The following is a 576,716-nucleotide window of genomic DNA, read 5'->3' as shown; positions in this document are numbered from 1 at the left end:
AGACATAAACACACGTGCCTGCAAACAAACAGACAGCCAGACGTGTTTCCTTATACTTCGACTTGGCCGGAAAACAATTTTGAAAGGGAAAAAGAAAGTGAATATATTCAATTTACTGGCTCTGTTATAGGCTGCTGAGCCTATGATGAAGTTGTAAATTTGATTTTATGTGTGACTGTAAAAAAAACACCATATATATATATAAACCAAGCTTTTATAAATACAACTTGATTGGATTTGATCAATCAGATTTGGACACACCACATCAAAACACAAACAGATCCCACCCTCAGCTGTGTAAAATTACATTGGCTTTTTCCATTGCACTTTATTGCATACACAGAACATACCCACCCGCATTGCAGGGCTGTTGAAATTGAATGGACTCTCCCAGCGCCATTCAAATAGATGCTGAAGGTTATTAAAACAATATAAAGTGAAGAGGAAAAGGCTCAAATGTGTACAAAAACCCAGCAGGCAGTCTATATATCTTTATTCAGCTGCCACCATAAATATGTTTCAGCAACACCACCCTCAGCAGCCATCTGCATGAAACCAGTTCTTCCAAGATCAAGGCAGTAATGTGTTTCCAGTAGCCCCAGTAACCATGGTATATTGATATATCTTTGCTATCTGGCCTCAGCCCCCGAGGCATCACTAAACCCAATCAGGCTTGCAATGAGTAGCGTCATCACTGGATGAGCTATTTCCCCCTGGAGACCCCCGGTGTCTGATCTCTGCGGGCTCAGGGTGCAGAGGAGGGGAAGCGGAATCCACATGAAGGGTTTTCAGGAAGGTCTGTGTTGCAGGAGGGTCATGAAGAAAACCCCATTACAACATCAGCACCAATATTTATGCTCAGGGAGTTCAAAAGGAGGATATTGTCATCCCTGCCTCCCAGTCACCACCTCCTGTCTACTAAAAGTTCAACAACAAAGCTCTGGAAAAACAATTCCTCCTTCTGCTGTAATATGCAGTCTCTTTCTTTATTTTCTTCACCTCTTTTACCTGTTTTTTAGATTGCAGAAAGCTGTTATGGTAGACAAAAACTCATAGTTACACAAAAGCAGCAACAGAGATAGCATAACTTGTATAGTTATAGTGTAATTTTATTAATATAACACAGCATTTTATTAAGTAATGTTGTGTGTTATCACAATGCATTTGTCTTTTTGTATCATTTCACATTGTAGCAATAATAGACACTTAGTATAAGAGTGATAAAGTCCGCATAAGCAGCAGGATTGGGTGGATTTATGTTAACTACATAAATTCCGATGTTTCTCAATTTCAGTAACAAAAATATATTTTTAACCCTAAACATTCTCTTTTCTTAAACCTAACCAAGTTTTGTTTGAATTCACAATAGTTAATCTCATGTTTAAAGCCACAATTGTGCATTCGTATGTGACAGGCTGGGAATAAAAACAGGACATTAAATGTAAAGCTGAAAATGTGAAGAAATGAAATGTGAAATGTCCTCAAAAGTGGCATCCAATTTCAATGTCTTCCCATGAGATAATGTTGACACCACTGACAAAATACAAGTAACAACCCAATACAAGATAAAGGTAGATTCTCAGCTCAAATCAAAACTTTCAGGAACAAAGCCAACTTTTTTTGTAAGCAATGAAACCAGGCAATTAAAAGATAAGTTTAGAGCACAATTAAATGGGTTTTTAAAAAGCCTCACTAACTTGTTCTTTATCAGGGTTGCATTAATTGTGAGGCGCTTGCTGGATTAAAAGGTCAGGAGATATGCGGCGGGGTCAAACCTAGACTGGACTTAGTGCTGCATCAGATGGTGGATTGAAGCAGTGAAATGTTGCTTGTATCCATTAGTACCTCCAGGAATCTGATTGGTACTGACAAGCTTGGCCTCCTCTGTATCGCCGAAGAAACATATCGAAGCGTTGGAGGGAAACAGACGGGCGAAACACAGATAAGCATCTCAACCTGATCCAGACAATTAGCCTGTGTTTACTTCAGGAAGCTCACAGTGATAGATCAAAGAGACCCGGGGGCTGTATCAATGGCTCCGGAGGTTGTCTCCCTGTCTCTCTCGTTCATTCTCATTCTCCCAGACTCCCAGACCTGTCTCGCTCTCTGCTAGTCAATTTTGTTGTGAATGACCTCAGGAGAACTCTGACCCGCAGCCTCAGGCCGTGCTCCCTCTTTAGCTACTGTTTCACACCACCCGGCTACTCTCTCCCTCTATCAGTGCTGTCCGTCTTTCAGGATTTATGCACCAAGCCTGTGTGTTTTGCAGGTGGAGGTGCCTGAATAAGGCTGCATTGGATGAATTTCCTACCTTTATAAATGCAATAGCATGAATGCGTGCATGGTATATTAAACAGCTCAGACAGGCTACATAAAAGGGTCTTTTCCCTGCTAGAGGTTATCAGTACAGGGGACCCCAGCGGTTTGACATGAGCGGGCAGAAACAGAATGAGGGATGCTGATGCTAGGTGGCTTATCTCCAGCCTCCCTGGTCCCAGAGGTCTGCAGAAAACCAAGCACCCCCCCTTCTTGTTCTTTGCTCACACAAGCTTACACAGACTATCTCCACTATTCTCTGGTCCCATGTCTGCAAGAGCAATTTGACATTTAAGCATTTGCACTCACAGACACCAACCCCACCCCTTCCCTTGTCCTCACACACAAACAAACACGAATAAAAGCGTGATTATCTTTGGTGTTTAAATAATGTTGAGTCTTAAAATCTGACAGTTTGATGTGTAATTATCCTAACATACTGTGTAGAATTGCAGCTAACAATTATTTTGTTAATAATTTCTACATGCTGTCTTTAGTTTGTTTTATTCAACCAATACAGTTGAAATTACCTAGTTTTCCTATTTGCATCTAAGTCCCAAGTATAGACAAACACACCATCGCTTTGTTTACTGGATGCGTTCATTAAAAACATGAAATACCATAATTGTTTCTGTGGTATTAGGTTAAGCACATTGTGTTTGTCTATACTTGGGACTTAGATGTAGATCAGATCACATTTATGACAAATTTATGCAGAAAACCAGGTAATTTCAGAGGGTTCACATACTTTTTATTGCAACTGTAGTCCAAGAACCCAAGGCTTTTCAGTATATAATGATATAAAAAAGAGAAAAGCAGCACATTTTTGCTTTGTAGATTACTTTAATGATTAATTCATTGTCAGAATCCAAACTGATCGACTGTTTTGGCACCATAAAGGGATCTGACCTATTTAAATCATGTATCCGGCTTCAAATAACAAGTGAGGCTGAATGGAAACAATCTCAATTATCTCTATAATCAAGTACTTCCTATTTTATCTGCTTCATGCATGGTTGCTATTTCGCACACTCTGCCCAAAGCACCTCCTGCCCAGTGCAGCCACTCCCACCCAGACAGCTACACCATGTGCCCTCCTGCCTGCAGGCTACAGCAGTCAATAGTGAGCCAGAGCGACAGAGACAGCAAAGCCATAAAAGTGAGCCCACAGAACCAATAGCCGGACATTAAAAGGTTCCTCCTACTATTCCTTTCTGCTCTCTGTGATAAGGGGGCAGTCACAGTGGTGAGCAGGAGAGGAAGCATTGATTGTATAAACCTAACTTGTGTTATCTACTTCTACCTTTTAAATGTGCTGGTGTTAGCTGATAGTGGCATGTGTGCTATTTAGCATTAAAAACACACACTAAAGGTTGATTCTAGGGGGTTCACAGTTTTAGTTCGAAATCAAAAATATATTTTTATAGTTTGTTGAGTTGACTGGTGAATAGAGTTTTTCCTATTTCATCTATTTTAAATATGTTTTGGACTATAATGGCCGTAATGTAGGACGTAAAAAAAAAAAATAAAAAAAAAAATATTGCTGTTATATCACACTTTCTTTTCAAGTTTTCCAGGCATAAAACCAATGACTTGTTGATCCTTACGAATCAAGACAGTCCAACAATGACTTGGTCTTCACTGCTGACAAAAGAGGAATTGATGAAGTGTAATCAGATCGCGGATTTGGAGAATTGTGCCACTCCTAGTTGATTCAGCTTAACTTTGCATCATTTTTAGTAATTCTGACAAATCATAAGTGTCAGAATCAAACAGAGCAGTGGAAACCAAAGTAATAACAATGGAGGATAACTGGCTTGCTTGCTAGAGCCTCAACTCAAACAGTATGATTACCATGCAAACCCAACTGCCTGTTTTTAGAGATTTGTATGCATGAGTTTAATCGATTTTACAGGGTGTACATGTAAAATATGTAATGGTATGAATAAGTTATTAGACTAAAGGAGGATGTATGGATTGCCACGTTGTTAATATGGCACTGTGATGTCACCATACAGGAAGTTCTGTACACAATCTAGATGAATTGGAGCCATTGACATATATGCTCCCACCAAACCATTCCGGTTTGATTGTGAAACCTTCCAAAACTGCCAATCCCAAAAATCATGCCAAGTCCTGCAGTTAATGGCCAGGTGGGTTACTTCTCTCTCAAGCTGTTAATACGAGTGCCCCGGTATTAATGCCCTTTAGTAAAGTTTATCCAAAAGTTTACATTGTCATCATAATTTGGAAGGATTACTGCCTCTCTCTTTGACATCAGACGTAGTTGGGCAAAATCTTGTACAAACCAGTTTATCTTACCTTATCTTAAATTGCCTTGTGTTGCTCCTGTCTTAACCCTCAGACTGACAACCTATCCACTCTGCTTTCCTGGAAACCAAACCAACATGACCATGAAACCAAATCAGGTATTACTGAAAATAACTGATGAATTAATTCTTACCAGTTTTGACCACTGGTAAATATCCCAGAATTTTCCTTGAGATATGATCAAAGGCGAGCTTTAGGCCAACATACAAACCAAATTTCCCACAATCTCCCATCCACTCTTGTCCAGACAATTGTTTCCTGCTGGCAACTCTTCACTTCTCACCTCACGCCCTGTTCTCTGGCTGTGCTAACATCACATTCCACCTTGTTCACATTCCCCATTCTACTTCCTGAAGAAACAAGAGGAAAAAATGAAGGAAGAAAGGGTCAACATAAATCTAGGTCAGCTCTCAGCCCAATTTCTGCTGCTAAGTGAGTTATTTGTGGGTGAAGCTGAATCATTTATTATAATGGGAAGGTGGTGCGCCAAAAGGTAATGCTCGGTTATTGTCTGACGGAGCTGTGAACGTGAAGAGATGGAGCAGGGAACAAATGCAATGAAAGCCCTGAACGTCTTTCTGTTTCTTTGATTTTTTTTTTTCTCATTTCCTGGATAAAATTGAATACATTTTACAGGCCAAATTGTGTTCTCACCATATCCAAAAATAGGACATTAAATAAATGTTCTGATGTTGTTTGGAGTGAAAGAGTGAGAGAAATGTATTATGTGAAATATGAAGAGGCTTATGTCACCAATCATGATATTGAAAGAAAATACAAGTTACCCAACTAGAGGGTTGAGCCAAGATGCACAAAACAGAAGCTGAAAGGACCTAACATGGTTTGTAGATTGGTTATTTTAGACTTGAGGCTGCATACACACAAAATCAGCTGGTGTGGCAAAAATGCCAATTCTCCCAGTAACTTGAATATAGAGGGCGTGTTTGGGCTGTGCGGTCGGCGCCACAGGAGGTGGCAGAAAAATAACCACAGTGGTCTGGAGAAATGTAGCCCGCTTTAATTCTACCACGGCCAATTACGTAACCAGAGAGTCGTTCGGAGAGTACAGTAAACATTCCCACTTCTCGCTGCCATGGGACGTGGCCGAAAATAACTTTGGTACAAAGAGTTAAAATACTATAAAGGTAGAAATGTAACCACTACTTCCTAAGAGTCTTTGTTCCAGTTGACTACATGGATGCCTTCCGGAGCAATTCTTTGGGAAATGGATAGCTTACTTTCTGCAAAAAGGTCCAGCACAGGGGGACAGTCTACTTGTAAAAGTCTACTTGTGCAGGGTAAAGTTCACAACATGACTTAACCCAAATTAACCGGATTTGGTGTGAATGCAGCCCAACAAAGGCCAGCCTACCTCTTTCTCTACACTGTATCTCTTAATGTTACAAGATAAGAAATATGCTGCATGGTGAGTCTGTTTCTGTTTAGACCAGGGCCAACCGTCACATCAGTGTGCTATCTGATCAGACACATGAGGTTGTCAAGTCTTATTTCCCATCTCTGACTTCCAAATCCAAACCCTGATTGGCTGACTCATTGCCTGGTACCCCGGGGTCTTCAGGTCTCTGCCCTTTGGTGAAACAAGTGGCTCAGTCTTGATGACCCCTTAAGCAAACGCCAGCGGGGTCAACACAGGGTTAAGGCCCGGGCTAAAGAAAGGGCAAAGAACAGTGAGGGGCTTGCTTGGTCCAACCTGAACACCTCTGTGTCTCTGTGAGCCCTCAGTCAAAGGCAACCAGATGTATCAGGCTTCAAAGTATCTTTAGAGGACAGGGTCAGCCCTGGGGTCTGCAGAGTAACCCGAGCTTTTAATTTATCTTCATCTGTTGACGCCCATAGATTTACTATTCAAAGGGAGAGGCAGAGGTAGAAACATTGCACAGCTTATTAACCTGCACGGTCGCCGTCTCTCTGACAAGTGCAAACAAACATCCCTCCAACTATTTTGATGGCGCGGCTGTCAGAAGTCTGCCATTGTGGCTGCTTGGTCGAGGGGGCCGACACACTCCGAATGCGAGGGCCCCCTTCAAGTCTCTGACAGTGATGAGAAGTGCGTTGCTGCTCGCTGGCTGACCCCAGAACAGCCCCTTGCCAGCAGGCAGCCCCCCCCCCCTAAACGGCTGTACGCTCAATCATGTGCTGCACGTCACACGGAGCCGGTCCCCCCGACGGTTGAGCCGCCATTACCTGATGAGGAGTGGCAGTAATCAGCCAGATAACTGGTCATTCCTGTCCAATTAGTCTGAACATTACCTGGCTTAGCTGACCCAGGCCACACGCTCGCATTAAAAATAAAGCCATTGAGAAATGTGCACCACGTGGATCATATGATAGCGTCAACTCTTGTGTTAATCCAGAGTTGCGGGGCAAAGAGGGGGCAAAGTCTCTGCACAGGCTCTCCCTGTATAATCGATGTTTGTCCCAGCTTGAACTCTTTCGAGGAGCTGCATTTCGAGGGAAAATATTGCTCAGGTTTAGGTCTTTTGAAGTCTATATTTTTCCTTAGGTATAAACAATGTAAATTCTCTTCATTGCGCCTATGTTCGCACTCCCTTTGTGCACCTACGTCTCTGTTGTCATTAATAATTTCAGGCTGTCTTTATTTCCCCACGTTCGCCTGTCAGTGACTTTAAAGGTTTTTGGCTAATAAGTCTCATTTCACTTCATTAACTTCTCGCTTGGGGGTCTATTCAAGCCGAGATGATATATTACCCGGCAACACACACACACACACACACGCACACACAAATGAGCATGTGTATGCAGGAGTTTGCACATTTTCTCCCCTTACACTCACACACACACACACACACACACTCCTGGGTAGCCTGAGGTGCAGTGCTGTGCCCAGCTCGTATGAGTGCAAGGAGACACACACAGGAAGAGAATGAGGGCCTGGGTAATGTGCAGTAATGGTGGTAATTGATGCTGGTACTCCAGGAGTTCTTTTCAGGCTCTGTCTGTGGTTTGCCGCTTTCCTTCTTACAAGCTGTGGGCCCCGCCTTCAGCTACAACACAGTGTGGCTCTACGCTCCCGGCCAGCCCTCCTATCACTCACATTAAAATTAAGTTCAACAATTTCACCTGATCTGCCTCAAAATTAAGCTGAAAGTCATTACCGGCAGCATAATCTGTTTGGGAAAGTTGCCTAAATTGAGTGAAGCAGTTTATTGCATTAGCACAGCTCCCTGCAGGGTACAATAAGCTTCACTTGTTTGTGTTTTTAGGCACCGGTTGTTATTGTTTGCCTTTTATCACCTTTTATGACTCGCAGCATTTTTTCCTTTGGAGGCAAGGGATGTTGTTTACCGCAGTAATCTGTAATCAGCAAACTAGATCTCCATTAAACCCACTTGTTTCCTCGATGAATGTGGCAGGGGAAATGGAGCTGTGGTTAATGCATGGCTTGTTTTGCCTCGGAGAGAAAGAGGCCGTGTTTGTGATTTTTGGTCCCGTTTGCAATGAGGGAGGTTTCTAGAAACAGACAAGATGGACGTTTCAGTGCAGTTCATTAGATCCGAATATCAGGGCGAGCGCCAGAATGGCACGACTCATTAGTTTACTTAATGACGACTTATAGTGTGCTCGTGTGCGTCTGCTCGCATCAACCGCAGTGTTTGTTTTAAACAATGGGTATTAAGTGAGTGCACAGCTAATTACGAGGTGCGGGGAGATTTCTGTCAAACCTTATTTCCACATTAGCAGCGTTAATGTGCATTTTTTTTTTATTTTATGGAACGAGTTCATATCAAAGAAACAACAGCAACATATCCTGCAAAATAACCTCCACCAGCAGTGTGATTCAGCAGGATGATTCTGCGTTTTTTTTACGACAAGTTGGTCGACTTTTATGGATTCGCTCTCTGTCCAAGAGTTTCTCCGATTCTGCTTCCATTTTCCCTCTGTCATTACAGCTATTTTAGATGTTTTATAGTTTTTCTGTGTGATGCACTCATCTAAAACGGAGTCAAAGATCTTTGGGATGTATTATATAATCTATATCCTCCTATAAAGACTGTCGTATCCTAAAAACAGACTCGGCCCCTTCTGGCTCAGTGGAAACCTCAGGAGCCTGAGTGGCAGCTGAGCTCAGTCAGGACATTGTTTCCTGAAGGAATTACGGCCTTGCCAAAATTCTTGAGATGCTCCAGTTGCATTTATATCATCTGCTACAGAATATGAAATATGAGACTGTCATTGAAGGCAGCTTTATAATGCCAGTTGTAAACATAATCTGGGGCTCGGTGGAGGCTAAATGAGCACTACCACTTCCCATAGCAGAATAAACTGGCAGTGAAGTTTGTGGCCACTTGGAACTGCAACTACTGTTTTTTTCCTCAACTCGAGCCCTGCTGTATATGCAATAAACATGGCAGCGGGAATCAATCCGTCAGTATTCAGTTCTTTAAATTATGCCATCTTGTAAAAGATAAATAAAATAAAAATGACTCATCTGACAGCAGCAGTAAACGACAAACCTTCCAGGCTCTCACAGAGCAGTCAACCTAAACCACTTTAAGACAAAGCAATAAAGCATCCAATGCCGTTTCAAAGGTTATAATTCTGTTAAGTTCACACTTGAAGATAAAGAAAGGAAACTTTTCTGTTCTTTAACAAGCCTCTAAAATGACACAGTAAAAGCTGTTTTTATTTATTCCATTCTTGCCTGTAAATTAGCTTGACTCACTCAGACTTTATGTTTGTAGAAGTGAATTGGCTGTGGCCTTGTGCTGCATGCAGTTTTACTGCAATTTGTAAATATTAAAGTGTTTTTTTATATGCTAAGTGGGTTCAAATGTGCCAAAAGCTCCCTCAATAGGCTCCTCAATGGCCTCATTCTCCTCCACTCTTCAGTTGCTTTGAAGATCAGAGTGTGGAGTGTTAGTCTGTTATTAGTATGTCTAAAAAAAGTACCTAACCTTCATAGTGTGTGTGTGTGTGTGTGTGTGTGTGTGTGTTTGTGTGTTAGTGACTGTGTAATTCTCGTGTGTGTGCGTGCATGTGTGCCATTGCTTCCAGAAATCTGAGAAATCCTTTCAAGTAGGAGGGGAAAATGTGATTTTACAAGGGGAGGAAAGAGAACTCCCCGCCTCCTTCACCTACATTCTCATCTTCCCAAGGGGAACGGAGAGAGAAAAGAAGCCTCTTCTTCAGGGAGTCTGGGTCTGAAATCATTTACACACAGAATATTTAATATCAGTGCTTGCTATATTGTGCTTGAAAGTGATATAAGTAGTATTTTCAGTGCAAATAACTGCTATGCAAAAGGCCAGTCACTTATACACCTTAGTAGCTGTGAAAGAATCCAACCAGTCAGTCAGTTTTTTGCTCTTTCTACATTTTACTCTCTGTGACATTGTTCTTCACTGCAATATATAAATCCGGCAGCTTTGTAGAATCAGCACAATCATGGCTAGAAAAGGCAACAGCCCAAAAATGTCTATTTTGCTGAATTACACAGTTATAATGACAAACATCATTGAAAAAGAAAAGTTTAATTTTAAGTTTAATTTCTGTGATTATGTATATGTATAATTGTGTCTCCACGTGTTATACATATTGAACTATTTGCATTTTTACAACCTTAACTTGCAACCTCTCCTGTCCTCTCCTCTCAGCTCTGTGAAAATTGATTTTCAGTGATTATTTGCCACGTGATCATTCGTCTCAGCAAAACCAACCACAGCTTCACAGTGTTGCTGAGGAGCAGAATTTAGTGTTTTTATCAGGATCTGGTTATTCCAACGATTTTTTTCTGACAGGTTTTAAATGAGACATGTAGAATAAAGTGATTTTGACAGAAATATCACAATTTAAAGTTTTGTTTCGGGTATTATTCTAACAATTTTGTATCCTACGATCAGTTCAAGGACCATTGGAAAGTTCAAATTCTGACAATAATAGGCACATTTCCATTAGGTACTTTTCCCTCTAGTGAGCTATATGGATGTGACTTGGGAGTGAGGATCCGCCCAACTTCACCGGTTAGCGGCTCAGAAAGTGCCTGTCTCGGGTAGGTACTTTTCTGAGGTGCTACTGAGCGGCGATTTCGCTCATGCGTGATACATTTACAGACTGGTGCAAAGTTGAGGTGTTAACAGCTCCTGCTCTGCTGACTGCAGCTGGGAGAGACTGCTGCGGGAGGACTGGGCCGCTTGTGAGTGCTTTGGGACGGCGCTAATCATTAAGAAGAGTAGGAACGAGTCTCCAATAACACCAGAAAAAGTCTCTAGATTTGTCGCTTTTTTGAAAAAGAGTCGCTAGAGGGGTCTGATAGTCGCTAAATGTAATGACAAAGTTGCTAAGTTGGCAACACGGCATGCCGCGTCATTCTGTTGTCACATTGGAACTCTGCTACAAAAGTACCTGTATGAGAACAGAGGCCGTGGGGAACTAGCTAGTGGGCGGAGCCAAAACACTCAGCCACTTTCCAAAAAGTACTCAGAAAGTACTCAGTCGAAACATGCCTAATGCTTGCTTGAGGAAAACATATTTTTCTTGGGGTTAAAACACATAAGGACAGAGTGATGGCCCTGTGCCTGCATGAGATTAATTTACCAAAGATTTATAGGCCGACACTGGGACCAAAACGAAAGAATTTAGCCTCCACCTACTCCCACTGTCCTGTCTATAGCTGGCTCACATGTAAAGACTCAAGGCTTCTGCAGGGAAAACTAATGGTTCATAACTAATTTGAGCCCAGTCCTGGTGCTCCTGGTTAGTGTGAAATGTTGCTGACACGCAATAGAACAAGGTTCTGTAAGAATATCTCGAGCGTCTTGGGGATTCTTGGAGAGAGGTGTGGTGCGCTCGAGACAAATGTGGAAAATGATTGTAAATGCAGAAATTCCACTCGGGGGCTGCATGAAACTCTGCTGGGCAGACCACTGTTGAAGGGGACTTGATGATATATGTGCCGCAGCGAGGGCCATTGTGTGAGGCCTGCTGCATCAACGTGCGCTGGCCCCATAGAGGGGGAAAATGACTGTCACTTCTCATTCACATGATGAAGATATTTCATTGCGTTGTGAGCTCAGCAGGCCCTGGTGCTGAATTAGCTGAACGATTCCTTCTTCCCACTAGGGTTTCTCTTTCTCCTGAAAAACAGACCCACTTAACCACACAAAGAAGGGCATACTGAAAACCAGTGGTAAATACTATGGATGCATTATACATACAGTCATGGAAAAAATTGTTGGACCATTGTGTTATTCAATTTCTTGTTCATTTTAATGCCTGGTACAACTAAAGTTACATTTGTTTGGATAAATATAATGATACCAACAAAAATAGCTCATTAATTAATTCAAGAGCTCATTTTTCAAGAAAACCATGGAAAATGGTTAGATATCAGCTCTTAAATTAAACTCTTATCAGCTATTTTTTTTGTTATCATTATATTTGTCAAAAAAATGAAGCTGTTTTGCAATTAACTAATAAACACATATTGAGTATACAATGACATATCTATAATAGTATGTAGTTTAATTCTCATACTCAGGCTTCTGTAGAGCATTTTGTCTGTTTGTGAAGTTTTTTGATGTACTTTACTAGAAAAAAAACATTTGAGGAGTCAGAAGAGGAGGTTTTCTTGCTGTTCTAACTATTTATGTCAGTTAGATTTGGTTAGGTCAGAGCTAAGGAATATTAAATTATACATCTTTTCTCACATTATCACCCTTATCTACAATACATGGCAGTATGAACCCTTAAAGCTGTTTTGGAATTAACTAATAAACATATTGAGTATACAATGACACGTCTTATGACAGATTACATCATAGCATGTAATTTAATTCTCATACTTTTGCTTTTATAGAACATTTCATCCGTTTTTGAAGTTTTTTTTATATGTACTTTACAAGAAAAACTTAACATTTGAGGAGTCAGAAGAGGAGTATTTGTGTTATTCTAACTATTTACTGGTTAGATTTGGTTAGGTCAGAGCTATGGCATATTAAATTATACATATTTTCCTCACAATAGTACCCTTAAACTACATGTTTAAATGTTTAAATACAGACATTAAATTGTTGGTTATACTATCGGTATTGGCCATAGGAAGCAAGTGATTATCAGCTATGGGTACTTGCTGAAAAAAGAATATATCATGCATCACTAGTAAATACTCTGTTGCCATATGAGAGGTTCAGCCAGTGTGACATGTGCTTGCATTTTAGGAAGAAATCTGGGTTTTCCCTTAAGTTTAATTTCACAGGGTTAAAACAACCGTGTCTTTTTAACCCTGACCTTATGCCGTGCAGTCATGCACAGCCGCGCTCTCAGTCAGAACTGACCGACCCCCCTTCGACTTCACACACTTGCAATCCAGTACCAACTGTGGCACATGCATGCCTGCACTCTTACCAACCTGTTCTAGTTTAACCCTTTGACTCTCCACCTGCCTTCTATCCCGCCGCACCCACCGAGACTTCACGCAACAACCTGCTCCACATATTCTGCACTCCGGGCATAGTTGACCCTTGTGTACCTATTACCCTGCAGGTCGGGTCAGGGCGCCGCTCACACACAGGCATCGCCGTGCATATGGACAAACAATAAACACTCACTCGTAGGTCAGGGCAAAGCACACACAGTTGTGCACCTGAACCCTGATATGGTCCAATCTTTCGCTCTGTTTGTTGTAAAGGCTAACCTCAAAGTCACCAGCTAAATCACAATAACCTTTAAGGTTAAACCCTCTGGAGTCTGGGGCTATTTTGGCCGTTTTTTAAATCCTTTTCATTCTGCCTGTGTATACCACTTAAAACAATGTTTACCATGTCATGTTGGTATCTTTTTTTATCAGCACAACCTCACTTTTATGACCTGATAATTATTTTTTTCACTTTGACTTACTGGATCAACATTTTGAACCTAAAAACCACAACAAAATGTTGCAAATGTGGGCACAGGTTTCATATAAGAGGTTAACATCGAGTTCTATATTTTATACTAAATATATTTGACGTTATCTCTGGTTTTACTTGGCCTATCATCATCAAACAAAAACTGGCATGGAGTTTTTAGCCAGAACTGAACGTGAAAAAGTTGTGTGATACGATCATGTTGGCTTGATTGGTGACTCCAGAGGGTTAAATGTTGTTGAAATTGGGATAAAGTTGGAAAAACAGCTTCTTTTGACTTGATCTTTTATCAGTTTTTAAAAAGGAGTGGAGCAACCTAACTATTTCATGATATCTTATTTTCCTTATTGCTTTGTTCTTCAGTTTGTTTGAGGCCAAATATCTTTCTTTTCCCTCCACCAACATTTTCCTCTCAGAGAATGGTAGTACTACAAAGTCAACCCCATTCTTTATGGATTTGTGAAAACAAACTCATGAAAAATTTGGCAGGGATATGTATTTATTTACTCCTTGAAGAATTTAACAAGTCATTCTGGGGCATGTTCTCCTGTTTACAAGTGCCCATGTGGCACGATGGCAGCTCGTTCTCATGGTGGTGTACTGTTTAGAGTAGCGTGTTCTGCGGTTTGTCTGACGTGACCACATGTTATGTCTCAACAACCTTTCTGAGACCAACGGAGAAAGGGAAAAAAACAGCAAACGTTCAAAGGAAACATGAGGGACTCTGTTTCACTCCAAACAGATCTAATCCCACCTGTTTACTTTCCTATACGGGAAACGCTAATTGTCCCGTGTGGTGAAACTTCTCATTGACTAGAAATGAAAGTTAGCCTGACAAGGTATTGTGATGCTTACGGTCAACCTCAGTGCCAACAATAATAGAATAAAGTCACACCCCTTTCAAATTTCATCTTTTGCATAAACATTTGCATACAGTATTTGTATCGGAGGTTTCAGATGTTAAATCCACTGTATGTCAGGATCAGGACAATAGCCAGGGCATGATGTGGTCGACATTTAAAGACTCAATGAATTTAGCATGTTAGTTTTACCCAATTTAAACTCATAGGGCACTAACTGAACAATAGCCACTTTAGGTTATTGTTAAGAAATGTAGCACTTAAAGCTGAGGAAGCCAGTTGTCTGTAAAAAGCAAAAAAAAACCCTCTGCAGAACAGCGCTCTTACTGTAGCTCCTGTGTGATTTTGATTCTGATGCTGATGATATGGTGACAATTCTATGAGAATTTCTGTCCTACCTTCTTTGCAAACTTGTCGGCCCTTTTGAGATGTTCATTCTGTGATTCAAGGCTCTAGCTTGATACATTATAAGAAGTATCTCTTTCTTTTTGGGGGGTTGCTTTGCTGTTGTTGTCAATGCTGAAATAGCAACTTGTTCTGCAGGATTTTTTACGCCATTGAATCAGTTTTCACATTCTGAATGGATGTGCACATGCATCTGGATTTGTAGAAAATCCCAAATCTGCTGTCAGGAGAAAACGCAGCCAAGAGGTAATGCAGAAGTCGAGTTTTCTCTCAGACCACTTGAATTACAATACGCTGAAATGTTAGTACTGGATTGACACCAAAAAAAGAGAAGAAAAGAAAACTGTCTACCGCAGCCATAAGGATATTACTAAATCTGATATTGGCAATGAATCACCAATAATACATTTTATACAATAATGTATTCTTTTAAGATTTGTTCAGTGTTCTTTATGTTTGGAAGCATATGTGGAAACCATAGCTGTAGGGCCAATAAAAATCACTATGAATCCTTTTTTTACTGTAAATGAATGATGATTATGAGCCAAATCGGAAGCCAGTGTTAGATTTTGTATTATTATGTTTTGATTAAAATATTTGGGCACCATCTTGGGGTCTCAAAACAACCATAGACCAGAATCCATTAGTGCAATGAGGGATTGTTTCTGATATTTTGGGAATGCTCGCTTTTGGTTTCCTGTCAATCCATGGAAATGATAGAAAAAGTGGCCCGAGTTTTTCTTTAACACCAAATATACAGAGATGACTCTCCTAAAATGTCTGTTTGGGTTGGCAGGTTTGAAATGTGGGGGTTCTCTCTCCACGCTGCATTCTCAAATATAGTGATTTTCAGTTTCTCAAGGCTGAAAAAATGCCAATAAATAGGAGCCTATAGAGAAAAGAATGCTAAAGCTGAAGAACAGAGACGTCGATCACTCACTCATACCACTCGGCCTATTTTCTCCGCATTTAACGGGGTCTTACGGAGTGTATAGGATGCATTGGAATGCAAAAAAAAAAGAATGAAAGGAAGCCTCTTCCTTGCAGCGGGGGTCCCCCAAAAGGATACACGCATAAACTAAAGTGGAGGGTAAACCCCTTTGCTCCATCTCCATCACACGCACAAAGACATGCATGCAGAGAGAGAGAGAGAGAGAGAGACACACACACACACACACACATGCGACTCTCGCTCACGCTGTCTCTCACAAATATACACACATATATTAACCTCTCTTTCTTCCTCTCTCTTTCTTGCCCCTCCCCTATTTCACACACATACACACTCACATGAACAAACACAGACCCAGTCACACACATACAATCTCTCTCTCTCCCCCTCACACACACACACACACACACACCCTCCCCAATTGAAATGGTGCCTCTACACTGAGGCAGGAGGAGAAAATAGCGGGTGGAATTAAAAGTGCTGAGTGAAAGAGAGAGGAGGAATGGGGGGAAGAAACAACAACAATACAAACTGGGAAAGGAAGTGAGGCTGAAAAGAGGGAGATGTGTTTGAAAGGAGGGAACAAGGTTAGGGGATGGGAAGAGCAGGGAGGATGAGAAAAGGCAGCAAAGATGAGGCTGGAAATAGAAAATGTTTTTATTCCTCCTTTGATGGGAGCAGTTCGATCCTCTTGTGTGTGTGAATGTGTGCGTCGGTGGGGTGAATGTGTGTGTTGGTGCATTGTTTGTTTCCATTGACTGCAAGAATTCACTGTTCTATAGCCCTGAACAGAATCTGGAAAATGTTGCATTCTGTTATAAATTCTTAATTCCAATTGATTTTATACGAATGGGATGCAAACTTGCTTACATCCACACCACTCTTTATCTTTTATGTGTATAAGTGATGCATTGCTGAGGAGGCTTGCCCATGGGCCAGGACGCTTTGTGAGGCCTTGTGAAAGGCTCCCTGAAAGGAGCCGCCAGTCCATGCCTGGCGGATTTAGGGGAGTGAGTTTAGGGGGTCAGCACGGTCACCCAGGGGATAAATGCCTCCCATTGTCTCTTCTAAGGAGATGCTCTCAGTAGGGAGTCTATAAAGCCCCAGTGGCAACACTAACACCCAGAGCTCTGGGGCTCCTCAGGGGAACACCCCGGGACCCCCAACCAGGGACAGGATCACAGTCTGTGGGGGAGAGAAACAGCTGAGGGGATCCCCGTGTGGTTTGTCTGCTAGGTTCGTCATCAACCTGGGATTTGTGACGAGGTAGGGTTTTTCTCTTAGCGCCACAGATTCGCGCTCCTCCTGAAGACACGAGCAGGCCAACAAATTAGTACATTAGATTGTAACTACTCCGAGCCGCACGGAAAATCCCCCAAAAACAGAAAGCGAAACAGAATGAAGCCTTTGTTTCTTGTAAATTGGCACAAGCTTTTCTTTCTTTGAGTGGGAGTGGAAACAAGAGGTTTAGGTAAGAGTGTGTGTGCATGTCAATACACACATTTACCTATACATATATACAGACTGTGTGTGTGTGAGTGAGTGAGTGTGTGTGTTATTATGTATATGCGGTGCGAGTGTGCAGGAAGCGGAGGGGGCAGAGTCTCATGGGGTCTTTTGTGGAATGTCTCTGCTCGGCCCCGTCTCAGAGCCATGAGATGGGCAAACATGAAATCAAAGTGGAAAAGACCCACAAAGGGGTGGAAGGAGGATGACTAGGGTCTGGGTGGGGGTAGGAGGGGGGAGGGAGGGGAGCGGGGGCTTGTCCCTGCACCCCAGGCCCCAGAAAGCACCAGGCCCCACAGTTCCAATGAAAAGAGCCCTTATGAGGACCTGGCTGCTCTGCCTGCGTTGGATTAAGACCCCAAACCCACAGGCTGCCAGCACGGTACATCTATGTCCTATTTTATCACTCTCTCACAGCACAACCGTCAACTGCAGCAATGTCTTCTCACAAGTTACTTTTCTTGGAGTGATGAACCCACACAGAATCGTCCCTCAGCTCTATGGTGCTTCATGGCATCTTTCAGCTCATTGTTTTGGCTCTCAGCTCTCTATTGGGCGTCCTATAAACACAGTTGCTCTTCTGGTGCTGTCCCCAGTGGTCTACACATGAGATCTCTGAGACCTGTGTTATAAAACCTAGTAACCACTAGGGATGGGCATATCAAGCACTGGTAACTATTCAACAATTATTTGAAGATTGGGCAAGTGAAAAACAAACGTGATGGGCACTCCCTGGTCAGACATTAGAGAATCAGGCTTGCAACCGGAGGGTACACTACGTTTTAATGTTATCTCAAAATAAACGTCGTAATGTGTCGGCTACTGTAGCGTTGATCCTGAGCTACATAGTGTGCTGAAGTTTTAGGCAGGTGTGGAAAAAATGCTGTAAAATAAGAATGCTTTCAAAAATAGAAATTTTAATAGTTCAAATCAATATTTGCTCTGACCACCCTTTGCCTTCAAACCAGCACCAATTCTATAGGCACCTTTTCAAACCGGCCTAAGACTTTTGCATATTACTGTATGTGTGTGAGTCTGTCTCGTCATCAAGTGTTGAAATGGGCTGATGAAGAAATTTTGACGTACTGGACACTATAGAAGTTACCAATGCTGTTTATAACCTAGTACTAACATTAAATATGTCTGGGTTGCCGTATATGAGAGACGTGCTTGTTTTTCCGTGAGACTAACCACTGTCCAGTTCCAATGAGTGATCCAGTGTGCTCATAGCTAATGATTATTCCTACAGAGAATGTCTCCTTTGATAATATTTCATGCTGAAAACAGTCCTGTTGTTGTTTTTTAGTCTCCTGAGTGAAAGTACAGTTTGTTTGACCCATTCACCGCTCCTTCTGTCCTCCCTAATACTACCTATTATAAGAAATTTTGTCGCTTTCCCCCTTGGCTTTCACTTCCGCCTTGGTGTCCTAAATTCTTACTCTGTCCACTAGAGGGCACCATAACAATAAATATAAATATGGTGCGTCATCAGCTACTCCTACACCCAGAAAAGTGACTAAAGCTTGTTAAAACATCTGCTCCATCAGAATATTTCTTTGGTAAAAAAAAATCTGTAAGATTTGCCACAAATTGGGAAAAATGTGCCACTCATAAGATGCCCACATTTATGGCCACACATGAATATTCTCACACCAAAAGCAATCTCTGTGTAATTGACATGTCTGTTCTGCTAACTAAATGATTACAGATCTGACATGCAGAGAAAGAGAGAGCGACTAAAAGGGAAAGTGTACCGGGTATCTTAGCAATTATACTGTAAAATGTGTATCACCTCGGTGAAAGGGCTTTTGTGGTTTTGGCCCGCGGGGCATTGTTCTTAAGTCTGGTGCGCTGTTGGAGAATTACAAATGTCTAAATGTCATCTTCATTTAGCATGCCCCTGAATAATACACACTACAGTATGCATATATTTAACTCAGCTCCTTAAGACCGCCTCCTCACTCAACCGCCTGTCTGTTTCTCACACGCACATACAGTACACACAGTCCCGATCCCTGAATGTCTTAGAATAAAGGGATGTCATGCTCCAAATAGGATCTCCCATTCTTCCAGAGGTAATGATGTATGGCTCATGATGAGAGGAGCTAGCTGCGTGGCTGTATTTGGGGAGATTGATGCCATAGGTAATTGGACAGTTATGAGTAAGAAAGAGTGTAGTGTGAGTGAGAGTACAAAATAATAATTTATGGCTGGCAAAGAAAGAAAAAAGTAATTCCACCTGGAAATATCCCACTTTTTTGCTGAGAAACTGGTGTTTGGATGATGTGTGCATACAGAATATGAGCCCAGGTGCTTCTTTGCTCGTGCATCTGGCTCCCTGCGTGCTCACTCTGTATATGTGTTAAGGACTGGGGGGGCGGATGCAGCGAAACCTTTGTAGCTTTGTAGCTCTCTGTGTCACCAGAGCCGGGACCCTCATCTCAAAGGGGCATCTGCTGGGGATTGGGAGGTGAGAGGCGAGGTGCATGTCTGCTCCCTAAATCTTCCGTCCCCGTAACTGCTATGAAATAATCCCCCGGCAGGTCGTTTGTGGCGGGGAGGAGGGGGGGTGCAACCGAATCTTCCTTTGTTCAACACAGCCTTTACCACATCAACCCTCTGACACCCTCTGTGTTAACATCTGTGTGTGTGTGTGTGTGTGTGAGTGTGTCTGGCTCACTGTGTTTGTGTCTCTGTGTGAGTGGAGACGTGTGTGAAAAAAGAGTGTGTGTATTTTACGGAGAGAAATTAAGAAATGTTAGCCTACGTATTAAGTTATGTTTACCAGCCGTGGCTACATGTGGCTGGTATTGCTATCACTTTGTAAGTGAATATGATGTGTGTCTGTGCGTGTGTGTGTCTGTGTGTATGTGTCTGTGTGTCTGTGTCATCGTGGCAAAATGTGGTCCTGCAGTCCTGCTGTGGCAGCAACTACCTCTGAAGTGTTTTGACTACTTTGCCAGGTCTGTCTGGAGAGCGATTTTGTCAATGTGATGGCGTTACAACCATGTACAATGCAGTCATAAAGCTACAGGTATAAAGTTTAAATAAAAATAAAAATGCCAAGTTCAAAAGATGGGTGTTTGTACTACGAAAGGGGCCATTGTGTCCCCACATTAGGCCCATTGACCACATTCGTTTGAAGCTGCAGATCACCTTCCTACTTTCAATCATTCTCGTCCATTCTAACATTAGGCATAATTTCTTCTTGTGAGTGTGTGTGTGTAGTTGTGTGTGTGCAAAATCAAAACATGCGTGCTGTCTGTCTCTGAAGAACCAAATCAACCTAGTAAATTTACATGCTCTCATTTTTTTGGTTGGTCAGAAAGCTCCTGACATACAAGACACATAAACCAGAGAATATTTCTGCACAACACATAAACACAGTATGTCAATACTAACATAGGTTAAAGTTACCTATACAAGAAATATTGAATAAATCTGATACCTGTTCACCTGTTTTTCCAAGCTCACTTCTGTCATATCAGGTGTTTCACTGCACCATATACACTGTACATACAAACTGTACACTTTGGCATTGAGGCTGGTGTGATCCCCCATAAGGTTGTCTCTAGTTATCAGTGTAGGAACTCTAGAAGCAAAGCTTATCATTGCTTGTTCATCCATTGTATTGGATTGAACTGTCTGGGAGGTAGTAATCAGCTTTTCCTCAGAGAAGTTTAACAGTGTCTGTGTGTTTAATGAGAATAAATCATTGCAGCCACTTTATTCTGAGGTCTTAGAATACAAACTAAATCTAGGATTGATGCAGTCTCCTTAAAGGAAAAGTTTGACAGTTTAGACTATACATTTGCCTGCACTTCAATTAAAAGATTGACTCCAGTCTGATCCGCCATTAAATATGCAGTTTAGCTTAGCTTAAGCTTAGTTTTATCTTAGCTTAAGCTAAACTAAGCTTAGAGTGTAAATATAACAACTTTTTTTTCACAGGAGGGACATCTGCTGGACTATTTCTTAGCCAAGTGCAGTGACTTGCAAGTCATTGACCTCCAAACCATACTATATTTGTCTATGCTCAATTACACTGGCTTTTTGTGGTAAATAGAGATCAAAACCACAAATTTGCAAAAAAATATAGTTTTCAGTTCGAATACACCTTTACACTAATTGTATAAAAAGATAAAAAGAAACTTTAACCATGCAGGTATGTGATGTCGACAAGGACCCAGCCTACAATTATCAGTGCCAACATGTCCCTCACCCCCTCTCCTGCCCAGGGACACATTTTCCTTTTGGACACCCCATTATGTCACCAACATGAGGTCACCTCTGTTTACTGTCCCCCTCCAACCAGCCAAATCAGCCCGACCAAGGTGTGCGTGTCTGCATCTCTGTACATGTGTGCGCATGTCTGCATTTACAGTTCGTGTGCCAATTAGTGTCCCACTGCAGACTGATTACCTGTTTATCCTGCTGTGGAGAGTAAAGGGCCAGGCTGAAAAAAATACCTGTGTGTGTGTGTGTGTGTGTGTGTGTGTGTGTGTGCGTGTGTGTGTGTGTGTGTGCATGCTCGCACCGTATGTCTGCCTGCGTGTGTTTATCCTGCTCGGCCTGTGATGTCAGCGCTGTCTGGCGACAGGCTGATTAATGTCTGAATGTTTTCCAGCTATTTACCCCAGAGCCTGCACACTGGGCACACACACTCACAGCGAACAGAGAGAGAGGGGAGGATAGAGAGAAGAAGGGATGAGAAATTGAGTAAAAGTGAGGAATAAAGATGATGAGATCAAGAAAATAACATATGGGAGGACAGATTGAGACGTACAACAAGTAAAAAAGAAAGAAAAGGAGGAGAGTAGGAGGGTGTGGGAAAGCTTCTGCTTTTATTAAGATGGACATTGCAATCATCCTGACTTCCTCTGACTTGATGACTAATCTAATGTCCAAAGTATCATTGATAGTGGGCCTGTCCGGAGTCGTTAGCTGGAGAACAGAGCGACGCCAGCGCTGCGGCGGCCTGTAATAGGACCATCTGACTCATGTGTAATAAGGGGAGCCTTGTGATGACAGGATTTCTGAGCAATTATTAATGGACTCTCCAGGCTGTACTCGGTGTCTCTGGCACTAAAAACTCTCTTGAACGCTCCTTTCTCGAATGTCATGTTCTCTCATTCACACCCTCACGATCATTTCCCTCCCTCTTCGCTGTCCGTCTTCCTGTCTTCCATCCTTCTCCGCTGCCCGCCGATTTAATTCCTGGCCCGGCTCCGGAGAGAGAGAAAGAGAGGTTCATTATCGAGATCGTTGAAGGATCTCAGGGTTCTCGACAGCCGAGCAGATGAGATCTTTGCGCTAAAGGTCTCGTTACCATTCCTTGGGAGGCGGCGGGGGCTGAGGGAGTTTTGCTCGGCAAAAGACATCATTATGGCTAAGTGAGCATGCTGTCAAGGTGGCAGAGAGAGTAGGAGGGTAGAAGTGGTGGTTGATGTAGAGACGGGGGGACATTTGTTCTGCGATTAGCGCGGAGCCAGCTCTCGACTCCTCCACTGTAGTCTGGAGTTAATTAGCAGAGCTATTATCAAGCCTTGTTCATCCGCACAGATGAACAGACAGCAGCTCTAATCTTCCTGCACTCTGACGTAGTCTGGAGATCTAATGCATCAGATTTGTTAGAAATGGTTGCACCCGGCCTACATCAAATATCATAGATTAAAGCCTTTAGGGAGAATGGTGCCAGAGTTGTTGACTGCTTTTATCTCATAGAAACATTTGATCTCCTTCCATATACATGTATGTATGTATGGAACGTGGGGGAAACAGAGACATCATTAATGAAGGGCATCTCTTCCTCTTTCTCTCACTTCTCTCTCCATTTTTCTCTCTCTCTCCCGGCTGCCATATTAGCAAACTGTCCCGATTGTGTCTCCTCGGACTTAGACATCACAGCCACACCAAATCTCCTGGAAGCACGAGGCGAGGGGGGAAGAATTCGGCTTAGCTCAGAGACGGCATGGATATCGGGCCCCTGCAGAATCCCCCTCCTCCCCGTCTCCGTTTCTCTCTCTCTCTCTTGCTAACTTTTCATTCTGTGCCGTGGAAGATTTACTGTAATCTGGCAGATCAAAGGCAAGCATCGCAATCCTATTCCCCTAATCCAGTTTGATGGTGACTTTTGCACATGTAATAACACTGGCAAAAAGAGAGATCGCTTTTAAGCCATGCTTTTTATTCTCTCCCCCCTCTCTGTTGTCACAGTAATAATCATATTTATGAAAACAGAGTCAAAGCCGGAGCTATTTTAGTCTCTGATTACATATTACATTAATAATCATGTCAAAATTGCTATTTTTCACAGGAACACAGTCCACGCACAGATGCTGCTGATGATATCTGCTCCGAATTTTCTTTCGATTTAAAGTCTTAAACAGGATCTTTGTTACAATCACATTTGAGTCACTTCTGACCACTAATGATTTCTTCCCCCCAAGATGTTTATCTAGAAATATGAAAAATAATTTCTGTTGCCAGTCGGTGAATGGATTTATTGCGTATTAGCATCAAGACATCTGGTTATTCTTAGACAGAACAGAGCAGGGAGAGAGGAAGCATTCAGAACTTTTATTGAAGTAAAAATAGCAAATACATGAGAGTAAAAGTTAAATATATTTTTTTAAATTATTGAATTACTAAAAGTCAAAGTACTCCTGGAGAATGGCACATTTTCTAATTATATATATTATAATAATAAGTATTGATGTGTTCATCACATGGAGATTCATTTAAGTACTTTATACACTGCTGCTCAGCTTGTGAATATCCTCCCAGAGATAAATCAATAAAGTCTTATCATTATTCATTAGTTTATTATATTTACTATTATTAATCAGTCTGTAAAATAACTAAAGTTGGCAAATAAATGTAGAGGAGTTAAAAGTACAATATTTACCTCTGAATTATTATAAAAATACTTAAATAAATACCGAAAAATTGTAGTTTATTAAAGTACTTAAGTAAATGTACCACAGTGTAGAAATACATTGTTACATTGTAAGTCATGTAAGTAAAAGTACAAAAGGATTGCCTTCAAAATAAACTAAGTTAAAATTTTAAAAAGTAAGTAAAAGTACTTATTACGCAGATAGTCACATTTTAGAAGAAGAAGTTTATATTATTACAATTATTAATAAATCAATTAATGTGTACATCACATGGAGCTTATTTCAACTACTTTATATAATGCTGCTCGGCTTGTGAATATCCTCCCAGGGATGAATTAAGTTTTTATTTTTTATTTTTATATTACACCATAATTTATTAGTTGATTATATTTGTATTATAATTATCAGATTCTGTAACTAGAGTCAGCAAATAAACACAGTGGAGTAAAAAGTAAAATAGTCACCCTTAAAATAAAATAAAAATTATATATATATATATATATATATATATATATATATATATATATATATATATATATATATATATATATATATATAATATAGTATAATATAATATATAAATCAATCAATAAAAAAACAAAAGAAAGAAATAAAGTAGCAGATAATGGAAATACTCAAGTTATGTACAATACCTGAAAATTGGGACTTGGTCAGGACTTGAGTAAATATACTTAATTACTTTCCTCCACTGAGACTAAATAAGACATCTCCAGACTGAGGTCCGGTTGCCCCTGAGGGTACAATCAGGTCATTTTCATATTGTATGTGACAGCCAGTCATATTGTAACAGCCCAACAAGATGAAACTCATTTGATTTGTCTAAACGAGGAACAATTAGCTCTGACATCCCTCGGAGGCATTTCCTATCTGCCCTCCCCGTGTGATTACTCCTCCACTCTCCGAATCCCTCTGAAGGGGCAGATGGCAGCAGGAATCAGGAAAGACTTACCTCATTAATCCATACCTATAATTTGTGCCACACAAAGGTGAAAAGCAGAGAGGAAAATATTACCTGGAGGATGCTCTCCATCCCTCTCAGTTCCTCTAAATTGGCGACGGTCTTCCTCTTAAACATGTCATCTTTCCAGCTCTCTTGGCTGGATCATTATCCCGTATTTCCCTCCTTTTTTTTGGCATCATATCATCTCTAGCCTTCAGCATGTTTATTTTTGTATCTAGGCACACTTTTAATACAGCTCTCCTTCTGAGCCCCTATGTGGTTTTTACTGTCTGCTCTAATCTACTCAGTTTTATTATCTGCATCCAACTTTCTCTTACCTTGAGCTTCTCTCTGCTCCTGCATTTGCATATCCATTCTTCCTCCTCCAGCTGTCTGCAGCTCTCTGTTTTCTCTAGAATATCACCAGAAATTGTTCCTTTGTTTATCATGGAAAGAAACTGTATTAACAGGCATTATGGTTGGAATTTAAACTTTCAGACGGCCCCTGAACTTAACCCTAGGTCACTTAACTTTCAGTTAAAAAAGTCACCAAAACAAAGCTTAAAATCTTGATTTTTCTGTCAAGATCAAAAAACATTGCCAAAAATCCTGTTGAAAACATTGACTTCTGCTCTCCTCGGCAACTCTGTGAAGCCATGATTGATTCTGCTGAGACAAACGGTCACGTGACAAATATTCAGTGGAAATCTGTTTACACAGAGCAGAGAGGAGAGGACAGGACAGGAGAGGTTGCAAGTAGAGATTGGAATGCAAATAATTTGATATATCTAATTTGCTTGTGGGCACTTGAAAAAGTGTTGTGGATATATATCAGAGTCATTCATCTTGCATTTTTGCCTTTTTTATGATTTATGTCATTATAACTGCGTTATTCTGCACAAAAGACATTTTTGAGTTGTTCCCACTCCTAGCCATGATTGTGCTGATTCCATAGTGTTGCAGGACATACAATCATGGAAAAATTGTTGGACTACCCTTTTTCTTCAATTTCTTGTTCATAATAATATCATTATCAAGAAAACCACTGAAAATGCTAGAAATAAGCTCTTAAATTAAACTCTTATGAGCTATGTTGTTATCATTATACTGCCCAAACAAATGTACATTTAGTTGTACCAGGCATTAAAATGAACAAGAAATTAGAGAAAACAATGGTGGTCTCATCATTTTTTCAATGACTATATATATTGCAGTGAAAAACAAGGCCAGAGTGAGTAAAATGTAAAAAGACAAGAAAAAAAAAGAACAACCTGAAAAACTTTTTGGGCTTCAGAGGGTTAATCAGCCTGCAGCAGCTCTGCAGCCATCCTTGATGCTCTCAGTGTCCCCTCACTGACATTGTGACAAACAAAACTACACATCTCCAAATTTGTCTCCTTCTCATCTGTTTCTCATGCACTCAAACCGCCGTTGTTTACATTCACCGCTACAACTGAGGCAGATCTCGCACCATGTTGATGTTCCACCAGGCAAACGGGTTAAAGCACATACAGAACATATTTGTTCTTCTCAAAATTTGCATGGCGTTGCAGAAAACTTCAAGGGTATAATTTGTCCATTGTGCCTTCTCATCTCAGTGGATAATTTTTGCAGAGTAATCATTGTCTCTTTGAACATATAGAAAACAACAACAACACACACACACACACACACACACACACACACACACACACACACACACATTCCTTATTTTCACACAGAAATGAGAAGCAGCCCAGTTGCACATGCTGGATTCTGCGGTGGCTCTGGTTCAGATTCTTCCTTTTTCTTTCATTCAGTGAAAACTTTGATGGATCCATTAGTGAAATGCATACTGCTGAAATAATACACGTTCTGTAATATACTCAGCCTTTAATCCTTTGTCATGAGAAGTGGTTGCTGACTGAAGCTTGGGGGCAGTTTCTGCTTTCAAGTGGAGAAACCTGTGGAGTAGATAGCCCCTAGTGGTCGCTGCGGGTATTACACCTTCATAAAGTTGACTCAGACCCTTTGTTTCACTGTTAGGAGAGCCTTTTTTTTTCTTTAAATGATATATAGGCTTCATAAAGGGAGATATTTCCAGTGCAGGATGTAAAAAATGAAGAAATATGAGAATGACATAAGGAATATAACCACTTCACTGTCTTAAATCAAGACATCTCACAGAACCGCAGACGAACAGATATTAAATTCCAGACCTGTTTAGTTCCAGTCACGTTAGAGGAAAGTGGAAAGGTTTTAAATAGAGGTTGGTGTGTTTTAGAGTTCTTAAAATTCACAAAAATCCCTCCAAAGCACAGTTTGTGTTCAGATCTTCATCTGCCAAGAGCTTCATTTATAAAGAATTATGTTTGTACAAATGTCATTCATCCTTAAATATGCATGTGCACTTGGAACTTTTTAATAATACACAGTATCGTTGCATGCAAAGTTAGAAATGGGGTCTAAACCAGTTTAAACCAGAGCAGCATGTGATGCATTACCAATAAAATGGTTTTCCGTCCTCTGTCAGAAACTCTTCGGTTTTATAATCAGGTTTATTTTAAGCCACTCAGAGCTCCAGTGCTGTGAAACAGTGTGTTTACTCAGAAATCTGCTTTATTGTTTCTCATTTCTGTTTTTGTTTTGACGTCATTTCACAGTTTATGTAGCATTTCACCCTCAGTTTATTTTCTTTTTGGTGTGATGTTGAGATTGCGTCCTCTTTCAATGGCTGCCAAGTGGAAAAAGAAATGAAAGCAGATTTGATGGCTCATGAGCGGTCGCCAGTGCTTATCAAAGCGAGAAGATGGAGAGATGGATGGAGAGATAGACGCGGAAGATGGATGACTTGATGGGTTGATGGGATGGACGTGCGCGTGGGCGGAGGGGATCGTCGGGCATGTTTGGGTAAAATTAGGGCGTGCTCCTCTGTGTATGTGGCAGCAGGGGCGTGTGTGTGCTCATGCATGTTTGCCTGCGTGCGTGTGTGTGTGGGTGTAAGTGTGTGTGTTGCAGAGGTCTTGTCAGTGAACAGGAATGATTAATGGGCTTCTGCCACATGAAGGAGCCACAGACTAAACCTCACAGCCTTAACTGGAGCATAGCATACCTCACCTCTTCCTCCTTCTTTCCTCCTCCTCCTCCTCTTCCTTCTTTTCTTGTCCCTCCTCCTCGCCATGGCCTTGTTTTCACACCTGCTTGCAGCTCTCAAAGCTAAGGAAGTGTTTTTTTTTTCTTCCTGCAAGCTGTGCATCTGCAGCGTGGTGAAACTGGGCGGCACCACGGAGAATCGACCGTTAATGGGAGCGGAAGAAAAGGAAGCTTGGAAGTGCAACGGAGCAAAATGTTGATGTTTGACACGACAAATGAAAATGTGAGCTAATCGATGATTGATGAGCTCTTGTATTCCCAAAACACTCACTGTCACAGTGTCACCACTGCATGTTTTGGGTGGAGTGGGGTTAGAGGTGTTTTTAAAGGTCTTCATGTGGACTTCCTCTCCTGACTGGATGAGCTCAGAGCTCCAGGTGTCCCACAGTTGGAAGGCCTTTGGGGTCAGTGTTTTGGATGACTGCAGATGTAGCGCTGCTGCTGCTGCAGGGCCGTTTGGTTTCTATCTGGTCAGCGGCGGTGTGTGGCAGGTGCCACATATGCCAGAGGAGGTGGCGCTGACGGCGGGTGGTCACTTTTGAGCAGACGCACTGGCACTGTAAGGTGAAAACGTGTGTCTGCATGTGTGTGTGTGTGTGTGATTGATGAACATTTAGTTGAACGTAGACAGGCATGGCAGAGTGTGACAGATTAACACTGTAGACCCCTTTCTGTCAGTATTTTGTGCACACACACACACACACACACACACACACACACACACACAGTCACAGTGTGGAAAGTCGTGCCAGAGGGACACCTGTCTTTTTTTGTTTCACCGAGGCAGCTCTGATGATGTGTTAGCCGCTGGAATTAATTTATGTACGGTTTAATCAGGAAGCAGTGAGACAGCAGTTCATGCTCACCCCAGGCCCGGGCCGGATGAGGGCCAACAGACTGAATCATCATATGGACCCTGTGAACCAGGATCCATTAGCCAGATGTTAACCAACATGGAGAGAAATCACAATGGATTTCAGTCTGACTGTACTGAAGGGATGTGGTCTCCCTTCATTCAAATGACTTATTCTGAGCCACATTCTAATTTGAGTTATGAAGTTATTATTGAGTGTTTTTTTTACCTCAAAAGCACTCTTCTTGAGCTCTTCTTACTCAGTTTTGGATTTGAGTTTTCAACTAAGTTGTTATTTATTTGACCTCTTTTGACTTTTTATTCATTTTACACTTTAGTTTTGTCATTGAAGTTCAACAATTGCCATGATTGTCTTTGAGATAGACTATTTTTGGACACCAATCTTAAAGGGATTGATTAGATTTTCTTGATATGAGGTTGTTTGAGGTACTTATCCATAGTTAGAATATTGCCTACAGTAGATGATGGTCAGCAAGCAGGCAGGAGGACAGGAAATAACACTGAGCAATGTTTTGTTGGTGACAAGGGCAGCAGCAAAGTGCATATTTTCCACATAACAAAAAAGCCCACATAAAAAAATCTATATAAGTTGAAGCAAATGCTTTTTGTAAAATATTTTCACCACTTTACCTTGTCATCAGACAACCTTGTTTAAATTTATGCATGGGAAACTGAAGTGGTTATCTAAGTTCTCTAAAAGCTACCAGACTCTATTCAGGAAAATTTTAATTTTGTCCTTGTAGAACACAGAATATGTCGAACCAACATTGTTGTTAGTTTGTATTGTATTATGGTGTGACTTTGTCGTGTTAAAGAGTATCTCACACACTAACACAAACTAACTAACCGATCAGGGCAGCGGTACCAGCAACTCCCATCTTCTGTGAGGTAAAATAAGTCTTGTAGCTTACTGATACTTTAACTTTAACTGATAATGTGTTTTTTAGGTGGCTAACACAGTTTACTGCTGCCCCCTTTCCTCAGCAGTACATTACTTAGCTTTCGTGGTGGTACTCCTGCCTGCTTCTTCGAATTTGGGGCATGCAAACTACCAGCTATACACCGACTATGAATAAAACTTCATACAACCCCGCTTCAAAAAAATATTTCAAGTAGTAAGTATTGTTTGTATTTGATGTTTATGCAGAATTTTTTTTTTTCACTCCATCCTTAATTTTATTACTTTATATGTTACTGTATTAATTTAAATTCCCTTTAATGTCCACTGTAACCAGGCTGCTGTAATGCTATAAACAGTATCCGCCTATGCTTCTCTTTAAAGGATGAGCTAAAAGCATTGGGAACCTCATTCCCAGAAAGCTCAACAAAAGAGAAACCTGGCAGCCCCACAGATGTGGACTGACAGCTAATTTTAATAATCTGAATGTGCTGCTCAGAAACACCCAAACAGCTATGGGCTGAATGCAAATTACTTTCCCTGCCGATCTTTTGCCATAACTTTTGAACTTAAGTGGCCCTGCCGCTCTCTGCATATGTTTCTATAACTGTATGCGTCCTCCCTCCAGTTCACAGTGTTGAGGCCCGGCTTTGTGAGCAGAGCTGATAAGGACACACAGAATGGAAAGGACTTCAGCTCCCCGAACGCAAACAGCTTCCCTCCTTCATATCCACTTAGTAAAGTTTCTCTATTAAATCGGCTTCTGCATAACCGCTCTTATTGGCTGGCAGTGTGGAAGTCGGTCTATGCAAATGGTGTCCGACAGGGTAAATGAAAGTCGGCAGAGGCAGATCCTCTCCCCTCTCAGACGATAATGAATGGAGAGGGATTTAAATTTCAGAGAAGATGCCGAAAAGAAAACTTAAAGGCAAACTTAGATAGATGATCTAGGGAAAGAGGAGTATTAGCTTCATTCATTTCATTTATGACTTGTCGGGGTTTTAATAAAATTACTCTGTTTCAAATTCACTTTTATTATATTATTTTTGAAAATTATAAGAAGACAGATAGCCAATGTGTTGTTCTTCACTGCAGCTGTGTCTTTTGTTCACAGACAGGCATGAGACAGAGCAGTGTGTTCTCACAATATGTTATCTTGTTTAGGCTAGATACACGGCTGTTACAACAACACACACACACACACACACACATTGTATATCACAACCTTCGAAGAGACTTGAACAGCTGTTGGCTTGTCTATGTCATAGGTAACTGGCCAATAGGATTTGGTTTGTGTATAAGTCCAACTTCTGTAGATGAATGAAAATGTGAATTATGACTAAGATCGAGACTCATTCTGACTGAGATCCTGTGAGAGCAATGTCAGTCCAGCACTGCGTAACTTTACCTGTGACCAAAAGGCCTGCATTGAGACCAAGGTTATAATAGTTTGGGAATTTTCATTAGTTTCAGTTTTAATTTCGTTGTGATTTTTTCTTTTCAAATTCAGTTAGTTTTAATTAGTTTTTAGAGTGAGTTTGCTAGTTTTAGTTTAGTTTTTATTTTTTGAAAATGTTTAGTTTTAGTTTAGTTTTTATTAGTTTTCGTTTTTTTGTAATGGGCTATGTGTTGGATTCGAGATTCAAAGAGGTCATAATAAATAAATCCATCCTAGCCCCAATAAGGTTATTAGCTCTTACAGTTCCGGGTGTTTTGAATTTTGGTTCGAGTGTAGACATCCCAGTCTCAGTAAACATATTTACCATGTGTTCCTGCAGGTTCACTAACCAGCAGCTATTTGGTTGGAACTAAATTTAATACATTTCATATCAACAAAAAAGGATTATGCAGTGTTTCCCTTCATGTATTCTGCGCTGCCGCTGCTGGATTTTCAGGGCCGCTGCAAAAAACATGTGATATGTAATATCATGGTTGAAGTGAAGACTTTCACTTGCACAGTGAAAGCACAACATCCAAAGTTTTCAGTGTGTTGCGCCGACAACACTTTTACCATAATAACTAAACTGGAAAATTCCAATGTTTTCTGAAAGCTGAGAAGTTGCACTTTACAGCCAATATGGAGCCATTGCGATAATTTCACTCGTGCTTCTCCCGGAAGCCCACAAAACAGGAATACACACACTCAGCGGCGGAGAAATAGAAACACTGGATTATGTATGAAAAAAGTTGACAAAGGTGAAAACAAAGGACGTTTTCACTATAATTTTAGTTAGTTTTGCAAGCACACAAAACGGTTACAGTTAGTAATGTTTTTTTAAAAACTCTCGTTTTTATTTTTATTTCAGTTAACGAAAATGTTTTTCAATTCTAGTTTTTGTTATTTCGTTACTTTGTTAACTATAATAACCTTGATTGAGACCAGACTTTTTCTCCAGTGTGTGTTTTCTCTGGGCTTCCAATTTACGAACCAGAGAGAGACCTTTAAAGAGTTACCTAGAATTTTTTGTTCTGACCATTTGCATTTTATATTCCATTGCAACCTTGCGCTAATGATTATGTACATGATGTCACAGTAAAATTTCACACATAATGTAACCTGAGCAGGCCCAAAGGTCACAAACACAACACATGCGCCCTTCCACGGATACGGTGTCCATCTCTACTCCACACTCACACTTATAGAAAATGAGCTCATGGGTTGGAGCTCTGCTGGCACACTGTACATGCCATTCCTATCCCCTGATGGAGCGAGCTTCTTTTTTTTTTTCTTTTAGAGGGCGGGTGGGCTCATAATCACCGTGCTGCTCTGCTCACTTGTTATCCACTCCCACCGCCGCCTCTGACAAGCACAATCCCACCTGGGCCCTGCCAATCCTGAGGCGTTTTGGGGAGAAAAGGAGCAGTTTGGGCAACCGGAAAAGAGATAAACAGGAAGGAGAGAAGTAAAGACTGGCCAGGAACATTGAGGTAATGGGTAGTGAGAGAGAGGAAAGGGGATGAGAATTTAATTTGGAGGTACAAGCGTCATACGGCTATTCCTGGGTAGTGACAGTGAGCAGTGTGGGTTGCCTGCAGGCTGGGCTCCTCTTATCTCCACTGCAGTGTACTCTCCAGTGATAATGGCCTCTCATTACAGAGCTGCAGCCCTGGGGAGACTTTGGAGAAGTTACGGGCTCCAGTCGCCACATCACAGACGGCTACATCCCTCATCAAACAGTGGGAAAGTGCCCATTTAGATGGCCGTTCCCAAATCGAATGCACATATTTGCTCGCTTACGCGCGCCATGTTCGTAATTGGACGTGAGCGCACACAGGAACAGACACTCCAACAAGACAAATATTAACACAGACACAAAAACAGTTTTATTGGACGCCTGAGTGTCTGGTGCAGAGCGGCCAGGAACAGCTGTGTGTCCAGTCCAGCTCGAGTCCTCTCCAAGTACCGGCAGAGAGACAGACAGTGCCCCCTGCTTAGCCCCATAATCTGGCGTAATGCCTTCACTGTAACTCTAGCTCGCATGTACAGTGATGGACACACAGCCAATTCCCATCCAGTCCCATCCTCTGCTCCTCCCCAGCTGGCAACAACTTCCACCTTACTGATAGTTAACACGTTTCATTCATGCCAAATACCATAATACCTCGAATGTATCTGCAGTGGGACTGAACTCTTGCACCGCGCGCTGACGACGACTAAAGGCACCTGTTGTCATGTCCTTAAGACTGGCACAAGCAATGACAGACACACAGAGAAAGTTCACTTATAATCCTTTTCAGTTTTCAGCTCAGAAATTCTGTTGCAAGAGTCCTCAAATGGAAAAGGTTATCTTCTGGTCAGCAGTTATCCATTTCAGAAATGTAAGCCCTATGCCCGGTGTTTCCCACCTGTCCCCTGCAAGCAACATCAGCCCGAGCAAAGGACATATTCAGACATAAACACCACAAATCTATAACCACACATCCTGCAGTCCTGCTCCACTAATGCACATTCATGCAAATGCAAATACCGACATACACAACCACGCCGAAGCATGCTTTTTATCCGATTTACCTCCGCCGACACTATATGCACACATCCACAAACCCACACGGCCATAACTAGCTAGCAGAAATAAGAGCTGCACCCTCCTTATTTCCAAACAGGTTCTTGTTGTCTTTCTGACAGGCCTCCCTCCCCACCGCCAAGCTGTCCCACTGAGATAAGCTGGCTGGCATTTTCATCATTCCGGCCATACTGATTGGACCATTATCATAAGAAAGAAGCTGAGAATCCAGGAGGCCTTCCCCCTGGACGCTGATTCATGTTCAAAGTTGGGATTAGCAATCTCGCCCCTCAAATCCCCTCAAACAAGGCAGGGCTGAGCAGGCAAATGAAGCAAGCATTCAACAGATAACGAAGAAGACTCATTGCTCAGTGGATGGACAGTTGGACGGATGGATGGATGATGGTTGGATGGAGTGTGAATCCTTAGTGACAAAACCTCAGAGTGAAACTTACTCTATAAAATGCACTGCAGCCACGATTTGAGAGGCTAATATCTGTGCCAAATATGATTCAGGGTTAGTGCTGGAGTATTTCCTTTGAAACGCAAAAATAACCCGGGTCACAAACTGGAAAACAAACATTTCCACCCTATTTTAGTTTTTCCTAGAAGTCACAAATTCGAACATTTGTGGTTTTAGGGAAACATTTTAGAACCTTTTTGTGAAATCTGTTGGGACCTGCTGCGGTTACTGGCTTCATTTGGCTCACTTACTCCAGATGAATCACGGCTCACTGTGGTTTTAGAACTACGGCTGCTGGCAGCGAGGTACTTCAAATCACCTGCATTTTAATTCTCATTACCATTATTTCTTGTTTTTAAGTGGGAAATAAGAAAATATAAGGCTACTGTAGCAAGGCTGTGGACTTTTTACGGCTGTCATTTTTGCAGTAGTAGTATTCACACAATAAATTTGTATCTGTAATTGCATTTTTATATAGAAGACTTCATTGTTAATGGCCCCATTCTGCCAGGAAATGATGTAGCCTAATGGAAGGTGCATTTCCATCCATTTCCTATATACACAATGGGAAAATATGCATAAAAATGCAACAACATAAAAATCTTAAAACATTGCAAAAACGTTTTTAGGCGTTAAATTGGTGAAATAAATGATGACGTACATGGAGCACTTGACTTCAGTGGCCAATTAAGCTCCCACTGCACTGAAGAGAGGGAAAATAGCAATAAAACTCCTCATGACTACACAAGTCTGATGTAGCTTTCCTTGCATTAACACATGAAACAGAAATATCATAGTATCAACAAGTTTTCAATGTTGTTTTTCACCATTTTAGGTTCAACTACTGCTCTTTTAATTACATTATAATCTTGCGTCCTCTTCTCCTGCAAAGGAATAATGGTTTTCCGACTGGAGCCAGTTTGGTGCCACTTTCGCTTATCTTGAGGAACCAACTCCTAATATTTTCATAATGTTAGTGGATGGAAACAAGCATTAATTACAACATTTTTTGTGCAGGTTTTCTAAAAACAATCTGTTAAAATTTGCAATACATTTGGATATAAACCTTGTGACGCTGCTTCCCTAGTGGTCAATGCAAGTGTCATTTTAAGCAAACTCCTGGACCTGAACTATTAAAGCAAACTTTGTTATAATCAGTAAGAACAGGAAGGGCTAAAATAAGCAGGACTGTAATCTTAAGGATTTATTATTACAATTTCCAAACTAATTAGAGAAGTATAGCAAATTATAGAACATTCATTTTGCAACTTCTCCAGTAGTGTCAATAGTGTAACCATCAGCTATAAAGTACCTTTGCTGGATGAATGAACATGAACAACAGAGGAAAAGTAGTCCATGAAGAAGTGGAGATATGTGGACGAGTCATGACTTTTTCTGTGAATTCTTCACACTTTCTTCAGCCCCAACTCTCTTTTTCCCCCAGCTCATCATAAAGCTTTAGAGACATTTAGTGCTGCCTTCGCGCCATGTCCCACTCCAGTAAAACTGCAGCATTAACAGTTTTAAAGTGAGACAAACTTTATCATTCCCCACCAGTGTTTATTATGCCCTCCCTGTCTGTGCTGATTGCAGAAGTGAACAACTGCTGAGCTGCAAATCGTGGACCAAGGGCATCTTTGTACTGTAACTTCTTCTTTTTGTATTTTCAGAATTATCAAAAAATACACACAGTATAGCAGAGGTACCTGGTAAACATAACACAGCTATGCATCAATGCACGCTTTCTTTGCAAAGCGTTGTTTGAAGTGTGTTTTGGATTGGGTACAATTGAGGTGCAGAGAGAAGACTATATCACAGCTCTTTGAAAAAGCAGGAGTCACGACAACTTTCAGCTTTCAAGTTGTCTCTGTGTTTAGTCTTTGCTTGGTGTCATCTGACATGTGATCGCAGAGGGCTCTAAAAAGTCTGGAAAGGCTTCTTAGCTTCAGAGGAAAGAATAGCTCGCACGAGCAGCATGTCTTCTTTTGATCTGCTCTGAATATATCTCCTCATGTGCGATGTGAACTCTATATCTGCACATTTCCATTATTCAGGAATAAGTAGTTTGGTCTGAAATGCAAATAAGATAAATCCTAGCAAATGCCAGTAACATTCTCCTCTAAGGAAATTAAGCAATGGGCTTGAGGATAACTAGGCCTCTTACAATAAGTACTCGCCTCCACTTCCATACGGACATGAAAAAAACCCTCCGTGATATCAGATGAGCACAAAGCACGGGCCTCTCCAGGTAGCTAAATGATAGATTATTCAAATTCCAGCCCATAACTCACACACAAGAGGTTAGAAATTGGAGAACATTGTAATTACACTCTCACCGGGGGGGCTTTGGCTCATCAGCACCCACAGTTCTGAGGTTCAAAGTGAAGCGATCCTTCGACCAGGTTAATAAAAGGACAAAAGCTGTGAGTTTCATGGAGCTCAATGACTTTCTGTTGCCCGCAGGGTATGCAAAGTCATTCTAAGAAAGTTTATTCCAGTATATTATTCCAATGCTGCACTATAATTTCTGTATTAATTACTCGACCTCACATGTAATACTGGATGAAAACATATTACAACTTGTTAGCCCTCAGGGAGAGCAGAGACAGTATTGGCCAGTGTAAAAGTGACTGGAGACTCATTTTAACTGCAAAGTTCAATATCTACTCATCAAAGTAATTAAAGCCATATGTGGTTTTCACATAAATTCTTCCACTACTTTCTTTTTTTCTTTTTACTCAAATTCAACATTTTGAATCATGTACTATACAAGAAGTGGACATAGTCAATGTGATGTAATTGGACGACCGTTTTGAAGCCTCAAGTTTGGCATTTTGGATTTGCCGTCAAAATACATGATATATTATGGAGGAGAGGGTGGAGCATGGGGCGGAGATTCACTGAGAAACTGAAGCAAATGCCATGGTAGCGACGGATTAAATCATACCCTGTTTTATCGTCTATTTTACTCTAAATGGGACCATTATTTCCAAAATCAACATCATGCTGTATTAATACGATTTTAAACTATCAATTGAGACCATAAACTCATTAGAATTATATTTTCTGATCTAATAAATAAAGTGAAAAATAATTTTCTCATAGACTTCTATACAATCTGACTTCTTTTTTGCAACCAGTGGAGTCACCCCCTGCTGGCCACTAGAGAGAATGCAGGTTTAAGGCACTTCTGCATTAGCTTCACTTTTCAGACCTACATGCTTTCAAAATAAAAGTGTGAATACTTGATCTGCAACAGTATCAGATTTTCACTACATGATTATCACCCAAAATAATTCACAATAACAATGTTATCACTACATCTATTGAAATTAAAACCAGTCAACTTCATCTTTAACTTTGTTTACTGTGTGTTTTGTCTCTTTTTGGACCAAGAATCACTCAAAATACGAGTGTAAGTAGGTGGAGAGAAAGTCTGTATCCATAACTACACAACAAATAGAGAATGGGAACAAAAATTTAATTAAGAGGCGCTTAATCCTTTACATTATAATATTTGTGTATTATTAACACAATATCAATATTTGATGTATTAAATATAATTACTATCAATACATGTAATCACAGGTATATTGTCACGCCCCTGGTGCATTGTTAAGTTATGTAATGCGTTAATGTTTCCTGGTTTCTCTTCCTGAATGAATAAAACCAATAACAGGATTTATTTTTACAAATGCAGGAGTTGCATTGTTGACATGTTTACCTGCACATATCACAGATATTCACAGCAGCTTATTTTAATGTATTCGTGTATATTCTAGCTACGTTGCTAGAATGTACCCTCACTTTTAGGTAAAAGCTGAGTCTTTACTTGAGCCTTTGGGTCGTGTCTCAAATAAGACCACAGAATACTGCAAATCCAAGTAAAGACAATGTAGACAAAACAAAACTTTTTGCAGACATTTAGTTTTCTCATAAAAGTGAGCAAAAGAGAAGAAAAAAAAGACCTAAAGCCAATGTAAACATCAAAGCATTAAAGCTTGTTTGTTGTTTTGTGTTTTTGAATATATCAAGAGGTAGGAAATGCATTCAACATGTAAGTTAGACCTTGAGGGAAACATAGAGCTTTGATGAGAAATGCTGGATGTAAACAAAACTTACAGTGAAAACTCTACAGGGTGCCTTTTTTAATTTTCACTTTAAAATATCACATGGTGCATCATACCAAAGCTGTGCAGATAAATCATATTTACTGTATTGATTCCTTAGTTTTTATAGCACATAATTATTCTTTTTTTCCCACCGCTGAGAAAATCCTGCTATTATTCAGAATAATATGCTAATTAAGTACATTAACGAATACAGCGACTTACAGCATGGCAGTAATTAAAGCCAGAGCAGCAATATATGATTAACATTCAGTGGATGAAAATGACGATGATTATTCCCACCGATGTTGAGTTCATTAAGAACCATGTAATCCAAAGGGATATCAATATGGGGTGATATTGCAAATGCAAATGAAATAGGGGAATGTGCTCAATTATAACTGAACACATGAAAAATGATTGTTAGTAAAGCTTATACCGGGTGTACAAGCAGTCATTTAGACAATTAACATTTACAGATTGCTTCATTATATTATAATATATAAAGATTAATTAAGGCACACAGATTTTTAATGTAAATAAATGGTCACATATACAGTAAATGCAGATCATGTCTGTGGCTTTCTCTCTCATTCTGTGACTGTGTTTCTGTCTTACAGTCTGCCCCCACTAGCGCTTTCTTTAAATCAATCCAGATGAGTGTAGTTGTGGCCATAGCATACAGCAGCTGTTCTGTATTGGTGATTTATCATTTGATTAACTAGAACAAGGCACCCTAACATATGGCAGAGCTGCTTTTAAGTACACTGGCACACTTAAAAACACATTAAACCAAAACGGTAAATAAGAAACACTTGGGTTTATTGTGTCATATTGTTCCTCAGTCGGCACGGAAGTTAAATCCTCTCGCGCTCGTCTTTTCACGGGATGCGGCTCCCTTGAGTGAGAAGAAAAGGGATTTCACCTGATCCATATTAATGTGTAACGGTTTACGGGCAGCAAAGCTTATCTTTTAATGTTTGCCCCCCCCCCCCCCTCCTTTTGCAATCACATTAAGCAGCTCTGCAAGCCTCTGCATGATGTTTGCATTACAGTCGCATATAAGAAAGTATCAAGTGTGCAGGGATTAGAGTTAAGTGAAGGCTAAACCCGTACCTGGATCACATTAGACATGGCAGAGCAGCTGGGATCACATGGTGCACAGAGCAGAGTCATTAATATATTAGCCCGTTCAAAGAACAGGTGGAATATTTTCCACTGTAGTTGGAACAATGCAAACATATTGCACACAGGTGGATCAGGACTGTGGTGGGCTTAGAAATATTAACATGTTGGAATATAAGAATTGGCATAGAAATACAATTTAAGCAAATAGGAAGTAGTTTTCAGTCTTTTTGATTGGATTGTGTCCATTGTTGGATTCTATATCGACAATTGATCATTCATTAGTCAGCATGGAAAAAGGAAAAGATCATTTTAAATCTTTAATTACGCACCAGTTTTCTGTTCTTTTTTCCATGGATCTAACACCTTACATCTCTGTTCTGCAGATGTCAGATCAGTCCCCAAAACTTTACTTTGCAGTCTGTAAGAGTAACATGATGCATATAATTTTAATTGTGATATCAAAAATAGATAACTAAATGGAACATCAGGCTGTGATATTGTAGCACAGACACACAAAAGAGTAGCAAGAGAGTTTTTAAATGCTTGAGCATGTTAAATAATGTGAAATCAATTGTGAATGTTTACTTGTAGCTTTAACTGTATTGCGTTTTTTGTTTTTTTACTAAGTCGTCCATGCTGGCGTTTCACTGGTGAGCTGTGATGTAGCTCCCCTCAGCTCCTTTAACTCCCAGAGAGGAGATCAGATCACCTATTGACAAATCTTGAGTAATTGTGATTGGACAATATGTAAATAGAAACAATCGCCCAGCCCTTGATTATAAAAAAAATTACCATCAGCTGTAGCAAACTTGCATATATTCCATGAGTAACTTAACCAATGGCCCTATTGAAACTTGGCTGTGATTGTCTACTTAATACAATAACGATTCCAGAAAAGTTTAGACAAAAAGTAACTAAATATATATATACCCAAAAACAAAAGTTTTCCAACTTGAGCATTAAATATCTTTCAATTTAATGTAGGTTGCAAAGTATAAACCATATCCTAACACAATCATTGCATTCTGCTTTTCACAGTTTCATAACTTTTTTTCTGAATCATAGTTGCATTCCTTGGTAAAAGAAGAACCCATGCAATCATTTCCACGAGTGTTTCTGTAGTCCAAGAAAACCTTCCCTAGCTTAAGAAACATGGAGCTCCATTGCAAAAAAAATTGACCTAAATAGAATTATTAAGGATTCAGAAGGATTTGGAGTTTGGTGAGGGGATTCAATAGTTGAATAAAAAGCTTTCAAACTCATAACAGTATATGTTAGTATTAAATATTAATGAAAAAGGTTCCATTAGGCGCCATGATCCAGAGCAGCACCCATAACATTAGTGGGTGTTGGTTTTGTCTCCCCTGTACTTATGTCCACCCTCAGGGCTTTGAGATCCGACACACATCTATTGATCCTCGTCCATCTCGTCTTGTACTTAATCAAAGCTTTGCCGCTGATGTGTGCAAGAGCATCCAATCACTTTTATGATCTCCCAGCCTTAACCTCCATTGTGTATTCACTCCTGCCCCACTTGGTAAAATCCCGGTCCTCCTCCTTTCTTTCTGAATGGCGCCATCACCACCTGGTCTCCATTCACTTATTGATTGCCGCAGGCTATGGTGATCATCTGGGTCCGGCTTGGTATTTAGCATTTATAATGTCCCCGTGCTTCAAAAGAGGCCTCCGTAAAACACTGTCAGCCTTTTTTTCTACGCCCCCCAAAATATCTGCATGATCCTCCATCAGCATTCACAGGAGATCAAGTTAACCCACTAGAGAAAAGGCCAAGCTGCACAGGGACTTCTTTCTTTATCATTATGATTATGTGTCAACACTATGCCCCTTGCCCTCTCTCCTTTTGGGTCCAGCCCATTTAGGTGTACCATAGTTACTCCTGCCTTCTTTCTTGACAGTTTGCATATCTAAAGTTGCCAATCAAGCCTACGAAACTCTCTGCGGCCCTCATTTTCTTCCCATCCGCCAGAATCCATCACTCATGGCACAATGGGACAAAGGGGGGCTGTACCGCTGGAGGGTAGTTGGTGTGTTGGGGAGGGTGGTGTAAGAGGTGTATGGGGCAGGGTGTTACGGTGGAACTACCCCATTCTCTGGTTTCCAGAGCCAGCCAGAAGGGTTAATGATGGGTTGAATGGTTTTCTACCCCTTCTTCTGAGCTTGCGTTATAGCTGGAGATAGGGCTTCCATTGTTGCCTTGTGTCAAAGTGCACCGGGACAATGTGGACCTCAAACTTCAGGGCTTACCTCTCAAAGCTCGAAAAGGAACCTATCAGTTTTTCATGTGCAATGGGGTGTGCTGGCACTCCAGGTCTGTTCAATGCTCTCTTTGATTCTGCTTTGGGTCTCAGGGACAAAGGAAGAGAAAGTGAGTGTGCGTGTGGGAGGAGATGGGGATTAGGGCAGACATCAATCTTTAACCTGAGCACTGTGGACACCAAACACAGCTGAACTCTGACAGTGGATCTCAGCACTCTGTCCGCCTCCAGCTCTGCAATGGGTTAACACATTTACTCATTAGTGTTGCCCCGTTGCAGTCTCCTTGTCAAAAATGGTTTCCTTCAGAGTTTTATTTTTGTGATTATTTACATGTGTACTGCTGATGACACTATACATACATTTTTCATCACAAATATGTCAAATTCTGACCTTTTATTAACCTCTGACGCTCTCATCCCCAAATGCAGTCACAGAAAAATATTCTACCCCACATCATAAATATTTGTCCTCATATATGACGTCATGCTTTGTTTGTTATATCTTATATTATTTCTTTGTTATATCTATTCATCAGCAGGATTATGGAAAATCTACTGTCCCACAATGGGTTAACACATATACTCATTAGTCTTGTCCTGTTGCAGTCTCCTTGTCAAAGATGGTTTCCTTCAGAGTCTGGCCCAAAAATATGCTTAAAATAAAGCTGTTTTGAAGTGATGATGAATGAGATTTATCCTGAAATGTTTTGCCAAAATTTAAAACACTGCTCTGTGAGAATATCTTACTGCTTCATTCTTTTTTAAGATCAGTCATAATTGGCAATTTTCCATTTTCTTTATGAAGCCAGTTCTTTAACATCTCTGTAATGCTTGGTATTGAGGCTTACTCTCAGAAATAACAACCGGTCTGCAGCCTTTGCTGTGCTTAATCAAACCTGTGTGGCAATAAATTTTAAACTGCAAGGCCCATTACTTCTAATTGAGCCCTAATTTGGCAAATATACATCATGAGTGACACTGGGGCTGTTAGATGTGTTAGGTAAAGGTGCGACTGAATAATTGAGGGTCTTTTGGCTGATGCATCAGAGTCTAATCAGCACATTTTAAGCTGTTATCTCCTCATCTGGAGCTAAAACATGCCACAACAAATGGGGCCCAAAGAAGAAGTGCCCCTTTGTATGGCATGCACCTACACGCAGGAGTTTTACTTCCAGTTAATGATCCTCATTTAGTTTCTCCTGCCCTCATCAACCCCAGTGTGCCGACATGCCATGACGTCTACAGCTATGCCCTTTAATTTCTGATAAGTGCAAATTGTTCGCGCTTTTCTCCGGCCTTGCCAAGTTCTCAATGTTTTGACAGACTCGTTTTTACAAGCCGTAGCGAGGATTGATGGGGCTCTAAACCCGTAGCATAAGAATCTAAGCAAGGTCTCTTAATGTTAGTCTGTCTCTGAGTTGAGTCGCAGGTGACAAGCGCACATAATCCATCATCTGTCAACCGTACCTTTTTTGTTCGTTTTAAATTTATGTAGCTCCTGCTTTAATGGTAATCAACAAGAAACACTTTCAAGAGTAATTGCTGGTGAAGTGGCAATATAATTTTTAGAAACAAAGGTATATTGTGAGCTGCAGAACAAAGTAAAGGTTTCAGTAGCTCATGTGGCCCACAATGTCTGATTTACTGCACATGAGAGCACTTTCCTTTTCTGCTCAGGGATCGCAGGAGATGGAGAAAAAGACAGAAAAATTGTTCGCAAATGGCGTTTATTGAAGAATTTAGTCCATTAGGCTTAATCAATCTGCCATTATCTGCTTTTTACTGGTAATTTAGTGGGCAAAGGGCTGTGTAGGGCCTGGTGAGAGAGGATACCTAATGCTATTGTCTCTCTACTATTCCATCTTTCCTGGAAAAAAAAACAGAAGCTTCTTTGGAGCCACCAGCAGGTCCAGTGTCTCATCCTTTAATAGGCAAACAGCCCAATTATTTCCCTTCTTAGGGAGTTGGATGGCCTAATTGGAGCCCAGGCTTTAGGAGCAAGAAGACCTGAGGAGGAGGAGGAGTAGAAAGAGGAGGAGGGGAGGTCTCTGTTGTGAAGAGAGTTCTTTACAGTGAAAGTTTCCTATGAATGGGAATTCCTCTTCCCGTCACCCCTGCTACTCCTCATTCCCACTGGCAAAGACAATGTGTTTTTACAACAGCTCGTTAATGACAGAATGACTGATTTGATGGCACTTTGAATGGAAGCTGAGTCTCATTGTTGGGTCCACTGTCTCCAGTGGAAAGTTGGTTCATTTCGTGGTGATTGTTGTGGATTAGGGCACTTGTGGTCTTTCAGAGGCGGGGGATAACCTCTTTCATTCGGCTTACTTGCATTAGCATCCAAATGTCCCCAAATGTCCCTGAGTGATTTACTGGATATCTCTAAAGAAATAAACTGTAATTTGCATTTGACTCATGGTAACTCCAGTACAGATGTGAGCTCTTTTAAAAGCAGATGATATTACCACATTATCTTAAATGCTGAGCAAGTATAATGCTCACAAGCTTGAACAGTTTCACTCAAAGTGGGTTGAAAAATGATCCCATACAAACATTTTAAAACATGTGATTCAAATGACAGAAACTAGATGTATCTTGCTTCCCGATCAAAAATTCTCAGTCACAAGCAATTTTTCCCTTTATTTTTCATGTTTTCAGCTGATGACACTGTCAAACCTCTCAATGTTATCATGTTGCCCTTGATGTGACAGTTTTATACACATTTGTGTCGTATAAATACACTTTTCATCACAAATATGTCAAATTATGACCTTTTATTAACCTCTGAAGCTCCTATCCCCAAATGCAGTCCCAGAAAAATACCCCACATCATAAAAAAATAGTTTTTTCCATCTGTCAGTGACGTCTTGTTTTACGCTTTGTTTGTTATATTGGTTCGTCAGCAGAATTATGGAAAATCTACTGGCCTGATTTTTCATGAAACTTGGTGGAAGGGTGTAGCAGAGGCCAAGAAAGAACCTAATAAATGGAGAGAAAACTCAAGTAATTTTTCACTTTTTGTGAAATAGGGACTTCTTGCTGCATTCATTGGATGTCGATCTATTTGGTAAAATGAGTTCCCAACTGGGGAAATTCACTTGAATGTCCTTTCAAGTCAGAGCATTAACACTTAGATGGGGGAAGTCTTGGCAGAGGTCTGCACTCTCCGATTGCTGATAGTGTATTTATGTATAAATAAAGTTTAATGAGTATGTATCTAATACTGTGAACCACTTTGAATGCAGTTTTTGATTAAGTTTAATCTCAGTCAGCTGCAGAGTAAGTTTCAGGCTTGCTGTGCTGTCCTTTAGAAAATTTACTTCTAAATTGTACTGCAAATTTGTCCTTATTTGACATCAGACAGTGGTGATTCTACACTAAAGGGGAAACACTAGAGATCTAAACGAGGTGGAGCGACCTCTCCATGGTGGTTATCTCGGGGTCACGACATGTGGAAGTGGGACACAGCTGGCGCCCACGGACAGATGACGGACACGAGGTGACAGGACAGGAACCAAACAGCCCTGCTGTCCACCTGCCGCCTGGTGCCAGGGCGCTTCCTGCTGAGCGGCACCATGGCAACCAAAGAGCTCCCCACTGATTGGCCAAGCTGTTACAAATTAGCACATCAGACAGCTTCATAGAGTCATTAGCATTTAAAGAGGTGAGCCGAGGGCTCGGAGGTGAGATCATTTGGGGCTTCCCCTGCGGTGCCCCTGGTCTTCTATAATGACCACAGAGCACCTATGCTGGGTCCCTGAACACGGACAACAAGGTGCTCGCTCTGTCCGTCATTTGTCACCACTGCCTGCAGGCTATGGCGGGTCACCAGGGAGGGTGAAGCAGCATCTAGGAGCATATAGACAGAGCGCGTGGGATCAGCTGGGAGACACTGCCCCGGGGTGGAGAGAGGGCAAAGAGTGCAACATCAGCAACACTTTCACCATCATCATCACCCATTAGCCTTATCTCTGACCTTCTCATTATCACCCTTATGCCCATTTCTTTCCACCTTCACCATCTTCTCCTCCTCCGGCTGCATGTGTGGGCCTGCAGTGACAGATGCAGAGCGCCTGACCTCACATAAAGCCGCTCTGGCAGGCTTACAGTTTAACCACTGTAGCTCGGGTCCAAAGGTCAAACAGTAGGCAGTCAATGGGCGGCAGAAGGATCAATTCTTATCATCAGTCTAAATGAGATGGGACATCATTAAAAGCTAGTTTCTGTTAATGAGAAGCACTTCCCAGGGTCCCATTGCATTTACCATTAGCTCAATAGTGAATGAACCAGAAGCTCCCATTGATTCCACATCAACAATTCTTAATCCTGTCTGTAATGATTCTCTCTGATTGTGTGGAGGACTCATCAGTAAAAGTTGCTTGATTAAAAAAAAGTCTTACTCACTTGCGGAGGTAATATAGTTCTGTATTATTAGCTTTTTCTTTTTAAATTTAATTTTATTATTTTCAATTCAGTTAGTTTTCCGAGTGGATTTGCTTGTTTAAGTTTATTTTTATTTTTATTTTTTTTTTAATTTTCGATTCGTTTTCAGTATTAGTTTTATATTTGTTCATCATGATATTGGGGGTAATATTTAAAAAGTTCAGAATAAGTATTTCAATAAAAACACAATACTTTTATTAGTTTCATATACATTCCAGTCTCCATAAGCATAGGTTTTCTTAACAAATTTGACAAAACTGATTACATTTTTTAAAAGTATTTTTTATTTATTTTCATTCTATTTTATTTAAATAAGTGTTTTCACATTTATTTGAATTTAAAATTTAAAGTCTATTTTTTATTATGTTATTATTTACTTTTAATCAATTTTATTTTACTAAAATAATTTTTCACATTTATTTAAACATAAAAGTAAGTTTATTTTAAGTTTCCTAAAAAATCCTTGCTCCCTTGCTCTGCAATCATTTTATTTTGAAGAGAGCACATTATTTGTATCTATATTTATATGGAAAGCTGAAGAGAAATACAAAGTAAGATATCTATAAGAAGAAAAAATGTTCTCATCTAAGCAGGACACATGTGTTGAACTATTACACAAGCAATACCTCACGTATGGTACCGCTTGAGTTTCCCACCTCTTTCTGCTCTCCTGAGAAGGAGTGACCCCTGCATATTGATCCTATTTCCTTTCCTGTAAGTAGTGATGTGCTAAACAGCCTGTAATACAGCACCATGGTCACTTTCTGTCTGTGCACATGCTCATTAAGAGTCCCTGTTTTACTGTCCTGACATTATATCCAAGGTTAAAATGCATTCAAGTGCTCATTTTATCAGCTATATGTAATTTCCCTCACTGACTTTGAGCAATGACATAATATTTGCTGTCTGATGCCATCTTTTTGTCCGTCTGGATCCTAATGATTTCTTTAATTACAAAGCTTGGAGACGCAGCAGCCGTGGAACAATAGCCCTCAGTAACTACGCCTCCCGTGGAGCAATTAGCTCTGGATAGCACATCTCGGTGTGTCCTGCAGCTTCCACATGATACTAACGACTGTGTAATCTATCAATTACCACTCAGTCTACTCTCACACAGCTTCCTGCCCTTCACTATCCAAACCTCCCTCACATTACACCGCCAAACTTCCTCATCACTTGATTAACACCACCACCCTCTCCCTTTTTTTAGCCTTGGTAGCATCGCCTTTTATCCATCAATCCATCCTCTGGGTCTTGAACATTTCGCTGTGTTTTCACAGGGCCTTGTTTACTTCCTGTAGCAGGATCCTTCATCCTGAGTGCTGAGTCCACCCCAGGGCTCCACAGAGAAATCTTTCAAGTGTTTCAAGTAGTCTGAGGCTCTGAACTCCCTCTTCACTGCTCTCCTTCTTTTGTCTGGGCGATGTTTATCCCTCCCCCCCTTTCTTTTTTCTTCTTCTCCTTTTACGCTGAGCACTACACTCGCTACAGCACAGAAAGTATCATGTTCTCTCAAGGACACTTGTTTTCTATTTGGTGTGGAATGTTTCTCTTGACTCCTCACCGTTCACCAGAAGCTGTTTGCATATGTGAATACAGAAAGAGCTTTCAACTGGTGCATGTTAGCTGAGAGACAGACAAAATACGAGGAGAAGAGGAAGATGTTTTTTGAACGGTTACCACGGGGGAATAGTAACTATTAACATCTAATTGTTTCCATTTTGCAAAAGTACTTAATAGACCACAACAATGGAGGATTTCTCAGTAGGTTTTCTCTCATTTTAAAGTGCTTAGTAATGAGCAGTTAGTATTTAATCTCCCATACTGCTGAATATGCTGTATAATATTAATTAACAGTTCATATAAGTTCTCCAAAACATACGTCTTCTCGGCTAATTAATTTCTGCCCTATTCTTGAGTTCTTCCTTTTCAAACCACCCCATCTTTCATTCCTCCATTGTAGCAGCCCCCCCCCTTCATCACCCCCTCCTCACAGTGACCCCTCAAAGTGAAGGAGGAAGTTTCCAGATGGTTTAGCACTTGTCAGGGTGACTTCGATGACCCCAGATGCTGTCCAGATGCAGGTCAGCAGCGGGGTGCGGGACGCTGTCCGAGTGACTTACAGCCTGCTGTAAAAAGCCAGCTCCGGACAGAAAGGAGAGAGGGTAAAGTCCACCTTGCAGAATGAGCCAAATAGGCATGAAACGCCTTGAAGATTGAGTTTCTTATTACTGTGTTTAGTTTTCCTCTAATGTTGTGGCAGCTCATTTTGAGAAAGTTGACACATTAGTGCGAGGGTTGTCACCAGAGGTTCTGTTCTGGATCAGTGGGAAGGATTAAGCGGCAAGTTAAGGTTTCCAAATGTTGCTGAGTTATTGCTGCCTGCCACTAAATGAAAACACTGCTGCAAATATCCTCATGTTAACACCCCCAGTGTGTTCGAGCTCTGGTGGCACTTTGCTGCGTTGGGCACTCTTGCCAAATATTGTGGACCATTAACTTTTGATGCAGAGTAAATTACCTTTTTGCAAGCACTACAGAGGAGCCCAAAGTCACTTTCATGTATGATTAAGACACTTTAAGCAGAATGTAATCAGTTTTTTGTTTGGCCATCTATTTAATATGAGTGCTGAATCTCCCAGTGAAGCACAATTAGCTCCAGTGAAGTGATCAAATGACGCATAAAAGGACTGATGCCCAGGGAGCGAGTGCAGAGGTGCAGAAGGAATCGGCAGCGGTGTTCAATCTACTTTGGTTTAAAACACGTTACGTGCTTATGTTTTTCTTTCCTAATTAACCAGGGTTGTTTCAATGGTCCCAGAGTGCCCAGTGACTGCACTAATAGAAATAAAGGCTCTCTAATGGACTGAGGGCAGACTATATTATTTTGCCCTTCAAACTGGCCCCCGGAACACCCCTCAACCAAGCCAGGGCCCATTCTTTAAACAACAGCCATAAAAGCCAATGAACCGGAGGAATATGTTTGCCATATGGCCTTTGATTGTTAGGGGGAGAAATAGAAGGAGAAAGCAAGAAAGCATAAAGGGGCTGAGTGGTGTGTGTGTGTGTGCGTGTGTGTGTGTGTGTGTGTGTGTGTGTTAAGAGGGGGTGTCCTCAAAATTCCCAGTGCTGCATGGGGCTACGGTAGAGCCTTTGTGAGTGGTGGCAGTGTGAACATTATCCAGACTTTCGTGTGTGTGTGTGTGTGTGTGTGTGTGTGTGTGTGTGTTAGTGTGTGTGTATAATTTACAGCACTGAACTGAAAGTGCAACAGTGTTTTTAGGGATGAAGGGTGAGGGGTTTTATGCGGGCTCTGAGGGTCAGGCCAACAGGGGGCTACACAAACCAACAGTCCTGTGCAGAGCCATTCAGAATTTACACACACACACACACACACACACACACACACACACACACATATACATGCAGACATACATCTGACTGTGGCCCATCAACATGTCTTTTTGATGAATGATTCACTATAAGACATTTTAAAAGAAATATTAAACATGTGCAACTGATATCTTTCAACTTCAACAGGGAGCTGTGTGTGTGTGCGTGTGCGTGTGCGCGTGCGTGTGTGACCACTCATTTTAACCTAGTGATATGACATTATATCAAATATAACACTTTTTGGGAAAAGGAGATTTTCCTTATCCAAAGCCAGCGTTGAAAGGACAGATGGAGCCATAGGCTGTACAGATTGTTCAGTAAGTCATATTAGGGGTTTAACAATACATTGATCTGGATTAATATATGGACCAATATCATTGATGCAAAGTGAAAATATTGATACATATCATCATCTTTAAGCTTCCCCTTTATTTTGAAATTCCCATTTTCTATGTATTCATTTAAATGTCTGGAAGAGCTCCAGACAATAAAATTGTATAAAAAAATATCAAAGAAAATATTTTGTTGCTTTTTGTAATTTTGATATAAATATTATTGATTGTGTTAAATGGGCATATGATATCGTCTAATACAGGCTACTGAGATTAATCCTAAGAAAATCGCACTGTGGCAGACTTATGACATCAGCAAATATCATATAATTGTCCAAAATTGCACATTTTGTTGCCATCTAGCACCTAATGTTATTTTTAATGAACAGACTCAATGAGGCAATTCTGTTGGAATAATTATTTGTTCACATTCCAAAATTACATTGGCTTAACAGTGAATCCATTAAGCAGAAACATAATCATCAGATTAAATGATAATGAAAAAAGTAGTTTGTTGCAGTCCTAGCTTTTATTACATTTAAATTAATATCCCCAACATGTGCTGAAAATCACACTTAAATACCACTTGAATGTGAACTGGTTATATATTAATTTACCTCCTCAGATGGTGCATATATTAGGAAGAAATAACGTGTATTTTTTTCCCACTGTTTTCTGAGTTGTTCTTGAGAATATTTAATCTAAACTGTGGTGAATGGTGGATTTGCTGCAGCACTTTCTTCATATGAGTATTATAAAATCATAAAAAATAGTGGGGGTGGGTGAGTGGAATTTATACCGGATTGTCCTTTACAGAATGTAATTTTAATTTGATTCTGGTTGCAGCTTGTGTACTGTATGCATATACAATCCACTATATGTTTTCTCTTTGTTCTGTTCCCCTGCATGCATAATGCAGCATGGCCTTCTCCGTGGATATTCATGCCACTGTGTCCTGTCTTATCTCCCTTCAGCCCTGCTCCTTTGTCCTGGGATTCCTCAGCTTTCCCAGCTACACGAGCACTTACAGCCCGACATTCTCCCTTCTGCTATCAGCCCGAGCCCGCTATCTCCTGATGGGCCGCGGCTGACACTCCATTGAGAGGAGATTACAGCATTCGTCTTTGTTCTACTAATCACCCTGTCTCTATTCCTCGTACATGAATGGTGATTTCAGGACATGCAAAAGCTGGGAAAGTAGCTGACTAATTAGGTTTACTAATCACAGTTTCATTAGCCTTTAGGTCTGAATGTTTCTAAGGACAGAAAGATTTTCTTTTTCTTTTAGAGCTTTTTTTTTTAGCTCCATTATTCAAAAAGAGAGTGATATCATAATTAGGAGTTGCATATGCGCCTTTCAGAGCTGTAAATAAATCATTGGGGCATTCAGAGTGTCCTTTAAGAGTTCGAGGACATGCTTTGTCTGTCACTGCAGAAGAAAAGACAGATTTAGTGCTCTCACACAAGCTGTCCAGATAGTGGCAGCAAATCTCAAACTTGGCACAGAAACAAATGTACCAATAGCAGGATACATAATGTTATTATATACACTTAATTAGATTGAATATAGAAGTGTACAGTAGAGAAAAAACAGTCTAGAGAAGCAGTTCTTATAAGTGCATGATGAGGCATTACGCTGTCTGTAGTGTGTCCAAGCTTATGGGTTTGAAGACGCCAAGCATTTTGCTGAACTTTGCAGAGTTGGAGGCGTGCTGGCTTTGTGCTGGTCCGTGCACAAGAGATGCACACGGAGAGGAATTTGATCTTCTAATTCTTTGTCATCGCAGAACTGTCCCAGCAGTTTTATCTCTGGCTCGTATAGCTGTCTGCTCCTGCTCCATCTGGCTGATTTAAAGTTGTTGCCCTCAGTGATAGGCAGAGAACTTGCTGCTCAGATGTGAGATCCAACAGTGTGGTTGCTTAATGTTCTAACCCGTATCTCTCAATATTTGCTGCATGCACATGTGTACAAACTCTTGTTAGCGTCTTTTATTTATATATGTGCTATAGTAGAGTGGATGGATTGTAAAATAATGTATCTACATAGCCCCCAATGAATCGGGCTCTAAAGTTTAAAATGTGGCACAGCTCCAAATACCTCGGCCGCTGAGTACTACTCTCCCATAGGAGGTCCTGTTATTGCCTGGGGGAATTTATGAGGCTTCATCGACACCATTCAGAGAGCTTTTACTGCCATCCAGCCAACCAGTATGAAGCTTTACTGGACCTCATGAGAGCCGTCTGTGTTTCTGTCTGTCTGTCTGTCTGTCTGTCTGTAGAGATTAAAAGCAGCTCTAGCTGCAACGGTTAGCCGCCAGAATAAATGTTGGCATTGTACATTTTTCTGCAAACCACAGATAAAGTTGAAGCTCTACTTTTTTTTAACCACAACTATGTTGAATATGAAAGATTCTGAACTGATTTGGCACCAAAACTACTTGGTTAAGGTTTGGCAAAAATAATTAATGGCATTTGGCTTTAAGAAATTAATTCCGGACATATTTTCCAACAACTAGGTGCAAAAACAACAAAAAACCTGGTTTCCGAACACCAGTTTCATGGTTTAAAGTCTTGGGTTGGTTGGTCATATCCAGCCAGGTTTATTGCAAATGCACGTATCTGTGTTTTCCAGAAATGTACAATGGCAACATTCTTTTCTGGCAACTGGGCTGCAACTAATCAATTAGCCAATTGACACCAAAAAAAAGTAATTTTGCGTGCAAAAGATGGCAGAAAATGCTGCTTTCAGCCTCTCAAAATATGGAGATTTCATGCTTTTGTCTGTTTTCTATCATTAAATTAAATGCTTCCAGGTTTTTGGACTGACCAAAAAACGATATTTAAAGTCTGGAATGATAATTTCTTCAATATTTTCTGACATTTTATAGACCACACGATCAAGAAAGTGAGCTTCAGATTAATCGATAATGACAAAAATTGATAGCTGCCGTCTTAAAACTAGTCTTGTCCATGCAGCTGAATGCCAGACCTGACGCGTTCTTGTCAACCATTTCTGCATTTCTGCGTGCATGGTGTGGAGCATTAAATGCTATAATTACGATGGCACGCTGCCAGTGTTATTTGCTCCATATAGAGCCGAGAGATTCCTGTTGCGCCTCTTTGAAGGCAGGTTTCATTGAAATGAAAGGCACATGCTTGGACTATCTTGTGTGGCATGTGGCCATCATGCCGGTCACGCGTGATCATTTATGCAACAACACATATGACCCACAACCGGTGGATCCATGCTGCAGATGTTCTGCTGTCAAAGGCAGCTTAAAAATCCTCAATCTCTAAAGAGCACGTCCTGATTCAAATATGTGTGGCTCGTCAATATAAGTGTTACAAGTGCCCCTTCAGTTTCACGAGGCAGAAAGGGAGCCATTTTTGTTAGCTATCATATGTTCATTGATGATCCCCAGCTGCTAAAGGTGCACTCACTGATGTTTAAGTCATCGTCCAGCCATATTGAAAGACACACTTCCACACCACTGCCTGCTCTAAATCTACCACAAAGCTCCTGTCTGTCTGACTGTGCCTCGTCCAGCACACTGATTCATCTTCTCTGCTCTTTCATTGCCGATAAAATGATTAGGCCCTCAGTGTGAGTGCATGTTGGTGGAAGTGATTTTGATGTATGGCAGGAGCTGAAGTTGATTTAGTCCTGGACTACATCTGCTGCCAATCATTGCTTTATTTCCTCCGCGTGATGGACGCACACGGGGTCAGGGGTCGGGTATGTGTGGTGCTGGCCTTGACCCAGTCTTGACCTTGGAAATGGGTTGGTACGGCGGGTTTTAGCAAGCGTTGTGTCACTTGGTTCAATAAGTCCCTTCTTTTTCCACATGACAAATGAATGTGTGTCATTGGGGAAAAAGGGAGAAAAAACACACTGTGTCCACTTTGACCCCTTCGAACAGCGCTCCGGGGAAAGTTGGGCACCATAGTGGCTCTTGAGGTTCAACTCGGCCCCTAGCGGACAGGGATCATGTTCCTAAATAACCCCAGACATCCTCAGGGATTTATGGACCCACTCGGCGAGAAGTATACCTCGGATCATGGTCGACTTTGATGGTATAGGCAAGTATTGTGCAGTGGTGGAAGCAAGAGTGCGACTGAATGTGTGTGCCTGCACATGTGATGCATGCATGCATGCTCGCGTGTGAACATGCAAGTGCGTTTATGCCTGTGCTAAAGTGTAAGAGGTCAGATCTCCATGTGATCTGACCAGCTAATCTAAATCTAATCTTAGCCAGCTGCACGTCCTGGGCTCCCTCATCCCCATCTCTCTCTTTTCTCCTCCAGCTGAGGGAGAAAATTATTAAAGCTACAAATTACCAAGACCCAGAGGTTCTTCCACTGGTGGTGATGGCAAGCAGATGGCAGCAAAGCTAGGAGAGACTGAGCCCTCCTCCCCGGCCCCAGCCCCTCACATAAAGCACCATTTGCATTTCATGAGCCTTAATTGCGTCTGTTGCCCTCCTCCCCACCGGCTCGCCGATTTTGTGCCTGTCATCGTGCACCCCTGCACCCTCGGAGGAGCTGTGATAGATTAAGGTGGACCTTCTGTTTGCACCCCCTTCAATGTGTTCCAGAAATTAGAAAATATTATCTCCCTGTAGGCTCAAAGAGAAAAAAGGGGGTGCAGGAGGTGATGATGACATTGGGTGGGATGGGACAAGACAGGGGGAGTTTTTAAAGGCATTGATGGGAAAAGTGATTGTTTTAAAAGCTTGTCCTTGACCCCATGATGGCCAAACAATGATGTGTGGAACCCCCAGACACCTATTAAGCACTAAGGTAATGATCCATATCAGTCAATACTTGATACATACAGAATTTGTGCTTTTTCCGGAGCAGACACTTAAACTTTGTGCAAAAATACTGCTTGAGAAAATATTTTCTGAAGTTTATGATGTTCATTGAACTGCCAAAAAGCAGGCGTTGGATAAATCAAATGGAAAGCTACGACAGAACATTTATCTGTCATCATCACTTTAATGTGACAGTGACTAGACAAGTCTTTCCAGACCCGTGTTGGTTCAGGATGACGTGATGAATCTGTCTGGAGTCTGTCGGCTTTGTCCCATCACACGTTTGTAGTCAATGTGTTTGTGTGTGTGTGGATGCATATATGAGTTAAAGTGTGGATTTAGGCAGAAGGGGCATACAGATTAGTGAAGCAGGAGAAAATTTCTCAGCCCGAGTCAGTTGATCCCTGATCTAATATATTGCACTTGTTTTCCTCAGTTTTCTATAGTTATTTCTCTGATTACTTCGGCCAAGGAGGTTAATGTTTTCGGCTCAGTTAGTCAGCAGTATGTCGGAAATAACTACTGGTCAGATTTTCTTTAAGCTTGTCAAAAGGGTGTAGCATGAGCCAAGAAAGACGTTTTAGAGCAGATTCATTTACATTGTGAGTTACAGCACTTGTGCTGCATTAATGACTTCTGACGAGCCTGAATGCAGCCTGAGATCCTCTGGCAGGTCATCTCTGGCCATTACTCGATCAAACCTTAATGCTAAAGTTGACCAAAAGAATGTCCTGCTGGAGGAGATCAGGGAAGTTAACACATCATTTTAAAAACTCATTATTTTAGACTTACTTTTGGTTGATTTTACTGCAGTTTTCTTACCTTTTTTGTACTTTAGCCTAATAGCTGTTTGCTTGTTTTCTTTTTGTTTTGAAAAGTGCTTTATATTTAAAAAAAATGCTATAATATATTATTAACTGACGCCATAATGATCAGAAAAAACAAGTTCATATTTTATGGCTCACCTGATATTTTTTCTTTGTTCTTCATTCTCATGCAAATTCTGGAACCAGATATTAGCATGTTGTTTTAACACCCTGAGCGATAGAAAACAACACTTTTACTTCTTTGTGCCGTCCATGTTGTTTCCACATCACAACTTAAAGCTCATGAACACAATGATATCGGAAGAACAACTTCCAAGCTATATGTTTTAATGCTGTGCACACATTTGAAAGATAGACATTTAGGAAATTTAGGCAAATAGGCTTGACACAGAGTTATGACAAATTTAAGGACATTTCTGACTAAATACTGAATGCAGATACTTCCATTCAGGGCATGACAGGGGTCAGTGAATTGTTTAATAAGGATAAAAATGATGCAGAATCATCTCAGACTTTAACCCAAGTGAACACGTAAGGGAGGTTTTGTGTTGGACAGTGTTCTCCACATCCATCATGAAAACCTCTAATGATGGAATAATGATTTGAAATGATGGTTGTTCTCCATCCTGTTTCAGAAACATGTACTGAACCTCATGGTGCGTCTAAATCACTGTGATGTCCATCTACAGTTCATTCATTGTCATCTAACCTGGCCTGAACTGACCCCTGGGGCTCCAGTTGATCTGCTCAGTGGCCAGCAGGTGAAAAAAAGTCTGTAAGCTACATCTCCTCTTCCAAATCTGAAAGTTTTTAATTGTTTTGAAGTATAGAAAAGCATTTCTGATAACCACTAGATCAAGGTTAAAACCACCCAAATGTTTGACCTTCCTCCCTGCCCCCTTTCTTGCCATATTTAATTTCACAACATGGCGATATTATCTTGTTTTGTCTGAATTTATCAAATAATTTATCAAACGCAGAAGAGTGATTTGTCTCCGCCTTTACCTCTAATGATGTGTTGTGCCATAAAAGCCTTCATAATGGCTGCGGAGGAGGAGCATTCATTAGACTGACTGAAGGGTAATAGAGAGCAGACAAGCAGGAGAAATCACCTCTCTCTATCACATGTGTGCATAATAATGGGAGAGATGAGTTCTAGACAATGCTTAATGATCATATATAGAATTAATGAGGTTTAGCACATTTTAATAAGAAAAAATTATCTGCTGAGCCCAAGGGAGAAATTGAGTCTTGTCTCTCTCTCTCCATAGTATAATAGATTTGACTGTAGTGCTCAAATTGTACCACATGGAGGCAATGTTTGCTCAACTAGAGTGATGTATGATTTTAGTTGCTGTTACTGCATGTGTCCACCTGGTGTCAGTGTTGCACAGGACATGATAAAACACCTCAGTATAGAAAGATTTATGGATAGATTATACTTGTTTACAGCCAAGATATTGATTTATATATGGAAAATGCATATGCACACACATATACAGACTCGCCCAGACACTTAAAGCTACAGTTACACACACACACACAGACCAGAATGCAGTGTCCCCATTTCACCCGGTGCTAGTATGTCAGAGAGGGCGGCTGTGGGAGGCTGTGACCTCTCAGGCCTGCAGCAAGAATCCTCCTTCTGAGAGTTCTCTTTCATTGCTGGAGATTTAGATCCTATCATCAGCCCAGTGAAGAAGTGCTGCTTATCGACCCCAGTGTTGTCTTTAAAAGGAATAGATATCATCACAAACCTAATCTGTATGCACAGGTTGGGTGATGACCAGACGTGTTGCATGTAGTGTTATTAAAAGACACACACAAAAAAAGCTCCGTCGTGGTGGTAAGAAACATCCTTTAATGATTAAACTCAAAGTAGCTTTGGTAATATCAAGAGCATTTGGAAGTTTAGGTGTAAACATGGCATAGACAATCGTCGCTTTACACAAAAGTAGTCGGGCAGTTGTCATTAGAGGCAATCTCTTCTAACTGTACCCATTAAATTCATCATGCTAAAAAAAAAAAACCCACAGCAGACTAGCTAGTGTAAGCTCTGAATTAAATACTTTAATCCAACACAACATAGCTCTGTTTTGGAGAAGCTACAGGAGATGTCAAGTGGAGGACAGACCTTTGCTTACAGTGTTCAAAACACGTCCAAGTCCTCATATTTCTGATGCTATGTTGACACTGAAACACAAGCTGCGTGTTTTGAATCGCTGGCATCTGGTGCCAACCGCCGTGTGCCTTCGCCTTGGTGTGTGTAACACAAGTCACATACAGCATTTGCAACCACATGCACAAGGCAGCGTATTTGATCTCCCGGAGTATGATGGCATACTGTAAGGTAGACCTGCTCGGCTAGACTGTACACAGGAATTTACATGCTGCACGCTGCATTTCACTTTCTGACATCTCTGATCCATCTCGTAGCACATGAACATGCAGATTCGTCACCACAGATGTTTCATAAATTGCTTTTTTATTCCCATTTACTGGCAGTTTTGATGCTTTTGTAGCCAAGAGATGTGTGTCTCAGAGTTCAGAGTACAGGCAGCTAGAAAATGACTTCTCTGCATGCATCAAGTGTTAGAATCCAGTCCCTTGTAACAGTGGAATACACAGTATTAGATAGTAGTTTTTATTGAGTAAGTGAGTGTTTTAGGCTAGATTGTCATCACCATCTGTTATGCGCAACACAAACAGCGTTTTATACAGTAGAAGAAGAAAACTTGTAGACGTCAGTGGGCAGAAACTGCAGCGTGTCAAACTTCAAGTATGTGAAACAGACATTTGTATCATCACTGCAAACCTCTCTGTCCTTTTCCTCACATATACAGTTAATACTAAATATGTTTTTCCTATCATCTGGTATTTCTTTATATGGCTTCAACTCAGTGGCATTTCTTTCTAGTAATGTTAAATGTATACTTCTTTTCTTAGGCTATAATGCCCCACAGTGTTATTCTTTATGGTTTTCTACTAAATAGGCAATTTGGCTTTTTGAGATTTTAACAGCCAGATGAACACGGACATCAGAATGAGGCACAATTAAGGCAAATGGAGCTAAAATAAAGCTTATATAACGTATTTGTCACTGTAATCCAACTCTTTACAAACTTGCAGAATAATACTGACATTCCACTTTTGATTTAATCAGTGCACCACCTCAAACTCAGTTATTCATATTTTTTTTACAGTAGCTGATGAAGAAAATAAACAAAATCAGACACTGCAATGTGAAATCGACTGTGTTCCCTACAGAAGCAGTCAGGCTCTGTATGTACAGGTGTACCTCTGTCTGATTCTCACTGTAATCAATTAATGGCTGTTTGACTCTAAACAATAACAAAGTAACTCGGTTGTAAATGATTGCTATCAGTAATAGGAATGATAAATACATAGCACCATCTTTTGTTGAAAATAAGAAATAGAAAAATACTGAAAATAAAAACACTGAAAATTCACAAAATAAAAAAGGACCAAATCTATATTTTCATGGCTATGCTACATCCACGGATGTTACCACTCTTTTTGTAAAGCAAGCCTGTCAAAAACCTCTCCTAACCCTTCTATTTCTATACATGCACTTTGGTTAATATACTTGAAGAAACTTTTTTACTATTTCTTTGGCAATTACCAAAACAAAAAAAGGCAAAAAAAGAGGAGAAAACACAACAAAATAGCATCTAATTATTTCATCATTACAAACAAACACGAAGGCACTTAATCAGCTAAAACAAAGCTCATACACGTATCCATTGACAAAGCAACACAACAACTATGTACATATATGTAAAAAGTGTTATAAATAGGTTTTAAACCATAGATACTATATACATCTTTTAACTGAGACAGTATTGGTTGTTTTGTGTTGGTTTGCTTGTTGATTTTTGGTATTACCCCCCCTCGCTGTGATCTGGGTGTATTGGCCTGGTGGCTCCAGGGGCCATTGGTACTCAGGCATCAAAACTTAAACTTCAGAGGGGGGTTGATGACACTTGGGCAGGGGGTTACTGGGAACACTGGGATGGAGTGATGGCTCATTCTCGCTTCCTCAAGATGACATAGATGAGTCCGCTGATCAGCACCAAAGGGAAGGCCACCCACGCCAGGATGTAGGAGTAACCGAAGGTAGCCGTGTCCTCCAGCCACCCCGGACTCATCACCGTGTAGATGATGGCGCCGCTCATCACGAACAAACCTGCAGGGATGGAAAAAGTGAGCACTGAATAAAGCTGGCCATCATCTTCAATTATCAGCTCATATTTCTCTGCAGTGCTGTGCTCTCTGTCTCGTGTCCTGGGCTGAACCGTGTCTGGCGGAGGAGGAGGAGGCGAGCAGGTCAGTGTTTCCCTGAAGGCATCCTTCCACACTACATCACAGTGTTTCATGCTTATTGATCTCCGAGCCAGCCCTTGCGAGCCTCTCCTGCTCTGCCCACCTCCCTGGTCTGACATGGCATGATGTGTTTGTCAGACCCCCGCGCCGCCAGCCTTCCTGACATTTCAACTTGCAAGGCTGGCGGTGTGCCCAGTGTCATTCCTGTTTGGCTGAGTGGGCACCTGGGTGCCAGGCAATGCGCTGGCACGGTATAGAGAGCAAACCTGGGATGTTGGAAAGGGCTGCCAAGAGAGGACACAATGGGCTGGCAGTGCGGCCACTCTCTGGCCAAAGGGCATGAAGTACAATGGACATTAAACCATTAGTAACTGGCTCAGACTCTCTTAATTTCATTCTCCACCACAGTAGATGCAGTGTGGTCATCTGCTGTCTGTGTAGGAGGATGTGTGTGAGTGGTGTATTATCAGACTACTTAATGTTACTGGACTAAACAAAGTAGTGCTGAAGGGATTACTTTAGATCGGTTGTTTGTCAAGCAAACATGCTAAAAATGATCTTTCTCCAATGGGATGTTTAAGTGCCTCTCTCTTTTTGTGTCATTGCCAATTTAATGCCTTTGGGTTTTCAACAAAACAAGAACAAAAACAAATCATTTGAAGATGTTACTTTGGATTCTCGGATGGCCATTTTTCACCACTTGATTTAATGGACTCGGTGGACTCATCAAAGATTATTTAATAGTGAAAATGCACCCCTTAACTATAGCCGTATGGTCCAATATAAATCCTCTGTTAAAGAGGTTTTTGGTTGGGTTTGTTTGTCAGCAGGATTCTGGAAAATATACAGGCCCAATTTTCATGAAATGTGTTTGAAGGGTGTAGTATTGGCCATGGAAGACCCCATACAATTTTGGAGCAGATCTTGGTCATAGAGCCAATACACTAACTATTTTTCTCTTTTGTCACCATTATAAGATAGGGCATGGTTCCTTTAGTTACATTTTGTGTTGATACTCGCCAAAAACCTACCAGTATGATGTATATGTCATCACTCTAATGTCTATCTGATCTCAATGGATTTGAAAGGAAGTGTCAAAAGGGGATTGCACTTACTGCCAATGATCTGGAAGGTTCCAGTGAGGAAGAAGCGTCCGCCCTTCTGCAAAGTGAAGAGCTGGCAGAAGAAGAGGAAGAGAGACAGGACGCTGAAGATGATGGATAGGATCATGAGAGCCTGGACCGACTGAATCCACTCTGCAAGCGAAGAGAGGAGGGAGAAGAAAGAGTGTTGTCAATAACTCATCCAAAGTCATCATTATCCAAAGCATCATTTATATACAACATTGACTTAATGAACACAGGAGAGAGGCAGGGGAAGGGGAAACAATAGGAAAAAACAAATGCAAAAGCTTGGTGGTTCTGTCTCTGCTGAATTGAAGCATCCTCTCACAGAGAATGTAATGTTTACTTCTGGGAATGTGTAATGGATCCATAATAATAAAACCGAGGTATCTTGTTCCTAAAAGCTCTGTGCGCTCCTCACAGCAGGACCTATGACTGAGTGTACCACATCGATCAGTACTGCGAGTCCTCCAGCTGGAAGCCCATTAACCCATTAGACACCTGTATTGATGGGGAAGACCATCTATCTGCTCCATCTATCTGAGTGTGTTCGACTGTTTGTGTCTATGCTTCCTCCGTGCCACCATGCCAGGAATCTCAGGATTTCCAAGCAGGGTCTATTTCTTGTCTGAGGGTCATCCATGCTACCTCGCCGGCCTCTCAAGTTTCGTAAGCGATTGCTCTTTGCTTCTCTGCAACTATCTAACCTTTACTTTAGCTGGATCTGTTGTTACTATCGTATTTTGGGCCATAAAATGCTGCCGTGTCACAAGATGCTTCACCAACCACCAACCTCCCAGTCTGAAAAGTGAAGCCAATGTAGAAATGCCCTTAAACCTGAATTCTTTCTAATGGCCAGCAGGGGGCGACTCCACTGGTTGCTAAAAGAGGTCAGACTATAGGAAATTCAATGGCAAAAATGTCCCAACTTGATTTATTTCCTAATTAGTTTATGGTCTCAGTTGTTAGTTTCAGGTCATCTACATTTTGTTCTTAATTTAGAGCAAAATATGTGATAAAACATAATATGGTTGGGGGCATGGCTAACTTGTGATTGACAAGTCGCCACCAAAATGCGCTGTGTGTTTTCGTCTTAGAATTTAGACACTTTCACAGTGTTTTTTCACCTCATCAGAGAAACTTGAAAATGTCCTGTCCACGTTTGGTTGTATTAAAAGACACTCTTTTGAATTGCAGATGCTAGTACTGGTGTTGACTTATAACTTAGCTTCCTCCACCAAAATTATGGTATAAATACACTTCTCGTTCCAAGAAACAAAGATGTCGATGGCTAAATGCTAAACTTGAGGCATCAAAATGCAGTCTACAAACCAATGGGTGACCAAGTAAGACTCACTCAGTCTGCTTGTGTGTTGGTGGTCACTGCATAAGTTCTGTTCTCGCATTGGCAAATATACCAGACGAACCTATAAAAAGTGGTATTTATTTCGTCTCAATCTGTATGCACACCACTGCTGAACTTTGACATTCAAATCTCTAATGCGATGCCTTCAACATACTCAAGCATCTGTGGTCTATTGATCTTCTTGCATTGTGCAAATCAAAGGCATGCTGTAGTTTAATGGGGGGGCACTTGCAACTTTGAAAAAAACCCATAAAAGTCATGATGCATAATTTATTGCCGCTCATGCAACAAAAGGCATGATTAAATAATAAGACAGCTTACTTTGTGGGATGTTACAACTTTGACTAACCGCATTTTAACACCCGAGGCTAGAATGAAAACACTGTCGCTTGGTGTTTAATTCTTCTCTATCTATGGACATTTACAAAGAATAATGCAGTGTTTCCTGGAGAAGCGCTGAAATATCTCTGTTATAGATTTAAAATGGAAACAGTATCTTGAATGATGGCACATCTATTGCCAGGACGGAGTCACGTTACCGACGACAACAGCGCCGCAGTTTGTCCTGATGATCATTGACTCGGCGGGATGAGATATGGGAGGAAACATGACACGCTGCAAATCTCCATCCACAGAATGCAGCCAGCACAATACCACACCAGAGCAACAATTAGATTCCCGCTATAATGATCCTGTTTTCAGATGTTACATAATACTGTGAGACAACACTGTGAGAAATGGGTAAAATGTTCCATCCCTTCCCTTTGCATAGTGCTCACCTATAAATACCAACAATACATCACTTCTCTCTGATAAACAGACATCTTGTCGTCCTTCCTTCCCTCTCTAGTAGGAAACGGTGACATGGGGCATTTCCTAGCAAGAGGCGCGGTTCAAGGCTCAGAATATCACTGATAAGCAAGTATGACTCATATTCAAAAACATATTTGAACGCCTTGGTTTATTATGGTCATTTTACAATGCATAAACTTTACAGCTTCCAATGAAGCCAAACAGGAAACTAGCTGTTGATGTTTTCTGCCTTCTATTTTGAGCCCCTGAAAAAGAAAACAGCTGTAGTGTTTGTGTTTATGTGTCGTAGGTCTGCCTGGGAGCTGAAGACATTCTTCTTCAATGGCTAATTTTAGGGCGAGTAAATACTGTGAAGTAATTTTCCTGGCTAAAAGGAAGTGATATTAACTCAAGCTCAGCATGTGATAACGGTTACAAGAGTATCTCTCACCGGGGCGTCATGAAACCAAATAAAGACAGTATTTTTGCAACCGAGGCAATGACGAGGGGAAATTTTCAGAAATTGGCCAGAAAATAACCATGATGACCATGATTATGATTCACTTCAGAAGGAACTTGATTGCTCAGCAAAGCTTCAAAAAGCTCTATTGAACGCAGGCTGGCTTGGCCTCGACATGTGAATGCTCCACTATCTTCCATCTCCCAAAGCCAAAGCACAGACCCCGGGCACGCGCGCCTTCTTAAATAAACAGCGTGCGTCAGTGGGCTAATGAAAGCAAGTCAAACAAACTGGCTGCACCATGAAGCTACCTGGCAGAGTATGCAGGCGCTGTTGGCCCTGACAAAACACACACTGGCTGAGCACGGCTCATTCTAGACAAATGACATCACCCAGCCCGCAGCTCCTGCACCACTGTGATGGCACATTTAGCAGCAAAACATAGAGCTGCCCAACAGTGATCTCACTAAATTATTCACTTTAAAACAATGGAAATATTATTAGGTGTGAAAAATAGTAGAATCTGTACATCCATATTCTTATTTATCATGTCGAATTGCAACATGAGGTGGCTGACTGTCTAAATAAATCAGTAACGCTGCAGCTGCTGCCTTAAATTGTCCCAATGATCCCTGCAAACCAACACTGGACACTATGATCTGACACTGGGCGTGACCCACCGTCAGCCTGCTATGTTCTCCATGAGGTAGTCCAAGGTCTCCTTGCTTGCAAACACTGTTACAGGCATGCACACACACACACATACACACATAGATCTAAAACTTTAAATACTCTCTGCAGCCCCACCCTGATCCTCCACAACTCCCAAACTCCTGTCACTATGGACTCCCAACACGGGACCTGAATATGGACATCACACCACGACTATTTATACAGCCGCAGCCTATCAGCTAGCACTTCAAAACAGCACTGCCACATTCTCTGCCCTAGATGGCACCAGAGTCCCAAAGGAGCTGTGACACACCCACATCATCAACATGCTAAATGTTGGATTCCAGCAAGTCATTTTCCAAAGTTCAAGTCCCCCATTAATGCCATTGTGGATTATTTAAACTGGTTTCAGTGCTGACAAGTGACTACTTTGCTGAAAGTAAACCTAAAAAGTGAAGTGAAATCCTGAGATTTATCACAGCCTCACAGCAGAAAATTGGGTACATTTTTTCATATTAGCCAGTAAATAAGTAGTTATCTTTTAAAGGAGAAAGGTAGAAGAGTCTGACCTCCAGTTGTTGCTGGGTCACAGTGGTATCCTCCATTGGTAGTAGAGCAGTTTTGCCACAGGTCTGTGGAGCTAGTTTGACCTGTTGCCCATACCTGGTGTCAACAATGTACAAAATGGTCAGTAATGTGTGAAACGCAGAGACAAATGGAACAGAAAAACAGTTAAGGATGAACATTATACACTAAAAAATGCCTGTAAGCTTTAATAATGAGTTTAAAAAATATTATTTATATTTACATTTAATTTAAAGCTGTATCTGATCAATAATATCAGGCAAAGTTTTACTTACGCTGACAATTGTAGACACAAACAGGAGAACCAGAGCAGCAATGTGCAGGAGGATGATTCCCAACAGCAGGAGCAGCATCTTTACAGGCGATCTGAGCAGTAATGAGAAGAGAAGACAGTCTCTGTCAGTGTATCAGCGTATGTTTGTGTGTGTGTTTGCGTGTGTGTGGATGTCAGATTGGAGGGACATGGGTGTGTCGCTGCAGCACGTTCAACACGGAGAAACTTCATCGGATGCTGCACGTTTACAGCATTGGCAGTTAATAATAATACCATAAAGAAGGCTTTGTTAATCATGATATACCAGTATGGCGACGGAATTAAACTTTGAAGCTGATTTCTTGTTTTTATTTACTCTAAGACGATAAAATATGACTGAAAAGGCTTTCATATTGCATCCCTTTTTCTTGTCAAACATTCTGTTCCTTAAAGATGCCTTTAAGTTGCCGGTTTGTGTCATCCTTAAAATGGAAACAATCTGAGTAATGAGCTGTGATGCCTACCTGAGATTTAAAAGGATCACTAATAAGAAGGAAGAAAGTGAAATAAGTCTAATTAAAGTGTATTTATCGAATTAAATAAATGATAAGCCACCAAATAAGCCCTTTGGCGATGACAGCTCAGTCCTCCTGCCTGTCTGTGCGCGCAGCGGAGCAGCGGGTATCCCAACAAAAAGCGCGTTTCCTTCTTCAACCCGCCAGGACAGACTGAGCGCAGCTGAATATAAGGAAGTTTAGAAGAGATCAAAGTCCGCTTACTTACAGTGTTGAGCTTGTATTCCCACAAAAAACAAATAGGTTCAGGCTCGCAATAAGCAAAAGCAAGTTTTCCCAAAAGAGTCCAACAGCGGTAGTCCTTCAGTGCTAAAAGTCGCTCTCAGACTAGATTGATGCCAGCGCTGACGTTCTGTTATAAAGTGTCTCATTATGGGAGAACAACGCCCTGCGTGCGTCGCTGCGTCATGGAGTGACCCTCTGGTCCGCAGCCAGGGTTCCCAATATAGATGCGCAACCCATGCGTAATAGCGCATGGGTTGCCTTAGTAACTAACTTGCTGTATGTGTAGTGACCTATTGTTTGGCTGTCGTGGTAACTAACAGCAGATATCTGCTTTCGAGGATTTCTTGCTCTCTGACACTGTTTTATTGCTGTAATTACAAATTACTGCACTTTGGAATTCACATGTGCTTCTGTTGCTTGCTCAGATAATATAGAATATTCATATTTACTTTCATATATTTAGCAGAAGAACCAAACATACATTTTTGATGACTTACTACAGAGTTTATATTGTTCAACAACAACAATGTGAGTAGGATATATGACACAAATTGGCAGTGGATTAAAAGTAGTTTGATTTATTTGGGAATTACAGTCACAGAAAAAAAAATGAGACCAGCCTTGTTTTCTTCATTTTTTTTGTTCATTTTATTGCCTTGTACAACTAAAGGTACAAATTGGACAAATATAATGATAACAACACAAATAGCTCATAAGAGGTCAATTTAAGAGCTGATATCTAATTTTTTCATGGTTTTCTTGATAACACCCAAAATCATTATCAAGAAAACCATGGAAAATGGCTAGATATCAGCTCTTAAATTGAACTCTTATGAGCTACTTTTGTTATCATTATATTTGTCCAAATAAATATACCTTTAGTTGTACCAGGCATTAAAATGAACAAAAAAATGAAGAAAACAATGGTCTAATGTGTTTTTCCATGACTGTATATGTAATCTGCCTTTTGGTAATTTACAATGTTTCACTTTTTTAGCAAAAAAAAACCCAACATCTTTATCAAGTCTTTCATCAATTTGAATGCATTTATATTAATACTACAATCATGCAAAAGTAAGATATTTAAAACTTTTCTAAATTTGGAGCGATATTCCCTGTAAACGTTCTGTTGCCTTGGCAATTACAAACACAAACATTGCCGTAGCATGGTGTAGTGTGGGTCTTTTCCCTCTGGTAGTCATGTAGTCAGCCCCCGTGACTCACAGTACGTGTGAAAGTGTGGATGCCCAGCGCACCGCCAGTGAGAGATAGCATCTGGGGCTCTCCTCTGTTTGACATGACTCATTTCCAGTGGGAGCGAGATAGCGTTCCACCCTGAGCAGGGACCGCAGCCCCTGCTGTTAATGTGTATGTTAAAGTATGTGCTGAGGTTAGTCCTATAAAACGGGTGTTGCAATGAGTGGAATTCTGGGAAATATATTCAGGGAGTGTAGAGAAAGGTCAAAAGTGTAAATATTTGAATCTTCTCCTCCCTCTGGATCTTCTTCTGCACGTTCAGATCAACCAAAATCTGCTGTTGGTGATAATTTAACCAATTGTTTGACTGGTTCTGTCTGTAGTTGTGTATGTTGTAGGCATCATATCCACATATAGTATGGTTTTTATAATAACACTGGATAAATTCTGTTCATAAGTCACCAAATGCACGCTCCTTCATCTGCAGAACGTCAAGAACTGATTTCACACCCTGCACAGTGAAGTACTCAGCTCCTCGACAGGCAGCAGTTTATGAAACATACACTTTCTCTGCATTAGCCGGCTGCTAGAGGAGCTTAGAGGAGCTGTCCGACCTCAGATAACCCCTGTCAGCATCCACTCTCTATTCTTCACCACTTAGCTCACACTTCCTGGATGGCTCTGCTTGTGTATCTCACACTCATGTGAAAACAGAGGCCTTTCTGCTGGGCTCATGTCCACACACACATGAAAGAAGCATTTAACAAGACATAGAGTGCTGCAAAGTAATCAAAGCATGTCACATTTTTAGCCTGAGCTGCATAGAAGTACCTCTTTGTCTGATATGATTGATCTGCAGCTGGTATTTGTATGTGTGTGATGATGTTACCGAGTCATTTCCAAAAATATAAGCTGGTTTAAAGGTTTATAGTGACTTGTACAGAGGCGAACACTTGTTAAAAGTGTGAGTAGTAGCTGTGCAGGCGCTCCCCATCCCTTATATGTCAATGTTTGTAAAAGACTGACAATCAGTAGGCTGAGTGGACACGGGAGTGTTAAGTTTACTGTGTTTGTGAAGCCAGGGTTGGAGCCAAACTATCCGGGGAGAGCCACATAACAAACATTCACGCCGAGATACTGAATAATGTTACATTTGGAATGGCGTCTAACATTTCACCCCGTCGTTAAAATGCTACGACTTATCTTCACGTTAGCGTGGCGGACAGTGAGAGTGCATACCTGAACCATAGATAGGACCTGGGCCAGGGGAGCAGGGATACAGTGAGCAGATGTGATTGAGTTACAGTAACTCCATCCACATACCAGCACAGAGTGTTAAAGCAGATGTGGTGATCATAAGTGATGTTTTTGTTTCTACTGAATTAAGTCCTACAAGATTGGGAAATAAAGAAGCTTTCAGAAAAAAGGCCAAATATGGGCCTTTGTCCATGCCGCAATTGGATTCCCTTGTTGATTTTAAAACAATGTGACAGGCTGCCTTCTTTCACTTAATTGCATTATATGCAATTTCACTTATCTTGGCTCAAACCACAATCCATTAGCTGTGATGAATAAAGGTCTCATACTCACAGCGGATATTATTCAGTCTGAGTCTGTGGATCCAGCTGATGCTCCTTTTGCAGATTAGAGGGAGGTCTTCCTTTCTGTTTACTGGGCCTTTGTGTGCCTTGTGTGTCGGGTTCTGACTGCTGATGTTGGGTCAGTCCTTGTGTCCTGTCATCAGCATGTGAAGTGCTGCTGTCTGTTGGTCCACTGAGTCACAGTAGTTTAACAGATCCCCTCCTACTGCAGCGTGTCTGAGTCGGACTGCCCTCTCTGGACTCACGTCACACTCTTTGGCCCTGATACCTACCTAAGTGTTCACACACACTCACACACGCAACACTCTCATGCACTGACTTTATCGTTCTTAATCACAAGACGGACATAGTCTGATGCTGGAAACTACAATTATAGTGCAAGCAATGCTAAATTTGCTAATTAGATAAGAGAACCAGTGGTGGAAAATAAATAAGCACAATTTTGAGGTACTTTTATTTTCAGTTCAGTTCAGTTTTTTTATTTGGAACATGTGCGAGTAACACAACAAAGTCAACTCAAAAACAAACAAATCCAATGAGAATAATCAAAACAAAAATTGCAATAGTCAAAACAAAAGCTATAATGTGAATGCAACATGTCCGAAAAGGAGTAGGATTTTTACTTTGTACCACTTTGTACTCATACTTAAAAACATTTTAGAGGGAAACATTTTTACTCCATTAAATGTATTCCACATCTAGACATTTAGTTACTATTTAGATCAATATTTTATATTTAAACATGTCATCATCTTGAAAAAAAAAACACTATAAATTATAATAATCATTCATTAGATACCCCAAAAGCAAAGCTAGATGGTAAGCTTCATGTTGATGGGAAATATTGTACTTTTTCTTCCATTACATTTATTTTGTACCTGTAGCTACTTTTCAGATGCATATTTTATTTTAAAAATAACTCTAAAATGTAATTAGTATACATTAGATACTCAAAAGTAAAGCCTAATTGTTAAGATAAACTTCATGTTGAAACCTTTAAAATGCTGGTTACATGCACATGTTAATAAATAACTTATGGAAAATATATTTTATTCTGTACATTTTTTTGCCAATACTTGTGCACTTTTACTTCGGTAAGATTTTGAATGCAGGACTTTTACTCATAATGTAGTATCTTTACATGGTTATATTGTTACTTTTAAAGCAGTAAAATATTTCAGTTATTCTTCCACCACTACTTAAAACATGAAAACACAGAGGAGGACACAGGCTATAGCGAACAAGAGGTGAATACAGTCTGTTTATGTGTGTTGATAAGTTTTAAGCTACTCACAACCCTTGTCTTGTCATCACAGTTTAATCAGAGAGACACAGAGCGATGACAACAAAGGGGCAAATGAGTCCTTAAAATACACTAAATACACAACAGATTGCCGGTGATGTGAGAGCAGACGGTCTGTGGGTCGAGTGAACGAGATAATAATGACATGTAGCCTGGGGAAAAGTGAAATCAAACCAACTTTAAAATCATGCAGAATGTCTCATGACATTGCTATATTATTAAATCCATAAATCAAAAATATTAAAGATGTATAAAGAGAAGGAAGAGTTGGTCAGAGCTGACTGGTTGAATATTTATGGTTTAAATGATAAAACTGGAGAAATTGTTTGTAAATTGTACATTTTATACACACACACACACACACACACACACACACACACACACACACACACATACATACATACATACACACACACACACACACACACACACACACACACACATATATATATATTTATAAGTATTATTATTATGAAGAAGAAGAATGGTAAGGATATATAGTGTAATTCTCTCTACTCTTCAGATTTGTAATATATTTATACATTTTATTTTTCATGTGTGTTGTATTTTGAGAGTTTAAGGTCCATTTTATTGTACCTTTTGTTTTATTTATTTTTTACTAATTAACTACACATTTGAAATAAATTGATAAATCCAATTTAATGCTAATAAATGTTACCTAATTATAGTTCTCGAGTCTCAAATCTGACTATTTGTGTAAATTTTCACGATTGCTTCATTTCATTACTCATTTCGAAATTAAGCTTTTTAGCAAACAGGAAATCAGATGGTCATGATTCACTCATTATCCTATAAATGAATAAAACTGTCCTAATAAATGATCTATTAATTCTAGTTCTGAGACTCAAATATCACTATTAGATTATGTAATTAATCATGAAAAGTACATTTTCACGAGTGCATCATTTAACTCCTCATTTTGACATGAGGTTTGTAAGGAAACTGTGTCATTATAACGTAGTCTGGAAGGATGTAAGAGCTGCGTGTCATTCTGACACAAACTGTAATCAGATGGTTATGATTCACTTATTATCCCATGACATTCAGTTTGTAAATGATGAAAGCTTGAATGTCAGCGTGACAGTAAGGTCACCAGCCATGGAAATGTGACAAATGGAAAAGAGGAAAACTGCAATTTGGTCAGTTCTGTTTTTTGTCTTGCCATGCATTTTCTTTCAGTTCCTAAAAAAAAAAAGACACATTTATTAGATTCTTTTAATTTCTTTAAGTCGGACCACAGTGCACAACTCCCTGTCATCCTCACCCCACTATGATTCAGCAGGAAAGACTGCAGTACTGTAGCCTGACTTCTGTGTCGCTCTGTTATCCGCCCACTCCTCCGTCTGTGGAGAATGTGAAGAATTGCACTCACAGATCAATGTTATGGATTGTTCCAGAATTCCACCCAATCGCACAAATGACCCACAAAGACCTCGGTCTTCTCTGCATTGAGCTGTATGTGCCAGTCTTTGTGGCTGATCTCTGACCTGCAGTTAGGCTTCTCTGGCTTATCTCCCCTCCTTGACACAGTCATGTGCAGAATGCTGTGAGATATAATGTTCATTGAATAAAAGTTTAGGCAGAAAAAGATTTGTCATGTGAGCAAGTTATCAGCAGACAGCCACCCACGACCACAGAGCGACCATACGTGAGGTTGGCAGTTGGGATGGAAAACCACATAGAATATGTTTTATCAGTCCGTCTCCAGCTTCCTCTCTCTTGCTCGTAACAGCTACTAGGCCGATTACTCAACGGATTCCCGCTTGTTTCATCCAAGCTCACAGTAACAGACCAACTTCACAGTCTGGCGATGTAGCGGCCGAGCAGCCTCTTGAGAAAACTCAGAGTTTTGGCACAGATCCAGAAGCGGCAGGAAGAGCTGGTTCCCATGAATGTTTAGTGTGTTCAGGCTCTCTGGCAGTTTGAGACAACTGGAGATCAAGTGATAAATGTTTCAGAAAATTGAGCAAGAGGGCTTTAAACTACATTTTTCAGCAAATGCTATTTTTAGTTAATGCTGACGTTTTTTTTCCATCAGCCAAAATTATTTCATGATTGGTTACTTGCATGCAGTGTCATTCCCATTCCAGTGTAATTGGATTTAATTTGTACATTAATGTAATGTTAACCATGCAGTTTTACATGCACATACTTACTGTTTTTGATGTATTTTTATGTTTTAAGTTGTATTTTCTTTTTCAACAGTGAAGTTGAAGATGAATTTGGGGTTTCATAAAGTAAGAGATGGATCGCTCTGCAGGAGATTCAATTCAATTAGAATGGTTACCATGGTTACTGCATCAGGGTATTGGACAAAGACTTAAATTGAATTTGGATGGACAAAGGATGGACGGTATAAATCCACTGTGCAGAGGATCCTTGATTCATACAGATAAAAAAAACACAGACAGCATCAATATGCTGGACAGCTAAACCTGAATGAGGCACAATTTTATATAAACTTTGTATCCGATAACTACAAGTGATGTGATAGGGAGATTAATCCACAAAAATTTTACTGGATTTATAAAGCTTTTAAGCCTTTTTTATTGTTTTGAATGTTGACTGACGTTTAATGTGACCATATGGGTGAAATTCACTACTTTCAAAAACTCAGTATCCTCTGAAACCTAGAAGTTAACACCAAACAGAACTAGTCGACATTTAAACAGTAAGTTAACATAGTGAACCAGATCTTTCTCAGGTGTTGGTGGAGACAAAAACGGAGCTCAAAGGCCAGAAATAGGACTCCTGTGGGATGATAATGTTGATCTGGTGGCAATGTTAGTCAGAAAAACCTAAAAGTGTGATAATATGAAAGACAATTTGAAAATCTGCCCCCTAGTGTCCAACATTATAATAAATTAGCAATAATATAGTAAAGTTACCATTACCAACAGATTCCCATTTGTTTGTCAATAAAGAAGCAATTCAAGTAAGAATGAAACACCCTTAATGGAGTAATCAGTGGTTATATATTGTTAAAATTTTGAGTAAAGCAAATAATCTCCATAAAGTCCACCACTTTTCTTCTTCAGTGATGCACACTCAGTCCAAGTCTGTAATTACAGTGCACAGTAAGAAACCCTCAGTGATTGACGGCAGTCTCAAGTGATCTGCGCTCAGCTCTTTAGTATGGTATGGTGGTATGTAAGGAACATAAAATAACACGGGGCACAGGGCATCTATAACAAGAACCAGTGTTAAGAATAAACCGCCAATATGTTTGGACCGCCGGGAGAATTCCAGAGTACATTCCCCATATGCGGGGGTGGCAGCGGAGGTCAAATAGGAGGGTCTATTTGTGTCCCATCCAAACAGCGAGCCGTAACCTCAGAGAGGCGTAGAAACGGGGGTTCATTCCACTTAAGTGAACTGACTTTTCATGGGTGCCTCCGTTATGTTATTCTGAGCGGGAGTTGGAAGGGAAAAGCAAAGAGGACATTTTAAGGGGGGATAGAAAACCCTCAACTCTCTCTCTGTCAGTGTGTTTAATCACAAGGCGATGAGAGCAGGGAGTCTTTTGATGTGAGTGAGACAACAGGGGGCCTTTCTTTGCAATACTAGGGCTCAGGAATGTGCCCGGCTACAGGAGCGGGACTACACATTAAACACACACTGCAAGTCGGAAACCATGGCAGAGACCTCCTGCCATTGACTTGCTCCTTACTGTTCTAGTCAAACACAATGCTGTTTGCACGTTACACCTTAATCAAAGTGCAAGTTACACACACACACACACACACACACACACACACACTGAGTGGTTTATCTTTATGGTCACTCCCTCCCTCCTGTTAGTAATCTGTAAAATGAAACTATTCTGTTTACACAAGAGATGTTGTCATGCTTTTACTTGAAGCCACTGAAAGGATATCAGAGAGATTTGAAAAACACTCTGACGCCAGGTTGCATCTCTTATCTCTGATTACTATGCCAGTCCAGCTCGCGACTGTCTCCGACCTCCATTCACTCTGTTTGCAGACACTTACTCAGACAGAGATATATTTTGGTGTATACCCTCTCCCTACTGCTGCTTTGTGCAAAAATATCTTATTCAATCTGATAGCGAAGATCAATTTATGGATTGAAGACGTGATGACAATAAGCTCTATTGATGATTCGTGCAAAGTCCACATTCCTCAGAGAAGCCAAAGGTTACGCAGGAAGAGCAGTAGTAGTGGAAGGGCTGGGTCAAGAAGTGTGATAGTGTTTATGTGTGTTTAGATAGGATTCGGGCTCCGAAAGGTGTCGACTGAATAAACAAATTGAAATGAAACAAGCTGTGGTTAACTCTTGAGATGCCAGAGGGGTGTGTGGCTTTATTTACAACTTCGAAGTTGTTTGCACAGCTCCGCCTATGGGTGAGGCAGTGAGTAATGTCACTAAATGAGGATGATAAAAACACAAAAGTCCTTCACAATCCATATTTCTGTGTCTCTCACATGTCACCGCTCCCTTAAGGTGACATTCAGGTCAGTTTCAGCTGACAGATCGGATTGAGCCTTCAGAGACGTGTGTGTGTGTTTGTCTTCTCAGGAATGATGTGTTGCACAAGCTTACCTAGACTATCTTTTGTTTGGAGATTGCTGTCACATGTGCTACCAGGGACACTGTTTGTGCTCCACTGGGCCGTAGCCTGTCGTCAACTTAGTGTAAAGACAGACACGTGGTTTGGATGGATAGTCACACGGCACCACATTACTGCTGTTCATGGGGCTATAAGCAAGGGTTAAGTCATAAATCATGAGTCTCAAATGCAGAAATGGAGTGACAATGTGTGCTATATGCTATTACTGTGAATGCTGTCACAGAACATATTCAGTTTATTTGTAGTTATAGCAATGCTATGCTTTGACTGTTGTGCTACCACTTCTTGACAACATTAAGGCATTGGAAGTTGTAACTTTATGCAGTCATTAGTTTTCATGCTGAGTTACCAGCATTTTTCAAGGATAATGGTTAATAGTATGCAGTAAATTTGCCATGTAAAATATCTGTGATTCACAAATCCTAAGTTACTGTTGTTGAGTTAAACAAGCTTGAAATAAAGTAAACAGAGTTTCACCAGTTCCGTTTAGCCATGTGCCAAAGCATATTATTTCCTGGGTGTTTAGTAATGTAGCTTAAATAAGCCAACAGCAAAGGATAGCTGTATTTTTCCAGTTGGGAAATTAGACATCATGTATATCCAAATAAACAGCAAAAGTTCCTTTGGGGCATGACGTAGCCTCACAGGGATAATAAAGACAAAGGGACAGTAGTTTTCCTGGCTAACGGTATTTCATGTCATCTTAAAAATATATCAGAAACCAGCCTTTCTGTCCTTTTTCTAATGCTACCACAGATATAAGAAAGAAACAAACCTGGCTGTCCCTGGTTTGTCATTTGGCTAACTCCTCTGGTGTAGCTGTATGTTAGCTTGCTATATAGCTAGCATTTTGATAACATGAGTTACCATAGGATGTGCCTATTCAATTCAATGTGTTTGTGAAGATTGTCACTTTTACAGGTCACACAGCCAAATCTTTTAAGCATCTTACAAATGGTTTTCTTTTTAACCTAGCCTAGCATATAGCATATCTAAGCATAACAGGTAAGGTAAAGTTGACAGAGGTTTTGTTGGTACTAAGGTTGCTTAAATTTTATTGGAGCAAAGACCAAAATAGGAGTGGGACTTTGGATCGACTGATTTTTGATGAGAGTTGCCTGATAAATCACCAGCAGTTGATTCTTCAATGACATCACAGCATTTTAAGTTATATGTTGTTTTTTTCTTTTTATGCATCTTGGAAATACATGAATGGTACAATACTACACTGTAAATAAGATTTTGACATCAGTGATTGTAAAGTTATTTTGTTTACATTCAAACCAGCCACACCACCCTCACTCCAAAACCATTAAAACAATCAATTAATCATTATTTATTATTTTCCCCTAAAGGCTCTCTTCTTCTGAGACTTGAATTAGGTGTAGCCCACCAGACGCGGCATGCTGGGAAAGCTCTTGCGCATGCTCATGCACTTTTCCTGGTCCAGGAATAGGGAGTTGGCCTTGACGGACAGGTCGTGCTCCAGGGTCACTTTGGTCTTCACCAGAATCTGCAGAGTGTTCTCAGCCTCCATCAGCCGTTCCTGGAGCTTGTGAATGGTGTCCTCGATCTCTCTCACCTCGCTCACGAGTCTAAACAAGGAAGGATGAAGACAAATAGCTCACTGGTAAATCTGAAGAAAGGACTTCTCAGCCCCAGGAAGCATGCAATCGAGTGACTCTTGGAACAGAGTATAAAATTATTTCTTAATGCAATATTGTCACTTCGTTGCCGATCAATGACAAAACAGAATACAAAATATATTGCACTTTTTCAAGTTTTGCTGAATTCTGAAGTAGCACAGTTCAAATGACCGCACATACAAAAGTATTTGAATTTGTATCCTAAATAATTAATCTAGAACTATGAATTCTCACCAATCTTGGTGGAAAAATATCTACAGAAACACTATATTTATATGCATCCCTTGAATCATATTTCTTAATTGTGTGATTTAAAGAGCCACAGTACCTGTGGTGTGGGTTGTCCCTGCAAAGCTCTACGTTGGGCCTGCGGGTCCTCTCCTCCAGCCTGGTCTGGGCCACTTTCAGCGGGCACTCTTTGTCTCTGAGGGCCTTCTTCAGAGTCTCAATCAACATCTCTGTCTGGAAGATCTCCTGCAGAGTCTGTGTGATGATGACAGAAAAACATCGTATTGTTAAATCATAGTAACAGCTGAGTGTTTCTTTCATATAAATGGTTTGAAGGGTGTTTAATGGGGTAAAATAGGAACAATTGACAAGGATGGGAAAAACGATGAGGATCTCAGTGATGGAAGCAGAAAACAAGTAAACTCTGTACATTGCAAGCTTTGAATCAGCTGAGCACAGTGCTGCACAGTGGCCTGCTCTGTCCAAACCCATTTGATGTAATTTAATACCATTGAATCACTACTCCTCACAACTGACAGTGACTAAGGTTTATTAAGGACTGTGTGCCTCACAGCAGAGCTGCTGTCAGTGTTCAAACCCGTCCAACAGCTGATGTAAAGACAGCAGATTCAAAGTGTAACCCCCAACAATTAACCCAAGAACAATGGGACCCAGTGTAGAATATGACCCAAGCAATGAAAGGGACATTTATTAAAAGTCCTCTCTCTTTTGACAGAAGTTTTTGACAGTAAACATGCACATAATCAACTACAGACAAGACACATGCTGCCTACAGGCCATATGGCCAACAAAGATGTGTCTGATCTTTCATTCTGTGCACACTTTTTGCAGCTATATAGCACAGGCTCTGTTGGTACTGTGTGTAGAAAAGCAGAGACTAGTGCAAACACATGATCTCTTTCTTCTAAGTGGCAAATTTAGTTAACCCCCTGACAGCAGAGAGTGAATGGATTTTGTCTTTTTTTACTTAATGTAGAGCCATGTGACAGCTTCTTTGAAATAGTCTGTTTTACTTCATTTTTTGCATGATGAAACATAATTGGATCAAATCAGAAGTCTGGTAAATAAATAACAGAAACTAAAGCAGAAACAGATTCTGATTTGTCACATCACCAAAATGGAAGTTCCTGGTATACAAACATAAATATGCTGTATTGTCTTTTATGAAATGAGACAATGTGTAATAAAGGTGCTAACCTTAGCCAGGTGTGTCTGCAGGCTGTTCTTAGCATCGGCGGTTTCTGAGATACGGTTTGTGAAGGCTACGTTGACATTGTTGAACTGGTTCCACATCTCGTTAGACGTGGTGTTCAGCAGGATCTCTATCTCGTCCCTCAGCTTGTGGGAGGCAGCTCGTTGGCTCTGGGAGTGCAGGATGTTGTCGTCTGTGAACTTGGACCACGAGTCCGGCAGGGAGAGTCTGATGGGGAAAAGAATGACTCATGTTTTTTGGAAGTTGATGCTCTCACTGTGTTTGAATATGCTGTACATGGAGAAGACTTGGGAAACACAAAACATTGTGGTTTACTTTGTTGCAATGCTAGAAGCAAGTTGGTTGATCTGTTAGTTCACCAGTTTGGTTTTGACAAAAATGTCTAACTAATGTCAAATTATTGGATGGTTGCCATGATATTTTGGACAAACGTTCATGGTTTCCAGAGGATAAAGACTAATGACTTTGTTGATCCCCAGACCTTTCCTCTACTGTACATGTTTGTAGTTTATTGAGTGACACGTCTCAGTATTGAAGTATTGAATGGATTTAAATGCATCTATGTCCCTCAGGATGAAGTGTCATATCCTGTGCCTCATCAGGTTAAAATTGGACACTATCGGACAAATTATATATTTGTCCAATATTATGGGTTATGACCCAATAACTGCAAAGCTAAAGACATTATCATCAGCCTCTGTTGTTAAAAATGGCGGAACAGCAAATTGGCTTCAGTAGATTGTAGTTGAGCAATAAGGAACCAAGTGCTAAAATAAGTACAATTACATTATCATTATTATCATTAATGGTCCATTAGTAAGTATAGGGACACAAAATTACAGAGCAAAGCCAATACATAAGTGCCAAAAGTTGAAGTCCCTCAAATGACCAATTGAGGTTGGCTCCAAAAGCAAGCAAATCTGTTCATTGTGTGAAGTGCTTTTTTAAAAATGTTAATTAAGTTGGTGAACATGGTAAAAAAAAAAAAGTGCCTGCCTGAAGTCAGTATGATAGCATCATCATTGTGAGCATTTTAATAAAAACCACTGTGCCTAAGTGCAGCCTCACTGAGCTGCAGAGCCAGTATGGTCTGTTTAATCCTAGTATGGGAACAAAAAAGGCATCAGCCAGTTTGACTTTCAAAGACTGTCAAAGTGACTGACAATTTAACTGAACAGCCCAGTCAGGTATTCCAAGCTCATTTAAACAAACATGAGAAATTGTTAGCAGCTGTTTGACATAATGAAGCAGAACAGTTGATATCTAATCACATCAAACTGCACTCACGAGGGGTCGAGTCTTTCAATCCCTCTGTAGTAGCCGATGCCGTCTGAAGTGTTCCTCAGATGATGACATCTGTCATCTATCCTCTGAGCTGACACTTTGTCGCTCATGTCTCTTTCCAGTTCATGCTGGGCCGCTCGGTTTGACCTGTGGAACCCCACAAAGCAACACAGAGGCAAATACATGTCAAATGTCACATTTTTGGAAGTGATCATTTTAGTATTTTTAACTCATTTTTCAGACTCACGCCAGCTGAGCGATGGCTCTGTCCAGATGTCGCCTCATACGTTCCTGACACGACTTGATGACTTCCACTTCCTTGTTTCAATGCAGGTAAATACAGCATGCTTATTTCTCTTCTAAGGCTGAAGTCAGAAGTTATGCATACACATACCCACACTACTGCTTTAATATTACCTTTATGAGGTCTTTCTCTACGTCGTCATGTACCAGATCGATGGACATCCGCTTCTCTCTGTGGTACAAACACTCTTGAGACACCTATTGACAAAGTGATCATGACTAAAGCAAGTTAAGATGGTTGTATCACCAGTATAATTAAAATTAAGTCAATATGAAGCATTTTCTTTATTTGAATATCTAATCAGCCAATCATGAAATCAACTCAATGAATTTAGGCATGTAGACATGGTCAAGTCCAAACCAAGCATCAGAATGGGGAATGATTCTCCAAAATTGTACAATAGAAAATTGGAAAAATTTTGTCTGGTCTGACCAGTCTGATTTCTGCTACGACATTCCCATGGTGGGGTCAGAATTTGTCGTAAACAAGATGAAAGCATGGATCCATCGTGCCTTGAGTCAACAGCTGAGGTTAATGGTGGTATATTAAGTAGCCAATGAGGGTAAATACATCATATTGTATGTATATAGTGCATTGTATCAGCTGCATTCTCCTGTTTCAGTTACCTGGAGAAGTCTCTAAGAAAGCCTCTGGCCATATGATCTAACCTAGCAAGGTGTCCATGTCATCAGATCTCCAGTCAGATCTAGGTGACTCACTCTGGGTGAGATAAATGACCTGTAGTCCTTTACCAGGGCACTGAGGTGACCTAATTAAGAGTTTGACCCCGAGAAGACACCACTGCGTTTTAAATTGTTATGAAGGACAGATACTGTTGCCACAACTAAACCGGGAACCCTAGTCAAAACTGTTTCACCACAGATACTGTGACACACCCTGAGACACGATATGCATGAATGTTAATATGAGTGCAAAGAACAAAGACCTGACACCAGTGTGAGGATTAGATTGTCCTTGTAGAAATGTAAATATTTGCTGCAAAATGTTATAATAACACAACTCAGAATTTCATACGAGAGAGGAAAAAATTCAGTGTAACACTCATTTATTCCTTCCACACTCACCTGAAAGGGCCCCTGAGTCTCCGCCAAGGCTCTCTCCAGCCTCCTCTTGACCTCATTGAGTGCTGCTATCTCTGTCACCATGTTGTCAATCTCGTGGCTCAGCTCAGACCTCCAGAAGACAATGTCATTGAGCCGCTCGCCAATGTTCTTGCTGGTGGTATCCTGGGTTCGTCTGGTCAGCTGCTCCTTATCCTGCATCAGCCTGATAGTGTCTCTCCTCAGTCTCTCAGCGCTTTTGCGGGACGACTCGGACTCCCTGTAGTTGCTTATGTTGGACTTGTACCAGTCGTCAGGAGTGTAGCGGGTGTTCAGTGCTGTCCTGTTGGATGGGTAGAACATGGTCTTGGCTCGAACCAGATCTAAATTATCTCGCTGTAAAGAAGAGGATGTTGGGACAGAGCCATTGCTCTTGAAATAGCTGTTGGTCCTCCACAGGTTGGCACTGGGATTCATGGCCAAGGCAGGCTGGGTGTTGCGATAACTGGATGCCATGGTGGAGATGGCGGGGAGGAAGTGGCTGGTTTTTGGCCGAGCGTACGTGGCCGTTAGAGTGGATCCAATCAGCTCCATTTTCCAACCCCCTCAGGGCGCTCCTGGCTGTCTGTGTCCAGTGCATAAAATAACTTTTGCAAATCAGCTTCAATTTGTCAGCTTATATATTGTCTTTACTTTTAAATACAGATATATTATTCATCTTTTATAGATCCAAGGCAAATCGATAAGCCCTTAAATACAGTTTAACTTCATAATCAAAGGTTAATTAAAGGTTTTGTGGTACTATTAGAATCAAAAGGCTAAAAAAACTAAAAAAATATATAAAAGAGCTTCAAAACAGAAAAAGAAATGCCTTACCAAGATGAACAAAGGGATTGTCTCGATGCAGGCAGGCTTCCTCTCAGCTGTGCTTACCTGGAAATGAGCTCAAGAACGCACTAAAGGTAAACTGGCATGCATAATAGATAGACAAGTTTGCAAGTCATTCATTCAGCCAGCCAATGGTGGTGCGCTGTCCTGGGCTGCAGGAGCAGGCCTGTCCAAGATTTCTGTTGTCACAGAAGCAGTTGCCATGGGTTACTGAAACACTCTGCCTGGGAATTCAGATTAATGGTGCGCAGGTGCTTTTACTTTGTCACAAAATGTCATTACAGTGTAGATAGGCTTTTTATGTTTGTAATTTTTCTTGTCTTAATCTCTGTGTGGCTCCTTATTGGCTCACTGCAACTCCAAATAAGCACATTTACTTTTCCCCTTAAATGGACAGCTAAGCACGTAACAAATCATTGGCACTATAATCCTCCATAGCTGCTGTGAATTTGTATTTATGACCACTGCAGACTCCTCTGTTTACCTTGGTTATTACATTGGCAAGTCCACATTTTAGACAGGTCATCTACCGTCAAATTTCTCTTTCAAAGGTGAGCAATCTGAGCTTCGTCTTCAAAGCAGAGGAGCTCAGTTGGTCGCCAGGCAGCATCAGATAGCTCGGCGTCACCCTGAGAAGCTCGCTGTCTGTATGGATTACAGTTGCCTGTTTAATGATTCATGCCACAGGAAGAGTCCACACAAACCCCTGTAGCACAGAATAATAATCTGTGTTGTGTTACCTACCATTGGACATGAGGATCATTTACACTAATCTGTTCTAAAGGGGTAGGGCTGGACAGATGATAGCCTGGTTTCCACTACAGAGACAAGCACAAGCTGTAGCCAGGAGTTACTCAGCTGGTCTATCTTTACCAGAGAAGTTTGATCAAACAAAATATACACATGCTACTGCTTTTATATTACCAACACAGGCTACATTTAATTTAATCACAAGTCTAAATTATTGGTCCTTTGGATATTTACATTATATTGTGTTGTCATCAAAGCGGGGCCACATATCTTGGGGTATTTTAGTCATAGAAACAGAAAAGACATAGCTGAAACATTTCTATACCGATAACTATTTCTGTGCTTCCAAAGCAGTTAGAATTGAAAATATAGTTTGCAACAGTATATAATGCTGTTATTTGGTTTGTCCTTAACATGGACTGTATATGAAGATGAAGGACTTGAAAGGTCTCCAAAAGTGAGAGCTAAGATTGACTCACAGTTAGAGGCGGGTGTATGGGTGGGACCTCGTTAAAGCTCCACCACCTGGTCACTACGGTGCAGACTTTGGCTGCAAATGACAGCATCAGTGTAGTTCCCGTATCCAGGATGATTTGGCCACTTTTTTTGTACATATGGAGGAAGTGAAGCCTGTCGTCTATCTTTTTATACAATCTGTGGTGCTTATGATATGTATTTATTCCTAATGTTCATTTCTATTCTAAATGGAGCCCCCAGTTGCGGTCTGGATCAATACACTCTTAATTCAGCCTGCCGAAATATTGTTTGGGCTTCAGTTCTCAAAACAACTATACATTATCTGTTCTATCCACCTGCAACTGCAGATCATAATCTGAAGCTCAGTAAAGATGGCTGTGTGACTGGCTTGCAGGTCTATCTATCTTATATGAGTCCTCCTCCGTGTCCAGTGTTTAAAAGAGCAGCACTTCAAAGAGGCCGCTCTGCACCTCGTGGGCAGGCTGCTATTGTCATAAACATGGAGGTTTAGATTTAGAATGGAATGACATGTCATTGCTCCGCCCCTGCAGCCTCAGCATCACTTAACATGGCTAGGTTGAAGAAGGCCACCCCACATGCCTCTGCCGCCCTGACCTCAGACACTATAAATACGCCCCAGAAAAGCGTGAAAAGCCAGCCCTCGTATGAAATTCCTCCCCCTGGATCGAGCTTTGAGTGCCCGTTGGAAAAGCGATTCCCAGTCAATCTCCCCACTGGCCTCAGAACGTGAGGGAAATGTTAGAGGGGCCTATATATACTCCTGTCCTGTGGCCCATGAGAGCATGTTGTGAATTACTGCATAGTGGAAATGTCTGAGGGAGCAAGCATGCTGTCCACTCAACTTAGGGCACAGTGACACTGAACTGAAGGCTATAATACATATAGGAATGGAAATGTAATAAAAAAGAGCAATTTAATTAAATGTAAGCCTGACATGTCCAGCGTCTAAGAAATTATTCCATTTCCATATGTGGTATTGTAGCCACTTAGCAGTTAAACTGTATAGTTTGGGGATGAAAAGTGACCAAAGCAGGAAAGGAAAAGTATCATGATTTCTATAATTCATGTCATGTGGTTTGGCGGAAATGTTTGGCCCTTGGATGTTTCTCATTTTGGTTTGGAGGAGACATGCAGTGAATGCTCAGGTTTGGACAGAGTGGACAAAATAAAGGATGCACTGGACCTCCTGTTGGTGCTCTCAGGTGACAGCACAGGGGCTTAGATTTCCTTGATCAGTAAGATTGAAAGGACTTTCTCTGATATGTATACATCTATGCTCATGTCTTTACTTTGCAACATAAATACTGTACTAAGACACAAACTACTCCTGACATTATTAACATATACAGTATGTCTCCAAAACCACAGATCAATATTTATCAGGTATCAGCACTCTCTGAATATGGCGATTGCTATTAACTGCAGACATAAAGCAATTAGTTCAGCCCTGTGACACCACACCCGATATCAATCAATACAGACATTACAGTGAGTGCTCAATATAAACACAAGCACCTGGTGTGTTAGCTGTAACATCAACCGTCTATATTTAAGTCATGCAGCTCTGTGGAATCTGCACAGTCATGACCCCAAGTAGAAACAATTCAAAATTTTTCAATTCAAAAACTTTTGTGCAGAATTACACACTTATAATGCCATACATCATTAAAAATAAAGAAAAAAATGCAAGTTAAATTTCCATATATATTTTTATTTTTATTTAAATGAAATAATTTAATAATGAATATATACAACACCTTTTCAAGTGCCCACAAGTTTCAGGAATATTGTGGAGAAACTGGGTCTCCACATGCTGTATACAATGAACTATTTGAATTAGAACCTCTCCTGTCCTCTCCTCTCGGCTCTGTGTAAACAGCCTGCAATTCTGTCTGATTTTCAGTGAATATTTGTCACATGACCGTTCGTCTCAGCCAAATCAATCATGACTTCCTAGTTGCGTTGAGGAGTGCAGAGTTTAAGCTTGTAACAGGATCTAGTCATTTCAAATGAAAAATTTTTAGGAACGTTTTTTAAATGACACATGTTGAATAAAGTGACTCGTAAATCTAATCCCTTCAAGGACTGTTGGAAAGTTAAAATTTAAATGACAATGCCTGTTTTTGCAGTTTATTTCTACAATAAACTGTGCATTTTTGGCAATCTTTTAAAGAAAACATGTTTCTATGGGGTTTAGTGGGTTAAATACTGTAACCTCATAACCCAGGAGTTGGTTCAAATTCACCGATGAAGAAGCTCTTGGCTTTAACTAACACATCAACACACACACACACACACACACACACACACACACACACACACACTCCCTAAGGCCTTGAAACATCCTTCACTTTTCACCATTGACCTTCAGCTTATCAGGTAAGAATAGACAAGAAGAGGAGGTCACAAGTGTTCTGTAAACATTCACACCCAGTGAAAACAAGTCCTTGTCTGTTCCATCTCCGGCCCGAAGTGTTTTCACTTCTTCAGCCCCCCCCCCCCCCCCCCCCCCCCCCCCCCCCGGCCATCCACCACCCACTACTTTCTGTGTCAAGCTGGCACGCTACCTGCTCTATCCAGCGCCCCGGTCTCACCACAGCTTCCTCTTTTTAAAATCAGTAGTCCCACTGTGCTTTGCTTGCTCTTCTAACTGCACAGTTCAATGGGTTAAGAAGACATGCAGCGTTCTTTGTCTATCTGTGCGAGTGTACAGGTCATTGTAATGGTATCAGTTTCCTCTCATGAATTGTGTATGGAGCAGCCTGTGAGGAGGGTGGCCACACCTGGAGAGGAACACAGGAGAGGAAATCAACCATTAAATCTGATGAGAGTATTAGAAATCTCCCGCTGAGGTAATGGCGCATCCAGATGGGAAAATCGCAGGAGCCTCCTGGGCTCATCTCAGGTCATTACACGGCTGTTTGAGACCGAGCTGGTGTGTGGTCTGAGTGTTTACCATGATCCACCTCCTCATTATGCATTGATCCTTTACCTGCTGTGAAGGAGCTTGTCACTGAGGCCTTCTTATTCCAGTAGTTCCACAAAATTTAGAGTTTTCTAAGCAATCCCTCGCAGAGCTGGAGCGAAAATGCACTGTGGAGGCAAAAGTGTGAACTCTCTATTGGAACATAATGCAACTGAATTATCTACAAAAACAATTAGATTCTATCAGCCAGTTCAAAAGGGCTCTAAATTAATTAGCTGTGTCAGTGTTAATGATCATGATGTAATTTTCAGAGCTGCACAAATTGCATTAGTGTGGGTTGGTTTCCACTTGAGTTTATGATTCTGTAATTTGATGGTAATTGGTGGTTACATTCATAATGCATTACATTTGTTTGTATTTTATTTTACTGAATCATTCATTTTTCTCACATCTGACAGTTTATCGTTTGTGGTATCGTCAGCTGAAGGATAAGGATGGAACTATTCTATATTTTAAGTATTGCCCCATGCAAAATGTATTTCAATAATGTCCACTTTTAAAGAAAGGATTTTCATTGAATGCTAGCCTCAGAACTTTTTTTTTTAAGTTCCTGAAACAGGACTACATAGTGAATTTTATTGGGGAATGTTTTCAACCATAGATCTGATGTGCTACAAATACTATAGGGCAGCAAGAAAGTAACTACATTTACATGCACATCACATTACATAGCCCGCATTCTGAAAAAAGTTGATTGACATTGAAAATGTTCTTCCTACTAAGCTGTTTACATGGATAATAAAAATTAATATTCCACAAATATCCGTGTTACCTGCAGAAAATTTGTTCGACTGTGCAAACACAGCCTCTCCTCTTCATTCTTCGAGCCATTTTCTCATCCAAAAATATCCCAAAACATGTTAATTTTCAAGTATTTCGTAATATTTAAAATTAGGTAGTTTTAGGAATGCATCTCTACACCAGCCTTAAACTGCTGGCTTGTTGGTTTGTGCCATAGATGTTACATATTTATATGCAGTTTGTGTACAAATTACAAAGGCCATGTGTCTCCTATTGAGACGCATATTGCTATTGTGCTTATACATGTCCAAAGAATGTTCCTAAAACCCAAGTAATATCAGCATATCCCATATATCTTAATCAGAAAATGCTTTATTTGGAATCAGGCCTTATTCATAATATCCTAATTGAATATGCTCTTCATAGTGGAATATTAGTGTGTATGGGAGTGTATATTTATGATAAGGAAGATGCCAGTCAGTAATGGTGTGGTCCATTTATTTCTAATAGCTTTTGGACAATTCCATGGTTAAGGAGGTGTATAAAGCTTTGGATGCAGAGGTCATACTGCACTATCTCCGAGCGTACCCTTTAAGTAAAGCCAGATACATATCTGTGGTTATATATATATCAATGTGCAGTTGTTAGTAATGTCTATCAAGAATATACATGTTGCATAGCAATAAGGAGCCATTAACATGCTTGCATGCTTTGTGCATGTTTGTGTTGGGTTGCATGGTAACTACAGTGTTTTCAGTTTGATGTGTACAAGTTTAGTGGAGAAGCCTCTGAGGCACTCTACAGACTCTATTATATTACCTACACAAAGGAGGCAAATGGATACTGTATTAGATTGACAGAGGAAGCAGAGACAGACAGGCAGGCAGACAGGCAGCAGATGATGGATGTAAAGCTTTGTTTACATTATCTGGTCTCATGTTATTGTCAATGCACCAGCATGGAAGTGCATATTTCATGCACACAGATTCCTTAATTTTGTTCCTCACATTACAAGCAATCAACCTCTCGTTTGAAATCTCTCATGCTATCATTAAGCGTAATGGATGATGGGCTTTTAGTAGAAAACCCCCTAAGCTGCTTCTGATTAGGACTCTTTGAAAGTTAACTGGAAACTCCTCATCATCTACAACATGAGTTAAATTAGTGAAGAAGATGAAATGCAGCAGTTGGAGGTGTGTGGCTGATGTGGCGGCTGGCAGTCATGTGGTGGTGCAGGGGTGGCCAGCGCACGTCTGACAAGACAGGGTGAAGGGTGTATGGACTCGGGCCATCCCCCACTCTGTGATCAAGGCTCCCAGTCGCAAACTTCCAGAGTGGGACGAGGGGTCATGAATGCAGGGCTTTGTCCAGTCCGTGGTCATCACATTCCACTGGAGCCACTCTGTGGCGCGCAGCAGAGCGGAGGAGAGGGCAGGCCAGGGCAGGAGAGGACAGGAAAGGAGAGGCCTGGAGAGGAAACACTGAACAGAATCTGTGCCTGTCATTCTGCAGTGCAACATGAAGATCATATCAAAGATACATGTGGTCCTGAGACATTTATGTAGAGGAAGTAATCAGATTCTGAGTTTGTGATGAACTGTATTCAAGTAGAAAGCCAAGCTTGGAGATCTCCTTGCTTTAAACCCCCTAGTGTTTTATGTTCTTCATGACAGCACTTCTACTGGCCAGCGCTAGTGGGAACTTCTCTTTGCGCATGAAGTCCTTCACGTTTTATTCTCTGACTGGGTCTCCGCCAGTATAGGAAGGTATGAGTCATCAAGATTGGCCGAGGGTTTGCTACTGACAGAGAATTCCCCCTGGCTGTAGTGTATCTGTACTGGACAGCCGAATTATTACTTTCCATGAACTCCTCAATTGGTGTACCAGTGTCTTCTCTATATTCGATTTGTTTTTTGCTTTGTCCCCGTACAACCTTGGATAATCCTCATTTTGATGCTGAAGTTGTTTTTCACATGTATGGGGTTTTTAAAGTATCTATAATTTGAGTTAAGATACATGTGGTTCGGAGACATTTATGTAGAGGAAGTAATCCGTTTCTGAGGCTTGTGATGAATTGTATTCAAGTAGAAAACCAAGCTTGGAGATCTCCTTGCTTGAAATCCCCCGTGTTCTACATGACAGCACGTATGCTGGCCAGCCACAGGTTGTAGGAACTTCTCTTTGCACATGAAGTTCTTCACGTTTTAATCTCTGACTACAGTCTCTGCCAGTATAGGAAGGTATGAGTCATCGAGATTGGCCGAGGGATTGCTACTGACAGAGAAATCCCCCTGGTTGTAGTGTATCTGTGCTGGACAGCCAAATTATTACTTTCCATGAACTTGTCCATTGGAGTACCGGGTGTCTTCTCCATATTCGATTTGTTCATTGCTTTGTCTCCGTAAAACCTTGGAAAATCCTCATTCTGATGCTGAAGTTGTTTTACACATGTATAAGGTTTTTAGAGTATCTATAAATTGAGTTAACAATGTGCTCTGAGGTTACAACCGGCTTGGTGCTTGTAATTCTGGCTATTTTTGGGCCAAGCGTTTATAAAGGGGAGAGAGGTCTAATGTTTCCGTGCTGACTCAGGAGTTGAATTATTCACCCTGGGCGTGTGTATTTCTCTCACACACAGACCTCCACCCCAAATTAGGGAAAATGCAGCTTGTGCTTGTCATCTCAGCGAGACAGGAAGGGGAACATGAATGATAGAAACCTCAGATGGTTGCATGGTGACTCATCATCACGCAAGTAATGGTCAGAGGAATATTAGGAACCTTAATCATGAGGAAAAGACCCCACATTCCTCAAGTTGGTGCAACTTAGTAGTGAGGGTGTGAAATGAGGCATGTTCAACATGTGGTCGGCTGATGTGCAAATTGCATTGAGCATCAGAACCAAAGAGACAAATAAAGCAAAGGAGGAAATGAAGAAGTTAGCATCTGTGTCTTAATTCCTCTCCCTCTCTTTATTTTTTCCTCCCCTCCTTTCCATAGTCCTCCCTCATCATTCCCCTTAATCACTTGTTAAATGTTCCATTTGCCACAGTTCTCTCTGTATCCTTTTTATAGCCGGTCGTAGTCTATGTCCTCTAGCACAAAGAGGTGTCTGTCAGTGTTGATGGGAGACTGTGCACAGCTGGACCCTGGCAGCATGGGAACAAGGCTTGGAACTGGGACTGGGGCTGCCGGGTCCAGATGGACTCTGTGACTGTGGACATTTATGCCACACGATTAACAGCCTTCCAAACATGCCGTTGTCTCCAAGAGGAGAAGCTTGCCTCGATTTAAACAGAAGCCATGAATGCCCTACTAAAGTTTTTGCTGATGTCTTATTTAAAAGCCTGAGTTTGGACTTTTAATGTGACAGTTCTTTTTATTTCAAGCTGATTAAACATTGACTCTTGGAGTCACTGCCAGCAAAGTGTGGGAGCTGAGGCAGGTGCTACAGGAGAGCTTCTGGCAAATTTTGGTTGGAAATTAGAAGCATGGGAGAATTACCCCCTGTGTTTATGGTTTTTAATGACCAACCTTTCGTGTTTTGCTGACTAAGTTGCTTTTACTACTATGACAGACTGTCCTCATGAATGGTTTGTAGTTCCCTCCTGAATTGTGTAACTTCCCTACAAAATCATAACCTGAAGCTGCCAGATGGTTTGTCACACAGAGCCATTTCAGAAGTCGTCATTGGAAACTAGTAAGACAATTTAAAGAAAAAAAACCTTGCAGGTGATTGGATGAACCATCTGTCTGTCATTGTCACTTGCTGAAGCCAGTCAGGAGAAGAGCAAAAGCCTTCAGTACTGTTCTTTCTTCTTCTTTCATTGCAGAAATACTCTCCAGTTCTAATGTAACTGATGCTATTGCAGCATCTACTGCTAACTCTTAAGGAGCCAGCATTCCAACAAGTTCTCCAACAGAAGCAGCAGAAGAGGTCGTGTGTCAGTACCACAAATTACAGCAGCTAGCGTTTCAGGGCACATATGTAGCGGGCCAGCTCGCGCTACAATGGCGCATTCTAAAAATAGCACACATGTACGGTCCGCAGTTGTAAAAAAAGTTTCTTCTGACTGCAGTTTCTGTGGATTTATGTTGTAAAACCACTGTCCTAGGTTTAGGGCAAAAAACGTCTGGTAAGGTGTTATAATAGACAGTTTAAACAGTAAATAAATGTACGTAAATGCCTGAAATTAGATAGTTACAAGGGTCACGGGACTGCTGTAAAAAATGTAAGTTACGTTCAAAAACATGATTCAAGTAACTTAAACAACGTAACTTAAGTTAAAAGTGGTTTACCTTAATTTTCCCACGAGACACAAACCCCACCCTCCTGGGTGAAAGTCTGCCATTTGGTTGGCTCATCCACCACCCCAACCTCCAACAGAGTGTGGGAATCCGCCCTTTTAAACTTCACTTGGCTGTCAGTCACTACTATGTCAGCAAGATGGCGGTGGACACATTACGGTAGACGATGAAATACGGCGACATAGCTCGTTTTTCGCTGCCTGTACACCTGACCTACATCAACAGGCTGACCATTCAGCATCGTCGCACACTTTTGTAGCTGCCAGTAGTTCTCAAAGGACGCTGATTGGCCAAACCACTGGTTCTGCAGTACAACAGTACAAAACCTGAAGCCTTACAAGATGGATTTACACTATATGTCATACCGTGCAGGATAAACAAAATTTCTTAAAAGGCGAGTGGGAGGGGAGGTAGATCTTAGTCGACTGAGACCAAGACAAACAATTCATCAACTAATCGACTAACAGAGGGACAGCTCTTCTTTAGTTTGACTCCATCTTGCAAGCATGCAGGCTGTATAGTGACACAAGTTATGCAGCACATACACATTCAACATATACACAGCTGCGGCGGCAGCATTCCCTGGTCGTACATTCTCTTTGCGTACTGCCAAAGGTCAGAGTGCATCAAGTGAGATATCAGATTAATTCAAAGGCATGTTCTCATGTTAGGCCTTCAGAGAGACACACCCTGCTGCAATGTAACCCTGCTGCCATTTAGCAGCTTCTAATCAGACTGAGAGAACACATAACATTTACAGTTTTTTTGTGTGTGTGTTTTTCTATGCCAGCATGTGTGAGAAAGTGAGAGTTGCTCCCAAAGTGACCTCTGTAACAAGTGTAAGAATGGCTGGTTTGTGGTTTCTTCAGTTTGAGTGGATTCTATTGTCATTGTCCATTGTAGTTGTCTTTTTCTTGTGTAAACTTACAATGTGCACTTGACCGCAAAACAAATTTCGGCATAAAACTTAACTGAATGCTGTCTCATTTGCACACACAGCCTGTCTGAATTCTTCGCTAATGGCTCGCTCCGGCCAAACAAAAGGCCAAGGAAGATTCAGATTTACTGCCACAAGGCGGAGAAAGGCATTTAAAACCATGGCTTTTTTGTTCAGAGGCATTTTCCAACCCCAGCACCCTCCCTCTCTTTCTGAAATGCCAAAGGCATCTGGTTGACAGCTCCTCACAAGCTTTCAAATTGTTCCCCTTTTCCCAAATTTGGACTGGAGTAGAATGGGGCTATTGTCAACTTGTTTAGCGGGCATGAGAGAAATTCATCTTTCCTGGCAGCTCACCCCTCTCATAGATGGATGCAGTGGGAATCCTTAATTTTGCTCATGCAATTGTGCCAGTCCTACCTTTTTCTGGGTCCCAGGATGTAGGTTGTGTTGATCAGAATCAAACTGTGGGGCACTGGTATGACATTCATTCAGTACCGATGCCAAGATATCATAAATAGAGTCGGCATGTGACAATTATGGCCACATGGTTCCCAATTTGGGCACTACACAGAGAGCCGAGCTGTAAAAATGTCTTAGCGGTATTTCAAGTGGCAACTTCCACAGCCTCTGTTAAATCCCCAATCCGAGTATCAAATGAGCCCCCATTAAAGTCCATTGTAACTATTATGATGATGTTTTAGTGTATGTACATGTAATGCACCGCCATGTCAGGTGTATGCGCCACGTGAGGGCTGCAATGAGCTGTGAGTTAGACCCTGCATGGCTCTGGTGGATCTGCAGCAGCTATACGCCCTCATCTTGTGTGTGGACAGGACAGGCTGCAGCAGCTGGGAATGCACATTGACCTCAATGGGAGGAGCCAAGGTCAGCAAAAGTGAGGTCAAAAGAAAGATCAGAGCTGCTGCGATGTGTCCAGAAGTCGGTGTCCAGAGGTAAAAGAGGCCTGACCCTAAAATCAAACATGGGAGAAAAGCAGTGATGCCTTTTTTTCTTACTTATATACATATAATTTTGTTTTTTTACTGATTCATTTTGTTACTGCTCTGTCCTTTCAGTTCTCCATCTTTTGGAGTAGCACTTTTGAGGGGATCTTTGTCCTACACCAATAAAAAGATATCTCACTAGCCTTGCTCCAGAGCTCAACAGTCAAGAATTTGCAATATCCAAACATATTTAGCTCTAGTAAACACTCGTCACTATTTCAGTTCCTTCTGTCTCTAATCCTCTCTGCGAGAGCTGCCAACTCTCCCGCTCTGGATCTGTGTGTAACACAAGCCGCTGTGGTGAACTCTCAGTTGTTTAACACAGTTTTTTTCCATGCAGCGTTTGGAGCGACCACCCAAGGCCTCTGACCACACTGCACGTTGCTCCCAGCTAGAGTGGGAAGCAGAGGAAAACCTTCAATGTGTTACCGCCTCATTCCTCTCTCTCCTCATTTACCCAGCGCAGGCATCACATGCCCGCATAGTTGATCGTGGCTGCTGAGGACAGCAGGGCACAGCTGCACTCGGGGCTGGATTTCACCCTCCTCACGTTGGAAAACCTCTTCACACTCTCCCCTGGACAGCTGCAGTCGATAGGCACATCAGCGGAGACGTCTGCGTTGGTTCGATGGCTGTGCGGACTCACTGTGACGGAGTTATGATCTCTGACAGTTCCATGCATTCACCTGTCTATTTAAATGGATGCATGGCCACTGATGCAGCAACAGAAACAAACAACAGATGTGTTTACCATATGCACAAGTATTCAGCAACAAACAAATGTCACACAGCTCTTCAAATATTAAGTGCTGTAATATTTGGGCTCTCTCCTCTATCTCTTATTCAAACAAAGGTAGAAAAAAGAGTTTGCACTGATCCAGATTCATGATCGGACCGGATATTTTGCTTTTATACAGTATTTCTTGGTTGTTGGTATATATCTGCTTACCAATATTTTTGGGGATAGAAAACAAAAGTTATGATGTAGGTAGTTTTTCATCTCCTGACATAAAGATAGCTAATAAAAAGATAAGAGACAGCAAGTCAAGTCAATGCATTTATAGACCATATTCAAAAACAACACATTGGCAGAGCCAATGAGAACAGAAGAGTTAAATAATTAGACTGAAATATTAATGTTTAAACTGGAGCTGCAAGTAGACCCAAGCACCCAATGCAACTCAAAACCGAAGGCGCAACCATTTGAGCAGAAGTCGTAAAAGATTAATTTAGCAGGTAGATGTGCACAGAAAGACATTATTTTGATTTTAATGATAGCAGTGTACACTCAAAAGAAATTTCAATTGAAAATGCTTGATCACCCTTGGAATTTCATTGACGCATGGAATGGAGAGCAGTGATTGGTCAGTAGATCTGAGTTCTCTGTAATGCTAAATTCACACAACATGACTGTAGCCCTGATTTTCCGATTGCTTGCATTTAACATATTTAACAAGCTCAATATCTTGACCTGTACAGGAGATACAAGCTACAGCCAATGATAGCTCAAGACACAGGAGGGGTCATCTGTAACAATAGAAACTTCACTGTATATGTTGCATTTCCAACACGGACCAAAGTTGCTGCTTCGTGAGGTAACAGGCTGTAAATAGTGAAGATGTGTGGATATTTTTGTGCCAGTGACAACATCAATAAGCATGACTGCAATGAAAAGTCCAAAAATTAATGTCTTGTGCATGATATTATGTTATTTCCTGTCACTTCTCATGTGCTTTTTTTTATTAACTGATTAGGGATTCCTTCTGGGGAAAGATCTTGTAGTGTGTGGCCTCCTTTTGTCATTGGTGTGGAGATCATAATTTCTTCAAGACTCCCTAACTGCAAGAAAGCTGGTTGTGTAGTGTGAAGAGTACATGGATTTGAAGACTTTGAAAGTCATAGCCATAAAAGCTGAGGATCTTAATACCTGCATGAATGCACATTGCTCTGTAACATTTTATTGGCTGGTGCATGCAGTGTGCATATAGACTTCTTTGGTATGACTTGTGCATACAGCATCCATTAGGTGATTGCTATTCCCATACCACGGATACACAGACACACACCAGACAGTGCATCTATCTGAGTAGTCTGAGAGTTCAGCGGTCCTTGTGTTAACCGGATCCGTGCACAAAATGTAATCGTAATCACAGCGTCGGCACAGGAAATAAATCACATTGTCTTCTCTTGTCCTTAGAAGGTCTGCAGACGAGGAACTGTTGCACAAGTGTTTGCATGTGTGAGGGAGGTGTTGCTGCTGTTGCTTATTATTAGGTGTAGTTTATTAACCACGACTCACTGCTATCCTGGCTCCTGTCCACCACAGCAGCCCAGTGCCCCCTGTCTGCTGAGGCAAACAAAGAGCTGCTATGTGTTGCATTCACAGTTTAACTGTCTCACCAATCCAAACCCCCACTATGCTTCTATCTGCCAGTGCTGAGCAGAGAAAATGATGAGCCCACCCGACACTCTCCCACCTTGCAAATTGATATCATACCACCATCCTACTGTGGTTGTTATTGTGTTTGCAGCGTGCATGATTGCAAAACAGCGTGAATGCATGTGATGCAATAATTTGAATGTATACACATGGTTATCTTGGTTCAATAAAGCAGCTACAGTATGATGTAATATCCTAACATCACTCCTCCTCCCCGCCATCCCCCCTGTCTGCAGAGCAGAATCCTGTGGGAGTGACTGCTATGACCATTAGGGGTGGGACGAGGCTGTAAGAGCTTTTTGGAAAATGCTCTCTGGAGGAACTGTAGGACGAGGGAGGAAAGTAGAGGGCATTCGTCTGGCTGGAGAGGGCTAATAAACTTGTGGATTTACAAAGGGAGCGAGTGAAAATACTCAGAGGATAAGACTGGGGAAGGAATACAAGGTCTGATAAATAGGAACTGTGCCATAAAGAGTAGAAATAGGAAGATGTAAGTAAGAAGAGGATGAAAGCAGCCAATTTTTGCCCGAATGCCAAATTTTAGATGAGAAGGCTGAAGTCACTGTCAGTGCTCTGCATCCTGTGAAAGGCGCTCCCTGTTGCCCCCTGTGTTTCATATGTGGGAACGAGTGGAACACTGCTCCCTTTGTCTGCTGCCCACTGTAGGTGATGTAGGCAGGCCATCTCTGGGGCGAAGGCACACAGCTAGGGTGAAGTTGTGGCTGTGAAGAGCGACAGGCTGCTTTTGTTGTCTGAAAATCTTGGCACCAGACATTATGTGAGGAGTTAAAGAAGGACAACCAGAGAAAGCAGAGGATGTCAATAACTCCAGTAATGTACTTTAAGGTACAAATTTGAGATGGTTTACTTAAATATTCCCATGTTATACTCCTATACATCTCAGAAGGAAATACACTAGTTATAGTCACTCCGCTACATTTGTCTGACAGCTGTAGCTATTTCTAAGATTGCAATTTCGTCCCTTTTCTGTCCAGTGAAAACAACTCCAGATGTGTGTTGATTTTGAATGTTTGTGATAAACTGAAGGATGAAGTGTTTCTTTAGTGGTTGTTAAAATTCTTCTCAGGCTAAAACAACTATTTAAAAACCCTCAGCTGGAAAATGAATCATCAAAAAGCTAAAATAAGGCCTTTTTTTCTTAGCTCATGGAAAGTTTTTGGGACTTTTTTTTTGAGATACCTATCTCTCACAGTACAGCAATGCTATGAATATATGATTATTTATAGAATATGATGCATTGCTGAAGATAAAACTGCCCAACACTAAACAAAGGAGTTAAAATTACCACAATAATAAACATTTACAGCAGTAAAATTCAACATACATGATAATGCAGCAGTAATATTAATCCAAAAACAGCATATTTAACAGTAAAACACTGACAAGGAACATTTTACTGCACAAAGAATACATTTACTTTTCATACTTTAAGTATATTTAGCTGATAATACTTACTAACTTTTTCTTCTGTAAGGTTTTATATGCGGGACTTGTATCGGAGTATTAAAGTTTAAGTAAAGGCTCTGAATACTTCTTCCACCTCTGGCCAATAAAGAGCCCATATACATTGGGGGAAAGAGAGCACAAAGAAAGAAAAGGGATAAAATATTAAAAATGGAATAGGTATGAGACATGAGGGGAGATTTAAAGACAAACACAGAGGTTGGAATGGCTTAAGAGCTTGAGTTACCTGCTCTATCATTAGAGTGGTGATGAGGAGCAGACAGAGAATGCTACTTTCCTACAAAGGCAAACATTGTTTTAGAGTCCTAAGTACACATGATGACAAGAAACTTTTAATGCATGCAATTAAACGTCTGTGCTCCTTCGTTAGAGCGAGGTGATTTATAATCCACATGAACATTCGCTGCCATCCTGCTCCTGACTGTAATTAAGATAAAAGGCAGCGCTTTGTGTTGCGCAGAGTATTGTTGCTTCTATGCTGTTTAAAGGAGTAGATCCTAATCTCATTATCTCTTTGAAGAGAGTTATAGCAAATGCACGTATGAAATGCATTTCAGTATAGGTTCATGGCATGCATGGCCTCTTTTTTTCTGGCCTTGCTGTTGAAAAAAGGATATTTAGAAGGACAAAGAGAAAGATCTTCAAATCTCATTTCCTGACTTTAAAGCTTGCAAATTCCTCCCCTGTGCACATAAAACAAAAGAAAGGAAGTCACGAGACATCCTGAGCTTCACTGTATATACTGTACAACATTTGGCTCTCACAGTTTTTCCTTACACATACACAATTATACATAAAAATTGTATTTCCTGAACTGCAGTTCAGCTTTAGGCATTTAGCCAAAGGTATAACTGGATCACTGTATCAGTACTGTATTACTTCTTGCCTTAAGGTTGTTGAAAGTCTAAATTTAAACTAGTTTCTTATATTTGTACGTTGAAGGATAACTATTAAGTGTATGCATCACATTTTTGCTTCATAGAGGGCTATTTGTGGACATTTTATCGTTATGATGTAGATGATTTATAAAGACAGACATCTGGAAGCCTGATGGGATTAATATTAAATTGAGATTAGGGACTTCCTTACAGACAGACTGCTGCTCAGACAATGACAAATCCATAACTCTCCACTTTGTGTTCTCCCTGTTTTTCTTAAGTGGTTTAAAATTATTAAGCCATAAACTGTTGTCATGCATTACAGTTTTTTTGTCTTTTTGATGAGGTGTTAGGAGACCAAAAATAAGTGCAGTGGATGTTTTTATTTGAAACCACGGATGGAGGAATGGAAACTTTGCATAGCGGGAGAACTGCAGCCAAATCTGCCCTAATGTGAGTGTTTGTGTTTGAAACGAGAGAGGGAGAGAGAGTTCTTTTCTGGACATGCTAAAGAGGAAGGTACTGCCTCTCTGACCTGACATATACTAATGGCAGTCAACACTGTGGACACACCCAGTCCCTTTAAATGTCAAGTGATCTTTCCTGTAAAAAACGAACAAAAAGACAAACAATAAACGTGACATACAGTACTTTTAAAGTTGAAAAAAAGTTGTCTCTTTTGCATCCAATGTTGCTAGCTTTAGGAATGCTGCTGGCCTTTATTGATGCCAGTTCTGGCAACACCCAAAGCATCTGAAGCATGCCAGGCTGGGTGGGCTTGCCATTTATAAATACACCCCTCTAAACGTGTCCGAAATTCACTGTGAGGTTTTTACAGCCATAAGGTTCACCGCTCAAATAAGATGAAGAGGAGGCTTATTTGCATTCATCATGTGCTTGTATGTGCATGTGTCAGGGCAACCAGTCAACACGATATCAGACAGGTCGCCGTGACAGTAAGAGTCTCTGTAATTTACACTGCCCGGTTGTGCATTTAGAGCCAGTGAAAAGCTATCCTGGATTTATGCAAATATGCTTCACATGCAAACGCATCATTCAGCTGGAGTACAGGATGTGTTTACAGTCTTAGGTCACATCTGCACCTTAGCTCCGACAACTCAATCAATTTAAAGGAAGGTTCAGAGTTTTTCAAGGCTATTAAATGCAAATCTTAGAAGCCATATGTTCAGAGAGTTATTGCTCTCTGTAGTTATTCTTGCTGTTGATACTGACTGTAAAGTCAATCCTTCGTAGTGCAAACACACTGTGAAAGATGGAGACAAAATCCACAGTCAGCAGTCTGAGTAATGAGGTATCTTCTACTGTGTGTTTAACAGTGAATGTGTGCAGAAGTGAATGTAGCCAGCGTAACATCTCCCACTGGTTTGTGGACTACCACTTTGAAGCCTGAAGTGACACTTTGGTTTTCACCATCTTGGGTTTTTAGGGTCAGAAGTGACCATATTTGTGACTTGTCAATCACAATGTGGCCCTAAAGCATATCCTGCTTTCTCTTCAATTTTACTCTAAATGAGACCATAATTTACTAAATTAATATCATGCTGAATTGAAAAAGACATGAAACTAGATTATCATAGAATCAGTCAATCTTCTTTTGCAGCCAGCTGAGTCGCCCACTGATGGCTATTAGAAAAAATGCAGGTTTAAGGCACTTTAGCACTGGTTTCACAGAAGTTGGTGCTTACTTTTTTAGTAAGAAAATTCCCTCTTTGTGTGTCAACTAAAGTTTGTAGTGTAGGTATGAACAGATTTATTCCCCCTGTATGGACAGAAGCAATAAATACGACAACCAGTAACTCGTTTAAAGCACTGCAGTTTTTACCTTTTCAAACCAGTTCAAAGGTTTACACAACTGAATACAAGTAAACAACAAGTACATTTGTTCAAATTAATTTAAATACAACCCATATAACATAATCCTGAACACCAAATAAGCTACCCTAACAAGCATTTGGTGAGGGTGACTTTTGAGTGGGGCAGCTAAAGTCCACAAAAAGTCTTATCTCTGTTAGTAATTTCGCCATCTATGGTGTAAAGCCCAGTCTGATTCAACACACTGCTTCTCACATGTTTCTAATCAGCACAGTTAGTGTCCTCCTAACCAGGGCACATAATAGGTTAAACTGATGAAAAAAAGCTGTACCTGTGTGAACAGGTCATTACAGTTCAAATATTTACATTTCTTTGCACATTCAAGCCAAAGTGACAGCCTTATAGAGTACATATGTGGGGAATTGCAGTTTTGGGAGTTAATAGAGACTTCTTTGTCAAGGCAGAGACAAACGAATGTAATTACAGGATAAGTCATTACTTGTATAGATCCAGTTAACACAACACATTTAAATGAAGTTTAATAAACGCCAGAATGCTGCCCCCAGGGTTTCATATTATCTGTTAATTGCTTATTGTTTTACTTACATTTTCTTCAGACTGCGTCTGACTCTGACAATGGGTATTAATCATGCTGCATGTTAATGAATAGAAAGGCAAATGGGTTTTTTTATGTGAAAATGCAGTGTAAGATAATATTCAGCATGTGAATCGATACAGTCAACAGCATACCATAAATACTGCCGGGTTATAAGTTCCAACTTTCACTGCACTTCTCCAAAATAGCCTCTCTGTTTCTGAGCCGAGGCATCAGTGGCCCTCTGACCTTCATCAACACCACAGGAATGTGCAGAGGTGAAGATTTAGGGCTTCTGAGTTTGAGCAACACCTCTGTCATATTTGTTGAGTAATGCATACCTGTTAGGCCTGTGAGTGGAGGCTTGAAAGTAGGTTGCAGTTTGTGTTGAAGTTGTGAACTGCAGAGTGAAAAATGTGGAGTGTCGGGCTGTTTTCTGTAACTCTCTCACACCGTTTACATCTGACAGCAGTGTGATGAGATGAGAAGGTGACTTTTTCTGGCTTTAGTTTTACTGTAGTTAAGGATTGCAGCTCAACAGTCATGCAAACCAAGGAGCTGCTTAGTTGGCAGCTTTTATTCCCTGACATGATTCCTATAGTGTTTATAGGAGAAAAAACTGATTTTTTTTTTTTTTTAGCTCATAAGAAAAATTGTTTTCAGATGTATTTGGTTTTGGGATTTTTCTTTTGGAGCATGCATGCAGTGCCCATGTAAATAAACCCTTTACCTAAAGTGGAGGTGTGGGGTTCCACTGTGTGTGGTCCTCATGCCACTTGCACGCTTGACAAAAAGGTTCCTGGAATTAAGATGGATTGAGGTTGATCGTCTGAATTCCTCTGTGGTTTAACGAGCTTCTGTATCACTCCTTATTCATACCACCCAATTATGCTGGTTAATCATTCAAACACTGTTACCATAAGTAGAATTCTGACCCCGGTGACTGTGCTCCTTCCAGCCATTCAAGGACTTTGCTGTCAGTCCTTTACTGAAATAGTTTCTCAGCAAAGACCTCCACTCATGCTTGTTAGACTTCCTGTTCCCCAACAACTTTCCAAAAGTTTTTAACTGCGACTTTGCACTTAGAGACTGCCTTTTTTTTTTTCCATTGCGAGGGAAACCCATCAAAAGAGCCAGCCGTCTTCTGGTGATGTATGACCGACGAGGCCAGGCGGAGGTTTGTGAATGTCTGGCTTAATGGCTCATTAATCTGCCAGTGGCTGTGACCGCTGTCAGTCAGCACGGAACCTGCTCGGTTTGCTAAGTAAATGTTAGGGAATATGAATCAAGGCTATAAATGGGCACAGATGCTTCTTTTTTAAGTTTCTATTGAATAAAAAAAAGGAGGCGTCAGGCAGAATTAATTACCTTACACACAATGCTTCCTTCAGGCCTGTGTTGTGTTTTAGTCAACACATTGTCATACCTTAATGACAGAACAGGTTGTTCAAGAGCATCACTTAGTATCCAGAAGATGAAAAAACGAGTCTTCAACATATACAAAGTAATGGGAGGATTGGTATGAGGACAGAGTTAATAATAATTGCAGATGGTTGGGAAGAAAATTGCAGGAGGGTGCATCAAAAGGGCAAAAAACTAGGCTACTACAGAGTCAACATTATTTAAAAAAAACCTCAGCATAAAATGCATAACATCATCAGCACAATTAACATGTATCTATATGCATCATATCCACAGCTGCAGTTGATCGGTGCATGCACTTCTGGGACATTTAAGAATCAGGAGGCAATGGTTTTCTTTTCTTCTTTTCTCTTTTTTTAAGCTTACATTACTTTTTGTTCTTCTATATTTACTTTTTTAATGTATGTTTTCCTATAGTGCAAATTAATAATTCATTTCTTAAAGCTCATTTGTTAACATTTCTTGGTGCATTTTTCATTTTTATTTTTCAGAAATTCATAAATTTGGCTTTTAAAAGTGACAGGGACAAAATCAACCATTTCAAAACGTTGTCCACAGTGTCGCCAGTGTTAAAGACATGTATGACATCATTTGTCAGTGACTCCGTAAACTAAATTATGAGTTTTATTTCATGTTGTAAAGCAGTTGCACAGTCACAGTTTTAAACATGTGGTTGTGAAACGGAACTACTTGGTTAGGTTTACAAAAAAGTCACAGTTTGATTTACAAGTGTGTTTGTTATGTAGTAATGATGTAGTTACATAGTTGACATTGTTATATACTTCATGTAGTGCATGTTGTGGTAACTAATGCAATATGAGATTTATTTTGTTTCACAATTATTTTTATTAAGGCCTATTTTTTTTAAATATACTTAAATAATATTATTGATTTGAGAAATGTATTGAACTTTAATAATTTAGCCAAACTATTGTTTATTTAATTTGGAACTAGTTCATTTTGTTGTGAAATTAGTTTTGGTCTTCCGGATGAAAGGTGATGATCTTTTCTTGGGCATTCGTGTTGGGTCTGTTTTTCTGCAAGCCTGAGTAAACGGTGGCAACATGAACTGGTCCCTGTACTATTCTTTTCACCCACAACTCGAAAGTAATTGTAAGTCAATTACCAAGTGAGACTATAAATAAGTTATGTACTGAAATACCTGTGTTGCACAGTTAGTTATTAAGTAGACAAGTTGAAATAACTTTGTTACTCTTTATACTACATCACCTAATTCCTCCCTTGCTCCTATCATCACTACAACGGTAATAACGTGCTTATATTTGGATGGTTTGCCTTTAAGAAGTAGTACACCACCAGCATTTCAAATCTAAAGCCGTGATGAAGTGAAAGCAGCACTTTGCTGAAGAGGAGGAGGAGGAGGAGGAGGATAAAACATTCCACATCCAGTCTAAAGTTGCACCAACCCTTCAGATGGAATGACTTTTGGACCAAACCCAGTGATTCAGCATCCTACAGGAAATCTCTATGAGGAGCAAATTCTCCGGCAGAGCTTCAGGATGCAGAGGCAGGTCACAGATGTGTAAGATTAACCAGTGAGACTCAGGAATTTCAATGTGTTTCTTCATTACTGTCTCCTGTCTACAGTGCAACCACGGTGAAATGGAGATAGTGGCCTTTTAGGCTATTATCTTAACAATTTGATTTAGTGTATAGAGCACTTGACCTTTCACCTGAATCTTTATTCTGGCGACAGTCTGTCTCGCGTCTCGCTTTCAGTCTTTGTGAAACAGACTACAGAGCGTTTTACATTCACATCTCGTTTGTGGTTTCGCAGGAAATGATTCACATTTTAACAATTGTTCTTTTTATTTGTTAATGTTGTAGTGGTTTTAAGCTATGCTGTATTTCCGCAGTCATGAGCCCGCATTAATGAATAGATGAGGAACAGTGGATGCAGGATTGTGGGAGGGTGGAGTGATGCCATCATGGAGGATACCAGGCTCTTCTGAGTTGGAAGAAGTCCACACCGGGTTATAAGACTGGAGCCCTTCAAATCCTGGAGCTTTGGCTAAAAGCATAGGAACACCTCCTGTGGGTATGCTAACCACGCACACATACACATGCACATCTGGTAAAAAATAAACACGGGAGGGAAAAGGGAGGTGCAGATGATGGAGTAGTGAAGTATCCGTCCAGTCCATTTCCTCCTCTGTGCTTCGTTGTGAAATCCCTCCCGACCCCGCCCCAGCTTTCTCATTCAGAGGGAGAGAATGTGCGGGGAACGCCTGTGTTTTCTGTAAATATCTTGGGTCTCCTCCCCGCCACCTCCTCCCAGGGCAAAGATGGAGCCAGCCATGTGCCCCCCACCAATCCTCCCTCCTCCTCTCGGGGAAGGAAGCTGACCCTCTCCACCCTGTAAGAGGTTAAATCCCAGAGGAGGGAAGAGAAGGGTGTCGGCCTGGACCCTGCGACTGACAGCAGGAAACACGAGGAGGAAACTGAAAGGAATTGTGCGTCTGTTTTTCACAAGTAACGGACAGGATGTGTAATGTCAGCGTGGGGTTGTGAAGCTGTGGCATGTCAGGGCTCTCCAACCTCACACTCTGAGAAAACACCAGCGGTGGAAGTACATTTACTCAAGTATTTGTACTTTACTTGGGCATATTATACTTCTACTCCACTACATTTTTAGGCAGATATTGTACTTTTTGCTCCACTACATTTAGCTGACAGCTTTAGTTACTTTTCAGGATTTAACATATCATAGACAACATCAATTTAAAGTGATTTAGACTTTTTTTTTCTTTTAATTAAACTTCATAACAGTATATTAAGTAGTTAAAATGAGCTCTACCTTGAGAAAATGTAAATGCTGCTTACATAAATGCATAAATACTAATAATCCAATGATATATTTAGAATATATAAACACCTGAGTGGGTCCATTCTTCATAACGAGAACTTGTTTGCTTTAACTATTATCTCATGTTATACTCAGTGGTGGAACGTAACTAAGTACATTTACTCAAGTACTGGGCTGCTCACTAAAGTGTGTCCATTTTATTTAACTTTATACTTCTACTCCACTACATTTAGTTGACAGCGTTAGTTACTTTTCAGGTCAAGATTTAACATAAAAAACATGATAAATATAAAATAATTAGACTTTTACTTAAACCTGAAAACAGTATATTAAGTAGTTTAAATTTGCCCTGTCTTTACAAAATTAAAAATATTATAAATTAAAATAAATATTAATTTAACATAAAAAAAACATGATACAAGTGTACATGATATGCATCAATACTAATAATCTAATTGTATATTTAGAATATATTTATATTATGATATAACACTAACAGGTTAAATAACAATCTGAGTGCGTACATTCTGCATAATGAGGTCTTTTACTTTTGATAATTTAAGTGCATTTCCTGATACTTTCCCGCTTTTACTCAAGTTAGTTTTGAATGCAGGACTTTTGCTTGTAATGGAGTAATTTCACAGTGTGGTATAAATACTTTTACTGAAGTAGGGGATCTGAATACAGTACAGGCCAAAAGTTTGGACACACCTTCTCATTCAATGCGTTTTTCTTTATTTTCATGACTATTTACATTGTAGATTCTCACTGAAGGCATCAAAACTATGAATGAACACATATGGAATTATGTACTTAACAAAAAAAGTGTGAAATAACTGAAAACATGTCTTGTTTTTTAGATTCCTCAAAGTAGCCACCCTTTGCTTACTAGAATATAAGACATGTTTTCAGTTATTTCACACTTTTTTGTTAAGTACATAATTCCACATGTGTTCATTAATAGTTTTGATGAATTTACAATGTAAATAGTCATGAAAATAAAGGAAACGCATTGAATGAGAAGGTGTGTCCAAACTTTTGGCCTGTACTGTATATCTCCCACCACTGTAAAACAGCCACAGTCTAATCACTTCATATCTCTGGCACTCTGAGTGCTTTGGCATTTATTTAATAGACTTGTTGGTTCCAAAATGTAACCCTCCCAAAACAATGATTAAAGGTCAAGAAGCAATATTCCCTGTCAGACATGCCAACGCTGCCTGGCCAATACAATAGGCGTCTCACTGTAATGTTTACTGAAACAAGGGCCTTTATATCCAACATACCAACACTCACCACATTACCAAATGCCATTATTATAATCACATCCAGCACCACTCCATGAATTCCAGAGAAAGCCAGTATCCAAGGCCACACTGTTATACACTACACTTCCTGTGAGCCCTGCTATTGTTTGGATTCAGTCCAAGCAGAGACACAGTCAACAGTTTCCCTGCGACATGTCCATCACCTCTTCATCAATTACACTAAAAGGCTGACACAGGACATTTTGTCCAATAGTTTCCCCAGGCTTCACGGCAAAACATAATTCCACATGAGACGTTTTACGATGTTTGAGTGGAAGTCAATGTTGATTATAATCAAATGAGCTGCATCATTCAAACTTGCATTTGCTGTTTTCTCATGATTGTGACATACACAGGATCAGATAGAGGACACAGATGGATTACCCCTGGCTTATTGTTTGTGACTGTCACTCTGTTTGAAGTTTTTTTTTAAATCTCATTGTTTTGTCAGCAGCAGTTGGTTTCAGTTGGATGTTTTGTCGTCAGTGGCAACCCCTGCTGGCAGAGCTCCACAGCCTTGGCAGTTTAACTGACAATGTTTCACCTGCTGGCCTTTTGTCACATCTGCAGGCAAACAGATATCTTTTATCTACTCCCCAATTACTGTAAATTCTCTTTTTATTACAGCTGTTTTATGATAGCTGGTTTTCATTCAGTTTGTTCTTATTCTGGAATCAGTTTGCTGCTAACAAAGACCCTGTTTAGCCTATTTTTTTGTTTCACATGTGGACAAATGAGACACATAGGCGTTTACACGAGTGTGTCTCAGCATCTCCAAGGGTCTCCAGCTGTCCACTTGTGTTCAGATTTCGTCACAACCTACGCCACTATCACTAGAAAGTGAAATTGTTTCTATCTAGCTTGCAATATCCTCCCTGTACGGCCCTGTAACGATATGAGTCGTCACAATTTATTTGGACTGAATCTTCTGCTCAAATCGAGATTTTGTTTCACTTGCACCCCAACCCGACCACGTACATCAGTGTTTCTTGCAAGTTTTACAACCGCTGGCACTTATCAGTGTTGTATCTGCCTGCATTGATGATCTATTTTCCTGTTGCACCCTTGTTGGGGATGCATCAGGACAGCGTTTCCACTACAAAATAAATGTGTGTCAAATGCATCCTAGACCACCTCAGCAAGTGGTTTGAGTGATTCGCTCACACGATGCATTTTAAAAGCAAGTATTTACAGGGTCTAAGTTAATTCAGTTAAATTAAATTCCATTCAGTTTTAGTTATGTTGGCCAAAACCACAAATTTGCCTCAGAGGGCTGTACGTCTGTTCAGTCAGCACCCTTTGACCCTCACATCAGATGAAGAAACTCCTTGTAGTAACTAATAATACAGCTAATATATACTTAGATTAATCCACATTTTCATTTTTACAGCTCCTTTAGTGTGCTTTTCATGATTATCTCTTTTCTTTTTTTTGTAATCTCTGTCTATCAGTGGTGTGTCCAGACCTTTTGACTGCGGTGGACAAAGTGGAGAACTGACTTATTTAGGGTTAGCATGAAGTATATGTGCACATTAGAATAACTAATAAACTAACTAACTAATTTACCATTTTGTCTTCAAAACTTAGATCTACTTTAATTACAACATAGCGGTATCTTAAAGTTTCTTACTTTTAAGATAAATTATCAATCACAGAGCAACAGTGACTCCATATAAATGTAATATATAGCTTCCATACTTTATTCTTAAAGTCCCTAATAAGAAAATTCAAATTAATTAGCCCATCCCAGCTCTGACCAGGCAGACAGCCAATCATAGTTCAGGATGATGGGGTGTAATGAGATCCCTGGACACAGCCCTGCTGTCTATGAATTTCTTCTATCAAATGCAGTTTTCAGCTCATAAAGTGGTTTTTACTCTTTCTAATGCACCTGCACTTGTGACAGCACAAAACCTATTGAATTATAGATACTCTGTACTGTGCATGAGTCAATGTCTGATTCAGATTTCTTTCTGTAGCTTTCTGACCTGCACCCTGAATCCCATTAATCAGTGATGAGTTACACTACAAAGAGCATCAGAGGTGAGCACCCAGAAGGTTTTTAATACTTTTTCACCACCACCTTTTTAACTATTGAGCAGTTCAGCTTTATAACATGAAGCTATGTTGGATGTTTTAAGGTAAAAAACTGGAGGTCAACAATTTATTGTGCCACCTGGACAAACTTCCATCACGGTTGAAAATATTCTCACCCTGTTTCCCGTCGGTTTGAGGGTTCCCAGAGCTCAAAAATAAACCAGAGCTTGAAAAAAAAAGTTTGTCCAAGCAGTGGAACCGACACGAGGGGGCCATTTCCCAACTTCTATTATTGTTCCAGTGAAAGCCCTTAATGTGCGGCTGTTATCCCTTCACTTAAATGTGCTTTGCTCAGCTGAAAAATGACTGAGAAAAAAAACACCTGCCAGAGTCATTAATTATAATTTATGAGCACCAGACTTTGGGCCTGGACTTGATGGATAATTTCAAACAGCTTTCAAAATGATCCAATATGTCGATGGAGGTTATAAAAAGCAGTTTCGGGATCAAATGTTTGGAGCCTTAAGACATTTTGATGAGCAGAGGGAACATCTGAAGCTGTAACATCTCTCCCTCATGTTGTCACTCACTGTTTGGACGTCCTTTGCACTAAGCTCAATCACAACAACACGTACACTCACACACATTAAGTGGCTGGCTTCATTATGCTCCCATCTCCGTTTGTTTGACCACTCTCTCATGTGAAAGGATTAATTGGCCGGCTCAGACCGGCTCGGCTCGACTAAACTAAATATTTAAGTATTTGAGGTGCATGTGGTTGGCTTCAGACCTCTCGCTGACGCTCCATACTTGAACCTGGTTTGTTTTTTTCAGCCCACGCTGCAATCAAACCCTCTGCATAGCAACTCCCCATGTATAGAAATGTTCTTGTTTTTCAATCACATGTATGTGCCGTCTCAGGGAAGCACAATATGAGCCAAAAATAACAGATCAACATGTATGTTTTTCTTTCTTTTTACTGTTTTATGTGCACATAAATTACACAATGTAGACAATTCTTCTTTACTGCTTGATTGTGGACACAATTGGGTCTCATTACAGCGTATAATGGTGGATTATAAGCCTGCTCAGACTCAACAAAGAATGAAATTATTGTTGATAAATCTGGGAAAGATTTTCACTGTTTGTTCAAAGGTGCATTTAAATGATGCTACATTAAAGGACTGAATCTCAGAGGTTCTCCTCAAGAATCTCTTCAGAAACACATGAACTGTAATCCTAACCCGGCCAAATTATAACTCACAAAGCGCCAAATTCTGGTTAAAGTCAGGCTTTGCTGGGTAAGTTTTGAAAGGAGCAACAATATACACCCATAATATGGAATAAAACATTTTTTACAATGTGATTTCCTGAGAGATTAAGTGTATAAACTCCTGAACAAAATCTTAAAACCAGGGGGAAAATTACACATATTCACATTTTGCGCTGGTGGAACGTAACCAGGTTGTAAGTAGAGCTTTGAAAAAGAATAAACAGGAGCAACAGACAAAAAATAGAGTAGGCAAATTATTGAAAACTGCATTTAAACTGAAACAGGCTGCTCAAACTCTATTAATCAATCTCTTCCAAACATATCACAATAAAAATGAAACCACAATTAACAGAATTGTGTCTGAAAACAAAATGATTCTAACTTTCTTGGCTACCGTGTAGTTGTAAGTTTTGAAAAAAGGGACATTTAAAGTATGTTGTAGTGTTATTTTATGAATGAATGAATGATCTTTATTTTTGGCTATATAATGTACATCTTGAAAATCAAATTTCACACATAATTTCTCCATAATTACATGTTATAACTGTTATACTCATTGCATTTTTTATTATACATGCAAAACATACATTACGTGTAAATTTTTCACAAAAGGTCACACATCCTGTGATGTGAATAGTGAATCAGTGATGTTTCTAAATAAGAATCTCATAGTTTGTATTCCATAAAGTCCTTCACAGCTTGTGATTTATTGCTTGTGACATTATTGCTTATGTAAAATGAATACCAATCTATATTCAGGCTCGTAGGCCGATAGATGAGGTGATGATGTGAACATGATCAGCCAACTTGACCTTCACAATAGAAGAATCTCTCAGCACCTGGAAACAGTTATTTAAAACGTAAATATCTTATCAAGACGTAGAAGAAAAATCACCTTGAACTTACTTGTTCTCGTGTTTTTGCTCCAAGAAAAGTAAATGAAAAAATAACTCGAGGAACGCCAACACAATTAAAAACTGACACATAGAACATCATTTGTTCTACAGTGTGACAACATGAGTGTTTTCACGTCCAGTTGATCTGTTCTGAGAGTTATGATGAGGGTGTAACAGCTGAAACAATAATGTTCCAGACGATCAGCTCTCATGCTTTGATAGGTTAATCACAGTAATCACAGCAGCGATGGTGAGAGTGTGGACGCAGCTTCATCTCGGCTTGTGATCAAAGGAGACCGGGCCTCTGCTGTCACATTGTGGAACACTGAATATTAAAATCAGACACATCACATCATTAAACTCTATTAAATTACTTCTAAAAACTTTCTCTCATATGAAACTCTTAGGTAACACTTTACAATAACCATCATTTATTTATTAATGTTTAATCATCATTTATAAACCATATATAGACCATTTAGAATAGTAAATACATCATTTTATTAATGTTTAACTAACTAAATCATTTAAAATGGCTAATAGAAGGTATTTATTTACTTTACCATTAACAAACAATTAATTAAATTATAATAAATACTTTATATATAGTTTTAGTTGCACTCATTTTAACATTTTTAACACCATATTAAGTATGTTAATGATTTTGAAATGATTCATATACCTTTAAGAAATTGGTTAAAAACATTTAACGATTAAATATGTAAAGCACTGTGTAAATGGTTAATAATTGGTTTATAAACCATCTATAAACATCATTTAGTTGGTTATTGTAAAGTGTTACCAACTCTTAATTTATATTGGATATGTTGGCTTTATTGTCCCTACCTGGCCATTATTTATATATTTTTTTAATTTAAATGTAAAACAAACATGCATGAGCTCACAAAAAAGTGGGTGTATTTACCAAATTCCAATACTTTATCTCAGCCTTTGGACACACGAAGCACCCTTTAGCATCTGTATGAGACCCATCAGGCTTTCCTTTATCTGTAAACCAGTCCATATCATCTTTTTAGGGTGAGTGGAGGTGGAGGTGGATGGGTGGGTCAAACAAACCCTTGACTTTGCCCCAAAAGAGCAATGTTCGTGTCTTATGTAACAGAGAAAGTTGTTTTCTGGAGTCAAACAGCATCACTGTTAAGTATGAAAGTAGATGTTTTAAACCCTGTTCTTCTTACTTATCTTAAGGCCGTTTCAGACCAAACGCGAATAGTTTGTGTAAATATATAGCACTTCCTCTTTCACTGTGCTTTTTTTCCTCTGCAGCTGTTTTGATTTCTGCAGATTTTGAATGGCGATAAAACAAGGCAACCAATAAGAATAATACATTTTGCTCACATGATCAATACATTTTATTGGACATAAAAGTCATAACTCTGTTCACACATGATCTGGGGAAGTATAACAGTCTAACTGACTTGTGGAGAGGGTTAACTTCTCCCTTCAAGCTGCAGAATTTGTAACGAGCAGAAACTACTTTTTTCTCTCAGTGAAAAAGACACTGACATCTTTTTGTTTATAAGGCGTTACTGTGCAGGTTACCCTTGATCCTCACTTCTCTTTTAAAACTCAAAAAAAAAAAAAGTCACAAATTAAAAGAAATTAGGTATTTTGGTTGATATGGTTGTTTTACAGAAGCTGCTTTGATTAATTTGCAGACGTGGTGGTTTTTGTTTGACATTTCTACCTTTTATTGTTTTTATTCCAGTTGTTGTTGCATATCCTTCCTCCTTTGCAAACTTATTTTGTTTTTATCTAACTTTTCCTCATCTTACTGTTTTTTGTGTCATTCTTGCAAGACATGTCTGCCAGTTATTTGTCATATTGGACTTTTTCACCACACTATTGTTATTACTGTAGTTGTTGCAGAAAGTAATCTAAAAAAAAAATACACACATGTAAAGGTGAAGTGTCAGGCTTTAGATGCCAGGAGAGCCTCTAGTCATAGCAGTAGTGCTGCTTAAATGCTGTATTGTCAGTCAGGGAATGGAAATATGTTGCTGTGCAGAAACCTCTGGCTCCATCTACTGGTCATGAACAGACATTGTCAATACAGGGTAGAGTGCATTATAGCACCATCTACTTCTTGTCTGTGCATTCAACTGGAATAAAAACATCTAAGATAAGTTAAGATAGAATTTTGTTAATCCCGAACTATCCCAAACCAAATTATTGTGCAGAATGCAAAAGAGAGAAACTAAAAATATAGACAAAGATTTGTAAAACTAGTGCTGTGTTAACTTTGGTATTCAAAACTGAAAAAGAAGTGCAACTCAAATGGCCCAGGGAAATAATATTTTGTCCCAAATATAAATTAAATACATACATTTAATGAAAATGAGACACTAGTATTATGCTTTCGTTGAGACAACAGTAAGTGAAGTTTCAGATCTGAGAAACTTCAAACAGTCATGCAAAACAGGACAAACTGAAACCTCTAAAATGATACCGACCTTTATATACACTACCGGTCAAAAGTTTTAGAACACCCCAATTTTTCCAGTTTTTTATTGAAATTCAAGCAGTTCAAGTCAAATGAACAGCTTGAAAGGGTACAAAGATAAGTGGTGAACTGCCAGAGGTAAATAAAAAAAAGGTAAGCTTAACCAAAACTGAAAAATAATGTATATTTCAGAATTATAAAAGTACGGTAGGCCTTTTTCAGGGAACAAGAAATGGGTAAACAACTTAACTCTATGGAGTCTTGGGCTATTTTGTCAATTTTTGAATTATTTTCATGTCTTTGTAAGTCATTTTGTGTCTTTTTTTTTGTCATTTTGTGTCTTTTTTTAGTCATTTTGTGTCTTTTGGTGTCTTTTTTTGTCATTTTGTGTCTTTTTTTGGTCATTTTGTGTCTTTTTTTAGTCCTTTAGTCCAACATAATATGTGATTTTAAATCTTTTTTTTACTTTCAAAACACTATCATGCTCAATAAAGAATTTTAAATGTTGCAAATGTGCATTCATTTCAGAGTACACTGAGACATTAAACTGCATAATTTTCAATTAAATTCTGGAAAAGTTGGTGTGTTCTAAAACTTTTGACTAGTAGTGTATATTATATATATTATTGTTGATTATATATTATTACATTCTCAACAAAGGCTGCACAGCTCAGGTTCACTAATGAGGTAGTTATAATCAGGCTGACATTGCTGGAAGGTCACTTCACAAAAAGTCATGCTAAACCTTCTTTTCTGTGCTTTACAAAAGAACAAATCCTTCATTGAAACCACAATATATGTAGTTAATCTCCATAATAACTACTATTGTATGCTTAATGATTGCTCTGCATCGTTGTATAGTCAACCAAATTGACAGGACCTATTAAACTCTGCTGTACAGACACAGTTGTAAAAAGAAGATCAGTCTGAAGTCAGGGGCCTTTCCAATAACCTAGTATCAGGATTTCTGAGCTTTTATTATTAGCCAACAAAACTCAGTATAAAACTAGTAAAATAGCATTTCAAGGAGGATATAAGACTCATAAGACTTTCTTTTATGTCCCTATAGCTGATAAATTCAGGACATCATGCTGTACAGTAGATGGGAAACATCAAACAAGAGGCAAAGCAGGGTAAATATTTACAGCATCGCACGCAGACATTATTTTTTTCAGTCGGATATTTTATCTCGCTGGCAATAACACAGACTGTTGCATCTCCGCTCCAGTGAGTCAGCGCTCTGATCCAGCTATTTGTCCTCCTCCAGACTGAAACAAAGACGATACATTACTGAAAGCACAATTTAGAAATCCTCTTAGCCGTCCATGCAAATACATTTTGTATGCCTTTTGCTGTATTGTGTAAATGACAAGCCATAAGGGTAGGATATTAGTGTAATTGGCGATTAGGAAGCATTTGGTGGCTTTAGTTTTGGATAATGTATACAGGAGAAAATGAATGTAATTCTTTAGTCTGACAATTCATGAAGCTAAATACTGGGACGACTATTTCTGGAGCCATAATGAGAAAGAACAAAAAATAATTGATGTGCATTAGAGTAACAAACGTTTTCATGCTTGATTGTAAAACAGAATTGGAAAGCAAATATGAGTAAATGTGAGTAAAAACTGGGCTTTGAGTTGAGCTTTCTGACCATTTTCTCAACTCTCCGGATATTTCTGCACAGAACATTCACAGAATCGTGTATTATCATGCAGGTCGTTTTTAAATTTCCCAAAACACTTTGTGCATTGTGGAAGCTGCGTTCTGTTTTTAGATTACGTGAGAATGAGGATTGAAAAGCCATGAATAGTTTGTCCTGCAGACGTGTCTCAGGGATCAGCTCCAGATTCTTTGTGTATTTGCAGAATATCCAAACACCAAACAGACAAGCCTGGTGTAAACAGTGCCATTAAAAGTGAACAGAGGGCATATTTGGTATTAAAGTAAGCTGAAATTCTTCTGAAATATGGCGATGGATGTTATATGGACACCAAGGAACTGGACTTAAGACCAAAGCCTGTTGCCGTAATGTAATATTGCAGGATCAGACGCTGGATTCAATGCCTTGGTTGTTTATAGACAAGTCATGAATAAAAAAAATTTAACTTCTTCCATTGTATATATCCTAACTTCTCATAAGATATATATACAGTGCTTAACAAATGTATAAACCTGTCATCAAAACAACAAAATATAAATATTTCAGAAATCTTTCAAAAGCTTGTTTAAAACTAAAATGTTGTTGTTATTTATTTGGCAAATACAAACAAAATTCACCTTTTTATATCCAGATTTGAGCAATTAATCAAGCAGAACATTCAACCTCTTAAACTCATTTTCTGTTCAGGAATGCAAATTAATAACTATAATTTGACTCTTAATCAAGACATGATAATGTGCTTTTCTATTTTTACATTTTTTTGGGTAAAACAGTACATTTGAAAATTCATGGATAACAATAATAATTATATTTTAGCATTAAAAATATCATTTTGGTTAAAGAGCTTCTACATACTGGTGTATTAACCATTACAGAAACATAAAAAATGATTTGGGTAATTAGTAATGCTGTTAATGTAGAACAGCTGTGGCACAGATTGCTGGTCTAATACATTTGATAAGCACTGTATATATAAATATAATTATACATAAAGATGACATCTGCCTGAGCCTTTTAACTCTTAGAATATATTTTTATACTTAGCAGGAATTTGGGTCTGAAGAAAAATAGTCCTGAAATGTAACCTGCATTAACCTAAAAGTGACACTAGAGGGCGATAGTGGCACACTTATAAACAAGTATATCCACAAATTATTTAGTTTCCCTTAAGGGCTGGAATTTAAACCAACAAGTTTTGCAATTATTTTCTTTTTATGAGTTGTAAAGAACAGCTTTGGAGTGATTCGTCAAGCAGGAAGAGAAAACTTTCAGTGAAACTGAAGTATACTGCAGTGCCAAACCTTCTGTTGGGTTTCATTTGCAGCTTAAAGAGAAACTGAACCATCAGTGCTGTAGGGAGTGGTGGAAGAGGATTCAAATCCTTTATCAAGGTAACACGGTGCACTTTTAGGGTAATATTTAAGCACTTTTCAACCACTTTCAAGGTACTAAATAAAAAAAGATAAGACTCTTAAATCCGTTTTCATCTAATTCATTTATACCCACAGCAATCAATGTGTATTTACACTTTGCTTATTTTACCAGCTGTGCATATTAAGCTTGTTTATTACTGTTTTAATCGTGATAATTTAATGAAAAGTTAGTGTATTGTGTCGATGAAAACACCAGATTACGTTGAAAATCGAGCATTTTTGAAGGCGTATATCCAAATTAAAGCATATTCTTAACCTTCAAAACACAATTATAATATATTAACTATAAATACAATGATAATTTAGCATTTTCCAAACTTTCAAGACTGTGCACAAACCCTGAGGTTGTATCTAGTATAAATCCCACCAAAGTAGAAGCACAGAAGTATTACCAGCAACATTTACTCAGTATTAACAGTAATTGCATTGATTATGCAGGATAATTAGTGTTATATATTGGATAGTTCAGCAGTTGCATACAGGCAGTGTTGTATAACCAGAGGTCTGTCTGTCTACAAAAGTATCATTATCAAAAGTAAAAGTACTCAATATGCAGAATGGACCCACTCAGATTGTTATTTTACCTTTTAGCGTTATATTATCATATATATATATACATGTGTATATATACAGTATATATACATTCTAAATATATTATCAGTTTATTTGCTTTGATGAATTTATGTAAGCATTTTAATTTTGTAAAGACAGGGCTCACTTTTACTACTTAATATACTGTTATGAGGTTTAATTCGATTTAAACGTATCATGTTTTTATGTTAAATCTCGACCAGAAAAGTAACTAGGAGTTAAGAGTACAATATTTGCCTCAAAATGTAGTGAAGTAGAAGTATAAAGTTACATAATGGAAATTATTGGAAATATATGGAAATAATCAAGTAATACTCAAAATTGAACTTAAGCCCAGTACTTGAGTTACATTCCACCACTGAGTATAAGATGAGGTCTCTTTGGCCAGAGATCACAATGTTTTTTACTCTGGTGTATAATTTGGGACAGTCCCGACACCCGAGATGCCACGAGACGACACGTGTGTGCTACGATGCTGGCTCAAACCCGGTGACATCACATGCCAATTAAGTGCGGGGGTAATGGTGATAGCACTGTATGTCATCACATATCCAGATGGCCATCAACTGGAAAAACTGAATTTATTCTCAGGGTAAAAAAAGCTGTGCTGTATTCCATCTGTACAGATAATTTACTGTTGGTTTTATTCGTCATTGATGCAGCATTTCAGCTACATTTCCTCCCCTACAAAACGACTTGGATCATACAACAGAAGTAAATATGTTAACATTAATTCCTGCATGTCAAGTTACACAAAGTATGTTTGAGTGTTTTAAGCGTCTTTATGTGTTATCAAACAAGTTCTAAAGCCTGTTAAAATCAATGTCAGGCTGCAGGGCTCTAATTAGCCAACAAGACGCATCTTGCCCGTAATGTGAAATCTTTTAAACAGGGTTTTATCTTTCATTTCAGGGTTATTTATGTAGATTAATCCACTCCAAGTGGGTGTTTGTTAAACTGTGGATGTGGCTGGAACTCTTCAAGCAGCTCCCTCAGTAAAAAATTCTCGGGTTTACTTGAAGGTCAGATTTCAATGAGCATTTGGAAGCAGGATGTGAATAAACTTGCAGCAGAGTTTGCAGCCTCCTGCGGTGATAGACTTCTGGAAAATGACACAAAAAAAGCCGAGGCGTAGTTAAAGATTACCAGCTTTCTCTTTTATTGAAAAATATAGCTGTTATTTCAAAGAAAGGAAAGTGAGGAAGGTAAATATATTAATATACTGTAAAACCAGAATAAAGGAGTAGGAAAGGAAAACAGTGCATACTTGGCATTACACTACAGCCACTGAATAGAAAAAAGAAGAAAACATTCAACAGCAGAACTTGGAGTCAGTTGTTTTTCGCAGTCCTTATCTTTTTTTTTTTTTTTGCCACTCAACAAACCACAGCTGTCAGGGCATGGAAAACTTTTAGGCAGACCTGGGGCAGAAAGTATTTGCAGAATGGTTTATTCTGGCCTACTTAGGAGTCTCCTACAGAGAAACACAGCAGATTTTAGACAATTACAAGAAAGTATTTCAGCGTAATTTCGTCTACTTTCCCATAATTCTCCACTGCAAATACAATTGGCCACAAATGTGCCGTTTAGTGTTTAGCGCTGCTGACATTCTTCAGGTTCTCACGCCGGTACCACAGAGTCTCACTGCTGATAACAAAAGATTGTTTACTGTAATCATCCATGGCACAAATTATATTTACATGACTTGATTAAAACAAGGACAAATAAGGAGTGTTTTTGTTCTTGGTGATGAACATGAAGGATTGCAGCTGCCCAAACAATCCACAAAGTAAAAGAAAATTTGGCCCATTTACATCAAAATATTAAAGAGCTCTGACTCAAATCATACTGCATCTCTATACATGAGTAAAAAGAAAAAGAATCAAACTAATGTTACCCAATAATATAGTTAGAACATACTTGGCAATTTCCTCCAGATCACTTTTATTTTCTTGCAGCCTGTTCATTCAAACGTGTTTCCAAAACATTACAACGCCCCGAGGCAGAACGGCACAGCATCCTGAGTCTATGTACACGCCCCTGCATCAATGGCACAACAGGAAATCCAATGCTCCCATGTGTCAAACCTGGCAATTAGTTTTCTAACACCAAATAATAAAAAAAAAGGTCAGACGTTAATCACAGACACCAGAAAGCAGCGTTTTTCTGCTTTATTTAGAACTGAGAGTAAACTGGGGGAGTCTACGGAGTGAGCTCGCATTGTGAAACCGACCAAACACAAGAAACAGCCCACCTGTCTGTTCCTGACCCCGCTGTTTCTGGAGCAGTTCCAGCTGGTTGGGGGCCAATAATCCAGCACATTTAATGAGTAGACAGGGAAAGGCCAGATGATGGGTTGATTTAATCATCTGTTCCTACTGTGTGATTTGGGTTGTGTAAAGGAGGTGAATAGTATCACTTGTGGGGCCGGTTCAGGAAATATCTGCCACCCTCACCGCCCCGAGACATACCTGATGCCCGTCTATTAAGTAGCTGCGCTCTAATAACACTTTGTACATGTTTTTACATCCTCAGAGACACGCCTGAACACGCGTCTGGAGAGTAGATGTGTTTTGGATGGAGCCAGAACTATTAATTTTGATATAATAATTTATCTACTGCAGCAACTCCCTTTCAAACTTTTTTTTTTACGCCTTTCTGCTGACTTGCTAATCCTATCAACCTCAGTAATGATGTGGAATGAGATGTGACGACACAGAAATACACATAATTAGCCACAATCACCACCTTCTGCCCTGGTGTTTAAAAAAAAAAGAAAAATCCAGGACCCAAACACATACAAAAGGCCTTCTTTTTTTTGACAATTCACTTTTTTTTCTAATTAAAAGCCTTCACTAGCAGCGGGCGAAGTCATTGTCACCTAATACAGCCTCACCATGACAGCAATAGCAGGATTGATGTGACTTAGGCAATTTTATGTCAACTTGAGTCCAATACTTAAGTGCCTTGCAGTCAACTTCAAAAGAGAAAAGCTGGCTCACTCTGTAGTACCCTTAAGACGTTTTTGTAAGAAATTCAACATATCAGAAAACCCCCGAAATCTAAACTTTTTAAGACTTAGCAGTGCACATTAAGTATGATCCATCCCTTATAAAATTAATGAATAAATACCACAGCTCTCTGTGAATTTAACAAAATGAAGACTATGTCAAAGAGAGACAGCGGCAAAAATGATAAACTACCAAACTCAAATACAACAGGCTACTATAGATCGACTTCCAGATACTCTATGTACACGGAATAAAGTAAAAAATAGCAGAAATCACTTCTTAAATTCATGATATAGACAAAAGTAATAGCTACTTTATCCATTTAGTGTCTAAGCCAAGATATTGTCGTTGGCAGATGAGGCTCCAGGATCACTCCCACACTCAGGGATTACAAAGCTATCTTACTTTCACTTCTTGTCCTTTCCCTCTTCCTTGTTCAGAATCTGTAGTACACTTCCACATCTGGTTTGTGACCTTGCATATCCTTCTCCTCACACCAAATGTGATATTTGTATGATTGACAGCTGGGGGTACAGTTCCTGAACCCTACGGTCACCCTTAACTCCTTGTAGGCTTGTAAATGCACCTTTTAGAAGGACGTGGGTTTAACACAGGAGCCAGTCTTATGTGAAAATGGAGAAATCCCCCAAATAATAATGACAACAAATCCAAAAGCTTTCAAGAGTTCCACTTTGTGAGCCAGTCTGTATGCACTCTAACACGGCCTCAGCTCATATCCTCACTACAGCACAGTGAATAAGGCTTAATTGGTTTTATTTATGATGTTGAACAAAGTGTGCAGAGATTAGATTGATCTGCAACAAGCTTAAAGCAGATGTGGTCCTGCCTCTAAATCCCTCCTCTGACTTTTCCAGCCTCTCCATTAGTGTCTTTCCCACGGCAGTCACGCCAGTTCAGTCTACACTCTAATCTCATCGTCGTCGTCGTCATCCATGAAGGTGAAATCTCTGTCTTCCTCCCCACGAGGTGAACTGTACTTTGCACTGTCCGTGTCGCCGTCGTGGATGTGGTACTGCGGTTTCTCCTCGGTGACCGAGCCGGAGCTGGACACGGAGCAGCTGTCCAGGTTGTGGTGGTTGTTTCTTGTTTGCAGCTCGGGGGTGTAGGGATCCACCGCGGGCTTCTGCTGGTACATGGTGCGAGGTGGCCTCGCCGGGGCCCGCTCCTCCATTTCATCGTCATCTATGTGGGGGATGAGGGACGGCGACGCACGGCCCTCGCTGCCCTTGCCCTCTTCGTAGCCCAGGTCGTCGTCCTCATAGCCTTTCTTTTCCATCACGCTCAAGATGTCCCCGAGCATGGAGGGCCCCAAGTCGATGTGGAAGGACATCATAGACTCTGCGTGCTTCATCCCGCCTCCCTTGGGCATGGATGGGGGCAAATCTGTAAGTTCCCCGAAGTTCCGCTCATCGAACTCTGCATCCAATGTCGCCATTGCCGCTGCTCCGTTTACCGGCTTGCTTTCGTGCTCCGACAGCCTCTTCATGGGGCTCGAGGAAACGCTCTTGGGCAGTTGGTTGCCTCTGTTAATATCCTCATTGTTTAGGTAAGGCAGGGATATGGCGTTTTTCACATAGTTGGACGAGCCACCGGAAGGCGCCATCATATTGTAGTCATACTTGTCCCCCCGGTTGACCGACTGAGATCGCTTGCTGCTTCTGAATGTGCGGGACAGCAGCCCCGGTTTAGGCCCCGGGGAGCCCTGCTTTGGTTCTGGCTCCCTGGGAGGTTCCCCCGATCGGGTGCTAAGAAACGAAGTGTCCCCAAAGGCATCCCCTCCCCTGCCAACGTGCATGGTGTGGCGGAAGTCCCCCAATGGAGCGCTGATCATCTCCGCAGTCAGATCAGCCCGAGACCGCCGCTTCGACTGGTTCGAGTTGTTCACCAGCTGCTTGAGAATAGGCATGATGGCAGCCTGTTACTTATAATCCACAGAGAGAAATTAAAACTAAGATCTGTAGGAGTTCAAGAGAGTTTGTTCCAGAGTTTTTTGGCAATTCTTCGTCAAAGAAAGTATAATTCCAGGTGTTTAATGTGTGCAGCCATTCTGGTCCTTCAGCCCCCGTTTCATGTTACCCTTGGATCAGCCTGTGAAGAACAATAGAGAGCATTAAAGCCACATCACTACTTTTGTTCTTGGCAGACTTTGTGGAAACATGCAATTAATAACCAGCACCATTTCACTATTTTGAATAAAATAACATACCAGTGCAAGTGCTTCTCTAAAAAGCTGTATCTATTAGTTCCTGATGCATAACTCGCTCTGTCCTGATCCACTTCATGTATACAAAGTTTTGTTGCCAGAGTAAAATGAATCCTCACTTGAGTGGTTCTAAACCAACAAAAGCTTTTATATGCAGAAGTCTGAGAGGGCGTTATGTAACGGTGAAGAAAAGCTCTCTGGTACAAAGTTCACAGCACCTTAAACTTACTCAAAACCAATAATAATACCACCAGTGGAGCTTACCCAGGCAAAATAAGCTCCCATTCAAATGTGTGTATAGAGTTATTTCACTACATTTTTTTAGCTCTTCCTAAAACACTAGCAGGCTGCTGTCGCCTTTAAAGTGGCTGCAGTGTCCTCTGTCTCTGCTGTGCTTTAGTTCCCATTTAGGCCCCTGACTGTTACATAACCAGCAAGACACAGGATACTGGGAGCCGCAGCAGTTCAAGCTGGCAGGAATAAAAGAATTCTTAAAAAAAAAAGAATGAAGTGGAACAGCATTTCTTCAGCATGGATCGACTTACAGCACAGCTCAGAAAGTCCAGATCTGTTACATTATGTTCTAACCTTCCTATCATCAAGAGATAAAGTGTTTCGATCGCGGGCTCTTTGTGTTTTCTCACAGTGTCGGCCTTAGTCTCTTTAGCCTTGAAGGCGACATTTGAGCAGCTCTGACGGAATATTTTGTTCCCTCTATCACTGCTTCATTTGATCTGTTTTTTACTGAACAAACATCAGTGGCCATGTCTGACACATTTGTTTATCAGCTCTGGTGAAAGCCAAGTCATAGATGGGAGTTTTGGAGTTTGGGTGCTCTTGATTAAAGCTCTTTCAGCTCACCTTGACCCTGTTCTCACCCCGATTATCTCTGACTCAATAAGCAGATAATGTGGCTCATTTCATAGACCAGACTGTCCTCAAGTCACCAGTGACTCCAGCCTTGAAACGTGATCTTTAAAGAGAATCGGGTGAAGACGTTTAGACACCCACTTGTGTGCTAGCTCCAGTCCACTATCTCCATGTGTTACTGACATTAACAAGGGTTTCAATTGTTTTAGCCAGACAGCAGTTCCGTCATCCTCACTGTTTTCAAACCGGAGCTGAAGCCCACGCTCTAGGCCTGTATACGTATCCCCGCAGTGAATGAATGGGGCTTCACTCAACAATATTCCAAAGAAACGTCACCCATGAAAACATTTGCATCTCTGACAAGAACCCATTCAATTGGAAAGGCAACTGTAGCACCAGAGGGTAAAGAGGGGGGTTTGATAGATGATAAAAGCTGGCGCTGTTGTTTTGTTCGATGCTCTTTCAAAAGAGAGATCATCCCCGAAGAGAACTGAACTCTATCCACTGCCAAAGGTTTTTATCCTCCATATTCAACAACTTCATTCAAGATTTCTTCTGTTGTTCTGCCGCTGCTAATGGCGAAGATGCACTGTCCCCGACTACAAAAAAGATGGTACAAAAGAAGGCCTGAACAAAGAGCAAATGCATTAACAATAGTGCTTGAAAAGCTTATTTTCAAGATGTATTGTGAAGTTCAAGTTCACACCCTTATACGTGGAATGGGCTTACTGTTACGAAAGCTATTTAAACAGCAACTGGATGCCAAATTATAAGATTATAGTGTAGAACAAACAAATGCCCACAAAGTCCCTCTGAGCTGACTCATATTGGTTAGATTAATGCAGTATGATCTATTATTAGCTAAACCCTTTATTACTTCATGGCTTGACAAGGCAGCCTTGTGCAGTAGCCAATTAGTCTCTGCTCCACAGACGGCTGCTGAATGTGTGACTGACCACTCAAGACAACTCGTCAACTCATATGTTCCTCCCCGCTGCCCATAGTTTTGTGTTTCTCTATGGCAACGTCGGCGCAGAGCACCGGCTACCAGGCCAGCTTCCTGTCTCTAAGCCCGCCGGAGACAGCGAGGGAGATTTTATCCCCCTACATGGAGAGATCCGCTCATTCAGATGGATTCAGATGGATGGATTAACCCTTCCTGGTGGCCACATGCAGGGAAGTAAGACAATCGCAGCGGTGCTGTAGCTGAAGGGGAATGCCTTTGATGTGCCTCGTCACTCCAAGACATTCAACCTCAACATAAAATCAGTCAGTGGGTGCTCAAATATCAAAAGGTGCAAACCCCACACCTTAAGTCTTCCTAGGAAATGGCCCATTTAATGTCTATTGGGGCCCCTCGGTGTTTGATGAGGAATAGTTCAAACCCCCTCAGGATCATCAAGACCCCATTATTGTGTGCATGACAAAAGATGAAGTAGGGCCTGCAGGCAGTCCTGTCATATTTAGTTCTTGCCTTTCAGTACTCTGTAAAAGATAAATCATGAAGGATGGCAGTGTTATGTGCCTTCTACTGTTTCAAAATAACATTCATAGACCATTTCTAGTCTGTCTAGAAAACAGTGCTTAATGTTCTGAATATAAAAGTGTAGCTGCATTTAAAGTTATTTCACATACAGAGAGAACATGTATGCATCTGATTTAAGTTGTTTTTGGGAAGTCTATGAATACTTTATGCATCAGGGTTGAATTAAGCTCCTTTTAAATACCATACCTGATCTTTAGCGGATCGTTAGCTTGGAAGGAAAACCGGCCCCAATCTTTAAGCTATTTATTAAAAAGTTATCACAAATCACAAACCAGTACAAAAGATAACCATTTTTTTGGTCTTTTTCATTCATATTTTGAAAATAAAGAGTGGATTGGTAAGACCAAAATGGACGTTCCCATTCCAAAGAACACAACAGGATGGTTAGGCCATTGGCGACTACTGTAATACCTCCATATAAATCTGCTTGCTGCAGGTCGCATACTGACTCACTGAGGTTTTGTAGAAACAACCAAAGAGAAATGGAGTAGAACGAAGCATGCAGGACCAGCCGCTAAATGAGTAACATTTAACAACTTTATGCTTTATCCTCGGCCTATAAAAGCATGAATTACCAACATAATTCTGCCATGCTTCCATACTATACTGGGCTGAACAGCGGGCTGGTGGCCTGTGACATGTGTTGTTGTCACCATGACATCTAACAACCGTCTTCATTTTATTATGTACCAGCTAAACGTCCATTCTGCTTTTATTCTATTTCTGTTAACTGCTGGTTGTTTCTCCTTCTAAGCGTTTGTATAAAAAAGACTTACTGAATGGACTATTCAACTGTTTTCACCTTACTGGATGTTCTTTTTATTTGCTTTTGGGGAGAGGAAGGTAGATTACAGACTGGAGTTAATGTCCTAGATTACTTCCCAGTGCTTTATCTATGATTTTGTGAGCATAGGGTGACTAATATAAGACCGACTCTGATATAAATGAAAGTAAAAGGATTCTTTCTTTTCAATGTCTAGACAGATATAAAAACATACACTCATAGCCCGTAGTGTTTGCTCATACATCGTGACCAGGGATTCCAGTCTGGCCCGTATGGCCTGTACCACATTTATTCTCAGTTCAGCTGGGGGGAAAATTCCATCTCAGCTCTCTTTTTACAGGCTCATGGAGCAAAACAGACAATGGGGTCACACTAGCAAAGCACAGCTATGAATATAAACTGCTGACCATATTTGTATTAGAGCACGAAATATGTCTACATAGGTAATATGTAGTTTGTTGTAGTTGAGAATTATTGCCTCAGTCATGGTGCCAGCCAGTGACGAAGCCCCTTATGTAACCGAGCACTCAGGGTGCCACATGACTCCAGCTCAAACTGAGACAAGTGGTGACAGGGCCATTAATGATTTAGAGCATCTTATGTCGCTGGCAGACTCTGATGCGTCCAGCATGACATCATAACAACCATCATGCTCATCAGCACTCAGTCCCCCTGTTGTAATCCCGTGGATCACAGGCGCCATACAGTCCTCCGTTATCCTAACGCCACTTTCTCTCCTTCCACCCGGTGAACGGGGGGAAAGAGGCTTTATCTGCTTATCCAATCAGAGCTCAGCAACTGTCGAGTTAAAGCAACAGACACACGCTGACTGAGAGGGCTTCTTGTGTCTATTTTTGACTGCGTTTGAATTTTTAAAATGACAAAAGTTGATGATTTATTTACAAGGTGGAAGCCTCCATGCAAGAGCTACAAGGAGACATGTAGAGGGTGATTACACAACAGTTATAGGAGCCCAACTACTGTCTGCCAGGGTATTTTGTTGAGTACAGAAAGGGGAATATAATTTAGATACAACAAAAACAAAAAATTATAATTTATTTACAAGGTGAAAGCACTCATGCAAAAGTGAATTGGATAGCCAAAAATACTCAAATAATACAAATATATTGTTCACAACATGCAGGGATGTTTGCATAAATAATTCCAGAATTTAATTTTGTGCAAAAACTTTCTCTTTGATTTGAAATACAATAAGTGCAGTTTTACATAAACCTCTTGCCTTGTTTTAAGTTTTTTTTAAAGCTTAAAGTCCTCAGTTGTCATTTTTTTTCTCAATGTGATATCCAACACAGAGTCTCTGCTGTCTGAGCAGCCAGAACTCTGCTTTATTTAACCTTGAATCCGCTCCATTGTTAAGTCCTATTGTTACCAACATTGATATGCAAATGATTATGCGAATCAGCCAACACACCGTCTATGACATTGCTAATCAATGAATCAATGGAGCTGCATAAGAATGGAAACTCTGACAAAGAAGGTCAGCAAACTTCATTTGCAGCAACTTTGCAAGGCTCATAACCTCCAGCTCAAACATGCGTTTCCCACGGGGGGAGAGGAGGCTGACAGCGCCATCATCAGAAATATTATCAATAAATTCTTTATCATCTTATTTTAAAGCTATTCCCATTGTCGGTGTCCATGCACAAAAACTGTTGAATAAATAAACATAATGAACAAAAAACTTTTATTATCGGAAATGGTAGAAATGTGCTAAAAATGAAGGAATTAGGAGACTTCATCAACTATGTATGAGTCAGTTTCTGCCTCACATCATGTTGCTGTAGCCTTGGCGTGAGCTCATTAGCAAAGCCTCTCTCTCACCTCGCTGTGTTTTTCCAGGCGCCCAGAATTTCCTCCAGTCCAACATCTACTTATTGCTCTCAACTGAAGCACTCTGGTTATGTAGCACAAAAACTCAGCCTCGTTTCACATAACATACCTGAAAAGTGACACACGAAGTCTTAAAATGTTTGAATGATACAGTAACATCTGATTTTAGCTACAATAGTGGGCCGACCTGTTACCGACGCATGACACTACGCAGCCTTTGTTCCCACGTACTACCTTATTACCGCCTGCTACACACGGAACCCGTTCTTCCTGTTCAACTTCATATCTACTCACATGGCTCCCAGGCTAACCCTGTATGACAAATGGCAGAAATATCTTGCACAGACAAGGTGGAAATCATGTGAATTTCAAGAAAGAGAGGCTCCAAACAGGTGTAACGCGGCCTAGAAGAAACTATGATCTCACCGGAAACTGATCTGATGCATGTAAATCACCCCTGGAGGGCTCCGAACTCTCTCAGTCAACACACCCACGTGGAGTTTCTGAGAGGAAACAGTTTGGATTAACAGTAAAGGTTGGTGCTCCTTCTGTACTGACCTGACCCTGCTGACCAAAAAAAAAAAAGTTTGCACTGTCTGCACTACCTAAAAGCACTTACGTCCTAATGGACTCAAACTTAACCCATAGCACTTACTCATGTGTTGTTTTTGGGCTTTATCTTTGCTTGTGTTGTATTAACTCTTAAATGTACATTATTTTGTATAAAAGCATCTGCTAAATGACATTGTAGAAATTGTAGACTGGAGATTAATTCAGATGAAAATACCCAAAGATTTAAAGGTATGCTATTTAAAAAAATATGCCAGGAATCAGTTGATTTCAAAGATTAAAAAGTATGTTATTTAAAGTGTGCCACCAATCAATACATTTCCTGAAGATACTTAAGTTAACTTGAATCATTCCTGACAAGTATACACTTCTTTGTTTCCGACAGTATCCAATCAAATCTCAGGAGAAAACCATTAAGAACAAATACGACAAACTTCAAAAGACATTTATGATCATTGTAAATGTCTGCTGTTAAAATTAATGGCATTACATGTGTTGAAGAGTGCATTGTGACATGTAAAAGTTAACGACTTGGTACTTACAGTGCAAAAGCTTGAGACTTACTCGTGACAAAACAATAACTTGGTTCCACTTCTGCTTTTAAACGGCCATGTGGCTCTAGAGCTGCCTAATGTCCCATAATAGTCATTGTGAATACTTTGTGTGGTTAATTAATTCATCATTTAAGCTAATTAAATGATGTTTTTTGACCGGTAGTGACCCTGTAGAGCAGGTTTAGCGTTTGTATTATTTTCCACCGGTGTAGCAGAGGAGAAGGCTGCTTCTCTTTGTTTTTCTAATCAGCATTAAAATAATTGTTGACCTCAGAAATCTTACATTCAGTACCTAGCCTAATCTGGCAGCTCCTACCACAACTCTCAGCCCTCCTCAGCTGAGTATATCCTCCTAAATCAATTATTAATACACTGTTTTATGATATTCCACTGAGGAAGATGTGAGTTGTAATTGTTGTAATTGCTTTATGAGGCAGTAACACGTTCGACGTGTTTATTAGACATTATGGGTGAACAGAAAGGTTGAATGTAAACAAAACCTTATTTGATTAAAATGAACATTTCCTGGGGGCCCAGTTAATACCTTAATTAGCAAAATCTTCAGCGTCAACAGACTTGTCCTCACATAACACGCTGCTATTAAATTAAACACTGCACCCCAAAGCGTTAAGAAGTTACAGAATCCTCAATAAGAGTCCTCAATAATTGCTTAATATAATGCTTAAAATAAACTAATTATTGCCAACGACGAGTCACAAAATGACCTGCAGAATGTGCTAGTCACAATGGAAAAGTGCATCAAGATTTTCAAGCAGATATGCAAATATGTGAGCAACTGTGCAATTATTCAAATACAGCAATGGTTTACATATTAGGTGATATAGTAGATAATAGAAACCTGACAGTTTGGACTTCACAGATGAGGCATTCTGATCACCCTGAGTGCTTTATCTGCAGAGGACTGACAAGATAGTGAACAATCATCGTGTTCATTTAAAAAAAAATAAAAAACCCTCTGGGAGACAAGTTCAAACAGCAGCGCGCGGGGAAAATCTACCTACATCAGCAGGACTGCAGCCTAACACGCCCTCTGTATGTGTGTTAGTAAACTGTAGCACATCAGCCTGCAGGGCCCCAATGCTGCACCGACAGAAACAAAACCACAGGAGGATTAAGGCCAGCGTGTTTGACGCGAGCAAATAAAACCAGCATGCCTGAGCCAGCCCTCAGCCCTGTGACAGGAGCTCAGGACAGCAAACTGCACACCTCCATCCAGCCCAAAAAATATATATCGATATAAAAAATATATTGATATATTTTTAAATGTGATATGGAATTAGACTATATTGCATATATATCGATATAGTTTACATTTTTTTCTTTCTTTATGTATAACTGCTGCCCTTACTAGGGTTTGTCATATTTAGTTATTTCGTAATGTTTGTTATTCTTTCCTCATATAAATATATTTATTTCAAAAAGAGATTGGCTTATTTATTTCATAGGCTATTTTTATTTAAGATTTTTTTTTTATTTAAATGTACACTTCATGGAGCTTTGATTTTAATAAAAAGGTTCTCCTATTATACAGTATTTATGTTCGCTTAAATAAACGGTTTCAATAAAATTACTTGTGACATGTTATATTTGGCTTTGACTGAACATTTGCTCTCACTTTGCGATAAAAATATCGGGATATATATCGTATATTGATATTCAGCCTTAATATATCTGGATATGACTTTTGGTCCATATTTCCCAACCCTACCCACCAGCCTGCTCTACTCTTTCTGACTCCAGAATGCATTTTCTAGCACATTTCCTGTCTTGCACAAGCTACAGTTATGACCCAGCGCTATCACCACCACATGACTAGTGATTTTTTTGTAATCCAAATCCTGATATCCAGAAGCAGAGGACAGGATTCCAAAAGATTTCTCTCTCTGGTTCCATTCAAGCTGGCCTTTTTATAAAGCTGTTACTCCTGAACAAAGCGTCGGGTCAGATGCTGGGTGTGCTGCCATGCTGCGCTCCAGCCAGCGAGGGAGAAGAAGAACCTTGGCTTGAAACCAAACAGATAGATATGAACATATTTCTTGATTATATAATAAGCCAATGGCCACAACACATCTCCTGAGAGATGTTTTGGGAACAAAATGCCCCTCATCTCCATGTATGAATAATATGCTGAGTAAAAAATGTGAAGGGCCACAACCTTACCCATGTGAAGCGACAATACCGCGGGGACTTTTGGAAAAAGGGAAAGGCACAGATGGAACCACTGAAGAGAAACAAACCCTCAAAGGGGCGGTGAAGGGTGTCACCACATTGGATTCACTCAGTCATGCCAGCACAGTGACAGACGTTCTTTCTCCGTGTCCTGCATGAAATGTACCCAAACCCTCATTACGCCTACAGTGGAGAGATTGTACTGCGCTGTGTGTGTGAGCGCGCGCACACAAGAGTACATGTCTAATTAATCGCTGAAATCCGCCCCATCAGTCTCTGACAAATAGACCGCATTCACGCCTGGTACCGGATAGCAGGATCTGAGCCAAGTGGTTGAATGAACCATCCGATAGCTGCTGGACGACAAAACAAAGCAGAATTTCTGCTGAGGATTGTGCTGAAAAAGACAGAGAGGGAATACAAAATGCTACAGCAGGGATGCCAAAGTCATAGTTGGCTTGGGCTATAGTTAATAAGTTCAAACAGTTTACTGGCAGGGTTTTCTGCCGTGTTTTCCAAAGAAAAGGGGGTCAGAAGCTCTGACACGTTGCAGAATTAGACCTTTGGGGAAAGAAAAATGCCAAATCACCAAAAAGATAAAGCGACAAACTCTACAAAAACAGGACATACACATGTAGAAACTTTGGTGGACTCAGCAGGAGGCTTGTGAGTGGGATGGAGAGATAAGTGTCCGTTTTCTGCACTGTGTCAACTTGTCAACGACTCCTGGCCTTTTTTTTTTTATAAGCAGCCTCCCCACTGAAGTCAAACACACAAACCGGCTATAAAGGCCTTAGGCACAGAGCCCTGACTGACAAGATGAGTTAATAAATCCCCATGGTGTTCGCTTTGATGACACCGACTGCAAACAACAAAACACTTGCCGACAAAAGGGAACACACAGACCCACAAACATGCCCACTTCAACCTGATAATAGCAACTGACAACAGAAGTTGACAAGCTTAAAAATCCCAGAACGGGATGCAGATAAAGACTCCTGTCCTCATAAAGCACATTGTTAACTTAATTGTGCCCTTGCTTGATTTACCAACATTCACAATGATTTGGTTAGTGCTGTGACTGTGTGTGTGTGTGTGTGTGTGCGTGTGTGTAACTCTTCGGGAATGTCACGCTAAGCACACAGGGACTGATTACATTTCAGCAGCTCAGCTCACTGAGACAGAGTTGATCTGTGTGCATGCTTTAATCTAATATAAATTCAATGTGTGCATGGCAGCTAAATTCATGTCAAGGCCAAATAAGTTGTCGGACTACAATTAAAACCTTTAATGTCTTTTATAAAGCAAAATATTCTTTGTTTCCAGCTTGTCAAATGGGACAAATTGCTATTTTTTTTTGTAAATTGAATTTATATGGATTTAAGAGCGTGGGTCGGACAAAACAAGAAATTTAAAGATGTCACCTTGAGCTCTGGGGACTTTTTTGAGTGTAAAATTAATTGGAAAAATACCAACAAAGACAACAAATCATTTCTTGTAGCCCTTCAAAATAAAAAGCCACAGGCATGGAAAGCGGATTACATCAGACAACATAAAAGCCACAACCTAACATCGCATAATATGGCTTCTTTGAAACACGGAGATCCGTTCTGTCCAGATGATAAAAGCTCAAAATCCTTTCGGGAATCACCACCTAAAGTCTTTGAGGTATCAACAGTGTCATCTCACCGCAATCCATCTTTCTTTTATTTGGTTTTCTTAAAGATAGCTTTCACATCTGGCATGCTACTTTGATTTTGGCAATCAAGCAACAACTTGGATTTCCTGGAAACATCTGTCTACGAGCATAAAGTTTTCATTAGTGGAGCGCATACAGATGGCTTGTTGTGGCTGTGTGTGTGTGTGTGTGTGTGTGTGTGTGTGTGTGTGTGTGTGTGTGTAAGTAAATGTGAGCATTAAGTTTAAAGTCCATCAACAGACCCCTACTGAAACTGCAACGTAAATAGGTTCAAGGGTCACCTGGGAGAGTTGGCCTCTGACTCACACACTTTTGATTTAAAAACAAGCACACACACACAAACACTGTTGGCTCCCACATGACAGACAAAATCTATCTGTAACTGAGGAACCAGCAATGGCACAAAGTACAATGGAGGAGAAAGAACAAAAAACAAAGCAGAGGAAGACGCGAACCAAACCCTTTTGGCACACCCAAACCACACGCATGTACCTATAAAGGAAAACAAACACATGCACGTACACACACATACACACACTTCGGGGCTCAAAGGTGACCCACATGAATAACCCCTATTATTTACAGCCATTCCCATTAATTTAACACAAAGAGACAAAGATACCTATCTACCAGGCATTGTAACCTTCCACCACAGCACTGGATCACTGACCTAAAAATGTCCTCTGGAGGCTCGGACAGGAAAATGAGTCTTGCTTTATTCAGCGATTCTCACAGGATCATCAGACAACCTCGATAACAGCCCACAGTAGTTCATGTGACCGTTCCCATCTCCTGAACTAGTTTCCTGGCATGAATTTGTCATCCCGTGGGCACAGAGGTGACCACAGTTACGCCAACAGTCCTCCTTTGTCTTTTCAGTGCACGCTTGAGAGACAAACCACCTGTTTCTGTGTCTATACAGAGTCGCAACACAATGAGGGCTCACTGGACTGTAAACAGGCCAAAGCCTGGCCCGCTGCACCGTCATGTGTGTTTTCAATATATGACCCTGAGTCAACATATGCTGCACTAAGCATGGCTGCTGCTAAAACCAATAGTGTGTCAGTGACAAACAGCAGAGGAGGGAAACTTAATGCAATGTTGTTAATGTTTAACTGTGTATGCTATAGAAGCCAGCACGCTATAGTAGTTACTGCACTTGAATTTAATAGAAATGTGGAACAAAGAAAGGCAAGTCTGCAGAGTTTCTTATCAGACTGTTTCATTTACACAATTCTGCTGATACACTGTTATAAATATGTATCAACTGCTGGGTTATCGGCTTCTAACTGTATGTGTAACAAGAGATTTTCTAATGAATTCAATTACATAGAGAGATGACAATTTATGCAGCTCAAGGGGAGATTTTCCAGGTTTTCCATGACATTACAGAGCTCAACAGTGACTTAGAAGTGGTTACCAAGATGGAATAACATAAGCATCTGCTTTAAGTTTCTGCAACGTATTTGCCTCATATTAATAGTACTTGTTTTGTCTTGTAATTTATAGGATTTATAGAATGACATGATGTACAGTGATATGATTCATGTTATGACTATAACAGCAATAAAAAATGAGATTGTAGAATTGTAAAAAAGTGGTTACCACTGATTACAACCAAAGAATTGGTTGCCAATTTATTCAAAATGGTTGTAAATGGCAACCCTCGTCAACCCAGGTCCTACTCTCAGTTTCCGACAACTTTCAAAAAGCAAACAAACACACAACTCCATTTAAGGGAATTCATCTCAAACAATTTTCTCAGAATGACTAAAGTAAACACAGAAAGTAGTCCACTGGAAATCCCTGCAGCTGCTGCATTCCTTTTTTTCTTTTCTTTTCTATTTTTTTTTTAAAGGGTTGTCATCCTTATGAGTCATTTGAAGTCGTCTTTCCCAAAGTCTTGGTTTGCCAAAGAGGTAGTGAGTACATCATCATGACTAATAGACGTAACGGACAAAAAATGTAAGAATGAGACCCAGGTTGACTGAAATGTCCCTTTAAATGTGCCACTGCATCATCATGTCATAACTGAAACAAAGATATGGCTCATGTTGCAAAATGTGTTTGTCATAAGATAGGATTTCTGAGGACAGGTGTGTCCGCTGATGATGGATGATGTTGATCTAAAACAGAAACCACAGAAGATGTTCCGAGACTTTCGCAATGTGGGAACAACCCACCGCACTGGCCACAGTTCGCTTCACCTCAGACATGATAATTACCCAAACTGGTTCAACAGTTTAAACTATGCGTATCATGTGCTGCTCGAGTGACGATACAACACTACAAACATAAACTCAATCGTCAACTACATTATGTAATATGTAATTTTTAAGCACACGATCAATAGCTGTGGCGTCAAACTGTCAGTGGGTTGAAGTGTTTTCAGTGTGAAGTGTTTGGGAAAATACTTCCTGACGAACGGGTTATTTTCCTCCACGGTGGTCACGTTACACTGACGGTAACCAAAACAGACACCAATCTGAGCGGTCGGGTGACAGGTGCATACGGGTTGTTGCACAAAAGAAAAAGCGAAAGTGGCCCCTTTTTCTTGGGAACAGCCGTGATATATTGTTGTTAAATGGGGTGGCAAAGGGCATGTGGTGTCACTGTGCCAGAACCGGCTAAGGTTTCTCTCTGAGTAACAGGATTACAGCCTTGTGCCCAATATTGAATGCTGATGGATTTTCAGGAGGGTTTGGCCCCCGACACACTATTGACCTCTTTAACTATTAAACACTTACTGTAATTCCAAAATAAGATCATTTACTCTTGAAAACAAATACACGGGGTTTTGTCGAGAAAAAGAATGATCATAATGGCCTTGGTAGACTAAATCAGAGGTACTCGATCAAGAGGCCAGAGGCAAATCTGTGAGGTCGTTAGAGGATTAACAGGATAGGATAGAAAAACAATTTAAAAAAATTCTGCTGGACCAAATTATATTCTAGTTTTTTAAAGTTTTCCTGGGGTTACTACATGATTTGTGCTGTAAAAATGTTTTTAGATGAAACAGAAAGACTCTTTGGTTGACCTGGTCATGACTCACAGACATACGTACGCAGCTAGAAACGAGTCACTGCCTTTAAGCACCACAAGCCACAAGGTTGGACACCACAGAGCTAAATTACGGCCTTTTTAACAGGGAACCTCTGTCTCAGATACTGATCTTGTTAATTTGCTTCTCTTGATCGAAGTTCAAAGGCAAATATATTTGTCAAAAAGCATGACATCCAGTGTTAACTGGATTCTAAAGTCTGCTGAAAGATTAACTCGAACACCCTCAGCATGATTTCTCTTCAGAGTTCAAAGACCTCGCTGCTTTCTTTGCAGGCGGGGTGAATCCTGTAATTGTCTTAGACAAAACAGCTCTCCTCGGGGAGTTCAGCATAAGCCTCGATGCTTTCCAGTATCAACAGCTGAAAAAATTACACATCCGTTACCTTTGAAATGATTAACACTTCACAGAAACTCAGAGGCATCTACAGCCACAGTGCATTACTGAAACACTTCCAATAAAGTTATAATATATCAATAAGTGATGTTTTATACACATTACAGCTGACAATTGGAATTTGGCTAAAATTTAATCCATGAACCCCCCCCCCTGCTAACAATGATTCACAAAGACATATTTCTAGTTTTCTTTCCCCCAACTAGACGACCTCTTGCACGGACCGTGTAATTGCAACGATGCCATCCAGCCGACCAAATGTCAAGATATTCTCCCATCATTCCCTGCAGGCCTCCTATGGAGCATGGGATAAAGGTGGGTGGATTACAGCGGCCGCAAACAATTCACATAGGCATTTCCTGAGGCATGGGAACCTGCAATGTACTGTAGGTTATCACATCTGATTCTAATTTGTATTTATTCTCTCATAAACTAAAGCAAAAAACTCCATACGTTTAACCTCCACAAAATACTGACGAGGAAATTAGTTGCCTCCAGTTTAACGAACTGCCTGAGAAACCGCCTGAAGTCAGTGTTTTCACAAGAGTGCAAATGAGTCTAACTGCCTCTCCCCAACCCCCACTCCTGTACGCCCTCTTTGCAGTATAAAACTGTAATGACCTCAGCGCAGTCGGAGTCGGGCAGGTAGCCAGCTTCCTCACTACGCAGCACCAGCAGGATCCTCCAGAGCCAACTGAAATAGCCTCCATTGCAAAAAAAAAGCAGTCAGAGATAACACAGACACACACACACGCACAATCTCCCCTCCCCTCTGACTCTGCAGCACACACAATAGATCTTGATGGAGAGATATCTGCCTGGCAGCTCTAGAGAAGTCATACAATAAGGAGCTGAAAGGCCTGGAGTGTGTGTGATAATGCATCACTTTAGTCACTGGAAAAGACACAGAAAGGCGAGAAGAGACTTGCAAAAGTCTGACCTTGGCCTAAATCTCTCAAATTGCCTGATTTCTCCTTAATCTAGCTACCAATACACTTCTGGGTAAATGATTCATCAAGCATAGTGACAAATACTGACTGACCTAAGGGCTGTTGTCAGGGTGTGGTTGTGTGTTTGTGCATGTGTGTGTAGGAGGAGGTCAGAGGGCAACAGTCGTACAAAGACAACACCAAAGCCAAGCCCATTAGTCAATATGTCCTCATGCTTTTGTCCAGACTGGCGGTTTAACAGAAATGAAGGCCTGATTACTAACGAGGAGTGAGGAATAATTAAAGTGGACGTTATAAAACGGGCCTGCACACTTTATGGCCGGCGTAGTTAAAGTCAAGCACACACTATACGGGCCTTCGATCAGAGCGTGATGAATGAGGCTGGGCAGGTATAGAGCCATGGTGGCGATTCTAGAGTAAATTACCCAGTTCATCAAGCATGATGACCGTGAGAGGCAAGTGCCAGGTCTGTAAACACAAACAGGAAGAACTCGCTAATGATGCGGGAAAGTGGACAAATTTAGGAGTGACGGATGAGGTGAAAGTAGCCGTGTAGCTTGTTGAGCTCTTGGTAGATTCCCAGATAGTTTAGAGTGTTTTGTGTTCCCAAAGCTGAGTGGTAATGTTATGTAACTCTCAGTGAGGGGAACTGATGCTTTTAAGTCCATCTGGCCGCTCTGATTGAACCATATCCTGTCCTGGAGCTGGGAGTACTTATTTGGGATGCTTATTTCAGACTCTGCGACCTAGTTTCTACTGTTGCATATCTACAAAATTAATAAAGAAGTTATTAATGATTTGTAATTTGGCAGTCCAGAGGTCTGTGGGCCCTTTGGGAATCCTGATGGAGATCCCACATGAGAAATAATTTACTCTAATTGTCTTTTTACTCAGTTAGTGACTCCTTTCATCAGCTTATTGTGGTTTTGGCCTTGCCTCTAAAACAGATTATATATTTCTTTTATGAAGCAAGAATTCTAGCAAAACAAATGCATTTGTGCCAAACTGTAACCTAAAACCTCTATATTCTGAGATCCCATGATAAACATAGTTTGAGGAGCTTTGCACAACTTCATGATTGTGAAACAAATTCTCTAAAAGTAGCAAAGTTTCTGCAGTGGTAAAAACATGCAGCTCCATATAAAACAAGCAGAGTATCTGGACACAAAGAAAACATTGTGGAGCACTTTTTGACCCATTAAGGCAAACTGAGTTAGTGACTTTAATCATGTTATGCTTTGCCCTTTCCTTTCTAGTATTCACCAGGCTGATGGAGGACACCGAGGACGCCAGAGGGCTCATTGTTGTCGCTCCATATGGGACAGCCAGGAGCCCGAGGAGACTGCCAGGCGCTGATTGACCACAGGCAGGTCTGACATTCAAATGAGATGCAGATTTTTTTACCCTTCGCCTGTTCTCTGACCCCACAGAGTAGCCTGAAAACTATATTAGACATGCTATCTAAAGCCGAATGCTAACTAAAAGTCGTCACTAGCACTGGCCTTAAATAAGTGTAATAGAACTGGACATTATAGCTCCCTCAACTCTAAAACAATAACATGAAGAAATGTTACCTCTCTTTGGTCCGAGCGGTGGCAAAAGTTTCAGGTTATATTCCACTTTACTTCCCGTAAACACAGAAGGACAGCAGAGCGGGAGGAGAAGCCGCTGTGTCACTGCAAAGTCAGTCACTTTCCTCGGCAGGAGAAGCAGAAGAGTTGCGGCAGGACGGTTCCCTTGTTGGTGCTCCAATGTCCGTTTAGTTTGCATGTGTGTGGCTCACAAAGCGGCCCTCCCCCCTCTCCTCCCCTCTGCTCCCTCCCTCCTCTCATGTGCCTGAGAGCACCACCTCCTGCTGCGGTTTAAAGGGACAGAGGCCCATTTATCCACAACACATAACAATAGGCAGAACTTCAACTTGGTGGGCTCCCAGGCAATCAGACTGATGGCAGTGAAACAAGATATTCAACACGAAGCAGTGGGTAAGTTAAAGGAACTTTGATATTTTTAAATATGAAAATGTTAAAAAAAAAATCCAATTTTACAGATACAGTGCTAAACACATTTATTAGACCACCACTGGTATATGCCACAGCTGTCCTAAATTAAGAGCATTAGTAACTAGAAAATTTCCTCTGGGGAAATTTTGAAAGGGCCACGGGGGCTACTGCCGGTATGTGTACACTATGATGATATTCTTCAGAGATTTCAAACTATGCCCTTTAACCTCAAAATGTGTGTGTGTGTGTGTGTGTGTGTGTGTGTAATTAAAATCACATAAAGTTACTGTGTGTGTGTGTATGTGTGTGTAATTAAAATCACATTAAGTTACTGTGTGTGTGCGTGCATGCGTGCGTTTGAAGCATGTGTATGCATGTGTGAGGAGTGTGCGTGCTTGCGTGCATGTGTGTGTGTGTGTAGTGCATGTGTGTGTGTGTGTGTGTGTGTGTGTATCTGTAACTGTAATCACATCAAAGATCAAAGGCAATCAGATCAAAGCAATCAACAGAATTAACTGGCACCTGCTAATGTCCCAAAACATTGACAGGTGGAATTTCTGGCCTCGAACAGAAAGCATTTTTGGCAAAACCATAATACCTATAATTGATCCGACTTCACTTTGAGCGTCCCGAGTTCTTCCTGAACGTCTACATATGATTTTTTTTTAAGAAAAATGAAAAAATAGCTTTGTTAGAGCGATCTAAAAAAACTGTTCCCCGAGCACTGGTCCCTACAGCTATTGCTGTTGGGACCAGTGCTCAGTGCGATTGCTCCGAGGCCCTAATTACCAAAATCATTAGGGCCCGAGCAGGCAACGACCTGCGAGGTGCCTATTGTATTTCGAATTATTTTCTTCTTCCCAAATGATCGCATTTTTCACTGCCTGAACATACCCCAAAACTCATGAAACTTTAAATATATGTCACACCTGGAGAAATATTTTATAATCTATTGTCATCCTGAATTTCCACCACTAGGTGGCGCTATAATAAAGGAAAGTGCTAATAACTCCCACATACTTTATCGCACATTCAAAAATCTTATATCCACGCGTCCACCTGCATGCGCGGTCCTTCCGCGTATGCGCATGCGCGGCCCCTTTGTGCATGCGCATTAGGCAGAAAGGCAGCGCATGCGCATTGCGCAGAGGGGCCGCGAATTGCGCAGAAAAGAATAAAAAATAAAATAAAAATAAATAAATAATAAAAAAAAATAAAAAGAAGAAGTCGTTTTCATGACAGGTGGTCTAATTTTGTTAAGCACTTGAGAGATATAATATATCTATAAATATTGGCCTTTTGGTATCTGTGTTTATGCTGTCCTATATGTGCCTTTATAAAAACTTTTTTTTACGCAATATATAATGGTTGGGTACCTTTCAGAGTGGTGAAAATTCGCTGCACAATCCACATTAAAAACAGTGTATTTTCAACTATTTTCCATTTTCTATATCAGCCACAATATCTGTTATCAATTAATTTCCATCAGTCTCAAAATCCCATATCGGTCAGGCTGTAATTTTTTTTCTCCATATATTAGCTGGCCAATATGAAACTGCAGCCAAGATGACTTAGGTTAATTTAAAGACTTGAAACGGGGAAACAGGTCACCTGGCTCTGTCTAAAGGAACCAAAACCCACTTTCAGCACTTTCAAAGCTCACTTACTAACACATTATCCTGTTTGTCTCTTATTGCTGTTGCCAAACTGAGACTGTGGGAAGTGCCAGCCAAGAAATAGTACATAAGCTTCAGCACTTTTAGGAAACCAGGTTTTCTCAAAGTTTTGATGTATGAGTGCCAATTTAGGGAGTCAGCTTCTGGTTGGGGGCTGCACAGGAAAAGTGTTCTTGTACAACTAAATTTTATGGACAAATTACACTATGACCATTTTTTGACATACTATAGTATGACATTTTTATTTTCTGACCAACTATAATACAGTGTTTGTTTAATATTTTGGACATACTATTCTCTGAAAATTATCACTGTTCTATTCTACAGCATTTTAGACACACTACATTTGGACCAATTTTGACATTTTTCGACATACTGTTTTTTTATTTTTGGATATCCTATAATATGGTGTTTTCTGCCCTTTTGGACAGATTACAATAAAATATGTATCAACAGAGTATAATTTTAAGCATTTCGGAGCATTTTTCAATTTTATGACCAATTTCCCAAAAAAATTCGACATACTATACTACTGCGGTTTTCCCCATTTTTGGACATCCTATGAAATGGTGTTTTCTGTAATTTAATAATTTAATATACAACAGAGTATAATGAGACCATTTAAAGCATTTTCAGGGCTTTTAAAAAAATATTTTTTAGAATGCTATACTATGAAATTTTATGGGACTTGTTTTTTTCATTTTTGTGGTATATTATAGCATTATATGAAAAGAGAAATTATTAACTGTGCTATTCCTATAAATTTTCACTTACACCTACCTTTTTTCAGGCCTGCCAGAGCCTGGAAACGAGGCTTTTCATACTTTTAACACTTTTGGTGTCTCTTTATTTCTTAGATGGAGCGGCCCAGCTCAGCCCTGCGAATCATCTGAAGGTGGAAGGAAAGCCAGACACAGTTGGCACAGACGGAGGTGTTTCCATCAGTAGGATTGACTAAGGGAGCGGATCACCTGAGCAAGAGGGCTCAATCCAGATAACTGTCTTAATCTTTTGCACTAATGAGAGGACTGGGACTAATTCACCAATCATCAGTAAAGACGACTTTATTGATGGTTTTAAGAAGGTTTTTTCCAACTGCATATCAGGAGAAGAAATTAAGATTTTATGAATAACACTAGGTTGGGTTGAAATGTTCAATTATGTTCAAAGTATTTTAATGAGTGCCCTTTAAGATGACATTAAGGTTTTTAACATGAGCATAAAATGACAAAATGATGTAAATGCCCATGTTTATTTGGTAATTGTCCTTTATTTATTCATGTTTTTTTTTTATTCAAATGATTTGGATCCAACCCCTAAAATCTAAACTCTTGTTTTCTACAAAACATAATTTAGGACACAGTAATTGTTCAGGTTGATAAAGATGGATGATGGTTGATGAAGATTTTTTAAATTTTATTTATTAATGGTTTTTGATCAATTTAATTTGAGGTTTCCATTAATCATTGTATATACTGAGCCACCAATTATGTCTGTCTTCACTACAAACTATTTGTATCCAAGTATATAGGTGGGATCCTAAACTGCTTCAGATATATTTTGGTTTCACATGTATCTTGCTATTTGATGTATTAAAGTTTAATCAGTACAAATTGTTTTGAAATGATGATGAATTGTCTTATGTTTGTAGGAGTTAGTATTAACTAACTCCTACAAACATAAGACAATTCATCAAAAAAAAAAAATTTGTATAAAATAAGTTTGTAGGAAAAAAAACAACAGAATCCACGCCGGGGTTGAGTGCCTTTTCTATGTGCCTTTAATTGCTATTTAGAGGTTTATACCTTCTTCCACTGTCTAAGGAGTTAAGTCATTGTGAGTCTGGACCAAGTGTTACATGATGATGTTGTTTTGCCTCCTCCCTGATAGCATGATTAAATGTGATGTGGGAAATACTGCTGAGTCAAAGTGAGTGAAAGTGACATTACTGTAAGTGAGTACTTTATCTGTCTTTGTATATGTGATGTATTAAGCTCTTCTCTGATGATATGTCTGTGTAATGAACCGAAATGTTCAAAGAAAGTAAAAATTATGCTCATTGTGTTGTTATTTTATCCGGTTAAGTGAGAATTATCCAAAAGTACGTACAACAAGTACCATCAGAGTATAATAAGACTATTTTAAGCATTTTGGGGCATTTTAAAATTTGATAAATTTTGACAAATTTCGACATGCTACAGTATGACTTTTTTGTTTTTTCTCAAATTTTGGACATCTCATAATAAGGTGATTTCCTGTAATTTTGGGACAATGTATACTACTACACATACCAACAGAGTGTTATAGGGCTATTTTAAGCATTTTTAGGCATTTTAAAATTTGACCTTTTTTGAGAAAAATCGACATGCTATAGTATGACTTTTTAGTTTTTTCTCAAATTTTGGACATCTCATAATAAGGTGATTTCCTGTAATTTTGGGACAATCGATACTACTACACATACCAACAGAGTGTTATAGGGCTATTTTAAGCATTTTTAGGCATTTTACAATTTTATAATTTCTGACAAAGAACACATCCCATGATATGGTGTTTTTCTGATATCTGGCCATGTTATGTTGTAATATGTATCAACAGACCATAATTGACCCATTTTAAGCATTTTTAGGCATTTAAAATTGGACAATTTTTGACAAAAAACGCTATATGATACTATGCCTTTTTTTTTTTTTACCATTTTATGTACAGTTTTATTTTCTTACTTTTTGTTGAGATGGTCATTTTTTTTCTGTAATATCCGGCCATGTTATGTTCTAATATGTATCAACAGACTATAATTGACCCATTTTAAGCGTTTTAGGCATTTTAAAATTTGACAAAAATCGACATGTTATAGTATGACTTTTTTGTTTTTTCTCAAATTTTGGACATCTCATAATAATGTGATTTTCTGGCATTTTGGGACAATCTGTACTACTACAAGTATCAACAGTTTAATAAGTCCATTTTAAGCATTTTTAGGCATTTTAAAATTTGACAAAAATCGACATGCTATAATATGACTTTTTTGTTTTTTCTCAAAGTATAGACATCTCATAATATGGTGATTTTCTATCATTTTTTGTTATATTATGTTGTAATATGTATCAGCATACTGTAATTGGGCCATTTTACAGGTACACTCTACTGCAATTACATTAAAAATGGTCTTTAATTTTACACACACACACGCATGCACGCATGCACGCACACACACACAGCAAATGTACAACCTTTGAAGCATTAAACAGTCAGGTCATGTCTAAATGAGCTTGTTCCTGTGTGGTTACAACAGTCATCTGGTCCTCAGGTGTGAACTTTTAACTTTTTATACACTGCAGACGCTCATTCACCCACCTGAAAATATCATCAGGTCTTAAGTTATTACATGATGGACCAATTAGTGGTGCAGCGTTTGATGGGAAGCCCTGTTTGGGACCTCAGAACTTCAGTGAGGGTACGCAGAGCAAAAAACTTTGATGGCGCATTACCCTGATGCGGCCCCCTCCTTCAATTATTGCTTCCTTGTGTGGCTCTGTGTTAGACGTTATATAATGAATACAGCCTGGAAAGGCTACAGTCAGAAATTGGAACACGAGGGACTCTCTTTTCAAGTGGAAACCTGTCAACTGGTCAAACTACCAGCCATGAAAATAATTGTGACCGAATATGACTTCATCCAACAAATTCAGCAATTTATGTCACAACTTTCAGTTGCGTCAGATCTCTAAGTAGATCTTGTTTGAACCACACACAGTGGAAACTAGTGTCCATCCAAACTGCATGAAGAGTGAGAGTGAAAGAGAGGCTGGCTTGGGCAAAGGGACTAACCAAAATGGCTATGGTCATTTTTGTGCTTTTTCCCATAATGCACATTAAGTCAGAAACCAATTTAAGCATCCACCAAACAGTACATTAGAAAGGCATTCATGAACGGCACTCAGGGAACATCCCCTTTCTCAAATTAGTATCCTTTCTCCAACTGCCAGTATATCCTCTTCAAATCCCTGAACCACCCTCAGTGAAGCTCACAAATGAGGCAATTAAATTCAGGGTTTCAAACTCCTTTGAACTACACCTTCTGTCTGAATCCTTTATTATTTCAACTGTGGGTTCTCAAAGCTCATCAGGGCTATTTAGTACCTTGGGCTCCCTTTTTAACAGGGACCACCAGCTCTCTCTTTTCTGTCATTCATTTCCTGCGGGAGAGAGAAAGAGGGACAGGGGGAAATGAATTTTTCAGCAAGTGAAATGCCTCCTGTCTGTGATTCTTCTGTCGAAGGGAAATTTCCCATGTGTTTTCAAAAAAGGGATTAGCGCTCTGGACGCGCTCGTTCCAATTCCCTGTTCTGTCCCATCCCATCTAATCTCCTCTCTTCTCATGCCTATGTGTTTAGTAGGTTAGCCCTGGATCAAGTTGACTGTGATCCAATTAGCATCTAACACCAACTGACATTGTACATGTGCTGCTGTCATGCAAGTATGTGTCTGTTACTTCAGGTACTTTTTCAAAAGCCAATGCAATGCTGATGCCTTAAATACATTTAAGTTATGACTTTATGTGCAGTCTGATAGGTTTAAAGGGCCAACTGAGCCAGTTTTGTCGACCAAGGAAAAAATAATGTGCTAATGAATTGTGGTTATTGGGGAGTAGAGAGGAAGATGAAAAAGTCCTGAGGGGACATTTGTAACCAGATAACAGGATTCCACAGCATCTACATTGATCCAATTTATTGCTGCCCTGTGTAACACTCAGGTTATGTTAAATTTCATCAACTAATTAGCCAGAGACAGATCCTACCTATGTGCAAACAGAAATAATTTATAGACAGAGCACTGCTGGTGTCACATCTTTGCATGTTTTCCTTAGATGTTTTCATCACATGACATTAAAGGTAAGGTGCCTTTTGTACCATGATATACCCTGGGTATTAAAGGGATAGTTGGGATCTTTGTGAAGTCGTGTTGTTTGAGGACCAGGATGGAAGCTCAGCAAGGTACTGCTGTGAAGGCAGCTGGGGGTAGCAACAAAATATATCTTGGCTACTGAAAAATGCCCACCTAAATGAGAACCAACATCATTTTATGTATGCTATATTTATATTTCCCCTGCTTTTCCTTGCCCTCATGAGGCCCTTTCTGACTGGGAACTGAAGCCATTAAAGCATCTATTCTCTCTTCAAAGCCACCAGACTCCCTTGACAAAAACAGTCATTTTACCAAAGAGAACATGGGATTTACTGGTCTATCTTGTTTTTTTTCTGTGTTATTGTGTGACTTTGGGGTTTTAAAAGGTTAGTTTGGCTTCACCAAAGTCACACAATGACAACAGACAGACTAACTAATTTAAGCAGTGGCAGACCAGCTACTCCTGTGTTCTGCAAGGCAAAATGACTGTTTTTGTCAGTGGAGTCTGGTGGCTTTGGAGGGAACATTGATGGATAAAACAGCTTCAGTTTCCTGCTGTCTGATGGCAAGGTAAAGCGGTGAAAAAATTCTAGATAGTGTCTTTTATGTGGCTTAAATATGTGTAGCTGCTGCCCCTTTCATCAGCAATACATTGCATAGATCCTGTGCCAGCTTCTCCAAACTGGGGGCATGCCAAACACCATCTACTGAAGGTAATAAACTGACAATGGATAAGTACCTCACACTCCCACTTCAAAATATTCAAACTCCCTTTAGCACGCTCAGTTTACCTGGAAATACTAACTAAAGATGCACGCAGACTGAAAATAGCCCTCAGTTTATATTCTTAGTGATAGAGTGATGGTGGGCTGCACATAGAATGTACTCATAGAACTAGAGTTGCATCCAGGTAATTTTTATTCCTCCTCGTCCATTACTGAATAGCATAATGCTTTGCATTAGGCATAATTACGATGTTTCTTTCACTGTGATCGAGCAGTGAACACTGTGAGATGTTTTGCAGTGGAAATGGCTTTGCTACATGTATGCTGACTACTATGGTGCAGCTACAGAGGCTCTGTGCGCTGTGGAAAAAGTTGAGCCTGGATATACTTTATTCCTGGATGACTGCCATTTTTTGCTGAGATGAATGAGGACACTGCATTTTCAGAGCTTTTGTTGGTTGTGAATGTAGCTTCAGACTGGGTTACAATAGGCATATGATTTGAATTTCCCCATCAGCATTTTCAACAGTTTTCAATTGAGAAGCAGAACTGCTAACATTCAAAAATAATTTATTTCAGAAATGTACTGTGATCATATATTCATTCAGATTCTGCATGATAAGCTTTTGTTGCGTACAATGAAATCACCCCACAGAGAAAAAAAAAGAAGTAGATGACATTTTTTTTTGTTTTTTTGAACTATGAAAACTAGGAACACACCACTGAGTCTTCACTATAGCGTTATGAGTGTACCTGGCAGGCGGCTGGACGGCGCCAGCCCTCTGTGGCGTTACTCCAGGCAGGTTTACAGATGCTGCAGGACAATCTCTTTATAACCAGACACACAGTGAATGATCTGTAAAGCTTACACACAAGAAGTGTAATCACACGCACACATACACATGCACACGCATTAGCATTTGGGACAATACAGTCACACCTGAATAGTACAGAGTGGTTGATTACACAAAAGGGAAAGAGGTGAGGCAATCCAATGACATCATCTCTTGGCGCAGGCCCGGCGCTGCCCCGTGATTGTGAGCAGTGACAGAGAAGAGTTATACCAGCAGGGAAGGAAACAGGAAAAAAACCTCTTATCAAAATCTCGCTTTTATCATTTTAGCGGAACCAGCAGCTGTGCCCGTATGACAGTCTTTTCGACCCTCTTAGGTTGAATTTCAAAGCATTTCAGTAGACATATGCAGAATGACACTGATGTGTGTATATGTGAGCCAGCAAAGGGTGAAAAAAGATGGGTCGTGAATGCAAATTAATTCACAGCCCACATCTGTCAGGATTAAAAGAAGGGTCTCGTAGTGCGAGGCCAGCCATTACGATGCCGCAGTCAAGGGCACCGTCAGCAGTTCGGTAACAATTGGTGCCAGATATCATAAATAAGTGTTTCTCTATCAAGGCATCTTTGATCCACTGGAACACACTCACAAAAAGACTTAAACACTTTGACTTTAACAGATATACACTCATTTCATATATCTGCAGGTTCCTTCAGGCACGGCACAGTCATCGACATTTGACTCGCCATGGTCACTTGTCCCATTTATCAATGTATGTGTGTGCTGTAGGCCAAAGAGCTGTTTCCAGGGAAACCCATGATTGTTTGCCAATATCCGCTTAAAACGCTCCCGGCTCACACATTAAAATTTGTTCGATTTGGCATGAATTCCACATCCACGTCTGTCTTTTCCACACTTTTTTTGTTGTCGTTTTTACATCCAGTTCATCCAGTCCAAACAAACACTTGTCCTTTTACTTCCACAATATGGCTCCATCATATTGTTATTTTAGTCCCCGTCAATGCAGTCTCTGCATCGACTTGATTTTGTCTTTTTAGGTACATCTACTATATATATTTATATATACTGTATATATTTATATGTGTGTGTGTGTGTGTGTGTGTGTATGTGTGTGTGTGTGAGTGTTTTCAAAGATTCTTGTGACTTTGTACAGAATCAAAGAGATTACTTAGATTTGAATGTGTTGAAAGAAAAATACCAAAAAGGGAGGAAAAACAAACAAAAAAGTTATGCAAATAATTCAACTGGCAAAATAAACGTGACAAGATGATGCAGAGAGTATTTTATCAACTGGTGAGAGAAATCTACGCTGCCACACTTTCACACATTAAACAATAAAAAAAAAAGTGCTTCAAAAAGTCTCATAGTGTTGTTCCGCATGTATCCAGGCTGACTAAAAAAATAACACATAAAAAAAAGAGAGAAGTGATGAAAAGATAAAAAGAAAGGCGTAAATGACTTGATTGGGTTGACTGCGCGTTTCTGTGTTCTCCTTCAACACCAGGTGGGTAGATATTTCCAGAATTTTTGATGTCCTATTCAGCATTTTTCACACAAAGGAGGAAAAGCCAGCGATAGGGGCCCGTGAGCCAGGGGCTAGGCTGCTGGGGGGCCTGTAGAGGGTGCTGTGCTGGCTGGGGGGGTTGGAGCTCTGCTGTGAAGGGGTGGGAGTCCGGCTACCTTTGGGCCTGAACAGGCTGCCTTGGCCCTGAGGCGGGCCCTGGGGCTGGCCTTGGGCTTGCTGAGGCTGGGGGCTTGGTGAACTGAGCTGGGGTGGCAGTGGAGGTAGAGGAGGCAGCGGCGGCGGGGCGCAGTGATCCGGGTCGCCTGACTCGGACTCGGTGTAGCTGTAGGCCTGCGCCCGGGATATGCCTTTCTGTTGGCGGCGCCAGGAGTTGTAGTAGGTGGGGTCGCTTATGTAGTGATTGACGAAGGAGTGGGTCTTCTGTCGGTTGGGGTCCACCTCGTACTCGCTGTCGCTGCCCTGTGGAAGAGAGAATATAAATAGAAATATTGATACATGAAGTCAGCACGGGATGACTCTGTAGTGTTTCCATGTGGAGCAGTTAGAGATGTTGAGGCTATAAATGTAAATGAGAATGAAGTTATTGAATTGTTTTGAGCAAAGTCATCAATTCACAGTCATCCCTGTCTAAACAACGGACACATGCACACACACTTACATTTACGACACAGCACAAGAACACATGGACACCAAAAATGGTCAAAAATGGTCAAAGCGTGATTACGGAAGGATGACTTTGTTACTGAAGCGTGCATTGGAAACGGACCATCAACACAAGATGGTAATCTATCTTCAGGACTTTATCAGTATGTTCAGGAGCTAAGATCTTTGTATCCACACCACGCCACCAACACTGGGTTTGGTGTTGTGTAGCACAGTGTACCACATAAAACCCAAATGGGAATCTGAGGGAGAGGATTGGATGGGGACTAGCAGTAGGAACCAGTCACCTATCAGGCTACAAAACATTCAAAGCAGGCAGCCACAGGAACCTCACCAAATGCAGTGGAAGTGTATGTAGGCCACCTGTCCCATATGAAAACACCAGCGCCTCCTATGGGTGAACAAAACAATGGGGTTTACAGTACATCACCATAACAGAATGATTAAAATGGCCCAGTCATGATGATGATAATATCATAGATATGTCATACATATAAAGGTCCTTTGTGCCATTCTGGGTGAATGGTATGAAAGCTAAAAAATAAAAAGCAACAGAGGTGATGCAGTGTATTCTCAAACATAGAAATGTGATTTTAGGAGTTATTGGGACGGAAGTAAAAATTTCTCTTCCTCATTCTTCAAGTCAGTTTGAATTCCCTTCAAGCCATCTGTAAAGAAATGACAATAATCCGCAGCACATTCCCGTCACTGACCCTCCACCTTGCTGCAGGCTGGGCTAGAAAACACTATTGTATTCATGTCAAGTAACATTCCAGGTGCCAAACAAAAAGAAATGTGATCATTGAACACTCGGTGGGGATCGCTCATGGTCAACTAATTGTCCTGAAAGCGAACTGCCAATTGGCTAGCTACCCTGTGATTAATCACCGTGCCACAATGAACTAATGCACAGTGGACTTTGCCAGAATTATCACTGGATACTGTCCATGCTGCTTTAAGTATAGAACAAAAAACAGCAACAAAGGCTTCTTCTATTCAGTACAGTGCTCTGCAGGGCTCGTGCTGATAATTGTGACTGTCTCAAGGTTCTTTGCTCTCTTTCTCTCCCCTCATATTATCATGTTCAATCTTCGCATACAGAAACATGGCTGTTGGCACGCACTCCGAGGACTCCGAGCACGGCTCCCATGCTGGATAATGCACAGCACATATGTGATACATATGGCAGTAGGCTCAGATTTCCCTCAACCTTAACATGTCTCCTATGCAGAACGCTTATATAAAGACATTTAGTAGAGTTTAGAAATGTCCAAACACAAGACAATGCTTGTGTTGAATATCCTGTTTTTTTTCTTTTCTGGTTCTAAATAAAGGAAAGTGATCCCCTCCCCCCACTCTTATTTCTCCATGAACTAATCAAAGGCAGACACTGTGCACAGTGAGGTTTGACTCAAGATTGTTGATCACAATGATCATTCTTTCCTTTCTATTTATGTTTTATATTGTTTTTCCTTCCAATAAGCAGGGATGCATCAGTGTTTGTTGTCCATATGCAATATTGTTACCCAGTTGTAAACACTTGAGGCCAACCAAGTGTTGAAAAGCATTCCGGTCATGCCAGTGTGTTTAGCAACGCAACAACACAATAACAAGATCCCTTCACAGTGGACCAACAAGACATGCTGAGCCACTTCAAGTGGTATTACCTCACTCTAAAAGAATTAACGCTGCATTGAGGGGGTGAAACACCACTCCAGTTGTGCATGTGTGGTAGTGGGAGAGAGCGAGTGCAGACCAAGTGTTGACACGGTGCATTGCGTCCTACTGCTGCTTGGCTGTGGAGCGTATTCAACAGATGTTCTGACGCTGGAAATGTTCTCCATACAAGTATAAACCACTGCAATCTGTCCCCCTTTTTTTGCTTTTGGTCCATCACCAGTCTTTAACAGAAATAACTCAAGGATCCATTAGAGGAACCTACAGTGGAGATGCTTGACGATGTGCCTCTGGGGCCGCACGGCTCCTTACTTCAACTCATTATGAGCTAATTACTAGAGCTGAATGCTGTGAAAGAAACAGACTTAAGGCATGAAATGCAGCATTGCACCTCAGCCTCAAGGGAACCACCCTCTTATTTATGCAAGTATGTGTAAGACAGACACATACCAGCCTGCCAGTGACAATTATTAAACATTTTTTCATCATTATGATGTTAAATTAGGCAGAGAAAGAGATTAAGACATCTATCCAATTAACTGGGGAAACCTCTTGACAGTAGTTTATTTTATCACCAGCATAATAAAGTTGCCCTGTGTTCCTGTTTACAATTGCTAACATTGTGGGAGAGAGAACAATGTGGGAGAGAGAGAAAAAAAGGTAAAAATACAACAATGGATGTGCATTAAATAGGCTGAAATTACATTTTGGTGTAGACATAATGGTCATTATCGGCAAAAAGGGCAGATGTTCACACAATCTATCCCTTGAACTTTGACCTCATTCTAGACAGAGTTCAACTGAAAATGACATATGGTTATTGGTGGCTGTTCTTGTTTTTATCTACATTTATGTTGTATTACAAAGCACCTTATGACAATCCAAGTGTTTAACATGTTTTATTAAAGCCTTTATTCTACTTTCCTATGGTTTATATGCAAAAAAGGGGTGTCTAAAAACAAGATAAAAACACTAAATCTAAGCGAAATTATCTTGCTGCATGGACAGATAATTTCACTTGACAAGATTTCTTAAATTAAGATTGTTAAATCGAGAAATAAAGCATGTTGAACACTTAAAATAAGAAATGAACTCTTAAAACAAGATCAATTATCTAACACTTCTAAATCTAAGGTTATTTTTATCTTGGTAAGAACCAAATAATTTGCAGTGTATAACGGCATGAGACCAAAACAACAATTTCCTGGCATGCACGGACCCCCTCCCCCCTCGAAATTGATGCATACCCCAATACCACAGAGTGGGTCAGTCCTTTGTCCTCTAGTTATGGATTATTGCAATGAGGAGGGGGAAGAAAAGGCGGGGCTGTCTATGTCACTCTCATTGATGAAGTGAACGCAGCAGGGGTCCCCAGAGACAAAGGCGGTATATGTGGGGCTCAAGGGGGATTAAAACGTCCAGAGACATTCAAAGTACATACATTTTTGTGTGCTTTCAGCAATTTCTGTATTGGAAAAAAAAAAAGATTAGAGTGAAGGAAAAAAAGGAAATGGGAAGATATGTTTTTGGCACAGTGAAAAAGCCTTCTGCATCAAAAGAAAGTTTTATTTTGTCAGGGATATAGGCCTCCTTAGCAACTGCAATCTTCTGCTGTAATGTATGTTGCTTCAATCAGAACAAGTATAATCGAGGGATTTGAGATTTTGTTGGGCATTAGTGCTGTCCCAGACTGCTGGACTTTAATGAGTCTAATGAAAGCATGTGCTTTTGTTGCATTTTCCTACTTATTTTTTTCTTTAATTTGTCACTCGTCTATACTTTAAGACACTATGAAGCTTGTTTCCATCTCACGATTCCTCCTTTCATCCAGCATTTCTGTCTCTCCACTGTCCTCTGTCACAAACATGTAGATGCCTTAAAATTATTTAAAATAAAATATTATTTATTTGCGGTCATTTTTTTTGCTTTATTCTGGGCAATGACATCATACTCCAGACTGGGCCAGTCAAAACAAAGTGGTGCGTTGTCACCAGAGACAATCCAAACATTACAGAAAGTATTCTCAGTTGAGCCCGGGCCAAAAAATCTACAGTAGCCAGTGAGAGACAAGGAGTGGGAGGGAGGAGGAAGAGTGAGACGGAAAGGGAGAGAAAGCATGTAACAGAAAGCAGACATTTTCATTTATCTCCCATGGAATGCCACTCTGCAGAGAGATCTACAATCCATCTCTGACTCAGGGATGAGATCATCTATCTTCGCCTGGTTTCGGCCTTAAATGACACACAAAGACAGTGCCACCGAGACAACCTTGCAAAATGAGAAAGCCTATACTCTAAAGGAAAAAGTCAATAGGGAACTATCTGCAGGGGAGCAGAGCAGTAATGGTGGCCTTGTTGCATTGCCAAGTCAATGTTAGCTTCCTCCAAATCCCCTCTTGAGGAGGAGTACAATAGTCAACTTATACCTGCTGGTGGAGCCCCTGGGGATTAAAGAGGGCAGACAGCACAATGTCATACTGATAGCTCAGAGTTATCCGCTCAATAAAACTTCAAAGAGCATTCCAGGATTTTTCCGAAGCACCATTGGGTGCTGATATGGTGGCCTGTCAGGGGTACGGCAGGGGAGTGCTAGGCTAACAGGCAGGGCTCTGTGTGTTTCAGCCCATCAAAGCCAACTCTGAATGTTCAGTGTGGCAGCGGGCAGGCGGCGTCATGCCGAGGGGGGCGGTAACTGCATTAGGGCCATGTTTGACAATACACAAGTGCGAACGGTAGATATGTCAGGCAGGTGATGAAATGACGAAATGATTCATTTGAGGGGATGTTATCGTGCTGCGAAAGGTCCTGTCCGTAACAATTCATTGTAGGGACATTTTCATTTGATCTGGAAATGGGACTTAGGTCCCGATAAGACCAGGTGGGGAGAGACTTCTGGCTGCGGAATTCACACGCGGGACATATCTAGCTGAGAGATGTCCTAAGATAATTTGAGAAATGCCTAGAGTGAAGAATTTGTAGATAAAAGAGAACACTGAAAGAAGCCTGAAAGCAAGGGAATTCAGGACCACTACCCCCTCTGAAGCTTTCATCTGACTAGGATCAAAACCAGACTGCAGACTGCAAGATGGTTCACCAAAACCACACAGAGAGGCAGGGAGGGAGGCGACGCAAACAGGAACAGAAAGAACATATATGCATGTAAGACATATGGGGATAAAAGAACATGTGACAATAAAGAAAAAAAGCCTTAATGAAAAAAGTCAGGAAATCAGAGACATGAGGGTGGGCGGCACACAGACTGATCAATGGAAAGATAGAGAGACGGAGAGAAAGTCACAAAGTATCGATTCCACTCCCTCACTGAGATTTGGCTCAGCACACAGTAGCAATTCTCGACATGTTACTCATACTTTCATCTATCAGTGTCTACTTAGGGCACTTAAAAAATTCAAAAGAGATTCAAAGATATGATATTTGACTACTTACAAAGCTAATGAGGCCAGGCTCTGGCACAGAAGAGGAGTGAAAAGCTAATACAGTATTCTAGTTTTCCTCAGAGACTATTTTTTTATTGAATCTGACATGACTTACAAAAAAATCAGTAGGAAACTTGGATCGGCCGCCTGGCTGGAGCGGCAGCTTCCAATACGAAACTAGCTCTAAAATAAACTTTACAGAGTGCATGTGCTCTCGCCGCCTTACATAACGAGTGCTGTGGCTGAGTGCAGTGGCCTGGATCACAGGTAGATGTTTGCAGAGTGACATTCTCCACAGGTCACTGGTCTAAAAACTGCCTTGCAGCCAGCGAGCTGAGTCATTAATCTCTCATCTCTCCTTGTGCATTACTGTAGCTATATCTTATGACCTCTGCAGGCCGAAATGCATTCAGGTGAATGACAGAGAGAGGACACAATGTGGACAGTATGAACTGACACAAAACACTGTACAGCCAACAATGCAAAGCTGAATTCCAGAGGAATCCGAGGAAATGACAGTGTGCGCACACAGACGGGTACAAACATAGAACAAATACAGACTTAATGCAGACGGACAGTGGACATTTTGAATTCAGAGGTCGTAGAAGATAAAGTAGAAAAAAGTTACTACTGCACCTGCGAGTCTGAGATTTCAGAGGGTTTTTCAGTCAGGCTGCTGCTCTCTGCAGGGATCAGATCGTTGTACTTTGTGCTGACATCCTCATCTGAATAGTGAAGACTGCCTGGACTGGGCCGAGGAGGAGACCTGGGTTCAGATAGAAACATCTTTCAGAATAATTCAGTTGGTTGTTGTCTTAACCAAGGAAATCCATTGACATTTCACGAACATTTCAAATCAGTTTTGACGTTTCAAAGTATTTGCTGAGACCTGGGAACACAGTGATGTTACAACAAAGGGGAAATAAATAATTAAGGTTAGCCAAACTTACTTGGAGGAGAAAACAAAGGTTTCAATTTATTTTTCTTACCAAACTGACTTTCATGTTCAGCTTTTTCCTACCGTGTTTATTGCGTGCCCACACTTTTCCCTGTGCAGTTACAGTCATTTCTGAATTGCTCTCCTTCAGGTTTACCTCCAAATAAATTGATTTAGATCATACTTTGTAGAAACACAATGAGTGTAGAACATCGTCCAGGACATAACCTTCTCAGTATCAGTCGATTCAACCTTGGACCTTTTGTTGCACATCAGCCTTTACCAGTCTCTTCCATGTTTCTGTCTCTGCAGTCAACTATCAAATAAAGGCAAAAAAGTGATCTATAAAGTAATTTTGGGTGGTTTACAGTTCCAAAGCTTCTTACCTTCCAAGGACACTTTCAGACTGACTTTGGCTCTGCATGAAAATACCTCATTGATTTAAAAAGTTGAACCAAGCTCAACTTTTGCTACAGTGTAACTGGTATACAGTCATGGAAAAAAAATATTAGACCACCCTTGTTTTCTCTTATTTCTTGTTCATTTTAATACCTGGTACAACTAAAAGTGCATTTGTTTGGACAAATATAATGAAAACAACAAAGAGTTTAATTTAAGAGCTGATATCTCACCATTTTCCATATTTTTTCTTGATAATGATTTTGGTTATGATCAAGAAAACCATGGAAAATGTGCCAAAAGATACACACCCTGGCAAGTTCAGGCCCTGAAACATGGTTGATTTCAGTCCGAACACCGCTCGTGATATTGCCATGTTCCTAGATCTCAGCAGTTACTTTGGCCGGCCAATCTATATTGGTTATGGATAATAACCAATAAAGATCTGAGGCCTTCTTTATTGTGCTCAGAAATTATGTAAAAGCAGCTTTTGATAGGCCATGCAATGACTCCAGGCTTCCCTTGTTCTCACTAATATATAAACACCAGTGCTTCCTCTCAAGTTCACATGTATCACTGTCTGACTGTGTGTGTGTGTGTGTGTGTGTGTGTGTGTGTGTGTGTGTGTGTAGGAGTGCAGCTTGATGAGAATCATGGGACACTCATGAGATGGCTCCCTACAGCCAGTCTCTCCCGGAATGAATAATTCCCCCTGATTCAGTCCTCTCTGTGGGTTGTGGAATGTCAAACCACTAGGCCCTTGTGACTAAAGTGTAAACTGAACTCTTGCGGTGCTCGAGGGGTCATCAAAGAAATGGCAGCCTCAGGCTTTTTTCTGGCAAACGTTATCAGAGCCTACATGAATGATTGCAGGGATTACACTGTCAGTGGCATGCTGCGGCGATCAAATATGTCATTCAGATGTATGTTTAAAGAGGGTAAGTGATAGCAGTGAGCAAAGGGAGGATCCTTGAAAGCAGTCTGAAGTGAGAATCGGGTCGGAGAGGTGTTGAGTGAATAGCTGAAAGAAAGAAGGAATGAGAAAAAATGGGGGCAGAGAAAGATGAAATGCTTGAAAAACATTTCCTAAAATGGTGCGCTCTAGTCAGGGGTTCTTTAAGTAAATATGAGAGAGAAAAAAAAGGCTCCTCCGTACTTTCCACTGTCGCCGGTCCCGCTAAACAAACACCCATCTGTTTCTGCTGATTGGTGCTGGTTTGGCTGAGACTACTGGGACATACTGACTCCTGTTGCCTTTTCAGACCGTAGTGTCGGCCGCCAGCCGCTACCAGTGGAGCTGCTGCAGCACACAGACAGCCGCCTTACACGTCGAAAACTACATTAGCATTTTTCCAAATGAATATATTTTGAAAGCATTTCAGAAATGCTGTGGGTAAATTCCAGCAGTTTTCACAAGGGCTGGTTTTTTTGAGTGTGGTGTGGACGGAATGGAAAAAGTCTTCAGGGAAATCTCAAAGCAAGCTGTAATTCAATTATATTATGAGTTATATTAAATTAGAGATAAATCACTTAACTTGAGTGGAGGATTGAAATGTGTACAATAGAGAGCAACTTATATACAATGTAATACAGGTCTGCTAATATTTTTGATCTCTTTATAAAGCTCCAGGCGTCATGTGACTCATTTTGTTTACACCGCCATGTTGGCAGGAAAAGTGTGAAGAGGGTCTGCATCTATTCCAAGCTGCATCTATGACACTGTTATTCCAAGGACACTGAACACTATATTTAAAAATTTAATAGATTAAACATAACACTCTTATAATGATACCCCTTTTTTTCCACAAGTAATGAAACAGCCGGAAAAAAGAATGTTCCAGATCGGCAGTATCCAAACAGCTACAACTACTGATCAACTTTTCTGACCCTGTAGAGTCTTTGAAAGCAAAAGCCTGAATGTTTATATGGATTTGTGATTAATATTAAGCTTTGGAATTGGAAAAATTGCTTTGGCGTCACTGGAAGGTAAGTGAGGGTAGTGATAGCTAACATGATTTTGTGACATTATCTTTGAGTTAACAAGAGTTAACTGCATTATCACAGTATGAATAAATCTCAAAAAGCACCACACCATAGATTAAATTATACATTTGTGATAAACAGCAGTTATCAAGCAAGTGCCCTGAAGATTTGAAATCTTTTCCCAACAGCTACCCCCCATGTTCACTCTGTATAAATACAACGGGCAAAGAAACATCTGATGGCACACAGTGCTGATTTCCTGCCAGTATGGCGGTGTTTTTATTTGTGGAATTGCATGACATTAACTACTGGAGATCTGTAAGTTTAAGGATGCTTAACAGAGCTCAAGTGTCTCAGTCCATGCAGACATATTTGAATTTGCTTAACCTACAACATTTCTAAAGGTCCATCTAGAGGTTTATACTGAAAATAGATTATTTAAAGCAGGTAAAAACAAAGCTCATGTAGAAAAAATGAAAAGAAGCAAACTAATAGCATGAAGAAAATCACTTGGTAATGTTAAACAAGATGTGCTAGCTGTGTAAGCCTAAATCATTTAATAAAAGTACATTTATGAGCTGTATCTCTCACGTCAGGGTTATTAGAGGGTTATGAATCCAGTAATGACACAATTAATCAAGTAAATTCATGACAATTAAGCATATAAAAGTTTGACGTTTTTTTATTAGTTGTTGAGTAATATTCCGTCAATTGATTAATAGACTAGGACTAAAACACATTTTCGTCAGATCGTCTTTGCAGCAAGATAAAAAATTATAATTAGCACCATTTACGGCATAAAATAATGGCCAAGGAAAATTTCCCAAGGGATACAATTTCTCTAAGATGCAGTCCGACTCAGAAAATATTACAAAGAGGTTCTCATCACAGCTCTGAATTCCGATCTGCACTTATTCCCAAAAGGACCCTCCAGCGTAACCTTTACCAACTTCCATTCCTCAGCAGTCCTTGCAGCGAGCCCCTTTATAACACAGCCAAACAAAGAGTTGGAACCACTGTGAAGAAATGCTATTGGGAGCCCACTGGGACATTATGATAAACTGCCTGTTTAAAAACATTGAGGAAGCTCGGCCCACTTTCACCTCTTCTCCTTGACTCTCATACACTGTTGAGTGAGGCGTGAATTATTTATCAGCTCTCTCATTTGGATAAAGAAGGGTCCACTTAATCCTCTCGCGGCAAAATTCAGTCAGCAGTATGTCGGGTAAGAAATGAGAACCAGGGGGTGAAATCAAATCTCCCCCCGGTCTATACTCATTATCAGGCTCTCCTCTTGCTACAATCGCCTGTAGGGACTCATTAAGATGTCTGAAGTGTTCAAGAGCTTTGTCACTCAAGAGTGTTTAAAACCATGTTAATCTACACTGAATTACTTCACCAAGACCTCCTTACACCCCAAACCAGTGTGTCAAAGGAAGTTTCAAACTATTAGAGGAGAATGATACAAAGCCATGCAGGAATGATGCTTTTAATCCGTTCCTATTTATCTTAACAGCAGTAAAACATAGACCTGCTGGATGTTGAACCTCAACCCTCAAACACATTTAGACTCCCGTGTGTGATTCCAAGCAGGAGTTTATGTGCTTGTCAGAGTGGATTTGGAGAAGTTATGTCTTACAAAAACCATATACCACATAATACCTAAATTGTTTATTTTTGACCGGAATCCAGGATGTTCATGTGGAACAGATAATTATTAAAATGTCTGTAAGTATTGCTGTTCTACTATTCTGAGCACCCAAGGCCAGCAAAACTTAAAGTGATGTTTTTAAATATAGTTAGTGTATTACCTTGAGTAGATGGCGGTCGGCATGCCCTAATTTTAGAGAAGCAGGCATGAGTACTTGCACGGAAGCTAAGCATGCGATGGGGGCAGCAGGAAAACCTATTTTAGCCACCTTGAAAAAAATCAATACCAGTTCAAATTTCCACTTTATTTAAAATGTTTTCACCACTTTACCTTGCTGCCAGACAGCCCTTTCCGACAGGGAGTTGAAGTCAGCAGCAGCATCGATGCTCTCTTGAAAGCCACCATACTCCATTGACAAAAACACTAATTATACCTTGCAGAACAAAGAATTTTCTGGTCTACTGCTGCCTCGATTGATTTGTTTGTATATGTTAATGTGTGACATTGGTGAATCAGAACTTACCCTTTCAAACACTAAAGTCACACAATAACACATGCAAACTAATCGATGGAGGCAATAGTGGAACATGTACCAAGGTACAATTCATGTTTTTGTCAATGGAGTATGGTAGCTTTAAAGAGAGCATATATACTGCCTTAGTGTCTCCACGCTCAGCTTTAATAGCAAGGTAAAGCAGTGAAATATTTTCAATATATACCGTACACTCAAAACTGATATTGATTTTTTAAAGGTGGTATTTTTTTACCACCTGTGGGTGGCTGCCCCCACCCACAGCAGCACATTGCTTAGTTTCTGCAGGTACAAACACCATTTACTGTAATAAACTGACTATAGATATGAACTCATACAACCCCACTTAAAAAAAAAAAAAAAAAACCTTTAAATTGTCAGTCACCAAAAGTGAACTGCATCGACTCCCCTGTCATGCTGATTGAATTTAAGGTCATATCGGGCCTTCTGGTTAAACTCTGAACAAATGATCTTCATGCAGAGAAACTCCCTGTATCTAAAATCAAACACAAATGGCATTTGCTGTCTGACAGAGCTCTGAATTAAAATGAGCACAGTGGGATTAAGGATGTTTGATTTCTGATCCCGGTATCAGGCACAGGACTTCATCCTGTCTTTGGTATTCTGAGACCGGAGATCAAGATGTGGCATTAATCTATAATCGGGGGCTCAGGTGTTGGGATTTGGGTTCCTCTGCTATGGGCTGAGTTCAAAGAGTGCTGAGTCTGAAAGTACATCTGTGCATTCTTTCACTCCCAGCCTCCTGCTTCAAGCCCACAGACATAATAGGAAGCTGCCTGGAAGCTCCTCAAAGACCTGCAGCTGCTTTGATCTGTCCACAAGGCCAAACTCACAAGCACACATACAGATGCACACACCCAAAACAAATTACTCACACTTTCTCATATAAAAAACAATGTACGTTTCACAAATTCAGACGTGCAGACTCACATAGCATGGACATACGCACACACAGAGGAGGCTTATTCCTTATAGTGCACCTGTTCAAATCACATCTCCCAGTCTAGTATCATTATAGCATGCTATGATATCCATAGGAACTGCTGACAAACCTGTCCACAGCTGTCTATAAGTCCGCCTTTTACTTAAGCAGGTATTAATGATCCAATGCAAAGTATACAGTCGGTTGGACTCCCTGCAGTGTTTTTATCAAAGGTGTCAGTCAGAGCGATTGGCTTTAAAGAAAGTCATGTTCTCAGCATGCTGCAACTCCTACAGCTGTGATTCTCTGAAATACAGAAGCTCATTAAAAGAAAATCTGTAGTGAATCTTTTTATATTTTTGCAGTTAAGAGTGGAGAGTCCAAGTTGTCAGGAGGAATGCTTTTTTTTCCACAGAGCTGAAAATGTTTTTAGGCATGAGGTGAAGTTTCCACGGATAACCCAATTATCTTACCATATGGTTATTTAATTTTAGCCTGGAATGAAGATTCTAGTTTAAGTATCATCTGCACTTTGAATCATCTGGTTTATAAGCGGCTATGATCACTGACCTGGTGTAGACGCCGTTCTTCCGGCAGAAAGAGTTTTTCACAGACAGCCTTCGGTTGTTGAGTTCCAGAGCGGGGAAGCGGCCTTCGTCCAGGCTCACCATGTCTCCGTGGGTCAGAGCGTTGCAGTTAGAGTTGTTACCTGCACACACGTAGAGAGACACTGTGTGACCACAGGCCAGACGGACAGCTCGGTTAGTGAATGGGGGAGTGGATGGGCAGATGAGTGAATGAAATTAGGAATTAGGAAGGATGACAGATAGAAAGATGGTTAAATATTGCTGTTCGTAATGGAAGCATCTGACACAAAAAATTAATGAGTGAATCATCGAGACGTCTCAAATCCTTGAGGGCAAGTCCAAGTAAGAAAAGTTATAATTGCATGTCTTTCAGGTCTTAATATGCTGACCATTAAAATAATATGGGATTTGGACATTTCCTTCCTGAGGATTGGGGCCAGGTAGGAAAAAAAATAATGAGAGGTGGATTTTTTCATTATGCAAAAATTATGAGTTGTTTTATTTCATCATATATGGACCCCATTTCTCAATTATGTTGGACCTAGAATATCTAACATCTGTTTTGCTATTTTAATTTCTTATTTTATTTTCTATATCATTTTTAAATTATTGTAGTATAAACTCCATTTTCCATTCTCCATTTTATATTATTTCTAATTATTGTTGTTACTAATGCCATATGATTGAGAAAATGTTGTATATGTGAATAAGATGTGAAGCATAATTAGATATACTTAAAAAATTATGAGAATAAAGTTGAAATACGATTTTGAGAAAAAAGTCGAAATGACAAGAATATAGTCAACTTTTTGTGTTTGGTAAAGTTGGAAAGATATTCACAGATTGGGTGTTCCTGTGTCAATAAGTCATCAGAGGAACATTGTTTTCTATCCGAGCAGTTACTGGAAGCTACAACCTGATTTTCATCAATGTCATAAAATGAGCGGAAAGGGTGTAGTAGTAATAAAATCCTCCTACACATAAATGAGCTATTCTTGGTAGATCTTCTTTTATGTAATTTATTTGAATGTTTTAGACATAAATTAGATATATTCAAAAAGTTGACTTTATTGTATTTCAGCTTTATTCTCATCATTTCATCTTTGTTCTCGAAGTGCATGATGAATTTTTTATGAATCAGCTTTATTTATTTTATGTCTTCATAAAAAACAAACTGAGAAATAAGGGAACTTCACTAATGAAATATCACAAGAATGTCAAAGAATAATATGAGTCTGAAGCAATAAAGTTTTTAAAGTTTCTCATAAACTACAGATATGTTCTGCAATGGAAAACTTTACAGTCTATACAGTGTATTAAATCCAGAACAGAGAATTGTTAAAGGAGATTTCCTATGGAATATAAAATCCCAAAGTCATGAGAACAAATGGCATGTGTATGGAAACCTATAGAAGTGCATGTACCAAATAATCCCTAACATGATGAATGAGTGTGCCTCTGTGTGTAAACACCGTCTGTTGATCACACATGAATGGGCAATAACACAACTATTTTGCATCGACTCCCGAGTGTCCCTCATGATTAATCAAACCGCCAGCTCTATAAACTGAGAGTGACAGACTTGCCATGCTGCTCTACAGTAGATTAATGGTTGGAGGCGCTTTGGCTTGCCCTGCTACAGGTTAAAATCACTTTCAGTCATCCCAAGACTTATGAGGGACCGCAGCGAGGCCAGGACCTCCGCGGTTGCCTCGGGGCTACTTGAGGTCAATTGGTGGTTACGCAAACACACAGAAGAAGAAAAACGGCTGGGTAGGTCCAGTGGCCCGGGCCAGATTCCTGCAGGGGAATATGGAGGCTTTGAGAGAGTCTTTGTGTTAGAGTGAGAAGGAACCTCTTGTTTTTCCTCTGTCAGTCAGAAAGATGGGCAATGACCCACGAGGACCCCCCCCCCCCCTTCCCTGCCTGGCAGCTAAACAGCTATGGCAGAAGTGCTGAGCTGAGGGAAATACCCGCTGATGTCAGAGCTGCACTGAATGGACAAGTATGCCCCCTACTCCTGCTTTCTTCTCCGCTTTCTCTCTTGCTACTCAGTCAATTATCTGAATCATTCAAAGTCAGAACATACCCCTCTGAAAAAAAGTTCAACTGTAAATCATTAAATACCCTTATAAAGTGAGTTTCTTTTATGAGAAAAAGTCATCACATTCTTCGCCCTCTGTGCCCCTTCGTTAGAGTTAGAAACTCTCCATTTAATTGTGTGCACTCACCTGATTCAGACTTCTTGGCGTACTTCTTGCTCTGCCCTCTGATAATGAGGATGAAAACCAGCAGCAGGATGAAGATGAGCCCCACCAGAGCCACCACGACCAGGAACCACCACTCCTCGTAGAAAGGCGCCACTTTTTGGGCTGGAAGAAAACACAGAAAATTGGAATTCATGCTTGTTAAAAAAACAAACAAATGGCCACGTTTTTTGTGATGACTGAACAACCTTAGGGGATTTAATTCAGTCTGAAAATGAATCTAATTCCAAGTGCGATCAAGAAATAAATTAGAGCTTACCAGATATAGAAGGAGACGGTAGACTCGGTGCTCCGTAGCCGTAGTCGTTCACTCCAATTACCCTGAAGTCGTAGCTGACCCCCTCACGCAGGATGTTCATGTAGAATGTGTGTGATGTTACTTCCTTTGGGATGTCCTTGATTAGGATATCCCATAATCCCTCATCTGTAATGAAGTTTAAGTTGTAATTTTGGGTAAATACGAGCCCGACAAGAACATTAAACTTGTAAAACATCCGAACAAAGTCAATATGTCTTTGCTAACAGGTTGTTTGTTTTGTTTGATATAAGGCTCCGGTCTGGCTGGCAGCTCCCCGGGTAATTCATAATTCCCACAAATATTACACAATCCATCAATTTCACTGCTCCCGTAAAATTTACAGCAACCAAATCTACATCATAAATAGTGGCGCGGCCATATTTCAAATGGAGCAATGTTAGATGGCTTTGGAAATCTTGCCAGAGAACATTTATTACACATCGCTGCTTGTAAACATCGGTGTAAGTTTGACTCTTTTAATGGGGTACACAAACATAAACAAGCACTGGAGTTCATTCGTCATGCTGCAGAACTTTGGGAAAAGTTAGAAAAAGCTGACGTAATTTGATTTGGAGACAAAAACAAGTCATCAAGTTATATGATACTGCAGAGAGTTATGGCCCTTGGCGTGTAGATATGAGAAGTGAAGGAGAGGGGGGTTGTGTGAGGTTGGTTTTAACCATATTTCTCATCCCCTAAGCATTAACCTACGCTTTATATCATCATCAACATGTTGCTAATCCTCCTTAAAATCGACCACTAAGTACCCCCTTCAATTTTAGTGGTGGAATGTAACTAAATACATTTGCTCAAGTACTGTACTTCGGTACAATTCTGAGGTACTTGTACTTTACTTAGTATTTCCATTTTATATAACTTTATATTCAATTTAATTTAGAGGCATATAATGTACTTTTTACTCCACTACATTTAGCTGACAGCTTTAGTTACTTTTCAGGTCAAGATTTAACATAAAAAAACATGACCAATTTAAAGCGATTAGACTTTTTTTTTTAAATTTTTAATTAAAGCCTATAAAAGTATATTAAGTAGTTGAAAATCAGCCTCTTTACAAAATTAAAATGCTTCTTACATGAATGCTTAGTTTATAATAATCCAATAATATATTTAGAACATATAAACAATCTGAGCTGGTCCATTCTGCATAACAAGTGCTTTTACTTTTGATACTACTACTACTAGTACATTCTGATACTTTTGTACTTTTATTTAAGTAAGTTTTGAATGCAGGACTTTTACTTGGAGTAATTTTACAATATGGTATTAGTACTTTTACTTAAGTAAGAGATCGGAATACTTCTTACATCATCATCATTATCATCATGGTTATTTTCAGTGTTGGAGTAGCTGTTTCCCCCCACTTCCAGTCTTTATGCTAAGCTAAGCTAACTGGCTGCTGGCTCCAGCTGCATATTGACCACACACGCTTCAAACTCTTAAAATGTAGAACTGTTCCTTTACTATATCAACGATTATGGATTATTTTATGTCCTGGAAGTCTGAACTCGGTTGTGGTCTTTGGAAAAAAAACAAAAAAACACCCAAGGTTTTTCACTTCAGCTTCGACAGAAACATACTGATTTCTTCTCTGGTAACTTTGTAAGCAAGCAATCCAGCGCCCACATGAACCCCACTTGGTAAACAGTTTTTCACAGTGTGGTATTAGTATTTTTACTTAAGTAAGGGATCTGAATACTTTTTCCACCATTGTTCAATTTTCACTCAAAAGTGGTTGAAACACATCCCTCCCTGTGAGTCACCTACCACCATCACCATCTTAACCCTGCCAGGGCCTGTCAATCACAGCTGAAACCTGATGCCAATTGTCTCAACTGCCGCGCCACGATCAATAAGCCATTAAAAATACCAGCGAGACCGACTCCAGGGCAGCAGATGTTGACACTTTACACCACTTTCCTTAATCAAAGTATCAAGGTGGCCAACATAAGGCACAGATTACAAATTCATGACTTAAGTGGTAATTGTCTGCGTCCGTATGCAGCTGAGGCACACACCTGAAGGTCTGCCCTCGATCACGTAGCGCGTGATGGGAGCACGTCCCGGATCCCCGCTGGTCCAGTGGATGGTCAGGGCCGAGCCGTAGCGTGTGATAAAGGGTTCTCCTGGGGGTCCCGGGGCTCCTGAGTGAGAATAATTAAGCGTTGGAGTGATGTATCTAAATAAAATAAAGCTTTCAAAAGTTTTCAGATGTAAACACTACCTTCTCCAGGGCCAGTGGTGATATTGGCCTCTACCTCGGGCCCGTAGATGAAAGTCTTGGCCCGGATGCGGAAGTTGTACGTGATGCCGTCGGCCAGGTCTTTGAGCTTCAACCAGAGGGTGCCGCTCCCCTTCACATCCACTGTCACTGTCTTACTGACGCCTGGGGGGGAGGGGGAGTGGAGACAGTCGGCACAGGCCACTGAGGACTCTAGACAAACAGACCACATTTAGAGCAGGACTTATAGGCCAGGCAGTGGGAGCACACTCAACACAAACATACGCAGTGATGGAATTAGTAGCGGAAAATATGTTCACATTTCAGCACTGCAGTGACATGATAACAGAGGATATATAAAGGGTTGCAATGACATTAGCCCTGGTGCAATTATTACATAATTGCAAAGTTGACCTCCATCATTTTGCACAGTTGTTTGATTCCACAATCAAATGAATTTAAAGCCAATGTGGCAACAAACAGAAAGTGAAATAGGAGCATTTAAAGTGTCTGAGCCAGGCGGCAACCTCCGGGTCTGAGCAGTGAGGCAAACCAGGAATTGCCTTAAGCTGCATTCTACCGAAAATTCCAGCAGGGATTGCTGACAGCGGCTGCAGGAGTATTTTGGTCCATTCATTTCAATACAAAATGAAAAAACTTCTCACTTGATTTATTACCTCAAAATTTTTTTTAGGACAACACTATGGTCTCAATGGTCGAAAATCTTCTTCAAGACAATATGATGTTAAAAGTTCCAATAATGCCCCCATTTAGAAGAAAATAGAAGATAAAGAATCGTATGATTTGGGAAGTGGCTACTTTTGATTGACAGGTCACTAACAAGACGAGCAGTCATAAGATGCAACAATTTCCACAACAACATGTCAATAAAGTTTCACACTGTATTTTCATTTAATGAAAGTTTATTTGAACGTTTTGTTCATTAGAAATTTCTTCTTCAGCGTTTGGTTGGACTAACAGGAGCCTCTGTTAATTTTTCTTAGGTAAGTAACATGTTTATGTTTTTTGCGAGCCAAAACTAACATCCCAGTTAATGCTACAGTTAATGCTAACATGAATTAGCAGCAACTCCACAGTCCAAATATGGTTTGCTCCCAGTTTTTGGAAACAAAATGGCGACGAGTGAAACACTGAACTCAATGCCTCAAACGGGCAGTCCACAAACCAATGGGTGACGTCATGGTCACTATGTCCATTATTTATATGGTCTATGGTCTGAGAAAATGGTTTCAATTTCATGAAAAAAAGAAAAAAAAGGCTTAGCTGTCTGGATCTTACTGCTGCTGGGCAGGTTTTTCTGTTTCAGCTCATATGAGACTGTACTTGTAGCTTACAAAGCAAGATGATGACAGAGAGCTGCCGATAACAGGCGTCTTGATTTATAGCGGAGAGTCTCCCCTATGGGTGCAGCAGTGTGTTTGACAGCTCCGGGGAAAGTTATGCTGCAGTTGTCACCTCTATCCAGCTCTTCTGATTAGATAAGTTGGAAAAAAAATGTTGGGATGGAAACGTGGAGTTTTGGAAGTAGCGTGGATGCTTTCAGGAATAGTGAGTTTGCGATCGTGCGAGAGAGAAACGGGTGGTGGTGGTGCTCAGGGCGTTCAGGTGTTGGCAGTCAGAGCAGAGAGGAAATTAATATTAAAGTTGTCAAGTGGTAGTAAATGTGCACTGTAGCCCCGAAGTAAGCATTAACTTTGGCCCTGCAGGCAAAACAAAGTCTCCCCCGTGCCTCCGGACCTCAATCTGGAGGCTGAAGCAGGAACGTTTAACTCAGGCTTTGTGTTTCCCTGCTGCATAATAACTTTTAAAAATAAGATCTAAGAATAAGATCCACCCTTCTTCTACATTTATTAACCATCTTGAACCATGTTTCCATTATAGGTCGACCTATGCAAGTTATTTAAAATAAATGTATGTTGCAGCAGAGCAAGGGGATACATATTGTTTCAGCAAACTATTTAGAGATTAATTGACATCATTAGCCTCATTTTAATGAGCATGTATTGACACTAACTAAATGGATTTAGGTTTAGTTGCAAACACAAACACAACAGCATAGTGTGGCATAAAATCAACAGAAATAGACGAAGAAATCATTAATTGCATGATAATTAATCAAGTAAATTCATGATTGTGAAAGCCCAAAATGACAAAAGCTGTTAAGGTCAAGATGATGAGCTTATAGCCTAAGAAAAAAAATGCACACCACAAGATTTTGAGCAGGTTGGGGGTAAATTTGTCAAATTCTACACAAGCTTATAAATAATCGTTATAGATCTTGTAGTGTGCATAAAGCTTTAATAGAAGCCAGCAGCTGTTTTGAGCAGAGGAAAGTGTAAGAATGAGAGCTCACCATCGACTGGCGTGCAGGGTTCATAGACCAGACGGTAGCCCTCAATTATGCCATTAGGGAAGGTGGGCTCGCCCCAGGACACGTTGACCGAGGTGGTGGTCAGCTCGCTGAAGTGGATGAAGCTGGGAGCGCTGGGGGCTGCAAAATACAGAGGTCAGAGGTTAAAAGATGCATGGGAATTAGTCAATAAATTAAGTATGCGTGCGGGACTTCGGAGGTGCCAAATCTTTAGACATATGGCGGAAAATATGTGAGCATATGTGTGTGGGCGGCCATGCAAACTCAAATATGTCTGTCTGTGAGAGAGAGCCTGCAATAAAGTTTAGATGCAACTAAAAATAACCATGTGTCAAAAGGTCAGTATCGTGTGATCAATGTGAATTAGCTAACATAATAGTTGTGAATACTTTCTATAAGTACTTTATTATAAGTCTATATATTAAGTCCCAGTGAAACTAAAATGGGCAGGCTGAGAGAGAACTGCTGACTCCACACACACACACACACACACACACACACACACACACACACACACACAAGGGAGGGATGAATAAATTAGACTTCAGCTAAATATGTTTTGGAAATGAAAAGAACATTTTTGCATTGATATCTAAACACACATCTCTCCTACTCTCTGTGTTTCTCTGTTAGCTACGACCCGACACAAATGTTAAAGTCTGATTTTAGACTCCCAAATAAAAAGTCTCCTTTTATAGATTCATCTTTTGTAAAAGCTCCTGATTGCAGAATGAGTTGTTTAGAAATTGGACAGGATTAGAAAAGACAGGATTTCAATTATGGAAAATACTCCTGACACGAATTTTTTGGCATATAATAAAAGATAAATTAGCAATTAACATAAAGACACAGGATGGATTAAAAATAGGAATTTTATTTTCTGTTGACTGGGTTTTTAAAGCTGCACAGAACAGGTTTGGACAGATTTCCACCGAGGACATTAAGACGTTTTAAGTAGTGAAACGAACAATTTTGTTGGTCTACTTAACCTCCTGTAAATGATAACTATTATTACTGACTTTATATTTTTACGTGCAGCTGTAAAAAGTTGCCCCCTAAAGGCAAACAACATAACAGCTGTGGAAATATTAACATCTGCATCACCTAGAGGTGCTATATATGGAGTTGTTTCTTTTTTTAAAGCTGCAGCTTTTGGAGATTTTCTTATTGCATATCCACAGCAACAACAACAGCAGTTCTGAAAAAGCTGTTGCTGCTGCTGTGTAACTGAAGCCGAGGCTGCTTTCAGCGCTCTGCAGTGAGTGTGTCCTTGTTCAGCAGCTGACCTGCTTTGATTAGGTCAACACTACATTTTTGATAACCTGCATATGGGTCAAAAGGCTTCACATCACTTAAAAAACACTATCTGACCCAGGTCATACTAATTCACATCTACAACGACAATTCTCAGCCCGGAGGCCCCGATCGCAGCTGACAGAGCCTGTGACACCACCGTGCTCCAAACACAGCCTGCCCTGTTGTCTTTAAACTTGTCTCGCAGAAGTTGAGACGCTTGTGAAAGACAAAGCCCCTTTGTCTTGTGAAAAGACGGGATAACTATCTCCACAGTGCTGCTCCCTCCTCCCCGCTTTCAGCTTGTCATCTGCTTCCTTCTCTCACGACAGCGACCCATGAGACAAGACAAGCGTGCTCGTCTTCTTCCTCTCTTTACTGGGCTGAGTTGCAATATTAAAAATGCACCAACGTTCACGCGGGAGTTTAGAAAAGAAGGAAAGAGAAGAAGGAGAAGGGGCAGGTGGGGGCGGTTTGTCGGTGATGTTGTGTACACATAGCGTGCCTGTAGACAGAAAAACTTGCCCAAAGCGTTTTCATACCGTCTACTTTTCAGACAAAACAGGAGATTCAGCAAATGAGTTCAGAGTGGGTTTGCTGATTAGGAACTTATGCTCAGTGTGTGGTTCCGCTAACATCGTTTGGCATGCTGACAGCAACGATTAGCATCATCTTCACATCAAATTCTTTCCTCATGGTTGACTCATCCACTTTGAGAAAACACTCAGGGTTCTCCAAACTAACATCAGCACCACCGGCAGCGCATAAATATGACAAATGAACGAACATGGCTCTAATTTATCTGCTTTAGTCATGTCATCCCGTTACCTCATTTGTCTTCGGCTTGTCTTATTTTCCTCAGTACCTCTCCATCATGTGTTCATTCATTACAGTCAGAAATATTTGTTTTACTGTATTGCTTGATTGCAGTAGTTCTGACTGTCGCACTCTTTCACAGCCAATAAATAATTTGCATTTTTATTGGTTAGATTTACCCGCTTGCTGAGTGCGTCCCCTGGTCGGCGGGCTGCGGGGTCCGTCCCCAGCTGCGTTGAAGGGGGCCACGCTGATCATATAGGTGGTGTAACCAGTCAGGTTCTTCAGCTTCACCCCTCCTTCTGGCATGAACAGAGTGCGCAGCCTCTCCGTCTCATTCTTACGCTGGAACTCCCAAAAGTAAACCTACATGGAATAAAAAAAGTCATGGATAAATATTAATGCTTGTCTACAGATGCTGTTCAGGGAATACAGCTTCTTCTGCTTCTATAAAACTCAGTCCCATTTCAATCTCCCTGAAGGGAAAGCAGTTTCATTTTATCTGCTGTAAATGTTTTCTTGAGCAACAGACTAAACCTTTTATTGAGAGCGCCTCTGGAGAACAGTGTTACCTAAAAGTGTAAAAACTGTGCGTTTAATGGTGATTAACATCAAATGCATGCAGTCTCTTGTGAACCACAAACATCTGAATGTTTATCCAACTATCTAATTGTGAAGCTGTAGATGTCTGTCTGTATGTATGTGTGTGTGTGTCCTTCACATAGCTCAAGGACCATTCATCTGATCTCCTTCACACTTTGTGGGTGTACTGCTGAGGTCCCAGGGACGTGCAGTGTTGAATTTGGTTCAAATTGGATACTCAATATTATACACACATTCATTATTAATAAAGTTTGAATAAACAAGAAAACAGCACTCTGAGCAGCAGCGGGGGCGGACTGAGTAATCTTGCCTTGCTCTTCACCATTTCTCTAACTGTGAATGTTGGTATTGCCGATATTAAAATATTTGAAGAAGTAGTCAAAACTTTTTTTCTGAATATAACTACCATATATTATAAGTCAAACTGTTAGTACTGCACAGTAAAAGTCAAGCATTCAACTTTTTACTTGTGAGCTTTTAAATTCTAACATTATTCATCTATTTGAACTAATGGTAGCTAAATTACACAATTGTAAGGAATCCTATTATTATTTTTTAAGGGGAAAATGTGCAATGCGTGTTATGTTGCTTTGACGATATTTGTGCTCCTGATGTAGTTTAGTATAATTTTTTTCTTCTCTCCACTTTTTTCTTTTCCTTTTTCTCTTTCGGATAAACATTGTGCTGCTGAACTCTTAAGACACTGTTTAGATGATGCTGCCTTTTTGAATTGTCTATGCTGTTAATTTAGAATATTTTCTTCTTTTTATGTATGTTTATTTGTTTCTGCTGAAAAAAATAATAATGCTAATAAAAACTTTGGTTCATCATATCAAATCATCATATCTTAATTGTTATATTTTGTGAGTAAAATCTGCAGTAAACACAATTTTTTTTAGGTAAATGTAGAAATACAAGTAGAAATACTAACCAGCTAACGAGCTGCATATTTTTAGGTGCTTTGGAGGCTTTTGCAAGTTTCTTTGGCTAGTCAATATTTTTCTTATCTTTGCATTGCAATAAATCTCTAGCTGTTTGGGGTCTTTTAATTAGGGATGCCCCATGGTGAAGACTGCCCCTGGCGTTTTTTCCCCCCTGAATCAGAGTATATCTCACTTTTTTTCTGAGGTCATGATGCTGCTACTTCAGTGTGTGATGCAACTATGTCATGGCAGGTGTATTGCTCGGGACCCAAAGAAGCAAAGTTTGAAGTTGTTTCTATGAGTGAAGGTTCCTGAGAAAGCTGCGATGTGAATCTGACCTTGTAGCCCTGGATGTCTCCATTCTGTGCATCCACAGGAGGAGGGTCCCACGTCACGTCCAGCTGGGTGGCTGTTGCAGACTGAATGGCCACATTCTGGGGCGGGGCTGTAGGCACTGTCGAAGGCCACAACACAAATTAAATATACAAGACAAGCACTCTGCAAAAAAGCCAACTTGTATTTTTTGGCCTAAAACAGTGATTTAAGTTGGTAAAACTTGGAAATATAAATTTTTGACATTTAGGGCAATAATGTAAGTTAGCACAACAAAGGAAGCCAGTTGTCCGCTCAAAAACAAGTTTGTGAGTTGTTGTTACTTATATCTTTAAGTTGGGGTTCACAACAAGGGACAATAGTTCTGCTAACTCTTATTTCTTTTTTGTGAAATGCGGAAAAGCGGTGAAATTCATTAGCGAAAGCTAGCGGCTAACTGACGCTAGCCGTGCTGCATGTTACAGTAGACATTAGCGTATCAATGCTAACTAAAATTGTGGTCGCAACATTAGCTGACATTTCATAGCGCCGTTACAATCGTGCCAATTCAGCACATTGCAGAAGTTAGCAGAAGTAAGGATTACAAGTTATTACAATGTAAAATTATAAGTTAGTACAATTTACAGTTGAGTTGACAAAAATCTGAATTCAGAGTTGAGCAAACTCAAAAACAAAACTTAAAATATTTAGTTTAATTGTCCAACTTAAAATTTTATCGAAGTGTGTTGCCTTGAAATTTTGAGTTCACCCAACTTTTATTTTTTTGCAGTGCACATTTTTCTGCATTATAAGTGATTGTTTTGTTCTATACCTACTGTCATGGAAAACATTTTTAGACCACCCTTTTTTTCTTTAATTTATTGTTCATTTTAATGCCTGGTACAACTAAAGGTACATTTGTTTGGACAAATGATATGACATGTGATTGAATGAATGACAAATGATAACAACAAAAATAGCTCATAAGAGTTTAATTTAAGAGCTCATATCTAGACATGTTCCATGGTTTTCCTGATGATAACCAAAGTAATTATCAAGAAACCCATGGAAAATGGCTGAAAGTGACTGTAACCTTCAGCAGAAAAGCTTTGGGGTTTAAAAAAAAAACAAACACCTGAAATCTTCTAAAGGAGATAACTTCAACACAGGTTGTGTGCTGTATAGACAAGCCAAATCCGGTTGCTTCGAGGGTGGTCAGATCATTTTGCACTTGAGAATGTGTTGATGAAATGACAGGAAGTGTTCATACCTGCTTCTCCCACAAACACCTCCTGTGGCGGGCTGGTTGGCCCTTCGCCCACAGCGTTGTATACACTCATGCGTATCTCATAGCGTTTGTGTTTACTCAGCTCTGCGGGAGAAGAAAACAACCAAGGATAAAAAGTTAGGAATCACATGTAACACCAAAATGTGAATTCCTGAACTTCCTTTCAGCCAATTCCATCCTCCCTCCAGGTGCCTCAAACAATTAATAAAAATGTCTGCGGTGCAATAATAAGGATGAAATCTCTCACTGGTGTCCTACTCATCCTCACAACACTGCCACTGGGAATTGAACACTGATTTTCTGCAGCAAATAATCACAAGGGTGCAGCAGAAATATGCGGCCATCTGCTTTTGTAGCGCTTATCCAAATAAGCTGACATGTGCAAAGCAAGGAATATGTTGGACTATGCGAGCTTGTGTACTCAGTGTCCAAGAATTTCTGTAGACGGAGCTTCTATTGGCGAGTGTTTGTAGCAATGCAGTGCGAATATAAGCAGCCAAATGTTCATTTGCTTGCCACTGCTTTGCAGCAGGGCACTTGAAACATATGTTGTGATAGCTTTTTTTAAACTTTATTTAGGGATTGAATCAGTGAGAACCCATGTGTTTCAGTGTGTTTTTGAAACAGAGATATAACAAAACTTACTGTCCAACTCATGCTGGGTCATGGTTGAATCACTCAGATTCTGGATGCTATAGGGGGCTGTGGGGAAGAAGAGATAAAATGAGAGGGAGGTAGTGGAGCGACAATAAGCTTAGTGTCCAAAGTCTAATATTTTCCTTGTTTAGAATCGTTTCACTATTGTCATAAAACCCCACAATCACAGTGATCATACCTCTGAGTGAGTCCCAGAATGACTCAATGGCAGTAAAATTATAGGCTAAGTTACGAAGAGCAGTTGAAACAGAGCGGCTCCTGAGTAAACCTAATAATAGCTTGCAGCTGATAGCTACTGATCACAAGATGAAATGTTTTGCTGTGAAGTGTCAGGACCAGCGGGGAGATCTTGTGAGCAGAATGGGACTGTGTGAAAGTTTTCCTCTGATGGAAATAATGGTGCTGCTGACACATAAAGACTGCGCAGGAATAATCAACCATGACGGAGTCTTATAATTGTGTGAAATTGGTACTGGAGTAGAGGAGAAAAATAACACTTTTTCCCCTCCAAAGTATGATTGCTGAATGAATTTTGATGTGCAGCGTCTATCCTTGGTTAATTTGTCTGTATTCATAACGGAGCATTTTAACCATCTGAACCCCAACAAGCCGTTTCAGGGCATTTATTGCACTTTTTACATTTTATATTCACAGTGCAATATTTAAGTCCTGCATCTCTTTGGAAACAGCACAGTCATAGCTAGAAGTGGGGACAACTCAAAAATGTCTTCTGAGCAGTATAACCCAGTAATAATGACATAAATCATAAAAAAAATGCAAGAAAAGTTCTCTGATAAATTATTTATTTTAAATTTGAATGAAATGGAATTCATATATTGCTATACCAAGTGCAAATATTGGAAAAATAAAATTGGCTCTCCACAGGCTGTACATATTGAACTATTTGCATCTTAACAGCCTCTACTTGCAACCTCTCCTGTCCTCTCCTCTCTGATCTGTGTAAACAGCCAGCATTTCTGTCTCATTTTCAGTGAATATTTGTCACATGACCGTATGTCGCAGCAAAATCAATCATGACTTCACAGTTTGGCTGAAGAGCGCAGAATTTAATGTTTTTAACAGGATCTTGTTATTCCAAACAGTATATTTTTGGCAATGTTTTAAATTAGATAGTTAGCGATTTTGACACAATTTTAAGCTTCGTTTTGGTCACTTTTCAAACAGAAACTTTCATAAACTATGATATGTTTAAATGTTGTACTGCAAAATGTATTTGTGTAAGGAACCAACAGTGTAGGTAGTAAAATAAAAGAGTTTCTCATGTTTCACCATTGAGTTCACCCCAGGCGGACACACTGTTGATGTTATGAAGGGAGTAACTGCGGAGACGATCATACAGCAGCTCACGATATCGAATCCGAAAGCCCAATAAGATTCCATTTATCTTCTCCTCAGAGGGGGGCTGTGAGGGAAAAGATGGGTAGTTAAGGTCTAATGTTGCACATCTCTGCAGAACTGAGCTCCAGTAATAGCTTATCATACTGCATATGACCTACTTTTCAGTTTTAATGCAGTCATATAAATTACTAATTTCACCTTAATAGGCATTTTACTTGTATGTTTCTTTAGTGTAAAATTCCACTTCATCACCATGTGCTTTGTCTCAGCTCAACTTACCATCATTGAAGAGATTTACAGTAATTGAACAAAGACAAAAAAACGAAAGAACCTCCCCTCAGACTGAGCTTATTCACAGGTGAGTCACACGGAGAAATCCCCCATGGTTGGAGATGAGAGAGCAGGGCTGGAGGGGAGAAGCAAACAAGTACCTCTCTATCCTTATAAACTCTACAAGTGTTCTCCATAAAAGTAAAATTGTGGCTCGGAGCCTCCTGTTTTTCTCTTTATGACCTGTTAATTCAGGTGTGAGTGTGGGAGAGGGTGTTTTTTGTTTCGACACACACAGAATAGATGGTGTGTGTGAAAGTGTGGAGTCTGTAAGTATAGACCTGATCTGTGCACTGCCGTGGTCTCTCATTAGAGGCCACTTTCTTAGACTTTCATGGTTTTTGTAAACAATGAAACGTGAAAAAAAAGGTTACGCCGTCTCATCTTACCTGCCAGCGGATCAGCACGGACGTCGTTGTGTGCGGCGTGACGGAGAGAATGGTGGGTGCTTCGTCGGGCGCTGAGGCAATAAAAGTGAGAAAAATGGGCTAAATTGACCTGAAAATGTGCACGATTCGAGGTGCTAAATCCATCCATGTGCAGTGGCATTCATGGGGCATAAACACACAATAGCTAAAACAGAACAATCATTGACAGATGAGTCAGAAACAGCACTTGGAAAGAGAACGTTTCTTTAGTTGGTTAAAGCACTACGGGGCAGACTTTGCCAAGGTTTTAATGTCCTCTTGTCTCATGGTAACTGCAGATGGTGCACATGACATCACCTGCTGCCTTTGCCAGTAGCGTCTGAATCACAATAGACTCATTCATGCAGACTTTTAACTCCTTTCACAGTGATACAGAAGTGTATTGTGGTTATTCTTTATATATGTGCCTAGTACATGTGCTTAAAGTACATTTGAATTATAGCCATATTGAACATACAGTACATTCCAGAAGCTTTTAAAACAAATAATTTGACATTTTGGGATGTATGCTTATTCATTGTTTTGTGCAGGACCACAGGTGCATCTCAATAAATTAGAATATCATAGAAAACTCAATTCCCAGTAGTTCAAGTCAAATAGCCCAAACCAAGTATTGAGTCATTTAGATGGACATACTTTTCAGAGGCCAATATTTCCATATTAAAAATAGTTTTTTAAAATTGTTCTTTTGTAATATTACATTTTTTTGAGACACTGAATTTTAGGTTTTCATTAAATGTAAGCCATCATCATTATAATTAGAAGAAATTAAATAAATTAAGACATGAAATGTTTCATTCTGTGTGTAATGGATCTATATAATGTGTTATTTCCACTTTTTGAATTGAATTATTGACATAAATAAACTTTTCTATGATATTCTAGTTTATTGAGATCCACCTGTATTTCTTGCACAGTGACTTTCATAAAGTCTTGTCCACACTGTAAGGTTACTAGTTAACCAATGGAGAGTCACCCACCAAAAATAATCCTGTCTATAATAGAACCACAACAATACACTTGAACAGAAAATAGAGTTTTCTTTGTTAGGCGTCACAAATGAAGCAACATTTTTTGTGCCAAAAAAGGGCTGGTTCTAACTCTTGTAGGACTTGTTTTCACATAAATATGTCAAAATCTTGAGGAACAGAGGCATCACAATGTGCTACTGAGTGATAGTTTCGCCTTTGCAGCCAGGTAGCCTTCTGTTAACAGCTCCTTTTCAGGCTTCTGATTGGCCAGCATCCTCTTTTTCTTTGTGTGAATGGCCAACATGGCGTTAGGGTCAGGGTTATATCACTGTCTGTTGGTTTGGCTCTTGACAGCACAGCAGTTGTCTCGTTACGAAGGCCATTAAAGCATATACAGTACTGTGCAAAAGTTCATAGGCAGGCGTGATAAAATGTTGTAAAATAAGAATGCTTTCAAGGATAGAAATGTTAATAGTTTATTTTTCTCAATTAACAAAATGCAAGTTAGTGAAGAGAAGAAAAATCTAAATCAAATCAATATTTGGTTTGACCATCCTTTGCCTTCAAACAAGCGTAAATTCTTCTAGGCATTTTTTGACACCTGCCTAAGACTTTTGCACAGTACTGTATATTTTTCAAGTAAATGATAAACTATTCATTTAGGATCAAGCTCAATTTCTCATCAGATAATTACAGTGTGGATCTCTTACCGTCCTGCAGAGTCGTGATCGCTTCGCTCTCCTCGCTGTACTCGCTGTCTCCTATATCATTGGTAGCTTTGACTCTGAACTGGTAGGATGTGAAGGGCTTCAGCCTTAGTGATGGAAGCACAGGAAAGCACATCAATCTTGATGATAATCTATTGCACTGGATCTTTGACCTTTTAAGTCACAGATAGCAGAAGAGAAATGTAGTCTCACTCTGGGATCTACAAGTTTTCGGACAAAAACTTCAACCAAACTGAGATCTTAGTGCTGATTGCTGAATTCCTAACACCCTTAATGCGTTTGACTAGTTTAAACCATTCTTTATGTTCTAAAGCCGACTATAATATCCTGCTCTCTTTAACGACACTGTTGAATTGCCAACTATACAACAGCCGGGGGAATATTTAAGTGAATGCAGCAGTGGGGACTGAGAAGATAAAGTGTTGTTTCATTTAGTATTATCTTGCACATCTACAGAGAGCAAACTGAAGAAAAACAATTGTTGTTACAAAGGCGATGAAATGTTCTAGATAAAATCCGCTGCTTGAAGTTAGAAAGTACACTCTACCTAGACACTACATAGGAGGTGGCCTCATGGTTAACAGAGGCAGAGTGGACAGTCCAGTTGTTCTCAGGAAGCTCTCGGAGCTGCACCGTGTAGTACCGCACAGGGGACAGGCCGTCACTGCCGGGCTCCCATGAAAGCAAGACCTGGCGAGCCTGAACGTCTTTCTGAGGAACCATTGGACGGCTGGTGGGCTGAGGACGAGCTGGAAGAAAGAACACACAGACAGATGGTCTAAATGAGGGAAAGAGACATTGTTAACAGAGAGGTTGGAGGAGAGAAATTGAATTTAAACGGTAGAGAGGGATCAAAGGATTGGGGGAATGGAGGTGAAATTGATGTTGGGCAGAGAAATACAAGGAAGGACGGAGAAATGATAAAAAACAGTTTCTGCTTGCTCACATTTGCATGGGTTATGTTGCACAAACAAGGGAAAAGTGTGATTTGGATGAATGAAAAGTAGCTGAGAAATGAAAGTTGCAGAGTAAACAATCCGCAACATGCCTTGAGGGAAGCAGATGGACTGATTCGTTCTCACAACTGCATCAGAGTGCTTCCGATAAACACCCACAGGGCACAAACACTCTTTGGAAAACACATCTGCTGACTGGACTGTTAACTGGGAATGAACTGAGTGCAAAGAAGACTCAGTACAGCTCCCTACAAGTTGTGTCATTACTGAGATCACACACCTGTGCCTGCTCTCAGAATTATGCATACAACTGTTAATGTGTTCCCTCGTTTGTTAGCATTACACTTCAAAACACCACTTTGCAAAACACCATTAAAATATTCTTTCATGTGCCGATTCAGATTATGGTTGTATAATCATCTGCCACATTTCTGGCAATAAAAAATACACCCAAGCACCAACATCAGGCTCTGAAAAATGAAGCCAATTAGAAAGTGCCTTAAACCTGCATTCTTTCAGATGGTCAGCAGGTGGCGCCTCCACTGGATGCAATAAGAAGTCTGATTGTATAATAAGTGTTTATGAGAAAATGGAACGAAAAGTTGGCACTATTGACACTGTGTACAGTTAAAAAGCTGTTTTTGGGTCCTTGTTTTTAGTCCTAATTTTTATATTACGGTCACCAAAAAATGTTTCCAGCAATCTGTTGTAATTAAAGACACTCGTAGTAGTCAGCTGTTCATTTTGGCATTTTGTTGTAAGCCTGTTTTTTGCATGCCAAACCTAGCATTTCAATTATTACTACAGTTAACTGTTAGCTAGACTGGCCCTGCTGGGCTGGTAACCTGTGTAACCTCTTCAGCTCCACCCTTTTATCTAAATATGGTCACTTGACGTCCTCCAACCAGGTCACCCCCTGCCCAACCTGCTGCCCTCTGGGAGGAGGTACAGAAGCTTGAAATGCAGAACTAGCAGGATGAAAATCAGCTTCTTTCCCTGGGCTGCCAGAAAGCTCAACACCCACATGGGATAGTAAAAAAGCAGGATACAAAAACTGCATTCTAAATGCCCATTTGTGCAATAAAACTGATATGTGCAATACAATTAATACGTGCAACACATTATCTACCTCATCTATACCATTTGTAGTATTTTAAGTGGTAATTTATCTGTTTTTATATTTATTAAAGACATCACATGTCCTTGTTTTAGCTCAGTGTTCTACCATATTTTTTTACTCATAATGTTTGTTTTGTTGTTATGATTGCTTTAACTATGCACCCTAAGCAGCGGCACTCCCAATTTCGTTGTATAATTGACTCTAAAATGACAAAAAAGGCTATTTGATTTGATTTTGATTTGATTTCTTGTGCAAAAAAGCCAAGACTGTGATGGTGAAAATACCAAACTGGAGGCTTCAAAATGACACGTTATGGTGGCTACATGCACTGTTTTCATACAGCCTTACACCACACATTAAGTAAGTTATGAGTACCTCTTTTCTCTGTGGTGACCACCAGCGCCTCGGCGGCCTCGCCCCAGCCCTTCCTTGTCTGCGCTTTGATGCGGAACACGTAGACGGACTCCGGCTTGAGGCTGGTCACTGTGTACTGGCGAGTGCTGGGGATCAGCACGTCCACTGTAGGTGTGGTGCTGGTGGAGGAGTTGAGGTGGTATGTGATCTGGTAGGCTAGAGAGAAGTTGGAGACAAGAAGAAGTTATCAGAGGTGTCATAAGGAGCTCAATGGTGAAGTAAAACTATGATGAAAGCATTTGAAGTTGGGTAAGCAAATTATCGCATTCTGTTTTATTTACATTTTATACGTTTTTATCAGCTTTTTTGGATTCTGGGTTGTAACAAATAGAGGTAAAAACAAACTGTGCAACAAGCAGCTTCTGAAATGATTCCACTTAGATGTACTCCTGCATGCTGCTGTGAGGGGCTGACACACTGTACCATTTAAAATAAATTATCTGACAGATGTATAATGAATCAAACACTTGCAAGGAAATCCCCAATTAACTGACAAGAGAATCCAACTCCCCTTACAGCCGGAAAATAACAAGATTTGATATTAAGATTACAAAAGAATGTTGAAAAGACATCAGAAGGAACTACACCTCTGGGCCTGACACTACATTAAATCATAATAAAGATCTGTTTGCAGTAGTTTCCAGGTCACCTACTAACACTAAGGTAAAAGATACAGGCATTTAAAGTAGATTTTCTAACAAAATGTTACTTTTTAAAACAGAAAAAGGATCTTGCATTTTACTTACCAAGAATAATGCCATTGGGTTGCGAGGGGGACTGCCAAATCAGCCGGACTGAGGTGGTCCGCACTTCAGGAAACAGGATACCCACTGGAGGTCCTGGAACTGTAGGAAAGAGACATTGTATATAATGAAAACTTGAACTTAATACCTTAACAACTCAGAAGATTCCATACTTAAAATTAGTGATCAAGATCAAATTCTTAGCAAGTTAACCAACTTCTTACACTACTTTCTGATTATTGTTGGACCAAAAGTCATATCCCGTTATATTTAGGCTGAACATCAATATACGACATATATATCCCAATATTTTTATCGCAAAGTGAGAGCAAATGTTCAGTCAAAGTCAAAGCCAAATATGACATGTCACAAGTGAACATAAATACTGTATAAGAACAGGAGTACCTTTTTAAAACAAATCAAAGCACCATAAAGTGCTCATTTAAATAAAAAATATCTTAAATAAGCCTATAATATAGGCTAGCCAATGAAATTAAATAGAAAATAAATCTTTTTTCTGAAATAAATATATTTATATGAGAAGATATTATTATATTGAGATATTTTTTACATATCGATCTATCGCACAGCCCTACTCACAGAATGATGGAAGAAGCACAACTATTGTCTGACTCCAAGTACAACCACTTGAATCCTTTGTCCCTACCATCATCCAAGGTCCTCTCCAGGATTGGTGGAGAACTGGGTCGTCCATCTCCAATCCGGGTAAAAGCCAGAACCTGGATCTCATAGAGCACATACTTTCCCAGGCCGGTCAGCTGGACACTGTGTGTGGCGTTCCCCTCCACTGTCCAGAAGTGGACAGCACTGTCAGAGTCCTTCTCCTTGTACACCACCTGATCCAGTGAGGAGACAGCAGATGAAGACAAGTTGGGGGGGAAAAAAGGGAATTTGCAAACAAAGTAAGAGAAATTGCCTCATATACTGTCACCCCGCCGCTTTGTATACTCCCTGAAAATAGCTGTTATTGCTTAAAAAGTAATTAGAGGTTGTTGACTGCTCAGTAAATAAAGCACAAACAGACCTTGTAGCCCAGAATGAGACCATTCCTGTCTGCCTCGGGAACTTCAAACCAGCGCACCAGGATGCTGCTGGAGGTGGTGGCGAAGGCTGACACGTTGGTAGGTCCACAGGAGGGGACTGGGAAACAAAGAGAAACATTACGCCTCAATACTTTATTGTTTGCCATTTATTCTGAAAAATCAAATTGTCATGCTCCCTATGTGTGCGTGTATTTACTGTGCGAGTGTAGGTGTTGCACTTTGAGCAATCGGCTATGGTTATATCATGTGTGCTTGTGTTTGCACAAAGCCTCTGATATCCTGGTATACCCTCCAGGCCTGCTGGAAAAGAAAAAAAGACTCAAGAATAGGCCCTTTTCTCTTCCTTGGCACTCATCCCTGGACATAATGCGCTGATTCCTAAGAATTTGCTGGAGTGAGTGGAAAAAGCAGCGCAGGAATTCCACATTTGAGTCCATGTGTTCTCAATTTCCTCAGACCCCTTCCTTCACTCGTTCCATTCCTGACTAGCCAGCGTCTGCTGAGCCGTATGAAAGCCGACTCATGGAGGGAGAAGAGGTGTTTTTTGCTTCAATATGGGGCTGCTAAAAAGACTCTTTCTGAGCATTTGAGTTGCTGACACATACAGTCATGGAAAAAAATATTAGACCATTGTTGTCTTCAAAGGCGTGTTAATTTTAATGCCTGGTACAACTAAAGGTACATTTGCTTGGACAAATATAATGATAACAACAAATTACCAAAATCATAATGAAGAAAACCATGGAAAATGGCTAGATATAAGCTCTTAAATTAAACTCTTTCTAAATTAAACTATTTTGTTGTTATCATTATATTTGTTGAAACATATGTACCTTTAGTTGTACCAGACATGAAAATGAACAAGAAATTGAAGAAAACAAGGGTGGTCTCATATTTTTTTCCATGACTGTACATCTAAAATGTGGTAATGTGGTGTTTGTTACTTCTATATATGACTAATAATGTTGATATTTCACACAAATCAGTTAAAGAGAAGTAATCAGTGTGCATTTTATGAGAAATCAATGAAAATATGGTCATGGTGATTTTACAAGAGTGTGTGTGTGTTGCTGTGGGCTTGCTTTAGGCCTATTATAAATCCTAATGTCTTTGTTTTTCTGTTGACAAGACCTTGACACACACACACACACACACACACACACACACACACACACACAGACAGAGCAAAAAAAGTGCTTTTGAGTAATTAAGCAAACAATGCCATGCTTTTGTTATGCTAATGATGCAGTGCAGTTTGCTGTTGCTGTTGGATCATTTATAATCTGATCCTCAAACACCAGATAAGATGCTAACTCACCAGACTCCCTCGTCCTGCCTCGGACCGGCTGACTCCATGGCCCCATCCCGATGCCATTAACAGCCTGGACCCTGACCTCGTACTCCGTCCACTCTTCCAGGTCCTCGATGGTGAACTCTCTCTCCAGACGGTCAGCGATGATGTGGGTCAGCGCTCGGCCCTGTGAGCCCGCACGGGAGTACTGAACCCTGTAGCCCACCTGCTCTGCATTCCCGTTGTATTCCCATTCGGGCAAAGGCTGGACAGGAGCATTGAGAGAGAGGATGGAGAAGAACTTAGACTGAGACTTTTATAGTGTAACATCACTGTTAGGATGCATTTCTTTGTAATTCTGCACATTGTGTATCCATAAGCTCAGTGTTAACTTATACTACGGAATGTGTATTTCAGGAACAAGACTTGTGTTGCCTTTGACCACTTGAGAAAGATATTAGGTGCGTTTCTATTAGGCACTTTTCCCTCTAGTGAACCGCTATGGGTGTGGCTTGGGAGAGAGGATCCACCCAACTTCACCAGTTAGAGGCTCAGGTAGCGGCTCAGAAAGTACCTGGTACCTCAGGTAGGTACTTTCTGAGCCGCTACTAACTAGCCGACGCTGATTGGATACAGTTGAGGTGGTGATTTCGCGCATGTGTTATTCATTTGCAGACTGGTGCAAACTGGACGCTGAGGGGTTAACATCTCCTGCTCTGGCTGCAGCTGGGAGAGAACTGGGACTGGGCAGCTTGTGAGTACTTTGGGACGGTGCCTGCTATTCATTAAGAAGAGTTGGAACGTCTACGTCGGAAAGTCTCCAAAAGTCTCCAATAAAACCAGAAAAAGTCACCAGGTTTGTCACTAGTTGTTTTTTTGAAAGAGTCGCTAGAGGGGTCTGAATAGTTGCTAAATATAGCGACTAAGTCGCTAAGTTGGCAACACTGCTTGCCGTGTCGGTCTGTTGTCACATTTGAACTCCGTTGGTTAGCTGCTACAAAAGTACCTGTATGGAAACAGAGGCCGAGGGGAACTAACTAGTGGGCGTAGCCAAAACACTCAGCTGCTTTCCAAAAAGTACTCAGTGGAAACACGCCTATATAAGCTGACCACACATGACCACATATATCACATCTGTGTTCACAACTTCACCATGTAAGCACAAAGTTAAGCAACCTTCAGTGTACCAGAATAATTGGCCCCGTACAACGATGAGTATATAAGATGTTTCAGTCTCTGTAACCTTTTCATTCATTCTGAAGCATGCCAGAACTGAATACAATGTTGTGTGGATTAAATATGCATTGAAGGAACACCTTTCTGCTTGTTCTTCTCCTTAATCAAACCACAACAAAAATGCATACTATCAATCATGATTAAGAATGTAGCAGATTTCTACTCACCATCCATCGTAACCAGAGGCTGGTCTCACTGGCGGTCCGCAGGGTGACATTTGCGGGGGCCATGTCAGGAGGCGCCGGCAGGGTCTGGATCTTCCTGGAGGGCTGGCTGGGGGGACTGGTGCCCACAATGTTCACCTGGCGCATGCGGAACCTGGTGTTTGGAGTTAAACATTGTAAGAAAACTTCTGCAAAGAAAACAAAGCTCAGAATCTGGCAACTTGAAATGAACTTATTGCAGCACAGCGTGCATCCTCCCACATGAAGCTTATCGCATCTGAATTGAGATCAGAGCATTGAATATGAATACAGATGGAACATGAGTAGAGCCTGAATATGCAAAAAAAATAAATTTTTCATCCAACGTGAGCATTTAGCTCTTCTCAAATGTGAACTGGCAGCACTGATCTCACAGAGATGAGAACTATAGCTGTTTAAGGCCTTTAGGGACTGGCTCAGTGAAATGCTCATTGGTTATATTGAATGTGATCATAGAAAACAAGCAGACTGCAGCACGATAAAGATCATGTTCGTGCTGTAAAAATAATTTTCAAAATCACACTCTCCATAACAAGCCTGTATCCATATCAAAGGAACAGAGAAGTAGATAAGGCTCCTGGGATGAGCTGAAATTAGCTGAGATACTGAACAGACACACCTTATCTGTTGTTTGTCACAATCTGCTTCATTTCCATGTTATTCAGCATTAGTTTGTACTGGGAAATCATGAGCATCCCTAATAAGCCCATTGTATTGCATGTCTAGTGACAGCAGATCAAAATCATATGTGCTGAGGGCCTACAGCATGTTCTGCTATGTGTACTGAGTGCTTGTTTGTGCTTGCTGCTCTGGTTCTATGAGGACATTTTAATTTAATTTAATTTAATTTAATTTGCAGGATGCCTGTCTAGACAAAACTGATTAAAATTAGACATTTATGCAAAGTTTGGACCCATTTACATGCTATTTGTTGACCCAAAATTAGTCACATTCGGATGCTTATTACAGATAAATAGAGACAGATATAATGAAGCAGCCACAGTTCCCAGGAGGCTACCTGTAGTAGGTGTATGGGTTGAGACCTGGCACCTCCAAGGAGCGAGCTTCAGGTTCGTTGGACACCTTGTGCACCATCACCCAGTCTTCATTTTCTCCCACTACACCCACCTGAAACCAAGACAACAGAGAGTATGACAAATTCAGTAGATTGTGCAATGACTGCAAACCTCTCTGAAGAAAAAGAAGTCAATAAGATTTTCTGTTGAAATTCTATCTACGTCAGTATCTTGGAACAATCTAACATAAAGGAAGATGGCTCCAAAAGCAATAAAGCATGATTGAGGAAATTTGAACTTCAGCTCTGGACTAAATCTGGTTCACCTGGGCCTCCACCTGCCAACGGGAAATGGAAGTTTTGCCGTCATAGCCAGGTTTGAACTGCAGGGTGACAGAGCGTGGGCCGATGTTGGAAATTGCCATGTTGGTAGGAGGGCCGGGGAGCTCTGTAAATAAGCAAACAGATAGAAAGAATGACTGGAGAGCACTAAACTGCCACAATTCTGTCCTCTCACACAGGGTGGCTTTGGCGTGCAGACTTTGCCTGGGTGAATCTATCTACTCCAGCGCCCCCTTGTGGCCGTACAGATACTGCACACGCATGCATTTATCATCCATCTCACTTATCCCTCTCCCTTGTGCTCCCAACTTGAGCTAAAACAGCAAAAGTTGATTAGATTTGGAAAAGACGCTTACACACAGTAAACAGGCGGAGACAATGCCATGAATGTCAATTACACTGCAGTTATCTGGAGATACGATTCAATCTGATATCTCACTGTTTACACTTGAGCTGAGTAAACAATAAGAATGGATTATTCCCTGGAAATCCTAGAGGGGAAACAAATCTGAAAATGGTGAATTCAAAGAACAGCGGGAGGGCTTCTTGCGTATATGAATATCATGGATTGTGGGTGTGTGTGTGTGTGTGTGTGGGGTGGGGGGTGTTTTAGTGTTTCTGTGTGTCTAGGTAGATATATATGAGAATGTGCTTATGCATAAAATAATTCATTCTTCATATTTTCCCCCCTTGTGCTTCCCTGGAGATAAACATTAAAGCTACCATAACATATCCCCATTCCAAAGCACAATAAAGTTTACATAAATCCTAGTTGAAGATATTAATGTCAAACTGTAGCACATTGGGGTGTGGACAGCGGCCTAATATTAAAAAGATATAATCACCCCCAGGGGCACACTGAGTAATTTTTTCCGAGATTGCTTAAATGCGGGTGTATTCAACCCTAATGAAATGCAGATTACACGTGCCATAGTAAAATTACCACTTCTGAATCATTTGCATGACTGATTATTGAGGTGGCTTTTATGTGGATTGTTATGGTACAGTTGCAGGCACACAGGTGTTTTCTTTACACATATACAATGAGAGTAATCACCATTCTGGGGACTATAACTGCTGCTCTGAAGCCGCTCTCAACATAACAGCCTGTCATTTCACAGGATTCACAGATGTACAGGCTCTGAATGCGCCTCCAGTAATTGATGCAGACATTGTATTTCTATTACACAATTTTGCAAATATGAAATAATTAAACACTGTAATTGTCCTTAACGCTCTCGTGGGAGCTATTATTTCAGGGATGTGCCACAGATCTGGAGGTTTTTTTTGGCTCGGGCCCAGCAGAGGTGACTGGGGTCTGATTTCAGTGTGTCTGGCGCCAGACAACACAGAGTGTGTTCACCAGATTTATTTAATGGGAAACAGTAAATATGCAGGAAGGGAAGGTTTAATGAAGGGTCCCAGCAATTGGAAAGAAATCCTACCTTAAAAATATTAGATGTAAAGTTTGAAAGAAGGCATTTAGGAGGCAGGAGGCTTTAATGAAAGATGCCATTGGTTGAGTTGCATTATGGGAAACAAGTATCCAGTGTTTTAAGAAGTAATATGTACAATATATTGGTATCGATCGCTTCAATAATCATTTTAAAGGCATATTATATATATTTTCCTCATTCAAAAACCTTAAAAAACAGTGAATCTTTGTAATATTTTGGTTGTTCATCTTATTTTGTTGTGTTGTGTACTTATGTTATTCCAAATGTTTCCAACAATATTCAAATCTTCTTTGCACATGCATCTGTGTTGTGGTTGTCTGCCATAAACTGACCATTCTTTCCAGTTTAAGCCAAATTTTTACAACACACTTTTTAGATCCTGGTGGGTTTTCACAGTATATTTTAATCGGATGGAGGATTTTATTATAACAGAAGAACAAGCTAAGCAAATGTTAGCAGCAGCTCAACCCGTAGCCCCTCTGGGACACCTTTGTTCACCCAAAAAACACAGAAGAAACAGTGATTTTTCAAGTGAAACTACTTCATTCAGTGTTTTTACTGGTTTTAATCATGGGGGCTGTTGAGAAGACCGCTGCAGAAAACCGAGCTTCCAATAAAAAAGCTCCTGAACGATGAACACCGAGGGAATTTAAAAATTGCAATAGTTTGGGAGACAACAACTCCCATGATCCCACGCTACTTAATGATGTCACCAAGCTCTGTCTTGTATTATTGTTTTGATTGAGCAGCTGAAATTACTTGTTGTGTGTTTAATCAGTCTCTAAAGCAATGTCCAGACAAAGTTACTGGGAAGTTGTTTTTGCAAAGAGATTGTTCTTTTTCAAACTCAAACTTTTAGCGCTGGGAGCAACACAAATTAAACTTTATTCACCTCAAATGTACCAAGGTGGAGGCGGATATCTCATAAAGTGAGCAAATAACTATGTGGCTTGATATCATTAGACAAAAAAAAGGGAGAAAATAGGTATTTGTTGTAATTTTGCTGCTCTGAGCTTTAAGTATCTGCACTGATTGTTTGGTTTCTGACCTGGTGGGACGCCGGAGGATATGGTGGAGGAGGACAGCTGGCCCTGGCCTTTTGAGGTCATTCCTGCCACTTCAATGGTGTAGGTGGTGAGAGCGGTGAGTCCGGTGACCCGGTACTCCAGGGTGACGTTGGGCAGGTAGTGGGTGACTCGGGTGTTTGTTCGGTTGTACTCCTCCCACGAAATGCGGTAACCTGAAGAGCAGCAGAGACGAGTTGACAGCAGCAGACACAGAATCCTCTCAGGGAACATTCGACAGCAGTTTTACTACAATAGCAACTCTCGGCTCGCATGCTACGAGGCAAGCTAACAGAAATATTAAATTAACTTCATCAAAAATTGAATATAGCAAATTAAATCAGCCTGTGATTATACCTCCCTGCACACACACATCCTCCACCCGCTCCCACACACACATACGCTTACCCTCTCAAAGTTAATGCAATTTGCTCCTTGGCCAGCAGCTCTTTTCATGTGATTGCATAAGGCATTAGGCAGCATTTCTTGCCAAATCAATAATTTCACATGGCATGTCAGTGTTTGTCTCCTGGGAGCGTGCAGCACATTAAAATGTTTTGGAAAAACACTTCGCAATATTCTGCTAAATCTCAATCTCTGTAAACACTTGAATATTAATGCCACTGGTGGGCATTTGTACTTAACCCGAAGTTTGTAAAGAATACAGTTAGAGTGTTATGTAAACTGGGATAGAAGTAACAGTGGCTCACCAGAAAGATAATTCATTTGGAAATATTGCACTTACATCCCTGGACAAGCATGACAAAATATTTATTTTAAACTTTAATTTACTTTATTTTTCAAAACTTGCCACAACATCACATTTGTGAGGCTCAGCATGAATGTTCCTTATGCATAAAGAATGAGTTGATGTACTGTAAGATACAAACCCAAACTGTAAACAGCTAGAAGAGGGGCTGATAAGAAGAAAAATGTAACCAAAATATCTCTTTGTGCACAGTTATATCCAGGTACTTTCAGCCAGAGAAACAGCAGGTTTAATGGTCTCCCTGAGGAGCAACGCCTTCGTTTTTATGTAATTTAGATGAGACTGAAAACAGTCCATTTGATGTTTTATTGCTTTTTATGCAGTATGGTGATTTAAGGGCTATACGTTTAAAATGCCCTTCATCTCTGCTTACTTCTTCTATTATAAAAGGCTCGAGTTGTGTTGCCATTTTATGACAGTTTTTATTTGCAGCTCGGGGACGAGACAGGGTTCTTTGTTTGCAATGTAATGTTTTATGTAAGGTGGTTTTTATCATTTTCTGACAAGTGTTGTCTTACTGCTGCTGCTGCAAGGGTACATTTGGTGTCTTATAAGCCTAAGTAGCAGTATGTGCATGATGCAAATGAAATAAACAACAAACAAAGAGTAAATTAGCTGTGTGCAATGCACTCCCTAATTGAGGTCAAGCAGTTGTTAAAAAGCGACATAAAACAAAATCTTTCTGTAATTGGTGTCTGTGACAAATTCCACCTTGGAAAAACTGCCTTGTTTTGCCGTTCTGGCTTCACTACGAGTATGATCTTGCAGTGAAGTGACTGTACCTGTGAGAACGCCATTCTTCTCGCCGGGCTCACTCCAGCTGACTTTCAGTGAGGTGTCCAGGATCTCTGTGAAGCTCAGGTGACCCACAGCACCGGGAGCTGGATCGAGACAAATAAGAATAATGAGCAAAGCCGATGGGCAAATGAGACACTCATGTTCGTTCATTCATTGTCTCATCAGCTGGCTTATTCGGACAAACTGGTGACAACATTTACATTTTAAATGTGTTTACAAATCAGCAAAAACAAGGTAATCGCTGAAAGAACTGTCAAAAATTACGAGTTTTTAAAGCAAAACCAATTATCTCCAAGGGAACTAAGTCCCAATTATGATGATCCTGGCTGGATGCAGAATATACTCAGTCATTAGCACTTCTCTACAACTTCGTTCTGCATGAATAATAGATCTTGCCCGGAGGATGTGTTACTGTGAGATGCTCGTGTCCCCTCGCCATCACCAGAGAAAGAAAACTGTGGAAGAGAAGTCACTTACTGTCCTCATGTGTCCTTAATGCTCTGGGCGGGCTGCGGGGGCCGTCTCCGGGCGTAGTGAAACACAGCACAGAGGTGTAATACTCTGTGAACTTCTTCAGACCTGTCACGTATCCCACATGGACGCTGTCCTGGAAGTTCGGTCGCGCTGTTACCATAGAAACTTCCTCGTCTCTCCCGGGCTCCCAGGCCAGCAACTACAACAGACAGGAAAAAGTGAGTGTGAAGAAAATTACCCAGACAGCAGCTAATCATTCCTCTGTAATAATTCTTACACATTTATTCTCACTAAACTAACAGCAGGGTCTCTCTCCGGCAGTCCTGAGCCACTCGAAGGAGTTATTTGGCATCGTGGCTCTCCCAAATATATTTAAAAAGATGCCCTGAAGAGGTTTTGACTGGCTCCATTAAGACAGACTGGGAGAGGCAGAGAGAGTCAAGGCTCAAGAGAGTCATAATAGCATCCCATCATGCATGCTGATTGCAGACCATATAGCATCTACAAATGGGACCTGGATCGACCAATTAGGTGCTTAGGTAATGAGTCCCAATGGCAGGTCTATTGGGTTTATTTGCAGTTTCCAGAGAGCGGGAGCTTCCAGGGAAGTAAAGAGCTGGCAAGAAGATGTCAGAGGGATGGATACTTGACTGTCTGCCACTCTCGCTTTTTATCTGTCCTTTTCCTTCTCTCCCTCAAAGTCTTCCTTGCTATCACCCTTAAAACAGCCTTTTTCTCACTGCTGCTTAAAGGGATAATTTAGATCTTTTCAAGTGGAGACGTATTAATCATAGTCAGTGTATTACTTAAAGTGGACGACATTCCCATAGTTTGGAGAAAAAAAGCAGAAGTAGAGGCACAGAAGCTTAGCATGTTCTGTTGTGGTTGGTTGCAACAGCAAAACATACAACCTCAAAAATCGAAATCAGTTTCCAATATATTTCGAACATTTCAGCGCTCTAGCTTGCCGTCACAAGGGGAACTGAAGCCTGTGTTGTAGTCAAGACCACCTAAACCGACACCAAGTCAATACCAAGACCATGGTCTATCAAGACCAAGACTGTGAGGGGTCGAGACCGAGACAAGACCAAGACCGAGGCAGGGCGAGACCGAGTCAAGACTAAGACCAGTCCCAGCCGTCTCCATTAGCGTTGCTTTGCAGAATTTACAAGTTGCTGTGTTTTCTTTCTTTTATACATCTTTGTAGTTCAGGTAACCGAATGTTATTACAGACAAGTTGGCTGACATCTTCTCACGGCCTTTTCTCCTGTCACTCAGATGCACTTTTGAGGGGGGCGTGTGAAAGTAGGCGGGAGGGGTGACACCCGTTAACGGTGACAACAATTTCAAATGAAATATGAGTCATGTTATTGGTTGTACTCGAAGCAATTAGATTTACGCAAAATCACAGAAATGATATTAAATCCAAAAACGCACAGTTGCGGTCTTGACCGGTCTTGAAATAAAATCCCAAGTCTGCTTTGTCCGAGATCGAGATAACACCGTGTAAAAATGCACGAGACCTTCGGAAAGTGGTCTCAAGATCTCGAGTACTACAACACTGACTAAAGCCATTATCTATGCTCTTCAACAAAAACAATCTAAATGATCGAGGCAACTACAGACCAGCAACTCCCCTGTTCTGCGAGATAAAAATACATTTTAGAGTTTGGTGGCTTTGAAGAGAGCACAGAACGGCTTCAAGTCTCCCCACGTAAACCTAAAGATAAAAATATTCTAAATATAATGCCGACATAAACTTATATAGATTTTTTAGGTGTGCCTTTTTGGTGGCTAATATAGGTTTTACTGCTTTTGTCTACAGCGGTACATTGCTGAGCTTCCATGCCAGTATTCCTGCATACTGGGGGCATGCCGGCTACCAGGTACTCTAGGTAATACATTTACTATAAATAAGAGCCTCAATTAAAAAAATCTGGACTATCCTTTCAAGTCTCTCCCTGGAGGGAAATCTGGTATTTAAAATTCAGATTGGCTTTGTACAGTGACCCTTCCGTCCACCCAGCTGAGAAAGGCCTGTGGAGAGCTATTGAACAGTCAGACGGAAGGAAAAAAAAAACCCGATGACATAATTAAGTCGCAACAGAGTCAAGGAAAAAATAGAACTACCCTATGGCTGTGGCTTTATGATTCCCTGTGGGCTACATTTGTTTCAATGAAGTGTACACAGGAGACAGAGAGATGGACTATATTCAAGAGCCCATGACAAAATAATGAAGACATTCATCATTACGTGCACACGGCTGCACAATAAAACATATGAAAAATGGTTGCAAAGATAAAGAGAATGACCTCCGACTGACAAATGGGTGAACAAAGTCCATCGTTCACGGTGGCACCAAATATCTTATGCCCCTTGGCTCTCTCTCTCTCTCTCTCTCTCTCTCTCTCGCTACACAGGATATGTGATACTACAAGTTCAGCTGTGACAGTTCTGTCAATGGACGTGATGGCTGGTGGTGACGGCACTGCGGCAACTACTGACCTTGTAGCCCTGGTTGATGCCGTTGATGAACTGAGGGTTAGGGGCCGTCCACGTGAAACGGATGGTCGTGGAGTTGACCGACTCAGCCTGCACGTTGCCCGGAGCGATGGTGGGAACTGGGATGGACGGGGAGTGGAAGAAAAAAGGGAAGAAAGATGGGAAAAGGAGAAATAGGGAGACAGAAAATAAAGGTGTGAGAGCACATCTCAGTTGACTGCTGGAAGTCTGCCTGCATCTATTTTGATGTCAGTATTGATCGCTGCTGCACAGGTCAGGGCAGATACCGCCATCACTCTCTTTCTGATGACACTAACACCTAATACCCGGGCTCTCTGTGGGTTTGTTTGTGACTGTGTGAGCTGCTTATAGATTTCAGGGGGATGCCACACCTTTGTGTGGTCCTACCAAAGACGAATCAATGCTAATGCAGTTGAACATCAGTCAGCATTTGCTTTTAGAAGATGATTTCAGCCAGGGATAAAAATAAACTTGATGCTCGTTAGAAGATTTTTTTCAGACACTGCCTTTGCATCCCAGTCTTATTCATTAATGAATAATTTCCATGCTTAAAGGAATACTTCATCCGCAAAATGACTATTTCTATATCAGTTACTCACCCCATGTTACCTTGAAAGAAAACTTTATTTTTCTATAATCTCTCCTTGGTGCAAGAAGACTCCAAAAAAGGTGGAAAATTCTTGATGAATTGAAGAGAATGGGGGCTGTGTTTAACAACGGAAAAAAGCTATAAAATAATCAGTTTACAATCTCTCACACGACTCCTGCAGTATAATCCAAGTCTCATTTATCAAGTTGTATGCTCAGTACTTCTCACACTCATGCATTTTTGCTATTTTAAACACTTCCACATCATCTCTCTTGCACAGGCAAGTGAGTGACATCGTTTTGCTGCTGGTTAACACGGCCCCCCCATTTACTTCAATTCATCAAGGATTTTCAGTTTTTTTGATTGCTCATTGCATGCAAGAAAAACAAAGACTCCAAGGTAACATGTAGTGAGTAATTGATTCAAATGTTAATTTTACGGGTGAAGTATTCCTTCAAAAGATAAGTTATTTAAACAGAAATTAACACATATAAATAGAGACACGTTCGGTAATTAAGACAGAGCATATCAGCTTCGGTCTTGGATCATTAACACTGATGATATGAGTGCTCACCTCCCTGCAGAGTCCACTCAGTCACTTTATGGCTGAAAATGCCCAAACCAGCACCATTGTAGGCAGCCACCTCGATCTCATAGTTAGTCCAGATGATGAGGTCCTCCAGCAGCAGGTTAGTCACATCAGGACTGGAAATGTTCTTCATCTGGTAGTCCACAGGCAGCCCAGTCAGACGGTACCTGACACACACATACATGCACTTTGAATGCTGGACTTGAGTTTTTGTCGGTTTACTAACAAAGAGAGTTCAACACAGAGCTCTGCTGCTGGAGCCAGTTCACTGGACTCCCTGCTAGGGGGAGACAAAGCACCAGCAAACAAGCAATTAAAAACCACTGACAGCACTGACTGTTGTCTGGAAAACACCTGCTGTTTCATTTGGATGTAATGAATAAAAAGCCTGACAGAAAACCAAACTAATTACATGTTTACAGGATTTACAGTCAGTTTGGCATATTGCTGACTCTGCCTGTTAGAGTCGCTAAAGTTTTTGAAGTCAAACAAGTCATGAAATGTAACTTTTCTTCTCTAAAAATAAATTGTTTTTTTAAATGCAGTGGTGGTAATGAATACTGCCGTGACTCTCAATTGAAACATACTTCATGTGACTTAATTACAGCTCTTCACATAATGTGATAATAGAGTGGAAAATAGCAATATTAAAAGGGATTAGGGACATTCTGATGTGGATTTAAGAATGGTGTGCTTAAAAAAGGCAGTCATTTCATTTGCGCAACATCTTTGTTCATCCTAAATCTCAATGTCACAAATAAACATATCAATCAACAACTAAAAGTAGATGAGAGCAACTTTTCCTGCAGTATCTTCCCTTCATATTCAAGATTAGGAGCAGTTTTGAATCCAAAGCTCAACCTGAACTGAATGTATGCATCTTCCAGCCTTTGAAATAAAAACCAATACATATAGAGGAGGATGAACAGGGATCTTACCGGACAGTGTAGCCTCTCAGTATGCCATTCTGGTGGCTTTCCTGTGGAGGCTGCCACTGGATCATGATGGACTGGTTGGTCCGGCCACTAGCGATGACATTCTGAGGAGGAGCGCTGGGGGGCTCCTCTGGGAGAGAGACACTGCAAAACACCATCAAAAACACAAAACATATGAAAATAGAAAGCTGTGAGAAACAGGATTAAAAGAACATTTTCTTTTGTAAAAATCATCATGAACGCAGCTTTAGTTAATTTCAAACTAAAAGCATAAAGCTTTGTTACAATGTAACAGACAGCTTAAACGAAGCATATCAAAAGCTAAGCACTTACTACAAACCTGTTTCTTACCACCCTGACCAGTGCTTTTGCTCCCCAAAATATTCACACCACAAATAAGACGCTTGGGCTAATCAGCCACCTAAAGGCTATATTCACCCTGACAAACAGGATGAGTGTGAGAAGATGCACATTAGAGATGGGTGTGAGATCAGTGGTGGCGACTTAGTACCAAATGGTGTCACAGAGCGCACCGTGCCAGCCCCCCTGCAACACACAGACGGAGCCCCCCATGGCTCTCCTCTGGCGAGGGAGCTGGCAGCGTGAGGCAGCGTGACAATCTGGTGGTGGGAGGAAGGAAAGAGGGGGAGGGAGGTGAGGGATAGAGGGATGGACGAGTGCTTTAAGTTGTGTGAGGCCGCAGAAAGGCCAAACCAAATGTTGCCTCCAACCTAAATCCCTCCTGTGGCTCGCAGAATGTGAGAGCTTGTGGGTGTTTGAGAGTGTGATTGTGTGTTTACATGTGATTGTGCATGTTTGTGTGTGTATCCACTTTGGTGGGCTTACACATATATATCCCTCTTCACTGACTCTTGACTGAAGGGATCAGTCAAACTGGTTGTCTTGGAAACAGATTTTCTTGAGCACAGTAGGGAGCCACAGGAATGAGTTCTTGAACCGGGAAGTAAGTTAGCATTTCAGCACCCTGGGGTCTCTCCTCTCAAACTCAATGAGGACACCGAATGTGTTTGTGGTGAGATGCTTGAAATAACATCTGTGGACAACACAAGCTGAAGAGATGCTAAAGAAAACCCCTTAGTAAATAACCCCAGTTGTGAATTTTGCAGTTTTTCCGTGTCCTTAAAAAAGCTTGTTGCTAACAAGTAGCTACGTGAGACTACAGTGGCATCATCATGCCGGACACGTACTAGAAGCTCTCTCACTAGTCCGCCTTACAGCCTCTAGTCATGTTTTTCAGAGCTCTTGCAAAATCTTGTAGATTATAGATTATGTAAATTAACAATTTTTTAGGCTAGGTAGTGACGTTCAAGTCGTTATAGCATTACATTAGCTTTTTACTTTTGCCGGCTGCATTAACGCTCCACTTGTGAATTTTTAAAAAGTTTTTACGTGTCCTTAAAAAGCCGGTTGCTAACAAGTAGCTACAAGAAACTGCAGTGGTTGTCAGACTCTTGTAGATTTTAGATAATTATTAAACTATTTGCTAGGCTACAGTTTTGCTAGCTTGTCAAAACTGCTGGTTAGCTTGTCGGAGAGCGTCTGAAGCTAACGGTACTGACGTTGAAGTTGCTATAGCAAAACGTTAGCTTTTTACTTCTGTTGGCTGCATTAATGCTTTAAACATTATAAAAGTGGTGTTCATTTGTGAAGATTATCCTGCTTAACAAAATCTGTGAGCATCAGAAGTGTGCGTTTGCCACAGAGCTTATTTTCTGCAATGATCCAAAATCCAATGGAAAAATCCCATAGGAGAATTCTCAATAGACCCCATGGTGATGCTACTTGCCAACCACAAAGATCTGCAGGTTCTCATTTCTCATTGCTATTGACAATTCAATGATATTACGGAGGTGTGTTCTGGAGGATTTTAAATGAAAAGAATGGACATAAATACAGTTTTTCATTAACACGTCCTCAGAAAGCTGTATGAAAAACTGTATAAAAACTTGAATGCTCCCAACTAAAAAGAAACTATACACTGGCATTCATTCTGTGTCCTCATGTTGTAGAACCTGGATAAAAGGGACAATAACAGTTCTAGTGTTGAGTGGAGTGGTGGGAATAGATAGAGGATCTGTCTTTAGCTTACCGGTCTGTCTCCTTGCTGAACTGCCCCTTCCCCACATCATTAACGGCACAGAGGCGGAACTGATAGGAGCGCGCTGGGATCAAGCCACTGACCGTCACTGCTGTGGACTCTGGCTCGATATTGGCCAGCAGAATGGCCCAGGGAGCATCTGGAACAAAGAAAATCAACTTTACCACCTTGCTCTGCATGTACACATACCTTCAATCATTGCTATGCTAACCATTCACCTTAATGTCCAATAAAATGTAACAGTTTGTGAGGAAGGAGTCTAACATTTTAAGCAATTTCACTAATATTCATTCAGAAGGGATTTTCACTCTCATGCCTGCAATCATTTTGTCACGGCAGGTCAAAATTTAAAATTCAAATTCATTAAATGAAATAAGTCATGCTGAGAGAAAGGAAACAAGGGAACACCGTGCTGCAGATTAAAGCCCAACACAAAGTGTATCAACTTGAGCTCAACATGCTTGTTACATGCAGAGCTGACAAGTGTTAGTCTGTAGTGCAGCTTTACACTCTCAATATGAGGTTAAAAGCAATGATGGGCATTCTTAATTAGTCTTACTGATCATGCTTTTAAATTATTTTTTGATTTTTTTTCTGTATTTGCTTTTGCAGTTAAGCTCTTTGATGTCAGAGAAGCCTGGCTACATGGAAACTAAAACTCTAAACAAGCACAACATTTGACGTCTTATACGGCTTTTAAAACTGCATATTCGCAGGGTTAAGGATAGCCCTGGAACAAATTACCCCCTTCTTACACACATATTATATCCACACTGCATTTCTACTATTGCTGGGTAAAGACAGGACTTATTTTAACATTATAGATTCACAACGTTTACTTTGCCATATTTCAAACTGGCAATTTTTAGCCTGGGGTTTAGTTGATTTCCAGGGGAGAAACCTTGCAACGTCAGTGCTAACCCTGCTGCAGAGAAAGGTCAGCAAGCCTGAGGCTTTGTGAAATGCGATGTGACAACCATTATAATAAACAATTTATAGATCTTAGACTTGTGTAACATGACCATAGATCGTATATAGGAAGAGGAGTGCCTTAAACCTGCATTCTTTCTAATGACAGGCAGGGGGCGACTTGTTGTTTGTGTTTAAGTCTTAAAAGTTTAACCCTTAAAAACACTCCAAGGAGTTGGCTGTACTGTTTGTGGTATGGACATTTAGATTTTTGCCAGGAAAAAAATTAGCATCCCAATTAATATAACAAGTTACATGAATAAGGTATGCTCCTTGCTAACCCAGGTAGCTACCAACTTAGCTAACAACGCTTCTCAACCTGTCAGCCATATTTGGTCAAACAAAAAGGACAAACTCAAGGCTTCAAAATAGTTATTAGTGGCATCACTGTGGCTACGTCCACTTCTTTTCTACCTCAGTTTCTATGACACAAAGACCGCAAAGCACAAAATGTAGAGAAAGATGCAATAGATTGAAGCATGACTGGAAAGGAGAGACTTACTGTTCTCAGAAACCTCCAGGATGTAGCGTATGAGGGGACTGTTGCCATCAAAAGGCTTGGCCCAGGCCAGGTCGATGGCTCTTTTCTCAGATGTGCTCAGCAGAGCTGTAGGGTTCTCTGGGGCATGGGGCAGCTGCCTACAGGGAACATCAGGACAACTTCGATAAATAAAAGAATCACAGCAAATCCTCCGCGGGGACAGAGAGTTACTGAGCATTTCGGTCTTCTCTGAATGTGTCATGTACAAATCTGAAGTAAAGCTGAATGTTTTATAACAGAGATATCAGTTAGACGAGTGATGAAATGTAACAAGACAAGACAGAAAAGATGGTTTCCTGTCAAGATGGACACATAGGCAAACACAAGGAGATAGATATCACCAGAGGCGGGGACGCATGGATTGAAATGCATAAAGAGACAGATAGGAAGAAAATGCACAGACAAAGACATGAATAAATGAGGCCAAAGCTCAGAATCATTAATTCATTCAGCCATAAATTCAGATAAGCAGAGACAGATTGATAGATAAACCCTATAGCAATGAACGGATACGGCCAGTAGCTGAGTCAAAAGGCAGCCAGCCAACGAGACGGCCGATAGGGGGACAAAGAGAGACACAAACAATCAGTCAGTCCGTCCATCAGTCTGGCAAACACAAAGTTAGATGTCTCATTCATATTCAATTTACCCTCGCTGTCGTGACGCACTGTGTGCCAAAGTAACAACAGCAGGCAAAGTTTTAGAGAAAGAGAAGATTTGAGATGACAAAAACAATACACAGATTTTTTTTGGAGTGTGTAGTCTCACAGATAGGGAGAGGAGGGGAGGGAGTGTTCCCTTGGGGCTGAATGTGTCGGGTGAGAATGAGTACACGGGAGGTGAGGAATAACAGGCGTCATTTAACTGGAAATGAGTCAGAGGTGTCAATAGGAACAGGCAGTGAGGGGTCGGGGCTCGGGGGGGGGGGGGTGTGGAAGGGGGTAGGTGTTTGGAGCTGCATGTGTGTGAGTGTGTGCCTTTGTTGGCATTGTCTTGCCTCGAAAAAACATGTTCGTTCCTGTGGAGAAAACTGGAGAGAAATGACAATGTGAAAGAAAACGTGATGAATGTGGTTACCTGACACGGAGGTGTGCGCTGCGGGAGTCGTTGCCGCCAACGGAGGTGACTCTACACGTGTATGTGCCGATGTCACCTGACCAGGTCTGGGAGATGTGCAGGGTGCCGTCCGTCTCTAGTCGCATGCGGGGGATGGACTGGACGTTGATGACAGAGCCCTCTTTTTCCCAGATATGCCTGGAATGCAAAGATCAGTCAGGTGGCCTGTTATGTCATTAATGTCATCATCACCATTATCATCTGCTGCCTTTTCATTCTTTTGACAGTGTTAGTTAATCGGTGTATAGGGCACGCATTGAAATACTTGGAAATTTCAACCCAACCAAGTGTTATTGGAGAATATTACAAGATATTTACTTTTGTGACTTTTTTTAAGAAATGTTGCAAATCAAGGTCAATTGAGTTCTTCTTCTTCTTATATTTTATTATACTGAGTAATCAGATGCCATGGTGTCACTATCTGTAACATGGCCTGATCTTAGCTGTGAGAAATCCATGTGGTTCTCCCCATTTGGATGTCTGCTGAAGTTCCCAAATATGTTTTTTTTTGCCTGATAAAGGGGTTGAACATACTGACTAAGTTGAACAAAATAGTCCCTTTTGAAGAGAAATTGCTGTATTTGTGAACTTTATGTTATTCACATGCACCTATTTGTAAAAAGAGGGGGGAAAAACGAAAATTGTTGAAGCCAGATTCTGCAGCTACCATTTCTAAAATGTCAATGGTGAACACAATGGTGAATAGTCATAATGGACAGAAATAAACGAGAGGTGCATTCAAACTGAATTTGAAATTAACTTTAGAAGAAGTTTGTTTGCATAGAGCTGTAACTGAGTTGCAAATGTATGAAAGTATTCAGGCTGCACCAAAATGAGGCAATACTGCAACAGTAACTGAAGGCTAAATAAGCTTTTTGATAAAATAAAAATACAGACATATTGAAGAACTTATACTGTATGTTACAGTGCAAACCAAGATTTGCACAACAAAAAATAGTTTCAACCACATTTCCACATCCTGACTTGCATCATTTAGTCGCCACCTGCTGCGATGTGAACTATGATGTACACATGCATGTCAGCTTTAGATCGTGGGTTAAGTCTTTTTTTGCAGAAAAACAATGAGTAAACTGAGGTTTTGCTCATCTTCTATTCCACCACATCCAACAAGAATATGTTATTAGTCAGGTATTTCATCTTTCTCCTCTCTGTCTCTTCAAACTCGCCATCAGAGCTGCCCTGCGTGCATATCATAACAGCTGACGGCTGCATATCAAACGCTGGATTCACGTTGCAGTGTCAGATGTAGCCTTTCTTTTTCTGACTAGAAAGGGACAGAATGGTCTCTTGATCGCTACGGATGTCGGCTCCAAGCTTGTATTTCAGTAAATGTCTGTTGTGAGCGTTGTGTGTGTTGCACTGGCAATTGTTAGCTGGAGGTGTGTGACGATGACTGTCTTCTAATGACATAAATGCACATCAGTGGTCTGCAAACATTTGTCACATGTGTAGGTGTTTTGTACAGAGTTCATGTCTAGGTCTCCAGTCGGGGACACAGCATGTGTGTTTATATTGTAATGCATGCGTTTATATGCTTTTAAGGCTGCTGCGAGGGAACTGAAACACAGCAGCAGCAGCAGCAGCAGAGAACAAGATACAGAGAGTTAAATAATACTTTGTTCTCAGGGAAGTAAATGACTTATTAAGAGCCAAATGTTTAGAGAAATATATAGCAAGAAATAACTAATAATGAAGCTTGTCCATTAACTGATCTATAGGCTGAAATGCTTCAACAACTGTACTTTATTTTGCATTCATTGTGGTGTATAGAGGATAATAAATACATAGAAATGTTTTTAGATGTGCAAATGGATTTTGCACCCATAGAATTATCCATCTAGACAATTTTTTTTACCCGCACAAGAAAGACATCCGTAAATCTCTCGCAAGTGGTGGGGAATGCAGCAGCAAGGCTTTAGAACAGGTCGATTAAAAGTTTGCATGTGATGTCTTCAGAATCCTATTTAAGATTTGCGTGCATGGTCAGGCGCCCACAGGCTTGTTGTTTGAACCTCGCTCCCGGCTCAAAACCAAAGGAAACTGTGGCTTTGAGGTTGTGGCTCCTTCACTTTGAAACTCATTCTTTTCGGACGTTTGATGCGTGGACATTGTGGACAATTTTAAAGGGAAAGCCTGGCAATATCTTAAATTTTCTTTTTAAATATCTTAAACCCCACATAAAGATCAAAACCAAAGATGAATGTTTCCTGAAAACAAGAATGTCCCATGTAGCAGGTACCTGATTTATCTGCCCCATAGAGCAACGTTGTCCAAAAATGATTAAAAACAAATCAATGAGAACACTGTGTGGTGAGGCAATTTCACATATGCCATCCTGCTGCACTAAATTCTCACTAGTGCACCAAATTAATACAGAGCTGAAGGTAGATTCCAGTCTACCAAGCCTTAAATAAAAAACATTTCTAATTGGACACATACTTACGCTGCGTTAACAATAAACACAAAGCAGATTTTCACCTCGCATTACCTGCATTAATTAGTCCATGGGAGATATTACCAGTGTTTCTTTCTTTTATTTGTTTCCATTATCGACCATGGCTGAAATAACTGCTATTGCTGCTTTGTACCTTGTTGTGAGAGTCCAGATACGTTGGAAACCCATGTCTGAGTTCAGAACATCATCTAAAGGAGCATACAGCTCAGGGAATTTCACCTCCTTCTCTATACTATATATAGACTATTCACTATACTTGAGGTTGACACAGTTCGGTCTTTGCCAGGACTTCTCTCTTAGTGCGTCAAAATCAGTAAATATCCAATGTGTTTAGCAAGTCACATGTGGGCTGAATTGATCTAGTTTCTGCTGTGATTTCATTGCAATAAACAGATTAAAATAATTCCAAAGTAACGACAGCATGATGCCCATTTCGACAGGTCTGTCTGCAAAAAAAAGCAGGCAAACAATGTCTAAAATGCTTGTTTTCTGAATGGAGTTTGGTTAATCAGAGCTATGTTACGCAGAATTTTCTCAATGCTGACAAAAGATGCAAATCTCGTGCATTAGCATCATTCATGCCACTCAGCATAAATGTGTCTGTCTTTGTTTTTGCATCTATTTTGTATGTAATTGCGCACTGAAAAAAGCTTGATGTGAGCACACCATAACACATTTATGTTTCGGTAATTTTACTTGTTGATGAAGAAAAATAGAGGATAACGCCAGCCTTATCCAATGAAACAGAAGCTCAACACCTCCCAATTTAAACTTTCTTCTTTTATCGAGAAGCATTGTGAATATGCTGTATATAATCCTGGAATTTTTGTGTGAATGTTGCCTTACCTGACAGTTACACTGAGGTCATGTGTTACTCCACAGGTCATAATGGCTTTGGTTCCTTTGATAACACTCTGGTCCTGTGGAGGAGTGGTAATCCGGGTGCGGGCTGTGGACACAAAAAGGGGACAGAAGAGGGAGAGAGAACAGATGAGAAAACAGCTCACAAAATGTCCTTCCTGACAAGAAGAATACTAGAAAAACAAATTTCAGAAAACTCATTTCAGTCGAAACGACATGCTGCTGTTTTGTATTTTCTTCCCTGATGGCTTACTGTAGAAAACACTTCTATGATGACTACAAACTTGCACAGAAGAGTGCTTTTATATCTGGAGGAATGGAGTGCAGCTTTATTATTTTACCGCACAAACTTGTTTCTCCACGTTTGCAAAATAGACATCCCTCTCAAAAAAACGCTCAAGGTCTCTGTTTAGCCATGTGATTGTGAAGCATTGCTTTGGCAGAAAACAGGCATCGTGTGTGTTTTTAAAACGGTGTGAAAGGGCAAAACCGTGTAACCTTGCACACTCACCCCAGACCACAAGGTCAGCAGAAGCCTCGTCAATGCCCCTGGAGTTGCTCGCCATGCAAGTGTAGGTCCCGGCATCTGAGATGTGCGAGGGGGAGATGAGCAGGCTTCCTGACTCGAGCAGGGTGAACCTGGGCAGCTGAACCGAACCGCTGGCCAACACACGCTCACCTTCAGTGCATGAAGAGAAAGAGACATAAAACAGATGAGAAGGCAAGGGCATTTTATTTATAAAAAAACATTCAGACAGTCCAAAATGCTTTTCAGGGGCATAGAAATAGATGAAGATATTCAAATTAATTTAAAAGGCAATAACAAAATGCAAGAACAAGCAAATAAAGAGTTAAAACCAATTAAAACCAAATAAAAAAAGCAAATGAATACACTGGCGCAGATTAAAAAAATAGCTATGTGTCTTATTTATTGAAAAGCCACTGTAAACAATGTTTGAAGCCTTGATTTAAATGAGCTGACAGTATCAGCAGACATCAGGTATTCAGACAGCTTCCACAGGTGGAGAGCACGGAAACGAGCAGCTGCTTCACCTTGATGGTTTTGATCACGGGAACACTCAGTAAACCTGTCCCAGATGACCTGAGAGGTCTGGATGCTCCGTAATGTACAAGTAAATCAGAGATGTATTCCGGGCCTGAGAACATTTAGTGCTTTATAGGCAAGTAATGGGATTTAAAATCTATCTTTTGACACACAGGAAGCCAGTGCAGTGATTTAAGGACCAGTGTAATATGCTCTGCTTTCTTAGTGTCCGTGAGGACTCTGGCAGCAGCATTTTAAATAAGCTGCAGCTGTCTGATTGATTTTTTTACTAAGACCTGTGAAGAGTCCATTACAATACCAAAATAAACACATGAACAATTTTTATGTATCTTGTTCGGACAGATATTCATTTATTCATGCTTTGTGATTTTGTACTTGTCTTTATTTGGGCTTGTAAAATTAGAGTGAGTCCACAACTACCACACCTTTGGCTTGACTTTTGGATCTTTGTGTTCTGAATTCAAGGTAATCATTCTTATTTGGGGCAAGAAACAATCATTTCATTTGTGATTTGAGTTTAGTTGCAGACATTTCTGGCACATCCACTTATTGATTTGTTCAGTGCACATACTCAGTAAATTTTAGAGGCTGTAGTCATGTGGTGACATTTATGTAGATGTTCTTTATCATCTGCATAAGTGCAGTAGGAGTTTTTAGAATATTCCTTGTACCATGGTTTGGGTAAATACTTAATTCTGAATGGCTGCAGGGTGTCCATTATTTCCTGATAATGGACACATACTAAGTAGTCTGTTCACTGTTCTAAATGAATGTGCTGGCTAGTGGTAACTATTTTAACAAGGCTTCTGTTTCGGATTTACTGTGATTGTTTACAAGACTGAGGACGAACAATGAGTGTTATGTGTGCCTAATGAACTAGAAATATCTCTGGTTTTCAAGTCGTATGTACGGTTTTTCCTATTTACTGGAGTAGAAAACAATGTTTTCTTTGCAACCTTTGATAATAATTGTATTAAGTACAATAACTAACTAATATAAGTAATCATATAAGTATTGTTGTTGTTGCTTGTGAAGAACATAAGATTCTGATTGCAAAACATATGAAAATATGAATTAATGGTAATTTTTCTTCTTTAGCAAGAGACTAGTCTGAGTGCATTATTGTCCTTGGAGTTGTTAATTAAGACACTTAGACATTAAAGGCATTAAATCTGAAATTTCTGAGCCAGTAGGACCATGTAGATATTGAATAGAAGAGGCCCAAGAATGCGGCCTTGAGGAACTCCGCATGATTTTGTTTGCTCAGATCCATAATAACACCCCCCCCATCCCATTTGGTATTTATGTTTTCAACCAATTTAGTATAGCGCCAGAAATTCCTGTCCACTTTCCGAGTCTTTCAAATCATATTTAATGGTCAGCGGTGAGGAATGCAGAATTCATCTCCGGTACAGTAACACCAACACACATTTTTTATGTGTCCTTGCTCAGATCAATGGGGACACATAAATAGAGAAAATGTAGACTGAATGGGAGGAGAGAGAGAAAAGGAGGCATTCAGGACTGAATAGGAGAGGAAGGGGACCGTGAGGAAAGACAAGGATGGTGTTTTCCTGATCCTCAACTGGGATCCAAACACGGAATCCAATCAGGCTTTATTTGTTAAGCCACGGCAAACTGAGGTCCCATGTGTAATAGATAACAGACATCATAATCCCTTGGTGTGTGCGTGCATGTGGGTAACAGAGACCTTTCTGCCAGGTGATAGCCGGTCTCGGAGCTCCAGAGGTCTCGCAGTGCAGGATGACTGACATGCCGTCGATCACAGTGCTGTCGGAGGGTCCGGCTGTGATATTTGGGGCAATGCCTGAGGGGAGACACACACACACACACACACACACACACACACACACACACACACAATAAAGAGACATCTCAGTACAAAGGAGAGGGAAGGTAAGAGGGCTAAAGAGGTGAGACAATAAATGTCTATGGCAAAACCCCTCTTCGAGCGTATTTTTAGTAAGCGCCAGCCTGCTGCATCTCAGCATTTAGTTGATGCTTTGTCCCACTAATTCTTTAGGGATTGACACAGCATTCACCTTGGTGCCACAACTGTCTGCTGCTGGTCTTTTTTTTTTTTTTTGCACCCAAAGAGATAACAGATATAAGAAGAGGAGGAAGGAAAATGACTGAGGGGGAAGCACAGAAAGGGAAGGCAGTGTATAGATAACTAAAATCCCTATTTGTGACATGCAATAAATCAAAGCTTTTAAAAATGACAGAAAACTGTATCACTCCCAGGAGGGAAGAGGGAGTAGGGAGTTTGTCATCGGAGCAGTGTTGATCTCAGGACACAGGGAGTAGGACAGAACGAGAAGTGGGGACATGAATGTGTTTAGGGAAAGGGAGATGATAAGATGAGATCTGGAGGGAAGAGAGAGAAGAAGAGGAGACAGTGTCAGTGAGAGAAAGAGAGAGATAGGGCTGGAAGGGGTGAGTAAACGCCAGAGAATTTCATGAATTCTGATAATGTGGTGCAGCATGGAGTGAAGACAGCAGGGACTGAGTCAAAGTGAGAAAAATTAGATGTCAAAGACTTGCAAAACAGATGCACAGTAAAATAAAATTAGCCATGATTATCAAATTCCAGCTGTTGCTCAGGAAAAAAAAATCACATCTTAAAATTAATTTCAGGTGATAAGAGCATGGTGTTAAAAATTAAATCTTTTGTATGCTTGATTATCAGGTTTTAAAGGAAGGTCAGAACATTAAAATAAACAACACATTTTCTCCAAGATATGTGTCAGTTAATGCTGCTGATAATTTCACTGTTTCTTGAAATATTGTCACCTGAATACAACACCCTGATCACATTATTATTATTATCGTTATCATTATTATTATTATTACTATTATTATAGAAAACCAAACATATATCCATTGTCTAGGTAACAAAACGTGTTAGAAAGAAGTGATGGCAATGTCAGTGCGACAGTCAGTTTCTCTTTTTCCATTAAACCAAAACTCATCTTGAGTTTTCTACATTTTGCCAAAAAGGATCGACTAGTTTCCATCCAAATTTTATGTCTTTACTTAAGTGTATCTTGAATTGATCAGTGTTTACAGTAAATCAGGGCATAGTGAGAGGAGTAGTACATTTGTAGCTTTATCTCTTTATCTTTATGTGCTGTTTTTGATTGCCTCAACAAAACACTTTCATATAGGTCCTTGTTCTCAGCTGTTTTGTCTATTTTTGTTTATGTACACTGATTGCAATGAAAAAAAAGGGTTATTTTTTGTGCTGCAGATGCCAATCATAAAAAAATATTTTTTTCTTTGACCCCTGGAGCCCCAAGCCATTTCAGGATGTTTTTTGCTCATTAACATTTTACTCACTGTGACCTTGTTTTTCATTGCAGTATATAGTATATAAGTCCTGCACCTCTTTGAAATCAGCGCAAACATGGCTAGAAGTTGTAATGTCTTCTGTGCAGTATTACCAGTTATAATGCCATCAAACTTAAAAAAACAAAACACAAATTGAATCTCTCTGATAAATATATACATTTTAAATGGGAATAGAATAGAATTTAAATATACAACCGTTTTCCAAGTGCCCACAAGTGTCAAAAAATGGGTCTCTACATGTTGTACATATTCGATTATTTACATTTTTACAACTTCTACTTGCAACCTCTCCTGTCCTCTCCTCTCTGCTCTGTGTAAACAGCTCAAATTTTTTGTGATTTTTTGTCACATGACCGTTCAACTCAGCAGAATCAATCATGGCTTCCCAGCTGCACTGAGGAGCACATCATGTAATGTTTTTTTTTATCAAGAATCTAGTTAATGCACTTTAAATGAGACATGTAGAAGTTTGGCTGAATAATCACAAGTTAAGCTTTGTTTCAGTTACTTTTTCTAACTGAAACTTTTGTAACCTATGATCCATTCAAGGACTGTTGGGAGGATTAAACTCCAGTGATAATGCCCGTTTTCATAGTTTATTTCTATGATAAACTGTGTATTTTTGGTAATTTGTAAAAGGTACAGAATTTTACATCTTGATTCTTGTCTAACTCCGATAGACAGCATTTATTTTATATAACAATAAGACGGTGTAGAGCAATGCTCGGGCTCTGTGAGACTGTGCATACTTTAAGCTAAATCCTAACCTAACCTGACCTTTGATTCTGTCTCGAACAAAAGGGTGAACCAACTGACTCACATTCGCTCCAGCATGGCTGAAAACTGATAATTTCCATGACCTTGTTTTTTCTGCATTCTGATGAATTTTTTTTTTTTTGTGTAAACTTGTGCCAAGTTGGAGTTATTTTCGCCTAGGAAATTGTGGGATTCTACAGAATTCCATTTAAAGCACCAAATTGCTCCTCCTCTTCGACCCATTTACAGGTTCGAATAGCTTTCATTGAAGCAATTTCTGGAAAGCAATTACTCCTCCTGCTCTTTTCTGACTTTGACAAGAGGCTTGAGAGAGCTGTGCTATAAACACTATAAACACTAACACTATTTCAAGAAAACACAATGTAGTTTAATAGCAGTAATTATCTGTGTAAAAACATTTCCTGCAGAGCTGCTTGAGCACTCACTGGTAACAGCCAGGTATGTGTTGGTCTGAACTTCTCCTGCCATGTTTCTGGCAAAGCACTGGAACATCCCGGTGTCATCAGGCAGGAGGCCGTTGACCTGAAGGCTGCCTCCCACCAGCACCCTGTACCTGGGCATCTTCACTGGGTTGATGGGCAAAGCATCCTTGTACCACACGATGTCTGGCTGGGGCACTCCTGCAGAGGAGGAGGTTTACAGACAGTAAGGCATGCTTCCTGTTTCCACTGTGTTTTCAGTGTAAAATCACATGAATAAAAAATGTAATATAATGATGCTCTGACAGTCTTGTAGTAAAATGCACACATGCATGTACACACTACTCACCTCGTGCCTGACAGGGAATGTCCACCACCTTCTCCATCTCAGCTGTGATGTGTTTCTCTGGTTCCTTAATAAACTGCGGCGGTTCTGAGGGACAAAGGAAAAAGACAGAATGACGAACTAAACTAATAAAATAAGTAGCCATTACTGCAAACCTACAGCTGTAATCTACGGAAGGCGTAAGGAGCCTACATAAATACGTTTTAAAAAAAGACAAATACATACATAAACATACCATTAAATGTATAAAAAATAATGTTAAAAATGAATGTAGGCATTAATTAGTTGATAAAATGTGACATGAATTGATATTTTGATTTAATTTGGTTTTAACTTGTTATTTCTTACCCTATTTACATACTTTCCTATGTTATTATTAATGTATGTTGTTATTATTATAATTGTTATTTATGTATTATTTTTTAAATATATTTTAAAAATATTTTTTAGATTAGACATATTTTAATTTTTTAAAATGTATTTAACTGATGATACAAGAGCACATAATGTCATTAAATAAAATAATAAAATAAATAATAATAATAATAATAATAATTATCATCATAATAAATATTATTATTATTATTATTATTATTATTATTATTATTATTATTAATAATAATAATAATAATAATAATAATAACAACATAAAGAAACAATATGTACAGTACTGTGCAAAATTCTTAGGCAGGTGTGGAAAAATGCCTAGAAGAATTGATGCTGGTTTGAAGGGAAAAAGGCTTTAAAATGAATGCAACCCAGTGGTGCATTGGAACGTATACTTGTGCAAAGAGGATATGCACATCTCTTCAATAAACCCATCTATCAGCTAATAACTCGTTGGAACATGAACACTTCCTCTACCTAACAGTACACCTACCTCCGCAACTACCACTGAGCACTGAGAATAATGTGATTATACAGCAGTTTGATGACAGAAATCAGTAATTAGTATACCATACTGGCAAATGTATGCTAAACCCATAGGGAGAGGAAAGGCTGCGATTGCTGTATCAAGGGAAAGTTCACCACACCTTGTCCTTTGAATCACATTACAACCTTGAAAACATCAAAGTGTTTCAGTGGGATGGAATGAAAGCGACTCCAGCAATGCTATTAAACAGTTTCTTGAGGCCAACCATTAGCTTTCTCCCTTTTAAATCAATAACACGCTTCCCTCAGTGCCTCATGACTTCACAGCTATAGCTTTGCCAGATTCATATCGTGAGAGTGATATTTATATCAATTTCATGCAAGCTCTTTTGTTTGAACTTGCAAAGCTAAATGCTACGTTTACTCCCACGCGTTTAACTGATGTATGCAGTCAGATGGTGATGAATATTTTTCACATTGTTTTCTATTTACGTTTTGCACAATAAAAAGGTCTTAAAATATATTAAATTAAGGTGAACCTTACAGATATTAAGCAAAACATTAATTAAATGTGCCGCAAATCCAGAAATACTGAAAATATTAAACATAACATTGTTGATCTTTGATGTTTTTAATAATAATATAATATAATAATATAGTTTTGTAGTGGCAATTATTAATTTGCATTGTCTGTATCAAATAAACACCTGGGCCTAGATAGAAAATAATAAATATAAAGTTTAATACATTATTTTAGTATTATGAAATATAATTTATATTGATATATTGTAATGTTGACTTATAGCCTATTCATCGAGTTAGTGCATTATGTTTTTAGGATTGTGACCAATCATTAAGGATAATAATTATAAAGAATTGTCACAAATTGAAGTACCTTCATTTACTTCACCTAAGCACATTTCATTACGATAACTTCAGCTTAGCAAATTACAATTAAGGTCTTTTAATTAATTTTAATTAATTGCTGTGATACCTTGGAACATGTTTGCTTGATTTCTGGTACAACCCCAGCCCCCCAGGGAAAGAAAAAAAAAAAAAAAAAAAACAGCAGCCACCTCTGAAAAACACACTGATGCTTTCCCATCAAGACTCATTTGGATGTGGATTTGGAGCACATTTTCTTAATGTTTGTGCTTTCACTCTTATATGTGTTTTGTCCTAAGGGTCCACTGTAAAAATAGTACTTGCAATGCAGTGTCTAATTAAACCTGCATGGATTCGGTGATAGGCAGACATTCGCATGAAGGTCTGTGAATTAAATGAAGTCTCTAAATACACTAAAGTAATAACAAGTGTAATAGGAAGATACTGTCAGCTGAAAATGTGTATGTATAAGGCAAGGTGTACAAGGCTACAAGAATACTAGAAGAAACGCAGACAAGAGTTTATAATTCTTACCTAGTACATGCAGATAAGCTCCAGCACTGACTGAAGGCACGCTGCTGCTGCGGAGAATGGCCTCACACTCATAGAAGCCGGCATCGCTCACCACAGGGCTGAGGATGGTCAGCCTGCGGTTGAAATCGCTCAAACCGCTGGTCACCAGCACGCCGTTCTTCCGCCACGAGATACTCAGCTTGATAAGAGGCCTACGAAGTGAAAAAGCAGAGTTTAAGATGCGTTCTAATGGTGCTGTCTCACTGAGAATTTATTTTTTGGGCTTCACGATAAATGATTGTGGTTCTGCCACACTGGTGCAACGTGACACATATCCATCAATCTGTTTAATCTGCTGCAGCAGCGGGTATTACAATCTAAGAAAATGTATGAGCTTGGATGTGCCAACTGTTTTCATGTCAAACTGACTATTCCATGAATCAAGGGATGTCATTAGTGGAGTCTGCTTTGATACTGCACATTGCAAGATATTGCAGAAACACTGGTGACCACAAAACAATAAAAACTATGAAATAAACCACATTTATCATTCAACACACATAAAATATTGAAGTTATTGCACAAAAGTATTGTATACAATTTAATCAAACATTACTTTAAGGGGTGGTTGTGACATTTTGCAGTTGTCAGTGTATTACCTACAGTAGATGGAGGTCAGCATGCCCTAAGTTTGGAAAAACAGACAGCAGTACTGGCACAGAAACCAAACAAGGTGCTGCTGTAGACGGGAGCAGTGGCAAAACACATTTCAGCCACCCAAAAAAGGCAAATCAATACCAGCTAAGTTTAAAGGGGGGGCCAGACTCCTTTGACAAAAACAGCAATTTAACCTTGCAGAACATGGAGTTGCTGGTGCACCGCTGCCTTGAGCCATTGTTACTGTGTGACTCTGGTGTTTAAAGGGTTCACAAAAGTCATACAATAACACAAATAAACAAACTGATCGATGCACCAGAAACTCCTGTGCTCTGTGAAGTAAAATTACTTTTTACGTTTTTGTCAAAGGAGTCTGGCGGCTTCAAGGAGAGCATAGATGAAAGTAGCGGCTGTGATTCCCCGCTGCAAAATGTTTGAAAATAAAGCAGCGAAAATATTATAAATGGGTGAACACTTAAACTGATATTGATTTGTTTTAGGTTTTTAGGTGCTGCCCATGTCCACAGCAGTACAATGTTTAGCTTCTGTGTCAATACTCCTGCCTGCTTCTTAAAACCACCATGTACTGTAGGTAATAAACTGACTATGGATATGGAAGAACCTCATAAAACCCATAAAAAAAAAATGCTTTTAAGATGCATAATTGTGCAGAACAGTGTAAAAATGTAACCATTTTTGAAATATTTTTCTGCTCATGCATCTTCGTGTTACAACATCTTCTCTTTTATTTATTTATTTATTTTGCTTTTATTATTTAGTCTATTTTTATATGTATATATTTTATCATGCCCTACTTTTTAAATATATATATATAAAATTTTAATCTTTTTTATCTAGCTTTTTTACTTTTTATTGTTATTATTATTTACTTTTGTTTTTTATTGTATTTTGTGTTACCTTACTTTATTTTTATTTTATTCTCTTGTATGAAAAGTGCTATACAAATAAAGTCTGATTGATTGATTGAAAATGACTTACAAATTATTTTCAGCATTTGATTGTCACAATGGATCTACGTTTTCACTGAAAAATAGTCCAAAATCTCTAAATTCTGAATCGTCTTTATTATCCTTTGTGATTTGAGTGAACTGACCCTTTAACAAACTGCTCTACAGTTGCAGGATGCTTACCTTGCGTTGGCAACACACTCCATTGTGACCTCTGAAGTTCCCGTAACCACGCTAGTGTTCTTGGGAGGGATGATGATGGTGGGGGCAATGGGATCTGCTGGACCGCCTACATCTACACAGATGCACAGACAGGTCGCCACGCACACATACCAGCAAAAACACACATACATGGAGAGGTTAAGCAGAGAGCAATGACCTTAATCGATAAAAAGAGCAAGATATATTTATTACAGACAGTATGTGGCGAGCCCTGTGGACAGTGGTGTCCTATACATTTAATTTCCCGCTCAGTGGACCCTGTGGGTGCTCATTGATGTGACATATTGAAACTGACCAATGCACACTGTGGATCTGAGTTGTGACAGAGAGTTGGGCCGAATGGGACGAGGCAGTGCACTGACTGTGTATAATAAGATGTCTACTGGAGAACCACAAACAGGGACAGAAAATGCTGCCTGACAAACACAGAGCTGAAGGGGTGAATAGGCTGCTGTGTGTATGTGTGTGCACATACATGCATTTTTATGTGTAAAAAACTGTGCATGTGCAAACAAGTTTTTGTCTGTTTGAATATGTGTGTGTGTGTGTGTGTGTGTGAGTTGTTGGGAATCAGAGACAGACAGCCCATGGCAGTGAGAGCACTGTGTGTGTGTGTGTGTGTGTGTGTGTGTGTGTGCATGCGTGCGTGCATGCTGCTTGAGATGTGTCATGTCTGTGATAAACTCACACTGATCCGTCAATCCCATCATGCCCTGGGAGTTTGCTTGTGGCTGCACATGTCAGAAGTCGCTACAGGGGCTGTCATAGCTCAATCTTACCAATCTTGGGTCATTAGATGCATACAGGCCATGTGTGCACCCCACCACACACACTGACACACACGCACCTTAAACCAGGAAAACACTGCTGCAAATTTCAACTGGACAAACCAGATTTTCTAAAGTTAAACATTTATCTCGCTGAAGTCAAAACCAAGTTTTTAAACTTGGTCCTGAGTATGGACGCTGTAACATGAGCAACACTCGTCTCCCCAGAGTTCTCCTTGACCTTCGCTCTCGCCAAGTCTTAGGCAAAGTACTGTTGGAGCAGGAAATCTCGGGGGAAATACATCGTCAGAGGCATGGCTGCAGGAACAGCTGCTGAGGCAGATGCTGACAGATACACATGCACATACAGTAAAATCTCTCAGTGTTGGCTCTCCTCCTAGCCTGTGCATCAATGTGTGTATGTGTGGGTGTGTGTTTGAGTGTGCATATATAGAGCACGTGTGAAATGTTTATGTAAATGCATGGCATGATTCCCTGAGACCTGCCAAACTGAGGCCTAGATCTAACCTGCATAAGCGTGTGTGTGTGTGTGTGTGTGTGTGTGTGTGTGTGTGTGTGTGTGTGTGTGTGTGTGTGTGTGTTCTAACAATACTATAATCAACTCTGCAACTGTTCTCCATATGTACCACGGGCTTATTCTGCTCCCTGGTGTTGTCAACTGTAATATCTTACCCTCACCCTCCTCATTCACTTCCATACTGAACTCCATTCTACCATGTCATAAGATGCTGTCTGTTAGGTTTCCTCTCATAATTCACTCTGCTGAGCTGAAGCCAACCGAATTGGTTTGATTTGTGTATCTTGTGTTTTTCTGTTGTGGCAGCTGAGGATGCTGGTGAATATTAAGAACTACTTGGCAGTAGAACAGTCTGTCTGTGTCCCTGTCCCCGTAGCTTTCTCTTCCGCTGTGTGTAGATCTGCAACAATGTGTAAATATGGCTACAGACACACTTCAGTGCAATGAAATGAAATCTGATCATAAAGGTTGAGCAGCTTATATGTTACAGAGTGGTGGCGGGGGTATTAAAATCCTTTACTTGAGTAAATAAAACAATGTGAAAATACTCTATTACAAGTCAAACTCAGTGCACAGTATTAAATATCAAAAGTAAAAGTAATTAACGTGCATTCTGGCCTATACATTACATTATCATATATTACATTATTTGCAGAGGTGGTAGGTAACTAAGTACTGTATAACTTTAATGTTCTATAGTTACTAGTTTCTTTAAGTTATTAGGATTTCACATTCAAAACATACACTAGCACTCAAAAGTTTGGGGTCATCCAGAGAATGTCCGTGTTGCTTTCCATGAAAAAAACAAAAATGTATTGAAAATATAGTAAAGATATTGACAAGGGCAGAAATAATCATTTTAACCTGTACAAATCTCCAACTTTACCTCTAGATACTGAACCAGCCTGAGGAAGGATCATTTTATTGCTTCTCAAATCAGCACAGAACAGTTTTCAGCTGTGCTAACATAATGCTCAGATGTTTTAATGATCAATGAGCCTTTCAACACTATAAAGGTGGATTAACACAATGTGCCACTGGAACACAGGACAATATATAATAGATATTCTATAAGAAAATCAGCCGTTTCCAGCTTTAATAGTCATTTACCACATTAACAATGTCCACAATGTCTGTCTGTTATTTTAATTTAAAAACATTGTGATTTTATTAAAAAAATAAGGACATTTCTAAGTGACCCCAAACTTTTGAGTGGTAGTGTTTGTTGGGTATAAAATATGATGCAATTTCCTACATTAAGTAGAGTATTTGAGTGGTGGTTAGTTGCTTTCCGTAATTGATGTTATACAATCTAACAGTGCAACCACACCTGTCACCTGTCCTGGCTTAATTACAGTGTTTATGTGCACAGTATGTGGTTACTCACTCTCTACTGACAAGGTGATGGGCTGGCTCGTCTTGTTCTCTCCATTCTTGTCATTTACCGCTTGGACATAGTAGCGGCCGGCATCTGGTGCCACCGTGGACAGGATGACCAGCGTGTTGTCCAGAGTAATGGCACTGAGGGGGAGAGAAGAAGAGAAGAAGAACATTTTTTAACGGTCCTATATTGTAAAAAGGGAGGTTTTCATGTATTAACACTGTGGAAGTATCAAAACACTCAAGTCAAACAGAAAAATAATCACCAAATATTTTGATAATCTTAAAAAAGTAATTTTCCATACAAAACTTGCAGAAAATGTTGTTTTCAGCCTCTTAAATATGGAGAATTCCTGCTTTTCTCTGTCATATATCATATTAAACTGCATAGCTTTGTGTTTTGGACTCACAATGCAAAAAAATGGACTTTAAAGACACTGGGATGGACATTACCACAATTTCTTCTTGATCGATAATAAAATTATTGTTTGTTGCAGCTCTAGTCGCAACTATACTGCATGTATTGATAGAAAGTGTGGCGACACTGCCGTTATAGTCATTCCCCGGCTGCAATGATGGTGCAGAAAAGTAGAGAGTGCAGATGTGGAAGGCCCTGAAACACTGACCAACCCATTAAACTGAGTTTATTGAGAGAGAAATATAATGTTTTTTTGTTTTGTTTTTTAGCATTTACAGCATGTAAACAACCTGAACCTGCAAATGAGCACAATATGTATCCTTTAAGATATTTTGAATATAGAGGATAGCACAATTAAAAAAGAACAGTTTCCTGTGCTCTTTCAGAGGCAAGAGAAGACAAAGCTTCTTCGGAAAAAAAACAATACATTTTCATCCTTCAAAGGCAGCGTCGGGCTGCCTAATTAGAGCTAAATATGTTTGGAGTCTGGTTGTGTGTCCACACTTGATCCCACGGCTGAAAAGGGCATTAAACATTTTAACATTTTAATTACGCTGTTCAAGCAGCATTAGGTATATCGATTTACAATGTGTAAACACTGTGTTGGTGCTGACTGAGCAAGGCAGAAATATTGACAACCTCCCTTGTTCATACTTCTCCTTATGGTTTGTTCTGAAATATGATCGCGCTGCGTAATAACCCAGGGCTTTAATTGGCTATTTGTACCCCTCTGCTTCCTGTGGCCTGCTTTTTGGCAGCCGACCACTTCTGGCAGGAAACAATAGCCTCTTCCTTGTCGGCTGCTGAAATGATGCCTGAATAAATAAAAAGTTAATCGTTTGTCAGCAGGTGTTCTATAGGGGCTAATACCTGGTGTCTTGCTGACTCTATCAAGTCTTCTCTTGGACTTTCTAACATCAATGTAGCAACCAGTGAGCGAGAAATCCCCCTCCCTGCTCTCTGCCGCCTGCTGTTACAGCCCCCTGACTATGTTTACAATCAATATTTTCTTATTATCTGTGCCTGTTCAACAATCTGGCGGTAGATAGGCCGTTCCAACTCGATGCCTTCCTCCACATACATCTTTTCCTCGGGCCTTATCCCTCCATCTACTGCTTCGTCCTACTCCCCCTCTCTTCTCCTGCCCTCCATCCATTCCTCCAGAAGCTGAACGTGGTCATGTGAGAAGGTGATATCTGGTTATCTACCCTGACAGACACACAACTACCAAACCACATGTGGGAATATACTTGTCAACACAGCAGCTAAAATGAATTCTAAACAAAAAAATCTGCACTTTTTTCTGACATTTTTGACACGCGGGCAAGGTAAGAAAAATCAGGAAGCTCAGAAAAATACTTCTGTCAGAGAAACAAATCAATATCATTCAAATGGTTGTGGCTCCTGCCCACTTTCTGTACACTGTGACATTTCTGTTTGATTTTCTATTTGACGTTTTCTTTCATGTTCCCGCAGCTATTGGCAGTGCAGAATCAGTTATAATAGATATCTTAGTAATCCATAACGACAAAAAGCCTTTGATCGCCTGCAAATAATAGTTTTTTTTTCTATACAAGTACTGTATTTCTTGCTGCTTTTATCCCACGCATGTAAGAAAATATAACCCCTGTTAGATATACTGTACAGTATACGTTTCTGCTATGCTCCGTTGATGACCTCTTTCTCTCCTCTTTCAATCTAAGCCACTCCACTTCTCCATCCACTTGTTCCTCCATCCTGACCTTCATCTCATCAGGAGGGGATCTAAGTACCTGCTGTGCCTTATTATGGGAACAAGAGAGCTGATGAGAAAGCGAGAAAAAAAAGATTCAAAAGTGGATAGAAATGCTCAAAAAATCTACACGACAGGTGCACACACATAAAAAAAAACTTCTCAAACTTTGATTTCAGCTCCAGAGAGGCAGGTAGGAAAAGCATTGGACACAGCACAGAGATTGATATCCTGCTTATATTAGCCACCTGTGCTGTTAGTATTTACAGTATGATGACTTATGAGATTCATCTGCAGACTGATTTCAAAACAGCTGGAGAATCCTCCTGCTTCGCTAAAGACAGCGGTGCTGAACCTTTTAACCTTCCTTGTTGTATATAAACAACAAACAGTGAAGAGCGTGGGCAACACAGGGACTTCATGGTGCATTCAGTTGCACCTCATTTCTCATCTGAGAAACTCAAGTTGTTGTAAAATAAATCTAGTGGCTCATTTTTTTTTTTAAATTGATTGTAAGAAAAGCATTGGACACAGCAAAGAGATTGATATCCTGCATATATTAGCCACCTGTGCTGTTAGTATTTACAGTATGATGACTTATGAGATTCATCCCAAGACTGATTTCTCAAAGCAGCCCAAGTCACCGGGCTCATTTGGGATTCCTGGTACATGCTGAGACTGAAAACAGTCTTCCTAAAGGGACTGGCAGGCCTCAATGGCTGCAGCTTATGATCTGCGGTAAATATTTAATGCTAGCTTGCTGGAGCGGTGACATCCTGGACGCACAGCCATGAATTATGGATCCCCTCAGGGATGTGGGCAGAACGGAAGTGTCCAAAGCGCTGAATGAATCCCAGGTGACTTCCCGGGACCTTTTCTAAAATGGGGACACAATCCAGGGCTTAACTTCTTTACCTGTCGCCTAAGAAAAACTCTTGAAGATGAATATACAAGGTAGTGCTGCTAAGTTATAGGAGGTGAAGTTTTACATGACCTGGAGGCATGGACAGACTAGCAGACAATGGGTCCCTGGGTACAGAAAAGGCCCCACAACCTGTCCTACAGAAGAGCAAGTCACACTTTAGAGTTGTTCAGCTTTACGTGTGTCCCTTTTTGGCCTTTTTGTGTCTCTTTGCTGTCATTTTGTGTCTCGTTATTGTAATTTCTGTGTGTTTGCATTCATTTTAGTCTCTTTTTAGTTTATTTGTGTCTTTTAGTGGTTTAGTTTAGTTTGTTAATTGTTTTACACATTTTTAATGTAGTTTTTTGTCTCTGTGTATCTTCGCAGGTGTTTTTTTTTCACAACTGTCATTTTTTTGGACTCTTTGTAGTCTCTTGCTGTCTCTTTGTAGATGTTTTGATTTGTTTCACCGCTTTTTATAGATGTTTTTGCCTCTTTACTGTCACTTACTGTCTCTTTGTGGTAGTTTTGTGTCTCGTTGTGATTGTTTTGACCCTTTCATAATAGTAGCTTTTAGTCTTTTGTGTGTTTTTTTTGCACCATTTTGTCATTATTTTGGTCTCTTTCTGTTTCTTTGTAGTGGTTTTGTTTTGTTTAACCCCTTTTTATAGATGTTTTTGCCCCTTTCTGTCACGTTTTGTCTCTTTGTGGTTATTTTGTCCCTTTCATAATAGTAGTTATTAGTCTTTTGTGTATATTTGCAGTTGTTTTTTTTTGCACCACTGTGTGATTATTTTACTCTCTTTGTAGTCTCTTGCTGTCTCTTTGTAGTTTTATGTTTCTTTGAGTCTCCTCCTGGTTGGTAGGTGTCTCTTGAGTGACATTTTGCAGGTAAAGCCCCCTGAGCCTGTGCCCCTTCAGTTCATTCAGTAATCCATACATGCCTGAAAGAGACCACCTCTGTGATAATGTCTTGCATTGTATAAATTGACCTTAGAAGCTATTTATTTTCTTTTTTTCCCCCCTCAATTTTCCTTTTCCTCCAAAGACCACTCCCTACTCAATAACCCTGTCCAAGCACCGGGCAAAATAAGTTTCAACTAATATTTTACCACCATCCAGAGCAAGTCCTGATTCCATCAATAATAGTGGGAGCAGGAGGCAATTTCCCCCCAGCTAGTTGATTTTAATGTGCTTCCCTGCTGAGCATTCTCTCCCCTCAGCCTGTAATCAGGGCTGCTGCAGTGGGGGTCACACAAGACTTTGTTACATGGTGTGTTCAGCAGGTCTAACCGCTCCCAGTGCTCGCCGCTCCTCAGGGATCAAAGACCACATGATGCAGGAAGAAATTAAAAGTAAGCCAATTATCCTGAATGGCTTTACATGTATATCAAGGGAGCAGGAAGAGGGAGATAAGACTTTGGTTAAAAGAGGTAATGGAATTGTTCGTTTTTTGACCAGCTTCCTGAAGTAATTTCTTGTTTCTCATTCTCTCTCTGAATGCATTTTGGTCATCCTTATTAAACTCCCCAGTCTCTCAGTGGTGTGTGAGCAGCTGTCTGAGGCTTGCTCGTAACGATGGCTTACCACATATTCGGCACGGTGCGGGGATTTATCAAGCCACAGAGCTGAGAAATTTGGACAAATCAGATATGTGTGAACATGCTTCTGTCTCTGTCTGGTTTTTATGTTTATTCCTGCATCTTTGAATGCTTTCTTATTCCAACCCAATTTCCTTTTCCATTATTATTCTCCAGAAAGAGCTGCGGTCCACAAGAGAGCCTGGCAGGCTGGACAGCTGCTAAGAAACATCTTCGCCAACTGTGTAGCTTTATGTGCAATCCCAGTTTTGCTTGCAGCAAGAAGCAGTACTAGTCTCACATGCAATTACTTTCTTGTGGATCAATTTATTTATGTTTAGCGTCAAGGGTGGCTTTGGTCTGATAATAGTTCCGTAGCACTTCAATCAATAATGATGACGAGGATTTATGTTTGATTGAAATTGAGAGATGGATGTTTAAATGTTTCATTAGCCATTAGCTGCGTCCCTTTTTTAATTTTCATTATTACTTTGTGAGGAGATTAAATAAACTATGATCCAGGGTTGCTATTTTTATTTAAGAACAAATCGTCCCTGGACTCTACATTTTCAACAACCAGCTTTAGAGTCTTCGTATCTAGCTGAAGCACAGTCTTTGTCAGTCTGTATGCATATCTTATCGCGTTAATCCAGCACTGACACAATGTGACAGAGCTGTGTCTGTTCTAACACATGCCCGAGAGTGTTTTGGCATCTGTCGTGGCTGTCCCTCTCTGCCGGGCCGTGAGGGGCCTAACCTCGCTCCACAGCCTCAGACCTCCATTACATGCAGACAAATGGCCCCGGTCGGCTGATGGCCTCCCCCAGGAGAGAGAGAGGGGTCGACGGGATCAAGCAGCTCACATGGCTGGCTAAAGTATGAATCAAACTCCAGCCACTAGACAGATGAAGGCAAAGGAAAAGCTAGAGAGAGAGACTAGCTAGCAGCAGGCCGCATGCCCTACTGCTCAATAGACCTGTGATGAAAAAGCCCCAGCTCCTGGGGATGGAGAGATGGAGGACTGAGAGAGATGAGAAGAGTTAAGGGAGTGTTGCTCATGAAAACAGCCACTTGTTCTCTCACCGGGGGCATGAACTAGAGATTTGTGGCTCACTGTTTGCTTTCTGCTTCCCTGTTGCTCTAGGTTGGTTGAGTGAGAAGAAACAGTAAAGGAAAAAATAAATGTCCTACATACCGCGCAGGGTCAAATCGTGACAAGGACATTTCGATCTGCTGAGTAACCATGGCGTTCACAAAGCCACATGCATCAGTCTATCTCCAAGAGCTGCTGCTTAAACAACTAGTTAATTAACAGAAAGTTGAGTTATTGTAATGATTCAATGTGTAAAACCTAAGTACCCAAACTGAAATTCTGTATTTAAAGAGACTGTTGCAATGGGTGGGTCCGCAGAGAGTCTAACTCCATCCCGGCAGAGATTAACTGGCCCAGTTGAGTGCACAGAAACAAACAGCCCAGCAGTGAGGAGGGACTGGGGGGTGTGATGAGGGGTTGGGTGTGGGAACAGTGTGGCTTCCTCACTCAACAGTTAAGCTAAGTTGGAATGTTTTCATGCATCCGGTTCTCCAATATCATCAAAATCACCAGCTATTAACGCTGTGATTTGTAATCTGCAGTCTCATGTTGCCTGGCTTGTTGATGAGAGTGCTGTTGTTTGTGAGAAAGATGTTGTTCAGCCGGTTTATGCAAGTCACTCTGAGCCTAGCCTGGATCCAGGTTAGCATATTTCGCTTCAATGACTTCAAAACAGCCGAAGAATCCTCCTGCTTCTCTAAAGACAGTGCTGTTGAACCATTTAACCTTCTTTGTTGTATGTAAACAACAAACTTTAAAGAGTGTGGGCACCACATGGACTTCATGGTGCATTCAGGTGCACCATATAAACCCAAGAAACAAGTTGTTTTAGTAAAATAAATCTAGTGGCTCTTTTTTTGTTTATTTTTTTCTTTACATTTTTTGAATTGACTGGTGAAATTCAAATTAAGATTGAGATCACACACACTGAAACAGTGAGCTGAGAATTTGACCTCTGCATTTAACCCATCCTTTACACACCAGTGAACACATCATGCTTAGGAGCAGTGGGCAGCATATTTCTGCACCCAGGGAGCAGTGGGGGGTTAGGTGGCTTGCTCAAGGGCTCTTCAATCCTCTAGGCCACGGACTGCCCAATTAGTCATTGGAATAACATTTTAAATCAATTATTTAAATTTGGCAATATTGCTTTAGCCTAGGTACATTCCCCCTGCAATATGCATATATTACACATGATACCGATAGAAACTGATAATTTTATATTTTATTTTTAGGAACCAACAGTCTGATGTCTGACATCTGTATGATAGTCTAACAATGGAATAGCCTTCAGTGCTGAAAAAAAGTTTAAATTGAAAATTGAATTGAATTGTGGCAACCACTAAACAATATCGCTGATTTGGGGAATCATCTCAAATAATTATAATTTTGAACTTGTTTTCAGAGCTGAGTTGGATGTTCATCATATCTTAATGAAAACACCTGTTGTGCACTCATAGGGTTGGATGATATGGCCAAAATCATCTATGCAGATTTAGGTAATTTCATACCTTTAAATCAGTATATATATCCATATAGTATGTTTTCTGATAATTTAATAAATAATTAATCTTAATAACATAACCACACAGTTAATTCAGATGAAGTTCATTTCTGCAGCCTGGCTGCTGTTTTTATGACATTGTGATATAAATTATATAGAAAAATATATACAATGGACCTTTTAATATTGTTTGAACGATATCAACAAATCTTTATCCATGCTATATCCATGCATTGATTCAGTCCTGCATCCATGTGCATGATGGTTTGTTGCTCTCTGTTGTCGGAGCTGGCTTCTCCTTGACATCCCTTCCCTCCTGACCTGCAGATTGTTGGGTTCATGACTAATGCTGGCCAGTTGGTCAAAGGGAAATGCAGAGAAAGGGCCTGGCTATTCACTGGCTCTCGTGACTAATGGGGAATCCATAGCAGACTGACAGGACCCGAACATCACAGGCAGGGGCCATTAATTGATCAGTAGCTACAGCAGATTACTCAGGGGAATTGCAATGTGTGTGTATCAGGGATGTCCTCCCACTGACTCCTCCAGGTCAGGCTCCTCTGTGTTCTGTCTTAACGGACACCTCTACAAGGTTGTTTTCAGTGTAATGCAGATAAATCCATGCCCATGTGTCAATGGAAAGTATCTGGGAGAGAAAACCAGGTAGTGGGCAGTAAGTTGTTGTCAGTGGTGAAATAGTGAGAGGACAGGCTCCACTATATCCAGAGGCAGACTCACCTTCTAGCCAGCGGCCCTGCAATCCCTCCAAATGTGTTTACCGAAGGAACCTCTGATTATACACCACATTAAGTCTCCAAAATAACACAACAAATCACGACAGCTGAATGGAAAAGGCCCTGCCAAATGCATTCCCATTCAATAAGGGAAGAATAATGACTGTTAGTGGTAAATAAGTTCTTTTTCTCCTCGCATCCTGCTCTACATCACAACACAACAAAGACATGACGAGTCCGCTTGAACCGATCCATTGCAGGGCAGCGAGACCAGTGCCTTGCTGCACATTTCAGCACCGAGTCATACGAGGACACCATTTCTTTAGCCTTGAAAGTGAACAAGAAGACCATCAGAGAGAAACACAACAATAAGTGCATCCGTAAGTTTATGGGCCTACTGAGAGGGACGGCACAGGAGTCTTTGCCGACGCCAAGAACAACAGCTGCAGAGGCCACATGGCAAAGAGAGAGCAGTCACAGTGCCACAGTGAGACGCTGCCTTGCCGGGGGGGAAACTGGCAGCAGGGAAGCAAAAAATGCAGCATTCATTAAGTTTCTGTGGGTTTTCTTTACATGTGCAGGGCAAGGATGGTGTGCAGTGTTCACACTACACTACTTATACATTTAAATGCATTTGTGACCCTGAGGACTGGGACAATGCCAACATACTGATGTGCAGCAGGTATAATGTATTCCAACTTAATCTGACAAATTCCCATAATTTGCACTCATGCAAAATACATCTGAGGCTGCTTAGTTTTGCAGATATTTTGTCGATGGTGCTATATAATATAAATAGTTAAAGGGACCACAGGGGCCACCACCATAAAAATAATAATATTTTTCGCCAATTTACCTTCACAGCCCTGTTTAAGTTTATACTAGTGAAATTAAAGCTGTTTTTTAAGCTCTCCCACCAGACTCCATTTTACCTTGCAGGACACAGGAGTTGCTGGTCTGCTGCTGTCTCAAGCAGTCAGTTAGTTTGTGTTATTGTGTGATTTTGTTGCATCAAAACTGCATCTTTAAAAGCACACAATAACACAAACTAACTAACGTATCGAGAGAAATAACATTTACTGCATAGTTTGAGGCGTCTTGTGACCAGATCAAGAGAGAGCACATAACAATCCACCTTACAAAGGTCCTTGCAATAAACAACTGTCATCCTGGGGGGATTTTTCCAAGCCTCTGCCACCTTTCCAGTGCAAAAAAAAAAAAAAATCTGACAAGAGCAAGTCAAGACAAGAACACCCCCTCCTGCTGTGGGATGCAATTTAAAGAAGCAACTGACATCATTTCCACTCCGTTCCAGCCGAAATGATCAAAAAGTGAACGCAAACAAAATGTGACAAATAATGTAGTTCAAGTACAGCGGGCAGCAGAAGAGGCATAGATTTTATTAGCCATTGGTGATTACTGCATTTATTATCCGTCTGGCTATTTTTTTCCCCAACTCTTCTATTGCTGAGGTGTGATTAAGCAGAGCACAGGGAGAAGAAGCAAGACGAAACCCCTGGAGAGACTGCAAATTAAAGTTATGACACCTGACGTGGGGTAGCAGGAGCAGGGGACAATAGCAGGACATAGAAAAAAAAAAGAGTATAAAAAGCACAAATGTTAAAGAGATATAGTAAATGGAAGAGAAAATGGTCACCATGGTTGTAGTCCATTGCACCTGTTTTCTCTTCCTCACTTCGCTGCTATTCTACATCATGACTTGTCATGCATAGATGGAAACACCAGCCTCACAATGACTATAATTCCAACACAACGGAACTTATGTGACAACACACAGCTGGAAGTGACACTGGAGAGCACTAGTCCTCGGAAAGAGCCTTCATCAAGGTAACATTTGCGGCACAAAAACTCTCTCTTCGGCGCTCCTCCAGTCTCCCCCACTGGTGAGACTTTGATGCCTCTACAGAGTCAACGCTAGTGGCACGAATCAAATTCAATTAAATGATTTTCAATAAAAAAAAGGCTGCCTGTTATCAACAGTGCTCATTTGCACACAGTGACCTTGGTAGCGCGCGCAGAATTAGCATTCTCAGAGCTAGAGGGTAGGTAGTGAGGATGAAGAGAAGCAAAGTACACACAGTGGGTGGCCGATAATGGAGACAAAAGACGTGAGAGGAGAGAGAGAGAGACATCAACGGAAGAAATAAATGAGACAAGAAGAGAGAGGGGAGAAGGAGCTGAATGAGAGGAATGTGAAACTAATAGAAGATTCTTTGATGGATCCTTTGCACCTGACGAAGTGTGATCATTCAAACTTTTAGAACAATAATCTCTTCAAATACCAACTAAATACACACGTCACATTTGTTCGACCTTTTCAAAAGTAATCCTGATTTTCTGCTACAAGACGGAACAAGGGTGAAGAGAGCGGCCATCAGCAGGCTTCAGCTTCTCCCTCACTTGTCTCATTGTCATTCTCGGTCGGGGTATGATTACTGATGATGAGGAGCTGATAAGAAAGATTCACTCTAACCAAGGGCAAGGTCACCTCCTACTGCGAAGAAATGCAGATGTGATGAGATGGGGATAAGTGCCTTTTAAAACACACATGCACCCAGAAAGTATTCCCCACACAAAGTCAGGAACAGAGAACCCTGGATGCTCTACCAAATGGATATGAGGATATTGTGAAAAATGTTGAAATTCTTGCAGACACATTTGGTTAATACTGAAACCTCTGAACCCCAGTTGCTGGTGGAATTGAGAAGTATATTTTCTGATAAAGATCGCAAAAAATACACTATTTATTGTAGAAAGAAACTGTAAAAACAGGCATTAGTGTCGGAATTTGAACTTTCCAAAAGTCCTTGAACAGATCATAGTTTTCAATAGTTTCCATTAGAAAAAGTAACCAAATCAAAGCTTAAAAGTGTGAAATTTCAGTCAGAATGAATTTATTCAACATGTGTCATTTAAAAAGTCGCCAAAAAGGAACTGTTTGGATTAAATTCTGCACTCTTCAAGGCAACTGTGTAGCCATACCTAATTTTACTTTTAACAGTCACATAAAAAAAATTCACTGAAAATCAGACAGAACTGCAGGCTGTTTACACAGAGCAGAGGGGAGAAGACAAAAAAGCAAATAGTTTAATATGTATATCATGTGGAGGTGCAATTTTTTTCCGATATTCATGACACTTGAATGGCTTACATTTCATTTTATTACAATTCATTTTTTAAAATTTATCACCGAAATTGAACTTGCATTTTATTTTTATGGAAAATTATCACTATGAGTGCGTTTTTCTGCACAAAAGGCATTTTGGAGTTGTTCCCACTTCTAGCCATGATTTTGCTGATTCCGTAGAGCTGGCCTTAAATATTGCAGTGAAATACAAGGCCACGGTGAGTAAAATGCAAAAAGAGCAAAAAACGCCCTGAAACGGCTTGTTGGGGTTCAGAGGTTTAAAAGACAATTTTATGCATCAAAAGCTGTTTACAGGGAGTACCACTGCATGCAGTAAAAACAAAGTTGCATAAAGCTTCGGGTGGCTCCATGGAGCTGCATAAAATAAAATAAAAATCTGCTGGTGTGAGTTAGAGAGAAGTGGGCTTGTCAGACTATTCGTGTCAGCTTGAGGCCAGCAGATCATCATCGGTGGTCGAGAATGTAGACTCAATTCCTGTGGTTTGCTGCATTAGTGTTGATTCTCTTGTGTCCACCATGAGTCCGACAATGCTAAACTTGTCGAGTACTCTTTAAATAATAAATATGCCTGAATATGTCAATATATACTGATGTAACTAAAGTAAAACAATTGGCTTTCTTTGGCCAATGAGTGCATCAGAAAGAAAACACCTCTTTCCCAAACCCACCTCTCCATTTACACCCTTCCATTTTAAGTGAATAGAATGGGAAAGCAAAACAACAACCCCATTTGAGGCTGTCAGCAGCTCCAGCGCTCCAAGTCCCACTGGGTACTGATGGCGGTGTACAAACATCACCACTACCAGCTGGCGAACACTGATATGTGACCCCAGAAACACACAGCCTCCCATTTTGAGGACAAGATGAAGAGAGACAGAGTCATAGATAAGCTGAAATAAAAGTGGTTGCTGTAGGTTTTTCTTTTTAAATAAAAACGGGGCGAACAAAGTGGTGATTTCATTTCACACAGTCCCAAAACTGCTTTGGTCTCGGGCCCTTTTTTCGCAGGAGAAATTCAAACTGTTTGCACAAAATGTAGCAAGATAAATGACAAAAGACAGGTAGGAAGAGACTAAAGCACTCAAAGACCCCCAGGAACAAACAAGGCACAAAGAAGTATTCACAGGATCAAACACAAACACAAAGTAAAGGACAAGAAAGACTCAGACAGGAACAAAGAAAATAAGTAAAAAGGGACTCACATGCGGCTGCTGGGTGGAATCTTACGCCCATCTCTAAACCAGGTGACTTGCGGCTGGGGAAAGCTGCGAATGCGTGGCGCTGGGATCACGGCGCCCTCTCCCTGAGAGACTGACTGGCTGCGTTCACCCTCCTCGAAACTGCCCATAACTGCAGGAAAACAAACAGAGGAAAACAGAAAAACACAGGAGGGGGTAAGATAGGCAAAGGGCACGTAAAGTCACAGGAACAAATCTCCTTTTCTTTCTTAAATCTCACTCTTGGTGCCCACGGAGCTTTTTCCATCTGCTTTCTCTTGTGAAATGTTACATTGAGCCACTTTGATGGACAGTGCAATGTTGTTGCCATGGTTTCCCCAGTACATCAAGAAAGGCTAGAAGGAACCAAGATGTAATGACTCACAGAGGGACACAGAGGGGACGCTAAATTGACTCATATTCATATTCCGTATCCTCCTGTGTGGATGCATCAAGGGCAATCAATCTTGATCACGCTCTAAATGTGTGCATTACTCAACATAGTAGATGACCAGTGCTGCCGCTATTCTATTATCTCCTAATACATTTCATTTGTTATAGCGCTTTTATTCCTCCCCTGCCTCATTATATCTTAAAAGCTGACAAAAATACTGCACTAATATCCCTGCTCCACACTATGCCCATTTGTAAGTGAGATCTATGGGTGGCTTAGAAATTTTTTGATGTATTTCACGTCGATCAGCCCTGACTTCATTTGTTGTTTCGATCTCAGCCGTGCAATTCTCTGATGCTATCAAATTGGCTGATGCCGACTGTAAACCTTTACGAGACGGCAGTAACAAAGCAGACTTTTCCTCCTCCGCCGCTCTCTGCAGGAAAAAGTGCAGACTTTGTTTCCACGACACCTGAATACCTTTTTTTTTTTTTTTTACTTGCATGAAAGGCAAGAAAAGGATCATAGATTTGTAGATTTGTCTCTTCAATTCCAGTGAAACAATAAAGGAAACTCTGCTGAAATCATTTGAACATAACATCAAACACTCAATTAAGTTCTAACACAGTTTAGAAATAATATTATCTTTGAAAAATGTAAGGATCAAGGTGTGGGGCTTTGAACCGGGGATGTTGGAGTCGTTGTGCATCGATAGCAATCTTATTTTTCACTCTCTCTCGCTCTCTTTCAAAGAGAATAAAAAAGGTAATCTGGCTTTGCAGTGGAGCTGTGGTGCTTAGCTTAAATGAAAATCTGGGAAGTGTGCAAATCCCCTGACTTTGATCTGCAGTTTCGGCGATGTGATGTCCTCCTCCCCTTCCCTAAACTCTAATGCCTCTGCATGTTTCCCTTTCTGCGAGGTGTGTCTCTGCAATCCTAATTGTGCTGCCTCAAAAGAGATCTCCCCATCTCTCCTATTCTATCTTCCCCTCCCTCCCTCCCCCTGTCTATCTCATCCATTTCTTCTGCAGGTGTCCTTAATTCTCCTTTTTTGCTCTGTTTAACAGTCCGTATCCCTCCATGAGCAACTGATGTGGGGGGAGAAGAGAATTATGGAAATGGGAAGAGGTGGGAAAAAAGAGAAACAGAATAACAGAGGGGTGGAAGCCAAGAAATAAATAGAAAGCAGTGGTGGCCAGACAACAGACAAAGTCTAAAGAGAGGAGGGAAAGCAACAACAAAAAGAAACAGCTAAGGAAGCAACAAAGAGTCAGACTGCTGGAGGAAAGAGGAGATGCACGAGGAAGCTGTTGGCCACAGCAACAGCATGTTTGCCCAATACTAAAGAAGTGGACCTGTGGGACTGTTAGGCCCTCTCTGTCTCCCATCCCTCCCATCTCTTTCTCTCACACGCCTGGTTGGCTGCATTGTTCGGTGAGGAACAGCGAAGTGTCACATGCACTCAAATGTCGCTGAAACAAGAGGAAGCCGATGAACCTGTCGCACCCTGGGAAGGCAGGATAATGGGCGTAGGACGGGGGTTGTGCCACGGGGGCGGGGCGGGGGGTGGATTCATCCTGACAACACTCCAGACACCTCCGCTGTGTGTTTGTAATAGCTCGTTAACAAGACGAGGGAGTCGAGCGGGGCCTGAAAGTGGCGCTGAAAAAATTTACAGAAACACGCCTCATCCGAGCCCTCATTTTCGCCAAGAAACGACAGATGTTGTTGACTAAAGAGAGAGAATGAAATAAGCGGCGGTCATATTGAAATGAAGCAAAGTTAAAAACAACCACGGCAACAATATCAATCTAATGAGAATGCTGAGTGGAACAGCTGTCCGGGTTGATAACACCCCGAATGATATGCAGGTAGATCTTTCACCCTGCCAGCATCTGTCCCTCCCCAGTCAGTCCTTGATACAAAGGCAACCAAACAGAGTGTGGGCATACTGTGTACTCTGCAGGCAGTCAAACCCACACAAACACACACACTGCCTCTATCTATCATCCATCCTTTTATTCACCCATTAGGGCCATTCATCTGTGTTTCACCTACATCCTGTGTGCATACTTACAGGCCACCTGTACTTCTGTGCGCCTCTGCAGAAGGGCTCCCACCCGATTCCTCACGATGCAGCGGTAGAAGCCGGCATGGGAGCGGTCCAACGAAGGGATTAGGTACCTTTAATAAGCACAGACACACACAGGACACGCATGAGGATTCTCTTAAATATCAATAAACTGGTAAGCTAATTAAGACAAAAGCAGGAATGTTTATTTTAGTGCATAATCACGGATATTTGCAAATTTTGTAGATTTGTTATAACTAAATGTGCTTAAAAAACACACATCTGCTCCTGTGCACACACACACACACACACACACACAAGACCATCTAATAGAGGAACAAGGGCACAGAGGACATCGCAGCTTAGCTATTGTTTATTCCAATGATAATGATGCTCAAGAGGCTAACCCGGCTACCACAGCAAAGCTCTCCCACAAGACACACACACACACGTATGTAGACAGACAACAAGCGTTAGAATTTCCTCTACGCAAACACACGCATGCACACACATGCATAAAATCCTCTGGGACAAAGGTTGAAGCAGCATGTCTCCAGCAGTTGACACTTTCCCTCTGACCTTGACTCAGTCAGTGTCCAGCTGTGCAGCAGTACTGCCTCCCTGCCATGTGGAGGCAGTGTAACATATACTTTATCCAGCTGCTGAACTGGGGACACTTAACTAGCCACTTGATGTGTGTTGGACCTTGAGCCACATCTGGTGATACGGCTGATGCCAGAAGAACAGGTGACAAGTGATGATGTTAAAATGGCTCTCAATTATTTTTGCCAGCGTCTCTCTAAAACTACAACTAACACTTATCTTGCACATCTTTTTGAAGGAAACTATAACCTTGTGAAAATTGCACGTACATACAATTAAATATATACTTAAAATAGGGCTGGGTGACATGGAAAAGGCAAATAGTAGGAGTTGAAAAACATTTTCTGCTGCTACACTCAAATATTCTATTTTTACAGTTTTATATTTTTTATATTTATACTTTACTTGTCTTACATCCCAGAGTTCTGTGAGCCAATGCAACATAATTTCATTCAGTGTGTATATTTGTATGAATAACTGAATGACAATAAAGTCTGTCTAATTCTAAGTCTTAAGACTTTTGGTGCTTTCATAAAATATTTACACCTTGAGATTTTTGATACGTAATCATCTGTAATATGATTGATAGATATACTGACTAAGTGGGTATAGGCAAATAATAGAACATCTAGAAAGGTCTCTTATTCTGAAAATTATATATATATATATATATATATATATATGAAATATAGGGTCGTCACAGCAAATATTGATTTGATTAAAATTTTTCTCCTGTTCACTCAATTTATATTCAGTGAATTGATAAAAATAAACTATTAACATTTCTATTTTTGAAAGCATTCTTGTTTTAAAGCATTTTATCACACCTGCCTAAAACTTTTGCACGATACTGTATAATGAATATATTACCCAGCCCTAACTTAAAATAGCGTACTGTTAACAGTATACAGAACATGGTTTACCTAAAATACAATAAACAGTCTTATGACCCCATATAAGTGTATGGTGGTGTCTGTATCTGCAGTGACCCTGACCTCTGCCTTTTCATTATTAATTATAATATTGTTTTTTGCATTTTGCTGTGATCGGAACTTTTGTGGCTGTCACCCTTTGAGTAAAGCGCATGGAAATAGTGGACAGAGTTGAAAATTGCAAATATAATAAGAGGAAATACGAAGCAGAAAAAGCTCTATCCAAAACAAGTTATGTGGGGTTTTATTGGAGAGGAGAGGCCAAGTTTGAATGTTAACAAACTGTGAAACAAAATTCCTGCATAGTATGTCTTTAATGTTACATAAGTATAATAAATTGCAATTCAAGTTACCTAAAACAAGTTTTCAAGTAACAATCTGACACAAACTTTAAGCAGAGATTGTTTTGAACTTTTGAACGACCTCTGAAACTTTACATCAGAGTGCAGCAACATGAATGCCTTCAAGGAGAGACTTTCTAAAAGTGTACACATGATTCATTGCATTACGACTACAAAGACACAAATAACACACACACAGAGTTCTCAGAGAGATCGGGGAGTGTGATGCAGCCAGGAGGAGGCTGTGATGATTTTAAGTGGCCGTTTTAAACAGCCCTAATGGTCCTGTGTGTGTGTGTGTGTATAAAGCATCCGCTTGTGTACTAACAACCAGTCTTTTGGCTTCGGGAAGAGACTCCTGCTGATACTCATCTGTGATCAATGTTTGCTCGACTGAGTGCATGTGTCTTTTCGATATCTGCAATACGCCAGGGTATATCTGTGAGAGATAACCTCAACAGCACCGGGATACAGAATGGATTGGAGTCATTCTAGTAATTCATTTCAGAGATCCAGACTGCTCACAACGCCAGACATCATCTTCTTAACAGCCTTCCAATAACTAATAAATGGTAGTGCAGGGGGAGATGCACGGAGCGGCCAACTGTTAGAGTCTCTAATGGCATGTGAGATGGCAGCGCAACATGTAGAAGTTGTGAATTAGCCTACAGCGAGTTGTATGTTTGAGTCATCACAGCACATTCTTGTCAAAATAAATACTTCTTGTGGGAGGTGAAACACTTATCACTATGAGTGTGCTTGCCATCTTTGCTGTCATATTCCTGCGTGCGATGTGCTCGAGAACGCTTAGCACGGTGCCAGGCAGGATGTCAGAGTGTAACCTTTGCTGATTGGATTTACCGGTTTCTATAGTTACCACATGCAGTTTATTGGAAAAGTTTATTGTAGTTTAACCTTTTGTTTCAAGAGTTTATTTCGGCATGAATAAATGTTTGGGGAAGGCTTAAGTGAATAAAACAGAAGTAAAAGAGAGCAATACAAAAGTTCAGACGTGCTCTCAACAAGCTGTTTGACGAAAAAAGTTTGGATACTTCCATGGAAATAAAGTCAAAGACTCCGGATTCACACAGGAGATACGTCACAGCCTGCTAAAGGCTTAAGAGACAAAATGAAATGATTCTTTCTGAGAGACTGTGTGAGATTAGCAAACCAAACAGTTACATTTACTAAATGAAACCCTAATACAAAATCTCAATATTTAATCTTCAATATTAACAGACCTTTCCACAGAGAAGCAGAATATCTTTTGAAGTCCGTGTGATTTTGATCACAAAAATCCGACTTTAAAGAAGAAGAAGAAGCAGGCATCTATATGCCTTCGGGGTTCTTCTGAGTACAGTAACTCAATATCAAACATACACACACTGATGGGTGACAAATTAAAAGAAAAAACAACATCCAATTAGGAGCCGCTGGAACAACTTCAGTGTGCTCTGGCAAGTCTCTGAACTGAATGCAACACCATTTCTGCAAAATATACTTTCTCATTTAGTGTTTTGATGATGGTGGTGGAGAGTGCCACCACTCATACTCATTAAATCGTTCAGCCCCCCTCAAGATCTGAACGGAGCTGTCATCACTTTATATAGTAAACTAGCCACCTTTCTACATCCACAGAAAAATAGCAGATACCACAACTGCACAGATTTTTGGAAGCTGTTTAACAGAAATAACTCTTAAATCTGCTTATTTCATATACTTGTTGTGAAAAAAGTTAAAAGGAAACTTCTCAAAATCAACACATATTTTCCCTTTTACCTGTAGTGCTGCTTAATAATTTATATTGTTTTGGTTGGAGTTATAGGCCATCATTAAAAATCATGACCCAGCTAATGAAGAAAACCCACAGACCTTGAAGAGAGCAGTTTCATGTGGGAACTATATGGTATAGTGCTTCCAACAATGCCTGTGGATTATTTTGAGTAACTGCGTCATGATTCCTGGGGAAAAGACATTTCAAATTTACTTTTTTGGCCATTTGAGTTAACTAGTGTTGGAGATATTGGCCATAGAGATGTCTGCCTTCTCTACAATACAATGGAACAATTTGGCACTCAGCTTGTGGTGTTAAAAAATACATTAGAAAAACTCAACAGCAACGTCTGATTCCAAATATAATGACCTGACTCATCAAGAAAATCCACAGACCTTGTCTTGAGCAGCATGTAGGAACTGTGATCTAGGAAAAATAGTTCCCAATAAATTTGCTCAAAGCAAGGTCTATGGATCATCTCAAGTAACTTGGTCATGTTGAGTTTTTGGCCATTTGAGTACCACATTGTGGTATCTCCACAAGGTCTGGCTACATCCATTATCATTCTGGAATAATTTGTTTTTCTTTAAACCAATCACAGTCCTCTTGGGTGTTGCTAAACCCAGGATGCAGCATAGCGCCCCTGCAAAATAGATATAATGGAATGGGAGAAGAATGCTGTCTGGAATGGGCAGCCAATGGCAGGCTTATCCCAAAAGTCTACATCCAGTGAGTCAGGCTACCACAAACCAAGTGCCTTCTAGCTCCATTATATTCATGTCACATGTCACACCGCTGCTCATCGAGCTTCACTGGCTACCTGTTGTAGCCCGCATCAAATTCAAATCTCTGATGCTGGCCTACAAAGCTGTCTCCGGTACTGCACCCACCTACTTGAACACCCTGATTCAGACATATGCTACCTCATGACCGTTGCGCTCTTCCAATGAACGGCGCCTGGCTCTGCCACCTGTTCGTCCAAGGCAATCCAAACTCTTTGCGTTTGTTGTTCCCTGTTGGTGGAACGCACTACCAGTTCCTACCAGAGCAGGGGCGTCCTTCTTTAACTTTAAAAAAATCCTGAAGACCCATCTTTTCAGAGAGTACCTTCTCTCCTAGCAGCACACGACAGTTCTACTCCTTAGAGAATCGTCACTAGCACTTATTGCTGCACTAATGGCTCTTATTGCACTATACCTTGATTGTTTCCCTTTTCTGTAAGTCGCTTTGGATAAAAGCGTCTGCTAAATGACTAAATGTAAATGTAAATATTCAAAAGAAAGCATAAATCTCTATGGCCCATATGTCCAAAACTTACACTGAAACAATCTAATGATTGTTAATGACTAATGATTGCACTACAAGTAAGGGGGAGAAATATGATTTAGGATTAAGATTCTCTTATTAGTTCCACATTGGAGAAATTCAACTTCTGCATTTAACCTATCTTTTTTCCCGTTTGACACACCATTGAACACACCATGCTTAGGACCAGTGGGAAGCACATTTATGAGCGCCTGGGTACGAGATTAGATGCCTTGCTCAAGGGGAATTCAGTCCTTAACCTGTCCGTCCTGGGATTTGAACTGGCGACCCTCTAGTTACAAGCCCAATTCCTAACCTCTAGGCGCCATAGATTGCACATTTTTTGGGGAACTGTTCCTTTAAGACTTCCAGCAAACACAGCTTCTGTGTCTTTGGAAAATGGATATGTCAATCTTTTACTAATTGTTTAGTCAAACACAAAACAATCCCCTTACTCAAACTGAAATCTTGCAACATTAAGATGATATCGGGCTCAGTGAATACATTTAAATTAATTTGGTGAAATGAAGATTATTAACTGCAGCACAAAGAAAACTTTCTCCCATGTCATTTTTGATAACTTGATCATTTCTAGAAAGCAGCCTTTGTTCTTTGGAAGAGGCTGCTACCAAATGGAAGTAGTGGCGGAATAACAAATGGTTGGGTGTGTTGGAAGGCTGTTAATATCTATAACAAAAAATGAAGTGGTATCAAATCTCATTAGCGGCAACGTCACTTGGACCCGAATGACTAAATGAGTTTTTGCCCAAAGTCTGTTAAGGCTTAATCAACTAATCAGGAGGCTCTGTTAACGATGTGTGACTTCTTTCACACGTTCCATCAGCTAAATTAATACAATTACGCATATGTGCCATGCATAGATGGAAGGAAGATGAGGTGTAAAGATGATGGAATACTATTGAAGAGAAGAAAGTGGCAAAAAAAAGTTAAAATGAGGTGGAGAAGAAGCAGACATTCGCAGAGATAGCTGACAGGTGGTGTCAATGCTCCAAGTTTAACCTCGCTGAGCCTTCCGAGAATTCACCCCGGTGCCGGGAGCCTTCAGGGTGACTTTAGACGGTATTCTCTCTCGTTCTGCCTCCCTCTTTCGCTCTGTCCCTTATATAATGAATACAATTAACCTTTGCGGAGTTGTGCGTGTTGGCAGCAGGTTGGGGGAGTCAGCGGGGGGCTCGCCGTGTTGGACAGAGATTGATTGATGTTCCTGTGGTCAGCGCACTCCGTCAGATCCCCTTTAATTAGCCCCACTCAGGAGAAATGATTAGATGGAGGAGTGGCAGGGAGACGGATAGAGGGACACGAGAAAGAGGGGGTACTGGGGGAAGTGGGTTGGAGAAGGAGTGTGTGGATAGAGAAAGAAAGGATGGAAACATGATGGGATGATTGGGAAAAAAAAAACTATAATCCTTAACTGAAGATGGCTGCAGCACTGTGACCAAGGTTAGCTCCAATAACATTCAAATTGCTAGCTATACAGTAAGATAATAAACCCTCAAACACATTGTAATTATACCATAACAGCATGGCAGTAAATCAGGAAACATCATAAAGCATCCTAAATCTGGGATGAGGCGGTAATGACACTTTTTTGTCCTGAGCATCAATGCATTTGCCATCATTTGAAAAATGTTTCCTGTCATTAGGGTTTATGTAATTTCTCTGCTTAACACAGCAAATCATTTTAAACCTGATCTAAAAGGGTGTTTTTTTCTGCAGCACACCATGACATGCACCAATTATCTTACAACCCACAATAAAAGCAGACACAAAGCACAGTGCAGCACTTGTATTGATATGTGTTTTTTACTCTCTTCATTGTTTGAAGTTTATGAAAAGGTCATCGCCCTCTCGTAACACTTTGATATCACTTCACTTTGCTTAATGAGTCCACTTACGCCACTGTGGCAGACTTGTAAGACTTTGACAGTTTGTACGTTCGGCACCGTGTAAACAAGAGCAATAGCAGCGGCAAATTATTACTTTTGACAGCCTAATTACATATTTATTTTGGGGATCATGACGGATTGATGTGTGCCATCGAGATAGGATGATTATATCTTTGTGCTGTGCAAATCATCATTTTAAATATCTATCACAGAAAACAAAAGGTGAGAAACACATTGGAACATACACATATTTCCAGTTCATCACTGTAGGAGATGTCTCAGGTGGCAGCAAATCAATAACGTACTCTATGTTTTTGTCCTTCGAAAGTGCACTGAATTATGTTTTGAGATTATCTGCTAAATTCTATAGGATGGGAGATCTTCTTCTCTCTTCCTAACAGATAGCAACATCCCATCACATACAGCACATGACAGGTAATAGGAACTTCTGGCTTAAGCTACGGGAAATCAATAGTGGGTAAATCGTCTACAGGTCCAGAGGGACAGAATCCATATGTTCTGTCTTTTCAAAGGATAAAACAGATGGACAACTGTCTGATGGAGGCAATTTACACAAACTAATGTCAACTGCAGTTTGTCACTGCTTTTTATACATTCATTTGTCTGCTTTATCATTTTGTTCCCAGTTGAATCCGCCAGCCTTGATCCCTACCAAAGCCCATTTCCCCTGAGCTGCACAGACGATGCTGTATGCAATCCTTAAAGCAGTGAGGCGTCTCTGGTGGACAACACCGGCTCGCTGTTGCATGTGACACTTATGACTTATACTAGCTGATTGAAGCATAGGGACACATGAGAAATATGTGATGAGTACATGCATCTAGTTGGATAATTGTCTGTGGTAGTGGATGGTGTTTGCTGCACTTACTTATAGCAAGATAACACAATTAGACAACACAATCATAGGCCTGATTTGCCATTTGATGAGATCACCAAAAAAAGTCCTAGATCAAACGCAAATGAGCCCTTAATCTCACGAGCAATGATCGCTATATGTGTGCATTTTCAAAGACTTGATCTAAGAGATGTGCCGATGCAGCGCAGATGGCGAGAGATACCCAGCAGTTAAAAATCTGGACCTGTCAGAGAGTCCAAATCCTGTAGTGTGAAAACTGATTTAACCAGTAATGAAGGCAGAGGAGCCAATGAGAGTAGCAGGGGAAATACCAAGGGGAGAAGTCGGAACACATGCAAAAGCAAACATGGCTATGGGAAAAGGTTCCTTGATGTGCTTGCAGCCAAAGAATGGAGGAAAATTCAGTGGAACTTTTGCACCAGCACCTTTTTTATCACTACACAAACTACTTCAATCGATAGCTTCTTGTTACCATCCATTTTTGGAAGACGGAACTTGTGTCTCGCGCTTGGTCGTGTTTAATTTCTCTTATCGCTGCTCACATGTTGACTAAACGTAGATTGGAAACCAGACAGACTTTTGGAGATTCTTTATAGTGCATTAATGTGCTGTCACGGAGCACTCGTCTGATGTGAAAACCACAACAACTTCAAGATACCCAATTATACGTCAGACAGTGATGCAAAAGGATCATTGCAGCAATCTGATAACTTTGAAAGTCACAAAGTGTTTAGGTGCTAAAACTGGCAGAGCTGGGTGTCGAACCAGAATTATTTAGCACATACCGATATGTGTCAAGTTGTTAAGTTATACATTCTTAGTTGTTTATTGTTTGGTATTTCCTGATCTAAATCAGAAAGTATTTGCCAGCTTTGAGTACTTGTTGTACGGCTGCTTTTGTTGTGTCAACATTTGACACAGATGCATTGAGAGTTTGGTATATTTAGTCTAGAAAAAAAGGATTTACAGAAGAAAAATGTCTTTTTCTCAAACACATACACTGAAAAACAGTCATGGAAAAAAATATTAGACCGCCCTAGCCATTTCCCATGGTTTTCTTAATAACCAAAATCATTATCAAGAAAACCATGGAAATGGCTACATATCAGCTCTTAAATTAAACTGTTATCAGCTATTGATGTTGTTATCATTATATTTGTCCAAACAAATGTACCTTTAGTTGTACCAGGCATTATAATGAACAAGAGATTGAAGAAAAAGGTGGTCTGATAATTTTAATTAATTGATTTTGAATCATAGCAACACTACATTGATCTGCAACTGTAGCGGCAACCTATTTAACTTCAGTGTTGGGGGTAACTTATTATAAAGTAACTGTACTCAAAAGAAGCACTGACCTATACACAATTATTTGCTATTTAACCTTAACCCAAGACAACATGTTATTTTATTGTTATGTGTAGGGAGACCACACACCACTTCTCCACTACTACACTCGAAGCTCGAAATTTTAATACCTTGTCAGATAACATATATATTACTTTTTAATACTTTTTAATGCCCTTATTTTTGGCTTATTTAATTTACTACCGTTTAAAACCCTGCATATACCCTGGAAAAGGACTGTTGTGCAATCCCAGCTGCACCAGCATCACAAACCTTCAGAAAGAGAACAGCTAACAGCAGCAACATCAGTTTGATATTTGAAACCAGACTTTTAAGTGGCTAATTTGCTCAGCTGAGTGGGTGACTAGTTATGCTTAATGAAATCAGCTGATTTGGGTGTGAATGATTTAATTTCTGAAACCATGTTATGAATTTAAAATGATCCATCCCCATTATCTGCCATGTGTGAAGACTTTTCACCGCAGCACTTCTCCGTCCGTCCGCTCTGTGACACATGTGCTGCATCGCAATCACTGCGTGACACAATACCAGCAGCCACACATTTACTTTGGGAATATAGTGTGGGTCTGTTTAAATCAGAGAGAAGCCTGCAGACACCAGCAGCCCTGCCAGCCCGCTCCGAATGTAGGTCAGTGCTAAACGTTTGGGAATGGCACCAGTATGTTTCTATCACAACATTTCAAACCGTAGACACAACATTATGCAAAATCACACCGTACTGTATCAACACAGTCATAAGTATGATTATCCAATCAGGTGGAGGAAACATAACGACACATTACACACACATAATACATGCAGGTGAAGAGTAAGTCATCAAATGTTTTTTGGAATCAGATGAAGGCACTTTAATGTGAACGCTTGCACATTCAGTCTCGTTGTTAATGTAATTAGGTGTCCATGTGCTTAGAAATGTTACATAATGCTGGCTGTGGATTAGAACATTATAAAAGCAGCCACACCTGCCAACAGTGCAATGACACTGAAACTCATCAAGACAAAAAAACAGTAAACAAGCATAATAAAATGAATGTCTATTTTTTTCTCCCTCGCTCCCACTTTTAGACTCCACTCAGCCACAAAAAAACAAGGAGAAGGCAAGTGTGAGGGGGGAGAGAGGAAGGTAAAAGAAGAAAAAAAAATCTATTGTATCTGGGGGCTGTGGAGGAGAATGCCAGGGAGATAGAAAATGGATGTTTTTAGTTACAGAGGGGAATCCATTAAGGTCATCCAGAGAGATGCTGCCTGGCTGGCTCTGTCCGAGCGCTGCCAGTCACTGACATGATGGGATTCAAATACAGGCGAGGGTCCTGCCTGTGATTGGATGTTACTGCTGCTCTGAGTCCTTTGCAAGAATATCACAGGACTCATCAGAACTAATCTCTACGAGAAGATATCTGCATATGAATGCAGAGTATGCCAGGAGCCTTTAGGTTTTAGTTTGTACACTGTAAAAAAGGAGCTGTTTTACAGGAATTTACTGTATTACTTTACAGGGTTTTTCTTGTTTTTTATTTTCTACATTGAGTGCAAATGCCATAAAGAAAAAAAGAAAAATACTTTTATTTTGAATATTAACCATATCGCTAAATGCAAAATGTTTTTTTTAAATTAGAAATAATTGTAAAAAGTCTGGCAAAAGTTGACGAACACTTACCGTCATATTAAGGTAAAAAAACACAAAACACACACACACACACACATATATATTACATACAGATATTTAATGTATTTTCTGTATTTTTAAAGAAATTGTCTGTTCAATAACATACAATTGTTTACTGTAATTTGATGGTAAGTTTTTAGGAACTTTTGCTGCTAGACTGTTCTCTTCTTCTTCTTTTTCTTTTTATAGTGTAGTTAATTGGTAGTAGTACTGACCAATCATGTTGAGCGAGCTTTGGCTTAATGCAGCTAAATCGTGATTTTGCTTTTTATGAGCTTTTTTAAAATGTATCTGCATTCATATGCAGGGAAACAACAGTTGTAGACGTCATCTCCCAACTCTATTTCTGCTTCTCAAGTTGCTAAACAGAGTGTAAAATAAGCGGCACAGGGAAGAGGAAGTCTTGGATATTCACAATCTGAAGATCTGGTTACACCAGAAGTCCCAAAACATTGGCCGTGGCAGCCCAAATCTTACCTCCAATTCTCTCATATTTGAAAAATAATTGATATCTCCCCAGATATTATTGTGTCATATTTCACTTATTTTGATATATGCTGCTGCCTCCATGTTCTGGCCTGTACCTGACACCAGGATCATCGAAAAAACTTCAGTGTTTTTCGTGTTACTACATACTATTTCTGGTTCATATGTGACAATAGTTTATGCAATCATGATATCATAATATGGATATTATTGATGGTTAACACTCACGCATATTTGCAAAACAGAGTTAATCAGTTGACCCCCTGAGTTAAACTATACATGCTCTCTTTTTGTTGGAAAGGCTGTTTACTCACATACTGTGCAATATTATAGCACCTGACTCTATGTCAGCAGGGGGTTTTCAAGGATACTGTCATCTCATTTGTAGAAGTGGCTCCACTATTTACTTTATTTAATTTTGATGTATAGCTTTCATTCACAACATAAGGTCTTTTCATTGAAGGGCGGAAATACGATCAAATGCGGAGGACATTAATATATATTAATATGTCACAAACCCACAACAGAAAAAAATACTTTTGATGTGGATGCAGCAGTAAGAGCAGTGCATTGATTTGTGAGACGTGCTGAATGGTGCCGAACTGAGAAAAACAACATAAAGGGAGGACGCAAGATGGAAAATGAAAGTGAGTAAAAAGGGCAAATTTGAATCTCAAGGTCTTATTTGATGCTTTGTTTGTTCCACATCCCATTTTATTTTTCACACATGCACCTTAACCCTCCTCCTAATATAAGCACATCACCATGAGACATCCAACCGGTTGCAACTTGCTAACGAGCAAACTGTTTCGTCTGTGTGTTTAAGTTATTTGTGGAGAATGCACAGAGAAAAATATAAAAGGAAGGAATTTTAACAGTACCCAATTTTTGTGGTTCTGACGCTTTGCTCTTTGGAAAGCTTTGCTCTTTATTTGTTCATGACAAATTGCTGTTTATAGCAGTCAAACCATCTGAAAATAAAGATGCTTATTGTTGGAAAGCCCATGCTGTTAGTGTTGTTAACTCTTTTATTGTACTAATTTCCATTCAGTTTTCATATGTCCCATGCCCTCGAATGCACCATAGCTGTTATGACGCTATTGAATGCACCATAGTTGCCATGTGAATTGCCATGCTGTGACATGACTTTGCCTTTTTCCAATATTCACCTGCACCTCCCTGGTTTACTGCTGTGTGTAAATGCCAGTTGGATGCTAATATTGTGTTAATGTAGATTGTTTAGCTCTAGCGTAACTGTATCTCAAGTCTGACACTGTTCGGCTAAGATTCCATCCAAATTGCACATGAACTACTAATATGAATTATCATGTTATCCTTCCAATAAATTAAATGGTGTGAAACTAAAGTCTAACTTCTTATCTTTCGAACTGTATATTGTTTTAACCGTGTACCTTAGCCTCTGGTTTACCAGAGTCGGCTAAAGGGCGCTAACGCCGATTAATTAGCCGCGCGCTAACTGTATCCCAAATTGGATACCTGGATCTATCGCTGTAAAACAATGGGGGCTGCTGAGTTTTTCTGGGGAAATTGGATATTTCTGGGTAAGCCAAATAAATAACACCCTTATCAACAATTGTTATAAATACACCCGGACCATACTTCTGTCCTTTACAATAAAATACACTACAGTAAAAATAAAGATGTACTTTTAAGATCGTCAACTGAGTTTCGCCTGAGCGCTCTTTCTGCTTTCTCTTATCAGTTACTTCCGTATTGTAATTTGACATGTACTTGAATGGAATTTGACACGTAGATTGTTATATATGTATAAATCAATTATACCTACACTGGTGGTGGCGATCTTATTCGAAATTACCATGAAAACATCAGAAAGTGCGACATTGCAGATGTGACCGATTTGGGATACAGTCTCTTTACATAAATTATTTTATGCTAGTGTGTTGCTAAAGCTAATAAGCTAAGTCGTGGTGTGAGGTGATTGGTTTATATGATCCATATGTTATATTTGAGTACTGAATACAGTCCTTTGTAACCTTAGTTACCTCATTATTTTCTGTATCATGTATGATGTACTGATTGTTACTTTGTATTGTTATTACAGACCACAGCCAAATAAATCAAGACATTCTTGAAGACAACCCCCTCTCTCCTTTTAACTTGTGATTCTTGCTGAGATTATATACATGCTGCTAAGGTTATATACATATATATCTATATACAAAAGCATAATTTGGAGTTGTAACCAGTGAACATTCAGAAGAAGAATCAGAACAGAACAATACCCAATCCTGTTTGTAACATTTATTCATTAAATTAAATGGTTTGAAACCCAATCATGCGTATCAAATCATCGTGATATTTGTTGGTGTGTGGAATAGAAGGGCAGATATCATTTTGCACACATTAAAATTTTGTCATCGGTGGCTACCTTGCACCCTGCTTTGCCTTCATCTCCATCTAGTTAGCAAGCTGAGCTCGTCATCTATTTCCCCAGACATGGAATAATATTGTATTGAACTTGTGTTAATTTGTTCAGAGCCACCATGAAATTATATCTGTTAAAAAAAAGAAAAAAAGATGGTATTCTGAGTTAGTTGTACAAGTGGAATGAACTGGATGAACAAAGAGGAGTGGGAGGATGAGTGTGTATTTTCAGGATATACATTAGTGCAGCTTATTCTATATATTTATCTACAGTACCTGTCTATCACTTGAAAAACAACATGTTTTATACACAATAGAAATGTGCTACTTGTTCGTTTTCTGAACACATTGTCACATCTTGCACAGAGCAGTCATTACCGGAGAGATTGAAATGACACTCCATTATGCTAGCTGTCAAAATATTAATCTCATTTTTATACTTTCTTCCCAGTCTTGATTGTGAAAGCAGAGTTGACCAAGAAAGCGATGTTTTAGTTGTGACTGTATTGTCGGGAAAACTAATTTTCCCTGCTCAAAAATTGACAGCAAAAAGGGGACGGTAAAGTACATAGAGATGAAAAGTCAATCAGCAGGAACTCATGATGCTGTGACTGTCACGTCTTCTCTGTCGAGCTGTTTCATTTTCTTCTATGACTGACTGTTGATTAGATTGTATGTTTGCAGAGTTCTACGAAGGGGTGGTTCAGGTTTTTTAGAAGTGGGGTTGTATAAGGTACTTATCAAAGTTAGTGTTTTACCTACAGTACAAACGAGACTAGTCTCCCCTCAAAAAACGACAATATAGGCAGCAAAATATGACTCATCTTTATGTTTTAGACAGTTCTCCGCCGCAATCTTGCTGACATCGTAGTAATGATTGATGGTGATGCACAGTTCAAATGGCGGATGTCACACTCCGGGTGGATGGGTCGAACAAATGGCCGACTTTCACCAGAAGAATGGGGTTAATGTCCCATGTGAAAACAAAGGAAACTACTTTTTACATAACTAAAGTTTTTTTACCCAACTTCCATTGCTTACGTCACCCTCGTAACTACTTCACTTCCAGCATTTACGTACATTTATTTACTGTTTAAACTGGCTTTTATAACGCCTAACCAGGAGGTTTTTTGCCCTAAACCTAGGTCAGTGGTTTTGTAGCCTAAATTCACCGAAACTTCAGTTTTTACAACCGTGAACTGTCCGTGCATGCATAATGAAATGTGTGCTATCTTTACAATGTTCCTCTCGGTACCGCAAGCTGCTAAACACTCTTTTGGGTTATTTTGACAAACACTTATATATGTCGGTATTGGTGAAATTGACAAGCGGTCTATTCTGCCGTTTACGTCTGTGATTTTGTTGGAACAAACCCTTTAAAATAACAAAAATTTAAAGTAAAGCAGCAACTTCCATGTTCTGTGAAGTAAAATTTGTATTTTTGTCAATGGAGTCTGGTGCCTTTGATGAGAGTGTAACTCCCTCTGTTCTCCATTGGAAAGTGTGAGCTAACAGCAACATAATGTGCTGAAATGATATTAATTTTGCTGCTGCCACCATCCACAGCAGTACTTTAACTTCCCTGCAGCTACTCTGCTTCTTCATACTGGTGGCAGACCGAATGCCACCCTCTCTAGGTAAAACACTGACTAGGGATTCCTCACAAGCCACTTTTTAAAAATCGTATCCACAAAACTTCCCTTTAAAACCTTTTTTCAGTCTGTCTGTTTCATTAGAACATGAAAATTGGAGAAAGGTTTACTATTCCCTACAGGGAACAGAGGCCACACTCCACTAACTGAGCCAAGAACCAATTGACAAACAAAAATGACTCTTGAGGTTTGATTAATAATTAACTCACTTAATTAAGTTTCTAGGTTAATTGGCGGCATAAAGACTGGTGGCATGCCAGGTAAACGTCCCTGAGGTTCTGGTCATGTGATAGGACGTCGTGGCGGTGCTGTGCTGTGTATTTATAGACAAATTGATCTGCTAAAGCATTGTGTGCGGGATAATTCACTGGCTGATGGGTTCAAAAATCCTTAATTGTATTGGATGTAATCTTCAATCTTAATTAAGTCGAGTTTTAATTTGGAGATAAATCTTTTAAATGATTATTTGGGAACAAAGAAAGCAGGATGCTGGCCAAATGCTGTGAATATGTGTGTATGTGTATGTGTGTGTGTGTGTGTGTGTGTGTGTGTGTGTGTGGCTGGTTGGCTCTTGGAGGTGATGCTGCTGTTATGTGACAGCAGTCAATGCTGAGCCTGTTCTCTCCCAAATGTGGCACTCCCCACAGCAGATCACTAAAGCTGTGCCAGTCACTTACCTCTGCCAGCAGTTTCTCTCTGTCACACACACTCACACCTACACGTTGAATAGTAATACCCCCCCGCCACACACACACACACACACACACACACACACACACCTTGCAGTATTGATCGGTTGCCAGAGGACACAAGGTCAAGTCGCATGGTGTCAATATTTAAACCAGCACTCAGCACTCGGGACCTCTACCCTAACCTCATTAATATGGGGGTCTGCTCTGCTCAAATACTCTCCTGGCACAGAGAAAGGTCGACTTGAGGAATGAGGAGGACTGCATACCCACACATAAAACAGACACGCACACTTTCACATGCAAAAAGCTGTCAAAACACACAGAAATGAATGAATAGACTCTATGTTAATCGCACAGACACACATCTTATCTTTACTGTCTTTATTTGATGTATGACCTATTGAAACAGGATACTGTGGCGGCACACAGTGCAGTGATGTATCATTCTGATATGTAAACCAATGGGATGTCAGAAGCACAGAAAGAGTGTTGGATTTGATTTAAGGAATTTGAGGGAAATTGAGATTTCCTTATCTGTTATTGCAACAATTCAATAGACATTTAAAACAGTACATAATACATACACAAATTATTTCATGACTTTCCATAACGTTTACCCCATTTCTCTTACTCTATTTAAATGTGGACTATGACATTCTGGAGATACAAAGTTGGTTGTTGAGTCTCATTCCAAGGTCGTCAGATACTGAGGCTTTGGGCTGGTAGTCGTAATGAAATACCAACTCAAAGCCTTGGTATTTGACAATCTGGAAATCAGCCTCACCAACCCAAAGTTTCAGTAATTGATGACCTTTATAGGCTAACCAATAAAGCAATCATTGGTTGCAATAAAAAAGACTCTTGCTGCACATACCACCCATCCCAAATGTGGATGTTAGGGTTTCATCAAAGATTGTTTCATCGTTTCCTGATGGCAACTTAAAGTAGTTACTTATTTTACTACTACTATTACTTAGTTCCCCTACAACTAAATTAGGATGCTATTCCACTGATGAGAAACATAGCTCTTAAAAGCAGAGACTCCATCACTTCAGCCAATAGCAGATCTTTGGATGTGGAGCTGCAGCTGTACCAATGCTTGTTAATGGTATCTGGCCTGGCTACAGCAGCCATAAAACAGATAAATGATGCCCCCATATTGCCAAAGTTGGACGTTTTGGGAAAGAGCATACATCCAGCAAACTTTCCAGGCATTTGCAGATAAGCAAATTGCAAGTTCCTACTAACTTACTACGAACTACTCGCTCATTGGACATTCCCAACACCAGCAAAGTGCATACGCCAATGTGAATACTGGCAATGGTAACACATCACAGCACTAAATTTCATATTAGTAATAAAAGGAATGTATTTTGCTTGACATTTTACATTATTTGTGATTTTTATTAAAATATTTTAAACAACAGCCCAAGAAATGTATGTTCAAAACCATTCCAAACCATTTCCAGGCCCCATTTTTTATAATTTCCTAACTTTTCCAGAAATTTCATGACTGCAGAAACCCTGTAAAGTAAACACACAGCCACTCACACATGCAGAATCCTGCACAGATTGGTGCCTGCCTACTTGTTTAATCACCCATTCTTTCACTCAATCACTTACCCAATAACAGAGTCAACTGGGCCCTGAGGCTCCAACAGACAGTGTAATTCTCAAGTACAGTCCATTCTGATCAATTGTTCCAGGATCTATGTGTCACTGGTGCCCTTCCTACCCCGCTGTTCCCACTCTGGTCTTATCTGTCTCCAGAGAGCGTGAGGAGAAAGGCCGAGCTCCGTCAATAGAGCTGATGTTGCCTCTGCCTTCTCCCCCTATGTTGTTTTCAAATACACACTCACATGTGATCAGTTCAGCTAAGATCAGCAAAGTGTGTGTCAACAAGCGTTCTTTCAATCCTCTGGTGCTTCATTTACACTGCTGTACGCACACACACGTACACACACACTTGCTGCAGACACATTGCTCTCTGAGATAAGAGCAATGTTTGCCACGTTCCAGATCTTAAAGTTACCATTAAAGACGGTTTATCTCCTGGCCTTACTCTTATTCACGCCTCTCGCTGCTGAGCCGCCTCTCTAGAGAGTGTGATGGAGGTCACAGAGCCACGAGGGGGAAGGAGAGAAAAGAGTAAGAGAGAAAAAGCAAAACAGCAAGAGCTATTTCTTGATTTAGCAGGGTATTCTGTGATGAAACTCTAACAGGCTGTGTTGAATAAATGTACACGCAGAATACTATACTGCCCTACAGGGACAGAGAGGCTTTTGGAAATTCAAGCCTTAAATCGACATCTTTTTTAGGAAGAAGAAAAAAAAACAGAGACCTAAAAATGCAGGTACTCTGCCTTTGCACAATCTACAAACAGACAAAATGTCTTCTTTTATCTTTGTTACTAGTTTAATAAATGACAACTTGTTGTTTAAATGTATGATGTAAAGTAAGACCAATTTTGCATATTCTTTTCCCCATCCGATATAGATTTAGCCACCATCTCATTTCTCTGGTACTTAACGAATTAATCCATTATCAAAAATGTGGGAAACACAAATTTGGTTTAGTTGAGGTTTGATGTGACCACCATGTGACTCACCGGGTTAGCTTTATCTCAAAGGATATGTCTAAAGTCAAGTTCAAATCTAATACATGCCACATTTAGGTTAGAGGGGCTCTAACCAGGTTCCTATTTTCACCTCTTTTTGGGTGTCTAATGGGGAAAAGAATTGTTGAAAATGGTCTGCAGCCAGTGAATGGTTTAGAATGTAATCCTCTAGAGTAATTAATCAATGTAGATATTAAGTAATCAGTTAGGAATTAGTTGATTTACTTGTTGTTTACTGCTCTTGGGGCAACACAATAACTTCACCCAATAAGATTAAGATTCCCTTATTAGTCCCACAATGGGGAAATTCAACCTCTGCATTTAACCGATCCTTTCTGAAACACCAGTGAACACACCGGAGCAGTGGGCAGCACATTACTGCACATAAGGGCACCCCTTGCTCAAGGGCCCTTCAGTCTTTGGCCTGTCAGTCCCTGGATGGCGATGCTCTGGTTACAAGCCCAATTCCTAACCGCTAATCTCGAGGCCACAGGCTGCCCCAACATTACCTCCCGTCTGACTGCAGCAGATCTCCACTATTGAAACTAATATTGTCTCCAGGTAAAAATGTTTTCTTCTCTTTGGTTGGTGTTTGGATCCATTTGTACGACAACTAACTACAACTTTAGCCTGCCCGTATCCAACAAAGGTAGTCAATGGAAGCTGCTCAAACGGTTCCTCAACTATTTGTCAGCACAATTTGAAAATGCCCAAAACCAAACCATTGTTTTTATTTAAAATATATTTTCCATTACACTAGCTTACTCGAACAAAACTCTTTCTGGCACTCCTCTCTCCAGCACTGTTCTTCAAGGTTGTCCGACAGTCAATGGCAAAAATAAGCACTTTCACTGGGCGCATACTAATGGTGCACAATAGCCCCAATTGCTGCAGTGCTCTTGCTCAATACTGGACAAAAACATGGGAAAATAGTGTTAAAAATACAGAAGTTCTTCTTTAAAGACTCATTGGCTGCTGTTGTCATTTCTTCTGTACATTCTGGCTATGATAAAGCAGAATGTAGTAAATATTATAATGTAGTTTGGCTAGGATTTCAGCAGGTGATACGCAGTGCAATGCTGACCTTCTATGTATAGTGTTTTAGCTTTGTGTGACAATCTACTGGTGCAAACATGACAACTGCATTCAATTTTCCATCCCATTTATTTGATGTTTGTGCTATTTTTAGATTGCTAAAGCTACTAAACACTCATATGGGTCATTTTGACAAACGCTTATATGTGTCGTTATAGGTGGTATTGACAAACAGCTTATTCTGTCGTTGAGGTTGGAGATCTTGTTGGAACAAACTCTTTAAAATACCAAAGATTGAGTAAAGCAGCAACTCCTGTGTTCTGTGAAGTAAAATTACTGTTTTTGTCAAAGGAGTCTGGTGGCTTTGAAGCTAGCATAATTCTGGCCATGATAAAGCCAGAATGTAGCAAATATTATAACGTAGATGGCTAGGATTTCAGCAGGTGATACGCAATGCAATGTTGACGTACTATGTATAGCGTTTTAGCTTTGTGTGAAAATCTACTGGTGCAAACATGGCAACTACATTCAATTTTCTCTCTCACTCTTCCTCCCTCTTGATCAAAGTGATTCAGTTTTCCTCACCTGTACTCCAGTGAGAAGCGGGTCAGCTCTGTGCTGTTGTGGATCCATTTGAACTCCAGGGGCCAGCTTCCCTCAGCCATGCAGGTCAGCACCAGCCTGTTGCGCTCCAGATGAAGCTGGCTCCTCACCGGCTCCGTCTTGAAGTAGGGAGGCACGTCATCTGAGGAGAACAGAGTGAACAGAACAAAGTTTTGATTTAAAGTCTCTTTATTTATTTATTTTTAATGAGACGTCTTGCAAATAGAGAATACCTCAAAAGGATGTGAATAAAGAACACCTACTCTTAAATCCCACACACATTCATGAACCCGCAGGCATAAAGAAAACAAAAAAAAACCACACAGACTAAAGCATGTCAGGAAAAAAACGAGAGCTTTAAGGATAAGAGAGAGAGAAGCATATTTATTTTCTTGTGAACTTATCTTTCATCTTGATAAGGTAGGCACAGATGAAGAGCAAAAATCGAGTTGTCAAACTACTGAAAAACATTTGAACAACAAGGCAACTGCAGCTGATGCTTACATGTATCTGACTGTAACAGACTGTAGATGGTCAGATGCTGGGATCTCACCTAAGACAAAGCAAATTCTCTTGTATTTGATTATCACTGACATGTATACGCCAAGCTGCCACACTCCAGATGGAAAACCCGTTCTGAACGTGTCACATTTGGAGCTACCTAAGCTCCTGTTGCTTGTGTTTGGTGATCTTGACTTGCTCTGCGAATGTCAGCGATGTCTGGCTAACAGGGGAGAGTGGAAGCAGAGGCATCAAGTCAAGAAGGATTGCTCCTTCTTCTCCTGCTCTGTGTGTCAGTAACTCATTGGCACAGGGCACCACTTTCCTCCGAGCCAGACGGAGCAGACAGGAAAGGAGTAAAACCGAGGAGGAGGCATGAAATCCTTTCATCATTCGTTCGCCTCCACTCCGTTTCGCTCTGTCTTTCGCTCTTTCAGCGTCTTCCCGAACACGCTCTGTTGAAGTGTGAAGGAATGGATTGAGGAAGACCGGCGAGAAGCTCTCCACAGGGTGATGCACAGACTGAACATGGCAACACACACACACACACACACTGATTTTTATATCTCAATCAAGAAAGCCTCACACACAAACTGTCAAGGTCCCTTGTGGCTCTAATATCTCACCCTTGATAAATGACGCTAAAATGTAGAGCTCACTTGATGATCATTGTAAATATAGAACACATTAATTGGATGGTTGGATAATATAATTATCAAATTGACTGATAATCAGGCATTGGAATTAAACTGTCAAAATGATCTATAGTGCTGATATTTAGTTCTTCAATTTCGGCGCGACAAATCCACCAGAGGTAGACTGATAAGAGGAGGAACGGGAGGGAAAATAGGGAATGAAAGTAAAATAGAGTGAGAGACAGAGGATGATTTACAGGCTTTTCACTTTCATTCTGCTGAGGCTTTTGGAAATATACGTTTAATGTGATGACAAGATGTCTTGACTGGGAGTACAGCACTAGGGATATGATAAGATGAGAGTTTGTAGGAGTATAGTATCTTATCATGGTAAACTATCCTTAGTTTCCACGTCTAAGAGCTTTAATTTGAAAATATTGGCTACAAAATTCTTGTTTATGCTGCTGTTTTAACAATTATTCTACCCTCATTGAAATAAATGGGCAATTCAAAACTGCTTCTGTGTTCTTGCTACTGTAGGTGTCTTTAAGACCATGTTTTATCATACACACACACACAAACACATATTTACAAGGTAAAACAATAGCAACCAATGCTGTTGTGGCGGGTAATCAACACCTGTCAGTATAATGTAACACGGTCCAACAGAATCATAAATTACAGCCTCGAAATCTATTATAAATTTGAGCTAGAGACCATCTTGTGATTGGATCACACCTGCCGTGGTGCTAAATCTGTGTATGTGGTGCAGCAGAGCACATGAAATGAGAGAAGGCGATTTTGGCGAAACGTGAAGTGTGCCAGAAGGGGCGCCGGGAAGCGATGCCCGCTCCCTCTCAGTCCAGTTTGGCTGTTCAGACCGGGGCGCTCTGCTGCCTGTCCAGCTCTTTATCCGCAGGGATTGTTACGGCATCTGGTCCTTTACACAGGATAGATTCAGCCGTCCGTGTTTGAGACTCTCACTTCGTTGTCCACCAACATCAGAGAAAAAATCACCAAAAGAAGTCTTTATTGCCTAATTCTCAGGGTCATACAGTCATGGAGAAAATGATTAGACTGCCCTTGTTTTCTTCAGTTTACTGTTCATTTTAATGCCTGGTACAACTAAAGGTACATTTGTTTGGACAAATATAATGATAACAACAACAACAACAACAACAATATCTCATTAGAATTTAATTCAAGAGCTGATATCTAGCCATTTTCCATGATTTTCTTGATAATGATTTTGGTTATTAATAAGAAACCATGGACAATGTCTAGATACCAGCTCTTAAATTAAACTCTTATGAGCTATTTTTGTTGTTATCATTATATTTGTCCAAACAAATGTACCTTTAGTTGTACCAGGTATTAAAATGAACAACAAATTGAAGAAACAGTGTGGTCTAATCATTTTTTTCCATGACTGTAAGTTGTAACTTGGATTCCCAAAAAGGGGGCAAGCAGTTTGGATTCCTTTTTGGACATCCCAAAGTTGTTGGAGCCTTCTTATAACCGTCCTGTGAGTGTGGCCCAGGCTGCCAAATATGGAAACAAGTTGTCTGCACCTATAACCCAGCTCTGAGACGGTATTTAGGAGTGGTTGTTTTTTTATGACCTAGGTCATGAAGACCGTCTCTTGCTAGAGTCAAAGGTGCATGGTTGCTCTTAAAGAAAATACTACTTGGACTCTTCTTTGATTGCTAAAACATCTGGTGTATTGGCAGACAGATGTGTCACAGAAGGTGCCAATGCATCTTAGTTTGTACTTATATTTAACATGGTCATGATTATGAGTGTGGTTTAGATTAGTAATAAACAACACTGTTCACATGCACTTGGTGACCTGCCGCATTCTTCTGGGTTTGTTTTATTACAGGACTATATGAAATCAAGTTTTGTTAAGGTGTAGCTAATAAACTGGGTACTGATATTGCATATGGATATGTAATTTCCAGTTTTGTTGACAGACTTTAAAGCAATAAAGTAGAACGTCTTTTGACTGAACAAAACAGTAATCCAAGTATATAAAACATGGTTCACCTAAATAATGAGGAAAATCAAGAGAAGATATGCACGTATATGATCTCGTTGTTGTTTGCAGTTCAAAAGTGCATGACATATCTAAATAAGTCGATAATGAATATTCACACATTCCGGCACCTTCTTTATGCATATTTATAAACAATACTTTGCAAACTCGTGACTGTTGAGAATCTGAGTGCAGTTCAAACCCGTAGGCAGGCTGCCATGAATAAATATGTGTAACAAACAGAAAAGACAGAGGAGACTCAATAACCTGCAGTATTGATCTGTCAGATTCAACTCACATTATACCTTACATTTCCAAGTTTGAAACTGTGCTCCTTGCCACTTGCCTTGCACTGTGTGCTGTTCAAATCTGATCCCTTCAGCTAGTCAAACATGAAGAAAAAGCCTTCACACAGCAGAAGCATAAAAGCCCCCAAAAAAACTCAGACACGGCTAATCAGAAAGTCACACTCTGAAGTGAAGTCTCAGAGAAATAGTACACAATCAACCAGGAGAGGAAGGGAAACTTAGGTTAAGTGAAACAAGAAAAACGAGGGAAAATGATATATGAGAGAGCAGCGTGGCACGCAGAGGGCTTAGTAGATGCAGAATAGAGATAAAATGTAAAACAGACTCTGAGGTACCTTCAGAGTTGGAGTGCTTGGGCGTCTCCCAAAGCAGTGTGGGTTAATTCTATGTCTGGCACGGAGAAGATAGGCTGCAAAAATCAAGGAGATTGAGATGTGCAATAGTGATTTGAGATGGCCGAGACTAATTATTCCCTGGCGATGTGCGCTTTGCTTTTATCTATGATGGGGAGATAAAAGAGAATGAGGGGGGGGAGGCAGGAAAAAAAGAGGGAGAGAGAGAAGGGGCAGACAGCGGCGCGGCGAGACAGAGAACGGGCTATGCAAACAAAACGCAAGCATGCATATCAGCCGTACGCAGATACTGGTTCATCCACAGGTAGGTGTGAGGCCAAAGACAACATTGATCACTGATGAGTATCTGCTAGAGTCGCTCTCATTAGGAAGTCCTTTAGAGCTCATCAGTGTTATCTCACTGTGGAATCAGCACACGCAGCGCGAGGAAAACACTCTGCGGACATGATAGCTCAGGGGGGCAACTAATGATTATTTTGATTAACAATTATTGTCTATTATTTTTTCATCATTCAATCTGACCACATTAGGCCTTCTGTATTTTTTTATACCACTTATACTATACTGTGTATATCTCTGTATATATTTAAATATATTTAGTCATATGTCATTAGTCAACTTATTTAACCTATTTCACATGCTAAGATATATATTCTCCAATGTGCAATATCTGTAAAATGCAAAGTACTTTCAGGAAAACAAACAAACACAAAAATTATATATTAATAATAAATGCCAGATAGCAGAAATGTATGTATATAATGTTTATAGAATGTATGTTTATGTCTTTTTTTTATTATATATATTCTTTATTCTGTTTTCCATATCTAGGGTGCATCTCAATAAATTAGAATATCATAGGAAAGTGTATTAATGCAATTAAAAATGTGGAAATAACACATTATATAGATCCATTACACACAGAATGAAACATTTCATATCTTTATTTATTTATTATTATTTTTAATTATAATGATTATTACTTACATTTAATGAAAACCTAAAATTCAGTGTCTCAAAAAAAATGTAATAATACAAAAGACCAATTCTAAAAAGTATGTTTAATATGGAAATGTTGGCCTCTGAAAAGTATGTCCATCTATATGACTTGAACTACTGGAAATGGACTTTTCCATAATATTCTAATATATTGAGATGCACCTGTATGTCTGTATCTTGAGCTGCTGTGACAACTAAATTTCCCCACTGTGGGATAAATAAAGTCATATCTTATCTTATATTATCTCTTAATTATTTTCTACTACTACTAATGCAACTGAGCAGCACTAGTCACTATTTTTTATATATACAATGGATGAAATGATAATAATATCTGCAGTGTCTCAGCTCTACGGACCATTTTAGACTCTTTCAGCTCCTGGCTTTATGACTTACAACTTTACGGTTTGGTTTACCCTCGCCGCTCTCATTGACCTCATTCGGAGCCACAGCAGGCAGCTGTTTTCAGCAAAAAAAATTGATAAACCCACCACCACACAGTTACAGTGACTCACTGGTAAACATAGTAGCGTGTTTAGCTGCTAAACAACCACATATTTCCCTCAAGAGGTGTAAAAACCAAAGCAGAGCTAGAAGGAGAGTAAATAGTGGACTCACATTTGCCAGGTGGCCAGAAACACAACCATAAATGAATGCCAATGTTGTTTACTCTGTGTCTGCTGGATATGTTAATAGCCAACTGTTTGCCAACCTAAAACTTCATAACGTGACAGTATGTGTATGTTGTCTTTATATATTTTTATGGTGCCGAAACATCTGTTAAAAGGGAAACATTATGCTCATTTTTTAAGGTTCATACTTTACATGTTCGAGTACAGATGTTCACAACTACAACAGCGAAATACAACGATTGCACTGTGAAACGGCAGTGGTGCAACAAAATACCAATTCTATGTTGTTTTAGGGTGGATCAGCTATTCTCACGCATTATGCACTGACATACAGTTTGTCAAAATAAAATTGACCTAATTTGCATGCTCAATTTGATTTCTTAAAGGAAAATGAATGCTTTATTATTATTTTATTATTAATTTACTAGTTGATACAACAGTTGATATATTAATGGAGAGAAAAATAGTCAGTTAAGAATGCAATTAAGATCATTTTAGATCGGTGAAAGATTCAGAAGTTGTTTTGTTGTATTTTTCTGTTTGATAATGGACATAGGTATCTTAATATACTTTAAATACTTGATATTTACTTTAATAACAGCTTGAAAGTGTCACTGAAACTACAGCAGTGGCGGAGACAGCTGGTTGGGGGGATGGTATGTTATTTACCCACAAATACAAATACAAATACCGTCATATACTGAATATCCCTCTGAAATGTGACGTTATTATGGTATGAGCATAAGATAAGCCCAAGCCTAATATTGATGGAAACTCTAAACATTACACAAGAATAAAATTAATGTGCATCTTTATATACTCATTATACACTACTGCTGAAAATTTGGGGTCACTTAGAAATGTCCCTGTTTTTTAAAGAAAAGCTCAATTTAAAAAAAACAAACAACAACAGACCTACAGTGTAGACATTGTTAATGTGGTAAATGACTGTTAAAGCTGGAACTGGCTGATTGTCTTATTAAATATCTATTATATATTGTCCTCTGTACATTGTGTTAATCCACGTTTATAGAAAACTGTTCTGTGCTAATTTGAGAAGCAATAAAAGTATCCTTCCTCAGGTTAGCTGAGTATCTACGGCCGCCATTGTAAATAAGAATTTGTTCTTAATGACCTGCCTGGTTGAATAAAGGTGAATGAATGAATGAATCTAGAGGTAAAGTTGGAGATTTGTACAGGTTAGAATGATTATTTCTGCACTTGTCAATGTCTTAACTGTATTTTCGATTCATTTTTTCGTAACTCAATCATGAATAAAACAGTATAGAATAAACGCAGACATTTTCTAAGTGACCCCAAACTTTTGAGTGCTAGTGTATGTGGACAGTACTGTGTATACTGCAACTAAATAAAGAGGAGGAATAGTGAGGGAAGATGGACTGAGTGACCTCTGCTGCATCACTGGCTACATATAAACTTCCCAAGACTTTAACAGCTTCACTATAACCACAATGCCATTATATTTAGTAAAAATGCAATACCGTAACAAGAATGAAATTATCTTCTCTGAATATTGAGTCACTGTGTCTCAAGGGAATTATTCTTACAGTCTTTATCACATAATTAATGCAGCACATTCTGTAACCTATAGACAATCAAGGTTTAGGTAACAAACTGCAACTCCTGACCATGACCAAGGTTTTCTTGTGCACTTCCAATGAATGCAAACACAAAACCAAACCCAACTATCTGGAAACTGTGTGCTTCCTGTGCAATACAAAGCAATTATTGTGTGATAGAGGCCCCCTCATTTGCATACAGCACAGCTCATGCCAGAGGATGCTCCCGGGGGGGGGCACGGGCTAGGTCGACTCAAAGCTGGAGAATGTGTGTGTGTGTGTGTGTGTGTGTGTGTGTGTGTGCGTGTGCATGTGTGCGTGCAGGTTAGTGTGTCAGACGGACGCTCACAAACTCAGTCTGCAGCACACAGTCAATTAAATCAGCTCCCTCATTAATGAGAACAGTGCCAGGTACAAATGCCTGCCCTGGAGTGGGAATTCATAATTGAGAAGAACTTGGAGAATTCATTTCTAAAATAACAAGAGCCACAGTTGGGGACATTTCTCCTATTTCCCTGCAAATACTCTTAAAAGGGTCAAAAACCATTCTCCTTGTTAGACAAAGAGTCTATAGGCTATAATAACACAGATATGAAATAAAATTTGTTTATTTAAATTAAAAAAATACTTCGAATGCAACATTTTTTTTCTGTTTTGTTTCAATCATAACATCTTTGCTTTGCAGTGAAGGTCTCCAGATGACTTTTTTATGCCACTTGCATGATAAAGGACCAACGATCCTCTCTGGATATTTATTCATGGTAAACAAAAACACACTGGACTGAAGATACTACAGGCTGAATAGTGTCTAGACGAGTCGATGTAATGTCGCCATTTAAATCACTTGTGGTCCATTGTGAGTGAAACATCCTTTTTTTTTCATAGCTTTTCTATACCACCTCTTGGTGTCTGAGAGCTCGCCAGCTTTACAGGTGACACTAGAGGTGGGCGATATGGCCCTAAAAGAATATCACGATATTTCAGGTTATTTTTGCGATAACAATGTTTTTGACGATATTACAAAATACTGAAAAAAATATATAAAATATGATTTGTTTTAGTCTGTATAAATTATAAAAAACGTACAACAAAATAAAAAACAATCATAAATCTAAAATGTAGTGTAAAATTGTAAAATGTAAAATTGCAAATGACTGACGGGTGACAGACACTCTGCTGAGCAGAGACACAACGCAAAATAACTTTGTATTATGTATAGCGTAATATACTTTCAGTTTGAAATGTGACGTTAGCAGCACATGAGACTCTGACGGGCCGACACAGTCAAGGTAATTAATGGGAAACGCTTGTGCCACTATGTCAAGAAGTTGTAATGTTGCCAATATCATGATATGCAGGGCTGAGTTTTCACAGATAAGTCTGCGCACACACGGGCTTCTTTCCATCCAGTTCCCAGAAGGCTGTGGTGCTGCGGTGGCAGCCATGAGAAGCAAACTCCCTCCTTATTCTATCCTCAGGGGCCTTCTGCTCCTGGACACAGCATACATATTTCAGCTGCAGCCTGGGGGCCCCACACGTACACACAAACAGGTGCTTATATTCTTTGCACCTGAATATCAAAAAACTTACTAAGGGGTGTTTATCAGAGCAGGTACATTCCATTCATCACACATGTTTTATTAACGTGTGATTGGACAGTTTGGATGTACATTTTATTATAACATACTTACATACATACATACTGTGTGTGTGTGTGTGTGTGTGTGTGTGTGTGTGTGTGTGTGTGTGTGTGTGTGTGTGTGTGTGTGTGTGTATGTGTGTGTCATTTATGGTGGCAGGTGTCTGGATGTATGTGTTTGTGATGCTGATGAGGATGGAAGTTTGCTGGTGGTCTAACTGAGCTGCTAATGGCCCTGCTGGGTGTGAAAATCTGTTCTACTGTCTGTCTTTATTTAGCACACTAGTCTGGCCCGCTTGCTGAGTCTGTGTGTGTGTGTGTGTGTGTGTGTGTGTGTGTGTGTCCAGGATGGGAAATGGAGGAGGTCCATAAAATGCCAGTGTACTGTATGTATGTCAGCACTGTACTGTGCATTTACTGCATGTTTCTGCTGTATGTGTGTGTGAGTGATTTGGCAGGCATGTGTTTGTGTGTGTGTGTGTGTGCTGACTGATTTTTCTCATCCCTAAGAGACACTCAAACCAAGGCCAGCTGCTGATTTTCACCAGCCCGTGTCTATGCACACATATATATGGCACGTGGATTATACCGAACCAATCAGCTGTTCACTATTCTGTTCACACACGTATCCATAACTCATACATACATACACATACATGTGCACAAACACATATTTCGCCCCAGCACAGAGCTTTTGGCACATCTCCAGAGTGTTACTGTTGGCCCTTTTTGTTCAATTCACGGCTCAGTGAAGCCTCGTCCTCCTCCTCTTCGCCTGTAGCACTGCATTTCCCATGAGGCCACACTGCCAGCCACTAATCTGGACTGCAGGCCAAAAGACCCCCGCACTGTCCAGGAGACTGATTTTAATTGGGCATGAGAAGATGACGAGGCCAAGGTAACATGTTCATTAGGGATTATCATTTATTCATTTGCCATTTATACTTAATGCATCATTTTAGATTTATTTGCTTGTGATACAGGTCATATCCGCATCCAGCATACATTAGATTTGTTACTCATTGTGGTTATATTTTCATTCTAGGATTCTGGTACCAAACCTGAGGGCTAGGTTCCCCCAAGGGGTCAGAAGAAAAAGTATATGCGGTCACAAGATGATGGAAAATAAAGAAAAGCATGATTTCTTTCCTAAGATATTCTAGTAATCTTGTGTATTTATATGTAAAGAAGTCAGCGGTTGAACAATATGCAACTAGAAGGGCACGCAGAGAGCACAGATCTTCTCTACGGCCATACTACGTCCATGCAATGCCAGAAAGTGAAAAATAGTTTGTCTATCTGTTCGGTGATTTGGACTCACTCCAATATTTAATGAAATACTTCTTGGCCCATGCTAAACCCTTCTACCAAGCTTCATAAAAATAGGGCAAGTAGTTTTTCCATAAATCTGCTGACAAACAACAAACAGTTCCTCCACAGTAGAAGTAATAGGTCACCAAAAAAGCTTCGAAAGTTTGGAAACTGGTATCCCTCATATTTCTGTCCTCTCCTCCGGTGTGGGGATAAGACAGCACTGTCTGGCTACAATCAATCAAAGCAGCTCAACATTAAAAGTGTCTTCCTCTTTAAACAGCCTGGGCAAAGAGGGACGGCAGTCATAAATCTATGAGCTAACCTTTAGCCACGACAGGCTAAGCTCTCAGCTTGCATGCTTACCTTTATCACTTACCCCACAGCAATCCTTTCCCCGCCTCCGATAATGACTTGCAAAGCTAGACTAAGCAGCTAATGTCGTGAAACAGAGCTACACAAAGAAAAAAAAGTTTTAATACACAGGTGCGGGAAAGATTATGTTCTGTAAAAATGAAAGAAACTATGATTTAATGTATGCCAATACTTGCTTCTCTATTCCTGTTACGTTTGTGTAATTGCCCATTTCTTCCACACGGAAATTTGTTTACGTGTGTGTTTCCGAATGTGTGTGTGTGTGTGTGTGTGTGTGTGTGTGTGTGTGTGTGCTTGCTCAGGAGCAAGCTGGTTTAATTTCCCACAAGATCCAGAAAGAAAAATCTCCTTAGTGCTGGAGTGTGGTGCACAGTACACTGAGCATATTATGCTATTATGTTTATGGAGGCAAATCAATTCCTGTATTATGGGACACAATAAAGCCGAGAAGCATCTTATGTGTCAGGATCATATGGCTAAAAATGCTGCATGAAACATCCCTGCAGATAACCTTCGCTATGCTCCACTGAGGTCCCCGGGCACTAAAAACAGGCAGGATTTAAGCCCACATCTCCCATTCAAAATGCCATACGATTTTATACAAATTTATGTCAGTGGAGATTTTCTGCATCAGGTAAAGGGAAGAATTGGGCAAAAAAAGCGTGCAAGGAATATAAGGGCGTGTTATATGATGTTATGAAAGACTTTTAGAGTCTTGTTCAGATACTAGTCGTGCTGTTTGAGGAAAGTGCAGTCGGTGGAAATAAAAGAACAAACAGAGTGGACACGCACACAGCTATGCGAGACAGTACGCATCAATGACTTGGCCAACCCACGGCTTGAGGATGGGGTGTGTCTGCAGTCCACCCCTGGCCTGCTGAAAAATTAACGCTGTGGAACATTGTTCGTCGGTGCTCAATAATGTATGGGCAGGTTACAGCAGGGGAATCACAGAGAGGAAGAGAAAAGAGGAGTCTACTCTTCCTATGGCTCAATTCCTCCGCAGACTGCAGCGGCCGGAGTGTACGTGCACGCAATACACACAGGTGTTGCAAACGAGGTGCTTGCCAAACTGTCTATTGAACTTCACAACTGCCCATGCGTGCATCACTGTTTATCGAGCCAAGTTTATAGTTCAATGTGAGAATGAACCGGAGGAAAGTGTTGCTCATGTGTCAGCCACAAAATAACACATTTCTCCCTCGTCTTGGCCACCGTTCATTTAATTTCAGCCAGCTAAATCACGTGGAACTGATTTATTGTTATGTGAACACAGTATTCTCAGTAAATACGCTCCACAAATACAATACAGTCTGTCCAAATATTGCTGATATTTGGAGAGTAACCAAACAGCAATTCCCCCAGGAGGCAGACTTAATTAAAGCCTACAGGTGGATGCAGCAGTGTTGCAGGATGAAAGTGGGAACTGCCTTGTTGCAATGGCTGCCTTTGATTCATACTGCAGAGACAACTGCATGCCTCAAATTGCATGCAGGCTTTCCATAAAATTCGCAAGGAATTCCTTATGCTGAAATTAAGGGTTTAAGGTAAGCGTTTTAAGGTACTTTGTATCCCATAGAGCAATTTTGTTAACAACTATTCTAGTGTTTGTTAGAAACAATAGCTGTAAAAAAAAAAAAGTAAAGAATTGAGAGAGCCACCATTGCATCAGCCATTAGTTGGTGGACTACTGGCATTTTATCTGTTGCCATTTATGTTTTTGGTTGTCCAGAAGTGACCATATTTGAATGTCAGGGTAGGGCATGCTAGCAGTACTTCTAGCCTGCTTATGTGCAGATTCCTTAGTGTCTTTTAATAAAAGTGAAAGCTGAACTAGATATTTTTTTGGTGATACAAATGTTACAAGTAATTGTCATGATCTGAAAACACACTGTGAAAGGGTTAATGTTCTAAGATGAAAACCGTGGTAGCGACTCAGCCACACCCTATATTAAGCCCTTATCGTCTCATTTACTGTAAATAGGATCATGATTTACACAATGGACATCATGCTGTGTTGAAGTAGGACCTTTTTCTCATAGACTTCTATACAATTGGACTTATTTTTTCACTTCCTCACTGGCTTCACAATTTAGGCCCAGAGGTTTGTGCTTGGTTAGTGCTGCAGATAAAAAATCTGGGAAGGAAAAAAATATGAACCGAGGAGGGTAAAAAGAGAAAAAGTCTGCAGTGTAACTTGTGTTGGAGAACAGGTGTCGCTAGAAATAAAGGGACGGTTTCCCCTCTGGTGCTGTTTGGGTGCACTTGACCAATCATCTAAAAATAAGTCACTATGAAATGAAAATCATTGACCCAATAAAGAGCACTCACACAGTACACAAAGAGCTGCAGTGACTTTCTGCTGCTGTATTGTGATGTACTTGAGTGTTGTGTTATTGTGATGCAATAAAGATTTCAGCACCTAGCATTTTCTGGAGTTCCAGCAAAATTGAATGGTCTTTATCAGTCCCCTTCATTACAAGGACTTTGCTCAGTTGTCAAGGAGAGTTATTCACTCATATGATAACAAAAAAAGCCAGTAAGAAGACCTTGTGTTTTTTTTTTTTTGTCAAACTTCTTTTTTCTGGTAGTTAACATGAATTTGTTTAAAGAGTACTTGTTTTTAAAAAAAGAAATATTAGGGGGCACAATTGTCTAAATTGCCACTTAGTGGAGATGATTAGTGCAAATCAATATAGAGAGCATTTGATAGCTGAGGTAGTTTGATGGAGAGGCCATTATCCAGCATCTCTCCTGATTCAACGCTTGTTCACTCTGGAGTACGGTAGGAAACAATTCTACTTCATGGTCTTGTTAGAAAGCTTTTAATGTACTAGAATGGGCTTTTTAGTCCGTCTCTGTTATTGCCACAATGCAGCTGTTTGTTGGATAATAGGGGAGCAGTCAAGATGCCTCAATAAATGTTGATTTAACATTAGTTCCTCTCTGATAATCTTTTGTTTTTGGTCTCTTCTTCAACCCAAATTGGCATCTCTCCTCTTTTGGGCGTTTATTTTTGCAGTCTCTTATAAGAATGAGAGAAAATTCACCCACCCTTCCATTTATTATATTGTTTGTTTGTTTTTCAACTGGGGCAATACACAGTACATTTATTGAAGCAGATATAGCTAAAAGCTACTTTCCATCCGTAGATCTGAGTCCATTGCGTTAATATGCATGTGTGTGGTGTTGATTGCGCTTATTGTAGGCGCATAAAAGAGTAAATGTAATGTGTTTGCTGATCGTCTGTGCTGCATGCATGTAGAGTATGATTAAGAAGCATCCATCAGTTTGTGCAGCTGTGTACAGCCATGCATGTTCTAATGCACACAGCAAGTCTACGCTCACAACTGAATCTCTTTTCTGCACACACACACACACACACACACACACACACACACACACACACACACACACACACACACACACACACACTGAGAGACAGTGTGCCGCTGGGATCTTGACAAAGTTTCCGCACTGATAGAACTGCATGCGCACACACGTCGCCCACCTCATCCATCTCATCCCTGTCTCTGTTGGCGGCTTTCTGCTCATCCTCACGCATCCACATATAAACAAGGAGACCCCCCTCTGTCCCCCTGCGACACAAGCAAACACACACATTGGAAGCGCCCCCCCACATCCACCTCTCTGGGATAAATGTGATCATTGCTCTGTCCCCTTTGTGCTTCACCTAATGAAGGGCATGTCTTAATAAAGCCAAGGGAATGGATGGGGCTGGTTTCGCTGCTCAGCAAGCCAATTAGCTCCTTCTTACCTTCTGCCATGCATTTTTCTTTGACCTCATGCCGTGTTCTCTCACAGTTATCATGGGTGGTTTACCCCCTGCTTTTCTTTCCCCTCTGATTGCTTCTACTGTGAACCTATTTATAAGTGTTGGGGATCAAAAATGGAGCAGCAGGAAGTGCAATACTTAAGTGGACAAAATGCCGTGGTATGTCAAGCCATGTTTCTTTATTTGCTTTTATTATATTTCTTGCCAAATAATGTTTCATTCTTTACTTATTAGTAGAGGGGTCATAACTTCCGGCGAAAAGTGTGTATTTAAATGTTGTGACAAAAGCTCTGCTGTAGTCTTTTATACTCTTGCAGGGGTCAATGTTTGTTCCTCTTCTGTTTGGTTCTTTGTACTGTATATGGGCTCAGAAAAAAAGCCCCCAATGTGGCTATTCAGAGGAACCATAATCTTTCATTAATGAGCTTTCAATTTAGGCATTATATGTGATCAGGCCGCAGTACATTGAGCCAGTATACTCAGGTCACAGGAAAGAATGAGACAAAGTGGATAAAGCATAAAAGAGGAGGAAGAAAAGAAGAAAAGCGGGCCGGAGGAGCAGAGTGATTATAAGGCTGGAGGTAGAAAAACATTCTCAAATGCTGAGCTGTATAATAAAGTCTAAGTTTAGGCTATGGGGGAGAACAAGGGTTTTATTTACATCACTGCACGCAGAAACTCTTAAGCCAGAAGCCTTATTGGATGGGAATTAGGACTGGATATTTTGTTACTGAGGGGCTTGCGGGGTTGCTATATACTGTGCCCCATGCCATGTTTGCTGTCAAATTAAGCCCTATACTCTGCAAGACAATACGTCATGGCACGTCAACGCAGCAAACAAGTAACAATTCTTTTGCTCACAGCATTCATGATTTTTGTTATTTTAACATAATACTTCCACTGAGAAAGAGAGTTAGAGGAGAAAGGACAGGGCGCCAGCAAACAAAGCAGCAAGGATAATAGCCATCGGTGATGGTCAGAACTGCTGCCTTAATGCGGATGGAAGGCCAAACATTACGAAAAAAAGCCCAACAACTTTGAAAGTTAACTTAAAAGCCAACATGGACGAATAGCCCTCGAAGCAAGTTCAACTTTTTATTTGTAGAAAGAACAAATTTGCTTCTTTCAAAGGTTACGTGTGTATTTAAAGTGCTCAATAAAAAAGATTCTAACTTTTTAATACCATGACAACTGAGCAAACCCATCTGCTGATGAACATCATGTAATGGACTGTATTTATGAAGTGCTTTTACAATTTTGCCCTTCTATTCAACACACCAAAGGAAGAAAGCTAACATAAAAGGTACTGTCCTTACCACTGGGAGCAATTTGGAGTTCATTGTCCTGCCCAAAGAAAACGCACACGTGGCCGGAATGAGCAGGGGTTTGAACCGCCAACCCTGTGATCAGTGAGTGACCCGACCTACCTCCGCAGCTCACATCAGCTGATAAATGGACCATAAGTTTCTGTTTTCAAGGTCAAGAATAAACTTCAACAGAAACTACAATTGCGGTTGTATGCCTCCACCAATCATTCAAGTTGCAGTTTACGTCAATGTCAACACTCATATATCGCCATGGAAATAGACAATGCTTCAAATATGGATGTTGCTGCTAAGAAGTTATACATTTACAAACATGGTTGCTTCACACACATCTCCAACCCCCACAGAAAAGATATGGAGAGTGATCAAGAGTTATGGACATGAATAATTGCCAGATAAGTGTTTTCATGCCACAGTAAAGTTGACCTTCGACATTTGGGATATAAGATGTTATCACTTCTTCATTTTATCCTATAGGACATTTTTGTGACATTTTGTCATAATTAGCAAAATAATTATTGAGTTATTACCAAGTCAATGCATGTTTTGTGAGCTTTTTGTTGATCCACAATATCGAGACAATTCATCCTTGAGTCCAAGTAGATGCCAGATGTAATGAAATTCCCTTCCAAGTGTTCCCCATATATCGGGTTCACAAGAATAACACAAATGTGAAGTCACAGTGAGCTTGAACTTTGACCACCAAAATCTAGTAAATTCATCCTTGAGTCCAAACAGGCACCAAATGTAATAAAATCCATCCAGGTGTTCCTGATATATCATGTTCATGAGAATGGGACTGATGTGAAGTCACAGGGACCTTCACCTTTGACCACCAGAATCTAGTCAGTTCATCCTTGAGTCCAAACAGGTGCCAAATGTAATGAAATTCCTTGTAGGTGTTCCTGATATATTGCTTTCGCAAGAATGGGACAGAAGTGAAGTCACAGTGACCTTCACCTTTAACCTAGTCAGTTCATCCTTGAGTCCAAGTGGACGTTTGTGACTGATGTAATGTAATTCTCTTTAGGTGTTCCTGATATATCGTGTTCAAAAGAATGGGACTGATGTGAAGTCACAGTGACCTTTACCTTTGACCACCAGAATCTAGTCATTTCATCCTTGAGTCTAAAGTGACTTGGGTGCCACATTTAAAGAAATATCCTCAAGGCGTTAACAGCCATGTGACCTATTTGTGATCTAAAAGGAATTGGTTAGATTGTATAAATATCTCTGATGATGGTAGGAAACATTTTGGACAAGCTGTAAAGGCAGGAGAGATGCTTTTTACAGATGTCAGGGTACAGAGAATTAGGCTGCACGGCTCCAGACGAACACTGGAGATGTGTAGGTGACAGTTTGCAAGTTTTTGTGAGTGATACTTCAATCTTGGAGATTTTCAGTTAAATGAAGCACACACTGCTGTCTTTTGAAGAGACAAAGCGCTTATTGAGGATGTTATCAAAGACAACACCATGATTTCTGCAATGCTCAGTAATATATAAATGAAAATAAATTAAATAAATTGATGGAGATCTGGAAGTTGAAGAAATCTAGTAAAAGTATGTGAGGGGTCAAGAACAAATGTGAGTGCATAAGACATCATAAAGACAGTATCTGACAAAACAGCAAAATTCATTGCTAGAGGGGATGGAATGATTTATTGTATCCAAAGCAGCGCTGAGATTTAGGAGGCCCAGAAGAGGTTGTCAATAGATAATAGTTTTTCATTCCTCACTTTGAGGAGCACATTTGCGGTTCTGTGAATGGCTACGAGTCAAACCTGCCTTAAACTTTCTAAATGCAACTTATTTGTCCATTGAAATTCTACTTCTTTCAGAATTCAATCAGGATGAGATTTGAAGTTAGAATAAAAATGACTTGGTTTCAGGTTTTTATAAAAGAAAAATCAGTAGAGAATGAGCAAGACAGTTCTTTAAAGATATATGCAGTGAAGATTGTGTGTGGTAAATGAATAAATACATAAATAAATAAATAGGGGCGTCCCGGTGGCACACCTGGTAGGGCGGTTCGAATCCGGCTCGAAGCCCTTTCCCGCATGTCTTCCCCTCTGTCTCCCCCTTCTCTCAGTCAATAAAGCCCAAAAATGGCCCAAAAAAAAAAAAAATATATATATATATATATATATAAGTAAAATATAAATCTAATAAAATAAAATTGAATTAAAACCTGAAGTGAGCTCTGACAAAAGAGCTAGTGCAATCTTTATGTTTTAAAAAGATTTTTTTCATACTTTCCTTTAACTCAGAAGCACAAATTGGATTGAAAGAAAGGTTTACTCCAGCTGAAGTTCTATTGGTGTGATCTTCTGTCTATTATGAGGTCCTTTTGAGGAAAAAAAAGAAGAAAAAAAGCAAGAGAAGAAAACTCTTAAGACTGCATTTGTTTGTGAAGGCTGCTGACATCAAGAAACACAACTGTATTTTTAAAAAAAACTTAAGATAAAGTTTGAGCATACCCTTGATCGCTTGTTATACTACCATATAACAACAATGTCTAAATGATAAAGGATGGAACATTTCTTTCACTCCTTGAAGCTGCTGGTGTTGGAAACCTTGGAGAATCACCACTTTACATTTACTAGTGTGGTGAATTTGAAGGGCCGGTCTGGCAGCTGCAACATGAAGTCTTTTTGAAGTGTTTAGCCAAACATTTCAAATGCGATATTGTGCATTCTTAGGCCTTGAACAATACACCTGCCATCGCAGAGTTGTCTCCTCTCGCTCTGGTAGAGGATATGTTTGCAGATATTTGTTATATATGCTGCCACAGTTTAAGTAAGACCATCCATCTTTAAAATATCTCTCTGACCGTTAGTCAGACTGGCCTAAGATTTTGTATGTGGCTTGTGCATGGCACAAAGGTGTGCATCCTCGATTTTGAAGATTTTTTAATTCATTTTTCAAAATATCATTATTTACGTAAGACGTGTTGCGGCATTTCATTGTTTCCGATCGGACGCCTTTTAGGGGAGCTCCGCCCCATTGTGTGATAGGCCCACACCTGGTCAGAAACCCAATTCGCTCTGGATTTCCACGATGGACTCATCTCATCTGTAAGTCTATTTAGCCTACCTATCTTTCAGAGTTTTAAAGTGTGCTACAAGGTTCGATTTTCCAATAATATTTGAATAGTTTCCAGCGAATATCAATGTTCAATGTGTATGTGCCGGATGGTGTGCGTACCTTATGAAAAGTAAGTGTTTTATGGAGTTGCAGAGGTTGTAGTGGTCTGCATAGCCACAATAAATGAAAGACAATATCAATCAATCTACACATTCCACAACACACCTAATAACCCTTACTCACATTATTCACATCCATCTGTTTGTGCTGCATGTGAACATATTCCCTCCTATATCTGTGTCTGTATATATGTCTAACCATGTTGAATGATTAAGTTTATTTTTCTTAAAATAACTATTTCTGTGTCTCTTAATATCTCAATGTACATCCATGTATTACCCAAGATACACTTTGTATATTAACACGACGCAAGAGTCTTACACCTCATTGTACATCCCACTTTCACACACAACCTCATTTGGCCATAATTGAAAAATCTACTTAATCTCCCACTATACGAATACATACTTCCTACGGGCACTGCACTAGTTATAAATGAATGGCAAGATCAAACTTTCTTCAAAAATATTATTATTATTATAATTATTAATAATAATAATAATAATAATAATAATAATAATAATCATAATTGAATGAGAAAAAAAAAATAGTTGCAAGAACGGTATTGATCTTACTCTCAGCAAGAAAGTGAAGAAGCATATTTCCCAAAGTGATCTTTAGAATAACAATATGAAATATAGATAAACATAGTAAGGGTAGCAAGCAAACACATGGAGCCATGGCTGCATTTAGGTATCAAATTCAATAATACTCTTTGGATAACAGCTCCAACAGCTATAGGTGGTGATTTCTGGAAGACTCTTGGAGAAGTGGCAGCTCTTCTCCTTCTCCCAATCATCTTTTCTGCCTCTGCTTTCTCCAACCCTCCTGCCCAATCTCTCTTTCTCTCTCTGGTGACAACTGTGCCATTACTACACCTGCAGGTGACTGACAGCTTCCTCAAATGGAAGTGTATTGGCTGTGCTGTGATTGATAGGTTTGCCGCCCACCTCCGTAACTGTGTCTGCCGTTGTTTGATGAGCATCTGTCCAAAAGTGGACACTCAAAACACATACTCAGCCACTCCACTGCTCTTAGCGGGCCACTCTTCTCCGCCACTTTATAAAATAAAAAGTAGTTTTTCCATTCAATTTATATAAGATGCACTCCAGTTTACAATACCCATTTTCCACCACACTGCATAATGTCCCAGCAGTTCAGATAAAACCTCATACACACCAGGTCTTCCAATCTGCCATTATGCTGACCTGAGCTGAAATGTATATTGCTGGTTGCCCGTATCTGCATTATTTCTTTCTTTTTGAATTGCATACTCAATTCTCCAGAAATGAGAAATTCAGGACTTTTATTTGTGTAACTCCGAGTATGATTTTGCTGCAGGCAATGCATTTAGTCCTGGAAAAACAATGTGTGATTTGTCAGGTTCTTAATCTGCTTTAAGCTTGTAAAACCACCAAATTCCCCCTCTGAGGGTTAATGCCCATCACTGAAAGAAATGAAAAAGCCTCTCATTTCATCCGTGGCACATATGTGAGTTTACAGTTCTGTATGAAGCCGCCGTATGATCAGTTTAGCTGCACCGCACAGAGAAAATTAGTTTGGCCTTTTGCTCTCTATCTGTGCTGTATAGTGGCATCGAATATAAAGCCAAGTATAAAAGCCGAGATAAAGCCAATGCTGGAGGCCCGTTTGGGTTCACTGAGTGTTTGAACATACCATGTGAAGTGCTGAATCCTAATGTGTAAATATCTTTGGAAACCTTTTTAATTCAACTGAAAGTTCTGTGTTAGTGTTAATTTTTACACCAACACAGGCAGCAGAGAAACGGGTAAATTGCATCTATAATGAGAATTCAATTTATTGAAAAATCTTGTGCGGCAGGAAAAGGTTTAATCAAGGCTGTTCCAGGAGGTTATGACATATACGTGTGAAAATTCTCACTTCCTATAGCGACAGATGAAACACCAGCCGAACTTTATTCTTGGCTCCAGCCGACGCAGCAGCCTGGTGATGAATGGGCGGTGGCGCTGCACGCTGCATTCAGACAAGTCCTGCAAAACCTCTCTGCCTAATGACACCGCAAAGAGGGCCGAGGTTGGACCATCCATCAGAGGTCCTGCGCTCATCACTGTCTGCCGAGAGATCACACCCTCGTCGTGCAATGTGGGGCTTCACCTGTCCTTTACCCAGCCTAAACTCGCTCTCCATTTTCTTTTATAAGTGACCTGTTGCCCTCCCTCTTAAGCTGTACCTCCATTTGTTTGCTTTTCTTTAACCGTCATCTATCCTTCCTTTTAACGCTGCGATTCATTTACGGTTCATACATCCTCCTGTCTCTGCCCTTTCAGTTTTATAATATTAACCTACGAAAGCACTTTACTGTATGTGCTGGTAAAAAAAAAACTATTACAGTAATTCCACCTGTGCTTTTCCTGCTATAAAACGTCTGCTATTAAAAAAGGTCTATGTTGCGACATTGACAAAAGTGGGTCAAACACAGAGGCACGTTTGGGTTGGTTCAGAGGGCTCACCAGGCGGCAAACACTATGGCCTCAATCACAATTTGATGTTAATAGTTTAATTATTGGCCCCAATTAGAAGAAAATAGAAGATAAAGAATCGTATGATTTGGGCTGTGGCTATCTTTGATTGACAGGTCACTAACAAGACGAGCAGTCATCAGGAGAGAAGCAAAGCAATGCGTATCCAAGGCACTGTGTTAATAAAGTTATATATCGTTATATACATATTGAAAAAAGGATGTTTACTGGTTTGGTCTCATAACTTTGACCCTTTCACACTGTATTTTCACTTAATGATTTAAGTTTACTTGAACGTTTTGTTCATTAAAAATGTCTTGTTCAGCATTTAGTTGGACTAAAAGACACTCCAAGGAGTCAATGTTCGGTAAGTAACTTACATTTTGTTATGTTTTTTGCTAGCCAAAACTAACATCCCAGTTAGCTCCAGTTAATGCTAACATGAATTAGCAGCGGTTTCGCTCAGACAGGTTGCCGGTGTAGAGAGGTGTTTAGTCACGGGGGGCTCACTCAACCTCCTAGAGGCCATGGGCATAAATGCATTTGAATTTTATCTATTTTTTAACCCAGAACTGATCATTTATTGTAATGCATTGCTCTCTAATAATAAATACAATGGGTAAACTAATTGTGTGAATGATTATTTTCATAAAACATTGATTCTGGTCTATTTCCATGGGGGGCAGGTTACCCAGCTGTCTTCCAGGGACTGTGAGCCTCCACCTTGCTTACGCTCAGGGACAAAGATCATTCGACTACAAACTCGGATCACATTGAACAACCGGCTGAATTTAAGCATATTACTAAGGCGAGGAAGGAAACCAACCACGATTCCCAAAGAGGGTACAGCCCAGTGCTGAATCCCTGTTTAATGGGCGGATTGGGGAAATGTGGCATCTGGATGACTGCAGGTGCCAGTCATGGGCCTGGAACCTGATTGAGGCTCAGCCCATGGATGATGTGAGGATGCTGGTGGCCTTGTTTGTGATTTTTTCTCATTTCCTTTCTTAATTGACATACTTTTCAGAGGCCAACATTTCCATGGTAAACAAACTTTTTAAAATTGTCTTTTGTAATATAAAATTTTTTTGAGACACAAAATTTTAGGTCTTCATTAAATGTAAGACATAATCATTATAAATAGAAGAAATTAAATAAATTAAGACATGAAATGTTTCATTCTGTGTGTAATGGATCTATATAATGTGTTTCGACTTTTTGAATTGAATTAATGAAATGAATAACATTTTCGGTAACGCTTTATAATAAGGTCCTTAATAACCATTAATTAATTATTTAATTTATTTTAATTAATAATTGTCCTCGCTTTAGATCCGGTAGTTGCAAAAAGCATAGTTAACTTATAATAGATGAGCAATAAGCAAACAAAATAAGATTAATAAAGGCATGGCAAAGACATAATGGGTGGGTCATGGGTGTTTGTAATGCCTTATTAACACTTATATAAGCTTATAAACACACAATAATGTTAATAAGCATCTTGTAAGGACTTACAAGGGCCTTATTACTTGTTAATTAATGGTTATTACAAGGACCTTAATATAAAGTGTAACCAATCTATGATATTCTTATATATTGAGATGCACCTGTACTTAATTCGTGTCAATCTCTCGTCCCTTGAGGTGGGTGTGGCCTGACGTCTGTGAACGTCAAGGGGAAGGTAAAGCGACAGAGCAGGAGAGATGCAGCGTGTAGAGTGTGTAGTGTAATTGTGCTGCGTCGCTCCCTTGTCGCTGCTGAAGGTCAGAGCCATCCCTCACCACCAGCACCACCGCGACAGATGAAGCACGTGTGATTGACATCCTATCAGCTGTCTCTTTACATCCTCACACATGCGAGGAACCCACACATGCACAGAGTTACACTATATATGTTACACCATAGCCTACGTGCATGCACATACACTATCTTCATTGCATTCCAGCATCAAACTCTTGCACACACTCCACCGTCATCATCATACATCACATGGCTGCACATTCATTGTCACAATCTCCACCACATGGCACTGATGAGGTGCCACTTGATTTCTTCCCCCACCTCATGCAGTCACAGATCAGGTGTGGACAAACATGTATTCACCGTCACACCGCAATGGAACATCAGTCTCTCTCTCTGGCTGCCGTGAAGAAGAATGACTATTAACAGTATGAGTGAGGCTACAAAAAGTCTTCAGGAAACAGAGGGTTTTTTTGTTGCGAAGTGACAGAGAAATGGATACAAAGCAGGCGCTTGAGGGAAAAGCAGCAAAGGGACGGAAGAATCTCTGAGTCCTTGAGTCTAACAACAGCTGGAGCTAAAGAACTGACAATGTAAAACACTGCAACAATATATTGTGCTGCATGTATAATACCGCGGCTCATATCTTTTTACTATTGAGAAACAGATGCTACATTGATGCCAAAATCTTGTATTGCTCTTGTTTGTTGTGGCCATATTTTTTTTATCAGTTCTGATAACATTGTATTCATCAAAGTAATTGCTATGATGGAGGATTATGGTGACATTGCTACAGTAAAATCCAACGGTACAAGACACACAAGCCTTCAGATGATCAGACAGATGGTAAAAAGCCAACAGTTTAGCCAGATTATCAAAACCACTTTTTGAAGATAAAACTGAAAGATGACTGTAGAAATCCTGCATTTCAACATTGCAAATTGGAAGCATGAAGTTGTGTTTATATGAGAATATAAATGTTGGACTCATCATTGGACTCTTCACCTTTATATTTTCCCTTTATTATAGGTCTGGCTAATCTGGAGGTGTGTTTAAAAATCATTTCTCTTGCCCCGTCTAGCTTCCTTTTAGTGAAGCCGCAGCAAATACTTTGATGAGTATAATATTAGTATAACCTCCGTCACTGAGGTCATGTTTTCAGTTTGGTTTGTTTGTCTGCCAACAGGATTTTGTAAGAAAATACTGACCTGATTTTCATTAAATAAAATTTGTTGGAAAGGTGTAATATGGGTCAAGGATGAACACATTAAAAATCAGAGCGGATCTAAATCACAGGGTGAAAACACAAATTGTAATTCACTTTTATTCACATTGCAAGACACGGAACTCGTGCTGCGTTCATGTGGGGTCGGAAAAATATGAAAAATGAGTTCCTTACTGGAAAATTTAGGTGACGTTGGAGCAACAGCATGATCGAAATTGATGAAAACTCTCATAGACATTTCATGGCTGCAATATATTTGGTCTTCGTTGTCACACAAATACTGAAAAAAGATATCAAGATTTCGTTTAAAGGCATTTTGCCCCAAAAAAAAACATGTTTTCTTCTATGGAGAATCCATGTTGTGTCCGCATTACGACTTTAAGCTTATTAACACACACCCAAGGAACAACCACGGCCCTGGCGGAGGTCTGTGCTCTCCATGTACCATTTCAGTTACAGACAGGAGAGAAACATAGGAGCAAAATTGCAATTAATGGAATAAAACAAAGAAAAATACTGACCTGGTTTTTAATTAAAAAAAAATGTTGGAAAGGTGTAATATGGGTCAAGGATGAACACATTAAATATTGGGGTGGATCTAAATCACAGGGTGAATACACAAATTATGTTTCACTTTCATTCACATTGCAAGATAACGTGAAAAATCTGAAAAAAATAGTTTCTCACTGGGAAATGTATGTGAAGTTGGAGCAACAACCTGATAGAAATTGTTGAAAACTGTGATAGACATTTCATGGCTGCAATATATTTGCTCTTCGTTGTCACACAATTACTGAAAAAATATGTCAAGGTTTCGTTTAAATGCATTTTGCAATAAAATACAACATGTTTTCCCTTCTTTGGAGGATCCATGTTGTGTCCGCATTACAACTTTAAGCTTTTTAACACACCGAAGTCCCAAGAAAGACTTGGCACATTGGGAAATGGGACCACCGAAGGAACAACCCCGGCCCTGGTGGAGGTCTGTGCTCTCCAAGTGCCATTAACTGGATTTAATACAAGTTTAATAAAAGTCCACATCATAGGTGTATTTTATGAGTTATTCAAGAACTAATTATTTGTTCCCAATGTCCCTAAGTGCTCAGGCCTTATTTATAACATATTGTAAACTATTTCCATGTTTTTTATAGGGTTTATTATTGTCCATTGCCTCTCAAAGGCCAATTAAAGTCCAGTCATTCTTCAGCTCCAAGCTAAGGACAAGCTTTCTTTCTCTCTGTGTCCTCTACCTGTCTCCACACATCTAATGGCAAGAAAAGCAGGCTAGCGTCCTTGCTGTAATTAGCCCAGCCTGTCCTATTCTTACCTGCTGCATCAGGCTTCTTTTATAATGCAGATCAGAGCCAAACACAGTGCTATAGTGCATTGTCCTGGAAAGAAGAGTGTAGTCATTGTGAGAAAAAGGGCAGAATGGCCTTTGCCAAGCTGGGCGGGCGGGAGGAGATGAAGGGCTAAGGTCCTTCAAAAGCAAGACACCAGAAGCCGCTTGCCTTTGCCATTTATGTCCCAGATGGGAGGTCACACAATGCAGCCTCTTTGCTTCCGCTTTCTTCGCGCTCTCCCTCTGTTCACCTCCTTTTCACTCCATCACTTTGTTCTTTATCGTGGCCAACTTCCACACACATTCCGTCTTTACTCAGAAGAGGCAGGGCGTCTTAAAAGTTGCCACAGAAAACGTATAATATACACTTCATTGTCAAAAGATGGAAAATTACATACATCAAGTGTTACATTTTTTCCAGGGAGGGTAAATAAATAGAGAGGAGTAAAACATTAACCTCAAATGGATCTCTGTAACACCGGCAAGAGCTCTTCTCCCACTTATCAAATATATTTCTCTGAATGAAGACACAAAGCTCTTTTGATTGCAGGGTGCAGATGTGTGAGGGTGAGCAAGAGTGTGTTCTGACAGCACTATGGCAGGGAATGTCGAGCTATACTTGCATTGATAACGATGAGAGAAGGCAGAAGACAGGCACTTCTCGAAGCCAATTTGAACGAGTGTCTGGAGCTGCTCTGAGGTGCAACTACAAGTGGAGTGGAAGTGTTCATTAGTCATCTGAGGACTATGAGGAGACTTACACCTGGAAGAACAGTAGTGTCCTCATCAGCTCTATCACTGTACACGAGGTGTTCTTCAATATTTTTTCCATTATAGATTTTTCTTTTGTCCTTTTTCCTTTTATGCGCCATTTTCATATTGGATTATATGGTAGGGCCCATTCACGTGCAGTACTCTTTGATTGATTCAAATTAAATCCAGATGAAATGTACATCATGGAGAGAAGGTCTGATGGTTATTGTTGATGTCACATGTCTTATGGATGCAATAATGGGCAGAGGCACATATGGGAAAATCATGTTTATGAACAGAGTACTCTCAGGATAGATATTTTTAGATTAGTAACCTTTCGATCAAATGTTTCTTTAACCCTCTAAACCCCAGGCAGTTTCGCGGTTATTTTTTGTTGCTCTTTTTATATTTTCTCACTGTGGCCTTGTAGTCCTACCCCTCTGTGGAATCAACACAATCATTGCTAGACAAGGGAACAACTCAAAAATGATTTAAAAAATAAAAATAAATCAGAAAATTCTGTTCTGTTGAATTTCTCCATTAAACTATTTTCTAAAAATTGGAATGAAATGGAATTTTACAACTGAGCATTCAGCCGCTCTGCTCCCCGCCTCTGGAATTCATTACCACCCCAACTCAGAAAAATTGATTCAGTCCCCCATTTCAAATCACAACTCAAAACACATCTGTTTAAAACTGCCTATTCCCTCTGATGCCAATTGTCCTGTCCCATCTATTGTAATTGTTCTTAATTTTGTGTATTTAATTGTTGTTTCTTTTTTCTCTCTTTTGTGAACAGTCAAAAACAAAACTAAAACAGGTCTCCACATGTCACACATTTTTACAGCCTCTACTTGCAACCTCTCCTGTCCTCTCCCCTCTGCTCTGTGTAAGCAGATTTTCAGTGAATATTTGTCACGTGACTGTTCTTCTTAGTAGAATCAATTACGGCTTCATAGAGAGCAAAATTTTAGGTTTTTATCAGGATCTATTCCTAACGGTTTATTTTTGGCCACGTTTTAAATGAAGTGATTTTGACAGAAATATCCATTCATTTCAGTTACTTTTTATAATGGAAGCTTTCATAACCTATAATCCATTCCAGGACCATAATAAAACGGTGTCGATCCTCTGAAGACATACGTTAAAAACCAGCGTTCATCAAGTTGAGGGCTTACAAACCAGCCGAAAAAGAGAAGAGGTTAACTGCCAAAGTTTGTACAAGGACATCTGCGAGCCCAACCAATCCTACATTAAAGCTAGAAGCAGATTCAGTATAAAACCATACGAGTTGTTTACACTCATAGATGATGTGCAGGTACAAGATGTAATAAATAAAATATCAACACATCAGAAACAGCATCCCTTTGATGCACAACTCTGAAATCACAAATTCCATTATATTCCCCTGCGTGGGATCAATGGAGTTATCCCGAACTTAGAAACAATAAGCGGCAGGTTTTTTGAACAAGAAACAAGAGTTCTCAATCATAAATGAGCAACATTAGCACAACATTAGCGCATTGGATGTTGTTCACGCATAATGAAATGAAACACAGCTCTCATACATAATCAGAGTGGTTAAGAGTAGTATACATGCACTCTGGTAAATTCCCAACAATGCTTAAAAGTACTTATTCCATCCACTCCAGGTCCAGACACTAAGCCAGTGAAACCTATCAGCAAGTCAAATCAGCCGACAACAGAAAAGCCATATATGCAAGCGTTAAATATGAGTAAAACCACAAATGCAACCATGTTTGTGAGGAAATCTGCCACATGCAAACTGAAAATAATGTGAAGTGAAAGTTTCTATGTATAATAGAACAAAACAGCATTGTGAGCCTAATGACAATTGATTTAATAGTAACCTTGGCTGGCGGTGTATGCGCATTTGTGTTTGCATATGTGTGGCGTTTAATGATAATCATAACGAGAAAGGCTGTTCCTGAATGGAAGCCCATGGCCTCACACTGCTCAAGGTCATTAGTGCTAATGCCACGGTTTTTGCCATCTGCTGAGATTGTTTACACTTGCCTAGATAATTAGCTCCTAATTAGTAGTGGATGGCGGGGAGTATATGCTCTGTCTGTGTACATGCCTGTGTGTTTAAGAGATGGTGTGTGTGTGTGTGTGTGTGAGTATGTGTTTCAGCTAATATATGATGGTTATTAAGAGTGGCAGGTTGACCAGAACAATTACATATTGGCTGTAGAGGTAGAGCTGGAGAGGGGGAGGTTATGCCCAAGAGCATAGGGCATCAAGCTGCAGCATAGTACATTATATTCTCACTGAGGTATAATAAAAATAAACAAGATGCATTTTTCATGCTCGCATATGGACCAGTTCCAATTCACATACTTGCCTTCGAATTAAAGTAATATTCAATAACTGTCCATACAATTGTCAGTTAGTCAAAAGTACCGCACATGAACTAAAGAGAATATTTGCAAAATATTACCAATTAGTACCAAAAATTTAAAGGCATAATGTGTAGGCTTTTTTCTAAACAACACACAAAAAGCATGCATATTTCTTCTTATTTTTTTAACTTTTGGACATTTCTAGGAGTGATAAAAATAAGGATATGTAGCCACTCAGCGCTAAAATAATGCAAATATAGTAATTCAATCTTGGTCTTCTGGTGTTATTAAGCCAGGGGAAGTGTCATACACTGCAATAGACAAATCCTACTGATTGTGCCTTTAAAAAGATGCTCATATCGGCTGCACGGAAAGGAGAAAAAGTCGTGCAACTAAAAGGTGGATCACAAACATTTAAATGTTTGTGATTCAAAATGTTCACATTATTACTATTTGTTTATAATCTCCGAACATTTTCCTTGTAATACAAATAGAGAAATTAATTAAATTAGAGAAAGTCAAAATTAATTGCAAAGTTTTGCTCTTTATTATTGGATCTCAAAACAATTATTTTGCATTTGATAAATGATTTTTAATCACAGTTCTCCCTGTGAATTTAATAATCTTTTCTTCTTTCAAATATACTGTATGTGACTGCACACTAAAACACAATTCTGTCACCATTGAGCACCACAAATGGAATTTTCTATTCATCCCCATTGTACACCGATGTAAAAGTTTTAGAAATATTTCAAAATCTGGCCATGAACATTGAAAACTATTAGAATGTCCTGATGGCACCAGGGGTGAGAATGTTGTTTTTTTGTGCTTTGGATGAAATGACGCTTTCATGGCTTTCTGTGTCACTGAAGCTGCCCCCTGAGGAAGGATTGAGGTGCGGCAAGGCCACAAAGACACTGAATGAATGAAGCCGTTTCAAGCTGGCATTTTAATTAAAAGGCAAGAAAAACCGCAGTCTGGCCCTCAAATCCGACAAAAAACAACATGTAGATTGTGCCTTCTCAGCATTTTCTCTCCAATATCTTTCCATGGTTTTCCGCCTCTTTGTTCTTCTCTTTCAGTTTGTATCAAGAGAGGACGCAGATTCTAATCACTTGATGAGATTACATCTTGTGCCCATGTGTTTGTAACAGAGCATGTGGTTTCTCTTATAATCTCCATGAGCCTTCATAGTAAAACAGATGTCGTGGAGGGAGATGGCCCTAATCCAGTGATGTACTATAATCCACAAGTCCTCTGACTGGTATCACAGAGGATATTATGTTTCCTGGTTCAGCGGTTGTTACGTGTCGGGACAGGCAGGGTGGCTGTGGTTCAGGTTTGAGGGCAGCAGGTTGGGTTAATGCTTGAAAACAATTTCAGTGTAGCTGCGAAAAAGAACTATGCTTTTTTTTTAAAATTCTATTCATATATAAAACACTCTCTGCGAGGAGGTCAGAGGTCATGCTGCTGGTTTCCCAGCTCCTGCATGTCTGTGTAGATTCAAGTCCAACTGCGCAGTGCACCAGCACGCCTCTAAATCAATTGTTGGAAAAAAACACCGCACACGCCTTTGTTTTACAAAATCAGGACCAAAGGGGAATCAGAGACCCAAAGCTTCCTTGGTGTTTGGGTATTTGCAGGCATATCTGAAGTGTAGCCTGGGGCCATATGAAAAGTTGAGTTGAAGACGGGGCTGTTTGCTTCTTTTTCTTGTAAGGAATAAGATGTGACAGCCATGGATACGGAGGAGCAGCAGCCGTGGAAAAGCATACAGTGATGCTGGGGGTTGATTAACACGTAGGTGTGGTGTAACAGATGAGAGGGGCATAACCTCAAGCCCACACTGTCACATCCTACAAGAGAGCTCATTCTGTTCTATTAAACAGCTTGAATTGCGACCTTGTATGACGGGGTCTGTTCTGTGTAGCATCTCCGTGTTGAAGCAGTTGTCCAGACTTCCTCCAGATGTGGATAAGACTGCTCTTATAGCTGATGTGTCGAATTTTCTTTGATTGCATATTCAAAACGTATTCAGGATCCAATGCTAGGCCTGTCACAATCACACATTTTTAGGACGATATATTTTATCTCGATCAACTATAGTATCATTGTATCAATGTTGTTTTAGTTTTGTAATGATATTAGAGCATAATAAGTACCTTTTTCACAGCAATGAATTTTTAAATCTGGAGAATATTAACCATTGGAATTGAAATGTGGAAAAGAGACATTAAAATATCCTAGATAATTAAAACATAAATAAATAAACTACTACCAAAACAAATAAAATAGACTTTCAGGCTCTCTTATGAAAAATTGCGCTGAGATAAACATCATGTATTGTATCATTTTATTATTAAAATAACATAGAAACAGCTGGAATGGCTGCTTGGGGAATATAGTTTTTTTTCCGACAAATCGTACTGCCTGTATCGTAGTGACTGTATTTGCAGCATTACTTTAAACACAAAAAAAGCACAAAAGGACTATATATTGAGTCCAGAAAAAAAAATATTGTGTCCATTTTTATATATTAAACAATAAGTCGATATAGTAATTATCATGACAGGCCTATCAAATGGTATACATCTAATTTGTCTGAATTCTCACTCTCCATCTCCATCATAAACGACCCACTTTGATTCATGATCACTTTAGACTACGGCCGAATGGTGAAAACCTATAGCAGCTCAATAAACCCGGCTGAAAGACAACACTGTAGGACACTGGTACGCCGCAAAAAAGGAGTCGATTTCACACTAATCACTCATCTTGGGTAATGGGGCTTATAGTCCGTGGTGTATGAATCTCTGGCAGATGGCAGATGATAATGCCTCTCTATTGTTGATAAGAGGCTTGGAAATTGAGAACAATGCAACAATGGAATAATAAAAAAGAACTTTCTTGCTTCCATTTCAATTTGGGAAACGACATAAACATGCATAATGCTTTGGGGATTTTGAAATATGTCTTACAACGATAGTTTTTTTTTTCTGGACATTATAAATATTACTATAGTCGAAGGCAGAGTGCATCACTCACATGTAAAAAGATGTTGTTTGGAGGAAAGAGTTAAGAATAAAAATCTTGCACGGGCCCCTCTAGAGGCTCGAGCCAGCACTGTTCACAGTTCAAAGATGTTATTGGCCTCCATGATCTCCTCTGGACTGGGACCGGGAAGAAGATCAATATTTATGTTTTTTCCAGATCAAAGGATCAGTGTTCAAAAATAAACACACTGTCCACCGCGTCCACCGCCTCCATCACTCACCACTTCAATCTAAAATACTTTTTCACCTCAGAAAATCATAGTTTTCACAGCTCAGCGATGTTAACCAAGTTTCAACCGAGTTAGGTGCAAAGAAGATTTTGATCTCGCCTCAGACTGTCGACTCTCAATTGGACGTATTGTAGTCAGATGTTATAAACTTAACTCAAGCTGTAAAGGTCAAACTCAGCGGGATTAAAGAAAGTCAACACCCACAGCTGGGGGCTCCTCGCTTGGAGCAGACCTTCTCTTACTCCACACCTCCTTGTTTTCTCCTTGTGTGCCCTGCTAACTTTGTATTTTGCATGTCAAAATAAAAGACGTTTTATCCTGAGGAGAGATGTAAAGACGAGAAGCAAGGTTGTGCAAGTGTCGGATAGAAAGAAAAGGGCACCGGGGTTCTGGAGGTGAAAGGTTTGCGGAGGTGACTGGATAGAAAATGAATTATTTTGCTTTTCTGGCAAAGCACAAAGTAAAAGAGAATTTTGTTGGACTTTTTTTATGTTTCTGCAAGGTAAAACTTGTCTACCAGTCGTTATTTCATGATAAAGACAAGGTAAGAACAAATTTAAAGTGGAAAACATCTGAAATTCCATGTTTAACATTTCCAGATAATTCATCTGAATGTGTATTATCTTTATGAAACGCTTTAAGTCTGAAGTCACAAGTCATCCCTTTTTAAATCAAAGAGCCTTGCCAAAGCCAAATCGAGGTTTGGCAAAAGTTTTTTGGAGATACATCAGAAGCCCTCCCTTAGCCTCCGAGCCTCTGAGTGGGCGGATCGGTGTGCGTGTTTGATTGTGAGCTGAGCTGGCAGGGGCACAGAGGCACCATGTAAATGAACTCACACTTTTATCTGTAGCTTAAAAGACGAGGATGTGTTTTGTTCACAGTGGCGTTAAAAGAATAGTTCCACTTTCTTGCCGAGAGTTACAGGAGAACATCGATAATGGGCAAGGATGAAACTGTAGATAAAAGGTAGCTCTGCAAATATAACACAGGGATTCAGAGGCTCAGTTTACCCAAATGACAAAAATCAAAAAGAATTTCTTTAGTGCAGTTTGACATTTTGTAAAATATGTTCTGACTGAAATGTATATTGGAAGATCAATACCACTCACATGTCTGTGTGATAAATATGAGCCAGCAGACAATTGGCTTAGCTTAGCATAAAGACTGGAACCCAGGGGAAACAGCTAGCTTTGTTAATAAGTTAAAATATCTGCCTAACAGGGCCTCCAAAGCTCACTTATCAACATGATATACCTTGTTTCAAAATGTAAAAATAACAAGGGATTTCTTGTCTGGAAGTCACTGTGCCAGGAAAAAGTTGAATGCAACTGTTTTTGTAGAACCACAAAGCTGCTTTTAGTCTTCACTCTCTTTCATTCATTCATTCTCCTTAAACTCTTATCCGAACACGGGGTGTTGGGGGGTTGGAGCCGGTCCCAGGAGACATTGGGCAACCTGGGGTACAACCTGGACAGGTCTCCAGACTATTTTAAGTCTGACAAATAGAGACAGACAACCATTCATGCTCTCATTCACTCCTACAGGCAATTTAGAGTCTCCAATCAAACCTATAGCTGCATGTTTCTGGACTATGGGAGGAAGCTGGAGTACCCGGGGGGAACCTATACTGACACGGGGAGAACATGCAAACTTCTCACAGAAGAGCCACAAGTCGGATTTGAAACCTGCAACCCCCTAGCCCCTTTCAGTCTTCATGCTAAGGTTAATCTCTATAAACAGATATCAGCATATGAATACAGAATATGTAGGCAACTGGACCATATTTAGGGATCAGAAGCATTCCAGCTTCCATTTGTAGTCCGATTGTAGTTTGAGTAGTATTGACCAATCACGCTCAACCGGGCTTGAGTTGACTGCAGGTGTGGAGAGCAAAATCTCGGTACTCATTGGCTATTGTCTGAGAACAGTTGTGCTTTTTGTTAGCCTAACTAACTTAACTGAACGGGCCACTTGTGGAAAAGTCTGGTCATAGACGTTGTCTTACAACTCCAACTCCTCAACTTCTCAGGTTGTGAACCAGATTAAAAACAATGACTAGAAGAGAAAGTCTTGGCCCGAATATCTGTTATGCCTTATCTGGATTCCCCGCTAGCTACACTGGAACCGCAAAAATATTGCCAATTGGTGCCAAGATTGTGCAAAGGTAAGGTAAAGTTAACTGTCGCTTCATGGTCTTCCATCTAACCCTTGATAAAAATTCCCATATGTTGAAGCGTTCCTTTAAAGGAGGAGAATATGATTCTTCAGCAAGCACATGAGCAACAAGACGTGTCCATGTATGGGGCTCAGAAGGAAGACATTAGCTACAAAGCTAATTTGCTTTATGTCTCTTATGAGAGACTCTAGTGTCTCTTAAAAAAACAAGCGAGACACTAATTCCTGAGAGGTATCCCCATAGCCCGCCGCTGCACTGAATCAGCTCAGCTTGTCTCAGTGTGAGCAAAGTTCTCATCAGCCCAGCTAAATGAAACATCAGGGCACCAAGGCAGAACTAATCCCCCTACGTTTAAAAGTCCACAATTATACCAAACTCACTGTCCAATTATGCTGACACAGGACACTCAGGCACCCACACACAAAAGAAATAAAGAAAGAAAAAGAAAACCCTCTTACAACACCGTTTGCCGAGTTCCTGTATGTCAAAGTGTGAGGTACAGGAAAGAGAAAAGAGGAGACTGAGGGGGGAAAAAAAAGCAGGAGCAATTATGTTCGCCAAGGACAAAACAGTAATGTAATAAGACCCTGTGTCGCAGAAAATGTCTTTCCACTGTGAAACACGGCCGCTGACACAATGAGTAGATCAATAGTCGCCCACTAGCGCTCCCTTCATAAGCCTAATCAAAATAATAACAATGATAATAATTGTAATGGCCTGGTCACACTAATAATGTCCATAACAATTACAATAAATTACAGGCTGTCCAATGTGAAGCTCCTAACAGTCATTGTCCATTTAAGTGAATTAATCATGCTGGGAGGGGAGGGAGGGAGGGAACAGAGTATACATTATTAGTGGGTGTTTGGAGGTCTGCTGCTTTAATGGAACATGTCTCATCTGTCACGTACAGATAGCTGAAACAAGAAAGAGATAAATAAATGTATAAATTAGGTGTCTCATCTCCAGTTGGCCACGGAAAGGTCAGGGTCTCTGATCAGGTGGATGGACGGACGCAGAGCGGAACCAAAGTCCATGAGAGGGAAAAATGCTAATGGGCTAGGTGAGGCTTGTAGGGGGAGAGTCGCATTAATACCCATTTAATGGACTGTAGCAGAGCACCGGGCGGGGATGTTAGGGGTCTATGTGTGTGTGTTTTGTGTAAGACGACGGCTCAAGGTTTAGGGGTTCTGTGAAGAGCCATTGTGTGTTAGTTTAAGCCTCAGATTTAACCCTGCTGCACAGGGAGCAAGCTCAGCTATTACTGTCAGCAAAGTTATTACAGCTACACACCAGTTGTAGGATTAGTCTCTCTGTGATTTTGTGTGCGACTGAGCGGATGTGTGGGAGGAATAGCAGCGTGTTAACATTGTACAAGCTGATGTGACAGTACATTATATGTTGTCTGCGTGCTGCTGCTGCCGTATGGAACCAAACAAGCGTCACAATATGTCAAATTGCACAACATGTGACATTTTCTTGTCTACTTACCTGTATGAAATAATCCATCGCCTTTATGTATGTGCTGCTCTCTGTAGCGTCACCTCTATTACTGCTTCAGAAATGTCTGAACAGAACGCAGTTTCATTGAAAAGCGTGGATGGTTGAATAGATCGCAGTCAACAATCTCACATTCTGATGGATGAAGGTAGTCATTGTGGAGGTGGATATTTCTCAGTTATGAGTTATGAGACCAGCTTTAGGAGAAAAATGTTTAAACCTCTGAACCCTGCCGAAAAGTTCATTTTGTTTAAGAAATTGTGTCTTTCATAGAAAGGAAAAGTCGGAGTTTGAACTCTCCGACGGTCCTTGAACAGATCTTTTTTTTCCATTAGAAAAAGTAACAAAAGTTAGCTAAAATTATGATATTTCTTCAATAATCACTTTATTCTACATGTCTCATTTAAAATTAAAAATAAATAAATAAATAAATAAACCAATTGGAATTACTGTTTAAAAACATTAAATTATTGTGAAGCCATGAATAATTCTGCTGAGATGAATGGTCACTTGACAAATATTCACTGAAAATCTGACAGAATTGCAAGCTGTTTATACAGAGCAGAGGGGAGAGGACAGGAGAGGTTTTAAAAATGCAAATAGTTCAATATGTATAGCATGTGGGGAGCCAATTTCTTGTTCCAATATTATTGACACCTGTGGGCACTTGGAAAAGTGCTGTATAAATGAAATCCAAAAATCCATTTTATTATATTAAAAAAAATACAACTATGCAATATGTTCAACTTGTGATTATTTATTTATTTATTTCATATATGTCATTATAACTGTGCTATTCTGCAAAATACATTTTTGATGCTCCCACTTCTAGCTTGTGCTGATTCCATAGAGCTGCAGGACTTATATATTAAATATTTATTTTATATATTGCTGTGAAATACAAGTCCACAGTGAGTAAAATGTAAAAAGAGCAAAAAACGCCCTGAAACTGCTTGGGGTTCAGAGGGTTAACCATTTGTCGACCTCCACAAAAAACGTGAAAAGACTGGTATAAGGCCAGTATTAGTTTTTAGTTTGACTTTGCTACCATGTGACTGTCAAACAACAAATTTGCACAATCAATGGAAAGAAAGAAAAAAAGAAACGCAGCTCTAAAATGATCCTCTTTGCTACAAGGAAATCTATAAAAGCAGTCTGGATTCAGAGAGAGCATGAGGATTTCATGGAGAAGAAATGAAATCCATGAAGATTTCATGGAGCATAGGCTTGTGGATTTTTATATTTCTTTTTTTTCCCCACCGTGCAAGTTTGCCACGAATGTTGGATCAGCTCATTAGAGCACAGCCCAGCGTTTCAATGGCAATTCAAAGCCTATTTTTCAACATTTTAAACAGTTCACACATAGCGACGTGACACACAGTTTTATAATATAAATGATTACATATAAATGTAAGCATATCAGTGCTTGCAGCTCTGTGTAAGTGACTGAAATGCACATTGCGGGCGATGACCACTCAGACATATTACTGCCAAACCTCCTGACCCAGACTATTTCTTTCCAACATACCAGCAGACAGACTCCACAATCACACACATGCACAAACACACAGCTCAGACACAAATTATACATTTTCGACTTGAAGCACTCTGCTTCTCGGAGGCTTAACATAATGGGTCTCCTCCTGAGCTTCCAGGTGGAGGAGGGAGGGAGACGGAACGGCAAGTCGGTCGTTCCGTCTCCCTTCCTCTTTTTCTCGTCTCTTATCTGCAGATGCCTCGTCTCCTGCGGCCCTCCTGACTCTTTTCAGAGGTTCTATTTTAAGAGCCCGGTTGCTTCGTTCGATCATGCTGTCCGTCTGTAGGTTCTCCAGTCGACAAAAGGAAACAAAATATGTCTGTGTGTACAGTATGTCTTTGTGTTTGTGTGTGTGTGTGTGTGTGTGTGTGTGTGTGTGTGAATATGTGCGCCTGCATGACTCTTTGTGTTTTGTGACTATTTACACAACCTACACATCCCCAGTTAAAACATCAGACCAAAACTGAGTGCTTCCAGATGGAGACACTCAGCCAACCACAGTGGCCCATCCCTTCAACCATGACGCAAACACACACACACACACACTTATATATACAAAAATGAACACACACAAAGTGGGAGCCTGTCCTGCTGGGGCATACCATATCTCACTCTCCCACTATGTTTATCTCTAGTGACAACTTTCTAGGCCAGGCTATTGTTTCACTGTTTATCTGAACCTCAGGCTCCAAAACCAGCAGCGCTATGATTCAGTCTTTCTGCTCCTTTTTATAGACTGCGGGTATGGAGTTGGAGAGAAAGCGGTTTGGAGAGGAATGAAGGGAGTGAGGCAGCATGCTAAGAAATGAACGTTTTGTTCAAGGTCTCTTCAAGGTCTCATCATTCAAAACTCATCAGAGCCTGACAGGCATTGATGAGACTGGAGATAAAGTGGCTCTGCAAACGTTTAACAGGGATCTAAAGGGTCAGTTCACACAAATCACACATTAAAAACTACTTATTAAAGAAATAGTTTGATATTTTGTCAAATATGCTTATTTGCTGTTTCATGACAGTGGTATTGATTTTTCTAATATAACTCTTGACAAGAAAGCAAATACAAATATTTCCAGGCCCATTCAGTAATCCATCCCTGGTTATATGTGCTAAGTTTTGGAGATTTTCAACAAAAAAAAGGGTTCTGAACCTGATCATGTTTCCTTTTAAAAAAATGCCAAATATAGACCTTTTATCCTAGAAAGAAACTGTAATAACAGGGAATTATAATTAGGGTTTGACCTTTCCGACAGTTCTTGAACAGATCACAGGTTACAAACGCTTCCATTGGAAAAAGTAACCAAAATGAAGCCTAAAATTGTTTATCGTGTCATAGTTTGTTGATATATATCTCTCAAAATCAGTTTATTCTACATGTCTCATTGAAAATATTGCCAAAAATTAACTGTTTGGACTAAGTAGATCATGTAAAAATCATTAAATTCTGTTCCTCAGTGACACTGTGAAGCCGTGACTGATTCTGCTGAGACGAACAGTCACGTGACAAAAATTCAATGAAAATTGGACATAAAATGACAACTACACAGAGCTGAGAGGAGAGGACAGGAGAGGTTGTAAAAATGCAAATAGTTCAATATGAATAGCACGTGGAAACTAATACATGTGAATTCAATTTTATTCCAATTTAATATTTTTTTCATGTCATTTAACTGATTCCATAGAGGTGCAGGACTTATATATTGCAGTGAAATAGAAGGCCACAGAAAATAATACAAAAAATAAAATGCCCTGAAACGACTTGGGGTTCAGAGGGTAAACAAACAACAGTGTGGTTTTCCAGAAACAATGAAGGGTTGGGCTGAGGACAAGCCACAGGCCTGACTGTCAACAGTTCTAAAAAAGGACAGGGGTCTTCAGTAGAAAGCAGTCCCAGTGAACAGTGAGGTCTGTTGTGAATCCACAGTAATATGGGCTTTGCAATGCACATTGCAGTTGAGTTTTTAAACTGCAATTTTTCATACAAACTTTCATTTAACTCTACTGTTTTGGGATAAAGGCAAAAAACCTCTTAGACGAACAGGAAATAGAACCAAAAATATCTGCATAGCTAAGGAAACTTTTTAGTCTTTCCTCCTTTGTATTTATCCTGTCATTTCCTTTTATCCTCCTTCTTTCCAAACCTCCCCCTTCTTCCTTTCTCCACTGCTAGGCCTCATTGTGGTCTGCACATTGTAGAGACTGTGCTGTATCTCAGAGCCGCGCCAAGGACATCTCCATCAAGAAAGAAACACCATAAAGGAAGAGTTGACTCCAGTGAGCAGCAGTTCTTCCTCTTCCCTGCACTCGAAAGGCAATGTCTGACAGAATCTTATTAAAATGCCCTTTGACAATGTAATTTGTGAGTGATAAAATGTTAATTATAAACAAATGCAACGCAGCTAATGAGAAAACAACATCAAAATCTGAAGGAAGCTGCACGGCTGCTCTCATCCTCAGTGGATGGTAAGTCCACTCTCTGTTCTTGGGGAGCTCTGGGAAGCTTAGAGCCCATTTCGGTCTGTTTCACTTCGACAAAGCGGATGTCCTGAAAATCCCTCCTTCACTCTACACTGTCCACGGGCCTAGCTCAAAGCTGCGGCACTGACTAAGAACCAGTCAGAAACACCACACATTCTTTTTAATCCCCTTCTCCTTTGGCTTTGCTGTTCCTCAGTACAACTCAGAACATGCAAGTGCATTAACTTCTGGCTCAGACGCTCAGTTTGGCTATTAACTCTGTCCAATAGGCCGACATATAACAGAGATGGATTCCATTTGTGAGGCTTTTTTTTGATAATAAAGCCAATTTTGTTACAAATTTCCGTTCCATTCCTTCCCAGACATAGAATGAGACAGATTCTGCTTTAAGAGATAACGCTAAACCAATAGGCTCCTGAAGCTTAAAGAAAATTCAATACACTGGCTATGCCTTACAGATCCGCCGCAATCTTCGGGCTGGAAAACACTGCTGTGCCAGACTTCTATCATTCTGTTCACTCATCCTGCCGGCAAGTTGATTCATTTCATACACTAAAACCCTCAGAGAGCTATCTATGTATATACATCAGCGAGTGACAAAGGATTCATATGGGCGCCATTTCCTTTGGCTTGAGGCGTTGATTCTTTGCCGCGTAAAGCCACAGGTGGTTTGATCGATTGGAGCAAAAAGCATACTGAGGAGCAAAACAAAGAAAAGGGCTGTTTCACGTAAGATGTGGATGCCATGCTGGGTATTTTGGGAATACTTTGAAAATCAGGGGTTTTACTGAAACAAGAAAAGTTCAAGTATCTGAGCTGGGAGGTGGTGGTTGTGGAAGGGAGGGCTATAAAGCCTTGGACAAGAATATTTTACGATATTCGTAAAGACATTTCATGGCTCATGGCTTCAGTAGATGGAACTGGCATCCAAGCTAAAACTATATAATAACCCCTCTTGTAAGTACATACAGTTCCTCTGAGAGTGGAGGTCTGATTGCGAGCCTCAAATGCATTTACATGCAAAATATGACCCTGTTACTTTTAATACAAAGGACGGATCTGAGCACAGGCTGTGGTAAAAGGTCTAAATCCTTTGCCACTTGAGGATTGGTGAAATGGATACAGACACTAAATACGCAGAGAGAGAAAATGTTTTTTTAAAAAAGAAAAAACAACTGACCTCTTCTCTGAGTCCTTGTTAGTGAGGGCCAATAACCTCACAGTTCCTCCATCCCACGCTGCTGAAGCCTTGGCAAGCCCAAAAAGAGATGCTGGCATCACAGCCGTAAGAATAAGAACCAACAACTAGTACTCATCCTTCCATTTGGCCTCATGAATATGCATGCCAATAATCTCGCTGTAATATGTCAGTCCTCTTCACCTTTTCCGAACACCAGGGAGTGCCCCGAGGTGGAACAGACGTATTAACACGCTAGGATAAGAGGCTAAATGAAAATAAGAAAAACATATGCCTTGGGGAGATTTGCCATGCCTGGTTTTGCGTCTCATCAACAGAGCTTTGTTTCTACACTCCAGCCACAAAGGCAGAGATGTCAGCGTGGGCTACTGGGCTAATAAAAGTTTTTGGATGAAAACTCTGAATGCTGAATCACAACAACAACCAGAAAAGTGCACTCGATGGTGTGCAGATCTTGCCAGAATCCCTCTTACCTCCTGAACAAAGAGGAGTTGAATCCCACTCAATTGTCTGGTTAGAAGAAAAGAAACACCTGGATAGAATTTAAATAATAATGCTTTATAGGCTCTTTGGTGGATTGTGTGTTTTCTGTTTTGGTGAATTTAATTTGTATCACTACATAACGTTATTTTCGTTGTTTTTTTTAATGGAGTTTTGCCAGAACGGACACTACCTCAGGGCGGGATATGCAGCAGCTGGCGAGTTGGTGACCTCCTTAAATTTTTTTTTCAACATCATAAATTGACTCTATCTTTCTTGTATACACATAACAGTACTGTGCAAAAGTTTTAGGCGTGGGAAGGTGTGAAAAAATGCTGTAAAATAGGAATGTTTTCAAAAATAGGAATGTTAAAAGTTTATTTTTTATCAATCAACAAAATGTAAAGTGAGTGAACAGAAGAAAAATCTAAATTAAATCAACACTTGGTGCCTTTGCCTAAAAAAAACAGCATCATTTGAAGGCCATCATGGCAGTGAGGAGATTCATCTTCTTAGGGTTGGCGGTATCATGACATGTATCATCAAAATGACATAAAAATGTTTATTGAACATTGTTGCCTATATTTATTATATTGGTAATTCCAAAAACCAGTAGCTGACCTGCATTACGATATTTGGACGAAGCTTCTCGTTGTGATCCTTGGACAACAAAGTGAAGCTGAAGTGAACCATAAAGGTGCTGTTTTGCTAACATTGAGTACAGAGTATAGGCTTTACCATTTGGTTATTTCATATACAGGTGCATCTCAATACATTAGAATATGATGGAAAAGTCAATTTCCCGTAGTTCAAGTCAAATAGCCCCAACCAAGTATTGAGTCATATAGATGGACATACTTTTCAGAGGCCAACATTTCCATATTAATCAAACTTTTTAAAATTGGTATTTTGTTATATTAAATTTTTTTGAGACACTGAATTTTATAATTCGAAGAAATTAAATAAATTAAGACATGAAATGTTTCATTCTGTGTGTAATGGATCTACAAAAGGATGAAACCATATGATCAAGATATAAAATAATCTATTTTGCATTGGAAGATCTTGTATTGTGTCCAACTTTAGTGGTTTGGAACTCAAATGTTATTGAATCAAAATGCAGACGCTCCAATTCAAAATGAGACCAAACTTTCCTGCACAATTTCGGAGTGGCGGAGCCTTAAACAAAGGCCAGAATGTGGCCAGCACCAGCCTAGGTAAGGCTTGTGTTTGGCCTGTCCGATAACGAGAAATTTGATCCGACGTGATTTTGCCCAAAACGTTCAGCTTATGAATTAATCTCTTTAAAAGAATGTGCTTTACTCCCAATATGGCCAGATCGGCACGACCACTGCATTTAATGCAAAGCGCCCTTGATATGTGTCAAATTCACATTTCACACACATTCATGTCATGTTTCACACTCCTGGATAATTGATAAATGCACAGCAGATCACACAGACTGTCAAATAAATAGGATGAGAGGGATTTACCTCTGAGCAATCTCGGCTCATATCCGCTTTCATTTCCTCACGTTTAATCATATCCCATCATCTGCAAGAGGTAAATAAGTCTCCTCCAGGCGGCTATTTACATTTCAAGAATTTGTGTGTGTCTAATCCTTCCTAGGGCGAGATCCAAGCTATCTCAGACTGAATCATTTCCATACTCAGGATGGTGCTGAGGCGAAGGGGTATCCTGAGCGTTTTTTGCAGCAAATGGCCTCTGAGTTTCAGGCTTGCCCAAAACACTTAAGACCTTTATTACAGGCACTTAACCATAGGGCCCGTCAGTGTAGGAGATGGGCTCTAAGTCACAGATAATGGGCCGAGACACACACACACAAGCACACACACAGGTTATGGTATCATTATGGTATCATCATCTGTTCTCAGTGAGCAGTGTAAAACTACCAGTGTTTGACGCAGTGAGGAGATTACAGTGTGGATCAAAGGGTTTTGTGTCTACAGTACATACACAAGTGTGTAGGTGTGTGTGTGTGTGTGTGTGTTTACTGCCCGTGTGAGTGTTTATAGTGCATGTAGCCCTTGCAGACTCTTTAACAAGAGTCATATTGCTGCTATAGTATTATCATCAGCATGCAATGTAACTATGCAAAATATTAGCACACGCAACATCCAAAGAAGTGTTTATGCGTTGCACGCCGTGTGTGTGCGCGTTTGCGTGCATATCTGCAGGCTGATTTCATTTTCTTATTGCTTTTTCCAGCGGTTGCACAGGACAATTAGCATTCCAGTCCGTTCCCCTGGTCCGCTATGAGATGTCTCCTCATTTGAAGATGATACATACCCTCAAGCTTTGCGAGAGTGTGAGAGAGAGAAAGAGGGTCGAGAGACACGCAGTTTGTGTTGGAAGGTCGAGCTGAATATGCAGTATTCAACTACAGTCAAAGCTTTGAAGTGCAACCTCGACCCTGACCCTCGTGTAAAAACGTGGCTTCTGCTGTTTCAATGTACAGTGCAGGCCAACTAATAGTTAGGTACAAGCCAGTGACAGGTTTTGACTTCAGCTGTATATAACACTGACAGCGGACACACACATAATACAAGCGTGGAAAATGCAAATGCATTGCAAATGCAAATTACACACACTTTAATACATAAACACAGACTACACAGAGCACACACACATTCGCCGCACACACCCGTATCGACCCTTTCTCCCATGAGTCATTCACTGCACCCTCATTCATCAATATTAGCACTTCACACACACACACTTGCCCAACCAAAAAGGGATACCGGTGCGTGCACACACACACACACACACACACACACACACACACTACCATCCTCACAATTACTCTGCAGCTTCCTCTATGTGAGCCAAGTAAATGGGCTGAGGGAGGACGTTAGAGGAGCAGAGGACACAGAGCTGCTCTGCAGTTTCTTGCCAAGCAGTTGACTTTTAAGCAACTGGCACCCGTGGCTCAAGCTTTTTCTGATGGAACCGAGCTGATGTGCAAGAATTTCATTATTTCCTCCTAGGCTCTCTCTCATTTACTCATTTAATTTTCTCTTTTTGTCAGCAACTTGCTCTGTGTTTCTCTCGCTCTATTATCCCCCTGGTTTTTCACTTATATCAGTCCGTCTTACTTGTTCTTTACTCGTTTTATTACCACCCCCCCTCCCACTCCTCCACCCCCCCATACTTTTATATCTCCGTCTTTCTTTGTGCTTCTCTTTCCTTCTCTCTATATTCTACAAGCTTATCCTCCAGTTTCTGATAAAAAAGTAATAAGGCTTCTAATGGCTTCAATTTCCTTCCCTCTCCTCTCCTAGTAATCCTTTGTGTATTGCATTCCCGAAGATAGCCTTTGTTGTTTCTAAAACAAAGGGCAAATGTGTGTGTGTGTGTGTGTGTGAGTGTGTGTGTTCTCTGGGCTGCCTGTGACCATATTCTAGATAGAAATGCAGGTGTATGTGTGTGTGCACCAGCCTGGTTTTGGAGAGAGAAGCTCTCGTCTTTGGCTGTTTCTGTGTATCTGCGTGCATTTTTTTCAATATTTGTATATTTATGTGCGCGAATCTCCCCTGTGATTCCGCCCCACCACTCAGGCCAGGGGTTTAATTGAATAGTCGAAGTGGTTGGATGCTCTTGGCTTCACTGGTAGACACTACCCATAACCCCCCAACCCCCTCTCCGGATCACGCTAGGAGCTTGCCCAAGGCTATAAAACTTTAACTAAAGCAATTCGTTGCATGCTCCAGTCGTAGGACAGAGTGTGAATAAAAGTCTTGATATGTAAGTCTGTCGACGTGTGGGGGAACAGAGAGAGAAAATCACTAAAGGTCAGTGTCCTTCTCTTCATTTTCCCCCTCCTTCCTTCCAAGCGACATAGATCCACTTTTAATCTCCCCTCTGATCTCGCTCTGCGGTGTAAAGAGACCTAATACGGGCCTGGTCTTTGGTCCTATTGTGCTCTTTTACTAAGACAATGCCTCGTCCCACCACACAGGATGAATGGGCTTCATAAATACTCCAAGTGAAATGAGATCCATTCACAAGCAGCCATATAAGGCAAAGAAAGAGAACTGGCCTGAATATATTGTATTACCCAAACCTCATAAAACGCATGTCTGCCAATACAATATTTTATTCTATGTTATTCTCTTTTAATTCAGGTTATTCAACATCAAGACGTGTTCTGAAAAAAACTGTTTTCCTCAGCCCCGACTTTCCAGCACTTCCACTTTAGTTCAGCATTAAAACTTTTTTGTTTCTGGCAATTTGACTGAGTTTTGTTTTTCAGTTCAGTTTCAGAAATGCAACCGTTAACAATCATCTCACTATGTATCCTCATTCATATTTTAAGACACTACCAATCATATCCAGCCACAGAGAAAGCCTGAAAAGTACAGAAAGTCATTGCTCTGGAGTTGATACACCATCTCGTCTAGTCTCATTAGCTTCAGAATGCTACAGACTGGCACATTGCAAGTGGTTGCAAGCTCGACTCATCTCGCCACAATTCTTTGGTCTGAACTGGCATTTAATATGTTCATGCATGGGTCAATGTCTCCATGTACATACCCACCAATTAATTCAGTTTTTTGTTTATTTGCAATTTGTATTAGGGTTTAACTGGCACAGCTGCCACATTTCTTGGTAAATTAGATTTTTTTGGAGAGAACAGAAAAGGAAGCGAAATCTCTTCCTCTAAAACAGCGTGTCTGGATATTTTTTGACAAATAAGGCTGTCTAAGTGAGTCTAAGATGGATCACTTCTCCAAAAGGCAGACTGACCCCTGCTCTTGTTTCTTTTCTGTATCCGTCTGGGTGCACTCCCAGGTGAGATAGCCCTTGAAAATGCTCTTCCTTGACTCACCTCTCTATCTCCCTCCCTCTCTGTTCTGTCAACTATATTCTCAAAATGAGCTGAGAATGAGTGGGAAGAGAGGAAAGGGGCTGCGAGATAGAGAGATGGAAAGTGGAGAGATATTAATAGTGACAGGCCAGAGCTATTGAGAGCCTGACAACGCCACCTCGGCCTCTCTCTGAAGGTGTGGGGACGAGGTAATGGGTTGATGGTGACATCTAGAGATGGAGGGAATGAGCTAGAGAGGTAGATGAAGGGCTAATGCCTATAGATTGTGACCTCTGGGGAGTGAGATGCCATTATCCTGACATGGCTGGGTTGAGAGGCCTCTAAAAGCCTGAGGTTCTAGCTCAGATCTAACTACCAACAGTCCCTAGACTAAGCTAGTAGGGGTTTGTCTGGATAAGTGGACCTGACAACCCCCAACAATGAGGTCTCCCTGCAGACTCACTACTCCACTGGCACACCGTTTAGTTCAGCCAAGGGTGTCTCTGCAGGGATTTGTCTATTTCCATTTGCTTGCTACAGGTGTTCTAATGTCTATGAATGTCACCATTAAGGTGTAAAGATTAAGCTTGATGTCAAATGATCTTGAGGTGGGTTCAAGAGGATTCATATTACATTACTTCCTAAAATGATCATCTTGTGTTGCTTAACATGAGCTGACAATCATCCATCCAGACCTCTATTTTCATCCATTTATCCGGGGACGGGTCACAGGGGCAGCAGGCTAAGCAAAGGATTCCAGGAGTCCCTCTCCCCAGACACAACTTTCAGCACCTCCCGGGGGACCTAGAGGCATTCCCAGGCCAGATGAGACACATAGTCCCTCCAGTGTGTTCTGGGTCTTCCCTAGGGTCTCTTAACACTTGGCCAAGCCCTCTAACGGGAAGCGCCCTGGAGGTATCCTTACCAGATGCCTGATCCACCTCAGCTGGCTCCTTTTGACATAGAGGAGAGCTCCTCACCAGCCACACTACGAAGGAAACTCATTTTGTCCGCTTGTATCCATGTTGTGACTTATTTTGTAAAAATAATCACAGTCCTTCAGGATTGTGGCTTTGAGACAAGCTCACCCCTTCGGTTCAAAAAATAAAAACCCGAGATCGTCTGTCAGCTTTGCTGTATTTATTTCATAATAAAGGAGAAACATGACTGATCACGATAAGCTTTTCCAGCACAATATGAAACCAAAAAGGCTGTCACTGAGCGGTCAAAAAACTGTACCGCTTCCCGTCTATCTGTTCATCTGTGGCTCCTCTCCTAAATACACACACAGGTGTGCTCATCAAGCCAGTATGTGAAAAGTAAAATGTTTTTACAAAAATAAAAACATAAAACAAACAAGTATCTCAAACAACCAAGCCAAATTCATCTTGGGTATTAAACAATAAATCAAACACAACATCAATCCAAAAAAGTGGCTCTAACAACCCGCAATGAACATCGGTGAGGGTTGGAACGTAGACGGACTGGTAAATCAAGAATTTCACCTTCCGGCTCAGCTCCTTCTTCACCACAACAGTCCAGTACAATGCTCGCATCTTCCTTTGCGAGGGGATCCTTTATCAGTAAAGATCCTACCCGGGCTTATGTATGTGAAAAAATACACTATATGAGTACAGTATCTTCTCAGCACATCTCAGCCAGCATTTGCTTTCATGCAGTAAATCTGATTGCTAGGATGCTTTCCTGTATCAGATGCATTAGTTGCAATGATACGGTACATCTGTGGTGAACCCGGGCACTGTATATAAGACCGTTTGAAAGAGGAAATGTATTTGATACTACTCGGGTTACAGAGGCTCCCCTCTACGCTGCACATGGTCAAACGCAAACTTAGATTTATATTTCATCACTGAGGCAGCTTGTGTAAATGCTCCTCCTTGATGATATTTTCATAGTCACTGCTCCAGTGGTGCTCGCATCATGGTCAGGAGGAAGAAGAAATAAAGCTGCAGATCTCCCTTATCGTGTGTTTCAATCCGTAATGGTCCAGTCATGTTTGAACGGAGTCAAAATAACAGAGATCTATGTTTGAAAGCCAGAAAGCTATTACTATAACAGAATGACGAACTGAGCATTATGCTAAAAGGGGCTGTGTACAAATAGTGGCTGTTTATTTCTGCGGCTGCATTTGCTTTTATTCAGCCGCTGTATGTTTTGCTATTTGCATAATGGAAGAGACTGTAGCTGTCACGGCGTCATAGTTTAAGGAGGCAACGGAGAAAACAAAACATGTAAAATGTAGAGCTTCTAATGTGAGACATGCAGAGAGTTTTTGATTTATTTATGCACTTTGATCGTATGTTGATGGAGAGGCCCAGCGAGGGCCAGACTTTTCCTTTTATTTCACACTGCTGCCAGGTTCAGAAAGCTGCTGTGCTACCACGTATGTTTACTTAGAAATCAGGTTCATCAGGTTGTTGATGTTGAGTATCGTCAACTAGTTATGCAGGTTTTACAAATCTGTGTTCACGTGCAGCAATTCCATAATCAGAGTTGTCCACTACTCCCAATCTTTACTCATTATATGTGATACAGCCTGCTGCTTCCTGATTCATTACTACTTTACTACTGTTAAACATGCACTCAATTGAGTTAAGATCTCAGTATTTCGCCGTTTTGGGGCGTTTTTGGAGATACTGGTATCATATGAAACAAGAAGGTCTAAGGAATCTATAGGCACCATGCTTCAGGATATCGTGTCGGGAAGTTGTCGAAATAACGCTGCAAAGTTCGGCTTTTTTATGTTTCATTCCATAAAAATCAGAGCAGTGAAGCTTTAAGATGAGGAAAGTTTGAGAAAATGCTGCAGTTGTTGTCATCCATACATATTTGATATCAGTTCAGTTCAGTTTGACTGAATACTTTGTCGTTTGACTCATTGTGGAGAAATAAAAAGACCGAAGTGAGATGAATAGACTGAGAATTTTCTCTTATTTGACAAAACAATTCTCATTTACCATTTACCAACAGCAGAGCAGGATGTAGAATGTAGTTTAGTCTGCATTCTGTGTATTTAGCAGTTTTATGTCAGAAGAATTTGCATTTTGGTTTGTCTTCTGCACCTGCACAAAATACCGCCGACCTGAGGGCTTGACTGCAAATTCACTGCCAAGTATGTGATCAGGTTGAGTTAAGATTCTCTTTCTTTCTGGACCACCCACATTGTCCAAAAAGAGCAGAGGTCTTGAAGCTGGACTCCAGTGATTTTAGAGCACATTCTGACAAATGCCATTCAGACAATTCTTGTCTGAATGGCAATTAATTAAGACTCTCAATAAAACTTTGATAAAAGGTACATAAAATATTTCTATGCCTCCGAGGTTACCAATTCCTTTATCGATGCCTTATTCAAGTTTTTTACTGACAGTTGCTCAGTGCAAAACAAGAGGAGGAAAGGTCCAAAGCGTGGCTTCATTTCATAAGAAATATGCCAACAGTGCTGTTTTAAAGTCAGAGAAATGCATGCATGAGCATTTAAATACATAAAAATCTATTTCGCCTCAATCTCCCAATGTTACCCCCATCACCTCTGCTCATGAGCTCCAATGTGTTAGAATGTGTGGCCTTGAACTCTGTGATCAAACAGCACCATGACCTCTCAATATCTTACTAAAGGCAAAAATATAATCACCAATGAAATATAAAATGATGAAAAGCAGCAGAGAAAAAAAAGATAGAGCCAAAGGCTTGCCTTTTACATCTGTTGGTCTACCTCCCTCCCTCCCTTTCCTTTGCGCTCTTGCAAGGTGCTAGACGCCTTGCTCAGCTGGCAGAGCTACAGAGCGAGAGAGGCAGCATGAGAAAAAGAGACAATGAAAAGAGAGGAGAGGTTCAGGGAGGGCCAAATGGCTAGTTGGCCTCAGGCGATGAATCGGCATCGACTCTCCAGGAGGAGGCTGCTTGCATTCAGTGGACGACTTCAATAAGGGCCAAACAACTTTACTCAGATAAGGTCACGAGACCTTTGCTGACATCATACTTTGACTCCCACCTGTGCCTAACAACTGGGGAAAGGGGCTCAAAGGCGCAAAGGTTTGCATCGTGTTATTTTTCATCTGCCTTTGAAATCGTAAGGCTCCTATCAAGAGATAGAAAAGAAGTGGAAAATAAGGGGAGCCAAATGCCTCTATGCTGAATATTAACTTGATCTACTGTATTTATTATCAAAACACATGAAGGAGAATACTGTCAAAATATGTGCGTGGAAACTTTTATTGATTTATTCTGACAGAGGAGTGCTTTTAATATTTCAAAAGATTCAGCAGCGTGGTTTCAGCGTGCCTAAAAGTGGAGGAGGTTGAAGGTTCTCTACTGAATAAATCTGGCGCAGTTTTGTGTCAAAGGTCTCGGAACCTCCATGAAAACAGTAGATTTGTCTGGCTGCTAATTTCCGAGGTGAGTTTTGAGAAGTCAGCCTCTTGTCTGCGTACCTCGCGGCCACTGTTCTAACACTAAACAAATTAAAATAGATAGTCTACTCCACATCGACTGTGCTGGAATCACCATCGGCGCTACAATATGCAGTGTTGTTAGAATTGCAGGTGTGGATCCAAAATAGGTCACAGCCAAGCCTGTTCACGCAGATTGTCAAGAGTCAGCGTTTTCTCCTGAATGTGTTCAGAATGTGAAAGAAAATGTTTGTACTTGGTTTTATTAAACCTCAATGAACAATGTGTGCCTGAAAAATAAATGTAGTATATTTCTAGATTAGGTCTTGAGCCAAAACATTCCAATGCATTTCCAACCAAAGACATAAGAATGTCATATTGTATTGGTATATGAATCTGGATATGGCAATTTCCCAGTCCACCAGAACTTAACCGGCTTCTATTGTTGATGATAGTTTTGCAAGATTTCCTACGTTATTTTTTTTAGAGGTGCAGCCATGATGTCATCAATCATGTTATTGCACAGAGAAACCCTGAGTGCAGTGGCTACGGCAAGTACAGTAGGTCAAAGTTTCAGAGGTTTAAAATGCAGCTGTATGTTCAATGAGTTTTTTAACTCAGAACGAGGAATCTGCAGCTAAACCAGATGTATGTTTCCTAAAAGGTCACTCCAATAAAGACCAATTTGTTGCCACCAACGCAAGTTTATACCTGACTTTAACCGTATTAGGGATGGGCATCGATTTTCGAATATTCATATAGTCATTAAATCATAAAAAAATCGAATACTTCATCATATCTGGGGAAAAAAAAGTTGTATTACCGGTGCCTTCCACAAGGGGGCAGCGTAGCATTTGATGATACAGTGTGGCGGGCTAGATGCCAAACTGTAGAAGAAGAAACAAACAGAGAAGAAGACACGATGGAGAGTTTACTGCAGCAGCCGTCAAAAAGTCACCACAGTATGGCCCCAGAGGCCGGCTCGTTAAGAAGAGCCGCTGTTAGGAGCAGTTAGCTACAGTTAGCTCTGTAGCAGTACAGTGTGTATGTGCTGCTGCTGCAGGAGGTGTTCACTTAGCGATCTCTGTTTGTTTACAACAAGCACCGGACACTCCGTGCACAGTTAGCGATGCTGGTTAATTCACAATCACTATGTTTATGATCAGCGGAGACGTTGTGTGTCATCGTCATCTCCGGAGTCTCGTAAATCCCTCTAGGGGCTAACTTGTAATGGAGACACGCAGAGTGAGTGGATATTTATTCATTTATTATTGAATATTCAAATGTTAATCGATTAGTACCCCAAGATTGTCAAATAGTACTTTTGCCAGAAATGCACATCCCTAAACCGTAAACAGCAGCAGAACTAATAACATAGGAACAAAGGGTCATATTTTTGTATCTAGTCATTTCTTTTTGGTATCGATAACATTGTACCAGCTGAGACACTGCAGTCAAGTTAGTCCAATCTTGGCCATGAGTTGGTGAACTCATGGGTACAGTTCTGGTCTAGCCAGCAGATATCCGGGTCAAGATTTCCGTGCGCCAGTCTTTTTTTTTACAGACCAATTAGCAATTTGACATGCAGTAACGGACATGGAGTTGAGAAACAATGTCCACAACAGATTGTGTCCCATGTAGCCAGTTCAGCTAAGCTAATAAAAAGCTAAATTGCCAAACATAACCAATGGTTTCTGTGATTGCATTTCAGCCAATGAATTCTAACTCTTTTGCTTTGTTTAAGTGCAGTCTACCAAAGTCTGATTGGTCAAACATGATTCTACAATCTACATATTCTGCATTCAGGAGCAGTTTTCTGTTTATAGAGTTTATATAGGGCTAGAACACAAGTGGTTGGATGATCAGACAAGGTCTATAGCTAACAATTTAAACAGATTACCCACTTGATTTGGAGGTAAATAGGGTAAGGTAAAGTTTATATGTGCACAACTTTTAGAATGTAAGGTAAAAAGTTGAACCACAAAGTTGGATAGATGATGAATGGATAACAGCTTCACCTTTGTTTGCTCTTCCAAATAAGTTTTCCCTACTGCTCAACTGACTTCTTCTGAGCTACATTCACAGATCTCACCAATTAATTTGCAAGTATACTGTTATTATTACTGATAGCCAAAACTATGACCCAGATTGTACAAAACTGGAATTTCAGTCTAATCAAGCCAGATAGCAATTAGTATGCATGATTTCTGGAGGGGGTTGGGTTGGAGTCCTGGCCCACACTTTGTTCTCTCTCCTCTTTACACTTGTCATAATAAGTAAAGTCAGTACGTGAGCCAGAATCTTTCTCTGATGTACAGTTACTGACTGTCTTTGTGACTGTGCCTTGCTGAAAAGCTCTGTCAGAAAGGGCTGACAGCACAGTTCCTCCATCTGTCTCACTCATTACAGTTCTGAGGGTAAAAGCGAAAGAATGAGACGGGTGAGAACACAGGACAGCTCCTCTAGCTATGCCCTCTTTCCCCCTCTCCTTCCTACCTCTCTGTTGATCGATACCGCGCTGCAGGGAGAGCGGTGCAAGTTTGGATCAATCTAACTACTGCTGGGAGCTACCGTGATGGGATGAGGGGAGGGAGAGCCGGAGACTGAGCACACGGAAGGACACTGGAGACAGTGAGAGAGGGCGGGGATGGCAAAAGTAAGACTGTATCATAACACATGGAGGAAAAGTAGGACTGAACGCTTCGACATGAAAGGAAAGAAGAGGAAGGGGAATGTGTGAGTGTTTGGGGGGGTCATATGATCAATATTTTAAATTATACTTGCAAAATATAGTTTGATTAATATTGCATGATACCACACATAGATACAAACCAAGCGAGGATGCAAATACCAAAAAAAAACAACTCTTAAGGAAGCTCGGTCGGTGCTCAGGTGCAAGCTGTGATCATACTGGCGGAACAGCCATCCATGTCCATGGTGCTGCACAGGAACACACTGAACACACATCCATCTAAAGTCATTTTATTCCGCACTCAGCCTTCAAGACTTGTTTATCCGAAAATAAGAAAGTACTTTGCCAATGGGGAGAGAATTTACACTTGTTTCTGTGCAGAGTTAAGCTTGTTTGAGAGTTCCTTTTAGAGACGTGTGTCAATATGAGGAAAACTGCTGCACTGGTATCAGGGAAACTTGGTTGAGTGAAACAGTTGATTTATTGAGAGAGCAGGGTAAAAGAAACATTTTTTGGTGCTTTTTTTAAACATGTAGTTATGTTTTTACTTGACACCGAATCACATCACCGAAGAGTGAATGGAGGACGGAGATGAATGGAGAATTTATTGCAGTGAGACTCAGCCTAATGTGGCGCCACCTCACACTGATTAATGACAGAGACGGTGTCGACACCTGTTGATTTGACTTTGCAGTAGACTGTGTGTACTGTGTGTCCCCAGTGCTAAGTTAGGTTGAACCAAGCGTCTGTGAATGTCACTGTGTCAGTTTGATCTGCAGGACCACACATCTTGTACTATGAACACAATATGTGACATTTATAGTTACATCGTATTTCCCTACTTGCTGCAGTCTAAATTATTTTTAGCCATTTTTATTATCTCTGCCTGTTTATCAGCTGGATTACAGAAAAACTACTGGCCCCATTTTGTATGGGTCAGGGAAAAAGCCATTAAATTACCCAGTGGATCTGAAACACAAGGCAGATTCACAAATTATTTTTCACTTTTGTCATGGTGTGAGACGGGGCATGGCCGTGGTGGAGCTCTGCTCTCTCTGGCTGACCTTCTACTTCACTATTATCTTAATTGCATGTGCAAAACACAACAGGTCATGCACTACTTTTGTGAAGCATGTTGGGAACAATGCAACATGGACGGACATGCAGAGGTCCGTGTTATCACAGCAGCATATATATTGCTCTTTGTATGTGCGGCAAAGCAATCCGCTGTGAAGGTTATGTGTGTAATTAGTGGAATCTGAAATTGAGGGCTTGGTATCCCACGCGCTCCAGTGCAAATGTAGTAAGTGAGAGATGTATTTACTCTAATGAGGGCAATCAGTGTGATCACTGCTTTTAAATGCATTTAATAAGGCTCATTTTTCGTTCACATCTTCTAAAAGTAGCTTATTACCCGCTGAGTATTCTTTTAACTCTAAAAAAGAATCCATCTTAGTCTCCCTGCAGGACGGGGAAGACAGATCTTCAATAGAAAATAGTGTTGTGGGCAGGAGTGGGAGGGCACCTCTGCAGGAGCCGACAGTAATGGTCACAATTTGATGAAGAGTCCAGTTCAGACACTCTCAACTAGCTAACGTTCAAAAGCTTTCCTAGAATTCTGACTTCAATATAAGTCATTTCAAAGAAATTGGTAATTGAGGGAGTTTTTTTTGCTTCCAGTGATGGGCAGCTTTGATCGCCCATCTACTTCCAACCTCTCCTGTCCTCTCCTCTCTGGTCTGTGAAAATAGCCTGCAGTTTTGTCAAATTTTCGGTGAATATTTGGCACATGGCAAGTGTTCTTCGCAGATTAAATCATGGCTTTACAGTTGCGCTGAGGGAGGCAGAATTTATTATTTTTTAACAGGATCTGGTTATTCCAAAAGGCTTATTTTTGGCTACTTTTTGGCATCATTTTGGTGATTTTTTCCCACAGTAACCAATGAGCCAAGGACCATGGGAAAGTTCACACTCCAATGATAATGCATGTTTTTTACAGTTTCTTTCTGTGGTAAATGGTGTATTTGTGGCAAATTCTTAACAAAACATACTTTTCTTGCAGTTCAGAGGGTTAAGGGATGATGGCTGGAAGCCATTAACACAGCTATGACTGGTAGAAGCAATGCATTAGTGCAGCACATGATGCTTAGTTTGTTGTTATCTCTCTGGGCAGTGAAGATGTTTCTACAGATCATGTTGGTTAATCTTTACACAGTATGATTTGCTCAAATGTAACAAGGCAGATAAAGGCCAAGTGCAAGTGGATTTTACCTTCTTTTTTCCAAAAACCAATATTTTGGATTCACAAATGTCTCCAACTATTCATCTATTCCAGCACTGACTGAAACCAGGCGAACACTCTGCAGGTCAAGGCCATTGGTTCAGTGTGTGCTGACTCGGAGTGCCATAGACAACCTTATTGATTTGCTAAGTTGGGTCAGCTGCACAGAAAAATGACATGGCAGTTTACACGGAAGTTTGTTCAAACCTCCCTCTAAAGTTTGGTAACAACCATGAGCCTGGGATGAGCAACTTCTCTTACACAAAAGCTGCCAACGAAAAAGAGAAAATAGAAATGAGGCGAGTGGAGGGATTGAAAATTGTGTTTTCCAACTCAAACGTTCTTAGATACACAGCCGGAGGGAGAACAAAAAAGAAATTTGTTAGGTTTTTTTTCCACATGCACTACTGATCTTCAATTCAACTCCTCCTCAGCTTCCTCTGCCTTTGGTATTACCCCTTCTGTCGGCATTATGACTAAAAGCATGCAGAGTCAAGGATAAGAGAATCGACATCATAAACATGATAAAAACGATAACACAGAAAGAGAAGGAAGAGAATGAATCATGCCTGCTTCTCAAGGCGAGCCTCCGGAGACACGGAGCCCGCAGCTGCTGAGCCAGACAGAATGGATCTGTACGAGAATTAAGACTAAAATTAATCAAAAAGGACATGAAAGTATCCTCCTATAACCCATTCTCTTTCTGTTCCTCTCTTCCGACAACAGAGCTGAAGTCTGACTTTGAGAGCTCTAATCGAGTCCACAGTGGGAAACAGTAGGAAATTGCCATGACCGGGTACCACAATAAAACCGAACAAGGCCGGCTAAGGCGAGGGTTAAAAGACTCGCTGTTCTGAATAAAGTACCATACGCAGCCTTGATGACGGACTAAAAGAAAAAGAGTAATTCACTGATGCTTCTAAAATTCAAGTCCAGTACCCAGAGCAGCAAACACTACTTGAACCAAAAAACTAAAATGTCAAAAAGATGTTTGCTCATGTTTACTTCTGAGCCCGTGGAAATTGGCTGCATCTTAAATCTGTGTGGTCCCCGGCCGTCAACAGCAAATTTAATTTCCCATGCTAGTTTTCTTGTTGATGTGATTTCATTCTTGGAACAAGTTTACTACCTGGCATATTTAAATGTATCAAACAGAAGTTGATAAAAGCCATTTAAGGTCTTGCTGTCTTCTAGCAGTGTGTGTCTCTGCCTTCCACAGTTGCAGACACACAAACCCTTACTGATACAAAAACACAGATAGAGATTTTATATTTTCAACAATGAAAATATGATGACAATGAATCAATTATTTCCTGAATATTTCTCCCCTCAAAATAAGAAAAAAACAAGAAAATGATATCTTCTGCCACACAAACAGTACTAAACACAGACAATGATACACTGGATACCTTTTACTAAAAACTGCTAAAAACAATATAGGTGACTCGTATTTTGTAGCTCAGATTCTGAATCACTGTCAATGGTATTTTCAGGGCATGTTTCCACTGAGTACTTTCTGAGTACTTTTAGGAATGTTTTGGCTCCACCCACTTCCCCTCGGCCTCTGTTCCTGTACAGGTACTTTAGTAGCAGCTGACCAACGGAGTTCCAATGTGACAAAAGACTGACGTGGCAAGCAGTGTTGCCAACTTAGCCACTTTGTCGCTATATTTAGCGACTATTCAGACACCTGTAGCGACTCTTTTTCAAATAAAAGCAACCACCGACAAACCTAGTGACTTTTTCTGGTGTTATTGGAGACTTTTGGATACTCATTCCTACTCTTCTTAACGACTAATGTCGTCCCAAAGCACTCACAAGCGGCCCAGTCCTACCGCATAAGTCTCTCTTAGCTCCAGTCAGCAGAGCAGAAGATGTTAACCTCTCAGTGTCCAGTTTGCACTAGTCTGCAAATGAATCTTGCATGCACAAAATTGCCGCTCTGTAGCGGCTCAGAAAGTACCTACCCGAGGCAGGTACTTTCTGAGCCGCTACCTGAGCAGCTAATCAATGGAATTGGGCGGATCCTCTCTCCCAAGTCACACCCATAGCGGCTCGCTACAGGGAAAAGTACCGAATGGAAGCGCGCCTAATGCTGTCTGGACGCTTGTTTCAAGTTAGAGGCCTGTTGTATCATTAGCATCAGCTGCAAACTCTAGCTTTACTTGCCTTGTGTGAATGTGTTGTGGAATGGAAAGCTTGAAGAAGGTACATACTGGGAAACATGGATGACCAAGCTGCAGGGAAAGGAACTTACATCAACACATGCATGCATGAGTGAAGAGAGAGATCCTCTTTTAATAGCCTCATTTATTTCCTTCTGAATTTTGGAACATGTGGGACACTTTTTCGGTTAGATTTCCCATTAGCATGATCCATTATTATTAGGGTGGGTTCTCCCAAAAACAAACCTATTTTCTCACTTTGACTCTGGCATGGAGATAGTTTTTTGTGTTATTTTATTGGTTTGTGAGACTTTCAACATCACCTCTGAACATTGAACAAGGTCAAAAATATGTTTAGTAAACTATCTACTCTGATTTCATCTTCACAGTCTTTTCTCTTTATTGTATCCACTGGAAGAAGGACAACATATCGATGTTGGAATATATTGTATAGCTTTTTCATGTGATACTTTACAGATGCAAAAATATGGACATTTTTAAACCATAACTCAAATCAAAGTGAATTTGAATTACTACATACACTACTTCACAATGGCAAAAGATTTATCCTTATTTTATATAGTTTAACCTCAGAAAGGTTTTTTGCAGTTGAAACTATTTGATGGCACATGTGTGTCTCAAAGAGGCACTAAACTAACACAATTATGCATTTTGTCGTACATTGTTTCATCTCAGTTGGCGAATTCTGCAAAACTGACACCACAACAAAGTGAATAAATACATAATTCCTACTTTTGGTCATTATAGGGTTATTTTTCTTCCTGTTAAATGTCTTGCAATGTATCGCGGAATCGCTGTATCGTGATACCACTGACATCAGGAGCAACGTATCGGGATAGTATTGTCACCTGATTCCCACCCGACACATCCCTTTCTTCATTTCTGTGTGTGTGCTTCCGTCTCGCCGTGTCTCCTCGGCTTTCCTTGTTTTTCTATCTCCCTCTCTCTATCTGCCTCTTTCTCTCTCGTTCTCAGGACATGCAGATGACACGGGGCTTGGCCAGACAAAGTGATTCCACAGTCCCGAGGTCTGCCAGGGAGAGATAGCTTAGACACAGTGTCACCGCTGTTAGCTAGATGCAGGCTTCAGAGGGAAGGGAGACCCGAGTCGCAGTGAGGAGGGAAGAAAGAGAAATAGGAGAGAGGGAGAGGTAGCAAGAAAGAGCCCTGGCAACAACCAGAGAGGATGGAACCAATGTTCAAATGCAAACAGAGTTCCAGTATAAAGCATTTGCTTAATGAGACTCAGAAGAAAGGGTACTTTTTAATGTACTTTGTTTTATCCCTTTCTTTGAGCACCTCTATTAAATCCTGGAGGAAGTTTGCTGGCTGTGGCTGAATGAGATGCACCCCTCAAAGAAAATCTGTGCTGACCCACTTCCCTCGGTGTGTCACTTATCTGGAGGTAGGCTACACACACACACACACACACACACACACACTACTCCCCACCACCTCCGAGGCCTATGCTTCAGCTAAAAATAGACATACACATCCAGGCTCGGTTCCACAAGACTTTGCAGCTCTCAGATAACAATACACTGGATATATGTTGGCCCACATCGATCCACAAATAAGTCTTCCTCAGGTTTCATCTGTTTACACATCCATTCATCCGTCCAGCCTTCCAGTATTCCTCCAGTGTGGAGTCATAAAGTTTCACATGTAGGCTGTGAGATCTCCCCATCCAGGGGCGATGAAAGGAGGAGGACCGCTGAGACAGACCTGTGTCCAGCTGTCTCACTTGCTGTCATCCAATCTCTGCTGTGGAATGTGTGTTATGTGTCAGTGTGAGTGTGAGTGACTGGCAATTGCTGACAGTCCTGCTCAGTTTATGGCCCAATAATATCTCCCAAGTTAATAAAGCAAGTGTGAGAAATGATGGAAATGCCAAAAACACGCCGCAGGTTGCATTTGCAACAAAGTGTTACAGATTTATATAATTGTAAATGCAACATCTTTAGGTTTTAAATTGTTTCTTAGACAAAGAAAGCAATGTAAAAACATTCATGATGGGTGTTATAAGTGACGACAATGTGAAGTATCTTGAATTTGCATTCTATGTAATGGCCAGCAGGGGGCAACTCCACTGGTTGCAAAAAGAAGCCAGTTTGTATGTAAGTCAATAGGAAAATTCTCTTATTTTCACTTGGCTTATTACCTCAGTAACCATTCTCAAAATAAGCTCAAGTCTACAGCTTGATGTTAGAGTAAAATATACGATAAAGCAGAGTATGCTTTAGGGCGGGGCTACCGTATGATTGACAGGTCACTACCACACTGCAACATTACTTTTAATTTTGACCCTTTCACAGTGAGTTTTCAGTCCATCAAAGTTCATTATAACACTTTGGTTGCATGATAATGTCTTGTTGAGTGTTTGATTGGACTAAAAGACACTAAAGACTTGTCTGTTCATATTTAATAAAGATTGTACCTTGCTAACTATGATAGTCAGCTACAGCTAGCGTTAGCTGATGGCTTAGGGTCACTCCAGCTTCCAAATAAGTCCACAAACCAATGGCAGACATTGCAGTCACCATGCTCACTATTTGTATGAACAATATAAACAATATAAAACAACACAAAAAAATGAATAAAATAAAGATTAACTTAGCTGTAACTCGAGTGCACTTCCATAACCTACTTAATTTTACAGAAAATGCAATATATAATATAATGCATAGGAATTAATTTGACCAAAAAGACCACAACCTACTCAAAACTGCTAAATGTGTATTTAACATTTTAGTGAACTATATTCAACATGTTCCAGGCAGAACTGCACGGCTGTGAAGAAAAGGCAGGGAGGATTGTATTTAAACACAAGACACAAAAAGAGCAGTATTGTGAAACAGAATGTGGCGCAATAATAGCTTAATTTTTAATTATCTTGTTTTCAGAATTGTTGGATATTAAAATGGTAACTGAAAATAGCATCTGATGAAGCTCCCAGCTCTGCTATATTCCATCACTGCACGGACCAAACAATTAATCTAACGAGTTAATGAAAATCCTCATTCATTTGTTATAGTTCAGAGAGGGAAGATGGCGTAACATTTATGCTTTTACAGAAGACTTACAAACAATAGACACTGAAAGAAGAAAAAAATTGTTGGCATTAGCTTGCAAAACACAGAATAGGGACCATGAAAAAGAGAACAAAGGGCTTGTATGCATCTGTTGTACCTCTGGACGTGGGTGGCATTTACTCTGGATGGCTGTAGTGTGCTTATGAGAGTTTGTAGTTACCCTTCTAGATACAGGGGGACGCATCAGTAACAGGCACCAGAGGGGGTTTCTATGGATTTTACTATAGCACCACACAGCTGTGTCTGACTGTGTGTGACAGGAAGACAGAGAGAGAGAGTTGGAGCTAAAAAGTCGACACAGGGACTTGGAAATGGCACTGTTGCACAATGCCAACTGGCCCAGTCATCTCCGAGTCATTACCAGATGGATTCACACATGCATTGATCACACTCACACACACACACACACAGACAAACACACACACACACACACACACACACAGAACATCCACCGGCATGGGTGAGTTGGCACACTGCAAGTACTAGTGGCATACCTGAAAGACATCCAGCGCTACAAAAATACACACACACACTTACATGCACACACGCCGGGCCTTCAGTGTACATGGACAGATTGGCTCAGTAGTAAAACTAGCACTATCCCTGTAATTTATCCAACATAGACACATGCATACCAACACAGTGCTACGGCTGTCTGGCCGGGTGCAATGCCATGTGGTTTGGTGTCACTTGACAGGCATATCAAAGTCTGACACACATCGGCGCTGCAATTCCAGCCTGGTGATGGAATGGAGCACTAATCTGGCAGGAAGGCAGGAGCTGTTTCTTTAGGGCACGGTGCCTGCTGTTAAATCCCTCTCTACCTCCACTGCCTGACTGCTGCAGTGGCACGTTGACCCCTGGCCCAGTTGTTCTGGCACTATTGATGAATGAGGGGGCAGTAGTGTATGAGTCATGCAAGAGAGAGGAAAGCTCTGGTGTGTGTGTGTGTGTGTGTGTGTATGTGTGTGTGTGTGTGTGTGTGTGTGTGTGTGTGTGTTTGCACATGTGTGTAGGTGGCTGAGACGGCTGTAAGAAAACTTGTCGGTGTGTATCTGTATGTATGATACATTAAAACTGCATTGAGTCACTGGAAGTCCACTCATTTCTACTGAGCTGAGTGACAAAAGGAAAATCCGCTGATGAGTCTGCGGAACATGGCTACGTCTTAAATATCAGTGGTAAGAAATACATCCAATACCCCTGCTAGCTTTCTTGTTCTACTGATTTTTTTTCTGCACTCGTGCCTCCTGGCATATACAGAAATAGATGTAGAGGGTTTTGTTCTATTTTTTTCCAATAAATGCTACCTATTTAGCACTAACCAGCCAGTTTTCTTAGGTGGAAACAACATTGTATCTCAAAAACAACTTTTCAAAGATGTCCAACGGGTCAAGAAACACAAGCAGTCTGATTTTGAACAAATCCTCAGGCTGCCAGAATGATTTAGTACAGAAACAAAAAGGTAAATGTAAATTATTACCCCAACTGTCCATCCCAGTTTAACTCCTTGGGTCAACTTTGAACTGCTGCACTTACCATATTGTTGTACATGCACACAACTGTTTTTATTTGATGCAGTGGCCAAAATTAAACCATTTGCACAAACTAGATGCTGTTAATAACATTAAATTCTCATGATCGAACTGCAGGCTGTTTACACAGAGCTGAGAGGAGAGGACAAGAGAGGCTGTGATTAGATGCTGTAAAAATGCAAATAGTTCAATATATATATATATATATATATATATATATATAGCATATGGAGACAAAATGTCCTTTTTCCCAATATTTATTGCCCTTGTGGGCACTTTGAAATATATATATATATATATATATATATATATATATATATATATATAATCCATTCTATTACATTGATATTCAGAGAAACACAACTTGCACCTTTTTCCATGATGTATGTCATTATAATTTGCTTATTCTGCACAAAAGACGTATTTGAGTTGCTCCCACTTCTATCCATGATTCCATAGAGGTACAGGACTTATAGATTTCATATATATTTTATATATTGTAGTGAAATACAAGGCCACAGTGAGTGAAATGTAAAAAGAGCAAAAACACCCAGAAACTGCTTTTTAGAGCTCAGAGGCCTAACAAGATATTTTACGAACATTTTGGACGTGCTAGTTTTCAGTAAAAAGTAAGCACAGCTGAAATAAAGTGGTTTAGATAATCTGACTGCCTGATCGCACGTGTTTCTCACCCCGCTGCACTTGTTGTAAGGATGATATATGAATCTTACTATGCCTCATTTCCTTTTCATCCCTCACATCTCACCCTACATTTGTCACAGTTTCAACTAGTCTTTCTTATCAAACACTGGTTGTCTTGCTCTTACTCTCTAAGCAGGGAAGGCTTAATCAGGTAGCAAGCACTTCTTTACCATTCTGACCTTTGTGGTGCAGAATAACAGCCCTGATTTAAGGTGCGGAAGTGGCTCCGTTTGCAGCAGCTAATCATTGCTCATTTCTGCACATGCAACTGCTTCTTTCATGGCTGAAAAAGAGACAGCAAGGCGGACAGAGAGACACGGACAACAACTCCAGAGTGACAATTAGATTTCCCTACAACGGAGAAAAACACAGTCTCGGAAAACAAGAGTTTACATATTGACACATCGCTGTTTGTGTATCGCTTGACCTTGTGGTGAGCTTACATCAGAGGCTAACTGGAAGTTCAGAAATCGAAGCTCAAACTCTTCTCTTCGCCGGCTGTGTCAATATTCAGAAATGCTTGCACATTCACAGTATGTGTGGAGCTAGTGCACAGTATGACCAGTGACTGGGTTAGGTTTTAAACTGAAACATTGATTCTCTTTACTCTTCTGGCCTCACACTTCATTGCAATTCTTCAATATACATAAGAAAAATAACATAACTTGCCTTTAACTTGCATTGTTTGAGCAATTTAACCTGAAGTGATGTGAAAAATGGGTTCATTATAACAGTATTTTCGTGATTTTATTTTGCATTTGTTCTCATCCTTTCATCCAATCATTATTGTATATTGCATCTTTATTCAGTGTAAAACATTTAATTGTGGTTGCTACATTTAACCTGATGACAAACTGTCAAAACGGAGAAGAACACAAGCACACACCTCTGTTTAACCCCTTTTGATGATTCTGACGTCTCAGGGAAAATCCCCGCATTCACATGCAGACGTGCACATGCGTTACCATGGTTACTAAATGATCTTGGATAATTATATCGGCGGCTGCCTCCTTTACAGTTGCAACAAACAGCAGCTGGATTGTGTAAACGTGGAAGCAGTTCAGCTCCTGAATGGAAAATGTCACCAATCTGCTGTGACACAATCCTGTGGTTTGGTGCGCCACAAATAAACCTTTCAAGCACACTTGGAAGCAGACCCAGACTCTCTTGTCATTGTTTCAACCACACAAAGCAGGAGAGGTGTGAAAACCTCTTAGACCGCCGTGGCTGGATTGGGGACAGTTTCTGTAGTGCACCTGTAAAGCCCTTTGGGATGTGATACTGAGCTATGCAAATTCACACACAGAAATACTGGAATTTCTAATTAAAACTCAACCTACAGTATATGCAGTTTATAGCCCTGATGTTTGTGTGCACGCAGTGAGTGTGAAACTCATAGACTGTATATAAATAATGGACAGAGTGACCGTGACGCCACCCATTGATTTGTGGACTGCCAATTTGAGGCATCGAGTTTATCGTTACACTCATCGCCATCCTGCGTCGCCGTCTTTTTTCCGGAAATGGCGAGCAGACCATATTTGGACTGTGGAGGAGCGAGAGGGATCTGTCGACACTGACTACACACCTCTCTACACCTCAACCAGACTGAGCATGTTAGCATTAACTGTAGCATTAATTCGGATGTTAATTTTGGCTAGCAAAAAACAAAATGTACGTGACTTACCTAAGAAAAATGAACAATGACTCCTTGGAGTGTCTGTTAGTACAACCAAAGTTGAACAAGACATTTTAATGAACAAAACGTTGAAATAGACTGTCATTAAGTGAAAATATAGTGTGAAAGGGTCAAAGTTATGAGAGGAAACCTGAAAACGACCTTTTTAAATAAAATAAAAACTTTATTGACACGTTGCCGTGGATACACATTGATTTTCTTCTATTGTGATCACGGCTCACCTTGTTAGCCACCTGTCAATCAAAGGTAGCTACACCCCAAATCATAAGATTCTTCATCTTCTTTTTTCTTCTAAATGGGGCCATACCATATTTACACTATTAACATCAAATTGTCTTGAAGAAGATTTTTTTTTTTACAAGCGATTGAGATCATAGTGTTGCCCTAAAAAAATGTCTGAGGTAATAAATCAAGTGAGAAGTTTTCTCATTTTGTATTGAAATGAATGGACCTAAATGCTTTTGCAGCCGCCGTCAGCGCAGTTTGCCTCACTGCTCAGACCCGGAGGTTGCCGCCTGGTCAAACTACAGACAGTCAAGTCTACCTCCCCCAATGATTGACCCTGGTGTGGGCCATGTTGTGAGTTGGGAGCCAGTGGCCTGAGCCTGGCTGCACTGAGCAGCTTGATGACTGGCCTGAAAGCCCAATGACACAGGCAGCCGGTCTCTACAGATCCTCTGGCACCGGACAGCTTTGTGTATTGTGTGTCAGTGTGTGGCCATGGCTATGTGTTTGCAAATGCCAGCAGCTGGCACCCCCCTTCCACAACCCCATCTGTACAGAAATATGAGGTCTAGTCTGAAGCTGGCAACTGGCACATTAATACTTTTTTCACTCTTTGCCCTCGTCAGCACACCACTACAGGCTGAGAAACATTTGTCTTCAAAGAGTCTTCAAACAACCACTGTGCTAAACTTAATCAAAGACATCGCAGACAATAGAAGAACAATAAAACAGCAGTCCTTTCAGCATTTAACCGGGGCATATATCCCCGTTGCCCAGAGGGTTACAGTACTCTGCTTCACAATTCAGCGATTTTTCAAAGTAATATCTCTGCTTTGTGTCCCACCTACACCTCCACCTCCTTGTCCACTGAATCATGTGACATTAGTAGTGTGGAACAATTCACTCAACTGTGGAATGTCTCTTTCTATTGACTTCTGTGTTAAATTGAAATAAGGACCGTCCTGGTTGGCTTCAAGTGAATGTGTGGGTTAAATGGGAATATAGGGTTACTGAGCAGCTACTGTGTTGGATAGCCCCCACTGCCTTGCTGCCATGACTGGTCCAGTGGTGGAAAAACTATTTAGATCCCTTACTTGAGTTAAAGTAGTCATACCACACTGTGAAATTACTCCACTACAAGTAAAAGTCCTGCATTCAAAACTTTCTGAAGTAAAATTACAAACGTATCAGCATCAACATGTACTTAAAGTATCAAAAGGAAAAACTCAGATTTTTTTCATATATTCCAAATATATTATATGATTATTATTATTATTGATGCATTTATGCATGCATCGTTTTCATTTTCTCAAGGTAGGGCTCATTATAGCTACTAAATATACTGTTATGAGGTTTAATTTAAAAAAAAAAATGTCAAATCACTTTAAATGTACTGAAGCTGTCAGCTAAATGTAGTGGAGTAGAAGTTAAAGTTACATAAATGGATATAATCAAGTAAAGTAAAAGTACCTCAAAATTGTACTTAAGCACAGAATTGAGTAAATGTTCTTAGTTATATTCCACCACTGGACTGGTCGATACTAGTACCTACAGTAAGAAGTAAAAAGGAACATATCCCAATATTGCATCAGGTCCACTGGCAATAAGGAAAAAAATAATGCTGTGAAACATATTCTCAAGAAGGCTTTGCAGGCCTGAGGTGATTGTCATGAAAATATTTGGACACATAAAATGGTATATAAGAGTATAACATGAGGCTAGATTATATGAACTTGACATAAGACCTGCTATTTCTGTGATGATGGTCAAGAAATATCTTAGTATAATTTCTTGGCCAGATGGATTTATTGTATTGTATTGAATATCATCTAATTGATGTTTCAATGTCAGACTTTTTATCCAGGATAGTGATGTACTGTAGCTACAGTGATGCAACCATGGTCATTCAATTGGAAAAACAAAAAGTCAGAACAAATACTTAATGTCATATTGGTATGAATACTCATTATCTGGAGTCTGTACAGTCTGTAAAGCCTTTTGAGTCAAATGTGTGATCTATGATTCTGGCCTATATAAATAAAATTGAATAGAATTTTAACTGAATGGATTGCCATCAATTTTTCTACAGACATCCAAGGTTCCCAACACTTGATTTAGTCAAGACATTCTTGTCATTCTTAACCATGCAAAAAGAAGAAATCTTGTCTGAAAGTCTATCAGAATATAACACAGCCACTTTTACATCTTCACTGAGAGCATGTAAGCATGCTGACATAGCATTTAGCTTAATGAACTCCTCACTGCCTCCCTTTAAAAGGGGAAATCAAGGAAGTGATTTGGCTTTTAGAATACATTTGGGATTTTAGTGGCAGTATCTGCTTGGTGCTGGAGCTCAGATGGACTGATCCATCTTTTACAATGGTGTTGTTAACAGTTGAGATGGAGAATAACAAGTGAGAGACTGTGGGTGGAGCACAGGAGGGTGCAGGAGGGAAAGATGTATAAAAAGGAAATTAAGGTGTGAGTAGATGAAAAGAGAGAGGGATCCTTCCTTATTCCTTCTGTTCTGTGCTTTATGCTGCTCAGACATACAGCAGAGTCCAAGGTTGGAGTCAGCATTAAGTGCATTGGACAAATGGGTCCCTGCAGAGAGACCTGTAGGTGTCCAAACCAAAAGTGGCCGTACATTAGGAGCTCTCTTTGTCATCCTCTCTCTCTCTCACACACACACTTCCTCATGCAGAGGAACACACACATCCACGCCCACATTGTGGCTGCTGCCAGTAAGACTTTTGCTTCGTCAGTAAACAGTTGACCGTCCTTGTCAGTAAAATGTTTATGTAGCTGGCCATAGTCCTGGCGAAGCTGGCAGAGAGAGCTGGCTCTGTAGATAAGACTACAGATGAAAGAGGAGCGTGATGATAAATAATGACACAAAGCCACCAAAGAATAATTACACGGAGAAAAATAGAGAGAAAGTGGGGTATTTAAAGTCGCCACAGGGAGATTAGCAAAGTGTGTGTTTTTAAGACTTATGGCTCCTTGCCATCGGACGAGACTGATACACATCTGGGCTTACTGCTGCTCAAACAGATCTCGCCCAGCCAGACAGCAGAATGAGCTAGTGTACATGCTGCAAGGTCAACTCACTGTGGAAGCATTTTAGATGATCTTGCAGAAAATGTGAATAAATCCCCCCCTAATACTTACACACATAAACAATCAGCACAGTCATTTGCATCTTCAGTCAGTCTTTTCAATCGTGTTCCTTTTTTCTTAACAGCATTTTAACCTTCTTTCATATACTATGTCCTTGCATCTGAATCTTTCAGTTAGACCTGTCTCCTAGCACTGTTCGGGATGATAGAGTGACAAGGGGATGGACAAATTCTCTCATTATTTCCCCAGTTCGCTGATGACTCCATCTCCTCAGTGCTCCCTCCTGTCACTGCAGCGTTCCATCTTCATGTCGAGCAGGGCCTTTTGTTTTTGTTAGATAATTCTCTAGGAATATACCCAGAATCATGTCAGAGGCACTTTAGTCAGTATAAAGGTCACTTTAAGGGCACTCCCCCAATCCAAAGTTTAGTCTTTTTCAATTGAACTCTGGTGCAGTTAAAACCTTGTTGTGGTCACTTTTGAACGCTCCAATCGTACTCTGGTGCAGACTACAACAACAAGACCATTTGCTAGAGGGGGGTCTCAATCCGTTTCCAAACAAACCCTCATGCGCTTTGATGGCACTGTAAACATAATCAGACCCAATAACAGGAAATTAATCAAAATGCAGAGAATTGTGGGCGACCTGTGAGATGTACACAGAGTGACAGATGCAACAGGATTGGGAGAGGACGGATTTGGACTCTCTGATGTTTGCTTGACATCTGGACCGAAGAACACATCCAGGAGATGCTGAATAAAACAATGAGATCGACCAGAGGAGAAAGGACTCGATAGATCAAAGCAGAGTCAAGGTATTAGAAAACTTCAACAACAATATTTCGTGGTGCATTTGGCTCTGCATGTTGCTTCGTTTATTTCCATGTTTACATTTTCCACCTCCAACTTTCCAACCTATAAGAAATAATACTGAATATTTCAAGTCACCGCCTTTGTACACGCCCCCCCCCCCCCCACCGGTTCAGACTTACCAAACGGACTTGGGTAATGAAAGCACCCTGATACAAATGCATTTGTGTTCAGGCAGTACAGAGTACAGGCAAATGAACAAAGCCATGTCAGGAGCATGACACTTTTATAGACGCATCTAGTCCCTTAGTTGAACTACAGCTTAATCCTGAAATCTCAGACTTGGTCTGCTGAAGCAGCTGGTCTAAGAGGAAGTTCAATGTTCTCCAGATGCCGCTCTCCTACGCAGAATCTAAGAACAATCATGAAACCAGAGGGTGGTCACGGCCTATTGCATAACAGTTTTGTGACTGTTGTCCAACACCTGAATAGGGCAAAAGGGCAGGCTAACTTAGAAGTACAGACTGTCTCCATCATTTTGTCCCTAACAAACATGTTGCAAAGTTAACCCAGCTAACTGTACAGCCATTTTTAAATAGTTGCTTTTGATTATCTTAGTTCTTAGACAAATTTGCTGTAATTTTGGCAGCACTCTGCGGACACCGTATTTATTTTGCCAACTGAGAGAAAGCCAGACGCTTCCCAAATCTACTTCTCACAGTAGCAACTAGGAGGCTGACCTGAAAATCTTTGCAACAGAGTTTCAACAGACTCGTACTGTCCCATGTCTATCTCTCCGTCTTCCATCTCGGCCCTCCAACACCCGAGATCCCCTCTCCCTCTCCCCCTCTCTCCCTTCCTCCTACTCTTTTCTCAGACTCAGCCATCTTCCCTAGAAAGCTGATCTGTCTGAGTCTTTGCTCCAGGTTGTGGCTGTTGCAAATCCATTACATCAGATAAAAAAGGGGACAGAAATCTGATGCAGCTTTAGATCCCTATGGGGTTGACAGAGCAGCAGATGAAAAATGCAGGATTACTCCACTCTCTCCTTATTAAGTCTCCACAGAAGGAGGTCCGCCGCCGCCATATGTCCCGTCATCAGCTCCTATTGTAATCTGATTGAAATGTGAGTAGAGGTGACATTGGGGGGTAAATATCCTCAAAACAGCCCCTTAGCCGCTTTTCTCTGAGGTCTCAATCTGAATCGACAACAAGGCAAAATACAAAATAAGACAAGAGGAGTGGCACGGTGCCAGGTTGGTGGTAAGCCTTACATTTGTCAGGTCCCACAGTGAACAAAAGGCCACTCAGCCAACTAATAATCCCCTATTTGAATAATGGCTGTTATTCTATTTCACTCCCAGCTTCTCTCCATTTAGGCTGGTTGTAATTTCCTCTCTTATCTATGGCTGAGCTCCCACAACTTATGAGAGTTCAATCTGCATCTCTCTGCAGGCCAATTGAATGCAAAGTGAGAGCAATCGTAGATCATTTTTCCCCTTCCTACACCTTGGCTTCATCGTCTCTCTTTGTCCCCGGTTTCCGCTCCTCTCTCCCTCCCTTTCTGCTGGCTGCCACCCTGAATGCTCAGCTTCCCACCCGCCCTCCCCGCACCGGCCCTCCTTGCATTGTCACGGCACACATTTAAGGTGGAGAGCCCTGAGATGAAACGATGCAAGTCGTCAGGCTACATTAGCCTTTTCTCTATTTCCATTTATCTTGCATAACATAATCTTTGTTGATAGTGCTTGGACAGACAGAGGAGGGGGGTTGGGAGCAGAGAAGGGGTGGAAAAGTTGCAAACAGCAGAAGATACCTCTCATAAAACTTTGTTGAATAGACGCTGCAGATGCAAACGGGAGCCTGCCGCCAGAGGATACACAGCAAAGTTCATCTGCCACCATTACGATAACAACAGCCGCAGCAACCCTGAGCGCACGACAGAAACTCAGAGCCACGGTCAGAAACACTTCTAAGACACGCTGTGGTAATGGGATTTGAGGCAACACTGCACTACGGCTATGCTTACAACTTGGAACAGCGTGTAACTCTCTCCACAGGTCTTGGAGAGAGAAGCACAAGTAATCTGCCTTTATTTTCTCTCCTGGGAAGTGCTACTCACTTCCACAAAACCAACAAAACAAAGTCATCCTCAGTAGCTCGCTTGAGTCACAGTTTCCATCTCCTCCACCCACTGATAAAAAAGGCTTTTGAGTGAATAACAAGCTTCACATTTCCCCGCTTTACTTCTGCCTACTACACACTGCTAATGCTGCTAAAAGTTAATTATTTATAGGTTTATTTTTAATATATGTATAGTGTATGTTCAATGTATGTTTGAATGCTGCTACTGGATGCTTAAAATTTCCCTTGAGATACATATACTGACTAACTAACCATCCATCCATCCATCCATCCATCCATCCATCCATCCATCCATCCATCCATCCAACCAACCAACCAACCAACCAACCAACCAACCATCCATCCATCCATCCATCAAACCAACCAACCAACCAACCAACCAACCATCCATCCATCCATCCAACACTGAAATGATTCGTCAATTAATTTATTAGCAAATTGACAATTAAAGGTTTAGTTCAACATTTGAGTAAGAAGAGATAGTTCTTGCCATCACTGTGAATTTGCCAGGCCACATTTTTTTTAAATTTACTTTCAGTGATGTAATTCTGAAAATCAACGAATCATGTTATGAATTAATTTAATTCATTTGCCTATTTCTCGCCTCATTTGTTATCTGAAACATATTGAAGTGTACTGTTAAGCTGTAAAGTGAGAGAGGGGAGAGGAGGAGGTCTTACTCGGAGTCAAACAGCTTCATTGTAGCAGCGCAGACAAGCAGCCCTGATTATGAAAAATATCTGTTTTCAAAATCATAATCAGAGTGTGATGTAAATAGTTTCAGCTCAGTCATCACATTACCACATTCCTAAGTCTCAACGCTGTGTCTCAAAAGTGAGAAGCCTTTTTCTCAGTTTTTTTCTCTATTCTTGGACAAAGTTGTCACAGTTTTTCATTGAGACAAAACCTTTTATTAAGCTCTCGTCCCGTCTTTGACATGATAGACACTGAGACACTGAACCACGTCCTGCTCACTACATACGTCTCCATCACTTCTCTCTCCGAACAAATATTCATCAGAGTTGACACAAAGGTTATTGAGACGTTAATAGAGTGGAACAAACATCAACGTTGGTTAACTTGTCTGAGTCCTGACGACCTGCGTCCCTTCCACAAGAACTCCAGCAAAACAGACTCAGTGCTATAGGATCCTCATGGTCATGGCGGTGTAATCTAAGGCCGGAGACTTTTCAACATGGGTGGCTGAGCTGCATAGAAACTTAACCCCTGATCCTGGATCAGGATCCTGGTTTGGGACACACTCCACCTGTTACAGTCTAAAAACAGCCTGAAGTCTGCATTCAACAGTACAATTTACATTCTCTAGTTTTTAGAGAAGTTCATTAAAATGTAATTAGTTGGCTTCTGATGGTTGCATTTGTCTTAATATTGAGATAAAATAACTCCAAGGAATTTGTTTTTTCCACAGTTAATATATTATGCTTATATAGCCAGTATTATATTGAATGGACAGCCAGTATTTTAAGCTGCTTTGATTGATATCTTTATATAAAAAAATGGATTGTGTACATTGTGAAAAGCTAATGGTAACAAACCAACAAAGAATTATCAAACAGATCCCTTTAGTTTAAAGAAAGGTTTTAATGTATTTAAGCTATTTTTATTTTATTTTTACCTATAGCTTGACCTTTATGTCAACAGAAATAAAACCATATAAACTCACTGAATGCCCAGTAACACACATGCATTTCACATCTAAAGAGCCAGGTATTTTTCTCAGGAGTTGGTGGAGACCAAACAAAACCTAAAAGCAGAAGAGTGAATGCTGCTGTGATATTTGTCCAGAAACATCAACAAATGCTAATTAATTACTACTGATTTAATTTCCAGCTATCCAAATAATTGGTCTTATGAAGCTGTAAAACCAGCTAAATATGTGCAAACCGCTGCTTAATTTAACAAGTTCAGTCCTGCTGCTCAGAGCATTGGTCTGGGGTCAGGAGTGCACAGAAGGTCGCAAGATAATTAGCAAGATACAAAAGAGTAAATATGCACAGTTAGATTTTATCTAATGGGAAATATTTGCATCTTTCTTTTGAAATCCTGGTCAGTGTTACTCCTCTAGAGCTCTAAAAAGAAACTATCTGAGTTTGGAATATCACTCTATGGTTGAAGAACTCACAGCTTGATTGGAACCAATACTTTCCAACCAAAGAAACTTTGGAATCAGTGATCTAGAGGTCGTCAATAGACATGCTGTCCAATGACTAACTGAAGCAGAAGTAGAAGAGTGGTAACAACAAAAGATATATTTGAATATTTCATGAATATAATCTCTTGGAATGTATTGGACATCACATATTGAAAGTGCACTACATAATAAAGTGCTGGTGCTGTATCTGAGAGTGCACTTTTCCTTTCAGGTGTACAGGTACAGTTATGGCATAGTAAGGTGCTTTGAATAAAGGCTTCAAATAAATGTAGTGTATGGTAAAAGGCCTGTCGCCTCGCAGTCTTTGCATTCGTGCTGAAGTTCGCAGACTGCTGGGCTGGCATTTTATCAGCATCATGCACTGGCTGCTTTTATGTGAATTATTGAATTTTTTTCTCTCCTTTTTTTGTGTGTGTGCGAACAAGTCAAGAGAGCTGACTCAGCAAATGCGGTACGTGACCCCCAGTTTGATCGAGGACTTCTTTTTTTAACTACGGGGGGAAACAAGAGAGGTCTTCGCCTTTAGATACCGATTTGCTTCCAGTGAAATGTCTTTATGTCTACGCAGCAGTGCCTTTGACTGTTCTGCCCAACAGTCAGGGGTCTGGGGCAACACTGTTGTGGTCAGACAGCAAAGACAGGAAATGATAGGGTTGAAGACAGCTTGATAGAGAGGTGAGTGAACACCTCGGAGAGAGATGAAACTGAGACAGGAAGCGTGAGGCAGCGGTCAAAAGCTCTGACAACTACCTGCTATTTGTGTGCTGTCGCTGTTAAGCTGCTGCTTCTAATTGCTTAAAAGCAAATATTCATTATCATCGCAGTCATTAGTCATCCCGTGTGTGTCTGTGTGTGTATTTTGCTGGTGTGGGAGGTCTGAAGTATCAACAGGCATAAACATAATGGCTTCTGTTATTGCTCAGGAAAAAAAAAAATAGACATTGCAATAAATGCTTGAAGTGGAGGAAACAGGTCACATCATTTCAGCATTTAAAGATAGTCAGAAGAAGAAATAATAAAATGCTTTTATTACCTGTTTGTATCCAGACGTGAGGGGGAGCAGGAAGAGAGAGAGAAAACAAATGGTTAGAATAATCAGATACATTTATCAGAGTAAAGCAGATAGGAAACATAATGTGGATTTTTACACAAAAATGCTATCATTTTGACTTAAGAGTTGACATTTTATTTCCCCAGCAATCTGTGTGAAGAGTGCAACATTTCCAGCCGCTTTCTTAGCAGCAATCACAATTCTAGAGACATAATTTTGCAAATATCTTCCAAACAAAAATAGCACAGTGCATTTTGCTGCCGGTAAGCTTCGCTGGTTCTGTTTCATCTCAGTGTGAGTCCAGCGTGTGCTCCCTGCGCGCCTTAAAAGACTGGCGAGGAACCATTTAAGTCCCTGGAAGAAAACTGGGACCGATATTCAATTTGATGAAATTCTCTATCTTGAAGTTAATTAATAATTACACTCAGTTAATTCTCCAAAGCTGTGATTCATGGGTAATAAATTGAGGCTATAGGGATGCGCTAAACTGGCTCCAACTTGTTGGGAATTGGCACCAACTCGAGGCCAACAACATGACTGTGGATGGGATTAATAAAGTATGATCATCACAGACTCTATAATATTGTCCCTATTGCCTTGAGCTAAAAAAAAAAAAAGCTGTAGCGATGAATAATTTATGACTGATACAGATACTAACTGGTTGTACATGACAACCTGCATGTTCTTCCCTTATTAACAACATTATTGTTATTATGTTATGTCTGTTTTTTTTAACTTTTTTTGAAAAGATCCAAATCACGCAGCAGATACAGGAATGATTTTATTTTACGTTTGTTGACATTGTGAGACAGTGCTGCATGCATGTGGTGTCAAAATATTAAGAGAAATTAGTTCCTGGTCTTGCAAATACTGGTACGGTGAAGATGAATGTGAAAGTTTACAAATGTTGTTTGCCTTTTATTTTATTTGTATTCATTCTTTATTTAAATGGTAATTTGCAATACTGATGCTTATTTAGCAACTTATTGTTATTTATTTATTCAGTTTTCATTTCTAGAATTGATTAAAAGTGTTATGCAGTGTGTGCAGTGTATTATAATGCTAAATCATATTTAATAAAAGTTATTTGTTTAGGACAGCAGCCTTCCACCTAGCAGTGTAATAATGGTGCACAATCAGCTATTTTCATTCCAGCTCAAAAAAATTCACTAAATTGGTGAATTTAGGTGATTTTTTTCTCCTTTAAATTGACAACAGTATCGGCCTCAAATATCCCACAACAGTCAGCCTATAAACACAATTTGTAGCATGCATATTGTTTCCAAATAATGACTTGATGGTCGTCGGAAGACTTTCAAACACAGGAAACGTGACAGTCACTGGTGCACCTGAACGTCTCGCTGGCCTTGGCACTCTCAAGGTGCCTTTCTAGTTATTATTGTCACTGTACCAGGTGCCACGAAAAAATCTTTAAAGCTTTCTTTCCCTGAAAATGAAGCACATTTGGTTCAATATGTTGTGAGTTGTGAGGAAAGGCTGTGCTTTGTCCGCAGGTTTCATAGCTTAGCAGACCTTGAAATGGAAGACATTGATATTCCAATAGCCACCCACTGAGTTCCGGGCCAACAAGGTGTAAAACAACCCATCAAGTGAAGACTGCAACACTTTGGACCAGCTCACACTGTGAATAACAATCTCTGCAGCCAAATAAGGAACTTAAGTCAGCAAAATAAAACACTGGGGTCTTAAAAATCACACTTTTCTTTCTTTCTTTGCATCTATCTCCGTTTCTGCATGATTCTATTCTACTCTCCCTGTCCCTCATCATCATCTCCCTCCTGTCCCCGGTGAGGAGGCGTAATAGATTAGGCAGATAATCACTGACCTCTTCAGATCCAAAAAAAGTTCATCTAACTCCTCTGTGGAGTGTCACTCTGCACCACATTTGTCTTGGAGCTCTGCATTGTGGAGAATGGTTGAAAATTGGCTTTCCCAGGTCGAACTGTCCCCTTCATAGATCACCGAGATGTCCTCCAGATAGCCGGCCCATATCCACTGCCAAGGCAGCGTGCTCAAATAACTCTCCCTGATAGCTCTCTTTCTCTCCCTGCACTATCAGGAACCAGTCGAGCTAATATCAGATCAAATTCTTTGTCTGCTGGCAATACACAACACTGACATGGAGGACAAAGGAATATAGTTTTCCAGTATGAATATGTAAAGTTGGATAGTAGAGGTTAGAGGTGTGAACCAGCAGAGGCCCCGCAATATGATTTTATCCCGATACTTTAGTCACCATTTGATATTATTGTGATTTTAAGAATTTTGCGATATGGTGAGTACTGCAATTAAACAGTTTAACTGCATTTTGCGTCTACAAAATTAAATCCAATCAAGAATTGTTTTGTCAAAAAAGAGAAAATTCTCAGTCTATTCATCTCACTTCAGTCTTTTTATTTCTCCACAATGAGAGTCAAACCCACAGACTGACCAACAAAGTATTCAGTCAAACTGAACTGAACTGAAATCAAACACGTATGGACGACAACAACTGCAGCATTTTCTCAAACTTTACTCAACTTTAAGCTTCACTGGTCTGATTTTTTTTAATGAAACATAAAAAAGAGTAAATTGCACTGTTTTTTCAACAACTTTCCGACGCGATATCCTGACAAACAATTTTTAACATTTTTTCTGGTATTTTCTACTTTGTTCTTGTAATTTTGACTTTTCTTGTAATTTTGACTTTTTTTCTGGTAATTCTACTTTTTTCTGGTAATTTTGACTTTTTTTCTGAAAATTCTACTTTTTTCTGAAGGCAGATTAACTGTTTTTCTTACAGCAAAATTTAAGATTTATTGTAAAAATATTTTTAAAAAGAAATAATTTTAAAAAATGGTAAAAAAGAAAAAACAAACCCAAAACTTTAGCCTAACTTTGCAATGTTATTTCGACAACTTCCCGACACGATATCCTGACGCACATGGTGCCTATAGATTCCTATTAGATCCTCTTGTTTCATATGATACGGTACCTCTAGTATATTCCTAAAAGTGAGCCCGCTATGGCAGAAAAAAAACAAAAATAGCGAAAAATACTGACGGAATGCTAATTATCGATACTTGGCGGCCATGAATCAATATTATATTGCTATGCAAAATATCGGGATACTACGCTGTTTCAATTTTTCCCCAACCTTTAGTAATGGTGCAGATTAACACTTTTTAATATCTTTATAAATTGTATATCTTTAGGTTTTTTATCTTTAGATGAGCAAAACAAAGAAGTTGGTGCATTTATCACTATTTTCATTCACCTCTTGGGCCTCACATTGACATTAAAATCCTTAATACAAGTTAAGAACAACTGCATTCTCAAAGCTGTTGAACTTTGCAGAAAGGTGAGGATAAAAAACCTGGAGGTAGTTTGTAGGTGGAGGCCGGCGATGTACTGTCTTGTCGTTCTTATCTGCCCTTGCTGCTTCTGTTTCCCTTCCTGTACACCGGCCTTTACAAGCACACACACTTTTTTTTCCAGTCATCATTATCTTCCCAGACCTACTACTTGCAGGTGTTGTGAATTATCTGTGGAGAAGCTTAAGATGAGGTGGCTCTTTCTTTCTTTTATTTTTTTCCCTCCACTATCCTGACTCTGGCAGGACGCTCTCTTTTCTGGCAAGCATCCAGCTTGTGTGTGTGTGTGTGTGTGTGTGTTGATCACCTAAGTGTGTGTGTGTGTGTGTGTGTGTGTGTGTGTGTGTGTCTGTGTGTGTGTGTGTGTGTGTGTGTGTGTGTGTGTGTGTGTGTGTGTGTGTGTGTGTGTGTGTGTGTGTGTGTGTGCCTGTCCTGCCTGTGCAGCCATGAGGGACGGATGTAGCAGCTCTCCGCTAACTGATAACAAGCCAATCTAGCAGGATGGACAGAAGGACAAACATGAGGACTGTAGAGAACAAAGAACAGAGGGCAAGGAAGGAGACTCTCAAGGAAAAGAGGAAAGGAAAGAGATAACTAAGGGAACAATTGACATCAGTCATGTGGCGTCTCTTTTTCCCTCTTTGCTTTCTGAAAGTCTAACAGTATGATAGGACAGAAGACTGACCCATGTCTATTCCGCTTGTCTGATTCCTCTCTCCCACTGTTTAGCTCTTTCTGTCCAATTTTCTTTCAGCTTCTCGGATGGATCCTCTTTTTTTTCTCTCTCTCTCTCTCCCATCTCTTTCTCTCACTCTGTCTCCCTCTGAAGGACAATTGGTCTCATTCAATATGAGGGAACTGGAGGCAAATCAAACTTTGCTGCATAAGTGGATGCAGAGAGGGGGGGGAGGTGAGATGCAAAGGGAATTGAAATCGACTGGCACTCAATGTCAGAATGCCAATCTGGATCAGCGTCATACTGTATAGGAAATAAAAAGGGCACAACTCTATTCAACTATCTAGATCAATGGATTCATGTTTGTTGAGATTTTTAACACACAGCTGCAAACACACTGTGTACACCCCAAACTCTGATTAACAAAACTTCAGACGCGTGGCCTTTAGATGAAACACCATGTGAACTGTGACTGTGTGAAGGAAGGGGGTGGGGGGGTGGATGTAATTGACCAGTTATAGCCACTGGGAGAGGTTAATTGAGGCGTTCCCTCTTGTGAAGGTGGGGGAGTTTCAATTAATGCTGTGAAGGTTGCAGTCAGAGACGAAAGCCACAGGAACAGTGAGTCCATTAAAGGAGTAATTAACACCGGCATTCAGTCGCAACGCATAGCAGCCTTCTAATAGACTTCATTAAGCCCAATACCTACACAGGCAAGGTGAAACAAGAGCTATGTACAACCCTGATGGTTTGTAAATAAAAACTGAATGCATCACATTCAGAATTCAGAGTTTTTTAACGCTAAGTATTAGGGCTGGGCGATATATCGATATAAAAATATATATCGACATATTTTTAAATGTGATATGAAATTAGACCATATCACATATATTGATATAGTTAATTTTTTTCTTTCTATGTATATAAATGCTACCCTTACTAGGGTTTGTCATATTTAGTTATTTTGTAATGTTCGTTATTGTGTAACGTTCATATAAATAGGATGAAAAAGGTATTTTTTTTATTTATATGTGCACTTATGGAGCTTTTATTTATTTTTTAAAATTGTACTCCTGTTGTTATACAGTATTTTTTTTTAATAAAAGCTCCATAATTTTCCTTTTTATATGAACATTACATAATAACGAACATTACAAAAGAACTACATATGACAAACCCTAGTAAGGGCAGCATTTATAAAGAAAGAAACAAATACTTGTGACATGTCATATTTGGCTTTGACTTTGACTGAACATTTGCGATAAAAATTTCAGGATATATATAGTATATCAATATTCAGCCTTAATATACCGGAATATGACTTTTTGGTCCATATTGCCCAGCCCTACCAAGTATCTTGTCTTTCCAATGTTTTCAATTAAACATAGGTGGAAAAGGACTGGCATTGTGTTTTTATTCACGCTTGGGGTTGTAAGTGTAAGAACAAAGGTTATGTTTGCATGATGGATCATTTTGTGCAAGCATACCCTGTCAACCTTGGATGTATATTTACAGTGACATTTGAACAGAATTGTACTGAACTCATGTCATAGGTGTTTATATTGCAAGAGAATAAAATATGTGATTACATTGCTTTAAGAGATTTTATTGAAAAGTTGCACAGCGTACTGTAAATATAGTCATTTTTTCAGCTATTGGGTTGTAAATGAACAAGAATACTATATAGTGTACTGCAAATCAATTTCAAGTAGTACACTGTATTTCTAAAATATAGTGGGAAAAAATGCAGGTGAAGCTCCTGCCAGTTATTTACTGAATTAACACTGACATGTTTTACAGCCTTTACACAGTATGTAGATACAAGGACAGGGAATAAAAAAAAACTAACCAAAGCATGTCTGTCGATTCCAAATTCTCTCAGAGTTTCAGATATTTCCCCAAAGGGTAAAAAAAGTCAATTTTCCTCACTGATTTGTCAAAAAAAATATTTTGTTGTTTTGTGTACATAAATTACCTTAATTGTTTCCATCAAACCTAGAGAAATCTGTCAGTTTAAAAAGGCATCAATCCATTTCAATTGGTGTCCTGTCAATGGACCAATTCAACATACATTTCTGCTATTCGGCATGTATTATTAATATATATTCCTGTGTTTGTTTTCCTGAAAGTACTTTTACTTTTAACTGCATTTTACAGATATTGGACATTGGAGAAAATATATTTGAGCATGTTAAACAGGTTAAATAAGTTATTGCATGTAGTAGTATGAACATCAATGCATAAATATATTTAAATATATGCAGAGATATACACAGTATAGTCTAAGTGGTATATGACATAAATAATAATAAATATGTATTTGTGTATGTCCCAGAATGATATTTTTTTTGTTAAAAACTACATTTTATTCCTCACAATTATCAGTTTTTCTTTAACAGTTGTGTCATACAATCCACAAGTCACTAAACTTGAAAAAACAACAACTTTACAATAAATAAATAGGTAAACAGAGGGCTATACCTTAAATCTGTGTTTTCTTATAAAGCTCAGTATATTTGCAGCCACCACCACTGCAGTGTGAGTGCACAACAAAGCTGCAACACATAATGGTGTGAGTAAAGATTCTCCCTTTGGCCTAATATAAAGGGACCAAAGGTTACCTTCCTTGAAGAAATATAACTGCATTTCATGCACTAAGTGACTTGTCCTTATAAAAGAGTTATGTATTTACAATTCCCCTTTTATGGGGCCGGGGTTTGCTGGGTTGGAAAATGTGGCTTGAAAGGCGAGGAGGGTCACCGGCACCTTCGACTCGAATTGCTCTTGGATGACACTGCAGAGCTGCTATTGGTCATGGCCGAAGCGCCTGATCATGTCTGTCCGGAGCAAAATGGCTCCCTGAAGGTAAAACCACTTACAGAGGCCGGGACGATTAGGCTTCATTTTATAGCACTGTTCCATGGTGTGGCTGCCTGGCCCCGGACCAGATTTACTCTGCCTGGGGGACGGAAATAAACTTGAGTCTATATGACGGCTGAAGGAAGTAATGAAATGGCAGTCCCATGAGAGACACAAATCCACACACTGTAGGTATTCCCAAGTGTTATAGTCTGAATCAAAGGCTGCTGTCTGGCAGGCATGGCTCAGAACACTGACAGCCTGACTAAAGATTTTCACAAGCCATAGCTGCTGGAAATTCTTAAGACATCTGAGAGAAAAGCTGAAGGGGAGCAGGCAGAAGTATTCAACACAGAGACGAGGAAAGATTTCATTTTGTCATTTCGTGTGAGATGTGTATTTTGAATCACAGTTAAAAGATACAAAATCAGACTTTTTGCTTAGCTGTGTGGGTTGGGTAATAGCACGGCTGCCAATTAAATGTGGTGAGGGAAATTGAAATTCCAGTAAGGTGGAAATATCAATTTTCAATCTGTCATTCTCATGGGAACGAGTGAATGTGTATTTCTGTGTATATGTGCACTGTATATTAGTCTCTTCTTTATGCCAAAGCTTAATGGGGGCCAATATTTCCTCCTGTAACACACATTCCAGCTGCTGAACTTCCCTAGTAATAACCTTAAATGTAAAAACTATTGGCTTTTAAAAATCTGAGAGCGGAAATGGATCTGTGTGGGTACTTTGACTGTAGCCTTAAAGAATCTGCCATACTGAGTGCAACCACAGATTTTTCTTTATATTACAAAAAATAAAACAGAATAAGTGTTGAGAACTGAGCAGCAGTGGTGTAGTTTAGTCTGAGAGTTAACAATACAGTGACAGCAAGTGCATTTTATGAACATTTCCAATTTGTAAGAGAGAAATTGTTCGAAATGTTTTTCCAGAGTTGGAAAAGCAAATTGTGATGAAGTGCAATGGAAACAGGTGGCAAACAGATCATGACATATACCAGAGCGAGACCAATATGGGGTATTTGTGGCCAGCAGTATTACCAATTTAAGAGGGTTAAAGCTCATTGATTGCATATACGGTGCCCGATTTAGTTCATTTTTGAGCTGGATTTTGCAGCAATTTTGCACCAACATATAACTATTAAAACATTCTCAAAAGACTGCTTTCTTAAACTTATTCTAGAAATGTACAACGAGAAAATAATGAATAAAATAAAATAATTAGAACTTAATAGTACTGTATGTTCAGTATCAGTCAATGCTAAACCATTTATATAAAGTATAAATACAAGTAAAATAAAACTAAATGAATAGCTAAATAAACATCAGTGTATGTTCAGTATCAGTCAATTGCTTCACAATGAAATACATAATAGGCTGAAGACCTATCTCTTCCAACAATACCTCGGTTAAGTCATGGTCACCTAACAGATATATAAAAAAAAAAAAAAAAAAGCTCTTATTCTTTTCTCTTCTTTTCTTCCTTAACATATAGCACTCCTTTAGCGATGACAGTTAGCTCTTAAAGTGATGTACTTACTTGATTCCTGTGGTCTATGTCTAGTACCATCAGGTTGAATGCACTTATTGTAAGTCGCTTTGGACAAAAGTGTCTGCTAAATGACATGTAATGTAATGTAATAATAAATAATAATAAAATTATAGCTAAATAGTACTGTATGTTCAGCCTTAGTCAATTGCTTCACTTTTAAATCAGGAATAAATAAAAAATAAAAATTATAGCTTAATAGCAATGTCTGTTCAGTGTCAATAAATATTGAACATACATAAAGAATTAATAAAAAGAAAAGGGAAAATAGCTAAATAAACATCAGAGTATGTTCAGTGTCAGTCAATTGCTAATAATACATGAATTTAAAGATATACATTTTTTTTTAATTCTAATTTCTTAATTACCCTTAGCATTATTTTCTGCCATTCATCTTTTCTAAAAACGTTTAAAAAAAAGTTTTTATTTTGGTGCATATCAGAAAACAAACACCAATACCGATTGATACCGATGTGTCATGATAGGCCAATATCATCCGATTAAACTGGCCAAGCGATAAATTGGTCAGGCTCTAAAAATGCACTTACGGTTCAGACCTTTTTAATAAAAGGTTGCACTGCCTGATGTTTTGCAGTTAAACCTCTTTATTACCTGCTGCTACATGAACACCGGTCGTGAAGATCTAAAAATTCTTTCATCTGTAGAGTTCTGTCTGCATTAGCAGGCCAAGGACGAGCTGCTATACACTTGGCATTTTCTATAAATGCATCAATCAATTCTGATAAACAAGATAAAGGCAAAGTCCTCACCTGCTATACTGGCCTGCAGAGACTGAATGCTTCACATTTCAGTATGTAAGAAATAGAATTACCTTCAGGTCCTTAAATGCCTTAAATGTAATTAGCAATATAAGGGGGCCTCAAGACACCCATAGTCACTCTGGCATAGTTGGATGCTTCTGATGGAGAGCAGAGGAGGTGGCATGGTTAGAGGGGGGAAAGCTGCCAATGAGAAGGAGGAAAAAGATGAAGGGGAGCGAAGGCATGAACAAGCCGAGTCATTGAACTGCTCTGCTTTTTAAATCCTTCTTTTCACATGACAGCCGGGTATATTTGAGCACATTAAACGTTCCAGGGAAAGGTGGTGGTTTTCGAGGGAGCTCTTCAAGTCATTTCTTGCAGAGCCACATAAATGTGAAGAAATTGGGAAATGAAAGAGAAAAGTGGGCGGTGGGCCGAGGTCAGTGGCGGACGGAACGATGGTCGATAAGCTTCCTGACAAAATCACTGACTGGAAAGGAACAAAAAAGCAAGACGGGGGAGGACAAATTATAGGAATGTTGAAGCTAAAAGGATGATAACTGTCACATCGGAAAATGTCATCAGTGACATGAAAGCGGGGCGTAGCGGCGAATCATCTGCCAGACCCTTAATTCAACATGCTGAAATTTCCGCAACTTCAAATTTCCCCACCATCCAGTAGCAGAGTGATGTGCCTAACCAGGACAGGGAGTGGCACTGGAGACTGTGCTCCATATTCCCAGACTCTCATTGATTTTCTAATATGCCATGTGGTAGCACAGGCTACAGTAACGTGAGCCAGGGACACACTCCGCCCAGGCCCCATCCACCATCAGTAACAATGATGCAGTTTTTTTCACATACTGGGCTGGGGGGATAACAATAGATCCCCATATTGATAATCAAAGCTAACGACTGTGTCAGTGTGTGACATTCAGCTCGACTGAGAGTTCTGGTACTCTAGAAATAATGTTTGAGAACTTCTGCTCCAAAGGCCACATAACAGAGTTTTAGAGACAGACTCTGATACTGCTGCTCCAATAATAGGTCAATAGTAATCTGATAGAGGAGATGGGGTAAGGTGATACTGTTACAGTTCGGAGATATCACTGGATATCATTCATTTATACTGATGGAGCCACGGCTGGTGTGAGTATAGCAGGTGTACAGTCCTCAGAGTGGAAGGAAAAAGGTTTAGAAAGAACAATTTAAATGTAAAAATATTTTGCTTTATAACCAGGGACAGTGGTGGAAGAAGCATTCAGATCTCTTACATCAGTAAAAGTACTAATACCACACTGTGAAATTACTGCACTGCAAATTAAAGTCCTGAATTTAAAACTAACCAGTAAAAGTACAAAAGTATCAGCATCAAAATGTACTTAAAGTATCAAAAGTAAAAGTACTTATCATGCAGAATGGCATATATATATATTCTAAACACATTTTATTATGATTATTATTGTTATTATTATTATTATTTATGAATTTTTGTGAGCACCATTTCACTGTTCACTGTAGGGGTCATTTTAACTATATGATGTTATGTGCTTTAATATAAATTAAAACAAACACTTAAGATACAGCAAAATAATGTTTAAAAAATAAAAGTCAACATAATTTAATAACATTATACTCAAAAATAGTTAATAATGAAATAAATAATGCCAGATTCGTGTAAATATGCATGATAATTTGAAATTGATCACGTTTTTTATGTTCAATCTCAACCTGAAAAGTAACTAAAGCTGTTAGCTAAATGCAGTGGCGGGCGGTGCATTTCACACTTAGGCCTTCAGTGATGTCCAACTTAGCCAATAAATACCTTTCATTATGCCAGCATTTATAACACCAGAACTGGAGAGTAGTTAGAAACACACTTAAGCACTACTAGGCATTGCATCACCTCAGTTGTGTACAAAATGGGCTATTATCCGGCGCATCAGCAATTAAAACATATCTGGTATGCTACTGTCAAAACTTAAAAATAAAAGGGTCTTTAAAATGATCTTTCCAAAAAGTTTTATTAAATGAGTCCACAAAGAATATGCAAGCTTTAACAAGATTGTACAATACATTGCAAAATCGCAGTTTAATATCAGAAAGACACTAACAAAACGGCCATACTTTGGCGACAGCGACACCATAAAAAGTCTCTTTGTAAAAAAACTTTTTCATGTCAAAATGTGACGTATCACGACTTTCTGTGACCTGTTGCTTTGAGTACAACCACACAGCTGCGCCAATGCGCCAGATTATTGACATACCGTTAACAGTCCCGGCCGGGTGTGACTCTGTTGATCTGCATAGCGCTGCCGTGGCTCAAACTAGTAAGTATCCATATCCAATCACAGGACGCGTAAATGTCACGTTCAACGTGAGGCCAGCTAGAGGGCCTTACTGACACAACTCGTGATCTGATTGGCTATCGCAACTATCTATCAACTGTATTTGCCCGTTCACTTACAGTGCACAGACGCCCGCATTGTTGATTCTGAAGGCCCGGGCAGATTTCATACAGTCTGGCAACATAAGATAGCTGAATTCTGATTGGATAAAAACTCTAACCTAAAAACAACAGCACTGGAAGGAGCATAATATGACATGAAGAGAATATGAAATATAATTAACCTTTATCATAATTATGATCATGATTTCTGGTTATGTTAGGCCAGCAGAGAAGGCCTTACTGGCCCTGACAGCCCACCACTGACTAAATGTACTGGAGTAGAAGTACAAAATTACATAAATTGGTAATACTCCAGACAAGTGCAAGTACTTCAAAATCATGCTGAAGTACTGTACTTCAGTAAATTTACTTAGTTGCATTCCACCACAGATGATGATGCAATAATTATTTGAGAGCTTATATTGAATGAGATTCAGACAAAAGATGCCACACATGCCCGGTTACAGCCCCAACATGCTCAAATGGGCTTGAAATTTTTCATGATTCTTTCATTGGGAGCTTAATTATATTTTACAAGGGATGAAATCCTCTGTTAACAGCCGTCTTTCCACATGAAGGGAAAATATTTGGGCTTCTCAATTCCCCTGCCCATGTGTACCCCCCGTTCTGCATGCGCTGGCTTCATCTAATATTTGAAGTTATTACAAATTAATTTCATATATTTTGGAGCCGTGGAGGCTGCCCATTCCGGACGGCAGTGGAACTGATTGGAAATTTCCATTATATTCATCACTGGCCAGGAGGGACTGGCATGAGAGACGGTGAGAGCTTTCAGGAGGATGACATTACTGGTGACAGGGAAAATAAAGTTGAAAATGAGAATAACCATCATGCTGGGGATAAGAACAGATAGAGAGAAACAGAAACAAGATAAATAACAATGTAGAAGAGCTTGGATTAGACACAGATCAGGTGCAGATTTCAGTTAATTTGTCTAAAAGCTATAAACATTGTGTCCGCAAATATCGGAGTGGGGGCTCATCCCTACTTCCTACCCTTGATTTTGATGCAATAACGAGCCAATAAAATTATGCAGATTTAATTATTAGCAGTTCCTGTTTGCAATGGAGCCATTAATACACAGACAACTATCACTACATCTTTCAAATACTAAAGAAGACTTTAAAATGTGTATTTTCTCAAGGAAGTTCTGCCAAGCGTCTGTTTTCTAACAATTTCTTATTGAATTTAAGGAATGTTTCTTTGTAATAGACATCAAATAAATTATTTCCGTTGGAAGGTAGAAGTCATACTGAGTCTTAACAAAAGTCGAAATTATTATAGAACATATATCCCCCCACGCCCCTCCCCTCCTGGAGAGTTTAAAATCTTTGATCTTTTTTTACTGCAAAAGTAGGTAGTTATAAGGATAGGTATACTTAAAGTGACTAATAAGAAATGTCTAACATTTCCCTAGGAAGTACAAGTAAAATTATATTTTCAAATAGAACATGGAAACTACACAAAACATATACACTGTAATAAATTATTCTGTAGTCATTTAATTTTACTTAATATATTTGATAAAATGCATTAAATATAAATGCGTCCTTGATTTTGATGCAGTTGTTTAAGTAACTTTAATATAAAAATGTTTGAGATGGAATCTATTTATTTTGATCACATTAAATATAATCTTTATGTGTATGTAATTCTAAATCAAGAGAATTTTGAATGAATCCAACACAATATTAGTCCGTTTTTAATTGACAGGCACTTCCCGTTAAGTTGTTATTAACTGAACTTGTAATGTAGTTAGATTTAATTAATAATATTGTGTGCAATCTGTTGCCTCAATTTTATTGAGGAGCTATTGTTGATCTTTTTTTACAGTGTAGGGATTAACCTGCAAGTACTGCAAGTTTCCTGGGAGGGAATATAAAGATTCCAAGAGAGGAAACTACTGACACTCATGACTGCTCAGTAAAACCTCAGCCTCTACTCTCTCTCAGTCAATCATCACTATTTATTCCTCCGTGATGTGACCTTTCCTTGGCCTTTGCCCCTGAAGGTATCAGTGTTGACAACCCTACACCGACATACTCTACTAACCGATAATCCTCCATCATTGGAGGCTTATAATTGATTTCCATTAAGTATCTGAACACTGGTTACATCTAACTCGTGACAATTTATAGAGCAGGCCATTCTATATACATGGAGCTGGGAATGAATTATGATTCAGTGCCAGAGGTTAGTTACTGTAAGTGTCCTCCAGCCTAAAAGCTGACCTTTGCTTGTCTTAGATGGATGCCTGAGGCAGAAATGAAGCCTTTGGGGTCGGATGATGTGGGAATGACAACTATATTCTGATGGTTTTGCTTTAAAATGTGTATGGTGTTATTTCAACCCACAGTCCTGCTGCATAACACTGCTAGGAAACAAGATTTGATGTATGAAATAATAATTCAATGAAAGTACTTAAATCTACAATCTACAATGTCATTTAGCAGACGCTTTTATCCAAAGTGACGTACATTTGAGAGATAATACAACACAAGGATGGAGTCAAGAACACAAGAATAAGTGGCATGGATGAAGTTTAGTCCTGTTAGGACGTAAGTGTTTTTCAGTCCAAAGATTAGGGATGGGTACCGAATTCGGTACTTTTATAGGTACCGACCGAATTCCGTCGGTACTACCGAGTACCGATTCATGTAAAATCAAACGGTACCATGTTTCGGTACCTAAACGGCGTTAACTTTAAACTGATCATTGATTTCAACCTTTTCATTTAACGTCTTTGATTAACAAGCGTGCTGACGATCGCACTATTTTTTATTTTTTTATTTACCTCCTCGTCTGGTCCTGTCTGCTCACCGCGGCCACTAGCTGCTGCCCTCTTCCAACCCGGCGCAGAGACGAACAGCCGGCTCTAGGCCTGTTAGCCGCCAGCTACTATCTCTCCAATGTCTCTACCCGGGCTTGGCCTTCGTCTGCCTCCAGATTGGACCTTCCTTAGTCTGTTTGCTCTCTCCATTCTTCTGTAGACCAGTCATTAGCAGCTAGCAGCTAGCTGCTGCATCTCCGGTCCTCCGCTAATACTCCGCTCTTCAACTCAGGAATATTACCTGCCAATTTACTCCAAACTGCCTCGCTGAAATTAAATCCCTCAGACTCCTGCGTCATCCTCGATATGTGCACAGAGCAGCCCGACTCAACTTTGTTTATTCCAACCATGCCGTGCCCACAATACTGTCTGACCGGCGCTGCGCCGCACAGCTACGACGTCATCACAACAAATCACACGTGCACTTGCAACCTTTTTTTTTTCTCCTCCGTGCACTTGCCACCTGAGAGCGCTCCTCTGCATTCTTTGATAACACTGCAACCTTCATGTTACAAAATGCACGTTCACTCAACAATAAAGCACTGCTCATCCTGGATTTTATATTGTTTTGATATATTTTTTAAAGTTTATATTTTGAGAAATAAATTGAAAAAATTAGATTTTATTATTAAACAAATTAACATTTATTACCACATAAACAAACGCAAAAGTACCGAAAATTGGTACCGTTGAGTACCGGTACCGATTCCCAGGTACCGGGTATCGGTACCGTATCGGTTCAAATGTGAAAGGTACCCATCCCTACCAAAGATGGTGCGTTTTTTTGTTTGTTTGATTTTGTATAACGTGTGTCGATTATGTGTGTAGGTGATCAGTAAAGAGCTGGGTCTCCAGCCTCTTTTTGAAAATTGAGAGGGATTCAGCAGATCGGATGGAGTTTGGAAGCTTGTTCCACCACCGCGGCACTACAGAGGAGAAGAGTTTTCCACATCTATGAATTCTGATTGCACACAAGTTTGAGAGTTAAAAGTTGCCATAAAAGAAGATTGCAACTGACAGTTATAGAATAGCCACAGAATATACATGTATTGAAACCAGGGTTGCAAAATCCCAGGGATTTTCAAAGTTTCCATGGGAATGAATGGAAATGAATAGGAATTCATGGGAATTCATGGGAATAAACAGTAATAAACAGGGAATTTACAAATATGAAGGTTTTCCTAAAGATGAAACTTAAATAGTTGGGGAAAATATGTTTCTTGAGCATTATCGTGACTAAAACTACCAGATTTCATGCAAGTCACTTAAATGTCTGCCATTTCTCAATCACATGCGCATAGCACATAGCTGAGGCCACGCCCCCTACATGCACTGTGCATTCCTCCATCACATGTTCAATTAATTTAACATTTTGAATTGGACTTTTTGGAGATTTTTTTGTTTGGGAGGGGGTCATTTTAGTTCATTTTTGAATGGGTGGGGTCAGGGGGATGACTAATAGTTAACTTAACATTCATATTTTTGTTAGTAAATCATGATTGTTTTATAAAATAATTAAAACCTGACAAAGTACTCCTTACAAATAAATCTGTTGAAATGTCATGTGTTTTTTTTTATTTTGAATATTTCCAAAATTCCCCAGCTTAACTTCCATGAAAAGTTTCTGGAAATTTACCAGAATTTTTCCACCACTTTGCAACCCTAACTGAGAGATACAAAAATGACTCAAATCGCTGCTTTAAATGCTCTGTGCTGCTGTTGTCTGTGTATTATTGCATCGTTTACTCTGTTCTGCCATCTCATTGCCTTGTCCTGGATTTTCAAGTTTTATTTCAACGCATTGCATCAATTTATTTAAAAATGTTGTTTTTCATATATTACTGCACTGCCTCGTGTTTAGCTGTAATTAAATTACAGTACATTGCGTGTATGCTCTGCCTTGTTGTGCAGTTCTGCTGTGCCTCGAAAGACGTTTTTTATTGTCTCAGTGTCTTTTAATGTGTTGTCTCGCACAGCACATTGTTTCATTACATATCATTGCATTGTATGGTCACCAAGCAGGTGCATAAAGGCCTGAAGGATTACATTCATCCTCAGAGGAGGTGCCAGAAGCGGGCCTCCAGGACATAGGGCTTTGGGCTAATCTGGTTATACAACAACGCTATTGTTTGTCACAGAGTCGTTTAAGTGCTGCTAGCTTGAAGAGGTATTAGTGAAATCATCGCAAGCTGTCCAGTGTTCGCAGGATTACATTACAGCTTGTTTATACTGCTCAAAGTAAATGTACACCAGCTTAATGCCCTGTATATGAAAACATGGCATAGATAAATAAATACACAAAACACATACAGAATATTGAATAAATAGATATAATAGATGTATGTTGCAGAACACATATACACAATACATGCACACTGTACACACATATAGCCCATTGACATACACACACATACAGCTCCATCCACCAGTCACTAATTAATTGGATGAAAAAGCAAGGCATATTGATTTTCCAATGACACGGACTCAGGGTTTCAAGATCACAGTGAATGCAGAACTCTGTGTTAGTGTGTGTGTGTGTGTACTCAGCCTGTGTGTGAGTCTATGTCTGATTGTTTGTGTATGCACAGTGGTGTGTACAGTATAAGTGTCTTATCTGGGCCAGCCACCCTTCATGTCCATGTTTGGGCTCTTGGAACGAGGCCTCGACCCCCCTCAAACACACACACACACACACACACACACACAGACACACACACACACACACACACACACGACTTTGATAATATCCCGTCTCCCTGTTGCACAAAGCAGATCGTTCCACTTTGAGAGCTGAAGGGAGGTCTAGCCAGTGAGGTATTTTAATGAGATTCCATGACGTTTTTCTCTTCTCAAATCTTGCTCCCTCCCTCTTATAGTTCTTTGGCAGTGGAGGGATGTGGGATAAAGTAAAAATGCTCCCTTGAAAATCAGAGTCATGTGTGCCAGGTGGTGCTGAGGGTTTAGTGATGCTGTGGCAACTTTCAGGCAGTGAGACAAAGCAAACATAAAAGCTTCCTCCACCCTGAAAATGTCCCCAAAGTTAACCTCAAAAAGCAGAGTAGAAATAAGTTTTGCATATACAAGTGAATGGCTGTGGCATCGTTTGTTTCTTTGAACCAAAACGGGGATTTTTCTGAAGTTTTGGTTCCGAAGTAACCAAAGCTTAAAATTGTTTCTTCAAAAATCACTTTAGGTCAACAAAGATAAACCATTTGGAATAGCCAGATTCTGTTAAAAACATCAAATGTTGCACTACTCAACGACACTGTGAAACCATGATTGATGCTGCTGAGATGAACGGTCACGTGACACATATTCACTGAAATCTGTTTACACAGAGCTGAGACGAGAGGACAGGAGAGGTTGTAAACATGCAAATAGTTCAATATGTATAACATCCCAATATCTTTTTTTCAATATCCATGACACCTGTGGGCACTTGGAAAAGTGTTGTATATATAAATTCAATAAAAAAAACAATTTATCAGAGAAATTCAACTTGTGCCTTTTTCTTTTTTAATTATGTATGGTATTATAAATGTTATTCTGCACAAAATACTTTTTTGAGTTGCTTCCACTTCTAGCCATGATTGTGCGGATTCCATGGAGGTGAAGGATTTCTATATTGCAATGAAAAACAAGCCCACAGTGAGTGAAATGTAAAAAAAAAAAAAAAAAAGAGCAATAAACACCTGAAACTGCCTGGGTTCATGGGGTTAAAGAACTGCTCATGAGTTGCTCTTGGTTGGTAATGAACAATGTCCCATGTTGCCATGGGGATGAGGACTTGTGCCCAGATTGCAGGAAACTGCACATGTGAATTCTATGTCGCTATACATTTTTTCCACTGAGGAAGTTTGTGGTAAAGGGAACACGTCCAGTGCAGGCAGAACCAATGTGCACTGTATATACAAGAATATTTACAGTGGTAGCTGCAGTCCATTCTGCTTCAGAAATAACACATGCTAAGCAGAATACTAACTTACTACTGTCTCTGGACTCTGTGTGGAAGGTAAAGAAGTGTATGTTGGTAGGAATATGTGTGTATATTAGCCGGTGGCCGTGTTAGTGAGTCTCCAGAGAAGTGGTGTGGGGTTAAGCGGGGAAAAAAGACCTGATAGAGGACAGGGAGGTAGTGAGAGAAAGAAAGCTGACTGTGGCGGGCTGTGAGACACAAAGCCCTTAATTACACTGTATAGGCATCACAGGAATAGCAGTCCGCCTGGCTGTAATGGGATCCAGATGAGGGAATTATACCATTTCCTGACAAAATGGCTTCAAGATGGGTAACAACGCTACTGTCCTGACTTCTAATAGAGCCGAGGGGAATTAAAGAACTTCAGATTGCAGGAGGGGGCCGGTTGTGGGGGTGCAACACAGAAGGGGGCATTGTGTGAGTGTGTACAGAACCCATGTGTGCTCAGGGTGAATAATCTGAGGAAAATAGAAATTTATATTGTGATTATTTTTTCGAAAGTGGAAACATTTATTTGAGGTGCTCTGATCGCTGGAAGTAGTATCAGTCGATACCTTTCACTAATCGCAGGATCCTTTGGTGTATTGTGTAGATTTTTGACTTATTTAACTATTTTTAATAGTATTGAGATCAATTTTAGAGCAGGAAAGTTACCTGATTACCGATATGGAGGCCGAATTACTGAATTTTTTAGCAGAATATGAAAACAGACCTTTTTCTGTGCAGATTTTGCAGCGATATGCACATGCACAGCTACAAATAACTTTATTGAGGACTATCTAACATTATTATACATTATAATATGCACAAAATGCATTACATTATCAACCTATTGCACAAGTGAAAACTGAGAAAAAAAAGGTTAATATAAAAAATAAAATAAAAATCTCAAATAGAAGTCCGATACTAGTCAGTATCAGTAAATTGCCATCCCATTAAATAAAGAATTATAAAAGATCTATGCACGCACTGTGGATAAAAAACAGACTGTATGGAGCTGCAGCAGGCTGTTGCATTGATAATAAAAGACAGTGTGTTTATAAGACATGCAAGTGAAAAATGCTTGAGATTGTCTCATGTGTGTTGCTCTTCTGCTCTGCCTTCAGAGAAACCACAGCATCCACTACTTAAAACGGAATATGATGCAATAACGATCGGCAGATGATCAATCAGAGCATCTTTAATTTATTTATATGTGGTGTGCTGTTCATTTGTGGTTTACATAGTAAAAAACAAGATACATTTACAACTCAGTAAAAAAAAAAGGCAGATCGTTAAGTTACCTTGTTTTCTGCATAATATACATACAAATACAAATGTAATATGATGTTACATTTGTGCTTTCTATTCCCTAATATTTTTTTCATTTTCTGCCTGTGTCAGCGTTGGTTCTCTCCAGGTCCTCCTGCTTCCTCCCACAGTCCAAAAACATGCAGCTTAGTAGGGCTGGGCGATACGGACCAAAAGTCATATCCCGATATATTTTGGCTGAATAACAATATATGATATATATACGGATATTTTTATCACAAAGTGAGAGCAAATGTTGAATTAAAGTCAAAGCTAAATATGACATGTCACAAGTAGTTTTATTGAACCTTTTTATTTAAGTGAACATAAATACTGTATAACAACAGGAGTACCTTTTAAAAAAATCAAAGCTCCATAAAGTGCACATTTAAATAAATAAAAAATATCTTAAATAAAAATATTATATATATATATATATATATATATATATATATATATATATATTTTTTTTTTTTTTACTACATCGATATATGCAATATGGTCTAATTCTATATCACATTTAGAAATATATCAATATATTTTTTATATCCATATATCACCCACCCCTACAGCTTAGGTTAAACTGGTGACTCTAAATTGCCCGTAGGAGTAAATGAGGAGTCTGTCTCTTTGTCAGCCCTGATAGACTGGCGACCTATCCAGGCCGTCTCTCACCTAATGTCAGCTGGCATCGGCTCCAGCCCTCGACAACCTGAGTTCAGATAATCGGTTAAGGATAACGAATGAATATTGGCTTTCAAAAGTCATCTGTGGTGGTGGTATTTATTGACAGCTACATTGTTGCCAAATTATAGTCTTCTGGAAAGTGACATCTGACGAAGTACTTCACAATGAACATGAAGTAAAAGTTTGGATTCCTCCGTGATGAAACGTCGTGATAGCGCTGACAGCTCAGCTCTGCAGCCTGAGTGTTCCTGCCTGATAGCGCTAGCTGGCCCCGCACTTTCTTATTTAAGGGTATGACTGAGTGCCAGGAGTACGCCGCCTCTCAACACAGCGAATGCGATATGGACAGAATGATGTAACAACAGAAACGTGATTTTTGATGGATGCGAGACTTTGATGTTGGAAAACAAAGGAGGCGAGATGACACGGGTGACCACTGAAACAGAAAGCAAGTGAGAAGAAAGAGAAAGAGCAATATCTGGTGAGTGTTGTGTTAGAATTGCAATATCAAAGAAAGCCTCACACAGCTCCATTGTTTTCTCCACCGCCGCCAACTCTCACCGCCTCTATCTTTTATTGAATCAAATTTCCCACAAGCGCTCTCTTTACACTCGTACCTATATTCTCCTTCCAGCTTTTTCTCCTCGTCTTCCCTCACTTTCTTATTGTCCACAACGCGTTTCGTCAGGTGACATTTCCAGTAAGAAACAAAGATGCTACTGAAGCACATTTCCTGTGTGGAATCGAACTCTTTCAGTGATGAATCACACATTAAAGAAAGATTTTTTTCTCTGGTGCACAACTCCCCCTTTCTTCTATATCTCCCAGGTTTGTGTGAGTGATGAGAATAAATAGTGGGACTGAAGGGAGAGGAGAAACACACACCGGGGACTATTTTATCTACCAAGTTTCACTCTTTCCAACTCTTTTTCTTTCTCCTTTCCAGGTATAGGCACAACTTCTCCCCCGACGTCTCGTTCTCGCTTTTATTCTGCACTGATCTTTCCAGCAACGGTCTAAAGATGATGTTTAAGGAAGGCTTTTAAAACGTGACGGATTGCGGAATAACCTTGGATGTTTGTGATGCAATAGTCTCGTTGAGGGCTGATTGAAACAAAAAGGTGGTTGCAGATGTGCACGTGGCTTAAATCCACGTGTGACTGAGGTTTAAATATGGGAGTCGGGAGACAAAGTGTGCCACAGTACCAGAAGATACTGCACGCAGAGAAACAGAAAAAAAACATGAAAAAAGTATAAGCAACAACAGAAAGGTGTGTAGCAAAGGAGAAGAGAGAAAGGAAGAAGGTGGGAGGTATTAGAAGCAGAGTCCAACTCTCTGGGGGGGCGGCAGCATTAAATAAGTGATAAATATTCAACAGAAGGCAAGCAGGCACTCAGGAGACACCTTGACAGCCCAAACAAATACTTAGTGAGCACACTCTAGCAACCATACCAACATGTACCAGAATACACAGCAGTCCCCAGTCGATTTTACTGACAGCAGACAACACAGGCAGAATGGGGCTATGGAAGATGCAGGTGATGAAAAATAAGGATGTGGTGGTCCGCAGGGGAGCGATGGGAGGAGGAGGTGGAGACTGCAGGCGCAACACTGGGGGAAATTGTTTGTACAGACTGACAATTTTAAGTATTTCTTTAGTACTTCCTTTGCCCACAACCGGCTTTTTCTTCATTTCCCTCTCTCCTCAAATCTGCACCAATCTTGCCTCAATTCGTCCGTCTCCATCTGCCTCTGAAAAGTTCCAGAAATCATACCTGACCCCTCCTGCAACCCTCTCCTGAGGGGCCATCCATCAGCCGCCGGCCCCAGACGGATTGAGGGAGGAGAAAGAGGTGGATAAAGAGCTGGAAGGAGGGATAGAGGGTGGATGGCAGAGAGTTTTGTGGGTTAGATCAGGAGGTCAGACCGGTAAGGCCAGTGGGGACAGAGGGGCGTCTGTACCAGGGGAAATGAGGTAATATGTTGGAGTCAGGTGAAAAATGGTCATGTCGCTCCGCCGGGACGGCTTCTCCGCCTCGCTTGGCCGACCAGGAGGTGAGGAGGGATTTCAGTTTTTCAAGGTACAGAACAACACTTGTGCTAAGACTTGTGCAGCAATACTAGACCCATGTACAGCTGCATTTACACTGACAGACACACAGGAGGGTCGTTACATATGTGACGGTCCAATAGGGCTGGGTGATACATCAATATAAAAGATATATCGATATATTTTCAAATGTGATATGGAATGAGACCATATCGCAAATATCGATATAGTTCAATTTTTTTTCTTTCTTTATATATAAATGCTGCCCTTACTAGGGATTGTCATATTTGGTTCTTTTGTAATGTTTGTTATTTTTTTCTCAAAAGAAAAAGATTGGCCTATTTTATTTCATAGGCTATAATTGGAGCTTTGATTTTAAAAAAGGTACTCCTGTTGTTATATAGTATTTATGTTCACTTAAATAAACGGTTTCAATAAAACTACTTGTGACATGTCATATTTGGCTTTCACTTTGCCATAAAAATATCGGGATATACAGTACAGGCCAAAAGTTTGGACACACCTTCTCATTCAATGTGTTTCCTTTATTTTCATGACTATTTACATTGTATATTCATCAAAACTATTAATGAACACATGTGGAATTATGTACTTGACAAAAAAGTGTGAAATAACTGAAAACATGTCTTATATTCTAGTAAGCAAAGGGTGGTTACTTTGAGGAATCTAAAATACAAGACATGTTTTCAGTTATTTCACACTTTTTTGTTAAATACATTATTCCATATGTGTTCATTCATAGTTTTGATGCCTTCAGTGAGAATCTACAATGTAAATAGTGTAAATGAAAATAAAGAAAACGCATTGAATGAGAAGGTGTGTGTCCAAACTTTTGGCCTGTACTGTATATATCGTATATCGATATTCAGCCTAAATATATCAGGATATGACTTATGATCCATATCATCCAGCCCTATGGTCCAAACAGTTAGGCACGAGGAGGACAGGTGAGTTTCAAAAAAAGAGGGTTTTATTTTCCTCCCAAAAAAACCCAAATGAAACATTTTACAAAAGAAGATAAAGTTCTGACACAGGGGAGACCTAACAACCAAATATTACCAGTTAAACTACAAATAACATTCAGAACAGAATCCTTACTCCAACAAATGTTAACTTAGTCAAACATTAACAAAAAATGAAAATACTTAATATAACATGAATCAAGACACAACAAACATATCTAAACAATGAAAGAAGCACCCCCATGACATGGCGAACAGTGGGAGAGTCCAATTTGACCACCTAGCCTACAACACTGCTCCTGCTCCAGGTGTCACAGCCGACAGCAATGAACAATTTAGGAGTGTGGAATCTCAGACACTGGTGAGCTCAAAGAAAGTAATGTTTATGAACAGACTGTACAAAAGTTACTTAATGTGCACTCTACAAAAAGATTCCTTGTCACTGTCATACCATTATAAATAATGTGTATATGAAACAAAACCCATGTGTCCTGTAAATTATTTGTACTTAACTAAATATTTGAAACAGAACCCATCCATGCATAATGTGTCTGAAAAAATTATATGAATCCACTTAAGACAAACTGCATGAGCAAAAGAAAATAAAGTGTAGGTTAGGGCTGGGCGATATATCGATATGTTTTTAAATTTGATATCGAATTAGTCGATATCGCACATATCAGTATTCAATTTTTTGCCCTTCTTTATATATAAATGCTGCCCTTACTAGGGTTTGTCATATTTAGTTCTTTTGGAAAAAAAGAAAAAAAAAAAGCTATAAAGAGAAACATTCGACACACTTGACTTGCAATGTTCTCACAGTTACAGACATACGAGCACGATTCACTCACAAAGCAAAGACACACGCGAAGGTTTCTATGCATTCCGCAATGGAAACGGGACAAACATCACTGTTCAACTGCTTCAGTAGAGAAAAAATGAAAAAAACATTTGTCACAGTGTCACAATGTGCATTCACACCTTTCACTCAGCATGTCGGCGGTGTCGAGACTACGAGATGACACTCTCGAAATCACGTCCAATTCAAGCCCTCAATCACAGTCACAGGTTTATAGAGAATGAGAGACAGAGAGAATGGGACAGAGTGGAAGAGACACAATGGATATATTGCAGGCAGCTGTTTACAGGTGAAAAAAACACACAGTACACTAGTACACTGCTCTGCACCATATGATGGCTTGCTGGTGGACATGGTGGAGCATTTAGCAGCTAAAGAGATAGATATTTCCCTCAGGAGGTAGAGACCAAAAACAGAGCTAAAAGAGAGCGTATATTGGATTTACATTCTCCAGGTGGTCACATACAGGACTCCAAATGAATAATAATGCTGCTCCACAACTGCTGTAAGTGTAAATAAGCAACTGTTTGCTAACAAGCTCATTATATCAGCTTAAATGCACAATGTGTAATTTTCTGCTGCTGCTCTCAATCAAAAGCAATAACAAAAGGCGGAGTTTCAATATGGTCCAGCTGTGGCCTGTAGCACCTGCAGTCAGCTTCTCCTCCTCCAGTGTGTGTATATCAGACGTTTTTTTATTCAGAAAACGCTGGATAAATATGTTGCATGTTAAAAATCAGTTTCTTCAATGATCCTGGAGTCCTGGAGGGGCCCCAAACTGAGCTGCCAACCTTTGCTGAACTTGTTAAAAGACCCAGACGTTCAGGTTCAAGGTGTAACCAGGAGCCAATTTCTCTGCAGAATTCTCCTCCTCTCCAAAACGCACGGCTGTGGTGATTGAAACCAGTATAAACACTGAACCAAGCAGTTTCAAGTCAAAAATATCTGTTTCTTTAATGCTGTTTGGTGGACAGCTGCTACTTATGTTTACTCTGCTTGTTAACTTAAGATCCAGATGTCTTATGATTAAAAAATGACTTCCTTTACCTGGTTAAATGATACATGGTCTCTTTACAATTAAAAAAAAACATTTACAAAGGCAACTGATGAGATATATTAATCAGATTTGGTGTATGTACTCAGTGGTTATCAGAGTTTTAAATCTCATTGCATTTGTTTATTTTAGGTAACCTGTTGATGAAATAGATAAGTGTTAAATGAACCCCTATAAAAATGGCTACGACACAATGTGTCTCATGGTTTATTGAAGCAAAATTGGATACTTGGACTCAGCAAAACTACAGAATTAAGTATGGAAGACCCTGTATAATTAAAAGCAACCAAAATCCAAGAGGTGTATTAAGAAAATGTGGCTTAAAACTGGGGGGAAAAAGAGTTAAAGGGGATATGACACCATTAACAGGGGATTTGATGAAAATCAAGGATTTTTTGTTGGTTTTTGGTTTGAAAATAGTTTGGATAATGACAATAATGGAACATAACAAAATATATAGAATAGGTCTGGTTGTTTTTAGACATTTTAATGAGGAAAAATTACATATTAGACCTTTAAAAGGATAGGATATATCAATGGTTGGCTCCAGACACCCTGTATGATTAAAAGCAACCAAGATAAAAAAAAAATGTGTATTGAGAAAATGTGGCTTAAAACTGGAAAAAAGAGTTTTTGACCATGACACTGACGCATACATATAGCGCACATACACACATACATATGACGCCATTAACAGGTGGTTTGATAAAAAAAATTAAAATAAAAAAAGGATTTTTTGTTGGTTTAAGTTTGAAAATAGTTTGGATAATGAAAGTAATGGAAATTAACAAAATATATAGAACGAGTCTGGTCGTTTTTAGACATTTTCATGATGAAAAGTTACATATAAAATCTTTAATAGGTTAAGATATTTCAATGGTTCGCTCCCAGCTTGCTTCAACTGCCTTCAAGTCACCAAAATAACACAAATTATTATGCAAAGAGTGATTATAGGTTGAGAATAAGTACAGGAAGTGGGCATCTTCAACTGTCCAACACCACAGTGTGATGACGTCATACTGAGGGCAGTAACCATGTCGCTCCACACGTAAACACATCCCCGAGTGTGACCACTGAAACGATTCCTTTCTCCCTTTCCGTTCACAGACCTTTACTTTGGTCCTAAAATGGCACATTAACATTTGGAACGCATCCACATATCATCCATTAACTCCCCCCTCCAAGCACACGCTTCCCCTTCCCAAATCATTAATAGTATGTAAATCCCATCATAACTGTCACCGGCCTTGTCTTTCAACAGATGTTGACGGGCTCCACATTTTATAGGTCAGCAGTGGAACAGAACAGAACGGTTAAAAAGGGTGAGCTCAAAGGCCGCGAGGAAGAAGGTAGTGACAGAGAGAGAGATGAGAAGGCAAACACAGGAGCAGGGAGGGGTGACTAGCTTCCTCTGATGTCACCGGCTCCCCACGGAGTTCGGACTCTTTGCTGTTCCCGTGTCTTTTTCACAAACCTTTCAAATTGTATGTCAGTGACAGTGACAGCGACGGCAAGCAACACATTCGTCATACTGTTCACAGCCTGCTTTTAGAAGCCCTTTGAGACCGGCTACGCTGGCTACGAGTAAAGGGAGGGAGAGGCGACTGGCACTTCTGGCTGCCCAGCAACTAAAGCGAGAGACAGAGGGGGAGGCAGATAGACAGCAGCAGGCTGGACGCACGGAAAGGACAGATGTCTTGCGGACAGGAAAAATGGGGACAGAATGGAATAATCAGTAAGAAACGGAAAGCAGTAATGAATTTTTGAAGAGTTTTTCGGAAGGGGGAAACCTGCCTGGAACTGTAGTTTAGCAGCTCCCCCAAACCGCAGGTTTCAGGGCAAGAGTCTAAAATCTTTGAAATAGTGCAGCCTTTCAACTGTGGCTCCTCTGAGTGTGGGCCCAGAGCTCTCTGACTGTCAGTGACTAAATCCTGCAGCAGTTTAAGGTCCTCCAGAACACTCTGTACGGTCGCTAGCCCGCTGGCAGGAGAAAATGTACTGAGGAATAGCTAAAAAATGCACTTAATAAACTTTAGAACATGTTTTTAATAAGTTGAAAATGAACTTACTTAACCTCAAAAAAAGGTCTCGGGCAAAAGTAAAGGAAATGATTTCACTGTGACACCCATGTCATTCATGTAAGTCTATTTTTCTCAACAATGCCGTCATAGAAGGAAAAACATAAATCAGAAAAAAGAGATTGGTGGGAACGACAACTGAAGCTATTATGTAAGTGGAGTTTCAATGATGTGTGATTTGTTTTGTGTTTCCATTTTGTCACAATTCACACTTTAACACACAGTCTGTGAAAGACTTTTTGCTTCATCTTGGGAAAAAAAAAGTTAATACATTTTGGGAAGTAGACCAAAGGAAAACAGAGCCGCTTCATAGGCAAGTGTGTGTTTCAGCAATAACTGATGGGTGCAATTAATGTCAGAGCGCATGCATAGATCAGACACAAAAGTACCTGACTAATGGTGCCGAGTTTCATTCTGACCCATTGATGAGTCATTTCTACTGAAGTGAATACAGCCATTAGCTGCCGGTTCATTTCTTCGTGTAATAACATGGTTTTTGATAAGTTGAGTTGCCAGCCCTCGGCCCCCTTATCATATCATATTATTATGTTTTGTTTCGACTATCGCCCGTGTACACAAGGGCGGATGAGATGGAGGATGGAGATGGAGAGACAGAAAGGGAGCCAGGGAGAGAAAGAGGTGTCCCCATTAAGTGCAAATCAATCACATACAGGAAGCAATTCAGCCTGGCACAGGTAGAGAGGAAATTAGAGAGAAGCTGGCAACCCACACACATAAACGTGCATGCACAACAACACAAGGGTGCACACACACATGGTTTGACAGGAAATTGGACAGTCAGGAAGTAGTCCCGAGTACTGGGCGGAGATTGTTGTGTCATGGGAGTTTTCCTCTATTCTATCTGTCTCTTTAAATAGCTGCAAGAAATTGGTTTCCACTCACTGGTAACATGAGATCATTGTGATTGGCTCACATGTGGCCAGAGCACCAACTGAACTCCAAAGCTTTTTTTATCCCTACCTGACAGCTGACATTATCTGTTAAAGCACTCTTGCAGCTTTGATTTAGCAGTTGTTCTTGTGCTTTTTTTAAACAGCGATTCTGTAGAGTAGCGATGAGGAGCTGCTGATATCAGAAGTACTTTTAACCACTGTAAATTCACAACTCTATGATGGATATCACAGTTCAGTTTTTCTTAAGTTTGAAACACTCGACTCATTTTAAAATGTTGGATTTATGCTATGGCCAGCTTTTAGAGTTCGGTGAACATTCTGAGTGGGCGTATGGTTGAAAAAACTACAATAAAGACAAAAAAAAAGCCAGTAAGAGGTGCAAGTCAGAGGCATAGCAATTAAAAAGTGTTTCACACACGACCAATATTGCACAGCTTCTAAAAGTAGAATCATAGAGCCCAAACACTGTATAAAAGAAGTGGATTTTCTTGTGTACTGTTCTGAAGCACTGTCATTGGCATTTTGGCCATTGCCATCTTGGTTTTTGGAGGCAGAAGTAACCATATATGGTCTAAGAAAACATGCATTCCCACCATGCAAAGTTGCTGCTAATAACTCTTGGTAAACCAAAAAGAACTTCACAGCTGTGCAAATGTACATAGTTTCATGAATATGCATTGCTATGCTTTGTATCCTGATTGACTGGTCGCTGTGGTAGCGACTTGTCAATCACAGCAAAGCAAGTCCCGAAAGCATACTCTTTTATTTTTCTAATTTTGCTTAGTTTACATTAAATGGGACCATAAATTACTAAATTAACATGAATCTGCATTGGAACTTGCTAAGGACATCATTAAGGAATTTGGTTAGAAATCAAATGAGAAGCAGGGTGATTTCTCATAGACTTCTATACAATCAATCATGTCTTTTTGCAGCCAGTATTTCTACAGATGGTTAATGTTGTGAAAGGGCATATTTTAACCCAAACCTTGATCTTTTCCTAAACTTAACCAAGTAGTTGTGTTGCCTAAACGTAACCAAAGAGTGACAGCTGTCTCAAGGGTTAAAGCCTTGTGTCTGGTCTGACCTATTTATACTCTGCAATCTCCTCCCCTTGTGTAATTAGTTGCTCATTATACTGCTGCTAATATAATTTCTGAATCATTCTGGAAGAAAGCCCTACAGGCTACTTTCTCCTTTCAGCACCAGTTGAGTCGCCCCCTGCTGGCCATTAGAAAGAGTGCACATTTAAAGCACTTCCGCATTGGCTTCGATTTTCATTCCTGGAAGCTGCGACCACTTCTTTTAGCTCACGTTAATTATTGCCCTTGTCTATTTACGACAGAAGACAATCCAGAGCTTCATTATAGTTGCTACTCAAGCACGAACAAACCTGCCGTACAGTGAGTTGTGTATGCAGGATGTGTCTTTGTCCGTCAGGTAAGAGTTGCACCGATGACCTCAGAAGGTGTCAGCCTCCTGCCAGGAACCTCAACCTCTCACCTTGAGGGCTCCTCACTAAATGCTGACCGATCACGGTGCAGACTGACACCCTGCTGACTGAGCTGATTGTGACTGATATTCTGAACGCCTATCGTCCCTTTCCAACTCACAAATATACACACACACACACACACACACACACACACACACACACATACATGCAACGTGCAGAAAAGCCACTGTGGTTAGATGTGGTTACATGGTCAGGTGTTGAGGTTATCTTATCAGCTGTTACTGTCACCGATTTGTGCTTGTCTGTGTGCATTAAAGCCACAAGGAGTGTATGTGTGCATCTGAGATCAGGTCCATTTCCATGCTTGTTAAATGCCAGGGTTGTGGTTAGAAGGCATAAATATTTCAGCGTCTGGTGGTAAGATAATCACTCTGATTAAATGGCTGACATAGTACAAGGCTGCAAGAACCAAGAGAAGATAACTGGAAGTGAAGTGGGAAAGGGAAGATGAGGAGATGAAAGAAACCAGAATGTTAACATAAAGCACAGAAGGAAAGTCTGTATGTACAAAATGCTGAAGGATTTACTGCATTTATTGGAGCATTTGACTTGTAAATGCAAAGATGAGATTGATCGTTTTTTTTTAACTCCATGGAAAGTTGCTTAATCTACAATATTTAAAGGCAGATAAATAATTTAAAAAGCACAAATGTTTACTGATTTTACATGGTCAGTACATCAATAAAATCTCAGTCAGACCATTTGAGAGCAGATATATATTTACACTAATAAATGTAAATTTACAGCTGAAAGCAAAAGCTTCCACCTCTATTCAATAGATGCAAAACAATGTGAGTCAGAATTCAGCTGTCAGAGCCAGAATCCTGCCTGACAGTGTTGCAGCTATGATCTGACTGGCTGTCAGATCAAACATTTCTGGGCAATCACCAGATGTTTGTTTAAAATGTCAGATAAGGTCAAATAAATTGTTACTATCTTGGATGAAAATGTGTTAAAAAAATAAAAAAAAAGTACACTTTTTTTTTAGGGAAATTGTCGAAGGTAGCTCTCAAATGCATTTTTAACCTTCTCCAGAAAAAGTTTGAGGAGCATGTAGGTCATAAAACACTCCTACACATGGCAGGAAATGCCACCTGTCAGTTCAAGTTGCAAGAAAAAGGGCAAAATTAGATTTTAGAGCGATATTTGCGTTCTGTCAGACGCAGAGAGAACTGTGCAGACTATTTTTTCCCTATTTTTCTCTCACCTGTGATGCTCAGGTTGGCTCGAAGGAAGCAAAGCTACAAGCCTTTGGGTTTCAGCCTCTGGCATTGAGAGGAGGGTTTAATCCAGCTGTGTCTGCTACTAGATGTGCAGTGTAAATAGTCAACTGCAGAAAGCTTTCGCAGGATGATGAATCTGAAATTGCCCCGGGGATGTTGCAGTACATCGAATGCGGGCGAGACCTTAGGTGTATCTGGTGAGAATATGTGGGAGGATACATCGTAATTACAAGTAGAAAATCAGCTTGTAAATTAATATTCTTTATCTCTTTTTGTGCTGCATTTACTATAGTGCCATAACCACAAGAGCATCTTAAGGATGCCATCTATCATCAAAACCAGAGGAGAATAATCTCCCCTCAGCCCGAGCAAGAGCCTCGGCTACCTTTCACTAACAGGCAACCCACTAGAGACCATTCTCATTATTTCTTTTTTTCCCCTAATTCATTTTCTGCCTCTTATCGACTTGATTAAAAGATAAGAGAAGGTTGATTAATTATTAAAAGCCATCTCTTCTTTTAGGTTCAACTCTACAGTAACGATTTTTTATCCTTACCCTCTTTGCTCCCCTCATCTTTGATTTAGTGCGTCTTTCAGAGCATATGCAAATACACACACACACACACACATACACACACACACACACACACACACACACACTCTGCTCAACGCACACACAATTTAATTAGGAGCCAATTACAGAAACACTTTCATGTGATTCTTTTTACCTCCTTGTCCTCCTAAGTGTTCCATCTGAGGTGCGTAAACCAGAAAACAAGGCAGTTGGAGGAAAACAAAATTAGGGTGAATTGATTGTCTGTCTTGTCCAGCAGCACTCAATCAGAAAGGCTAAAAAGTCTGTGCAGGAGAAGAGTTTATGTAAGAAGCTGCAGCATTCAAGGTGTGCACCTGTTGGCCGCTCAACTGTAAGTGAAGCTGTGAGCCAGAGGTGGGAGTTACAATCACATCTGTGGTCGACTGGGATCCAGGTGTTAATGTATCTAAGAGTAGGCAGTGCTTTTGTGTGTGTGTGTGTGTGTGTGTGTGTGTGCGTGTGTGTAGATGTGTTCAGAATGAGCCATCCTGTACACAGGTGCAAGGATTTATGAGCTTTCAGGCTCTTAAGTTTCTGAAGCGACTTAATACCTACAAAGACATTTACTGTGCATGCATGCGAAAGAAAAAAATCCACGTCGAGCTCCTGCTTTAAGTCATATTTTACAGCAGGATTCAAATACACAAACAACACACATGCTACAAAATCCCCAAGGAACTACAACCTGGTACAGCAGTATTCTTTTCTACCCACACATCTCCTGCTATTTCTCTCCCACCTGCTGCCACCACCCTAAGAACAAGAAATCCATTCCCTTTTCACATGTCATCCCCCCGCCTTTCATACCCCTGTGAGAATCCAACTGCATTAAAAGTGCAATAGAGAGAAATACTCCCGAGCAGCCCGCAGAGTAAATAGACATAAAATTAGCATTAAAGTGCTCATAAGGAGGGGAGAAAAGCTCAGATTATACATTTCTTGCACAGAGGGAAAAAAGCAACTGGCTCACTTTCACATGATAAGCCACGCTGGTGTGAGCTGAGTTAAAAGCGTAATTGGAGAAAAAAGCGATGCTCGTCGATGTGAACACTCCGCTGAAATCTTAAGCTGAGCAGAAACAGAAACGTAGCACTTTTGTGTTTGTATCACACGCCGAGATGATGACAACAATCTTGCGTCAAGCGCTCCTGGAAATATCTACAGACATGCACCAGTGGGAGATATGAAGCTGTCTGGCGTCAAAGGTTTACCAAAACGTGATGGTTTCCAGCCACACTGCACTCTTCCCTCTCGACGGGGAGTCCCAGACTCAATTATGCCACCCACAACAGTAGAAGCCTTGACAGCATGCAATAAAAGCATAAAACATAAACAAGTTATTGTCTTTGGATGAGGGAGCGGGCCTTCTAAGGTGCATAAAAGGCCAAAGAGATGTATTATATCCTTGGGTGAAATGTTTCTGTCCAGCTCATTCTTAACCCAAAGTCTGCATTACCACACTGATGCAATAAGAAAGAGAGAAAAACAACACGGGGGGGAAAGGGATTGTAATGCAATCCCATGAAGGCAACGCATCTAGCTGAAACGTCAAAAAAAGCCTCCTCCTCCTTCGTTCTGCAAATATGCACACTCCACAATCCATCTCGCTCAGTCCGCTGCCCCGAAGGATATAATCTCTGGTATATGGGAAAAACCCTATACATAATAAACATCCACAGGAGCTTCTTTGTTTGCAGTTGGGGCCTTTGGACTTTCTGACAGAATGCTTGAGGAAGTATGTGCACCGCAGAACATGCTGGGCATATTGTGTACGCTTGCTTTTGTTGCTGCAGTGATGAGAGTGGTGGGAAGGAATGAAAAGAGGAGGGGGATAAAGGTGTGATGTAGCAATTCATCTCTGCATGAATCAATCATAGAAAGAATACCAGAGAGAGAGAGTGTGAACTAATTGTGGTTGCAGTTTGAAGTTACCACAGCGCCTTCAAATGCTACCAACACAATAGCTTGGAGCTATGCATGGCACTTGTTAAGGTACAGCCAGGGTTTGAAATAAGCACCCGCCTGCTGCCAAATGCAGGTTAATAGTTAGCAGAGGCGTGCAAAATCATCAGACGAAGAGAAACATTTGGTAAGGTTAGTTCGTATGAAAAAAGTTATTTTCAGACTCTAGGTAAAACCAACTGCATTCACATGGATTCTGCAGACGGTAGAAGGTAAGACTAATATTATTTTAGTGGACGAGAGCAGGTAATATAAGGTGAGGCCCACAGAGGATACTGGCAACGGTAACAGTCACTGGCATTGCCAACCAAAGGTAAGTTCTGCAACAGATGTTAAAACTGGATTTTACGTAGCTCCCTCCCACACGGTGTAAACATAAGCGATCTGGAACACACAAGGTCAATTAATAGGGATGTTATTTTTTTTTTACTTACTTTACTTTAACTACAGAATCATGAAGTCCCAGTTTTTACCTCAAATAGCCCTAAAATACAATAAACAGGCCAGTAAAGCTTTTATCTATTGTTTTTTTTTTGTGTCAGAAATAGCAACAGGTCGACATGTTGTAAAACACCAGACCAATGATGACTAGGGATGGGTACCTTTCACATTTGAATCGATACGGTACCGATACCCGGTACCTGGGAATCGGTACCGGTACTCAACGGTACCAATTTTCGGTACTTTTGCGTAACATATTTATTTCTCAAAAAATAAACTTTAAAAAATATATCAAAACAATATAAAATCCAGGATGAGCAGTGCTTTATTGTTGAGTGAACGTACATTTTGTAACATGAAGGTTGCAGTGTTATCAAAGAATGCAGAGGAGCGCTCTCAGGTGGCAAAGCACGGAGGAGAAAAAAAAAAAGTTGCAAGTGCACGTGTGATTGGTTGTGATGACGTCGTAGCTGTGCGGCGCAGCACCGGTCAGACAGTATTGTGGGCATGGCATGATGGAATAAACAAAGTTGAGTCGGGCTGCTCTGTGCACATATCGAGGATGACGCAGGAGTCCGAGGGATTTAATTTCAGCGAGGCAGTTTGGAGTTAAGTGGCAGGTAATATTCCTGAGTTGAAGAGCAGAGTATTAGCGGAGGACCAGAGATGCAGCAGCTAGCTGCTAGCTGCTAATGAAAAGTCTACGGATGATTGGAGAGAGCAAATGGAGTAAGGAAGGTCTAATCTGGAGGCAGACGAAGGCCAAGCCCGGGTAGAGACATTGGAGAGATAGTAGCTGGCGGCTAGAAGACCTAAAGCCGGCTGTTGGTCTCTGTTCCGCGGTGGAAGAGGGCAGCAGTTAGCGGCCGCGGTGAGCAGACAGGACCAGACGAGGAGGTAAATACATTTAAAAAAATAGTGCGATCGTCAGCACGCTTGTTAATCAAAGACGTCAAATGAAAACGGGTTGAAATCAATGATCAGTTTAAAGTTAACGCCGTTTAGGTACCGAAACATGGTACCGTTTGATTTTACATGAATCGGTACTCGGTAGTACCGACGGAATTCGGTCGGTACCTATAAAAGTACCGAATTCGGTACCCATCCCTAATGATGACCCTCAATTTTACCCCAAGTCACCAGTCGGCACCAGAACAAAAGTTGGCACGAGGTGTCTGGAGCACAGTGTGTTAATGGAGAGCATGCAACAGACAATACCCGCTTAGATCTGACAAAAAGCTCCATGCATTTTTTTGAATGATACATTTTTTTTGCAAAATACATATTTTGATCCCTGTTTCATTTTGTTTTTCCAGTGCGACTGCTGTCTCAGTGCTAGAGAATGGTCTGGCTGCAACATTATCATTCTGAGATAAGGGGAAAAAATGTTCCCACTTGTTTGCACTGGGCGATGCGAAGCAGCAATAGTTCTCCTGCAAAGTAGATAGCAGAGGTGGCAGAAGGGGAGGAGAAGGCGGTCTGAAATAGGCAACCAATGGCAAATTTAACAGTCTACATCCCGTGACTCAGAGTGAATCCATGTGAATGGAGCATTAAACGTGAATAAGTCGAATTATAAGTGTATAAAAAAAGCCACTACACTTTGAGAGCCATCCCATTACACAACTTGAAACAGTGCATCCTACGCAGCAGACTGGAAAATTAGAATGCTCTATATTGGGAACCTCAACCCTAAAGTGGTAAATCGGATGCTGCCACATGCTGCTGGGTTTTCTCCACATATCACGGTGCGTGTCATTGAAAGTGAAGGCAGGCCCTCGGCATGAAAGGAAGAATTACAGCACTTTGCCTTTAATAGACTCTGCTGGTGAATATGCTAACAGTTACACCTCCACGCTGCCCTACCACTGAGACAGCGGCGATGACAGGCATGAAATGTCACCACTGGGACAAACAAAGCCAGCGAGACAAAGTCAGAGAAGAAGGGCACGGAGACATGCATAGTTACTATACAAAGCACTGCACCTGGCTACACTGTGATATTGTGTTGAATACAGCGGGCTGCTTTTCACTCATTCCTGTGTCTGATATTGCACCTGTAACAAATACACTGTTGTATACAGTGGAAAAAGACACAGACAGGCGCAAAAGAAGGCGAGAGTCTCATAAAGAAACGCATGGATCAGAGCAACAGAGCAACAAAAGGTCCAGGACCTGACATTCCTTCAATCTAATCTGACCCTGGCAAACAGCAGGCAGGCTGAAAAGAACTGAAAACAGTGTGATGACTGAGAAAAGTGGACACAGCATGAAATCACAAAACCCCGTAGCCACCAACATTAACCACTGTGGGCACTCTGGGTAAAATGGAGTAGTATTGTCTGGGAGGCACTTTTCTGTTGAAGATGTCTCCTGTCTTCTTTTGTATTAAAAAGAAAAAGGCTGCAAAGCAAAAAAAAAAAAAAAAAAAAGACAAGGCTGTGCCAGGAAAAGTTGATGACAATGGACAATATGCTGCTCTTTCGACTTAATAAAAAGTTAAAGAGGGGAGTGAATTATACATGACTATATGGGACAATATCAGCCTGCACATCCATAAAATTGTCAACTGTGTATTAACGATTCCCTTTGTTGAACTCTGTCCCGACAGACGCCGCCCTTCGCTGCCATTGTCGGCGTACATTCTGCATTGAAACACACTCATGCAAGAGGTTATCATTCTCCATTTATCATTCTCCGAAAATAAGCTCGACAAAAAGGAAACAGGAACCGGAGCGCTCTTTCGCGAGCACTCCACCAGTGATACCGATTGCATAAAGTCAAATATTTATATTGCTCCTTCTCAGACTGAGGAGCGGCGCTGTATGTCGGTGAACTATAAATAAATAGCGAGAGAACATGCTAACAGACAGTTTAGAAGGTTATTAATATTTACTTTGCATATATGACATCTTGCTCTGTGACCTTTAACACACTGTATTCGTGAGTCACAATGCTCTGTTAGCACGGATAGAGCGGTTGTCTTCTTCTCCACTGATTTCCCCGAGACAGCTTCCATTTTTCAAGTTGTTATTCACATGTAGTCACTTCTGCTGTACCACATTAAATGTGCTACGAGCTCCAAGAGAGCACACAGAGGGGACAAGAGGACACTGGGGCCGGCTCAGAGACCCAGGGCCAGTGTATGTGTGAAAACAGCAGGCTGGTCTGGGAGGCAGACATAGCCACAGAGGCAATTAGATACTTAGATGTCATGTTAAACATGCTCCCTCTCTCTCTCTCTGCTTTTTCCCGCTCCTCTCTCCCTACTTCTTATTCCCTCTCGTTCCATCTCTGTCAGCTCCACTCCTCCCTCTCAGATGGCTAATAGCACACGTTTTGGACACTAGAGAGAAAAAAAGGAAGTGTCAAGGGGAAACCTTTACTAATCAGATCTTTTCAGGGGAAATAATTCTTCAAGTCAGTAGTAAAATATTATAACTAAATATAATGAAATCATGTAGAATCCAAACGAAACCGTGATTTTAACCTCTTCGACCCCATGGACCTAAATCTACAATCAAATTGTGTTGACAAGTGCTGTAAAAACCCACAGAGCGTCATTATAAATTCTACTCAAGATCAAATTCTAGTCAAATATGTCAGACTGAATTACAAGCAAATGTGATGTGAGTGCAGCTAGTAGCCTAATGGGCATTCCATCATACTGTTTTTCAGTCACGTACTCACACACTCCCCATCAATCTCCAAGAAGCAGTTAGTTTTGGGAGGCCAGGAAGATTTTCTCTGACTGTTACCATTTTTCAGACTGTCTTTTTTGGGCTCGCTGGTATCAGACATGACAGGAGACTCTGTGCGATTCATTACACAGTAATCACATGGGAGGCGCTTTCCAAAACAGGTAACATGAACCAGCAGATCTCTAACAGATGCATTGTGAAGGGAGAGGTAGCAACTCGCGAGCTGTGCAAAATTAAAGCTACCAAAAACTCAAAATATTTCTCTATCTTAAACTTATTTCTTCATTTTAATGCAAAACTGTAGTCTACTGCAGTCTTAACACTTCTGGGAGTCTTCCTATTGCTTCTGTATTTCTGATTAAAGTTTTTATCAGTCTCTCTGAAAAAGTGAAATGTTTTCCTCTGGTTTACTATCAGTATTCTAAGATAAGTTAAGTTTTCAGAATCATTACTCTTACCTGACTTATTACAATCTATATTTACGCTTGTTGTTGGGCGACATCTTCTGGTGGCTGTCGTGAATATGACAGAACTAAAGAACAAAGTCAGGTAACGCAGCAATAATAACAATAAGGAGCAACAAAGTCCACATCAAGAAGAGGTTCGGGTGGAAGGAGGATCAAACACAAACATTGTTACCTAGGAAACCTCTGTTTGTGTCCTATGTGCCAGAAGTCAACTCTAACTTATTTTAAATTAATTACACAACCATGTTAGTACTTAATCATGTGACAGATTACCTCATCTACATAACTGCACACCATGAGAGATCCTGGGCCATGTATGTTTAAACAATGTATGTTTAAAAAGCCAAATACATCAATAGCAGCCGCAATTTTCGTATTCACTCAACCAAAACCTTTTAAAAATCGCAGCACGTAAAACAAAGCCACCTACAATTAGGGATGGGTACCGAATTCAGTACTTTTATAGGTACCGACCGAATTCCGTCGGTACTACCGAGTACCGATTCATGTCAAATCAAACGGTACCATGTTTCGGTACCTAAACAGCGTTACCTTTAAACTGATCATTGATTTCAACCTGTTTTCATTTGACGTCTCTGATTAACAAGCGTGCTGACGATCGCACAATTTTTTATTTTTTTATTTACCTCCTCGTCTGGTCCTGTCTGCTCACCGCGGCCACTCGCCACTAGCTGCTGCCCTCTTCCAACCCGGCACAGAGACCAACAGCCGGCTCTAGGCCTGTTAGCCGCTAGCTACTATCTCTCCAATGTCTCTACCCGGGCTTGGCCTTCGTCTGCCTCGAGATTGGACCTTCCTTACTCCGTTTGCTCTCTCCATTCTTCTGTAGATCAGTCATTAACAGCTAGCAGCTAGCTGCTGCATCTCTGGTCCTCCGCTAATACTCCGCTCTTCAACTCAGGAATATTACCTGCCACTTTACTCCAAACTGCCTCGCTGAAATTAAATCCCTCGACTCCTGCGTCATCCTCTATATGGGCACAGAGCAGCCCGACTCAACTTTGTTTATTCCAACCATGCTATGGCCACAATACTGTCTGACCGGTGCTGCGCAGCACAGCTACGACGTCATCACAACAAATCACACGTGCACTTGCAACCTTTTTTTTTTTTCTCCTCCGTGCACCAGAGAGCGCTCCTCTGCATTCTTTGATAACACTGCAACCTTCATGTTACAAAATGCACGTTCACTCAACAATAAAGCACTGCTCATCCTGGATTTTATATTATTTTGATATATTTTTTAAAGTTATTATTTTGAGAAATAAATATGTTGAATTGAAAATTGGTACCGTTGAGTACCGGTACCGATTCCCAGGTAGCGGGTATCAGTAGCATATCGGTTCAAATGTGAAAGGTACCCATCCCTACCTACAATAAAGCCCTTTACATACTCCACAAGAACAGAAAAATTTGTTCTCGAGGTGGCAAGAACAAGAAAAAAAGAGTTTCACGAGAAACTCAAGTGCAGAGCTCCTGAGAAGTCCTCATAGGCCCCTCCCATAGCAGCACACATCAAATTCAAATTTCTAACCACTCGCTCAATAGTGCTCCGACACCACAAGAAAAAGTTCTGCTAAGGTGATGTGTCAAGAACAGAGAAATTTGTTCTTTGTTCTTGCAGAGTATGTATTAGCCTTATGGGGGCACTATCTGCAGTGCAAAATGAAACAGTGAAAAGGACCTAGTAGCAAAAGTGAGTAGACTTACAATGCTGTGGAAACATGTAATTTGGCTCACTTTTCGCAGTAGAAAAGCAAAAACCTACTACTTAGTAAAAAAAAACATTTTCATGTATTTTTCATTCTGCCTTCCAAAGGAGATTTTTTTGAAATCTAAAATTCCAATATTCGGCTCCCCTCAGTTATGAAAGCTCACCAGTCGCCTCTGGTACTGATTATCGATGCTGTTGCACATACTGAGCTGGTGCTGGTAGATTATAGTGTGTTATCATCCTCCTCTCTACAATATCATTAATAACGATCACAATTTGGAGAAAATCTTTTTGCATCACTGCATAGATATTAAATTTGTTATGTCCAATCAATTAGCTTGTCAGATCAGACATCTGAAAATTGGAAAAAATGGGGTTTCACTTCGCTGTGGTGGATATGAGCGCACACAAATGATCAGCCTGGCTCTCGCTCCATCTCTCGTACAGTACAGTCCCTTGCACAGACCGTGAGTCATTTTCCCGGCCTCAGGGAAGGGTGTAATTGAAGCCTGGTGAAAGATAATGTAATTTGGAATAGATCATAAATAATGAATAGTCAGGACCCAACTAAAGTATATGGGAGGAAATATTATCTGGTGTTTTAAGTGTAGGCTGGGTAAGTGATAAAGTGGATCTATCTCCAGTTAATACTGCTGTCTAGCCAGTGGGCAAGAGGAATTAAAACAAGCCAAAGAGTGGATGGTATAAAAAAAAACCCTTAAGCCAAAATGAGAATAAAACATCAGAACCTTCTGTCTTTGGCTTTACTTCAAACATGACATTAATGACTTTAAAATGTCGCTGACAGGAAAAACAAGCGTGCCGGCAGCAGACAAAACACCCACATTTTTCACTCTGGGGCTTTTTGACCCAAACGGCCAGATGTGACAACTCTATAAAAACTATGTGACAGTTCAGACGTCCAGACTCCTGCTGCGTCCGATGGAACCTGCTTTTCTCCATCTCACGTCAATCCTCGGTGCGGGCTCATACATCAAAATCACACAGCAGTCCTTTAACCGCCGCCTCTTTCACCTCCCCGAGGTCAGCCGGAGAGATGAGATTTCGGGATAACAATGGCTGCAAGGGTGGGCCCGGGTCAGCAATGACTGACTGCAGGGTTTAGGCCTTGTGACGAGGTTAGACCCCTCTGTCTGACCCCACTACCACCAGCGCTCCCTGCACTCCTGCCTTCCCGCAGCGCGCCCCGTGTTTCCCTCTGCTTAAGCTGATGGATAGGCGCGTGAAGGGGAGGAGGAGGAGGGATTGAACAGGGCAGCATTGATATCTGCTGTTTTGACAGTGATCCCTGTAGGCCATCACTCAGCAGAGAAACTCCCATCATCTCCTTCTCCCCTGACTCCTGTTGCCCTCTTAATCTGCTGTTGTCCTACTCCCTTCATCCGGCAAAGTCTATTGTTTTACTCCTCCTTCCTCTCAGGGTCCGTCTGCATCTGGTGGATTTGTAAAGTCGTCCGCCCACAACAGAGATGCCTGGCAAACCAGAGTCTTTTAACCTCAGTCCCCTGTCCCTCGTATGAGATGTACAAGCAGTGTGTGGGGACAGTTGAGCCCAGATATATTTTTGGCAACGGGTAATTTTCTGTATTTCAAGTGCTGAAATTGAACACTGCAGGGCCTTGTTCCAGACCACTGAAGAGCGCTAAAGAGGGGAAGAATTTAACACAGGCATTTATCGGAACTCAGCACTGCGTCGAGCAAATCCTGAAATAAACGATGGATTTAGTTAAAATGCTGGCTGACCTTAATGTGATTCATCTTAATTCATTAGACATATGAGGAGAAATAAGCTTAATGGAATGAGCTGTGTATTGCTTAAATGGCCTAGAAAACAATTACTGAAGAGTTAATAACCTTCCATTGTGGCTTGGAAAAATGTAAACAAGAGGGTGTAAATTGCACTTTTAGAATGACAAGAGTACAATGCAGGTGTAATAAGTATACATATACTTACTCCATATTGTTGTGAGCGCAGGCGGAGTCCTGCTTGTGTCCTCTAAAACTCAACCAGCCCTGTTGTTGATAACAATGCTGCCTGGCACTTGGCCAGCTTTTACCCCACGAAATGCCACCATTTGTCCTGAGTTGACAGATTCCAGACCCGGGGTGAAAACAAGCAAAAAAAACCAAAACACCCACGGCCCACTGGCCCGGCCCGCTGTAACATCCTCGACCTCCATCACACAGCGCTGACTACCATCTGTGGTTTGATCTTTGCATTCGGGGGGTGGGGGGCTGAAAGGGCTCAGTCATCCAGCAATGACAAGCAATGTTCCTCTGCTCTCATCCATCCTGTTTGGCATTGAATAAAGGAGCACACAGCACACACACACACACACACACAAACACACATTTACTGTGTGTACGAAAACACACTCACTGACTGTCAGCATTATCACTGACCAGGCCATTGCTTCGCTAACTGTGGTCATGCTCAGGTGACCAAAGCATACCGGACTCAGTTGATATACCTTAACTTGCCAGTAATTAATGTTTATTGACTGTGTTTGCATCGTTGGCATTCTTTCCATTAGGGATCTATCATATTTAATTGGCCAGTCATTACACATTGGCCACATAGATGAGGACGGTCCCGACTCCAGAGCTTTGATAGTAATCAGCAGCGAATATTCAAAGATTCGGCCGTTTGCGGGTTGACGGCATATGGCACTTTACACTGCAAATAAAACGAGCAGCTCGAGGACTTTTCCTCTGCTCATAACTTGAACTCCACAGATGAATTTCAGCCTTGCAAGTTTTTTTCAGCCTAACATTGTTGAAACAGAGCAGCTAATATTGGTCGGGAGAGAACACGTTGGTGGACTGTTGTGGCATCAGTGTACCTTCTCTCTGCTTGGAACCATGTGTGTATGTGTGCAAAGCCCCGCCCTCGGTGAAACAGAGGTCGATTGAGAGGAGAGACATTAAGTAGACCATAACTGATAGAAATGACTCACTACAGACTCTCACACACTGAGCTAAATTGGTCAAGAAAACACTGTGCTCGACATGTGTCTTTCGGTTAATTGTAGGGCCTAAACAATATAAGATTTTTTGGATGAGGACGATACAATTTTTTGAGTGGAAAAAAACACACCAATTATGGATAAGTTGGCTGATATAACTGTTGTTGTTTTTTGCTGGACTGAAAATGGACTTTTTCTATGTGAATTGTTCACTGTTTCCTTCACAGAGTTTTCAAATCAGTGCATATCGGAAAAACATGTATGCCAATATGGATGGATATTGTTTGATCTATGAGAGGCCAGTATCAACTGATAATATTAGCCAACCAATAACATTGACCGACAAATATATAGATTTGCATTAGTTCATTTAAAGACATGGCTTTTTAAAGGATTCTGTTATGATACAGTATTGAAAACAACAAAAACAAAAACATGAATATCCAAATCCCCAAATTAAAAACCGAATACCTGCCCACCAAACAAATATCCGAAACTTTGAATGTTCCAGACCCTAAAATTGACTGGAACTAAATTCACAATTGTAGTGAATTCCATAATGAAAAAATTGCTTTGTTTGCATGTTCATTCATCCCTGTAAAAGACCTGCCTATCAATGGGAGAGTGATAGTAAGCTGCCGTCTGTTGGTGTTGGCTGCACGTTTGTTTCCCCTTGGATCTCACATTCAAAACGCTTCTAAATATAAAAAACTGGTTTTGGAAGATAAGTTTTCATCTGTTCATTAACCCCGACACTGTTGCTCAAAATATGATGGGGAGTTGCTAATTAAAGAAAGAAATCATGTTCCTGTTCTCCGGAGGCAGAGGGCAATATGAGGATTGATGATGTATGGAAGAAAATAATGTCAAGACTTCACTTTTTCCTTCCCTACATTTCCTTAAACTCCCCACAGGATTGCCTCGTATCTGCAATCAGCAGCTATGCGTGAGCCACTTGGAAAACCAACTGTTTACTCTCTGTTTCTTTTCCTCTCACACACACATATTTCTCTCTCTCATCCTTTCTTTTTCTTACACAGATTTATTTACATTTCTCTCTCTTATGCAGCAGCTTGTTTACATCTGTTTCTCCTCACTCACTTGCTCCTTTTTTCCTCCTCCTTTTTCCTCGCTCTCACATATACACAAGCTTATTTACTCACCACTGTGTTCCCTCACTGATCCCCTTTTGAAAACCACTTAATTAGAAAAGCCTGCGAGGCTCACATGTCCTTCCCCACCACTGCACACACCTCCTGCTATCCTTTTTTTTTTACACCACCAACTCTCCCTTTTTTTCTGCTGCATCCTCCTTGTATTTTTTTCCCCCAGACTTATCTGGTGTCTCTCTGTGCTCTACCTGACTAATTACACTAAGAGATTAGAGACGGCGGCGTAGCCAGGTAAACAACACAACAGCTGTACAGGACATTAATATTCATCTAGGTATTAATATAAGGGATGCAGCTCAGGTAGGGCAAGCGGGGGGACAGGCTATTGAGTGCAGGACACCAGGGGAATGATGTCTGGATGAGAAGGCGGCTGTATTAACGAAACGCATTCAGCGGCACAACAGGATTTTAATTAAGGGAGACAAATTTGAATCTGAAGACGAACACAGACTTCTTTAGTTCAAGAGACTCGGGGAGAGGACACACACTCATTAGCAACAGGTCTACTTTACAAAAGCACTTGTGGGTGGATAGCCTTAATGATCACACACATATCAGTGGCAATCAAGTGTGGATGTGATCCTGGGTCATCAAAGAGGCAACAATGCTTCAGGCTATCTGTCTCCCTCAAAGTGCTTTGAAGTGTTTTCTAAGTTACCCAAAAAACGAACTGCAGGATAAAAAAAAGTGTCTTGTATCTTGAAATAAAAGATTCAAGACACCAGACTTGTTTTCCCCCTGATTTTCTGTAGCTGTGGACAAAATATAGGAAACCTCCAAAGCATGACAGATCTAAAACTCAGACTCAAAGTCATTCCTCTGAACTTTCTGAGCTCATGGAAAATAACTTCTGGTTCATGATTAAAACCATACGCCATGCCGCCCATTCTGTCTTTTGTCTCTCTTTGCATGTGACCTGAAGTGTACTGTTGTTAAATCTTTTGTTCAGACACACACTCGTACATACATACGACTTGTGTGTGTGTGTGTGTGTGTGTGTGTGTGTGTGTGTGTGTGTGTGGTTGACTAGTCAGTTCGTTCTCAGATACACACCCCGACCTACTTACCCTGACAGCCGGGAGTGGTGTTGCATGCCCGGCCCGGAAAACTGTGGCGGTATTGATATGCTATTTATAATTTCTTTTTGCATAAATTACATTAGTCAAAATGGGAAGAAGAGGAAAGGAGAAATGGGAGAAGGGGTAGAGGCAACCTAGTTTGTGCTGTGTGCCTTGCAAGTCTTATTGGATTTGTTTTGCTCTCTCTCAGTTCTCATTAAGACCAGGGATAACAAAGCCAGGCGCAAGAAGGTGAGTGTGCGCCTCCATGTGTGTGTAGGAGTGTTTTATCCACAGAGATGACAGGCTTTTGTCACTGGCAGTGAGAGAGCACTTATGTTATGTGACCAAACACTCGCAGATCAAGTGTCTAAGTATTGACTTTGACCGGGACTAATGACAGTGGGGAGAGTGGAATACTGCAGCCCACATGCTGCTAATTGGCTTAACGTCTGAAGTGGACACGCCTGATTGGGCGGATAAAGGTGTACACTCCATGACATGGTGGCTTAGTCATGGGGAGCTTATTCAAAAAGCAAACAGAGTGAGACTATGCTCATCTCTGAGCGTTAACGATGAAAAGCAACATCATTCAATGGAAAAAAAACACATGAAATAGCTTTGTTCCCTGTCTTGTGGACCATATGTCCGTCAATAAATATGTACAAGGTAGAAATCTAATATTTTTTCCCATTTGAATCAAATTTATTTCCAGCCGTTATAAATGGCCTCTTTCCATTACCAGGCAAAACCTGCACCGCAGATGATACTCTCAAATAAAGACCCAAGAGCCAGGATGTAATAAGTGCACATTAGTAATAAGTAGCAAAAGAAAAGGATTTTCAAGTTCTGTTGACGAGCTCTTCTGAAACTAATGCAACTGTTGATCAGTCTGTGGTTGATTCTAACCACTGAAGATGGGATATAAAACTCTGTGTGGAACTGGATGTCTCGTAAGAGCTTCAGATCTTAGCCTCTTGGGCTTAAGTTTGGGTCAGAACCAAAAAATGGGTCACATTATACTTTGGTTTGCATATAACAGAAGAAAGTTTTATTGGGCATGCATCCAACGCTTGGATGCCAAACTTCCAACTTTGGTCCCAAACTTTTGACATTTCTCGAGCTCTGGCTCTGCACCATTAGGCTCAACACTAAACCACAGTGAAAGGTTCACTTTTCATCTTTGACTCCAATTCTTCTTAAAACAGCAACACGCCCTAGCCACAAAAACACAGCTGCCCTCATGCCAAGGTACCAAAACAGAGCGCAGTAGCTTCTACGGCCTGACCCAGGAAACCAATTCACTTATCAGCTCTCCCCATCAGCCACTGAATTACAGGAAACGTCTGCCAAATGCATCTAAACCCTGATCACTCTCACTCTGGCCAACCTTCCAGCTTTGACTGCTACACACAGCCTGAAACGAACTGGATAGAGAGAAAGGGAAGGGGGGGAGAGAAAACAGTCGGCATCCATTTATAGTTTGTACGGGAAAGAGTGCTGATTACTGCAATAGGACGAAACATTTATTGAGATTCATTCTGCTGGATTATTCATGTCAGTTCAGCGACTGATGGAGAGGAGTCAGATTGGAAGTGGCAGGTGGTGCAGCTCTTTTTCTTCCCATTCTGTTCTTTTTTCATTTGGTAAGCGACGGAATCAAACACACGACTGCTGATGGTCATCATTGCCAGGTTCAATAAAGCAATCATCGCTGAAAAATGGCAAACTTTCATTTCGTCCTGTACCTCTGCATTGCAATGCCACGGGGGCCGTTTTAAGATGTGAGATTTAATCAAGGCAATGGCAAGGCAAGTGGAAGTTTCACCCTAATCAGAGTTGAGAGGGTTATTATATTCATGCTGTTTTTTGCCCTACAGTTCAGCACAGTATATCCCTCTCCATCACTCCACATCAAACACCACCTCTTCCTGTGTAGCGTTTTGCAAGAGGACAGACAGGAGGGTTGGTAAAGAGCCCACCTTGGGGTCACCAATCATGTGGAGGACTTGTACATAACTCTGTCACTTCCTGACACCTCCCCCTTCAAATAGGAGAGGAATGGCAGGCATAAATCGCAGCCAGAGGCCGCCCAATCAATAGGCTGCCCAACTGACTGACGTGCCATTTGTCATAAGAGGCCTGCTCGCTTTTCTGTACCCACTAAAGATGTGGCTATTTCCGGCATTACCTCCGCACTTCAGAGCCATACTCCACTAAAGAAGCAGCACTAAAAGGCCAACCACCACTGAGGTTAAATCATGGCATGAATGTATTCCTCTGCGGGGTCTAATCTGTTCAAATTGTGTTGACTTTGCTCAGGATAAATGTCAGTTTGTGCAAATGCAAAGACTCTCATCAATCACCTTTGATAATCTCAGCAGTAGCTTTCAACAATGGCAAAATTCTCCTCGCAAGAGAAGCACAATGAGGAATTTTAATTTGGTCACATTCTTCATGGTGTTTTGGGAGCAGTGGCTCGGATCAGAAAAATTATTTTGCAATGAAAGGCCACCAACCATTAAGGATGACAACATTCATAACTTCATTTTTTAGATGGGTGATCATCAGGAGAAAAGATATGTCGCCCTCCCTCGTCTCTCCAGCTTTGCCTGTCATCATTAGACAAGCAAATATAGAATATCAATTAAGGAACATATAAGGGGCTAAATCTGGACAGATGTTGTTAATTATGTCGAATGCCATTAGCGGGGTCAGACCTGTAGCCCTTGGGGAGAATAGCCGGAGCATCAGTTTCACTACAGAGAGAATTTTTTTCTTGAGTGGTCAAAGAGGTACTTCATAATTGCTTCCACTTTCAGTGGGTTACAGAAGTTAAATGCTCTGCACATTCTTCCCGTTTAATCTATTAATGCAGCTTAATAATTGATACACTGCCTCTTTGGCCGTGGTCTTGGCCCATAATCAATTAGTCATTTTAATGAGTTGGCCGAGGAGCCAGACGGGAGGGTTCACCATGAACTTTATTGAACCAGGAGCTCAAGACGAAACTTAACTTGTTGGCATAGATTTGATTTTGACACTAAAAAAGTCAAGGAGAAGCTGCCAAGTCCTGGTTTGAGTCCTGAATCCTCGATGTAACCAGACATCTTATCTCTGTTTCTATACATTACATCACAGCTGTGATTTCTCTTCTATGAGGCATGTCCTCGTTATAATTTGTAACAGGAAGCTGTAATGCAACTTTGACACTGATTATTAGGACTGGATGTGTGGCCCAGTCATTTCTGGAGATTGCTTGACGAATACATCAACCCAAATGCCAGCCGTATTGTCTGACCTGCAGGTGGCGGACACGGAGAGTGCGAATTATCTGCTGATTCTTTTGGAGATGGGTGCGACCAAACAAACATTAATTACTCATGCGCTGATTCTCGACGAGGCTCTCACTCATTATTTACTGCGTATCACCAGCTGCCTTGTGAGTCTTACTGAAAGGTTAATGAAGAACGGAGAGATATGAAGGCCGCCCAAAACCTCCTGCCATTTCTCCGCTGCGTCTCGCATGTTCGTGTGCGCGTTTGTGTGTATGCGTGCATCCCGTCAGGTGGCTGAAACAGACGCGGGTGTGCCTGCCATTTCTTAATTATTGATAATGAGGCCCACTGAGACTGCAGCGAAAGATGAAGGGGAAATGGCAAAGTGATGCAGTCAGACATAATAACAATACAAGTCATGTTGGTGCCGTAATGAGAACAATTACATGAGTATACCCTCGACAGCCACAACAATGCTACTCATTCCGCCGTTTTAGGCAGTCTATTTTTGTATGATCATTCCTTTCCTCACATCATTTTTATCATCAGCTGAACCACTTCACGCGAAAGCCTTCATCAACACTAAAGCTTCCACATCTAAAAACTATATTCAGCCATGTTTTCTTCTCTGCTGGTTTTTACAAAACCCAACTTGCATTGTTATCCCAGCAAAGGCCATGAATAATTCTGACAGTAGTTGAGGGTGTGATGAGTGCAAACTCACAAACAGCGAGGAGGAATGTGTAAAAAAAAAAAAAAAAGCACAGCACCCTCTGTGCCACATCAAACAATCCCTGTGACCTTCCCAGCCTTGGGGGAGACGGTTTTACATCCCAACACTCATTAAATCCCCTGAGGTTTAGGACCATGATAAAGCAAACAAATGGCTCGTAATCACAGCAGTAATAAGCAGAGGGGCGGTCATTAGAGATGCTATTCATCCCATATGGAATGCCTCATCGAGAGCTGGGTACCCTTCTCTTATTGTGCCAAAGTGACTTATTGTCTCTGGCAATGCGGCGACAGATCGTCCTTGCCTGGATGGGGGGGCTTATCCTCAAAGCCTTACCGCCCACTCGTCTTGTTTGCAAGGCTTTATGAAAGCCCGGCCTGTACTGGCTCACGGCTATATGCAAGTCTCTGTGTAGTGTGATCAACCCCAGGCCTGTAACTTCCATTTCCACTCATAACAGCATAAGGAAGCAGGCAGAGTGAAGGATTACGAAGCCAGCGCCCCGTCTAGGCATTATGGCACGGCCTATTAGAGCTGGCAGGGGCGAGAATGACGTGCCGTTTGAGAACATTTGCCAGGCTAAAATTGGAATAAGCTAAAGATAATAAGTAGGTATGAGTTATGTGGAAGCCTGGACGTTAGACTTTACTGTAAAAATATTAAAACAGTTGCTCAAATTTACAATTGAAATTGAGAAAACATCTTCATCAATTTGACAACACAAGCACAGCATTTAGAAAACGCGTTGCAAAGACCACAACACAACACGATGAGAAAACGCGCTGCAAATAGATCAGAACACAACAGAAGTGTTTCCAGAGGACACTTAAAAGTGATGCACAAGTCTGGACACACACACGTGATTATTTCAAGATAAGTATAATTTCACGTTATAACGCAAAAATTATCACATTATTTCATGATAATGATATTTTCATGATAATGATATTTTCATGTTATAACGTGATATATAGCGTTATCCCACTAGCCCGCATCAATCACATTGCGGTTAAATAAATCAAATAAATGAATGATACACGTTTTAGCTGCATGGTCTCTCTCAACGGCACCGAGTTGGTCTTGGTCTTGCTTGCCTGCTAACGTTAGCATGCTATCGATCGCCGGCTAATGTTAACATGCTATCGATTGGCTGTTAACATTAGCACACTATGATCGTTATAACGTGAAATTACAATTATCTATAAATCAAATCAAATCAAATCAATTTTATTTATATAGCCCAAAATCACAAATCACAGATCGCCCCAGGGCGACTGGCTAACTGCTGCAGTTAACTATAAATAACATGATATTATCACAAGCATGTCCAGACGTGGGCATCACTTTTAAGTGTCCTCTGGAAACACTTCTGTTGTGTTGTGGTCTGTTTGCAGCGCATTTTCTAAATGCTGCACGTGTTGTCAAATTGTGTTTTCTTAAGTTGCAGCGATGTGAGCTCTAAGGGCCACCGTAGAGGTGAACCGATAGCAGTGGAAATAGATAAACCAACATACAGAGCAAAAGGTTGGCTGTTAATGCTAATAAAAAGCATGTGTTCTTAGAAATGAAATGGAAAAAGAACAGAAGAGAAATGCAGATAAAAGGGAAAAGCATTGTATGTGACATATGCTGTGCGACTGCAGTGACCCTTCCTGCTCTCGTACACTGCACGGGAAAAACAACATCGTTCTTATTAGGCTTAACCACAGAGGTAACTGAAATGTGTTGTCTCTGTTCTGTAATTGCTGTGGGTCAGCTAACGTTGTTGTGGAGCCCCGTTTCATCATCATGACATTGTATATCACGAGGGGGAACAATCTAAAGGAAGCCGCAGCATCTGGAGAATTTTCTCAAAACAAAAGTTTTCTGTATATTCACAGTAATTGATGCGGGCCTCTGAAAAGAATGTACAGCACAAGAGAAACAAAAGAAAATAAAAGTTTTTACAGGGAGAGAAATAATTGATACATCTCCTTGAATCTTGTGCACTGGCTTCTTTTTTGAATTTTGAACTTTTTTTCTCCCCATTGGAAAAAGTTCAATCTAGATTTTCTCCACCATCAAATAGCACTGGACTGATAGTTGGAGGAAGCAGGGGGTCTTTTTGCTCAAAGCAACCCCCCAGCCTTCCTGCAAACCAGAATTTCTACTTCACAACAAGAGAGAAACTGCAAGTGGTTGATATTAAAAATTAAAATCCCCCCACTGTGGATTCGTCTTCTTCATCTTATGGTATATCTAAATAAAATATCCTCAAAACAAAACAATTAATTCACCTTCTTGTAAACAGCGTTTGAAGCTAAAACAAAAACATATAAAGAAAGGTTTTTTTAAAGTCAAACTATAGCATGAGTTCACCAACAGATTTTTAAAAAGTTGGCTGTAGTTGTTTACTTTTCTCTCAATATTCCTTCATTTACTTTGAAATGGGCCACAAGGTTGTTTACTTACTTTCTAATTTTAAAGAGTTTTGCTAATTGCTTTCTTAAAGTCATTATCCAGAGAGACTTTCGTAAGTCCCCAAAGCCACTTGTAAATTTCTGCTCAAGCGTCACAATACACAAAATGCATGCATAATAAAAAAGGGCTCTTACCTTTATTTGCAACCATTCAGAGTGAACAGCACCAGGGGAAAAAGAGAAAAAGAGAGATGTGGTTAGATTGGACTGTGGTAAGTGAACAAACTTGTATATAATGTTTTTCTTCAACAGATTATATACTGATCTCATCATTTCCTGCATATGTATGTCAAAAAATATCTATATCTGACTGATTTAATCTATGGATTATCAGATATTGAAAAATGAAAAATCCAAAGGATAACATGTTGAAGTGGAACAAAGAAAACACAGAAAAGGACAAGAAAACCAAAACATAAACATCATAAAAATCCAAAAAAGCAACTACAAAGGCAGTTTAAACATCAATGTCAATGCAAAATGTATTATTAATCAGTCATCAGTATGCCACAGAGAAGTGCTACCTTGACTTCTATAAGCCACTGACAATGCTTCAACTTTTTAACTTACGAACCACAAAAACACTGGGGAACAGATGCAGGTTCTTATCATAGGTTAGCAAACATATCAATGAAGAGAAACACTCTTGGGAGCAGTATCAGTTTCAACGTTTGGTCAACCATGCCAGTAAGCAACCTTTCAAATATTCGTTAGCAAAACTTGCTATATTCATCCTCACTTATTGCAAAACATTTCTTCTATTTGAAGCAACAACCTGCACTTACTTAATATTTATACTTATCTATTTTTAGTATGTACATTTGTTTGTTGTACAGATGTTTTTGGACAGTTTGTTTTTGATATTCTTATGTACTTTTCAATATCTTGTATGTGCTTGGTGTTTTGTGCTGCTGCTGTAACACAATAATTTCACAGTTTAATCAATTAAGTATATCTGTTTATCTATCTATCTATCTATCTATCTATCTATCTAGGTCCAGGTGTGAATACAGCAGGTCATGTCTGGAGAATTCACAACAGCGAGTAAGAAAACCTATCCGAGGTTGAAAAAAAGCTCAAAAAAACATACAAAAACGGCAATGAAAATGTCTAACTGCAGACTCAAAATGATTCAGAAACTTCCGTCGGTAAGGACCGACTGCAAAATTATCAGACAAATTCAAGGATCGACCATGTGTATGACCAAATTGCTAATAATGGGACTGTGTCGTCACGTCAAGTCGTGCTTCCTGCGTACACACCTGACATGGACAATCTCCAGCTGAGTGCTGTATGTGTTAAAGATAGGGATGGGTACCGAATTCGGTACTTTTATAGGTACCGACCGAATTCCGTCGGTACTACCAAGTACCGATTCATGTCAAATCAAACGGTACCATGTTTCGGTACCTAAACGGCGTTAACTGTAAACTGAACATTGATTTCAACCTGTTTTCATTTGACGTCTTTGATTAACAAGCGTGCTGACGATCGCACTATTTTTAATTTTTTTATTTACCTCCTCGTCTGGTCCTGTCTGCTCACCGCGGCCACTAGCTGCTGCCCCCTTCTACCGCGGCGCAGAGACGAACAGCCGGCTCTAGGCCTGCTAGCCGCCAGCTGCTAACTCTCCAGTGTCTCTACCCGGGCTTGGCCTTCGTCTGCTTCGAGATTGGACCTTCCTTACTCCGTTTGCTCTCTCCATTCTTCTGTAGACCAGTCATTAACAGCTAACAGCTATCTGCTGCATCTCTGGTCCTCCGCTAATACTCCGCTCTTCAACTCAGGAATATTACCGGCCACTTTACTCCAAACTGCCTCGCTGAAATTAAATCCCTCAGACTCCTGCGTCATCCTCGATATGTTCACAGAGCAGCCCGACTCAACTTTGTTTATTCCAACCATGCTATGGCCACAATACTGTCTGACCGGTGCTGCGCCGCACAGCTACGACGTCATCACAACAAATCACACGTGCACTTTTTTTTTTTCTCCTCCGTGCGCTTGCCACCAGAGAGCGCTCCTCTGCATTCTTTGATAACACTGCAACCTTCATGTTACAAAATGCACGTTCGCTCAACAATAAAGCACTGCTCATCCTAGATGTTATAGTGTTTTGATATATTTTTTAAACTTTATATTTTGAGAAATAAATATGTTGAATTGAAAAAAATAGATTTTATTATTAAACAAATTAACATTTATTACCACATAAACAAACGCAAAAGTACCGAATATTGGTACCGTTGAGTACCGGTACCGATTCCCAGGTACCGGGTATCGGTACCGTATCGGTTCAAATGTGAAAGGTACCCATCCCTAGTTAAAGACCATATCGGAAAGCAGCAATTACTTTATTGCTGCTATAACTGCAGTGATCTTATAGCCTGTTGTGCTCCTTTCCTTCTGGAATTCCAATATCCTTTCTATATTAACACAAACATAATGACAGACACTCTGAAAACGTTTCAATGACGTCCATAAGAGACAGAACGAAACATCCATTTAATGCCTGTGTTTAGGGGGGTTTAGCTGGCAAAAGGGGACCGCTGAATTCCTTTTGACTGACTGGAGCATGCACTGCCATTTGCTAAACAACCCAACTCTCTAGACTTATGGTTCCATTATAGTTCCATTAGCTGAGAGGGGGAAAAAGAGAAGGAGTGGCAGGGGGGAGGGAGAATAAAAATCCAAAGGACGATAATTGAAGATGAGAAAGAAGGTTGAGAGGGTGGAGAGAGCTAGAAAATGATGAGGAGCATACAAAAAGGGAAAAATGGCTCTTTCATCTTGTCAGCTTTCAGGAAGACTTTGTAAACTGAAGGAGTAAGACGAAGCCCAGCCCATACTTCACAGCTATCTCCACCCGTAGATTTAGAGCCAGTCAAAAGAAGAACAAGTGAAAGCTAAAGAGTGAGGGGGGGGGGAAGGGAAATGAGGTCTGGGGTGTGAAGGAAAGAGATGAGAAAGAGAAAAGATAAAGAAAAGGGAGGAGAACTTGTGCAAAACTCAGAGAAAGGAGCATGATCAGAAACTACTGACAGCTCTAAATAAGGCTTTTTCAATTTTCAGCTATTGAGAGGGAAGATATGTGAGAGGTGAGCCGTGTTCCAGATATGTTATCTCTGTTCAGCTGCACTGACAAATGTATCAGATATTTTGCTGTTCAACCTTCCCCACAAACTTGAGTCAGAGTGAACCGCGTCTGACACATTAGCGTCCATTTATACCTGCATTTCACAAAATGTCAAGTTCTTACACATCCTGCTGTACATTCATATCTATTTCAAACGTGTTGTGCAGGTTTCAGCACCATCACATGAGGCTGTTTTGTTATATAAACCTCATTTTTTATTTCCTCCAGCTACAGAATTAACAAAAAAGCATTCCAGGTAAAATGAAAACACCACATTTTCCTTCATCCTCATGCATAATGCATGCACTACAGTTTTTAATTTTCACTGTCAGCTGGAGTGATTACATTGCATTAGGGCCGGCCATGCAGATAATAAGGAAACAATCCTGCTAAGAGATGCCCCCACAACATTAAGTTGACCACTATGAATCGTATCTTTATTTTTGTCACATTGGATGCAGCACAATTTCAGTATTCATCTTGAATTGTTTCATCTGCGGTCAGGTCTGGAGCACTAGTCCATCAGAGAGTAATTGGAAATGTCTGGGCTGTAAAGCAAGGCTCTTCTTAGCTCAGTTTCTCTGTTAAAGCCCAGCCAGTGAAACACTGCCAGTCCCCCTCATGGTGGCAATCCAGCTTTATTGATCCCATCATTCCTATTTTTATTAAGGCTCCTTATGTCTACCATGATCTCCACAAAATGATAGACTTTGCCCCCTGTCCTGTGCACACACAGAAGAACTGTGATTGAGCTTTTTCAGGTTGTTATCAAACACACTCGGCTGTTCGGACACAAGAAAGAAGGTAAAAGAGTTGTAGATACACTGCTGCTTTCACTCAGCTAACTGCAGTTTCTGACGCTTCCTCGTCGTGAGAGGTCACAGAAACCTTGCAAAGTCTTGGTTTCGCATTAAGTGGATATTTCTTGGAATGCAGTGTGGCTCACCACACTTCTTTGGCTTTTAGCTCAAAACACTGGGCTGGTGTCAAACTAAAGATGGCCTCCCCGGCACCAACCGCCCAAGCTGGGTTTAAAAAAAATATTGCCCTCAAAGTGCAGTCACACACTGCTGCTTTCCTCTCCTCACATAAAATGTTTCAAAATGGCCCATGTGGTTTTTATGCACACGGACAAAGAAGACCGGAGAAGGAAAGAAATGGTTGGAAGAGGAAAAAATGTGTGAGTGAGTGTACATAATTTCTTTTTATGCCTTTTGCTTTGTGAGTATGCCTGTGTGAATGTGTCTGTCAAAGTGAATCACAGTTCATGAATGCAGTGTAGCTCAGACAAATAACAGGTCTCCGTGCCATTCAGTCACACTGGAACAAAATGGGTCATCACCACAAAGACGTTCACACATAAAGCGAAAAAAACGTCATCCCAGAAATTTACATGCAATTGCACAGCAGATCCTTCTTCAAGCCACATGAGCAAAACGGATGTTAGGAGAAGTTATTGTAGTTCATGGAATGTATTGATGTCATACAATGTCGACAATCTAATCTGGGAGAAAAATATGTGATTACAGCACTTTAAGCTGTTATTAACAGGAATTTACTATACATTTACAGCCTGTTCTCCCCTCAAAAACGTGAAAATAGGTGAATATTTCCGCTGTTTGTTGGGGAGTTTGAACAAATGGCAGACATTCACCCTGGAGAGAAAGGTTCGCACCCCGTGTGAAAACAAAGTAAGCGATTTTTAACTTTAGTTACGTGAATCACGTTTTTTACGTAACTTGGGGGTAGTCACGTTACCCTCGTAACTACTTCACTTCCGACATTTATGTACATTTATTTAATGTTTAAACTGTCTTTTATAATGCCTTACCAGGACGTTTTTTGCCCTAAATAAAGGTCAGCGGTTTTACAAAATAAATCCACAGAAACTGTGGCCCTTTTTATAATTTGTACGAACGTGTCGTAATGAGTGGTAATGACACACAACCTACTCTGTCGTTAAGGTTGGAGAACTTGACATTTACACTGAAAAGTTTTACAGTGTACTGTAAATGTTCAGTCATTTACTGACAAAACTGTGAACAGTACTGTGTTGTAGGGTTGTCACGATACTAAAATATTCGATACTCGATACATTTTCGATACCACAAGGATAAAAACAAAGACCCCAAAATTTTACAGAAATATTTTTATCAACAAGAAAAATGCAACATGTAAAAATTAACAGAACCACAGGTTAAATATGTATAATAAAAAACAGTTGTGCAAAAAGAAACTGCAACTATGATAACAAGTTTCAGATACTCGATACTTTTGAAAATGAGTATTGTATCCGGATACAACGTTTAATTATCGATACTTTTTTGGGTATCGATACTTTTGACAACCCTACTGTGTTGTAAAGTTTTAAGAATACAGTAATAAAAAACTTTGCAGGTGAGGATGCTGCCAGTTAATTACTGTACATTTACACAAAAGCTTTACAGTGTGTGTAATTATCACCTGATAAAAGCTGATTTGCTTCTAAATTGAAGTTGAAAGTAATTTAATTGAACAGATTGAGCAAGTGGTTGTTGTCGTCAGCTCCAATTTGTTTTTGCCAGATTTCAGCTGTTTTTCCTCAGATTTCACTTTTGGCAGGTCGCTCCTGCTTGAGTCTTCGCGAGCCCCGCCGGATCGGGTCTGATGAAATCACCCAAGCTTAAAGGCCCAGGTCATGGCCAAACAGCCAGACAAAATGTCAATCTTGTGGCTATTCGCACCCAGAGATAATCTGCATTAGCCCAAGCCCTGCCCCCCACCTCCCACCCCCCAAAGCATGATCCAAGATTCCAATCTAGATTAGAATCAAGGTTGAAATGTGACCTGAGTTAAAAGGAATGGCAGAGAATAACTATAATCATATGCAAACAAAGCAATATCTGCATGAGTCCTCTACCTCATATCCATAAATGTGTCATTAATTATTCATGTTTGTCCACCTACTTCAGAAGTCCTTTCATGAGGAAATAGTGCATTTTGAGTTAACATCTGTTTATGTGGACGCCAATTGTGTTTGTGAACATGGTGTGTGTGTGTGTTTAAGGAGAGTCTTAGTATGAGATTGAACTAAAAGCAGCTTGGATTTCATTAAGCATTTGTGTGTGAAATCCTCATTTCCTTCATTTAAAATTACAGCACGTTCTTCAGTGTGCAAACACACACCTGCACAACGCACACACACTCACACAGCCTCACTCAGACTGACGTGGTGCTCTGCCACCTTCCTTTATTTTCATCTAAAAGACATCCAGGGGCCATTATTGCATCTACCTTACTGTCACCAGGGACGCCAACATCTCTCAGTTATAAAATCATTCAAGGACAATTAATTTCACAATAAAGAGAAAAGGCAGATGATACAGTATAGAGAGAATAATGACAGGGAGGAGGAGGAGGCAGAGGTGAGGGTGAAGGAGGAAGCAGAAAGGAAGGTAATTGGGAGAGAACAAAGACAACGAATGACTGTGAGTTGCAATTTTGGTTAAACATTTACTCTTCAAATGGCCCTGAAATCTGAGGTTGAGGGGACTGATGTATTCTGTGAAAATGCTTCTCACATGTATTGACACTCCTGCTGTTTAAATCTGGAGCAAAGATAGATGCTTCAATGCTGCACTGTCCTTGCAATATAACTGCAGCTTTCAAAGGCTAAAACTTCTTGGCCTTGGTTAACTGAAATTTAAAATTTATTAAAAAAAAGTGTCAAATCATTAAACGACTTGATGGGACACGACAGCGTTGAAGTCAAGAGGTTTGGACTGACCTTCCTGAGAAACATCCTCACAATCTTAAAAAACTGCTTCCACACTCTGTGGTTTCAGCGAAGCCTTTGCCAAGCGAGGCTTCCTCAGGTTTTGTTAACAAAATGTCAAACATTCACAGGCGGATCACCCATCCAACTCGAGATGTAACAGTGGAGATGAAAGCCCGCGTCTCTCTTTTTCGAGTCTTTTGATTCGGTTTCCACTGAAACCCTCACTGAGGCTGGGATGTAAATGAAGCCCTCTTTCTGTCCTCTTGAAGGAGTACTCACAATCTTTCTAACAGAAGTACAGTTGCTGGCAACATAATTACTTAAGATGATCTCTAAGAAGCTTCCATGCAAGTTCAGGGTTATACATTACATCAACACAAATATACCTCAAGTGAGCCATTATTTGCTTTTATGCTGCTATAGCTGTTAGATCTGCAGTTTTTCTTGTAAAGCGCTGTAGTTGGTCAATTTTATCAACCTGTCATCTCAGGTACGGCTTTTAATTTCATTACATTCTACCAGCATATCTGTATTTGCAAAAGAAATTACATGCGGTGTACCCCAGGGTTATGTGTTGGGCCAGTTTTATTTTTCATCAACATGCTAAATCTTTAAGACTTTCCTCAAACAATATCTGGTTTTATTTCTTTGCACATGACACACCTTTTTTACTTCTCGTTTAACCTGCAAATAAAAACAAGTTAGTCCCACAGAGTAAATAAACATCTATGAACATCTAAAAAATCTAAAGTTATCAGCCAGGTTTCCAAAAGTCTTTTTTCAAATGTTGCTTGCAATACTCAATTAAGTCCCACATTTTTAGTTCCTTGCCTCCTAAACAAAAAACCATTAATTTGTATTTTTACAGGACTTCAACCTATGATTACTTTGGCATTTTCTTCAGTGATTACAGTAGCTGTCAGACATCTTTAAAACTGATGTGGTTCTTTGACATTCTCTTCAGTAATTAGCTGCTGCGTGGGGGATTATTGCCGTGCATTATCACTTCTGTTCTCTGATATCTCTTTTAGTGATAAGTAGTACAGTGAATGATTATTATCTAGCATATTTATCACTTTAGTTTTTCAATAATGTCTTCTTGATCCTTCTAAATTTGTGTCTTTTCATTTAAGTAACGTTTAAGTATCAAGTATAACCCTGTTCCAAAACAGTCGGTACGTTGCCTGAAACATATGTCAAAAATGATTATCGCATTTTGTTTATGTATGACAGTTGATAATTATTCAAAGACATCATATCTTATGTCCAAACGTTTTTCATTACGTTTTACATAGTGTCCCAACTTTTTTTACTTTAAGGTTGTACAAGTGGCCATGGATGCTAACACACTTTAGCCTCCACAAACAGAACAGCACCAATAAAACTCAAAACCTTCACATGTAACCTATAAGTGGATAGAAAAGTACCCAAGAAAGAAAAGATCCCAAGTATGAAGGGTGCCTATCACCAAAAATGTCCTCGTTTCAAGGTAGTTTTCAGTTCATGAGTGTGTTTCGTTAAAGAACAAAGCAGTGTGCGTTTACCCTGAAAGATATAGAGTAAACACTAATGCAAAAATGAGTGTGCCTCTAAAAAAGTAGAAAAGCACACAGAAACACACAGTGCAGTAATAAGCAGTCCACTGCCAAAGGCCAATACCAAAGCACTCTAATTAAACAGAACGCATACAGAGAAACCTTGACAAAGCAGGGGAGCAGAAAAATACTCATGAAACGAAAGATGGGATTAGAGCGAACACAGCATGTCATCTTGAACGGCGAAAAACAACAAAAAACTACAAAAGTACATCCAAGTCCTTTCCTGTGTGTGTGTGTGTGTGTGTGTGTGTGCGCCTGTGTGTGTGTGTGTGTGTGTGTGTGTGTGTGTGTGTAGTAGTAGTAGTAATAGTACACACTTAAATAAGTGCTGCTTCAAGAAGATGTCTGCTCTCCTACTCTGCACTGTGCAGAGGAAATAAAAGAGAATTCTGCTCTCGTCCTAATTGAGTGAGTGTACAGTTAGCAAATTAAAACAATTACATCTGCGGGCCAGTAAGCCACTGGACCATGAACTGCACAACAACAATATGGAGAGAGATTTCAGCAAGAAGGAACAGCCTCATTAATACATATGGGGGGGAGAAAGCAGTGTAATCAAGCTGGAGCTTATTCAGCTGAAAACATCTCAGATTTTGCCAAAGATATGCAGCTACAGCTGGGTAGCGTACAAGCGAAGAGACCTAGATTAGCTGTGATTGAGTGTGTGTGTCTGTGCGTCTTGGTGTGTGTGTGCAATAGGGTGCCAGCATAAATATGTGTGTCTCTTTGTGTCTGCGTGTCTTCGTATGTGCTCTCCTGAGCACAAATATACGCCAAATCAATTCAAATTAGGTCATCTCTTCACTCAGTCTAATGTTCCATAAAAGATGTAAGAGGCTCCATCCGTATCGCTGTCTGTTTCTGAAATTACTTATCTCTAGGTGTCTGCTGCAGCCTCTCAGGCAATACAGGCCATTTCTACGGCAAACTTAATGGACTGTTACATAAGCCACCTAAAGCCTGTCCTGCCATTCGTGACACCAAGTGTGAGAATTGACTGTGAGTGGGGAATTTTAAAGGAAAAAGCCTGAGGAAATTACAAGCCCTAAAAGGGTCCTAATCTGGAATCACCCCATCGGCGAAAAAGCTCGGGCTGCAGGCTGTCGGCTAACGGGTTAAATCTGACTGACTTCCTGGCATGAAACTTTGGACAAGTGGGTGATGAGTGAGTGGCCGATGAATCTGCCATAGGCGAGAGGGAAAGTACTGGCAGGTCTAAGTAAAGCTTGCAGGATAAGAGCACTTAAATGTGATCACGTCTTTCTCACGCATCGTTTCTCAAAATGTTTTTAATGCTGAACTGTCTTGACATCAGAAATTAACTTATTAAATTTTGACAATTAGAAAATGAAAGATACTTTAACCCTCTGAACCCTGCTGGCAAAAAAAACCCCTGCATAATCATTCCGACAGAACGGATAATTGGTTCTGAACATTTCCATTAGCCAAAGTAACAAAAACAAAGCTTAAAATTTAAACATTTCTTTCACTATCACTTTATTCTGCATGTCTCACATAGCCAAAAATAAACCGTTTGGAATAACTAGAGCCTGTAAAAAACATTAAATTCCGCGCTCCTGGAAAGCAGCAATTGATTTTTCACTGCAGTGAAATAAAAGGCCACAGTAAGTGTAATGTAAAGAGAACAAAAAACGCCTTGAAACTGCTTCTTGGAGTTCAGAGGGTTAAGCAGACGGAGAGAGTAATGGCACTGATGCTGTGCAGAAACGGAAGTCTGCTGACTAAAAGGTGACCTCAGGACACGCAGCTAAGAAAGGTTGCCGGTTCAAACACTGTTCACCAAACTCTTCAAAGAAGTGGGCAAAGGGGTTTAAATCGTGCATGGGTTAGCCCACTATCACCTCCAAACACTCAGCCTCTCCTGCGAGCTTTGCAGAACTTGCAAAGAGAAAGAACCTGAGTTGAACTCTCTTTTCTTTCCTCCTTCTCCTCTCCCACTATCTCCTCCTTCACACCATTCTGCAAAGAAGTCCCGTGGGTAGACCAGCGCTAGCATCTCAACCTAAGAAAAAACCAGCGAGGTGATAGGTTGCAATCATGCCCCGCTGGGAGGGACCCGGAGCGCCACGTGAGGAGTCTGTCATCCTGAAGTTCAAGACATCTAACAGAGACGACAACATCTGCATCAGAAAAGACTAAATAGGTGACAGACGGTATGTATGTAGAACAAGAACAACGGTAAAAGTGGGCGTTTGGTAGAACATGAAAGAGGAAACGCTGCAGCTTAATTTAGAAGCATGAACACCCACATACTGTACATCAATACTACTACGAGCTGGTTACAGTATTTCTCAGCGCCTAATGAGAACTCTGGCATCGAAGTAGGTCACCAACATCACACTCATCAACGCTGAAGTACACAAATAATTAAAGCCTTGTCATTCAGCGGCAACATGCAGGATGTGATGCATTTCCTTCTTGTGTCGTTACGCATTTGTGCCATGAAATCAGCATCCTTAAACGCTGTTGCAACAGCAATGAAACAGAAGCAGTCAGCAGGACCACAAGCTGCATTATCCCACTTTTTATTTCCCCAAATTTGCTTTAATTAAATTCAGTTGAAGTGATAAGGAGGCAAAGCCAAACAATTCTGTGCCTTCAATTCTATCTTGATTTCTTTACATTTTGATGTAAAGGCAGGGTTATACCTGGATGTTAAAAGACCATTCCAAGGCTCCACACAGTCTAAAACCTTCTAATGCTTTCACAAAATTCACAAAATGGTATGAAGGCCTGCAGAAGATCTAACAAAACCAGACCAGACCGCGGTCAAGTTTCAACCTGTCTCATAAAAATAGTTTATATAACATCTTTTATGGAAGGGATGAAAACAAACGAAGCATTTGAATAGTGAGTTGGACATCCATTAACATGGCATTCAGGCCAGCTCTCAACAAAATTATTAAATTTGAGTATAAAAACATTAAATGACCAGCCTTGAACATGTACCCTCAGTACAAGGAAGATTGCCCATTTTGTCACTTAAATGTGCCATTACTTTCTCTTGTCTCTTTGCACGTAATTTTCTTCTCTCACCTCTGCACCTTGCTCACCGTGTAGCGCACAAAAATACCAAACTAAACGGTTCATGGTCAGCAAAGTAAATGTCATTGCATTGTCTGTGGCAGAGTCATAATACATGAAAAACACACTAAATTGCTGTATTAGATTGATACTGTCTGAAAGGGGCACTTTTATAAATGACGTTCAGTTTGCTTGTCGTGAGGAGGACAACTCAGCCTCTGAAAATAGTTCTATAATGTTTTCTCTGACTCTGGATGAACCGTTCCAAAGATTGTAAAAAAAAATAACCCAGCTGATGTTACAGTCATGTCATTAGGGTTATTGTGGTTTGGAATTGAGACAGCATTTTGTAATACAGAAGGCATTTGTTTCAAGCGAGAGGTGCAGGGTCTGAGAGAAGTGGGTCTTTGTAAGGTTTAATAAAAAGTCCAGCCTCATTGCATTATGGGAAATGTAGGACTGGGTGATTAAGCGCTTGACTCTCAAGTTAGGATATTTCAGCTTCTGCTGCTTCAATTTTGATATTTTTCTGTTTAATTTTTCTCTCAAAAGTCCCCAGATTTTATGGAACTGCAATACTAAATTGTTGGAGTGCCACTTTAAAATGATACAATGTTGAAATAGAATGTTTTAGTCCATGTGATCTTTCTTCACAGGAAGCCAAAGTCCTCAGTGCTCATGCCAGCTAACTGAACATATGACACCAGTTTCCAGTATCCGATAGCTATTCAGGAGTACATGTAACAGGATCTTCCAATCAGTTAAAGCAATGCTTCAGAGAGCATCATTGGCTAACAGTAGCAGATAAAAGCACCAAATAGAGCCAACACTCATCAAACATTTACACAGTTAATGGCCTCTAACATTAAGAGTCCACACAGTTTTCTAGATGGAAAAGGGGGAGAATCTGTGCGTCATTGGAGTTTTTAATTCAACACGTTCGATCAAGATTTCTTTTGTTTCATTAAGCCCAGAATGCCTTGGGAAAGATTCAAGTCCCATGCCCCAGAAACATGTTGAGAAGTTTGAACTTTTGACTCCTCTTAACTTGGGATAAGTCTGAACAAGTATTCGCTAAACAGGTAAGTTGATAAAATTCCCCGCGCCGCTTCACTCCGTAACCCACATGAAAGCTCAACCATCATGTTGCTGTGTGATCTGTTGCCTTCCGAGCTGCTCCACTGCAGCAGCTGGGGGTTAAGTGACTTGCTCGAGGGCACCTCAGGGTGGTCATGAGGGCCCAGAATTTTTTTTTTTTGGGCCACAAATCATCAGTCTGTGCAAGACTTTTTACAGATCCAATGCTACTTTCTCACAGTTTTGTACTTTACCTCATACAGAGAGGCCTATAATATGCCTTTTAGTGGGAAAATGTGCATTAACTGCCCATGAAAAGGCAATAATAAGAAAGTAAAAAGAGCTCATGTAGGAGGAAATGTGCAAACGGTGAAAAATGTGTATTGCATCTATGTATTTTATTTGCATGAGATCTCCACTGTGTGTATATCAGTGTGTATGTGTGTATGCTTGTGAAGCGTGTGTAATTAAATTTCACACGCTGTGAAGTGTCAGATTGAGAAGCGCCCCCCTCCTATGCCCTCTCTCTTACACATACAAACACACACACACACACACACACACACACACACACACGGTCACAAACACACAACTGTGGTATGATGAGATGTGATTTGAGTGGGTGGGAACAGACACTCCTGATAAGTGAATGGCTTGCTTTTAATTGCCAGTCTAGAGTAGTGCAGGCACATGAGGAAGCAAGTCATACAAGTTGTGCATGTGAGTGCTAAAATACGACCGGTATGTTTGAAAATATGTAGAAAGAAACTGTACAAAGAGTCACTATCGTTTTGAACTTTGACAGGCCTTGAACAAACATTTCTGTTAGAAAAAGTGACCAAAACGAAGCTTAAAATTGTGATATGTCTGTCAAAATAACTTTATTCTCAATGTCTCATTCAAAATGTTGCCAAAAGTAAACAATTTGAAATAACTAGATCCTGTTAAAAACATTAAATTCTGCTCCTCAGCGACACTGTGAAGCCATGATTGATTGATTCTGCTTAGGGGAAACGGTCATATGACAAATATTCACTGAAAATCTGTTTACACAGATCAGAGAGGAGAGTACAAGACAGGTTGTGAGTAGAAGTTGTGCAGTGCAAAAAATTCAATATGAATAGCATGTGGAGACCAGCTTTTTTTTTTTTTTTAATAGCTATGACACTTGTGGGCACTTGGAAAAGTGGCGCATTTTCAAATTACATTTTATTCAAATTTTTAAAAAACAATTTATTAGAGAAATTCAATTTACCTTTTTTTCTTTTTCTATGATGAATGGCATTATAACCGTGTTATTCTGCACAAAGGACATTTTTATTTTTCCACCTTAAAGCCATGATTGTGCTGACTCCATAGAGGTGCAGGACTTATATTTTGCAGTGAAATACAAGGCCACAGTGAATAAAATGTAAAAAAATAAATAAATAATAAAACTGCTTGGGGTTCGGAGGAGTAATACAGTACAAACCTTTTAATAGAAGCTTAAACCTGTCGATTGTTTACATTGCTGTCCAGAGGGTTATTTGATATTTCCTAGCATTATATAAATGCACATGGCTGAGTGATGGATGGAGAGGGAAGAGGAGAGGCAGGTTGATGTATGGATGGAGAGTAAAAGCAGAAAGAGCAGAGAGCGGTCACTATTTCTGACAGCTTGGTCCTACTGCACACACGAGGGTGCTCAGATGAAACCATCCAAATCCACTCGGGTCCATCTGAAACACACACATATACACACAACTGCGCACACAGAGCTGAAGAGACGGTGTTGGTTGTGGCTGTGGACTGTGTGACAGGCTGTGATATCTCTCGGCCACACAGCGATGCACCAGAATTCAATAGTGAAGAGCAACAATAAGGCACTTCTGCTCATGTCCGGTCCCTCTGGATGGAAGGAGCAATAAGAGTGCAGTGAACCTTTCATACATCTGGGTTACACTTGGCTTATTATTTGCAGTTTTTTATTATTTGCCCGATTCAATTGTTTGTGTTTGTTTATTCGGAAAATTGTGAAAACAATTCAATAATACAAAAGTATTAAAAAAAACAGATTTCAATGCATTTATTCAGGGAAACTTGGTTATCAGAAACTCATTTGAGTATTCTCCTATATTGTTTTTTTTAATGTTCAATTATTGGAAGCATTTTCTGAGCTGTCAATATCTTCTTGTAGCAATAAACACAATTGGACGGATATAGGGACACAAAATCTGAAGGAAAATCACTTCAAACCAATCAGCCACTTTTAAAGGGGGACATGCTGAATTATACATACTTGTAGTTTCGCCCTGAAACCGAATGTGTTTTTTTCATACTGTCTATTTCAACATACCAATATCAACCTATTGTCTGAAACGCTCTGTTTTTGAGACTGTCTCTTTAAGCCCACACTGTAAAACATTTTAGTGTAAATTTACTTTTGTAATTAACAGGCTGCAGCTTTACCTGAAAAGTACTATATTGTACAGTACTGTATTTGCAGTGTATTCATATATCCTTGCAGATTTACAACACAATCCTGTTCACAGTTCAGTAAATTACTGTATATTTAGAATACACTTTAAAACTTTTCAGTATAAATTAACAGTTAATAAGTGCTCTCCCAGATTGCATTGCAAAATACAGTTTGACAACATATTGCACCAATACAGTAGAATACTGTTCAGATTTCACTGTAAATATTAATTTAAGATTTATTCAGCTCTGATTGGTTGATGTTTCTGGGTTTTCCACATCTGCACATCTATATTTAATCTACTTTCATTCTTTTATCTACTCCTAAAAATTCCTTTTCCGCTACTAATGTAAAGAAAAGGGGGGATGGGATGTTAAGGGGTTAATAACTGGTTAATTTTTCAGTGAATATATTGGTAAAAAGCACTGTCCTTCTTAAATAATTCTCATCTTCACCAAATATTTCCCATCTGCAGTTAGATTTACATGTGCATTGTGGATGAATTGCTTTGAAATCCATAAAAAAATTTAGCAGCCAGGACAAAAATACTCGAGACTGAGTAAAAACGGGAAGCAGAATCACAAGACACTCATCGGGCCTTAAACTATCTGACAAAACCAGCACACCATGAGTAATCCGAATATTGGATTTGTACATGCTGTTTTTAGCTCCAAAGTTTTTAAAAATTAAAAATCAACTTCAGCATAATTTCTGTCCCTTCGTGGCCCTCCTCGTTCGAGTGTCTCGCTCACGGCAACGTTTTAAATTACCGTAGATCAAGGTAATTTAAATCAGCAAAAAAACAGCAAGGGAATATTCACAGGCAGTGGGTTCTATATCCAGAACCTTAAACACCAGCACACACACTGAGAGAGACAGACACAGATTCTCACACATCCAAAATGTCTCATTTGTTCTCACTTCAGCATCACGCATGAACAAGTTCGCTTTTTCCTATTTTGGGTGCTAACACGGATGATGACTGTTAGCTGTTAGGAATATATTTGAATCCATTTTGTGTGCTGTCTGGGTCATCGCGTGGGTTGACTGATCAGCTTAAGAAGAGCTGCAATTAAATAAATAACGCTGTGGTGCATATGTTATCTTCTGCATAATGAAAAATAATATTTGAAAAAGAAAAAGCAAGCTCTGGAGAAGTAAGCTTCTGTTTTTTTTTCTTTTCTAGCACAGACCATTTTTCTTCTTTAGATTAAAGCTGAAAGCAGCAGGTCTCCTTAGGCAGGCAACTGCAAAACTCCATCAGGAGAGAGGAGCGCTACAGTTAATACCAAACAGACCAGCGGTGGGAATATGCGGCGTAAGCGTCTGCTGAGATGTACATCATCTCTCTGTTGGTTTGTGTGTGTGTTTTGTTGTGTATGGTTAAGGGAGAGGGAAGAGAGGTGGAGTGCGGTGTTATTACGCACACACCTACGCACACCGGAGACCCCCCAAGGCCCTCCGATGCAGGTACTGTACTGTAAGTAAATAATCTGGATCCCCAGGTATGTGTGAGAGACGGTGTGTGTGCGTTTGTGTATTCCGTCATGTGTGCCTTTTGTGCCACTGTGATGTCTCCGGAGTGGCTTGTGTTTGTGTGGAGATGTGCATTTGTGTGTCAGAGCAAAAAAGTGTTTGTGTGTGTCTGTGTGTTGCCTCATACATGTTTGATTGCAGGATTTGGTCTTCTCTCCGTAAACAAGGCTCCCTCAGTGTGAGCAGGGCAGCCCATTTGAGCATGCATAGGTAAGCCAGCAAAATCGCCTGATCAACATTCATACTGCATGCACGCTGGCCGCTGACTCTCCTCTCCTCTCCTCTCTCCCTTTTCCTTTCCTCTCTTCACTTTATTTCTGCTCAATTCAAGTCATTTCTATCCCGCTGAATTGTTTTATTCCGAGCTCTTCTTCCCCCACTCTCCTCCTCTCTTCTTGCTGTTGTTTTGTTCTATTGTCATCTTTCATCCTCTTCTCTCCACTCATCTCCTCTATTCTGCTCTCCTCTTTTTAACTGGGTTCTATTCAAGTCTTTTCAATTTGAATTATTTGCATTCTGTTTGTATTTCCACTCCTCTATTGTCATATTTCCTCTCCTCTCCTCTCCTCTCCGCTCTCCCCCTTTCCTCTCCTCTCCTCTCCTCTCCTCTCCTCTCCTCTCCTCTCCTCTCCTCCATCCCTCAGTTGTCATCGTCTTTTGCCACGCATGTAATATTCATGGAAGGCCATTAAAGAAACACACACTCACCAGGCTAAAACAGACAAGCATGAAATAAGCAATTTTGAATACAAAACAATAATCCGCAGGAAAATCAGCTGACACGCAACCGACTGCTGCCTGCTAAATGACCGCTCTTCCCCCCACCTTCACCATCCTCATCACCAGCAAACCTCCCCGCTCTGTTTCCAAACTGATTTCCTCTTTGAGGCGTTTTCTCGTTCGTGCAAAGTCATATAAAAAGCAGCCAGCAGGAGTCGGGAAGCGAGTGGAAGAAGCTTCTTAGTCTACTCCCCCTTAAATGAAGTGACACTTTCAACTCGGGGGCCCTGTAAGTGCGAGCGGCTTAATGTCAGACAATGTTGTCATTGTAGCTGTGAGGGGTGTGCAGGGGAGGAGAATCAAAAGACCAGACATCTACTGTCATTTAGTCACAGGGAGGAGACATGAGAAAGAAGTAATTAGTGAGAAGCGGTTTAAGAGACAGGGAGAGATGGCAGCAAGGGAGAGTAAAAATACCAGTGGGAGAGCAGGAGAGAGAGAGAAAGAAAGGAAGACAGTGAGAGGGAGACTCAAGGAGTCAAACGGAGGCTGAGTGAGGATATGAAACCGCAGGAAACGAGGTGGGAGAACGACAAAAGTGGGGAAAGGAGTTCAAAGAGAGTTTCTGGTTATTGCAAGCTGTGTTTGTAGTTTTGGCCATTGCTTTCGACTAGATGGTAAAGTTCATTCATTCATTCATTCATTTATTATCCTTAACCCAGATCCGAACTCGGGCAGGTCAGGTCGCCAGACTGTCACAGAGCTGACACATAGACACAGACAACCATTCATGCTCTCATTCAGTCCTATGGGCAATTAAAAGTCACCAATTAAACCGAAGCTGCATGTTTTTAGACTGTGGGAGGAAGCCGGAGGACCCGGAGAGAACCTACGCTGACACAGGGAGAACATGCAGAAGCCAGATTCGAAACCTCTAGCTGTGAGGCCACAGAACCCCGATGGTAAAGTTGGACTTACAAAAGTATTTGCTGACGTCTGGGAATACAAGGACATCACTAAAAACTCTAGTGGTCAGAAGATCGTACTGGTTAAAAGGTCCTTTATTGTAAAAAGTAAGATTGTCATGTCTTTTTTGATTATAAAGCAGGTCTAGACGCTATATAAAAACTGTCAAAGTATCAGACGACTCAATCCATGGAGAAATGCATACAGCCTGTTTTCAAAAAATCTGCCTCTAAATGAGCCGGACCTGAGCAGGACCTCAGTATTGTTAAGATGTCACAATTACACTATATATAGGCAAAAAGTGCTGCTACAGAGCAGTTACAATTATTACCCGGCTGAAATGAAGGTGCAGAGATGCTGAGAGCGCAAATGATCCAGAAACACTGACCAATAGGTGCAGGTTTTTGGAACATTGACTAATGTAAAAATGTTCGAATAAACACCCAAAAAGTATGAGCCTGAAAATTAGCATAGTATAGTAACAGTTTAGCCTGATTATCTAAACCACTATATTTGGACGTGAAACCGAAATTGAAAAGTCAAGGGGTCATGAGAGTAATTAGACTCACCCTCTGGGTACTACTAATATCTGCACAAAAATTTGCATGGCTATTCATCCAGTAGTTGTTAAGATATTTCATTCTTCATTAAGGTGGTTGGGGTGACCATGAGCCACGCCGCCAGTGGGGCTAAAAATAACACCAAGGTTGTAATTATTCTAAATTCCCCTTTAAGCGGAAGAAGGAAATGGAACCAAATGAGGGAGAAGAAAAAGAGAGGGACAGGACACTGAAGGGCATCCAACCCTTTAGTTAGCAGGTGGCGGTGAGGTGAAGTGTGAGTAATGCCGAGGCCTGGTATGTGGTCCCTCCTGAGAGTAGCGGGGCAGACAGGGGTCCCGTCCCAGCAGCTAGTATTATGGCAGCTTGATGTTGTTTTGGCTCCAAGAGCTGAAGTGTCATCATATACAGGGCTAAACTATACTGACATAACAGCAGTATGCAACTGTGTGCGTGTGTGTGTGTGTGTGTGTGTGTGTGTGTGTGTGTGAGACGCCAGCATGCCCAGCAGTCGGGCCTGGGGGAGGCCCTGTCACGCCTTTCACAAACCTGGCAACTCATAATGCCATTGTTAGCATATGGCTTTGTGCTAAGTGAGTTGTCTTTTCCCTTATCAAATATTTACAATTACAAACAGAGTGAAACCCTCGCCCTGGTTGGCATTCATGTTTAATTGATGTCTCTCTCTCTCTCTCTCTCTCTCTCTCTCTTCTCTCCTCCTCCTCCTCTCACCCGGTTCTTTCTCTTTTAACTTTGCTTGTCTTGTATTTCAGGGGCCGAAAACATTTCATTGCTAAGATTAGCTCTTAAATGGAGGATTTAGGAGAAACTCTTGTCAGTATGAAATTAAAAGGGAACATTTCTGTTTTTCTCGTTAAGAGGAATCCTACTCCTCTGCAAAAACTCGTATGAACTTAACATCTTCTGTAACTCTAGACGAGCTTTAGAGAAAATTAACTAAATGATGTCATAAAGACATGGGTGTTACGAGACACATTCTTCTACATTTATTTGTCTTTTTTTGCATTTTAGCACTAAAGTCTGTGAGGACTTGAAGGACTCTGAAGTCAATAAAAAGACTTCAGCGAGTCTAACCTTATAATCATGTCAATATGTTGAACAGACTTATGACAGCCTCATTTAATAATTCAAATGGAAGATAGAGTATTTCAATGTTTTCTGGGTAAAACTTTTTTCTGAAACTTTCTAAAAAATGAACATGGTGCTACTGATGTAGTACATGTCTAAATAAGTGTAGCATCTAAAAAATGGAGATGTGTTAGTCAACTGTCAGCGTGATGTTGGGTGCAGACAACTTATAATGATATGCAAGCTCACAACATGTTGGCTTTGAATTTGTTGCCTTTGTGAAACATCATTTGCACCTCATGCTGTTGTATTGGTGTGATGAATTCACCATCACAGACCGATCCCCCGTTATCACTGTTGACTGATGCCAACCATGGCAACAGGGTCAACTTTACTTTCTCCAAGTTGAAAAACTCTCTCAATTCCTTGGTAAAAGTTGTCCATACAGTCGTGAATATATCTTAAGAGGAAACTCAGAAGTTTTAGTGCCATTAACTAGAACTCCCAGTGGTAAGATAAAATGTCCTGTGAATACTACCACAAATGTTATGCTTAGTTGGTCGCTCTATTTGTTCCTTTGCATCCATTGCTCTCGCCCAGCCTGCCTCCCACCTGGATGAAAGCCCTTTGAGCAACCATATGCAGCCCAATCAACTAGTCACAAACACATACAGTCACAGAGGGGGTACCCGGGTCACTGTAGCCCTCGCCCGTGTCTTCTTTCAAAAGAACAAAGTCCAGACTCCATAAAATGTCTCCGGTTGTTTCATCATTTTCCCTTTGCTTCTCTTTGTCACTCTCTCTGTGATGAACAGAAACAAAGACTGACACATCCGATACACTTTTGTTTGTAATGCAGGTGGTTTCAAATCCATTACACACTATGAAACTCACTTTTGTTACACCACGGAAGGTAAGAAAAAATTAGTAATAGAATTACCGCCTAAATTGACAGGTATGATTTCTGTCTTGGAGACTAAAGGACTACAGTACTATTAATGGCAGTTTCAAGATAGATGCCCAAGATTATTGTCACCAATTCAATAACCAAACAAATGTGAAATATGATCACAATCTCCCCTTCTGTTCCTGAGTTATGGTGTTGAATAACGGCCTGAAAAGTGTTTTTGCAGAGCATTATGATGTCACAGTGAAGCTGACCTTTTGGATATAAAATGTCATCACTTTCGCATTTTATCCTATTATACATTTGTGTGAAATGGTGTCATAATTAGTGCATGATCTCTTAAATGTGTTTTGTAAGGTCTTTAACCCTTGACCGCTAGCATTTAATCAGATCACCCTTCAGCCCGTTTACATGTTTATGCCTAATTTAAAGAAAGCAGTCTGAGAAATTGCATTCAAGGGAAAGGGATAGGCATGAGCTCACAGTGACCTTTGACCACTAGCATCTAATCAGTTCATCTTCGAGTCCAATTTCACATTTGTGTCAAATTTGAAGAAATACCCTCAAGGTATTCTCAAATATTGCGTTCAGGAGAATGGGATGGGACCTGAAATTAATCAATTCTTCCTTGAGTCCAAGTGCAATAAATTTCCACCGGTTGTTCCTAAAATAACATGTGTATGACAATGGGACAGATTAACAACTGCAAAACATAATGTCTCTGGCCGCGACTGATGTGGAAGAATAAAAATAGTTTGAGCCAAATGACTGTTAGCAAAAGTTGGCACATAGAGGCTCTGTTTAAATAATTTTAATTTATTTTCTGCTAAGTAGGTGTGCTTCACTTCAGAGACTGCAATGACTCTTAAGTGTTGTAAAATAAGAACTACAATAATGTCAAACTGCCCTCTCTCAAGCACTGAATCAGTGTTTATGTTGTATCGTGTCTCCATCCATCCAGCTCCTACAGAGGGGATCCCCAGGTAATCCCAGGCCAGGTGGGACAATAATTCAACCATGATCTACAGACATGTCAGCTCTAATATAACCGGAATATGCACAACTCAACTCATCAATTATCAGCTGCCCGACCTGCTAATTCTGTTCAATTTGGAAATTCTCATCCTCCCACACCTGCATGATACCATTATTTATCACTCAGTTGGCTTTGATGCATGAGCCACTATTATTTTCATCTCTATATATGGATAGAGGTTATACAGGAATAAAGTGTGTTACACAAGGATGGATCTTTATCAACATGTTGAGATGTTCTTTTTTAATTACCTCTAAAAGTCTCTAACAGTCACTTCACATCTTTATGACCCAATTATTACCCACACCTTATGATCATATATAAAGACCGGAAAATAGCTCAGAAATGGTGATTCACTTGACTAGTGTTTGACTGTTTGACATAAAAAATGGAAATATGATGTTTCATCAATGACGTGCGGACGTATGTGACAACTTGACAGATTGTATCTGCGTCAGGGCTGATAACAGTAATTTAGTCCAGCATTAGGGCCTCAATGGAATTCTTAAAAAACCTCAGAATAAGAACGACCACATAATGGCAACCATACTTTTGGTTTAAAAATTAACATTCTAAGGATGTTTGCTTTTCTGAGATTGGCTGCACTGCTGACATACATTTCAAAATAAAGGTCAAGTATTGAATTACATCCAGAATATGTCTTGATGTTTTTCAATCAATATTTCATCAGTCAATGTTTCAATGCTGTTGCTGATTTGATTCTGAGTTTGTCCTTTTCCACCCAAGATGCATTCAGCTTCTTATCACCCATAAGAATTTTTTTCTTCTAAAACAGTGGAACCATAGATAAAGAGTGAGACTAGAATGGATATTCCCATTAAAATGAACAATCAGAGTGGCTGGTCACAGTGGCACCATTTAGGATAGCCTCAGCCACCAGTATGAATGTGTGTGTGAATGAGCACAGTCTGTAGTGTAAAGTACTTTGGAAGATAGTGCTAGGCTATATAAGTGCAGTCCATTCATAATTTACTTAGCTGAAGTTTTGCAGTAACAACCAAACAAGCAGTAGTTGAGAACATTGAGATCCAGATGCTAACTTTGTCTTCATTGGCACACTTTTTTCACAGTACTGAAAAGTACATTGCTATTGCCAGAAAAGTTACAGATTTGTTATTTTCTATAAACAGCATAGCAATAAATTATGGCAGAATTAGCAAGCTAAGATGCTATTTAAGCTGTCTGCTTGTTAGCAAGATAGCTTGCTAAGTCCATCATGATGTCATGCTGGAAGGAAAATGAGCCAAACAGCCCCTCTGTTGGACCTAGCAGAAAGCAACGGTAGCTAGCTAACTAGCCAGCTGCCTGTCTCTGAATGTATTCTTTCAAATTTGCTGACAAACGTGCCACTAACATGTGTTGTCATACCAATTAGTCAAAATCGCCATTTTGTTATGTACCTGCCAAAAGACCACTGCAAACAGTGCGGTCTCCATTCTAGTCATATTCCATTTCTATGACTGGAACAGGGTTTATTCCTCTGAGTGTGGACTTATCATATTACTTTGTCATTCTTTCCTCGTTTTGTGCTTTGTATTTCACCATTCCTACACAAACACACACACACACACACACACACACACACACACACACACATTGCCTTTGTGCTATAGGCTGCAGCCCATAATCAGATTTTAGCATTAACAGGATTATACCTGAGCAAAGGTTTTCCCTGTACAGAGATATGGAATATTATTATTATTATTATACTGCAGACAAGAATATGGCAAATGGAGATATAAGTAGCAGATGTGACAATGGTATCAGATCACAGCAAATGATATCAAGCAATCATAGATTCAAACAACCTGACTATCTTTTCTGCAGCAACAAAAGAGGAAAGATCCCAATTCGGCAGAAATATGCTGAAAGAATTTCAAAAAGGCCATGTATGTACTGTAGCTGTCTCCGTCCTCATCAGATAGGTGCCTGTGGGGATGAAACAAAGCATCTCTGGACATTCATTCGGCTGTCGTGATGGACGGACACCCGTCGGATCAGGACCCCAAAGGGAAAGGCAATGGATAGACAGAAAGGAGAGGCTGTACAATCTCTGTTTCCTTCAGGGCAATGGGGTTATGAGGTAGTGTGAAAGGGTGCCAAATCAGATACCAGCACATCAGAAGTAGCCTCGGGGGCCGAGACAGTCGAGGAATGACATGAAGTCTTTGGCAAAACAAAAAGCACACTTACACGAGCCGACATACACAAACAGTCCACACAATCATTCTTGTTCTATATATTGCAATGGTGCAAAATTGACATATGAGCAACACCACCTCTTTCTTTCCACTTCCCTTTGCACGCACACAGTCACCCACACACACATACACAAACACACACACTGAGACATGCCCAACGGTCTTTAGACATCAAATTTTCAACCTACCCTCGCCACGCTTCAGTCAGAAATCACATTACCTCCGCCACCCCAATCCGCAATAAGCACAATGCAGCAGCTAGATCCACCTTGTCAAACCTCTGAGAACGCCATTACCCTGCTCCTCAGCACTGTGTTGTGCCTGCTCAAGAAAACAATCATGAAAGCACCCATCCATCCATCCAGAGAGAGGATGGGATACAGTTTCCAATTTTTCTTCTCATCTGGGACGGTAACGAGCTAGTTTGAAAGAACGGAGAAGGTGAGGCAGAAGTGCAGCCACGAGGGAATGAGAAGAGGGAAGGAAGGGAGTAAGTGTGTGGTATTTAATCATTAGTGAGAGGAGATGGGCCTGCGGGGCGGTGGTGGCAGCGGTACAATTGGCAGCTCTGGTCATTCATTTAGAGTGACATTCATTAGTCTCCTTATAATCTGCTTCCTACATGGTGGATAGGATGAAGAGCAAAGTGGAGAACGGGCTTTATGAATCACCATCTTACCTGTGCTTCCTCTCTTATTGGCCCCAAAACAAGAAGCCTCATAAGGCTGCCAAATAATGAGGCTGCCACATCCTCCACAAAGTTCAGTATGTATGGCAGAAAGCAACGCACACATGCTCACAGTACTCGGGTAGAAGACAGGGTAAATAAATACTTTTCTCTATTTCTATGCCGTTTTCTATGGAACTTCGTATACCAATTTGACCTTTGGCAAAACGATCATCGAGTTCCAAATAAAAAGCCAAAGAAAGTAGGACTGAGGTAGCGAAAGTAACAAAGACACAGTGGCATATAGCAGCTCCAGCCATCATGGCAGAGCAGCTCCCTTTTCTACTGTAATTTTTAGTCTTTAATTAGGGTTAATTAGGCTCTCAGTGGGTCCGTCCATTCTTCTCTCTCCACGAGAGGTGGTTGAGCAACCACTCAGAAGAATATGGCACACTGCTGGGACACATAAAAAACCCTCACATGCTGAGCAGAGGAGGGAGGGTGAGACTGTGTGTATGTGTGTATGTCTATAGCCCATGTGTGTGCCGTGTGCTCAATTTAATGGCTTGTTTCCTCGTACGCTGGCGAATGCACCCACACTCAAACCTACACATAAAAAGAGCACCGTTATTCACAAATTGCCTCAAAGCAGTTTTGTCAATAACACACCACTCAAGGGAGACATGGATGGCTTTAACTCTCAGCGCCTCTCCAGCTAATTGGGGCATCGCTTGTGTGTCGCTTTTCGTAACTACCTGTGAATTTGTGAGTGCAATGGATTATCTCTCCTCATTCTTCTTTGCAGGTGCGATGAAAAACAAAACAACGAGAATGGCCTGGCTAAGCGACGCTAGCTTCCACCTGCAATGGATGATTTTACCCTTGATTGGAAACGATAAAAAATTCCAGCCTCCCCTGATTTACTGATGATGGCCTTTCTGCTAGACTGCCTCATTGTCAGCAGGTGGAATGTAACTAAGTACATTTACTCAAATACTGTATTACCATTTTCTGCTACTTTATACTTCTACTCTGCTACATCTCAGAGGGAAATATTGTACTTTGTACTGCACATTTATTTGACCTCTTTAGTTACTTATTTGATTCATAAAATAAACCAATACAAAATGATGTATAAGCAAAGTCTACACTCCATGAAATTGAGCATTGGGAAAGGGTACCACTTCATAATAAGATACTTTGAGGAAGAATATATGTGGCTACTAGCTTAATTAATAGTATTTCAGAATTTTTAGTTTCTCTGTTTTGAAAAACCCTTTTGAATCATGGTAATCTAACTTCAATACAACACTTAGTTTATTAAGTATAAATTTGAAAATGTTGTTCAGATGTTCATAAATGGATGTTGGTTCATGAGTAGTTCAATTAGTAGTTATTCTGGAGCTTTCAATCATATTGCATGATCTTCATCAGCACATGTCGTTTGTCCAGTTGTCAAGTAATTGTCAAGGTCAAAATTCCCTGTTTTCAGAGCATTTTAAGGAGTAAAAGCAGACCTTCAAAGCTGATTCTTGACCGTTAGAAACAGCATTTGAGATAACCTCTAAACACAAGGTCCTTTTAGTAGAAATGACAATAAGAGCCACCAGACAAACCCCATCTGCTGATGAAGATCATGCGATATGATTAAAAAGCTCAATATAAACCCTTTACAAAGTGAGCCTGATTAAGCAGTCCCAAATAAAAGATATTGCTTTGGTATCGGAGCAATAAAAAAATCAAATTTCCTACCCGGTGTCTGTGTGTCTGTCTAATGTTTGACTGAGGTGTCTGGGGAGAGATTGGAGAGAGGGAGGAGGGAGGGAAGGGCTTCCGGCAGTTTTAGTTTTCTGTCAACTAAATATGCTCCAAACTTCAGACTGAACAATACTGTGACTTTGTCCCTTTGCACTCAGCGTGAGGAGCAGGAACATCTCTTCGCTCCTTGAACTGAAATGACTCCATCCTGAATTTAAAGTAGAAATAAACTATACGTGTTAATCTTACCACAAGAAAAATGGCTCAGTTACTCTAAATGATTTAGCTTTGGGAAATACTAATACCAATACAAAGAGAATTGTAATCTGAATTCCATTCTGCTTTGCATACCTTTCGTAGATTAAGGCCGCTAGGCATAAAACCCACAAGGATTTCAGGCTTTTAGCATATGAGTAAAAAAATACACACGGCATCAGGGGAGTCTCGAGCAAAACACTCTTCCGGGAGAATCTTTTTCTTCAACTTTAATTGCGGAGAATTAATTGGTGCAAACTTTTGTCCCTGACAAAAGCGGCCCCTGTTTCATTAACAGCGTCATTAATAAAAGATGACATTTCTTGTCTTTAATTAGAATTAGAGAAGGGGGAGTTGAGTGAAAGGGAGAGCGACAGCGGGAGAGATACATGGAAGAAAATAAGAAGGGTCGGAGGGCAAGAAATAAATGAAGGAATGAGGGAAGAAACTGATGAAAAAAAGGGAAATGGGAATAGACAAACGCACAGCAGGTGCCAATAACTCCTGACCTTTGAGGCTTTGATGTAAAAATTAGTCTTTTAAGCTCATTATTTCACACTGAGAATGTAAGATCAATCGATTGATCAATCGGTCTGTCAATCTTTCATCCTGGCAGACATTTTGATAAATGAAAAAGTCAGTGTATCACCTGCATCAGCACGCCGGTGTGGTGACTCACGTTGCATACTGATATCACACAGAAACGTTTGCGGAAAATTGTTCCCACGAAGAAAAAGGTGTGAAGGTGTGGGGGATTTGTTAGCTGCAAGGTGTAGCATAACTGTGGTTGCATGGAGCATGTCCCCCTGGAGAACCTTTTTTCTGTAAAAGCTCAAATTTGGGGGCCTCTCACATATTCTAATGCCACTATTCCATCATATACACTGATCTTAATCATTTCATGTCTTAATGAATTATTGTAAAAAGGATAATAAGGTTATGGTAAGTTTTATTTAAAGCATCTTATTTTTACCTCTTGTAAATTCTGTGGTGGGTTCTGTTAATACATCCATGTGCTCTTATTTTGAAAGCTACATGCATTTACGACAGAAAGTAATCTTTCACACTGAGAATGTAAGATCAATGGATTGATCAATTGGTCTATCAATCTTTCATCCTGGCAGACATTTTGCTAAATGAAAAAGTCAGTGTATCACCTGCATCAGCACGCTGGTGTGGTGACTCACGTTGCATACTGATATCACGCTGAAATGTTTGCAACAAATTGTTCCCACAAAGAAAAAGGTGTGAAGGTGTGGGGGATTTGTTAGCTGCGAGCTGTAGCGTAACTGTGGTTGACTGCATTTGACAGTGAGAGGAGATGAGACTTCAACCAGTTCCCTCGCTGCTAACATTCTGAGCAATAAAGTCACATCTCATTTTGTACTCAAGCACACACACACACACACACACTCCAATCTTTGTCTATGTTGCCAGTAGAAGAAAAGAAACTTTTAATTGAGTCATGATAAAAGCCATCTCTTTGTCTTTTTTTTCCTCCCCTTCTTCAGTCCGCCGTCTGGCTAAATGAAGATAAGTGAAGACAGCATCACGCTAAACTTGATATTCATAATCAGCTAAAGAGTGTTAAAATCCAGTGCAGCGCTGCATGAGCCAGAAAGGTACAGATAGATCATTTATGAATTAAAGCCTTGTAAAACAATACACTTTGTTATACAATAGTGTTTGAACCATAAATGTCATATTTTCTGAGCGTCAAACCTGGCTGAAAAAGCTGCATTCATTCATTCATTCACACATTGATTTGTTCTCATTTCCGTTACAGAGAACATTCCAATAATTTAATTTATGCAGGGGTGGAGAGCTGTTACTCAGCCCAGCAGTGACCAAAAATGAATCAGAAGCTGAAGAATCAATATCCTCTTGTTCTTTTTACACAACCTGCCAAGCAAAATGTTGATAGGTGACAACACTCAAAACTGCAGCCACAGAATTGTAGTACAGCATTAAAGATATATAGGAAATAAATCCTGCGCTGACAAGTAAGTCCAGTGAGAAATCCCTGGGACTTTTGGCTATCACCGTCTTTAAACTGCTTTTATACTCGCTAGTTGTGATTCCATCAACACATGTCTATGCACATTTTGACTTGCATGAGAAAAGCTTGATGGAAACACCGAAAAGTTTTGAAAAATAATTAATGCGCCATATAGGAGAAACGATTTTTCTGAATACGTTTAACTCACAAGACTGATCAGCTGTTTCTGCTCTGACGGAAAACCCAAAAGAAGAAGAAGAAGTGTTGTCGGTGTCTTCTCTCCATTTTCTCTCCTGGGTGGCAAAAGTTGTCCGATCAGCAACCTAATTTTGTTGTTGTTTGCTCTCTCCTTCTACTTCTCCTGTTTACTGACACATTAGCCTACATCAACACATTACACTGCCATCTACTGACCAAAGTATGTTACTGCAGCTTTGTTTATTTTCTCTAAACCAGCTGATGGAAACGTCCCTAATTCGCATTTTCAACATTTCAAAATTTTGCTTCAAATTCGCCTCAACTTTAATCGAAACACGATTAATGTTCAGGATGGTAATCAAGGAAAGATTCCAGTTGAGAACTGGATCCATATTTTCTGATCCATTAGAATTGTATGCCTTCGACCTCATCTATTCCTTTTATAGATACACACCCAAATCCCATGCATGCCTCTTTCCTACACTGTGTTCAGAAAAAAAAAAAAAAAAAAACAGTTGCAATGACACTAAAAATCTGTTTTTCCACACAGAAAAACACATCAAGATTGACTAAGGGAGAAGTACCGTTAAGCATAATCAACATGCAAATCATTCAAATTCATTTGAACCTTTCACACAAAACACAAACTTTGTTGTTTTTTAGAGTGATAAAAAACAGTTGCTGCCTCGCTTGAGTGACAAGTTAAATACAGATTTGTTGTCACTGTGACCACAAGACAGTGAGATTTTAAAAAGCCAGCCGACAGCACTCCCTTTTATTCACATTTTTTCCATTTGTGAGGACACATTACTTCTCTGATGGTTTAGTGTAATTATAATCTATTCAGCATAATTAGCTTGTTAACTCTATTTTGCATTAACAAAGAGAAAGGGCATGTGATGGGTCGGAGGGGATTTTACAAGCCCCCAACACGGGCTGCTGCTCTTACTGTGAATTTCAAGCATGGGAGTGTAATTTGGATCTTAGTTAAGATGTAGTAAAACTGACCTTGAAGTTGAAACGTTGATGTCACGCATATTCAGGAGGTTTAAAGATTACATAAAAGTCTTAAGTCTACACCAAAAAGTGTTACTAATATGTGATCTTGGGCAATTCCTACAAATGTGTCAGTGATTATAAAGAATAAATAAAAACAGAGTATGATGTGAAGTTATTACCTTTGCTTAGGAGGGCATGTTTTTGGCTTGGTTTGTTTGTCAGGATTATGGAAAAACATGGTGGAAGAGTGCAAGGAAGAGACCATTAAATTCTGGAGCAGAGCCAAATCACGGGGCAGATACACAAGTTGTTTTTCACTTTCATTAACACTGAGAGACAGGGTAGGACTGCACGGGGATCCCATAGGATTCAATGTAGAGTCTTGCATATATAAAGAGAATGGGCAGTTTGTTGTGCGGGGCAGAGGCCTTGGTACATGTTCAGAATGTTTGTGGGTATAATTTTGTGGCATTTGATGAAATAAACACATATTTCTCACATAAAAATATTTTAAAAGGGTAACATTTGATGTGCGAACAAGAGAAGGGTTAATATAGACCTTATTTTCTTCTAAGATAGAAGAAAATAAAAAAACAGCCATTCCCTGGAGGCCTACGCTCTCTGAGTGCCCTTCTTGTTTGTAAGTATTTTCTTCATCCAGAGTTACAAACATCTACTTTCCATTATGATTTATGATATTAATTCATGCCAGTCTTTCAATGCAATCTGCAAAAGAAAAGAAAAGTAAGAAAAGACAAATTAAAAATGGATAAAATGAATAATGCAAAAATACTAACTTGTGTAGCGAAACAGATTCAGGCCATTACCATGACAGGATTATAATATTCAAATGTTTGGCTGTAGAAGTGTGCAGTCTGGTTGGTGATACATATTTTATCGGATACCTTGTTACTGAGGTCAGAGAACATCTCTGTTAAATGCTTGCTTTGTTATGATGAATTTATGTTCTCTTTGTTTGGAAGGATGATGTGCACCTCTGCATGTGTGTGTGTACGAAAAGTGTGTTTGTGTGTGTATGCGAGCGCGAGTCTGTGTATGCATCGCTGGCTTTGTTCGTCCTCCATCCTCTCCATGTTGAGTCTATCAGGGAGGGAACTTGTTGACCTTGCGACTCCCAGAGAACAATGAGTGAATGCCTGATGTATGCTAAACAATCTGGAGGCGTATGGCTGTCCGTGTGTGTGTGTGTGTGTGAGTGTGTGTGAGTACATGAACCTGGCTGTGCATAATCAGCAATGGCTGGCAGAGCTGGACAGCGAGGGGAAGCAAAAGAACGGCAGAATGTGTATTAGTGTCTGTGTGTGTTTCAGCAGCAGATGATGTATTTTTAATGCCTGCAGGTTGTGAGTGTGCGCACACACACACGCACACGCACACGCACACACACACACACACACACACACACACACACACACACACACACACACACACACACACCTACCTGGACTGTTTGGGCGCAGACAATTCACTATGATTGCATTGTTAGTTTTAATATGTGATCTTATCTGTGATTTGCACCCACTGTGAGTGATGCTTCCAACACTCCCGGATGCAGTTTTTTGTTATCGCTTCCTGATTTTTTGTCCGCCTGCCACTCTATTGGTCTGTCTGCCAGATTATCTACAGAAATAGCAGCAGGTGTCTTGGCTATGACTCTTCAGTAGTTCCTTTTTCCCTAATGCTTTGCTCTATATTTATGAAGGCTCTAAATACAGCAATAAAAAGCATATAGGCTGGAAAACGGTTATGGATCCCCAGCGGTAGAGTTTCAATGCTTCTTTTTACGGCAGAAACACAAATGATGTGTGAGGTGGAGGCAATTAGAGACGGATGGAGGACTCGACATGTCTGCTCGAGAGATGAGGAGAAAAGCAGACTTATATATATTATATATATATATATATTTTTTTTTTTTTTGAACGCATACACACAGTCGCCCAGCACATACTAATTCACAGGCACACGCAGCAGACACAGACACAGCTGCTGTTAAGGCCATTACAATGATTCAGACGTGCCCGTGGGAAATGGTATGAGTCACCTAAGAGTAGGGTTTCTGTTTGTCCACCAAGTAAAGCCTCTAGCTTTACCACTTCTGATAAACGTTTTGACACAGCACATATTTCTCGCATGTGAAGGAAGTTTTGGGCTGAAAAAATGAATCGCTGCTTACATGTGACAGGAGAAATGGACTTCACATGACGATATTCACAATTTGGATTGACTTTTATGATGGTGTTATATAAATAACTGAGGAATGGATGCATATTCGGACTTCATTCTTGAAGTCAACACTTTTTTTCCTCTCGTTCTTTAATACCAGGCTGGTAAAGCTGAGAATTATACTTTGGTGCTCATGGTTTCCATAAAATGAGCTGACTAATTTAATTGTTGAGAATCTGATCGATCTAATGATGTGTAGAATGTCCAAATTGAAGTTTAAACATTTATATTTGTATGTGCAATCTTAGCAGCTAAGAATTAACATTTTAATAGGTATTACCAGACCCGGCTTCAAATTGAGACCGGAGTTTATTTGTAAAAACTTGCAGCCACACGTGGTGACGCAAAGGGACTTGGCAACAGCATTTACCTAGCTGAAGTGTTACAGTACAAATGTGACAAAATAAGTAGTTTCTTCTGTTTTTTCAGGAACGACCATAGATGTATTGTCGAGTTCCCCATATGGAGCACTGCTGTTTAGCCTTGCAGCCAATTGACACAGTGGTCACTCACGGTACTGGGGTCAAAAATCCCAAAGCATCCCAAAAAGACCACCATTAAAAAAAGATATGTCCGTAAAACTGTTGACTTCAGCCTTAAAGTACAAACAGGATGAATTACAACTTTTTATTAGAAATCAAAATCCATGGAGGCGTTATTTCCAAATCTTAGAAATCTGTGATGTCATAAGGTAGGTGGGGTCAAGCAGGGACTTGGGAGCAGAAGAAACACTACTGCCAATAATCAGTGGGCCACATGCAGCGAACATACATCAGGACGATAAAAAACTTTGTAGGCAAACATTCCCATAAGACTAAGAGTCTGGTATCCAGTTTGTATAATACATTCATGTGGACAACACAAGGAGATCGAGGTTTTCTGGGGAATCATTAGTGTCATGGATGATACAGTAACAATATGAACGTGTACACCCACACTGAGCTCAAATGATACGCATGTGCTGTCATGTGCGATAATATGAGTCTAATGTATCATAATTAGGCTCAGCAGGTTGAACAATCAGCTCTTGAAACAAGGGAAGCAATGAGATCATGTATGCTACAATGCATAGTTCTTTCGGCTTAACAAGGTGGCCAAAGGCCTCATTTAGTAAATGAGACGGTCGGCTAAGCTATTGTCATCGCCCCCTCTCTCTGTCTCACCCTTTTTTCCTCCTTGAAAGAGTGTTGAAAGACACTGTGACATGGCTTTTGCAGCCCTGTGCAAACGTGCCTGTCGCTGGAATGAAAATCCCTCTAAAGACTGGAAATGCAAACAAAAAGGGGAATCCCAGATTAATTGAGGGACCTGATAAGGAAATCATAGGCTATTTCTCGATGTAGATTAAAACAGTGGGTGCCTTCAATAGGCGAGATGCCTCCTTTGACATGAGCATTGTTCCAATTATTGTTTTAAGCCCAGAATTAGAAAGTCAAACAGAGTGCTCAGTGGAGGGAAAAAGGGCTGCATACCAGGGATGGGTGCGTACGCATAATGATCTGCAAGGCATATACATGCTACTATAATGACACAAGCAATCAGTCAAGCAGGGCTTTTATTATTATCCTCATACAATGGCCTCCACACAGCCCATAAAGTTGGTTTCAAATGAGCTCCCAGTGGAATCAACCTTATTCAAGGACACGTTTGTGCAGCAAACACTGCATGCACAAACACATGCAGGGATTGGAGCAAACAGCATCTTCAATAACCCAATAAGCCCCGCTACAAGTTCTTTTGTGCATCTGAGCACTTGTATAAATCTGTCAGCATGCCTACTGTACGTCTTGCTATGATGCTCTGCTGTCAAAGTGTTCCAGCTGTCTGGCTCAGGGTGGTAAGGGATCTTTAATCACACGCCCACAGTCTCTGGAAAATTACTGCCTGCTGACTGGAATCCAAACACCAATAGCCACAACAACAGGGGGAGCCGAATCCATTCTAGTGACAGCACCACCTGGGTGGAGCTGTAGAGCAGAGATAGGTTTGTAGTTAAGGAAACCAAAGGTCTGTATGTCTCATGTCAACATGGAAAAGCTGAGCAAAGAGGAACGCCGACATCACTTACGGCTGACCGCTGCCTTTAGATCAGTGCAGCCAAGATCAGACAAAGACAGGCAGAGCAGAGCATGAGAGAAATACCCATGGTGCTGATGGTTAGATGTGGAGGTGGAGGGGAGAGAGATCAGAGATTGCAGATGTGGGAAAAATAAGGCAGGCTATCTGTAAGTTTGTGCAACAGCTGCATGACCATGCCCCATATATATTACACGAGGCCTCTGTATGGGCAAAGACTGCAAACAAGAGTCTTGAGGATTGATCCTAATACACTAATGATGCTGCAGCTGTCACGGACTTATCACTCCTCACTCTTCAATGCTCTTTCCACGGCTGCATGCAGACACATCCCTCACGCTCCTTTGATCTCTCCTCAGACCTTCCTCTGTGCCTCCCTTCTTCTGTTTTTCCACTTCTCTCTCATTTATTTTGACACTTTCCACTCTTCCCTTTCCTTTTTGCTACATGCAGGTACTCTTGTGTTTTATTTTTCGTCCTCACGGGACAAGGATTCAGACTTATATGAACTTTTAATCACCCTTTTTCCTGGAAATACAAAGTTGTCTCCATTTGAACACATAGCTAAACATAATCCCTTTGCTCTCAGTCTTTCTTTCTAAAGTGACATGTTTGCACACCTGCTGCTTGTTCTGCATCAAAGATCCATCCACATCGCTGCTCTCCATCTTTCCACCTGTCTCCTTCCTTCAGAAGTTGCCTATGCCAATCTTTCACAGCAAAGAGGCAGCAGACCTCTCCAAATGTCCAATTGTTTTCCCCGGCCAAGTGTTTCACGCTCTTCCCGGGGTCCAATTTGTCTGGTGGCGCCTGGAGCCCAAGTGGTGGCGTCTGCTTTGGCTCGCTGCTCGCCGTGTAAGAACTGGAGATGGCAGGGTGAAACGAGCGACGGATGGTATTTTCCTGTAGCGAGGTGTTCTCACTTTGATTCTCGATGGCACATTCTGAGTGACACCTTTTGGGAAGAAAGCCAGAGGAAACAGTGTCTCTGCACCGAGCACATCACTTACGGCTGACAGTGACATGCTATGTGACACTTTCTTCAGATTCTTTCTCTGGATTCCTCCTGATGCATTAACTTCACTTAATGTGACAATCAAATGGGAAATGAACGGATATATATTTCATCTTCAGCTCATCAGTAGAAACTGAAAACAAAGCAGTGTTGCAGAGCAGTGAGGAAGAAAATGTCAAAGACTCTCATCACACTGTAATTAGCAGTAAGAGCAATTTAAGTCGGAGAATTCTAAAATAATGGAAGTCTCAATTAGTGGTATCACAGATATACTATATGCCAAAGCATTGATTAAATATGAATAATTAATTTAATTAAAACTATTTCTTATTCTAATTCAGTTCTGGAACTGCAAAAAGAGCCAATTATGGTGTTTCAATGTCTGCATAATATACTGAAGCCATAGAACATAAAGGCTTTTTTTTATTCATAGGATGCAGCCGTGAAATTAATAAGTGCATCAAGCTAATTAGGGTGAGCAGCCAATACTGCAGTCAACTGGAGCAACCAAAGCTTCTTCAAGGCTTTTTTTTTTTAAATCTTCATTCATATGCAGATATTTCTTAATGGAGATTTGCCAAAAAATGTCGCCTGGCCCTTACCTGAGACTGCCAGATGGTTTGTTACACAGAACTATCTGAGAAACAGTCATTGAACATTAAACTGTTTGGAGAAAGGTACACAAGATACCTGGCAGGTGATTGGATGAACCATCTGTCTATCACTGTCGCACACCTGCCATGCTGAAACTACTTCAGTGGTTTTCTCTGCTCTTCTTTTAATTAGGGCAATCGCACCGAGCACTGGCCCCTACAGCAATATACTGTGGATTTTTTCTTCTTCCTCTTCCGGACACAATTTCGTCCCTCTACTAGTCCTGCAACTCAAACAGTTGCAAAACTAGTAGTAAGCTAGTAAAATTATGTATCAAAACGTGCGGTTTGATCAAGATCGGTGTGTTATTACTTTTCTCTATGGAATACAAATTTTTCCAAGTTGTCAAAGGACTGGAAGAACTTGCTACCAACTAGCTAGTAGCTAAGCTTTCATCTGACTTCCCTAAAACAACTAGCTCTTGGGCTTTATGGGTCCAAAGAATCACCAGTCGGCTAAGGAAGTAGCATTAAATAGTTGCTCGACTTTCTAACAGAGGCTTCTACCTTTAGAAAAGCATCCTGGACCTGGTCGAGGAGGTGAAGGCTCTACGAATTGAGAACACTGAGGAGGACAAGAGACTAGCCCATCTGGAAAGCAGAGTGGCGGACCTGGAGCATTACTCTCGGATGACTCGAGCCTAAGAAGATGGATTTGCAGAGCATAGTAAATTTGGACCTAAAACATTTACAGGAAGTATGGTTTAAGTTGCTAATAGGCCTGTAAACATTGAGAGGCCAACAGAAGAGGTTTTTGGCCTGGATAAATATATGTTCTCCGCTTCCAGAGGCTAAATCGTTGTCAAACTGAAAGCCGATACATTCCAACATTGATGTATGAATTGAGAACCATGAAAATGAGCAGTTATGTTTTTTAACCTGCATCCATCTTTCTTTTGTCATTGTTTCAGGGCAATGTCAGGACACAACACTCTGCCTGGGAGCTGGAGTGTTCCCCGCTGAGGATATCAATAATGGTTTCCTGTTCTGGGGAAGGGCTAGACATACTTTAACTTAGAATTTTGGTTTCCAGTTCTCTCTTCAGTGGTTCCAAATGAAATATTTAACTCTGCATATATACAGGGCATTAAAGTGTAAACCCTGGCTGGTTTTCAATCAGTCTACAAGGACAAAAAGAAAAGTTAAAAGGAGCATTGGCTGGCTACAAAGGACAAGGAATGGTAGTCGGAGTTCTTCCATGGCCTCGCTGTCTGAGGAGTGTGAGCTTGAGACTCGGAGGTTAGAGAAGGGACCTGGATAAGCTCTGCAGTCACACAATGTGTGTTTAGTCATGATCTCAGGCTAGCTGGAAGCTAAGATATTGACCCAGCCCCCATCTGAATTCATTTTCTGATTTAATTAAAAAAAACAATCCACACTGTCAATATGAGTATGAGGAGGGATTAACATTGTAATTCCCGGGTGAATAATCAAAATAAAATTAGCACAGTGCTCAAATACTTGACTTAGGCGCCCCTGGAAAAACAGCACATGGGTAGGATTGACAAGTTACTTTATGAAGAAGGGGAGCTGGTTGAAATAAGTCCTTCATTAAATAGGACTTGGCAAAGAAATACCCTTCAGTCATAAACACACCCCCAAAGGGTACAACAAAGGATATTTGGATGTTAGGTAAAGCTGCCAGAGGATAAGATTTTATTGCAATGCTTTTTCTTTTTTTGTGTGTGTGTATTATTGATGTTGTTGGGGATGTAGCCAGAAAACCAAATACAGGATTATCTCAAGTGATCATTATTCAGACAGATAAAACACAACCGCAATCTAATGCATATTTTGAAAGCTAGACATATTAGAAATAATAACATGCTACACAGATCTGGTGGAGTGCATAAAGCGTTTGAATGGAAGCGTGGAGCAAAAAACACAGTTTCCAGCAATTCCATCTGGATGAATAAAAGTGAATAAAAGCCCATATTTACTGAATAGGAATGGACCAGCACATGTCATGCTGGATCCTCTGTGAAATATGGAATTATTAATGTTCGCAATCTTTAAAGTTTCCCTTTCACTGCTATGAATGTAAGGAAATAAACCAAACAGGACACATTTACGGCGGGCAAATACGCCGCAGCAGAGCTAATCTGAAGCAGACATAGTAGAGGTCAATGCAGAATCCCTTACTCAATGACTGACAATAAACTGACTCTGTACTTCATTAGCGTGCTGCAAAGCATTCCAAGAAATATTTCAGCCAATAAGAAAATGAAGACTTATGGGTGTTGAAGGCTAGGAGGAAGTTCCCCTGGCAGTCTTGTGGAGTCTCCTACTGTAGGAAAGTATTTGGCGCTCACCTCTGCCATAATCAGACATATCAGGCACTACTGCACACAGGGCCCAGGCTCCCAACTCCCAGTCAATTTGATATATTAAACAATTATTGAATATGTCACCAAACAAAACACAGAGACACAAAGAGCTGTGTAAATCTCTGGCTGCTTCCCCCTAAATTATGTATGACTCAATGAATTATTCATAAAGAGGAAGTGGAAGAGGAAGAAGGCGACAGCACACAAAAAAAAAGAGTTGGAAATAAAACAATGGACCGTAAATGGAATAAAGGGAGTAAAAATAAATGCTCCATAAAAGGGCCGAGTTGCTTCTGTTTGGTGGAAGCTCGTGAACTTGGCAAATCAGAATGAGTCAGTCAATTCAAATTGAGTCGGCTGTCATTCATGGATGAATAGAGGCTTATTATGATGATAACATTAAGGTGACGGCTTGCATGCATGACAGATCTGCAGTCAGTGCAGTGTTACAGGATGATAATGTGATTGGCAAACAAAAAGTAAGGGCTAGAGAGTGTGTTCCTGCATGTGTGTGTTAGCAGGGGACATTGAGGGATATTTGTGGGACAGCAGTCGGTTCCCGCTTCACTGTGCCACAATGTGTTGCCTATATATAGCATATTACATGGGTCAAGAAGTAATCCTGAGCTCAGTGCTGTAATCCCAGTATTTACTGAATTCATTAGATGGATTTGCATGAAGTCTTTAATGAAACTAACAGGCAAAAAAAAGAAGTGGCAAGTCCAGCAATTAGTGTAGAATGCTTGCTGATGTCCAAACACAACACAACACATGATCAGAGCATCATCACCCGTTGTGAATCTGACTTTTCCAAACATGATTGCAGGATATAACTATGGCAACGCAGGTGCTCCGGGCAGCGTGGGTTCGCTGAGCTGTCACTGGCCCCCTGCCTCAGTCGCAACAGTGTTTTACATATTGATTGAATTACCTGGAACATTCCTGCCCTATGTAAATGACCATTATGCTAATAGCAGGCAATAACACATATCCTGCCAGGCAGGGCTGAGGCACGGTGTTGTGTGTTTGTCAGGGAAATTTCAACTGGAATGATTTAGTGTCCCAGCTCCAGAGCATTCTTGATGAAGAGAAAAACACAACAAGCAAAAGTCAAGCGATAAAAAACTTAAATTGCAGGTTGAATATCAAACAATTAGAATGCAGCAGATATCCACAAAGGCTTATGATGTATTTACGTGTTCCTGGAGCAGTCGAATTTTAGAAAGTTGTTCTTCTGACTTAATAAGCTTGAAGTCGGAACAACACAGACGCTACAAAAAATGTGTTGTATTTTGTTGCTCAGCAGCCCAATCTGGCAGTTAACGAAGGTGAAAAGTAATTTGTGTTTCCACCCCATGACTTGTTTTCACTCTAAAATTGTATAGGTCATCCCTATACGCATATTACAAGAAAATCAGACTGGCTGTTTACCGTTTTCCCAACAAGATCTACAACTAAAATGACAGAACAGACCGAAAATGTATGCTACAAAACCACTGACCTAGGTTTAGGGCAAAGAACATCCTGGTTCGGCATTATAAAAGACAGTTTAACCAGTAGGTAGACTGTGGCGGAGGACAGCCTTAAACAGACCTGGGTACTAGGCGGCCAGGGGGCCACATCCGGCCTATTGGCTCTCCCTGTCTGGCCCCGGTGAAGTTAGAAATCAATATAGTCAGAGTTCTTTTATTTTGTGGGCGATTTACGCTTGTGCATGCAATCCACAAAAAACACTGAGTTACCTTGTTACCTTGTCAAAAACATTTATTCCTTTTTTCATAAAGCTGGTTTACTGCATAACAAACATGCTCAATATTATTTTTGTGGTTTGAATGTATGTTGTGTTTAAAATAAATGGGAAAGTGAAATAATGATTGGAGATTTTACTATTTTTTTTACTTTCTCCACATTAACATAGTCTTGTCATATTCTTACAAGTATTGCATTTTATCAAGTAATGAAATTAAAATTGAGCAGAATTTATTTCAGAGTAGTAGTGGAGCCCTCTGCAACCTTTTCAGTATCTCATGTGGCCCATTGGGAAAATGAATTGCCCACTCCTGGTCTAAAATGTAAATATGACTATTTCAATATAAATAATATGAGTATTTTGCTGCCTGTACAAACGCCCTTATATAGTCGTTTTTGAGGGGAGACCAGTCTCCGTTTTCCTGCTGACAACCAAAACATATCGTCCCTGGCAAAAGGGTTGAAAAAACTCTCATTTCCTCCTAACCCCACACACAGATAGACAGCGAGACAGAATCCAGACATAAAGACTAACAGCAGCTTCGACTACAATGCTATAGGGAGATGAGATGATGACAGGGGAACACTGGGGGCCCCAGAGAACAGGTGCAGAGCACAAGGACAGAGGGCAGCTGCGTGAGTGTAACTGATGAAGAATGTGGTCTGCAGGAGACAGTGAAGAAGAAAGAAGAAGAGTTTGGCAAATTCACACAGAATGAGAGATATATGGAGCAGAATATGATTAGCTCAGGGTAGAAAAGAAGACAAGGTGAGACAAAAAATGATCCCCGGTCTGTTCAGAAGGTCAAAAGGTGTCGCATTGTAATTCTACGAGCAGGACCAGATGATGTATGCATGCTATACCATTTGAATGCCAGGGTCATCCGGTTTCAGCGAGCACAGAAGATTCAAAGGGGCAGAGCCACTGTACTTGGGTTGGAGGAAGAAAAGGGAAGCGGTGATCATTAGCTGAATGCCAGGCCTCGGCTAATGAAGGGTGAACTCGAGCACGGAGCAGAGCACTTGGGAGCTGAGCTAGCTTTTACAGAGCATTTCTGTGGAGAAAGGGCCGACGCGTTCGTGCCGCCTGCTATTCTGGTCTGATTGGAGTGGTCTGGAGCACCCAGCGTGCTCATTGTGCCGAGGTTCGGAGGGAGGTGGGGAATTGGGGAGACCACAAAGGAGATTCTTGTGCCACGGGGAATCAGGTTGCAAGGCCGAGGGTCACCATATCTGGCCTCTTTCATGGGCCGCATTCCTCGGGCCCGGCTAATTTAAAGCACATCTGTTGCCCTTGTTCCCACCACATAGCCTTCAGCAATTCTTTCACTGCTTTTTTAAGACACACTCTACTCCTATCTTGTCCTTTTCTTAGATACATGTTGGCTATGTTTCCCTTTGAATGTCTCCTTCTCGTATTGATTCGTTATCTTTTCTCATCGTACACCAATTTCTATGACTCCCTGTCTTCTTCTCACCAGTTTATTTTGCTTAAGTCACTGACTTCTTCTATATATCTGCTACCAGCCCCCTCTCAGTTTCTCTGTTTTTTGTTTCTGACCATATGTGGATAACTAATAGGCAGATTTGCATAAAAATTACAGTGCACACCATGCATCTAAGAAGAAAACTCTTGATTTTGGTCACTACGTCGCAAAGGGCCACCGTCAGACCAAATCTGCCTTATATAACAACCGTATCATCTAGTGAAATGCTGACCGTAAAAGTAGCAGCTACTGCACCTGGGGAGATTATTAGGCCTTGGCGCAGAGGTCTGCACTCAATTGAAGCTTTCCTTGTTCTTTTTCTTGCCTCTGGTCTTTTATTTCTTGCCAAACAGATTGACCAAGGATGCCAAAAATATCCCCCGGACTCAATCAGATATCATGCCAGAAAAAATATTTATTTGTGTGCCATCTTTAATAGTGATCTTCCTGTTTACACCCTTAACAACATGTAAAAATGACCATAAAACAGGCCGCATACACGAGCTGCGTTTCTTGGTTATAATCAACCCTACATGACTCCAGTGTCCTCATTCTGTGATGATTCTCCTTCCCTCTATTGGCAAGAGAAATGTATTTATCACATTGTGCTTTGATTAATATTAATAGGGTTGGTGCCATGTTTAACAGTAAACCGACACACCCATGTTCAAAGCCGTCTAAACTGATTAGAATGCCAGAGTTCTGCTCATGTATCGTGGGTGAGTAATTACTGTAATGTCTCTAATTGCACACTTGTCGATTCAACCTGCATTCTCCTTCACAGTGACCGTGACAGCCAGGGGACCAACGTCACAGTGTGTGTCTTTTCTTACACTATTGCTCTTTTACCAGTGAAGTCTCAATAGAAAGTGAGAGACATTAATAAAAAAGTGAAATGTTTGTTCTAGGGTGCACCGTTTCATTGGCTGGCATCAGTATGAGAGCCCTACTGACAGTGGATTTATGGGCCCGATGCAGAAACCAATATTAGGGAGGAAAAATTCAGTTATCAATACTGTATATTGGCATATACTACATAGTGCTCGCAAAGTATGGAAATCATGTAGTTACCTGGTTTGCAAATTTATTGGGTACAAGCATTGTTTCTTACTATTTCTAAATTACTTTATCACATTTTCTGTATTGTAGTGTAGGAAAAAATAAATAATATTGGTGCATATTGGACAGCACATACGCCCACATTGATATATCTGTTATAGGCCAATATTGGCTAATAAAATCAGCCGCCTGATACATTGGTTGGGCTCTAATTGGTATTGACAGATATTCGTCTTGTTGACTGCCCTGCCATTGGCCTATCAGCATAAAGGATGACATTCTCATAATTATCTGATGTGTTGCATGAATTTTTTGCTGGCAAAATGTTGTGATATCTGTGGTCATAATCCCACAGTCGGAGCTTTAGACCTGGGTGGTATTACAATCCCAACAGCATGAATATCAGAACAGTAAAAAAAAATACAGATGCTGCTTTTTGAGTCTATTTAAACTGGTAGTCATGCTGTTAATTTGATGTGTAATGCACAGCAGTCGCCACCAGAGGTCAATCCTTAGGCAACCTAGCTGAGAAACATTGCGACTTAGAGACTTACATGCCTAATGTAAAGCGTCCTTGGGTCTCATGAAGGCGCAATATAAATTTAAGTTATTATTATAATTACAGGACTTTTAAAAGTAAAGGAGGGGCTGTTTACACACAGACATAAATACTGTCACATGCCGTAGTCCTTGGTGAAATGTCGGAAAGGTATGTCTATGGCATGACATAAGAGGGATGTGTAAGTATCACACGATCTCTGTGAAACATCAGCAACAAGAACATTGTGTTCTGTATGAAAAACTCAAGAGGTGAAAAAGAGCCCTTTTACATGTTTTTTATCGCTTTTACATTTACATTTAATTTAAGTTTCACAAACAGAAAGAAGAAGAATGTTTTTGTTGTGGTATCTGAAAAATTGTACTTATGCAGCTTCAAAGGCCTTTGAAGCAGATATCTTTTAAAAAAAATGTAATTTGAAAGAAGGTTATTTTAAAGGTTGTTTCATACATTTATTTGATAGAATATATTCTCATTCAAAGATAGAGTAATGAAATTCTTATTGACTTTAACACAGTTCAGTTATTTTTGTTATATATGTAATACAGATGTCTGTGTTTTCTTGGCACAAAACGGGGGATACATAACAGCAAAACTAAATATTGGTATCAGCCCAGAATTTCAAATTGTTGCATCTCCAGGTTGTTTAGTGGTTGATGAGGTCAAGAACAAATGTATCTAAGGGAGTATTTCTCACGTGCATTAGCAAAGCACCACTCCGGATTATTAGGATGGTTGAAATATTTATGTCTAGATGAGGTAATAAAATGTGAACCTTGTTCGTACATGGAGGTTTTTTTTAACTGAAACACAGCTATAATTAAAGTAAAGACATCTGTTAAAATATTTCTGTTTAACCTTCTTCCTACTACTCCTAATATCAGAGCATCAAGTGCCAACACACACACACACACACACACACACACACACACACACACACACAAACACACACACACACACACACACACAGACACACACACACACACACACACACACACACACACACACACACACACACATTCCTGTTCTGGAAATGTCACATTTCTCCCAGACTATGCACCAAAAATACACAACAACTTTGGTGACTTTGAGGTTTAAAAAATAGGCCATGCAGTTGCAGAACAGCGCATCATTTCAAAATAGACTGCCCGTTATAGGTTTCCATATGTAATGAGACAAAGGTATGTTGAGTCAGTAATGGCTGGGCTACATCTTTATTGAGGGGAGGCTTGAAAAAGAACACAACAGCAACTAAAAATACAAATAAAGTCTACATATAATTGCTCACTGCAAATGTGAACTGCGTGGGACTCCTGAGTGGAGGTCAAAGGTCAACACAGGTCGGCAGGACTCGGCTGGTAATTGATAGATTTGAGGCCAGAGTAGCAACATTCCTGTGCAGTCACCACACTGCTGAAGCAAGGGGAGGCAAGTCGGAAATCACTAATAAAAGGCCTGGGTCAAGCTACTGTGAGCTGACCACATGAAACACGTACGCGGAGTACATACCGGCCGTCCGACTGGAATCAATAAGAGAGAAAGAGGGGCTACGGAGAAAACACAAAGCAGCTTGAGCGATGGATTCATTTAAGGAGCCTTCGTAATGTCACACATTCTCGTGACACATCAATTAAAGTGCCTGCTTGTGCGAGGCACGACAATTCTGCCAATTTGTTAAGTAGTTGTTTGTAATTTTTCATGCATGATGTTGTGTATAAAAACAACAAACCTTGTTCTCAGCCATCACAGTGCTGCAGGATGGTTTGTAGATGTATTTTGGAGCTGAAAAAAATGTTGCTACATGTTTTACTTCAACTAGAAATTAGCCAAATGGATCAAAATGTGTTTCCAACCCCTCTCAGTGGATCAGAGACTTCTCTTTGAAGTGGATAACGAAGCCTTATAACGGCCGTGGAAACGCTCAAACGGCCCCCCTGACAGCTTTTTTGATTGATTTTTCATTTGTCCTAGATATTTCATTTCATTCCTTTCTGAGTCTTTAAATGATTAAACAATATTTTTTCTCTCTGTATTTCTTTTTGTGTCTGGCTTTTTTAAAACTTTGCATGTTTACACAGCTTTAGCAGCGAGATGACAGCGAGCGACAGCTCACATAAAAACCATGTTGTCCCAATTTTTGTCTGATAAAATGTTTTAATTTAACTTCCCTCATTAGAAAAGCGTCAGGGTGATAAATAAATGTGGCTTGCTCGACACAAGAGTAATTTACATGAGGATATTAATAGATTCATCATCCAGGCTTAAGCACATCAATTATGAAAGGCCTGTAACCTGAGAAAAGTAAAAAAGAGCCCCATTGAAATGTTGATGAGAAATGTAAATATTGCAAATGCAGCAGAGGCAAAACAAACACATTAACAATAGGTTATAAACACTGAATAATGAAATCAAATTGGGTATAAATAAATATGCTTATTTATGGACATAATGTTTCATAAGCACTCAGGAGTAATTAGAAGCTGCTTTCTAGTGTTTCGATTAATCACACAGTGTACATTGGGGAATTCATATTTATCAGCGGGGCATGTTGTGTTTGCACAACTGCTTCACTATTGACAGTGTCATATTTTATTGATGTCAAACTACTGTAACTACCCAAAACAATACCACAAGAGGGTGTAATCAAGCTAAAGAAGTCTCTCTGATTGTTATTTAATCATCTGGATTATAATTTATCTTCCTATCGCTAGACTTCGACTGTCCATTGGCAAGGTAATTTGTGCGTTTAACAAACCGTATATGACAGTCAGCAGAAAATCGGTAGCGGCTGATTTATATCTCCACCCAAGATAGCCGAGACCTCATGATCACTGCTTTCTGGCTGCTTTGTAGAGCTCACTGCCCAGGCAGCAGTAACGCTGCCGAGATTTACATTTCAAAAGCATGTCTCTTCAAACCGTGTTTAACCCTGAGCCCCTAAAAAAGCAATCCAAGCTGGCATCCGAACTTGCCGTTTCCTCATGAAATACAGCTGCCGCGTTAAGGTGGGATTTCAGTTGCATTCCTCACAGTGAATGAATAGACCGAAGGAACACCTGAGTAAATTTGGGAGAGAAGAGGAGGAGCTGCTGCAGGGATTAGTTGTGTTTGAAGAGAAAACACAAATGTACCAACAGGAAACATCTGTGTCAGAGACTGTGACCTCCAGAACACGAGGGGGCTGCTGCTCCGGTGGCACAACAGAGGTCTTTGGGGCATGTGGTGTTAGCGAGGCCTTGGTCCCTCGGGGAGAACCGCTTGGCCCCGGGCCTGAGGGAAAACCTCCATCAAGGGTATCAGGTGACTGAAGTGTGAGGGAATGAGGGGATGGAGGGAAGGCACAAGGGGAATAGAAGGGAAGCCATGGCGGAATGGATGATTGGGTTAGAGTGGAATTATGGGTTGTGGGTATAATGGAATGACATACATGCATCAGATGAAGGTCTGGAATTTTTAGGCTATGAGAGAAGTCACGCAGACTGTAAGTAAAATGAGACGTCCTTTGTGACTGTGATTATGGGCTCACATGTGGGGGGGCACATCAGACGCCACAATAATGCCCCAGCTGTTGCGACAGGAATAGGCTGTGGATGACAAGCACAGGCTGCTCTGGGCTCCAAGATGGCCCTGAAAACACGCCAGAGACGGATAACCGTAAGTCTCAATGGTGCCTCTCTCTCTCAGGGCGCCATTCCCGCCCCCGGTCCATCCATCCTGTCTCAATACCCAGTTGGCACTTGATGCCACATGAGTCCTGATGTTGACTCTCGTGAAGTGGGCCAGCGAGGTCCCCAGAGGTCCAGTGCTCAAACTGCTTCACGTGTGTCTGAAGCGATGGACACGTCCCCCCCATCTGAGCGCCCTCTATTACAGTACAGGCCCTGCATGGTGTTTAAATGGAGAGGGTTACAGCTCGCTTGTGGTACCGTTAGATAGGCGACCTACTTAGGAAAAAGGACAGCACACGAAAACTGGATTTTGAATAAATTGAGGCTATAGAATACTGAATCAAATGTGTGACCAAGTTGCCACGGAAATTGTGCCCCAGTGGAGAAGATTATATGAGGGGGGGTGAAGGGGGGGTGAAGAGACGGAGAGGCATAGAAAAAATTGGTAACCTATCGTGGAAGTGCCACGGCGAAATAATACATTGAGAATAAGTGATTTCTGTCTCGTGTAAATTCCAGGTGACGGGAGCTCATTTGGTTCCCCGGAGCCTATGAATTCATAATGCCTCTCACGCACACCTCTAGATGTCAAGAGTGTGAGGGGAAAATAGCCAATTTCAGCCAATACTACCCTCCTGCAGACATAGTCTCTATCTCTACCTATCCTTCTTTCACACACACCCCAACACAACCACCGCTCTCTGCCAATTCTTATTTCTCCCTTCAAAAAACGCCTAAAGTCGGCATACTCTTTAATCCCTTTTTGGAACGGGATGGCATTTACAAGTCAAGTTATAAGGGACTTTTATCAGCGGTGGCATAGAGGAAGTCGACACACTAATTCTTAGTAGTTTATGAAAGTTGTCTCTGCTGTCGGGTGCTGTGTGTATGCCTGTCTTCATAGAGCCTTCACTGGCAAAGGCCCCCTGAGAGGGGTGGGGTAAAAAAGATGGAACCTGAAGTTCACACGTCAACCATTTTCTAGGATAAGCATGCTGGGAAAAAGCCTACTTAATTCTCTTTTTGCATCATCAATCTCTCTGACTGCTTTTTCCTTATGTGTGATGTGTTTTTTCTTATCCCTGTCACTTTCATGTGTGCCCTCCATCTTTCTCTCTCTTTCTCCTGTGCGTGCGTGCGTGCAGTTGTTTCGCCTGTGACTGTGTGTTTATGTGTATTTTTGGACTTGTTGGTGATTCAGTGTAAGCAAGTCATTGGTGAAAGATGAGAGGAAGGTTTGTGGGCATGCATGTGCATACAGTAAATATGTTGAAACATCTCATCTGCCCCAAAGAACCCCGTGTCTCCGGGGATGTGCTCTCCCTTCTTTCCGCTCTCTTCATCGGGGCCTTGCAAATGCAGCTGTCACTCCTGATCTACTTCCAGCAAAGAGGAGCTCGCTCGTCTTTGATATACCGTTGTACTTAAAATTCTTCCTTTAAATACCTTTGACCAGGCAGTTACAAAAACCATGGCCAATGACGAGCAGCGAAGGCAACTATAAGCCGACGCAAACTGCGAGACTTCCATATAGTCTGGTGGGAAAATCAAAGCAGCAGGGGGTTTAATGCAATGCTCTTTGATATTCACAAGGGAGGATTTTAATGCCGCAACATCTAGGTTATGAGACGTGTGTGTCTCAACAGAAGAAGACATGTGAAGACGGTTTAAAATGCTCCTTTATTTGCATGTTAAGCTCATGCACCGAGGACATGTAAAATAAGCAATGGTGAGAGTTTACACAAGAGAAAGTGCAGCAGCTCCAAAGCACTCTCCATCCTCATTTCTGCCCACTGTATGCAAGCATGGTGGGCCACACCCAGTCCAGCGCCAGACAGGCAGTCTGCCCTGACTTTGTGGTCCGGCTGCCTGACTATATATGGAGATGAAATAGCAGGGTTGAGCCTTCACCCCCTTGTAAGGCCTTCGGGGCTGCAGCCTCAAAACCAACCGAAACCTTAAAACAGCTTGTAAAAAGCCACTTCCTCAGGGCCGGGATGATTATAGTGCAGAACAATGCAACAATGCAATATGAATGAAAAAGCAGGAATGAAGAAGGAGGGTTCTGCTATACATAGCAGCTGACACACTGGCAGCTCTCTCCTCCTCAGTGACTTTTTCATTTATGTCATTTATACTTCAATTGATCCTCTCATTTAAGTTCTCATTCATTTAGGTTTTATAATAGAGATACCAGAGACCGTTTATAAAGATGGACGACATGACAGCTTCACATAAGTGACGACACACATCTCGACCCCGCCCTGGTGGCCGGCTGTAGTACAGGTCACAAACCCCTCCATGTTAGAGGGAGGAGCATGGGCAAAACTAAAAATCTAAATAAATGTCAAATTAATCAAATGAAATACTTTTTCCCCCAAGGTATTTATTTTTACGCTGATGCATATTCAAGTAAGGAAGTTTGGATTTAGTTATTTGATGCTAAAACAAATGGGGGTGAGATGTTATGATTGACAGCTTTGTTTGACTCTTCATTGGTTGTTCCAGCATAGGGGCGGGAGTACAGCTCAAACTCCCAATCACTACTGCATAGACTCTCGTGCAACATGCAGGATATGCAAATGTATGCATGCTTTGTTTTTGCTCAGTGGGAGGATGTGAAGGTGAGTTGTAAATCTTTATTTTCACTCTAGGAGAGCAACTAACACCTATTTGCAACATAAAAACACTCCTCATATTACTACTTCAAAATCACACCTCTACTATAAAAAAGATTTCAATAAATGGAACCTAGTGTTAGTGCGTGTTATTGAGCTAATCGGCAGATAAGCGAGTCAGCATATGCATTCAGTTCCTCAAATCAGTTTACAATGATGAATGGTGCTCATTTAGCCCCACAGCTGGTCCTTTGCTGAGTCCTGTGCCTGTGTTTGTCTCTGTCCCTGCAGTTGGAAAGCTGTTTTTTTTTTTTTTTTTTACCAGGAAGTGGACCGGCAATGTGGCCACGGGGGAAAAAAAGTTGCCCAAGAGTAACTTCATATGGTCAGTTCATGTTTAGAATTTCTGCAGTATGGGGGAAAAGCGGTAAGCACTCTGGAATAGCTGCCCACCTGTAGCTGGTAAAAAAAATAAGTCATTGGCCAGTGGTGGTTTGGCAACTCCAGGCAGAGGAAAAGAATTATGTGTGGCCTGAAGGTTGCACCAGAGAACAAAGCTTAACTGCCTTCGCAGCCCCCTCCAGTGAGTCACCGGCGTGTCAGCCTGCACGAAGAAAAAGCTTAAAGTTAACAAGCCAGAATAAGAGCACAATCTTGTCTGAGCTCTGAGAAACATTACACTGATGATTAGGATCCCCACACAAACGACAAAGCACAGGAGAAGAAAGCATCCACACTTGATTGAACCGTGTCGGCACCTCTGCAGGTTACAAAGCAAGGTTTTCTGATGCTTATCACAAGGCATTTTGTTCGAAACGTGCTGCAGTCAGCTGTTTCTCTCCGCTGTTTATCTATCAATAATGAGGAGCTCAGCAGCTGCAATCACAGAGCCTCTGATTGTGTTTGTGTGAAATACAAGAGGTCTTTGTTGGTTGGATCAGGTTGAATCACATTAGGGATTTTCATAAAAGCCTTTGACATCTGGACCAGTGGCAGCGGGTCTTTGTCTGCGCCTCCAATTTGAGTAATGGGCTGTTACACTGTTCCAGAATAGCATAGCAGCACAGTCCACACGGAGGAATCTGCTGTCAGCACCAAACCAAGAGGCACATTCAGTTTGATATGCAAATAGCGATGTGAGGATAACGGCATGTAACACCATGAGGTCATTACCGTCATCGCTGCAAATTTTTTTCATAGGATCAACCTCGTGTTATTCTGTTGCTCCTCAGTGAGATCAGAGACAGATGAGACTTTTCATGGTGTGGAGACGCTGCGGTGTTTATTAACTGACACACTGTAACCTATACTGTTACTGCCAGACTGACAACTTATTGCTAACCTTTTCCTCCACTCCACTCACATTCACTGTCACTTTCTCGCTCAACCACACATTACGTGTCCGCGGGGGAGGCGTCAGGATTGGCATAAATTGTTAAATCCACACCGTCACGGCCCCATATGCAAGTAAAAAAAAAAAATTACTCAATCTCACTAACTGGTAGAGCTTTTATTTTGGGGGATTCAGTTGGTCTCTTGTTGTGAATCATAATACTGTTGGAGCCTCACATTTATTTTGACTCTATGCAGCCAAATTTGGTTGATTGACATGCTTTCAATGTCAATTATGGAAGCCAAAAGCAGAATCAAACATTTGATATTGCATTGTATCACGCCATCTTTTCAAAGAAGTTAGGGCATAAAACCAATTATCTGTTGATCTGTCCAAATCAAGACTTGGCACTCACACAAGAACATAATCTTCAGTGCTGAAAATTGAATGGAATCATGACCTTAAAATACAATTGAAACATGGATTTGGCGAATGATGGCCTCCTTATTATTTGAGTGATAAAAAGATGTGTCACACTGAGTAGGGCAGGGCTACTCCTCAGGATGAATTGACTTTTTTTTTCTACTGTCATTCTGTTCGAGGCCATGGAAAACTGGGCCAACATTGAGTGTAGACCTTGGTTTCTCCTCCTTTGAACTTTCCCATCTTAAATTGAAAAATTCACATTGTAGTTTCATAGCTAACAAAGCCACAGTGCTGATGTTAAACCAAAGTTACTTTCTCCAGGTGAGCAATGTTATTCAAACTCATGCATGTGCAAGAATCAAGAGAAAATAACTTTCCATCCCCCGTTCTGATTCAATAAAAATTCATACATTCATGTTCTGAACCCTTGTACACTTTAATAGGTTTATTTTATTGATTAATTAAGTCATTTTTTTTAGACTTATGTGCAGAACAACTTGACACAAAGTGCTGAGCTGCATCTCAAACGCCACTTCTATCTACTGTTGACCTACTGTCTCCCCCTTAATAGCATCTTGATGAAGATCTGTGATCAATAAAGCCACTTAACATGTGACTGAGTAAGAAACACTTGATCTCTCTCCTCCTCCCTCGATGTCTTGTACTCTTTTCTTCACTTTTACTCGCCATCATCCCCACAACACGCAAACGCACCCACAAACTCGCACATAAAACCCAACACATACACATTTAACACCTCTGTCAAAGACTTTTGCAGTAAGATGCAATAACACTGTTCCCATGTTACAGGGTCCACTAGTTTTCATTCCAGTTGGGTGCTTAATCGCTCATCAGTGCGGTCGTCGGGGTGTAAAGCTGTCCCATCACCACTCTGTCTGAGGCAGGGTCACTAATTGAAAGGTATCACTTAATGCTGCATGGTTTGGCACTCAAGGGCTGGAAATATCTCCTCCGTGCACTCCACCTCATGTCAAGACAACAAGGCTGCAGGGGGTTGAGCGATTAATTGCTGCAATGGATCAGTAAAAAATATGATGCTGCTGCACGTATAAAGCCATCCTCAAGCTTCAGATATCTGTTTAAGACTGCAGATGTATAGTCAAAATCGGGACTAAAGGGGATTCTAAAAAGTAATATTTTGAGGTACTTGTTCTATACTTGTGTATGTATTTTCCTGTCAGACTTTCACTCCACTACATCTTAGAGGCAGATGTGCTTTTTTCTACTCCACTAGATTTATGTGAAAGCTTTGGTTACTTTTAAGATAAATATTTAACACAATCGATTATATTATTTATTAAAAATCAATGCCTTGACAGAGACTTTTTTTAATTCTACAGTCTGACAAAAAGTAGTCAGGGTCGCATTTTAGATGTACACGAGTCATTGAAAGCTCGAACAAGTATTGATTTCCCCTCAAAATGAGAAATGTTTTTATTTTAATAAATGTTCACATGAACAAATATCTTACCAAAAAACTAGAGAAAAATGTCCGAAACATCTTTCTTTCCTCTCCTATTATTAATCTCAAATTTATCTGGTATCTCTTTATATAAAACTATAAATAAGGTACTTCTAAGTAGCTCCACCTCCATCAGCTAAAACTGTAAAATGCTGCTTACACATCAATACTTTAGTATTAATAATTTAATAATGGCATATATAATTATATATCAGTCATAGGGACTAAATGAGTACTTTTACTCTAATACTTTAACTACATGTTGCTGCTAATAATTGGGTAGTTTTGCTTTAATTTTATGACGCTGTATTGTAAGTTTTACCTAAGTATTGTTAGTTTTACCTAAGAACTTTTTTTTTTTACAAAAATATTTAAAAAATGTAATTTGATGTCCATTTAATGTTTCTAAAAGGTCAGTTTAAAAGAGGAAAAGAACAACAGGCTAGAACAATATGTGAGTGCATACAACTATAACTTTGGGTGACTGTCATTTATTAGCTCCGGTTGAAGGATTATGGGCCCCTCATGAGTTGACACGAACTTTACGACTTGAGCTTATGAGCCACTTTCAAAATCGGATCAGATACACTTACAAATGCATTTTGACCGAGCGAGAAGGAAGCGTCTTTATAGCCCTTTCTCAGCTCCCAAAAACAAGCAACAATTTGGAGATAAAAGGTTTTCAGTCGAGCACAGCGGGGCATTAACTGCGTCGCTTTCATGAACATTATTGCTTTGACTCATAAAGTTGCTTCAACAAACATTAGCACATCATGTAAAAATGCTAGTGGAGGAATCAGAACCTCAAAGGCCTGTCAAATCACGTCTTCCCCTGCGATATCATTTGCTACAGACGTATATTACTGAGTCTTCACTAATGAGATTAAGAATCTTTGGAAGAATCTTTTGGGCGTTGATAATTCTGAAATCTACATATGAAGTCTTCTCTTATTAATACTTTAGCCTCCCAAGCTCAGAGCTCAGTTCACCCCTCTATCCCCCTAATAACATGTTGCAAATTTCTCCTCTTTTTTTAACAAGATTAAACCCAATCTTGTGCAATCTTCAATGCAATAATCTTGTTTGTATTTTAATTAAACATCATCGAGCTGGAAGGCCCTTCCTAAGTCTTGACACCTCCCCTGGTGCTTGTACAGTACACCAGGAGCACTCCAGACCTGCTAACCCCGAGAACTCCCCCCTGTCCTCCACAAGCCCACTCTTTCTTTAATGCATCTCAGTCTGTGTGTACAAATCCTGTCTGTTATTGGGACAACACTGCAGGAGCCTGGTGTAATCTGCAGGGGCATGACCTACCACTGAGGTCTAACAGCTCCACTATATCGATTTCCTTTACGTTCAATGCTTCTTAAGCTGCAGCAAATATCAAGTCCCTGCCGCGTGATGCATCCCGCGGGATGTCGCAATATGCACATACATGTTCGTAGTGTGCAAATTAAAGCATTAGCTCAAACATATGCACGTATTCCTGCTTGCCTTTGACATGTAACTGAAGTGTGACAGACAGACAGAGTGCAGGTGTTGCTTTCAATCTCTTCATGTCATGTTCACGGGACCGTACCCCGTCTCCCTACAGCACAGCAGGTTTTATCACACTGATTGATGGCTTCACCAAATAAAGGGTTAGAGGCAGATGTACAGATTCTCTATGTTTTAAGGAAAAAACTGTTTAAAGACCCGCTATATGGTTTAAAAATGGCAGCATCTGCTGGCAGCTGTTGTTCATTAATTTTAATATATCCTCCTCACACCTTGCATTAGCTCTAAAAATGGTTTTGTCACCTACATTGTGATGAAACAATCTCGGTTGCTACTGTGACGATCCCGACAGATGCTGATATCTCGCTGCGTTTAAGACAATGTGAGTGATTCGCTGTGACACCAGAACCAAAACACCAGTTCTAACCATAGAAATAGTGCTGGGGGAGCAAAAAGCTGCGCCATGTTAAGATGACAGGAACTAGTGACTGAAGAGGAAAGCCGGGGAGCTTTCTTATTGGGTAAGAGGCTGCTCTATGATGTCGGGCTTCTCATCCATAAACAAATATGTGCTCCAGTTTAAGATGTATCTTTGTCTTGCCTTGCCTTCTGGAGTGCAAAGCACAATGGGAGCAGATCGCATCAAAAGCCTCATCTTCAGACAGTCTCCAGAGAACAATCCCTTTCTTTTTTTGACTTTAAAAACTACTTTCGGCTCCCGCATGCTTTACCCCAAGTGGAGTTAAAAAAGAGCCCCCAATTGTACGCTGCATTTAAAGCATTACTGTTGGTAATAAATAGGATTTCCAATACTAACTAAATGGCGCATTACTGTTTGAGATTTCTAATCATGCTCCAAACCATTTCAGGTGCTTTTAGAAAATCTACTCTGGGTGCCACTCCGTACCTGTTTGACAGATGTATATCCCAGAATTTAGATATCCAAAAAAACTCAACAAGCATTTTTGATCAGGTTTACAAATAGTGACAGTTTGAACCACTCAAAAAAGGATTTTGTTTGGTGTGTCGGCTTTAGACCGGCCTTTGATTTCTCTGACTAAAACATTGGAGAGCTCGTTATTGATAGCCATCCATTCAACTGGCACTGTTTCACCAATGATGAAATATTGTTTGATAAGAGGCAATTCCACTGAGATATATTTGTCGGTGTGAATGACATCAAAAGGTTTACAGAAAGAAATATGGGGGCGGGAGTTCTCTTGTACTTTATCTTTGTAAGGACTGATTTCAGAGGTTTAGATCGGGGAGGTTTTGAAATGTGAGGACATTTTGACGAATCTACACTTCTTCAAAAGACTTTTTAAGGGTAAAATCTTATTTTAGAGTTGAAGTTAGGCTCAGGGTCATGTTGTTGGTTATGGTTTGGGTTGGGAAACATATTGTGCATGGTGGTGGTGTTATGTAACTAAACTACATTTACTTAAGTACTGTACTTAAGTACAATTTTGAGGTATTTGTACTTTCCTTGAGTTTTTCCATTTTATGTGAGTTTAGCTGCCAGCTTTAGTTACTTTTCAGGTCGAGGTTTAACATTAAAAAAATTGCAATTTAAATTACTACACTTTTTTTTTAAATTAACCTCATAACAGTATAACAAGTAATTTAAATGAGCCCTACCTTTATAAAAATGCATAATAAGTACTTTTACTTTGGATACTTCAAATACATTTTGATGCTGATACCTTTGTACTTTTACTACAGTAAGTTAGAATTGCAGGACTTTTACTTGTAGTGGTAGTCGAGTAATTTCACAGTGTGGTTAGGGCTGGGCAATATATCGGTATAAAAGAAATATCAATATATTTTTAAACGTGATATGGAATTAGACCATATCGCATATATCGATATATATTTCAAATTTGCACTGTGATCCTTGCTCCAGACAAGCTGCAGCTTTATTTAAGACATTTTTCTTATTTAAATGTACACTTTATGGAGCTTTGATTTTTTTTTAAAAGGTACTCCTGTTGTTATACAGTATATGTTCACTTAAATAAACAGTTTCAATACTTGTGACATATCATGTTTGGCTTTGAGTTGAACATTTGGTCTCACTTTGCGTTAAAAATATTGGGATATATATATCGTATATCGATATTTAGCCTAAATATATCGGGATATGACTTTTGGTCCATATCAGACAGCCCTAAGTGTAGTAGCCTATTACTTTTTCTTAAGTAAGGGATCTGAATACTTTTTCCACCACTGGTCACAACAAACTCCCTCCATCATTCCCCATCCTCGACATCCTGTTGAGCCTCCTCCCATGTTGGGTTCATCACAGTTTGAACATCAAACATCACAGTCACCTCCGCCTAGTTTTAGTGATGGTGTTCTTGCTTTCGGCTTTTCTGTAGATGCTCAGGCTTCCCGTGTGGGATGCCTTCATCTTTTTCATATCAGGTTTGATTTCCAGCCAACATTCAGAACTATAAATTTGGATGGACTTGACATTGCTGTTACATCGATACATCTTGAGTTTTTTATGCTGTATTGTTTGGACTCTTAGTATGCTGGAGTTGGTAAAAACTTGCCATGAACTTTCCCCAACCTTGCCGAATATAATGCATTCCCCAGACTGAGTGCTGAGGCTAGAGAATAGGCCTCTCAAAAACATTACATGATGGAGTTGTTAAGGTCGCCATGTTGCCCTTTTGTATTTGTTTACACAGGATGTCAACAAGCAATATGCCTGATAAATAGGAGGGTTTTCCTGAGCACTGAGAAAGCACCAAAGTCAAATGATCACAAGAAAAACATGCTGAGACATATTTTGCTTGCTCATTATTGTTGCCGTTACTAATATCTTAATTAGAGCTATTATTTTGTTAATAGAATTTTTTAAGAAGAAGCTGGATTGGGTTTATTGTCTGTATTGTAATTAATGACTCTACGTACTGATAAGCCATTTATTTTTTATGTTTTCCCCCATTTTATTTCATGTTTTGGTTGTTTCATTTTCCTTTATTTGTTTTTTTTATTATGGATATTTTAGCATTTTTTCATATTCCATCTCCAATGTCTGAATATTCTTATGAATTGAAAGTCCATTGCTCTTTGAAAGTGTGTACTTGAGTTCTGTATATGTACATGTACATGTATTATGTTTATGAATGTATATTGATAATGTTATTTATCTGGGACAATACACCATCCAACAGAAGTGGTTACAGTCCTACTCAGGAACACATTATATTAATAGGCGACCTCAGAATTATGTGTGTGCGTGTTCCATATGCGAGCACACATGCACGAGCGTAATCATCTGAGGACTCTGAGAATAATAATAGAAGGAAGGCTTCACTACCTGGAATTTGAGATGACAGTGTGGTATCCGGTTAGCCTGATTGCAGACCTTCAATTTGTCAAGATGAATCAATCCTGTTTACTTCCACAGCAGCAATCAATATTCAATTACCAATAAATAAATCATAAAGCTAATATGAAAGCTTGTTGTTATGTATTTGGGGTTGCATGAGCAGAAACTGCAGTAAATATGTCATATTCTAGGGCTGGGCGATATGCAGAAAAAGTCATATCCAGATATATTTAGGGTGAATATCGATATACGATATATATCCCGATATTTTTAGCGCAAAGTGTGAGCAAATGTTCATTCAGAGTCAAAGCCAAATATGACATGTCACATGTAGTTTTATTGAAATTGTTTAATTTAAGTGAACATACATACTTTAAAACCAAAGCTCCATAAAGTGCACATTTAAATAAAAAATATCTTAAATAAAAGCCACAGCTTGCCTGGAGCAAGGATCACAGTGCAAATTTGATATATGCGATATGGTCTAATTCCATATCACATTTAAAAACATATCGATATATATTTTATTTCGATATATCGAGCAGCCCTACCATATTCTATGCTTGTTTGGCAACCATCGCCACCCAGATTAAATTTATCCCACTTAATGACAACAAACTGAACACTATGAGATATGAAAATGTTACATAGTATAAGTTTTGTTGCCTTTATTACAATAGAGACTCAACCTATGAAGCAATTTATCATCTAGTGTACACCGCAGCAGCTGTAGAGACAAACAGATCTGCATAAACGGCCCAATCACACACAGAGAAGCTGCTTCCTCTGTCTAAACGACGGCAAAATACACTAGATTGATTCGGAGAGTATACATGGTCTCCGCTGTGTAGCGTTTCTGCCTGAGATAACCTCTTGGAGAGGAAACAAAAGAGAACAACGAGGAGCTGCGGCTATGAAGACGGCTGCTTTCTGTGCCGGCCCGGCATGTGCTTGGATAACCATGCCACTACTGCTTTTACTGCAGGTGCAGAACTAAGGACTGGCATTAAAGCAGTGAGGGCAAAATGATAAAAAAGACTTTCCAAATGGAAGTTGTAGATCGGTGCTGTTTTTAAGACCCTCTGTGATTTCCGCTCAGTACAATGGTAGCAATCTGATAGGGATTGACATGAATAATCGGCCCTGTGAGGAAAAATATGTTCCTGGATGTGATCAGTGAAGAAAACAACAAACACGGCTTGTTTAGCCCACAGGCTTACAGTGGAATGTCTTCACTATGTCTACACAAATCTATTCATGCATTTGTGGCTGTAAAAGCAAGTCTTCCCACTGTTCAAGACTAATACTGTAAATCCTAATTTAAAAAAAGGTAGACAGAGATGTCTGCGTCGATATAATTGACCCCGAAATGGAGCTGAAAGACTGGACATTTTTATTTAGTGCTGCATTGATTGGCTGCAATATTCAGCATCCACTTAAGAAAATTCACCATTTTGTTCGCTCGTTGAAGCATTAGGACTTTTCAATACCTGAAATGCAGGAAACATACTTTAAGGCTGTAGGTCCTTGGCAACAACTCCATTAAGGGGAGGAGAAAAGAGAGTAGCAGAGGCAGGGTGCCATCAGAATGAAAAGGCAGAAATCTGGACGTGTTTTCCATCAGAGCTGCAAGGCCTCCTGAAGGACCCGAGAAGAAACGCCCCCCGAAATCAAATATTGGAGTGCTTGATGTGTTCCTCACATCTGTCCACTCCATATGGAAGTCGAAGAGTTTCCCTGCCATCAGGGGTCTCTGTGGAGCGACGATGAGAAGTAGAACACGACCCTGCTTCTGCTCATGGAAAGACGTGATAGAGTGGGGAAGGAGTTGCACCTTTTAGTTTACATTCGGCCGCCGTTACTCTGAGAAATCTCTTCATTATTGAGTGTGACAGGACGATGGGAACTACCGCGGTTCCAGAGTTTTATATATGCGATTTTAGAGATGGATATCACACCCCACACTACAGCAGGTGGTGGATGCTGAGGTTGGGCCTCTAGAGCTCCCTAACAAGCCTCCCTAATCCCTGTGATCCCACCTATTCTCCCCCAGTCAGCTGTTTTCCCTGCTCTGCTGACAGCCCAACTACTGTACTGTCCTGATTTCTCTCTCCTCCTCTGTGTCTCTATCACTTTCCCACAAGTTATCAGCTTACACAAAGCCGGCCAGACCAGCGACTTCTGACCTCTAGTATTGACTGCCTTAACCCCGGGGTGAAGAACTCTCAGCCGTCTCCGGATAAACTACTCTTGAGAGCGCAGGTCTCATATATGTGGGTCACAATGCTGAGCACATCTTCGGATAATCCTCATCTGCATCCTAATGCTGCTTTTAATGCAGTGCTGCAAGTGTGTCAGGGAGGATTTCTCCATTGTGGCGTCACATGGTTGAACATATCACGACATTGGCACCTGCCACCTCGCTGGAGGTGAGTTATCCGTCTGAGGAGGGGAAAAAATGGGAAAACAGCCAGTGGAGCTCTGCACAGTGAGTAGCCTTGAGTAAGAAAGCAAGAACAAAGCAGAATGCGTGGCAGGGTGTTGACTGGAGAGTGATACGAAGAAAGAGGAGAGAAAAAAGATGAAGGGAGAAAGGGAGAGGCCTGTGGGCGCTGGAAGAACCTTCAGGGTTGACTGTGGGCCCATCTTTAATTGGCAGGCCAGTGCGCGCCTGGATGACCACCAAGCAGGACTAGCAGAGATGACCAGAGGGCAGAGTGGGCACGCCACCACATGGCACCGGCTTCCTCCCACAGCCGTCGTTCTCGCCGTTCCTGAGTCTTCCCACAATCCCACAGGCAATTCCATCTGCTTCTGTTGTTCCTCTGCTCTCATTAAGGAGGGCTGGCTGGGGCACCAGCACCACAAAACACACCCAGACAGGACAGGTGCCAAGCCCTGCAAATACGCCTTACATGGCAGTGCATCTCATTGACCCAGTAGGGTAATATCCAAGTCCAAATAAGCCTCAGGTTACAGCACATATCAGTTTGGGCTAGATAGAGTCAGCATGCCTACTTTAGAATCTAGTGGATGTGAGATATTTAACATATTAAAACTTTTATAAAATTGCCCAAACTTGACACAAAGTACTGAAAATATCAAGAACTTTATGACTGTTGGAATCCGTTGTTTTCTGCAGTGGTGGAAAAAACATTCAGATCTCTTATTTAAGTAAAAGTACTTATACCACACTGTGAAATTACTCCACTACAAGTAAAAGTCCTGTATTCCAAACTAGTATCAGCATCAAAATGTAATTAAAGTATCAAAAGTAAAAGTACTTGTTATGCAGAATGGACCCACTCAGATTGTTTTATATATTCCAAATATAATATTACATTATTATTATTGATGCATTTATTAATGACGTCAAGGTAGGGCTAAATATACACTGTTATGTGGTTTAATTTATAATCATTCAAACATATAAATCATCTTTAAATTGATCATGTTTTTATGTTAAATCTTGACTTGATAAGGAAATAAAGCTATCGGCTAAATGTAGTGGAGTAAAAAGTATATTTGCCTTTAAATGCAGTAAAGTAGAAGTATAAAGTTACATGAAATAGAAATACTCAAGTAAATGTATTTAGTTACTTTTGGTTTTCTGTCTGTATTTAAAATCTATTGCAGCATAAAAACATTCAGATTTTATTACAGCCGTGCGGTTAAACTTTGTTTTAGACAAAGAAGACAATGTTCTCCAGTGGAATGAACCTCAAGGGCAGTTAAAACAACCAGAATGGACGTTACTGGCGTCATCCAAACAAAACAGAAGAAAAACCGCTGCTGTAACTTCCCACTTCCCTCCCCATCTTGAGGAGTCAGTGTGTACATTCCCCCGCCACAAACACAGCTCGTGGTGACCATCTATTATCAAGTGTTTATTTAACTCCGGGGCAGCAGACAAAACAGGACGTCTACGGGTTTGTTTGGAATAGTTTGTGCAGATCTTGAACGCTAAGAAGAGAAAACAGTTAAGTGACATGAAAAAAAAAAGATCTGATGACCAAAATTGTATTTGCAATTTCACAACCACTGTTTAATCCATACTGCCCTAGAAAGCCTAACTGCAGTAACTACACAAAAGGTAAAACTGAGAAAAACTGCTTTAAAGTTTTTTAACTGGCCAGCCAAATGGGTTATAGGTATATATATATATATATATATATATATATATATATATATATATATATATATATATATATATATATATATATATCCAAAACAGTCTGTAGTAAGTGAAATTACTGCGGTCCGCTTTGGTTTTGAGTTGGATTTTGTAGTTACTGCAATTTTTATGTCATTATTTCTCTAAAAATAAAGCAAAACAGAAATCTAAAACTTTGTCACAAGATACAGACATCAAGGAGTTAATTTTTAACTTTAGTAAATTTCGCCAAAATGTAGTTACTGCAGTTAGGCTCTGTAGGGCAGCATAGCTGAGGTGAAACATGCATAAAACTATTAGCCAGGGCAATAGTTTAATACTAGGGATGACTGTTTAATATTCAGTATCTGCAGATACAGTATAAGTGTCAGGTCTACATTAAAGTTATTCAAATTAATCCAACACTGTAACTATAATTTAAGCTGTGTCTTGATGAACAGTTTTCATAATAAACCAATAAGATGAGTAATTTTAAGATGAGTAAATATTGTTCTATCAATAATGAAATAATGCTGCGATAATAAATCCCTGCATGTCTCTCTGTTAGTCTGGATGCAGGCCTGCTAACGCTTATTGATTGGTTTCCTTAAGGATGTTATCAGTCAATTGACATTTATATTGTGTCTGTTAACTGGCCCTCGCCCGCCATGTGCACTTATTGTGGTTATTGATGATAGTTTTTGTATGCAGAGTGCGCAAATACATCCACTTTGCTGATGTCTTCTCTTGTCTCAATCTATTTCCAAAACTTTTCAGAGTGGCTTGCAAGAAAATACTAATTATTTTATGCTAATTTTGCATGCACTGACACATGCCTTTAGTGCTGTTGAGTGGCTGGTAGTCACAGTAACAGGTAGACAGAAATAAACCAATTCAAACCCTTCACCATAATAAAATGTTATATTTAAACAAAAGGTCTTGGAAGCTTCAGAACTCAGTCAGTCTGGTTCGAGCTGAGGGTGCATAATTATTCAATTGTTTCTCGTAAGGAGATTTGTGTTTCTTTTTTTTCCCCACTGGTTTCTGCATTAGTTAAATGTATCTAAGACAAATGGCTCTGCTTCGCTGGGCTCCTCCTCATGAATGAATAACAATGTTAATCAGTGAGGGCTTTGTTCCTCTACACTGCATGTTGAACAAGTGCAGCTAGCTCACCTGACCCCGCTATCAATTCGACACAATGCCGTCACTAATTCTTTGACTGTGGGCACTTCCTCCATGCAAATGGAGTTTTTACCTGGATCCAAAATGCCACAGAAGCAGGGTTTTAATCGTGCAGTGTGCATATTGTACAAACTCCTCTTTCTAGCGAGCACTTCTCAGGGTCACTTCAAACCACCGCTGCTACGATCGGGGCTGGGAAACAAAAAGGGATTTGTGAGAAATCGCCTTTGGGGCATGACAGCGAGAGGAGAGCTTAAGTTTGATTGGGGTGAAGAGGCATGAATTATAACAGCAGCTCCTTATCCCTCCTGTAGGTTTTACCCATCTCTTGTTTCAATTAGCAGGAGGGGGTCTAACCGACAGTATCTCTGTAAATCCACAACTACTCGCCGCTTCACCCCGATTGTTAAAAGAGCAAGTCTGATTAATGGGAATTCTCTTTGCACTTTCAGATTCAACTTTTTCCCCTCACATCACATATTCACCATCTGCCTGTTTTTATTTCTTTCAAAGCTGTCATTCTTCTGATTGCTGTGGAGAGGCAGCTTGTTCAAGGTTACAGTAAAACATGGAGGTCTTAAGGCCAAAGGACACCAGTTTTGCTCTGAATACATGGTGCACAGAAATTTCTCCTTTTCCTCTGAGGACGGAAGTTTTTGTTGTTTATTTTTTGTTTTTATGGTGGCATGACTATGTCAGATAAGCTAAAAACCCATCTACCACAAAGGATGGCTCTTTTTTTCAACAAGACAGGAGAGTACAGAGAATGAAGTGCAGTCTCATTTTGAAATGAGGAAACACTTGGCCATGAGCCCAACTTCATTTTTGTTCAAAAACAGTGTCAAACACCACCTGTGGAGCCTGACAGGTCCAATTCAGATTGAATTAGTGCATTTTTATTTCCTAAAAACTGTAAGAGTCATTCAACAAGTTCTCCATCCTAAACAACAGAAAAGGTTGTGTGTCAGTACCACAAATTACGACACGCATGTACGTATTGCGGCTCACAGTACATCGGTGTGTTCTAAAAATAGCACACACATACGGTCCACGGTTGTAAACAAAGGCTGCAGTTTCTTTGGATTTATGTTATAAAACCACTGGCGTAGGTTAATGGCAAAAAACGTTCTGGTAATTATAAAAGACAGTTTAAACCAGCCTGTTCTCCCATCAAAAACATCAATATAGGCTGTGTGTACAGGTAGCGAAAAACGAGCGATATTGACGTATTTCACCAACTGCAATGCATCTACAACCATCTTGCTGACGTAGTAGCGATTGACAGGGAAGCAAATTTACAAACAAACATTGGACTTTCACCCAGGAGAGAGGGGAGAGCGCGTCCCATGTGAAATTAAAAGTAAACCATTTTCAACGAAATTACGTGACTCATGTTTTTCACTGTTTTTTTCACTGTTTTTAACTTGCAGTAGCCATGTCGCCCTTCTTACTACTTGACTTCCAGCATCTATGCACATTTATTAACTGTATTTTATAATGCCTTACCAGGAAGTTATTTTCCCTAAACCTAGGTCAGGGGTTTTATAACAAATCCACAGAAACGGCAGCCTTTTTTACAACTGCAGCATGTGTGCTTTTTTAGATCGCTCCGCCGTAACGCGAGCGGCAATACGTACGCATGCCGTAATTTTTGGCACTGATACACAATCTCTTCTATTGTTTAGGTTGGAGAACTTCTTGGCTAAAAACCCATCAACCACAAAGGATGGTTCTTTTTTTCAACAAGACTGGAGAGTACAGAGAAAGAAGTGCAGCCTAATTTTGAAATCAGGAAACACTTGGCCATGAGCTTCCTTTTTGTTCAAAAACAGCCTCAAACACCACCTGCCTTGCCTGACAGGTCCAATGAAGTGTGAATTAGTGCTAAAAATTGCATGAATCATTAGCATGATGCATTTATTCCCACATAAGTTCACGCTAAATACCTTCACGGCCTTTAACAGCCATTTTCTTAGCGTGCTTCCATGTATGCTACCTTGTTATACACAGAGCATGAGCGTCTCTCATTTAAACATTCTACCACAGAGCCTTGGGTGATGCTGTCTACGTCTAGCCTGAGGGCAATGATACAAGTGCTCATACATTTTTCACACCTTTAAGACAGATGAGGACCACATGGGCCGAACACGAGCAACTTCTGGAGGAAGCCCTTGCGAGTGCAGCATGTTGGATTATCCAGGACCAATGGGAATATAATTAAAGTTCTTTAAACTTGGGGAGAAAAAAAGAGAACGCACATAAAGAGGATTAGAGAAAAACAGAGAAAAAGCAACCTGGAAAGTCCTTGGGGGAGAACAGGCACTGAGAGAAGAAAACAAGATAGCAGATGAGGATGGGGGGGTATGTGAGGGTGATGGAGATGGGAAGAAAAATATGCCTGTGGCAGGGAAAAGAAACCAAACCAGCTCATTACTGACCCAAGCACACAGAGAGAAAGAGATGGGGGAAATAAAAGCTGAAAACATCACGCAGCACAAAGAGGGAGAAAAAAATGGAATGGAGGATAATATAAAAAGAGAAGATATTTCAGATTTTGGAATGTTTATATGGGAGCATATCATCGTTACGGCGATTTCATCACAGTGTGACAGCAGCATATTTTGGAGTGCACGGTTACACGGGCGGCTCCCGGGTCAGCTGATCTCTTAGTGGAGTCTGCAGGGTCCTCTAATGAGCTGCAGACCCTTAGAATAGTAAACAAGCTTACTCTTGAATACTACAACAGAGAAGAAGATTAAAGAAGAAGAGCCACCCCTTCATCCAAAAAAAACATACACAAACATAGAAATGTTCCCGACTTTACATTTTCTTTCTCTGAGCCTTGTAAGCCGGCATCCACTCACTTTTTTCCGCTTTTTCTCCTTTTATCTGCCCTATTCTGCATCTGTTTTTGGTGTTTTTCTCTTTTGTCGCACAAACCTGTTATCCACAGATGCTCCCTCTTTCTTCGTATCTGCCTATCTTTCTCTTTCCTCTTATCTTCCCCATACTTGCTAGAACATAACAAGCTCACCGACTCCCACTCCGTGTGTACCAGTGCTGTCCTGTTTTTATAGGGTGACAAATTAGCCCAGTAGAGAATCATGCTGCCACCGCTGAGCAGTAAACAACAAGCTCGCCTGAATGGAATTATACAGGGTTAGGAGCTGCAAAGGATCCCTTCACTGCCACCGCTCTCCATAATGCCTCCTTCCACCCTGCTCCTGCCTCCCTCCGGCCTGAAGAGCACGCCCGCTGCTTCCACATGGCTCGCGCCCAGCAAGCACAGCCATAGTGCAATGAGCCACAGCTTAACACCATCTCAGATACTGACAGTGTGATTGCAGCTAAGGAAATGGAGCAGAATGGTGACTAGTGAAGCCAAAACGACAAGTCAACAAGCCGGAGAGTGGGCGTACCGGGTAATGAAACAGCAATATTTTCTGTAAAGCAGAAAGCAGGAACCGTGGCTAACATAATGTACCCCAACAGACTTTAATTCAGTATACCTGCTGCTGATACCCCCCAAAAACAAAAGGTTACAGGCCAAAGTGTCATTTCTCCAACTGAAATCACATTTTTTGTAGTGTGATAATATACTATATGACACAACATGACATTTGGTCACAATAGTCTACTAAAAGTTGCTAAACACCAATGTTGAGTATTGTTAAGTCCAAGCAAACTCACAAACTAATGAAAAAGGTGTATCATCCATTTCATCCTGGCTTTACCTTTACATATTGGTAAGCCTGCAAACCCACATTGTAAAAAAACTGATGAGAAAATTGTAATCTGGCAGAAAAAAACACTTATTGTCAAATAACAGTAAACAAAACAAAAAAAGTGATTTTGCAGACAATTTCTTTAAAAATATGGCTAATATACAGTTAATATCTGTATATATGTTGAATATGATTGGATGTGTTATGTGTTGTTTATTAATGTTTTGCTGCCAATTTTTTATCAGTATTTTTGACACTGAGACTCACTCAGTGTTGTTGTGATGGCTGTATTTGTATTTAATTGTTTATGATAACTGTGTTTAAACATTGTAACTTGTCTCTTTTTATGCTGCTTTATTGGCCAGGTCTCTCTTGGAAAATAGATTGTTTTAATCTCAATGAGACTTTTACCTGGTTAAATAAAGGATATATATAATACTGTAAAAAAAAGAAATAAATAACGCCTAGGAAACTGGGCTGGGGTTGCAGGCTTGCCAAGGAGTTTGTACTGGTCAATAATTCAACATTGGTGTTAAGAAAATCTAAGTAGTTGCCATTTCTGGCAGTCAAGAAGACTCAAATAAGACTTAATGTTATGTTTTGCTTTTTTGAATGTGGTATCAAATCAGGTGTTGGAAATGATGTGATTTCAGTGGCAATGGTGTCAACAACTTAATTTGAAAATAACCCTGTTTGCCTGGTGATCAGGTTGAAAGCCTGCCTCCGCTGGCCTCCACTCACTCAGGTATTCAAACGGAGCTTCAGATAATCAGCTAATCCAGTTAATCAGTCTGCCAGTGAAGGTCCCATTATCATCCTTGAGTAGACTCACAGCATAGCTAAAGTTACTCTGCAGACTTACCTTCCTGTGCATTAAGTTTCCCTTAATGCATCACTTTTCTAACTGTGTCTTTGAAGGCAGAGGCCATGGCAATAATCTCCTGCCTCTTTCCGCCTACTCAGGCTAACACATTACAATCCGGCTATGAAAACCAAATAATAATGAGTAAACAAAAAGCCATTTCATGAAGCCCTAATGGAAAAAACAGCCCTTGGGGTAGGAGTAAATATACTGTTGTAAAGTAGGCACCACAATAATCCCACATTTTAATGGTAAAATCTTAATTATGGAGAAATTGCGCTCCCCCCATGGGGCAAAGGAGCCATCATGAGGGCAATAAACTTACAGGGAGGGAATATTTGTTGTGAAAATGCATGTAAACAGACCATCCATAAGTACATAATGCATGCCAGCTCTTATAATAAATGTCAGATCACACACAGATAGTTACAAGCAGTCATTTTTCCACATGGCCTGGCTCAAGGAAGGATGAATTAGGCCCAAGAGCTATTAGTCATGTGTGACCCAGCCAGGCGTAATCAGAGCCTAATTCAACAGAGATACCACCACTGAGGCTAAAGCCTGGTCCTCATTAATCATTACAGCATCAGCTACAGCACAGCCTATGGCTTTAGTCTTTATTAATAGTACACCACTTCAGCTCCCTCTGTTTCTGGTCAAGCTGCTGAGCTGGGAAATGGCAAAGAACGAAAGCGGGAGAGACACTGTGAGCAAACAAGTGGTCCCCCGGATTAAAACAGAAGGGGTAAATTAAGGCCACGTGATGACAATTACTGAACACAAACACTCTCAATTAATTTCATTTTTCAAAGCACAGAACAGCTTAAGAACTCCAAAATCAAGCGTCGAAGTAATCCACTAGAGTAAGACTCTATCTCTCGCTCTCTGTCAGATAAAGAATTAGCTCAATATAAGGAGAAAAGGAATGTCTCGGGAATGCACTTTCTTACTGAATTCATTATGCAGAAGAGATGTCATTGACACAGATTTCAGGAGTTCGGGGGGATTTTATTTGTCACTTCTTGAGCTGTAGTACAGTGAAACAGTACAGTGAGCACATCTAAAAGGCAGACGCAGTGTGAGTTTCTGTTTCTGGGATGGAGACGAAACATCCCCCAATTTATATAATTTGGGTAGTTATGAATTGATCCCTCTCTCCCTCGTTTCCTGTCATCTCCCCACTGTCTCCAACACTGGCAAAACAATTCCCTAAAAAACACTTCAAAACTACTGCTGAAGCAACTCATATTTCTCTGTAGACCAGCAGTGACTTTAGCTAGCTTATCAAACTTTTACTTTTTTTTTATAGATATGTTACATAGCATGCAACAGTTTCCGCTAAATTAATTTAGTAGCGGCGGCCCAACTTCTTCTATGTTTTAGAGAACGAAGCACACTGCGTCCAGTCAGACTCCACTTGTCTTCCCGGTGATGTATTTACCAAGTGTTAAGGTAAGAACGTGTTAGACCCGCCTTCAAAATAAAAGCAAACACATTTAGCTATCAAATTTGAGCAAATGGATGTGTTAACACCACACAGTCTACCACAGAATTTACAAGAAGACTGTCAAAATATGATGCCTTGAATAAATCATAGAAGAACCCTTATTCTCCTTAACAGTAATTCATTAAAATTTGCAATGATTAAGATGGAATAGTGGCTTTAGAATGTGCGAGAGGCCACCAAATTTAGGCTTTTAGGGCAAAGATTTTCTCAGAATTAGTCTCACAAAATCCTGTGGGAAACAAGCTTTGGTTTCTAAAGCTTGTTTTGCAGTCGAGTGTCATTTTTTATACTTTCTAAATCGCTGACTGATATTTACTAGCACAAACAATCCAGAGGACAAATAACCCTTTACCCCCACTGCTGAGAAAAATCCTAGAGGAAACACTGTGCATTATAGGCATTTTTGTGTTTTAATTAGGGATGGGCGTTATGGACCAAAAGTCATATCACAATATATTTAGGCTGAAAATCGATATATGATATATCCCTCAATACAAAGTGAGAGCAAATGTTCAGTCAAAGTCAAAGCCAAATATGACTTGTCAAAAGAAGTTCTATGGAAACCGTTAATTTAAGTGAACAAAAATACTGTATATACACTGTAAAAAAAATAAACAATAGCTACTCAATAAAATTGAGGCAACAGATTGCATGCAATATTATTAATTAAATCTAACTACGTTACAAGTTGAGTTAATAACTTAACAGAAAGTGTCAATTAAAAACGGACTAATTCTATTGTGTTGGATTCATTCAAAATTCTCTTGATTTAGAATTACATACACATAAAGATTATATTTAATGTGGTCAAAATAAGTAGATTCTATCTCAAACATTTTTATGTTATAGTTACTTAAACAACTGCCTCAAAATCAAGGACGCATTTATATTTAATACAGTTTATCAAATATATTAAGTAAAATGAAATGACTACAGAATAATTTATTACAGTGTACCAACAGGATTACCTTTATACATATTTATATTGCTGGTTTGATATGTACTAGCGCACACCATCCAGGGGACAAATAACCCTTTACCCCCACTGCTCAAAAAAATCCTAGAGGAAACATGTGCATTATAGGCATTGTTGTGTTTCAATCAACAGAATTTTTCTTAAGTGGTATCCATATATTCCTTCTCTTTGTCTTATTCAGGTGGTAATACTCTGAACTCAAGTTGTTTCTCTCATTTTCCTCCTCGCCGTGTGTTTTCTGTCGCTGCCTGTGTACATTAAGAAAGTGGAGATAACAGCAAATTTCTTTGCTCAAGTTGAAACGTTCTCAACCCGAGCTCGACTTCGCCTTCGCCGCCCGAGGGCGAGTCTGCATCGGCTCACCTCCGCTTTCGTCTTTTCTATCAACTTCGTGAGCCATCGTGCCGCTTTCTAAATTTTGCTTTGTGATGTATAATTCAACTAAAGGGCAGCATTTATCATATTTGGCATGGACTGAACTGGAGCAGGTTTCCTCGCACTGTGAGCGGAGAACGATTGGGAAGTGGGAAATAGAAAACCTGGAGTGGCCTGGAGCAGGGTGATTACAGAATGATTTGAGCGTGGAGCTGAAATTGCTGCTGTTCCACTCTGCTCATACGTGTGTGTGTGTGTATGTGTGTATATATATGTGTGTCTTCCAATGTAGCACATAAAACAACTGCTACTGTTTCAGCTAAGAGCTCCCAATCATTTGAGTGCCTCTCAGGTGCCTGTCCCTCTTATAAGACCAGGGGTTGGCAATTATGCTCCCACCACTTTTTTGAGTTCATTTATAGCTCTGCTCTTTGAGGCAGTTTTACAGTTGCAGTGAAGATACGGATACATACAGGTTCTTCGATTTATCCAATGAAACTATTACATTTATCAAACTGTTTGGACGATGTTGAAGTCTTCGTCCCGTACCTTCAGTCCGAGTAATGGCTTTTTGCAGTAGACCTGCTTAGACCTATAGCCCCTGTAATGTACTTAGACTTAATTACATTATCCATTTGATCGATTAATTTGAGACACTACAGTTAAAGCCAGCACCTTCACTCCACATGAAGGACAGCATCTCTCTCTCAAAACTGTGCATAAAAACTCTGAAATTTCCTGCATGACTGAAAATGTGAGTGAGGGGTATAAAGCTTATTCACCCAAAACTCTCCTCCAAAAATGTCACATTTTATTAAGGGTTTAAAGAAGGGCTGGGTGATCCAATGATATTTATATTAACCAAAACCATTCTATATTGTTTTTATCGCAAAGTCAAAAGTCCAGCAGCTGAACTGTGTTATGTAATATTTGGATGATGCTGCTAGTGCCATAGAGGTGCCATTTTGCTAAAATAGTATACAAAAACACGGATTACAATGTGGTTATTTCATACAGAATATTGATTTACTAAATTAAAAGAAAACATGCTATGTTGTGATATATATTGTTATTAAGATATGAAACGATCTTTATCAGGAGAGAAGATTTTGTCTTCATCAGCCAGCCCTGGCCAAAAAAAACACAGTTTATTGCAAAAAGACACTAAAAACATAAACATTGTTCCGTTCTGACAGTCCTTGATTGGATCATAGGTTATGAAAGTTTCCGTTAGAAAAGTTTTGTGTCAAAATCACTTTATTCTCCATCTTCATTCTCATTTAAAAAGTTGCCAAAAATAAACTGTTTGGAATAACTACATCCTGTTAAAAACATAAAATTTTGCTCCTAAGTGACACTGTGAAGCCATGATTTATTCTGCTGAGACGAACAGTCACATAACAAATATTCATTGAAAATCTGTTTACACAGAGCTGAGAGGAGAGGCTGCAAGTAGAGGTTGTAAAAATGTAAATAGCTCAATATGTATAGGATGTGGAGACCCATTTTTTTCCTCTCAAATATTTATGACACTTGGAGAGTGTTGTGTATGAAAATTCCATCTTACTTGAATTAAAAATAATAATTCATCAGATGAATTCATTTTTCTTTCATCTTTTTCTGTCATTACAACTGTCTTAATCTGCACAAAAGACATTTCTGAATTGTTCCCCCTTCCAGCCATGATTGTGCCGATCATTTTTTGTAAGGGCCGGATATGACTCAAGCATTTCAATGCCTCAATGCCATTTGCCATTTACTGCATTAAGCTCTGAAGTGGATCTAATGAGAGTGGCAGATCTGAGGCCTTCCACGTGATACATACTGTATACTGTATACAGTATACCCACACTTCAAAGTAATTACACCTTCATGATGGGGGTTATGAAATTTGTATACATATCCTCATAACCCCAGAAATACAAGAAGAACAGAACAGAACATGTCAAGACATGCCTCTATGCCCACGCATCACCATGCAAAGGACACACACACACACACACACACACACTGCAGAGCACATGAAGGCACACACACACCCTCTTTTGCTCTGACAATAAGTGGCTCCATTTTACACATGCTGAAAAAAATATCATAATCATTAGCAAGATATGACAGAGCAATGAGGGTTTTTTAGAATGAAAGCCAGAGATCTGGAGAGATGAGATGCGAGAAAGAAAGGAGTGGGATCAGACTGAAGGGGGCAGGGAGCCTTAAGGCAGGGGGTGAGAAGAGAATGAAGATGACGCACTCAATCAGTCTCCACTCTGAGAGGCCTCTCATTACATATTCCCGTGATAATGACAGCACTAAGGGAGCTCCTTGCACTCTGTTATTAGAGACAAGGTACTTGCCTCTCGTCGCTCATCTCTACACTTTCTTTCTCCCCACTTGAGTCTCTGGAGAGAACTTCATATGTCTCTCTGTTTTTCTCCTCACTTTTTTCTCTCATCACAAGAGCAAGGCCACCTTACACTGGTATTTTCCCTCCTACGGTTTCTCTCAGTGTCTGAGGACGCCAAACACAAAGCTGCAATCTTCTTCTCAGCACATATTGTAAATACACAATTAAATTCTACCTGCCAAGCATGGTGTCCGGTCCCCTTTTAAAGGACCTACAGCACTGTTTGTACTTTTTATCTGGCCTTGTATTTTGATACACAACATTCCAGCACAACTCCCTGTTTCCACTCTGTATACAGATTTTTTCCACTCTGTATACACGGTCATCACAATGCCTCACTCAGCTCTGAGGAAGAAAGAATAAAGTGAGCCATGGTCACTAATGCCTCTCAGAGGACACTTCAAAAGAGAGGCAGTTGATGTCCTATCATTCGGAAAAAAGCAAGGTCCGAAATTAACACCCCCAAGCGCCATATGTGGGTAGACTTTCCATTTGGCGAGTAAATCTTGGAAGGCTTTCTGCTTCACTGGTGGGTAAATGTTTGTACCAAAATAGTAATGTAATAAAAAACTATGCTGTGTTTCCGTGCCATTTACTGGTGCGCTGCTTGTGTCCTCTGCTGTCTCTGTCAGAGTTTAACACACACACGCGCGCAGGACCAGATGTGTTTTTAAGCGTGTCTAAACAGTGCCTATCCAAAATAAAAACCCACCAACAAAAAGTAGGACAAAGCACATACAAAAAGAAAGTTCTGTAAGAAATGGTGGTTGGGAGATAAAGCTTGGCTGCAGTGTGATGCTGAGGCTGTGCTGATGAGCTATGCCTTCTTTAAGTTGTAATACCTTGTTATCTCACTGCCTTTTTGTGTCACCTATACATTCACACCAGTACATTTCAATTTATTATATTGGCCAGTAAAAAAAAAAATCATCTACTAGTCCCGTTGGCCGGTTAGACAAAAAAAATGGAAAAGATGTGACTGATTCAACGCAGCTCCAAGTCGCATTTCTGGAGCCACACCCATAATGAATGATTTCTGGAATATAGTTCAAAGGAGGAATGCTGGACATTTGCGTGTATGAAACAGCAAGTCCTCCAAACTGTGTGACCAGTTTGGTTTGTTTGTTCCTTCCTCTACAACCCACAAGAGCCTTTTCCTGAGTTGGCCAGAAATCAAGAAGTCCTCATACCTCAACGTAGCAGTCACAGTTTAAAGACGTAGTATAAAACGCAGTAAAACGGCAGTAATTGGGTTAGGTTTCGGCACAAAAACGACATGGTTTGGTTCAGAAAAATATTATGGTTAGGCTAAAATAAAAAGTACATTTGTTACGTAACTTAAGTATGTTAAAGTCCTGTGTTTCTTCCCTGATCTCCTCCCTATGCGGACTTTGTCACTCTTTATACCATGTTAACAGACTTCCTCCTTGGCTCCTGTCACGTTTATTGTGGCCACTGGAGATTCTAACCTAGAAATTAACATAAATGGATTCTTATAAGCTACTTGTACGAACAACTATGTTTTTGTGGGGAAGGACAGGCTCAAATAAAATTTACTGCAAAACAAGATGCAACACCATAAAAAGATACAATGTCGATGTTCCCTTTATTTTTTTCTGCAGAGAGCCGCTTCCACTTCAGTTGTTCTGTCGGGAGTGCTTTTAATCTATAAGGTCAACCTATGTGTTCACTTTGCTGTTGTCTCTCTCTTTACAGCCATGCTTGCTTTTGTTATCTTGTGCTAAAAATAACTACAATAGCAAAAGAAAAAGCTACTTGAAGAAGTCGTGTATGATTGCACTCTTGTGAGATTTTAAAAATTGCTCGAGGAGATTCGGAGCTGCAACGGCTTTAACAGAAGGTCATTTCTTTACAATTCAGTCAGTCAAGTTGTTGACATGGTGTTTGATGAACCACATAATAGACTGTTAAAGCTGCCGTACTCCAGTCCCTGCCAACCAGGCAATATGAGCCCCAACAGGAGAGCAGAAATCCTATACAAAAAACACTAATTTCCCTGAGCTTACAGAAACATGTGTAGCTAGTCTGTGCATTGATCTCATACAGTAAGTACTAAAGCTGCTGGGAGAGTAATTTCATGCCAGGTAGCCTCCCTCTCCTCTCCCCTTCTTGTCTCCATGCTCACCCCTGACTGAATAACCAGACCCGGAGGGCTTCTTCACAGCAGGTACTCCGTTAGTGCCTAACCCCCAACGCCCGCCTGCCCACCCACCCTCTCTTGCCTCATCACTCCCCCCACATCACAGGAGGCTGTGTTCCCCTCAGCATTAAGACGCAACACTATGTTACAGCTCTATTAGCTAACTAATCTGAGAGAACTTTATTTTATTAGCCCCTTAAGACTCCTGCCAAGGCCCTTTTCATCCTTTATGGATTCAGTAACTGTACAGGCTCTGTCTCCCTGCCCCCTCCCTCTTTCTCCTGTCTCCCTCAATCTTTCAATCCCTCCATCTTGCATGCTTGCTCGCCCCTTCTCACACAGTCCAGTTATTGGTACTTGCAGGGTTGCAGCAACATTGCATTATAGACACAGAAGCGGACGGATATACGGGAAAAACTGCACACAAGTTTGCTCTCAGCCGAGGCTACTGCAGGCCCAGTGAGCAATAGAACAGACGACGTATGAAGAATTGAACGGTGAGGAAACACACAGCTGGGACTTTCAGTTTATGGCAAAATGGACCTCCAGTAGAATTTTAAACATTCAGGTGTTTACTAACAGCCCCACTGACACCTATTGTCTGAGTTTGCCGTATATGGGTTCTACTCCATCTCCCAACTCACTCTCCTTCTGCAGCAACACATTTTGGAGGTGTGTGGGTGGAAGTGAGGACTCAGCACGTTGCTGGGAGGGCTCAGCATCCAGCAAGACGGGATCAGTGGTGGAAAGTGTGTCCGTGACATGACGAGTTCTGCAAGCATTACTATCAAATTTTCACATACTGCACACGATGTTCACTTGGACAAATCACCTGAAAATTCTGGCCCGCCAGTGCCTTTCAATTTAATTCATGCATTTCACCTGCAGGTGTATCATTATGACATCTCGGCAGCAGGCCTTTTCAAATGCATTCATCCGATCGTGACGAATAGAGGGAATAGGATTCTATAACGGCAAAGAAAATGTTAAATATTTCATGTGGGTTTGCCATGAAGCATTATGCAAAATAAACAAAGGAACATATCTCAACACATATCAAACATACATATTCTATTAAATAAAAGAAAGGGAAGACATCTGCCAGATTTGGCCATGCAAACAGTAAATTTATAGTAATATGTTCACAAACAAACATGGTTCCGGACAGCGAGGTGCCTTCTGAATCGATCCAGTCAAGGATAACACTGGAATTATTTTATGTTTTTATATTTGTAACAAATTACCAGAAAAGACCAAAACCAACAGTGAATTGATCCTACAAACCAGTATTGTTTGTGTAGACAAAGCGACTGCCTTGGTGCCTCAGAGCTCCATTGTTGTCCAGAAATCATTGCAGTGGGTGATTTATTCCTCCAATACAATTCACCTGGACAGCAGAAGAATTTTGAAAAAACTGAGATTGCTTTTTTGCTCACACATGTCCACAGTTTAATGACTTAGAAGGAATAAAAATTTTGTGAAATTAATATACAGCTACATCTCAAAAAATTAGAATACCGTGAAAAAGTTCAATATTTTTTGTCAATTATGTCAGAAAGTGACACTTGTATTTTATATAGATTCATTACAAACAGAGTGAAATATTTCAAGCCTGTATTTCTTCTAATTTTGATGATTATGGCTCACAGATAATGAAAACACAAAACTCAGTGTCTCAGAAAACTTGAATATTACATAAGATAAAAAAAAAGGATATTTAAACACAAATGTCAGGCTTCTGGAAGGTATGTTCATTTCTATACACTCAATACTTGGTTGGGCCTCCATTTGCATTAATTACTGCATTAATATGGCGTGGCATGGAGGTGATCAGCCTGAGGCACTGCTGAGGTGTAATAGAAGCCCATGTTGCTTTTATAGCAGCCTTCAGCCTATCTGCGTCTGGTGTCTCTCACTGTGCTTAACTGGCAAACCTACTCGGCTAACCTGAACCCCATAGGAGTCTATGGGCTGTTGTCAAGAGGAAGGCAATACCATAGTCGTTGAACCAGCTTTTGGTACCTTTGTCAGCGTGGGTACTGAAAAATTAAATCAGCATCTCCAAAGAGCTTGTGGAAGTATGCAGCGCTCTAAAATGTCCTGGTAGATGTTTGTGTTGACTGTGGACTTCAGAAAACACCAACACCAGCAGATGACATGGCACCCCAAATCACCACTGATTGTGGACTCCAATGTTGAAATTCACAATATTCAAATTTTTTTAGACATTGAGTTCTGAGCTCTAAGCCGGAATCATCAAAATTACAAGAAAAACAGGCTTGAAATATTTCACTCTAAGCGTAATAAATCTATATAATGTATTCACTTTCTGAAATGATTGAGAAAAAATATTGAACATTTTCATGATATTCTAATTTGCACATGCATTGTTGGCTTGGTTATTGTAATGATAACTGTGCCCGTCTTATCCTTTCAAGTTTTGCACAAAAGGCAGCATGTGTGATCCTTAACTCATCGTATACGGTTTGAGATCTTTGCCCCAGATGTTTTGCCGTCGTAGTGCTTCTCTATTATCTCAGCTATACTGCGTACGACTGCGCTACTGTGAGGCTTTGGTGGAGGAAGATCAGAGCAAAACAGAAGTGACATCAAACAGAGGGCAGCTCCCTCATGCACTGCGCTGGAGGGGAGCGCGGACGTCTTGCTCAATATGGAAGGGCTGATGGTGGGGCGGCCCAACGGCAACACCGGGCCCCGTGCCAGTGCAAGGCAAGGCACGTACTGGCTACATGCACGCGCATATGTGTGCACGCACATACACAAGAGAGGAACAGACACGCAATCACTCAAGCGAGGATGAAAAATTTAAGAAAGCACATGAAAAAAAAACGAGACATGCGCATGGCAGAGGCTATAATAATGCCATCAGAGATAGCCTAATGATATTGGAGGGCAGAGTGTGTGGGCTCCCTTTGATCTTCCCTTTTTCCTTCCTCATCTCTCAAAGCTTGTTGAAAAGAAACAAGCCGAGCAGAGCAGAAAGAGAACAAGGAAGACAGACAGAAAGAATGAGAAAGAAAGAATTGCCAACCTCCATTAAAACAAGTGAAAAAGGGATGAGAGAGAGCGATGCCTCCAGGCACAAAAAAATCAAACTGGTTCTTCTCGCCTGGCTCTACCTGTGGAGGAGGCAACGGACAATTGACAGCCCACCGATTTCACAGCTGCCCCTCAAGCCCTGGCTGCACAACATGGCTGGATTTGGCCCGAGACACCACACTCCGACAGATTGTCTCCAGGAGACAAATTCAGCATGTCTGTCTGGTCTGTCAGTCCTGCTGCTCGCTGACAGAATTAACCCTACCCTGCCTCCTCCAGAAACAGACTGGGAGAGATAGTTTCTGATCATGGCTGTCAATCATATTTCAAAGCCTCCTCTCCCAGTGATAACAGAGGAAAAAATGTCAGTCAGTCAAGGAGAGAATGGTGCGAAACGGAGGTGTCCCGTAAGGGCTCTGTTAGTACAACATCAAACAGCTTGTTTGTGTTTGTCAGTTAGTACATTATCTCTGTGAAGCCCCATATCCTTTGACATCTTGAGTCTTCCGGCCTAGCAAGCAGAACCGACTTCTTTAGTCATGACGGATCTTAAGCACAGATCTATTTTGGGGGGATCTGACAAGACCTGGTGGGTCAAAAGATCAAGGCCTATGTGTGTCTGCACCTGAGGGGCAAGGCAGCAGCTGCAGAGGCCAAGGAATGACAGTTGTGAGGAAATATCTGACCAGGACACTGCATCTAAATCTGGACATGGCCCCCTGAATGCCCAATGGGGAATCTGGATCATTCACTTAAAGGTTTACACAACAGCATTTGTGCTCAGAAAATCCAGACAGCTTTATCAGTACAGCAGGGCATCCTGTAGAATAAAAGAGTGCCAATAACACAGTTTATTGTAGAGAGAAAATGTAAAAACTGGCGTTATCGTCAAAATTGGAACTTTCTGACAGTCCTTGAATGGATCATCAGTTATGAACATCTCCATGATAATAAGTAACCCAAAACAAAGCTTAAAATTGTGACATTTCTGTCAAAATCACTGTATTCTACATGGCCATGATTGATTTTGCTGAGATGAACAGTGACATGACAAACAGAACCAAACAGACTATTTACACAGAGCAGAGAGGAGAGGTCAGAAGAGGTTGCAAGTAGAGGTGGTAAAAATGCAAATAGTTCTATACGTTTAGTATATTTATAGTAAAGTTTATTCCAAAAGACATTTTTGAGTTATTCCCACTTCTAGCCATGAGTTTGCTAATACCATAGAGGTGTGGGACTGTATATACAATATTATATATACTATATTTAGGGTAGCTTAGTGTGAAGACTCCATCTTTTGTATTTACACGTACAATGAGGGTTGGGAGGAATATTTAGCTCAGACATTTCTCTGGAGACATTTCCCAAGCAACACTAGCTGAGAGACAGCGTGAGACTTGTGCTATGGAGCGATGCCACACTGTGACTCACACTTTGACAAGTTGATTCCAGTTTTATTCTGTAAAGATGCAAGTAGCAAGTGAGTGGTCAACTCGCTGCATCTCATCCAATCATTGTTTCACATTGTGCCTTGCTGAACAGCCACTCTGCAGTGAGATGGAGTGACTGACACAAACCAGAATCAAGTCCCTCTGCTTTGTTAGTGTACCAGTATTACATAGGACACTCGAACAGGGAGCCTTGACGGGTTAAAGAGATTTTATGCATGTAGTACTTCAGCAGCTGAAGCTATTTCAATTTGATGAGTGGTTTTAGTGTTCAAACATACTGTCGAGCTGAAGGTGAAAAAGTTGAACCTTGAACAATGCACAACGTTTGACACTGGAGAGTTTTTTTCTTATTTGTTAAAAAGAGTTCTTAAAAAGGTGTTTGCTTTATGGGACTGAACCACCAGGTGATAAGCTGAGCACAAAGGCTGAAAACTGCACAAAAGCTAGCCTGGCTTGAACTAAAGGTAAAATAAAATCCACCTACCAGCACCTGAAGCTGACCAGGAGTACCAACACGCAATGTACTGCTGTGGATGGGGGCATACAGTAAAAAAAAAGAAAAAAATAGTAAAAAGAAAATCATTATCAGTTTAAGTGTAACACTAAAGGGATATTTTCATCAATGTACCCGTCAGAAAGCCCTGTTCGATAGCAATCTGAAGCCACCGTCTATGCTCTCTTCAAAGCAACCAGACTCCCTTGACAAAAACAGTCATTTTACCTGGCAGAACATAGCTGTCTCAGTAAGTTTCTGTCCATTATTGTGTGACATTGGTGTTCTCAATGGTTAGTTTGAATTCACCAAAGTCTCACAATAACTCAAAATAAGCGATCAAGGCAGTGGTAGATCAGCAACTCCAATGTTCTGAAAGGTAAAATTACTGTTTTTTTTTTTTTTAAAGGAGTCTGGTGATTTTAAAGAGAGCACAGATAAAGGCTGTCTGATGGTGAGGTAAAACTGTGAAAATATTGGAAATATAATGTAAACTTGAACTGACATAATTGTTTTTGGTAGCTAAAATACATTTTTCAGCTCCCAGTTTGCAGTACATTGCTGAGCTTCTGTGTCAGAACCCCTGCCTGTTTTTCCAAACTTGTAGCATGTTTGTTCCTCAATTTGTTTGTTACTGTAGATAGTACAGTGGCTATGGACATGTTCTTCATACACCCCCACTTTAAAAAATCCAAATTATTGCTTTAGGCTAAGCTGAGCTTACATCTCCAGGGTCCAGCTCCATAAGTTATATAGTGTTTCCCAATATACACTGATATAAAATATTTTTGGACACATTATATAATTCAGTATACAATAGAATCAATGTAACTTTTGCACAGCAGCCACTTTGGCCATTAATTACTGTATAAGAGTGACCACTTCAAAGGTCTTTCAGATGATAGTCTCACTTTAAATCGCATGTAGTGGCCTTGATTCTTTCAGGTTCTTTTTAATACTATTTTTACCTCACAGTGTGTCTTCTCTTGTACGAAGGGGTTGTAAATTATTCAAATGTAATAAATATATAAAACAAAAACTTATCAGTGATATTTCGGAAGACAGCACCTTTTCTATGTAGGACATTTATGTAACAAACCCAACCCTGTGCACTAGATATCAATCTTCTCATCTGTCTGAGGGTAAAATGGAAGAAAAAAAACTTATACTTCCCAAAATGTCAGAATGTTCATTTAAAGCTTACAAAAAAAACAATCAAATGAAAAAAAGTTTCACACCAGGCAGCCTGAGTGCACGCTGCAGTCAACTCAAAGAAACAGCTTTTTCTGTGCCGCTCAGTTTTCTCTGCCCCTGTAAATGTGCCTTTTTTTTCTGTAAAGACCGCTACATCCTCATACAATCATTTCCTGGATCCCACAGGAGAAGAAAGCAACAGATGGGGAATGAAACAGTGCTGCTAGTCTGTGCTCAGCTCCACAGAGGCATGTGTGTGTGTGTGTGTGTGTGTGTGTCTACAGGCATGAGGGGGGTCTTAAGCATGCAGCACTCTGCCTCTATGTGTGTCTATTTGTTTGTTTATTCAGATAGTGTTTACAAGAATAAGCCCCATGGCGTAAAATGCCATTTTTCATGCAAAAGTGTATGCGTGTGAGCGTGAGTGTGTGAGTAAGAACCGTGAGGGACCGAGGGATGGCGAACCTGTGCGTAGGTTGTGTTGTATTCTGCAGCTTCCAGAAGAAATGAAAGAGGAAGTAATTGGCTATCATAGGAAACCTTTTCTTCAGTGTTGCAGCCACAGTGAATAGCACCTCTTCTTTTCAGGCTCGTCTGAATGTATTCTGCGAACATTTCCGTCTCTCTTTTACAACTGACATTTTATTCTTGTCACTTCTCAGAAATTGCCTGCACGGGGTGAGAGCTGACAGGACTACCTATGTTAACCATCCCTGGAACATACATCTATGGATCCCCCCCGCGGCTTGTCCAGAGTCAATCACTCCCCACGACCATCACAAAACGTCTCTCGATCTGCTATAAACGCCAACGTTCACAAAGGCTTCTTTGTTACTTCAGAGCTATTGTTAAAAGGTTTTGGATTAGGATTTGACAGTTTACATCTAAAATGTGAATGTCTGTAGTAAAAGCTTTGTGCTCGTAATGCCTGCAGTGTGATGTGTGGAAAGCTACAGAACTGAATATTTCTGAACCACGTCACGCAGAGAATCAACACCATTGTTTCAGAGATTCAACTCACTCCTCTCAGATATTCTCTTTAAGTTATGCATGACTTTTTAGATTATTTTTGGGGTGTTTTAATCCTTTATTCGACAGTGAGAGAACAGAAGAGGGGAAGACATGCAGCAAAGGGACATCCGGCCAGATACGAACCCGGGTCCACTGCAACAAGGACTCAGTCTGAGTAGTTTGAGCTCTACCAATGAGCCACCGGACGCCCCAAGCCATGCATGATTTCTGCAAGATTTCAGATAATGGGAATCTCTGGGAAAAAGCAGCTTGAAACAATCAAAAGCAGAAACTAATAGATGGGTCGACTAATCACGTTAAGCTGCTATGTTTAGGTCCATACTCACATTTTAACCTCCATCAAGGAGATTATGTGTCAGTGTCTGTTTGTCAGCAGGTTCACTGAAGAACTATTAGCCCGATTTTCATGATACTTGGTGGAAGGGTGTAGTATAGACCAAGGGTAAAGCCCAATGAAATTTTTGAGCGGATATGAATGACGGGGCAGAAACACTAATTATTTTCCACTTTTGTTAACATTGTGAGATAGAGCATTTGGGGTGCATTCATGTTAAATCCGGAGAACTTATTTTCTTACTGCAAAAATATACAGTCATGGAAGATTTTAATTTAAGAGCTGATATCTAGCCATTTTCCGTGGTTTCCTTGATAATAATTTTGGTTATTATCAAGAAAACCATGGAAAATGGTTAGATATCAGCTCTTAAATTAAACTCTTATGAGCTATTTTTGTTGTTATCATTATATTTGTCCAAACACATGTACCTTTAGTTGTACCAGGCATTAAAATGAACAAGAAATTGAAGAAAACAATGGTCTAATCATTTTTGTCCATGACTGTACATGAATGCCCGCTCAAGTTGGAACAGTAACTCGGCAAATCTACGAAAATGTTGGGACAGATTTTATGACTTCACAGGATCTTTTTGATCTTCATTTTCCCAACTACTGGAAACAAATCAGCGTGTTGATTAAATGCTCTGAGCAATAATGCAATACATATAGTGTCAATGTTGTTTCCAAGTTTGAAGAATGAGTATCCAACCCAGTAAAATGTGAGCAACCGACGAGCATGTGAATGCACCGTTGGATTTGGCAGAGGCCTGCGATCACTTAGTGCTATTCTAGTTTATCAGAGAAATCCCTCTTTAGGACTGGGTAAAGAAACAGCTATTTATAGTTATGACTTTGCCTATAATCTTTGTGATGTATCATACAATATAAACTCAGGGTGACGCAGGATTGGTTGACCATCTGTTAGTTCCTGCTCACCTCCTTTCCATTAGTCATCATGTCTGCTACAGCCCCCCCACCACCACCACCACCGGCCACAAGAAACAAACACTGTCAAAACACTCATTAACTCATTCATTTAAACACAGCCCACACACTGAGTATAAATATTTAAAAAACCAAGCTGGAATTTACCATAGTAGTCAGTCATTGAAGCCACAAGAGTGTTTAGCTTTTTACAACTTCTATAACTGTTTCATATAAGTTTATTTAACCAATAAAATCAAATATTTTACAAAAGGTTGTCACATAAAAAATAGCATCATCTAAAATGCTATAAAAAGAGTTCATCAAAACTGAATTCTACTCTTTTATTGAGTTAAACAACACAAAACGACTACAATTATGGAGTGTTTATAAAAACCCTACCAATTTTCTGATGAGTCAATGGCAGACAATGGTGAAATGATGCTTTTAAAGTGGGCTCATTTCATGTAGACTGGAGCTGAGGAGGTAAGACGTCTGGTTGGCTGTGATACACAGCAGCTCCAGAGTTCTGTCATTTTATGAGAGGTTTTAAAACTTCTGCCAGGAAGGAAGGGAGATTTAGAGACGGTGGTGGAGCTCGCCAATCCAACGGGCTGTCCACACGTCTTTGGTCACAGGTGTATACTGTCTCCTAAAATGGCATTAAAAAGGCAAGAGCCCATTCCAATAGACAGTTGAAAAACAGCCACACAAATTTAAGCTACAGTTTTGAGTAAAAGGTCTCTGGCAGGCAGCTGCGCCTCCAAATCTCTCGCCTCCTTTAACTGTCACATAATGGCTGCAGTGATGTAGTGCATCCCTTGCCCTGTACCCAACCATTACCTATTGCTTTACAGTAACAAAAGACCCCGTTCTCTTTAATGTGTCGCTCTCTTACTTGAGTAGAATACGGTGGGTTCTTCTTTACAAGACCACAAAACAATACTCTGTCTGCAGGTGAAACTTAACACTCAGTAAACACAATGTACAGAGAAAGAAAATGAAGGACATAGTTAAAATAAGAGATGGGGGGGGGGGGGGGGGGGTGCAGGGAAAACTGCCCCCTTCAACACAGCAATTAATCAATTAGCTGGAGCGAATCAATACTCCCCGCCCAGCTTGGCAGGCTGACAGCACTCAGGTGTAATTAAAATTGTAACTATTGACAAATCAAGATGGATGGAGCACTTCCTGCCTGTTCTGCTCTGCTCTGAGAGCGAGTGATTATCTTTGTGTGACTAATATGCACCGGGTACAGAAACCCGAACGTGTTTGTGTTCGCGAGGATTACGTGCAAGGCTACCTATACTATTAGTGTGCTTGTGTTGAGGTCAAGTGTGCTTGAGTTGAGCTGCGGGTCAAAGCGTCCAAACATCTATCTCACTCTGTCACCTTCCATTATCTTCGGGTCATTCCCATTAAGTCGACTGCTGAGAGTGTTAAGTGACTTGGCCATGTGTAAAGTGCATCCAAGCAAATGATAATTAAGATCTTAATCTAACAAATACACATTTGGGTAACTGCTCTAGTAGGGCTGGGCGATATGGACCAAAAGTCATATCCCAATATATTTGGGCTGAATATCTATATACGATATATTTCCCGATAGTGAGAGCAAATGTTCAGTCAAAGTCAAAGCCAAATATGACATGTCACAAGTAGTTTTATTGAAACCGTTTATTTAAGTCAACATAAATACTTTATAACAACAGGAGTACCTTTCTTTAAAAACAAAAATCAAAGCTCCATAAAGCACACATTCAAATAAAATAAAAATATCTTAAATAAAAATAGCCTATGAAATAAAATAGGCCAATCTTTTTCTGGTCACTGCTCAAATTTGAACTATATCGATATGTGCAACATGGTCTAATTCCATATCACATTTAAAAATATATGGATATATCTTTTACATTGATATATCGCCCAGCCTTATGCTCTAGTATCAAGTGTTAAAAAGAGTCATACCAAAGGCAAGGTAGGCGTCTAAATTAGCAGGTGATATCAGAGCCGAGGTGTCGAGGCAGATACCAGTAGGGAATTTAGAAGCAGCTGGCTTTGGAGGCAAGTGATAAAAATGTCAGACAAAAGTTTCAAATGAAGCCTTTGATTAGCCTCCAGTTAATTGGTGATGCCGCCACCACCTTCTTCACTCCCTCTCTGTGTGTCGCTCTCCATGCACAAGAAGACATTTGTGAAGTACGTCTGCGAACAAAAAAAAATATTTGAACAGTGCTTGGTGTTTACATGGTGTTTGGCAGGAGTCAAAAGGAACTCTTCAAAAGCAATATCATAGGCGTCCACGATCAATGTGCAAATACCAGCGGAGAAGATTCTCTTTTCCAAAGATGTGAGATGTGTTCTATTGAGGGAACCGTGCCTTAAATCTCTCGAGACTGGCCCTTGAGCATAAAAAAAAACAAAAAAAAGGGAAAATAAGAACATGTTTCAGAAATTTAAATGAGTGTCGTTTTCAAAGCAGCGTCAGGGAGCAGTCATTTATTCTATTGTTAAAAGGGGGAGGAAATATTGGCCTCGCACAGTCGATGCAATGAGAAGACATCTCATTACTACATTCTCTCGTTTGTAGCTCTCAATCAGTGCAAAGTTCGTTCTTTGGCTAATTACACAAAGATGCGGAATATCTACCAACTGCAGAGACAGGAATGTATCATTTAGCGTAGCCTTCTTTAAAAGCTCCTGAAAAGAAAGCCGGTAATTGCCAGTCATATGAAAAATTCAAACACTGTCTTGTGTGCGGTCTTCCCTACTGACAAGTGCAAAGAAGGGGCTGGAAAATTGAGAGATCCACATTGAATTCTCCTAACAGATTTCAACATATTGGACTCCAATGCCCAGTCTCTTCCATTATAGCGAACATTCTCGTTCTAGCTTAACTGTCATACTGCATTTCATTTAATGCTCCATGTGCTTCTACTTCCCCCTTTCATCCTCTGCCTCCTCTTTCCCTCCATCTTCAATCTATCTGCATTTTGTCTTCTATCTGCCGGGATTTGAAGAAAATCCATTTGTCAACGTCTTAACAGGGTCTAACGAATGGTACGTCTAAATCCTAGTGCAGACTACATGATTTTTTTGTTCCCACGATTTGCCTGTCCCAGACAATTTTTGAGATCTGAGACGAAAGCCCCTCCAGACGGCAGAGAATCTGTGCCCATGTCTATCACGGTGGCTTCTCTCTGCTCAATCGGTTGCGAGATGTGACTTGACCTTATTGTGAGCTGTTTGTTTTTTACTGTCGCCAAAAAAACAAGATGCATGGGAGGAAATCAGGTCTTTTTCAATTGGAATATTCTTCCATAATAAGCCTTAAACCTCATCTTATATTGTTCTATTTGTGTATCTTCACATCAACACAATAGCCTGGGACAAGAAACTTCAAGTATAAGTGATTTTTTTTTCTAGGATACCTGTTAGAGGTGTGAATCACCAGAGGCTCCATGATACGACTTTATCCCGATACTTGAGTCATGATACGATTGATGATACGATTCATGATATGATTGCGATTTTGGTTTGATAGGGTGAGTATTGCATGTATTGCGATACAATATATTGCGATACAATATATATTGACTTCATTTTGTGTTCACAAAATTAAATTCAATCAAGAATTGTTTTGTCAAATAAGAGAAAATTCTCAGTGTATTCATCTCACGTCAGTCTTTTTATTTCTCCACAATGAGAGTCAAACCCACAGACTGAAACTGAACTGAACTGATATGTATGGACAACAACAACTGCAGCATTTTATCAAACTTTCCTCAACTTTAAGCTTCACTGCTCAGGATTTTTTTTTAACGAAACATCAAAAAAAGCCAAACTTTGCAGCGATATCACGTCAACTTCCTAACACGATATCCTGATGCACATGGTGCCTGTAGATTCCTTAGATCTTCTACTTTCATATGATACCAGTTCCAGTAGGCCTATATTCTTAAAAGTCAGCTTGCTACAGCCTCCGGACAAAAACAAAAATGGCAACAAATACTGCCGGCCGTCGGAACGCTAAAAATTGATACTTGGCGGCCGTGAATCGATATAATATTGCCATGCAAAATATTGCGATACTGTGCTGTATCCACCACCCCCTACCCACACACACACACACACACACACACCTCTTATCTTCACAATCTTCAACATTACAATAGTCTCAAGAAACGTTAAGTATAAGTAAGTCTTTTTATTTCGAGGATACCTGTGTATCACAAAATGCATCAGAGACCCTTTGCTTTGGACAGTTGGCAGGTTTTGACATCAAATGCACCCGATTGATATAAAAGAGTGTGTAAACAAGAAGGCTGGCAGATAAGAGGCATAGTAGTCTGGGGTGTGGAGGCTTTCAGCTGGCATTACATTTGATGTGACTGCCTTACCTGGGGGATTAGAGAGAAAGCCTCCTGTATCTAAATGTTAAGGCGCCGCCTTGCATAAATGTATTCAAATGTCATTAGACGAATCTAAAACATAGCCTCTGAAAATAGAAAGCCCATTCAAACCCAAATGAATAAACATACTCATTCTCAGTCTATAATGCGCGGGTAATACCTCATAACAGTAAGGTTATCCCGCGAATGCATCTGGAAGCAGAAAAAAGTCTCATGTTCTAATAGTTCTCTTCATTCCGAGTTATTATTATGTAAAGCATAAAAATGTGTTCTCTCATCAAATCAAAGCACCCCACAAATCAAAGTTAAGGCAATTACAATCTTATTCCACCCTTTCAAATGGCAACAGCTGTTTCCCTTGGTCAAAATTGCAGCGTAATTGCACACGGTAGCATATGGTTATGGCTGATTAATCCAACTGGGGGTGAAGGCCCCATTATTCCTGCATGGGATGGGTAAATAGGCAGTGGATCCAAGTGCTGGATAGATGGGTAATGGGATGGCAAAAAAGGGAATGGGCCTTTGATGAGATGTCTGTTAAAGATGGCGTGATTGTCAGAATCGATCAGGCCCTCGACCATCCCTATCTAAGCCATTAAATTGATTTGCGTGTCATCCGGCTTCTTCAAGAGAGAATCATGCCAGTGGTATCAAACTATGCAGAAAAGAGGAGCAGTTTAAGCTAAATCCATTTTCATTCACAAAATATATGGCTCTGGGCATTTTCAATTTAATGCCCCTTCTTGAACTCCATGAACTGGGCTCGCAGGGTGTTTTACCCCAATCATTTTGTTCATTCAGCACTGCAGGGAGGTTGTTATAGCCCCAGGAGAGCCTCGTCTGTGGCAGTGTTGATAACTAAAGGACTGCTTACTGGCCTATGGGCTTGGACTGGCCACTTGTACACATACCCACAAGCACACACCCACTTATATATGCATGCATATTCAAAGCCCACCTGCAGACACACACACACTCACACAAAACACCTGCCCCCAGGGAACAGCAATTACAGGGTTCAGAGGTGGTTTCCCAAGCCCCCAGCCAATCTGAGTGCATTTCTATTATAAACACACACCTATCCGCATGAGTGAGTCAGGTTTGGGGGCCTCCTGAAGCTAGTGTCACTCTAAAGGTCCACACTCATTTCCATCTAGCCAGATGAGGGATGATGCTGGTAAACAAGCCTTGACTCTGGCTCCCCCCTGCCTGTCGCCGCATGCATAATGGCCCTCTTAAAGAGCGAGAGAAAAGTTCAAGTCCATAATCACATCCGTACCTCTGGCTTATTATTTTTTACGGGTCATGCTGGAGCCCCACTTTGAAGGACATGGGCAGGAGCAAAATCACACTCACATCTTGGCACCGTGCAGCCGAATATAATGTGCGGTGTAAAAGTGCAGAAGGCCTCCAGGTGCTAATTTGGGAGTGCGGAAGTGTGGGTTGGCTTGGCTCGACTCAGCAGATATGGAAACTCGGGATACGCTTTCACCACAGTGATATTAAAACAAGATGGAATGCCCTACCGTAAATCCTTCAATCCGTTCTCGGCGCGAAACCTCGTTCAGGCCGAAGCTTTATTGTTGCGACTCACACACAGTAGATTGAAAGCAGCAGCAGCTTCAAAAGAACAACGCTGTAGTACACTCTTACTGGAAAGCCATGTACAATACACATGTAAGCTATCAGTGTTCTCCTCACTGTTCAAAGGTAAAACACTACCACCTGTACATAAAAGTGCATAAGAAAGAGAAAAAGAAGAAGCTTTGCCTTTACAAATACAATCTTTACTCCACCTCCATGAATGTAAGACCTACTGTACATGAAAACATACACAAGACCCACAGAGCAATAAAACCTCAGCAAGTAATCCAAATTGCATAGAGTAGTGATCAAAGGAGCTACATCAGAGAAAAAAAGACAATCAAGAGTATATTCAGAGCCCCAATTAGGATATATGGCTGGACAATGATGATTACAACTAAAGCCAAAAGGGAGACAAATGGTGCCTCTGTTTTTTTGACAAGAAGTCCAAATTGTTTCAGCCCAACGGGTCATTAAACATTGACCCCTGACAATCTGAGTGTATGGTGAGAATTCCCAGCTGGCCCTGGGTGGCCCCTTTTCCCAGTCCGCTCCGTAGTGTGAACAGGACCCACATTAATAACCATGCAAAGACAGCCCTGGCAAATACTAACCAGACCTCTTTGTGCCATGTTCCAGACAGTGGACAAGATGGCAGGGGCTTAAAAGGAGACTATTTGTGAGTAGAGCTGTTACATCTTCGCTTCAGCCCAACAGTTCTTATTCTGGTCAAAGTGTCTGGGCTGCATGGCGCTTAGAAAAGAGAAGAATGAGTACAATCCTAAATCGTTTTCTTTTCAATCCAACAGTCATTTTTTTGGAGTTACATAACTGGTGTTTCAAAGAGCAGGACTGGCGGAAATTTTAGGATTAAAGTTCTTAGAATGCACTCAATGAGATGAGGGAGGAAAATGAAAAGTGGCTAGCATGACAATGAGAGAATTTGGAGGAAAATGCTTTCACTGAACAGATAGCTGTGAAATGGCATTGATTATTCCGCAAAATTGTCACCTAGAAGTACCCTCTGAGGAGCACGATGTTCCTGGTGGCACCGTTTTTATGTCATTTCTTAGCCTGACCCTATTTGTGCCTCCTGAATTAAGGTATTTCAAGGATTCTTGGTCACAAAGTCCTTCCAGATAGGATTAATATCCTAAAAAGTAGTTTCATCTAGTAGGCTGCATGTGAGGAAAAACCCATTTATGCTTGTCTGTACCAATACTTGATGTTGTTCATGCTAAAGAGGCCTAGATATCATATCTCTAAGAAAGCGTCCATTCTGACATTGGCAGGGTGTTAGCATCTGCAGCTAGCTCCCTTAACTGGCACCCTGAACAAAATTAGACCAATGCATTGTGCGTGTTGCCTCAGGTACCAGTGAGACATGAAATACAGAAATCCATGAATTTGAAGACTTCTTCAGCAAAAAATAACATGCACAGCGGTTCAGAATACTAAAAGGCAAGTACAGTCACTTTGGTGGCAAAGACGACAGAATATTCATTTTATTCATCTTGTATCATGCCTAACTTTAGTGGATCATAGCATATTAAGTGTAGAATTAATATTCGGATGTTCCAGTTCAAAAAGAGACCAAACTTTTCTGTGGACGTAAGTTTTTAAGCAATGCCAAAGGCCAAAATGTGGCCTGCAAAAGACAAGGGGAGGCTTGTTTTTAGCCTAGCTGCAGAAACAACAGCCCCACCGGCCAGTAGAGAAGTGAGGACTTGTGAATCACCACAATCACCTTGAGCATATAGTCATAAATGTGCACAAACAACATGAGGCTAATGGGTCCAGCAGTATACAAGATTTGCTGCGGACAGACAGATACAAACACATGCACACACAGCCACATGATCTCTCCCAGGCTTACCCCTGGTGGAGATAAAAAGTGCAACCCAGGTAGCTTTGATAACAGCAGAATTTCTAAAGGCATTCTTGCAAGGTGCCTATTTGGTGCCTTAAATATGGGGATTATCGAATGTAATCAGACGCTTTGGATAATATCAAGCAGCATGCTAAACGCAGGAATATCAGCCTGACATGGCAGGATGTTAAGGTGTCAATTAAGCCTCGACAAAGCATTAGACAAAGATGCTTGACACGTATTCACACATCTCTATAGCTCCCTCCCTTCCCCTTCTCACACATTTACATTACTGCACACAAACAGGCGTCTTCACGCAGTGAAAATGAGGACACAGCAGGCCCCGACAGAAGTGGTAGAAGCTCTACAGATGCAATGATGACACAGCCTTGTCACATATACTCATATTAATAACGTACAAAGGAGTCTTTTATGCAAATAAGAAAAGATGCTGCTATCTACGCACTGTGTTGCACACTTTAAATTGTTTTCGCGGGGTTTTCAGGGGTCTTTCAACTCAGCTGTCAGAAAAATAATAGAATCGTGCATCGGTAATAACAAGCACAGTGTATTGATGATTATGAGTGCACATTCCTATTACTATACTATGGGAAGCAAGTCTGTATATCCGAGGCAGGGAGTGTGAAAAGTGCTGAGTTGTGTTTATGGCCATCAATAGGTGAGAAGTTCACACACGGGGTCTTTCAGATTCATTCAAATCATGCAGAGGCTTCGCCTTTGGCCACAGCTGTACTAAATATATAGCAGCACTGTGGCTAAAAACGCACATGGAGGGAATTTATGAACTTGTGCGTATGTATATTTGTCTATCTAAATGTGAATGTCACTGTAGATCTTTCACTATTTTCCAATCCTTCGTTTCCTTTCACAGCTTTGACACTTTGTGTAGGATTGATAGAATTAATATGTAAACCATGAGAGAATCTAAGAGAAATACTCTTAACTTCTTCGATTGACTGGAAACAAGTCCCCAAGAAATAAAGACAGACCTGCTTGTAAATGCCGTCAAAATAAGAAAAACAAAAGGTCTTTCAGTTCTACCTCTCTCTTGGACTTGCCACTACCACAGACCTTGGGCGGGAAGTTTTGTTTTATTGAACGTAGTGCAGTGAAACTCTAGACATCCCTCAGAGAAATCTATCACTGGACTTTGACCATGAGTTTTCTCGCCAGCCCCGAATACTAAAAGCAATACGTTGTGACCTTTTGCCAAAGTGCTTGCTGCGGGGATCTAGGACAGCCTCTTCTTTTTTTCTGTTTTTTGCAAATCATTTCACAGGGCACAGCTGCTACAAGGAAACAGAGATCCCCAGTCTGTCAATTAAGATGAGTGACAAATCAGGGCATTTGTAGTCTGGAGACACTCTCTCAACCCCACTGTCTCCACGTATCACTCACACTACAATCAGTGTCTTTTTCTATGGCTTACTTCACTTCAGTTTGGGCCAAATCCATCATGTCAGTTTCAAATAATCCTAAAAAGAACGTGTACCTGCTGCTACATAAAAGAGTGACTCATATCAAAGAGCAAAGGTAGCTTTGATCAATAATCTTGATTTTAAGTCTCCCTTCATCTAAATACAGTACTCCAGGCATCTGATGTCTGAGTTATACCACCATGGGATTGGAGATTGGTTTTTCAGGGTCTCGAGTATACACAAACACAACATACACTCATGCCCACGCACACACTGATCTTAATGACATATGACCATTCAGTGGAGAAGAGACGGCATGAAGACAAAAGATGGAAATACTGGAGTGTAATGTGGTTACATGCAAGTGCAGCTCCCATCTCTTCGTCTGAAAACCATCGACTTGCTCTCTGAAAATTTCCACTGCACATCTATGATTATGTGCCCTACTTTGTCGCCTGTGATAAGAATGCATCCAATTTTACTTCCTTCTGAAGCAGTCAAGAGGTGCTCCCAAACTGCATGCATTTCATTCCCGCCATACAATTTCATTCCAATCTTCAGAGAGATTTAAAATGGAGATGACATCCTTGACTTCCATTACCATGTCAAGGTCCACGTCCAATACTGTAAGGCTAAAAACAGAAACTCGTTGTGTATCCTCGCTAGACAACAGCGGATGTGCCAGCAGCGTCCCAGCAGCCCCCCACACTCTGTCACAGCTATCCTTATGGATGTTAATCTGAGTGCCACGCCTCTGACAGAATGAAGTCCTCAACTCCCTCTAAAGCTCCTCAAGTCGAGCTGTAGCCAGTCAGGCTAATCTGCAGACGTTGAGTGATGCAGAAGTATGTATGCCAAACATGACATTCCAATAGAGTCCTCCCCCGCTGCGCCGAGCTCCAAAATAGACGTGTTAGAAATGACAAAAACAGCAGGCGAGCCCAGCATTGTCTCCGCATGACCTCAGTAAATGAATAAAAAGTGAACAGTGGGACAGACCAGACAGCTCCTATAACTGTCAGTTTAAACAAAATATCCAGGGTGAGCTGGGAGGATGGCCTGTTTTTTACATGAGATAAAGAAGATTGTGCTTACTGTACGTGTCAGCTACCAAAAATAGGGTGTGTTATCGTTACAGGGCCTTCGTTTGAAATGCAAAATGCTTCCATTTTAGATAACATCAAAACTACTGACAGACCAAGTGTAAATTAGCCATCAGTCAGCTACTGAAGTTTATTTATTAAGAGTTTACTCTTTTTCTTGCTGCTCACGATGATGATGAATGACACATACGAGAACCGAAGATTATCTCTTTCTGCGCGGCATGCCTTAAAGCGAGACTTCACAGCACTTTGGTCCGATGAAGGCCGTTCTCCCGTCGTTAAAAAGCCGTTTCGGCAGACTGGTCATTAAAATGTGGCAAGCAGTGGCTGACATGTCCATCCAGAGGCATGCTACTCGCCTCATCATGTTCTTTAATCATCGCATGGAAAGAGAGCAGCCCACACTGGGGTCACTTTCAATGAGCCCCTCTCCGAACGGTCTGAGTGTCCGTTCGGGATGCAATTAGAGTCCAATTAAATCCTACATTTTCTGACCCAGGAGCGACTATGTAATGAAATCAGTGGGCCAATGCTGGATGGACTGAGCGGGAAAGGGAGTGAAAGTGACTGTCAGTCAAGGCCTTCTCCCCAGGACACTACTGTAAATAATGCGTTTTTATTTGACTTGCTTGGTTAAATAAGCATTAAGGGGAGGAGAGGACCAGGAACAGGCATCCCGAATCAGATACAGACAGCAGGGAGAGATACAGTTTGAGAGGGAGAGGAAGCAGCAATGTCAGGACTCTTAATCCCTAGGACACACGAGTTATCAATCTCCTGTAAATGTCAGGCACTAGGATATGCCCTCATGAATGATGGATATCTGCCTTGTTTGTTTTTTTCATCTTCTCTACATTGTATTATTGAGTGAGCGCCACCGAGGGCTTAGACTCTATCTTGAGAGGTAATACTCCTACCTTACAGTGGCAGCAATACCTGAATCCCAATTACCCCAGTGGAGAGTGTGCAGCAGAGCAAAGCAAAAAGCAGGAGTGCTTTTATTTACGTCATGTCACCATGCAAGAGTCCACTCTGCACCTCTAGTGATTAAGGCTATAAGAATACAGGGAGGAAAGAACAAGCTATGATTTATCATTCTTCAGTTACTTCCAATTACCTTCCTTACTAAGGTAGCAATTAGGAAGTATTTCATGGAGTACCCCCTGGAGCACCCCCAAGAGCCCATTGTGACCCCACACTGAAGTGAAACTTATTTTACCAGAATGTGTCTTCAACAGATATTAATTTCCCTAAGCAACCAGCTTTTCTCTCAATAAAACAAACTGTCATTAATGATAACATCATTTAAAAGAATTTGCCTACTGTACAAACATCTCAAACACTCTGCAGGGACATAATAGTTGGGTAAAAATAAAAAGAAGAGGGGCCTGGGGTTACAGTAGACTCTCTGCTGGGCACCGGAGACACACTCAAAGTCTCCGCAGGAATATTACTGGGATCTTGTGGGATTATTGCGCTGAGAATCTGACTCCTGCTAAAGCAACTACTGAGAGGAAAGAGAGAGAAAACACAGCCACAGACTCCAGTCGCTGCAAAGTGCCACACTTGGCTGTTGCTCCCCTCGTGCTCAGGGGGAAACAGGCTGCATAATTCCAAGAGAACCAATTAATTTGCAGCATTTAATGCTCAACGTGCATTAATCGCTGCATATCAATATGTATCTGTTTATTTACGGGGTTTGTTTGCAAAGTTCAATTTCCAAGGGAGAGGGCTGATTAATTAATTAGCACTTATTAATCAGATTAACATTTTTTAACAGCTGGGCTTCTAATGACATATTCATTGCATATGTTCCAAGTAGGAAATCATAAACATAAATCAGAAAAGCTGGAATGAAAACACATCATGATAAAACTCCAGCATTTATCACATTGTATCTGCTATACAGACACCTCAGCTGCTAATAAAGTTCAGTTTTAGGTGAAGTTCGGGGTTATATGGAACACGTGACTAAAGTCTCCCTGACAGGCTTAATAAAGGGAATAGCAGCAATGGATTGCCAATGTATGAGTGTGTCACTATCCTGCAATTATGAGGGACAGGGTGTCACAGTGATGTGTAGCCTAATGAGGAAATTACAGGCTACGTGCAAAAGGCAAAGCATAATGAACACATCATAAATCCGTTACCAGCAAACGCCAAGAATATCAACATCCAACATAGCAGGGGGAGCTACAGACACTAATGGGCCTGTGTGATGACTAATCGGCACCGTGCCCCGGAGTCCCTCTTACCTTGAGCTTGTGTGGAGTGGATGAGTAAGGAAAAAAATAGAATCCATGTGGCGCGCCACATCGATCTGCTCCAGGAGTCCTCAGACATTGTCCCAGACTGGACAACAAGTGCCCGGTGAGCTGAAGGCATGCTACCGAGTCCCGGTGTGGTCCCGCCGCCTGCTGTCGGGTCTCCGTGTCTCGGGGGGAACCTGCCGCCACTCGAGCCGGGCAAAGCGCACCGATCTGGGAGCGCAAAACCGAGCCGCAGCCTGTCGCGCCCGGAGAAATTCGGGTCAATATTTGCTTCTCAGTTGAAATGCACAATAGTTCCACAGACCCCTTTTATGAGAGTGAGATATTTTCCTCCAAGTGTCGAAGCAGTTGGATTCTTTGAAGTATTGGATGCAACTCAGTCAGATGAATCCAGGTTAAGTCCAAATCCAGTCTATTCCTCGTTGCACCTGTAAACAGGCAAGCTGCACCTCGTACTTTCTCATCCACACTTCTTGCGATCTTGAGATGCTGTTTTCCTACTTCAAACTTCACCCTTGTTGTCCGCAAGCCGAGTGGTTACAGTTTTTACCCCCAAAAAACAGCGGACAGACTTTTCACTCGAATCCTGCCAGCAGCGCGCTGTCAAGGTCGGCGATTCAGTTTGACAGGAACACTGAGAAGAAGTTCAGCCGCTCGGAGAGCAGAGAATGAGGGCGGCGGGGGGAGAAACTTGCACGCAGTCACGCTGTCATGGTCGGAGCCTGCCGTGGAGGAGAGTCCGGCTGCCGGTGTGCGTCGGATGAGGACGAGTCCCGGGTTCTTTATGAGGAAACATTAGGATCTGATGTGGTGGCTGCGCAGCGCAGGTTGCCACCATGCGGCCAGGCGCAAAAACGCACTCCCTTGTTACAACACAACCAAGGACAGGGGTTTCCAGGAGAGGATTTTATTGCTTTCCACACCACGAAAAGGTGGAATGAATATATTCCTTTGTTAAAATGATTTAAGGAACACGTGCTTTGCTTGTGGTGCCAGGGTTTGGAGTGGAGTGGTGCTTAGGGTGCCTGAGGAGAAGTAATATTTCTGTGGGGATTTACAATGTGTCTGAGTTTATTGACCTTCTAGTATTTTTTATCCCCCAGTGCATCATTATGGGGATTTATATTTTGGCTGCATTTTAATACTTTCAGCGATGCTACTGTGTGTTAGTGCAGCACCCTTTCTCAGCACGGTTGTATTGTTCTTTTTCTTTTTTTGTGGAGGCTGTGGAATTTAATTCCCCACTCTGTTTGAGGTGCATGACATGAACAGAAAAAGACACGAATGGCTGTGCTAAGTCTTTACACAGCCAGGACTGAGAATGCTGCATGTTATCTTTTCTGTGTGTGCCGCCTGTGTTGGAAAAGGAGAAGAAAAAAAAGGACAAGGGGAAGGAGAGAAATGAATGAGTGGAGGACAGAAGGAGGAAGAGCAGTGAGAGAAAGCGAGGGGTGATAGAGAGTGAGTGAGCAAATGCTGTTTCCAAAATGACAGTATCAGTAAAGTGGAGGCTGAGGGAGAGAATGAGAGAGCATGACAGAGCAAATGTTCCTGTCTTGAAAATGACAGTGCCTTGCCAGGAGAAAGCAGGAGTGCTTAATGTTTGTAATGTTTTTTTGCGAATGGCGAGTCCCATCTAAGCCACCACAGGGCAGCAAGGAAATAATGCACCATGGTAATAGCTTCTCTTGTTTCTCAGCATGATTTTTAAGGCTCCCGTTGACTTCCTCCCTCTTATCCAAAAAGAATGTGATACCTTGCACAAAAATAATAAGAGAGTTAACATCAGAAAAACCAAGACGGAGTGCTTCCTCGGCCACCCCCAGGGCTGCTCAGGGACCCGATTATGATTTTTCAAAGTACTTACTGTGACTGGACTCAGCGAGAGGGTAATTTGGAAAATCCCTGGACACAGTGTTTTGAGCCACAGCTTTTTGTACACAAGTGGCGATGCTGTTTGTTTGTGTGGTTTCCCCCCCTTTTCCCTGCAGATGCCAGCACCGCCAGGTGTTAGCCCTTGGTGTTGTTGAGCAATGGGCTAGCTGTGATCACAGGTGCTAAAGCAGCTTACTGCAGGCTGTGTTCACATCAGACGCTCTTTTTATCTGGCCCTAGAATTAACCACACAACTGGTAATGATGATTTGGAGGTATCTGCAGCAGACTGTAATTATTTCAGGTTATTCTGACGTTTGCCCTGGGCATCCATATTTAACACCTTAAACCAGATCATTGGATGCCATTTTTGGCACAGCGGAGGAGACAGAAAAGAGGGCAAAGAAATCTGGAAGTAATTGGAGGAAACACATGACTTTGCTTTAAAAAAGACCATGGCAGTATGTCTGCAAGTTTAAATATTTAGTTCTCTATAACTTTAAAGGCATTTTACTTTTTTACTACATGTCTGACCTGTGATAGTCTGCCTGTCTGTCCCCCGTCTCTCACCCAATGACAGCTGGGATCGGCTCCAGCTCCCCCACGATCGGAGTTCAGATAAGTGGTTACGGATAATGAATGAATGAATGAATGTGCTGTATAGACTCATACAATAATAATCCTTCTCTATCATCACTTGTGACCCACTGGAGAGGTATGGCAGTGTCTGTTTCTGCAGAGACCCTGCCCTCAGCCTGTATTTCCTCTTTTCTTCTTATTGCTGTGTCCAGGACACTTTTGGGCATTGGGTGTGTCACCCTCAGCCAATGTGCACAGGGTGTGATGGTACTAGGTGTCATATCGGAAGCACAAATCCAAGAGGAAGCTATAACCGGACACGGTTCTGAAAAAAACACAATTATTGCAAACCAAGACACCAAGTGGACAAGGCCTGTTGGGGCTTGGCTTTTACTGGTTCAAGCACCGCTGTCAGGGGGCGAGACTTCTGTTGACGTTGAGCCGGGGATAAGAGGTTGTTTTTGCAAACTGCAACGAGCAAATCCTACTCATTTTGCTTTAGAAAACAAATATTTTATTTTGCTGTCCATCTTGAAATGCATGCTGTACAGGTTTTAGGTGCTTTTGCCATTGAGTTATCATTTCTGTATGAAATGAAAGTCATTCGCTGCACTTCAAAGATCCTGCTAATACATTTTGATATCATAAAAGAGTAGAAGTCAATGGCTGCCTGGATTGGTAGAAATACAGATTCATATGGCTGAGTGATTACTTGCCATTTCAAGCATATAAAGTGAAGTAAATTGGCTATGAATTAAATAAAATATAAACCACATTCAAGCTTAAAGAAAGAAAGAGAGACATTTCTACTCACTGCAGTGACACTGCTCTGGCTCTGTAAACCACTCTCACTTTTTCCCACAAAAACCTTTGTTCACACTATCCCAAACAGCATGATTTTCATTCAAACTCTTCGTACCGACTGAATCTACAGCCATGAAGTGCTGCACTGACAATGAAATTCAGCTCTCATTTCATTTCTATCAACAAAGTAAAAGAGGCACTCAGAGGTAAAGAAAAAAAAAACCCTCCACCTGCATCTTTTGAGGCCTGAAGAAGAGCAACAGAGAGGAAGACAGGAGAGGAGGAGAGGCATCTTTGAACAGCAAAGGGCATTAATGTTTGAAATGATCTGAGATACGCTCAGAGCGCGGATCCTCACCTCAGTTTGATTGTGAGGATTGTACCTGAGATAAGGTAAGATCACAAATACACACACAGACATTGTTGCAAAAGCGAAATAATATCAGAGAAATGGTCTGTTGGCTGCTTGGTCCAAAACACTGAGGTCAGAACTGTAAGAGGAAGAAAGACCTGAGGGAAGACTCTTGAGTGCTTCAGAGAGATCTATGAAGTTGACCTCCTCCACACACACACGCCCATCACTCTGATGCCCTGATGCAAAACTGACCCAATGACAACTTGAGGTCAACGCTGGATGCATTAACCTCCAATGATGTTTTTCTACAGGACAGTCAGGCTATGATCATCCTGAAACAGCACAGAGAACACACAGGCTCACTGCTATTTATTAAACATTTCTCACACCATTAACATTTCTATGTCAATTAGCAGCAATTTAAGGCGAGGCATCAAAGGAACAGGGATCTTTTTAACCAAAATGAATGCTCCATCCTCTCTTCCACCACTCTGACCAATCTCACTGGATGTTTAATGAATTGGAACAAGCAGGAGATAATGGGAATGGAAGCTTAGTGGGAGGCCGTCTGGGTGATGAGCGTTGCTTATTACCTCCAAGGCCAATTACAATAAAGATCCGTCAAAGTCCCTGTCTGATAGAGGAAGAGTCATGAGCTCCCATGGGTCTTCACTGACCATCTGAATAACCCCAGTCCACACAAACACACTAATCTGAACAGCCTCAGCGGCCGTCTGAGAGACAGGGAAGGGAAAAAATAAAAAGGGCACCAGTTGCATGCAGTGGGCCACCAGCGGCAAGATCTTGGGCAGCCTATATGGCACTGTACTGCATCTTCTCAATTTTAAGGCCAAATTAAAGGACACATTATTACATTTTCTCTATTGTAAGGGCACATGTTTTCTCCATTTAAGCCCAGGCAAAAGGGTATAGTATTGCATTTGCATGTTGTCGTCACTGGACAGCACCCTAGATGGTACTTTATTATGTTTTTTTCTACTGGAAGGGCACCCTTGAGGACACTTTATTAGGTTTTCTTTACTGGAAGGGTCCTGAAAATGGTACACTAAAGGCACCTCATGAACTTTTCTCCACTGGAAGGACACCTTGGAGGGCACTCTATCTTGTTTTCTCCATTTAAGGCCAACCTATAGGGCACTTAATTGTGTTTTCTCCATTTCAGGGAACACTAGAGGCACTTTATTATGCTTTCGTCACCTGAAGGGTATGTTAGAGGGCCCTTTAAGACATGTTTTTATTGGAAGAGCACTCTAGAATTCACTGCATCAAGTTTTTTTCCAGCCTATAGGCCACTTATGTTTTCTCCATTTCAGGGAACACTAGAGGCACTTTATTATGCTTTCTCCACTCGAAGGGCATGTTAGAGGGCATTTTATGACATATTTTCTATTGAGTGGGCTACGGAAAGGGCTATCTAGAGGGCACTGCATCAAGGTTTTTGTTTTTTTTATTGAAAGGGCACACAAGAGGGCACTCTCGTGTTTTCTCCATTTCAAGGCACACTAGAGGCAATTTAACATTTTATGGCCACTTTATGACATTTTTATATTACACGAGCACTCTAGAGGGCACTGCATCAAGTTCTCTTTCACTGAAAGGGCACACAAGAGGTCACTATATCCAGTTTTCTCCATTTAGGGCCAACCGATAGGGCTCTGTTTCAGGGAACACTAGAGCCACTTATTATGCTTTCTCCACTTGAAGGTTAGTTAGAGAGCCCTTTATGTCATTTTTTCCCTAATGGATGGGCAATCTAGAGGGTACTGCATCACTTTGTTTCACTTAAAAAATACCACAGAATGGCACTACATTGCATTGCATGGCATTTAGCAGACGCTTTTGTCCAAAACACTAATCATCATTTCTCCACTGGAAGGAGACTCTATCATGTTTTCTCCATTCCAGGGCACACTAAAGGCCATTTATTATGCTTTTTACATTAGAAGGGTATGTTAGAGGGCTTGATGATGTTTTTATTTTGGATGAGCACTCTAGAGGGCACTGCATCAAGTTTTTTTTCACTGAAAGGGCACACAAGAGGGCACTGTATCTAGTTTTCTCCATTTAGGGCCAACACATGACTCTTTATTGTGTTTTCTCCATTTCAGGGAACAGTAGAGTCAATTTGTTATGTTTTCACCACCTGAAGGGCATGTTAGAGGGCACTAAATTACTTTTTTTTCTCTATTGGATGGGCATTCTAGAGGGCACTGCATCAATTTTTTTTTCACTTTAATGATACCAGAGGCCTCAAATCAACATTTTTCCACTGGAAGGGCGCCTTTTCATGTTTTCTCCACTAGAATGTCCCTCAAGAGGATACTACTATCTACCACAGGGGCATCCAAGGGGGCATTTTTTCCAAATGTGGGGACACCAATGGGGCGGTCACCATTCCAATGGATATTTCTGCAGCATTGTTCATTCACAGGATTAGGTCAGGATTAGGTCAGTTTACTTCTCATAAGGCTGATAAGAGCATTAGTGTGAGCAGGGTTAGCAACTTGCTGTACCTCCTTTTCTTTTTTAACCATTAGATATTAAATACAGAGTTTGATATTTGAAAAATAACCATCTACAGATTCATATTTCTACAATAATTAAGCAGGGTGCTTCAATATTTCACTGGCATATTGACAGCAGGGAGGCCAAATTGCATTGAATTAGGAAAAAAAGGAAAAAAATGTATTTTAAAAACCTGATAGACAGACTAATTTATGTAAGAATCTTTAATCATAGGCATGTTGGCAGATGGAGTTGACTAAAAGAAAAATCCAACTGTATTCATCAGAGAGAGAGAGAGATCAGTCAAAAAAGCAGAGAAAGGAAAGAGGAGCAAAACTGTTTGTGTAAGGGAGACAGATGGTCAAAACAGAAAAGAAATATGTTAAGAGATACTGCGCCAACCTTGGCAAAGGAATGCCTATAACGTAGAGAGAAAGGTAAAGAGGGTATGCGTAGGAGTTAGGAAAGAAAGAGAGAAAAAAGAAAACAGTTTTAGGGAGTAAAGTGGTTTAAGACAAAAACACAACACGTCAGTCTGCTTGTTGTTTCTGATTTACGTAGAAATCCATTTTATCACCGCGCACCAAATCTAGTCGACTTATTGAGTTTTACACAAATGTTTTCATGAAGCTGCGTGCATTGTTATGATCATGCAGCACCTGAGCAGCGATTGCAGCTGACTGCATCACCCTCTGATTCACATATGCACCTCACTCCCCTCCTCACACACTCAAGATGCTGCAAAATAAATCATGAAGCTTGGAGCAACAACAGAACATACCCTTAAGGATTGGTTTACCAAAGCAAAAATATTGTATCTCTGAGTGGTGTTGACCCATAAAGATAATTTTTAGTTTAAGTTGAGAATCCTGCTGCTACCCCCAATACAATGGAGGTCAATGGTGCTCACAGCGCCGAGGGTGTAACAATACTTTTTCATTGCCGGATCCCTCCAAATATGAATCATGTTGGGATTTTTTTATGTTGCAGTGCAGTGATTTAAAGACGCTATTCAGTCTGTGGCAGTGCTTTAATGACTATTGGAGAGGAGCTGACACAGCATGTGCCAAAAATAGTGTATACAGAAAGTATATACTAGAGTACATTGTACTGCAAATGGCTCGTTTAGTTTTTCATGGTCAACTATATATTTCTCTATCAGGTCTTGAATAATAGCAGCTGCTATATGTTGGCTTCATTATGGACCTTAGTTCATCAGTAAATAACCTTGCTCATTAATTCCTGTGCAGATTTAGAGCATTAGAAATGTGCTGTAAGAGGTCTTATTGCACCATACAAGAAAATATGCCCTCCTTGACACTGGCTAAAGGTGCCTATTAAAACTATTTAGAATAAATTTGAACACTTGAATAAACTAGCAGAAGTTTCTCTACCTGGCTGTGAATTCACATCCTTTTTGTCAAGTTGAACCAGTATGTCCAAGTATGAATAAATGTTTGCAATCTCCACACATGCTTCACGCAAACATGTAGAGACAAACTGCATGACTGCGGCTGACAGATTGCCTGGGCCACAGAGGTGCAACCGCCATAGCTTGAGAAACCGCCTTCTCTTTTATCACTGGCTGGGGAAAATGAATATAAAGCCACGTCAAAGCTGAAATAGAGCATCATTCTTTTAGTCCTGATTGAATTCTGGGCTACGAGCCCATCTGACAGATCTGAAGTGTCATTCTGTGTGGCCCAGACATTCTGCCTAAAACCTGCTCTGTGTTGAAAAGATGCCAAAAACTGACACCATTGTGCCAGTGGTGATTCTGCCGTAACCCTTATTTGCAAGCCATTTGTGCTCTGCCTTTAATATTTCACACGGACACATGAGCACATAAGCATGCAGTATACATACACCAAAGAAGCTACAAATGGAAAGGAGTATGTGCACCATCTACTGTAAATAAACACATGGACGCTCTCAGCCCTTGTTGGGTCATCTCTTTGGGTCACCTTGGATCAAACACCAGTCGATGCAGAGCTGTAATTGGTGCAAACGTTAAACCTTTGGGCACCTTTATCAGATGCGGCATTGATGTTCCTACACCCACTCATATGCATTCAGGTCAATGTATGTGTCGTTGAGCCTGAAGCCAGAAACTGCCCAGCTCGCTGCTACGGCGGTACGCTACTCTGGCCTCCATGTTGGAGTCTCAACCCTCACGCCCCCACAGTGTTGAAGGCAGAGGTGGGTGCTAAACTGTTAGAGATTTATGCTTTTCTTGGAAAAAAAGACATTCATTGTGTAATGAAAAAGTAGCCTGAAAGAGGCAATTTACCTACTAGGTTTTCTTTGAAGATTTTTTTCTGTTTATTGCTCAGGTTGTTGGGCTCTGACACAGACTGTATAAAACATGGGGACAGTCTTGGTAGAGCCTGACTCTGCTTAACTCCCAGTTAATCCAAAAATAGGGAAAGAAATAAAGATTGGGTGGAGCTGACGTTGGCCAAACATAGCGGCAAGCCACCTGTAATGGCACCCACATGTAATTCAAAGTGGCCACATTTCAAAAAGTGAATTATATAAAAAATAATTTCCCCTTTACAGTTCTCATGAGGATGGATATTAGCAACAGAGACCATTACTGTCTCCTGTACCAGGCTGTTAACATGTTTATTTCTGCTGTAAAGTTGAGCATTTTAACATGGGGGTCTAAGGGGACTGACTCTCTTTTGGAGCCAGCCTCAAGTGGCCATTCCAAGAACTACAGCTTTCATTTTTTAACCCTAATCTGACAAAGATACCTTTTTTTCTCAATTCGAAATTTCACATTTGTTGAAGGATAAACATATCGGTAACACTTTATCTGAAGGGGTATGCATAAGACGTACATGACATCTGTCATTAAGATGCAGGAGGCTTTAAGCATGCCTATGAATGTTGTCATTAAGTGTCATTCGGTCAGTTATGTCACCTTTAATACAAAGTTGACATTGTTTGAGATGTCTGAAACTATCACAGCAAACACAAAAAGTGATAGTATACTTAAATTATTAACTACTACTACTGTTTGAACATACATCATCACAAATGTTAAAATAAACATATTCTTTTTTTTAAAGAACAAGTGATCCTCTTTTTTTGTTGTTTTTTCCCCACAAAAGTACAAAATCGACACTACCATTCAGATGTTTGAAGTCACTTAGAAATGTCTTTATTTTTGAAAGAAAGACACAAAAGTTCAGACATACAGTACATCAATGTTAGTGTGGTTGTGGCTATTAAAGCTGCAAATGATTGATTTTCTTAGTTTCTTGATAATATGTATTATATATTGACCTCTGTTCCAGTGGCATTGTGTTAATCCACGTTTATAGTGTTGAAAGGCTAATTGATCATTAAAACACCTGAGCATTGTGTTAGCACAGCTGAAAACTGTTTTGTGCTGATTTGAAAAGCAATAAAATGATCTTTCCTCAGGCTGGTTGAGCATCTAGAGGTAAAGTTGGAGATTTGTACAGGTTAAAATTATTATTTCTACCCTTGTCAATGTCTTTACTGTATTTACTGTATATACTGATTCATTTTGTAACTCAATCATGAATAAAACAGTTTGTTTTCATGGAAACAACACAGACATTTTCTGGGTGACCCCAAACTTTTGAGCGCTAGTGTACATGTACGTGAATTAGTCGGGGCACTCTGGTTGAGGAAGTAATACTGTTTTCTTGTCAAAGACATCTCAAACAATGTCAATTTTGCATGAAAAGTGACATAACTGACCAAATGACACTTAATGACAACATTCATAAGCATGTATAACGCCTCTTTCAACTTAAAAACAGATATCATGGTAGTTTTATACATAACCCTTCAAATTAAGTGTTATCAACTTATCTATTGCAACATTATTTGCTATATAAGAAACACAAGTACATGTGGAGCTCACTCACTCTGTTCTTACACTTAGATTACCAGCTATTACCTTTCTAATGCATCCTCAGACCTGTCCCTGTCATATTTAATGGCCTGCGGAGGGATTTTTTTCTTCTTCTGTGCACCCCAGAGGAGATAATGGCACTCTTTCATGAAATAGACGAGCAAGGACACATGATGGATTCAGTGTTGGACTTCTTCTATTCCCAGTAATTAAAGTAAACTCATTGCCTCTTCTTGCCATAGAGCTGCCTTACAAGTTTGACAGCCTTGGTTTAATTATGTGCTTTATGTGTCATCCTATCAATAACACTCTTGAATTGTCTATGAGTGTGTTGAACTCATGTATCAATACCCATGGCATGTCATTCAGTTTGGAATGCTTTTTGAGTCCAATCTGTCCTTGTCCTTTCTTCAGATACTCTGCTACATTTGTGATGATTATAAACTGTTTTTCTTGGCAATCATATTTTAATTCAATAAAAAACTTTTTAAAAGTAACCTGCATTGACAGTGTAACCTAAAGTGTCACTGGGTCAATCGAATAACTTGAAAAGAACTTGTTAAATGCTTGTAGAAGATATTTTCTTTCAGCCACGCTGTTCTTCCATGGATGTTTTATCATTTGTCATTTTAATTCTATACAATCCCTGCAGATGTGCATTATAACAACAAGCTGGGTTATGATGATGTAAGTTTGAACAAAAAATACAGGACAACAAACTATATTTGTACTCTATACAGATAAAAATAAAAACAGCAGCGAATGTTTCAGGGAGAAACTCTTGTCTGGGAAATGAGTCTAATTTTCGCAAACGCCGGAGGAATCCTTTAAGGGAGCCTGAAGAAGAACTGAGTGCAAATTAGACAAAACAAATGTATTATGAGATCTTGAGTGAACACAGGGGAACTTTTTCCAAAGAAGTAAAACATAGCTGGGAGGACTCATTTCTAACTCGTAAAGTTACTACTACATAACTGGCAATCGTAAAAATCCTGATGTTCTCTTCTCACCAAGTGACAGGCTCATTAATCCCAATCCACTGAAAGATTTTGATATTTTTTTCCTCTTCTGTACGTTGAGGCAACATTTATGAAGTGATATCAAATGTGGCATGCTGTTCAGTAATCCTACGCAATCTTTCTTCATCTGCAGCCATTATATAATCATTTCAACTATGACAGACTAATTGCATTGTGTGCATCCACAGAGGCGAAGTGCAGTGCAGTGGTGGAATGGAACTAAGTATATTTACTTGAGTACAGTACTTAAGTACAATTTTGAGGTACTTGTACTTTACTTGAGTATTCCCATTTTATGTAACTTTATAGTTGTACTCCACTACATTTTGAGGCAAATGCTGTACTTTTTACTCCACTACATTTAGCTGACTGCTTTAGTTACTTTAGTTACAGGTCAAGATTTAACATAAAAACATGATCAATTTAATATGATTAGACATATTTTTTAAATTAAGAAGTTAAAATAAGCCATATCTTATACAAAATGAAAATGCTGCTTACATAAATGCTTCAAAACAAATAATCTATAAATATATTTAGAATATATGAAACAATCTGCATAACGAGTACTTTTACTTTTGATACTTTAATTTCATTTTGATGCTGATACTTTTGTACTTTCACATAAGTAATTTTGAATGCAGGCCTTTTATTTGTAGTGGAGTAATTTCACAGTGTGGTATTAGTACTTTTACTGAAGTAAGGGACCTGAATACTACACCACTGGTTGCATAGTATTCGGATTTAAGCCAAACAAATCCACTTCCACACTGAGTCTCTGAGTCTAGCTCTACTCACGATGCCGAGGTGTCACTCTCGTGGTGGCATCCATGAACCGCAGTGACATAACCATTGACGTTTTGAATGTCAGGGACGTGGGGACCTTTCACGTAGGAAGGTCTTTGGCCAATATCCACAGATTCTCTGCAGCCTTTCACAGCGAGCTGGACCATATATATTGTAAGACTCAGATGACAGAGATAGCAGTCCTGACAAACCCATGTTGCACCTGTTGAACCCTAAAATATGGATCTGTTCTCACGTAGGGTTAGGGGCACATCTCATGGAATGCTTTTTGGAGGCAAGAGCAGCCCTACAATGACGAAATAGCGACCTGATCACTGGTTTACATTTCAATAAAGAGACTTCCTCTGGCAGTGACAGTGTCCAGTGGGGTGCAGTCCAGCGTTTCCCCAGGGAGTGTCACCATTACAAGTCCAACAAAAAGCAGCTGTCTTTTCCCCTGTCCCTCTCTATGGTCGAACTGGCCCTAATACAAGCTCTGCAAATGTCTGCTTTCCCATTTAAAATGACAAATTGACAACGTCAGGCAAGTTACTTTCAAAATGTAATATAATGAACATTAGCAGTTATGGGGAATAAGCGACTTTGCAATATTATTGCATGCCGTTATATTGGATTTGTGTTAGTTCTTTCAACCCTGTGAGACACAAAAATAGAAAAAATGCAACAAAAAAAAATTCACAGAAATTTAAGAATTTTTAGATTTCTTAAGTTTTAGTACATTTTTAAAGAAAGGTTGTAATATCGCAACGTAGGGCCTAAAAAATTTTGCTAAAAAATATTTTAGGGATATGACCAGACGTATTTATACATTTATGATCCAATGGCATTGCAAGGCTAAACAATAGAACCTTATGACTATGTTAATGTGGACTTTAAAGAAAACAAAACATTTGCAGGTCTGTTTTTTGGAGAGCTAAATGTGACTTTTTAATTTTACGACAGTGGGCCTTACAAGGTTAAAATGGAAGAGGGTAAAGCACAGAAGCTCAAGTTTATTGCAGTCTACAGGGCGTGTGTCCATATAGTGTTTTCTCTGGTAGGAAATTGCTGACATGGCACTGTGGAGTGCTTCATCCTGCCTTAGAGCAAGGAAGATGCCGGTGCATCATATGTGCAATTTTTATTGTTACATTATGATAAAACACTAGTCGAGAACTTTGCTAACACTGCCAAACATAAAGCAACTGCACCAACACTAGACATAGCAAGCCAGCTAATATTAGCCTATACTACCTTGTGTCTGTGTCCATCCTGCAGCCTTTTATTAGCACTGAAATTTGAGTTAAAATTGGGATTCACGATTGTTTCTTGGACAAAAACATTGGCTAGGATGAAAGTGGTAACTGTGTTATTAGATATATATGAAAAAATTGGATTAACAATAATGTATTAATAATGTATTAATAATAATAATAATAATAATAATAATAATAATAATAATAATACATTTTATTTAAAAAACATTAGATAAAAACAAGAACACAATGAGCTACATAAAAACAAACAACTACATAAAAACAACAAACACAGCAGAAGTGAGAATGGCAAGGACAAACAGAAAACATTAATCTATACAAGTGAGTTTTGAGCTGTGATTTGAAAGTGGAGAGAGAGGTACTGTCATGGATGGTAAGAAGGAGAGAGTTCCAGAGATGGGGGGCTGCACGGCTAAAAGCTCTGGACCCCATTGAGGAGAGTCAGGCATAAGGAGTAGTGAGGAGCATGGAGGAGGAGGATCGGATGGTCCTGGAGGGTGTGTAGGTGTGAAGGAGATCAGAAAGGTGCGGAGGTTATAAAGAGCCTTGAAAGTGAGAAGAAGTGGTGACAGTGGCAGAGAGGAGAACATCCAACAAACTTCTGGCTATTTTGGACAATGCCAGCCATCCTCTGCACACTGACATCAGCAACCAGAAGAGCTTGTTCAGTGACAGGATGCTTCTCCCCAAGTGCAACACCAACAGACTGAAAAACTCCTTTGTCCCCTGTGCCATTCAACTGTATAACACCATACTTTGAGATAGGCGGCGACAAAGGAGGACAGAGGTCGGGAGGAGCACCAGGCCTGACCCACCCACTACATAACATCAACCACAACATGGCTGTTTTTATACAGTTTCTTGTGTCAATATCGTACAGTGTTTCTTCCTGTATATTATTTCATTGTATTTATATTTTATTATCTATCTATCTATCTATCTATCTATCTATCTATCTATCTATCTATCTATCTATCTATCTATCTATCTATCTATCTATCTATCTATCCATCCATCCATCCATCCATCCATCCATCCATCCATCCATCCATCCATCCATCCATCCATCCATCCATCCATCCATCCATCCATCCAGTTGTTGGAGGACAGGAGTGATGTGGTATATGGAAGGAGTTCTAGTGGGATTACCAGCCTGACTGGATTAATCTACTTATTCATATAAAAACGTTACTGGACAGAAAACTTATTATTGTCATCAGTTTTTGTACAGGTTGTTTAGAAACAAATGCAGTGTGTCCTGTGTCGTTGGTAACTTTGCTCAGAAAAAAAATGGAAAGCAATCCAGCTGTCTTTGTGACAGCTGCACCAATAATAACAGCACTTGGTATTAACCTATCAGACCTAGCTGAAGTGGGAGCTTGTGTGTCATGGCGTGTGGGCTTCGTCTCTGAACACACTGTTCCCAGTAAATATAAACTGCAGATGGAACATTTTTTCCCCAAACAAACATTCAAAAGCAATTTTTGCATCTATATATAATTGTAAATTGATTTAGGCTTTGCAAACAGAGCACTGGAGCATTTCTTAATGTACTGAAAACATACATGGAAGAAGAAAATTAAAGTGCGAACACAGAACACAGTGTCATTGTAGCTTGGCAGCAATCACACAATTACATGCTTGGTTAGAAACATGATAACCACAGGCTGGGCATCAGTGCACCATGATACACTGTGGTGCTCTAATGGAACTTGGCAAAACATGTTTGTTATCTTCTCAATCACAGTGATGGATCACCTGCACTGACTGAATTAGACATGTTGGGAGTCATTTCATAGCCTGGCAGGTATAGCAAAACTGATTTTAAAAATATTGTTCATCACGGCGTATGCATGTAAATATAGCCTCCAAGATAGCATTAAATGTGATTGCTTTCATTCATGCAAGATGCAAAAAAACGAGGATAAAATTTGTTTGCTTTCAGCAGCAGTTGACATGCCATTCACGTAAGATCTGTGAGTGACAAGACCTCTAGTTTGACGTTTTCTACATCTCAGGAATGACTTTAGAAAATCCCCTTTGCTTTACTGGGGGGGCTGGGTATTTGAAGAGAGCAAACACAGTGTCTGCCTTTCAAATCAAAAGAGGTTTTCGTCATTTTCTCCCCAACTCTGCTGTGATTGATGAGAAATCATTTCTTCCAAAACTCTTTGTCAAATCTTTAACCTCACATTTTTTTTCACTCTCTCTGTCTCTCGATGCCTCCTCAAACAGTGCTTTATCAGTTACAGTGTGCTCGCTAAGCATTGTCCTCAGACATGTTGAAGAGCAAAATCTTTGTTCGTCAAGAGAGCTGTTCTCTCTGTTCTTGTTACTTTCTAATGCATCTGCCAAAACTGCGCTTGTTTAATTTGTCCTGCTGCAGCAGAAATCTGTTGATCAGTACAGAAAAAATATAAGAAGCCAACCTCATGACCGTAGGAGAGCTAAAAAAAACATCTGAATTTTCCCTTCTGAATATTACCTTTGACTTGTTTCTTCCAGCAGTTCATAGCTCTGAGACATTGCACAGATCTGTCTCCATAACTGCTGTTTCCATTAGTTATATTCACATCATGCAATGCCCACAAGCTCTCTGAAGTTAAAGCAACTCTCAAACGAAAGACAATAAGATTTTTTTGTGGGTGGCATACTGTTTGAAGTGAAAAGCCACACATAAACTGAATTTGCATTTCACTGTTTCACAGTCTGTGACAGCTCACTTAATATGTGTGCTTGTTTGTGCCCAAGACTTCTCTCTTAAAGCTTTAAAACCAGATAATCAAGGTTTCTGGGGTTTATATCTCGGACTCAAGTATCGTTATTGGCAATTCTTTTCATCGACTCCTACAATGTGTGTCTGAGCCTTAAGATTCAAATGGTGTCTCACTGTTGCAGACAACTGTAAAATGTATCCAGATGAAATTAAGCCGAATCCCAGAAGTTTCGGGACAAAGTGAGCCATGGAGAACCTTAAAGACGCCGCTCCAAGATTCGGCCTTTGATGAAATATGTAAATTCCATGTTAGAATGAATTCTGCTTTAACATATCCAGTAAGGAAGACATCATCAGCTATGATTCATTCTGTGAGGATTACAGTTAGTCATTTCCAAACCCACACAGTTGAAAATCTTCAATCCCATATCTACATGTCTGTCCATCAGTCTTACTTGAGCACAAGTATAAAGAGGAAGGAATTGAAGCAAGAGAGAGAGAGAGAGAAAAAGATAGAGAGAGGGAGAGAAGCACGAGTCCTTGATCTTCCCAGGATTGGTTCACCCTAATTGCCATGTATGGGCGCCTGAGTATACGCGCCAGCCCCCTTTATCCACACAAAGCCCCTCATTAAGAGCTGGCTGGACAGCGAGCTCGGTGCCGAGGTGAATGCTGGCTAGAAGCGCCGGCCTGGCATCCACATGCAGGTGCAGAGCCGCCTGCTTTAATTGACAACAGGAGAAGAAAAGGCTTCGTGCTGTGCATGACATACCCGCCTCCTCTCCCTGCCCGACTCTACCTCTCTGATCTGTCTTAACCAGGTTATGGGTCCATCTGACAACACATCAGCTCTGCTTCTCTATTCCACCGCTCAGCTCTTACTTTCTCTCTCAACATGTCTTTCTTGCTCTCTCTCCCTCTCTCTCACGCACACACACACACACACACACACACACACTGAGCTCTCTTATTTTTTGCTTGATTAAACATTTCAATGAAATGCAAGGTCTCCTTTTCAGTTTCTGTGCTTAAACTGTTAAGTTGGTAAATTCTGCAAAAGATATGTAGCGTTGGGAGCTGTTGATATAGTATTTTTCCATTCCTTTAGTGGTATTCTTAATGTTTCTCAGCATAGAAACACTGGTGTCTACTTGAACATCTAATACTATAGGTTTATGGTTCTCACTCCAACTCGTTGCATACAGGCGCTTGGTCAGGACACTTTGGTGTCACTTTTTAACCCACAGGGTACACTTCTAGTGTCACTTTGGGACATGCAGGGTAGTCTGATAGACCTAAATACATTGTTAATGTTGTGAAATCGCACAAAACTACAACCAATAATCTAATCCAACAAGTCCTCCAACATAAACGGCATAAACGGAGATCATGTGTCAGTAACACAAATTATGGCACATAGGCACGTATCGCGGGTCACGTTTCAGGGCTCATATTACAGCCGCGGTTGTAAAAAAAAGACTGCAGTTTCTGTGGATTTATGTTGTAAAACCACTGACCTTTAGCCTGGCTAACGCCAGACTATATCACAAATGAGATATAGTCTGGAGAATACCTATTCATTTTTCCATAGAGGAGGCATGGTTTACGATCGTCCAGAGCCGCTTATTGGCCACTACGAAAGTCTATCATTAGCATCTGTATGTAGCTCTTAGCCATTCGTCGGGGTCTCGCTAAACCCCATTAGCTTAGCCACTAACGGGTTTAGTTTGGCTTTTGCCAAATCCTGTTGGAAGCAAGGCTAAAACATCCTTTTTGGTGGTGATAAAGGAGCGTAAAGCCAAACCTTCTTCTTTTACAATAAACTTTCGCTCTAAACTATCTAGAACACAGTCTACAGCTAGATCGAAAGAGAGCTTTGCGTCTGCTGCAGCCATGTTGGATCGGTAGGCAAACTACAAGCCATCCCTCCCCGTTCTGTGATTGGATACCAAAAGCAGGGCTAAGAATCGGCCATGGACACCATGCCGCCTTGCAGTTTGAAACTAAATTAAGCGCGCAAGGACGCATGGGTATACCAAGGCTAACTGACCTTAGTTTTAGGGCAAAAAAATTATGTTAAGCGTTATAAAAGACAGTTTAAACAGTAAATAAATGTACATAAGTGCCGGAAATTAAGTAGTTACAAGGGTCACGTGACTGCCACAATTTAGGTAAAAAAATGTGAGTTACGTTCAAAAACGTGCATAAAGAATGCCACTTAAGTTAAAAATTGCTTCACACAGGACGCAAACCCCAATTTCCTGGGTGAAAGTCTATTGCTTGTTTGACCCATCCACCACCCCAGCCTCTAACTGACTGCAGGAATCCACCCTTTTAAACTTTGCTTGGCTGTCAATCACTATTACATAGGCAAGATTGGGGCGGCTGCATTACAGCGGATGGTAAAATTTGTAAATATGTTGTTTTTCACTGCCAGGAGGACAGGCTGGACTAATCTTGCTCTCTGTCGCTTACTTACCTTAACGGTAAAGGTGAATCCTGTGCATTAAGAAGTGAAACCAAAGAGTCTTGACTGTGACGAATGCATCGCTAAAATGGTTTGGTCGACTGTATGCTCTTGGTTTCTCAGAGATTATGCTTTTATTATTAGTTTGGTGTGGCTCTAAAACAAATCCATGAGGCTCTGCAGTTGGACCTTTGGGGAGCTGCTAATCAGTATTATAGCAAATTAAAAAACATTCATTGCAAATAGAAACACCACCAAAATCATAAGTTTCTACTCACTTTTAACAGCTGTGCATGCAAAAGATGAAACAAGAAAGAACTTGTTGATTGGATGTTTCATATCGAAATGTACCTTTCAAGTTGTAACTCTCTCCCGATGATTGCACTTTTGACTTTTCTTTAAAGAACCAGATCTTTCCCAATCCACTGCAGTTACTCATCTTTTCTAATCATCATAGTTTCATGTCCATCCAAGGCTTGAAAGTGCTCCAACGGCCAATCACCTAACACTTTCTCTCCAGAAGATAAATGTGACTTTATCTTGGGGACTCTGGATGCCAGGCATTACTCATCTCATTTTGCAGCTCTATAAAATTCATTGGTATGAAAGAGTAAGCCACTGGATTCAAGTGAGAATTATAGGAACCCAACTGACCCAATTGTACCTCCCAGCAAGAATGCTGAATTAAAAAGCTACAGAAACAATTAGATGAAATATGGATCTTTGATGTTTCCTTGGAATCAATACCTTTCTTCAGCATTAACACCACATTGAAACTTTTTTGGTTTCAGAGACAGGGAGATTGGCTTGGTTTCAGCTGGAAATGTTGTTCATTCGTCTCAGGCATTTGGCTCGCATCTTAATGAAAAATAGAGAGTGGTTGGGCACAAAACATCTAATTAATTAAATGTATTTTGCCAGTTCTTGACAGTGAGAAAAGAGAAGTGTTCAGATCTGAGCAGCTGCAAAGTGTGTTTTTTTCCCTTTTTGCTAGTATCAAAGATCCAACATGTTGGTCCACTTTACCTCCATCTCTTCATTCATTTCAATAATTCATGAAATTTGCAGGAATCATTTCAGGCAAAGAGCTTTTCAATTAAGGATGAAGTGCTGAGTATTTCTTTTTTTCATATATTGACAGAAAAGTGCACCTTCTGGAGACAAGTGTCTATGAATGTCTCTATTTCTACTTGAAAAGGTGTTTTAATAAAGTCTACAGACATCATGAACATGAACAGGTAGGAAAATGAGAAACAGATAGAGAGATAGACGGTGTGCTTGAGTATGTCTCAGTGAACTTTATTTGGTTTTAAGTTAACTTTTAAGTAGTACTGAATTCTTCTCAATTCACCCTCTCATTGTCTCTCATGGTGCAACTCCTGTGTCCTCTTTGTGAAGGTAAATACAATGTTGTTGTGGCTGCATCCAATAACTGTTCTGTCTATAAAAATAATGGTAATTTGTCATTTTTAATCTCAAATCAGGTTCCTATTTGTAAGGTACAGTTTTTTCTGCTCTTCCTTCTTAACATAAACCTCTTACATAAACTGATGTCAGCTGTCTTGTTTCTGCTGTCACTGAGGTACTTCCTCTATTGTTGACAGAGTTGGCGTCCCGAGACCAGTGGCAAACACAGAGTACAGATATTTGAGGTGCTGAAACACAGGAGGTCAGAAACAAACATGTAAGTCAGATACTTAACATACTGGAGGACTCCTACCCCAACGTTAGAAAAACAACGCCCAGCAGTACTGCCTCTTGGAGGCCTATATGGTAGATAAAACTTCACAAATTGCCCTCTAGGGTGCCTTTTCAGTGGGGAAATGTTGAAGAAGTGACCCTAGGCTGCTCTTCCAGTGGAGACAACATGATAAAGTCCTCTAGTGTGCACGTTCTGTGAGGAAAACTTGTTAAGAGCCCTTTAGGTTGCCTTTCCAGTGGAGAAAACATGATAAAGTGCCCTCTAGGGCAGTGGTTCCCAACCTTTTTCTTGAGGGACCCACATTTTTACCATTGTAAACTTTGGTGACCCCCCCATTGTCCATTGCTTCTATGAAGCCGAACTCAATGTGACTTTAATGGTACCCTCTCTTTTTCTTTTTGAGATATTCAGCATTTTCGTCTCCCTGACGCTTCGCCATTTTTCCATTAGCTCCGTGTTTCTGTTGTTAGGTGAGGTTACCGCTAGGTAAGGTTACCTGTGTATACTGCAGGAGGGTTGTTGCTGACTCATCTATATTTAAAACATTAGATTTACTACATCCCTTAAAATCAAGAGGGCTTCGCGACCCCCCATGGATCTTTGGCACCAGGCACCCTAGAATAGGGGGGGTCGGGCCCCAACCTATTCTAGGGTGCCCTTTCAGTGGGGAAATGTGATAAAGTCCCACCTAGCATGTCTGTCCAGTGGAGAAAATGTAATGAAGTGTCTGCTAAGGTGCCCTTCTGGTGGAAAGGGAAAATGTTAAAGTGCCCTCTAGCCTGCCCTTCCAGTGGAGAAAACGTGATAAAGGGTCCTTTGTTGTTTAAAGTGCCATCCGATGGAGAAACCATGAGATTGTGGTGAAGTTTTATTTTACGGTACCCTTCCAGTGGAGAAAACGTGATAAAGTTCCCTCTTGGATTCCCTTCTTATGGAGAAACTGTGATAAAGTGGCCTCCAGCATGCCCTTACAGCGGAGGAAATATGATAAAGTGCCCTGTAGCATGCCCTTAAATATAGAAATAACGATGCAGTGCCATAAAGGCTGTCCTGCATGCTAAAAACCTTTCTGTGTTCTGGTGTCCTCCGTATGCAGCTGGTGCCCTTTTTATTTTCTGAGTCCGCCACCAACTGACCAAGTGCATCACATGCAAGTGACTGCACGTATGATTTAGCAGTTTAAAAAGAAAAACAAATCACTACTTTCACAATATTTCTTTTGTGTGTGGAGCTTCATCTGTATTCTCCCAAGGCTTCAAAATAAACAAGAAAAATCCACTCAGGAACACAACAGCGTCAAGGAAACGGTTATCCGGCTGGATTTGGTAGAAAAGGCTTTGCTTTTTTTGTGGAAGCAGCAAGCAGGAGAACTAATCCGCTCCTAACAAACACACACATGAACATTAAGTCTGAGTTAAATCAGCAATACCAAAAGCTCGGCACATAGGGAGGAGGCCGGGTTGGAGGAGGGAGCTGGGGCGGCAAATGGCATTGGCATGAGTGCATCGACATGGTAACGCCGTGTACACCTGGGCGGATATGACTGAGTGTTATTAGTCGGCTGATAGACACACATGTGTGAATGAGCCTGAAATATTAATAAAGCAGCCGATGCCAGTCACTGTTCTGCCGGAAAGGTTGGCATCCGACCAAATGAGTCCAAACATTTGGCACCACCACATGTATTTTGTATGATGACTCTAAGTACAGCCTTCTCCTCTCCAACAACAATGAAACACAATTAGTGTAATGTGTTTTCTCCTTTAGTCATTAGTTACGTCTAGTGTAACAATGTGTTGTGATGTGTGAGCAGCAGTCAATGTGTGTTTATTTGTATAAAACTCCGTGGGTGTGCAACAGTTTCTGGGGTCTCCAGGTGTGCATGAGTGGGAGGAAGATGTGGTCCCGCGTAAATACCAACTGATTTTGTTTTTGATAATGGTGGCATTCCTCCGACCTTAAATTTTTGTTTGTTTTTTTAAAGAAATTTAATCATCCAGGTGACAGTTTACTTTTTTCATTGTTTTCTTTAATCCAGAACAGTTGGCTGCATTGGCTGGAAATAATCATAAAATATGTTCTAACAGTCATGCAATATTATCAATTCTGTCTTGTTGACATTAATAGCTGCATGTAATTGGTACTTAAACAAAAGGAGGGAAGGTGTTCTGCCTTTTGGAAGCTCAAACTCTCCCACTGGACCAAATTAGACATTTATTACAGAATGGGAGTTCACATGCTCATAATCTTGTTGTTATATTTGACCTGAGGAAAAAAAATCCATCAGTCACACAACACCTGGCAACAGCTTGTTCAAGAAAGATCTTATACTTAACATTATGCGTGCACTGCTTTTCTACACATCATATAAAATATCCATCTTATTTACCACAAGGCCACCATACACTGAAAACAGCCACGTTTTTATTCAATATCTCTCTTTTTTACAAATTTTTTCTTTGCAGTTTTTCTTTGCTTTGTGATTTTGTGAGCTGTTAAATGTCCATGAATAGAATGAATAAGCTAAGAAATAGGCCTCTAGCCAGCCAAGTGTATGAATGTCCATGTGTGCAGTATGTGTAGGTGTAGCTGTGTAGAAGTTTAGTTTTCTGAAGGTCAGCATAAACTTTCCCAGGTATACTAATTAATTCGATATCAGCATACTTGTAATCAGTGCACATCTCGGCTATTAAAACGCAACCTATATTTCTCTCTGACAAACACTCTAATTTGTTGTTGATATGGGCTGATTTAGCAGTGTTAAGAGAGGTGTTGATGGAGAAAACAGACGAAGAATGCATATGTTTCCATGACCTTACTGATGTACACAATATATTCTGCTGGAGCAAATAAATCTTTATTGTTATTATAACCGTGGGTGTTATTTGGAGGCCATGTCTATCTCTTTAAATACATTTACATTACTGTGCTTACAGAAGATACTGAACAACAAGTTCAAGAAAATGCAACTATTTCCCTTTAAGGTTGGGTCAGTGTGAATGTCAAAGCAACATAAGAAAACGATTTATATCACATTGGAGAACTTTAGATAACTTTTTGACAAATTACCACCACATCATTTTATGTACTTGCAATCATCTGATGCATCTTTGTACAGTGCACCCAAAATAATCAATAGTCTACTGCTAAATACATGCTGTGTTTTATTTCAAAGAATATTTGGTTTAGGGCTAATGGAAACAGCACTGAAAACATCGATTAGGCTCAGAGCAGTGAAAAAGCAACATATGTCAGAGGTCTATGGAGAAAAGCTAAATGCTATGAGGACAGAAATAAGAATCTGAATACACAGTGATGCACCCATATGTCCCTTTTATGTTGGTTTATGTCCAATATTTCAATACACAAAGCACTGGACAAATTAATATATCGACTTGATGATGGCAAAGCATGCAAATTCAGGGAATCCCCAACATTATTAAAATTCATTCTGAGGGAGACATGGATGTTTGTGCCAAATTGTATGCCAATCTGTCTCAAAAGTCTCAAATGCATATGATTGACCATCATCTGCCAAGGCATTATTCAGGGTGAATGTGAAGCCGCCAAGTGGGGTCAACAACACCCACTTCTTTGCACTTCTTTTGGTTGACTTTGTCGACCTAAAGTCACCAAAATGCAGCTGCGTGTGATGCTTCATTAGCTCCTTCACTTGCACAGCCAAGGTTAATTCTGAGCATGTGTGACAGTGTCCCTAGTAGTTGTAAAGATTGACCACAGGACAAAATTGGCTCCTTCCATGAAACCATGAAATTTCCAACAAATCTCTACACAGGAACCCTCTCTGCCATCACATAAACATCTCGTTCAACAGTAGTTTTGTGGAAACATTATGTGGAACTCAAGAGCCAGTAAATTATATATGGAGTATTATATTAGATGTAGAAGTACCTTTTTTGAGTGTCTCACGTCGTAGATGAAAACAATTTGTAATTCATCTTGTGGCCACAAAGCTAAGCTATATTTAAAATGGCACACTGCTCAATACAGTTGATGGGTAATAATTTTGTCACAACTCTTGAGCTGCTTGTTGGTTTGCTCTAATATTATTTATTCTGATTGGCTCATGTAGTGAAAGCTATTGCTGAACATGGTGGAATAAATTGCATTCTGTGACAGTAATTTGTCCACGGTCATTGCTAGGTTCATTTTCATTGACACATTTCCCATTATAATTGCCTGCTGCTGTCACATTACACATTACAATATAACAAACATATCCCAATGTGTTTCTATTAGATTTAGAAACAGTAGCTATAAAATATTCACCAAATGTACAGTATGTTATACAGCTACAGTTGTATTTGAGATGCTTTGGAAGTCAAAGATGACATGTGGGTCTCTGTAAAGGCAATCACAACAAGACTCAGACCCACAAGACTTCAGCCAGCATTTTCCTCTTGGTGCGAAGATGGAGCAAATGCTTGGGGAAAAAACTGTCTGCCCATTTGTTTTCACCTCCAGGCTGCAGTTCAGACTGTATTGTACACAAACCACACGTGACTGGACAATCGGCCATTTAAAAAAAAAGACTCCACATGCAATATAGAACCCAAAATTAAAGCTAGAAGCGACCGAACACTACAGTTTTCAGTATAGTATGAGAATGAGATTGGGTTAAGCATCTAGGTTGAGGTGGTTGTGGTTACGGTTGACTATTTGATCACTATGTGACCACTTGAGATCTCACTTCCTTAAATATATCCAAATAGACATGTAGTTAATATATGGCTACTACAGCAGATAATATAAGATTACAGTAATATCTGTAGTGATTTCATTTATATTTGTGAATTCAGGAAAACATTTGTGGAACTAAAAATCTCTGGTTATTGTCTACAGGCGGTGCCGAACATGAGAGAAGATGACGAATCAGTTAAGAGTACCAGGACATAAACACTCATACGTCACCAATATGACAGTGACATCCAAAACACAAGATTCTCTCAGTGGTTTCTGTGACCTGAGAAATGCAGCAGCAGTAGACAGCCTGTCTATTCAGTGAGACCCTTGAAGCGTTCCAGCTTCAAGTGGGACTTCAGGTGAGTAGTCCTCAGTTGGCTACTTCAATTGGGCCAAGGACACATTCCTGTAAACAAAATAATATGGACATATGTGGCGCAGTCCACCTCAATGTATTAGATCTTGATGTGTCCTCAATGCCTCTTGTGTACATTCACACCTCTACTTAGAGCTATCCACTTGTGATCGGATCATCCAATAGACATATTAATGCCAGAGCTGAACAGGGCCAGAGACACATCTAAGGGTAGGATTAGGATGATCTATCGGCCCCTGTTGATCATGGTCTCAATCAGGTAATATAGTACCAAGCAGATAAAAAACACAATAAAGGAAAAACTACATTTCTCCAATGAAAAAGGAGAGGAGATCTGATCCACAAAGTCTGCATGCCACCACCTTGTTTCCAACCTTGTCTATTTATGTTTAGATAATTCCAAATGGCTCCCACTACTATGTCAATGTGGCAAACTTAATCAAACGTTACATTTACGTTCCACACAAAACAGTTAGAGAAGAAGACCTTTTCTCTATTGAACCAAGACCATGAACTTTCCCGAACATTAATTAACAAAGCACTGTCATGCAGTGCTAAAACATAACCAAGAAATATTTCAATGCTGCTGTAACTAATCACTGCTTTTTACAGCTTTGGAGCCTTTTTGTAATCTTCACGCAATGCTTGTCAAGCTTCTTTCAGAATTCTGAATTCCACCGGCCTTTGTAGTGTTAAATGATTGCCATTACCAAAAGCTCCTGAATACCCTAACCCTGACAAACTTTTAGAACAGTCTGTGCTTTCAACTGGACTACCTCAATAATGGCTTAAAAAGCATCAAGTATGCTGTAAGCTGCCATGGGTATGGCCTGAAATCAATGAAAACCAAAGACTGCCTTGAAGCGAGAAAGAATGCATTCATAGTTCTAAAACATAGGTATGAATGGGACATCGTCAGGAACAATCTAATAGACTGAATATTGTTTTAAAAATGATGATTAAATAAAGTAGATGCAAGGTTATTTGAGAAAAGACCCTATATATCTGCAGGCTTAATATTCTGTGCGTGAGATATGGATTCACATTCAACCTCAGTTATAAAGAAGCTGGGATGTTGTGTAAATAAAAACAGAATGCATCAAATTCAATATATATTAACAAAACAGTTCCCCAGTTCAAGAACTACACATCTTGTCTTTGCACTGTATTTAACTGAATGTAAGTTGCAGAGGATATACAAATCATTGCATTCTGTTTTTATTATGTTTTTCAAAGCATTGTTACTTCAGGGTTGTAATTCTGGTTCATCATTGACGCATTCATACATGCGATCCATAGAATTTTTGATACAATGGCAACGGAAACTTTATAAGCAAAAGGCATTCAGAGGAAAGTTTCCAAAGTAGTGTGGAGTTCATGTCAGAAAGGTGGAGATGGGTTTTATTCATGTCAGATATGTAGCTCTGAGTACAATACTCTATGTGAAAAGAGCATTGGCTTCCACAAAGGGAGATCCTGAAAAGAACATGTCCCTGACCATCAAAATTACACTAAATAATGTGTCTATACATTGCTCAGTTTTGTCTATTTTACTCCAAACTGATTTTCTGTTTCTACTCAAATTGAATACAAATGTTTCTTTTTGGACTGAGTAGAAAAGTGTATTTAAGTGTATTAAAGTGTATTGTATTTACTGGCACCAAGAACTCTGTTTTCATAGAGTATGCTTTAAACAGACCATTTGCAAGGGTCAAACAGTGCAGTGATGTGGGCTTCTTGTGGAGGAGTCAACAGCATCCCAGTTTGGCAGAGATGTTGCTCTTCTTTCAGACAACAAACTTACAGCTGTAAAAAGTTGCAGCTGACCTGGTTTTAGTCACATTTAGTGCTATGATAATCAGCTTGCACAGAGACATGTTATGTTAAATAAATGCAGAAAGGAGGGAAATTCACTGAGACTATCAGACACGATAACATCCTTCTGCTTATAACATTTCTGGTTACCTTCATAGAGAATTTCTAAAGCATTTTTATTCTGGCATGCCTGTGGGTACGTTCTTTATTGACTTCCTTTATCCCTTTAAATATTAAAGTAATTTCTATACTTTAGCTACACTATATACACTGGCTATAACCTTCAGTTTAAGAGCAGTGTGGTGCTGTAGCTATTAAATGCTCCACTATGTTCTAACTTGGTAGAAAGTGGGTAATATTAGAACTATTGTGCTTAATACAGCTGCAGGCTGAGGCTGGAAAGAGGCTGATCTGAAATTGAACTAAAAGAGTAAAAGTTGCAAGCTGTTAAACAAAGAGCTAAAGTCATAAGAGTTTCTGATCAACTGGTTGAATGCACTGAAATTCGTAAGAAACCACAAGAATATAAGCCAGAAGCTTCTGCTTGTTTGATATTAGATGGTGATCCTCTAGTGGCCATAGTGATTATGGTGGGAGCGATTGGAGGAAAAAGGAAGTCTATTAAGTTATAATGGGCACGAATGGTAGTCGATGGATGAGAAAACACAGGACTTTTGAAACTAGTCGCCTGGTTATTTTAGTCAACTAGTACATTTTCCTCATTGAGTACCTCTCCATCTATCTATGTGACCTTTGTCATGTAGTTATGTACAGAAGGACCTGAACCCTTCTTTTCACTGACCTTAAACAAGTAGTTTTGTTGCCTAAAACTTATCCATTTGTTCTGTGTCACAATATCAATAACATGTTTCAAACAACATTTACAACAGATATCACGTGGAAGAAGTTTCATCTTTAATTTAAAAAAATATTGGTATATAACTAGCAAAAGGTATTTACTGTAAGTTTTTAAAAGAAATGTAATAGACCCATTATGTGAAATAGCCCTTTTTGAGTTATCGAAGCTGGTCCTGCAGGATAATTCATATTATTCTATCTGCTCTCCAATGTAGAAAATCCTAATCTTAAGCCAAATAGTTTGCACAATTTTGTAGTTGAGTCAAAAGTCTAAAATTCCCATCTCAAATATAGTGAAGTGGAAGTTTAAAGGTGCATCTAAGGAAAGCACTTAGCACTGTACATGTACCTGAAAATTATACATAAAAAGATTTCTATTTTCCACCACTGATTTATACTGATAACTAGTGCAGTGCCACCAAACATGTTTGTTTGGAACTGGCCAATTGAGAACCTTTCAGCCAATCAACTCGACCTTCCTTGGGTCCTGAGCACCTGCCATGAAAGATCTGCATCTCCTATCGCTCCAGCTTATGCTAAAATCACATGTTAAAAACAAGCTATTTTGGATGAGACTATAAGAGCAACAACCTTTATTCCAAAAGTTACTAAATCTGTACTTGAAATGTTTGGGTTTGCTATTGTGTAACATCTATTCTTGAATGTATGATAGCAATACATAACACAGTGCGTATATAAAAACAATACCAATAAATGTGTGAATCTTAAGAATTCACTCTCAACACTGCTCTTCTCTGGGTCCTCAGCAATCTCCAGCAGGTGTGAAGTCTATCTGATGAACGCTAGTTTAGAAAATCCAAGTACATTAAGACAGAAAAAGACAGGCGGAGATCCATTATACATGTTCTTGTAACAAAGCCTTGTTTTACAATATTTTTTAAAATATATCTTCATTTACCTATACCTCATTATTTATCCTCTTCTGTTTGTCCTATCCCTGTCCACATCCCTGCTGTGTTTCTCTCTCATTTTCTCAATCCACAGTAAAGTATGAGTCTCACCCGGCTGTCTGACCCCTGCTACTTTGCTATGCGGTCATACTTGGCATCCACTCAGGAAACGTCTCTTCACCTACGCTGAATAAGAGCGAGGGGAAGACGGGATGCATTATACATGAATTACAGGCTGGCAGACAGCACAGCACATGGCACCCATTTCACTGTGATGAGCCTGGGAGACTTCTATTAATTCTACTAAAGCATGCATAGTGAAGACGGTGCAGAGAAGAGAGATGAGACGCTGCTGAAGAGCTGCGGGACAGAGCATTTGAGGAATTAGTGGTACGGGCAAGCAAAGAGGAGGCGTGTTTGTTGAAATATTCAGGCAAATATAATGGCTAGAAGATGAGTACATGGTTTTATGAGCATATGTGTGCACCTGCATTTATTTATGCATGTGTAGTTATCCTTAAGAGCTTGTTTTTGTGTTTTGCATGTGTGCTGTACATGCACAGGGCTTCGTGTGTGTGTGTTTGTGTGTATGCTTGAAAGGGTGATAGGCAATTGGTTGTGAGAGTCCAAGCAAATCCTGCATAATGAGAGAGTAAAGTGGCCAACTGAGCTTCTAGTCACGTCTCCATCAGCATTGCTGGCAGGGTGCACACATTTCTCTGAAACGAGACGTACATACAGCACATTTCTACCTCGATAAGCGACACATACAGTGTTTACAGTGGATGGATCAAGCATCAAAGCCCTCAAGGTCAGAAGCTAAATGATAGATCTCCAAGTTTTCTTTGGTGCCTTTTCAGCTCATTTCTTCACCAAAGCGGGATCAAGTTGCTCTAAAGCTAAGATTGCAGAGGTAGTTTCAGAAATCACACAGAAAAATAAATAAATAAAAATTCTAGGGCATCTACAGCCAGGATATGGTTGTTACGCTGTAGTCAGAATGGGATGCCTCACTCCGTTTGTGCTTTTGGGAGGCAGAGCAGGAGATATCTTGTTCACATAGGCTAAAAACGTACACACATGCTCCCCTTCCATCTTCAGTCGGCCGCTGATGGAGTGCTTGTCTGAATCTCGATGCTATTGATCTGAAACATTCCCTGATAGCCCGTCCACGGCCACAGTCACAGCGTCTCCATGTTGCCTGCATGCGCACAGTAAAACTAACAGCAATTGATTCTCTCCCTGCCTATCAGTGAGACATTTCATTTACTGGAACAAAGCCACTCATGCTTTTGTTGTTGTATTTACTGGGCATTGAGACAGGAATAAATACATCTAGGTGATAACTGGGTGAGTGTGATGAAAAGTGAGGCGGTGGGAGGAACGGGTGGCTTGCAGGGTCACTGCACCATAAGGCTCATATTTAATGATTTTTCTTACATATGCCATTATTTCTGTTTCCAAAATTTCTTAATTTGCCATCTGTTCAGTGTCAGCACTATCCAGTGAATACAAATGTAGACTGTAGAAATTAGGATGATGATGATACAGGCTTAGTTTTGACTTAAATGATTAATCAACCCTTGTGATCAGGCTGCAGAAAAGATACGTAACGCATTAGAAGAAACCAATCAACAGCTTAAAGGGGCTATAGTTAACTTTTCTTCAATCTAAGTCATTGACAAAATGTAACAAGGTAGGATGTTCTATCAAACATGGCCAAAGTGTCAAATGATGAAGCAAATATATGAAAACATAATTACTGTGATCAAAAACATTACTTACTTTAAATTAAATGTGCATGATGGATTTCTACATTATGGCACAATACAGCAGTGTTTATACGACATACAATGCTTTATGCCGCTACATGCTTATGTCAAGGAAACATGTAATCTTGGTCGACAATATTGTTAATTTCTTTCCAATATCAGATCACATTACTACTGGAATGTGTTCACACATTTAGTCTTTGGTTTAGAAGCTAATATTTGTGTTTTTTTTATGGCGGAATGTGCTGCTGAAATGATGCAACAGTTATTTCATTGCTACATCATGAAGCTACATGTTAACATCAGGAAAATTTTGGTTGCCAACATTATTAATTTCTCCCAAATTTCAGATCACATCCTACCGGAATACAGTTGTTTAATTTTGTGGTTTAGAGGCTGTAATAGTCTTTTTTTTTTTTTACATCAAAAAGTGGTGCAAGAGTTACTTTACAATCATTTCACTGCTACATCTTGTAGCTACATGCTAACACCAAGAAAACCTGTAACTTTGGTTGCAGCTTTGTTAATTTCTCCCGAATTTAAGAGTACTTTCTTCTCTGGAATGTGTTCAATTGTGTGGTTTTTGGTTTAGAAGCTTTTATTGGTGATTTTTCACAGCTGAAAGTGCTGCTAACGTTACATACACCCATTTCACTGCTACATCTTGTACATGCTTATACAAGCTTCATGCTTATGTCAGGGAAATTTGATAATTTGGCTGCCTGTGTTGCTTGAATTCTTCCAAGTTTTGTATCACATTCCTACTGCAACATATTCTATTGTGTAGTTTTTTTGTTTAGAAGCTTTTATTGGTGATTTTTCACATTCAAAAGTGCTGCTATTCTTTGCTATAGTCATTCCACTCACTGCTTTGGTAAACAAAACAGACAGCAGCCAGGGGCAATGTGATAGGGGAAAAATTGTTTTTTGAACTTAAAGGCATATAAACATAATAATAGTAAAGTATGAACTTGAAAATGAGCATAATGGGTCCGCTTTAAGACCTCTGCTGAGATCTCTCCCTGAGAAACAGGAGCTGTGTGTGTCAGCACCTGCAACAGCTGCACATCTGTGAAGCGCAAAGGACAGGAGACTGAATGCTGTGTGTGAGCACCAGACCAAAGACAGCACAGCATCGAGTGGGAAGGTGTTAAAGTATTCAGCCAGGGTCCAGATGTAGAACAATCTGGGTACACAAAAACCATGTATTCCACACTTGAACTGGTATTTGTGAAAGCAGAATTTATGGTGTGTGATGTGAGAATGTATATACATGAGAATATACAGAAACATAAGACAGAATGGATTATGAATTAAAACTTTTTTTGTTTGGTTTTTGAGCCAATTTCAATAATTCTGTGATTGTTTTTAGTGATATAAACTGAATTTTGATCAATCATCATATTTTTTATAATTTCATAATTCAACCCCATGTGAAGTCTGTTTCATAACAGTGCCATAAGCTAAATCATTGATTTATCATTCTGATGTTTAATAATAATTGGGGTATCACAGCTGCACGTGATGAATTGTTGATGCGGTTTGCTAGAAATAGCCACAGTGCTGCTTAATAGGTGGCGCATACTGACAGCTGCTCCAACTCTTGAAGAACCTTTGTTCTTTTCGTGCTAAAACTCTGTGAATAAAATCAAACCTCGCTTCTTATTTGCTATTCTTTTAACACATAGGTCTAACAATTGGAAGAACAATTGTGATGCTGGTGCAATTAAATACAGATCTTAGTGTTAGATCAGTGTGCTTTCCTTCAAAGCTGAATGAAACCTTTTGCTTTTCCTTTAGAGGGCCATCTCTCCATTTTGCTGATCATCTAAGGATACATATAGCACATAGTGCTTTAGAAGCAAAAGGGCACTACATATATATTTACAGATTTAATACAGTAAGAAGTCTGTAGAGGCTGCAGCTAAACTAAGGGACTGACATTATAAAAAGGTACATTTAAACCCCGCCAAGGTGCATTAAGCAACGAGGAGCATTTTCATCGACAGACTAAAGGTCAATAAGGGGACATGGAGTGGATCCAATGTGCCTCCCACTCTTTTGCCATGGCGGTCACAGACGAAGACAAACTGTGGTGCCAGCTATCAGTGCACACCCACTAGCGATCGGTTGCTAAAGATCAATGTGAACTACTCCTACTCGCTCCATGAAAAGTCCATAAAGGTGACGGGCTGCTGGTGGTGGTTGCCAAGTCTTTAGGAATCAAATGATCAAATTAATCAAAAAAACAAGGCGAAGGAAGGGGAAATTGCATCTTGGCTGACATTATTCTTTTGTTGTGTGTGTGTGTGTCTGTGTGTGTGTGTGTGTGTGTGTGCGCGTGCGCATCTTATATCCAATGCAGTCCTACAAGATTTTACACACACACATACATACATACTATGAAAACTCAGTAAAAGCCATCCTGTAGCTGTCTGAGGCATTGATGTTTTAGCCTGAAAAATGAAAAAAAGGTGCTATTTCCTTCTCCTATTCCTATCATTCTCTTAAAACATCCGGTCTCTATATATATGACATCAGAGCCGAGGGGTATGAGTCTCTCGCCTCTCATCAAAGTGGAACCTATGGGTCCAGAGCTGTCAATCAAACTTTCAGAGCCCCAGTGGATGGTGACCATTCCTCTGTGAATTTGCATCCTCCAGCTGCATGAGAGGAAAAAGGACTGTTGGATTTATACAGTATGAGGAGCGTCTGCCAAATCTCAGCTGCAGAGGGCTCCCAGCCAGTGGACCATCACATTTATCTGCATCTTGAATGTACTCTTTGAGTGAAAAATAGAACAGACAGAGTGTGAGGGAGATAAAGGTAACAATGGAGATGGATAGAGAGAGTGGGAGGATTGGAGCAGAAGATGAGGGGGAAGACGGGTGAGATGGAGAGAGTGAGAAATGGGAGAATAGGGCAAAAGTGAAAGAGAGGTAGAGAGATGGAGATTAATGTAGGAGAAGAGACACAGGAAGCAGCAGCTGCACACGCAGGCCTCCTCAGACTGAGCCTTGGCCCAGCAACAAATCCTCAGACAACATTTTTATGATATCCTCTGATTACTATAAGTGTTTAACTTTGTGAAATGGTCTCATGGTAGCTGCTTTAAACACATCCGTTCACAGATTTAAACACGCTGTAAAAAAGGGTCTACAAAGTTATGTTCAGGCACACAAAGTTTAACTTTGTTTAAGTTTAGCAAAGTTTAACAAGTTTACTTGGTTAAGTTTAACAAACAGATCAGAGTTTGGGTTAGGGACTGTCAGTAGTATCGTATTTTTATTAAGTATATTTCACTCTTAATGGGACCATTATTTACACAATTCACATGAGAATTGAAACTAACGACTTAGACCATCAAGAAAATGTTTACCGAACTAATAATTTAAAAGGAAGAATTAGAGTTATTTCTTATTGACATACATGCAATCTGACTTCTTTTTGCAACCAGTGGAGTCATCTCCTGCCGGCCATTGGAAAGAATACAGGTACAGGTGCATCTCAATAAATTAGAATATCATGGAAAAGTCCATTTCCAGTAGTTCAAGTCAAAGAGCCCCACCCAAGTATTGAAAGCATGTAGATGGACATACTTTTCAGAGTCCAACATTTACATATTAAACGTACCTTTTAAAATTGGTCTTTTGAATGGTCACTGAATTTTAGGTCTTCATTAAAGGTAAGCCACAATGAATTAGAAGAAATTAAATAAATTAAGACATGAAATGTTTTATTCTGTGTGTAATGGATCTATATAATGTGTTATTTCCACTTTTTCAATTTAATTACTGACATAAATAAACTTTCTATGATATTCTAATTTTTTGAGATGCACCTGTATGCATATATGAAGGGCTCATTCTAAACTACAAAAAAAAAAAAAATTCTTAGTTTCAGGTGATCATTTGCTCATAAAAACTCAGCTATAAATATTTAATTCCATCTCTGCAAACAGAGCCCTGTTAATCCTACACACTGCCTCTTTAACTATGTGAATATATCTGCAGCAAGGACAACGGCCTCGTGTTGAACATAAACCCACACTACCAATTTACGTTTTTGCATCTGATTCCCTTTCTACTGTGCCTCACATTTGCTCTTTGAAGCTAGTGTGCAGCACAGACAAGAAAGTAGCAAGATGATAAAAAAGAGGATGTGAGGTATATATGAGTGATGCTACATTAATAGCAGGAAAATGCAGGAGGCTTGTGAAAATGATTGTTTAAGTACCAATAAAGCACCCCAACAGGTAATTTGGCAGCCTAGCACAGCAAAGTGTACATGTAAATCAGACCATTTCAAAGCGAAACAAGAACTTAGGCAGCAACACACACACACACACACACACACGCACACACACGCACACACACACACACACACACACACACACACACACAGACACTCCTGATTTATATATTGCATGTAAACAAATGTTTGTAATACAGCATATACAAAAGAAATCTCCACAAACAAGGCATGACAATAAAATGCAAACAATTAAGAATAAATACAGTATTTAGGTTTCTGTGCTACATTTGGTTAAGAGCACTGGTTCACAAATCTCAACTCCACACAAAGTGAAGATCTATTCTGGTACCAGCAGGCATGATTGCTGGTCGCTAAGGAATCAAGTCCTTCATCAGCTAAAAAAGGTCACTTGAAGTGTAGCAGCAGGTTTATGACTGATGTGTGGAAACCAAGCTAAATATGCATATTGTACTTGATTACAGCCACTCAGATGAAAAAAAATCTGTTTTTCAAGTATTATTCTGTAGCCAGTTTAAGTCAGGCCATAAGACAATGCAACTCATGTACAAATTATAGACAATCACTACTTCACATGCTCACCACACATTGTTCCTCACACACACAGCATATGGTGATCAGATGGTATATGGCAACACTGTAATAAAGGACATTATGGAAAATTGTTTCAACAACAGCTACATTCATGATTTGGGTCAGCCATCACATTTGCTTTCAAACAGCCTCCTCCCTGTTAAGGTCAGAGAATGGTGTTTTGTAACATTTTAAAATTGATGAGGGATGAGCCCGGGCAAAGACATGATTATTTTTAATTATTCTAGTCATATCGAATAGATTTTACAAAAAAAAAAAATCCAGTTTGTCAACTGGTCTGCAAAAAATGCATTGTTAGATCAGATTAGATTCGATTTTTTTGTCCCGATGGGAAACATCAGTTTTCATTTTGAAACTTTAGAATTATTTTGGATGCAGGTTTTAACTGATTTTGCAGGAAAATATCTGGCTCTTTAGCTGCTAAATTCCCCACTATGTTCCCCAGCTGTTTGCTAACTTGCCATTTAGGTGGGCAGGTAGCGTAAAGTTGGATTTAAACCTTTTTTTTTGTTATTGTTGCAGAAATCAGCTGGAAACAATGCTGATGGGAGTCATGAGAGTTCACCAACAGAGAAGTCGTGGGCTGGAAAATCAAAACAACCAGCTGAAAGATGCCAAAATGCCCCATAGAGCTAAGGGGATAATTAGTTTGGGTTTTGACACTATGAACGACACCTTTCATCTACGAGTACTCTTGTGATCCATTGTTACCATAACAAGTGCATATTAGCAAAAGCTGCAACTCTGTATGCACAGGCCAAAATTCAGCCTCCTAGAATGAAAACGATGTTCGCCAAGGGAAGGGGAAACCAACCGACCACCCAACCAGCGAGCCATAAAGCTGCTGGTCGCTGCTAAATCTATTTATTATAGCCTCTTTAACTATGTATTTCACATACATATATCTGATAACCGTCCAGACTACCACACACACACACCTTCACACTGTACACAAACACATATTTCTTCCCGTAGCATGTTTGCACACCCCGTCTCATTAATCACTGCCACTGGTGTCTGTGACAGCCTGGATACAGAAGGGTGCATGACGGTGGCTCACCTCCCCCTCTGCCCCTCCTCCTCCTCCTCCTCCTCCTCCTCCTCAGGAATAAAATATTCCCCCAATCTGATTCGCTGTCTCCCAGCAGCACACACACACAACAGTGCTAAATCCACAACCTCACCCTTGATCGGAGGCTTGATCTCAGAGCCTTGCCTTCATCCGTTCTCCATGTGACAAAGTCCCAGTCTAGACAGCAGTGTGGCGTGACGTATATGTCAGTGTACTTATTACACCTGAGCTTTTATTATCCGTTAGCACAGAAGTTGCACAGAACAGACTCTGCAGAATTAGGCCGAAGTGTTTTACCCTTTCCCTGCATGGTGAGATTTCCAATAAATACACATAATTTGTTTTTATTTGGTATCATTATATTAAAAAAATAATAAAAGTGTAGCCAATATATTCCTCTTTTTGTAGTAATAAAAACAACACCAACTTTTTAAACATTTGCTGTATCTCTAAAGACTTAAAGTGTACTGAGAGACAACTTTCATGTATAAAAAGTAACGCCATGTGCACCCCAATTGCACCTTAAACACATTGCAGTCTACCCCAGGAGACCAAATGTTATTTTTCGTAAGAAAATCTGTGCAATGTTATTTTTGTTTTGTTTGCATATAGATGGACATACTTTTCAGAGTCCAACATTTACATATTAAACATACTTTTTAAAATTGGTCTTTTGAATGGTCACTGAATTTTAGGTCTTCATTAAATGTAAGCCATAATGATTATAATTAGAAGAAATTAAATAAATTAAGACATGGAATGCTTTATTCTGTGTGTAATGGATATATATAATGTGTTATTTCCACTTTTTGAATTGAATTACTGACATAAATAAACTTTCTATGATATTCAAATTTATTGAGATGCACCTTTATGTATATATGAAGGGCTCATTCTAAACTACAAAAAACACAACAATTCTTAGTTTCAGGTGATCATTTGCTCATAAAAACTCAGCTATAAATATTTAATTCCATCTCTGCAAACAGAGCCCTGTTAATCCTACACACTGCCTCTTTAACTATGTGAATATATCTGCAGCAAGGACAACAGGCCTCGTGTTGAACATAAACCCACACTACCAATTTGCGTTTTTGCACCTGATTCCTTTTATTTTATTTTGATTTTATTCCCATTATTTAAAAAAATAAAATAAAAGTGTAGCCAATCAATTCCTCTTTTTGTAGTAATAAAAACAACACCAACTTGTTTAACATTTGCTGTTTCTCTAAAGACTTAAAGTGCACTGAGAGACAACTTTCATGTATAAAAACGCCATGTGCACCCCAATCACATTGCAGTCTGCCCCAGGAGACCAAATGTTCTTTTTAGTAAGAAAATCTGTGCAATGTTCTTTTTGTTTTGTTTTTAATGTCCCCAGTTGCACTGAAGTCCTTGTTTCTGTTACAAGGACACGATCCGTCACCAGAATGCCACTACTGACAATATCTATCACTATATGTTTTATGGGGCCAGTTCACAGAGATGGCCAGTATTTCAATTAAATATGTTGAAAATGCATATTTAACAACAATTGAGTCATTTTTATTTAGCCTGACAGGAAAAAATCCCACTTGAACTGCTAAAAGAACTTGAAGTTGTATATTTAAAATATTTAGAATAAAGTATTTAATATTTCCTTTTGTGTTTGAAGAAAACATAAATACATATCCTTTGGTTCAAATTGTAGGAAAAATAATGAATAACTTATGTATATATTTTTTTAATTAGCCTGATTGTTGTCTTTTGATGAATACAAGTGAATCACATGACATGTCCTGTCCAGCAACATGGACTACTATTAAATGTGTGTCCCCCTGGACTGCAGTGTTAGGAGACACAAAGGACTATATTTTTTTAAGTTATTGTTGTTTTTAGGGAAAAGATCATACTCTGTTGTAATGGCGCTGTTGGTATTTGGTGTGTTATTTACGATATACAAATTAACTTACTCCACTGCACTTTTGGACTATTTATCATCTGCTAAAAAAAAAGCTGTGCATCACCGTGGTCTAACTATTCACTCACTTGCATTTCAATTTGCTGTTCTGTCAGTCAGTGGTCACTTTGACTGACATGAAGCACCCAGCATGCACCTGTGAATTCACAGCCTCCCACCCCCTGATTGGACACTTCACTGCTCTTCTCTTTTGTAGAGGGGGTTAAGGACACACATAAACTAAGAAAATATTTTCTAACAACCTCCTCCCTGTTAACGTCAGTGAATGGTGTTTTGTAGCATTTTAAGTTTGATGAGGGATGAGCCCGGCCCAATTAAATTTTTCCAATCATATCAAATAGATTTTACAAAATGCAAATACATTTTTCTCTTTGGGCAGCAAAAATACAACAATTATACATGATCTCATTGTTTGTCAACTGGTCTGCAAAAAAAAAAAAAAGTTAATAGATTAGATTAGATTTTGTTGTCCCCAGGGGGAAATAATTTGGTAACGCTTTATATTAAGGTCCTTGTAATAACCATTAATTAACAAGTAATAAGGCCCTTGTAAGTCCTTACAAGATGCTTATTAACATTATTGTGTGTTTATAAGCTTATATAAGTGTTAATAATGGCATTACAAACACCCATGACCCACCCATTATGTCTTTGCCATGCCTTTATTAATCTTATTTTGTTTGCTTATTGATATTAAAATATACTTTATTGCTCATCTATTACAAGTTAACTATAACTTAACTATGCTTTTTGCAACTACCGGATCTAAAGCGAGAACAATGCCTTATTACTTGTTAATTAATGGTTATTAAGGACCTTATTATAAAGCGTTACCCATTTTTCTCTTTGGGCAGCAAAAATACAACAATTATACATGATCTCATTGTTTGTCAACTGGTCTGCAAAAAAAAAAGTTAATAGATTAGATTAAATTTTGTTGTCCCCAGGGGGAAATCATTTTCATTGCAAAGTAACTTTAGAATTAATTTAGATGCAGGTTTTAGTTCATTTTGCAGGAAATTATCTGGCTCTTTAGCTGCTAAATTCTCCACTATGTTCTCCTGCTGGTTGCTGACTTGTCATTTAGGTGGATATGTAACTAAGAAAATATGATTATATCAGCCTCTTACTTAAATTAAATACATTTCATCACACCAGAATTTTTGTATTTAATTTCATACACTTAATGAGCAAGTATATGTCTTTTGTAACGAGACAGGTTTTGATGTACTGGTGCCCATCTCTGCCAAATCGGAAGCATTACAATCAGATATTGAATAACCATCTTGCAGTGGCGAGCACTCTTTTCCCTGCATGGCCTGAGGCGCTACAATCACTGGACCAATGTACCGCTACGGAAAATATTACATCTGAATTGAACCATTAAGTCCCATTAATGATGGAGTAATATGCATCTAGAAGTCTTGGGGCAATAGATCAGATTTTTATACATTTATTTTCATTTCCTGCACAAAATTGTGCTTATATTTCTGAAGGTTCATGATAAAGACAACTCAATTATAAATAGCTATTCTTATACATATTGCTTATTCCTATGAATAACTATGGCTGTCGTGCACCAGATTATATCCATTAGCATCACCTCTATAACTGCAATGACTGTATATACATGAGGTTGGCATAGCAACAAACAAAATATTCCCAGCTGTACTTAATGAGAAATATAACAATGGGCGCAGTTTCAATATATGACTTCATCATTCACATTACATTGTGTAATTACTTCAAATTATATTTAGATTTATTGGATGCATGGCGCTCACCGACTGTGCCAGTTATTCTGGTATGATGGAAGATGGAAGAAAACAGTGGAAAACAGTTTTCTGTTAATGTTGGTTGAATGAAACACCATTAGTCTGAGTACCTGGATGAATCCCTGATGAGTCTGAATCATGAGAGGATAAATGGAAACATACATTGAAGTAATAGCATAAAGTGGAGTAGCAGGAGGGGATGACTAATATCCAACTGCCCCACATTCTCTTCTCTTCTGCCCTCTGGCACATCTCAGCTTTGTTTTTATAGGTTTTTTGCATAAGTGCAACAAAATGCTTTCATTAATGATGCATTACGCATAATGATCCTCTTCATTTCCATTTTTTACCCCTCAGTGAAGATACGAAACGCAGTGGTGTGTCTTATACAGTAGGTCATTAATTAGACAGCCTCCATGCAGGGCATTGCTTACTTTACACACCTTTGCCTGCTGCATGTTGGTGTGTGAGAACTTATTTTGTGTGCGTTCGGAATGAGCGCTACGTGTCCTGGGTTTAAATCAAAGTGCATCATGTGTATTTCATGCAAGCTGCAAAACATGCAACTTCCAGTGCTCTTCATGCAAACACACATTTTAAAAAAGCAAATAGAGACTACTAGGGAGTGACTGGCACAGATGCACAAATAAACTCTGCATACTGTTGTTTAAGAAGCACAGAGTCTCCGGGGTCAAACAAAGTTTAAAGAAGGAGAGGAGAGGAAAGCAGAGCAGCGTACAACAGGATCATACTGAACTATTATACGGAAAATACATTTTTAAAGGAACTGAAACATGACCATTGTGGGAGTTTGATTGAAATTTCAGTTATGTAACCTTCATCATTTAGGTTTGAAAGCCTCATAATCATCTCTTTTTAAATTTTCACTCAAATCTTATTTTCACCGCTAGACTGTGATGTGTTTTGCAGCTGCCTCCTCTCTTTGCAACTCATCTGCGCTGACCCGGCCATGTCTCTGCTTTAAAATAAAATGTTCTGAATGTGCCAGCTTCTCCTCCTCTGTTTTGAAAAAGGCAACGTGTCTGACACTTGTCTTGACCATGAGAAGGTAATTGGAACTCACTGTAGCTCAGCGACTGAGCCTTCATCCACTGCGGGTGTGTCAGCCTCCTCTCTTTCACTCTTTCTGCATAATATCATTCAAACTATTCATGAGTTTACTTCACCTTGCTTTGTTAATATGTGGTTTTCCATTCAAACATGCTCTTCTCCTTCCTCTTTCTTTCACTCTTAACATTCTCTGAAGATTTTATATTTGTCGACTTCTCCTATCATTTAATTTTATGGTTCAAAACAGCTGAAAAAAAGCTGGTTGCATTAAGAACAAACCAATACAGTATTTTCGGGTGACTTTGTTTAACCTGCTGGCTTCAGTGAGCATCAGTGCAGCCAGCGCAGGCCTCCACACCGGGGGGACCTTCCTGCCTGCTCGGCCTGTTCATCCAGTCTTCCATGAACATCAACATCAGCAGCAGGAGGGCCAAGTGCTGCACAGCGGTCCCTTAACCAGATATGGGGCACAGAATAAGGTTTGTGTTTTGTGTTGGAGCTGCTGAGGGGAGAGAATGTGAGGAGACAATTGTTGGATGATGGTGAAATGAAGAGAGAGGGCTGCTGGTGTTCTGTTGTGTCTGCTGACGCAATCCTGAGAATATAGTGTTGATTTAACCTCCAAACCCAACCGACCCAAAGTTAGTTGTCTTCCCAGAAATACACAGTTTATTGTAGAATTTGAACTTTCTGACAGTCCTTGAACAGATCATAGGTTATGATTTCTGTAACCAATTTCCCTGTGATATTTTTGTCAAAATCACTTTATTCTACTTGTCTAACTTAAAATGTTGCCCAAAATAAACTGTTTGGAATAACTAGATCAGGGGTCAACAACATTTTCCATTTGAAGAGCCATTTTTAGCAAAAATAAAGCTAGCAGCACTGGCAGAAACGAAAACAAATCTGTATATTTTCTTCTTGTTATTCATTTAAAAAAAAAAAATCTGTATAGGGTACATATATATATATATATATTACAATTGGAGAATGTAAGAATCGCTACAACAATGTAAAAGGAGAATTCAATTGGAGACAAATATAATTTATTAATTTCCATATAAATTTCTTAAAGCAACAGAGAGCCACTGGAGAGAGGCAAAAGAGCCACATTTGGTTCTGGAACCCCAGGTTGCCTACCCCTGAACCAGATCCTGTTAAAAATATTAAATTCTGCTCCAGAGACGCTGTGAAGCCATTATTGATTCTGTTGAGACTAACAGTTGCATGACAAATATTCACTGAAAATCTGTTTACACAGAGCAGAGAGGAGAGGACAGGAGAAGTTGCAGTTGTGGAGGTAAAAAAAATGCAAATAGTTCAATATGTATAATATGTGGAAACATTCATGACACTTGTGTTGTATATACAGATTCCGTTTTTTTCCAATTAAAAAATATATAATAATAATAAAAGAGAAATTCAACTTGTTTTTTTATTTTTTTAATGATGCATGACATTATAAGTGTGTTATACTGCACACAAGACACAAATCAATCACTTGATTAGAAAGAAGTCGTAACTTATCAGTTGCCGTATAATTCAAGTTAAAGAAAAAACCACGTCTAATGAATTAAACCTCTCATAAAATGAAACTTGCTGCTGATTCATAAAAAGAAAAATATGTCTTGCTGCAGCATATATTTCAAATCATTCATACGTAATTTATGGGTGCTTTGTCCAAAATGTATGAGGGGTGGCTCACACTGTGGGGCCACTGAGAGTAAAATCATCATTTATTCCCTTCCCTGGCTTGCCCAGCTTGTGCTAACATTACTAACATTAGCATCACTCAAACTACAGACAAACCAAGGTAAGCTCGTAGCACACAAGAGTAACATAACATAAGCCGGGCTAAGCTGCAGGTGATCCAACAGCAGCTAACAGTTCACAAAGCTAACGCGTCACTGGCAGCGCTATTCGGATGATCAAACGTCAGCTGACAGCGAGCTAAGCTAACACAGCATTAGCGGCGCTAAGATAGCGCTGATCCGACGTCAGCTGACAGAGAACAGAGCTATCGGCTGTACCAGCAAATGACCCCTTATAGATGGTGTATTTAAATGGACGATTCACCCAGGGGATCGCATAGCTTTGCTGTTCCTGAGAGTGAAGACAAGAATAAAAAGAGAGGCAGGGAGGAATGCCAGGATGTCTTCTACTCTGCCTTTCAATTTTCATCATCCTCCTCGCCCTTTCCATCCCTCCATTCTCGCTCTCTCTTTATTTCTCAACCTGTCCACACTCATGCAAGCCATACGTTCTGAAGTCTGTTTCCCGATACCTTTACCTGCCAGTCACTTAGGATTAGACTTCCTGTCAAAGGTGAGAAAACCACAGCAGGAGGAGTGAGCAGGAATGAGAGGAGCAGCCAGTAGTCCTCTTCATTTATTCATCCCCACCATCATCTCACCATTGTACGAAACAAAACAACAGTGAGACCTGGAGCACCAGCACAAAGGTTATTAAAGGCAAGAAAAGCTTTGCCCCTGAGGCAAAAAAGCAAACAAGGGGGTTTAATAATGAATGAGAGAGAGGAACATGACAAAGTCAATTCATTCTTTTGAGCTGCACTCAAAAGAAATGTTTCACTGTCAGATAAATTCCCCACAATAGTTACAGAAGACACGGATACGAGGGGTATTCAGGAAAGACTGGAGGAGGAGGGAGGACTCTTACAACCGTCTGAATTGCTCGCTTCCTTTTCGTGTCACCCTTGTAATTCCCAGCTGTCAAGGAGTACTAACACTATTGCTTAAGCGGATGTGTCACTATCTACCAATTATTCCAGTCATTTGTGCCCGTTGCCTGCTACATCCCTGCGGTTGAGCTTCGGGTGTTATTTACTTTGAGAGTTTCCCCTCCTGCCTGCAGTGAACTCTGTAAAGCACCTTGTTAATTCAGCCAATTAAGTCGTGTTCCTGGCTCTGCAAACCAATCCAACTATCACACTTAATCACATATACACATGTTCCTGATCCCTCCAGACGTGTCCTCAACTCTTCGACATATCGTACCTCACATCATGTAGATGTACCTCACCACCACCTTAGGCATTGGTTATAAGTTTTATCTTACGGATGTCTAGATCGTTTATTAGGTTATTTATCATAGATCTGTCATTGGCTTCAATTTGTTTGACCTCTTTACGAACATTGCAACACATTCTATCGCAAATGTTTATCAAGGAAGCAATCTGTATAAACAGAATCTGTAGGTGACAGGATTCTGTTTGTACAGAACAGAATTATTGCCTCAGCTACTTCAGAACTTGGAGCCGTCTGCTCCACTGAACTCAGATGTAAGGTTGTTCATTCTCTCTCCATTGTGAGGATGAGCAGCTGGAACAGTGGCAGAACGACAAACACTGACAGTAAAGTCATGAAAAGCTAAATGCACCGAATGCAAAGTTTGTCAGTACCACCTATAACGAACCATATGAGTGTTTGTCAAAACGAGCGTTTCGTGGCTCACTTTTATTTTACGGAAGTCTAACTTGTTTATTGGGTTATTTATCATCTGTCATTGGCTTTTGGGTCAGCCATTTACTTATTTTTGGCATGACTGTTTTATCTTCTAATTCAATTTGTTTGACCCCTTTACAAACATTACAACACATTTTGTGAGCAGATCCAAATATCTTGCAGTGATTTGGTTTTATTCAGAAAACAGCACAGTCCAGAAAGCAAAAAAAGATTCCAGGTGCAGGCAGGGTTCTTTAACAGGCAGGCAGGCAGGCAAAAACAGATAATCCAAAGATGGCAGGAAGAGTACTTGAAAAAACAGGCAGGATACAAAACCGAACAAAAACTTTCAAAAATCACTCTAATATAAACTTAAAGTAAACACTAGTCTCACTCACGTGGAAGTCAGGCAACATGCGGGACACACTCTGTGACGATCTGACAAACTCATCAGAAAAGACAGGGTTTAAATTTTCACACTGATTGGCACAAATGACAGGTAGAAATAGAGAAAATGGTGGGAGAAGAACAAAGACAGGAATTACCAAAGAAGGACATGAGCGAGGCCCCGGGCACATGAATAAAACACATGACTGTGTAAACAAAACAGAACTGTGATAACTCTGACAGATAGAGGGAGACAAAGCAAAATGTCCAAGAGGGAATCCTGACAAATATCACCTATAATGACACATATGGGCGTTTTGTGGCTCACGGTAATGCGGATTGTTCTAAAAATAACACACACACGTCATTATAAATACACATACGGTTCACGGTTGTAAAAAAGGGCTGCAGTTTCAAAGAATTTAGGCTAAAAACCACTGATCTAGGTTTAGGGCAAAACATTCCTGGTCAGGCTTTTTAAAAGACAGTTTAAACCGTAAATAAATGTATGTAAATGAGGGGAGTGAAATAGTTACAAGGGTGATGTAATGATAAAAAAAACGTGATTCACGAATTCTCCTGGAACTGTCTGTGACAGTCTAGTTTGTTCGACCCATCCACCTCCTTTCCCTCCCACCTCGAGTGTGATATTCTGCAATTTAAACTCTGCATCGCCATCGATCATTACAACTGCGTCCACAAAATGGCAATGGACGAAAGTCTACAACCTAATTATGAGTGTTTTTTTTGCTGCATGTGCAGTGTACAAACGCCTTATATTTAGGGCTGCAACAACAAATCGAATCGTTGTGTCGCGCAATTATTACGGCACTCAATAAGTCGTGGAGATGTTTGCTGTTTGGATCGGAGAGATGGAAAGAAGGGAAGACCAGACAGAGTAACATTGCTCTGAGACATGTCGGAGGCAGTAAGACCTAAGTCATCCAAGGTGTGTGTTCCGTTTTAAAGTGAGGAAGGTAACGTCCCTCCAGTAGCTCTTCTGGTGTTTACTCGTTATCCAGCTCGATAAGCATAACAAGCTAGCGTTAGCTCGTTAATAACAGTGGTAAAGCAGGGTGGTATAGTCTGCAAGACTAAAGACATGTTTTTATTCACTCGCCTTTTTTGGCCCATTCATTTTTCAATCTGTTGTCATGTATATATTCTGTGCTTTGTCCCATATCAGTTAGTGTTGACAAATATATTTGTGTGTGTTGTACTTTTTAATTTCATTCAAGTTATTTTATAGCACTTGGTCATCTTAAGCTGTGTTTAAATGTGGTGAATAAATTAACTTAACTTGCACTTACCTCAATGATGGTAATAATTGCAATGCAAAGTGTCTCAACAAAGGGAGTGAGAGAGAGTGAGTGAGTGCGTGTGTGTCTGAGTGTGAGAGTTTGAGTGTGTGCGTCTGTGAGTGTAGTGTAGAGGACAATTCTAACGTTCAAAGAAATCCTGTTAAGTTTTTTGCATTATCAGTTCTGTTTTTGGAATAAGGGGTTGGAAATTAATACTTTTTTTTTTTTTTGTCTGATTCATCGATTAATCGAAAAAATAATTGACAGATTAATCAATTATTAAAGTAATCGTTAGTTGCAGCCCTACTTATATTGACGTTTTTGAGGGAAGACCAGTCTGGAATTTTCCTCGCCAGAATAAGCAAAAGCCAACCACTGCCAACATGTGTCCTTATTCACAGGACTATCACTTATTCAAGTGTTGCTGGTAAATAATATATTCATATTATGTTTGTTTATCAGCCCACTGGCTTTGCAGTGTAATCACAAGACGAAGAGGTCAAACATTCCTGTTTATTTGCTGTGCTGTGCTTGTACTCCACTTTAAGGTAACGACAACTTGTGTTGCCCTGGACACAAATTATGAGAATGATTGGACTTCATCGCCTTGTTTCTTTTATTTGTCAACTGCAAATCATATTTCTGTACATTGTTTTAGTACTGCTGTCTTGCAATCTCAACTTGTCTGTATACATCACCTTGAACAGTGCTGCATGGTGCATTCAGGTGCACCTTGTAAATACAGGAGAATACGCATTTGAATACCAGAGAGCTTTCCTGTATTAGACTGTATTCCATTATATTTTTATACCTTTCACTTGTGCTTTCCTTTCCATAAATCAAGATAATTTCACCATATAAAGAGGCACCCCTGGAACAATTAGAAAGAAATGTTGCTCCTCCTGCAGATGGTTCATTATGACTCATGTGAAGACACTCAGTGCCCTAGCAGCATAGTCGCTACCAGAACAAAAGTTTGCATCCTAAATTGCATGAAAGCATTTCTAGTTTCGGGTTAAACAATGTGAACTTTTCTAAAGTTGTGAAATAAAACAACAGGTGTTAGCAGTTCAGTTGTGACAGCAGAACAAAGTGTTCTAAAGACAAAAACAAAAGTGCCATTTATAAAACCTACAGCACTACAGTTTTAATCATTTTACATTTCCTGTGTTAATTTTGACTGTTCTACATGGCTGCGCAGCAAACAAAGATAATTTTAATTCTGTTTTGTATTACCTATTGGGCCCATTCACTTTCATTAAATTTCAAATAACAAACAACAACTTTTGAAAGTTTAATTCAGTCATTGCAGGGTAATAGACTGAGATGACAGAGTATAGTCTTTGGCTAAACTGCATCTAATCACAATCATAAGTCAATTAGTCACTTCTTAGCAAAGATTGGCATGTATTTAAGGTGGTAAACAACAAACTATTTCCTTCTTCCTTTGTTGAATAGCTGCACAGATGTAGCAGCTTTGGAGGCAAGCGGCAAACAATGCAGTGGGCTGAGACTGCCTTCACCTGTGGTTCTTGCCCTCTTGGGCAATCAAGCTCTGGTCTTTATAAAACACCACGGGAGGATGTTTCCCAGAAGGCTGCTGTGAATCACTCATAATAAGGCAGTCAATTAGGGCGGAATCCATAAAGAGCTATTTCCCCCCTCCCTCTCCCTCTGGTCCCATGCTGAAGATCTGACTCTCTCAGAATCTTTCTCTCTTGCTTGCTTGCTGCACTCCACCATGTTATTATTAGGAGCCATTGGGAGCATTAATTGCACTCATTGGGAGAGCGGCCGGCAGTCTTGCCAAGCTTTTGAAGTTGTTCTCTCAAACAATGGATTTTTAATGATCACCCCCCCTCAACTGCCCCACATTATCGGCAAGCCTGTTGTTGATGAGAACAACAAATCAATCAAAGCACTTAAGAAGAAGAAAAAAAAAATAGACCAATTAACGAGAAGGGTGGCTGCTGCTAAATACTGTTACTTTGCAAATGTTAAATAAAGACGTGAAATTACAGTGGTGATGTAATACAGGGCGATGTGAAATATCCGTCCCTGGTGCACTTCCTTTCAGTCAGCATTCAGGAACTAACTAAGGTAATGCCTCGGATCATTTAAACCAATTAATGTGACAACTAGAAGGACTCGGACAGCGTAGACCGCCAAAGCCATGCCAAATCTCACAATATTGACAAAAGTGAAGAAATAATATGTAAATCTGCCCCATGATTCAAATCCGCTCCAACATTTAGTGGGTTCTTCCTGTTCCCATGCTACACCCATCCTCCAAGTTTCATGAAAATTTAACCAGTAGTTTTTCCCCAATCCTGCTGACAAACAAACAAACAGAACTGAAAACATGAGCTTCTTGGTGAGGTAATAACTTGAATAACTGCCTAAACCTGCCAAGGTGCTTTCCTGCACTTTTGACAATCTTTGAAGCATATTGGAGTGGCAGAGAATGTGACTTTTCCTCACATGATGTTTTAGCTTGAGCAATTACTGGAAAGTTGCACAATCTGAGCCGTGTTTCCCACTGTCTCAGCCAGCGTTAGTCAACGACTCACAGGTTGCAAATATCTAACTCTACAAAGGATTGAAGAAAAAGTCAAAACAGATCATGTTTGTGGAAATGCATTGGCTTTTACCCATTTTTTTGACAAAAAAAAAAAAACCCTGGAAAGCAAACAGATAATTCTACAATTCTACAATGTAATTTATCAGACGATTATCCAAAGCGATGTCCATTTGATAATGTGATAAATATGATTGAATAATTGCACACATTATGATTTACCCTAATCCTCAACTAAATAAAAGCTATGCAATCTTCCACACGATTCCAAATATTTTTCTCTCTTATCTAGTAATTATTATTATTATTACTATTATCAATTTTTGGCTTTAAAAACATGTTGTTTTTTTTATTGTTCCAAGCTTAAAACAAAACAAAAACCAGTCTGTGGTCTGGTTTCCCTCCTGGTGACCTTCACTTTCTTTAATAATTACAGTAATTGTGGAGCTCCAACTGACTCTTCTGCCCCGAGGAGACCATTAAAACACATTTTGCTGCTCTGTGCTAACCAAACAGTACACAGATGCACGCATCAATTAGCCTTAGAAATGTCCCTGAAATTAAAAAAACAACCCAAATGTTTTAAACCATAGGGTACGTGGGCATATATTATTGGTAGCACGACCCCCGGCAAGAAGCCACTGAGATAATTAGCATGGGAGTTATGATCCGAAAAAAAAAGCAAATGAATGCTGCCACCTGTTAACTATGGAGACACGATTCTCTGCAATAATGAAAGTACTTTATGTTGGTAGCGAGAGCAAGAATGTGCACAGAGAAGCAATGATACATATGGTAGATAGAAAAAGAAGTGCTCCCATCTTTTACTGGACTAGAAATAACATACAGCAATGTAAATCCATTATAATAATTCTACTTAATTAAAATTCCAAATTGCCCTCCTACAGGAAAAAGGTAATAATCAAATACTTATCTGCAATCAATTGGCATATGCATGGTGATCTTTAGTGCAATTTCTGCCAGTTGTTTCTTTCTTTTCTGTGCATTAGAAAGGCCGAAGGTTGTGCTTATCCTTCTTTATGCTGGTCTCCAGAGTCCTTGTGTTGAAGCTTTGAGGCTAAGAGGGATTAATATAAATAAAAGATATCTAGACATTTGAAATGAGCTGCAGGAGCTACAGGGTTAGAACACAGTCAGCAAAAACTGTTAACAATAGGATTATATTATATTTAACACAAAGATGAAACTATCCTGGTAGTTTCAGGGATAAAGTAACTTTAAGCACAACAACACTTAATGTCGGGCCATACAACCCGACTGAATCGCCCATTGTTCTCACAGGAGCGTACCAATGAAGAGCTCCTTAAACTCAGACTCACTAAGCTCACTAATATGCAAAGTTGTCCTCTCGTCCTCTGCATCGAGTGGCCAAGAGCTTCACCTATTCACATCAAAGCAATCTCATTGTCTGCCTCGCTTTTATCCGCAGTTGTTTCATGCAAGGGCGGTCAAAGAAATGTATTCAAACAGCTCGGGACTTTGAAGTTTCCCCAGAAACCTGGGTGCTCAAACCTGGTTTGTTCAGTCTTCACTTTTGTCATTTTTTTTCCGGTATTAAAGCCCAAAACAGAGGGACAGCCCTCTCTCAGAATACTGAATGTTTTCTATAAGGGCTTTGTCTTTCACCAAAACAGGGACACATAAACTTTTGTGATCTGTGTGAGTGAGTATGCAAACACAAACGCCCACATTTTGGATCAGATCAAATCCTTTCCGGCACCAGCAGCTTACATGTTCTTCTGTGCAGTGCAGCATCAGGTCTTTAGACCAAACACTTCACCTCAAACTTTTCCTGAATACCCTTAATACTTTTCACCCTTCAGTGTTCATAGCATGAAAGGATGCGCACCAGTTGAGGTGATGGAGCAAACGTCTACCAGCATGCCCATATTAACTACACTTTAGAGAATAAAAGCTTTAACTTGGCTATGAATGTGAGTTCAAGGACGTGTTGCAGTACTGTCTAAATAAGCAAAATATCAATACACCAGCCCTAATAGAATTCATGAAAAGAGTTTGTTGGAACAGCTTTATGTAATTCTTGACATTTGATTTGAATGCAAGTTGTTTTTCTTCATCTGCTATGGTGGAGCGCCGAGGGAGAGCAAGTGCATCTGCAGATGCTGCTCACAGTACCTTCATATGGTAATATTCATCTACTCATTTGCATTAGCGAAAACATTTTGCAGGACATCAAAGATCAGATCCTCTTGAAAGAGGAAACCTGTAACTCTTGGAGCAAGACACTGTTCAAGATTGTTTAACGTTATAGCAGTCTAGCTGCACCATGGAGGGGATTTCTTGCCCAGTGGAGTGCAAAGATAACAGCCCAACAGAGAAAAAGCACAGGTGGATGTGAAGCAGAGTCAGGTATGGGGTCATCAATGTGGCCCGCTAGTTCCACAGCGATGTGTTTGTGCAGCCAGGTATTCAATATCACAATAAAGCAGCTAAATGTGTGGTGGTTGGTAATCTGCAGTCTGAGAAAGACGCTGTACAGAGGTCACTCTTCACTTTCCAGGGACTCTATTGTCGGCCTTGAAATTTTAGTTGTAGGTGCAACGCCATAAAGCTGCTAACTGTTGTTGGTGTATCTACTTCATCATCCTCTTTAAGCAAACTGAATGCTACAATGACTCACCATCGCCCTCTTGAAGCACACATGGTATTATAAGACAGGCAGGCTGGTGCTAGCTGATTAGCATTGTCATTTTAGAAGATATTTCTACAATGCAATTGATGTAACACTAAAACTTTTACTCCTTTACAGCTTGTTTATAATATTAGTTCATTTTTTGAACGTTCTAAACTAAAATGACCTCATATTTACACATCTACACGATTTCCTCACATGATATTTTAGCTTGAGCAATTACTGGAAATGTACACAATCTGAAACGTGTTTCCCACCGTCTCAGCCGCGTCAGTCAGCGACTCACAGGTTACAAATATCTAAACCCTAAAAAGGATTGAAGAAAAAGCCAAAACATCATGTTTGAAGAAATGCATTTTTTTACCCATTTTTGACAAAAAAAATAACCCTGGATTTGGAAAGCAAACAGATAATTCTACAATGTCATTCAGACGCTTTTATCCACTTCATCGTCTTCTTTTAAGGGCCAATGCTACAATGACTCCCTGTCGCTCCCTTGAGCCATGAATGGTTTGACAAGACGGGGTAAGCTGGTTAGCGTGCTCATTTTAGTCGATATTTCTACAATGCAATACATAATGTCTTTGATGAATTAAAACTTTCACTCCTTTACATCTTGTTTATAATATTAGTTCATTTTTTGAATCTTCTAAACTAAAATAACCTCATATTTACACATCTACGCCTTTAAATACTGCAAAAAAAACTTTAAAGACTTTAAAGTGCTAAACCTAAACCTAGGCTAAATTAGCCTAAACCTAAAAGGATCTTAAACATCTCTGTACACCCAACTATCCACCCCAAGTTCTCCCTGTGACTTCTGTGCAGTGGAAAAATGTCAAACTAGAGACTAGAGGGGAAAAAAGGTAGCCAGGCAGAAATAACTACCCCCCCAAAAGTTTAATTAGTCATATACTGTACAAATGCATGTTGTGGGGAATTGGGTTGTAATGTTCATGTTTGACCAGAGCTGAGGTGCTGAGTCATTACAGTACGACGTGCTCCCTCCCTGCTTTCATCTAATCAGTCTGTGTCTGTGGGAGCTCTTCTCTGGCCCGGCCCTGTCTGATCTACAGTATCTCAGGACATTTGCTGCTAATGTACTCCCTCCCCAACTGCTGGGCCGAGCAAGAGAGAGAGAGAGAGACTGCCAGAGATATAGAGGGCATAAGTGTGTGTCTGTGTGTGTGTGTGTGTGACTGTATGTGTGTGAGTTTTACAGAAGCAAAAGGAGCCGGGGAGGCAAACGAGTGCCCGAGGGAGACCACCCTGGGAGAAGAGGAGGTGGAAGGAGGACAGGCCGAGGAAAAGTAAGATTAATGATGCTTGGGTAAACGAGTGCTCCTGCTTGCCCAGACTTTAAAGACAGCGGGAGTTAGTTACTGGCTGCTCGTCCAGCAGGGATGTGTTTCCGGCGTCGTCCTATTAAAAAACATTCAAAGAGCTCTGCTGGATGCAAGCAGACTCCCGTCACCCCAGAGATATACAGTACAGTACAAGAATGATGTCGGAGAAAGTGTTTAAGGTGAGAAACCGACACCGGGAACTATTTCTTCTACTGTCTGCCAACCTTGAAGGAATCATAGAAGGAGGCATTTTGTCAACTTTTAAGGTACTTCTCTCTCTGGTCTCCTGCTGCACATAAATCACACTTAGATGCAGAGGTGACTAATATTCCCAGAATGCTTCACTCTGGCGTGCCCGCATGATGTTGCAAGACTGCAGCCAGGCACGCTGCTAATGTCTGGAGGCCACCAAACTCTAACTGCATTCCACAGGAACTTTATTCCAGAGTGCTTTTATCTATCACGATCAGACAAGAAGCCACAACAGTAACCAGGACTCACTGAGAATATTAAATAAAACAGAGGACGCTTGGTGTTAACGGCGCAGAGATGTAAACATTTTTGCCGTGCAGAAAATATTGAACCAGCAGAACATTCCTCCATGACCCCCCCAAGTGCAAACTGAGATCCGTGATAGCATCTCGATCGCACTCCCACACATCCGAGAGATAAGTTTGTGTCACACGTCTTAGTGTGTCCACATTAAATTCTTACCAAGACTGCTGGGAAAACACCACAGACAGATAGACAGATATATGGGAGAGATAATGGGAGTCGACAGTCGGCCATTAGAGAGAGTGGTTGAGAAAACAAGCTGATAAATGCTTATTGTATTACACAATGGGGAGGTTATTGAAGTCGTCGAGGTGGCTTCCATACCCACAACCCAATCTTTCTTGTGAAAGAACTGTTTAAATGCTACCCGTCCCCCGGCGCTGTGGTCACCAGCAGCAGCATCTTCTCTAAGTACTTTATGACAGCAATTTATCACCTTGTTCGTCGCCCCCCCATCCCGAAAGCAAATTTTGTTGATTATCCATTGATTCAATAAGCAAGGCCGAATGATTGAGCACGGGCAATTTCCTCTCCCCGTACGACAGAAACTATTGACATTTTAAAAAATCAAACGGAAAATCTGTTGGGGATAGTCAGCTTGTTACAGTGTGACAGAACATATGCTCAAGACAAGTGAGGAAACATCCATTAGCTTTACCTGCTTTTCCTGCAGGGTTATTTGGAGTCAAGAGCCTATCTCAGCTAACATTGGGCGACATGTAAACTCCACAGCTGACTGGCAGATTGGAGCCCAGCCTTTCTGCTGCGAGGGGACAGCACTGAACACTGCACCACCTCCCAGCAGAGCTAAAACAATTAGTTTTTAATCAAAGATTTGCTGATTTTTATCACCTTAAGTGATAATAACCTTTTTTCCCACAATTTCCTGACATTTTAAGTGAGAAAATAATAAAAGTAATCAGTAGTTGCAGCCCTTATCTACATGACTACGTCAAACGCCTGTGTCAGAAAAAGCCAGAGAAGATGGTCCCAGTTTCAGCACGTCTGTGTTCATAAAATCACCTGGAGGTGCACACATTTGGTGAATGGACTGCACTTGTATAGCGCTATACTAGTCATAGCGACCAGTCAAAGTTCAAGTCAAAGCACTTTTACACTAAAGATTCATTCACCCATTCAGACAACCATTCACACACAGGAGGCTTCCCTACAAGGTGCCACTTTTCAACATCAGTAGTCCTTCACACAATCAATGCTACAGCATCAGGAACAATTTGGGGTCCAGTATTTTTTCGTGGACTACTTCAACATGTAGACTCTCATTCAGTATTCTCGTAATAACCCAGCTACATACAAACTTCTGCTTTATCTCAATAAAGCAGAAGTTTCCTGTAAAGAGACTGTGACTGTTGGTAAGATTTCTGTGTGTTTATCAATACGTGTTTGATGCATATTTAAACCGCTATATATTTTAATACATTTTCAAATTAATTCACAACAGTACTTTGTAAGAATGTGTATTATGGAACATGTTGGGACCTCGAGAAAAAAACCCCCAAACTTTTCATAATTGATTGTACTGGGATGATTGAGGAAATGTGTTTGTACTGATTTCCTGTGCAGTGATCACATCCATCATGTCTAATGTGGTGGTTTGATTAAAAGACACTATGTGGACGCTGGATATTCAGCGCCATGGTTATGATCGAACCACCGACATTCAGATCAGTGGGCAACATCGCTACATTATTCTCCCTTTGTGAATTTCACCATCTTCTCCAAGAAATTTGTTCAAATGTTTTCACTAAACACATTTTTTGTGATTCAATTGCAATAAACTTATCAAAAGTATGCCTAAAAAAACACATTGTGATGTTATAAAAAGTCTGTGAAAGTGTAAAACAGACAAGCAAACAGCTATTGAAATGCCTGTTTTCTGAACAGAGTTCTGAACAGATCGCAATGCAGGAGAATTTTGCACATTTTTGCACGTTCAATAGGAATTTTCAGTTTTAGTTGCAGGATTCCTGTCATTCGTGTGGTGGATGCACCAGATAAACAAGGTTCTTGGGCAATTATCTCCACTGAATTTCATAGGAATCCATCCAATAGTTGTTGAGATATTTCAGTCAATGACCGAGCGACAGACAGGCCATGCTGCCGGTGAAGCAACATATATCATCAACAAAATAACAATGATGGAGATAAACTCTTCAGGTCTTCAGTCTCTGCATTCCTGTTTTCAACATTTTCCTCAGACATGACTCAAAATTTCCCCTCTCATGGACAAAGCCAAGTGAAGTTTGGAGGGCAGCTGGGGTTGCAGAGTGTTGAATGCTGGGGGAAGGAACTGAGGATAGCCTCATGCGGGGCTGGATGTCAGGCCTGAGTCAATTCCAGACTCCACCGTGGCGTGGTGGAGGAGTAATGAGCACCAGGCGGAAACACAGGGCACTTAATGGGATTACACAAGGAGACGTTAATCTACGGAGAGCAGGTGGGGAATTAAACATGATCAGAGGGCTGCAGTGAGAAGCATGGAAGAGGGGCTGGAGAGTCAGAAGGGAGGCACGCAGAGAGTGGGAGACAATACCAGAGAGTGAAAGGACCACAGAAAGTCAGAGGACAGAAACACCATTACACTGCAGAGCTGTTCATTATCATTTCTGCTCCCCTAGTTCCTTATTTTAAAGACTGACTCAAATTATCTTTAGTGTTTTTATGCAAGAAATTAGATGAGAGAATCTCATTTGCTTGTAAGACCAAGCTAAACATTTATAAAATGGCCCATTTCATTTCACTGACGATACGGAGTGTGAGTGTGTTGGGCAGCTGGTTTTTCTTGAGATAGATACATTACCAATATACAATAACTGTCTGGCCGAAGCCCATTAGCCCGACACACATTGAGCTGTAAAGCTAGAGGAGTGAAAGGACCCTTTGATAATCAGCCAACCCCAGAGGACAGCAAGTGCTTCATTTGAATGAAACAACAATTAAATTACTGGCTGCAGTTTTTGCTGGCCTTATTAAATCCCTTACTGCGAATGGACTATTTCCATTTTGTAATTTAGCTTCTAAAGCTCCAAATTGATTTAAAAATCTTGTATTGTCGATGCAGATTCCAGACACTATGACCTTGCCTGCGAAGGTGTATGACATCTTAATTGGTTTAGAACACAATCAGCCGCGGCTGAGTAAAATGTATTGAAATTAAGATCTGTTGAGGCATAAAGAAATGTAGTTGTGGCTCCAAGCCCATTGTGGTGCTAATTAAAGAGATATTGAACAAAGCACATTCAAGTCAGTTATGTGAAAACCTTGTGGAACTGTTCTCTGCCCTTTGCCTCACTCTATCACGACTTGGGGCAGTTTGTTTTTCTGCAGCTTTATTACATGTTTTTACTTCTTTTATTAATTCAATCTGGAAATAAAAGTTTTCTTATTAGTCAAACTTTTCCCTGTCTGCATGTCTTAGTCTGCTCAGTAGAGTTAAGTTAAGGCAGATGTGGAGAAGAAAATAATTAAGCCTCATGTGAAGCTAAGCAACAGTCAAAGCCAAGTCTCGCTACTCTCTGATATGACATCATGTTGCAGCAAAAGAACGATGGCTAATGAGAGACAAAGAGGAAGGAACAGAGCATGTGTTTGTACTGTTTATACTGGAATCATGGCCGACCTTCCACCTGACATACCTGCCACCTGAGAGCACTTTATGTTTCATGGTTGTTGTGAGGATATTTTATTTGTTCCTGTGTGAGTGCTTCTTGTTTCCCTGAACTGCGATGAACGGGTTTTTACTGACAGCTTACTGTTTGATTGGACCCATATGATGTGACGTCGTCTCATGTGGCTGATGGTGCGGAAGCCATTACAGTTGCTAGGCAGCTCAGGTTTTATTTTACAGATTCAAGCGTGGATGGTTAAGTTTTCAAATTAGAACAAGATTCCAAATCATCTTTTTCTCTCCTTGTATCTCCCAGGTTTGTATACAGTATCAGTGGCTAATTACAGTGCTGCAAATGAGCACGCAAAAGATGTGTCTTTTTAGTGAACCATGAACTGAATGCATACATTTGCAGCTAATGAGGGGTTAACGACGGTCATGCACTGTGTTTTACGATACCTGAGAAATTAAAGTATGTTTCCCCATCAAATGGTGTTTTTGTTGTGTTAAAATGATGTTTGCCACAGCGCTTCCCTTTGTTGTTAGGTTTGGTAAGGTAGTGGGAAACCTCCACGGCTGAAATTTAAGCCAACATGTAAGTGCCAAAAACTGCACTTCCTCTAATCACCACTTGAGGGCGACTCTAAACGTGAATACATTCTCAGGGCCTTGATAACAAAATGGCCTACCTTATAGCAGAAACATACATGCTTACTGCTTGTTCCAAATAATCTGGTTGTAATTTAGCTAATTTCCCACTTCATGCCAACTGAACAGGGTTAAGAATTGTTATATAACTCACCCATTTAAATTATATTAAAGCCTTAAATTATGCACAATTAAGTGACAGGCTAACTATTGCAATCAGCCCACCTCAACTCACCCAAAACACACTTAAAACTTAATGCCTGTTCCTGAATTACTGAAGCTAGAATATTTAAAGGAGTTTCATGAACAAATTAGTGCAGATTCCAATTGAAATATCTCACTTTCTAAATACTACACTGTAAAACCCAATGTTGCTTATTTGTTATTATAACTATTTTTTTCCTTTTCAATACAACAAAGATTTGTGCATTGTCATTTTAACTTAAAATACTGAGTCAAATAGCAAGATTCATTTGAGTTAACCCACTGTACTCACTGGGTTTGAAAAATAAAATCAGCTGCAATGAATTTGAAGCAGTGCATTTAAAAAGTCTGTTTTGGGGTCTGTGACTTAGTGCAAAATTCCAAATTGTGAATGATAAATGTGAACTTGTGCTTTAGTGCGAACTGAACGTTGTGTGACATCAATGCTGAACCATAAATGACCTTCTACATATGGCCTGATCTACCAAACTAAAAGCCATATCATAAAATGTCTTATTGTCAAATGTTCCGTCAATGTCATACTTATTGGCTTTAAAATTGACTTTTTATTCCTAGTGTTGCAGTAGTTTCTATAATATGCTAAAATTCATTATAGACAAACCGGACTCGGCCCCCGTGTGTTGAATAGCCTTGGTAAAACATATTACATTCATTAGCCCACCTGCTCTCCAATTGCAAGTTTGAGTCAAAACTTTACTTCCATTGCATCACTGAAGAATACAAATGGGTTCTGCCAGAGTTCCTCCTGCACTGCAGTAAAAACACAGTGTGATAGTTCTGGCAAAGTTAGAGCAGCTTCCTGTTTCAGAGGTGTTGATGATTTGCTTTTTGTTGGTGTTTTCTACCAAAGCAGAGCACTTGCTTCTCCTAATAACTTCAGAATGTATCCACCACATTAGACACATACACGCATGTTAAGCCTTCAAATGGTCAAAGACATCTTAATGTTGATCGATTTATTTTATTGTATTTTAGCAACATTTTACTCTTTATAACATCCTGATTTTGTCAATCAGAACCTTGAAGTATATTTAATTTGTTTTAAAGGTCCTATATAGATAAACCTTGATTGATTGATTGCTAATCAATCTTTTTTTATATTAAAGTGGTGCTTTAGTGTTTCAGTATTGCACTTTCATAAAGTTTGGGTACTAATAAGGAGACATTTTAAATAATGTCCTGGCCTTTTGTCAAGCTCCAAAAGCCCTGCTACACCCCCCAGAATGCAACTACATCATATGCTCCCCGTAATGACTATGGAGCTTTTTTTCCACTTTCAACTTATTTTTTTCGCCACAAAAACTCTTGTGAAATTTGTTTACAGCCATTAAATAATAATAATAATAATAATAACAACAGGGCTACACGGTGGTGTAGTGGTTAGCGCTCTCGCCTCACAGCTAGAGGGTCGCCGGTTCGGTTCCTCCCACTTGCGGCTCTTCTGTGTGGAGTTTGCATGTTCTCCCCGTGTCAGCGTGGGTTCTCACCGGGTTCTCCGGCTTCCTCCCACAGTCCAAAAACATGCACTTAGGTTTAATTGGTGACTCTAAATTGCCCGTAGGTGTGAATGGTCTGTCTCTATGTGTTAGCCCTGCGATAGTCTGGCGTCCTGTCCAGGGTGTACCCCGCCTCTCGCCCAATGACAGCTGGGATAGGCGACCCGATTGCGGATAAGCGGTTAATGGTAATGAATGAATGAATAATAATAACAATAAAAAGCTTTACTAAACACATTGTATACTACAGTAAATATTGGACTTGCATGGTGAACCGGAATGACTGAGTGTGTTAAATATGCTGAGTGTGTTAAATACGACAGCTGTTTGCTGTCAGATGTTGGGTCTTCAGATTGTTCCACAGGCCCCAAGTGGCAAAAAAAAGCCATTCAATGCAACTTTAGGTATTTACCTTGGTTAAATCCACTGTTTAAGTGTAATTCGGTGTGCATTTCGAATTCTAGAGACCTTCTAAACAGGCAGACAGTTCCAAATGAGGCACAGTAGGCACAAGACACACAAAGGGCAGACAGGTGGTCCAAACATGCAGGTAACAGATATCAAGCAGGTACTGAAACAGGCAGCAGGATTTAGCTGGAACATAGACAAACTGGCAGCGAGTGGTTGCAAGTTACTCTCCATGTACACGCTGAGGCTGATTGCAAAATGTGGAGCAGTTGGGCAGGCAAGAGCCTTTTGGCAAGACCTGTAATGCTATCTGTGACAAATTACCATAAGATTTGATATCAGATGGCTTCGTTTTAACAGAGACAAATAGAAGACTATTATGGCTATTTGACATCTTGTCGTTCATGAAGTGCACAGTTGAAATCACATTTTCTCTTCGAAACAGTAACATTCCCTTTCAGAACTGGGGGAAAAAACAATTCAATCAGCAAGTTTGAACATTATTGACTACCAGCCCAGTAAAAAAGTACAACAAGCACATAGACGGTTGGTAATTGCCAACAGTTCCCCCATTAAAAAAGGTCCCAGTCCAGTCACTGAGCAGCCAGTGAATTATGGCCTGTTCATCAGCCTGTAGGGCTGTGACTGCTGCTGCAGGTTGTGTGTGAAGAGAAGAAAAAAACTGTGATACATCTTGTGTGTGTGTGTGTGTGTGTGTGCCTGATTGTTCATACCCTTGCTGTAGTGCTGGGGGAGGCACAGTTCTTCTGTAAGAAATAAACTCTGGCTTAAGAGAGGAAAGAAAAAAATAAACGAGCTGGAAAAGCAGCGTGTCCGGGGAACACCAGCCCTCCCTTCCAATCTTTCCACACAATCATCCACTTAACCCACCCAAGCCAACAAGTGAACAGAGATTGCAGAGCAACAAACATGCATTCACTGACATGTGCACACATATACACCCATTGTGCAGTACTGACAAATTACAGGGAAAACACAAGACTGCTCCATATCAGACGATCTTAAATCTATGACCTTTAAGCCTAAAACTGGCATTATTTCACGTTTTTTAGTAGCAATCCCCCCTGAAGAGACTATAACCCACAGTGTATTTATCTTACTAACAAGTATTGTCAAGTATCGCTTTTGTGGCCGCAGCCTCAATGGCCCCGTGGGCTTTACAGGTTACGCAGATATGAGACGCCTGTGGTTTGTTTTATCTCTGTATCACACGGAAATGTGACATTAATTGGTTCACACTAACTGTTTCACAAAGGATGAAAAGATTACTTTACAAAGTTGTGGCAAAGCGAGCTCCAAAGCATGTCAGCAAGTGATCTCGATGTTGCATTTGAATACCTTTAAAAAAGGTATCAAGGTGAGCAAAGTCTAAAAGTCGCTGTGAGATATAAAGGTTTCAGAAAAGTTATTCCGCCTTTTGGAATTACAATCATCTTGTAGGAAAGAATGATGATTTCAATGTAAAAATGCAAGAACAGCCAGTGGATGCCCACTTCAAGAACTTTCTTCATTTCTATTTTTCTACCCATTTTTCTTTTCATTTTTTTTTTCACAGCATTTTCTCAGCTGCGCCCGTCTCAAGAGGACCTAATTTACTGTGAAGTACAATGATCAGCTTCTTCTTGTGGCAGGAAAAGCAACACTTATTGGCTGTGTGGAGACATAATCATCTTGGCTTTTTGAAATGAAAAAAAAAAAGGAATTTTAATGTAAAACTGTGAGGGTTAGTTTATCCATATGGCAAAAATATCAGATTTTCTCACCCCATAAGGTATCTATAGCCATAGAGATATGCAGGTTTTGCGGTTGTGTGAGTTCACACTTCGCAAAGATCAGACACAATTAAAATGAATCAGCTCACGTCCTTAGTTCATAGTTTTGAGTTTTTTAACTAAGTTCATGCTCCCATAAACTGAACTAGTTCAAGGTTGTTTTTTAACCAGTTCAGCTTTGTTTTTAGAGAACACGTGTTAAGCTGAAGTTCCCCATTTGAACAGTGTTTCGCTGCTGTTAAAATGATGTTTCCTGAAGTCCCCCCTCCATGGTTAGGATCTGGCATGTGCGCAGATGACACTAGGGAGGGGGGGGGGTATGTCCCCCTCAGATTCATAGTGACCTCGATCCGTCCCCCCCACTTTCAGTGACAAACATCGACTGTAAAACAGAGGATTAATGTTCCGTTAGTTAGACTAATTTACATTGCAGCGCATGTAGAGAGTCCGGCGACTAATGGTGCATTCAATGTCTACATGAATGTCAGAAATTTTGACGTGGTTCCGAGTTACAGTGTAAATTGAACACACCATAAGGCGTTACGGTAAGAACGTGTTAGACCCACCTTCAAAATAAAAGCAAACACATGTAGCTTTCAAAATAAGAGCACATGGATGTGTTAGCAGAGTCCACCACATAATTTGCAAGAAGACTGTCAAAATATGATGCCTGAAATAAAACAGAAGAAACCTTATATCCTTTACAATAATTCTCTAAAATATGTTCTCCGGGGGAGGATGCCCCCAGACTCCCCTACTTTGTTTGGGTCCAACTATCATAGTCTTAGAAAATCCTGATAGACAAGAAAATGTAACTCATTGAGTTGAAATCTTTTTCAACAGCTTCGTCCCCCCCAGTTCAAAAATCCCATCTGCGCCCCTGGGGTCAGGAATTATGTTTGGGTTGGATAAAGTTAGAGGGGAAATGTGAATCAACAGTGAAACAGTTAACAACCTAACAACACTGACAATCTTGTTCATTAGTGCAAATGTAATGAGCACATGAAATTCACAACACTGTCCGTTTCTGACACTTGCAGTCATCCCAGTCCAGTGGCTGTGTGTGGAATTTTACTGTTGTGGTGCTCACAGCAATGAAAAAGCTTCTCCTCTACACACACAACATGCTGGCAAGAGTTTTATATGAAAATAGTGTCTTTGGTTGAAAGTAATTATAATTAAAAGTGTTCGGAGTGTGTTCTGGTGGCTACACAGAGTAGATGAGACATTGTTTCTGCACAGATGCTGCTTGTTGCTTTGTCATTGCCACTGTATTAAAGCGGCAAACCCTGGGCTAGTAAAATCTAATTATCCACATGGCTACCACTACAGCTAAATATGAGCCCCCCACCCTCCTGTCTTCCTGCCTGTTCTTCCTCTATCCAGGAGCCTGGATGGTCAACAGGCTGCAGAGGAGAGATGGGACAGAAGTAAGCCTCCTTCATCCTCCTTCTCTTAATCTTAGTTGACTTTAGTTTAGATCCTAATCACACCAACCTTCACTCACCCATTCACTAATCCCATGCATGCCACAACCGTCTTCACAGCTCCATGCATCATGCTATTGTCCTTGTTTAATTTGATTTACTTAATCAGCATTTATGCATCGTGTGTGTGTGTGTGTGTGTGTGTGTGTGTGTGTGTGTGTGGAGGTTGGGACACACACTTGGAAATCTGAGGAAAGTTGGGGAACTAAACTTTGAGTTGAGTGCCATTTTAGCAACATAATATACTGTCATAATATACTATGTTTATAAGATGAATTACTACTTTTTTATGTTTTCGGTCAAGAAGTTTGTTAAAAGAACTGTGTCTGAACTTATTAATAAAAAAAACAGTGTTGACATTGCACTTCAAAAGCATTTAGCCTGCAAGAAGCTATCAAGTAAAACCAGAAGTCCAAAATAGTTGGGACGCTATGAAAAATGTAAATATAAACCCAATGCATCAAATTCAGGCTTTTTACGCTTTTTCATAACTTCCATGGCTCATGTCACTCTCATAACTACTTTATTTCCAGCATTAGTGCGAATGTATGTATAATGAGTGTTTGCTATTTTTAGAATGCTCGCCCTGGACATGGATCCGCGAAACGCTCATATTAGTGATTTTGACCGCTACTATGGGTCGTTATGGGTGGTATCCCATATGGTGTAGTGGTTAGGATTCCTGGTTTTCACCTGGGTTCAACTCCCGGTATGGGAACAACTCTTTGTGCGGTCCATGGCCTAGAGGTTAGAGAATCGTGCTTTTAACTGAAAGGGATTCCAGGGATTGACAGGTCAGAGGTTTAATTTCCCCGATGTGGGACTAATAAGGGAATCTTATTGACAAACGTCTATTCTGTCAGTTTTCATTCATTCATTATCCTTAAGTGCTTATCTGAACTCAGGTCATGAGGAGGATTGAGCTGGAGTCAATCCCAGCTGACACTGGGTGAGGTGGGGTACACCCTGGGACCCTCTGAGACAGACACCATCCACGCTCTCATTCACTCCTACGGGGAACTAAGAGTTATTAATAACACCTAAGCTGAATGTCCTTGGACGCTGGGAGGAAGCCAGAGAACCTGGAGAGAACCCATGCTGACACAGGGAGAACATACAAACTCCACACAGAAGAGCCAGATTTGAACCTGTGACCCTCTTGCTGTTCCTGAAATATACCTTGAGTTTCTTCAAAGAGCACTGAGTGCAATTTTTTTTTAAATCAAAATATAAAGTCTTTGCAGAGAACTAAGACAATGCTCTGACCACGTTTATCCCCTGGGTGTATTTCACAGCCCTGTTCGTGGGGTTTAACACCCTTAGCTGGCTTAAACCCCAGAAAAATACAGCAACACGGACACCTGGATCGAGCAGAAATTAGCGCTATGTGTGAGAACAAAGCCTCTTATTTGCTGTTTCTGTGGCATCTCCGTGGCACACTCGCGCCCCACTGGCAGAGCCTTTGAGTGCTAACAGAGCAGAAGCATCCAGGCAGCTGAGGCCAGGATTAGTCTCTGATTCTTTGGAGGCATTGAAATGAACCAAGCAAGACACTAATCCCCCCTTTTCCCTGTATCTCACTAGACCTCTGCTCCACTGAGGGAAAGAGAGAAAGAGTCAGAGAGGGAGGAAACTTTAATGAACTGGAACAAGAAGCTATATTAACTAAATGTGCTAAGTATGTTTACGGGTGCAATGACATCAACCCGGTTCATGCACCCAGGCACTGGCTTATTACTGAATTATGTGAACAGGGAAGGAAGGCAAAGGAGAAGGGAGGGAGAGAGAAAAAACAGTCGATATTAAGCTAAAAAAAAAGCAGGTTGAAACCGATTTGTAAAGGGCAGCATTTACAAATCACCCGTTCCACTAGCCTTGGATTGAGGGATTAGTTTGTTACTTATGCAGCTTTTGGGCAACACAACCCTCAGTGGAGTAGGAACTCATAGCCTGATTTGTCCAACAGGAAGAAAAAAAACTCTCTCCTTTCAAATATCTTACTCTCCTATAACTCTGCTCCCACTCGTCTTCTTTTATTTTCTTGCAGTCACTCTCTCTTGTTCTACACCGCTCCGTCCTTCAAATGCAGCCTTTTCAGACACTCCTCACACACAGCCTGTGGTCTTTTGAACCTAAAATAGTTATTTTGTGAGCACCCTCATTCTGATTTCCTTATTGGTTTCGCAGTGCCTTCATTACTTTCCTGCTGGGCTCAGCATAATTTCACCATTGTAAAATGGGCGCCACGGCTGTTGTCGAGCAAGAGCAAATAACGGGGAATAAGAATAAGTCAGAATGGCCACAAAACAAGGTCTGACAAATACTTGATCTGAGCGTAGAGAGAGGGAGAGCCTGGGCTTTGCCCCGCTGTAGCCATGCTTTATCATTACACAGCGACAGTGAATTTTAAATCTCTGCACCTCCAGCCCGCTCATTCCTCTTCCCACCCTTCTTGTATGAATGTATTTTGATTCATAACTCAGCCGTTTTTATTACTCAGGTGCATTCCTCTCAAATTTAATGCCGACCCCGTATCTTATTTATTGAGGAGGTGAAAGATATAAAGGTACAGCGTATAAAATTACTTCATGATGGCCCCTTTTGCTGACAAGGCTATTGGCACTTGTTTGATGTTATTTGTTTTTTAAGTGACTGATTTACTGACAAGTTCCCTCTGGAGGAGCCTCAACCACCACCATCACTTACTCTGTTTGCTTTCTCCATCTTGCATGGATTGGGATCTTTTAAAGGCCTGTAGCTGCTGGGATTTTTATGTTGTGTTTTGTTAAACACTTGTATTTAATGTGGCTCCACGGTTCCCTCTGGCGCTTCCTCCATATGCGAATCATCTGCGCTTTAAGCAACATGCTGTAAAAGCCTCATGATCAACTGTGTTTTCTGTACCCATTTGTAGCCTTAATCCCGCTGATATCTAACACTTTAAAAGACAGGCTGAGCAACGTCGGGGAGAAACAATGCCAAAGACGGAATGATCGCAAAAGCCAGGGGGAAAAAGGGCTAAAACGTTAATAGGCTGAAAGGTTTTCTGGCAGGAACTATATAGTGTTTAGATTAAGCCTGTGGTACAATCAATGTTCAAGGGCAGAGGAGGTTTTAGTGATGAAGGTGTCATGAGGAGTCACCAGGAGATATAGTGATACCACCTGCCAGCTACAGGCAGACAATGGGTAAAAATATGATACAGTGTTTAGCTAAAGGGAGCCAAGCCAGACCTTGGAAGAAGGTATGATCAATCATCTCATGCCAAACAGTGAGAATACAGGGAAAAAAAACAAACACAGCTAAAGTGGCCCATAGTATTTGGCAAAAAAAGTTTCCTTTTTTCTCGTTGTGACTGATGAGGCATCCGGTTTTATTTTTTGTGTCATTTTTGCTCCCGTCAAGTGGGCCTTTTCAGATTTTAAAGAGAGAATGAATGAAATGGGTGAGTGGAACTGACTTTGTAGCCTCGCCGGGCTTTCATAAAACCCAGTCAAACAACCTGAGACACTTTTCATTGAGCGTTGATTAGTCCTGTCTGTTGGAAAGCTTAAAAAGGCTGTGGATGAAAACCAGCCTGTTGACACCGAGCAGAATTTTGCCTTCTGTAATGGGACCATCTGACAGAGCCCATTAACGAGCTGAACGCTGATCCCAACCAGCACGCAGACACCATTGTCTCTGTGCTGTCATGGAGAAGAAAGAGGCCGGAGGACGAGGGGAGGGATACGGGGAAAAAGCTTCAGCTGGCTCTTGATAAGCACACTGCAGCTGACCTTTACTACTGTTGTTCCCAAACTTTTGGCTTGAAACCGCTTAAAATGAAAATACACTGATACCGCCTGAGTGATCACGACTATCCTGGACAAATTGATCACTATAAGTGGAGGAATAATATCACTGAGTCTTTCCTTTTTTTCTCATGCAGATAACCATCTAATGGACATTTGTATATTTATTTCATGAAGTAGGCAAATGAGATGGACAGCTTTGCCAATTACTGCCTCGCTGCCAATCATTATGCTTCGTCCAGGCACCCCCTTCCCTCCAGTACTCCCTCCAACTCCAAGAGCTCCTTGCTCAGCTGGCGGGGTAAGTGAGCAGTTCCGGGCACCGGGCCTCCAAGCAAGAGAGACACCGTATAGCGAAGTTTTGTTGCCTCGTTTTTTGTCATATATTTTAAGGAGACTATGGTTTTCTTTAAGAAAAAAAAAAAAACACTTTTTTCCCCCATCATGATTTTACCAAAGTGGCAAAGTGAGTAATGTTCAAAAGATCAACCATAGTATTAAACGTTTTTTCCCCCGATGTTGCCAAGCCAGGCGGCAACCTCCGGGTCTGAGCAGTGAGGCGTTAAACTGCATTCTACCTTAAATTAGAGCAGGGGTGCTGATGGCGGCTGCAAAAGCTTTTCTGTCCTTTCATTTCAATACTAAATGAGAAAACTTCTCACTTGACTTATTACCTCAGAATTTTTTTTGGAGGACAAGACTACAGTCTAATAGTTAAAATAATGGCCCCATTTAGAAGAAAATAGAAGATAAAGATTTAGATAAGGAAGTATGATTTGGGGTGCAACTACCTTTGATTGACAGGCCACTAACAAGGCGAGCCGCCATCTGACGAGCAGAACAATGCGTATCCACGGCAATAGCGTTATATATAACGTTCTATACATGTAAAAAAGGACATTTACCGGTTTGGTCTCATAACTCTGAACCTTTTACATTATATGTTCACTTAATGACTTATTACAACGCTTTGTTCATTAAAAATGTCTTGTTCAGCGTTTTGGTTGGACTAACAGACACTCAAGAATAGAGAAAGAAGAATGCTCCAATTAATGCCAACATGAATTGGCAGTGACTTCACTCAGTCGGGCTGCCGGTGTAGAGAGGCGGGTAGTCAGATCCCTCTCGCTCCTCCACAGTCCAAATATTCTCTGCTCCCCGACACAACATGGCAACACAACATGGCCACGAGTGTAATGCTGAACTCGATGCGTCCAACAGGCAGTCCACAAACCAATGGGTGACGTCACGGTGGCTACGTCTATTATTTATACAGTCTATGTGCCAAACATGAACACTGTAAGCAGACTACTTGATTACTAGCAATGGGATGATAATGTGGGTTTGTTGGTTCGTCCACTACTTTGGTCCAGACTGAAATATCTCACCAACTTTTGGATGGATGACATTTTCTACAGACATCTGTGGTCCCCAGAGTATGAAACTAATCATCTCCTGACTTTTTCTACTAATGCCACGAAGCTAACTCAACAACTTGGATTGCTATAAAACTTTTCGGGCAAAAAAACGAATTGCAGAGACTGGTCTCCCCTGAAAAACGTCAATATAAGGCATTTGTATAGGCAGGAAAATACAACTCATATTTACATTTTCTTGGTAACGTAGTAGTAATGATTGACGCCAATGCAGAGTTTAAATTGAGGATGTCACAAATTTTAACTAACTTACGTAACTTCTGTGGCTCACGTCACCTTCATAACTACTTCACTTCCAGCATTTACGTACATCTATTTACTGTTTAAACTCTTTTATACCGCCTAACCAGGAAATTTTTTACCCTTAACCTATGTCAGTGGTTTTGTAGCCTATTCACAGAAACTGCAGCCTTTTTTCACAACCGCGAACCGTACGTGCATGTATATTGACGTGTGTGATATTCTTAGAACGCTCCGATGAGCCGCGAAATGCTCATATATTATATTAGTTATTGACAAACGGTCTATTCTGTTGTTTAGGTTGGAGATCTTGTTGGGATTACAAGGCGTCATCAGAAAAGTCAGTTCCACTCATCCATTTCATTTGTTCTCTCTTTAAAATCGGAAAAGACCCAATTGACAGCAGCAAAAATGAGGAAAAAATAATAATATTGGATGCCTCATCAGTACAAAGAGAAAAAAGAAAACTTTTTTGCCAATGAAGTACATGCAGCTCAGGTTCCTGGTCGATTATTTACAACATGAACACCTTATTTCTACATGTCATGACGTAGAAAACATGTTGCTGTGTTTGCGTGTCTGATAAGCCTTCATAATAAAAGTTATTTTACTCTGATTGGATTGAATCATGTTTCTGTCTGTACCTGAAGCAACACGACCGATGCAGCCCACTTTTATTTTGTCACTGTCCATAAGGTGAAACGCAAATCTTTGCTGCATCACACCTGGAGCAATCACAAACTCTGCGTCCTGCAAATCATGCAGGAAGGTCGGAGCATTAGCTCTCAGAAGCTGCAGTCACATGAATGTGTTCTTGCAGTATAATCACTATGTGTCCCTTCGTCACAGGCAGAACAAGGCAGTATCACTCAAACACTTCCTCTGCGTCAAGATGAGACAAAATTAGCTTTGAAATGACACTTGAATATTCAACAAGCCTATTGAACATTTTAAGCCATACATAATTTAGCACTGTTTCTCTCATTAAGTCAGTTTGTGTTTCTGCTGCAAAGAGGAATAAGGCTTTAAACAGATTTTTGAGATGTTTAATTGTCTATTTGCTTGATTTAGAATCTAGTAATGGCTAGTTTATATTTCACTTACTGATTATATTGTCAGGCTGAATGTGATGAAACGTTAAACATAATTATAAATGTGTACATATCTCTCAAAGACGTTAGTCTCACACATCATTTATTGATCTCATTTTATACATTTACTACAGTTTTGGCCTTGACCTCCATTAAATGTCTCATTTACTATAGCTTCACTGTATTTTTTTTTCATTCCAGAGTCTTCCTAAAGCTATTGTTTACAAGACAGTGTTACTGTGTGCCTCCCCTAATCTCCTCACCTTTATCTTTTTAAATCTCTCTTTCAATCTTGCCTGCCGTATTTCTCCTCTCAAGGTCAAATGCAGTGTCTTCCATTTTTTCCCCCTCCCTTCTATTACAATCTTCATGCCGCCTTCCTGCTCACATTCCTGCTGGTTTCAGATGCAAATCCTATTTAAACCTGTCACCTGCTGCCACGCGCGCTGTGAGAGGAATGGAACAAAATAGGCCGGCAGGATCTCGCAGCAATTTGCGAAATAAGCATGAATTCATTTCGTGGGATATCGGGGCTTAGACGTGGGCAACAAGTTGACATAGAGGGGAACTTGTGTGTCACTGGTGCGCTCCTATCATTATCAGGCTCATCTCATTGCTCATGCTTGGATATTGCCATAATCACCATGATCCTTTGGGTCTTAATTAAGTCTGAGACAAGCAGCCTGCCCTTCCTTGGCATTCCACTGAGCACATTTGACCTCTGGCTCTTATCCTTCTCTGTTTTGCCCTCTTTTCACGGCAGCCTATGTTTGTTAAAAGCTTGCGGCCTTGTCAATCAAGGCCAGACGTCTGTTCTGCTGCCAGGTCCCCACTGCCCTCCGCTGTGTTCAACAAGAAACTGGAGTGTGCCACGTCGCATCTAATGCTATCTAATAACAGCAACCTCTCCACCTCGACGCTCCTGTTTCGCCGCGCCCGGGCCAGAAGCCGTCCCCCAGCGTCTTTTACCAGGTCATCACGTCCCATCATCCTCAGCTCCTGGTCTGACAGCTACACTCTTGCCTTTCTCGCACTCCAACTGCTTCACAAAGCGGGTTATATACAACATTATCACCGACACTGTCACAAGCCGCCTGAGGAATATTTAGTAGTAACGCTGACATTAAACAGCATGTTGAAGCATCAGGTTTTTGATTTTGTTTTTTTCCAGCTGCAGAAATTCAACATGGAGAAAAATACACAGGCGTTCAGTATTATACTTTGATGGGAGTGTTATAATGCAGTCAGCTCATGCTTCAGTGTGATAAAGGGTTCACAAGCTGGATACAAACTGGGGCTGCACAAAATTCAAAATATATTCCTCCTTAGTTGTAAACTGTACAAACTTCAACTTTTAGCCTTCTTACTGTTTTAGAATATGCTATTGCTATGCTATTATAGATTATTAGTGCAAAACAAATGTAATAGATCCTAAATATAAACAATAAAGCAGTTTTATAACAACCAGATATGCATCTATATACTTATCGTGACTCGCGGTACAGCAAGGTGTTCTATAAAAAGCACACTCGCAGTTGTAAAAAAGGCTGCAGTTTCTTCAGATTTATGTTATAAACCCCTGGCCTAAATTTAGGGCAAAAAACGTCTTGATTAGGCGTTATAAAATACGTTTAAACAGTAAATAAATGTACATAAATGCCAGAAGTGAAGTAGTCATAAGGGTCACGTGAAGTTACGTTCAAAAAAGTGATTCTCGTAACTTAAGTTAAAAATGGTTTACTTTTGTTTTCACCATGACGCAAACCTGACTCTCCTGGGTGAAAGTCCGCCATTTGTTTGACCCATCCACCTCCCCAATCTCCTGCTGGGCAGGAATCCGCCTTTTTAACTTGCCTTGACTGTCAATCACTACTACGGACGCTGATGCTGGTGGACGCATCACAGCGGATGGTGAAATATGCAAATATAACTTTTTTTTTCACTGCCTGTACACACAACCTGTACTGATGTTTTTGAGGGTAGAACAAACTGGAATAATAAATAGCGAGATGAGAATGAGCTCATGAAGAATTAACATTATCTAATCGCTGCAGACTGATTTTTACAATTCTGGTGAGGGACAAGTACAATTTTACACATTTTTTAAGCTCTCTGGTCAGCAGCTCAGACCTCTCACTGATCACGATGGTAATGGATGGCATTAATTGCATCCTCTGGCATTCACTGAACAATTAGTGCCTTCTGGGTTCTGTTGGGGTAACTGGCTAACATAACCAGTTTTTGCTCTTCATATTTTGAACAGATTAGACAAACAAGATAAAACATGTTAGATAGTGAGCTCAGAAGTGCTACCAGGCTGATATATTTCTCTATTTTTTAATATTTGTAGTTCTTTCTGCCTATTTCTGCCTAACTGTTTCCTGTCCATAGTTTCATATTAAATGGTATCAATCTTCTTATCTTATCCCCAACAAGAAAGTAAATGAATGCATGCATTTTCCATATGTAAAAACAATCCTTAAGTTTTTTAATCAGCAGGTGAGACCTCACACGGTTCACAACATTAATGGCGAACATTAATTGCACCCTCTTGTATTTAATGTATGCAAACAAAAAATAAGTGCCTTTTTGGGAGCCGTGGCTGATCAGATTTTGTTATTGTTGTGATCCATTTTCAATTCCCTGATGTCACATTTTTGTACCATGATATATTGCACAGGGATGTATGAGATCCCTAATCGCTGACACTGTATTAGAGTATAATGCTCTCCCTGGGCCAGTGGTCTCTCTTCCTATTGGCGTCAGAGGAAGGTTGGCTCAGCAGGTGCCCTCTCGACATGACTTGGTGTAATATCTTCCTAAATGAGCGAAAAGGAGAGCTGCATCCCTGTGACTCTGCAGTCTGTCAGGCCTAGATAACACAGTGGGAGGAACATCGATGCTGTCAATTCTTACTCCTCTCCTTGACCTTGGCTTCCACAGCATCACTCAATTCACCAAGAGGTTCGCCTTTCCCCTCATGCACACTGGCAGGACCCCTTATGTGCACATTTGAGCAAAGGCGACAGGAAGTTTTATGACTGATAGAAGGTTGAGTGTTTTTTCTTTCTTTTAAAATGTGGTACATTAGTGATAGAACCTTGATCTTAAAAGTACTTTGTAGAAGTACAACTTAGACTCTGGACATTCAACCATTCAACCCTGCAGGGCTTGAGCACTTATCGAAAATGACGGATCATAAAATTGATGTATAATGGATGTCTGCAGCAGGTTGTCTGTAATTTGTTTCTGTTATTTTCAGCTCTTCCACTTTAAGAATGTTTAGCATGGTCCTTATCACATTTCATCAAAACTACATAGAGATAAAGGAATGAAGAAACGCTGCAAGTTGATTACCATATTAATTTTGATTTTCCCTTTGACAGACAGTGTTTTAACTGTTGAAGGACGGTTGTATGCACTTCTTCACTGACAGTATCAGCCAACCAACCAACCAACCAACCAATCACTTTTGTTTGTAACAGGAAATTGTAAGGTTCAACTTGACAATCTTCCCATCATATTGGCACACGGAAGAGTCACTCCAGCCTCAGTGAAACAAGGACACCAAAGGTATCGGCATGAATGGTGATGACATGGTCGTGGAGAGGTTGCAACCCCAACTGTTACGAAGTGTAAAAGTATTCTCGGTTCATTATGAAATTGTAGCGTGTACCTAGACTATAGGTAATTAAAGGTTTCACAGTTTAATCAAGCAGCAAAAAAGTATTAGCATGACATGTTTGAGTTGATTGTCCTTGCTTGGCATTGGCACTATTGTGTATGTGCACATTGCAAGGTTGATGCAGAACCAATGTACTGAGCATCCCCAGTCTCATCAATGCCCAATGTCAATCCTCAAAAGTAAAAAAGAAAAAATAAGCATAAATTGGCATACATTTAGCAAAGCTGACAGAGAAGCGACGTTCAAGGTAACAAGCTTTGTCCGTTTAACATTTTTAAGTCTCTTTCTGTCCCTTTGCCTTTGTTAAAATCTGCACAAGAACCTACAATAAATAGTAAAATTATAAATCTGCTCTCATTAACAATCTGTATGCATCCACAAAGAAACACACACTTTCCATTGACAACTCTATTCTCTGAGAGCCATTTGGGCAACTCACTATTCATCATGCCAGTGAGCACCGACAGAGAAAAAACATCATCAAAGCAATGGGTTTTTTTATACACTAATTGCAACAACATTTCCAAAAAGGTTACTTTGATAATCAATGCAATACAGGAGTGCAGTGTACAGTGTAGTCGCTCATAATGACTGAGGTCATTGTTATGAATGGAGCAAAGCCATTTATCAACTGATCAATTTGGCTGCAACATGACCAGCTCAGATTGCACTGCTTATCAAAGGTTGCATCAGCTGGCTAAAGATTGTGCTGCATGTCTGCGGAGCAACGGTAGGTTAATGCGTTGTCTCATGCTAAGCAGGTGCTGAGGAAGTTGTTATGCCCAGACGTCATGGGTCCTCACATTAATTAAGTTTTTTGAGCCTGCCTGTTTCCCTGGTGCCTACTAATTAGTCTTAATTAGTGGCTGGGCTGATGAAGTTGTAGAAACAGATACAGTGCCTTTCCAGTGATTATGCACTCCCTATAGTTCTCTCTGACTCCTCTCTTCTGACCTTGCCTGGACCCTGAGGTACCTTCTGCCATTGTGTGAAATTCAAATGGAAAGGGAGTTGGCATTCAAACAGCTAAAGTGTATATTATTAATCAAAATCCCCAGCATGCAAGAGTGGGCAGCATTGTCATGGATGTTTTACTGATTGTTGTTTTGTTTTTAAAGCCTGTAGTTTGGTTTCTGCATTCAGTCAGTGTGATGACATTTACTAGTGTGTGGGTGTCCATATTGTAGATGAGCCCTAACTGCAGGGAGGAGCTGCCGTACTCCTCTCTGACTGACAGCTTTAACAGCAGTCGACAGTGACCCATAAAGAACAGCTGCAGAGATAATCATCTAATGTGCCTTTGCACGATAATGACCCTGTTTGATCTGACCTCCATTTTCGGCCATTACCACTTCAACCAGGCGACCACTGCGTGTGTGAAGTTAAAGGATGACAGGTCACTCACAAGCATGGAGGCAGCAAATAAAGCTTGTTGCTATGACAGCCAGGGGAATGATAATCACTTCACACAGTAGGTAATTCCACCTCTTCATGACTGAGTATTTGCAATAACAACAGTATAACAAAGGGGGAACCTCCGGGTCTGAAAAGTGAAGTCAATGCGAAAGTGCCCTAAAGCTGCATTATTTCTAATGGCCAGCAGGGGGCGACTCCACTCATTGCAAAAAGAAAAAACATTAGAAAATTATCATGCTTGAGTTCATGATCGCAATCTGTAGATTCAAATATTCTTCAATATAAAACTTTGAGTCTTTCACAGTTTTTTCAGGTTATGACAGTTAACTGTAATATTTCCTCATTCCACATTCCTCATTCGTACTTAAAGACACTCTGTTGGTTCATTTTGAATAATGGGAACATCTTGCTGACCAAGCGAGTGTTAGCTGATAACTTATTGCGTACTGTTCCGCAGCTGCAGCCTCTCATCAAAATATGGTCACTTCTGGCTCCAAAAGCTGGCAACAACCAGAGTCAAGGCTTTAAAATTGTAGTCCACAAACAAATGGGTGACTGTGTCTTGGTCAAATACTTTGTGTACATACAAAAATTATGTCCACAGACTTTTTTGTACTCGGCTCTTTTTCGTGATTTGTGCTTGGTCCATTTGTTCCATTTTAGGGAATTCTTAATGCTGCAGCATACGATATTTTTACAAAACAATAGTGTGCTTCCAACTTTACAGCAAGAGTTTGAACCTTAGCTGTTTCAACATGACAAAGCCCTGACCGTAACCCCATTCAACACCGTCATGATGAACTGGAACTGCAACTGTGATACAGACCTTACTAATCTTCCCCAAAGAAGTGGAGGTTGTTATAGCAGCAGATAGTTAATTACCAACAGGGACGAGTGGGCAGCTCCCCAGATCCACAGGGAACCGAAGGCCTCAGGTTCACTATGTGACAATTAGCTTGCGGTAATTTAATTAATGGCAAATTGGTTTGTTAATATGCTATGCTTTTTAAGTTATATGCACATCCAATGTGCTATTGGAAAAACATAGAAAAAAAAAGCCTTGAGTATAGAATGTGCATTATGGGTTCATAAGTACTGATAAAATGAGCTACGCCCGCAAACGACTCCAAACCGCAGCTTTATTTAAATGGGGACTGACTCGAATAAAAACGTTGGCCATTTGAATAAAGTTGTGGTTTGGAGTCATTTGCTGTATGAACCATTCGAGCACATTCTAAACTACCAGCCTTAAGGCAATGCCTGCGTTTATTACCCAATCTTGAGTACCAATTTTGCAGAGAGGCCCTGAGCTAGAAGCTTCAAGGCCTTTTTTATTTCAGTTTTGGATATTTTAAATTGTGCCTCCACAGTGCATTTCACTAAAGTAATTTGTGCTTAACACATTTAGAATACATGCACAATGCAGAGAGGTAGTAAGAGAAGAGAGGAAGTGGGGGCAATAGGGGGTCTAATCTCTTTCAATGTGCATATGAATACAGAATCTGTAGGCAATGAGAACATATTTTGGTATTGGAAGTGTCCTTGTTCCTATTTGTAGTTCAAATACTATTGATCATGTTTGAGCAGGCTTTGGTTGACTGCAGGTAAAGAGTTTGTGTTGAGAGTGAAAGAAGCAGAACCCATCAGCTATTGTCCAATGGCGATTAGGCTTTTTAACCCTTTATCGGGCGAAGAACCATATTTGGTAACTTCAGCGGATATCAAAAAAATAAAAAATATACAAGAAAAAAGTCGCAACCTTAAGAGATTTAAAGTGGCAAATCTGTGTGGAAAAAAGTCACAGATTTAAGAGAAAAAAGGCATTTTTTCGCAGATTGACCACTTTAAATCTCATAAATCTGCACATTTTTTCTCCTCGATTTGCCACTTTAATCTCCTGAATTTATTTCTCAAAATATTATCCCCATCCCACAGGTCCATATGTTTTTTAACACATTCTGGCAGTATGTAATATCCTCCAATATTCTCTAGGGTTGAAATTTGGAATTTGCGCATGGAAAAAGATGTCTCGACTTGAGGCGTGTTTCCATTTGGGTAAAAAGTGGCCACTGGGAAAGTCTCAGGCCACATCCTCTCAAATGGCCCCTCACTTGGCATGTCTCCATTACAAGAAAAAGCCCCAGAGGAATTTACGAGCAACAGCTTAGCGACAGTTTCGACCGTGACGTCACATACGCGCCGGGTTTAACTTGGGAGACGCGACAAACGTAAACAATAAAGAAGGAGACGCCGAGATGGAAGGAGCAGAGCTTGCTGCATTTCTTGATGCTGTGTTGAGTACTACGTTACATTGTGCTCAGCGTTCTATCCAATCAGCAACCAGGCTTTTTTTCATTGGAGAAAAATTGCCCTGTCCTTCGACAGGGCCAAAAAATGGCCGGTCAAACTACCGCTAGGGATGGCTCATATTCAAATTAGGGGGCCTCATTCCGGGTATTCGACCATAGTGGATTTGGATATCTATTATCCAATATCTGGGTATCTGCTGACACTGGAACCCCCAAAAATATTAGTTCTGCTCCCAAAGGTGAAACATTACATGAATGCAAAATGTTGCAAGTTTGCTGAGTTAGACGCCCCATCCTGTCAGAGGTATTTCAAAGTACTATAAGACAAGGATCTCATATGACAAGGATTGGAAGCCAACATGATAATTACCTAAAATTTAAAACAGGACCTGTAATTAGAAGCATTTGACTTCCTGTCCGGGTGGACCATAAATGGATTACAAGCAATAGGATTAAAGTGATGTGATTACATTTATTGTAATCCTCTACATTTATCAGTCACTCTAACCTTGTTTGTAAGGAGCATGCACGTCATATTGCAGAAACATTTAAAACAATGCAGATAGCAGGAAATATAACATGGAATTCTTGTGCATAACTTTCCATAAATAAATGAGATGAAATGAAATGAGTCTGTAAGTAGAACACGTTGCAGTGAAGTGTATATTCTGCAGCTGCCTAGGAATCCAGAAACACCTGACAGGAGGGAGATTGCTAAATGGGAGCTTGCCAAAGAGTTCTGTTTACTTTAAAGCGAGCTGATAATCTCAACTGGCTCACATTTTCATCCTGAAAGTTACCTGTTCAACCCTGCTTCCAGCACAGTGAGGATGAGAGGGCTATGGAGTGCACTTTAAGCCCTGTATAAAAGGCATTAATGTCAGGCTACAGATCTCTGGGATGCTGCACAACCACTGGCACTTGTCATTGCAAAATTGGGAAGGCTTTTCTTTGGCAGCTACTGGCAGAGAAAAGACCGGGTCTGGCATGCATTTGAAGCGTAAGGGAGGAGTAAATCACTTTGCCCACACTCACAGACACAAAACGCATGCACACACGGCGGGTTATTTCCAGTATATTCTCGCTATGCAATGCAGCACTACAACAGCACTTAGGAGCACTTTACAGTGAGGCTACAGTCATGCTGACGACTGAAGGGGAACTTTCTCCAAAGCGAACCGCGGCAGCAAGCGAGTGGAGGCACACCAGCTCCTCTCTGGAGCTTTGAGGAGAAATACAAACAAGCAAACCCTTTTCACCTGACCCACTGTGTTTACCCTACTGTTGCTGCAGTCTGCGCTGAGAGAAGAGGAGGGGAAAAAATGAAACGGAGAGACAGACAGAGAGTGGAGAGGCCAGGGAGGGTGCCATGATTGTGGGTTGAGAGTTCAGTGCTCACTTCAGCATCGCAGCAGAGAGGAGCCAGCGCCCTGCAGTTTACATTTCCTGCAGTGAGAGTTTGCCATTTGCACTCAAATGTTATATTGGTTTTCCTCCAGTACCAGTGGGAGCAGTCAAGTGAGCGTGTTGTTTGCTATAGAATAAAACCTCCTGACTATAGCTTCCACATGTACAACAGAGTTTACAGTGAAAGGGCACAGGGGCAGGGCAGAGTGGAGGTATGTGGTAACTGAGCCAGTGTCTGTTTTATTCCAATATGAACCTGCTATGTGTAAGTGTGTTACAGAGCACTTGCCTTGTAGAACCCAGTTTCTCTCTGCGCGTACACATAATTTCAAACAATTATTGTTTATGTTTATTGTGTGTTAGTGAGGTGGGGAGGGGTGAAGGAGCTCACAAAGACTCCTTTGATGCAGGCTAATTCCCAAGTCTTTTTTTTCCACACTGCTCCACCTCGGGTCATTACATTTTAACACTCCATTGAAGCCGCAAATTACAATTTTTTGGCAACACAAATGCTCTTCTTGAAGAGTTATTTCTCTCGAGACAGAAATTGGCACTTGCAGGACTAGGCTGCCAGCGGTAGGATGCCAGATTCTGCAGTCTGCAGGCGTGATATATATCATAGCCATATGATGCATAGTTTTTCTTTGTTGTCACTGATATGATCCTCTTCAATATGATGGGGAAAACTCCTGGTGGAAGTAAAACTAGCAATAAAAGCCAAGAGTAGTGATATGTTTATGGAAACTGTGGTGTTTCTGCCCAACACGGCCGACATTGATCAGACCGAGGGGGCAATAATGAACAATTTCCCGCTTAAAGTATCTAAGACGACTTGGAAATGAGTGATTTTTTTTCTTACTGTAATTTCTCATTAGGAGCCATGGAAGTACAAGCTGTTAATGAAAGCCCATAAACAGTGAGACTTGAGTGGTGCTCATTTATTTTAATAGCGTAGTAACGTTACAGTAAGCAAGAGCTGAATAATGAGAGAGATGGATGTGATGCAGCTTATTCCACCGCAAAATATACAACCTCATCTCCTAAACATTAATTATGTCCATATGTAAGAATATATTCTCGGTAAACCTAAGGATTTTGCTTTCTTCCCCACTATATATCAAAAAGCACAGTCACGCACACTGGTATTCCTCAGTTTATACAATCTGTGTTGTTGAGTTGTGAGCAACAAAAGCTACTCTGTTAGGTAATTGTGGGCATAGTTAAAAAGGCTTCAATGTACAAGGACACACAGTGTTAAAGCAACAAAGCACTCAAAAGATTTTAAATGGTCGGTTTAAACAATTTCCAAAAAGAAAGAAAGAACATTTCTCACTTGACCAGGCCTTGCAGGCAATTTTGTTGCCAGTTTTCTTACATTTCTACTGTGACCCCAAGTCACTGTAAGTAAATGGAAATGAATTTGTGTCAACAGCAGCTCTGGAAAAATTAAAATTTCTAACTGAGAACACTTTGCCATTACTTTGCCTACCTATAGGGGATGCTGTTTCACACAAAGCACAGAGTTTCATTTAAAACATTTGCACAGTATTTGACAAAAAATATTTTGCATGTTCTTATGATACTTGTATATGTATATATATATATATGGCTGGAGATCAGCCAACAGCTGGATATGATGAAGATGCTAATGTAGTTGATGATAACTTCACATTACAGAAATCTATAATATATTTATAATATATTATCATATATTAATACTTAACTGCTAGATCTATAACTGAAACACGCGCACGCACACACACACACAGACACACAAACACACACACACACACACACGTACCATTATTGCCGTTGTTTAATATTCACTCCCTGTCTGTCTATGTCACTGTATTGTATTATTGCACAATAAAAAAATAAAATAAAAAAAAACAATTCAGAAACTAATCAACCCTAATTTTGATGGTAATGCTAGCTCTTATGGTTAGGGTGAGATTGGTTTCCCCTCAAAAACAACAATATGGGGTGTTTGTACAGCCAGCAAAATATGACTCATATTTACACTTTAGACCGCCCTCCACTGCCATGATGGTGATGTGGAGTTTAAATGGTGGATGTCACTTGTGGTAGTAGATTTTTTAAAAACTGAATGTTTCAATAATGACACGTTGGCTATTTTTAGAACGCTCCGTTGTACCGTGAGCCATGAAGTGCTCATATGTCTCGTGATGGGTATTGTCGTGGCGCGTATGTGTTGTCACGGTCTTTTCTGTCGTTTAGGTTGGAGATCTCGTTTTTTTAGCCCCATTTCATGACCAACAGATAACTAGCATGTCCATATTTAGCTACATTGCCATCTTCATCGTACCCTAACTCCAGGGCAATCTCAACCTATAATGAAGCTCTGTTATTAAAATAAAACATGGCAACACTCATAATTTTCAATGGACCTCACAGCATTGGACATGGAAATTGTATTTATTGTACATTGCACTGGTGAGAAACTGCATTTAGTCCCTCCAAACTACTCCCTCTCGTGGAGGAGCTGCAGCCTTTTAAATGAAGTTACAAGACAGTTCGGAAGATGAACAACACAAGACGAGATGTGAACATTCCAATTGTGTTGAAAGCAAGTGGCTTACATAAACATGACCCCGGCAGCTGCAGCCTGCCAATGAATGTAAATTACTACAGCACAGTCGACGCATATGAACGTAATTCTTAGCAGACAGAGTTGCAATAACACTAAAGTATAAGCCATTGGGGCTTCTTTTCACCAAAGTAAAAGCACATGAAAATGCTGTCAAACAATATATTGATTTGTGTTATCCAACTTCAAGAACAGTACAACAACAGGAGCCTGTGGCCTGAAGTGAACCGGGCCTCACCTTGTCAGATCAATACCCAGTAAAAGAAACAACACACATTGTTGAGAAATAATCTTCTTGCGTGTGTATTTGACAAGTAAGGTTTTTTATGAAAGAATAATGTGCGCATGTGTATGTGTGTGTGTGTGTGCATGTTGTTTATGTTTATCTGGCGGTGTAATCATGCTTGTCGCCCATCCCTCTCCTCCTCCAGTCCTCCTCTCCCGGCCTCCCTCTTTATTTATTTACCCTGGTCTCATCCAATCGAGCGGCAGATCAGTCTGTGGAAAGGGCAGCTTGCCAAGGCAGCCCTCTGTGACAGAGCAATGCATTAGGACATTAAGACACCCGCTTCTGCGCAAAAAAATCAATCAACCACCCCCGGATGCATTAGAGGCAGAGAAGGGCACCTCTCACACCTATCTGAATGCCATGCTGGCTGGCTCTGTCGCTCTGTTCCAATCTCGCCGCCTGTAGCAGCGTGCACACCTGGCTGGGCTTGTTTGCCTCACTGTTTTCTATTCATGCTTCCCACCCAGGAGCAGTGAGGTAGCTTTCAAACAAATCATTAGCCTTCTCTATGAGCTGCAAAGTAAAGCCAGCGTACTCTTAAAAAACATCCCCTTTTTTCCTGAGTTTCAGTAGATTAATGGGTGGCATATAATTGTTCACTCTCTTTCATCTGTTTGTTTCATCTTTCCTCTGATCGTAGGAACTATGGAAATTCTACCCTGTAGATTTATATTACTTGCAACTTGCTTAAAACTCCTAAAACTGAATAATTGCAGATAAATCAGTCAGTTTAAATATAGAATGGCAGAGGAAAAATAGATAAATAAGATTGTTGTCATGTGTGCACTAAAATACACTGGATCAAATGTATTGATCCTAAGCATGTCTGAACAAGGGGGATGCTACTCCCAGTCACTTATCCCCAAATGCTACACTGTAAGTACTTGACTGTATATAAGAAGCAGACATAGTCACTGTGATGTCACACCTGTTTTGAATGTTGTCACTCTATTGAATAGGCGTTGTTTGCAGTTATTATTCCCATAAGTATGGCTGAGTAGGGGCCTGCTCCACCTTCTAGTATGATGACATGGTAGTTATCAGCGCATTCAAGATGGTATCTATCTTAAATCTTATCAATTTACAGTGAGGAAATACCAAATAAAATTGTATAAGAAAACCAAAAAATACAAGAAATAGTTAAATAGATAAAAAAATATATAATATTAAGTAACTAAATGGACACTAAAAATAAAAAATAGATAATAATTATAAAATAATCATAAAAAAATATTATTATTACTAGCATCATCATTACCATCATAAAACTAATACCTATACTATAAATACATAAATAAATAAACAAATATATTGCTAATAGGTCTTTAGTTTTGAGCTGTGGGAAAAACTTGTCAATCACAAGGTAGTAACAAACTGAAGCTTACGCTGCTTTATCGTCTATTTAAGGTTAAACATCCCTAACTGTGAGAGCCTGGTTATCAGTGTCAGCTTCAATCTTTCTTTATTAGGGAACTTTCACCGGAAGCAATGCTTGCTCATGGGCAACCCATCAATGTTAATGGGGAAGAGGCAAGATCTGCGTTAATGGCAGCCAGAGGAGTTAAGGAACAAAACTCAGTGTATCAATTAAATCTATGTAGAGCAATCTTCTAAGATTTAATATTCTATATTTCAGGACTTGGGTAGTCTGGTGATATTTGATGGAATTTTCCAATTTACATAGAGATTGGTTGTGCCGAGGTCAACACTTTTATCATCCAGGCACCATGGTGTTTGTGGAAATTTCAGATAAATTTAGCTATAAATTTAAGTTATTTCTATTATCATTTAGTTCTGTCATTAGCTGGGCTACAGCCATTCTCTTGTCTTCATTACCTTTCCTTTTAGCACAACTGAAACATACAATTATCACTATTTGTTCACATTTTTCCCCTTTTTTTTAAGAAATAAAAGTTTGATGTCCTTCATCTAGCATTCCATTTTCACCATTTTACTGACTTGATTGTAAGAAATGGAGTTGAAAAGGACAGAGAATTAGAGATCAAAACACAACATGAATAAAACACAGATGCACCAAAACTGAGAGAAGACAAGTGAAATAAAAAAGGGGCAGATCAAAAAGAAACGGGAGATTAATGAGAGGCAGAGCCGGTGCTAAAGAGAGTTAGATAAGTGTACGTGTTAGCCTACCTGGCAGTTTTCAGTCCTTCTAGCTTTGACAACATGTCTCAACGAGGGACTCAAAGAGCAGTACAAATGCAGTTCATTAAAAGGAAACCCTGTCTTTTATTTAGTGTACAATAGGTCTTTGATTTTAAAGTACAACACAGTTTGCCTTAATGAGTGGTCCCACTGCACAACGAGTAAAAACTGTGTCTCAAAGTTAGTTTTACACAGCTGAATGCAGACAGCAGGAACATGAATAAACTTGTCTTTAGGTGTTATGTTACCCACAATATGGGAATTATCACATGTGATGTACAAGATAGTATGTGCTAATTGGTCAGGAGGAAACTTTTAAAGTGTGTATTCTACTCGCTTCATCAAGATATTACAAAGCAAAGAAAATTTTAATAGTTAAGACACTGCCGAAGATAACCAACCAGTTGTTCGCCACATAATTAAAATCTGTTAAACTAGATGATAAGTTCCTGATGAATAATAGTTTAATTTCCAATAAAGTAGTGTTTCGTTTCTGTCTGGTTGGAAGAACAAGAGCAGCACTTTGCATTCAGGAGAAAGGAAATAACACTGGGACATTATCTACGGAGGGCAGCCCCATTAAAAAAATGAATATTGCTTTTCTCGACTTCCTCAGCCAAGGCACCAGATAACGTCTAAACAAATAAATAAATAAAAGCTGTAAATAACCGTTGCCTGTTGCTCCAGTCATTTCTCTATTACTTTGGCCAGTGGAGTGAGACCGACTTCTTTTTTCGTGCTCTGAGAAGCAGCTCTCAATTTCTTTGATAAAAGGAAAAAAGGGTGGAATTGGAGGAGAAGAAGAGAATAGAGGAGCTCGTGAAAGTGAATTTTGTGAGTGAATTTTGCTGATGCTCCTTTGCATTTTGCCTCAATGTCAGGCTAAGGTTGGGTGTGTTACCTGTCTTCTTTTCCTATCCGCACTTGTGGCCTGTTCCTCCACCCTGTTATCAAGCACAGAGAGAGAGAGAGAGAGAGAGAGAGAGAGAGAGAGAGAGAGAGAGAGAGAGAAAGAGAGAGAGAGAGAGAGCTTCTGTCACACAGATGGTGCAAAAGACATAAAGATGATCCTAAATTACCAGATCACCCTTTTATTACTATAATGGTTCGAGCAATTACTCACGCTTCATCCATAGTCATAAAAAAACATAAAAGTCAGTTGAAAAAAAAGCCTTTTTAACAAAGATCCAGTAGCTACGCTTGAAGATAGTAGTTTGGCTAATGTGCCGATAATGAATCCAGAATGGCATCAACAGCCTGTTGATCAGACTGCGTCGGGTAAAAGCAGTGAACTGGTGGAGTCATTTGAATAATTGTGGCAGAAAGCAGATGTGTGGAGCAGCCCAGCTTTTGTGTTAAGTGCATGGCCAACATGCTTCAATCAATTCACCCCACTGCCTTAGAAAAAATTTAAATACTAAATGAATTATCATGCCACACCTGGCTCCACAACACAGTGATGACAAGTGGTTGGGAACAATGCACCAACTACTTTATCCATCACAATGCAGCACTGGGAGCCTGCACCTGTCACAAGCTATGCTTCTTTCTCACTTCTGCTAAATGCTAATGAAGTTAAGTCAGACGTGCTGCACAGTTTGCATTTAACAGCCAGAACCTCCTTTGTTAACAAGTTAGCACCATCCCTTTGTTGTGTATTGAGTGCTTCAGGTCATGGTTTCTTGTCGCAGTCCAACAAGTTCTCCAACCTAAACGACAGGATAGGTTGTGTGTCAGTACCACTCATTACGACACATGTGTATGTATCGCGGCTCACGTTTCACAGCGCGTTCTAAAAATAACACACACGTCATTATACATACACGTAAGGTTCGCGGTTGTAAAAAAGGCTGCAGTTTCTGTGGATTTATGTTATAAAACCACTGACCTAGGTTTAGGGCAAAAAACTTCTGGTAAGGCGTTATAAAAGACAGTTTAACCAGTAAATAAATGTACGTAAATGCAGGGAGAGAAGTAGTTACAAGGGTCACGTGACTACTGCAAGTTACGTAAAAGCAAGTTAGTTACCTTCAAAAACGTGATTCACCTAACTTAGGTAAACAATGTAAGTTAGGTTAAAAATCTTTTACTTCCCATCCACCACCCCAGCCTCCTACAGAAGGCGGGAATCCGCCTTTTTATCTTTGCTTTGCCATCTGCCAATACTGCGTCAGCAAGATGCCGGCGGACGCATTGCATTGGTGTAATACGTAAATATAGCTCTTTTTTCGCTGCCTGTACACACAACCTGTATTGAAGATTTTGAAGGGAGAACAGGCTGGCCAGTCATTATGGTGCAACCTTACAACAGACTATTGGCCTGATGATTATTTAGCCTCTGGGGGGCAAGAGATAATATTTTTAGGGTTGAGGTGTGGCCAACAAAGGACCAAGTCCTGGACCAAGACTTACTCCTCCTGCACAGGTTATTGTTTACAGTGTGATTAGCATGGAGTCAAGAGACAACATCTAGAACTGGATTATTTCTCTGCAAATGACTGTAGATACATTTTTAAATAGCTGATAAAAAGCTAAGTTGTTGTTAGATGATAACTGATGGGTTCTGAGTTTGCATTTCAGCCCTCCGCTCGGACGTGATTAGTCAATACTACTCAGACTACCAAACGGACTACAAATGGAAACCTGATGCTTCTAATTCTAAACTCTTGTCCTTTTGCCTGCAGGTTCTGTATTCATAAACCACCACAGTCTGGCCATAGCCTACTCCATAGCTAATGTCAGCATGTAACAACACATCTGGCAATAACTGTGGCATTGGAGATGTCCTTGGAGAAAGATGAGAAAAAAGACAATATTAGAAAGTTCAATAATGGCTCAGTAGTCTACTTCTTCATTGTAACACATAAAATGAAGACTTCTGAAAACCTTCTGTGTATATGGAGCGCTTAATGGAAGCACTTAAGCATAGTGAGTGCACGGGCATAGTTTCCATTTCAGTATATACAGCAGGTTACCTGAATGCATCTTTGTAGCATGTATTCAGGGTCACTGTTGCTCACTACCACAAAGTTAATAATACAATTATGGATTTGGCCAGATCATGTCTAGTTGACCTCATGATGGCATGGAAGTTAAATGGACCTGCACTTACATAGTGCTTTTCTGCCACAATCGGGATTTCATCCACACACCCATCAGTAGCATTGTGAACAATTTGGGGTTCAGTATCTTGTCCAAGAATTCTTCAAAATGTTGGCTGCCATGGTCAGGGATTGAACCACCGACATTCCGAGCAGTGGATGACCACACTACCAATGGAGCCAATTTTTGGCAAAACCAATATTTTTTTAGGATTCCTTCAAAAGAGAACATGACAGACCAACTACCATGCCAGTCCGTTCAATATTTGTTAAGTCATTTAACTCAACAAAATCCACAAAAGTTAACCACATGGGGGCGCTAGGAAAAGTCAGCGTAGTTTTCCCTTTCCAAGCATGGCAGAGAACCACAATGGCCTTTAGGTAACGCAAAAGGAGTTTGGTTTAGCTATTCTGGGCTATCATAGATGCAACATGACTTATTTTTCAAGTAATTGCACAAGAATAAAAGCAGGATTCTGAATATTATATTCCATTTCTGCCAATGAATCCTCCACACTGGTCATTTAATTGCATTACACCTTGTCACTTCTCCAGTATCAGTGAGGAAAAAGACAGAAACTGGAATAACCTGAGGACATCTGAAATGATTTGGCATTCAGGTCGTCTGACTGGAGAATCCTCAGAGCCACCGATGACAACAATGACATTCGGTAAGAGACGGGACCAGCTGAGCATGACTTCAATCTAATTCTGTGCCAGCTTCTGTGAAAGTCACAGAACCCAAATGATTCTGCCCAGTGGTCAAAGAAGAAACAGGGGAAATATCAGCACACAGGTGACTACTTAGAAGAGACAACAAAATTGCTTATTGTGCTGTAATGAACTTGAGGAATTGAGCACATGAGGCAGGCTGGACGTGTAGGAGCACAGAGATGTCTTTTATTGTCACAATTTATCTTCATGAAGTCACATGAAAGTTGCCTCTGACTGTAAATGGTTTCGATTATTTCCTTGATAAGCCTGCACAACATCCAGTGTGAGCTTTGCATTTACACTTCACTTCACAAGGAAAATAGTACAAGACAGGCACGCACATCCCAGCTGCATGAAAACAAAGCAACTCATAAGCCTGGCCTTTTTCCAGCTGTGCCATCTCACCATGCCTGTAAATAACATATCATTTTTTATGCGAGTCCCATTAAATGAGATTTAAATTGTAATTATAAAGATTGCAGCAGTGGCTGTTTATGTTTTCATGCAGGAAAACATGTTCAGGAACACCGGAAGAAAATCTATACAATAATGATCAAACCTGGCCATGACAGGAGTCTCAACACTGTTAGAGTTCAGTATATTCATTCTACATTCTCTGCTTTACAGGCCAGAGAGATACTATAGAAAACAGAGATGTTATTAAATAAGACCTTCATGATGAGATATTGGCCTTCGAACATAAAAGTCACACCTACAACAACCTCATTAAAGCCCCAAACTATCATTATAATGTATATTCCAGAAGCCTCCCACATTCACTCGTTTTAAAGGCTCTTTCAGAAAACTTAAAGGTCACTGAGATTCCCATGGAAGTTATTTGAATCTGTGCGCGCACGCACGCACGCACGCACACACACACACACACACACACACACGCACAGAATGAGATATGGTGGTTTTACCTGGCCTTTCTTCTCCTAAATGGATTGCTTGGCTCTTTGTGTCACTGAAGAAAACTTGAGCTGTGACCCAGTTCTGTACAGCACACTACACCCATAAAGTACTGGGAGGCACTAATTTTCATAGTATAGTGTTTTTGCACAAGAAAATATAACTTTTTAGCCTATTTTACTGGCAGGAAATGATAAATGGAACAAAAATGCAGCTTTGGAAAGGTATTGCCAATCAAACATAACAAGGAGAAAGCCAAACCCCCCCCCCCATTTCAATTGATTACATCACATTCCCTAAATTTAGAAATGTGGGAGGAAGTAATATATTGATGACAATGACTATGATGACCTCAAAGAATGACTAATGAGAATTGTAACCAGTGACATATTTCATTGTGTATAAATTAGCAATCCAGAGCACAGCTTATTGCTGCATTTGTATCCCTGGTATGTGCTGGTTACCGTAGACTTAATTGATTCTAAGCAGTCAAGTGGGAGAAGGTAATTTTCAAGGTTCAGCTTTATTTTCATTAAACAATACATTAATTCATAAATGAAATGCAGCTGTACCTCCATGCCACACACATAGAAAGTGTATGAATAAGGTAAAAGTAATTAGACACTTAGACAGGCATTTTAGGAATGTTTTTAAATGTGAAAAATGTGTCTGTACAGAGTCAGAGATTACTCAGTGAACTACTCAGCAGATTACTGTTAAGGCTCTCAGTAGTACGGAACATGGTTATCCAAGAAAGGGTTCAAATTAAATTAAAGGGCAACTGATAACGACCCCACAGACGTTAAATATTTGGGACTTTAACTCGTAAGTTAGAACTGAATAAGAACAGAAGAAGCCACTTGGGTGAGTGTCAAAATGTCTTCAAGTTATTTCAAGCAGTCCAGCCAGCCTTAATGCAACCCTTTATAGCACTTTCCCAACATGTGAAATATGGTCACAGTTTCCCCATCTGCTCCTGAATTATGGTGTTAATTAATAGCCAGGAAAGTGTTTTTGCAGAACATTATGATGTCACGGTGAAGTTGACCTATGACCATTTCGATATAAAATGTCATAATTTTATCATATGACCCTATTAGACAGTTGAATGTCTGAATGTTGTTGAATGTTTAATGACAATTGAATTTCTAAAGTATAAATTATTGAGTTATGGCCAAAATCATGTTTTATGGGGTCACAGTGGCCACTTGCACCCAATCAGTTCATCCTTGAGTCCATGTGACCACTCGAATCCAATCAGTTCATCCTGAGTCCATGTGACCACTATCATGAAATCAGGTCATCCTTGAGTCCATGTGACCACTAGCATCCAATCAGTTTATCATTGAGTCCATGTGACCACTAGCACCCAGTCAGTTAATTATTGAGTTAATGTGATCACTATCATGTTATCAGTTCATCCTTGAGTCCAGAATCAGTTTATCACGGAGTCCATGTGACCACTAGCACCAAATAAGCTCATCATTAAGTCCATGTGACCAGTACCATCCAAGCAGTTTATTATTGAGTCCATCCAACCACTAGCATGAAATCAGTTCATCCTTAAGTCCATGTGACCACTAGCACCCAGTCAGTTAATTATTGAGTTAATGTGATCACTATCGTGTTATCAGTTCATCCTTGAGTCCATGTGACCACTAGCATCAAATCAGTTCATCCTTGAGTCCATGTGACCACTCCTCAAGAACTTTCCTCAAAGTAGCCCTGAGATATTATGTACATGATCATGGGAAGGACAAATGGGCAGATGTGCAGAGGGGCAGACAACATGAAAACACAGCTGTCACTGTCACAGGGGCATAAAAATACATTATTTAGAGCTAAATTACACTGCCATTTCACATCACACATTCTGTGGTTTTTGTATGTTGAATATTGCAGTGTATGAATTGAGGATCAGTTATGAAGTATCTATGACATCCTCCATTAGCCATGTAAGGGCTTTTTAATAAAGGCTGCAGGGAGAATTTTGCTGTGCACATTAGGGGAGTGTGTGGGGGTCGCTCAGGATCACTTTACAAAGCAATATTTCAGCGAGCTGCCTGCATGAAACCTTGCTTTTGTTGGCAATTATTTGCTTATTAATTTTTAACCTCGTCCCAACAGCTCAATAAATAAACAAATGCATTTAATGAAACAAATTGGTTCCATACCAAAATAATTGGTAATAAATCATTCAAAGCATGTGTATAGATTATACATGCTTCACCCCTGATTTCCATTAAAAAGGCAGTGCTCAATTCTTAACAATTGCTCAGGGCCCCAAAAGGCATCTGCTAATCAATATGTAGGACTGGATTGTTTGGACCCTTGAGGGAAAACACAAACTTTGTGCATACTGTAGAAGTAAACAAATCATTTCGGGACTAAAAAAGTTGAACACAGAATTAATGAAGCGCTGTATCCATGCTGAGGAGCTTGCTGGTACCTTTGAGGTAGAAGCTGTGTAAAAAAGAAACATGAATTTGATGCTGAAGTGGGAAAGATGGCAATGAGGAAATTAGTGCTGAATATGAAGGTCACAGTGTAACCCCCCCACCAGAACCATCCCTCCTGTCTCCGAGGCACTCAAATAACTGAACTGAAGCCAAGCACAGTGGAAATGACTGCAATGTGTGCTTATTATGATAGCACATGGTGAGATGCACTTTCATCATCAGGATGTTATTTGGCCTTTGAAACACACATCATTATATAGTATGACAGTCTCTGGGGCATCAAGCACAGCAGTCATATGCCATCAAGCTACTTCCATTGTTGCAGATGAGCCATTCTCGTATCCTTCCAGAGCTTATACGCTTCAGCACTAAACAGCTCCACTGTGATGGGCATTTGTCATTAGCTGTCATGATTGGATACAAATGGTTCTTGGCTGTATTCTGTCATACCTATGACAGCCCTCTGAGGTGCTGGATGATTGAAGGTCTCAGTGATGTGTCATATGTCCCTCGCAATGCCTCAAAAGGTAACACATACTTACCGCATCCGCTGCACATGACACATTATAGACTGTGACAAGGCTCTTAGGTATCATCACACTATAAATGTCTGAGAAGCTTTCATTCGTTTGGTCCCACAGTTCATGGTTCATGAAGAAATAAATGCATTCATGTGGGAGTATGGATCCAAATTTCTTTTGTCAGGAGGCACATTTAACAGAGAGATATTGTCACAGTGAAGATGATGTTTTGTGCTCATTAAACCACCAGTTAACTCAGAAAGAAGCAGCAGCTGCACAGAGTGGTTGTTTGGCAGCTCTGATCATCATTTACAATGGCACCATTAAAACAGCTGGGAAATCAAGTCGAGGTGATTATAAGAAAGCGTAATTCGGATGAAAACGAACTTCAATGTGAGAGTAGATAATGCGGTATCCTCACTCAGAAAAAGCAGAATGAAAAAAGAGTTGTTAGATGGAAGTGGTAGAGTTATTACTGACATGTCATTCCATATTTCTGTTTCCAACAATTCTTAGAGCAAAGTTATTACATGCTCATTTTAAGGGTTCAGTTGATGAACATGTTTTTCACAAAACTGATCAAGCTTGAAGACTTTCAGACCATTAGACTGCAATCTCCACCATTTCCCACAAAACAGTATCCAATAATGCATCCATAATCCAGTTCATCCAGTTCAAACTTTTATGAAGTCAAACTTTTAAAATGTCTAAAAATTCAACCTCAATATCCACAGACCATTATAATCATCGTGACAACAACTTCTTGCTCGTCTTCTCAGGCAGTACCAGCCCTCAGGCTATGTATCGCTTCGACTAAACTTCTAATAAAGTTACCAGAACCGAACAATATCAATGTAATTTAACTCTTGTTAAATTACATTGAAGAAACAGCAGAGAGAGACAGCAAGAAAACACATTGTGTTTGGTGAATTAAGAGTGTGTGTCGTTCTAACCAGAGTGGGTTGTTGTTGGAACAGTGGAAAGACTAACCAAGACCAAGGGTTAGGTGAGTTCTATTTTCTTTATTTTAAGTTTGAATTAATCGTGTTTTTGACAAGTTAACAACGCAATTGAGCAAGTCTTAGTTCGATAAAAGAGAAAAACTTTAACACAGAAAGTGTATGGTTGAATAGTTTTCTTGTTAAAAGGAAAAACTGGTCGAAAAATATTTCCTTCTTTTGGTTTGGGAGGTGTTAAATACAGTGTTTGTTAATACACAAACACAAATTCCATCCTATACTCTATACCCCTGTGTATAGGGTATAAGCCTTCAATTTGGTTTATGTAGCTTGTTGATTGAAAGTTTACCTGTCAGGCCAAATTCCTGCTGAAAAACTGTTACAAATGCACATGTAACTTCTGACTCCAAGAACAGGGCCTTCCTGAGTTCCTATTCCCAAACTACTCATATTGCATATGATGATTACCAAAGAGGTAAAAGTTCCAGCAACATATATAGAGTAGTATATATTCTATAGAACAACTTATTGTAAGATAAATACATTTTGACTCATCAGGGTCATCCAGAAACAGATTACAGACAACATTTAAATTGGTATTGATCTAAAGGCAATAGGTATTTGTTGATTGAGTGTACTTAAGGTTAGGCTAGCCCATTGTTTAGGGGTTAGGACCTGAACAAAACAGTAACTGGTACCTCATAACAGCTTGTACACCTGGCTTATCCGAGAACTTGAATACTACGCAGGTCAGGTCTAGCCAAAAAAGGAGTGGAATTCATAATAATGTGTCCCAGACTGACGTAAGGTAAGAGAACTGTCCAATAAGGGACATGGGTATAATGATTACCAGAGAGTTTCTATATCATTGAAATTTATCACAGAATTATACTAAAATGGACTTTTGCATTGTAAATTTCATTCTTACTAATAATCGCCCCAAAAAAGCCCTCCTGGGTCGCCAGTAAAGGCCTTATGTTCGTCTTTTTTCCCTGATTTTATTTTACTTTGGCAGAAACCCCCCCTAATGGTGTCCTTGAGCCTCCACACGTCTGTCCTTGTGTCTTTGGTGACATATGTCTACACTAGCAAGTCTGTGATGAGCCTCTGTAGCCTCCGGCCAACCAAGAACACAACATGGTGAGGCTCTATTTGAAAGGATGAGATGGCAGAGAGTGTCTCAAAGGAAATTTCATTCTCCTCTGAAATGATGAGCAGCAAAATGCAGGACACACAGTCCGCTGGTCCCACCAGGCTGCTGAGGGAATACATCAGTGTAGCACGGCGGTGTCGCCAGCATCACTCATGTTTTGTAGAAAGTCAGAGAGCCTCTCGGGATACTGTACCTGGAGGTGGCTGCTTTGTCAAGCCTGAGTTAAACGCCACATATGGGCAGGGGGTTAACAGCCTTCATGTTTTCCACTAGGTCACAGGGTGGCGTCCCCCAACAGATGGCACTGGGCCCACGTTGAGCTGGCTAAGCGACACATCGTATGAGGAAAACTAACAAGCAGTGTAGCCTTGAGGAAAGATGGGTAAGACGTACGACAAAAACAGTTTAGCCAAATGCCAGTATGTGGTCCAGAGCACTCCATGTGATGATCAAGCTTTATTTCAAGTGTCAGCCACCTGCCCACCTCTCCCTTGATTAATGAGGGCAGAGCAGATGCTATGGATACAGAGCAGAGGGAGTAAAGCAAGGAATGGCATTCTTATCGGCACCCCACATGGCGACAGCCGTCATTTCCTCACCTTTGCATCAGGCATGTCTGGCTGTGTCTGTGAGTGAGTGCACGCCTCTGTACACTGCGTGCATGAGCGTCCACATACTGTAAGTCTGCTGTGTCTTTTTGCATAATTGTGTGTGTGAATATGTGAGTGAGAGAGCGAGTCAAAGAGCCTGCCAGCTGGGGCTGAGCAGGGCCGACCCTTTGGGCATTTTAATCTGAAAAAAATATGGTGATGAAAATGTTGTAAAGACGGCAGAGCTTCAAGAGCTGTGCTTAGTTCATGGTTTTAAAGCAGAGTGAAATGAACATCCATCAGCCCGTTAACAAATGCGATTCTGAATGTATTATTTACTTTTTTTGTCATTTTCAGCCAAGACAGGTGCGACCCCACAACCTGTTAATTTTTCAATTGCAGAGCATGAAAAGCACTTCCAATCATGCAAATGAGCCATGTGTTTCCCCATACTCCATTACATAGATGGGAGAATGATATATTAATAAATAAAGAGTACATTTTTCTAATTTGTAGGTGCAAAACAACAACACATTCTCTGGAAATAACATGTCTGTATATAAACATGTATAATGCACATACTAGCATAAATACATGATCCCCACTGAGTAGAAAATGGGTTGATTCTATGCCTGTATAAGGTAAAAGGTGACAAAATAAAAAATTATGGATAGGTTTCTGAGGTGCAGGGTGTCTTTTTAGTTCAGGATGACTGGGATGCATTTGACTGACATGCTGGGGAAACATTTTCCCAGCTGTCACTGAGTTATAAATCACTCTGAATTATTGCCATTGAGGCCTCACACCTCTTATTGCCATTTCTTGCCCCGGGCTACTCCTTGCTTTTATTTTATGTATTTTTTATCACCGGGCATAAATTAGTTCCTACTTAAGTTGGAAGACAGGCTTGGCCCCGCAAAGCAAAGATGAGTGTCCTCCTAACCACTTGTACAGATTTAGAACTCCTTGTCGAGCAAGGGCATCTGAAAAGGGGAGTCATATATTAATGATCCTCGCTGGAAGCAAAACAACCACAACGCTGCAGGACAGAAAATAAACTCCCTGGCACATTATGAAGGCAGGAAACAAGTATTTTGTACCTGTTTCCAATTATAGCACAGCGTATTTTGCCAATGGATTATTTATGATGCAGCTTAATTTACATGTGGTGCATTTGGATGGGAAGCTCTATAAATACTTCAGCAGCCCGGCAAATTAAGCCGTAAAACAACCAGCAATGTCAATACTGTGAGAGCGTGCACATGCTGCTTCACAACCAGCTGTTTCGCCCGAGTCGGGAGCACTATAGAGACTGATTGCGTCCTTCCCGAGTTGATCCTGTTTTCTCGTGTGAAGGTATAGTTGAGCTGGCTGCTTGGAAAGGTCAGGTCTAAATTGGGAGCGGGAAACAGATCTTTCAAGGTTTAAATATCAAATCTCAAAAGTCACTTTAGAAACCTATATGGAGGAGAGTGAGGGACATTCTCTTGTCTTCCTCGCCACAATATGAGTAACTAATGAATGGATGTTCTTCAGCACATCTGCAGTTTACATCTCAGCTGTTTTCTTCTCAAGGACGTATATTAGACGTCTCTCTGTGTATGCTGCTTTGCTGCATAAGTATGAATACGTTTACCTCAATTACTAACCAATGTACGAACCTCCTAATATAGTCTAATCAACATACTGTGAGTCACTGTTTGCATGGAAACAATGTTTTTACAGAAATGCATTTAATGAATTCTCCTGTGGACAAAGGCCAGTGGGAAAGAGCCACGCCGAGAGAGGTGAGGGCACTTATTCATTTATCTTCTATTTATGTTCCTCCATTTAATTGAATTTTCTGTTATAGTCCCAGCCCGTTGATATAAATCCTGCCTCTCAATCAGTCAAGATAGCCAAAAGACGGCTCCTGCTACAGATGTACGAGAAGGGCGGGCAGGGGGCAAGAGGAGGGCGAGATTTATGTGTGCAAGGAAAAACATGACCCTGGGTCTCTGCTGCCTGTCAGCAGAGCATCTTTTCCATTACCTTGAGGATTCATAAGCGCTATATTTCAGTCAGGGGTCCTTGAACAAATTCAGGACCGGCACAAAAAACCCAAATAATTCCAGCGCACTCCACTATGTTTTTCATAAAATCCAGCAATTAAAACTTGTTTTCAGCGCCACACTAGAATATCATTGTGGTTTTTTAAAAGCTGTTTTTTGTGGTATAGTATGACCTTGGATCTTTTGACATGTGAGCGAGTATGTTAAACAAGTATGCTGAAAAGGGAATAATATCTGCCCTCATGAATAGCTTTTAATATCCCTCTGTTAATAAATTAAAAAAAAAACACTGCTCTACATGTTCATGATCTTTTAGAAAATATTAAGCAAACATGAGTGGTTAATACTGTTCTGTTCTGACAGACTCATCCCACTATACCCACTGGATGATGGAAAACAGCTTTTACTTTATCACTACAGTTAGGAGCTTGTATTACCTGCATAAATCTACACATGGCAAATACAATTTAATATTGTTCCATTGTTGCAAAGTGGGAAGAAGGACATGATGCATGAACCTCCAGGGACAAAGCAAAGTTTCACTTCTTTACTGCTGCCATTTCACTGTCAACTGTTGAACAAAACTGAATAACTGCAGTTCATTGTGCCAGTCATTTCTGAGGACTAAACCCTGATCAACAGAACAAAATCTTTGCTTTTCATTTAAGTGCATTATCTGACTGAGACCGCTGCTTGTTAGCGTCAAAGAAACTCAGATGTCGACAAAATCAATATAATCACTCCACCAATACCAGCCCCCATACACACCCCCTTTACACACATCACAGTGTGCCCGGCATCCAATCCGCTCTCAGTGTTCTTCAATAAAGTCCCCTCTGACAAACATGATGGAGAGCCACTCTGCCTCAGAGCGGGATACTCAGAAAACGACTTGATGATAAAATATTGCCATCCTGGCAGTTGACTTGCCAATCCAAATTAAAAAAAGTTAGAGTGGCCAGGTTTGTGCTGCACCCTTCACTACCGCTATATTTCATGCTTTAACACCTGCAACACACTCCCATACTCACACACACTTCCCCACCCACAATTTCTCTCTTTCCAGTAAGGGCTACAAAGCCCAATTATCTAATAGGTAGATATGGTGTAACGCCTTTCATCTCTGGCTATTTGAAGAAAAACTGGGCGAATGCAGACTCCATCATCAACCTATAAATATGAAATGAACCTAAGATATGGTGACCCACAGGACGGCTCTGACTGGAGGCACACTCATAGGGAGTATATGTTTTTCCTATTAAAGTGTTTTTGGCTTGCTTTACCTTTCTTTTCCTGTTTTTTTTCTCCCCACCTGTCCTTGCTGAGCTAATACTGTATTATATGTTAGGCACACAGCCATCAATGAAACCTATTTTCTTTGGGTTGCCGGTTCTGAAAAGATGGTGTACATATATATATATATATATATATATATATATATATATATATATAGCTGACAACATTCAGCCCACCTATAGTATAGTACAACAACAACAACAGTTCAGAGCAGAATGTCATGAGTGGATTAGGAGAGTGTACACTGTAATAAATTATTCTGTAGTCATTTCATTTTACTTCATATATTCGATAAAATGTATTAAATATAAAGGCGTCTTTGATTTTGAGGCAGTTGTTTAAGTAACTTTAATATAAAAATGTTTGAAATAGAATCTACTTATTCTGATCACATTAAATATAATCTTTATGTGTATGAAATTCTAAATCAAGAGAATTTTGAATGAATCCAACACAATAGAATTAGTCCGTTCTTAATTGACAGGCACTTCCTGTTAAGTTGTTATTAACTCAACTTGTAACGTTTATCTTTTTTTACAGTGTAGGCTCCAGACAAAGGGTGTATGTTGGACCCCACCACCTCTTCTTTATAGTAGCAACATATTTTGTGGGTGTTTCGCCTCTTTTTGCTGTTGTTTTGTGTCTCTTTGTTGTACTGCCACATGTCTCTGTGTTTTTTGTGACTTTGTGGTATTTTGTGTCTCTTTGTAGTAATTGTATCTCTCTTTATAGTTTTGTATCACTTTGTAGCTGTTTTGTTTCTCTTTATAATAGTTTTTCCCATTGTCGTATTCGTTGAGTTCCGTCTGAGGTCTCTTTGTGCGACATTTTCGTTGTTTTGGCCTCTTTGTAGTCTTTTTGTTTCTCTTTTTAGTCATTCTATGTTTATTTGTTTTGATTTTGTGTCTCTTTGTAGTTGTTTTGTTTCTCTTTGAATTGTCTGGGCTTTTTGTAGTAATTTCTTGTCCATGGTTGTTTTGCCCATTTTCATAGTTGTTGTGAGTCCCTTTGAGGTATTAGTGTATCTTTGCAGGTGGACTTTTCTTTGTAGTTGTTTTGTATAGTCCCTTTCTGTCACTTTGTAGTCGTTTTATGTTCCGTTTTATGTTTCTCTGTGGTCATTTTGTGTCTCTTTGTACTTTTTTTGTTTCACTTTGTAGTTGTTTTGTTTCTCTTTATAATTATTTTGCCTATTGTCATATTCGTTGTGAGTCATTTTGAGGTCTCATTGTGCGTCTTTGCAGTTGATTTGCATTTCTTTATCATTGTTTTGGCCTCTTTATAGTCTTTTTGTGTCTCTTTGTGATCATTATATGTTTCTTTGTGGTCAATTTGTGTCTCTTTGTCGTTTTTTTGTTTCTCGTTATAATTGTTTTTGCCTTTCTGTATTCATTTTTTTATCTGTGGTTGTTTTGCCCATTTCCATAGTTGTTGTGAGTCTCTTTGAGGACTTGTGTATTTTGCAGCTGATTGGCATTTCTTTGTAGTTATTTTGGCCTTTTTATAGTCTTTTTGTATCTCTTTGTAGTCATGTTATGTTTCTTTGTGGTCATTTTGTGTCTCTGTATAGTTGCTGTGTTTCTCTTTATAATTGTTTTGTCCATTTTCATAGTCATTGTGAGTCCCCTTGCATTCTCTTTGTTTGTCTTTGCAGCTGATTTGCACTTCTTTGTAGTTATTTTTGCCTCTTTATGATCCTTTTCTGTCACTTTGTAGTCATTTTGCATCTCGTTGTTGTTAGTGAAACAATCAGCAAGTCATTTGGATATTTTGAGTAATTTCTTTTTTTAATTTTGCAGGTGAAGGCCAGGGTCAGTAATTCATTAGTGCATAAAGTTAAAGCTCCGTAGAGAACATTCAAGCTTAAAACTTTTATAATAATTAATTAGAATGATTATCATCATCATATAAAAAAAAAATAAAAACAACTTTCGGGTTGGGGTTTTTTTTAGAAGCCACACACCATGGAAGCCACACGACATGCAAGTCATAATAAAGTATAATTATATTCTATTATTAGTATTTGTGATATGATTGTTGAACAAGGGTCTTAATGTCTAATAACTGTAGTGTCAGTGACACCTTCTAAATGTTCAGTCCGAACAGTTTATTATTTCCATTCCATCAAAATACAAATAGTTGTACTGTCAGAAGAAAGGCAAATACCTAGTCCTTTGAGAGATCCTGAAAAGAAAACTCCTAGTCAAGTCATTGCTGCCTCGGCTCCATAATCTCTAGACCCTCACCGCAGCGTCAGAGAGTGAGGGAAGAGAAACTGCTGCTATTAAAGTAATAGTAACCTGCAGAGTGTCCCCTTTCTGTGGATCAACATGGTGAGGTATAGAGTTTTCATTACATTATCACAGTTGTCTGTTTGGCTTCAGCCAGACATTTAATCTGATAATATATAAGTTCAATAAAACAGATTCAGCGGTAGAGAAAAACTGAGAGCAGAAGGAAACATAAAGAAAGTGTTCGTCCAGCAGCAGCTGAGGTCAACGAGACTTGCATTCACATGAATTATAAGATGGACTACTGAACCGTCTCCCTCTGTCCACCACATTTAAAGAGCCATTGATGAGGTTTAGCGGTGTTTTATTGTGTGAACTGGAGCTGTGAGGCCGTGCAGGGGTAGAGGGAGGAGAGCTATGACTTTTCACTGATGTTTTATATCCAATTATCTTCATGCTGAGTGGAGGGAGGAATGGCAAACACGGGCTAAATGGTGCGTTTCATATGTGGTCAAACTCACTTCTAACCTCAGGCGGTGGATATCAGCTGAGCATGTGCTTCCTAGTCAGGTTGTTACTTTTTTGTATTAGCTCATGCACAAGGACACGAGGACGGCCACAGAGCTGCTTCCTGTTTTCAAACTAGTGTCAAAGAACATGACGGAATTTAGAAAATGTGTTATTGGATAATCATATGGGTATATGGTTGAGAAATTCCGGGAATTTTTAACGTTGTAAACTTTCCACGGGAATTAACAGGGATTTATGGGAATTAATGGAAATTTATGGGAATAAACGAGAATAAACCATTCACCAAATTGGGGGTTGGCCCTTAACAGGAAACTTAAGTACAGGTACATCTGAATAAATTATATTATATCATAGAAAAGTTAGTAATTCAATTCAAAAAGTGGAAATAACACATTCTATAGATCCATTACACACAGAATTAAACATTTCATCTCTTACTTCACTGAATTTATTGTAATTATAATGATTATGTCTTACATTTAATGAAGACCTAAAATTCAGTGTCTAAAAAAGATTTTAATATTACAAAAGACCAATTTTAAAAAGTATGTTTAATATGAAAGTGTTGGCTTCTGAAAAGTATGTCCATCTATATGCTCTCAATACTTGGTTGGGGCTATTAGACTTAATTTCTGATTGGCAAAAGGTCACGAGGACACAAAGAAATAAAAAAAAACAAAAAATGATTCCAACTAGCAATCTTTACAGATCGTTGGAGGATTACTATGTGGTACAGGGCATCTTTGATTGGGACCAAATCAATCACCTGTCATGCACTTCAAGTTAATATTTAATTCAACATTCATGTTATTGTTGTTCAATTAAATAACTGATTATTCAATAAAATAATTAAAACATGATAAAGTGCTACTTACAAATAAATCTGTTGAAATGTCATGTTTTTTAAATTTTGAATATTTCCAAAATTCACCATCTTAACTTCCCATGGAAAGTTTCTGAAAATTTACCGGAACTTGTCCACCCCTTTGTAACCCTATATGTGGCTAAGCATAAATGTTTCCATAATGTGATTAATCTCTTCCTAATACATTATTATATCTTTCTCAACACGCAAATCTAAGAGCCAGCAGCACAGCTTATTATTCTTTGTAGTCTATTCTAATTTTTTTTTTTATTATTATCCTTGTTTAACCTGTTAATAGTTACATGTTGTCTCGGTTGTAGTTCACATCTGTATTGCAGCAGAATTAATAGAGTAGAGATTTTATGGATTTATGAGTGGCTCTTCCACTCAGAGATCACGTTTGCATGTTTCACAGACATGCCCAGTTCAGCTGCAACACTGAATCTTTTATATATTTATAGATGTATGTGTATATAAGAGATAGCATATGCATGTGAAGAAAAACAACACACTTACAGTGCGCCTAGAGAATACAAGATATTCTAAGCTGTTATGTACGGAGAGATTGAGCAACAGAAGAGATGAATGTTACAGCAAACCAAGGGAATAATGATTCCATAACAAAAAGAGAACATATTGGCAGATGGATAGATGAAATGAACATAAGAGAATAAGGCTATCCCTCTCAAGGCCAAATTCCCAACATGAAATATTAATCGCTGTGAATCTTCTAGCCTCTTTTTTAATTTCTTGAAGATTTTCAGTTTAATAAAAACATGAGGAAACAGCAGCGGAATTAAACAAAATACATTCCCATACAGAAAAGGCAATAACCTGAGAAAATAACCATTTTAAATTAAGTTGCAGTTCCAAGTAGCTCTGGAGTTACGGCGGCTCTCTGCTGAATCGTTTCTAGCATGACAATTAACTGACAATGAACACTCGAGACTGCACTCAGCTATAGCAAATCACACTTGATTGCTTTATGTTTTATGCGTACACATATTTTTCTCCTTTTATTGCAAAGCTCAATTCAAAGAAACAAGCTATTAGTATTGTTTTATAGAATGGTCAGTATCATGAAATCAAGTATCAAGCATTTTTCATGGAGTCATGGCATTAAACACAACAGTGAGAGGGGAGAATTCATGGACAGAAATACACCTAACTTCTGTAAAAACAAAGAGTTTGACTAAGTTAACGGCTAGAACACGTCTGTGGGGCTGCCATGACTCTCACACATCGTAGTCATTTTCTGAAACATAATCAAAACACCATTTTTTCCTGGGTTTTATATTTAAAGGCTCAGCTTGCACATTTGTTGCAAGACACCTCACCTGAAAGCGATGCTGTCCCCTGCTGCAATTACAGCTGCTGCTGTTCTTTTACTGCAGCATTTACTTCAAAAGCCTCGCTATCAACAACAGTAAAAGTAGTTTGTTTGAAATTATGCCGTCCTGCCAGTAGGTGCATTAGATAAGAAAACACTTCTAATGTATGTGTCATTCTCAAGGACAGTTAAAATACCACATTTTGTTGTTCAGTTAGGAGCACTTGTTGACAAATCCCCACTGCCTGCTGTGCTTAGCTTGGGGAGCCTAGCTGTACATAGGTTACATTCACATAAAAAGTGATTCTATATGGAGAGACTGATGGAGCTAAACTTTTTGTAGACTTGGTTGCTGAAGAGCGAAAGTTATTGCTGTCACTGTCCATTCGCTGCTATTCTGAGCTTGGTGTTTTGGTGTTTTGGGTTCCCAGACGAAAACAAAAACTGCAATGTCAATTACAGTCCAAGGGAACCATGGATTATATTTGTTTTTATTGTATCACAAATGTGTTTCAAACAAGCAGTAACGTCTGGGCCTGAAAGGTAACAGGAACATAGAAGTTCCTTAAACTTGCAATGTTTATCACGGCCAGCAGGGGGCGACACCACTGGTTGGTAAAAGAAGTCAGCTTTTATGTCAGTCAGTCGGAAAAAAGGTGGACTTCTCACTCACTCATTCTTATAATGAGTTTATTATAAGTTATGTAACAACCACACTTATTTTAATTGGTTACATAACAAAAATATTTATTAGAACTCATATCAGGATCCTTTCCTAACCCTAACAAAGTTGTTTTGTCTCAATTCACAAGCTTAACCACATTCTAAATTCTGTGGTTATAAGATCAGAAACATTTACATAATAATTAATTCCACCTGGGCTGGCTGATCTAACTAAACTTTTATTATTATAAAAGCAACAGGTGATTCAATTTCCATAGACACCAGAGCTAGATGTCTTCAAAAGATTCCTCTTAAACTAAAAATGTGTTTAGTGCTGCAGTGTATGGACCCAGAATTATAAAAAGAGAGATTTTAATGCCGTGCTGATAACTAAAAGTACATTAAAATTTGGTAAAAAGAAGCAATTTCATAAAGACTTAATTTAATAATTTGCTGTGCAAATGATCTATCATTCAATAATTTATATCCTTTAAATGCCTCTACTGTATAATCAGCAGCTCATATGTCCTTCTGTTTGATTTTTTAATTCACTTTCTATTACAGTGAGCATTTACTGAACTGTTGACTTTGCAAAAATGATGTTTTTTTTACTGTCAAATGTCCTGTAGCAAGTTTCAAGTCTAAGGTGAATTGGCAAATAAAATCAGCATAAATATCTGTCAAAAATTGATCAGCTCCTCAGAATTTTAGGGTTTACATAAAACACAATAACAGACAAAAGACTGCATGTCAAGTGTTCTGGTTCTATAAAAGGTTCTAATTTAAATGGATGGAAAGCAAGGTGCGAAGCAACATTGACAACCCGGCAGGATGTGAGTGGAAATGTGCTGGTGATATAATGCAGGGCTGATGAGGGAAAGTGAAAAGAGGTGAGCAGGTGGGAGTGGGAGCCAGGTGACAGGTGGGAGAGTCTGAGGGCATCTGGTAGACAGACGGATAATGGCAATGCAGAGGCGAGGTGACAATGTGGCAGAAGAAGTGGACGCAGCAACCATGAAGTCAACCACTGGTTTGTGGAAACCAATTTTAAGCCTTGAGACTTTCACTTTAGCCATCATCATCTCAGTTTGCCTGGATCTGGAGTTGAATGGATGCTATATGCCACAGGAATCCCCACTGGGAGCGAGACATGAGTGGCGCATATATGTTCTATTGTGAAGGGTAATCTGAATCAACAGTCTATGCA

The 576,716-nt window shown here is 40.2% G+C and overlaps 4 protein-coding genes across 6 annotated transcripts; all 4 read right to left on the bottom strand.

The window, feature by feature from the left end:
* Nucleotides 1–57,644: 57,644 nt before the first annotated feature.
* Nucleotides 57,645–69,147, bottom strand: pmp22b (peripheral myelin protein 22b). Of its 3 annotated transcripts, none has more exons than XM_059325241.1 (5): nucleotides 68,995–69,147; nucleotides 65,430–65,520; nucleotides 65,139–65,232; nucleotides 61,271–61,411; nucleotides 57,645–60,018 (listed from the first exon to the last, which is right to left on the bottom strand). In XM_059325241.1, the coding sequence occupies exons 2-5, from the start codon at nucleotides 65,505–65,507 to the stop codon at nucleotides 59,858–59,860; spliced, it is 474 nt and encodes a 157-aa protein (XP_059181224.1). In that variant the 5' UTR covers nucleotides 65,508–65,520; nucleotides 68,995–69,147; the 3' UTR covers nucleotides 57,645–59,857. The 3 variants fall into 3 exon arrangements, with proteins under 3 accessions (XP_059181224.1, XP_059181225.1, XP_059181223.1); XM_059325242.1 differs by lacking the exon at nucleotides 68,995–69,147 and adding an exon at nucleotides 66,187–66,320; XM_059325240.1 differs by lacking the exon at nucleotides 68,995–69,147 and adding an exon at nucleotides 66,191–66,305.
* Nucleotides 69,148–76,264: 7,117 nt separating this feature from the next.
* On the bottom strand, nucleotides 76,265–81,275 carry tekt3 (tektin 3). Its single transcript, XM_059325223.1, has 7 exons — nucleotides 80,702–81,275; nucleotides 79,730–79,813; nucleotides 79,560–79,630; nucleotides 79,316–79,459; nucleotides 78,013–78,235; nucleotides 76,895–77,049; nucleotides 76,265–76,515 (listed from the first exon to the last, which is right to left on the bottom strand). The coding sequence occupies exons 1-7, from the start codon at nucleotides 81,269–81,271 to the stop codon at nucleotides 76,299–76,301; spliced, it is 1,464 nt and encodes a 487-aa protein (XP_059181206.1). The 5' UTR covers nucleotides 81,272–81,275; the 3' UTR covers nucleotides 76,265–76,298.
* A 35,795-nt stretch (nucleotides 81,276–117,070) lies between these two features.
* On the bottom strand, nucleotides 117,071–137,425 carry cdc42ep4b (CDC42 effector protein (Rho GTPase binding) 4b). Its single transcript, XM_059324691.1, has 2 exons — nucleotides 137,216–137,425; nucleotides 117,071–121,055 (listed from the first exon to the last, which is right to left on the bottom strand). The coding sequence occupies exon 2, from the start codon at nucleotides 120,871–120,873 to the stop codon at nucleotides 119,866–119,868; it is 1,008 nt and encodes a 335-aa protein (XP_059180674.1). The 5' UTR covers nucleotides 120,874–121,055; nucleotides 137,216–137,425; the 3' UTR covers nucleotides 117,071–119,865.
* An 8,078-nt stretch (nucleotides 137,426–145,503) lies between these two features.
* On the bottom strand, nucleotides 145,504–473,218 carry sdk2b (sidekick cell adhesion molecule 2b). The gene is made up of 45 exons (XM_059324690.1): nucleotides 472,517–473,218; nucleotides 250,510–250,669; nucleotides 230,270–230,376; nucleotides 227,784–227,931; nucleotides 215,458–215,591; nucleotides 212,727–212,838; nucleotides 210,940–211,130; nucleotides 208,651–208,734; nucleotides 208,308–208,502; nucleotides 205,445–205,561; nucleotides 203,179–203,346; nucleotides 202,653–202,755; nucleotides 199,292–199,468; nucleotides 198,176–198,312; nucleotides 196,696–196,843; nucleotides 194,589–194,729; nucleotides 193,636–193,817; nucleotides 192,455–192,570; nucleotides 189,952–190,147; nucleotides 189,459–189,557; nucleotides 187,892–188,083; nucleotides 185,371–185,492; nucleotides 185,048–185,157; nucleotides 183,994–184,144; nucleotides 182,618–182,855; nucleotides 181,281–181,396; nucleotides 180,903–181,092; nucleotides 180,239–180,337; nucleotides 179,454–179,648; nucleotides 177,550–177,751; nucleotides 176,985–177,088; nucleotides 175,265–175,335; nucleotides 174,477–174,609; nucleotides 173,175–173,231; nucleotides 172,512–172,613; nucleotides 171,268–171,383; nucleotides 169,583–169,769; nucleotides 167,277–167,414; nucleotides 164,906–165,067; nucleotides 164,700–164,825; nucleotides 162,625–162,789; nucleotides 162,330–162,470; nucleotides 160,082–160,220; nucleotides 153,703–153,832; nucleotides 145,504–147,749 (listed from the first exon to the last, which is right to left on the bottom strand). Exons 1-45 carry the CDS (start codon nucleotides 472,644–472,646, stop codon nucleotides 147,315–147,317), a joined length of 6,666 nt encoding a protein of 2,221 aa, XP_059180673.1. The 5' UTR covers nucleotides 472,647–473,218; the 3' UTR covers nucleotides 145,504–147,314.
* Between the last annotated feature and the right edge of the window lie 103,498 nt (nucleotides 473,219–576,716).

This window comes from Centropristis striata, chromosome 21 (assembly GCF_030273125.1).
Source record: "Centropristis striata isolate RG_2023a ecotype Rhode Island chromosome 21, C.striata_1.0, whole genome shotgun sequence".
Taxonomy (NCBI): domain Eukaryota; kingdom Metazoa; phylum Chordata; class Actinopteri; order Perciformes; family Serranidae; genus Centropristis; species Centropristis striata.
This window is presented reverse-complemented; position numbering and strand designations above follow the sequence as displayed.

Bases quoted from the DNA above. Each gene is read 5' to 3' on its own strand.
- pmp22b (XM_059325241.1), bottom strand. From the start codon at position 65,507: ATGCTGCTCCTGCTGTTGGGAATCATCCTCCTGCACATTGCTGCTCTG. The intron at 61,412-65,138 runs GTCAGACTCTTC...CTTCGCTTGCAG, and splicing joins TGACCCAGCAACAACTGGAG to AGTGGATTCAGTCGGTCCAG. The intron at 60,019-61,270 runs GTAAGTGCAATC...CCATCCCTGCAG, and splicing joins AACCTTCCAGATCATTGGCA to GTTTGTTCGTGATGAGCGGC.
- tekt3 (XM_059325223.1), bottom strand. From the start codon at position 81,271: ATGGAGCTGATTGGATCCACTCTAACGGCCACGTACGCTCGGCCAAAA. The intron at 78,236-79,315 runs GTGAGTGCAGTT...TTTCCCCATCAG, and splicing joins ATTGAAAGACTCGACCCCTC to ACTCTCCCTGCCGGACTCGT. The intron at 76,516-76,894 runs GTACTGTGGCTC...TTCCTTGTTTAG, and splicing joins AGGGACAACCCACACCACAG to ACTCGTGAGCGAGGTGAGAG.
- sdk2b (XM_059324690.1), bottom strand. From the start codon at position 472,646: ATGCCTTCAGCTCACCGGGCACTTGTTGTCCAGTCTGGGACAATGTCT. The intron at 174,610-175,264 runs GTAAGATGAGAC...TTTCCCTCACAG, and splicing joins CCGTGCTGATCCGCTGGCAG to CCCCCCTCTGAGGAGAAGAT. The intron at 167,415-169,582 runs GTAAATCTAACC...TGTATTTTGCAG, and splicing joins GGGACGCACTCAGCAAGCGG to CCCCCAGCGCTCCCAGCTTC.
- cdc42ep4b (XM_059324691.1), bottom strand. From the start codon at position 120,873: ATGCCTATTCTCAAGCAGCTGGTGAACAACTCGAACCAGTCGAAGCGG.